At 34.8% G+C, this 576,716-nt stretch overlaps 8 protein-coding genes and 1 long non-coding RNA gene across 9 annotated transcripts; 3 read left to right on the forward strand and 6 right to left on the reverse strand.

Moving 5' to 3' along the window:
- Nucleotides 1–1,035: 1,035 nt before the first annotated feature.
- Nucleotides 1,036–74,314, reverse strand: LOC129944298 (alanine aminotransferase 1). The gene is made up of 7 exons (XM_056053644.1): nt 74,047–74,314; nt 40,904–41,553; nt 5,394–5,483; nt 2,537–2,796; nt 1,900–2,464; nt 1,576–1,834; nt 1,036–1,458 (listed from the first exon to the last, which is right to left on the reverse strand). Exons 2-7 carry the CDS (start codon nt 41,330–41,332, stop codon nt 1,310–1,312), a joined length of 1,752 nt encoding a protein of 583 aa, XP_055909619.1. The 5' UTR covers nt 41,333–41,553; nt 74,047–74,314; the 3' UTR covers nt 1,036–1,309.
- A 6,564-nt stretch (nt 74,315–80,878) lies between these two features.
- On the reverse strand, nt 80,879–465,275 carry LOC129948424 (low-density lipoprotein receptor-related protein 2). The gene is made up of 15 exons (XM_056059427.1): nt 464,004–465,275; nt 386,395–387,023; nt 112,141–112,305; nt 111,900–112,031; nt 101,192–101,464; nt 100,874–101,128; nt 98,507–100,789; nt 92,793–98,444; nt 92,515–92,726; nt 92,039–92,445; nt 90,478–91,976; nt 90,104–90,416; nt 87,854–90,040; nt 87,534–87,778; nt 80,879–82,745 (listed from the first exon to the last, which is right to left on the reverse strand). Exons 2-15 carry the CDS (start codon nt 386,576–386,578, stop codon nt 82,540–82,542), a joined length of 14,013 nt encoding a protein of 4,670 aa, XP_055915402.1. The 5' UTR covers nt 386,579–387,023; nt 464,004–465,275; the 3' UTR covers nt 80,879–82,539.
- On the reverse strand, nt 220,020–221,226 carry LOC129948425 (uncharacterized). The gene is made up of 2 exons (XR_008781869.1): nt 220,494–221,226; nt 220,020–220,417 (listed from the first exon to the last, which is right to left on the reverse strand). It is a non-coding gene; the product is annotated as an uncharacterized LOC129948425 (long non-coding RNA).
- Nucleotides 446,854–447,288, forward strand: LOC129944961 (uncharacterized). Its single transcript, XM_056054622.1, has one exon. The coding sequence runs from the start codon at nt 446,854–446,856 to the stop codon at nt 447,286–447,288; it is 435 nt and encodes a 144-aa protein (XP_055910597.1).
- Nucleotides 465,276–512,031: 46,756 nt separating the features above from the next.
- LOC129948023 (uncharacterized) lies at nt 512,032–512,691 on the reverse strand. Its single transcript, XM_056058830.1, has 2 exons — nt 512,574–512,691; nt 512,032–512,497 (listed from the first exon to the last, which is right to left on the reverse strand). The coding sequence occupies exons 1-2, from the start codon at nt 512,577–512,579 to the stop codon at nt 512,108–512,110; spliced, it is 396 nt and encodes a 131-aa protein (XP_055914805.1). The 5' UTR covers nt 512,580–512,691; the 3' UTR covers nt 512,032–512,107.
- Nucleotides 512,692–522,694: 10,003 nt separating this feature from the next.
- On the reverse strand, nt 522,695–523,669 carry LOC129947730 (uncharacterized). The gene is made up of 2 exons (XM_056058394.1): nt 523,520–523,669; nt 522,695–523,439 (listed from the first exon to the last, which is right to left on the reverse strand). Exons 1-2 carry the CDS (start codon nt 523,523–523,525, stop codon nt 522,795–522,797), a joined length of 651 nt encoding a protein of 216 aa, XP_055914369.1. The 5' UTR covers nt 523,526–523,669; the 3' UTR covers nt 522,695–522,794.
- Nucleotides 523,670–533,195: 9,526 nt separating this feature from the next.
- LOC129944962 (uncharacterized) lies at nt 533,196–533,992 on the forward strand. The gene is made up of 2 exons (XM_056054623.1): nt 533,196–533,929; nt 533,977–533,992. Exons 1-2 carry the CDS (start codon nt 533,196–533,198, stop codon nt 533,990–533,992), a joined length of 750 nt encoding a protein of 249 aa, XP_055910598.1.
- Nucleotides 533,985–538,862, forward strand: LOC129947219 (uncharacterized). The gene is made up of 2 exons (XM_056057686.1): nt 533,985–534,170; nt 534,344–538,862. Exons 1-2 carry the CDS (start codon nt 534,109–534,111, stop codon nt 538,584–538,586), a joined length of 4,305 nt encoding a protein of 1,434 aa, XP_055913661.1. The 5' UTR covers nt 533,985–534,108; the 3' UTR covers nt 538,587–538,862.
- A 34,730-nt stretch (nt 538,863–573,592) lies between these two features.
- LOC129944963 (craniofacial development protein 2-like) lies at nt 573,593–574,531 on the reverse strand. Its single transcript, XM_056054624.1, has one exon. It carries the CDS (start codon nt 574,529–574,531, stop codon nt 573,593–573,595), a length of 939 nt encoding a protein of 312 aa, XP_055910599.1.
- Between the last annotated feature and the right edge of the window lie 2,185 nt (nt 574,532–576,716).

The following is a 576,716-nucleotide window of genomic DNA, read 5'->3' on the forward strand; positions in this document are numbered from 1 at the left end:
GCCTGATATAATTTCCGACCTTTACAACTGAAGCTAGAATAGTTTAAATCAAAGCATATCAATCGAATTTGGGTGATATAAATTGTTTAATTAAATCTTCCACTAGGCGTCAATGATGGAAAATTTGATTTTGGCGTTTTTCAAGTGTGCGGAACTTTTGAAAAGCAATTTATATTGTAATTTTTTAGGGGTACATTTTAAATAAAGATAAAGTAAATACAAATGTAATTAAACTAATGCAAAAATAAGAAATTAGTGTGTGTTTGGTATTATTTGAATTTATTCGTATGTATGAAGTCAAAAAAATACTGTAATCTTAATATCTCATTTACATATACGTTCATATTCCTTACAAGCGCCAAAATCTCACTCAAAAACTGAGTGATAATGTATTTTTAAATATGTTAAAATCTTTCAAATCCAATTAAATTTTTTATAAAACTTTGCTACATAATTGTTTTATTTTTTTGGAAAATTTAAGTTTCATCACTTTTATATTCGGCCTATTTCCCATTGAAACAAATTTAAATTACAATCCTTTTTTAGATTACATACAAAAAAGTTGTAGACACTTACCTGTGACTAAAATTAAAACCGAGCTCTTTATAAAACATTCTTACCTTTGACAAAACTTAGCTGTGAAGATAGTTTCGCTCTCAAAATAGATACGATAAGTAAATACGAGAGGGTTCAAAAGGCTGTAGTGATGCATATTGGTTTTGAAAAGTAGTTAAATACCAAATAACAAACAAATCCGTAAAATAAATCCTTTTTTTTGGAACTCCCATCATTTTAATCAAGTACGTTTATTATTGTCCAACAAAATTTAACTTAAAATTAACCCTTCTTTTTAAAAAAAAAACATATTCTAAAACAGCGTTTTTTCATAAGAAGCAAAAATACTACCGTTCCTTTTTCTATTCAACATAAATGTAATCACGATTTAATGTTTCTAAACTAAATTTTACTTATTTTTTTTATACTTCATTATGTTAAAATGTATACTTACAAAAATTAATAAATCACACGAAACAATTTAAATTGACATTTAATTTATTAACATTGAATACATTCTTTTTCATATATTTGACATAGATACAATCACAAAATATAGTTGATGGTTACTTACAAAAGAAAATATGTTTATAATTTATTGGAACTCTTATAATTTTTAGTGGCCTGCACTCTTCCTCATAACATGAAAACGTACACTTAATTAGACAATTTGTTGCAAAAAGTTTTTTTTTCTGATATAACAATAGTTTTTCAAGAGTTCAAATTATGAAAGAAACTATAAAGTATTAGATTTTTATTTATACTTGTTCATAAATGAAACATGGAATTTTTGGAATTTTTCCAACATTTCCTTCAATTTCTCAGTTTGGGGTAGAATTGTTGTGCGGAAATGATATGTGCCAGGCTGTTGTTTGAATCCACTACCAGAAACAATACAGATTCCTAGAAAAAACAAAAATATATTAAATATGTTTATAGATTCATGAGACTTGTAGACTTTTTTTCTTGTTAATAAAATAGTATATATTAATAATTAGAAATGGAAAAAAGTTAACAAACCAGCTTCTTCCAATAGTTCGAATGCATAAAAAGTGTCGGCAGGCATGTTCTTCTTTTTAGCAGCCTCAATGGCTTTTGGTGGAATTTTAATCTGTGGGAAAGCGTACATAGCTCCTTGAACTACATTACAACTGAAGCCTTCGAAGCTGTTGAATGCCTCATGAACGAGAGCAGCTCTTTCAGCCAAAGCCCCCAAAACACTATCACGTTCCTTAACATACAAGTCGTATGACTCATCGCCTTTCTTCGGTGGGTTAACCTAAATAAAATTAATTAAGCAAGATTTATTATACCATGAAATAGATTGATTAAAATATAGCTTACTAGTGCACTGACAGCTATCTGACCAACAGTTGTAGGACACAAGGATGCTGTGATTGATTTAGTTAAAGCAGCTTTCACTTGTGGACAGAAATTAATAAGTTCCATGTAACCTCCACGAATTCCACACTCGCCGAGATATCCCTTTGAGGTTGACATGAAGCTTGCTAACTCCAAGGTATTGTAAGGGGCACCCATTTCCATTAAAACTTTCTTAAACGAATGGAATTTCGAGTTCTTGTCGTAAATGTTGTGTTGGTAAACTTCGTCCGCTAACAACACTAGTTTTTCCTTGTGTGCGAACTTAATGATTGCCTCGATGTTTTCACGTGTAAGTACTTGACCAGTAGGATTACCAGGATTAATGATCACAATAGCACGAATTGAATGTGTTTGTTTTCCTTCATCAACAGCACGTTGCAATTCATTGATATCCAATCCCCAGTTAGTACTTTCCTCTAGGTAGTAGCCGATCTGTCCAATATCATATTCAGCCAATGTTGCTGAATACAGAGGGTACTGAGGGATGGGAATTAAAATTGCTGGTCGTTTTCCATCAACACCACAGCTGGAACCATGAAAATAGAAAGAAAAAAAATATAACATACTAAACGAATAAGGCGGATTTTTTGAAACTGACTTCAACAAGGAGAGCACACTCTTGATTGCAGGACTTGCACCAGCAGATAGGTAAATGTTTTCCCAACAACTTTCAATACCATCGCGTTCTCTTATGTAATCAGCAACTTGACGGCGAATTACTTCAATACCTGCTGAATCGGAATAGGACCCAATAGATTCTCCTTGGCAACCTTTCAAACAAACAAGGGCACGATCTTTTACGTCTTGTGGGATGTTTGGGTTGTTAAACAAAGATTTGTCACAAGTGAGAGCCAACATCTGTTCATAAATTGATAATAATTGAATGTTAGTTTTTCAAGTGCAAGTTTTTATGTTATTTTATAGTTGTGTATGAGTATATGGAAATATATGTATGTACGTAGTTCTTTGGAAACTTTTAAGTTTTATTTTTGTCTTACTGAGAAGTATTTGTTATTTAATATAGCTCGCTAATTTTAGAGATTCTAAATAAAAGTTAAGTATACTTTGAGATGTGATACGAATTTAAATCATTTTTTTTTGTATAGGCATGATTCAAGTAAATTCTATATTTCTTGAGTTATTTGTTCATATTATTAGCTTAACTTGTGGATATGTTAAAGAAAGCTTTGAAGCTGCAGTTCTAATGGGAGTTCGACTGACTGTACATTGTATGTATGCAAATAGCTATTTTTTTCGCAATAGCATTGATTCAATAAGGTAATGTATTTTTTTTAAATTTTCTTTTGGGGGAATTTTCATTCATAACTCAATAATATTATGCAAGATATACATACATTCAAATATACTTAGAAAAATAAACTTCTACGTGTCTACTTTGGAAATGAATCTGTTATTAAAGGAAGGTTACATTTGATTTTCTAACGTGAATATGTACGTATATAATGCAGTGTAACTTTTCAAGATATCTAATAATGTTAATTTGTGGTTGTTTATTTTTGTATTTGTATATATTTTGCATTTTCTGTATTACAGTCTAAGTTTGTTTTTATCACAAAAAGAAAAATTCTCGTTTTCTAATTTATTGCAGAAATTATATAATCATAATGCACATATCTACATTAATTTAGAAATGTTTATATTTATTGAACTTGAATTAAAAAAAAGCATTATTTATGAGAAAATATACAGTGACTGCTATTAATATTCGGTTTTTGTTAATTTTTTTTTTACTTCGACTTGGTGTTTAAAAATAAAATATATACAACTAAATATTTCTTGCTTGTAAAAAAAGAATTTATTATTTCTTATTAAATGGTATAATTTTTGGTTACCAAACTAAAAGCCAAACAAAGAAAAAAATAGAAAAGGAACAAAACTTTAAAAAAACATAGTTCATTAATATTCGGTTTTTTCTAAAAACACAATTGCATCGTTAAGAAATTCATTTTTTAAGAAATGATTTAATATTTTGTCGGATAACCTTGATTGGATATGACTTGAAGTCTTTGAGGCATGTTTTTTATAATTTTGGAAAGATATTCAACACTAATCTTGTTCCATTCTTCTTGGTCTCGAATTTTAAGTCCACTTATTGAAGTAACGGGGTTTTCACGAACTCTTCGATCCAATTCATCCTACAAATTTTCAATGGGGTTTAAGTCTGGGGAATTCGCAGGCGTTTGGATAACTTTTGGACAGTTATAGAGTAGCCACTCTCTAACAACATGAGCCTTATGTTACGGATCGTTGTCCTGGTAAAACTTGAAACTGCGCAAAACACCCATTCTCTAAGCACTTTGTCTCAAATTTTCTCTCAAAATTCTCAAATATTGTTTTTTATTCATAATGCCGTCGATGAAAACAAGATTTCCCATGCCATTTGCAGATATGCAACCCCAAACCATGACGTGCCCGCCGCCATGTTTGACATTTGGTTTTAAATTTTTGCCCTTTAGCTTTTCGTTAGGTTTCCGAGAAACCATAACCCTTCTGTCTGAACCAAAGAGTTTAAACTTACTCTCGTCGGCAAAAATAACTTCGTCCCACCAACTTGCATCCTTGTTTTTATGCTCCTTCGCGAAGTTGACTTGAATTTTCCAATTGCGCATATTAATGAAGGGCTTCTTTCGGGCAACACGACCACCTTAGCCATATGCTTTGATGGTACGACGAATGGTTGATGCAGATATTTGCTTTTTGCATTCAATTCTGACTTCTTCAACTATTTTTGGGGCACGTAAACGAGGATTAGCTTTGATCTTTCGTACTATAAGCCGTTCTTATTTCGCCGTAAGTTTTTTTGGTTGGCCCAACTGCTTTTTTGGCTCGATTCTTCCTTCATTTTTGTATCTCCGGACTATATCCCCGACAGTGCTTGGCTTCATATTTAATAACTCTGCTTGTAAGTTTCTCTTGTAAGTTTCACCTTTTTCGTGTTGAATAATCACAAGTTTTCTTGTTTCAAGACTCGAATTTTGTCCTTTACGTCCCATGTTTTATTTATTGAATAATTCTATAATGTTTGACTTTTAATTACTTTACAAATGTACGCAGAAAACCTACAGACTAGTTTGATTTAATTTTACATTAAAAAAAAAACAAACCGTTAGTCTTAAGAAATGTCAAAACAAGCAGAGGAAGAAAAAACCGAATATTAATGGAGCGTTTACATCTAATAAACTTAGCGGAGGATGGTAAATGGCGGACAATTTTTGATCAATTGTAAAGAACATATTCATTCATAAATAAAATAAACAAATACTAAGATTTATAATAATGTTTATAAGTGGAAAATATGAAAAAAGAAATTGCATGATAAAAAACCGAATAATAATGACACTCACTGTAAATATGCAAAGTTTTCTATCATTTTCTTAGGCAAATTCTTCAAATTTGCATTTTTGTCATGGAACGCCTAAAATAAAACAACGTACCTGTCTAAGATGAGTGATAGGTTGCTGTCCCATAGCATGGCAATCACCAATATTGGCACGAATAACCTCTGTGAATGGTTTTTTCTGACCCTGCAAAGAAAAAAATATGCGATTAAAGAAAATAATATAAAATTGTTATTAGATATTATATAAAATTATATTTGTATTATTATTTTCAAATGTAAGTCGGTTTGATATTTTGTACACGATTCGTGGGACTATTGATCTAAAATAAAATCCAACACCATCCAAAATTTGCAGTCTTAATTCACAGGCACCGTTGCGTCGGTAAACACTGCTTTTCTACCAATGGCATGAATATTTCTAATCTAGAATTAAATCTTCTTGACCATTTCAAGCGTCGTTAATGGTCAGAATGGTGGCACGAAATGGCAACACTGGATGATCAAATTTCGAAAAAAATCATCTTCAGTGATGAGACACATTTTCACCTAAGTGGAATTGCTGCATTTGGGGGATTGGTAATTCAGGAATTGTCAACTTACAAAGAGTGACTGTTTGGTGCGGTTTATGGCTTGGCAGCATCATCGGGCCGTATTTTTTTCTCCAAAATTAGGGCTGTCAGACAATTGCTGTGAATGGTGTTCGCTACTTTATGAAAGATTCGGATGTGGACGACATGTGGTTTCATTAGGATGGTGTCACGTGCTATATTGATAACTAAACAATGTGTAGGTTCAGCCAACCTAAGGGACTTTATTTGCAGTCAACTTAATTCTTGGAACGTTAATTTTGACCAAGGCAACTAGTTAGTTTACTTCGCAAATCTCAACTTTAAGTCAATAATACAAAAAGTACCAACAAAATTACTGTCTTCAGAACACTCCTCAGGCAAGCTACAAGTCCACCACGATTTGTATTTTGTTTTGTAAAGCATTATTAGTAATTTCTTTTCAAAGTTGACAAGGGACCCTTTTACAGAAAGCATTAAATAAAGTTGTGTAGAAAATAAATAAATCATAGAGTAATAAACTTCAGCTTTCAGTTGAATGAAAAAAAAATTATCAACTGTCATTTTGATAGAAGTAGACTTGACTTGATTTGGCGTTTTTCTTTTTTAGTTCAGAGCTGAGCTCTGAGCAGTCTGAGCGAGCAGAGTAGAGTAGAGTTCTGAGCAGAGTATGTTCAGAGCTCTCTCATTTAATTATGAAACAACTTGAGCACTAAACTGTCATGATCTCAAATGTCGTCTGTTTGAAGGCGTTACAAATTTTCTTTAATCAAATTAATTAATAAAACAGTCATAGAGTTGGCCCATTTGAATCCTGAAATAAAAATTGATTCATAAAAATGGTATATGCAATTAGTTTTTTCTAATTATCTTTCCTTCTGCACTAAAGCGACTAGCCTCTTCCGTCATTTTTATTGTTTTGACGATGTTTTTTTTTCAATATCCCTGCTTTCAAATATCAAATTATTTGTGTTCAGCATTTTACTCCCTTTACTCTGTTATTTTATTCTGAGCTCACAGAGCGCGCTCTGAACATGTACAGAGCTAAAAAAGAAACACGAATTTGAAGCTCTGAGCGATCAGAGCTCAAAAAGAAACACAATTATTTTTTTGACAGTTCGAGCTCTGCTCTGAACTTAAAAAGAAAAACGCTCATAGTTAGGGAGATTTTTCTTGACTAACTTTCCAGTCAGCTTTCCATTAAAGTTGCCTTAATTGGAAGGTAATTTTTTGGCAGCTGGCCAATCAGATACTAAAAACTTGCCTAACTTTCAAGTCCCTTATGGCTGAAGCACAAACACGCTTCAGCTTCGGCTTCACCTGATGTTTATGGCTGAAACACAAACACGCTTCAGCTTCGGCTTCGCCTGACGTTTACGAGTTCAGCCATAGGAATTCAATGCATGCTATCACAATGGATCTTCGACCTCACGTTTCGTTTGACAATCGTAAGGAAAAGAACGTAATGTAACGTAATGTGACTCCAAACGGAAGCTCAAGTTCAAGTATCTGAACATTTGCTTTGTCTGACAGCTCATCAGCTGTAAAAAAAATGTCAACAAACAAAATATTTGCTCTTTGGAGGGATGAAATAATATAAATGTCATTCAAAGCAACCTCGATGCAGGTCCACCGTAACGCAGACGAAGCCGAAGCTGAAGCGTGTTTGTGATTCAGCCATATGTCGTCTGAACCTGCCCAATGGCTCTTTGCCTTATTATTTTTACGTGGTGTCAATGGTAATTGGTCGCCAAGATCATATGATTTGACTCCGTTGGGCTTCTTTCTTTTTGGGGTTATTTAAATGAAAAGTAGTGAGTCGATAAGCTAGCAATAGTTCAAGAGCATAAAGATGAGATAATAACGGCATAGAACCTCAATTATGCCTCAGCGTCATCGAAAACTTGGACTATCGGATGGAGGTGTGCCGCCGAATGCACGGTGGCCATTTGGCCGATATTTTGCACTATACACTATATATTATCAAAATAAAAAGAAATGAAAATAATTTGCTAAATAATTTGTGTTTTATTCAAAATCAACATCGGCCATTAAAATGTTACTACCCTTTTTAATTATGCTTCTTCGAAAATGCAAAACAAAATCATAATATAGTTGAGCCCAACGTTGTTCTCAAGAAAATTTTGCACGATGGTGCCGTTTAAATCATTTTAAGGTCAAACTTAGTTTTCTTAATTTCTCAATAGTTAAAAGATTACTTCCATTTGAGTTTATCTGAAGTTTTGAAAAACCTTGAACGTAATTTTTTAATGATGTTGAATAATTCGTTTTAGAGTTAAAATTTGGATCTGCTTCCGAACTTCGATTTCTGATGTATGTGCTTATAAATAAATTGGGTGGTGCAACAGTCCTAGTAACTGACAACTCTCAACCATTATTGTGTGCGAGTACTGTTGTCAGGGATGGAAGGGACCTACAGTTTTAAGCCAAATCCGAACGGCAAATTTGAGAAAGGACTTTTCATGACAAGAATTACTCTTGGAGAATTTGTCAATTCCTCGCAAGAGGCAGTCCCCTTAAAGCCAAGAGCTCTCGCATGACAGTCCCACGCACTAACCATCATGCCACGGATACTACTAAAGGGTGTCCCAAAATTAACGCAAGATTTGAATTAAATAGAAAACGCCGTTTTTAGTCTTTTGATAGTTATATTTTTATTGACTAGGGTTATGTATGGAATAGTACATCGCACAAATGGCCTCCACGGCTTTGCATGCACATGCGCACTCTTTTGTTGAAATTTTCCATGACCATTCTGCATAAATGTGGCTGAATTTTGTTGATGCAGCGTTAAATCTCCTCCTTTAATGCACGGGTGGTTGTGGGCTTGTTGACATAGACTTGTAATTTCAAATAACCCCATAAAAAGAAGTCTAATGGTGTAAAATCACACGATCTAGGAGGCCAATTTTGATCACCGAAACGAGAGAGTACACGACCTGGAAATGTCTCATGCAGTAATTGAATTGTTTCACGGGCTGTATGACATGTGGCACCGTCTTGTTGAAACCACATATTGGACACATCAATATCATCCAATTTTGTCAGAAAGAACTGTGTAATCATGTCGCGATATCGAGCACCAGTAACAGTCACTGCTTGACCAGCATCATTTTCAAAAAAATATGGCCCAATTATGCCTCCAGCCCAAAATCCACACCATACAGTCACGCGTTGTGGATGCATTTGTTTTTCGAATATCACATGTGGGTTCTCCGAACCCCAAATGCGGCAATTTTGGCGATTGACAAAACCATCAAGATGAAAATGTGCTTCATCGCTTAGGATGATTTTGCTCGAAAAATCAGGGTCCATTTGTTGATGTTCAATAATCCATTCAACGAACTCTCTTCTCTGTCCATGGTCATTAGGCTTCAATTGTTGTGTTAATTGAATTGGTGAGTATACGCTGTAGAGAGGTTCTTGAAATTTGCAATTCTTGTCCACGACGTCGAATTGAGGTTCCTGGATTGTCAGCAACATTCTCACGCACTGCTTCGACATTCACATTTGAACGGCTTGTTTTTGGACGACCAGTGTGTTTGGCGTCTCCAACGGATCCAGTCTCCATGAATTTTTCAATTAATCTCTTCACAGTTGACGAAGTTAAAACACTATTCCGACCATATTTCGTATGAAATGTTCGAACTGCAGCCGCCAAGCTTTCACTATTTTTGAAATATTCCCTAATAATGAAGACACGTTGTTCTATCGTGTAACGTTCCATTTTTAATAACCCTATGCTGTTAGCTGTCAAATTGCTTTTTTGCAGGGTTGCCAACACTTTACTGCACAAATGGCGGCAAATTCAAATCTTGCGTTAATTTTGGGACACCCTTTATATGTGCTTAAACTCAGAAATATTCGTGGCGCAACATTCTACAGAGAAGCACAATCTAGTGGCTTACAACTCTCAATCATTCCTGTGTGCGATCATATGTCAGGGATGGAGGGGACCCCCAATTTATATGAAAGGCTAATTTTTGTAGGTGGTACAGGAAGGGTTTGACAGTCCTACGCAATAACTAACACGCCACGGGTACTACTACATGAATTTATATAGCCTCAAAAAGTCTAATAATAGTTTTCTTTGAATAATAATAGGTTGCATCTCAAATACTGAAATGATAAGTGATAGATTGCTTTTAAGGCCGGATTCAAACGAAAGTCATCAAAACCTTAGAAAAGAGTACAATTTGATTGTTAGAAAATTGTATATTTTTTATTTTTCATTTTCGAAAGCTGTTCAAAATCAATTAAGTGTTTGTGAAGAAAAATGTCTCTAGAATTTTTGCTCGAATCTAAAAAATTTATATAGATTTGTGGTGTAAAGATTTTCTGCGTCACAGATGAGGGGCGTACGGTGATGACCATCACTTTGAAAAATTGAATACACAAATTCAAGAATACTGAACATGACACAGCCAACCCAATTGTGTACATTGTGTATTATTTTTATTAAATTGCAACATCCGTTTGCTTTCAATTTCAATTAAACATAATTATTATACATTTAAAAGTTTTCAGTGTCTCATACAAAAAAGTTTAATTGAATATGAGCTTTTGCTTGAACTTAAATAAATAAATTCAACGAAACGATTGTTTTGTTTGATTTCGAAAGTTTATCGCTTCGTCTTTAAATAGTTCAACAACAACTTAGTAAATAAAGAAAGACGACGTAGGGGGACAGATTGTATTTCAAATCGGAATCGGCACTTGTATTCAACAAGTACTAATATTATGTACATATAGTAGATATAATTTTTTATTATCAAATCGATTCAATAACTGACAGACAACAAAGATTACTTCATCTATTCGAGTAAAGTGGAAAATTGATATTTGCGAAGATATCAAGTAATTTATCGCTTCAACGGAAATGTTGGGGATAAGTTGTCTAATTGTGTTACTAGGAGCAAGTGTTGAAGATATTTGATAATATGGATTGTGGTTTTTTGTACCTTTATTAGGGGTTATTTAAAGTCATACACAAATTTCGTTTGTAAAAGATTTGATTTAGATTTTGTAGGAAAAAAACAACAGAATAGAGTTTCGAAATGTACCTACTTGGAACTTCAAAATTAACACCATACTTTATATACTTTCCGTGTAGAACTCTTACAAATTATTTTTTCACATCTCCTTGATAGCTAAATTTTTAGATATTGAACGATTTTGTTATATACTCCATAACATACATACATAAAAACCAATGTCAATTGTTCACAAAAAAAAAAACAATGATTGTAAAATGAACTTTTCTATGGATGATTCCACATTCATTAATTCAGTGAACTTTTACCAAAAAACCATAAACATTTGAAATCAATTTTCAGGTTCCTTCAGATTCAATCAGCTGTGCTGTAAGATATCCATACATACACTGCCAATCACTAGGATGAGGCCACATATTTTTCAACCGATTTTCGTTCTTTATACCTGCTGGAAATTTCGAGTGGGTAGATATTTTCTTTAAAAAAAGTAGTAAAATTAAGGGTTAAATAGAAAAAACAGTTGGAATTTTCCTACATTAATTAAAGAGCTACTTAAAAACAGTATGAAAAAGTGCCTCACTTGGATGAGGCCACATGAAAAATTTTATAAAATATCAAAAAAATGAAAAAAATGTTAACAGTTTTTAGTTTTTAAACATTTGTTTATTAAGTTTTTCTCAATTAATAATGAGTATGCCCCCCATTATTCGATATGACCTCTATTAGACGGTTTGAAATGGAATCATAAAGTTTTTTTTAAATAGTCAAGTGAAATCTCGTCCCAGGCATCACGGATAGCTTCAATTAAGGAGTCTTTGTCTTCAAATTGTCTACCGCCTTCATAAACTTTTCGAGATAGCCATGCTCATACGTTTTCGATTATGTTCAAGTCCGGTGAATAGGGTGTCTATGGCAAAAGCTCTACGTTTTCTGATAAAATCCAGCTTTTGACAACCCTGGAAGTGTGGATGGGGGCATTGTCTTGTTGGAAAATCCAAGGCAGAGGTCCAAAAATATTTTTCATCTTCGGAAATGAGCGTTCCAACAAGTATTTGTAGCTGTTTCCGTTCATTGTTAGAGAAAGAAACTCCAATTCGATTTTGCCATAGTAGGTGATAGCTCCCCACACCATAACACCTGATGTACGGCTGTGATGTCTTCCCAAAATTAGTTCCTCTTTTCTTAAATCATGGAAATAAAAGTTGTAACCATCGGGGCCGTCAAGGCTAAACTTTTTTTCATCCGAAAAGACGACGCGTTTCCATTGACTGCTCCAAGAAACATGTTCTGTTGCAAAGTTCATTCGCAGCTCCTTGTGTACTTGCTTTAGAACAGGTTTCTTTTTGAGTTTTCTTCTCTGGATAGTACCATCTTTTCTTATTATCCTTCGGACTGTCGAAATACTGGCTGATACTCCGCTTTTGGACCTTAATTTAGTAGGTGATTGAGTAGAATTTGAAGCAATACTTAAAATTAACCGCTTTTCTCGGGATGCTGTTGCTTGGGCTGTGCGTCTTTTTTGGGTTTTTCCATAGTTTTGAGGATCAGCAAGATAGTTGTTTACAACTGTCTCACTTCTGTTCAGCTTCCTTGCTATTTCTCGGCTTAAGAGTCCCATTTCCTTGAAAGCATCGATTTGTCCTCTTTCTGCTACTGTCAACGTCTTTCCGGAACCCATTTGTAGTTGAAATTTAATAAAAAATAGTTATTTGTAAAACGTTCTTATATATTGTAACCCAAATTTTGAAAAAAATTGCTGATCTGAACTTTTACAACAAAATATTCGCAATGGCCTCATGCTAGTGACTCACTTTTTTATATCCTTTTTAGGTAGCTCATTCATTAATGTAGGGAAATTCCAACGGTCTTTTCTAATTAACCCTATAATTGTATCACTTTGTTTTAAGAAAATATGTACCTACTCTCATGTAGTAAAATTTTCCGGGTTAAACAAATTCCAACAGGTATCGGACCAAAAATCGGTTGAAAAATATGTGGCCTCATCCTAGTGATTGGCAGTGTATATACATACAGTCAGTCACAAAAGTCTACGTATAGTGCTAAAAAGTGTTATCACCGCTTTCAGTTAAAATTCTTTATTTATTTATTTTTTATTTAAAAACAATTATTTAACAAAATTAGTCATTTTATTAGACAAAACTAAAGAAAAAATGAGAAAAATAAAAAAAATGATACACGAAAGTCTACATATGATCAAAATTAAATTAACTTAAAATTAAATAAATTCACCTTGTGAGTCCTGGACAGCTTTGAGTCTTCGGAACACAGACTGAACTAAATTTTCGGTGACGTCAGGGGTTATTGAAGACCAAGGATTCGCAATAGCCGTCCTCAGTGAATTTTGATCTGCTATTCTAAATTTGCGAACCCTCCGTTCCATTTCATGACAGATATGCGCTATAATATTGAGATCTGGAGGCTGCGGTGGTGGATGAAGCTGGGACCCTAAACACCCGCCACTCCTTTATAATCTTCGCCGTATGTCTGGGGTCGTTGTCTTGCTGCACGATCTAGCTGTTTCCGAGCCCTAGTGCTTCAGCAGAGGCGTGCAAATTATTACGCAAAATGTCCAGATATTGAAAGCGATCCATAGTCCCATACAAAAAAACTCCCTGCCTACACCAGAGGCTGCTACAGCCCCCCAAACCATCACATGTCCTCCACCGTGCTTCACGGTAGCAACAAGACTTTTCATATCCATGGCTTGGTTCACTTTCCACCATATTTTGCCCCTGCCATCGGATACTCTTTTCCAAGAACCGTGGACCTCCGAAATGTACCGGTTCGCAAACTCTAGGCGTTTTCCCCGATTAGTGTTGCTGATTAATGGGTTTTTGGATATTGCGAGTACTTAATTTTTTCGGACGACCAGAACGGGGCTTATTTGCTACATGTCCCCTTTCATTACAATTTTTTATTATTGTTTGTACAGTTGAGGAACTTTTACCCACGACTTTTCCAATAGCACCATAACTTTTTCCAATCGTTTCTATGCTGCTTTATAGTTAAATTTTTTAGTTCAATTGAGGTTTCACTCCTTTTTTCCATTTTCAACAATATTATTCAAATATCACACACGAAATAAACAAAATTATGAAAGATAACTGATCACCAATGGTGATAAAATCAATTTTTTTAATTAAAAAATAGAACAAATGTACAGTGTATCAGAACAAAATTTCATATGTACACTTTCGTGACTTACAATTTTAACCATTTTCTGATTTGTTTGGAATATTATGAAAAAAAAATACCGTTAATGTCTCAATTCATATCTTTTAAATAATATTCCATTATTTAGTCTAACAAATATATTTGAATTTGGCTAAAACCATTGATATACCATTTTTCATAGCTATATGTTGACTTCTGTGACTGACTGTGTATACCAGAAATTCTTGGATACCTTTTTTTATATCCAAAATATTTTCGATCTATTCTTTTCTACACGTATAACACTTAGCAAAAAGGTATCCTGATAATCTATCTGTCTGAGATTAACGCTGCCAATACAAATTTAAATATCAATGCTATCGAATAAGAAAGATACTCGTATTAATAAAAGTAATTGAAAAAAAATTGTGAAATTTATTATTTATAACAAAAATTGGTCATAACATCAAAATTGTCTGTAATGTGGTTGGATATCAAAAACAAATTAGTTTAAACCAATGAAAAGCTGAAAAAACACACACACATTTCTTACGTGCTAAATCTATGCGCCCTTGAAATTAAGGTCCTTCTTCTACGAAAATAGTATTTTTTTCTTAGAATTTTCTTAAAATCAATAGACTAACCCTCATGTAGTCCATAAAACAATGTGGGACAAATGAACCATACTTGATTATTTGTGAACTTCTGACGTCAATCTACTTGTGTGTACGATTGTTTGTGAATTGAAGGAAAGTATACTCCTTAAGTCCTTAAGTATGTCCTCTTTTTACCTTGTCATAAACGCAATTCAATGAAATGTGATAGGTAAACAATGTGGTTTAAAAGGATGTCCTTATTCTTAAATCTTTTTTTTTTTATTATTGACTATTCAACGTTTACGTTTCTTTGCTTTGAAAAATGTAGACGGTTGCCGTTGTTATTTTTAAAGAACATGATAATAACCTTTACATTGAATATAACAGAACATACTTTTTACCACAAAAGAAGGTTTTAATTGGTAATTAATTGAATGGCATATAAAGTTGCGTATATTAAAGGAAATAAGGTAGAATTTAAGATTTTAGACACGTCTTTAAAACATATAAGACATTTCGCTAAAATTTTACATCACCCTAGTTGCGTGTTAAATTTAGAAATTACTTTAGAACTTACATACAGTGGATTAAAAAAATATGCGCAATTGCATTTTTAACTTCCCATAGAAAGTTATTGTAATTGGTCCGATTTGTCAAAATGAAAATGTTGACATTTCTCGACGTTTCAAGGTTAGGTTAGGTTAGACTGTTAAAAGAAAAGGCTCATTGTGATACCACATGAATCTAGAGAGTGACTTCCCACTAGTCGAACTATTTTGAGCTTTTTATAAAGCGAAGGAGATATTTGATATCCTTTTTAGCTAGTTCACTGGGATTATCAAAAGAGTAATCTCCCAGATAAGTTTACGTCTTAGTGAAAGAGCAGGGCAAGTGCAGAGGAGGTGAAAGATTGTTTCCTCTTCTTTCTCGTCCATACAGCTTCCGCAGAAGTCATTTGAGGCTACACCAAGTCGTATTGCGTGTCTGCATATAAGACAGTGTCCTGTAAGGACACCCATTAGGGAGCTAATATGAAGTCTGCTTTGAGATAACAATTGTTTAGAGCGCCTTAGGTCCAGTGAAGGCCATATGAGTTTTGTGGCTGCGTATGTTGGTAAATTGTGCCACCTAGGAACTTGATCATATGTTTAATTTGTGTTTAAAACCTAGAATTTGCTATCGCAAAAGCTGTTTCTTTTAGCAGAAGTTTACATGTAGCTATCGATATACCTATCTTCTCCCTTTCAGGTGAAATAGGTATGACGGTTCCATTTTTAGCGAGTTCATCGCCTCTACAATTTCCTGTGATGTCTCTGTGGCCCGGCACCCAACAAAGGTGAATGTTAAATTGCTGCGCCATCTCCATAAGAGAAGATCGAAAATCGATGGCCGTTAGAGATCTAATTGAGACACCGTCAAGGGATTTGATAGCAGCCTGACTGTCAGAGAAGATGCGGATATCAGGAGTTGATATCACGTTTTCTCTTAGCCAGGAGAGAACCTCTTTTCAAGCAATAGCAATTAAAAAAAGGTGAACATTTTGGTAACCCTTTTTAATTAATTACATTTAATTAATATTAAACAAAGAAAAAAAGATTTTATCTCTAAAATAATTTAATGTAACGAGAAATAACGTTTTTGACATCTGTTAAAATGTTGAGCGAAATCAAATGGACAGTTTTTTTACGAAAAATAAAAAGATACAAAAATCAATAAAATTTGGTAAAAAATTGACTTTCGGTTCAAATATCTTTTAAAAATTTTGAGATATTGGCTTCAAACTAATTTCATCTTTTAAAAATTATTGTTTCAACATTCTGTAAAATGTTGAGAAAAATCAAATTGCTGTTTTTTACAAAAAATAAAAAAGCTAAAAGAAATTACTAAAAGTTGGTAAAAATTGATTTTCGACTCAAATATCTTTTCAAAAATTTGAGATATTTTCTTCAAACTTATTTTTTCTTATAAAAAATATTGTTTTCAACATTCGGTAAAATTTTGAGAAAAATCGAATTTCAAAAACTAAAAACCTAAAAAAAACAATACTAAAACTTGGAATACATTTACTTTCGACCGAAAGATCTTTTCAAAAATTAAAAATAGTGGCTTCAAACTAATTTTATCTCACAGAAAATATTGTTTTTGACATTCTTTCCAAACAGTGATGGTTTTCAAAAAAAAAAAAAAATACAAAAAATAGTACGCTAAATTGTTAAAAATTGATGTTCGGTTTTCAATATCTCCTGAAAAATAGACTTAAAATTAGTTTCCTTCATCCAATTTGTATTTGTTTATATAGAAAATAAGAAATGCTACTAAAATTGGTAAAAATTGGTTTTCGACTAAAAATCTCGTTAACTAAAATACAGGGTCCGGCAAAAAGATGTCCCATCCCTCCCCTGACTCCATCTGGTTGGAATAAGACTTCTTTTTGGTTCTTAGTAAACTGATTCAAGTTTGGTTGGAGGAAGATCTCAATCATGTGACAGTAGCAATCCGCATTAACTGTAACTTTTTGCCCATTTTCTTCGAAAAAAAATACGGAAATACGGATGTATTATTCTACGACAAATGCGCGATGCTCACCGTGCCACGCCATTATGATTACTAAAAACCGTACGTAGATCTCTTTCCATCTATACCCGGAATACCATTTTATGTATAAATAGCTTTAAATATAAACGTCTAACAATATGGGAGGTTTTTTGCCGGACCCTGTAGATTTCGAAATGAAACTATTTCATTTGCCCATGATCTGCATTTCACTTATTGTGAATACACTTTGCGAAAGTGAATTTAGGTGTTCCACAATTCGTTATTGTGAATTGGATTTTCGAATATCCAAATGAATGTTCTGTATTTCGGTTTTTTCCATTTTTTTAACGCATTAAAATCACATTTCTTATTTCTGTGAATTGATCTTTGATACCTAGTTTCCTTCTGCCAAAAATCGGAGGGTTGCAGTTTGAATTGAAGGAATTGATGAAGGTATTATAAAAGTTTCTATTTCCCTTAGAACATATAAAAAAGCGTCCTTGTTTAGTATAAAATTACAATGAAAGCTTAAAAGAGGAAATCAAGAATTAATTTTATTTTTCAGAACAATTTACACTTACATTGATTTGTCTCGCAAAATTCGTCTTCTTATTTTTTCTCTTGAATTCTGTTTCATTTTTTTACTTAAAATTTCCTGTAATATTGCATCCATCTCCAAAACAGCAAAAAAATTACTTCAGAGACAAAATAAAAATGGATGATCTTTCAGTTCTGACAGTTCGAAGCAATTTCGAAGTTTTCGAAATCGATCGCAGAACATGAACATGAGAAACATGCAATTTCATTTCACGTGAAATTGAAAAGTGATTTCAATTCATTTTCGCTCGAAATTCGGAACATGGGCGATTATATGCAAAATATTGTTGGTAATTTTTATATTTTAAAGAATAATTCAACTGACAACTTTCTTAACAAAATACGAAAACCAAAGAACCTTTTAAGCAAGACAATCCCAGCCTCTTTTTTCTAAATTGTATGCAGTTGCTAAATTTTTTTTTTATAAAAAAACTTACATACATTTTTTACGTTCCTACAAAACTCCACATTATGAGTTTTTAAACTTGATAACGCGACAAATAACATCACAACAAAAACACTAAAATTCAGGTACAAAAGTGTTTTAATGTGCTTTGACGTTTTAAGCGTTATTAAATAAAAATCAAAAGATTTAAGTGAATCTGTTAAAAATAAAGATGTTATTATGCGCCAATTGGAAAACAGCTTAAAAAAGTTTATTAACGTTTCGATATTGTTATCAAGCAATTCGAAAACACTGATTAAACGGAAAACAAGAAAACAACAAGAGACAGACCTTTTATTTTTACGAAATTCTGAAAGAAGTGCAAAAAGACACCAAAATAAGTTTTCCAAACTTGGGCGAATATGTGGCAAATACTATCGTGAGAAGACTCTTCGTAATGCTTTGCACGATTCAAAGTATTACGGAAGAGCTGTGAGAAAAAAAGCTTGGAATTTGGTTAAACGATTCAAGAGAGTTTTGGAAATCGGTTGTTTTTTGTGATGAGTTGAAATATAATATTTTTTGGGAGCAATGAAAGGCAATATGTGTGGCGAAAACCAAATACGGTCTTGTCTACTATCAAACATAGTGGTGGGAGCGTTTTGCTTTAGAGGTTTAGGGAAGCAAATGGCTTAGGCAATTTAACTTTTTGAAAAGTCATATGACGGCTAACTTCTACATTGACAATTTGCTTAGCAATTTAAATGACAGTGTAGAAAATCTTGGTCTGAGAAACTCATTTGTCTTTCAACCCGAGCACACCGCCTGCAAAACTTGTTGCGGTTGCCCTTAAATGCTCCAAAGCAAGTTAAAACTTTCCCCAATCTCTTGACGATATGACAATCCCATAGAAAATGTATGGAATAATTTTGGACAAACATGGCAAAACTAAAGATCTCTTTAAAATCAGACTTTAAAAGGTATATACAACACAAAAAAACGGAGCATTTTTAGTTTACCGAAGATGGAAAATCATATACTTTAATAATATGATTAAATGTTTTTCATAATTTTAAGCGCAAAACTACTATCAATTTTCTACACAAACATAGTGAAATAAAATATAAACATTTTACAATTATATAGAGTTGCAATGATTTTCTAATTACTGCAATTGTAATTTTTACTACATCGTAATAAAAGTACGACAAAAGTTATAATAATTATAAACAACGAAATGTTTAATTACATATCTTTCAATTAAAATACAATTTAGTGGTTTTATTTGATCGCACTGTCTTAATTGCATAAACACCAATAATCTTGAAAAAAGGTAAATGACTCAGCAAAACCACCCCGAGCCGTTGGTGGTGGTGACTTGGGAATAAAATCTCAACTTCTTCCTTAATACAAAAGAAAAGTATATATTTTGCTCCACATATTGGGGGAGTGAACAATTCTCCAAGAGGTTATACCTTTTATTATTTTATAAAAATGGCACTTAACCGTTTGGGTTCGTTATAATTTTGTTTTGTTAGGTAACGGGGGCCTTGAAAATTTGGAAATAAGAAAAAGAGGACAACTTAAAGAAAACAAGTGTTAAAAAAATAAGATAAGAGTACAATATTTCATAATAAAAGATATACAAAGCATGGCTTTATAAGCCGTCTGCCGGAAGAAAAACTAATTAAATAAACAACCAAAAAATACAATATTTGAGTAAAAACAGAAAATATTTCACAAAATAAGTTTCATAGTTAAAAAAATTTAAATATAAACATTAAAGAAAACATTTTTTTTTCAAATTAAAAAACAAAGAGAAAAAAGAAAACATTGAACCAAGTTTTTTTTTTTAATTTAATTTTTCAATTTTAAGGGCTTTTAATTTGGTTAAAAACAAAAAAAAGGAGAAGATACAATCAATTTAACATCTTGTTACAACTCAAAACAAACTCAAACACTCGTTTCGATATTTTCTTGCATGTGAGACATACAGTATCGGACAAAACATTTGCAACTAAAAATGAAAGTAAGCATTTTCTTAAAAAAATTAAAATTTTATTCAGAATCAAAACAATCGTCATATATTATTAATACTGTGTATTCAAAGTTATTAAAAATATATAATACTCAAAACATAAAAAAACTTTTAGTAACTTAACGTTTAATTGTATTAAGTAACTTCAAATTCACCTGCGACAAAACAATTGCAACTAAAGTGTCATCACTGTTTAACTGAATTATTAACAGTTACATTGTTCTATTTTGTCCAATTATATAATTGCATTGCATTTAACAATTGTCTGAAGGTCGTGACCTGAAAGCAAAGTTGCTGTTATTTATTTACATGAAGCACATCTCCAGTGATATCGGTTTTAATTTCAATATAAAATTATTAAATAATGGCACCTAATAAATTTGGAGATCCGTTAAGACAGCGAATTGTAGACGATTTTAATTCGGGCATTTCACAAAAAAACATTTCAAACAAATTTAATGTAAATAAATCGTCGGTCTCACGAATAATAAGCCGTTATCTCAAAACAAAAGAAGTGTCTGTTGTGCATCGCGGTGGTCGACCACGTAAAACAAGTCTTCGAACGGATGCTATGCTCATAAGAAAAGTCAAAAAAGATCCCTTCATATCTGCGTCAAAATTGGTACAGGAGTTCCAATTAAATGTAAGCACTAGAACGGTATCTCGTCGGTTGGCGGTTGCTGATTTGAGCTGTTATCGGCCTTCTAAGAAACCTTTAATTTCGTTCCGAAACCAGAAAAAAAGAATGCAGTTTGCTAAGGAACATCTTTCTTGGGACAAGCAGAAATGGAGTCGAGTTCTTTTTAGTGACGAATCCAAATTTAATATAATGGGAAGTGACGGAATATCTTACGTAAGAAGACCACGTGGCAAGAGATTAGAGTCACGTTATTGCATAAAAACTCTCAAGCACGGGGGTGGGAATGTAATGGTGTGGGGTTGCTTTTCTGCTGCTGGTTTAGGCCCATTGCATCGCATAAATGGAATAATGGACCAATATGTATACAAACAAATTTTAATGGACGTTATGTTGCCATATGCAGAATGGGAAATGCCATTGCGTTGGGTCTTCCAGCAGGACAACGACCCAAAGCACACGTCGAGACTGGTTAAAACCTGGCTTAATGATCATGACATCGCTGTTATGAATTGGCCACCACAGTCACCAGACTTAAACCCGATTGAAAACCTTTGGGAAATCGTCAAACGGAAAATTAATCGGGAAAATGTTAGAAATGCAGACGATTTTTTCAAAAGAGTACAAACGGCTTGGAATGAAGTTCCACCAAACATCATTCAAAATTTAATTGAATCCATGCCAAGAAGATGCAAGGCAGTTGTCAAAAACAAAGGATTCGCTACAAAATATTGATTACTTTATAATGTTTATATCTTTCCATTTGAAGTTGCAATTGTTTTGTCGCGTGCTAATTTGAAGTTACTTGATAAAATTAAACGTTAAGTTACTAAAAGTTTTTTTTTGTGTTATATATTATAACTTTAAATCTTTGAATACACAGTATTAATAATATATCACGATTGTGTTAATTCTGAATAAAATTTAATTTTTTTTAAAGAAAATGCTTACTTTCATTTTTAGTTGCAAATGTTTTGTCCGATACTGTAGCGTATAAGAGGCTTCCAGCCACGATCTCCGTTTAGTACACCGACACATTCCTCTTGGGAAAGAAAACTAGAATAAAAGCAGAGCCTTCGGATTTCCTGTAATATTGGACAAAGTGCTAAAAAATGCAAAACATCTTCGTTTTGACCAAGGTTGCAAAGGCAACACACAGGGTTTAAGTCTGTTCTATGTGGTCTATAATTCAAATCGAGCATTTCCGGTCTTATCTTGAAGATCAAGCTCATTTCAGAAACTGTAAACTCTTCTCTACAGTAGTTTCTTTCACCAAGTTTCAGATTAAGTTCTGTATATATTCCTGAATGTTAATGCAATCACTCTCGCAACACAAAGCCTATACATCGAGTCATCTATAACAGAGATGCATTCATATAGTTCATTTTTTATTGCTTCCACATTGGCAATGATATTGAAAGGTTATGTGCTACAGTAAGATCATACCAGTTTTTGACCGGACTATATCCACAACTAAAACAAATTTTAAGGAGTCTTTTTTGCAAGTTTTGGTCAGATCGTTTCATAACTTTGATCATAAAATCGGCGTTAGCCTTTAAGTTTTTCAAGAAAATTTGAGGTAAGCCTGACTCTAGGTGGATAGCATAATTAGGAGTGTTGATAGGTAACCTAAAAATTCGCTTGAAAAAATACCTCTGTATATTTTCCATTTCCTCCAACTGTTCGAAACCATATACTTCATTACCATAGCAAAAACAAGTATTCACGGTGGCATTGAAGACTTTGAATTTTGAGATTGGATCTACGAGTTTATTTGCGAAGATCTGGGACCACATTGTATTTATTGCAATTTTTGCAGCGGTTGTTTTTTCTTTTATAAAGGTTTCAATGTTAAGATTATATATCATTGTATACCCAAGATACTTAAATTCATTTACGACCTCAATTATCACACCATCTAAAGTCCAATTCCGCCCATAGCCAATTGATCTATTTCGAGATCTGAAAACCATTATTTTGGATTTGGTGGTATTTAATCTAAGATCCCATAGATCACAAAACTGTTTTAGCTTGTTTATCTGGAGCTGTAGAGTAAGCGGACTGTCTGATAAAATCACTAGATCGTCAGCATAAAACAAGACTTTAAGTGTAATATCCCCAAACTGAACTCCCTCAGGTATACTGTTTTCGACATCGTTCATGTACAGTGCAAACATGATAGGGCTTAGAACACATCCTTGAGGGGCACCTGCTTCACAACTAAATTCTCTAGATACTTTTCCACCATTCTGAACAGATGCCATCATGTTTTCGAGAATTTTTTCGTAGACTCTGATAAATTTAGTAGATAGGCCAATTGCTGAGAGCTTATAGAGTAAGGACCTCTTATTGCTAGTGTTAAATCAACGAAAAAGGCATATAAGTTCTTTTTCTTATAAATAAAACGCCTAGCAGTGGTGCTGAGTACAAAAATTTGTTCAATAGCTGAAAGGTTGGCTTGAAAACCAGCTTGAAAACAACTAATCATGTTATTATCTTCTACCCAGGTCGTAAGTCTAGAATAGAGTATTTGTGTAAACACTTTTCTTAATGAGTTAAGCACAGCAATTCCTCTATAGTTCTCTGGGAAATCACGGTTACCTTTTTTTAAAATAGCTGTAATTCGAGACAGACGAACATTTTCAGGCACCATCTCTTCAATGAATATTCTATTGAAAAGTTCTAACAGATATTCCAAAAACTCAGGAGTAGCTTTTTTTTAATACTCTAATGGGATCCCAATCAACACTTGTACTGTCTTCCAAAATGATTTCGAGTCCTTGCATTTAACGAGCTTGGAAGCAGTGCTTTTTAAATAAAGTTCTTTTTTGATATTGCATAACCTTTTGTATTCTTGGTTTGATTGTAAATACAGTGATTTAAAAACTGCGCTATTTGTTTTTCTATATAGTTTTAAGAAAGCGAAACATTTTCTTCAACTTTTTTTGCATTCTTCATCGTACCATACAGACTGAAAGGTATTTCTACGTTGGGAAGAAAGTTCTGCAGACTGTCTAATCACTGAAGAAACAATGTTAGTTATAGAATCTATAGAGTCAGTTGTCACACTTGGCATCGCAACCAGCTGATGATTAAGTTTAATTCAATATCTATTTGCATGTTTTTCATTCCATTTTAATTTATCATTTCCGATTGTTTGTAGATTTACTAATAGTGTTAAAATGTCAAAGGCCTAAACATTAAAATGATTAATACAAAAATATTGTTTGTACATAAAAGTGCATCGATCCAATAAAGGGCTTTAAGTTAATTCATGGACTGATATATACAAAAAAATTCCATACTCTTATTTTAAATTTAACAAAAATTTGTTTAAAGGTAATGGTAATTGATGTTGTCAGAAATAAAAATTGAGTACCAATTATTTTGACAAGTTATCAAGTATCAGCAGCCGTTTGGAAAAAAAAATGGGCACGTTCAGCCGATTTCAATTAAGGCAACTTTATTGTAAAGTTGACTTGAAAGTTAGTCAAGACAAATCTCCCTAAATATTAAGTCAATTCCACTTATGTCAAAATGACGGCTAATCATAATTTTTCATTAAACAGAAAGCTGAACGTAATTACGTTTTGATTTATTTATTTCCTGAAAAAAAATCCATTTGCTGTAACATGTATAAGTGCTCGTTTTGAAATTGAAAAAGGAATAATTAATATTTCTTTAAAATACATAATACAAATCGAGATGGACTTCAAAGCATGTAGTTAACTGCAAATGAAGTCTCTTATATTGCCATTTTAGCAGCGAGACCTCAAGCGGACTTCATTGATTACAAGAGACTAAATTTCGAGAGATTGCAGTTGGACATCGAAGAAACCTGGTGTTTCCGCCAGCGAACCGAAACCTCCAGGACAACGAAATTGATGAGGCTGTCGAGTCCATGGAATCAACCATTACAATTGCACTTGATGCCCTAAAAATCCACAGGACAAGGAAGGACAGATGCCAACACCTCCCGGAATATGTTCAAAACCTATACTCCCACCGCCAAAGGCTGAGAAAGCGTGGGTGAACCCTGAATACCGGACTGTCAAGAGCGAACTGGAATGTGTGAACATCATGTTCCGAAACACCATCCGACACCATAAGTACATCTCCTTCAAAAAGAGATTGAGGGAAATAAAACCGGGACCAAATGCCTTCAAGGAAATCAACCACCTCATCCGTAGGAGAAGTCGCCGGAAGTCATGATGAGCAACAACATCGAGCTTCAACTTCATAGAATGACAAAGTGGAAGCTTTTGCCAAACACTTTGAACAGAGTTTCACTCTAAAACCATCAACGGACCAAGCCTTCCTGAACGAAGTAGAAACTTCCATCCAGTTGATTCAACAGCCAAACATTGAAGTTCAATTGACGATAACTGCAAAGCCGATGAACTAGTTAATACCCATAAATTCTGCAATCCTGAGGAGATAGCTGAGAGTCTTAACAAGACTTCCTGAAAAGACTTCCTCAAGTTTTTATGATAATCTTGACTATTATCATAAATAACTGCATCAACAACGGCTACTTTCCAAAAAAGTGGAAGACAGCCAAAGTAGTGGCAATTCCGAAGAAAGGCAGTACCAATATGATCTCCAACTACAGGGCTGTCTCCCTCCGCAACAACATCAGCAAAATTCTGGAAGAAGTCATTTTAAGGAGACTGAAGAAATTCTGCAACGAGCATAGCATCATTACCGACATGCAGTTTGGATTCCGACAAGCTCACTCAACGATCCATCCACTTCTAAAGTTTCAGTCCGACGTCACCGCTGCTCTCAATAGCTACCGAGCCACAATTGGATGCTTTCTGGATGTCGAGAAAGCTTTCGACAGCGTATGGATTGAGGGCCTCACAGCCAATAATAAAAATGTTCTTTTCTTTTCTTTCTTTCAGAAACTTCTTCGTAGAAATAGATAGTTGCAAGTCAATGATTAGAGACGTAAAGGCTGGAGTTGTCCAAGGATCGAAACTTGGGCCGTTCCTCTACAGCCTGATGACATCTGACCAGCCAGTGCCAACGGATTGTGAGAACCTGCTGTTTGCGGATGACTCACTTACCTATTTTTTCTCCATGTTTCCTACGATCGCAGCCCAAAGAGTAGAAGCACACATAAGCAGACTTTACGAGTACAACCAGAAGTGGGAAATAAGAATAAATACCTCCAAATCGGAACTGGTATGCTGCCGGAGACCTGTCACCAACAACAGCCACTGTAGATCGGCGGCAGTGGCCCGAAACCTTGTTTTGACGTTCAAGGATGGATCAAGGATTAAAGCGAAGAAGAACGCAAAATACCTGGGAATACACTTCATTGAGCTGTTGCGCTTCAACCGCCACTCTAAGGCTGTGATAACAAAAGCCAACATCGCCCTCCATTGAGTTCATCCTCTCTTGAAGAAGAAAACTGGATTAAGTAAACCAACGAAAATGTTAATATACAAACAACTGCTAAGACCGGTTATCACCTACAGATTTCCGATATGGTTCACCATATCAAAAACTGCAATGGAAAAACTTAAAGTCTTCGAGAGGAAGATACTAAGGATATGCATCGATCTACAATTCGACCGTCAACGACAGAAGCACTATAGTAATCGTAGAGTCTACGAAGAAGCTGAAATAAAGCCACTTTACCAGTTCCTTGCACAGGCAGCAAGGAAGATAATTACCAAAGTCGCCAGCCACCCTAACCAATTAATGAGAAGGATGACCAATCAGGAACGACACCCGGACCCGAGATACCTTTGTGGTATGGATATCTTGGACAAACTCCCACCTGATGACGACGACGACGTCTCCTTCTATGCTGGCCTGGAGTCAGCATACTACCGCGGCTGAACACCGCCCCACCCAACCAACCTCCATCAGGACAACCGGGACTAAACAAACCTCACCAACGACACTCTTTTTTTAGCCATCGACTTTATGTTAAACACATGTTAATTTTTGTAATTCATCAATTTATAAAGTTAGGCCCCCTTTGGGCCAACAAATGTTTTAATTTAAGTTATTGTTAAATATTATTTATGTTAGAATTAAGCCAAATGTATATAAGTTTTGTATGGTTCAATAAATTAAAATGTAAAAAAAAATGTATGTATGTTGTCTGAACCTGTCCAATCTTAAGTCTTTAAAAACTTATTTGTAAGGATTTTATAAATTTATAGTTGAGAACTTCGAATTTTAAATAACTTGAATGCAGTTTATTTTTATGTGGAACCTAAGCTATTTTATGTCATATTATTTAACCGACTCTAAACTAGTTTTACGCGTAAACTAGTTGTAAGAGAGTTTTAAAGTTTTCAAAATTGTTTTATTATTATTATTTTTAACTTCCCATAGGAAGTTATTGTAATGGGTCCGATTTGTCAAATTGAAAATTTTGACATTTCTCGACGTTTCAAGGTCCCTAGAGTCGAAATAAAAGATTTTTAGAAAGATGTCTGTGCGTGCGTGTGTACGTACGTTTGTACGTCCGTACGTTCGCGACGTTTTTTTCGTTGTCCATAGCTCAAGAACCAGAAGAGATATCGACTTCAAATAAATTTTGTTATACAGATAATAAGGCAGAAAGATGCAGAAAGGGCTCTCAAGAAAATTGCGTGGGTGGTTTTTTTACTATAGCAGTTTGAAAAAATGGTGAAAATTTTGGTTAACCCTAAATATCTTACGAACCAAAAACGCTAGAGACTTGAATTAAATTTTATATAATAGATTGTAACGTGATACCAAACAGGTATATTTTTTGAAAAAAATCAATATAACGGTTTTTTTTTTAAATCAATAAAACTGAAAAAAAAAATTTGTCACCTCCAAAATTTTACGACTGAAATATGATTTTATCTCTAAAACAATTTTGTGCAACGAAGAATAATGTTTTTGATATCTGATAAAATTTTGAGAAAAATCTAATTGACAGTTTTTTTATAAAAAATAAAAATCTAAAAAAAAACATTATTCAAAGTTCGTAAAAATTGAATATCGATTCAAATATCTTTTCAAAAACTTGAAATTAAGGCTTCAATTTTATTTTATCTTATAAGAAATATTGTTTTCAACATTCTGAAAAATTTTGAGCAAAATCGAATTGACAGTTTTTTTTACAAAAAATAAAAACCTAAAAAAAAAATGTATAAAAGTTGGTAAAAATTGATTTTCGACTCGAATATCTTTTCAAAACTTTGAGATATTGGCTTTAATTTACTTTTATCTTTCAAAAAATTTTGTTGTCAACATACAATTAAAGTTTGAAAAAAATCGAATTGACAGTTTTTTTTACAAAAAATAAAAACCTAAACAAACAATTTATAAAAGTTGGTAAAAATTGATTTTCGACTCAAATATCTTTTCAAAACTTTGAGATATTGGCTTTTATTTACTTTTATCTTTTAAAAAATCTTGTTGTCAACATTCAGTTAAAGTTTGAAAAAAATCGAATTGACAGTTTTTTTACAAAAAATAAAAACCTAAAAAATATAATTTATAAAAGTTGGTAAAAATTGATTTTCGACTCAAATATCTTTTCAAAACTTTGAGATATTGGCTTTAATTTACTTTTATCTTTCAAAAAATCTTGCTGTCAACATTCAATTAAAGGTTGAAAAAATCGAATTGACAGATTTTTTACAAAAAATAAAAACCTAAAAAAAATGTATAAAAGTTGGTAAAAATTGATTTTCGACTCAAATATCTTTTCAAAACTTTGAGATATTGGTTTTTATTTACTTTTATCTTTCAAAAAATATTGTTGTCAACATTCAGTTAAAGTTTGAAAAAAATCGAATTGACATTTTTTTTACAAAAAATAAAAACCTAAAAAAATGTACAAAAGTTGGTAAAAATTGAGTTTTGACTCAAATATCTCTTTAAAAATTTTAAGTATTGGCTTTAAAGTAATTTTATCTCATAAGAAATATTGTTGGTAAAATTTAAAAAAAAGTCGAATTGACAGTTTTTGTTACAAAAAATAAAACTCAAATTTTGGCTTGAAATTTATTTTATTTCACAGAAAATATTGTTTTCGATATTCAGTAATTTTTATATAAAAATCGAATAAAATCTACAAAAAGAGTACCCAAATTTGGTAAAAATTGATACGAGTACATAAAGACAAACTTTTAAGCAAGACAAATCGACAGACGGGATGGGAAGTTATCAGTGTGGGTCGCATCCCAGCCTCTTTTTAATAATTATTATTATACTGTATACTGTAAAATTTTAAGTAAAACTTAAAGCTCTCTTAAAACTAGTTTTGAGCAAGTTTAATAATATGCATAGGTGTTACGGATATTAATAGAACATAACTTTATTCGAATTTTATTCCACACAATCACACAACAGATAAAAGTATATATGTGAAAATTAATAATTTCAAATTTTGTTGATACTCAAACAATCGAAAATAATAGAAAATCTAGAAAATAGAATCAAAACAAAGCAAAAAAAAAACAATGAAAGTAAAATTAAACCAAAAAAAAAAAAAACATTCAACAATAAACACAATGAATAGAATTAAAATAAATTAACGTTATTAGATTTAAAAAAAAAGAGAAATAATATGTTAAACCTAGAAAAGAAAAGTACACATTTGTGGTAAGAATACTAATTTATTGAAACCATAAAGAGCTTCAAGATACGATTTGTCTATCTGTGCTACAGGTTACAATAATATGGCAAAAGGCTTTGGGGAGTTTCGCTTAGTTTCTCCCACCACCATGACATATCTGTAAGAGTAAGAAACTTGAAATTTTAAGGTCTACTAAATTGTATATAAACTTTAAGAGATAGATAGTTCTTTTTAGATAGTTGAACTTTTTCATTTAAGTCATTATCTTTAAGGACAACAAAATTGCATTGCTATATCTATATCTAACTTCATTTTAATTCTTCTAAAAGTCGAGTGTCCTTAATATCAAAACATTCTTAATTTGTCTTAGAATTTCTAATTATTCATTGTCAACAAGGGAACAGAAAGGCAAAAAGATTTAAGGGAAATTAAAATTGTTAAACTTCCATTACTATCAAAGACACTCCATATAGTGTATATGTATTTATCTCTTTTAAACAATAATTTTATATTAAAAAATATACTAGATTAGACTTTGAAATACCGATACGTAAACAAATTATTGATATACAGTGTCGAGCATAAGTCATGGTACTCAAAGTGCTCTCATTAAAAGCTTTGAAAGAAAAGAAAACTTAAGGACTTAATTTTCATTTATTATGATAAAACCTTATTCTTTGTTTCACCAGTAGAAAAACTTCAAAAACAAATTCTATTTTCTAGCAAAAAATAATAAAACCTTGAAATCTATGAAAAAAGTAGTGCAAAAGTCTAGGTACTTCTGCACTTTACCAGTTTTAACTGTTTAAATTTGTAACGGTCCTGTTGGATTTGTTTTTTTTATTGCATGAAGCTTGTAATATGACATGTGTGTGTCAATCCGTATAAACCGATCGGCAGGTTAAGGTTAAAGAAATTTTGTTGTTTAAATCCAAAAAAGCGATGGTTAGAAAAGAATTAACGGTAAATGAGCGTCAAATTATTATTAATTGTCATGAGCAAGGTAAAAGTTATGCGGAAATTAATAAAATAGTTGGACGACCCAAATCTACCATACAAAATGTGATTAACCCTTACAATAAAGAAAACCGAATCGAAAATAAAGTCAGGTTTGGTCGTCCGCGCAAGCTCACAGAAAGAGATGAACGAAAAATAGCGAGTATAATAAAAAAAGATCCATTCAAAAGTGCTCCAAAGATTGCTACCGATATACGATTAGTTTAAATTAAACAGTTTCTCCGTTGACAGTTGAAAGATCGCTCCAGAGATCTGGGCTTTAGTAGTGCACACCTCGTAAAAAGCCGTTCGTAAGTGAAATAAATAAAAAAAAAGACTGGACTTTGGAAAGGATTATAAAAATAAGTCAAATGAATTTTGGGACAACGTAATTCAACATTTTTGGCTGAGATGAGCGGATTAGAGTGTGGAGAAGCCTTGAATCCTAAAAACACAATTAAAACTGTGAAACACGGTGGCGGTGGTGTAATGGTATGGGGGTGTATGTCATCCAGTGGTGTCGGGAATTTGACAATAATTGATGGAATTATGAATAAGGAGGTTTATTTGAACATCTTAAAACAAAACTTACAACAAAGTGCAGAGAAACTTGGGATCGTAGACACATATCACTTCCAACAGGATAACGATCCCAAGCATACGGCTACAAATGTAAAGTTGTGGATCGCCTCTTACCCCCCCCCCCCCCCAAAGTCCAGATCTTAACCCAGTCGAACATTTATGGGATGTCGTATAGAAACGACTTCGAAAACACAATATAACGAGCAGAACCCACCTTAAAGAGCTCCTGGTATCAGAATGCGAATTAATAGGGTCAGATGTCATGCGAAAACTTGTGAACTCTATGCCAAATCGTTTAAAAAAGGTTATTAGGCTCAAAGGTTTTCCCACAAAATATTAGGTAATTATATTCTTAACATAAAACATTCGAAACCGAATTAAATTCTCTTGTTCTTCTACGGTACCAAGACTTTTGCACTATTGTTGTTAGGGACTAATACTTTTATTTTAACTTTTTTAAGATCCTTGAAGGATATTTTTCTGTTTTTCTTGTGTTAATTTGTTAAAAAAAAACTTAAACTTGAATAAATCAAAACATAAATTGAAAATTGTGTCTTAATATCATTTATACAACTCATTTATCAAGAATACCCACACGGATACCATGACTTTTGCTCGAAACTGTACATAAAAGTTGTCAAGATTCATACAAAAATGAACACTTGCAGTATGCGGAATAAAATTGTACCGTCTTTAAACAACTATGGAGGACCTGGTTTTTTTTGAAGAATTGTTAACTAATGTTGTTATGTCAAACAAAAGTTGTTCAAGTGTTTTTGTTGCGAATTTGTTAGAATCATTTAGGAACGACAATTGTTAAAAATTGTTGATTTGTCAATCTACCAATATCAATAATTAAAAAAATTGTTTTTATAACCTTAAATCGCAAAATTGAACAAAATAAGAATTGAAGCAGTTTTTAAATTATGGAAAGGAACCAAAATACATTCATCCAATATTTTGGAATACATTTTTGCTAACCTATTTGTATACATATGAATGTTCAATCAAATATTTTCTACCTTGAAATATACATTTGATCAATATTAATACATTATGCTCCTTTTCAATTCAAGTTAATAAAAGAAATTAGATTCCGTAGGTTCCAACCCCATCAAAACCTGCACAAAATTTTATTTCCTCAGACAACTGTGGAGTGGTAACCATGGTCATGGCAGAGATGTATACATAAAATAAAGGCGAATGACAATTTTGAAGGCCAAGGGCATATTTTATCTGAAAAGCAAAAGTGGCTAAAGATAAAGACCACCTATCTATTTCCACCCTCCTTCATACAGAATATAAATAGGTACGAATTCTTAATAGAAAGTGCATAAAATGACGTAAGTTCTAAGAGACTAGATGAAAATTACCTAACAATCACCGCTCAATTATTATTTAAAAATATTATGTATTTGTTTTTGGTTCTGGTTCAGCAAAATTTATTTATTTTCAAAAATAAATCAAGCATTTTTCAGCCGGCCGGTGTTGTTTGCGCAACTCCTCTCAGCTGTCGTCTCGTCTTGTCTTTGAATTATATTTTCGGGGATGTTTTTTTTCTGGTGTATATCGAAATATGTATCTAGGAGTGAGTGTGCAGTTAGTCAACAAAAATTTCATAAATATAGGTATGCACAAATAGACTTTTGAATTAATATTTATATAGTTTTTATTTTTATATTTATATAAACTTAGAATTTAGATTGTTTCCATTTAAACTGCGAACAATAGATTAAGTTTATGCATGTATGTGAAAATTAAATTTTGAAATGATTTTTAATTTCGATAAAAACAAAAAATCGTATTAATATCTTTATCTTTACTAAGAAAATTGATATAAAGTAATCACGCTTATTTTGAGTTTCGTTTGCGATCGAAAGTTATTCGAATTCGAAAAAGAAAGTTCATTAAAAAAAAACTAAGTAAACATTAACTTTCGAATGATTCGCATTAAATGTCAATTATGTGTCGTTCAGATATTTTCTGGTGAATAGCTAAAGAAACATGTAAGTTTAAACAATTTATATACGATAATTAAACGAACCCGTGGCATGGTTAGTGCGTTGGACTGTCATGCAAGGGGTCTTGGGTTCAATTCCTGCATGTGCCAGCTTAATTTAAAAAAAAATAATTTTCGCGGGTACTGCCTCTTGCGAGGAATTGACAAATCCTTCAAGAGTAATTCTTGTCATGAAAAAGTGCTTTCTCAAAATTAGCCGTTCGGATTCGGCCTTAAATTGTAGGTCCCTTCCATTCCTGACAACAGTACTCGCACACAGGAATGGTTGAGAGTTGTAAGTCACTAGGCCCTGGTTCAAAACGGACTGTTGCGCCACCCCATTTGATTTGATTTGAATTAAACGAAATTGGTTATATTGACGAGTTTTTTTGTTATTTTATAAAGGGCACAGTCACATTCTAATTGGAGCAAAAAGAAGTCCTGTTAAGGTTGTTGGAGGAGAATCCGGAGGTAGCGAAGGGCTTTTCTGTAAGCCGCGTAGATGCTGACCGGTTTTGGAGAGAGGCTGCCGTGAAGCTCAATAGCCATGGGCCTCCATCTAAAAACGGTGATACATGGAAAAATGTTTGTAAATAAAATAAGTGAAGTAAAAGATAAAAAATGTTCTGATTTCAAAAATAAAACCAAAAAGAAGTTGGTTGAACACGAAACAAAAAGGAAGCAGCCCGGTTTCAACGATAATAACTTAATTCTATTATCATAATTTGAACAAGCTATCGTTAGAATTACTTTGCTTATCCAGTCCGTAAGTGGAATCAAGACCAAGGTATTTGGACTAAATGAAACTCGTATTGAGGAGTCTGATGTGGCAGAAACGGCAAAAACATCAAACAATGACATATCAATGAGCTCTATTAATGAAGATGTAAAACATTTGGTGGAGGAACAGCGATCTGAACGAACAAAGAAGGAAACCAAATGAAGTCTTTGAAATTATTTTAATAAATATGATTTAAAATCGAACCAGAATAAAAGTGTTGATATCTATATGCGTTTCACCCTGATGTAATGGTTGGACTCATCAGAAGATGACCAATACACCTTGTCTTGACGCATATTTTCCCGAATAAATCGAGATTCCATATTATCCGAGCTACATAGAGCAACTGCGAATTATATAGTTGCTACAAGTCTTCAAAGAAGATAAATGGGATCAAATCCCAGAAATATTTGACTTTATTAACTTCACTTAATTCTTTTAATTCAGAAAATGTTAATCTGTGACAAACTCTGAATTAAAAATAAGATTTTTCGAAAAATAAAAATTTAGTGTAGTCACACTAAATCAAATCAAAATATCAAATCATTTAGAACAGCTGGTCTCCAAAAAAAATGTATTTTCGGTTCATTTTCTGCAATGAATATTTTTCATTCGAATCTCAAAATAAACAAAATTCATTCGAACTAATAGATCTAGTCACTGGAATCAACGTTTCATTTGAATCTCAAAATAAACATGAATTACTTGATTCTAAGACATTAAATAAAGTATGGCCCTCATTATAAATACTAAATCGAAAATTTTAGTCTAATCTTTTAGAAAGGTGAACTTTAACGTTAAAATAGAAGTGAATATAAAATGAAATTTCCGCATTAATTTTCAAAAAGTTTACTTAGAATCGTACGTTAAGATTTAATATTCATAATGCTGCCAATTTCTGTCATTCGGAGATATTTTCTTATTTATTTATTTGACTAGTCAATAAATCACATAAATATTTTGAAAAATTTTTCTTTGTTTTCAGATTAAGATATGAAAAGCACTGGATCATCGAGAGTAATTCAATGTCGTGTTAAAATGTATTTAAAAGCTATACAAATTGTCATTCAAAATCATTTTTTTAAATTGGAATAAGTTTTTAGGTTTGGAATAGGTGTATGCTCTTAAACAATGGAGAAAATATTGTTGTTCCTTTTTTTTTTATTATAGTTTTCAACCATCAATTCTACCGAATGCAATGAAGACTCAGTTCAAATTGGTAACCAAAAAATGTCTATTTCGAAAAAAAGGTGACATTTCATTTAATCATAAGCTGTTTATATTTAAAGGGCTACATTTTTTCTAATCATTTCGTCCTTATGTACATAATTATGTATGTGGAGTTTTTTTTTGTTGTATGTTTTTTTTTTGTACATTTAATTGTTTTATTTATAAATCTATTCAAAATAATATGTACATATATTTTATTTATTACAAATCATATTTGGGCTTATGGGAGAATGAACCAGTCTTAACTATTTGAATTTTTACTCGTAATGTGACACACATTTCAATGCGGAATAAAATTGTACCGTCTTTAAACAACTATGGAGGACCTGGTTTTTTTTTGAAGAATTGTTAACTAATGTTGTTATGTCAAACAAAAGTTGTTCAAGTGTTTTTGTTGCGAATTTGTTAGAATCATTTAGGAACGACAATTGTTAAAAATTGTTGATTTGTCAATCTACCAATATCAATAATTAAAAAAATTGTTTTTATAACCTTAAATCGCAAAATTGAACAAAATAAGAATTGAAGCAGTTTTTAAATTACTTGAGAAATTGAACAAAAATTGTATATTTCAAAACATATCCCGAAATATTTCAACAAAAGGATGAAACGCAAAGAGAGCAATCAACAAAAAACATTGCATACTGTAATTGTGGTCTAATTTATATGACAAATTGCTCTTCTAAGTTCATTATTTCTCCCAAGCCACACAAAACAATTACTTAAAAAAAAACATTTACTTTGACACTTACAAATTATAAGAGTTTGACACTTCAACAAAGATTTTAGGAAAGGTGTAATGTTGTAATATTGGGGGCATTCATTAAGCTAATCGCTAATGGCTACATTGTCAAGGGATTCTGATTGTCTAAATGCAACTACAAAAGTAGTTCAAATTTCCCCTCCGACGTAGTCTAAAAATTTCAGCTACAAAGTTAGTACACACTTGTTTTGACGTTTCACAATCAGCTGCTCGGTAAGGACATAAGAATGCAAAATGAAATGTATGAAATTCAGTATTTAAATACATATACATCAACCATATTATATCTTCTATTTGGTTTAATTGAATTTAAAAAGAAAAAAAAAAACTATTTAAAGTTCTGAAAACACAAATGTTTCCTATTTTATATATTTGTATTTGTCATTAATATGATAGTTCCAGATTTACTAAATTTGTAGTGCAATTTTTTATTCACAAAGCGAGTTGAATTTTGACTACGTAGCCACTAGCTTTATGAATGCGCCAAAAAACAAAAATCTGCCTATAAATAATAAAGCTATATTCTATCAATATAAAAAAAATAAAATTGGGTGGCGCAACCGTTAGTTTGAGAACTAGGACCTTATGATTGACAACTCTCAACCATTCCTGTGTGCGAGTACTGTCGTCAGGGATTATAGGGACCTACAGTTTTAAGCCGAATCCGAACGGCAAATTTGAGAAAGCACTTTTCACTTTTTAATTCAAAATACAAATTTTTAATTTATAATAGTAAGTCTACCCTTTTCTCTTAACGCTTTATTAAGTTAATAATATTGTAAATAAATAAATGCGCTCATGAAAAGGTAGCTTATAAAAATAATAACAATATTGAATATAGACTCTATTTCAAAACTTGTTCAAAGAGTAATAATTAGAATCATAAGAAAATTAGTTATATCAGCTCCTGTGTTTAAGAAAACTACACTATAGAATAAGAATTTTCCGAACTCAAACTAAAGGCAGATGTCTACCGTTCCAATTGAGTCCGGAATATTTGTATTCCCTTGTGTAGTTTTCCTAAACACGGGATCTGAAATAATTCATTTGAACTTTGTTTTCTTTATAAATATGGGTATATGTGTCCCGTTTACAATACAAATTTACCGAGGCATTTCAACAAGGCGTAAATGTCATGTTTTGTTCCCTAGCTTTTCAATTATATTTGAATGAGATTTATGCCTCATCTCTCGAGAGTCTTTCATTAACATAAATCTTACAAGCTGAACAATTATCGTTTTTTTCGATATCATTGTCTTCAATTCACTTAGGGGCCAGTTATAACTATCATTGTTATCAATCCGGAACATTTTTTGAATGGATATTTGATTGTGTTTAGGCGCCGTTTAAAGCTATCAGTAAAATCCGTTAGTAAAGGCGGCACTTCTCGGAGCACGCTTTGCTAAAAGTATTATAGACTCGCACGGAATCACTTTCAAGAGTCGATATTTCTGGTCAGACTCCAAGACTGTTCTCTGTTGGCTCTAGAACCACCGAAGATACCGACAGTACGTTGCATTGAGGGTGAGTGAGATTTTGGAGCTCACTGATGTAACAGAATGGAGATGGATCCCCACACACATGAATGTCGCCGATGAAGCCACGAAATGGCAAAGGCCACCGGAACTCAAATCAACCAGTCGATGGTTCAACGGACCAACTTTCTTGGAATCAACCATAGACGAGTGGCCACAAGAGGTGATTGTGGGCTCTACAATCGAAGAGTTGAAAACACATTTCGTATCAGTTCATAATATTGCCCAAGAAAACATCTTTCGGTCACACGAAATATCCACCTGGCGAAAATTGCTGAGGAGTACCGCGTATGCCCTGCGTTTTGTTAACAATACATCAACCAGAAGGAATAAAACACTCAAAGTGATCGGCCCCCTATTAAGAAGCGAACTACAGTCAGCCGAAAATGCATTGGTGAAAGAGGCACAAAAATGTGTATACGCCGAAGAATTGCAGATCTAACAATGAACCGTGGTGTTGAACGAAGTAGCCCACTTTTTAACCTTAACCCATTTTTGGATGAAAACCATCTTATACAAGCTAATGGGCGCATTTCTCTAAAACAAGAACTCAATCAAGATCTCAGACTGCCTGTAATTCTTCCAAGATACCATCGAATTACGGTGCTAATTATCGAAGATGTTCACTGCCATTTTAACCATCGAAGTGATGAAACAGTCGTCAACACTCTTCGTCAGAAATTCTATATATCTCAACTGCGATCCACTCTCAAAGCTATCAAGAAATTATGCCCACGCTGCAAAATAAACAAAGCATGGCCGCACCCACCGATTATGGCGCCACTTCCTCAAGCGAAACTAGCTTCGTTCTGCCGACCCTTCTCATATGTTGGCGTGGACTACTTCGGCCCCTTTTGTGTCACCGTAGGGCGAAGAACGGAAAAGCGATGGGGAGTTCTTCTAACCTGCCTCACCGTTAGAGCGGTTCACATAGAAGTTGCTCATACGCTGACAACGGACTCTTGCATCCTTTGCCTTCGTAATTTCATAGCCAGAAGAGGTACACCGATTGAGTTCCACAGCGATAATGGTACCAATTTTTGCGGGGCTGAACGAGAGCTGAGAGAAGCCTCAGCCAGTATTCGGAAAGATAAACTGATGGAAACCTTCACCACCACAGTAACTCAGTGGAAGTTCATACCCCCTGGCTCGCCACATATGGGCGGTAGCTGGGAGCGGCTAGTGCGATCTATTAAAAATGTTCTCTACTCTATTATGCCATTAAGAAACCCAAACGATGAACTCCTTCGCTCTATGTTAATAGAATCTGAGAACATAGTGAACTCACGACCGTTGACATATATTCCAATAGATCCAACCAAGCTCTAACTCCTAACCATTTTCTGTTAGGATCGCAATGTGGCTCAAAACCATTAGCACAATTCGACGATGACGCAACAGTACTGCGAAAAAATTGGCTCATCTCACAACAGTTTGCGGACCGTTTCTGGAAGCGCTGGATAGCAGAATACCTACCTACGCTTACCAGACGAACAAAATGGCTCACTCCGGCAAAACCCTTAGAAGTGGGAGACTTAGTCCTTATTGTGGACCCAACTAATCCCAGGAATAGCTGGCCGAAAGGGCGAATAGTAAACGTGAAAAGATCATCCAAAGATAATCAAGTACGAAGCGCTTTCGTACAGACGGCGAATGGGGTGTATGAAAGACCCGCAGTCAAGCTAGCTGTCCTCGACATCAAGACGCCACCTAACACTTGCCCAGGAGAAACTACCGAGGAGGAGTGTTGAGAGGGATGTATACACATCCTAAAAAAGAATTGTAGTTACTCCAACCGAGTGTAAGATGGAGCTGTAATCTGTTCATACCAACATTCAATCATCAAACAAACTATAATTCAACATTTTAATAATTACATCCTTTTTTTGGTTTGATTGAATGTTGGTACGAGCGGAATATAGCTTCGCCATTTTTGTAAGCCACGAGGCAAGTTTCTTCTAGACTAACAAATTTAACTTATTTCTTTGAAATAAAGGATTTGTAACCTAACGAAAAAATACCAAGTTGGTATTTATACTGCGTTCACAAATAAGTCTTTGCTGTGACTAAATTGTCACAACATTTGTATTTTACCTTTTGAACATGTTTGAGCTTTATTTAAAAAAAAATACAATATGATGAATTCAATTACCAATCATTTTTGTTTTTAAATTTAAAAATGTATTTGAAGCTAAATTTATTGCGTAAATCCATTTAAAAAATTTGAATGATGAAATTTCATTTTTACTGAAGAAAACCAAATGCCAAAAAACTTCTACTTCGCTTTACTTTTGGCGTTCCAATTTTGTACTGTTCTTACCGCATCAATAAAAACATTACTAGTGAAAATAAAGGATAAAGTAGGCGCAAAGTTCCAGGTTACTTAATATATTTAATGTAATGACGTAAATTTACTGATTGTTTTAAACGCTTATCAGTAAAACATTTCAGAATCCTGTTGTTTCAATGTTTACTGATGAATTTTACTAATAGCTGTAGGTAAAAAAGTATCAGCTGTTCAGTAAAATGAATTTCCGTCCGAAAAATAGCGAAAAATAAATGCGCAATTACACTTATTTTCTCAAAAAATTTTCAGTATACAATTTTATAGATTTAAAAATGTGACCGGTTCGATGTTAATGATATTGTTATATTATAACTGGCCCCTTAATGACAGACATTTTTAATGATCGACCGCCACAAAAATTCCAATGATTGATTGCATTTGTGAAAAACAATAATAGCTATATTTGACCCCTTAGAGCCTAAAGAATAGACTGAAAATTGAATTAGTCATATACTAACATTTTTGAAAGTTCATCTTAAAATTTAATTTATCATGTCAAGTCTCACGAATGCTTAAAATGTTCTACTTGCTAATCTTTTGCAAAGATGCATTACTTTAACGAGAACTTACATATTCACTTCACTTTCTAAACTTTTCGTCTCAAACTATTTTTAGTTTTATTTTTTTACGACACGTTCCAGAAGTAAGTTCCCAAACACCTGGTGCTCTTCGATTTTAAACTATACTATCTAACTCTCATCACGTAAAAGTTACCCTACTTATGGGTTGTAGACAATAAGGCATTATAAGTTTTATTTGTATCATGGATGGAGTTTGTATCGATACAAAAATAATATCACTGAGTCACTGTAGTACCAGGCACAACTTCCTTATGCCTTTAATTTTTAATATATGCAAAAAATTAACTATTCACAACTCAAAGGCGCATGTGCAAAAATTAAGACCATTGTGCAGTTGTGTTCGTCAATTACATTCGTACAATTTTACTCAACTGCTTTCGAAAACAAATATACAAAACAGGTACTGAATCTGAAGAAACTCTGCTACGCACTCTTGACTCTTCCATAAATGCAAACAAAAACGGAAACAAATAAAGAAGGTACCAACACAGCTGGAACTGTTATGCTTATTTTTTATTTTTCAAAATAAAGGCTGCGGCTGGTTTAATTAACTTTTCGTCGTTTGAATTCAAGTTTGCATTCTTGACGATCAAAACCAAAATTAATTAACATCGTAATTTATATAAAGGTTTTTTTTTTCTTTTTTTTTAAATACAAAGTTCTACTTACCGCTGCGAGTTCTTTTTCGATTTCTCCAGCTCGAATCACCAAAGGTCCACGAACCGCATATTCCATAGTTATAAAGTTTGGATTGATATTTTCGACGGCAAGGCACTTGGACGACATTTTTCGTTTTGTTTCAAGTCCTGTTGAATTTAAAGTAATTTGATTGACAGCTGAAGTCAAGCTTCTATAATTTAAACGAGAATTAAGTGATGTAAACGAAGTTGCAGTTAATAAACGCGATGATTTTAAAGGCAACGATGAACTCGCGGATGATGCACCACCACACACATTAGAAGTTCCTCCTTGACTGAGACTGGCAGCGGCGAGAGGTTGCCGCTGTTTTTGCTGCTTTAGATGATGAAATGAGCTTTTCCAGCGGCGCACAACATTGTTCGCCATCGTAGATGTGGGGCCAGAGTTTTTTAGGAACATTTTGCTCTAATTAAGTATTTGTATTTTTTTTGTTTAAATTGTGTGTTCTCTTAAATTAAAGAGATTTCTTGTTAATCTGTTTTGAGAGCGTGGGAAAATTGCTTCTATAAATATAGGTAAAGATGTTTGTATGACTTTGTATAAAATAGCAATGGAATCGGTGCTATTTTTTTTAGTTTTGTTCAATAAATTCGTGTTTTATTTGTTTCTTGTTCGAAAGGCTGAAACAGAAAAAAAAAACAAAAAAGGGATAAGTAGGAACATCAATATATAAAATTCTCTTATTTTCTGATATGGATAATAAAGCTTGTTTGGGATTTGATAAATATACAACAATATGTAGGTAGGGACATATCTGAATGATAAGATAAAACGAAAGCTTTCGTTTATTTTGTATTGTAAATAGTTCGTATGGTTATTGGTTACGCAAGACGCAACTATTTGAGTTCCATTAATCGGTTGGTGATAATTAATTAGTAAAATATCTTAGTAAAACTGAATAACATTTGAGGTGTAATTTAACTATATACCTACATTTGTATGGATGTTTTTAAAACAGACCCAAAAAAAAGCTTTTTGAATGTCTATATACAGGGTGATATGTACAAGTTTTAAATAATTGTATATGCAACATGTTAACTTAAGAGCCTTGCACATGAGAGCGAACAACGAATGGAAGAACAAACGTGATTTTATACATTTCAAAAAGTCAATTTTAAACAAAAACACATTTTAATTATAAGAAACCAATTCAAACTTATGTTAGGATAATAAAATTTGCATTTTGTTCTCTATAATAAGAGAAGTTTGTGAAAACAATTTGGTAGTAACGAATTGCAGTGTGTTTGCTACGAACTGTCAAACTCTCTTCGCGTTCCACATACCATCCACACTGCAACGAATAAATTGTTCGCGCTCAACTTAACCTCAAAATTATACCACTCTTGTTTTGTTTGGGTAGGTAATTATAAATTGACAGTTCGTCGCTGTCTGCGAATAGATATAAAGCTCATGTGAAAGGAAAGTCAAATGGTAGACATGTGCATTCAAGAGGACACAAGCGCCCACAGGTTTTTCTTAAAACCAACCTCTGTCTATCGGGTGTCTAGTACCTCAACTGGAGATTGGGTTCCAACCCCAGTGGAAAGTTGTTGGGGGCAGCAAACGAGAGAGGTGGGGAGAGGTGTTTCCACTAAGGCACCTCTCCTTATCCAGACGGCAGCGAAGGAATTCCCGAGATGGAATCAACGGTGGCGTCTACAGTTCCAGTAAGGTTGAACTACTTAGTGAACACCTTATAGGGCTTCTTCGACTTATTCGAAGCCCAGGCCTGTAAGGAGCGGTTTTATCCGGCTCCCCATCCTTGGAGTTATACTTAGGATCTGGCCCTCCAGGTTGGAAGTTGTGCGTCGGGGTGACTTCCTGGCCACGTAAAAGCTTTCATAGTTGCGAAGCACCAACAAGCCTCGGATACGGACGGATTTACTGTTGACAACCAACGCAAACGAATAAAGGACAACGAACTTCGGATATGCACGTGGAATGTTAGGTCCCTTAACAGACCACGTGCGGCCGAAGAACTAGCGGAGGCCCTAGAACGATATAAAGCAGATATCACCGCCATCCAGGAAATACGATGGGATGGGCCGGGCAAAAAGAGGATGAAAAACTGCGATATCTACTATGGTGACTGCTACCACGAAAACCAACAGCGCTTATTTGGATGCGGATTCGTCATCGGAGCCAGACTTAGGCAAGAAGTCTTGAGCTATAGGTGCATCAATGAGCGCCTCATGACCATACGCATCAAGGCTAAATTCGGCAACATTAGCCTGATATGCGCGCACGCCCCCACAGAAGAGAAAGACGACAACACCAAAGATATGTTCTTCGAGGTCTTAGACAAAACATATGAGCAGTGCCCTAGCTACGATATTAAAATAGTCCTGGGCGATTTTAATGCCAAACTAGGAAGGGAAGACATCTTTGGTGGAATAATCGGGAAGAACAGCCTGCACGACAACACTTCCGACAATGGATTCAGGCTCATAGATTTTGCTGCTGGGCGAAACGTCATGGTAGCCAGTACGCGTTTTCCATACCTCAACATCCACAAAGGAACTTGGACTTCTCCAGATCAATCTACCGTCAACCAGATTGACCATATTGCGATCGACGCCAGACACGCTTCCAGCATTATGGATGTATGAACTTTCCGAGGAGCTAACATCGACTCGGACCACTACCTCGTTGTAGCCAAGGTAGCACTTCGGATTTCCAGACCCAAGGCAAGACAGGGAGGTGCTGGGAGAAGATACAACGTCGAACGGCTACAATCGCCAGAGATCGCCAAATCCTTTTCCGACCGAGTTACAAGTAACCTCTCTCGAAGTTCTCTGCCGCCAACACAATGTATCGAAAACCAGTGGCAGCATTGCCAAGATGCAATCAGAGAAGCCGCCTCTGATGTGCTGGGTTTCAAACAGCCACCAACAAGGAACCCCTGGTTTGATGAGGAATGTCGGCAGGCAAATGCAGCCAAACAAGAGGCACGCAAAGCAGCGCTGCATAAAAGGACGAGAGCTGCTCGTGAGCTCTATGAGCAGAAGAGGCGAGAGGAACGCCGACTTCTCAAAAGGAAAAAGAGAGGGCATGAGAAGCGTGCGGTCGAAGATGTTGAGAGGTATAAAAGCAGGAATGAGGTTCGAAAGTTTTATGAACAGGTGAAACGAAATTCACAGGTACATAAACCTAGAACCGAAGGCTGCAAAGACGAAAGTGGAAACATCATAGTGGAACCGCAGTCAATGCTGAGGATATGGAAGGACTACTTCTGCAGACTGTATAACGGCGATGAAAAACTGAATTCCGCTGTCAGGCAGGATGACCCATACGATATAGACGACGAAAGCCAACAATCCCGTCCTCCCGACTTAGACGAAGTAAAGATTGCCATATCTAAGTTGAAGTCTAATAAAGCCGCTGGAGCAGATGGCTTGAATGCCGAGCTCTTTAAAGCAGCTGGGGATAAGCTGGTTAGGAGCATGCACCAACTTATCTGTAAGATATGGACGGAAGAAAGCATGCCCGATGAATGGAACCTCAGTATTGTTTGCCCGATCCTGAAAAAAGGAGACCCTCTAAACTGCACCAACTATAGAGGAATAAGTCTACTTAACATCGCCTATAAAATCTTCTCTGCCGTAATATGTGAACGTCTAAAGCCCATCTTCAAAACAACCTGATAGGTCCTTATCAGTGTGGTTTTAGACCAGGAAAGTCCACAGTTGATCAAATATTTACGTTACGGCAGATCCTGGAAAAAAACTCAAGAACACCAAATCGACACCCACCATATTTTCATCGATTTCAAGGCCGCATGTGACAGCATCTACAGGGACGAGCTGTATAAAGCCATGTCTAGTTTTGGCATCCCTGCCAAACTCATCCGTTCGTGCAGGATGACCATGGAGAATTCACGCTGCACCATAAAGGTTGGAAACAACTTAACAGAACCTTTTGATGTCAAAAAGGCTTTAGACAAGGTGATGCGCTTTCATGCGATTTTTTTTTAACATCGTGCTTGAAAGAATAGTGCAGAGCTCACACGTCAACACTAGAGGCACTATCTTTCAAAAGTCTGTCCAATTACTGGCATATGCTGATGACATTGACATAATCGGAAGAACTCAGCGTGATGTCAATGGGGCTTTTGGGAGTATTGAGGCAGAAGCGGCAAAAATGGGTTTAACGGTTAATGAGGGCAAAACAAAGTACATGCTGTCGTCTAGAAAGGACATACAACACCGACGTTTTGGTCAAAACGTCACAATCGACAGACGTAACTTTGAGGTAGTCAGGGACTTCGTCTACCTAGGCTCCGCTGTAAACGCAGAAAACATCACCAGCGCTGAGATCAAACGCAGAAAAACTCTTGCTAACCGCTGTTTCTTTGGACTAAGAAAGCGATTGAGTGGTAAAGTCCTCTCTCGAGATATCAAAGTGTTGCTATATAAGACCCTTATCATCCCTGTCCTGCTATACGGTGCAGAAGCATGGACCATGACAAAAGCAGATGAAAGCACCTTGGGTCACTTTGAGAGAAAAGTTCTTCGTGTGATCTACGGTCCCGTAGAAGTGGAGTGGAGGAGAAGATGGAACGACGAACTGTACGGGCTGTACAGCGACGTAGACTTAGCCAGAAGAGTAAAAGTCCAACGACTAAGATGGCTGGGTCACGTAGAGCGCATGGAAACCAATGCTCCGGCCCGGAAAGTCTTCGAATCCGCACATACAGGACAGCGCAGTAGAGGAAGACCGCGGATCAGGTGGCGCGCACAAGTGGAAGGTGACCTCACCCAACTTGGAGCGCGAAACTGGAGACATCTAGCTAGGGACCGAGCTAGATGGAGAAGTTTGTTGGGTGAGGCCCTAGTTCACACAGGACTGTAGCGCCACCTTAAGTAAGTAAGTAAGAAAGGAAAGTCAAAATATGCGAACATCCACAGTTCGCAGTTCGTAGCTCATGTTCAAAATTCTTAAGTGATAGTTCTTACCTTTTTTGAAATTTAATGGCGCAAAACAACCTATTATTAAGGCCTTAGCACGATACTAGTTAACAATTTACTATATACATAGTAATCTACTAAATTTTCACTAATTTTAAAAACTTTTTATTGTTTTGCTAACTAGTATCATGCTAAAACCATTTTATTAACAAAAAAAACATGAACACATCTAAATAATGACAGATTGTGGAGCAAACAAAACAAACATACCTTAATATTTTTGCAAATGTCAAAGTGACAACATTTGTTTTTACAAAAGATAAAAATAAAAAACATCTATAATCGATTTAAAATCATATCAAGGAACTATTACTAAGAACATTTAGCATGGCTGGAGATAAAAAGCGACCGACGTTCGCGATCCCGAGATAGATACGAAAAAGATAGATAATAGTGTTTTGCACATGAACCAAATGACATTCATGTTTGACTATCGATTTTTTTTAGTTAGGAATGTAATATCTACCTTTTCTATTTATGTAGTGGTCAGCCATAATAGGTCAGACAATCCTAGCTGGTCGCTTGATTTGCACATGAGTGCAATCGATTGCACCTATGACTTTTGGGAACCTGACGATATTGTAAAATCCGGATTTGATGTCATTCAACTCCACAGGGGAAGATGGGAACTATACAAAGTGTGGAAGTAGTGAAGCAATTCGGCCCTAACGAGGTAACCGTCGGAGCGGAACTTTCTCTGCAACGCATCCCTTTTCGGAGATTGAATTCCGGTTTGGGGTAGCTGTCATCGGAAGAAATTTTACGGACATGAGACGACGCAATGCGATGGATATAAATTTCAGGCAGAGATGTGCAAATTAACCGATATATCGAAAATGCTATATATTCTCGATAATATGTTATAAAATAACGACAATAACCGTTTTAAACCATAAAAAATTGGTGGCAGAATGTAATATATTACTTATAAAAAGTAATTTTTTCAATTATAATGCGCTAGCATTTTTAAGACATTTAATTAGATGCAACGATTTTTAAATCAAAACTATCGAATAAAGTCCCCTCCCTATTTCAAACATATGTTTTTGTTTCCATTTGAAGTGTCAAAGAAAAAGAATAAATTGAAAAAAAAAAACTGTTGAAACATAAGTTTTATTTATTTATTTGACTTTATACAAGCAATAATAATAAGAAACGGATAGTGTTGGTTTATTTTTGGACGCTGAATCAAATGAGATTAGGGCGCAAAATAAAGAAAATAGGAGAACATTGCGAAATGAAAGCAATATAAGTAAACTATCTGACGCGGCGTAAACTTATCTTCTAATCTATAATAGGCATAAGCTAAGCATATGCGCGCATAAGTAAACGTGCGAATACAAAGAATCTCAATACGAGTGAACATAATGGATTCTAGCTCCGTTTCGTTCAATTTTTTTCAGTTTCGTTAACTTAAGCACACTTAAGCAAGAGCGATCCCAGTCGCTCGCCGCATAAGTAAAATCTGACATGTAGATAATTTCGCAAACTTAAGTGAATTTTCGTTGGGTTTTTGACATAAGCTTATGTTTGCTTATGCCTATTATAGTTGGGCCTTAATTCTTATCTTATAATAATTCTAAGATTCTCTTCCAGATTCAATAAAAACCTTCGCCTGAATAAAAATGCGTTTGCTTTTTTTTTGGAGCAGATTCAACACAAATACAAAACAAATCATCGGTCTGATTGTGTCACTCCGGAACATAAATTAGAAGCTTGCCTCAGATTTTTTGCCGAGGGAAACTACTAACATGGTGTTGGAAAAGATTTTCAATGTTCAGTTGGCCAGTCGACTATTTCCAGTCCAGTATTTTAAAGGAAACTTTAGATATAATGGAAGAGACCTTGTGCAGCAACTGGATATCTTTACAGATGTATGATGAAGAATGTCAACTGTCCAAAACATATTTCTTCGAAAAAACTGGTTTTCCTGAGTGCACCAGTAGAAAAAAAACATTTATTTTCAATCGCAAGGGATATTTTAGTCTTAACGTTATGTTTGTAAGATGTTAGTTTTACCTTTAAAGTACTACTTTAAAATTATTTTTATTTTAGATTTGCGACTACAAAATGAGAATAAGAGCCGTTAATGCTAACTACCAGGGAGCAAACCACGACTATCATGTTTGGGCTTTGAGTCCTGAACGACGGTATTTCGAAAGAAATCATTTAAGTACAAGAAATACAGACCATCTGAATTTGTTTCTTTTTGTAGGTGATTCAGAATATCCATTGGAGCCCTGTCTTATGACACCATTCAGGACTCCTACACCGCAAAGCGCAGAGAGCCGTTTTAATATATGTCACAGAAGAGCTCGTAACATAGTTGAACGTTCAATAGGATTATCGAAAAGCAGATTTCGTTGCTTGTTAGGTGCACCTTTGAAATCTGCACAAATTTGAAAACAAAAACATCACAAGCCTTCATGGTGTTTGTCTTTGGTTCTTAAAACTATTTTAAAAGAAAGAAAACACTTTCCGCAACAAGAACTTGTCGGAGGACTTCGGAAAATTGTATGTTTGTATCTGTCAAGAATAAAACAAAACAAGTACTTCATCGCAAAGCATCGCATGCAAATTGCATTCGTTGAATTTTGTCGGAGAGAATGTCCGATCAGTTGATCGGACAACTACCTTGAAGCAAAATGTCTCCGATTCGGAGAGAATTCCGCTCCGACGGTTACCTCGATAGGGCCGATTATTTTTTGCAATGTTTTTAATTATTTTTCCCACTGTGGACTGCACCATTTCATGTAACGCTCCTATAAAGTAAAAGTTGTGCATATTTACATGTTTGTTCACTAGTAATAGAAAAGTTTATTTAACAACATCGGTTTGATGGACATTTCTTGCAAAAAAATGTAAAGTTACTAGAACTTACAAATCTGGAGAAATAAGTAGCCAACGGTTTGTAATAGGGTCTTGGATGTCAAGATTTTCAACCAAGAACCGAACAGTTGTCTTATCAAATTTATACCTGGAGTAAAATTCAACATCGTCCAGCTCTTCAAGAGGATTTGCTCGAGTTTTAAAACTTTTAACTTTCCTACATAACACTGAATCCTCAAACATTTCAAAATCTACTTCCTCTGAAAACATTTTAAACGAATTTACTTTTTATGATATCTATAAATAAATTTTATTTCATAATTTGTCAATTTTAAAACATTTTGTCACATTTAAGAAAAATTACATATGTCATGCAGATTTAGTACGATACTAAAAAGATAAAGTAGCCATTTGCTGATTTTAACTTTAGTAAAATGTTAAGAAGATAATAAGATACTTGATAAAATATTCAAAGCTAATCCCGAACTTAAATTTTAAAATATAGTTTTATCTATCCAGATGCACAAACTAGAAAACGAAAATGGCTAATTCATGTATTTCTTTCGGAAGAGAAGAGCACGCATTTGAAATACATATTTGAAACGAATGTGAAGTTCAACTCCTTGAGCAAATATTGAACCCCCCCTTTTTTACCAATTAAGTTTGATATGGGAATATCAAAAGTTTCTAAAAAATTAAGTATGGTTTTTGATACACTGTTCTTTTAATGGATATTGACACTGCGTTTACACTATGAGTTTAAATTTATGTAAAAAGATTGACATAATAAAACGTGCCATATTTAAATTTTTCGTGTTACCGTGCCACGAGAAAATTTCCGTGTCAAAAAGGCACGATCGTGCCACATCGGCAACGCTGATCCAGATCCACAAACTTGAAAACGAAAATGATTCTGTGATAAGGTTTAAACATATTTATGTATGTATATAGTGAGATTTACAAAGTATGGGTAGGTATTAAATCGTGGCAAATTGAACAAAAGAGGTTTAAAATAGTTTTTACATTGAAGTTTATATTGCATTATTTTTTTGTTTGTATTTTGGAATTTTTTTCTTTTTGGACGCTTTTTTTAAGTACGAATTTGAGAACGAATGTTTTCCTGCTCATCCAATAGCAGTTTAAAAACTTTAAGGTTAAGGTTAGGTTAAGGTGGTTACCGACAGGTAAACCCAACACACTTTGACCAATATTTTGTCCGTTATATTCAATTAATGCCAGCTATAAAGCCTTTAAAGCGATAAGTGCTAGAGTTTCTCGGATCACTAGTGTCAATGTAGTTGAAGTCTACTAAGTGGAGCCTTCGTATTTGTGATAGGGCTGGACATGAAAGAAAGTGAGACACTGTCTTTTCTTCTTCTTCATACCTGCAGTTTCTACAAGTTATTTGCAGGAGCTAAAAGTCGAAAAGCATATCTACCTATTAGGCAGTATCCTTTAAGAACACCTTTAACGGAGCTAATGGCCAAACTTATTTATTTGTATGGATGTTTTTAAAACAGACCCAAAAAAAAAGCTTTTTTTAATGTCTATTTACAGGGTGATACAAGTTTCAAATAATTTTACATGCAACATGTTAACTTAGTGATAGTTCTTACCTTTTTTAAAATTTAATTTTGGCGCAAAATTTTAAACGATTTAGTACGATGTTAAATCATTTTTAGTATGACACTATGTTAAAAAAAAGATTTTGATAATTTTAAACGAGTTTATTATCGTACTATCTACTTAACATTTTACTAAAGGTAAATCACCAAATGGCTACTTTATCTTTTTAGTATCGTACTAAATCTGTATGACATATGTCATTTTTCTCAAATGTGAAAGTGTTTTAAAATTGGCAAATTTTGAAATAAAATTTATTTATAGATATCATAAAAAGTAAATTAATTTAAAATGTTTGAGGATTCAGTGTTGTGTAGGAAAGTTAAAAGTTTTAAAACTCTAGCAAATCTTCTTGAAGAGCGGGACGATGTTGAATTTTACTCAAAGGGGGTCATTCCGTAAAACGATAATCGCTAGACGATAGCGTTTCGACGATAGTCTCACTTCACGTAAGACGATAATAGTCAAAGTGATATCGTCAAAACGATAGCGTTTGCACGATAGCTAAGTAGATATCGTCTGCTATTAATTTCCATTGACAACTAAGCAAATTGAAGCAAAAAAGTTTCGGTGTAGTTGTTACAAAATGAAAATAAAAACTCAAAAAAATACAATGAATTCGGTTACGCATTTTTTTATATACACAACATTAGTAATCTCTCTTAATTGTTGTTAAATAAATAAAACAATTCTAGTTTTTGGAATTGCAAAAGGACTTTATAATGATATTATAAACAATAAATTTGCCAGACGGTTATCGTTCTACATGCATAATGTATATACATTAAAATTTGTTGTAATTATTGAAACTTTGGGGCATAGAAACATTGGTATATTCGACAGGCAACGATTCTTGAATCGCTCTTGTACAAAGCACTAATCCAAATTAGTTTTGGAAACAAAAAATATTAATGAAGCCAAGTTATGTGGATAAAATAAAGTCTTCACTTTCTTCCCTTGGACAAAATTGGGTTTATTACTGCAGCTGATTTACAAAAATATCAGACATTGGACAAACATTTTGGTATCATAGTTTTATCTTGGGCGACAACAAATGAAAAACCAAAAAGTGACAATAACAATAAACATCACAAAACAGGTGGCATGTTTATTAACAATACATTTTTTTGCAAATTTTCAAAATTTCTCATAGAGAAAAACCAAGTTTAATAACATTTTCAAGCTATTGAACAAGCATTATCTTTCGTTGAGTTCATTTTGACATTTCAGTCATAGTATAATATACTCAACGAACTTATACTGAAAACGATTGAACGAGACGATATCGTTAATGATAAAGTATCATACACATGAGCTACGAATTGCGAACTGCGAACTGTGGATGTTCGCATATTTTGACTTTTCTTTCACATCTGTTTTGTTTCTATTCGCAGACAGCGACGAACTGTCAATTTATAATTACCCTTTTCAACAAACAAAATAAGAGAGATATAATTTTGAGGTTAAGTTGAGCGCGAACAATTTATTCGTTGCAATGTGGATTGTTTGTGGAACGCGAATAGAGTTTGACAGTTTGTAGCAACCACATTGCAATTCGTTGCTAACAAATTGTTTTTACAAAATTGTCTTGTTTTAGAGAACAAAATGCAAATTTTATTGTCCTAACATAAGTATCAATTGGTTTCTTATAATTTAATTGTGTTTTTGTTTGAAATTGACTTTTTGAAATGTGTAAAATCACGTTTGTTCGTCCATTCGTTGTTCGCTCTCATGTGCAAGGCTCTTAATCTTTTTGACGATTATCGTTTCTTAAATTACGGAATGACTCCCCAGGTATAGATTTTATAAAACAACTGTTTGGTTCTTGGTTGAATCTTAACATCCAAGACCTAATTACAAACCGTGGGCTACCTATTTCTCCAGATTTGCAAGTTCTAGTAACGTTACATTTTTTTGGAAGAAATGTCCATCAATCTGATGTTGGTAAATAAACTTTTCTATTACTAGTCAACAAACATGTAAACATGCACAACTTTTTGAATACTTTAGGAGTATTACATGGAATGGTGCAGTCCACAGCGGGAAAAATAATTAAAAACATCGCATAAAGAATTGCTTCACTACTTCCACACTTTTTAAAGTTCCCATCTTCCACTGTTGAATGACATCAAATCCGGATTTTACAATATCGCCAGGTTCCCAAAAGTCATAGGTGCAATCGATTGCACTCAATTGCAAATCAAGCGACCAGCTAAGATTGTCTGACCTATTATAGCTGACCACTTCATAAATAGAAAAGGTAGATATTACATTCCTAACTAAAAAAAAATCGATAATCAAACATGAATGTCATTTGGTCCATGTACAAAACACTATTCTCTATCTTTTTCGTATCTGTCCCGGGATCGCGAACGTTGCTTTTTATCTCCATCCATGCTAAATGTTTTTAGTAATAGTTCCTTGATATGATTTTAAATCGATCATAGATGTTTTTTAATTTTATCTTTTGTAAAAACAAATGTTGACACTTTGACATTTGCAAAAATATTAAGGTATGTTTGTTTTGTTTGCTCCACAATCTGTCATTATTTAGATGTGCTCATGTTTTTTTTTTAATAAAATGATTTTAGCATGATTCTAATTAGCAAAACAATAAAAAGTGTTTAAAATTAGTGAAAAGTTAGTAGACTACTATGTATATAGTAAATTGTTAACTAGTATCGTGCTAAGGCCTTAATAATAAGTTCTTTAAAATTTTGCGCCCTTGATAAAATATTCAAAGCTAATCCCGAACTTAAATTTTAAAATATAGTTTTATCTATCCAGATGCACAAACTAGAAAACGAAAATGATTCTGTGATAAGGCTTAAACATATTTAAGGGAGCTTTACATACGATGGGTACCTACGTATTAAATAGTGGCAAATTGAACAAAAGACGTTAAAAATAGTTTTTTGAAAAAAAAAATAATTTCATTAAGTTAAGGTTTGTATTTTGGAATTTTTTTCTTTTTGGACGCTTTTTTTAAGCATGAATTTGAGAACGAATGTTTTCCTGCCCATCCAATAGCAGTTTAAAAACTTTAAGGTTAAGGTTTAAGGTAAGGTTAAGTTTGCTACTGACAGGTAAAGCCAACACACTTAGACCAATAGTTGGTCCGTTGTGGTAACACATTAATCCAAAGATCTAGCTTACTCACTAAAAGCGATAAGTGCTAAAGTTTCTCGGATCACTAGTGTCATTGTAGTTGAAGTCTACCAAGTGGAGCTTTCGTATTTGTGATAGGGCAGGACATGAAAGAAAGTGAGACACTGTCTTTTCTTCTTCTTCATACATGCAGTTTCTACAAGTTATTTGCAGGAGCTAAAAGTCGAAAAGCACATCTACCTATTAGGCAGTATCCTTTAAGAACACCTTTAACGGAGCTAATGGCCAAAATTATTTAGTTGACAGACAAGTGGTGTCCATCTGTGGTGGTTCGATTTTTGTATGGTATCATAATTTAGGCTAGGTATACAAGTAGCTAAGGGTATACCGATGTTAGATTTGTTGTTCAGCAAAGGTAAAATTGTTCTATTCTTTGAAGCTTTGCAGTTTTCTAGAATGTCTCTATGAACTTGCATACAAAAGATGTGAAATGATCGACAGTTTCGAGCTGTTTCTGAGTTTATGTCAGTTCGACTATATGAGAAGGTGTGCTATAATTAGTAATATCTCGTTTTCATTGAGCCAGGAGAGAGCATCTTTGATGAGGAAGTGAATAGCTTCGTCTTTTAAAAACCTAAAAGGGGTGGACACTTGAAAGTTTTTGTTGAGTTATGGATTTGAGGATAGTCAGCCGACGTAGAATTGTAAAAACGGCTTGTTTCAGTCATACTCAAAAATTTGCATTTTGTAAAGACATATGTACTTTTATATATTGAACTTTAACTTTTGAGTAAATTCAACGTTCCTTTAAGGTTTATGAACGGCAGGTTTAAACAAAGAATGACATTTTTTTTCTAAATAAATACGATATGGAACATATTCAAACGGAATATTAATGATAGCGAATATTAATGACTCAATTATACATGAGTTTTAATGAAAAACTTCATGAATTTATATACCCTTAAAAAGCGTAATAAATCTTCTTCATTTATAATTAACGAGGTAATATACATATGTATCTCGAAAACTCTATAGTTTTGTAATATAAGGAGAACAAATTTATCAACCTCGGAATTCGAAATTTGTTTATACCTTTCTTTTGGTATATTTGCGTCGTAACAAATGGAAAACGAAGTTTTAGTTTCTATTGATCTAATGATGCTTACGCCTTTTCAAAAAATCTTAAGCATTGATTTTCTAAAATGTTTGTATCAATCATGTTTTCATACACCAAAAGGAAGGTATAAAAGAACTTCCAGATAAAACTCTTACTTTATTGCACTATAAAGTAATTGTTTTTTTTTTTTTATGGGATTGACAAATATAAAATTATAAAATAACCACATGATATGTTCTACTTAAATTAATACATTACTACTTATGTACATACATAAATACGCGCAAAATAAATTTGTGGTGTAATTGAAGGATCTATTTTAGTTGCATGTGATCTTGTGAAATTTGTCGTTTTCATCAGTTTTGTAAAATGTTCCCGTTCGAGACGAGAAACTTTGTTTATTATTGAAACGAATAAATAGCAGAATGTAAAGTTACTATCAAGGTCGGAAAAGATCTTACCGTTGCATTTGATGTCAAAAAAGGTTTTAGACAAGGCGATGCACTGTCATGCGACTTCTTCAACATCGTTCTGGAAAGAATTGTGCAAAACTCAACCGCGAACACAAGAGGCACAATCTTCCAAAGGTCCATCCAATTAATCGGATACGCAGATGATATTGACATAAATGCAAGATCAAAGCGTGATGTCAGTGGAGTGTTTTTGAGCATTGCGACGGTAGCGAAGAAGATGGGTTTAGAGGTCAATGAGGGCAAGACCAAGTATAAGCTGTCATCAAAAAAGAACACTGAACGACGACGTCTTGGACAAAACGTCACCATGGACAGCTATAACTTTGAGGTAGTTAAGGACTTTGTCTACCTAGGCACCGCTATTAACAAAGACAACGACATCAGCGTTGAAATCAAACGCAAATCGCTGCTTCTTTGGACTAAGAAGGCAATGGAGAAGTAAAGTTCTCTCTCTAAAGTAAGACACTCATCATGCCAGTTCTCATTTATGGTGCTGAGGCCTGGACCCTGCCTAAGAAAGATGAGAGCGTCTTAGGATGCTTCAAGAGAAAAATTCTTCGGGTGATTTTTGGTCCCGTACGCATAGATAGAGAATGGAGGAAAAGATATAACGACGAACTGTACAGCGACACTAACCTAGTTAGCAGAATTAAAGTCCAACGGCTTAGATGACTAGGTCATGTAGACAGGATGGACATTAACGCTCCAGCCCGAAATCAAATATTTTGGGTAAAAAACTGTGATTACATACATCATAAATTTATAAAGTTCGATAATATCATAAAAGTTAAGTGATTTGAATCAAAATAGAATAATAATCATCAAATAAAAGTGCATGGTACAATAGTGTACCATTCGTCCTGTATGTTGGTACTTACTACTTATAAATACCGTTCGGAATTTTTGGCTATTGCATTATGCTACTTTCGTTCTTAGACTTCAATTGACAACAAAGAAATTGAAAGATTATTGAATAATGAAGGAGAAAATTCGGGTGGAGCAGAATTTTCTTCTGATAGTGACGATTCGTTTCGACCAGATCCAAGTGATGAATCCGAAACAAAAGACGACCAGGATTCAAGCTCTGGAGAAGATTCAGATAAAGAGATATCTGTTCCTGAAATCGGTAACAGCAATCATCGTGAAGCCGGTTCTACAGGTGATACACAAGCTGGGGATGTAATTTGGACTATAGTCACCGGTGTATTTGTTCCAAAAAAAAACAGTTTTTCCCTCACGGCCATGCAATATATCACAGACCATTCACCGATCGTTCTCAATCCTTCGAATTTTAAACAAACTTTGGCCAAGATCTGTCTACATATATATTGCACAGTGCACAAACGAACGCTTGGATATTCATCGCAGATCATCAAAAAATAAACGCTGCAAGACTATGGATCCAACCAGCGCTGATGAAATAAAAGTAATCATTGGTTGTATGTTTACAATGTGCTACAACCGGGTGCCAAGCCTAAAGGATTATTAATCAACGCTTTTATCGCTGGGTAACCAAGCAGTTAGAAATGCTATAACTTGCGATCGGTTCCTCATCAAAAATGTATTTTGCGCCACCCGAAAAGTCAGCTGACTTTTGTAAGACTTACTATGTCAATGATCTAGTTGAATGCTTGAAAAAAACCTTTCAAAACTGCAGACAAGATAGCGTTTATCAGAGCATCGACGAGTCAATGACTAAATTCAAAGGGCGCAGTAACCTCAAACAGTACATGCCCCTAAAGCCTGTAAAACGTGGAATCAAAATGTGGCTTCGATGCGATGCCCTAACTGAGTACACGTATGATTTTAACATTTACAGCGGAAAAGAGTTAGAAGCACTTGAGAGAACTTTTGGCGAGAGAGTCGTAGATAAATTGGCTAGCACGATAAATGAAGTATGTAGATGTAAACCTATGTTTTGACCGCTTTTTCACATCGGTCAAATTATTGGAATCTATTGGATATCCATCGGTGGGAACAATTATGTCCAATCGAAAAAACGTTCCCAAATTTGAAGAAAATTGCAGAGGGGAGAGGCTGAGTTCAAAGGATCTTCAGGTGGGCTTTTATGCGTGAAATGGCAAGATACCGAAGAGGTTATAGTGCTTAGTAACTGCCATAACAATGATATGGAAGTTGTTACAAAAACCTTGAGGACCGGTAAAAAAATTCAAGTTCCTTGCCCGAAAATGATAAAGTTTTATATAGAGATAATGGGAGGCGTTGATCTGGCAGATCAAATGAGCGGCCTCTATGAATACGACCGAAAATCTGATGAATGGTGGAAGAAGGTTTTTTACCGGCTGATAATGATGGCAGCAGTGAACGCATGGGTTATTCACTCAGAAATGAATCGACAAAAAATGCCATTCAAAACTTTTTTGGTAAATTTATCAGAGGCCTTGGTTGCTCAAGGACTCGAAAAAACAGCGGTACGTAGTTCGAGCCATCGAAGTCGTGAGCCAGCGAGAGGATTAGGGTCTCGACATCTGCCCATCGAAGGCACTTCCAGACAACGTTGCGTAAAATGTGCGAAGTCTAAAAAACAAACACGTACCAAAACAATATGCAAGGAATGCAAAATTCCTTATGTAAACATTGTTTTGCACCATATCATACTTTTTAAATATATTTATGTACCTATTCATATTATCTTATATAAAATAATCAACAGTATTTTTTTTTTATTATCTTTTTTTTAGAAAAAGAATAAAGTTTATGTGTTCATTCCCAAAATTACGACTGTGTTGTATTTTGTGTTATACAGGCCGAATGGTATTTAATTGTACCAAGAAACTATCCGAATGGTACACAAATGTACCAACGCCCCCTGGTCACGCCCATTAAACATTTTTTTTATATAAATTATACTCGTGAACAGCCCCTTAACAAATTCTGAAATAAAAAATGTCTGTAACTTCATCACCTGAATAGCGTCCCGAAAGGGTTAAGTAAGTAAGTAAGAAAATTAAAAAATTGAAAAACTTTTAAATGCTGGCTGTCTATTTTAAGTTTGAACAGATATTAACGAAAGTTATAATTTCTGTGGAAGGTTAAAAAAATGTGATTATTTACATGCAATTTGAATGCGCAACCAACAATTTTGAGTTTGTTAACTAACGGGGAAACAGAGTTTTGATCTCCAGACTTATTTGTAGTAATGCTTAGCATTTAATGTTCACAGTTTTAATATAAAAACTGTTGGCCATTTTTGAAAATATCGAACTCACTCCAACTCTCCGAATACGACACATTTTAAATATCATTCAAATTACATGCATGATGATAAAAACGTAATTGTTTATTTACACAATATTAGCCAATGTTAAAAAATGTTTTTTTTTTCTTTTTTTAAATATAAAATATTGATGTTTGTATGTATGCAGATTGAAGGCATCATCAAACAAATTATTTGTTTTGTTTAAAAAACAACCCAACACATTTAAAATCCGGTTGGCAGATTACCAAAAAAAAATTGTCTCTTTCGTGAAACTGAAAGTGGTGAAAATGTATGCTTGAAATGTATTTATGAAAGACCTCCTTGATGAATTTAGAAACAGAATAGCTTCAAAATTAAGCTTAATACAACTTACATAAATTGATTACTTCTCTTTGCCTTATACAGTTGTGTTCAAAAAAATATCAGTGCTGGTAAAATTTTATTAGATTGTCAATTATTTAAATAACGGAAATTCTTACAAAAAAAATTAACATGTTACTGGCATCTAACGGTCTTCGTTTTCATATTAGAGACTTTTAGCTTAAAGTTGTACACTACTTTTCCCGACGAAAACACATTATTTCATACTCTGTGGATATAGAGTGTTCATAAAAATAGCAGTGCTTTTGATTTTATAAATAAAAAAGAGGCTGGGATGCGACCCACACTGATAACTTCCCATCCCGTCTGTCGATTTGTCTTGCTTAAAAGTTTGTCTATATGTACTAGCATCAATTTTACCAAATTTGCGTACTATTTTTTGTAGATTTTATTTTTTATAAAAAAACGGACTGTTGGATTTTTATATAAAAATCATTGAATATTGAAAACAATATTTTCTGTAAAATAAATAATATTGAAGCCAATATCTAAAATTTTTGAAAAGATATTTGAGTCGAAAATCAATTTTTACCAACTTTTATTAATTTTTTTCGGTTTTTAATTTTTTGTAAAAAAACTGTCAATTCGATTTTATTCAAAATTTTACTGAATGTTGACAACAATATTTTTTTAAAGATAAAAGGAAATTAAAGCCAATATCTCAAAGTTTTGAAAAGATATTTGAGTCGATATTCAATTTTTACCAACTTTTGTTATTTTTTTTCGGTTTTTAATTTTTTGTAAAAAAACTATCAATTCGATTTTTTTTCAAAATCTTACTGCACGTTGAAAACGTTTTTGAAAGATAAAAGTGAATTTAACTCGATATCTCAAAATTTTGAAAAGATATTTGAGTCGAAAATGAATTTTTACCAACTTTTTAACTGTCAATTCGATTTTTCTCAACATTTTTCAAAATGTTGAGAACAATATTTGTTATAAGATAAAATAAGTTTTAAGCCTAAATTTCAAGTTTTTGAAAAGATATTTGAATCGATATTCAATTTTTACCAACTTTGAGTAATGTTTTTTTTAGATTTTTATTTTTTATAAAAAAAACTGTCAAATCGATTTTTCTCAAAATTTTATCAGATTTCAAAAACATTGTTCTCCGTTGCTCAAAATTGTTTTGGAGATGAAATTATATTTAAGTCGTTAAATTTTTTAGGTGACAAATTTTTTTTTCAGTTTTTTTGATTTATAAAAAAAACCGTTAGATAGATTTTTTTCAAAAAATATACTTCTTTGAGATCACGTTACAGTTTATTATATAAAATTAAATTCAAGTCTCTAACGTTTTTGGTTCGTAAGATATTTAGGGTTAACCAAAATTTTCACCTTTTTTTAAATTGCTATGGTAAAAAAAACACCCACGCAATTTTTTTGAGAGCCCTTTCTGCATCTTTTTGCCTTATTATCTGTATAACAAAATTTATTTGGAGTCGATATCTCTTTTGGTTCTTGAGCTATGGACAACGAAAAAAACGTCGCGAACGTACGGACGTGCAAACGTACGTACACACGCACGCACAGACATCTTTCTAAAAATCTTTTATTTCGACTCTATTGACCTTGAAACGTCGAGAAATGTCAAAATTTTCAATTTGACAAATCGGACCCATTACAATAACTTCCTATGGGAAGTTAATAAAATCAAAAAAATTAGGTCGCGCAACAGTCCATGAAGAACCAGGTCCTAGTGATTTACAACTCTCAATCATTCCTGTGTGCGAGTAATGTTGTCAGAAATGGTGGGGACCTACAGTTTATATACCGAATCCGAACGAACAAGAATAACTCTTGGAGAATTTGTCAATTCCTCGCAAGAGCCAGTACCCGTAAATAAAGTTAGGTGGCACAGGCAGGGATTAAAGCCAGGGGCCTTTGCATGACAGTCAAACGCACTAACCATCACGCTACGGGTACTACAGACAAATTCATACATCAAAACTCTTTAGTTCTTAGCAAATGGTTTTAATTCAACAAAATAAAAAAAGATTCTATAATTAAAACGGTTGAAAATTCATTTTTTTTAAATCTTCGGTAAGTAAATATTTTACTATTTAAAGTTTTAATTATTTGTAACATACTAGTATATACAAAGTTAATAAATATTAGCTCAAAAACAAACAATGGGACGGCCAAGACACTGCACCGAAGAAATTCGAAAACTGCGTTTAAAGGGAAAAACCTACCAAAATATTCAAGACAACCTAGGCTGCTCAGCAAAAATGGTCAGTAACGCCTTAAAATGGCAAAATGAACCGAAAACGCTAGGTCCAAAAAGGATGACTACTGAAAATACTGACAGAAAATTGTTCTGTTAGCAAAACAGAACCCTTCCATAGGCTCTAGAAAATTAAGAAATGGATTTCAACTGTCTGTTAACGCTGTCACCATACGAAGACGTCTTTAAGCAAACTCACCAGCCCGAAGTCCACGCAAGGTACCATTCTTGACGAAAAGGAATGTGGCAAGAAGAATGGAGTTTGTTAAAGCGCAAAGAGATTGGGCAAACAAAAAATGCAGGAATGTTCTGTGAAGCAATGAAAGCAAAGTCGTTCTTTTTGGGTCCAAGGGTCGTCGAGAATATGTGAGAAGACCCTAAAATGCAGCATACTATCCACGTACACTATAAAAACAGTGAAGCATGGTGGACAAAAAATTGTGATATGGGTTTGTTTCTCATCGGGGTATAATTGATGAAACCGAGTATGTGAATATTATCGAGGAGGTTATGTTACCCTTTGCTGAGGAGGAAATGCGGTTTGTTTGGGTATACCAACAAGACTATGACCCAAAGCATACGTCAAAAAAGGCAAAATCATGATTTGAGCAGAAGAAGTTATCCGTTATGGAGTGGCCCGCTCAATCCTCCGACCTTAACCCCATCGAAAATTTGTGGCGGGATGTTAAGAACGCAGTTCATAAAAGCAAAACCCAAGAATTCAACAAAAATTGTGGAAAGCAGTGCGTGATTCGTTGAACGCAATACAAGTCGAGAGGTGTAAGGTTTTAGTGGACTCGATGGCACGTAGATAGGAGAAGGCATAAAAAACAATGGTTATTCAACAAAGTACTAATTTTAAGCTAACATTATTTGTATACTTTCATATAACTTATTACAGTTTTTCTTAATTTTTACGTAATAGTTCTAGTACTTTGTCATGCACTCTTTTTTTATGAACAGCCATATATTTAAAAAACGGTTTTTACTGTGACGAAACTAACGGTAAAAATCGATAAAACTTATTTTCTGTTATTATGAATAAAATATTTTACTTTGTTATTAGAATTTTAATGAAATACTTTATAACGTTGAAATTGAAGGCCTTTTTGTTTTATTTGGAGAGCACTGCTATTTTTATGAACACAACTGTACATACATACTTACAAATATTGTGTACATAGGTGACATACTAATTGATATTTAGTATCTTATAATTCTTGTACAAAATGTAACATGACTAGACCGTGTCCAAAGAGGAGGTTCTTTTTCTTTGAATATTTAAATTAACTGTCTCAAGTCTCAACATAAACAACAACGACTGGGTATTATGAACTTGTTGTAATAATTACTATAAAGTTCAAGACTTATCAGATTTTTATAAATGTTTTCAACGAGTATACAATTATTTGAATTATTATTGATTGGGGTTTTTACATGTTTTTATTATCTGGAAAGTGGACATTTTTTTGTTAGCGTCCGGTAATTCCAAATATTGTGACATAAAAGACCAACTCGTTAGAAGGTCATAATGACATAATGTTCCAATAATTATTTAAACTATGGCATATGACTACTTTCAAACACATAAATCCTGCAAAAGTCTTGAGTAAGTGTGCATAGTTGAAATAATAATAATTGTAAGAGCCATTAAGAAAACTTCGGCACATTTCCATAATGTTAATGTAAGAAAATAACACACACAAAACCACTTAAGACTCTTTGCCTGGCTGCTGCCATTCTTTGTCAATCTGAATAAGCCATTTTTGTATTTTATGTTGGCACAACATGCCGGGACCAAGAAACTGCCATATTGTCTTTCTATATTTTTCGGACGAGAAGATAAACACCGGCACATACATTGAGACGGATAAAGAAATTGATTAATATTTTAAGTTTTAAAATTAAACGAAAATTTAAGCCAACTAAAATAAAATAAAGTTTGTTTGAGCTTTAATTACGTTAGTGTTTAATTTCTTGACAGTTAACATATCTTACTAATTTTTCGCCTTTGTGATTTATCAAAATACAAAAGTTTAAAAAAAAAGTTTTACCCATTTAGGATAAAGCTTAGTACGTTCATAAATGCAAAGAGGCGTATACGAACTTATTTTATTGAGTTTTATAACAAATGTTTCTAATTTTTGTGCTTGGTTCGTTTTAAGCAGGAAAAACGTCTACACTGAATAGCTAATAACTTAATAAAGTGAAGCAATAACTTCAGGTTTAGTATTGAGATTGGAAAATAGAAGCAGTCTGAACTATCTATCGGAAACTACTAGTTTGAACGTCATAATCTAAAGTTGTTTTTGGCTCAGTTCGTTTTTATCTTGATCACTTTTACAACGTACATGATCGCAACCTTTTAACTATGTATATAATTCTAAAGTCCTAATTCCATACTTACTGATAACATAGTTTCAATAGAATTCATTATCATCAATATTCATAAAAAAGAGTAATAAATGCGTTGTACAAACTTGATTTATGTCAAGTTTAAAATATTAAAACAAATTTGAAAAAAAAAATTGTTAATAAAGGATTCTGTCAGAGCTGATTCTGTGACTGGTCTGTCTAATGAAGTTACACGAATATAGTCTTGTCGGTACTCAAAGATTCTACATGGATGTTCCGTAAAAGGCAAGGTCCATGAGAAAAGTCTTGAGGAACATGTCTAGCAACGTATAGTGAAACTTTGTATTGGCACAAAAACAGTGTGATTCGGTTCACAATTCAACTTATTTACATGAGCGGGAGAAAGCTGCTTAAAATGCTTGTTTTTAAAAGATTTTCTAGACCCTGTACTATTTATACCAACTATTGTCAAAACATTAATACTCGCTTAAACACTTTGAACTTAATGCGAAACGACACCTATTTATACATAGTCCAAAACCATAAATCAGGATCACACTTCTTTGATACGGAGGCAATGTTTTTACTGAAGTATAATTTGTGTGCATTTAAATTGCAATAATATTACTAATTGATTGTATTTATATTGCAGTTTGAAGAAATAAAAATATTTAATTTACAAAATTGTTAAACTAGTTTAACGATAACCTAAGAAATTAAGAAAATTTGAAAAAAAAATCAAGCATTTTGCTCTAAGCTCATTCAGAGCTAAGAAAAACATAATAAAACACTAAAATATATTTCTCAAATAAAACTTTGTCCCGTCTTATGCAATTTTTTAAAACTTTTTCAACAATTTAATGCATACAATTGAGTGAGACTCAAAAAAAGACAATCTGCGCCTAGAACTTTAAGGTTTAGGCAGCTATCAACAAAAATGTTTTGTAAATTAAATTAATAAACACAAATATAACTAATTATTGATAAAAAAAACCTATTTTAATTCTGTTTGTTTTATTAATTTGTTAATTTATGTATTTCATTCGATCGATCACGGTGTGTAGGAAGAACCCGTGTGCTTTAAAATGAACGAGAAAAAGGCCAAGTATCTGCTAAATAAAAACAAGAAATTGAGGAAATTTTAAAATATGTACACATATTAGTTTATTCACTTTGGAATTACTTTTTTTGTCCTGTTTTTAAAAATAAATAAAATTAAACTATTTGAAGAACGTTTAATATATGCTTAATGACGTACAGTTGTGTTCATAAAAATAGCAGTGCTCTCCAAATAAAACAAAAAGGCATTCAATACCAACGTTATAATATATTTCATTAAACTTCTAATAACAAACTAAAATGTTTTATTCATAATAACAGAAAATAAGTATTATCGATTTTTACCGTTAGTTTCGTCACAGTAAAAACCGTTTTTTAAATATATGGCTGTTCACAAAAATAGCAGTGCATGACAAAGTATTGGATTTATTTCTTAAAAAGTAAGACAAACTGTAATAAGTTATATAAAAGTATACAAATAATGTTAGCTTACAATTAGTACTTTGTTGCATAAATATTGTTTTTATGACTGCTTCGCATCTACGTGGCATCGAGTCCATTAAAACCTGACACATCTCGATTGGTATTGCGTTCCACGAATCACGCACTGCTTCCCACAATTCTTTCGAATTCTTGGGTTTTAATTTATGAAATACGTTCTAAACATCCCCCTTAACATCGATGGGGTTAAGGTCGGGGGATTGAGCGGGCCACTCCATAACGGATAACTTCGTCTGCGCAAACCATTATTTTGCATTTTTTGACGTATGCTTTGGGTCATAGTCTTGTTGGTATACCCAAACCACAGGCATTTCCTCTTTAACATAGGGTAACATAACCTCCTCGAGAATTTTCACATAGTCGGTTGCATCCCTTATACCCCCGATGGGATAAATAGGCCCGACCGCGTAGTATGAGAAACAAACCCATATCATAATTTTTCCTCCACCATGCTTTTCTGTTTTTATAGTGTACCGTGGATAGTATGCTGCATTTTAGGGTCTCCTCACATATTCTCGACGACCCTTGGACCCAAAAAGGACAACTTAGCTTTCATTGCTTCACAGAACATTCCTCCATTTATCTCTATGCACTTTGGCAAACCCCATTCTCTTTGCCACATGCCTTTTTGTCAAGAATGGTACCTTTTGTGGACTTCGGGCTGGTAACTTCGCTTCAAAAGACGTCTTCGTATTGTGACAGCACTAACAGACAGTTGAAGTCCATTTCTTATTTTCTTAGAGCCTATGTTCTGTTTTACTAACTGAAAATTTTTTCTGTCAGTTCTTTCAGTAGTCATCCTTTTTGGGCCTCGCGTTTTCGGTTTATTTTGCCATTTTAAGGCGTTACTGATCATTTTTGCTGAGCAGCTTGGATTTCTTGAATATTTTGGTAGGTTTTTCCCTCCAAACTCAGTTTTCAAATTCTTCGGTGGAAAGTCTTGACCGTTCCATTTTTTATTTTTGAGCTAATATATATTAATGTTTTATATGTAAGTATTTTACAAATACTTAAAACTTTAAATAGTGAAATATTTACGTATCGAAAAATAAAAAAAAATTAATGTTTAACACTTTTTACTTATAAAATCAAGAGCACTGCCATTTTTATGAACAGTCTATACCCAGAGAATTTGAAATAATGTGTGTTCACCAGGAGAAGTAGAGTATAACTTCAAGCGAAAAGTCTCTAATATGAAAACGAAAGACCGTTAGATGCAAGTAAACATGTTAATTTTTTTTGTAAGAATTTCCGTCATTCAGCACTGATATTTCGATGATCGCAACTGTATGCATGAGTGCAAATTATAAGCGTTTCTTTTTTTACTTTTAGGACAATTTTTTTTATGCAGTCTTAAAAATGACTACGGATAAATGGCGACTCCAATTCCGCATACACTGATGAAGTCGATTTTTTATTCGTATCCACTCTTCGCAGCATATCAATCGGTATGTTGGCAATAGCGTCGCGAATGTTGTTCTTGAGGTGTGCTATGGTCCGTGGTAGATCGACATAAACCAGGGATTTCAAATAACCCCATAAAAAGAAATCGCATGGAATCAAATCTGGAGAGCGTTCCGGCCATTGGAGATCGCCTCTGAGAGAGAGAAGGAAATGTTGTCGCAACAAATTCATTGAGTCTCGTGCTGTGGCTCCATCTTGCTGAAACCACACGTTCCCAACGTTCATATCTTCGAGTCTTGGAAGAAAAAATTCCTCGATTATGTTCCTGTAACGAGCTCCATTCACGGTAACTCCACGTTCGTTTTCTTCAAAAAAATAAGGACCAATTATTCCCATTACCGACATCGCACACCAGAAAGTTAACTTGCTCACAATTAAGTGGCTTCTGGTGAAGCTCACGCGGATTTACACCACACCAATAACCCATGTTTTGCTTGTTGACGCAGCCGGAAATGTGGAAGTGAGCCTCGTCACTGAAAAAGACGACCGCGTCTTCAGGCCGGTTGTCAATCAGCATTCCACATGCATTTTGACGGGCAACAAAATCGCGTTCAATTTATTCTTGCACAACAGCCAATTTATAGGAATGAAATTGAAGGTCTTTATGGAGAATTCGTCGAACAGTGTTGTCAGAAATTCCCATAGCAGCTGCGTGTTTAAGAGCCGAATGCCGAGAAGAACGCACAACTGAATCACTGTTTTGATATTTTCCGGAATTCTGATGGTCTGTTGAAGTCCATTTCAATCATCAAGATTGAGCATGATGGCAACTGACTGGAGGGAGAACAAACTTGGGAACTTCCCCTTCCAGATGCGCCCCTCTTGCCCCTCTACCCACCCAACTCACCGCGTGGGAATTTTTTCAAATAAGTAAGTTTCTCTGGCGCACCCTGTAGAAAGATTATATTTTTTCAAAGAGGAGTTTTAAGAGCAATTATATTCGACACAGTTGTGAACCTCATGTTTTATTTATTCTTATCCGTTTATTCAGTAAATTAACATACGTACTTAGATGTTTATTTTTATAAACAAAAAAACACTATTGCTCCGGCTATTATGTGATAACGATTAATAATGCTATTATTTAAAAATATTTCTAGGTTTCTATAAAAAAAAACTGTTATGAAACAAAACAAACTTATTTTGATTTAAAAAATATCTTCGTCGTTTAATTGCATGTTTATTATCAGGACCAGAATCAGACAAAAAATATGCTTTTGACGAGACACTACAATAAAGATCTGTGTCTTAAAGGCTACAAGAACCAAATTTTTGAACACAATTGAGACTTATATATTTAAAAGCTCTATACCTATGTAATATTTAATAAGCCAGTAGATGATTTCACTGGAGAATGTAATTGATTCAATAAATTTCGTAATAAGGAGTCCATACTTGCGATGCATATTCAAGATGAGGACGAACATGGCAATTGTACAAAGAAAGAGTAACATAGGGATCATTGAACTCCTTTGGCCAGCTTTTTATAAAACCAAGCATAGAACTTGCCTTATTGACAATAACATTAATGTGATGTGTAAACTCTAAGTTGGAACTGAAATAAACACCTTAATCTTTAAATGTGGAGACGCGACAGAGGTTTTGCTGTGATATACAATAATCAAATACACTAACGATTCGTTTTTTAATAAAAGTTATCGTCTGACATTTTAAAGGGTTGAAGGCAAGGCTATTTTTTCCACACCAAATTGTGAAACTATCAATGCGAACATAGGCATCCGCATCCGCAATGATTCCAACATCCGCTTCCGTATCCGTATAAACTGATACGGAGTTTGTTGCGGATGCAGATGTGTTTAACGCTTTTTTTCAAATTCGAAAAAAAGCAACAAAGTACTCCAGGATTGTGTGAGTTAAGTCTTTATGCCAATGACAACAATATTGAACCAATTTTGCCAGAAGAGTGGAAAATAATTGAAAGCTGCCTCGAACTACTCAAACCTTTTGTAGAAGCTACTCGTGAAATGAGCAGCTCTCAGGCACTTATATCATCTGTAATTCCTATAATTTATATGCTTAAGAAAAAACTTAATGAATACTTATCAAAACCATCGGACACTGATGCCATTCGGCTGGCACCCTTAAATCTGAAAACTAATTTTTCAACAAAATTTGCTTCCTTGCAGGACAGCGATTTGTATGCGATTTCAACATACTTAGACCCTCGCTATAAGCATACATTTTTCAAACCCATCACCGAGGAAAGAATAAAAGATGTTATTCTAAAGATGATAAATGATCCATTAAGCACCAGTTTTCCTACGTTGTCACCAAATGCAAACAACACAAAAAAGAAGAAAATGGATGAGACTTTACATTCGGAACCAAGAACGTCCGGTTTAAGTTACAAGGCTTGCTTCAGAAGCGATATGGCAATGATGCTAGATTCATCAACTGAAGACGAAGGTGAAGAATAATCTGATAACGGTAGTCCCGAAGCACTTCTCCGAAGGGAGTTAGAATGTTAACGAAATAAAAAAAGAATAGAATTGGATAATAATCCACTTGATTGGTGGAAAGTCCATCAAACAGACTTTAAAAGGCTATCCAAAGTTGCACTGAGGTATTTATCACCTCCACCAGCCAGTGTTCCCAGCGAACAATTATTTAGCGGAGCTGGATTAATATACGATCCACTAAGAAACAGATTACAGTCTGAGAAGGCTGCGATCTTGCTTTTATTAAATATAACTCACCTATTTTTAAATTTAATTATTCAACGCAAACCCTGCTATCAACGTCGGGTGGACTTTATAATCTTAAAAATGTTCATGTCATCAGCAAAAATGAGAACTTCACTTGAACGTAGACATGACGATACACAGGATGAACACAAAAGGGCCAAGATGACTTCCTTGGGGAACACCAGATTGATCAACAAAAGGTTCAGAAAGACAATTTCTAAATTTTACCTCGTAGGATCTGTTTTCAAGGTATGACTTAATCCAAGCTAAGAAAAATGGTGTAAAACCAAGAGCCTTAAGTTTAAATAAAATAATTCCGTGGCTAAGTTGGTCAAAAGCTTTAGAAAAGTCAGTGTATTCACAGTCAACTTCATAACCTTGTTCTAAAGCGTTTGAATATATGATTCAGAATGTGAGGAGATTAGTAACGGTTGACCATTTTTTCACAAAACACACTTTCACAAACAACTTGTTGAAATACTTTAGGAATGCATGAAAGCTTTGCAATGAGCATGTAGTTTGTTGTATCAGCCTTGTTACCTTCCTTGAAAATTGGTGTTAGAAATGACTTCTTCCATATGCTGGGAAATTTGCCTGTTTTTAAAGCATTACTATCGCGGGAATACCATTGGGACCGGCTGAGCAGTCATCATTCAACGCAGATAAAAGATTAAGGACCGTACTTTGTAGCACAGGAATGTGACTACACGGACATTTGTTGCGAAAGCGTTACAGATATCAAAAGTTTTATTTAACGAAAGGTTCTTGTAAGTGAAGTTTACTGGAATGCCATCTGACTTTTTCTTTAAGTTTACAAGTTTACAAAATTTTAGGATTCTCTTTCAAAGAGGTGCCCATATCATAACATAACAAGCGTATACACAAATTTCAGCTGAATTTTGAGAACATTTTATTTCGTTAATTAATTCAGTTGCACATTACGTTTAGGCATTATATATTTCAATTTGAATAACAATTTGGTGGAATTAAACTGCCTTAGCATATTGACATTCAAGTTGTTTAAAATCTTCGACAGACCTAAAATAAAATTATTTTAAATATTATTACGGTCAAGGGGTGTAATTGTGAACTGGGGTAATTGTAAACGCACTTAATTTTCTCAAAACCGTTTATAATTTGAAGCATGCTATGAAATTATTTGAAAATACAGTATATTTAAATCATATTGACGCGAGGAAGGCGTTGTCTTTTAAAGGGTTATTTGTTTGTTGCCGTGAGTCATTCGTTTTTCCGTGCTTTTAAGTTTTTCAGTGGTAATTAAAACTGTTCCAAAACAAACAGAAGCGATCGAAGTAAGTTAAATTTTATATTTAAGAAAGTGAAATATAAGTATAAATGCATGCTTAATGTTTTTATTTGTCTGCATAACAAAATTTAAAAGTTATTGGCTGTTTACAATTACCCCAATATTTTCCTGTCATGGGTAAATGTAAACACCGAAATGGGGTAAAAGTGAACAATTTGGGGTAATTGTAAATATCTATTTTCAATGGCTTTGGTGTTGATCTAACAATATTTTATATCAAAAGATGCCACGTACATATCAACGAAAAACTCCAGCTCCATCATACACGTCAGAAGATATCCTCGTTGCTGTTGAAGATGTGTGCAACAAAAACAAAACATATCGACAAGCAGCAGAAGCGTACGATGTCCCTATTTCCTACTGCCATTATATCCAGAGGCAGAAAACCTGCACTTTCGTCAAACGCGGAGGACACTATAGGTAGGTGCGTTATTTCAAGATCTCGTGCTGGTTACCCTTGCTATAAGGATGGCCTCCTTGATCTAGTAGGTACCTATATAAGGGCAGAGAACGTGGTTACCCCTTTCCATAATAGTAGGCCAGGAGACGACTGGTACCGGAGTTTCATGTCACGGCATCCAAACCTTTCTCTAAAAAAACCGGAGCATTTACAAAAAGCACGACAAGAAAAGCTGAAATTATATTCGATTTCTATACGAAATTAAAAAAGTTATGATGAGTTCAATTTACTAAGTCCCGATAAGGCAGCTTTTGTTTTAAATGCAGATGAAAGTGGGTTTGGAAGTGATCCAAGTCGTTTCAGAGCCATCGGAGAAAAAGGTGTACCCTTAAGCCGGGTTTCTGGTGATTCTGGAAGAGATTCAACAAAAGTCTTGGCATGCGTGTCTGCTAGTGGAGATAAGCTACCACCTCTTATTGTTTTTAAAGGTGGTGCCGTCCAAGCACGATGGACCTCAATGGATTCCTTTCCAGGAACACTTTATGCTGCGTCAAAGGAGGGGTGGATGGAAGGGCCCCAGTTTTTCCATTGGATCTCCAATGGTCTAATTCCTCACGTCAAAGAAGTTAGAAAGGAAAGAGGTTTATTAGACCAAACTGCCATTCTGCTCTACGATGGCCACTCTAGCCATATCAGTGTTAGGATTGTTGAAAAATAATATACAATTGGTTCGTTTTCCAAGTCATTTGACCGATAAACTGCAACCGCTTGACAAATGTGTTTTTGGCCCATTTAAAACAGCTTGGGATAAAGCTCTTGTTAAATATGGTAAAAATATGATGGGCCGAGGAAGCTGCCGGCTTCCAAAGAGCGACTTTTCAGCACTTCTGAATCCAATCTGGGATAACAACTTGACGTCATCAAATATTATTTCAGGATTTGTATCTACCGGGATATTCCCATTTGATCCTACTAAATTTATTGCCTTTAACGCAGAGGAAAAAGCTATTTTCAATGAACTATGTAAAATCTGGTCAACTGCTTCACCAATGCATGATGCAGCTCCATCTATCGCAGTGCCTCAGCCAGAACCAATACCTTCCTTTCTACTGGACTTTGTTAAAGCTATGAGGCAAGCAGTTGCAGAACAGATTGAGATGCCATCTACATCAAAGGGTAAGAAACTTCTAGACGATTTTCTTCTGCTTTTACATCTAGGTACTTGTCAAACTATCGAGAATAGCCGAGATGGTCCGCTAGCTCAAAATAATTCACCTTCATCTCCACAAACTATGTTGGCTCGTTCTCAAGGTAAGTTAATATCCTTAGATTTATCTCTTGGCTTAAGTTTGGCTCTTTATTCTAATTCCTTTTTTGATTTATTTTTTACCTAAAAAACTTTTAGAAAATATCTTCAGTCTTCAAAATCCATCTCCGTCAACTTCTACTAAACCTGAAGATAAAAAGAAAACCAGTGTCACGCTTAAAGCAGATGAAATACGGAGAAGTACTAACAACAAACGAAGTGTTAAGCCGTTTAAAGGAAGCTGATGACCTGAAGGCTGAAAAACTTTCAAAAAAGCGACCTAAAAAAGAAAAACCATTTTTACAGGAAAAAGTAAAACGTTCAAAACCAAAAAAACTTAAGCCCAAGAAAACCAATATTGAGGACTTATCATCAGATGAAGACGATCTATCGATTCAAAGTATTGAATCAGCGTGGAATGAAGGCAAAGAAGACGAGGACATAGAATTGTTGGACATTGATGGAATCAACAAATTAAAACAAGGAATGTATGTCGTTGTCAACCTCAAGGGTGGCAAACGGCTTGCTTCTGTGTATAAGTACGTTTGTTTGGTTTCCAAAGTTTTGCAAGAAGAAGATGACATTGAAGTCATTGGTACAACAAGCATGAATTCATCAAAAACAATGTTTCAAGTTGTCGAAAGCGATATAAGTTGTTGTTAATCTGAACCAACTTTGTGGATTGTTGCCAGACCCAAAAGCAACTGTTATTGAAGGAATAAAAATTGTGGAGTTTAATAGAAAAGTTTCAATTTTCGAAATGTAAAACTTATTTATCATAATTATTTTAAAATAAAACTCCATTTAACATTTTTGCCTTTGAATTTCTTCTGTAAGAAATTTTATTGGGGTAAATGTTAACAACGTTATTTTGATTTCTTTTCTTCATTATATGATTAAGGTTTCATTTTGTTCATTTTTGTACCAAAAGTTTTTGTTCTACATGCTTTAGATACCGAGTTCTTTGTTTTCATTTACCCCATTTTTCTCGTTTACTTAAAAAACTTAAACGCCATTAAGATTACTACTCTTTAATAGACAATACAATTCAAACTTAAGTAGCATTAACAAAAATGTTCGACATTGCATAGTTAAGCTGTTACAAACATTAAAAGTGAAAAAAAAAAATCAAAAATGCAAAATCGTTTACAATTACCCCCTTTGACCCTCTTTGATATAAGTTTTACAGGATGTTCCAATTCTTTTATTTTATTGGTTTTACGACTCAATGGAATGAAGTTATATCGGCTGCCAGACGCACGATTGCGAGATAAAGTCGTTCTGCACGGAAAAAGGGAATCGACGCAAATGCAGTTTTTCCACCTGACCCACAAAACAAGGTTAATAACCAACGAATTAAAAAGCCACGTATAACTATTGCAATAAGATGCAACTTTGTAATGCGTTCAAAACAGTTGGAGCAATAACGAAGGCGAAATTAATTTATGTATGCAATAATTATGTTTTTGCAAATAGGTATATGAAACACTCTTCTTGTGCTGTTTTGTAGTATTCTTTTTCTTCATATTTTGGCAAAGGGCCATAAAAACGCAATGTTTTTTTTTGTCAAATTAATGCACGAAGGAAAGTGTAACTGTGTACATAAAAACAATGGTCTTATGAAGGTGCATCCTGCTTAAAATTCTAATCAATGCAATATGTCTCCTTGTCCTTAAGAAGGATGAAGACCAGTCGAGCGCCAATTCAACACATATTAAGGACAAATCGAAATGCATGTGGTATAGTAAACCCATGAAATGTAAAGAGAAGACTTTGATTTGTAAGATTTTTGCTACTTTGGTGCTTTGATTATGTCATCAAAAAAGAAAAAAATCTGAACACAGCAGACAACAATGCATTATGATGGCTCTTGCATACTATACACTTTTTTAACCCGCTGTCCTAATTTAATTAATGGTCAAGTTCCATTGATTCTTTGATTTCAAGAAAGTACATAGCTTCTTTTGTTATTCAATTAAAACTCTAATCACACAATAGAACTTAACCCAATTGTAAATTATGCGTCTTAAGTTAGAAATTTCACTCACCTCTTGATTTAAAGTAGTTTTAAATTTCAAGATTTGGAATTATACGATTTCTTCCAAGTGTTCTGAGGCTTATCATTTGATAATTGAACCAGAACTAGCAGAACAAATCGATCAGTGCACAACACTCCACGACCACGAGACTACAAAAACCGACAAGCAGAGCGGAGCGACGACAGGCAGTATAGCCAAAGGCAAGGCAGGAGCAGATAGCAAAATGTGAGAATCAAGCACCTACAGTTAGTGGTTTTTCGCGTTTGTCTGGTATTATTTCTCTGCACTGTTTTGTTGTGCGCATGAAGCAAGACCAAATCAAGTGGTTATTTTTATTATTTTGCTTTGATATGGAAGAAGATTTAAACATAACAATATTTTGCTCTCCCATTTTCATTTATTTATATTTTTATTTTGTTGCAAGAGATAACAGAGTACGCATACAATGACACCAACGGAACAGCAGCATCATTTCAATTCTTGACAGTAAGTTGACAGTTTGTAATCAGGTAGTTTTGACACTTGAAAGCTTTTCTTTTATCAAAGGCAGGGATGTTACATGAAATCAAAAATCGTAAGCTAGACAATACACCCCAAGCGGTGAATAGAAAGTACAAGTATTTTATTTGTATTATTTTCGAACTTCTTAATTGGAAGATTTCGATTCATTGCCATTTGAATAAAATTTATGAAAAATTCGTTAAGAATGAAGTTTAGTTTAGAAAAGAAATATTAAAAAGGAATTTTGTTCAGAATAAAGAATTTATTCCCAATCTTCACTTTTTCCAACTTCTGAAAACGGTTGGAACGATTTTAATTTATGAAAATATAAACTTTTAATATTGAATTCATCACTGATCTCATTTATTTTTAAAGAAGTCCGTCGTATCCATTATTTTTTGAAATGTCATGCATAAATAACTATGTCGATTACAGAATTCGATAAATGATTTGCGGATGGATTCTGAATGAGTTTTTGACACTTTGACTATGGAAGAAATGTCATTTGATTCCAATGACAGCCTACAAATCGGATTCCGTAATCGATTTGGATAAAATTAAAAAAGATTTGTTTAAAAGTTTATCAGGCTTGAGATATTTTATATATTATATTAAAAATATTATCAACTGAAACAGCATACAAAATTTTTCAGTAGAGTTTTACCGAAATACGGGGCCCCAAGTGAGTTCTTGTTTTAAGACTACACAATTTTTAACTAAATTTTATTTAAACTTTTGCAAACACCTTATTGACATATCCTATTGTCAACCATTTTGAAAGCTTTTTTTATGAAAACTTTAAATGTTGATAAAAAGTAAGCGGAAACGAATTTCAAACTGAAATGACAGGTGGAAAGTAAAATCGTTTTTTCCAAACAAATTTAATTTCCAAACAAATTTAACAAAATAACATCAATCTGAACTTTTTTCAATCCAAAAGAAATTATTCTCTATCAATCTTTTCCCGATAACTTGAGTATATGATTTTATAAATTTTACTTACTTACTTAAGGTGGCGCTACAGTCCTGTGTGAACTAAGGCCTCACCCAACAAACTTCTTCATCTAGCGCGGTCCCTAGCTAGTTTCGCGCTCCAAGTTCGGTGAGGTCACCTTCCACTTATCCGCGACACCTGATCCGCGGTCTTCCTCTACTGCACTGTCCTGTGGGTGCGGATTCGAAGACTTTCCGGACCGGAACATTGGATTTCATGCGCTCAGCCATCTTAGTCGTTGGACTTTTACCCTTCTGGCTAAGTCTACGTCGCTGTACAGCCCGTACAGCTCGTCGTTCCATCTTTAGGACTTTACCACTCAATTGCTTTCTAAGTCCAAAGACAAGTTATTCTGCGTTTGATCTGAGCGCTGGTGTTGTTTTCTGCGCTTACAGCGGAGCGTAGGTAGACGAAGGCCATGACTACCTCAAAGTTATGTCTGTCGATGGCAACATTTTGACCAAGACGTCGGTGTTGTATGTCCCTTCTTGACGACAGCATGTACTTTGTTTTGCCTTCATTAACCGTTAAACCCATTTTTTCCGACTCTGCCTCAATACTCTCAAAAGCCCCATTGACATTACGATGAGTTCTTCCGATTATGTCAATGTCATCGGCATATGCCAGTTATTGGATAGACTTTTGAAAGATAGTGCCTCTATAGTGTTGACGTGTGAGCTCTGCACTATTCTTTCAAGCACGATGTTAAAAAAATCACATGACAGCGCTTCACCTTGTCTAAAACATTTTTTGACATCGATTTGACATGGAGAATCGTGAATTTTCCATGGTCATCCTGCACAAACGGACGAGTTTGGCAAGGATGCCAAAACTAGACATGGCTCTATACAGCTCGTCCCTGTAAGGATAAGGACTTATCAGGTTGTTGGCTTTAGACGTTCACATATTACGGCAGAGAAGATTTTATAGGCGATGTTAAGTAGACTGATTCCTCTATTGTTGGTGCAGTTTGGAGGGTCTCCTTTTTTCAGGAACGGGCAAACAATACTGAGGTTCCATTCATCGGGCATGCTTTCTTCCGACCATATCTTACAGATAAGTTGGTGCATGCTCCTAACCAATTTATCTCCAGCTGCTTTAAAGAGCTCGGCATTCAAGCCATCCACTCCAGCGGCTTTATTGGACTTCAGCTTCGTCTAAGTGGGAAGGACGGGATTGTTGGCTTTCGTCGTCTATGTTGAATGGATCATCCTGCCTGACAGCGGAATTCATTTCGTCGTCGCCATTATAAAGTCTGCAGAAGTGGTTCTTCCATAGCCTCTGGATTGACTGCGGTTCCACTATGATGTTTCCACTTTCGTCTTTGCAGCCTTCGGTTCTAGGTTTATGTACCTGTGAATTTCGTTTCACCTGTTCATAAAACTTTCGAACTTCATTCCTGCTTTTAAACCTCTCAACATCTTCGACCGCACGTATTCTCATGCCCTCTTTTTTTCCTTCTGAGAAGTCAGCGTTTCTCTCGCCTCTTCTGCTCATAGAGGTCAGCGCCGCTTTGCGTGCCTGTTGTTTGGCTGCATTTGCTTGCCGACATTCCTCATCAAACCAGGAATTCCTTGTTGGTTGGCTGTTTAAAACCCAGCACATCAGAAGCAGCTTCTCTGTTTGCATCTTGGCAATGTTTCCACTGGTTTTCGATACATTGTGTTGGCGGCAAAGAACTTTGAGTGAGGTTACTTGTAAATCGGTCGGAAAAGGTTTTGGCGATCTCTGGCGATTGTAGCCGTTCGACGTTGTACCTTCTCCCAGCACCTCCCTGTTTTGCCTTAGGTCTGGAAATCCAAAGCGCTACCTTGGCTACAACGAGGTAGTTGTCCGAGTCGATGTTAGCTCCTCGGAAAGTTCTTACATCCATGATGCTTGAAGCGTGTCTGGCGTCGTTCACAATATGGTCAATCCGGTTGACGGTAGATTGATCTGGAGAAGTCCAGGTTCCTTTGTGAATGTTGAGGTGTGGAAAACGCGTACTGGCTACCATGACGTTTCGCCCCGCAGGAAAATCTATGAGCCTGAATCCATTGTCGGAAGTGTTGTCGTGCATGCTGTTCTTCCCGATTATTCCACCAAAGATGTCTCCCTTCCTAGCTTGGCATTAAAATCGCCAAGGACTATTTTAATACCGTATAGCTAGAACACTGCTCATGCGTTTTGTCTAAGAGCTCGAAGAACATATCTTTGGTGTTGTCTTCTTTCTCTTCTTTGTGGGCGTGCCCGCAATTAGCCTTAATACGTATGGTCATGAGGAGCTCGTTGATGCACCTATAGCTCAAGACTTCTTGCCTAAGCCTGGCTCCAATGACGAAGCCGCATCCAAATAAGCGCTGTTGATTTTCTCAATAGAAGTTACCCTAGTAAATGTCGCAGTTTTTCATCCTCTTATTTCCTGGACGGCTGTGATATCTGCTTTATAGCGGTCTAGGGCCTCCACTAATTCTTCGGCCGCATCTGGTCTGTTAAGGGACCTAACATTCCGCGTGCATATCCGAAGTTCGTTGTCCTTAATTCGCTTGCGTTGGTTGTCAACAGTAAATCCGTCCGTATCAGAGGCTTGTTGGTGCTTCGCAACATTCAAGTAAAAGCTTAACTTACTTATGATTTATTTATTTTCTGCACAACGTCATTAAATGTTTTCTGTAAAAGGCTTCGTTGTCAATTTGGAAATGAAATAAGTAATATTTCTTAACAATTAAAAATACGAATCGTGATGGACTTGTGGCTTGCCTGAGGAGTGTTTTGTAGACAATAATGTTTTTGGTAGTTTTTGTACTATGAACTTAAAGTAGAGGTCTGTTAAATAAAGTTCTGAATTCGAAATTCATGACAATTAAAAAACAAACTATGTAGTTGCTTTGGTCAAAATGTACGTTCAATGAATTAAGTTGACTTCAAATAAGGTCCCTTATGTTGTCTGAATCTGCCATTAAGGGTGAACTAAACAGAATTTCTTTAGGTACTAAGAGATTTTTCAATTCTTTGAATTTCAAACAGATTTCAATCATTATTTAGCTATTATTCAGCCTTATTTTAACATTTAGCCTTATTTTGACATTTTCTTTCGTTCGAAAGTTATTCGAATTCATATGATACATATTTTCACTTTCTAACGATTTGAAAGTTCATTTTAATTCGAAACTAAAGCAAACTTTGACTTTCTAATCATTCGAAACAAACGTCATTTTACAAGTATAATAGTAGGTTAGCCCAAAAGGGATTTTGGGATTTACTACAGCGCGGCAGATTAATATACAGCGAGGTACCTAGTACCCCATTGAATTAAAAAAATTCAATTAAAAAAAAAAATGTCATTTAAAATGGAAAAAAATAATTATAAAATTACGGTGATACTTACAATTAAGATTTATACATTTTTTTTAAAGCCAACATTCTGTTTTATTAGACAGTTTTTAATTTAAGTCAGAACTATGCGTAGTTTTTGAAAAATTTAATTTTAAACTCAAAATTTGATTAAAAAAAGTTAAAAACAAAGGTTAAAGTGTAATTTTTGAATACTTCAAGATTATCTACCATTGTTTTTATTTCAGAATTTATTGCTCTTAATTGTTTTTGATCAAAAACTGAAAATTAGATGATTTTATGTCTTTTAGTTTTTGAATTAATTTTTTTTTTACCGTTTTCAACCCTTACGTACGGCCACCCCCATCATGGAAACGGTCAGATTAACATACGTATATTTTCAAAAATACGTAGAACATGGATGCTATTAATATCTGTCGCGCTCGAGTATGTCCATGCAACTGTTTTTTTTTTTTTTACATTTTTGAAAACTTATAGCCGCTCCCCCCACCGATGAAAGTGTATATATGATATAACATTTTTTTGTTCTTATCATCTAAGCTTCGCAATCCAATAGGTCTCTTTGACGCTCGAGTAAATCCCGATTTAGCATCCTATAAGCGATCTAGCATCCTATAAACGTTCACATCTTGAAGAAGGAAATGAAAAGAAAACCATGTAAGTCACACTCAAATTGGACAACGAGGGAACAAACGGAAGTTCTCATACAGCTAATGGAAGAAAACCAAGAAATAAAAACTTTTTGAATGCACTTCGACACGGATGATTGCGACAGTTTTATACTTAAATCCTTTCCTACTGCAAATTGGTAGCCACCTTTTACCAAAAAACGCAGGGCGGTCGAAAGCATTGTGATGGAAGGAATAGACAATGATGCCCCTCTTCGAAATTCAGGAGTAAGCTCGTCTAACACGTACTTGAAAGCACTTTTATTTAGGTAATCGAAAATTCCTAATAAATCTTCAAGGAAACAAAAACAAAAATTCATATACATATAAGTACGTGATCTGAAAAGGAACTATTTACACATCTGTACTTACTTTGAACTTTCAAACTCGAATAGATCTGATGCTTCCCTTATCCTTCTTCCGTTAATCTGTTTCTCACCATTTTCACTGCTCATAAATAAAAAAATTGCCATTTTGCTGCTAAAATATTACTTTTGTTGAAACAAACAAATTCAAATTGGTTTTCTTTTGTTTTTTAAAAATTCACAAGTATGACCAGATGTGAGAGAAATAAATAGTGGAACTATTAATACGCAAACGTCATTTTGATGATTCCAGATGAATAAGTAAAAATCTTTGATTAAATATTAAAATTCAATAAAAATGACGCGAATAGTCAAATCACACGCTAGTATTTCACTAGACAAATGTTTTATAGTTAATTTTATTATTTTTCATGTCAATAAACTTGTATTACGGTTCCAAAAAAAATAAACTCATGTTTTCGGTACTGCATTTCAAAATGATTAACTCATTCCAGCTTTCAGCAAAACATTATTTCACTTTATGCTTTTGGAATATGTAGGATTAATTTTCAGAACAGATTTAACAAAAATTAAATAGTCTGCAAAAGAATCAGGTTGGTCATACTACATACAATCGAAATGAAGCTGATTTCGAAAATAATATTCATTTAAGTTCATTTTGTGAACACATTCTACAATGAATACCTTTCGTTCGAATGTGAAAATACATGAACTTCATTCGAATGAAGCTACTCATTCGAATCTCAGAATAAGGCTGATTAATTGTTGATTTTGTTAATTATTCTTTGTTGTCATAGCGAAACATTACAAAAAATACAAATGCAGTTTTTAAATAAATTTTTTTTTTTTTTAATGTATAACTTCCTAACAACCATATATTTTTTGTTCGTTTTCATTTATTTGTTTTATATGCAATCTTGTATAAAACTTAAACGTGATGCTATTAATCCAATAGAATACAAATTAAATTATTACAAACAAAAAAATGTACAAAGAAAAAATAAAAATAAAACAAAAAATACTCACAAATATTTTATTTTCTTAATTTCAAGAAAACAAAACTAACATAAATACACTTTAAAAGCTGCATAATATAATATTATATAGTATACTCATTTAAGACTATAATTGATTAATAAACAATAATTAAAGAAAAAAATAAAGTTAAAGAGCAGAAAAATAAAGTTGGTAGGTATTTTTCCTTTTTGTTTTTTTTTTGTTGTTTTTTATTAAAACTAAATATTAACTACAGTTGAATTATGATTATTATATTTTTCCCATTTAAACTGATATATTTTCCTTCGTTAGATATTTTCTTTATTTTTACAATTTATACATAAAATATTTTATTTATTCGCTTTGTGTTTTTTTTTTTTTTTTTTTGTTATAATAGTACTTAGGTTGTTAATTTTTCTCTTTTCAAAATGGCGCATTTTATTCTTAGTTTCGTTTTATAGTTATACTGTTTTCATTTTATTTTTCATTAATCGATATCGTTTTATAAAAATATATATAAAATTTTCTTCTTTATTTCAATAATTTTTTTCTAACTTTTTACATATTTTTCTCTAAAATATAAATATATTCTCTTTGTTCTTTTTCTTTTGTTTTATATCTTCCTATGTGTGTTAAATTGTTTTTGTTTCTTGTTTTTCAATACTCTATAATTATGTATATTTTTCTCTAATTTTATTCCTAATCGCATCTTGTTTTTTTTTTGTTTACTAATTTTAACCACAGTATAGAACATTTAATTAAATTAATCAAAAAAGAAACAATGTATATATATATGTATGTAGGTAGTAAAGAAACTATGAAATTTCAAGAAAAGAAAAATTATAACGGTTTTGATCTTGTTCAACAATAAATTTATATAATAATGAAAAATTTATAATATACGCTTAACAATGTATAACAAATTGCAGTTTTTTTGTTTTATTTGTATAGTATTTAAAAAAAAAATTAAAGTTAACTTAAAAGCTTAGCTTTTTAGCAAATTTTCTTAACGTTTTCTTTTTTTTATAATACAAAATTTAAACTTAATTGATTTTTTTAAATATAAATAATATCTTAAAAAATATTGCTTTGATTTGAATATTACACATATTTAATATATATATATATTATTTTATTAAAACTTTACACTTTTAATAAAATAAATTTAAAATAATAATTATTATTAAAATAAAAAAAAAAAAAAAACAAAACAAAAACGCTTAACGGACGAAACATGTTTTTGAGGTCATTGCAAGTTCCAGCAGCAGCAGTGGCTTCAGTGGCGGGGAGGAATGTATGTTGTCTTTTGGAATGTTTATAAAAATACTCATTTTTGTGTGTAAAATATTACAATGTTTTTTAGTGATAACATTTTTAGCTTTTTTTTGTTTTCAATCATATGTATCAATATTGTCATAAAAATATTTTATTTTTTTGTTTTTGTTTTTTTTTTTTTAAATACAAAATGGCAGCCGGAAGTACCTAGGTATGCGATTTTTGTTCTTTTTGTTTGTTTTTTTTTTTCTTGTTGGTTTTAGGTATTTTAAATTGGACAGGACAAATTTATTTGTGTGGTCTTCTTAAAGTTTATAGCAAAAGGTGATTTAAAAAAATGTATTTAATGTCTGTGTATGTGATGTCAAGGAGGAGGGGGGAGGCAATATTGCAAATGTTTAATTTAATATCAGCATTCAGACTTATCCTCTTCAACAAGGTATTGCGTATCTTTTCCTGTATCGGCAGATGGATCCAGTTCTCTGGTACGCAATTGCAGTTGCGGTGATGACTTGTGCGTTATACTGCTGGGCGCTAAAATTGCTGATACTGGCTCGGTGAATGGTCCGACTGGTTTCAATTTTGAATTGATATCATGGGGAACTTCATAAATTCCTAAAAAAAATTTAAAAAATGTTAAAAATGGATATTGAAGATCAAGACATTTAAATGATTTAGGGTGATGTGGAACTCATGTTATGCCTTGGCATTTCTTGGCAGTTTCAGACAACAAAAGTGACTTGAAGGTGTGTCAAGTGTCTAGTATTAGACAGGTTCAGACGTCATAAGGGACTTGAAAGTAAGTGCAAAATCATAACCGAAGCTAACATCAAAAACGCAAACCTTCTGAGCGGAGGCGAAGCAAATGCTCGGCATACCCTTTGGGGAAGTTCTGTGATCAATGAACGAGGTGAGTCACTTTTTGATTTTATTATTGAAAATAATATGACCATTTGTAACAGAGGCAATACTCCCACTTTCGTCTTTCCGAGCTCGGAAAATTATGATGGATGGGAGGATGTGCTTGATGTTACTTTAGTAAACAACCGTAATTTTTAAGTGGAGAATTGGAGAGTTTCCCCTTTGAATTCGTTTTCGAATCACAAGTGGATTCTTTTTCAAATTAATTTCGAGTCGAAAAACCCTCCGCCTTACAGAAATCCCAAAAGAACTGACTGGACGAAATTCAGTCAAATTGCGAATTCCAAATTAAGCAACTTACCGAATCTTACTGAATCGATAGGAGACCTTGAATCAAAGGTGAAAACCTTTGAAACTTTTATAAGTAAAGCTTTTAGAGTCTCTTGCCCAGTTAAATATAGCCGCAAAACCCTTCCTTCGTGGTGGAATGAAGAACTGTCGAGTCTTAGGAAAATGACGAGGACAATTTTTAATATCTGCCACAAACATAAGTTTTACCAACCGTATAAAGACTCTCTTAAAATTTACAAGCAAGCCCTGTCATCAGCCAAAAGACAAGGCTGGAGAGAATACTGTCAATCAATCGAAGACATAAAGGACTCCGCAAGGCTCAGCAAAGTTTTATCGAAGGAACATTGTAATCCTTCATTTCTAAAAAAGCCTGATGGAACCTAGACATCCTCTCCAGCTGAATCTCTTGAGCTACTGATGAAAACACACTTTCCGGGTTGCGAGAGTGATAACCCCGAATCGCTTGAAACCACAGAGCTAAACGTTGGTCATATGGAGTAAGTCAATTCCGTTATAACCAGAGAAAATATTTTGTGGACCATCAATACTATTTCTCCATATAAATCCCCAGGCATGGATGGCATACTGCCAGTTATGCTTCAAAAGTTGCATGATGTGGCAGCTCCATGGCCGGAACAAATTTTCAAAGGATGTCTCCATCTCAAACATGTGCCCATGTCGTGGAGTCAGGTCAAAGTAGTTTTTATCCCGAAAGTGGGTAGGCGAGGTCACGAAACCGCGAAGGATTTCAGATCAATAAGCTTAACATCTTTTGTGCTTAAAACCTTGGAGCGCATTCTTGATTACCATATTAGAGAAATCCTAGTTGGACGACCTCTCGAAAGCTCTCAGCATACTTATCTTAAGGGCAAATCTACGGAGACTGCCCTCCATGAGGTAGTGTGTACTGTAGAACAAACAATCCATTATAAAGAATTTACTCTTGCCACCTTTCTAGACAGAGAAGGTGCTTTTAACAACGTCCTTACAGAATACATAGAAGAATCGCTCGTTAAGTTCGGTGTAGAAGACTTCATTCGAGAATGGATTATTTCCATGCTCAGTGGTAGGAAGATTCGAGCCTCTCTAGCCAATACAATTGCAACAAAACACGTGAGTAGGGGAACACCCCAGGGTGGTGTTCTTTCGCCTCTCTATGGCTTCTGGTCATGGATACAATTGTCGTTAAATTAGAGAGATGTGGAGTGAAGGCGGTAGCCTATGCGGATGATTTGGTGCTATTGGTGTCAGGAAAGTACACCTCTGTGATTAGTGAAATCACGGAGTCAGCTTTGAAGAAAGTTAGCAACTGGGCCACTAGTTGTGGACTAGGAGTTAACCAAAGTAAAACTGAACTGTTGCTCCTTACCACCAAAACTAAAGTACCGCCCTTCACGCTACCTCGACTCAGCGGTCAAATGCTATCATTATCTTCCAGTGCAAAATATTTGAGAGTTATACTCGACCCTAAACTAAACTGGAAACTAAATATTGAAGTACGGGTTAAGATGGCCTGTGTTGCCTTCTACGCCTGCAGCAAAACTTTCAGCAAAAAGTGGGGACTTTAGTCGAAGATGATTTTATGGACGTACACAGTCGTAGTACGTAAAATCTTAAGCTAAAGAAGATTCAGAGAACAGCGTGCGTGGGCACCACAGGGGCTATGCGAACTTGCCCAACGGACGCCTTAAACGTTATTTTGGATCTTCTACCAATCGACCTTTTTATTAATTACATAGTTTCCTGCAGCGCTATTAGGCTAAAGGAATCAAACAGCTGTCAAAACCTTATGGTCACAGCAACACTACGAAATTGATTCCCTCAGATATTATTTCGGTAGACAGTAGACACTGACTACTGCACTCCTACTTTGAACCTTAGTAAGGGTTTTAAGGTTATTTTCCCATCCAGAGAAGATTGGGAGGATGACATCGTGTCGATAGGTTTCGACACAACCATCTTTATTGACGGCTCAAAGATGGAGTGCGGAGTTGGTTCTGGGATCTTTTCTGAGTCCCTAAATGTAACCAAATCCTTTAGGCTTCCTGACTTTGCTAGCGTTTTTCAGGCTGAACTGCTGGCAATAAGGGAGGCATGTAAGATACTTAAACAAAACCCAAACCAAAACCGAAATGCGGCTATCTTCACAGACAGTCAGGCAGCTGTCAAAGCCATTAACTCGGTCAAATCCTCATCTAAATTGGTCCAGCAATGTCGCGATGAGCTTGCGAGCCTGAATATTAACCTCGGTATCACCCTGATCTGGGTTCCGGGCCATAGTGGTATCGTGGGAAATGAACGGGCTGACGAGCTAGCCAGGCAAGGATCGGCCCTTCATATTCCTCTTGGTGCTATGAAGGGTAAAATCTTTTCTATCTACCCAACTGAATCAAACCGAAAGTGAAGCAATTTACCCTACTGCATTATATCTAGGAAGATATGGACCACCTATAACAAAACCCGTACAAACGATCTTCTATGCAGGCCAAGGCAAGACATAGCCAGGATTGTTGCGGTTTGTACCGGACATTGGCCTATAGGAGTTCATGCAGAGAAGTTGGGTATCTCTTACAACACCTTTTGCCGTAGCTGTAGTGACCAAAGAGAAAGTGAAACGATAATCCATTTCCTCTGCAAATGTCCTGCTTTGGCAAACACTAGAATGTAATACTTTGGAAAAGTATTCTTTCAAGAACTTGATGAGCTGTCTGAGACAAAGATTAGAGACCTAATCTTTTTTCTCAATGCGACAAAATGGCTCTAACATAATCGCTATGAAGCTTCTCTATCAATCTATCCTTTTCAATCAAAGGTCAAACGAGTTTTTGGTATCAAAACGGCGCACTACAGCGCTAATTGGATCTCAGGCTAGGTTGCCTTGAGATCGCTATTTCTACCTACTTACCTAACTATTTGCTTTGGTAAAAATTTACATTTGAAGAATTGAGTCAGTTATGTTGTCTAGATTTGAAGGTGGCAAGTTTCTGGTGTCTGATTGGTCAGGTACGAAAAAATGTCCTTCCAATTAAGGCAACTTTGTTAAAAAGTTTACAAGTACACAATTTTATTTAAGGTTTTATGTTAAGGGTCAAGAGTGCCTTGTTGTATTAGAAAAGCGATAAGCCTTTTTTATACAACACAAAGCAAAGTTTGTAACCTTTTTTTTTACAACACGAAACACAGTTTTTAACCATTTTAAGTGAGCCAAAGCTTATTTCATGCTTCCGCGAAGAGCTTAAGGTTCTGGGCGCACAGCACAACATTAGACTCTGGTGGGTCTCAGGCCACAGCGATATACTAGGCAACGAGAAAGCCGATGAATTAGCAAGATTAGGGTCAATGCTTGTCGTAAGCCAAGCTCAGCAAGTTAACACCCCTACCTGTTATTTAAAACAGGAAATCTCAAAAAGAATAACTATTAAGGCCGATGAAAGGTGGAACCTTCTTGACAACTGGGGCACTACAAGAAAGATCTGGCCCTGTTTTAACAAACAAAGAACGGAAAGAATTATGCAGCTACACAAGGGATCACTTCGATCTCTTGTAAGCATAATCACCGGACATAATCTCTTAGGTTATCATGATGAAAAAGATGAGAATCAGTTCAGATGATCTATGCAGAGGATGCGGTGACGAGGAGGTGCATAAAGGCACTCCGCACTTTCTGTGTCACTGTCACGCATTCTCCCATCAAAGGAAGAAACTGCTTGGCAACTATTTCTTAGAGGATTTAGAAGAACTCTCTAGTACGCCAGGTGCTTACATTCTGAACTTCGTCAAAGCCTCTAAATGGCTTGACTAACACATGGGTTTTTCTTATTAGCTTGAGTAGCAATACTCACGGGTATCACAATGGATCTGTATTGATCTAAGTGTGACGGTAAAGACATCAACTGTCAGCCCCTCAACCTAACCTAACCTAACCTAACCTTTTAAAGAAGTTTTTTTTAGATAATTATATTGTTGATACTCTCAAGGTAAAAAATAGTCTAATATAGTTATAAGCTTGAAATTTATGAAACTGGGAAAAGTAACTGGTTGCCTTGGTCAAAATCTACGTTCAAATAATGCTGTTTACTGCAAAAGAAGTCGATATTGTCTAAACCTGCCCAATACAATTTTATAGTATTTTAAATACATGAGAACAATTCTCAGATTAGGGATTTTTTCACTAATAATGTTTAGTCTCACCTGATCCATTTCCAATACTTGGATCTGATGTTGTTCCCGATTGTACAGCATCATACATCGGATTCGAGAAATCACGCGCCTTATTACTACTGTTAACTGTTTGCAAATTATAACTATCCATTGGAGGGACTTCACTTGGCGGTGGCATATTTTGGAATCCAGGTGCGTTGAATTCAACGTTTGTTCCATGACGGAATGTAACACTTTGTGATGATGAAAGTGTTGGTAATCTGGCCAATTTTCCACTGTAAATAAATTTAATAATTTCATTTAATATCTACTTGAATTTATTTCTTCATATTTATATTTTGTGTACTTACAATGGTTTTTTCCTTATGACATACCAAACACCACCGGCAGCTAACATCACCAGCAATATGACCATAATTGGTATCACAACAGCAGCAACATTTCCACCACCTGGTCCAAATGGTCCTCCGACCGGACGTTCGCAGTGTTCGCCAATGAAATCTGATAAGCATTCACAAACCAGTTCTTCGCGTGCGTTTTCACTACAAAGACCTCCGTTCTGGCACGGACAGGCCCTTGGAGAGGCACGTGGTCGTTCAGCTGGAGCATCGCAAACTACCTCTGCTGTTGATCGGTGAGATGGAAGCGGTCCGGAATTATCAGGACAAGCACAACGGCGACCTCCGGGCACAAGGAGACACAAGTGGGAACAGCTGCTTTCAAAGCATGGATTTCGCAAGGAAGTGTTATACCGTTTCTCATGGTATACCTTCAGACCAGAGGGGTTGACCAAGTTTCTTTGAACGATTACTTGTACTCCACGACCAAACTTGTCTTGCTGCATCAACTCTCCACTGTCCCGTGTTACCCAGTACATGCTCGATTCAAAGACGTCCAACGATACCGGATGACGCAATTGTTCACCCTTGACAATGGTCTTTCGCAGAGAACCATCTGGTCGACTAGATTCGATGGTGTTAAGTTTAGAGTCAACCCAGTAGATGACATGATCTTGCGAGTAATCGATTGTTAGACCAGCTGGATGTCGAATGGCTTCGGTAATAAGCGGTCTTCGTTTAGACCCATCCATCCATGAGACCTCGATCTTTGGTGCTGAACCAGCATCGGCCCAGAACATTCTACCCAACTGAGGATCAACAGCTACCGCTGTGGGTACTTCTAATCCAGCACTTACTACAGCTCTGCGATAACGCCCATCGGTCTTAGCAACCATAACGCGACCTCTTGGTTTGGAACCAGTCCTATCCACTTCGGTCCAGTACAGGTTATCAGCCAGCCAGTCCACTGCAACAGCTGTTGGCTTCGAGCCGCCCTTCATATTCAAGTCCTGAGCGAATCCAATCTTTGCTTGTCCATCTAGGGCATTGATCATGTACGACCGCTTGATTGTTTTGTCGTAACTATCAGCCCAGAATACAATCTGCGCTTCGGCATTATAATCCAGAGCCTCAATGCGTTTCTCAGCTGCAACTACATCGAATTCTTCGTGTTTCTGGAGATCGAGACCGCGAATTTCCGGTCCATTCGCAAATATCAAAACAACATCTTCCTTTTCAGCTTTGCAAACTCCAGACATGCCATCGACAAGCCTAAATCCTTCCCTGCATGAGCATGAGTATGTTCCATTTAAATTGTGGCACTGATGACTGCAGCTGTGAGTTCTTGTGGCGCACTCATCAATATCATCACATCTCTTCTTTTGGTCCTTCGATATGATGTAACCCGGATAGCAAGCACAAATGTATCCACCATCTGTCAAGTTGTGGCAATGATGCTCGCAGCCTCCTCGGGTCAGTTCTGAGCAAGAACTACTTTCATGGCATCCCAGTTCGTCAGAAGCATCTCCACAATCATCGGAATAATCACACACTTGCGCCCTTTCGACACAGTTCTTATTAGCACATTGGTATTGTGTGTACAGATCACATGGCCTCTGTTTGGTCGCACATAGAGTCATATTGTTTTCATCCGATCCATCACCACAGTTATCGACACCGTCACAGATCTGGTATCTGGCTACGCACCGATGGTTAGCACACTGGAAGCGCCTCAAAGTATCACAGTTAAAGTTCGAACAGACCTTTGGATCTTCGTCAGTGCCATCACCACAATCATCAGTTCCATCACACAAATCTGATGGTGACACACACAAATTATTTGCACATTGGAAGCGTGATTCTGGACAGTATCTTCCACCTGGGAAACGTGGCGGGCAGTTGATCTCATCAGACATATCCCTACAATCGCGATCACCATCACACCGGAAGTATGAGGCAATACAATGACCCGATGTACATTGGAAGGTTCCGTTCTTGCACTGGTAACCCTCACAGTTCATCTCGTCAGTGTTGTCTCCACAATCGTCCTCGTGGTCGCATCGCCAGCGAGAAGATATACACTTGCCATTACCGCAATGGAACTCAGATTCCGAACACTCTCTGTAGTTGCCCTTGCAAAGGGTATCAACTTCGTCACTTCCATCCCCACAATCATCAGCAAAGTCACACATCCATTGTCTGTAAGAAAATTCAAAAAATGTAGGGTTCTGTATTTAAGGGATCCTATTTATTTTGACTTACTTTGGAATACAGCGGTTGTTAGCACACTTAAAGTCAGTTTCAGTGGAACATTTGGGACAGTTCTCTGGCAGCTCATCACTATTATCGCGACAATCATCCTTACCATCACAGAATAGCCACTTGGGTATGCACCTATAGTTGGATTGTCCGGGACACCTCTGCCATCCGGTAGTACAGTTTCTCTGACGACACATGTATGCAGGCTCGTCAGAATCATCACCACAATCATTGTCGAAGTCACACATCCATAGTTTTGGAATGCAACGGCCATTCTTGCAACTGAATTCTGTATCTGGGTCACATGTCCGTTTATCTATAGAAACATAAATCAAGTTTTAAAGAAATAATTAAAAATGTTTTTTTTTTTTACTTACGACACACAGCAGGGTCCTCATCACTTCCATCCTTACAATCAGCATCTCCATCGCACCTCCAACTGTCCAGAATACAACGTCCACTGGATTTGCATTTGAAGTCTGAGTCAGGACATGGAAGATCACAATTTTGCTCATCACTGCCATCTCCGCAATCGTCAGTTCCATCGCATATTGTTGCCGAAGGAGTGCAGTTCGTGTTCTTGCACTGGAACGTTCCTGCGCGACAGTGCCGGGCAGGACAAGTAGCTGGTTCATCCGATCCGTCTTTGCAATCTTTCTCGCCGTCACACTTCCAGAACCATGGGATACACTTTTCGTCATTTCCTTCGCAACGATGCTGTCCAGTAGTACAGTTGGCAATACAAGTCTTGCTGTCCCTGGCTAGATAGAACTGATTGGGACAGGCACACTTATAGCTCGGAGCTCCTTCCTCAATATATCCTTCGATGTTAAGGTAAGTCGATTCAGCTGGTGGTGAAATCAGGCAAAGATGTGAGCATCCTCCGTTTGTCTTTCCACATGGGTTTGTGTATGGAACTTGTCTCAGTCTATGATTGATATGCACATCATAAGGCCGGTGGGTTGTGTTACGTAATGTGGTCAATTCCTTTCCGGTAAATTTGTTTGCCCTCATAATTGCCTTCAGATTCCAATCGGTCCAATACAGATAATCATCAAACAGGGATATCGCAAATACATGTGGAACCTTAGGTCCAGACAGTACAATATGTCTGTGTCGTCCTTCCAAATCCGCATAAGCAATATAGTCTAAATGAGCATCTGCCCAGTAAATGCGGTCGGTAAAGTAGTCAATAGCTAGAGCATTTGGCCAAGCGATGCCATCTTCCCAAGTCAGAATTCGCGTTAGGTTCGAACCATCCATACCCATTTTGGCAATGTAAGCCTGGAGATGCCAGGACGTGTAGTAAAGATAACCAATTCCAGGATGAACGACAATCGCTCTTGGGTCAATGACACCACTGCGCAACGTTTTCCGCTTAGTTCCATCCAGTTCAGCCACATCCAGATTCTTCGAGTGTCTATCCAGCCAATAGAGCTTTCTGCCCACCCAATCCACAGCAATACCTTCGAGACCATGTGAGTCGTGACGCACTACAGCTTCGCGGGTAGGTTTCTCTTCGTCGCTTATGTATTTCGATCGGAAGATCGTCTTGGCAGTTACATCGCAGAAGTACATGTAATCTTCTTGGAAGTCAAAGTCCAACGCAACAACATTCATGAGGTCCTGATGCATGAGATTGTATTGTTTGCCATCAAGTGACATATTTCGCACATAGTACTTGTTGGTAAATATAAGCCAGGCAGTTTCGTTATCCTTTCGCTTGCAAGTGTGTTCATCAAGTTGACGTTCATAGTATCGTTCGTTACACTTACAATAGTAACTTCCGGGTGTATTGGAGCAATGTTGCGAACAAGCCCCAGGAAGCTCCAGACATTCGTCAATATCAGCACAAGCTTTTCCATCAGCAAGAAGTCTAAAATCATAGGAAAGATAGTTAGTCCCGAGAACTTCGTGGAAAATTCATTCTATACTCACTTGTAACCCTGATTACAATCACAATAGTAGCTTGTAAGTGTATCAACACACTTGTGACCACACTGGTGAATTTCCACCTTGGCACACTCATCCACATTGCAATGCGAGGGTTCATCAGATTCATCCAAACAATCAGCCACTTTATTACAAACCAAATGATAATCAATGCATTGACCATTCGTACAGGTGAACTGGCCAGCTGGACAAGTGACATTCTCCTTCTTACAATCAACCTCATCCGAATGATCACCACAATCATCTTCACCGTCACACCTGTACTGATTGCGAATACACTTAAAGTTCTGGCAAGTGAATTCTTGGGCCGAACAAGTCTTGTATTTGGAATTACAGAACTTGCCTTCGTCTGTTCCATCCCCACAATCGTTGTCATGGTCACAAACCCAACCCTAAGAAAAATAATGAATTAGATTTGGAAATTGGTTTCGGTTAGTTCAATGAAGAAACAATATACTGACCTTGTTGATGCAACGGTTATTGCCACAAGTGAACATTTCCTCTGCGCACGGTTGCTGTGTTGAACAACTATGAAGGGCGGTATTCTCATCAGCGCCATCTACACAATCTGGATCACCATCGCAAATCCATTTCCTTGGAATACACTGAGCACGTCCCCAAGCTTTGTTTTCAACACAGGTGAATTCTGTTTCTTCGTCACATTTCCGGTCGTCTTTAAGGAAATAAAACAAAAGAGTTAATTATGAGAGACCTAAACAAAAGTTCAAGAAAAACTTACTGCATTGATGTCTGCTATCTTCGTCACTGTTATCCAAGCAATCGTTGTCACCATCGCAAATGTAGATCCTTGGGATGCAGTTGCCGTTATCACATGTAAATAAGTCACCAAAGCATGTCCTTCCCTCGGATTTGCAATACTCTGGAGGCTCATCAGCACCATCACCACAATCGTCATCGCCATCACAGTACCAAGTTGCTGGAATGCACCGATGGTTTGGACAACGGAAGCTATTCTGCGGACAAGTTCTCTGGCCACAATGTAGAGGATCCTCGTCGGAGTTATCACCACAATCGTTGTCACCGTCGCACAGCCAATAGGGTTCAACGCAAATGTTGGTCTTCTCGCATTTAAGGTGATTTGGTGGACATGTCGTGTTTGTGGGACAGCGTTCGTGAGTCTCGTCTGAAGTTGCGTTGTCCTTGCAATCATTGACACCATTACAAACTTGGGCCATGGGAATACATCTGCCATTGGTGCAGGTGAATTCACCGTCCACACACGGTGGGTAGGTGCATCCAACCTCATCGGAACCGTCTTTGCAGTCGTTTTCGTGATCACACTTCCATGACTTGAATATGCATCGGCCGTTATTGCATCGGAATTCATTGGGAGAGCACGAATGGAAAGCACAGTAGTTGGGATCCTCATCAGAGTTGTCACCACAATCATCATCACCATCGCAGGACCACATTCTCGATATGCATTTTCCGTTTTGGCAATAGAACTTGCTTGATTCACACGTGTTGTTTCTTGGAGCACACATTCGGCCTTCATTAACAAGCTTAGAGTTATCATCACACTTACATTCGGCCTTATCGTTGGGCGCTGGGTGGCAACTCTGAGCGCAACCACCATTGTTTATCTGGCATGGATTCACTTGGCACTTCTGACGTTCTGCACTGTAGACCCTTATGTCACGGGGAGAATCTTCTAGACGTTTGACAATTTCGACCATGTTCGCTCCTGTGTGCTTCTCAGCTCGATATACTCCACGAAGCTGAAGATCCGTCCAGTAGATGTAGTTCCTGAAGACGCTGATTGCAAATGGATAAATTGTTGCCGCTACCAAAAGCTCCCGGTCACTTCCATCCAGATTGGCACGTTCGATCTTCTCACGAACAGCATCGGTCCAGTACAGTTTACGATCGTCGTAATCGATGGCAAGTCCACTTGGTTGTGATAATTCCTTGTCGACTATGGCTCTCTTCAATGATCCAGCCATTGTTGTGCGGAAAATCTTTCCCGAGGTTCCGAAACGGCCCCAATCGGTGAAGAAAAGAGTTCCATTACAGGGATCTAACACTATAGCTCTTGGCCTTTCCACTCGAGCAATCATCACTTGTTCAGATCCATCGAGATTCATAGCGTATATGGAATTATTTGAACTATCAGTCCAGTAGATCTTGTTTTGCGTCCAATCATAAGCGATGCCTTCAGGGTTAATACCCTTATTCAGGACTACGGTTACATCTTCCAAAGTTGGATTATTGGCCTTGGTGTGGGCAATCTTTGCCCATGGACGGATTTGAGTGTACAAAAGTCTATTGTCTTTATAATCGAAATCAAGACCGACAACATTTGTCAGATTGGTCATTGGGGCGAAAGGCACTTGCGTCGATCTAGGGTCCAGATTTACAGCCCTGATTTCTGTTCTAGTTGCAAACACCAAATACTCGTTGACTGTTTCACATTTTCTTCCATCGGCATTGAGTTTTCCTGTTGCACAATCGCATTTAAAGTTCAATCTAGACGGGCTTGATGCATCCGGTGGGAAACTGAAACAAAGTTGATCGCATCCGCCATTGCCCAGACGAGCACAAGGATTGCTCTCATCTGGCGGTTGGTTGTTGATGTTGTAAATAGCAATGTCACGTAGTTTTTGTAAGTTCGTGCGAACTCTTTCGGGCATTGAGTTGTTGCCAGGGAGTTTTGAAGCCTTGAACACTGTCATCAGGTTACGATCAACCCAGTAGACATCACCAAGATAAATGGCGATTCCCATTGGATTCGGTAGGTTTCGACGAATGATCTGTCTGTTTCCACCCGAGTAGGAAATCTTCTGAATGGTATCCAATTTGGAATCGACCCAATAAACGTCATGTGTCAGCATATCTACAGTCAAATCCCGAGGATTTGAAATACCTGATGTTACAACTGGAGTCCAGTTCGAGCCGTCCAGATAAGCTTTTCCAATTCTAGGATATTGTCCGTAGTCAATCCAGTAGAGCAGTCTCTTGATTGGATTGACAGCCAGTTCTCGAGGGGCGTCATTGGTTGTTTTGACAAGGATTTTCCTATTTGATCCATCTAACCAACTCACCTCAACGTAGTTCTCGTGGGGGAATACATTAGTAAAGTACATGTTTCCGGCCACCCAATCGATTGTTATGCCCCTGATTCCATTGCTTCCTATGCCATCTTTGATGATGTGTTGAATTTCTGTACCGTTTGGTCGGATTCGGAATATACCATTCCAATAGCCTCGATTGTATTCAGCCCAGTAGATCCATTGTTCGCGGAAGACCACATCCACGTGAAGAATATGATGTCCTGATCCACTGATGGGAACCATGGCTTCGGAACTATCAGTTAAACTGTAACCACGAGTCATATCTAGTTGTGACACTACTGCGAATGTCTTATAAGCCACACAATTGATGTCATTCTCCTTCCTGTAGCCGATTCCACAAGCACATGTCCTCGACGATCCTTCATCGGGGATACACAAGTGTTCACATCCGCCATTGTTGGTCTGACAGGGGTGTTGCATCATTGATCGTTTCTTGTAGATCATCATGTTCTTCAGGTCCGGTTCATTGTCTATTATCACTTTAGGGTTATCTCCTCTTGGCAAGTCTACTCTGACAATCTTCTCATACACAGGGTCCAAGTAGTATAGTCTGGAGTCGAGAATACCCAAGCTCTTTGGTCGTGCAATGGCATTTGCCTCAGATAAAATCACTCTATGATTTTCTCCGGTGTAGTCCATGGCGCACACGGCTGATGGGAACTGAGTGCTGTAGTAGATCTGCTTCTTCTCGATGTCAAGGGCTATACTTTCTGGGCGGTCTATATCTTCCTTCAGAACAATCGAATTTGTTCCTGCCATATTTACTCTTCCAATCTTCACTGGAACTCCAAAACCACCTTCGTCAATCCAGAAGAGTTTTCCTTCACTGGGATCTATGGTCAAGGCTTTCGGCTTGGAAACGGATGTCTTATTACCGTCATTGGCCAAAATAATTGTCCTGTACTTGATCTTGCCATCTACACGCACTGCTTCGATATTGCTAGCGACTCTGTTGCCCATGTAAATATTTCTGCCCAGCCAATCGAAGGCAATGGTGTATGGTGCACCAACGATTCCAGTGTCTTGGCCGAGGAACTGAGTTTTGTTTCCTCCTCCGTAAGGTGTTGTATAGATGGTGCAATTCTCATCATCATCCTCACGACCTTGAACCCAGAAGAGCGTCTCACCCTTTCGATCGAAGTCCAAACCAGTGCTACTATCTATTCCAATTACAGGCGCTAACGATCCTGCTCTAGCGTCACCTCCGTTCAGTGGTATATCAACGATCTGTGTTCCCTTGACAACCATGATAAACGGATTTTCTTCCTCGATACAACGTCCTTGCGATAGAAGCTTAAATCCAGGTTTACACTTGCAGGAGTAACCCTCCTTGGCACTTGGACTTAACAAGCACAAGTGCTGGCAATTAGCTTTCATGCAAGGATTCTCGTACATTGGTTGCAATGATGGATGGTGGACGTGGATAGAGAGTGGCTGGCTGATCAAGTGTGATACAACGGTTTGATTTTTGCCACGGAACTTATTTGCCGATAAGACCCTATTCAGCTGACGATCGGTCCAGTAGAGGGTGTCTTCGAATAGCGACAGCGAATGCGGATGCAGGAGATAATGGCTTCCAGCAAGCACCTGTTGACGACCAGTTCCATTATAGTAACAGAAATCGATAAAGTCCAACTTTGAATCGGCAAAGTAAACCCTCTTGGTGGCAATATCGAGAGTCAATCCATTGGGCCAGTATATCTTTGTGTTGATTATTGTTTCACGCATGGTTCCGTCCATTCCAATTCTTTCGATTCTAGGATTTTCACCCCAATCTGTCCAGAAGATAAAGCGTGCACCTTCACTGGGGTCTAAGCACATTCCACGAGGTTGAGTGATATTCTCTCGCACCAAAACTAACCTATTTGAACCATTCTCAGAAGAGACCTCAATGGTATTGAGCTTACTGTCGAGCCAGTAGAGGTTTTGTCCGACCCAATCATAGGCCAATCCTTCGACTAAGTCCAGACCGGTGGTAATAATTTCTTGCGGTTCCATTCCTCTGTCTAATCGGGATATCTTCTTAAGCTTCATGTCACTCCAAAAGATTGTTCCTGTGTGCATGTTCGATGCAGTTGCCACTACGTTCTCTACAATAATTGGCACCCTTTCAAGACCCTGTTCTTTCAAATCTGCTACTAAAATCGAATGACGGTTTGATATTATGAGGAAAGCTGCTGAATGGTTCACAGCCTTGCAATTATGTTTATTCGGTTCGAGTATGTATCCGTCTGTGCAGGAACAGAAGTAGGAACCCTTTGTGTTTGTACAGGCCTGTGAGCACAAACCTGGTGGGTCACATTCGTTAATATCTTCGCAAGTGTAACCATCAGTTCCAAGCTCTGATCCGGGTGGACATATACACATGGCTCCCAACGGAGTTTTTTGACATCCACTTGTACAAAGTCCTGTTTGATGCTGACATTCGGCAAGGTCACAACCTTCACCCTCATCCGAACCGTTCGGACAATCTGGTGAGCCATCACACACCGAAGTTATATTCACACATCTCTCGGTTACACCGGGACATTGCCATTGTCCGTGTGGACACTTGAATGGTGGTGCGACACAAGCATGCATAGAGCTTTCGTCAGATCCATCACCACAGTCATCCTTTCCATCACAGATGTAGGCCTTGAAAACACAGTTGGAGTTATTGCACTTAAAGAAGTTCGGAGCGCATGAAATTTGTCCACAGTCTTCTTCGTCGGAGTGATCGGAGCAATCGTTTGAACCATCACAATGCCAAGAGATTGGAATACAAAAACCAGAACCCTTGCAGCGGAAGTGTTTTTCCATGTTACACTGGTTGGGGCCTGTAGACGGACATCCTAACTCGTCACTTCCATCATTACAATCGGGAATACCATCGCATTTGTAGGATTCTTCGACACATTGTCGCAGGTCAGCACACTTGAATTGGTTCGCCAGGCAAGTGATCGGTGGGCAATCTTTCTCGTCCTGTTTGTCAAAGCAATCATCATCACCATCACAGACCCAGCTCTGAGGGATACAATGTCCCGTTCTGGGACACGTGAACTGGAAGTATGCACAGGTCTTCTCGGCACAAAAATCTCCTTCGTCAGAGCCATCTCCGCAATCGTTCTCACTGTCACACTTCCACATGTTGGGAATGCATCGACCATTAGCACAAGCAAACTGCGCAGATCCACACGTGACATTTCCGCACTCGAGTTCGTCAGAATTGTCTCCACAATCGTTTTCCTGGTCGCAGCGGAAGTTAAGAGGAATGCATCTTCCAGACTTGCATTGGAACTCGTTAGATCCACAAGTTGGTTCTGAAAAGAAATTAGGTTTTAAGTATTTTTTGACAAATAGCTTTCCAAAAGTTTTAACTTACTTGTACAGTTCTGTTCCTCATCGCTGTTATCAAGACAATCATCATCACCATCACACACCCATGACTTAGGAATACATCTTTGGTTGTTACAGGTAAAGTCCCAAGAGTTCGGACAAGGTTGCACTGGAGGCTCTGCAGTTGGATCGGCCACACAAGAACGCTCATCATCTGCCAATCGTTCTCCGTATGGACAAGAACACCTTGATAACAGTTCACCTTCTGAATCGTTCTTCGGCACAGCAAAACAGATCTTTTCACAACCTCCATTGTTGTAGTGACAAGGTTGTTTCTCGTCGATCTTCTGGACATCCCTACTGTAAACCTTGACTCCATACAATCGGTTGGTTTGTGGCTCTCGCACCATCATCTCTTCTTGTTCTCCAGTCAACTTGTGCAGTCTTATTATAGCATCGAGTCTCCAATCGGTAATGTACATCCATTCATTGTGAATGACAATGGAAAATGGATGCCGTACAAGGCGGGAATTGACGGTTCTAATATCAGTACCATCGAGGCTTGAATGTTGAACATGGTCAAGCAACGCATCACACCAATACACCCGGTCAGCTTTGAAATCAATTGACAGACCATTTGGCCATCCCAGTGTCACATTCTTAAACACCAAAAGATTTGTACCATCGGTATTCGCTCGGGTAATGTTGGCTGGTCGATCCCATTCCGAAAAGAATATATAACCTCTGTTTGGATGGACAACAATAGCTCGGGGTCTCTTGAGATTCTTAAGCAGAGTTCTTCGGTGGGTGACATTGCGTGTCGATAGAACATTAAGTGTTCCCTTGCGACTGTCAATGTAGTATAAATTCTTTGAAGCCCAGTCCACAGCCAAGCCTTCGACGCCTTCGTTCTGGGAGGCTAAAACTATCTCTCTGCTAGTGCCATTACGGTGAACTCGATAGATGACGTCTTGCAGCACGTCTGAGTAGTAAATAAATTCATCACGAGAATCAAAATCAAGTCCCACAAACCGAGCACGCCTTGAAACGACCGGCAGAATAGCGTCACTGAATCCTTCAATAACTGGCTCCAAGACTTTTCCCTTGATAAAGCGCTGTTGAGAGTACATCAGGAATTCGCGAACAATTTTACAGCTCTTCAAGTCTTTTTGCAGCTGATAGCCTGTGTTACAAGCACATCGGTATCCCAAACCTGTGGGTGCTCCTTTGACAGCCGTCACAATGCACATGTGATTACAGCCTCCATTATTATTACCACAAGGGTTTGTGACCCTCGGCTGACTTAGTGTGTGCACCGCAATTATAGCCTTTGGCTCTCGGATATCCTTGGCCTTGTATGTGACTTGAATCGAAGCTGGACCCTCAAACTTATCGACAGACATGATTCCCTGCTTCGTTGCATCTGTCCAGAAAATTCTGTTTTCAAACAGCGCCAGTCGCGATGGACTTGGCACTTGCTGACCTCGCAAAACCATAACACGATTGTTGCCTTCATAATCCACCGATTCAATATAGTCCAATAATGAGTCACACCAAAACACCCTTTTAGAAATTATATCCACTGTCACACCTGAAGCTTTGTAGGCTGCCTCTGACACAACAGATGTTGCATGTGTACCATCCATGTGGGCGCGCAAAACTTGTCCTCCGTCAGCAACGAACATCAATCCAGATGTCGGATCGAGGGCTAGATCTGCAGGGCTTGTCAAGTTCGATCCCAAGACAACAGCATGCCACCTACCGCTCAATTCAAAAACATCGATCTTCTGTCCAACTAAATCGGCCACATAAATTTTATCTCCAACCCAATCGACAGCCAATGCCACTGGCGACCAAGTTCCTGGCAGAGTTAGGTCAAGCGGATTAATTGCACCATTGAATTCATTCAGCTGCAAAGATTGCACCTTGCGAGTTTTCGTATCGGACCAATAGAGGGTATTTCGTAGATAGTGAAAAGCCAGACCACTAGCTGCGGTAGCGTTTGCCACACTCCGAGGATCGTTACCATGCGATGACATGCGAACAATAGCTCGATCATGCGCAAAAATCAGCTCAAGATTATTAGCATCTCCAGCTATGCACTTGGAATTGTTGATAAGGGAGTAACCACTGGCACAGTTGCAAATGTAGGAACCTTCAGTATTTGTGCAGAGTTGGTCACAGTGACCCCATTCGGCGCATTCATCCAAGTCCACACAAGTTCTATTATCAGCGGCCAGCGATTGTCCAGGAGGACAATAGCACACACCACCGGTCAGAGATGAACCACATTTGTGTTCACAACCCAGAGCAGGACACGATGCAGTCGCTAGAATAGGTCAGTTTAATTAATACCAAGGAAAGAGGTCATAATGGGATACAGGAATAGCAATAGAAATAAGAATATACTTACAACAAGCAGTTTCCTCATCACTGCCATCCTCACAGTCGCGCTTTCCATCGCACAGCTGTGATTTAAGGATACATTTGGGTGAGCCACCAGGCCCGCCTCTTGGACAAAGGAACTTATTATCAGGGCAAGCTATCGCTGTACAATTCGCTTCGTCACTTTCGTCAGCACAGTCATGATAGCCATCACAGTAGAAGTTGGCAGGAATGCACAGAGCATTCGTGCACCGGAACTGACCATTGTGGCATGGTGGAAAGTCTATACAGAAAGCAGAACACAATATTTCAATGCTGTTTATTTACAGAAGAGAGTTGTACTTACTGCATCCCTGTTCGTCGGACTTGTCACCACAATCATCTCGGTGATTGCATTTCAATGCAGCATCAATGCACTTCTGTCCATTGGCACAGCGAAACTGATCCAAGCGACACGATTCTCCCGTACAACCCACTTCGTCACGCCCATTTCGACAGTCTAGATAACCATCACAACGTTTCTCCTTTGGCACACATGGCCCAGATAATCGTCCACCTTCGGGAGCAGCACCACCAGGCGAATTACAAAAGACGTCTGTAGTCTGGCATTTTCTGTAAGCTGTAAGCAAGCAAAAAAGGACATTTTTAAAATTAAAAAGTTCAAGTAGGTTCTGAACAACAAGAACAGTCGCAGGCACAGGCACAAGCAACGGGAACAGCCACTAAGCACTGGCACAGGCACACATTATAAAAAAAAGTTCAAGGAGAGAGATGCACTTGTAATCTTACAAGTGGGTCATATAGTTCCCCCCCCACATCCACTCCTCCTACACCATTTTAAACTGAGATTTGTTTGGGCAGAAAAAAATGAAGACGAAGAAGAAGAGGAAGCTTTTGGCATGTTAACTTTTCCAGAGATTTTTCTCGTTTTGCTAAATTACACGGTGAATGGCTCTTCGAGTGGCCTTTTTGCCAAAGAACTTCCTATGCCAAAGATGAGAAAAATTGGGTGCAATTCTTTTTTTCTTTTCATTTTCAACTGATTACGACCATGAAGGATGCATACGAATCTTCTATGTATGTATATGTATATCAGGTGCACAAAGGATATCTTCATTCACTGATTGAAATCCATTTTTTGTGTTTTATTTTTCATTCTGTTCAATCTACGGTCGGGAAGCAATTTAAATGATGGCCTTAGGAGTCCTTTTTTTTAAGGAAATTCGCAAAAAAAAGGAAAGAAAATAGTTCATAGATTTAAAGTGGAAGACTTCCAATGGGTAGGAGCAATGAAGTCCTTTACAGCAACAACAGGAAAAATCATTTAAAAAAAGGGATAGAAAAAAACATACCTATAGTAAGTTGGTGAGTTTAAGAAAATTAGTTGAGCACGGTAATGTCCATCAAGCGTATTTAGATAAGATAATTCCTGAGAGGAACTTAAGTGTTTTTTTTTGTTAGGTTGAGAGGAAGAAAGTCTTATATACAAAACGGTTTTGCACTTGACTTGCATTTGCATCAGATATGTAAATTGCCATTTTTTGAAAGTGATGTTAGGAATTAATTTTTTGAAACTCATTTCAACTTATTCGGGTTTGAAGAAATATTTTTTGGGAAAAAGTGGCACAGAAATTGACATTTCTTGTAAATTTACTTTTTTATTTTAAGAAATTGTTTAAGATTGAAAACAAAAATTTTAAAAAGGGCGGCTTTGACATAATTCGGAGAAAGCTGAGATGAGCTTTATTTATGTCCTTAACACTGTGATTTTCCTGATGGTAATGAAAAAGGGTTATCCGATAAGTTTTATTCACTAATCATAGCTCGGAATAGTAAGCCATTCACCGTAACAGTTGGGACCAGCCTTTATTTCAGCTAAAGGGATTATGAATACCTTCATAATCATTAAACATTGTGCAAGCAGTTAGGAAGGGAGAACAGGATGAGAAAGGAGATAATGATGCATATTAGTTTTGAATGTCTTTATATTGTATTAACGGGGAAATATTTAGCCCGGTAAAGCATTCCACATTCGTGTAGTGCAGCTAAAGAAAGAATCCAAAAACTTAACAGTACGTCCGTAATTGGGCTCAAAAGTAAACTGATGAGCATTCCTAGAAGAACGGGTATAACGGTTGAATTGTTTGAAAGGAGCAATGCAACTGGCTATTTCAGAAGAGCATTGTTTATGCAAGTAGCGATAACATAGTGACATGCATGAAACCCTACGACGACGGTGCTCAAGAGTGCTCTTTTGAATTCTATTCAAGAGACTCATGTGAGTTATTAAAGCACTTGCCAAAATGTAGATATGGGAACTATCCTCAAGTATCGGACGAATATAGACTTTATAAATTATAGCCATTTCTATTGATAGGAGCATTGGAGAAGGATAACGCTTTTGCGACAGTAGACAGAATTAAGTCTTCGAAGCACTAAATTCTACACGACTTTTAATTCCCCATTGGGCAAAGCTGTCAAGATCAGAATGTAATGGGCTTTTTATACGTTGTCCTTGGTAGTCCACATCCGAAGAACAAGGATGAGAATATAAAAAGGAATATGAAAAGCTGAGGAGGTACTGTCATCAGCGAAAAAATGTAGTGGGTTAGAAGTTTTAGAGAGAAGATTATTTATAAAAATAAGAAACAGTTTTGGAGACAAAACGGAGCCCTGGGGCATACCAGAATTTGTTTTGTGGATATCGTATTTGAACCTGTCCAATACTTCTTGAATTGAAGAAATTCATCTATACCAAATGCACACATTTTTGATAAGAGAGCTTGATGCCAAACTCTATCAAATGCCTGTGAAATATCAAGTGTAAACATCTTACTTTCTCCAAAACGATATTCCCCTGTTTGGAGAGATAAATCAGGAGGTCAACACTGGACCTGAAGGTTTGTTTCTCGAAGATATTTCTTAAGTTGGAAATTGATGACCTTTTACATAACATTGAAAAGATGGCACGTAAGTGCAATTGGACGATAGTTAGAGGGTTAGGGGGATTTGCCTTTTTTAGGGACAGACTGGACAAGTGGCTCTTTTTCATCCACTTGTAACAGATTAAAGAACATATGCAGTGGTTTTGATAGCTTTGAAAAACACCTTTTCAGAGCCTGACAGTAGCTGGGACACTATCCGTGGGAGAGGATTTGTGAATGTCAAAATTTAGCATCTGTATGTTTGCGGAAGTATGTTTATCCCATAGAATCGTTTAAGCTTTCAAGTATAAGAGGAGTCATGCCAGTCAGCATTGAATTAATAGCAGACTGTGCTACAAGCAAATTGGCTCTAACAATCGAGCTTACAAAAAGAGTGTCATTGGAAACGACCTTGGGAACCAACAATGACGTAATGTTGCTGCCATTTTTTAGAAATGACCATACATTTTTACTACCTTTGGGACGTTACAGTATTTCCTGCCGTAGTTTCTGTTCATACACAAGTTTAAGGCGTCTAAAATGTCCGTTACAGCTCGTATTAGCTTGTTTGAACTTATTCAAGTTTTCCACATTAGGGTTGGCTTTGTATATCCGGAAACTTACATCTTTGATCCTAATAACCTTCTAACATCAACCCTACTTGGGATACAATGTCTCATTCCACAAATAATTAAGTTCGTAACCATATCTGCGGTTAGTACCCGTGGCATGATGGTTAGTGCCATTGATAGTAGCATTGGAGGTGCGTAACGCTTTTGCGACAGTAGACAGCATTAAGTCTTCGAAGCACTAAATTTTGTATTCTTCATTGGGCAAAGCTGTCAAGATCAGAATGTAATGGGCTTATTATACGTTGCCATTGGTAGTATACATTCGAAGAACAAGGATGGAAATATAAAAAGGAATATGAAAAGCTGAGGAGATACTGTCATCAGCGAACAAATTTAGTGGGCTAGAAGTTTCAGAGAAAAGATTATTGATAAAAATAAGAAACAGTTTTGGAGACAAAACGGAGCCCTGGGGCATACCAGCATTTATTTTGTGAATATCGTACTTGAACCCGTCCAATACTTCTTGAATTGAAGAAATTCATCAATACCAAATGCACGCATTTTCGATAAGAGAGCTTGATGCCAAACTCTATCAAAGACTTGGGAATTATCAAATGCAAACATCTTACTTTCTTCAAAACGATATAAAGATTTGTTCCACTGTTTGGTGAGAGAGATTAGGAGGTCAACATTGGACCCATTGTTACTTAAAACATACTTCCGTCATAAAGAAGGTTTAGTTCTCGAAGACATTTCTTAAGTTGGAAATTGATGTCCTTTTCCATGACATTGAAAAGATGGCACGTAAGTGCGATTGGACGATAGTTACAGGGTTAAAAGGATTCGCCTTTTTTAGGTACAGACTGTACAAGTGGCTCTTTTCCACCCACTTGGAACAGATGCAAGAACTTATGCAGTGCTTTTGTTAGCTTTGAAAAACACCTGTTCAGAACAGTAGCTGGGATACTATCCGTGGAAGCGGATTTGTGAATGTCAATATTTTTAAGAACTCTAGCAACTGTATGTAGTTTCTGTTCATACACAAGTTTAAGGCGTCTAAAATGTCCGTTACAGCTCGTATTAGCTTGTTTGAACTCATTCAAGTTTTCCTCATTAGGGTTGGCCTTGTATATCCGGAAACTTACATCTTCGATCCTAATAACCTTCTAACATCAACCCTACTTGGTATACAATGTCTCTTTCCACAAATAATTAAGTTTGTAACCATATCTGCGGTTAGTACCCGTGGCATGATGGTTAGTGCGTTGGACTGTCTTGCCAGAGGTCTAAAGAGGGGACTTTAGGTCCCCTCCATTCCTGTTAACAGTACAGGCCATAGTTCTCAAAGGACTGTTGCGCCACCCAAAAAAAAATAATATATGCGCTGGAATCTACGTCATTATTAAGAAAGCATAGTGACCTGTTCCTGAAGAAGTCTTGGAGACCGTCTCATATTGCCAAACAGTTCTCGTTTAGGGGTTTTTACTTTAACTGTTTTTTTTGGCATCAGACATTTGAAGATATGGATGTACCTATAGGCGATAATATACTTATCGCATATTTATTAGGATTAGAGGCAAGTGTTGGAAGACTGAACTTCATCTTCAGGAATTCAAGTTGGCTCGTCAAATAACTGAGTCAGGTGGTTTAACTCAGCAAAAGCCCTACATACTTTCCTTCGGGTGTCATCTATTCAAATAAGCGCAGTCACGAAGAATTGTGCACATTGAAATCGCCCATAACAACGATATCACTGTGCGGAAAATGGGATACAAGACTCCGGAAAGTGCATGGAATTCGTTGGAAGTCGAATTACGAATGATGCGCCTTGGGACCGTACATTTAAATACACTGACCATACTGTGATAGAAGTTGATTGGCAACATCATTCCGTACAAATACGTCAAGACAATGATGGAAAAGAATAAAAAGCTATAGCCGTGAGGGTTAAACTCCGAATAATCGGTATTTTCACCAACCTGAGTCTAGCTTAGTGACAAAGTCGAAGTGTGTATCGTTAAATTTGTAGTAATTGCGTAGCTTTTACTTGTCAATTTAAAATGAAACCTTTTATAAAGTCCCTTTACAATAATTTAGGATTTTAGCTAGTTTTAGTGCGTGATTACATCGAAGGAAACATAATTCCTGAAATTATTGATTAAACCATTAGCTTCATATTTCAAGACTTCATCATTCTCATCTCGTTTAGAAAACTTAAGTATGGTATCATAAAATGTTTGCACTTTTGCACATTCATGCTTCTGGGTATTATGTTTATAAGAGGGTAGCGGTGATATTTAACCATGTCAGTAAGAGCACATAAATCTATTTTCACTTGTCAACTCAACTTAATTAAAATTGGTGAGCATCACGATAAAAAGTAATTTACGTACCTACGCACATTTGCCTGCCCTGCCAGGTTATATCGAGTTGATAAATGACAATATAAACATAGCTTTGTCACGACTCACGACTGTCGACGACGATGTCGACGTGTCATGCTTTAGGTATAGTATAATATTCAACAAACGAAAAATACCTGAGTACCTACATATTATATACATACTTGCTTCAAAAAAAAAACAAACGACCCTTACGTCTTGCTCATTTTCTAACTTAAGTGAAATGCATTGTGACGTGTAATCTCCCCTAGGAAATAATTCAAGCATAAGCTAAATAAAACAAATACCTTTTATTCCGGGACCGAGAACCTTGCAATATTCCTCAGGTACTCTTATATAGATATGTTGGTGTATAGAGAGCGAGAGAAAAATGCAATTAAAAACGCTCTTAAATATCTTGTTGTTTACTTAATGGAAGGGTTGAAGCAAAAGTAAGAAACAAACAAAAAATAAAACAACTTCCTTTTTTATTAAAAGATATTCAAGAAAGTTTATTATATTGTTGTTGATCACAAGTAGGATGCAAAATTAAAAACTCCAAAGACACCTAAGACACCTAAGAAATAAAATGACAGGGATGTAGTCAAGTTTTTTGTTTAAGAAGGGCTTATTTGGTTTTGGTCAATAAATCTAAGAACATTTTCTGTCACACTTCTATGACTTATATTGTAAAAAGTAAGAATAACAACAGGATTATAAAAATATGCTCCATTTTTTTGTTTGATTTATTACAATATTTCATAATAAAAATAACTTCTTGTATACGTCCCTGAAAGGAATTCGTAATCATCTTCAACGAAAAAAGTTAGCACAAAATGTAAGGTGTTAAAAATGTGAATTTTAAGCAGAAAAAAAAGCTGACAGAAAAAATAACAAATAAAGTTTTAAACTTGTGGAATTAATTTGTTTGAAAAAAAATATAGAATATTTTTTGAATATTAAAGTCCACAAGACTAACTTCGTAAGACACCTTTCATCTTTATAAAGGTTTCCACAAATTAACATAAGACTTTAAATTACTGCGATTAGTGTAGTGAAGTGTTCGAAACAAGCAATTTATGATAAGGCCATGTTTTTTAGGGTTCCAAATATAGTTCAGTGAGAAATAGTCAAAACGATCCGCAGTAGTCCAGTTTTTATATTTGAAAGTTAAAACAATTAAAAATTTGTACGAATCGCTAAAAACATCAAATTGTAATAAAATTACAGAAATTCAATGACAGTTTTAATAAGGATGTGTTAAAAAAATCCAGACAATTTTTACAAAGAATAATTTACATTTAATTTGCTTTCCATGTTGTGAATTTGGTTTCGTTCGTAGATTATGGTCTAACTATTTGAGATGGGGCTAAATTTGTTGAAACTTTCTTTTGGAAAAATAACAAACAAATACTACATTTTACGTCTATTTCCGTATAATTAAACAAATTAGTCGATTTAACTTACAGAAACGAAACTCTATTTAAGTTTTACAATTTATTGTAAAAAAAGAATACAACGACTTGCAGAAATCCCAAAAACCTGTTTTTTTAAATTTTGTATCGTTTTTATGAAATAGTTCCAAAATACTTTTTAGGTTTTATTCTAAAAAGCAATCATACCACAATTGATACGATGCGGAGTCGCTGCAAAATTTAAGAAGACTAATCAAAAATTGAAAACATGCAAAAGTTGAGTCTACAGCAAGTTGGAAAAACACAAAATTAGTTAAATTAGTAAACATTAGTTGAAATAAATTGCCAAGAAATTCTTTCAGAATATCAGAGTTCATTTAGAAGTTTGAAATAATGTCAAATAGTGTTTGGTATGTCAGATAATACTCTACGAACACGTCCATCGAACCTCAAGGAGCTATCAAATGTACCAACATCTTAAAATGGAAAACTTGATTTCCATCCATTTCGATACTCAAATAAATGTTCAAGCCGGATTACATTAAACCTTTTGTATACAATGATTCTACTGCAGATGCCGTATTTTTTATTTATGTACCTTATCGAGGCATAAGTTCTGTGACATGCATAAAACACCAAAAGACAAAAACTATATAATGTTTTGTATTCATTGTTGTTTTATTTATTTGGCTTAATATTACTTACTTACTTACTTAAGGTGGCGCTACAGTCCGGGCGGACCTGGGCCTCAACCAACAAGCGTCTCCAGCCAGCTCGGTCCCTAGCTAGCTGTCTCTAGTTTCGCACGTCAAGTTGGTTGAGGTCCTCTCCCACCTGGGCACAGCATATACTTGGTCTTGCCCTCATTGACCACTAAACCCATCTTCTTCGCTTCCGTCGCAATGCTCAAAAACGCTCCACTGACATCACGCTTTGATCTTCCAATTATGTCAATATCATCTGCGTATCCGAGTAATTGGATGGACCTTTGGAAGATTGTGCCTCTAGTGTTGACGGTTGAGTTTTGCACAATTCTTTCCAGAACGATGTTGAAGAAGTCGCATGACAGTGCATCGCCTTGTCTAAAACCTTTTTTGACATCAAATGCATCGGTAAGATCTTTTCCGACCTTGATAGAGCAGCGTGCATTCTCCATCGTCATTCTGCACAAACGGATAAGTTTGACAGGGATGCCAAAACTAGACATTGCTCAGTAGAGCTCTTCCCTATAGATTCTGTCATACGCGGCTTTAAAATCGATAAAGAGATGGTGGGTATCGATTTGAAGCTAATGGGTTTTTTCCAAGATCTGCCGTAGTGTGAATATTTGGTCGATAGTGGACTTTCCTGGTCTGAAGCCACACTGATAAGGACCAATCAGGTTGTTGACGAATGGCTTCCGACGTTCACATAATACGGCAGAGAGGATCTTATACGCAATGTTAAGGAGACTGATGCCTCTGTAGTTGGCGCAGTTTAGAGGGTCTCCTTTCTAATGTATCGGGCACACTATGCTGAGATTCCACTCATCGGGCATGCTTTCTTCCGACCATATTTTGCAGATGAGTTGGTGCATGCTCCGTACCAAGTCATCGCCTGCTGCTTTGAATAGTTCGGCAGCGATGCCGTCAGCTCCAGCAGCTTTGTTTGACTTAAGTTTAGATATAGCTATCTTCACTTCGTCAAGGTCGGGTAGGCGGAATTGTTGATCTGCGTCGCCGAGGTTGAGTGGTTCTATCTCCCTTACTTAATATTAGTTTAGTTTAAAAAGAAGTTTTACTCAAATGACCGACCTCAGCTTTAATGCCAGTTCTAAAACGCTTAGGAGGAAGCCTCAAGATTGATGTGGTATCACAATGAGCCATTAAACTGGCCTAAGTGTGTCCGTTTCCATCTTGGCCAGCCACTATAATCTAACCTAACCTACTCTCCAATTCTGCGAGCCAATCTTAAGGTCCTCTAAAGGCTGTGATATTGACCCTAAGGTACAATACTGTTGTCTTAAATTTGCTTGTCTCACCAAAATTAAATCCAATCAGAGAATATTTTAAACTTTTTTACCAAACCCTCTAAAACATGTCAATTGTAAAATTTTAGAACTGTTTTCTCTTTCGTTCCTAAAATGAAACTTTGGGGTAAGACTTTCAATCAAGCCATTACAGAAACCTAGTGATGGTTACGTTGGACCTTTAGAACAACAGTTTTAGTTTGTAACGTTTTCTTTTTTAGAAATATGTATCTTCAAAGGCAAAAATCTTTTCATTGGAAAAAAATGTCAGGCTTATTTCTTGCACGCTATAATTTAGGTACTTTGACTTTTTCTAAAATGACTTTTTAGAATCAAGGTGTTAACAAATGATTTGTAGAGTGTCTATAGCCCTTTATGTGTAGATGCTCCTTAATAAGCATTGAAAAAAATCTGGTCGGAAATATCGGAAAAGAGAATGATTATCTCCTCCGAAAGGTTTTAAGTAAAGGCTTTTTTCATTTAGCGGCCATTTTGTTTTGGTGACATCTGTCAAATCTTTTGTTTATTATTCAGATAAAAATAAAAATAAATTGGGTGGCGCAACAGTCCATAGGGCCTAGTGACTTACAACTCTCAACCATTCCTGTGTGCGAGTACTGTTGCCAGAAATGGAAGGGACCCACAGTTTTAAGCCGAATCCGAACGGCAAATTAGAGAAAGCACTTTTCATGACAAGAATTACTCTTGGAGAATTTGTCAATTCCTTGCAAGAGGCAGTACCCATGAAAAAAACTTTAGATGGCATAGGCAAGGATCGAACCCAAGACCTCTGGCATAACAGTCCAACGCACTAACCATCATGCCACAAGTACTACTTATTATTCAGTTGCTTGTGCCAAACCATCATGGCAAGTTACACGATTGAACAGAACGTTCAAAAGATAAGACTCTATTATCAAAATGAGTGTTCGTTAATGCAAACGTTGGGCGCATTGCGACCATTTTCGACTCTTCAACGTTTGGTGGCCAAATGCGAGACGACCGGTTCACTAAGTAATCAGCCAACACCCGTAAGTCAAAGGAACGCAAGATCGGCCAAGAACATCGCCGCGGTCCGTGAAAGTGTACAGCTGAACCAGAGGCAGTCAATTCCTCTCGGTGCACAAGAACTCGGTCTTTCGCAGACTTCAACTTGGTGAATTTTGCGTAGGGACTTGGGCCTACACCGGTAAAAGATCCAACTGACCCAGGAGCTCAAAGTTCACGATCATAGACAACGCTGTTTGTTCGCTATCTTGGCTTCGAATCGTTTAGAAGAGGACCCCAATTTTGGTCGAAAAATCATCTTTAGTGTCGAGCCGCATTTTTGGATGAATGGCTGTGTTAACAAACAAAATTGCGGTATATGGGACGACACCAATCCACGCTAGGTTCCCCAGGTGATAATACATCCTCAAAAAAAGTTACCGTTTGGTTTGGATTTTAGGCCGGTATTATAGTATTCGTTCATTTTTTATGTTAGTCAATTATCGCGATTCATGGCAATTGGTAACAAAAGCGAAATTGTAACCAAATTGTTATTCATTCATTGCTTATTATTGTAATTATTTTAGTTTAAACTTCAACTTGAATTTGAAATGTAAATGTGTACTCTTTTATATTAAATTTTTAGAATATACATTTCTTGTTATTTTCAGTTTCATAGCTTTATTAAATTAATATGCAAACATATGGTTTTGATTTAATTAGAAAAGTAACTACATATGTTTTGTTAAATATTTAAATAAACTTACTGCATTGTGATTCATCGGATTTGTCTTCACAATCGTCTGTCATATCACAACGAAAATGTGGTGGAATACAATATGTTTTATTAAATACATATTGCCCGCAACTTATTTGCCCAGTTTCACATTCCGGTGGAGCTGTTAATAAAATAGAAAAAATAAATAAAAAAGAAAGTTTATTATAATCTCCATGATGAGAAAAGATATATGTACAATCTTGTATATATAATATATACAAATAACTTACGGCATGATTGTTGCTCATCTTCTCCATCTTCACAGTCTTTTTGATAGTTGCACACCCATAATGAAGTTATACATCTACCATTATTGCAACGAAACATTCCCGTAGGACATGGCACATTAGATGATATGGAACTTTGACCAATTTGACCGCCATCTGATAATCCACCTTTAAATAAAAACAAACAAAAAATAGAAATTAATAAACAAATTTAATCAAGATGATATATTCATATCGTACTAAAAAAACTATACAAAATTATATTTAAATCAATATGATTAACATATTGTGGGAAAGAAAAAGTTGAGTTTGTATCATAATGAATAGAAAAAGTATTCAGGGCATAACTTTAAAGTTGCTTGTATCTTTTTATGGTCAAAATAAAAGGCCATCACTGTCTTTGTGTATATAATTACACTGGTCAACAAAATGTTAACTTTTTTGATATTTTTTGCTTAAGTTGGTGATCATAAGAAAAAATACATAGTTAAAAAAAAATTGTTGGCCAAAGATTTTATTTTATTGAGTAATTTAAAATATTGCAAATTAACACAGATCTTTTTAATCAAAACTGTACTTTTTTATAAATGACTTAATAAATCTTAGATATTCTTCCATGTTTCGCTTCTGGTTGGTCCCTTTTAATTGCCCAGCAGTAATCTGCTATTTTGCTATTGGGTTCCATATGACCTAGTACCGCTTTTCCATATTCAAAATGTGTTGATGGAACTTCTCTTGCCCGTCGCTGACAGGCACTAAATTGTCAGGAAAAAATCCAGCTGGAAGTCTAAAAAGTGGATCTTAAGTGACATATTGCAACCCAAAGATTTTTATGTCATTAACACCTCGATAACCAACTCATTGTAGCTGTCAATCTTGTGGTTACCCAACAAATCTGCAACCACATTTTTAAAAGCCTTCCATGCAGATTTTTCCTAATCGCTTAGTTTTTAGACGAGATCTTAATAGTTCTGATTGTTTTTTAGATTCCGAACTAAATCATTTAAGCCTCCTTGAGTTATGAAATGTGGCAACTTTGCGATTCGTCATCGTCCTCGTCAACACATTTACCTAAAGTGGACGGGTGTGAATGGTCATTCTCAACAAACGTAGTTGCAACTAGTAATAGTTCTGGCAATTTTTTACAATTAGAGACTGGTCTTATAGCCTAAGATAAGTTAGAGTAAATAACAGTATTTTTTTTCTTGTATTTTATACCGTTTATGCCAGTGAGACAAAAATAGCAATCCGAAACGTGATCTCGCTGTTCAGTCCATATCATGGGTACTGCAAACGGCATAGGTCGTGTACCTTTCTTCCTCACACGTTATGCAACAGGCATAAGGAGCCTAGGATTTGTCTTGATGGGCGACAGAAAAACCAAAGCATTGGTGATAACACTCCAACACAAAATTCGTAAAGTTTCGTCTTTGTTTTTTGAATGTCAGTTCTCCGCAAACATAACATAAATAGATAGGATCATTGTTACACTTCCTCGACATGTTCACAGGGTTAATAACAAAGAAATGCTAAAACAAAAAAAGTTGAAATGCAACCACAAGTATTTGTAAAACGGTTTACTTGGAAGCGCTTCTGTTAATTTGCTGCTTAGTACAAGTTTTAAGTTATACTGTATCACAACAAAACTGAGGCTAATTGACACTTGACAATTGTGATTTAATAATCAGACTAGATTTACAAAACAAAATTAGCTATCAAAGTTCGTTTGACAAAACCAGTGTTGACCAGTGTTATTTATTGATGAACATATAAATTTATTGAACCGATTAGTTGAAAATCTCGCAACTTAGTCTTCATTTGAATACCACGCTGCTACCGCAGGCGATTGAGGAAAGCTGTAGTTCACTGTGTCACAGCCCTTTCTTTATTTGGCTATGTCAATAGTAAAATTGGAATGTTTCGAAATCTTTAATTAGAGTTTGTTCAGGGTTGCTTTCGCAATACGAAGCTTCATTTTCATAATAAAAAAGGATTCATTTTTTGAAAAAAAAAATATGTGTACTATTTTTTTATTGTCGAGATTTTTATCAAATACTACGTTACGATGGTAGCGAAGTCGAAAAAAGTGGGTCCTCGATTCTGTCCGTCCTACGCCCCTAAAGCCCAACTATTAAGTAGGTTGGATTTAATCTTGGAAATTAAGGTGTTAAGCCGATTCGTGTTAGGCATTAAAAAATCGAAAATTCGAATTTCCTCGAAAACGAACCGATTTTCTCTAAACATCTGTTAAAAAACTTGGTTTCTTTCAATAAAAAACATATTTTTATATTGCTCTAGAAGGGTACCGTTACTTTATTTTTTAAAATTTTTTCAAGAAGCAATGAACCGATTTTAAATTTCAGCTTTTTTTTGAATTATTACAAAAATATTACATTTTGTTTTTCAAAAATCTATACCTTAGAAAGGATCACACATTTTTTAAAGAAATTAAAAATATATTCAAAATTTTAAAATTGCTATACTTAAAAACTGATTCAAAAAGAAAAAACGGTTTAACGATTTTAGAAAAACAAAAATAATAATTCAAGTTTTTTTTTATTGTATGAAATTTAAATTTTTGAAGAAAAACTTATTTGTCAGGAATATTTTTAAATCTTAAAATACAAGGAATATTTTTAAACAGCCTCCTTAGATACATGAGCACGTCCAAAGTCGATAAAGTAGTGCATTTTATTTATAAAGTGAAAGGTATCCGATAGCCATGAGAAACGATCAATCAAATGGGCTTTAGGACTACGGTTGAAGTTCTACGTTCTTTTCATTACTGAAAGTCTACAATACTTTAGTGTTTTTAAGGGCGTAATCCGTAAAAATACACACTTGTTTTTGATTGGCTTAAGTTCTTGTGTAAAATAAAAATTGACAGTCGTTAGATCTCCGTCATTACACAAAATACCGTGTCTTGTGTGGAATGCATATATTCCAAAGATCGACGAGGAACCGAATAATCATGGTTTTCGTCAACCCTACACACTAATGAAGGCATTTTTCTTTTATTTTTGAAAGATGCAAAGATTCTTTGAATCATGAACTTATCGAAAAAGTTCAAATTTATTTACATAGAAGGTGCTTCAAGTCAACCAAAATGTGTTTTAACGTTGCGAATTGTGACTGCAAAAATGTTAACAAATGCAATGCCTTCAAGAAAGGATTGGAGCCAGAATTACAGTTCTTCTCATTCAACATCCCATCACGGATACGAAATGTAGACGGATGTTACAGCCTTGTTGAATTCTTAATGAATAACGTACATAAGTCTTAGATCTCGCATGCAAGCAATTGAACACATTGATAATGAAGTTGAACAATTTATTGCTGACGTGCAAGATGCTGTGGTAAAAACTATGTCAAACTTTACAGAAACAGAAATAAAATAACCTGTCTTAGAAATTGAGCTAATTCTAGAAAAAAGAAGAAGAATTTCCAGTGTTTAACCGTTTAAACAACGAAATGGGTCGCAAACCCGGAATGAAAAAGTGATATTTTTGCTGAAAATATTTTTAATGTTTCTAAACCATTCCCAGCAAATACGGCTAGAGATCCCATACAGGTTGTTGATAGGAACGTCGAATGTGATATTCCTTTCAAAGAAGCAAGAAGCTTATGTGTGAGCATAAGTTATTTTATATAAAACCACCAGGGTCCGATTTTATCACTGTTGAGGTTTTTAATGGGGAAAGGTTCAGGAAAACAAAAGAAGAAAAAAGTCTAATTCTGAACATTTAGTTTGGATTTAGAAATAATGTGGTGGCAAAGCCACTTGTAGAAAACGGCTAAGTTCTTAGATGTTGCTGAAGCCTTTGACAATCTATGACACTTGAAACTCAAGTACAGACTGTAAATGAACCTTTGCAGGGAATACTTTGAAATACTTAAATACGACCAAAATTACTCTGATTAAAGAAAATAGTATCCGGGGTACCACAAGGAAGTCTCCTAGGACTTTTATTCTTTATCCGGCAAAAAGATCTCCCATATTTTAAAAGGCAATGACAAATAAATAAACAATTTAACAGACAAATTTTATTGAATTTTTTAAATTAAATATTATGCCATTTTACATTAAATAAAATAATTATTTAGTTTTGAACATTATATCCGTTAAATATTGTCCTCTATTATTATTACGTTTACGAAACCTTTCCCGGAAGTTTTCCATCGCTCGTCGAGTCATTTGTGATGTAATGACTACCACTTTCTGAGTGCCTTAAGTGCTTCTAAAGATGTTAGGCGATGAGTGTAGACTTTAAATGTCCCCAAAGAAAAAAATCACAAATTGATAAATCGAGGGACCTTGGTGGTCAGGTAATGTCTTCTCCTAAAGAAAGAAGATGCCCAGAAAACATCTCTCTCAAAATGGTTAATGAATGCCGGGAAGTGTGTGCTGTGGCTCCATCTGGTTGGAACTAGGCTTCTCTCTCACTTCATTCATCATCATTTTGTAGGGATGCATATGAAGATGTGTGTGCAAAATTCGTCTTATACTCCTATCAGACAATCCAAGGGCAGCTAAATGTTTAAGTGCTGAACGCCTCGGAGATTGCTGGATAGACGCACTCACACGTGCCACATTATCCGGCGTTGTTACGGTTAAAGGTCGGCCAGACGATTTTCTCTTTAGCGCAGAACCCGTTTGATAACTAAACTTGAATTGTTTTTCTATCCGGAACAGGATCATGTCTTCCAAGTTGAAATCGAATGCGAAATACTCGCTGAGTAGTAATCGAAGAACCACAATTACGGATATATTCCTCTACGACAAATGCGCGATACTCACCGTGCCACGCTATTATAATTACTAAAAACGGCACGTAGACCTCTATCTATCTATACCCGGAATACCATTTTATCTATAAATAGCTTTAAATATAAACGTCTAAAAATAGGTGAGGTTTTTTTGCCGGACCCTGTATAAGGGATATTCCAATGGATATGAACGTTCTCATGGCCACTTTTGCTGATAATACTGCAATATTGGTACCAGATAGATTTTTCGCAAAGACTAAAATCGAAATTAACGCATATAAATTTTATAAACCAAAACAAAAATTGACCTTGGGTTTATAAAAAATAGAATTTACATCAGGATTTTAAAATTAAAATGGTTACAGAAAGGGGTTAAAAAAACACGGTCTTTAACACAATCTGCGTCTGCATAGTCATACCAAAACCGAAATGTACAGTGTACACTGCCTTAAATGTGTACTAGACAATGTTTGGGGATTTAGAAGAATTTTAAATTAAGGAAGACAAATTATTTGTCGATCATTTATAAATGAATTCTGATTAACTGAGGGTTTAATTGCGGTACTACTTGGTTACTTTTACCGAATATCTTTTGATGATAGAAAAACAACGCAAAGAATAATATTTTTTTATTTTTCAGTCTCTTTACGTACATATATTTAACATCATTGAAAGCAGAACAAAACCCATGTCTGTCTATAAGTTTTGAAATATAAAGATTACTTTTTAATAAAGAAACGGTTAAACTAAAATTAATTAACTGCACAATTCTGTACCATATTTTGTTTGTATATTCTTAAAAACGATTAAAAAATATATTTTCTTTGCCCTAAAGGAAGTAACCATTTAATATTTCATACTCCCGAACTAAAACAAAAAGGATATTAGTGAGAGATTCAGTTCATGGAGTACATGAAGTACATAAAACTTAAAACCGACAAAAAGAAGTAAAAAAACTAGCAAAACACAAAAAATAAACATCTTTTAACCGAATAAGTCGTCACCGTATATATTTAACGGTAATTAAACCTTTTGCCATCAAACAGACATTTCAGTTTTCTAAACTGAAGAAAAAAAGAAATAAGTTTTAAAATCTGCTTCCTACATCATACTGATTTCAAAAAACCCCTAGAGAGGTTTTTTTTATAATTACAATTATATCTACCTCACAGACTTCTTTCAACTCGCTTTTGTAATTTCATCCTTTTAGACAATCGCCATCACACTCGAAAGAATTAAACGCATTTAATTCTTCTTAGCTTTTTGTCTGTGTCTATCTGGCTGTGGATGTTTTTGTCTGTTTTTTTTTTTTAATTTTATTTTATATAATAAAAATTGAAGTTGCGGTAAATCTGACAGGACGTATAGCCACTATAATAATAATTATTCTGCAGCCTTTTTTATCCTTTGTACTCGTATAATGCCAGGATACCTACCTACCTTAACTACATATGTACAGAACTACATACATAGATATCTTTAAAACAACTGAGCTGTTTCCGCATCCTTTATTTTTGCAGTGAAATTCATCACGTTGCTAGTTTAGTATTTCATATCCCGATGGATGTTGGTAGAAAAGGATATAAGTAGGTACCTACTATGTACCGGGCTACAATGAGTATCTAGGGTAAAATATTTAAAAGCTAAAACAACTGAAGAGATAATTCTATTAAGAAAAAAAGAAAATTATAAAATTTTGGGTTTTGAAATTTTCTTTGTTTATTTTTGGGTCTTCTCTTGAATTTAAAGTCTAAAATATTTTCTTAATTTAATCCTCTTTGTGCGAAAATTTTCTACTCTTATTATTTAATTCAAAATCTGGAATCAAAACAAAAGACTTCAGATCCTTGTTGACCTTTGAATAAAAATACAAAATTGAAGTGTGGCGCAAAATTGGGGCACTCGGTTGAATTTGATTTTGTTTGCAATTTTGTTCAGTAAAATGTTGAAAATCTTTAAGCACAATTTTTGGCAGCTGAACAGTATTTCCTAAAACTAAAACTTTAAAGGCACCATTTTAAATTCGTCAGTCAGGACTTGACTTCAAACTTTGCCGTACAATTTTTGAATGCCACTGTTTTAACAAGTCATGTTAATAAATCATACAGTGGTGGCCAAAATAATAAGAATGAATAAATAGATTTTTATTATTTATTAACATCCCATAGGAAGTTGTTGGAAATGTCGATATTTCTCAACGTTTTAAGATCCCTAGAGTCAAAATAAAAGGTTTTTAGAGAGACGTCCGTGCGTGCGTGTGTACGTATGTACGTTTGTACGTCCATATTTCTACGTTCGCAAAGTTTTTTTCGTCGTCCATAGCTCAAGGACCAGTAGAGCAGTAGAGAGCAGAGCTTCAAACAAATTTTGTGATAATAATGCAGAAAGGACTCTCAAAAAAAAGGTGAACTTTATAACCCTAAATATCTCACGAACCAACAACGATAGAGACTTAATATTAATTTTAAATTAAATATTATGACATAATATCAAACCAATAATAATTTGTTGTCTCGAAAATTTGAAAAATAAAAACCTAAAAAAAGACATTACTTAAAGTTGGTAACAATTGATTTTCAACTTAAATATCTTTTCGTATTATTTTATCTTATGCAAAATATTGTTTTCAGCATTCAGACAAATTTTGGGAAAAATCCTAAAAAAAATGATTTTTAGACTTAAATATCTTTTAAAAACTTTGAGACATTGGCTTTTAACTAATTTCATCTTCTTTTTTTTTCTTTGAGAAAATAAAATAAATAAAAGTTGGTTAAAATTGATTTTCGACTAAAATATCTTGTCAAAAATTAAAAATATTGACTTAAAATTTATTTCATCTCACAGATTGTTTTCGACATTTAGTAAATTTTTTATAAAAATTCAACATACAAAATAAAATCTACAAAAAATAGTACACAAAATTAGTTAAAATTGATGTTCGTTTTTTGATATTTGGTAAACAACATAAGATACTGACTTTAAATCCATTTCATTCATCCAATTTGTATTTGTTGGTAAAAATTGGTTTTCGACTAAAAATTTCGCTAACTAAAATATGTTTTTAGTTTAAAAATTTTAAAGAAAAATTTAACTGACAACTCTTTTAACAAAAACACGAAAACCTACAAACTTTTAAGGAAGAAAAATCGACATCCCAGCACCTATTTGGTTTTAATTTTTCTGTCACTGAAAATGTATTTATCAAAGATCGTTTATTTTTATTCACGAAACTCATTTTTCAGCGTATACAAAAATAAGAGTGCACTGTAAGTTTGGAATATTTCTGAAAAATAATTGTTGATTCTTCTTTTTTAATATCCAATTAACAAAAATAATAATTTTTAGCTTTGAAACTACAAAAAATTGGGACACACAAAACATTGTTTTTGTCCACTAAACTCATGATTTTATTGCACTTGATCGTTCTCCGTGTTTAATGGCTTGAGAATTAAAGGACCGATATAAAATACAAACACCAGACGAACGTCGAACGAAAACTTTACCTAAAGTCAACCAAAAAATAGTTAGAGAAGCTCTTAAGGGTCCATTAGCAACATCCACGTTGACAAAAACAATTGTTTCTATGGATGTTAGCTCCTGAACGATTTGACAACGAACGTGCAAGACAAATTTCATTTAAAGTAACGCCCATCGAATTGGCAAACTTCAACCGATCATCAGGGAGTCCAAAAAACTGGAAGAATATTTTGTGACGAAATCAATACAAATTTGATTGGATCTTATGGCCAGATTTATGTTAGAAGGAAAAAGAATAAAGAACCAAATTCTAGAATCACCATAAAGACAGTAAAACATTGTGGCAATAGTATACAAAGTTGGGTGTGTTTTTCTAACAATGAAGTAGGATCTATCTTTTGGATCAAAAATATGACCAAATATTGGAAAACGTTATTCTTCTATTAGCAGAACAAAATCTGCCATCAATGTATATATTCCAGCAGGATAATGATCCCAAACACACAGCCAAAGTCGTGACAAGACGGTTTGAACAAAAAATTGTGTCAGTTTTCAATGGCCTTAATAATTGTCAGATCTAAACTACAAAGAAAACCTTTGGGAAGATTTAAAAAAAAGAATATCGTGCAAGAAGACCATTATGGAAATGGATGCACTATGGAAAGACATTTAAGAACTGTGGAAACAGCGGTTCTTAAGAACCAAAGTCAGCCCACCAAGTACTGATATCTTGAGGTTACTCAGTTACTCATTTTTTCTTAAAAATTTGAACTTCAACTCATTGAGTATATTAAAGGGTATTTAAGTTCAAGTTCGAGAAATATTCAACACAAATTTCTTGGAACTTTCTGTTTCCGATTCTAGAACTCATTTGACTGGGAAGATTATTCGACATTCGGATAGCAAGTACAACAAAATATCTGCGCGATGCCAAACACTTATAAGTGGATGGGCGCAATAAGATAAGACGACTTGAGAAATAATAATTAGGTCTATTAAATAGATAACTTGAAGACTTTTTAACAATCAAATTGAAAAGTAAGTTACAACACCAATATTTGAAGAAAGCTTCTAAGTATGAGTGGGTAAGATTGAGCTAATAACAGATAGTTCTCTGAGCAAAGAGTAAATATTTGACTCAACAGTATCGACGTGGTGTAGCACCCGTAGCGTGATTTTTAGTACGTTGGACTGTCATGTAAGAGGTCTTGGGCTCGATCCCTGCCTGTGTCACCTACCTTTTTCATGGGTACTGCCTCTTGCGAGAAATTGATAAATCTTCCAAGAGTAATTCTTGCCATGAAAAGTGCTTTCTAAAATTAGCCGTTCGGACTCGGCATATAAACAGTCTCTGACAACAGTACTCGCACACAGGAATGGTTGAGAGTTGTAAGTCACTAGGACGCTAGGCCTTAGTTGTCAACGGACTGTTACGCCACCTAATTTATTTATTAGTATCGACGTGGGTATCTCAAGTTAGTCTATTGTTGAAGATCAATCTTAAGTTTTTGACTTGTGTAACATATTCAATTATGGAATTATTAAATATAAAGGAAGGAAAGCTTTCAGGTTTTTTTCGATATTGCAAAAAAAAAAAATCGAAAACGTTTCTAAAATGTTTCTAAAACAAGAGTTTTAGTCATTTAAGGATTAAGTGAAGGTCTGTTGCTGGGCGACTAATCATATATAGACTGTAGTATATGAATGTTCATTTAGTTATTATATATCCCTATTTATGCTTTGAGGAAAACTTATATATATGTGACTGATCATCATTAACGTAGATATGGTATTGATAGAAAAACAGAAAAGGCCCAAGGATTGATTCTTGAGGAACACCAGTTTGAACAGGAAGAAATAAAGACCATTGATAATCGCATGCGATTGATAAAATATGATATTAATTTACAATACATTTGTAATCATTTTAATATTCTTTTTTTCAAAAAATTAAAGACTTTTGTGATAAAATTGTATCAACAGAATTTCACTCTTATTATTTTGGCCACCACTGTATATATTTACTTGGTATAAATGTAAATTGATTATAATCAAATTTGAATACAATTTATTTTTCCAATAATGGGACTTTGTTTATTTCACCACTTATGTATATGTTTCGAATTGTTTTCCAAGACGAATAAATGAATGCGCAAGTAGACATATGTACATTGAACGCTATGTACATACGTAGATACCTTACCTACATATCTATAAAAATTTTAACGACATTCATAAATCGCTTCTGATGGAAAACAGCTTTTATAAACGAGAACTGCAATTCTGATTTTTACAAGTAGTCCCCAAGGATAAATAATTTTCCTATGAATAACAACAACAATAATAATAACAGTGATGCCATCACAGTCTGGTGTCTCATCAAATTTCACTTGTATTTTGCTCTTCGCATAATTTAAAATGAAAAATAAAACAAATGAAAATAACATCTCTTGGTTGTTGGGTAGGAAGGTATAAGGAAAGAGATATATCCATCAAGGTTGATTTAAGAGAAATCCAAAACTGAAGTGTCCTTACAGACAATTGAGCCTGCAATATATTTGTTTGTATGTGTACAATATATAACTGCGCGTATACCTTACCGATGTATCTACGTGTTATTAGCTTCGTTTATGAGTTCATTGCTTCATTAAAAATGAATTTATTGTAGTCCATTATACACTTCAGTTTTCAGTTGATATAAATACATGTAGTTAAGTTGATGAAACAGTGAGATGTACTTAAATATTATGATAATAATATCAACAACATCAACAAGTAGTACAATTTATTTATGTTATATGAACAATTGTACAATGTATACAAATGGATGTGCGTGTGCAAAAAAAGAACATTTTTAACAACATTTTTACAGACATTTTAAAATGTCAGGCACGTTCATTTTTCTCATTCTGTACATATGCAAATGAAATTAACATCATGTTGAAATTTATATTTATTTTTATTACATTTTATTTTGTTTGTGAAGTTTTTAAAGGGCTGGTAACTGTTTTGTAAAAAATATTTAAGGACCATGCAATATTTTCAAAGAAAGGTTAAATCCTCAATTTCTCAACCAAACCTAAGGCAAAATTAAAACTAACCACACAAAAGATTATCGTGAAAACAAACAAATTAACATTTAAAACTTTTGCATGAGATAATAATAAAAATGGTTTGAGATTTCATTTTGAAAAACCATTGTTATTGGGGCAGATGTCACTTTTAAAACGGTCATATTTTGATACTTGACAAGTACTACTAAGCCCTTATTTAAAATCAAACGAAATACTTTTCAACAGCGTATAACTGGCGCGGTATCACAGTTCTGTCCGTTTTTGCTACGTTAATGGCAACTATTATTCTCGAGAGGATTAAGTTCAGGGTCGAGGCTACCCTCAATAGGAACCAAGCTGGGTTTCGCAGTGGCCGATCGATCGTGCGTCGACCACATCAACACCTTGCAAATCATACTCGAACAATCATCTGAGTACCAATCACAGCTGTACAAAAAGTTTGTAGATTTTGAGAAGGCGTTTGATCGGGTCAATAGTGAATGCATCTGGAGATCGCTTATTGCGCGAGGAATCCCTGAGAAAACTGTAGCTGTTATTAAAGAATCGTACAACAACGCCAGGTGTTTTGTGTTGCACAAAGGACAGCTTTCCGACTCTTTTTGATGTGCGTCAAGGAGTGAGACAAGGAGATGTCTTGTCACCAATTCTGTTTTTGCTGGCGATTGACGATGTGATGACTGCCACGGTGGGTACAAGAAAGACACAGTATCCAATGGAGTCTGTTTAACAAGCTTAGCCACATAGATTATGCTGACGATAATTGTCTCATGGCAAACAACACAACAGGCTTAAATCAGATGTGTCATTCACTGCAATTAAATGGAGAGGTGGCTGGCTTAAGGATTAACTCAAATAAGACCAAAATAATGACCACGAGTCAAAGCACACAAGTTATTCTAAGGCAGAGGAGGTCGAGCAGTTTAATCAATGGCGGAACGGACCTAGATGTTAACAGTAAAATAAAAAAAGTTCGTAGTGCATTTGGAATCCTTTCTCCTGTGTGGAACTCTAGCAAAATATCGCTACGCATCAAGTTGAAATTCTTCGAATCCAACTACAAATCAGTGCTACAAATCATATGCTTCTGAAACATGGAAATGCTCTGCCAACGTCCCTAGCAGACTACAAGCCTTCTTTAAACCGTTGTCTGCGCTCTATTCTGAAGATCCGGTGGCCGCAAACCATATATAACGTTGAGCTGTGGAATAGGACCGGATAGAAAAAATTGGACGTAGACATCATGCAACGGAAATGTCGTTGGATAGGCCGTACACTGAGGTAGCCGGACGACAATATAGCGAAACAATCCGTCCAATGGAATCCCCAGGGTAATAGACGCGTTGGAAGACCAAAGACAACTTGGAGTTCATCAGTTTTGAACGAGGCTCGGTCTCAAGGTATTCAACCGTGGCCACTGCTGAGGTCAGTTGCGGTGAATCGGGATGGTGGAACAATCTTTTTGCTGCCCTATGCCTCAGGAGGAGTTAAAGCGCTGCTGTACTTGCAGCCAGACAACATATATATAAAATGAGTTTTGAAAAACAAGCACTTCAAGCCACAAGAACAACAAAACAATCGTGTTATTTCTCGAAGAAGTGATCACAATTAGCCACTGTGATCTTAAGGTGTGCCCAGACCAAAGAAACATTTCTGAAACACTTCTGAAACATTCAAAACACATTTCAGAAACAGAGAAACATGTTGTTTCCAAATGTGGTGAGCAACGAGAATGCTTTTAAAAATCAAATCGAAAAAGTCGATCCACAGGCTAGAAAAAATATTACAGGCTACTTAAAGCTTATGAGTATAAATTTTAGAAATGTTTCTCAAAGCGTTTACACCAAAAAAAAACTAATCAAAAAAGTTTCTAAAACGTTTTTGAAACAATGTTTCTTAACATGTTTCTTTGGTGTGTACGAACAAATCGTCACTTGAGAACCTTATGACTTACAACTGAAGTGGATCTACAGTTTTAAGCCGAATCCAACCGCCTTATTTGAGAAAGAACTTTTCATGACAAAAATTAATCTTGGACGATTTGTGAATTCCTTGCAGAGGCTAAACATAAAAAACAAAGGCAGGAATTGAACCCAAGACCTCTAGTATGGCAGCACGACACTAACCATCACGTAACGGATGCTATAGCTTTACTATCTAACATCTTTAAATATTTTTCTTAAGGATCACGTGCAAGATAAAGTCTATGTCAAAGCTCCACAATCGACTTTAAAATTTGTAATAGTTAAAATTTTCAGATAGGGCAACAACAAATATTAAAACCCAACTAAATTTTTCAATATGTTCACATAACAGGTGTTTTTTTAAACGTGTATTTCGGAGTTGTTTTTTTTGTTTTTGACAGCTGTTAAATGATTTAAACTCAGTTTGGTGGTTTTCAAATTTCATAATCAATTGATTTACTCCAGAACAACTTTTGTAAACCGTGCAAATTTATTTTCAACATAAGAATGTGACGCGACAACGTATCAATTAAATTATTTTTTTTTTTAACTTTGCGAGAAGTTGGCCTTTGGCGGGCATGGTCATTATAATCATGGTATTTAACACTGCTGGACTGTTTTCGTGGGGTTATGTAAAGCCTATTGTCTACTCAAATAAGCTCCAGACGATTGATGGCTTTGTAGAAAATTTTCTGTGCTTTATTGCTGACATACGGCGATAATTCCTACAAATACTAGTCGAAAACCTGGAATTTAATCAAGCCCGCCGCCTGACGCCGCGGTCAATACTTACCCGGAATAATTGATTTGTAAGTAAATGCCAAACCCTCATCTTTATAATAAGTTTAATTCTTGACCATAGTATTAAATTGTATGCGTTTCGTTTCTTGTTGAAAATATCACGTTTGAAAAAATACTCTTTACAAGTAGAGTGGAGTTCAAACGGGTTTCAAATTTAACATTTACAGCATAACTTCGGATTAATTGGCTTTTTCTTACTTTTTCTTAAGAATTTAAATAAAAATTAAAGTGAACAAATGGGTTTGACATTGTAATGTGACAAATATTCACTTTTCAATCCATTCTGCTTATTAAAAATTGATCAAAGTTCAGTTCAGGATCTAAGATGGACAAACAAAACTACGAAATGGAGACCGGAAAGTAAAAGACCAACAGGACGACCAAACAAGAGATGGAGTAACAATATTTACCAAATAAACGAAAGTTGGCACAAAGGTGCAAGAAATCGAGACATATGGATCACCTTGGGATAAGCTTTTGTCAGCAACTAATAAAAAATATCATATTCAATATCCATTCTAAAATACTAATCTTCTAAATCTAAACTTATAATTATTTCATTAATTTTTATTTATTTAAATAATTCCAAAACGAAAAAAAAACTTCCAATTACTTCTTAAGTTAAAATTGTTTAAGATTAAGGCAATACTTAGATAATAATACAAAATTATAGTTCCGATCTTAAATTCTGCGTAATGCTTCTTCAGTTAAAGTTAAAGTTTTGAAACTTTTTTATTCAAATCAAATATAATCAATTTATTTTTTATAACTTTAATCGAAAAAGAAATAAAATCTTGAAAAAAACACAATTGTAAAATAAAGTAAGCAAACAGAATTTAATCGTTTCAAATCAGATTCATAAACATTCTGCAAAAGATAAAAATACAATTATTCAAATAATCTTTATTTCATAACTTCAATGACGTGTCTTATTATATTCGACAAAGTTGTGCTCTTTAATTTAGATCATCAAATTACGATAGCAAACGATTAACATGTGACTGACAGCTAATTTGCTAAGTAAACGTGATATCACTTTAAATGATTTGATATTTTTTTTTTTGAATTTGTTATTCTTTTTCTTTAAACTGGGAATCAATCTTTATTTAAATAACCCTTAGGGAAAATGTAAAATCCAAGTGAAGAATGCTTTATTATATGAAAGGTGGATAGGGAGTTCATACATCGTCGTATTCATCGTAAATTCGAAATTATTTCTATAAAATCCTGCTAATGAATGATGTGGAATGTGCAGGGGAAGGATAAGAATTTACTATTTATTATTCTCACAGGTAATTTTTTGTATCGTTCAGGGGCGGATTTATGTAATTTTATAGCTCCGTGATATAACTTCACAACAAATAACCCCACAAAAAAGGGAAATAATCCCCCGAATCGAAAAAATTCCAAAAAAGGCATGAAATACGTTTCCAAAAATGAATGAAATAAATCTCCAAAACGCATTAAAATAGGTCGTCAACTCTTAGATTTATCTTCAATGCGCTTTAAGCTAGGGGGACGTCTACGTTTCCGTTTTAACAAAGTGAAATAAGACCAAATAATTTTTTGAAATAACTCTTCAAATTTAAAATGAACTTAAAACCAAAAAATGGGTAATTCTTTCATAAAATTTTTTAGGGAGGTTATTTCTTATGGATTATTTTTTTGGGAAATTTCCTTAAAAACTGAGGAACTCAAATATAAAAGATTGTCAAAGAAATCTTATTAGCTTTAAGAACACTTCTTTAAATAATTTAACTTTAATTAGGAACATTTGGGTGGTATGCCAAATGCTTTACCTCAAAGTTAAATCTTATTATTTGAAGCTTTTGCCAGCATTTCTATGCAAAATAGTTTTGGGACACACTTTGCAAAAATTACATTTAAATGAGGACTAGGTTGTTAAATGCTAAGACTGTAAATTTGTTGTCTTAGGAATAAAAATGGATGAATATTTATATGATTATGCTTCCGCTGAGTCAAAGGGAAATTTTAAGATAATTTATAGGTATTCTTCAATTCAAGCTAAAACATATCTCTGGAAACCATACACGATGACGCGTAGGAGTGTGATTGGCCGTATGCCCCATAAGGAGCCTCCAACTGACATAGTAGGTCTGAGGACCTAAGTGAGTAAGTAAGTTCAACTCAAATTGAGGAACTTACTACCTACGATTTGTGATCGTAGCTGTTAACGAAAAACTGCAAAAGGTTTCAGAATCAATAAAAGTTCCGTTTCAAGGTTTATAATCGAAGTGGTTGGAAAAATTGTAGGTAAAAAAGTGGATTGGATTATGGCAGATGAAATAGATCCCGGAAAACAATTAAAAAATTATGAATTTTAAACCTGACATTGTGGAATTGATATTGAGTTACACAATTATCCTAAAAGCATAGTTTGTTTTGTATAAACAATATTGTTCTAAAGGGTAATTTTTTAACTATTATATTTTTGGAAACACTGGTTAAAACCGCTGATGCACGTTTCGTGCTTTATTTCACTGTCAAACATGTTCAGTTGGGTCTATAATTCAACCATGAATCGTTTTACAAACTAACAGCGCTTGCAAGTTATTGAATTTTATTATCTGTTAAGAAAGTTCGAAGAAGCGTCGAAGCTCATTTTTGGATCAATAGCTACGTAAATAAGCAGAATTGTCGATTTCTGAGTGAATATCAGCCAGAAGCATTGCATTGTACCGTTCTTCTGTAAAGATGATGCGAATCGTAACGTAACTGTGAATGGTGAGCGCTACCGTGAGATGATATGCAACTTTTTTTTTGCCCAAAATGCAAGAGCTTGACTTGCGTGACATGTGGTTTCAACAAAACAATGCCACATGCCACACAGCACGTGCAACAATGGACTTATTGTGAGGCGAGTTCCGTTCGGTACCAAACCGGGCCGCCTAGATCGTGAGGATTTAACGCCTTTAGACTATTTTTTGTGGGGCTATGTTAACGCTCATGTTTATACAGACAAGCCCGACTACAACATTGAAGCATTTACTCGTAAGATACCGGCCGAAATGTTGGAAAGAGTATGCCAAAATTGGACTAAGCGGATGGACCATTTGAAGCGCAGTAAAGGTCAACATTTGCATGAAATAATCTTCAAACATTAAATTATATGGTCCGTACTATCGATTCAAATATATTTTTCATGCATTTTTCTAAATTGTATGTGTATTTTTTAGCTTTTAAAAAATCACTCTTTATATTGGTACAAATCACTTCACATTTTTGGATTTTCTAGCGCCAGTTATTTTAATTTTATATAAATTAAGACCAGATTTTTAGCAACCTGTAAGCTGCAGATTCACATTTTTTGAAGAAGTAATTAACTTAACAAATATTCATCTTTTTTCTAGAATTGTCACAAACATTCGTTTTATTTGCAGAAGCAATTTGAAAATTCCTGATTTTTTTGAGACTGAGATAGTGAGATAAGACAAACCTGTTGCACATCAAATTGAGATGTATCAATTGCATATAAGCAATCCCGCCATTTGGAGCTTGTTATCAGAGTTAAGTCTTATGAGTCTAGAATCTGCATAAACCTAAAGTCTTTGCGTTTAAAACTTTACCATTTTTTTTAATTAGATTATACTTCCACTTTTCTCAAAACAACTGAACAAAACAGATTGTAAACATCTTAACATTCAGAAATAGACACTTTTTGAAGTTTTGAATAACCCTGTTTAATATATTGAGAACTTTGTAATAAAATAAATAAGTTTTGGTTTACTAAGTAGTAGGTTATTGCCTCCCCTAATATCCATTAAAGTTTTAATTGGAGATTTTTTAGAGATCCCGTCGTGCAAATTATCCCACGCCTCAATCTGAGCAAAGTCTTGGCCCATTTAGTATCTCAAAAAGACCAAGTCGTTGCCTTATCATTTTTACCAGCAGATCCTAAATATGTACAATGGGAGGCAGGCCGGCCAAGCCATCACATCGATTTCTACTTGTTCCAAGTAGTCCGTAACGCACTAAGGCAACTTACGTTGTCTCACATTGTCTTGAATCAGCAAGAAATTTTCACCAATAAATAGTGCGAAAGGAACCACATATTCCTCCAAAATGTCGGTGATGTAATAATTGGAGTTTAACGATCATTCCACTATGGACAGACCATTTATTTTGAGCCCGGATATTACTGTCCACACCATGACGGAACCTCATCAAAAATGTTCCCGATGTGAAATTGTTTCTCCTACCGGATCTTTTCTACGTCCATCTGGTGAGAATTAACAAAACTTGAACTAATTTAATTCGCTCGTATTCTATCGTGAGTTTTGGTATACGACCAGACTCACCAACGCCCCACCGTTTGACCATTCACAGTGGTCCCTATCACTGATTAAAGTCTGTGAGACACTTCATCCGCTGTTTGATGAATAACTCGAAGGCTTTAAAGCACCAAATATCTCTGCAAAAATGAAGCTGTATATTATCAAAATAATAACAAGTCATCGATAAAGTATGACTGAGCCAATTTTTTTGTAACTCAGTGTAGTTGGCTCATGTGTCCCCAAAACTGATAATTGTCACAATTATCAAGTCTAGTGCAAAATATTTCACCTTACAACAATCAATCTTTTTTAAATGTACAGTAAAATATTATAAATGTAACATTCAACTTCAATTGCTTATAAATTTTATTTTTTAACTTGACAGTAAAACAAATATGCTAACAATTTTAGTTCTTATAATGCTGTACAATAAAGCCATGAGTTTAGGCGAGAAGCAAGAGTTTTTTGACATAAATATGGTTGACTGTCAAATTAACAAGAATAACAAGACTTTAAGAATTTAATATTTTATCAAACTTCAGTTCTGACATATGAGTTCTACATGAGTTAATTGACAGAACATATGTTTACTGATTGACAAACTTATTCATACTCATACTTTGCTGGTGAAGAAAAAGTGTGAAACAGTGTTCCTCTTACGGATTTTAGAGTCTGGTCCTCCAAACATGTAATTTCAACAAAAACTCAAAACTTTTTCTTAGAGGCCAATGGAACATGCATTTCTTGAAAAATTAATTGCTTTGGTCAAAGTTAAAAGGTGAAATGACATTTAGCCCTTTGTGGTCTAGAATTGTTGGTTACACAAAATCCGACCCTGAAAATAGCCCACCTTACATTTAGCAGACATTGGATTGGAGTTCCCTTCAACTATTTCAAAATGATAGACACTGACATAAGATAACCAAAAAAAAAAACATTAGTTGTTGTATTGTGGATTGTGTCTGTCTGATCCTTTAGATTTTTGTTTTGTTTTATTATGTGAACGGGAGCGCTTAGGGTGCAATGAATGTAGCCCATCACAATCACTCAAACCTTACCAAGAAAAAAAGGAATTTATAACATGAATCTTATGGGAAAAGGAAGATATGTGTACGTCATGTATGTAGCTATACTTCTTATACTCTCTCTGGCTTCATCTAGTCTCCTTCGCGTCTTCGTCGTCATCGTTTGGGTATATAATATATTTAGTCGGAACAGAAGGGTATTTTGTTGTTTGATTCTTGAGTGGATGTGGATGATGTTTTAATGATGGGTGCATGCAGTAGCAGGATGTTTGTGGTTGAAGTTTATTATGTTTTTCTTTTGGGGGTTTTAATGATTATCCTTGTTGTATGTATGGATGGTGAAGATGATGATGATTGGGGAGTACAAATACATATATTTTGATTGGAATTTAATATCTTTGAGGCATTAAATTTAATTGGTGTTATTGATGGGTGTTAAACTTGGATTTTCTAAAATTTGATCATAAAATAAGATATGTGTGTAAGTATGTACTCGTATGTAGGTCGAGGTGTGCACGTATTTAATGAGCTGCAAAGCTATTTAATCTGTCTATAAATGGTGTTGGTTTGGTTTCAAAACTATTTTTATATTTCGATTTTTTATGTGACTGGAAATACTTTAATTATGTTTTAGTGTTGAGAATTTGACAGATAAGATACATTTTTTAGAAGATTTTGTATTCCTATAATTCATATTCACTGTGAAATAATATTTATATAGCTTAATATGGAAAATATTGATAACGACGATATGCTCCTTCCTAACAAAATTGACACATCATCTTGATAGTTAAAAAACTGAAAAAGTGCAGGCTGTGATGGAATCGAACCTGAATTGCTTAAAAATGGAAAGAAAGCTCTGACACTATTAATAATACAAATTTTAAATTTAATACTGAAACACCAACCAATTCCTGGACATTGGCAACAAACTATTCTAATACTTCTTCACAATAATTACACAGACCTCTAAGCCTTATATCAATAATCTACAAACTATTCTTAAAGATTATATAGGTACGCAAAAACCCAATAAGCAATGAATGACAATCAACCACTAGAGTAAGCCGAATTCAGAAAGGGCTTCTCAACTACTGATCATCATCAGACAATCAACCAACTAATACAATATAAAACGAATTCCAAAAAACACTCTACATCCAAAGGTTAACTCTACCCTTGTCAGGGCGTTCAGAAGCATATTTAAAGAAGCATATTCAGAATTTCATTTTAAAAAAAGAGTTCCACAAGGTTACCTCATGTCACCGCCACTGTTTATTGCCGTACTAGAAGATATTTTTTCAAAGACTGAAATGGAAAAATACATATGGTATAAGATGCATAGAGCCTACTAAAACAATCTAAGTTAAGTGGACGAATTATTATCTTATTTCAAATTCAGATACAGACAATGTTGAATCAACTCTTATTGACTTGCAGGCAACATGGACTATGTTTAAAAACTTGGCTAAAATAAAAGTAATGACTAATCATATAAAAGTTAGAATATTGTTGGAAAATAATAAAATAGACTAAGTTAAAAACTACGTGTACCTAAGTAAAATTGAATCTTTTAAAAACAAAGACGAAAAAGAAATAAATAGATGAATTGATATAGAATGGAAACAGTTTTAGAGCTTAAAATAAATACTGAACTCTAACCTAAGTAAAGTTATAAAAAAAAATAAATTGGGTGGCGCAACAGTCCGTTGTGAACCAGGACCTAGTGACTTACAACTCGCAACCATTCTTGTGTGCGAGTACTGTTGTCAGGAATGGAAGGGACCTAAAATTTTAGGCCGAATCCAAACGGCTGATTTTAGAAAGCACTTTTTCATGACAAGAATTACTCTTGAAGGAATTGTCAATTCCTCGCAAGAGGCAGTACCCGCGAAAATAATTTTTTTTTTTTTAATTAAGGTGGCACAGGCAGGGATTGAACCCAGACCCCTTGCATGACAGCCCAACGCGCTAACCATCATGCCACGGGTACTAGTAAAGTTACAATAAAAATAATATTGGACTCTATTATATTATACCTGTTTTGAAGCACGGGTTTTAAACCCTAGGATTAACGTCCAATCAACATACTAAATTTAAATACTATAAATCAGATGATCTCGGTGCCTAATTGTGTATTGTAGGTAATTACTTCAGAGAAATTAAATGGTCAGGATTTGTTTTTTATTGCAATATAGCGAAATAGGACTCCAAATTTGTAACATATTTGGATGTAATTTTAACTATTTCAATACGTTTTTGAAGCGTGTTTTTAATATTGGAATTGTTTTTACTGGTAAATAGATAATAGGTGCTCAAATAAATAACTGTTTAAAATAACACATTTTATTGGACAACTCTTTAGAAATATGGTATAATGTCACTCTTTTGGAACTTTGTAAGACCTTAGGGCCGAAATTTAAACTAATCTTCATTTTGAGACTTTAATTTGGTAACTTTTGCTATCCCAGTGGCAATGGCTTGTAGGTTGAGTGCTCTTGAAGTAATTCTGAGTTCCATTCTAGCAAAATTCAGAAATGAACATTTTTATAGGAGAATACAGAAATTCTGCCTTTTCTATTTCTTTTCAGTAGAAGCCTCACGACCCGTGTATCCGTGGTAAGATGGTTAGTGCGTTGGAATAATTAATTATAAAGTCATAAACAACAATGAACTGCGAAAGCTCAAGACGCTAGAAGTTTGCGTTGTATGCATTTCTCTCACTCAAGGGAAGCGGATGTATTTATATGATTGCGGCTTATGAGGCTGGAGCTCCGCAGGTTACTTACTTCGCTTAAGAACTCGAGATTCTTTTTAGGGAACTTAAACTGAGCTTGGAAGAAAACTATTTCATCTTGGCCGGTGATTTGAATGCAAAACATGAAGATTGGGGAAATCAACATAGTAATCCCAGAGGTAATCATCTTTTTAATTTGATGAATCTTTACAGCGTTGAATATGGCGTCGACCTGCAGGCTACCGAAAAGCCATCGTATCCAAGAAGCGGCTCTTTTCTGGATCTTTTGCTGTACGACACCAGACTGACAGTAACAGAAAAAGTGGGTAATCACCCTCAAAACTGCTTACAGAAAGTCTAGTACGACAGATTCCGAACGAACGCGTGGAGTTGAAGGAATACGTTGCATGCAACGCATTCTTACAATTACAGTAAGATGCGTTGGCCTCGTTTCACCAATGCCCTAGCGAGAGAACTTCGTTCGACTGGCATAGCCCCACCAAACAACAGAAAAATGACAAATACAGAAATTGACCAACATTTACAACGGATGGACGAAACGATAAAACGAACGATGGAACGGACAATTCCAAAGTACAAAAAAACGGGACCAAATGGACGCTTACAGAAACGCGACAATTGACGCACTACGTAGGCACAAGAGTGGCTTACTGACAAGACTCAAAAACTTGTACAGATGACTTACAGACCCACACGACTTAGAGGTTAGGACACTGAAGTCGTCAATAAAAAATGTCAATCTGTTGATTAAGAAGAACTACAGGTTATCAATTTACAAGTACTGGGACCGTAAGATCCGGTCAGTTAATTCCAATGACCCTAGTATGTTTCCTAAAATCAACAAGATATTTAGGAAAAAGAACGACAATGACCTTCCGAGTCTGAAACTCCAAAGAACCGAAGAGAAAATAGACGTACTCAGGACAGCGCAAATAGATCCAGAAGAAGCCATCTTTGACGATGACTTTTACATAATTGAAGATCCGAAGGAAAAAGTGGAGGCGGTGGGAGCTGATTTCCAGCAAGTTTACAAGGTGAATGTTAGCATTCGCCCCAACCACGACCTGGAAAACAGAGCCCTACTTAATCACTTTTACCTCCGTAATGATATCACACATTGGCGATCTGAGAACCGCGGTTTCATGCGGTTTAATGACGATTCCTTGGCAAATGCCATAATCGCCGAGCAAACGGGACCAAGTCCCTTGTTAGTGACGAAGGTTGAGCTTCAGCTAATCTTCCATTCAATAAAAAATAAAAAGTCAGCAGGTGTCGATGGTATTTCCAACGTTGTACTAAGACATTTACCGACGGAAGCAATTGACATTTACACCACACTCTTCAATAATGCACTGAATAATGCATATTATCCAATGCATTGGAGGACCGCTTTGGTTCATCCTCTCCCGAAAAAGGAAAGGACAACTCCAACCTGTCAAATCTTCGGTGGATAAGTCTTTTTCCAAGCATCAACAAAGTTTTCGAAAACATCATCAACAGGGCTCTGACTAAGTGGGCTGCAGATAACAAAATAATTCCGGATAAACAGTTCGGTTTCAAGGTGGGTCATGACACAATTCATGCTGCGTCTAAACTCGTTTCTGATATCCAATGGAATAAATTGAAACAACAATACACAGGTGCTGTTCTGGTTGATTTGGAAAAGGCCTTTGGCACCGTATGGCTAGAGGGTCCTTACCTAAAACCAAGCAGGCTTGACATAGGCAAGCCATTGTTGTACATACTTTATGATATGCTTAACGGTAGAAAGTTTGTTGTCAAAAGTGGCAATGTAACTTCTACCACAACATTCTCAATTAAAAATGGTCTTCAACAGGGTGCGGTGAATTCGCCGATTCTCTTCAGCATTTACACCAGCGATCTGATACGTAGTCTAACAAAAGCAATTGCGTACGGCTACGATCTAATTGCGTACAGAACGGACCGAAAGGTTGAGGTTATTAGAATTCTCTTGCAGCGTGATTTCGACAAGATTCAGCGATATTGCAACGACTGGAAACTGAAAATAAATGTCCAGAAGTCGGAGACAATTCTGTTCCGGACTCCGTTGGCTGGGGCTACGAGGGATACGTGTAAGAATTGGCGCAAAATGGTCATCGTTGATCTTCACGGGCAGCCATTAGCGAACAAAAGTGTAGTGAAGTACCTCGGTATCTGGTTAGATCAGTATTTATATTTCGGCTTCAAATTGTAGGTCCCCTCTTATCCCTGATAACAGTTGTGAGTCACTAAACCCCTATTTCTTAACGGACTGTTTTACCACCTAGTTTTATTTTAGTGCCGCAGAATGTCACCTACATACATATGCAGGTCAAGTCTGCTAGCTCAAAATACAATTTAATAAAGTCTGTTATCAACTTAAAAAACTACCATATATCCCAGGCTGCTGTCTAAAGTGGAGTTTTTTTTTATCTCAGACTGTAATCAGAGCCTGATATTTAATATTGCAGTCTAGTTGATGCTGCTATTTGACCAAATTTTGTTTTAAAAACTAACCCAGTTTAAAAGAATTATAAACTTTACAAAAATAGTTTATTTGTTGTTACTTTTATAAAACTCTTGCTTATGTAAAAAATCCATTGTTTCCTCCATCAGCCTTTTGATCACTTTATGGTTAAAAACAACAAATTTAAACACTCTCCAGAATACCTAAGTAATATGTAAATATTTTGATTAAAATATTGTCACATTATTGCAATAATTTGCCTCAGTTTGTTTGATTAATGTTGTATGGCCATTAAATATTATATACTCGTATGTACTCGTATAGCCACAAAGAAAAACACCAACGTAAACAATAATTTAAGTCCATTATCGTTCATTGACACTCTTTCAAAAAAGTGTGTCCTTTTTGTGTAGGTATGTGTGTTTAACATATTCATAAACATATATAAGACCACAACCACACATTAAAGCAGTTCAGAAAACCAAGAGAAAAGTCTGCCCGAAGCAGACTGTTGACCATTTAAACATTAAAACTGAAGAATTTATGCATAGAGATTTATTTTCTCTGCACTTGGTTACTATGGTGTACATGTGAATGTAATATGGGTTGTACTTTGTTTATATACAAAATGCATGTGTATATATGCAGTTATAAATATTTTACCATGTTGGTGGACTTAAACATCAAATAGCAATTACTTGCAGGATAATTTGACGCACAGGACATGACATTTAATTTATGCAGATGAGATTGACTGCAACAATTTCTTTAGTAAGTTGCAAAAGAAAAAAACCGAACAAAGCAAAAGAGTAAAAATGCTTTTTGATGTCCTGGCTCCTGACGGTGCTACCATCATCAGGAGGATACATAATGTTGATCGAGTATAGCGTAAACAATACACATAAGTTTGACATTTTAATATGACCAGAGGACCATAGTACCATAGGACCAAAGGATGTATAGTTGAAGTTTGGTGAACGATACAAAAACAAAAATCTTAAAGTTTTAGTGACTTACATTCATATACATATTTACCTTAAGGTGTGTAATATTATGAAACAAAAATGGATAAGAATATAAGTGAATCATAAGAAATTAAGATTTGGTAAAATTTGTTTGTAAAAAATTATTGTTTCCCAATCTTTAAACCTCTGGTTTTAAAACAAGGGGTTTCAATTTTAATATTAAATGAACAGAGAAATAAATGCATGTTTAATTTATTGCAAAGGCTGTATCATCCTTTTAATGAAATTGTATATGACCAATTAGAACATTTGCTTCACGACTTGGTATGGACGTAATCTTTTACGGGACCTCAAAAAAAGTCCCAAAAGTGATAATTGAGCATGGAGTGGATTTTCAACAATTCTGGTTCTAGGTATTTTTAAAGTTCATTACTAAAGATGATGTTTCGATTAAAATCCAGAATATGTTTATACAATTCAAGGGCGTAAGGTCTTTTTGCCCAAAATTGATAACAAAGCCCAAATCGCAAAAAAAAAACCCAAAGCGAATGTCGTAATTCCCAAGTAAATTTTGGAAGAAAGAACGTAAAAAATGTTAGTTGTCATTTTGCCAAAAAGAATTTTTAATTTAGAATTTGGATTTTATGGCATTAGGGTTGGGATCTAAGACATTTACTTTGGGCATTACGACGATTTTGATTTCCATCGTTTCTTATGTCTTTCAACGAAACTTAACCCAAATCATTTAATGAGATTTAGCCTAACAAAGTATCACTAAAAAAAAGAAAAAAAGGAAGTATTTAATGTCATATCACCCAAACCAATTTTCAATGTGGTAACGCCCAGATTAAGAAATGTTATAAGGCCCAAAAGAGGGGCATGAGAGTGGCATGTAACTCTCCTGGTATGAAGTTGCATGCGTGTAAAGTTTTGCAACTTTGCATATACACAACCTCGCACTTATCCCAAATCCTATAGTGAGCATAAAAGGGCTCATAGCGTGAACCAGCAAACCATTTCGTTTTTGACACTCCTAGTTTTTGGGCGGTCTGATATTTTTGTTCGTTTAATGTTTGTTTAAAATTCAAAATATCGTAGTAACCAAGATTAACAAAAACCCATGACATCTTTTAGGCAAAACGTCAATTAGTAGTTTGAGCATTACGACATTTTTAAATTGTTAAGGCAATATGACATTGATTTTAGGCTTTGTGCCATTTTCGTCTGAAGTTTTTGGGCCATTTTCGGTGATACGATTTTTTTTTAATATCTTGGTGTTATTTTAGTGGGCAATGAAGCCCAAATGTTCGGTAATATGTCTCAAATCGTACAACAAAAAATTGTTAGTAAAATTTCGTTTGGTGCTATGAAATGTTGAATTTGGACAATACGGTTTTGCGCGAAAAGACCTAACACCTACTTCAACGAATCAATAGCAAAAATAAGATGTGGTTGGTGGGACCGACGAACACGCAAAATATGGTGTAGTGTGCTTTTAGGTATGCTATAATTCAAAATATCGAGAAATAATTGACAATCTATGGTTTCCGTCAAAACTAAAGTCTAAAGCACCAAAGTTCGCAATTGTTCTTGAGAAGCACTAATGGTTTGGATTTTTTACATCAAAGACTTTGCCCAACAGGTAAAAATTTTCCACCACTTTCACTATTGACTCCTGCATTTCAACGACTCTATTTTTATTTAGTTTTGAAAACTGTAGCTATTAAATATTTACCATTTTGGTGGTGAATTTTAACAACTTAAATAGCAAAGATTTTACTTGCCCAATGTGACAGAGTTATGGAACTCCGAGGTTTCCCACAACACCTATCTATCATTGCGTTATAAAGGAACCTTTGATATAAGCGAAGCTTATTGAAAAGATTTGGAATTTGTTAACAAAAAAGCTCCAGTCTCAACAACATTGATCCCAAAGAACTCAATAACATAGATATACATAATCCCTACATAGAGAAAACATAATATCGAAAGCACTGGTGGTAACGGTTTTAGTTTCTGTGGTATTAACGAAATAGACGTTTTAGAAAGCTGAATTTCACTTTAATCCATTTCGGGAACACCTGTTAATACCTTATATTTTCCTCAATTACTCCTGAACAACTCACCTATTAAGTATGTTAAATCCACAAAAAATTTCCGTTTAGTATTTAATACAACACTTTCTTGGAATAAACACATAAGGTTAATTTATTTCCTTCGGATAAAGAAAAAGTGGTATCAACATCTGATATCCGTATTTTCTCAGATAGTCAAGTGGCTATCGAATGTCTGGACTTTGTCTCTACAATCTCTATAACAGTCTATAACTGTCGATCATCTCTAATGGAGATGGCACACCAGTTTAATATTCACCTTTGCTGGGTGCCGGGGAAAAGAGACATTCCAGGTAACTGTAAGGCAGATGAACTAGCGAGGAATGGTACAGTGCAGCCCATCCTACCACGTTTGGCACATACTGGCATACTAATCGCTACTTGTAAACTGTTGCTAATGCAAGACGCTATGAAGAAGGCAAACAATAGGAGGAACAACTTTAATACGCGTCAGGTCACAAAAAAGATCTGACCAACACTAGATTTAAAACGTTCAAGGTGCTTGCTATCTCTAAGCAGATCGCATATAAGCTCGATAATAGATCCAATAACCGGACACTGTCTAATAGGAAAGCACGGAACGCGGCTAGGCGTATTCTCAAATGACTTTTGTAGAAGTTGTATGGACGAGGAAGAGGAGGGAACAGTTCTTTACCTTCTCTGTACATGCCCTGCTCTAGCTCAAAAACGCAAGAATTACCTAGAAGAATTCTTCTTTAAAGATCAGCCTCTAACGTTTCGTAAGAAATTCAAACTGGTTTCATTGAGCTTGGGACAAAGCCTCAAGATTCATGCGGTATCACAATATGCCATTAAACTGGCTTAGGTGTGTTCGTTTTCATCATGGCCACTTTAACCTAACCTTTCCTTCCTTCAGATGATAAGTTGTGTGAAGCTATTTAGGATAATATTAAAACAATACTTGGAGGACCAGTGATGGGGATAGGATGAGTGTATGTGATTTTGTGAAAATTGTTTTTAAACATATTAAAAATATTAATTTGCCTTAATTTAATTTTTATTTTATTCAATGAAATAAATTATGCATTTAATATTTATTACTATTTTTATATGCATTAATTTCCCTTAGGAAGTTATTGTAATGGGTCCGATTTTCAAATTGAAAATGTTGACATTTCTCGACGTTTCAAGGTCCCTAGAGTCGAAATAAAAGATTTTTAGTAAGATGTCTGTGCGTGTACGTACGTTCGCGACGTTTTTTCGTCGTCCATAGCTCAAGAACCAGAAGAAATATCGGTTTCAAATAAATTTTGTTTTACAGATAATAAGGCAGAAATATGCAGAAAGGGCTCTCAAGAAAATTGCGTGGGTGGTTTTTTTACCATAGCAGTTTGAAAAAAAGGTGAACATTTTGGTTAACCCTAAATATCTTACGAACTAAAAACGCTAGAGTCTTGAATTAAATTTTATATAGTAAATTGTAACGTGATATAAAATAAGTGTATTTTTTGAAAAATATCCATTAAACGGCTTTTTTTTTATAAATCAAAAAAACTGAAAAAAAATGTGTCACCTCCAAAATTTTACGACTTAAATATGATTTCATCTCTAAAAAAATTGTGCAACGAAGAATAATGTTCTTGACATCTGATAAAATTTTGAGAAAAACAGTTTTTTTTTTATAAAAAATAAAAATCTAAAAAAAACAGTACTCAATTCAAAAACTTGTTATTTAGGCTTCAAACTTATTTTATCCTTTAAGAAAAATTGTTGTCAACATTCAGTAAAATATCGAATGGACTGTTTTTTATACAAACAATTAAAAACCGAAAAAAAATGTACAAAAGTTGGTAAAAAATGATTTTCGACTTAAATATCTTTTCAAAAAATGGAGATAATAGATTCCAACTAATTTTTACTTATATGAAATATTGTTTTCAACATTAGGACACATTTTGAGAAAAATTGAATGGACAGTTTTTTTTACAAAAAATAAAAACCTAAAAAAAATGTATAAAACTTGGTAAAAATTGATATTGCCTTTAAACTAATTTTATCTTATAAGAAATATTGTTTTTTAACATTCGGTAAAATTTTGAAAAAAATCGAATTGACAGTTTTTTGACAAAAAATAAAAACCTAAAAAAACAATACTAAAACTTGGTAAAAATTTACTTTCGACTTAAATAGCTTCTCAAAAATTAAAAATATTGGCTTCAAACTTATTTTATTTCACAGAAAATATTGTTTTCGATATTCAGTAATTTTTATATAAAAATCCAACAGTCTGTTTTTTCATAAAAAATAAAATCTACAAAAAATAGTACGCAAATTTGGTTAAAATTGATACGAGTACATATAGACGAACTTTTAAGCAAGACAAATCGACAGACGGGATGGGAAGTTATCAGTGTGGGTCGCACCCCAGCCTCTTTTTTCTAATTTGTATTTCCTCTTATTGTATCTTTAAACCCTTTTATTTCTCATGTTAAGTTATAAATAGTAAAATATCAAATTAATTTTCAAACACATTTCTATACTTTTGATATTTTATAAGATATTGTATCTAAGAGTTAAATAAATAAATAAATACAAAAAAAAAAATAAATGATAGCACACTGATCAAAATGATAAACCCTATATTCCTCAATGGTAAACAAAACTACGATACGAGTACCTTAAAAAAAAACCCACATCTACGACCTTGTCATTGATGTTGAATAAAAACATAAACTCAATTTTCCGACACTAAACAAAAAAATAACCCTTCATTCCACACTTACATCTTCGATAGATAAGTATATAATATCTACTCGTATATAGGTTATTGTATATGCATATAGGTCTTGAAGGTATCAACTTTTATGCTACAATAATTTCGAAACACATAACGCAGCATTTTATATTTCCTTCTGATTCATATTTCTCATTCATAAATCGATGTTATGTTATTGCATCGGAAGATTTTTACGACCCAAAGATTCTATCGATTCCATATCACACAAATAATATTACGTATACGCCATACGCATTGCTTCCGTCAACCATGCAATTTGTTCACCATCACCGATTTTTATTATTTCCCATTCCATTTATGTATGTTCACTCAATCACGAAGAGAAGAGAAAGAAGGATAAGGAGCAGAAGATCAGATGAAGATGAAGAAGAAGAAGAAGAATATCATAACCTTAAGTTCCTTTTTTATTCCCTCAACTGCCCTTAAAAAAATATTCTCGTCTTGCTTCGTTTGAGTTGTGTAATTTTTTGCGGAATCGTCCAAAATTAAAGACAAACCCCATCTTCTTTTTCAAAACCTTTTATTTTTGTTTGCTTCTTATTTTTATGATGGGGTTTATCCGAGCAAAACAAGTTAAATTAAATTATTCTTTCCACGTTCGGTATGGCACTGATGGTTGTGAAATGGTGAAAAAATTCGGTTTTCGAAGTTTCAGTATCAGTATCAATTTCAGACCGCGATTTTTGGTCGGCCACGGTGTGAGACCAAAAACATTTAGAAATCAATAACAATCTACCAAAAAAGTAGGTTTTTCTTTTCATTAATAGATATAGACGAAATACACATTCAACATTTACTCGTATGTAGATACATTTGTTTTTAAAAATAAAGCTGATGTTACACTATACTCAGATTGGTTGTGCCATTTTTTAATTAAGCTATCAGTACACACATCGTGTAGACGAAAATCCTAAAAAGGGACAAAAGTGGAGCAGCAATGAAAATGCTTTAGAAATTAAACAGAAAAAAAGAACGCCAACTCTTCGCTGTCAGTGATTAAAATGTTTCGTGAAAAGAAGAAAAAAATATAAAAAACTTTCATGGATTTAGCAGTGTTCGCCTTGTGTGAATTTTTTGTAAGCTGAGAGAAATTAAAGTACTTTTACTTTATGGCGTCTGAGGCTCTGCCTGAATTAAACTCAAAAATTCAAAAAAAAAAAATACGAATTTATTTTCAATTTTATAATCTCAAATGTTACAGCTTAGGTTTAGCTTTTGTTACAGCAGGACTCGACGCACGGTCGCGTTCGGTCGGTGCCGTTACGTTGTAATAAAATAAAATTTCAAAAACGGAGATAAACGGTTTGATCGACGACGAGGAGATTTTTCAATTTCAGACAAAAGAAATTAATTTAAAGATGAGAATATTGAGACAGAGATGAAAAATAATTCATTTTTTCTAAGAGACTATGCTATAACATCGAAAAAGGGATTTTGAAATGAGTATAAATGGATAAGATCTCTTAGAATTTGTCGTTAAAAAATATAAGAAACTTGTTGGGGGAGCACAAGTTCCTGTGTGGTTCTGTTTGATACTGGGATATTAACCTATTATTAAGAGTTCAAGTTCAATATACTTATAACAGTGACCTGGAAATTCTGTTTTTTCGTATGCATCTTGGTATACTGACAATAAGGGGGAGATAATCGTTGGCAGTACTTATCACTTTATTGCAAACAAGAATCACCCTTGTAGAAATATTTCAATGGTATCTATTTATTTATTTATTCTTTATAATTAGTTTAGGCAGTATTTATGGTTTTACAATATTACAAGGTTTGTATTGTCGTAGACGTTTCTAGTAAAAATTTTAGATGTCTATCTTTTTTTTTGAATAGCGCGTCAAGCGAAGTGGGGGACCCTTATTTTTTTGAGAATGGGTAGTATTTGGCTCGTTGCGAGATGCCATTTTGGAAATCATGGAGCTGTGGTTTGTTTTCAACACGTTCATTGAAATGGGCTGTTCGGTCATTGAAACACAGACACGATTCCGAAATCATTTTAATATTGACGGCCACGGTCGCGTTCTAAAGCTCGATACGATTATGAAGTGGATTAATAGCTTTTTTACGGAACTTGTTCTATGAGAATCAGAGGAAGTGATCCAAAGGTAGGGGAAATATTGAAATAGTTCGTCAAGTAGTTGACGCTCGGGCTCTACGGATGATCGGCAAAATTTGCACTTTGGTTTTTATTTCAAAACAAACCACTTACATTCAAAGCCATTAGTGAGAAAATGTGATAGTACATTCGAGTAGTTCCACGTCAAATGCTTTAGAGTAGTTGTCATTAAGTGCCTTTTTTTTAAATCAGAGGTTATTTTGACGCAGACAGTTGTTTTTTGCTCGAGTATCATACCTTCGCAAACCAACTTTCTAAATTTTTTAAAACTTAATTCTAAAGCAAGAGCTGTATAGCCCATATCACGCGTTTTTTTCTTTTTTTTGACCCAAATGAAGAAAGAATCTCTTCTGCTGCATGCAAGTTTGTGCAAAAAGTTCGTGGGACTGGTATGCTTGTGGACAATACTCATGGTGCCCTTTGTCTACAGTGTGTAAATAGGATAATGTGGCTGCTCTAGTCAAGAACATTAACTTGACATCAATCTCAACTCCTAAACATTCCACGCATTATCCTTTTTTTTATATAATAAGCGTACACTCAAAGGGATGATACTGCCCTTATTATGTAGACACAGTGTGAGCACTAGGAAAGGAAGAGAGGGGTTGAAAGGAGGTGTCGGTGCGCATTGGTTTTGAATTCTTGAATATTGCAATAGCTGCAAAAGACTGAGTGTGGCAAGGCATTCCACATTCGCATAGTACTTGACAGTACGAACGAAGTTGGGCTCGAGGATATATTGATGGGCATTCCTAGAAGCTGTTTAAGGGGATGAATGCAACTGGTTATTTTTCTAGAGTATAAACTATTAAAATAACGGTAAAAGAGGGTGAGACAAGAAACATTTCGACGATGTTCAAGTGACGTAAATGATCTTATGATGGTAGTATCACCAGTCAATCTAAATGCTCTACGTTCAATACTATCCAAGAGGCTTAAGTAAGTTGCAGGAGCACCAGCGTAGATATGGGAGTTATACTCAAGCTTTGAAAGTATAAAAGTCTTGTAAATAATAGCTAGATCAGAGGGGGAGAAAAACTTCTTGAATTGCTTTAGAAAACCCAAACATTTTGCGGCATCTTTGGCGACATCGCGTATGTGACCGTTCCATAAAAGGTGGTTGGTGATACACATACCAAGAATATCGAGATGTTCAGTTTCCTCGATGCAAGTGCCATTTATAGATAATAGCAAGGGGGTGAGGTATATTTTGCTTTAAGGATACAAGACAGCATTGCGTTTTCGAAGCATTAAATTCCACGCGGTTTCTTATTCCCTATTGTACAATGCTGTTAAGGTCGGAATTTAATGAGCTTATAATATCTTGTCGTTGCAGTTCCACATCCAAAGAAGAGGGGTATGAATCTGAAAACGAATATGAAAAGCTAAGAGTACTATCGTCAGCGAAACAATGTATTGGATTAGAAGTAGCAGACTGGAGATCATTAATAAAAATGAGAAAGAGTGTTGTAGATAAAACAGAGCCCTGGGGCACACCAGCATTTATTTTGTGGTTTTCAGACTTAAATCCATCCAATACAACTTGTATTGAACGATTTGAAAGGTAATTACTAATCCAATGAAGGAGGGATTCATGAAAACCGAAAGCACACATTTTCGATAAGAGAGCCTGATGCCAAAACCTATCAAATGCTTTTGAAATATCAAATGCATTAATCTAACTTTCTCCAAAACTATGTAAAGATTCTTCAAAAAGATTTCGGTTTGTTCGCTAATAAGGTCTAATTCAATCCGAAATTGAAGGCTTATGCCCACCCAGTGACAATTCTAGAGGGCCAACGTCTTGGTCAACGTGCCATAGGAGTGACAGGGCTCTCGTGTATATTGGCGACTTTTGGTTCATGACGAATGGTGAGCGTGCTGCTCGTTTTTTCGGGAACCAAATTCCCAACATTTGTTACCAGCCGATTTGGCAATGTCAATTTACCGCTTCAAGGCTTTTATTTGAACTTTTTAGTCATTTTTTGTTATGGGGTACCTTGAAAGATTGATGTCATGCTGTCAAACTGGAAACGAAGAACTTAATGCCAATATTATCAAAGCAAGCACTCCATGAATTACAACCACAAAGGTCTTGAAAAATTGAAGTGAAGCTTATGAAAATTAAAAATAAATAAATCATCTGGTACAACAGCTCGTACACTATAAGAGTTAAGTGACTTACAACTCTTAGCCACTCCTGTTTATCAAGTGGTAAATAATACCCTTAACATGTTTAAGTTTAAACACAGCGCAAGCCGTATTGAAATGGGGAAACGATTTCGGAAGAAATTCTGGTACACATTTTTCTTAAAGTTTTCAATATTAAAATATTAGGGAACAGAGTTCATATTCATATTCGAGACGTCCGATGTCTTGACAGTACGTCCAAATTTGAGCTCAAGGGTAAACGGATAAGCATTCCTGGAATTAAATATTACAGCTGAATTGTTTGAGAAGGGGAACCCAACTGACTAATTGGACAGAACATTGTTCTTTTTAAAAATGTCGGTCACACAACGAAAGGAATGAAACATTGCGGCGGTGTTGGAACGATGTAAATGTTTCGGTTATCGTTCTTATACACATCCAATACTTCTTGCATTGAACTGTTAAAAAAGTGGCTTCTAATCCATAAGCACGTATTTTCTATAAAAGGTGGTGCTTGGTCCCAAAATCTATCAAACTCTTTTGAAGTATCAAGTGCAAAGATTTGTTTCATTCTTTTGGTTAGCTAATCACAAAATCAACTATTGACCTATTGCTAAGAAAGCCAAATTGGAGGTTATTAAAAAGCTTTTTTTCTTTGAGGTATTTCTTCAGTGTTTCAGCGATTTCTTGAGCAGTGAATAATAGCAGGGTTATAGGGTTCATTTGTATACCAAATCCAAACGTCAAGTTTGAGAAATGAAACTTATATTCGGCCCATTTTTTACACATCCATGAATACGAAAATCCATAGGTAATATTAAAAAACCAAAAAATTAAGGTTCCTCTAATCATTTCTGAGTTTAGAAACATATTATTTAGAACAAAAGGCAAACCGCTCTAGTCTCTAAAATACACAACTTATAATTGCGACTATTTTTGTGTGTGCACCATTTAAAAAGAAGTTTAAATATTGCCGCAATTCAAAAAACTTGAACTGTTTTGATATTTACACTCAGGACCTTTATGTTTGTTTAATAATGTACCTAAAAGAGTGTTCTTTTCAAAATACATATACCTTTTATACTTATTTTTCCAGAGAATAGAAACTTGATAAATACAATTGATAACAAGAAGTGTGTTTTTTTTTTACTCTTAAATATTTTGTAACAAAAGCTTTCACAAAAAATGTGTCAAGCCATTGGATAACAAAGTAAAAGCCTTAAAAATGTTTATAGAACGATTTATGCTATACGTAGGTCTATCTTCCTGGATATAGTACAATCCGTTAGATTGTTTCACCTGCTGTTAGATTCTGTAAGAAAAATTGAGAAAATTCTGCCCTTCATAGCTCCAAGAGGAATATTTACTCTTTCTGAAAGTGAAAATTTTGTCACTTCTGCTCTACAAAAGGGTAACAAATTCCCCATTTTGAAAGATTCATTACTGTTGTTCCGCTCGTTTTTTGTCTTACATGTTATGTACCCTATAAATGGGTTATCTAACGCTGAAAGAATTTTTTTAATCGGACCAGTAGTTCCTGAATTAACACGTTCAAACAAACAAACAAACAAACAAACAAACAAACAAACAAACAAACAAACAATCAAACAAACTTTATAGCTTTATAATATTAGTATAGGTTCCTGGCTTATGACCACCACTGCTGGCTTGAATGTAGTATAAAAGTATAGTCAAATTTTTGATTACTTTTTCCGACATTTTGGTAGTAGATCGGAAATAACGCTTCGAAAGCTATCATTCAAGTGGTAAATCGTTCCGGGCTTATTGACGTAGACTAAGGTGAAACTAAAGCTTTCGGGCGGCGTTAAATCGAACAATCTTTTCAAAATACATATACCTTTTATACTTATTTTTCCAGAGAATAGAAACTTGATAAATACAATTGATAACAAGAAGTGTGTTTTTTTTTTACTCTTAAATATTTTGTAACAAAAGCTTTCACAAAAAATGTGTCAAGCCATTGGATAACAAAGTAAAAGCCATTCACACTGGGGAAATCATTCAACTGTAAGGTAAGATTACACCACTAATCGACCGTCCGCAATTTTTTTTTGTTCTTTTAACAAGACGAAAAAAAAATTATAAATTTTTTCAAAAAAAAATAAATTTCTTTCCTTTAGATGAAAAATTCTTGAATAAATGACAGAACGATTGAAAACTCCCAATAGGGTATCAGTAGACTTTGGTATAACCGCTATACCCAACCCACACATGGTTAAAGCTAAAGACTTTTAGAGATATAGAATCTGAGACTTTTGTAGGTTGAGAATATGTGAAAGTACATAGGTACCTATACCTATTCTAATGCCAACCATTTGAACTCGTCGTCGTAACATTACTCCAGCTGTAACCAAACCAACTCAAACCAAACATAGAACTTTCCTATATACACCTATAGTTATATACATATCTATAGTTACAAAAGAAAAGAATGGAATATAAAAATCCTCATCATCATCACCACAAATGTGAGTTCTCTGGAATTCTGTGATGAAAAGAGAAAGCTAAAGGCAAATCGATTTTTGCTCAGCCAGTTTAACAGCCATAAGCGGCATAACAGAAACCCCTCGTTAAAATCACTTTTTGCTTTAAGGTTATTCAGGATAAAAACAAATTCCCTTTAGCTTCTCATTCTCCTTCTACCCCCACCCCCTCCATTATACACTGCACTAGTAAATTCCCTGCTGCTGACGGATGAAAAACCGGAACACGAAGGTGTTACGGCCGACGAACGACGCCACGGTACAGAAAATGAAAGAGGTAGCGATGAATTAACTAGGAAAAGGGGACTCTTGTCTATATACTACTAAAACAACCTACCTACCAACCTACTACGAGGAGTATACTATACCTACATACACACATACATATATATATAATATATATAGAATCAGGAAACAAGGAATAAAGCACATAAACCCTATTTGAACAATAAACGTCCTAGAGACAAGTATTTAAACAGCCATTAACAAGCGGAAATGTAGGAATCTTAGCAAATATTGGTGGTTATAAGTTTCTTTAATGCACAGAACGTGCGCTGCTATGTGTCTTGCCTATACCTTTCGAGTTTATATTTCCATTAAAACAAAATGTCGCACTTTAATAACCATTTAAGAATTATTGGCCAATGTATAAAACAAACGTTAACGTAAGGCAGGTAAGTTTTTGGTAGACACTCGAAAGGCCTTACAAAAGCAGTATTTTCTTCAAAATTTATGGTTTAAGTATCTTCTGGCGAAAAAGGATTCTTCCTAAGTTGCGCTTATAAAGGATAAGCCACATCAGAAGGGGAAAGTTTATGGCTGAAACCTATTGAAAAGCTAATCAGACATTCAAATAAAATGCTCATCGTGTTTTGTTTGATGAGTTCAGGTATAAATCATAATCCTGTCTGTAGTTAGTTAAAATTAAAATCTCTCCATGATAATGCCTTGGATCATAAACATTACCTATTCAGGTTTAACCCTTGATGTTCCCTTTCAAACTTTACCCTCGAATCCGATATCCTTTATTTTGATCTGATCCTTGCGAGTCAAGAGCTTTGTGTATCGATTTTTTGCTTGAGTTTTTGATTCGATAAAACAGTTATTTTATGGTCCGTGTGTACGTACTTCTTGTTTCGAACCGAATTTTATTCCATCTCGTCGCGTCGTTCAGTTGGTTGGTTGAACGTTTGTTCACTTCATGGGAAAGTAAAAAATATCCTTTTAGGATTAAATTTTCCATTTTGAAAAAAAAGCTGTAGGTACCTACTCAGCTCCAATAGAATCGTGAACTCTATATTTCAAGGATTTGTTTTTTTTTTTTGTATTTTTCCTGTACAATTTCTATAAACCTCGCTTTCGTGTTTTCTTCTTCCTTTTTGTATATATTTTATTTTATTTTTTATCTTTTGGAATAATGTGTCATCTTCCATTCATTGAGAATGAGAGATTAGAAAGTGTTCGAGTGTTATCCTTTAGAAACGAGTTAAAATGTAATTCAGAATCCATTTGGAAAATTGTCTCCTCTTGCTTTGTGTTTCAAAAATGAACAAAGCACCAACAGAAGGATAACAATATTATATTTTGTTCCATATAATACTCACATACATACATATATATATATTTATAGGGTTTTGGATAAAAGAGAGAGATAGAGAAAAAGAAAGAAATGAGAGAGAGAGTTTGAAAAAATTTAGTTTTTTTCTTCATTTTGGAAAAGGACTCGAGACTGTATATGAATGAGTGGAGGTTATTTTTATGCGGAAAGGATTCTACAAACCGCATAAGCGGAAGTTTCTACAAGACAACCATAAATATGAGGAACGTTTTCTTCCTTTTATTTGAAATTATGAAATATCATGAGCGGGTAAAAAAGACAAATTGTATGACAGGCCGCGTTATTTTTCTTTATAAAAAAAACTGACATAAATATTTGTTATTCTTGTCCTTGTTTGTTGTTTTTTTCTGCATTTTTTGGATTAAATTTTCAATTTTATTCGAAACTGTATTTCGATATTTTTGAATAACTTTCGGTATTGTTTTGGGGTATTGATCTTGAAATAGAATAAGCGACATTAGAGCCATTTGGTCGCGTTCAGAAAGGTTATCAGGTCTTTAATTTTCATCTCAGAAAGTTCATCAAAATCTGTTAGGAATGGCCTTGCCTAAAATTCTAAAACTGTTCAGGGTAGGTCATTTACATAGAGAGTAAATCACAGTTTTTCTCTAATGTTGGCCTCCACAGCTACAGCAGTGATTAATGTGAGGGATACCCAGCCCGGTACATATTGCAGTGATCCTGGTGCTTGGGTCTACTTAAAAATGTTTATAGAACGATTTATGCTATACGTAGGTCTATCTTCCTGGATATAGTACAATCCGTTAGATTGTTTCACCTGCTGTTAGATTCTGTAAGAAAAATTGAGAAAATTCTGCCCTTCATAGCTCCAAGAGGAATATTTACTCTTTCTGAAAGTGAAAATTTTGTCACTTCTGCTCTACAAAAGGGTAACAAATTCCCCATTTTGAAAGATTCATTACTGTTGTTCCGCTCGTTTTTTGTCTTACATGTTATGTACCCTATAGCCTTCTTTAATAAATGGGTTATCTAACGCTGAAAGAATTTTTTTAATCGGACCAGTAGTTCCTGAATTAACACGTTCAAACAAACAAACAAACAAACAAACAAACAAACAAACAAACAAACAAACAATCAAACAAACTTTATAGCTTTATAATATTAGTATAGGTTCCTGGCTTATGACCACCACTGCTGGCTTGAATGTAGTATAAAAGTATAGTCAAATTTTTGATTACTTTTTCCGACATTTTGGTAGTAGATCGGAAATAACGCTTCGAAAGCTATCATTCAAGTGGTAAATCGTTCCGGGCTTATTGACGTAGACTAAGGTGAAACTAAAGCTTTCGGGCGGCGTTAAATCGAACAATCTTGGAGGTTAATTATCGTGTTGTGGCTCAAGCTATATGACATATTTGGCTGTCTTGTTTGAACGATTTTGATTATTAATTTGATTAACGAAAAAGTCAGTATTCTTAGCTCTGTAGTCATCATCATCATTATTCACAATAAAGTTCTCGTCAGCTTCGTTTTTTGTTGACATAACGGTTTTCTACATACACTTGAAGATTATCATCACTTCTAATTTGGCAGTTTTGACCATTTAACCCACAAATAAACTTAATTTCTTACCAAAATCCGAGTATTTCGTATTTTGTACAGAGACACTATTTTCAAAATAAATTTACACAATTTAAAAGCCTTGTTTGTTTTGTTCAGTCCATTCGTTTTATGTAAACTTGCTGCCAGAATTGTCAACGACGGTTAAAATAGTGTTGCCAAATTAAAGTTCTAGACCTCTAAGAAAAAAATAATAATAAACTGGATAACCAACAAGACCTCAAATACAAATCATTGTTTTTCTTGATAGTTTGGTCTTATTCATGTAAAGAGTTTTTCAATAAAAGGTTTCATGCAGCTTTATGTATTGAAGTTGTCATCGTTTGACACTTCACAAGTAAAAATTACATTATTGGTAAAAATGGTGATATTGTTTTCTATTGGTAATGTCAAACCTTATTTTTTAAATTCGCAGTGACTTCACTCCAAAATTCTAATTTTTTATCAATACCAGAATGAAACCTCTTTTGAAAAACCTGGTATGAGACTTATTTCAAAATTATGTGCTGGAAAATGACATTAGGGCTTGAGCTTTAAGTTTTGTTTTTATTGACTCTGACGGAAAAATTACGTTCCAATCTGTCTCAAGGGTGTCAGGTGATCGTCAACGAAAAATACTGTCAATGTGATGACAAGCACCTTGAAGCTCACTTTGACGCACATTTTTAAGTCAATGCTATTGGGACACTATAACTTTTTTTTTGGAATATTGGTCATCCCAACATTCACAGAACAAGTAAACCAATACCAAGCAAGCGCATATTTTTAATGTAAAAATAGATTGACTCTGAATTTATCACGTTGATACATTCATTTTTGAAATCGCGAGATCGGTAGAGTTTTACCAGAAACTCGAATTGAGTCAACGCTTCAAGAATTGGCGCTGTGAACGTTGATGGTTGCGTTGAAACAGAATTTTTTGATTTTTTCGTTAAGTCGGAAGATCAACGCCTTAACGTTAGTCATGTCATAGAATCACACGCCTTACAGCTTTCTTTAATTTGTATGTGTTACTTTCTTTCCTTGGTTGAATATTAAAGGACTGTTTGTTTATCTGTCAAAATAAAGTAAATAAAATGAGAACGGGCCCGTTCGCTTAATTGTTGCACTAAAATTCGTAAAAAGAGATATTTTAAAGAATGGGGGTAAAATTCTCTCCCAAAAAGAAAAACTACAAAAAAGTAAGCGAACGGGAAAACAACACATATTTCCCATAATTTGACTGTCAAAAAAAATATAAATTTTGAAACATCAACGTTTCATTTTGTGTTTAGAATTTTAACTATTTTTTTATGAATGGATAAATTAAGAAAACATGAACTTCAAGCAACATCATGCTGGTCCATTAGTTTTTTTTGGAACTTGAAAAGAATTTTTAATTTTATAAGTGACAGCAAAAGCGAGCAATTTATTTAATTTATTTGAAATACTATCAAATTTGACACTTATCACAAATCAGCCCAAAGAAGTTAAAGAAATACTCTCTCTTGAGCGCTATCTTTTACGAAAAACGACGACATTTTTGAGGTCGCGAATTTCGTAATTTTACGTAAAATTAGAACGGACCTTATATTTGATCAAGTTTAAAGGTAAAATTTTACTATCTAGACGAATTGTCAAAAATGAGATCATAAGCAGTTAGTTAAATATTAAACTGTTCTGAATATGAATTTCCCTTGAGCTAAGAATTTGTGCGAGGTCATCAAGTTCTTGATTCTTTATTAAAAAAAATAATAATTTTGATTATCACTCAAATCTTTGAAATCACCTTTTTTCTAAAAACACATAAATGTCAAATTCTAAAGTTTTTTTCGTCAAACTTAAATTAATCCACGACATTCAAATACTTCCCACAAATTCGTGAATGACTAATTTCCAATGAATTCAGCCTCAATTTTGAAATGTTACTTTTTCGTATTGCGAAGGTTTGCAGCTATCAATGAATTGATAGATAAATTCTCCATTTTAAAAAAGTTTTTACTTTATAATTTCCTAAGAATAAGGACATTTCATTGACTGCCGTCGGCCTGAATTGGCATTTAATAAGTGATAAAAAAATATATAAATTAAAAAGAAAATGTAAAATTATTTAGATAAAAATGTTAGAATAATTCGAACAATTTTTACGTGATTCGAAACACAAAATTACAATTTATACAAATAATACAATTTTTTGAATAGTAGGCTTTACTCAAAGTAAAGTTTTGATAATTTTTACGTGATTTGAAACACAAAAAAGACGATTTTGTATGATTTGCAACATAAAATGAGATAGGCTAAAAATTAATTCAATAAGTGAAACTGTTCCGGTAGTCGACAAAATTTGAATACGTTTAGCCAACCTAGTTCTCCATTTAGGATTTCGTACAATTCTTGCATTGTTAAAATACTTTTCCGAAAGTGTAATCTACGAATTTCTTGTAAAATTGGGCAAATAGCTAAAAAGTGGTAGATATCTTCGATTTCTCTTCTGTTGCACAGATCACATAGCTGCGGCAAATCACTTCGGTGTGGTATAAAGTTTAAGTTTAAAATTTCGACTCTGGCTTTAAAAATAATACTTATCTGGGCAACTGAGTAATCATTTCTGAAGTAGTTCATGTCTAAATTCAATTGATGATTTAAGTTTTTATAAACGTTTCTAGATGCTGAGGAAGTTGATTTTCTACATACAACTTTTGGTCAAACTTAGCAATAACACCTGACAGTCGTCAACATTGGTTTCCGAAAGGTTGAGGGAAGATTCTGTTGCTATTGCGAGTTGGTTAAAGTCTTCAAACGAGATGCATTCGATTGCAGCCATTTTTTCAAAATTATTTTGTGAAGGCACAGTTCACTTCTTTTCATCACCTGAACAATAAAATCCGCATAAGCCTTTAAATTTTTTTAATTAATAGGGGTAATGCCTGACTCTACGTAAATGGCGTAACTTGGAGTTGAGTTAGGCAAACGAAACAAGCACTTAAAGAAGTGCCTTTGCAGGCTCTCGAAAGCATCTAGGTTCAAAAAACCGAAAACTTGTACACCAAAGCACAAACATGAATTTATTGTTGCATTAAAGACTTTATATTTAGATACCAGATCCATGTTAGAGTTGGAGAAGAACTTAGGCCACATCAAATTTCTTGCCAACTTGGCTTCTTTATTTTTTATTTTAGCATGTTTAGCGAAATCTAAATTGTGGGTAAGAAGAACATCCAAGTATTTAAATTCCTGGGCTATTTCGACAACGGTATTATTGAGCGACCACTTTTCATCAGAGCGTCTTCTTGTTTGCCTTCCTTCCAAAATCATAATTTTTGTTTTTTGTACATTTATTTGCAGACCCCAAGTCTCACGAAATAAGCAAAGTCGGTTAATTTGCATCTGTAGCGAAACTGGATTGTCGGCAAACATAACCAAATCGTCGGCATTGAATAAAACTTTGACAACGCTGTTACCAAAAGAGACTCCACCAGGAAGATAATCACAAATATCATCAATGAAGAGAGAAAACAGTAAAGGGCTCAAAAAATAACCTTGCGGCACACCGGCTATTGTTTCGAAACTATTCGAGAAATCATAACCATCCCATGCCTTTACCTGTCTGTCGACTTTTTCAAAAGCAGCTTTAAAATCAACAAAGCAAGTGTATAGTTTCTTCTCCCGTTCAATTAACTTTCTAGCGATACTGGAGATAGCGAAAACATGGTTCATTGTAGAATAACCTGGACGAAAACCGGCTTGAAAATACTCAAACGGTTACTACATTCAATTCATTTAATAAGTGTTCCATTCAGAATGGCTGAAAGAATTTTCCGAATTGTATTTAATACCGATATACCTCTATAATTTTTAGGCACAAATAATAACTGATTTCTTGAAATTAGTTGAAGCGAAAGCGTCGTTGTACAATCTATTAAGGAAGGTTACAAGGAAATTTTTAAATTCAAAAGTGCTGTTTTTGTAGAATTCCACTGGTATACCGTCCGTACCTGGTGTTTTATTGGTTTTCATTTTTGAGAGCGTAGCTTCTAATTCCACAAGCGAGATCTCAGAATCCAGCTCATTTACTACAGAGTTATGTAGCGCGTAATCGAAGGTATGAAGGTCTTCCTCAGCTGAGAGCAGAGTTTTAAAATGAGCTGCTAGCGTCTCAGCATCAATGAATATGCTCATTAAATTCGCGATTCGAATATCGGAAGCTACGTCTCGGTTCCCTGAAATCGTAAAACTAGTATCTAATACCCTTTTATGCCAAAATATTTTCCTCCTTTTATGTGTTAAATCGAAGGACGGCGACTTAAAAATCGTGCTTTTAAATTTTATTGGGAAATTCATTTATTCAACTCGATTTAAAGTCATAAGTTTGATATATCATTAAGCTACTTTCAAAAAGGATTTCTAAGTAATAATTATCGGATTTATCTATGGAGGAGAACAAATAAAGTTTTACAATTGAAATTCCATTGCAGATTGCCAGCAAAGATAGTTTCGCAGAATTAAATTGGATATTTGAGTTTACAGAGATACTGTATTCAGTTCTTCAAAATATTTTATTCTTGGAATCATACTAAGCTTGTTTCAAGTGAAACATCCTAAATGGAATGATTTTAATATTTTTCAATCATGTATGTATATTGATCATTTAAAGTTACATAAGTAGAATGAAATAAACACATTAAAAGTATCAAATATTGTCAAAATACAAACATTTCAAAGCACCACTTAATTTTTAAATATTCAAAAGTTTGAATAATGTGATACAATAATGTTTTTATATAAATTTAATGACATTATGTTTAATTCCAAATGGATCAAAATAAAAGGTTTAGATGTTAATTATTGTTCAGTTTAGACTATTTACAAACAATTTAATATTAAATTTCTAAAATTTAAGTTCGGTTTAGTTGCACATGTGAGATAAATTTTCTTTTCAATATAAATCTTTTGAAAACCGATACTGTTTGCAAAGGTGTCCTTTACATTTTATGTTTGTTTTTGATGAACTTTAATTTCATTTCACACTTATTCATAAATAGAGGATTATTAATTATTAAAACTAAGTACTTCCTTTTAACTTCCATATTATTTCCCGTTACAAAATCCACACCTGTTCAACCATACTTTTACCGTGGGATATTCTTTTTTTTCCAAAGAAAACTCTATAAAGCTTTACCTATTCTATATAGCTTTTAATTTATTCGCACATTTTTCACAAAATTTAAGTTAGTCGTTGGAAAAGTTGAGACTTCTACCTACATACTCGTATAATACTTTGTACCTATGATATGAAAAGTAGCTTATATATACTATAGAACTTTTGTAAATATTTTCTTATCTTTCCTTTAGGAATAAGTTAAGTTTGGTATGGTGTAATTCGAGCTGAAGAACAATTTACTTTTTACGATCTTTGAAGATGTTTTAATCTTGTATGATTTTGAATATACCAAAAAGTGCATAAATCTAGGAATGTTTTTTATATACAAATTTTTGTGTCCTTGTTTAAAATTATATATCTCTACCGCTAATTTGAAATTTAAGTGCGAATTTATACATTTCAAACAATAGGTACAAAGATAATATTCTGCGAGAAGTTGAGATATAATTTAAACAAAAGGAGTCTTTTTTTTACATTAAAACTCTATCTTAAAATGTATTTTAAGATGAAAGATTATCATTTTTTAAGAGTTTAAGATTTCGGTGCATTCCTTCTTTAAACAGTTTCCAAGGCTGATCACCTACTAAACCGCTTTAAAATTGAACGAAAAAGATTAGAAATACCTTCACAAAATGTATATGCCTACAGTATACAGGGTGGGCCTTCTAGTAGTTTCTCTTTATATCATATGTTGTTTAGACAATGAGTAGAAATAAGTCGCTTTACATTCAAACGAACGTTGAAACTTATTGAATATTTATTTCCAAAGCTAGTGAAAAACGAAACGATGTTTAGCTATAACACCAATGTTTGGTGATAACACCAAGGGCGCGTGCTGTACGCAAGTTTGTGAGACCAGTATTCCAACTGACAATAGTCATTATCCCCGTCATCGTATAGTGCGTTTAGACGGAAAACTTGCATCCCTCTGCCGCGAGCCCACAGAAAGTGACAGTTTGTTGCGGATTGTGGAGAGGTGGCATCGATAGTTCTTAGGTCTTTAAAGACAAGGCTGGGAACAATATTGCGACGTAAGGGCTTTTCCCAGAATTTGTCACAAATCCCAAAAACTTTTTAAAGAGGTCTTAACGAACAAATAAATTTAAAATAAAAGATAAGAGGGCCCAAAAGAAAAATGTCATGAAAAATATTATCAAGAAAACTTCACAAACCCTAATTAAAGTGTCATACCACCCAAACCAGCTTTCAATGTCATAACGTCCAAATTGAGAATCGTGAATTATGTATGGGGCTAATACTGCCCTCCTACAATCTATATCCTAGAGTCTTGACTCACTATAAAATTAAAGGTAGTTGCGAAATTGGGTGAATGCAAAGTTTGGATACAAAGGGGGATTGCAGGGGCCAACTTGCCCCATACATATTTCACTGTTATACGCACTGTATTCAAGAACACTATTTCCCTTTGTTTCACTTTTAAAATTGAACTTGGTACTAAAAGTGAAATAAAGCCAAACATATTTTTTAAGCTTTCTTGACTATCCGAGGTTTTGGGCGATCTGTCATTGCAAGACTTTCTAGCATTCCTAAATTGTTTGTGAAAGTGTAGCATTTTTTAGTAAGAATCTCATTTGCGAACAGCAACATGGTTTCGTGAAAAAACAATTAATTCAAACATATGTTCAAACGCTTCAAAACAAGGTTATGAAGTTGACTGTCTAGACCAAGGTTTTTCACCAACTTAGCCACGGAATTATTTTATTTAAACTTAAAGCTCTTGGTTTTCTTACATTTTTCTCAGCTTGGATGATACCTTGATAACAGATCCTATGAGCTAAAATTAAGAAATTGTCATTCAAAACTTTTTGGTGTTCCCCAGGGGAGCCATATTAGTCCTTTTCTGTTCATCTTGACTATTAACGACGCATCGTCATGTACACGCTCAAGTGAAGTTCTCATTCTTGCTGATGCTATGAAGATTTTTAAAATAATAAAGTCCACCCATGATCGTATTCTTTATAAGCCCACATTGATAGTTTCACAGTTTAATGTGGGGAAAATAGCCTTACCCTTAAACTTTTAAAATGGCACAGTACAAAATGTTCAAGTACCAGACAAAGATGCAAGAATATGAAGCGTTGGACATCTTTGTGACGTTGGTATGATGAAGTTTGCGAAAAGATCTTGACCTACATCTTTACAAGATTAAAAAGACGCAAGAACTGAAGACACTTGGCCAGTGAATTGCACTGAGCAACAACTTGAAAATGATTCGGATTTTCGAAATTGTCGAAAAATCATCTTCAGCGATGAAGTTAATTTCTGACTGAATGGCTTAGGTACCAATCTACACGTACTCCATGAGTCATCATTGCACCCCGAAAAAATTACGATTTGGTGTGGTTTTTGGGCAATACTTCTTCCGTGATGATCAAGACCGGCACGTTAATGTGAATGGCTACCTTTCAATGATAACCGAATATTGTTGGCCCCAATTGGATGATATGGGCTTGGAACACATGTGGTTCTAACAGGCGTGATAGCCTTTTTTTGTGGAAAATGAGGAACTTTTGCTATGCTAACAATCCGGAAACGATTCAAGCTCTTAAATCTATTATCATCTAAGCAATCAGAGATCTAAAACCCAAAACCATCAACAAGGTTTTGAAAAATTTGTGTGGCAAATTGCGTTACTGCGACGTTGTATTCTATGTGTAAGAGGAGGGAGCTGGTTCTTAATTATAAAGCTATATTACAAGGACAAAAGTAATTTCGTTATTTTTTTGAATAGAAACTTATATTGGCCCACCCTTTATAAGAAGCTGGGCCATAATTCTTCGGCAACACTAAAGCCTAGCAATTTAAATATATTATCATCCAAAAATTCGATATGAACATTTCTTTTTCAATAATGTTTAACACGATGTCCTCTTTCCGGAAGTGGGATTTTTTTTTGAACTCATATATTGAAAAATAATGCCCTTCTATAAAAAGTCGTTCTTAAATTAACATCTAACATGGTTTTAAAGTCAAACTTATCAAGAGAATCAAGCAATTGAAAGGGCCCCTTTATTTCATTTTCAAACCAATAAAACTTTTATGTCAAAGGCACATATCTTCTATAGTTTTAAAAGATGTCCTTTTTACAATAACTGAATTTATTTGCAATATAAAAGATATATGAAGACATGTAGGCATAGATAAAAGAGTTAAATTGACTTTAACTTGAATAAAAGATTTATCGAAAGGACAAACAAATGTATGTATATATGTAGATAGAAAGTCTATTCTTTTCGTCTTGTGTGAGTACAAAAAAAAGTATATATGTATATTATAATAATTGAAATTCAAGTTCCATTCAATTCTCAAGAAATTTATCGCACGTGTAGCAACAGCATAGCTACTTGTCTATTGTTTTAAATAAGCAAAGCATGTTCTTCTACGTCTACACAAAAGAAAAACCACATATTTCATAGATACATATATATCTTTTTCTAAAAATCTAACAATAAATATGTTCCAAACAAGATTTCTCCCATCGTCTAAAATGTTCTATACTAAAAGGATGTTTGAATTCGTATCAAAACGTACAAAAATAGGAAAAATTTAAAATTGGATTTGTGAATGCCAAAATTTACCATGCATGCATCTTCAACAAATTTATGTTCATGATTGAGATGTACATACATACAATATTTTCTTTAAAAAGGACAATTGAAAAGCATTATAACAAAATTGAATTTGTTACAAGTCAATTTTTGTTAAGCTTGCAAGAAGAAAGTACCTACAGCATCGTTTTCCATAGTTTTTCTTTTTCTTTTTTTTTTGTTTGCTTATATTTTCTTGGCAAAGCTATATAGCTATACTCAGAGATTCCATTTCAACCAAGGTCCTTATGCTTTGGAAAATATTAGGCAAATGATAAGGAAACATTCAACATCGTATGTCATCGTAGGTACATAAGTCTGTATATACTTGTACATTGAGTTTCAATTGTTATGGCAAAGCAAACATAAAATAAGCCCAAGACGAAGACGACGACGAGCAAAAAGCATACAAAAAAAAGATGTCCTTACGGATCCTTACGTGTAGATTTTTGGCAAAGATTTACAAATAATTGAATTTCTTCGTTCTGTTCGGTTCGGTTTGGTTCTATTCGACACACCAGCAGCAAACGCCTTCGCCTTCACCGCCATCTGGTGGCAATGAATATCCTCGTATTATATTGTGCCAAATTATTGTGCAAAATTTGCATAACAAGTAAGCATCTTTATGTAGCGTAGTTGTTTCTTTATCAAATATATTTCATAGATAGACACAGTAGCGGATTAGCTTAATTAACATCATGAATGAATGGCTAAGGCACACAACGAATCAAATAAAACGTTTTGTTTTGCCTTATGACAAATAATGAATTGATTCTTATGAGTGAAAGTAAAGAAAAATGTTTGAAGTTTTGTATAATTGGCGCAAAATACAGAATCGAATCAAACTTGAAACGAAAAATGGCAAAACTAAATTTTTGTCTCATGTTTTTATAAATGGCGGTCTAAAATCAATCGAGAAGTAAATAATAAACACTCCAATGAAATATTAAAATATCTCTGAGTTTTCTTTTCCCGAATAAACACATCAAAGGAATAAGAATTATAAAGTGATTTACAAAAATTAAGCATGATTTATTGCGAAGAAATCAAAAATGTTTTGATTGAAATCAAAAACATTTGTATGATGGATGGGAGGATGTGCTTGATGTTACTGTAGTAAACAACCGTAATTTATTAGTGGATAGTTGGAGAGTTTCACCTTTGAATTCGTTTTCGGATCACAAGTGGATCGAGTCGAAAAACCCTCCGCCTTACAGAAATCCCAAAAGAACTGACTGGACGAAATTCAGTGAAATTGCTAATTCCAAACTAAGCAACTTACCGAATCTCACAGAATCGATAGGAAACCTTGAATCAGAGGTGAAAACCTTTGAAACTTCTATAAGTAAAGCTTTTAGGGTCTCTTGCCCAGTTAAATATAGCCGTAAAACCCTTCCTTCTTGGTGAAATGAAGAACTGTGCAGTCTTAGGAAAATGACGAGGACAATTTTCAATATCTGCCACAAACATAAGTTTTACCAACCGTATAAAGACTCTCTTAAAATTTACAAGCAAGCGCTGTTATCAGACAAACGACAAGGCTGGAGAGAATACTGTCATTCAATCGAAGACATAAAGGACTCCGCAAGGCTCAGCGAAGTTTTATCGAAGAAGCATTGTAATCCTTTATTTCTAAAAAAGCCTGATGGAACCTGGACAGCCTCTCCAGCCGAATCTCTTGAGCTACTGATGAAAACGCACTTTCCGGGTTGCGAGAGTGATAATCCCGAATCGGTTGAAACTATGCGTACTTGCCCAACAGACGCGTAAAACGTAATTTTGGATCTTCTACCAATCGACCTTTTTATTAAATACATAGTTTCCTGCAGCGCTATTAGGCTGAGGGAATCAAATAGCTGGTTGTCAAAACCTTATGGTCACAGCAACAATACGAAATTGATTCCCTCAGATATTATCTCGGTAGACTACTTTGAACCTTAGTAAGGGTTTTAAGGTTATTTTCCCATCCAGAGAAGATTGGGATTATGGCATCGTGTCGATAGGTTTCGACACAACCATCTTTTCTGACGGCTCAAAGATGAAGTGCGGAGTTGGTTCTGGGGTCTTTTCTGAGTCCCTAAATGTAGCCAAATCCTTTAGGCTTCCTGACTTTGCTAGCGTTTTTCAGGCTGAACTGCTGGCAATAAGGGAGGCATATAAGATACTTAAACAAAACCCAAACCAAAACCGAAATGCGGCTATCTTTACAGACAGTCAGGCAGCTGTCAAAGCCATTAGCTCGGCCATATCCTCATGTAAATTGGTCCAGCAATGTCGCGACGAGCTTGCGAGCCTGAATATTAACCTCGGTGTCAGCCTGATCTGGGTTCCGGGCCGTAGTGGTATCGTGGGAAATGAACGGGCTGACGAGCTAGCCAGGCAAGGATCGGCCCTTTATAGCTCACTTGTGGAAATGGTTAACATTCCTCTTGGTGCTATGAAGGGTAAAATCTTTTCTATCTACCAAACTGAATCAAACCGAAGGTGGAGCAATTTACCCAAATGCATTATATCTAGGAAGATATGGCCCAATAGGAGTTCATACAGAGAAGTTGGGTATTTCTTACAACACCTTTTGCCGTAGCTGTAGTGACCAAAGAGTAAGTGAAACAAACACTAGAATGAAATACTTTGGAAAAGCATTCTTTCAATAACTTGATGAGCTATCTGCTACAAAGATTTTCTCAATGCGAAAAAGTGGCATTAACATAATCGCTATGAAGCTTTTCTATCAATTTATCCCTTTTCAATCAAAGGTCAAACGTGTTTTTGGTATCAAAACGGCGCACTACAGTGCTAATTGGATCTCAGGCTAGGTTGCCTTGAGATCGCCATATCTACCTACCAACTCGGTTGTGCACAAAAGGTGGGAATTCAAATTTTCAAGGCCTTATGTTATAATCTGCTACTGTTGTTTATAGACAAATACTATCTACATGCTTTATTGGGAACAAATCAAAAATTTCTTGACTAAAAGCAAAAATGTTTTGACTGAAATCAAAAATGTTTTTGACGAAATCAAAAATGTTTTGATTAATCCAGTGTCCAGGTATCCACAATCTGAAACAACTAACGTTGAACTCATTGGAAACCAAAAATCTTAACAATAGTCAAATAGTTATTTTTTTGTAGGGTTACCAACTCGGTTCTGTACAAAAGTTGAGAATTAAAATGTTCAAGGCCCTGAGTTATAATCTGCTTCTCTTGTTTATAGATAAATACTATCTGCACATAAGTTGTAGATGTTTGACAACAAGTTGATGAATTAACTTGTCCATAAAGAGAAAAAACAGATGATGCATATCGAAACAACGAAACCATAGATTGTGATGGAATTTAGATCAATGTTATAAGTTTACCCAAGTGTTGATAAATATTGAGATGAGTCTCTATCTCAAGGATTCACTATACCGTATATAAATGGCTTACACTCCCTTCCTATTCTATAAGATTCTATTGTTCCTTTAAAAGCACGAAGTTATGTATATTTAGTTCAGCGGAACATACTCGTATATGAAGTGAGAATGTGTGGGACGACTAATATCTTAGCAAAACAGTTCACCACCATCGCGACAACAGCTTGGCGTCGTCGTCATCGTCTTCGTTCGACGCAAAGTCGTTGTCGTATAGGTAAGTATGTATATGCAAATTTGAAAATTGAATTGATAATATGCTTTCAATCGGATAAAATGGGATTGGCATATACTCGTTGTGCTTCCATTTAAGCAAGGTTTTAAGAACAAAGTGACAGAATCAGCTTTAAGACATCGGATGTATAAATGACAAAGGAACTCAAGATTAAGCTTTCGGTAGACAAATGAGTAATGTGCAGTGTTTGAAGTTTAATGTTTTTTTTTTGCAAGAAAATGGAGTATTTTTATATTTCAGAAATTAAATTTTAAAATCATGTTTAGAAACTGACGGACGATGAGAAAAACTTTGATTTAAATGTGGCTTGAAAAAAAAAAAACAGAAATAGACCAAGTTGGCAAAATTTGTACATAATCGACCCCCATTTAAGACAGGGCCAACCATTTCCTTTAACAATTTATTTAAAAAAAATAATAAGATGCCTACAAACTGTTGAACTGAATGGTTCAACACGACGGCTTTTAAAAAGCCGTGTATTTTCGGATTTTCCAATAAGGATTTGACAACTTGTGAACCCTTTTACTAATCATCGAACTGTCATTTTGAATTTATCCCGTAAATGCAACATTTTTGTAATGGTAAAGTACACGAACGAGCAACGTCTGTAAATTATAAACAAATTTCAGACATATTTCGGATTCAGCGACTGAAACCTTAGGTGTGTTTTTGGTTTAAAGTGACGAATTCATATCTGCTCTATGGATTCGTCAATAAGCAAAAATATTCATCTTTGGTCGGTTAAAAGTCCCCAATTGCTTTACTTCAATAACTGTTTGGTTTGGTGGCGCTTCTAGGGCGTTGCTTTATGTTAAGTCATTGATTTATACCAAAAAATCGACGACTGTTGAGCTCAGAGTCAACATTGAATTTGATATAGCGGCCTTTAAGGCCGAGTCATCAAAAATGCAAACGTGCCCGTGGTGGTTATATATATATTTTTTTGTTTTACATTCACAAGCACTCAGTGCGAGCGTTAGGAAAATAGGGAAGGATTTAAAAGGAGATACCGGTGCACATTGGCCTTAAAGTTCTGAACATCAAAACAGAGTTGGCCAAGGCATTCCACATTCTTGATGTACGATTTTAGAAAGAATCTCTGTACTTGACAGTACGCCCGAAATTGAGCTCAAGGGTAAACTGATGAGCACTCCTAGAAGTGCGAGTATTACGGCTGAATTGTTTAAGGGGTGGAATGCAACTGGCTAATTCGACGGAACATTGTTTGTAAAAATATCTATAAAATAACGAAAGGCATGAAACATTGCGACGGTGTTCTAGCGATGTAAATGTTTCGATTATAGTTCTGTCGCCTATCATTTTTAAAGCCCTTTTTTGAATTCTATCAAAGAGATTTAAACTTGTTTTGGGGGCACCTGCCCAGATATGCGAGTTATATTCAAGCTTTGGACTGATAAAAGCTTTGTAGATTATAGCCAGATCAGAAGGGGTGAAAAATTTCTTGCATCTTCGGAGAAATCTTAAGCACCTGGCAGCATTTTTGGCGATATCGAATATGTGATCATTCCATAAGAGGTGATCTGTGATATTCATACCGAGTACTGAAAGTTGATTAGTTTTCTGGATGCAAGTGCCGCTCATGGATAGCGGCATTGGGGGTGGGTTACGCTTTAACAACAGGAGACAGCATTGAGTTTTCGAAGCATTAAATTCTACACGGTTTTTGATTCCCCATTGGAAAATGCTGTCAAGATCAGAATTTAATGAGCTTATCAAACGCTGCCGTTTAAGTTCCACATCTGAAGGACAAGGATGTGAATCTATAAACGAATATGAGAAACTGAGGGTACTGTTACCGGCGAAACAGGTCAATGGATTAGAAGTGGCAGACACAAGATCATTTATGAATATAAGAAAGAGTGTCGGAGACAAAACGGAGCCCTGGGGAACACCAGCATTTATTTTATGAATTTCAAACTTGAAACCATCCAATACAACTTGTATTGAACGGTTAGAATGGTAATTTCTAATCAAACGAAGAAGAGATTCATCAATACCAAAAGCAATCATTTTCGATAAGAGAGCTTGGTGCCAAACTCTATCAAATGCTTTTGAAATATCAAGTGCAATAATCTTACTCTCTCCAAAACGATGTAAAGATTTGTTCCACTGTTCGGTGAGATGAACCATGAGATCACCAGTGGACCTATTGCTACGAAAGCCTTACTGTCGGTCATTAAGAAGCTTCTGTTCTTCAAGATATTTCTTAAGCTGAAAATTAATCAGCGTTTCGATGACCTTGGAAAGAAGGGACGTAAGTGCTATTGGACGATAGTTTAAGGGGACAAATGCAGTTTTCCATCCACTCGGGAAGAGACCTGTAGAACAGGACAGAAAAGCTTACGCAGTGGTTTTGCCAGCGTTGAAGAACACCTCTTCAGAACAATAGGGGGAATACTTTCCGGGCCAGCGGATATGTGTATGTCAAGGTCTTTCAGTACTCTTTTGACTGCATGAGTGCGAAAGAAGATTCGTCCCATAGAATCATTTACGCTCTCAAGAACAGGAGGACTCATGACACTATCCGGTAGCGTCGAATTAACTGCAAAATGTGAATTGGCTTTATCAATCGAGCTTACATAGGGAGTGTCATTGTGGACGAGCGTTGTAACCGAGGATGACGTGGTGTTTCGTACGTTTTTTAAAAATGACCAGAAATTTTGACTACCTTTGGGACATTATAGTATTTTTTGCCCTAATTTCTGATCATGCAAAAATTTGGTTCGTCGAATATGACCATTACAGGTCTTTCTAGCTTGTTTAAACTTATTCCAGTTTTCCTTAGTCGGGTTGGCTTAATAACAACGGAAACTTACATCTCTGAACCTAATAACCTCTTTACAGCTCGAATCAAACCATGAGTTCTATTTGGGTTTGATAGATTTCACCCTATTCGGGATAAAATTTCTCATTCCACAAAGAATTAAATTTGTGAATTGGAAGCATAGTGACCAGTTAAAGTTCCTGAAGAATTCATTGAGACCGTCCCAGTTGGCTTTCTCATATTGCCAAACGGTTCTCATAGGAGTCTTTTCTTTAACTGGGCTGTCTCCCGGTTGAGCCCCCAATTATGTTGGAAATAAAACCCAAAATTTGTATTACTTATAATAATGAGCTTTAATTCAAAGTATATTTTAATAGAAAAGAATATGTTAAGTAAAGGTGATGTTAATTTAAGAAGGTGACGACAGCGACTCACTCAATCGATTTCAGTTAGTCAGAAGCAATGTTTTTGTTTTTAAGAAGCAATGTTAAGTCATACGATGCAGATTAAGAAAGATTAACTGGCTATCAGCTTCTTCATCTACTGTCAGGGTTGACCAACCCATGTGTCGCGCCCAACATATGTATGAACGAAGTCAAACTCTATTCCTAGTTGTTTTGATGGTATTTCAAGTAGTTTTTGAAATATCTCAAATTGCCAAACCTTTTACCTTAGAATTTCAATAACCCAAAAAATGAAAGTCTTAAAATGTAATATTCCATGATCTTGCTGACAACACGTTAAATACATTTTTCATCAAAGCGGTCTTATAATGCGTCCATTGTTTTAAGGGGTGTGTGGCAATTTTCAAGGCTCTTATGCGCCATTTGCCAAAACACGTTTTATGTAAAAAGTACATTTTGATTGATTACTAATTTTTTGCAAATTGATTAAGTAAATAATTCAAAAAATCCCAAATCCAATCAATGAATTTAAATATTTTAAGATCATTACCAATTAAAAAAGAGTCTTGGATGCGATCCACACTGATAACTTCTCATCCCTACTGTCGATTTGTTTTGGTTAAAAGTTTGTAGGTTTTCGTGTTTTGTGAAAAAAGTTGTCAGTTTAATTATTCTTTAGAAATTAAAAACTACCAACAATATTTTGCATTTATGTTTGATTTCGAAATTTATTTAATGAAACGAGATTTTAAGCCGAAAACCAATTTGTACAACTTTTTACTTCTTATATAAATAAATACTAATTGGATGAATAACATTTATTTGACGTCAATATCTTCTATTGTTCCCGAGATATCGAGAACCGAACATCAATTTTTACCAAATTTACGTACTATTTTTTGTAGATTTAGTTTTTTTTAATGAAAAAACGCACTATTGGATTTTAAAAAAAAAATTACTGAATGTCGAAAACAATATTTTCTGTTAGATACAAATAGTTTGAAGCCAATATTTTTAGTTTTTGAAAAGATATTTGAGTCGAAAGTAAATTTTTAATAAGTTTTACTATTGTTTTCTTTTTTTGTTCAGGTTTTTATTCTTTGTAAGAAAACCGTCGATTCGATTTTGTAAGACAAAACTTGTATCACACATTTTTGAAAATATACTTGAGTCGCAAATCAATTTTTACCAACTTTTAGTAGTGTTTTCTTTTTAAGTTTTAATTTTTTGTAATAAAAACTCTCAATTCGATTTTTCTCAAAATTTTACCAAATATTGATTTATAAAATAAAATTAATTTTAAGCCAATATCTCAAATTTTTGAAAAGATATTTGAGTCGAAAATCAATTTTTACGAACTTTTAGACATTTTTTAAATAGGTTCTTATTTTTCGTTAAAAAACTGCCAATTCGATGTTTTACAAAATTTTAGCACAAAACGTTATTTTTCGTTGCATAAAATTATTTTGGACAAAGCCATTTTGTGTTCGTAAAATATTCGAGGTTCAAATATTTTTTTGATACATAAAATCTCTCTAAAAATTGTAGGTACCTTGAAACGTAGAGAAATGTCAAAATTTTCAATTCAATAAATCGGACGGATTACAATAACTTTTTATGGGAAGTTAATAAGTCCATTAAAATAATTTTTGGAATTTTTACAGACTTGTTATTTAAAAGCTTTTAATTTGTAAATTATAGCATTTATGACCCCAAAATGTTTTTAAGTGCATTTTCTTTAAATGCTATTAAAAATATGTTATTTGAAAACTAAAACCAAGGGACCAACAACTCTCAGTCAACACTGTGTATATTTTTGTAATCAGTAATATGATTAGTCCACATGGCTAAGAAGAAGGACTCGTCTTCCCTACAACAGGCATTATCTGTAAAGCAAATATAACTTAGGGCTATATAAGAATGAAACGAAGTCCTTTGGGCCGACGAACGTACAGTACAATCCTAGCTTAGGTCACCTTTATACACTCAAGGTCTGTATACTAATGTCTTTGAAAAACCATAGATTTTGAATATATAATGAAATTTGGTGCGTCAAAGAGCAAAACTGCATTCCACATTTTATCTACTTTCTATTATCATGAGTGCTTTATGAAAATCTCTTTTTAAGGAAATATCTTGATGCCCATCAGGGATGTCTTCTTTATCGATATGCTTTATACTCTCTATCTACATCTCAAAAGCCTTAAAGCTTATTATAAGACTATATCACCTTCTACATACTCGTCTACTTACCAGGCACTAAAATGGAAACAAAACGAACAGACACAATAATTTTTGTTGCTTTGCCATACAAAAATGTGCAAATTGCCTTTTATAGTATGACTCTGGGGCTTAGAGAGTATGAAAATAATGAATAAAATTTATAGAAAATTTCGTTACACCAGAGTAAAGAAAAAGACAGACGTACAGAGAGTAGGAGAAAGAGAGAATGAGAAAAAGAAGTATGCGGCAAACAATCATAGAACATCCGCAGGCTAATGCATTTCTGATGTTCAACAAGGGATATCTTCATCAGGCTTCACAATATATGTACATACTCGTAGATACTTTTTTTCGTTACGTATATTTAACTTGTCTTGTTCACTTTATAACCATGAAAGTAGTTTTATGTAGCACTTATGTATATTTGTATAAAAATGTTAAGTTCTTTGTAGTTTATGTCATAATCCGGGTACACGAAAACTTTCGAGACATAATTTTACAGACGCATATTTTTAACGGAGGCGATGGAAAAATTTCAATGTTGAAAAGAATTTTTCAAGTATTTTTGAGTAAAAGTGCTTATCCAATAACATTTTTGGATACAATTCAAAGACAATCAAATTATTTTAATATTAGTCACTATATGAGACAGAGGGCGCTTGTGTGACAAAATATTTCTTATAGGTGCTAGTATTATCAATTTTTACTTAAAACCTTATATGTAGCTTGTAAATGCCTTACAAAATAATTTACAGACGTGATTCCAAGGGCTTATTATTTTATAAAGGGTTTTCCAATTAACACGGGTAGATTTTGGCGCCCGTAGTGGCCATTTTGTCTTGGTGACATCTGTCAAATCTTTTGTTTATTATTCAGTTGTTTATGCCAAATCAGCATTGAATGGCTACACGATTGAAGAGCACGTTCAAATGAACGCAAGGAACGCAATATCGGCCAAGAACATCGCAGCGGTCTGTGAAAGTGTACAGCAGTCTACGCCGTGTAACTTAGCGAATTTTGTGTCGGGACTTGGGCCAACACCAGTACAAGTTCCAACTGATCCAGGAGACCAAAGTTTATGACCATAGAAATACTGTTTGTTTGTTTACTGGGCTTCGAATCATGCATCTTGCTTAAAAGTTTTGTAGTTTTTCGTTAGAAAGTTTTGTTTAGAAAGTTGTCACTGGAATTATTCTAAAAAAAAATTCCACAATATTTTGCATTTGATGAAATTAGCTTGATTTCAAAATCTATTTTTGCTAACGAGATTTTTAGTCGAAAACCAGTTTTCTAATATAAACAAATACAAATTGTACGAATGAAATTAATTTGATTCAATATGTTCAATTATTCACGAGATATTGAAAACCGAACATCAATTTTTACCAAATTTGAGTACTATTTTTTGTAGATTTTATTTTTTATGAAAAAAACGGACTGTTGGATTTTTATAAAAATTACTGAATATCGAAAACAATATTTTCTGTGAAATAAAATATGTTTGAAGCCAATATTTTCAATTTTTGAAAAGCTATTTGAGTCGAAAGTAAATTTTTACCAAGTTATAGTATTGTTTTTTTTTAGAGGTTTAATTTTTTGTAAAAAAACTGTCAATACGATTTTGTTCAAAATTTTACTGAATGTTGAAAACAATATTCTATAAGATAAAACTAGTTTGAAGCCAATATTTCAAATTTTTGAAAAGATATTTGAGTCGAAAATCATTTTTACCAACTTTTATACATTTAATTTTAGGTTTTTATTTTTTGTAAAAAAACTGTCAATTCGATTTTTCTCAAAATTTTATCAGATGTCAAAAACGTTATTCTTCGTTGCACAAAATGGTTTTGGACATGAAATCGTATTTTAGTCGTAAAATTTTGGAGGTGAACATTTTTTTTTTTTGGATTTTTGTTCAAAAAATAAACTTCTTTGATATCACGTTACAATATATTATATAAAATTTAATTCAAGTCTCAACTTTTTTTCAAACTGCTGTTGCGGTAAATTTTACCACAACAAGTTTCACCTCCCTTGTTGCTAACCAACCTTGACGATTTCTTACTGCGGCCCCAAAATTCTAGAAGAGTCTAGTAGAAACCTGGACCATCAGCCAGTGACCTGCTTTCCCAGCATTTTGGGAAAGCAAATTTAACAGGTATCACCAAAGTGTGCGAAAGGATTCCACACCAACGACCTGTACGACGGTTGACCCACATATTCGTTGAACAAGATCATCAAGGCACGAAGACGGATACCCATGCCCAGCAATGTGTGTAGTAAAGTCACACCAACATTAACCTAGTATGGCCGAGGGCCCATCATAAAGTATTACCGATAAAAAAAATCACTCCAAGAATATTTTGATAACTTTTATTTTATTTATAGGCTTGGCTACCGACTTCCATCAATACGTCATAAGTAGTTTTCCTCAACCAAAATCTAGCGCGTGTAGGTACTCGGTAATGCGAGGAATTCCACACGATTTTTCCAGAAAGTCTTGACTGGAATGGGTTCGAAAGTGAAGAGCTGAACTCACTCATTAAGCTACTGGGTGATCGCATCACCTCTTTAAAGAGATCGCGTGCGATGAAAGATATCTGGCTTCTCGGTCGCACACCCCAATCTTATGGATGGAGGAAGTTGCGGGACCGAGACAGATCGATCACCACGCAAAAGGTCCGAGAGGATTGCCTGAGGTCAAGTAGCCGGAAGGGTCAAGCTTGCCATGATGATGGCCACTTTTTGAATTGCGTCCAAAGCCTTTTGACGAAAGAAAATTTTTTTTGAAAAGACATACATTAAGTAATTTTTCTACGATAGTTTTTTTTTTTTTTTTTAAGTTTCTATTAAGTTAAAGATTTTGTTTTGTTCTGCCGTGGAGAAAAGTGAGGAAGGATTACGATAGTCGTTTGAGGAAGTCAAAAAGAAGCTAAGTATAGTGTTTCTAAGAATATTGCTTTTTTCTGGTGTTCATTTGTTTCAAATTCGTCCTTTTGACCTTCGAGTCGAAGTATTAATTTTCTGATATTACGGGATGCGTTTACCGTTTTTTTTTTTGATTTTTGTTTCTTATCGAAATAATTTTCTTCGAGTGATTTCTTTTATCGGTTTTTATTATTATATTCATCATTTTCTTTTGCAAAACATTTATCGAGAATTGACCTTCTGTCAATCTCAATAATTCAATTTGTATCTTTTTCTTTTACAAAAGATCCTGGTTTTTAATCCCGGCTTCGGCCAAGGTTTTTGCAGGCAATAAAACACAACTTAAATTTCCTTTCGGGAAAATAAAACCTTTCTTTTATTTCGTGAGTTTATTTGAAGAAAAACTTTTCAGCTACTGGTTTTGGTAAACTTCCAGTAAAAAGTTTCCTGGCGCCCACTATAATCAATACGACTTGGAGAAATTCACCTCGTCGTATTTCGATATCAATTTCATTTCAATTTTATTAATCACCTTGATTAATAAAATATTCACCTCATCGAAACCCCCCCTTAAGCTGAGCTACCGGGCTGGCAATACTTTTATTGCTACCTGTGGTGAATTCTTTCACCTGTTTGTCATATCGACTGACGTTACTCTTAAAGTGTCATAATAACTCTCGCGGCACATCGGCGGTGTGCAATTTCGTTTTTGTTTAATTTTAAATCATTTAAAACAAAAGGAATTTAATTCGCGTTCGATCTTCGACAATATTGGATTCGGAAATCCAATATTGTTTAAAAACAATCGGAATTATATATAAAATTTGCAACACTGCTATATTAAAAAAACCACTCACGCAATTTTCTTGAGAGCCCTTTCTGCATCTTTCTGCCTTATTATCTGTATAACAAAATTTATTTGAAATCGATATCTCTGCTGGTTCTTGAGCTATGGACGACGAAAAAAACGTCGGGAACGTACGGACGTATGAACGTACGTACACACGCACGCACAGGCATCTTTCTAAAAATCTTTTATTTGGACACTAGGGACCTTGAAACGTCGAGAAATGTCAAAATTTTCAATTCGGCAAATTCGATTACAGAATGTTGAAAACATTTTAATAAGATAAAGAGATTTGTCTCAAACCAATGTTAAAAACGTTATTTTTCATTGCACAAAATTATTTTTGAGATAAAATCATTTTTTGCTCGTAAAATATTTGGGTGACAAATATTTTGTGTTCATTTTACAATCTAGCGCTATTGGTTCGTGAGATATTTTAGGTTAGCCAAAATTTTCAATATTTTTTTTTTTTAAATGGCAAAAAAGCACCTACGCAATTTTTTGAGTCTTATTTGCATCTTTCTACATTATTATCTGCATAACAAAATTTGTTTGAAGTCGATATCTCCTTTGGTCCTTGAATTATGGACGATGAAAGAAAACTTTCTGAACGTAAAGACGTACGAACGTATGGACGTAAACACGAACGCACAGTCATCTCTCTAAAAATCTTTTATTTCGACTCTAGGGACTTTGAAACGTCGAGAAATGTCAAAATTTTCAATTCGGCAAATTCGATTACAATAACTTCCTATGGGAAGTTAATAATTTCCATCTGCTATTGGAATACTTTCGACAAACTCAGGATAACTTCGGTTTTTAGACTATTAACTGGTTATTGTTATATTTTTGAGCCTTTTCCAGGAAACTATGTTACTTGTTGTATCTGATTGAAAATATAAACTCTCTATTTTTTAAGTAGCAACTTTAAAAATTTGGAATTTTTTTCATCAAGACATACAGAAACACCTAAAAAGATTGCCTTAATAGTTAAGTGTTGGCAACCCTTAAAACATAAAATACGCTAGTAACACAGTCTCTGGCAAACAAACTTACGTAATCCTTTTTTCTTGTCACAATAATCGCGTCATTATTGTTTTTTAATATTCTGAAAGCAACATTCGACTATCGTTCTCGAATTGATAATCATTTTGAAATTTCTCAATCGCAATAATTATTTAATATTTATAATTGTGTAAAACGCAATAAAATGCGTCAATGTATACTGCATTTTGCGACAAAAAAAAATTACAACCATGATACTGCGGGTATTTAAAATTTTGACAGCTAATTAGTGGTTTAGAATTTCAAGTTAGTAAGTGTAAATTTTGTGTGACAAAATTTAGATAATCAAAAAATTTAAATGAAATTTAATCGAGTAAATGACCTTCGATTTAAAAAAATGACACAAGGTAAACTCCTAGTTTATTTGTAAATTAAATAGTTACATTGTTTTGCTTATAACATTTTGGAGTATTTTTATATGTTTGAAAAACATTCATATTCAACACAATAATTCCAAATGGAACGAAATATGGCTCAAAATTGTAACTGGGTCAAAATATGGCTTATAAGTTTTAAATACTTCTTAATTGTCAAATAGAAAATACTCTTTAATAAATCGATTGTGTGTGGACTATGGTACCATCCTGTTGAAACAAAATATTTTCCAAGACCATACCTTTAAATTCGGGCCAAAAATAATGAGTTAAAATAGGCCATCATCGCTGGTCATTCACAGTCACTTGAAAATTTAAAACAATTAAAACTTGTTCCCACTAATTCACGGTAAGCTATTAATTTTTTTTAAATAAAACATTTGTAATCATTTTATGGTGAGGCATTCGTACTTCTTTAAGTTAATGTCAAATAAGTTGAACACAACAAAATATGTTACCATAGTTCTGACCATGATTAAATAAATTAAATTCATAGAAGCTATATTTCATAATATAAGTTACATCTAACACTTTATTTATCAAACTAGTATAAACTTAACATGATTACGTTGCATAATCGTTGAACCAAACAAAATTATCACATGTGGCGTATAAACTCAAATGCACTTTTGTATATATAAAATATTTAAGTGAAATGAAGCTTCTCCATAACATGGTTCTGATTCCCGACGACCAACGCAACGGACGAACGATTGTAACAAATGTATAGGAAGAGGTAGCTACTCTTTATCGAATTTAATGCTGTTGAAGGCAAAATGTTGCGACAGAAATGATACAGGTTCGGATCAAGGGAGGTTATAAGTTCAGACAACGGAGGTAAGACTTCACATATTCACTAGAAGATAGTTCCAAGAGAGATCTAGCGGAAATTAAAAGCCTCGGAAAATATTTCATGTAACAAAAGCCCTCTAGCCACATATTGCCTCTAAGATTGTCTACAAACTTTATAATACTAAAGTGTCTGCTATATTTCTTCTAAGTGAGACCAAAGCAGAAAATATTTTACATCAATGCAGCATTTTATACTTCGGCTATAAGGACGTAAGAACTTTGACGTCTTTTAGAAAAGTGAAAAGGAACATAACTTTATAATGTTTTTTTTTTGTTTATAGATATAGAACTTTAAGTTAGCAACACTATTTTAACTGGCGGTCATTTTGTTAGCTGTCAAGTGAATAGACTGGCACCTGAAGAACGTTTCAAATTTCCGAATTTTGTTAAGAACCGATACGCCAATAAACAAAGCTGCCAGATTTGGAGTATGTTGCCACACATCCACAAAACTGACTGTTTGGTGTGCTTTATGAGTATGTGGAATAATTGGCCTGCATTTCTTTATGGCTGAATCACAAACAAGCTTCAGCGTCGGCTTCATCTGCGTTACGGTTGGCCTGCTTCGAGGTTGCTTTGAATGACATTTTTATTATTTCATCCCTTTAAAGAGCAAATATTTTGTTTGTTGACATTTTTGTAAAGCTGTTGAGCTGTCAAACAAACCAAATTTTTAGATAATTGTACTAGAGCTTCCGTTTGGAGTCACATTACGTTCTTTGCCTTACGATTGTCAATCGAAACGAGAGGTGGAAGCTCCATTGTGATAGCATTGCATTACTATGGCTGAACTCGTAAACATTAGGTGAAACCGAATGTGAATAGTGTTTGTGATTCAGCCATTAAAAACTATGCAGTGACCTGAACATTATATTTGATGGTGAACGGTATATAACCTTAATTCCTGAGTTTTTCGTTCATTAATTGAACAACCTGTGTTTTCAACAAGATGGCTAAAAATGTCACAAAGCTCGTGTCACAATTAATTTCTTATAGCTACTTGTCTATTTTCTGTGGGGAGATGTGAAGTTGCAAGTCCACACCGATAAGCTCGAAGTGAGTGACCACAGTCTAAGCCAACCTTGGTGGTCATATGCCAGAAATAAATTTCATGTCAATTAAAAAAAAACCTTTCTTTGTTTCATTCTATTTCAAAGCTATTAAAAAAAACACCTTTTAGCTTAAAAAGATACACACTTTATGCACCAATCTTTCGAAGGCTTTCAGGAATTTTAAGAATTCCTAACAAAATATCCTACCGTATTGTGAGTTGCTGATCGGCTTTCCTAATGCGAGGATTTAATTCATCAATCTTTTCAAAATTTAAACCTTTATTCCCCTCACATTTCACGGCCTTGAATTTAAAGCCAAATGACATTTAGTTCTCTATACAGTTACAAATTGACCGAAAAACCGGACAGCACTGTACCTATATGTACGTAACGTATATAGTAAAAATGGACATGATGCGGTTTCTATGAACCCATGACACCGTTCAAAAATGTATATTCCTTTAGTGAACAGAGGAAGACTAAACTCGATTTGGCATCATCAGTGTCTGACTGAAAGCTCAATATGAAGTCCTTGTTATTTTGTGTCGTGTTGTGTTGTGTTGTGTTGTGCTGTGCGGTACCTACTGTATTGTGCATCAGTTGCAGTGTGCCGAGCATGCGACTAACCGAAACTACTGATGTATAGCATGACATTATGTAGTAATTATTTGCTATTGGACAAGTGCAAGTCTAGATGATATGATATACCTTCAACGTTCAAAGTTGGTATAATAGGTGAATGGACACGAGATGACTTTTGGATCAGTTGATATATGTAGGAAATAGAGATCTATGGAACATATGTATAGAAAGGTTAAAATCGTTACAATCAGTGTGTTGTCTATATTCAGTATAGTTACAGTTAACACCTTTTGATGAAAGAGAATATGACTTCTCTAGCAATAGTATAAGTAATTCACTTAGCTTAGCTTGTCCTTTGCAAGTATAGAACATATGTAATTTTGTAAGTGGCACTTTTGATAGTGTAACTTAAATTCTGAGAATTATTTAAGCTCTCAAAAACTCAATCGTTTAGAAAACAAATACAAAAGACACAATTCTGTACATTTCAAAAAGTCCAAGGAACGAAATAAGCTTTACGCTGAATCAACGTTAGTAGCCCATGCAATTTTTGCCTAAATTGAACATCTACCAAGCCATATGGAAGTTTGTGTAAAAAGTTCGTGAGATTGTTAGTTGACTTAATCTTAATGGCCCCGTGCGTCGTCGACTTATTCCACGAAAATCAACACGTCAAAGCTATCGATCTCAACAACTTTTTACTGAGGAGAAATCTACACAATGATCTCGGGTTATTTTCTTTCCAGATCTAATTGATTTAGCAGTTTAAGGCGTTCAATTATCCAGCAGTTAAGATTGGAAAAAAATTGATGGTAGCATCTTTTGAAAAATAAGTCTGGTAAAAATGTTTCAGTTTTAAAGTTCCATGTTTTTCAACTTTTACTATTTTGTTTACTAAAATAATAGACACGGGTTTGGACTATTCATGCACCATCCCACAGTCTTGGTATTAAACATTTTGGCAATGACAATTGACAGCTTCGGAGCTGCGATTGAATCTCTTCAGTACCAGTAGCTTTCTAGGGGCTTGAGTTTAACCAAATTTTTCTAGAAAAGTTTATAATTTATGTTGTAATTTTTGTTTGTATGATTGCGGGCCTTCAACATGTTCAAAGTTTAAACACAGTGTGAGCTTTAGGAAAACAGGGAAGGATTAAAAGAGGGATACCGGTGCACATTGGTCTTAAAATGTTGAATATCAAAATGATAAGAGTAAACAGAGTTAATTAAAGCATTCCACATTCTCGGTGTGCGAAAGCTCAAGGGTAAACTGATGAGTATTCTTGGAAGTGCGAGAATTACAGCTGAATTCTTCGAGGGGAAAGGGGAATACAACTGGCTAATTCGATAAAAACGTTTTTACATAAAAATATCAGTTAAATAACGAAAGGCATGAAACATTGAGGCAGTCTTCGAGTTTTTCAAAGCTCTTTTTTGAATTCTATCCAAACGACTTAGACTTTGGCACTTACCAAATATGTGGGTTATATGAAGTTTTACACTTATGAAACTTTGTAAATTGTTGCCAGCTGAGAAGTGGTTAACAATTCCTGAAACCGTCGCAGAAATCCTAAACACCTATCAGCATTTTTGGCTATGTCCAATATGTGATCATACCGTAAGGAGGTGTTCTGTGATACACATACCGAGTACTAGAAGCTGATTACTTTCCTGGATGCAAGTGCAACTAATTGAACGGTGGCATCTGGTTTTAGAACGTTTGGTAACGTTTTAATTACAGGAGAAAGCATTAAGCTTTTGAAGCATTAAGTTTTACTCGCGGAATTGTTCCCTATTGGAAAATACTATCAAGATCGGAATTTAATGAGATTAGCTGCCATTAAAGTTCCAAAACCAAAGACCAGGGATATAAAAATTGTCGTCATCAGTTTAATCAAAAGGCACTAAAGAGGTTATTTACAAACATAAGGAAGAGAATCGGAGACAAAACAGACCCTTGAGGGACACCATAATTTATTTCATGAGTTACAGACTAATCATCCAACACAACTTGTATTGAATAGTAAAGAAGGTAGTTTCTAATCCAACGAAGAGGAGATTCATCAATACCAAAATGGAATGGTAAAAGATTGAAATGAGCTCCAGTTTTTATTGAATGTCAAACGTATTTTTGAAATTTCAAGCCCTACTTTTTTTCTCAGTGTTTATATTTGCTTAAAGAACGGAAATAAAACCATACAGAAGCATCCTACATGCGATATTGCTTTTTTCGCCGCCGTTTGCAAAGAAGTCTTCTAACCATAGAGCTTACCCCATTGTTATGAAATCAGAGTAAATTAAATCATAAAAGTGCAAACAAAAAAACCTAAAGTTTACAAAATATCTCACCACCATCAATGGGGGCAGTATAGCGCATATCCTGAAACAACGAATTTTCCATTACAAAAAAAGTACATATGTATCTGTATGTACAGTACTTATGTATATGGTATCCTCGATAAAAGGGACTGTTTTGGGGATTGGTATATCAGATCTATATTATAGAGCTAAACGGATGTCTTCATCCGGTTATGATGGAATCTTCTGAAAACCAACATAGCCATATGGATTTTGGTATGAAATAAATAACAAAAAATGTTCAGTGTATTTGCGTTAGGATTACGATTGTTGGACGCGGTTCGGACACAATTTTAGAAACAATGCAATTCTATGTATCTATACGTACACAGTTCAAACCCATAGAAGCTATTTTAGGTTCATGGGATGGCATAATGAAATCGAACTTTCGGAAGTTTTCTAATCGAATTGCTCCCAGTTTGAGTATCAAAAATATACGAAGTGCAATTCAGGCTTTATGTTTTAAAAGGATGCTATCGAGGAGGATGTTCTTCACTGGGGAATAGTGTACATATTTTAAATTAAATATCCTCGCTATGTTCCTGAACTCTGTTGCAGGTTTTATCAAAGAATTGGCGTTGAACTTTAATTTTTGTTTGTATAATGAGAATTTTCAAAAAATGCTATGAAAAAGTTTTCACCAAAAGGCTTTAATTTGTCTCTGAGGAAAGCTTAAGAATTCAGTCTTAATCTCAGTGGACTAAGTGGCTCGGTTTCTAAAATTCTATTTTATTGTACTCTGGAGTTTTCACTGATGGACTGTAAAATCACTTTAATGTGCAAAAGTGACAATTTTTCGGATGATAGCAATTATGGTAACAGTATTAGTTTATGAAAGCTCTTGTTTCGCTGTCGTTGGATGGATTTTTAAAATTTAAAAGGGTTACATCTGTTTCAAAACTTATACAAGTTTGTTTTTTAAAGTAAGAACTTTTTTTCTTTTATATCTTGATATCTCAATTTTCGTTTCTAGGGCTTGAAAAATCAAAGACTAACTGTTGAAAAGCCTCTCTTTACTAAATGTACAGCTGTTTTATGTGGTTTTTGAAATGGTGTGTTTATTAGGCTAATTCAATTGTAAGGGTGGATAGATGTCACTTTTGAGCTATAAATAATGAAATACATATAATGAAGTGGCCAATGATATTTTTAAAACAAAACAGGTGGCAGCTCTGCTTTTTACATAAGCAACGTAAAAACGCTATTTAGAATAAAAAGTTTGCTGATCATGTGTTGTTTTTGAAGAGGTTTTTAAAATTTCATACCGAGATCTTGAGTTAAAAAGCACCTTAGCCTTTTTGTTATGGAGCAATATTTAATAGATAAGGTTATAGATTCAAGAGCTCAAAAATAGAATTCATGAAGCTATTGGGGACAAAAGTAAAACCACTTCATCAAGAGCATATTGTAACCCAGGATGATATTGTTAATGTTAATGGCTTGATTTTAAAATAAACATCCATTGAATTCTCTTTAAAATACTTTGTTTTTTGAAAATGAAACCTTTTATTGAAAAAGGCAAACGTTGTATATGGGAACTTAATTTTTAACCGTGCTTCAGTACAAAATTCTCACACAGCATTATTTCAAATCAAGTTCTAGTTTTATGCTTAGATGGTGAAAAAATTTTTGAGTGAATTTATAAATTTCCTTACCACAAGATATTTAATTTAATAAATATATGCGTTAAATATCTTGAATTGAAATTCATATTTTGGGGTTGAAAACTCTTTCAAGGTTATCAAAAGTTTTTCACGATATTTTCTAAAGGTCTACGAGCACGTTTAAGATAACTTAATTAACAAGTTAATATTGAAAAAAATCGTGGTAAGGTCATTCTATAAGTGAAGCCATTAATAAAAAAGGTTTTGGCATAAAGAAAACAATGTCTAAACATTCTAAAGCCAGTTTAATTTTAATTACTTCGTTTTGAATTAACCAACTAACATTATGATAATATGAAATTGTGTTTTACATTTCTTAGAAGAAAAAGATTAAAACTCTGTTTTGATATGAAAATTTGTTGCAAGTTGCTAATAGCTACTAAGCCACAAATATAAACTTTGCTTAATATGCCAATGTCAATTCCAAAACTCCTTTGTTATGCTTTTGACTTACAAAAAGTTCACTAATGGCTTATTTTGTTGTTCTTAAAGGTTGTTTAGTTCTTCTCCGAAGGAATTTTAACATTTCCCTTCTATACACTTGTAGACTTGCAAAAGATGTAAATTGTATACCTTAAAATGCACATGCACATATATAAATGTGTATTAAGAAATGTGTTTATAAACTTTACAGCAAAATTGTCTTGAGAGTAATATTGCACTTCTGTCTTTTTTAGTTTTTGAAAATTTGTGTCTAGAAAATTATTTCCTTCTTTTTGGTGACACATAAATTGTGCGGGTGCATGATATTGTCTTTTGTGTTCTTCATTATACAATATTTTATCTTATATGTATATATAACAAATAGCCAAAAGATTTCGTTGTGTCCTTTGATTTCTCAAAAAAAAAAAAAATGTCTTTGAAGTTTTCTTGTTCACAAGAGAAAAAAGTTTGAATATCTTGGGGCTAATTTAGTGTTTGGTAAATATAAACAACTTTTGATATTGTTTCCTTATAAATAAAAATAGAAAAACGGAAGACAAACAAATTAAATTTAATACCAAAAGATATACAATTCGATACAGAATTTCAAAATTTAAGATTTCTTATGAAACTCTCTTTTATAAAGTTGATATTTAAGGAAAAAGAAACTTGAGGTTCAAATCTCCTCATTTTAATTTCTAACAATAGAAGAAAATTTTGTAATAATAACTAACAACTCGTAACATTGAGAGAAATGATGGTACAAATATATGTTTTTGATGAATCTGGCTTTAAGAAGATTTTACTATCAACATTCTTGTAGTGCCGCTAAAGAAAGAATTTCTGGACTTTAAAGTTTTCAGATGATAAACGTTCCTAGAACTACGGATATTATATTTAAATTAATTGTCAAGAGGAATGCAAATGAATATTTCACTCTAGCATTCTTAATGAAAATAGCGACAAAATAAAGATAGATATTGGACTTTGCGGAGGTTTACGCAAAGACGACCGTTGCGTAGCTCGTAAGTGTTTCAGTTACGCAATGGCCGACTATCATATACAAATATGTCCAAGAGACTCAAGTGTGCTATGGGAAGACCTGTCCAGACATGGGAATTGTAAACGAGCTTCGGACTAAAAAAAGTTCTTTCAATTATAGCCAGATCAGAAAGTTGTAAGAAAATTTAAACATAGGTGAAGAACAACCTAACTCTTAGCCACTTTTTTGGCATTGTCAAATATGCGACCACTTCACAAAAAATGGTCTGTGATGCATATACCTAGAACTGTGAGCTTTTCAATTTCTTCGATTTAAGTGCCACTTATTCACGACGTGGTTCAATTCTATACGGATAGTGGTGCCAAGATTTGAATCTAATTAATTAGCAAACACAATCGTTGAAAGTTCACATAGGAAGAACAAATATATGAATCTAAGAACCATGTATGAAAAGCTGGGAGTACTATCGTTTCAGTTCATTAGAAGTTGCTATCAAAAGATCATAAATGAACACAAGGAAGAGTCCCGGAGACAAATCGGAGCCCTGGGGCACTCCATCGTTTGTGTATGTGTATTAGATTTAAAACCGTCTAATATTATTTGTCATGAATGCCGAGCTTTTGAAAGTAGCTGCGGATAATTTGATTAGGAGCATGCACCAAATTATTTGTAAAATATGGTAGGTCCTTATCAATGCGACTTTAGATTAGGAAAGTTAACAGTCGGCCAAATATTCACATTAGGGTGGATCTCTTATTCGATTTCAAAGCCGAATATGATATCATCTACAGGCACGGACTGTACAGAGTCATGTTTAGTTATGGCATCTCTGCCAAACTCGTCCGTTTGTGCATGGAGACTCCGCGCTGCTCCATTAAGGTTGGAAACAACTTAACCCAACCTTTCGACAAGATGATGCATTGCCATGCGATTTCTTTCAAATTGTCCTTAAAAGAATGGTCCAGAGCTCTCACGTTATTACTAGAAGCACTATCTTTCAAAACTCTGTTTATTTACTGGCATAATTGATAACAGATAACGTTGACATAATCGAAAGAACTCAGTGTGTTGTCAATGGGGCTTTAGTTAGTATTCAGGCAGAGGCGGACTTGATCTACCTAGGCTCCGCTATGAACATAGAAAACGTGTTTCAGCGATGAGATCAAACGGAAAATAACTCTTGCCCTCATCATCCCTGTCCTGCTATCTGGTGCAGACAAAAGCGGATGAAAGCACCCTGGGTCGTTTCGAGAGAAAAGTTCTTCGTGTGATCTACGGTCCCGTATGCATAGAAGGGGAGTAGAGGAGAAGATGGAACGACGAGCTGTACGGGCTGTAGACTTAACCAGAAGAGTAAAAGTCCAACGACTAAGATGGTTGTGTCACGTAGAGCTTATGGAAAGCAATTATCCGGCCCGGAAAGTCTTCGAATCCACAACCACAGGACAGCGCAGTGGAAAGTGATCTCACCTAACTTGGAGCGCGAAACTGGAGACATCTAGCTAGGGACCAAGCTAGATGGAGAAGTTTGTTTGATGAGGCCCTAGTTCACACAGGACTATATCGCCACTTTAAGTAAGTAAGTAAGTGCTGTTTTTGGCTTTGATAATAATATAATAAAGGCAGAGACGGGCAGCAGTCTTTAATGTTTATGTTTAAAAAGTGATTGATTGGCATTTAGTAATATTAAGTTCCAAGCAGTTTTTGGACACTGAGCTGAAAAACAATCAAGATCATGTTGATAAGGGAAGAGTCATGTATTGATGAAATTGTCTTGAAAAATTTACTATCAACAGCATATAGTCAGACAAAAGAATGCTTTTTGACCCTTTAAAGACGTTGATTGTAAGAATGAACAGAAGAGGGCATATGTGGCTGCTCTGGCGAACACCAAAGGTAGCTAATAAAGAGTGTGAGGTGACAGATCTGAAATAAACTCTGTAATATCGGTTTTCAAGTTAAGAGGATATTCATTTTATAAAGGAGGGTTCAAAGCCAAGAAGTTTAAAGAGTATAAGTCTGTGGGATATTATGTCAAATGGCAAACTGAAATCTGTTCAGTTCTGATTTCGAAACCTTCTTCTAAAGTGGAAACGATAACGCTTTTGGGGAAAAGTTGTACTTGTGGGACAGTTTTAAAAGCTGTACGATTGATGATTCCCAGATCTACATCCGAAAGACAAGAATGTGAACTTAAGAACGAATATAAAAATCTATTTAGCTCATTAAAAGTTTCTGTGAAAATATAATTTATGACCATAAGCAAGAGTGTCCAAGACAAAACGTCTAATACTACTTATATTGAATCACCCGAGATATAGTTTGTAATCGAAAAAAAAATAAGAGAACTTGATGTCAAAAATTTTCAAATATATTTGCAAATATCAAGTGCAGTAATCTTTCTTTCTTCAAAACTATAACGATGGTAACATTTGTTGTAGCACTTTTTCTTGAGATCACTAGTGGACATCTAATTACAAAAGCCAGTTATTAAGTAGCTTTCATTAAGCACGACATATTTAAGCTGAAACTTGATGAGCGTTTACATGATATTGTAAAGAAGGTTCGTAAATACAATTGAGATTAGTATTTCATTTAAAAATGTTCGTTTTTCAAAAGCTCTTCACTAATTGTGAGTCAATTTAACTCAAAAAGTTATCATTCAAAAAACATTTTTTAAAACTTTATATAGATTCGATCCATAAGTCATTTACCATTACTTTTTAGATATTACGCAAGCTAATTGAGATAATAAATGATTCAAACTGTATTTAGAAAACGAAGATTAGTATTTTACAAAATCATCATAGAATTAATTGTAAAGAGGTATGTTGTGTTTTAACTCAGCCTTTAAAAACCTGTTTTTGGTAACCTGTAGCATTTTTTAAAGTATACATTTTAAAAGCTGATAAGATACAATTCGAATACAGAACATCTTAATTCTTTAAAGAAGTATTCTTTTTTGTGCAATAGCAGTCATTTCGTCTAAGCAGTCGGAAACAGGCCTGCAGAGTTAGACAAATGAAAAAGCTTAAGCAATGATTTTGTCTGAGAGCCAGTGTGGAAAAAAAGTAAAAAGAAAGAAGATGTGTTCAATTGAACCATTTACGCTTTGAAGTTTTCAACTATTCATTTTACTCTCTGATAAAGTTGAATCAACATCAAACTGTTCTCCAATAAAATTAACCTTATCAGATATCGAAAAAAAAGTTGAAATGAATTCAAGTTTGAAAGAATTCCTTGCAAAAAATGTACCGATAAAACTATAAGATAAATGATACAACAGAAATGTTCCAAGAAACAAAAAAACAAAGACGCACTTACAATGGTGTCACATCGCAGTACTCCTTGCTCCAAGGAGGAGAGTTTTTGTGTCTAAGGTCAAATGGATATTTATAGCATAATATAGGTTCAAGGACTTCATTATTTCCAAATAAACGTATTTCTACATTATTATTGCATTAACTGATGTCACTACTCGAAAATCATTAATACAGAAAATGTCTAACCTATAGAAAAAAAAATAAAAATAAAACATCGCAATAAATCTGCTGATTTATATTCTTGTTTTCCTTTATTTGCTAAAATTGATATACACTTCTAAAGTTTAACACCTCTTCCAACACTAATAGAATACTGAGAAAATGTTTGTTCCTTTTCTCCATTTTTGTTTGGAAAGTTTTCAAATCCACATTAGAGAGAATATGCATTTCTATTTATCAAAAATCACAAATCAAATAACTCAATGAGAGGTTCTAATTTATTTTCTAAGGATCACAAATTTTCGAAATATAAAGAACAAAGTTTAATGAAGAGAGAAATAAAAAGAAAATAATAAGTAGAAGGTAATCCATCTTATTTGTAAAAGCAAAAGTTCATTTTTCATAAGGAGTTCACTTCATGCGAATCCTAGTACCTATACCGCAAATTTTAATAAATTATTATTCCGACCTACTTGGACTTAAAAATATTACAGGTAATGCGTATGTATATAGTCCACTTGTGTCTCTTTGTGTATTTATATTAAAAGAAATGTAAGTAAAAAAAAGACAACTCTTCAAACAGAATGATTCCAGTTATTTTAAAATTTCCTTTGAAAAATTAGAAACCAAAAATGAAAGCCAAAGCCAAACAGTTGGGTCCAAATCCTTGAATTTAGAATCCATTTGAAATATGAATGACTTCCAAAAATGATACTCCCAATACTAAATGATGAAATTTCCAAAACCATTTCATCCCCCAACAGAAAAGAAAAAAATAAGTAATGTATAATACTCCCTGTATTTTTAAGTTTTGATTTAACATTCATTGGAGAGCAAAACGAAAATGAATGACTATGAATTATGATGAAAAAATTTGAGATACTTATATGAATGAGGTGTTTTATATGATAAAACTTGAAGATGATAAAACCTTTGCTTAATACCCACTTTCTTCGGGCACTGTCAGATATATGAGCTTTTATGTGTCTGTGGGCTGTGTGATGTAGCATTTTCCCCAACTCGCGCTGAGTTTTGATTTATTCCCCCTGAGAAATGCGCGCATTTTTTTCGTTTTTTTTTTTAAAAAAGATACCCCATCTGACAACAAACAATCTTGCCTCTCTGGTTATGGTGTGGCAACTAAACAAATTGTTATTGCCTTAAAGTGCTTTGGCTGCCATAACCAATTCGGCAGTGAAATGTGTTTGGAATTAGACAGCTCAAAACTCTCTGTCTGATGGTTGCCTTTGTACAAACATCAGTTGGTATTTTGTTACCCCAAAAAGTTCACACTTTATGGAAATACATCAGGACATGCCTAGGTATGAAATCATTGTACTCTTCCTAGTCACACCGTCTACAAAATAGAATGCAGCATTTCATCAGAGGCGCGCTGCATCAGTGTCTTTGGAATGAGTTTTAGATGCTTTACTAGTGATTTTCGGTGTTTTCACGCTTCGTGATACAAAAACGAAAGCAAGCAATTAGCTCCCGAAAAGCCAACGCGACGCGACGTCGCGATGCTGGTATGGAGCCACCGTCGCGTCGTCGTCGTATAGCCCCTGATCTGTATTTGTATCTCATGGATATCTGTTTATTTCTAAAGTTCAAAACCAATCAATGGAACGGAAAAATAGCATATTTTGGAAGTTTTATCCCATCCCAACACCAACACGAAAACCAGCTCCAGCTCCACTATTTCCAGCAGCGTTGAGTGTTATGCTTTTTGATGGCTTAAAACACAACATAACATTATAGAGAGTGTTTTTCGAATATGCACAACAATTGAGTTCCTCTGATCCATGCAAATTGGTGCATAGCACGGACGGGTTTATAGATACTATTATATCTATAGATGCTTTTTATCCATGAACACCCTCGCTGACGACAATTGATTCGAAATTCGTACAAAAATAAACCTCTACGAGTCTATAGATGTGTATTTACCTACCAACGAGTATCTGTATTTCATATAAATTAAAAATAAAGACTTTTAACTGGTAATGGCAGCAGCGGCAGCAGCAAAGTATCTATACATACAGTACAGCATCAGTTTTGGATGTCCATGAAAATAATTTTTTGTTGGTCATTTGTTTATATACTGGCGGTACAGTACTGTGCAGACATTTTTTTGACATAATTTTTTTTTGTGACAATAGTTTTTTAGGAAAATTCACACTATTGACAATGTTTACATTGGACTCATTTAAGTCAACTCTTTTTGACATTCGAATATTCTGTTGGGATCGGAATGAACACCCCTCTTCTTTTTAGCTATCAGGTGCGAAGAAAATACAATTATGAGACATTAAAATGAGTCGTCTCTAAAATTTTTAATGCCAACACCGTCATTGAAGGCTTTTTTTTTTGTTTTGAACGTGAATTTTATAAAACTTCGTAAATTAAAGTAATTTTGAAAGAAATGGTATTAGTTACTCACAGACATTTTGAAAGCTTATTTATCCTTTATAGAATATACTAGATGACGTATGTACATACCTGAAAATAAATGAAAAGAAAAAGGTTATATTTAGTTATTCTAAACCATGATAAGAACACTGTAAATTAAATTACAGTCTTTAGATAAGATTGATGGCCTTTATTTAAGTTATGTTTTAAAGCTATCCTATTTTTAAGTTCGAAAAAATACCATATATAAGGCCTTTTCAAGCTATCTGAATTCAAAAAGTAGCTTTTTTTTCGTGATTTGTTTTCAAATCTATAAAGCCTATTTTGTATATTCAATTATAAACTGTATATTCAATTAAACTTTCAAAAAGCATTCATATTAATTATTCTTAAATTTAACATGTCTTACATAATTCATAAAGAAACGATGAACCATTTAGGCTAAAAAGATTATAAATAGACAAAAGGAAATGCTTAATCCTTCCTTTAAACATTGCTATCACCTTGAAAACGCGTGTTTTTAAGGCGACTTGTGCGACCAGTTTGAAGTTTTTTAAAACGTCATTTATAGTCAATTAAAGAATCATAACAAATCTGAATTTTCAGAAGAACAAGGCCGATTTGGAAAGTTCACATTTGACTATTTCAAAAGTGGATTTCCAAATTTAGAGTTTATTAACTTACTGTTAAATATAAAAAGTTGAAAAATAAACTTGGTTTTTGGAATACAAATATTGATTGTTAATTTGATTGAAATACTTGTAAGACTAGAACTTTGTTTGAATACATCTGTGGGCCAACTTTGGATTTTAAGCTAGGGAGTTAACAAAGAAATTAGTAAATATAGAGAACTTGCGTTAAACACTAGAATTGTAATAAATTCTAAAGTTGATTAACATGAAAGTTTGCCTTAAGTTAAGCAATAGTGAAAGAAATGATTTAAATTATCATACAATTTATTGTTAAGGTATATGTTGTTTTTTTGGTTGCCTTTAAAATTTACAAAGGATCATATTTTAAAGACCTGGTGTGATATATTTTAAGGTGGGATTCAATTTTAAGACAACTTAATTCATTAAAAAAGTATTACTTTGTTTTTATGACGGAAAAATTAATGTTATATCGTCGACCAGTGAAATAGTGCCTACGGATGAATTTTTTCTATTTGAGCACTAATGACTCTTTTTAAAAATATTAATTTATAAGTAAAAAACTAATATTAAAACTGTTTTTAGAAATAAATAACAAAATTAATTCAATCATTATGGTCAAACAACTAAAGGAGCTATTAGGCTCGCCATGGGCTTAGGTTGGAGTGGCTGTCCAGATGCCATTTACTCATCTAGACCTCAAGGTTCCATTGTGATACCACTAATGAGGTTACTCATGGGAGAGTAATGAACTTAAAAAAAACATTTTGTACTTTTAATGAAGTTAGAGAAACATTTTGTGTCAACCGTTGCCAGTTTACTGGTATTATCGAAGAAGGAATTACCGAGAAAGTTATTCCTTCTAATAGAGAGTACTGGACATGTACATAGAAGGTGTTGGACTGTTTCCTCGTCCATGCAGCTTCTACAGAAGTCATTTGTGTAGACCCCTAGCCTCAGAGTATGTCTTCCTATGAGGCAGTGTCCTGTAATTACTCCAATTGTAGAGCTTATACTTTGTCTGCTCAGGGATATAAAGCCTTTTGAACGTTTTAAGTTTCTGCTTGGCCATATTTGCTTAGTTGCTAGGCAGGTGGTACTCTGTGACCATCTAGAATTTGTTGATTCAAGAGCATATTTTTTGTCTAACATTAGACAGAAGTGTTCCGTTTTTGGAGAGCTCATCGGCTTTGCAATTTCCCGGAATATCTCTGTTTCCCGGCACCAAAATGAGGTGAATATTAAACTGTTCCGTCATCTCATTCAGAGATAATCGACAATCGTAGACTATTTAAGAGTTTGTGGAGACAGACGCGAGAGATTTAAGAGCGGCTTGGCTGTCTGAGAAGATTCGTATATCCTTGCAAGATATAACGTTTTCTTTGAGCCAGGATAGTGCCTCTTTAATCGCCATTTCTTCTGCCTGGAATACACTACATTGATTGGGAAGTCTGTATGATAGACTGAGATTCAGATGTTCCGAATAGATACCACTTCCACTTGAACCGTCTGTATAGAAGTGTACAGCATCGTCCTCCATGGGTCTCTCTTCTTCCCAGGAGGATCTTGAAGGGATGAACACATGGAAGCTTTTACCGAATATCATTTTTGGAGTGGTATAGTCTATGCGATCTGGGATAGATCTGTAGTATGTCCAGTATTGTAACTGTTCCATTGAGAGGTGGCTCTAAGCCTCACACATGAGTTGGCTGCTACCATTTTGGAGAAGATGTCAAGAGGTGTAAGGTTTAAAAGCACCTCCAGTGCTGCGGTTGGTGTTAAGCGAAGTGCTCCTGTGATGCACATAACTGCTGACCGCTGGACTTTGATGAGCTGATTAAGGTTTACCATCTTGTCCAGTGCGGTCCACCATACGACAACTCCATAAATGAGTATCGGTCTGATTACCGAAGTGTATAGCCAGTGGGTTATTTTTGGGGAAGCCACATTTTGATTCAATGGCCTATTTACAAGTTAAAAGCGCTACAGTAGCTTTGTTTACTCTTTCATCAATATTTGCCTTCCAATTTAGTTTTTTGTCTAAAATGAGGCCTAAATATTTATCTTGGTCAGAAAAGCTTAATGGTATTCCTTTAATCTTGGGTGGGCTAATCTGAGGAATTTTATACCTTCTAGAAAAGAGTATTAGTTCTGTTTTATGTGGATTGACGTCCAAGCCACATTGCTTAGCCCATTTTGTTAGCCTATTTAAGGCATTTTGTAGGAAATCCGAGAGAACTTGGGAGTGTTTCCCAGATACAGATATTGCAACGTCGCGTCGTCAGCATAGACAATCACCCTGAAACCCACTGCTTCCAATGATGTTAGTACGTCGTTTACTACCATGTTCCATAAAAGGCGAAAGGACCCAACCTTCAGGGGGTGCCTCGATTCACCGATCTGGTGGTAGTAAAACTTCTCATACTAGAAGTTATTGTCCTACTTTTGAGCATGAGACTTATAAGATCTATCAGTGATTTCTCTAATTTCAGCTTATCCACTGTTGTTGTGATCGCCTGGTAACTGACGTTGTTGAATGCTTCTTCAATATCTAGGAACGCTACTAGGTTATATTCTTGACCATGGGCTTACAAGAAGAAGTCATCGCAAGGTTTAATAAGACTTCAATTTTACTTTGCAGTAAATAATTCTGAAAAACGTTTAAAGAGCAGAACAATTTCTGATGAATTTTGGACCTTAAAGAAGAAAATAAGCTACTTGAAGTACTCCTAACGCATAGACGAAATATCGGGTACAAACATGACTAAAAAGAGACTGGGATGCAACCGTGATTTTTAGTTGAAAACCAATACCAATTTTAATAGCATTTCTTAAAAGCTTTTATTTCTTATATAAACAAATACAAACTGGTTGAATGAAATTAATTTGAATTGATCACGAGATATTGAGAACCGAGCATAAATTGCCACCTACTAGCCTACTATGTTTTGTAGATTTGTTGGATATTTAAAAACAAAAGAACAATTACTGAATGTCGAAAACAATATTTTTAATTTTTGAAAAGATATGTGAGTCGAAAGTAAATTTTACTACGTCTTAGTCTTGTGTTTTTTTTATTTTTATTTTTTGTAAGAAAACTATCAATTTTTCTCAACATTTTACCACATGTCGAAGACCATTTTTTTTCGTTGCTTCAGATTTTCTTTGAGATCAAATAATATTTTGTTCGTAAAATGTTCGAGGTGATACTTATTTTTTTAGTTTTTTTGATTTATAAAAAAAACCTTTAATTGGATTTTGTTCCACAGTTAACAGGAAGTTTAAATTGAAGTATGGATTCGAAATAAATTCTAAAAATTAATTCAAAAACGTTGTTTTTTTTTGCAAAAACCATAAAAGCGTTAGATTTAATGTTTTACAGAACTTCATTTACAGTCAAGTGAAGACCCATAACTAATGAATCTTTCCAGAAAGTAGGCATTATACTAAAATGATTTAAACTGTGTCTAGAAGGCAAAGATTTTTAATTTGCAGAATTATGATACACTTGATTGTTTAGGGACATGTTGTGTTTTAACTTGGCCTTAAAATTTTATCTTTACAATTCTTAAAGGGTCATATTTTAAAAACCAAATGTGATGGCGAAATTTCAAGACGAGTTTCGATTTGAGGACAATAAATAAACAATACTTTTTAAAGTTGTTGCTTGTTTTTGTGACAGAAAAAAACGCAATATTATCGACAATTAATTGGGTTGGGTTTATTTAAAATAAATTTTACTGGTGGTGGTAGTAGCTTGACTGTCATGTAAGAATTACCAGTGGTTATTTTTAATAACACAAGCGCGAAAAATTGTTTCCTTTCTCGACAAATGTTCTACAAGGTCACTACAATTAGCCCTAATATCAGTTTGATAAGATTTTAAAGTGGTAATGCTAACTTGACGGACATGTTAGACTTCCTTGTTGCGGAAAATCATTTAACTTTCTAGCTCACAAAATCGGCCTTCATCTTAGCTTGTGAATTTGCTTTAGATGAGCTAAAAGAAAGTTTCAATCGATTACTTCTTACAATACAAATGCGCTAGGTCACGTTAAAAACCTTGATAACTTTAAAGAATTGTTTAAATTTTTAAAAATTCAGAATTGGTTAGACAATGGCTCGCAACTAAACGACTGCGTTTACTATAAAGTCGGTTTCATTCCTTAAAAAAGGACTGTTTCGAAGCGTGCAATTTTGGCTTTAATTCAAGAACTGAACATGCGTTTTTATTATAGCACTACGAACTTATAGAGTATAATAAACAAAACTAATTAGACCGTTGTGATCGAAAAATAAAGGAGTTGTTATAACAAGAACGTTGCACAACCACCATTGATAGCATTCATTAATTTGTCGATATCGATATAAAATTTATTTTTTTTATCAATTTTGCACTAAAAATGATTAAATCTCAGAACCAATTCTGATGAATTCTAGTTCATAGATTTGATTTTGAGGAAGAAAATAAGCTACTCAAAGTACTACTACTGTATAGACGAAACCGCTGGCACAAAGAAAAAAACCAAAAATACTAATCCATCAGCCTTAAAAAAACATGTTAATGTTTTCGATCATTTCTCAAGAAATCTATGAATGCTCGTTATTTCCTTAATAACATGAAAAATTAATGAAATAACCCTCTTAGTACTATAACTTCTCTTCACAGCCTTTAAAATCTTTGCTCCACTTCAATTTTAGGGAACTTTTTCAAAAAGTTTTAAGGACATCAAAGTTTGTCGGAATTTTTTTCGAAGTAAGAGCGAATATTCCCTTCCGGAGAAATTGGAGTCAGGTATCTTAACTTCACCTTTCTAATGAGATAAAAAAAAAAGATAAGATTTCTGTTCTTTTGATTCTTATTAAATTCTTAAACATGGGAAGGTCAAGTTGTTTGATCAAAAGATTTCAAAGTATCAGTTTGATAATCCAATTTGATTAATTTTCCTTCCATCTTTTTAAAAACACCATTTCGCTTTTGTGAACTTGTACATTTTTGGTAAGAGACCATAAAGTTCTTCTATTTTTCCCATTCGGCCCTTACAACAATTGGAGCAACGCATTTCTATAGTTGTTTAATGTGATTTCTGTAAACGTTACATGACCAATATTTTGAAATATTTATCACTTCGTTGATTGTTGTCCTCAAAAATTATTCGGTTTTATCAACTGTTTACTGCACAGCAATGTTACAACGATACTTTGGTGCTCAAAGTTCATGCCATACGTTTCAATAGTGAAAAAATGCAACTTTAGTTTAAATGTATGCATTCAGAATTAATTAATTACGATCGATCCACATCGTTGCCGCTTGGAAAGCATAGCACACTGCCGGTATACCTTTATATATTTATGTATTTAAAATTTATTTATTTACTTATTTTTACAATATACAATATTCATACTGATGATGTATATATACCGATAGATATGATTATTATTATTATTGTTATTGGCGAAATTGGCTTCAACAACAAAAAAGTACTTTACCAAAATATGAATATTCATCTTCCGCACGCGAGCAAAAGGATGTTAAAATAAAAAAACCCTGGCAAGGGTATGATACGATTTTAAGTTTTCATAATTCAATTGGAACTATCAGGCAGGATGATCTCTCTCTCCCTCGACTTCATTTATATAGGAGTATATATACATAAATGTTATTGTATAGTATCGCGAAAAGTGCTATCCTCGAACTACTTTTATATCGACTGAAACTGGAGTGTTCGGGCATTCAAAATTCATTCAACATTTATGTTTACAATAACAACATACTGAAGAAGAAAAAAAGACGTCCAAATCGATTTTTAATTCATACCTTCGGGTAATATGGATATTAAAAGCAAGTGAAAGAGTGGACTCTTCAATGTGAGTTCTTTTTTTTTAATTTAATAATAATTATTATTATAATTAAATCCATATTATTATAGATGATTTTATTATTTTTTTTTTGTTGCATGAAGAGAAACTTCTGTTTTTTTTTCATCATGAAAAGGTGAAGAACAGAAGCACTTGTGTAATGCAGAAGTATAATCATTGCTTTCAGATTTGAAAGAAAAATTTTATTTATCACCCATGAGAAATTTTATTCATGTGTTAATTAAATGTGAACTTCAGATGTAAAATTTTAAATATTGAATTGGTATAACAGTTGAAACTTCAAGGCCTTGAAAATCTGATGAAACAGTCTTAGCTTCTAAAGTGTTTTTTTATTTTAACTAAAGGATGTTTAACGGAAAGAATATATATGGACATTTTATTATTTCCAAAATATCGGTACCTGTCATTCGGATGAGGAAAATGATTTATAATTATTTCAATTTAATGTTCTATTTTTTAAAACAAAAACTTAATTAAGTAAGAGCTGTTACTTGCCATAAAACCATTTCCATTTGCAATATATTCATGAAGGACACTTCCAGCATTGCAATTGAAGTTTAATATACCGAGAAATATATGAATTAGTTTCTTTTTTTTTTTGGAAATTTAATAAATGGTGATCTTCAAAGAGATTTTTAATGGTCTGCTATTTTGGCAAATTGTTATTTTTTTTGAAACTGTAATTCTTTGATATTTGGCAAGCAAAAAAGCAATAGAGATGGAACGGTACAAGCTTTAAAAATGAATTGAAATTTTCGGAGTTCACTACAGAAAACAGAAAAGGTAAAAGTTTTGTCACATTTCGCAAATAAACTAAAGAACTTTCGGACCGACAATAGTCAGACTGGTGGACAAATTTGAGCTTTTGCGATAACTTGTTAATGTGAGGAATCCATACCGCTTGAGTCGTTTAAGATATTTTGTAGCATGTAGTGTTGACAGATTAGGTAGGTCGATATGGGACATAACAAGCAGCCTTTGCTGTGCGACTCAATTAGTCTAAAAGTTCATCCTTAAAGTCGGTGGATGGTCCGAAGTCAGTATTGTCAGTAACGTGCATGGAAAAAATAAAAAAAAAGAGGCTGGGATGCGACCTACACTGATAACTTCCCATCCCGCCTGTCGATTTGTCTTGCTTAAAAGTTTGTCTATATGTACTCGTATCAATTTTTACCAAATTTGAGTACTATTTTGTGTAGATTTTATTTTTTATGAAAAAACGGACTGTTGGATTTTTATATAAAAATTACTGAATATCGAAAACAATATTTTCTGTGAAATAAAATAAGTTTGAAGCCAATATTTTTAATTTTTGAAAAGCTATTTGAGTCGAAAGTAAATTTTTACCAAGTTTCAGTATTGTTTTTTTAGAGTTTAATTTTTTGTAAGAAAACTGTCAATTCGATTTTTTTCAAAATTTTATCGAATATTTCAAATTTTTGAAAAGATATTCGAGTCGAAAATCAATTTTTACTAATTTTTTTTTAAATTTTGTTTAGGTTTTTAATTTTTTGTACAAAAACTGTCAATTCGATTTTTCTCAACATTTTACCAGATGTCAAAAACATTATTTTTCGTTGCACAAAATTGTTTTGGAAATGAAATCATATTTTAGTCGTAAAATTTTGGAGGTGACAAATTTTTGTTTTCGGTTTTTTTGATTTATAAAAAAAACCGTTAAATGGACTTTTTCAAAAAATATACTTCTTTGATGTCACGTTACAAATTATTATATACAATTTAATTCAAGTCTCTAGCGTTTTTGGTTCGTAAGATATTTAGGGTTAGCCAAAATGTTCACCTTTTTTTTAAGCTGCTATGGTAAAAAAACCACACACGCCATTTTCTTCAGAGCCCTTTCATCTTTCTGCCTTATTATCTATACAACAACATTTATTTGAAATCGATATCTCTTCTGGTTCTTGAGCTATGGACGAGGAAAAAACGTAGCGAACGTACGGACGTACGAAGGTACGTACACACGCACGCACAGACATCTTTCTAAAAATATTTTATTTTTACTTTAGGGACCTTGAAACGTCGAGAAATTTCAAAATTTTCAATTTGACAAATCGGACCCATTACAATAACTTTATATGGGAAGTTAAAAATTAATGGCCCACGTGCAGGTCGGAAGGAAAAGATCACTCTCAGTAAGGTAAAGAAATAAGACGGACCCCGACTGGTTTACCCCCAGCCTTTCATTTTCAGACACGGATCTTGAAGACATCTACATCTCCATTAAAAATTAGGGACCCCGTAAATATGGTCAAACGAATTGCTGTAGGTTGAATTATTGAAGATTAAAGGAACGCAAGAACAATTCGTCCTGACCTTAGCTGATCTCTACCTTGACAACTCTTAACACCGCTGTGGTAATAATTATCGCCCGACACCAACGAGAAGAGTTAAATATAAAGATTTGTGTGCTGAAAGCATCCCAGATGTCGATCATTGGAATAAGGCATTCCACAAAGTTATAACACCATATTTTGCAAATGTTCTTTTAATACAATAATACTACCATCGTCGGGGTCGTAAATACGTTCAAAAAACAGAACTATCGCATCTTTAGCTCTTGAAATCCAAAAAATGACTGTTAAAAAGCCTGTTGAGAGTTTAATACTAACGTGAATTATAAAATATTTGTGAATGACCGCAGACAGCGCACGCGGCAACATATGTACGTTCCAAAAAGCGATGAAACTTCAAAAAAAAAAAGTTTTCTGACCTTAATACTTCCCGAAGGCTTAGTTACTTACTTTTTTTTCACGGGTACTGCCTCTTGCGAGGAATTGACAAATTCTCCAAAAGTTATTCTTGTCATGAAAAGTGCTTTCTCAAATCTGCGTTCGGATTCAACTTAAAACTGTAGGTCCCTTCCATCCCTGACAACAGTAACTACTCGCACACAGGAATGGTTGAAATTTATCAGTCACTAGGCCCTAGTTCACAAACGGACTGTTGCGCCACCCAATTTATTTAGTCACTTAAGGAGGCACTACAGGCCGGAACGAACCTGGGCCTTAACCAACATGAGTCTTCAGCCAGCTCGGTCGCTAGCTTACTGTCTCCAGTTTCGCAGTCCAAATTAGTTGAGGTCGTTTACCTGCGCGAAGCACCTAAGCCGCGGTCTTCCTCTATTGCTTCATTCATCGGGACTGGATGCGAAAACTTTTGATGTCCATTCGCTCTAAATTACTATCTAAGTCGTTGGACTTCTATTCTTTTCACCGGGTCAGTGTCGCTGTACAGCCCAAACAGTTCGTCGTTGTACTTTTTCCTTCACTATCCATCTATGCAGACGAGACTAAAAATCATCTAAACATTTTTTCCCTCGAAGCTTCCCAAGACATTATCATATTTATTTTTTTCTGAAAAGGTCAAAGCTTCAGCGCCATAAATGAGAACCGGGATAATAAGTGTTTTCTAGATGGTGACCTAAGATGCTTGAGAGAAGACTTACTACACATCTGACTTCTAAATCTAAAGAAACCGATGCTTCTTTGCAAGAGTTATTCTTCGTTTGATTTCAGGGATGATTTCGTTGTCTGAATTTACACAGGTCCGCATAGGTTTAGACAAAGTCCTTAACTACCTCAAATTTATAGCTCTCCATGGTGAGACGTGATGAATTGGTTAAGATGTCGCGTCGTCCTTTAATGTACTTTCTTGATTGTATACTTGGTCTTGCCCTTATTGACTACTGAACCCATCTTCTCCGCTTCCCTTGCAATGCTCAAAAACGCACCACTGACATCAAGTTTTGATCTTCCAATTATGTCAACATCATCGGCGCATCCGAGTAAATGGACGAACCTTTGCAAGATTGTGCCTCTTGTGCTCAATTCTTTGCAGAACGATGTTGAAAAAGTCGCATGAAAGGGCATTGCCTTGTCTAAAACCTTTTTTGACATCAAAAGATTTGGGAAGATCTTTCCCGACCTTGATAGAGCAGCCTGCATTCTCCATCGTCATTCTGCACAAACGGATAAGATTGACAGGGATGCCAAAACTAGACATTGCTCTATAGAGCTCTTCCCTATAGATGCTGTTATAAGCGGAAATCGATAAAGAGAAGGTGGGTATCGATTTGGAGTAATTCCTAGGTTTTTTAGAAGATCTGCGGTAATGTGAATATTTGGCCAATGATGGACTTTTCAGGTTTGAAGATACACTGATATGAACCTATCAGGTTGTTGACGAATGGCTTCATACGTTTACATGATATGACAGAATAAATCTCATACGCGATATTCAAGAGACTGCTGCTCTTGTAATTCAGAGGGTCTGCTTCCTTAAATATGGGCAAACTATGCTAAGATTCCAATCATCGGTCATGCTTTCTTTCGACCAAATTTTCCAAGACATCGCTTACTGCTTTGAATAATTGGCAGTGATTCCGTCAGCTTCAGCAGGTTTGTTGGACTTCAGTTTCAATATAGCAATCTTCACTTCGTCGAGGCCTAATAGGCGGAATTGTTTTTCTGCGTTGCCTCGCCTAAGTTGAAATACCCGAAGAAGTGATTACATATATAAACACCAGTTCTTGAGATTTAACACCCTTAGACTTTTGTATTTGAGCCACGTTGAAAAAAAATATACTTATGTTGATAGAAATTTTAGAAGACTTTGGTACAATTGTATCAATTTTCATGTTTCTTATTATGCAAAGGGGCTTTAAGAACTGAAGGAGATTTCTTATGTGAATTTTTGGCTTAAATGTTTTTTCTATTTACAGGTCTTCTTTCTAACCATATACAAATACAAACTCAAAATTTCTCTCTTTAATTTTAGTTTTTGAATATCATAAAAACTTTTCTTGTCTAGCTTGGGGCGTCATTTTTGCAGATTATATCTAATCATGATAATGTGATTATTTTCTAATGATTAAAGGAATAATTAAACTTTTGTAAACAAATCTACACTGAACCATAAACACTTAATTAAATCAGGGCAGAAGCCTAGATAAATAATTAATTGAAGGGATTTTCGCAAGTTTATTATTTATTGTTCATAAAGAAACTCAATGAAAATATTTGATAGCATCGATTTCTTACTTCTAGTTTAAATTAAAATAATTTATATTTTTGTGTCCATTAAACACAATTTATTATTTATGTACTTCGGTTCTTAGATTAAAATTCTCTCTGAATTTTTAATTCAAAAATTCGCCTCTAAGTGTAAACACAAATCAGTCCGATTTATCGAATTAAAAATTTGAGAGTCATCCTCAGCTCTCAGGTTTTGAAAACTTTTAAGTAAATTTTTTAATGATACAAATACTTCAAAACTTTCAGAATTTTTACATAAGTTGTGTTACTTTTTCAATCACTTTTTATGCCCCACATGAGATGGGATTGCGCGATTATGCGTACTTTTCTCGAACTTCCCTAACTGGTGCTGCACGTATCAAGCTGTCAGCTTCGAATGAAGCAACACTGAACATCCATCTACTTTTTTTTTTAACTTCTGTAAAAGCGTTTTTGTTTTTTTTTTCATTATTAGATGATGAAAGTATTTTTTTGTTTAAATTTTTGGTGCTTTACAATTTCGCAAGCTATACCTTACTCCCCTGCTTCCACAACTCGTATACTTGTTTTGTACCCTTAAAAAATTATATTTTCCATCATTTTCCTTTTTTTTGAGTTGCTTTCTTCCGTAAAGTCATAATAATAAAAATAAATATAAAAGCCTTTTACTTTGGGAATTTTATACGATATGACATCAAATAAGGCCAAAGCCCTCTCTCCTCTTTTTTTTTTGAAACCTGCCTATACTTTTGTTTGTAATGAATATTTTTTGTTTGTGGAGAAAAGAAATAAAATTCACAGCTTTGACGGAAGCTTTGTTGTAACATTCTGCGTAAGATAATGCAATTTAATTATATTACGTTTAATCTTTAGCATATTTTTGTTTTATTCTGATGGTACGTATATCGTTTCCACAGTGGGGAAGGGGAAAAGACATAAAATTAGAACGATGTTTTATTTTATCAAAGGTTTTGGAGAATTTATGAATCAACCATAAAAAGAGACATGTATGTCGATTATGCAACAAGACAAATTTAACTCCCACTCCTGGGAGTCATATCTTTCATCGAATAAAATAAAGAAAGAGATGTAGCTTGGCTTAAAAGTTTAACATTGAAGCCACAAGATTCGATAATCAAAAGGGTATTTGAGCAACTTACCACACTTTAACCATGAACATGATATTACAATATTTTACTTTCTGAAAAAGCAACAAAGGAAAATCGTTATCACCCCAAAAAAATACAACTTTCTTGCCTTGAAACTTTTCATAAATATTATATAGGTACATACATACATACATACATAAATAAATCAAAGTATTTTATTTAATTAATTTGAGTTATATACTACCCCACTGTGCACCGTTTTTGTGAATCCCTTATTCACAAGGACCCATTGTACTTAAGAGAATCCTCAAATGCTGACTGTTCCCTATTGCCACTTAAATTCACATAAATGTTATTCTTATTATTCTTATTTCCCAGACTGAAATCCTTTCTTTTTTGTTAGTATTTTGTATTTTTTTTGGTGTCCTTCTGCTGATGTTGGCAGAGTCATCCCTTAAAAAAAAGGTGCCAAGCATTTAGATTCGAAACAGTTGTTTGTTTCTGGTTCCTTGAGCATGTGTTTATGCCTGAAGGATTCAGTGTTCAATGTTTTTTCGTTTAGCTTTTGTTGTGGTGTTTAATATAATGATTTTTGTTTTTTGGGGTTAAAAAGCTAAAGGATTTTCTTCTAAGGTTGCAATTTATATGATTTTTAATACAAAACGTATTAAACACAAAACGCTTGCTAACGAGATTTGGATACATTATTTTTTTGAAGAAAAAAGGGTGGTTAAATTTTGGGGCCGATGCTGAATATGAACCACACCTAAGCTTCAAGATTTGTCTGGATTTAATTTGAAATTTATCAATTTCGACTTACTCAATCGGAACCATGGAAAGATTCATAATCCAGCAAGTCGTTTAATGCTTTCAATTTAAAACTAATTTCGTGCCTTCGCGATTTTTCCGGTAATCGTCAAAATGTCAAAAATAATCGAAAAATAGTGCAAAATTTTGAAAAAATGGGTCCGTAGAAGGTGTGAAAATACCAGCGCATGCTCGTACTGCAGAAAATATTGCTGCTGTTGTTGTTGTTTACACGCTTACAAGTTGCAATTGACTCAAAAACTCGAGCTCCTTGACATATGGTCAGAATGGTAGAAATGGGGTTACTTTAAATAAAAAGTGTGTGTCGATAATCCAGAAAAAATGCAAGAGCTAAAAGATCAGAGAATTTGGCACATTAACGCCAAAGAACATCAATTATGCCACAGCGTCATTAAAAAAATGAAGTACCCGTAGCGTGATGGTTAGTGCGTTGGACTGCGATGCAAGGGTTCTTGGGTTAAATCGCTGCCTATGCCACCTAACTTTTTTCACGGGTACTGCCTCTTGCGAGGAATCGACAAATTCTCCAAGATTAAATTCTGTCATGAAAAAGTGCTTTCTCAAATTATCCGTTCGGATTCGGCATGTAAACTGTAGGTCCCTACCATCTCTGACAACATTACTCGCACACAGGAATGGTTGAGAGTTGTAAGTCACTAGGCCCTGGTTCTTCATGGTCTGTTGCGCCACCTAATTTATTTTGTTATTGTCATTGAAAACTTGGATGGAGCTGATGGTTAGTGCGTAGAACATGCCAGAGGTCCTGGAGTTAATCATTGTCACCCTAGGGTCCTGTCTCTTACGAAGAATGGACTAATTCTCCAAGAGTAATTCTTGTTTTGTAAATGCTTTCTCAAATTAGTCGTTCTGATTCAGTATAAAAACTGTAGGTCCCTTCATCCCGGACATGACTCGCAAACTGGAATGGTTGAGACTTGTATGTCACTAGGCTTATCTTAAAGTAAAAATTGGGTAAATAAATAAATAAATGAACAAACTTAATTACTTTTTTCTTTGCTTTAAAAACTAAAGATTTTACAATAAGAGATTTAATTTTCAGTATATTTTGTTGGTTTTTATGTAGACAATATTTTGATGGTAGTTTTAGACGATCCATTAAATGTTAACACAATTTTCAAATCTCTCACATATGCCGAATAAAATCTCCTCTAACAGTTCGAAATTCTATAATCAGTCTCAAAAAAGAACTAAAAGGGCTTGGTGTAACCTTCAGTGGCAATCTAAAATGGGACCACAAAGCAAATGCTGAAGAGCATTGCTATAGCCATAAATAAATACTAAAAAACATCTACAGGAGAACTGGGGACAGAGGAGAGCAGTTACTTTGATGAGCAAAGCCCTTATTGATATAACCCATTCTCTACACCAAGCTTCACAATAAGGTCTTTGAAGCAAAACAGGAAAAATTAATATCCTCAATAAGCAAAATATTATCATTCGTTTCGGCACATTGATGTATTCCTTTAGAATCGCGAGACGACCTCAGGTCCTCGTAACCATTTTCACAGAAAAGGCACTTGCTATCTATCGACAAGAGAGCCTCAAGTTTTAAAAAAGAAAACACCTTTTAATCAACTGTTTTCTATGCTTCAGAGAAAACTAATTGAAATTGAAAGACCTATAAGGCCATTGAACACAGATTGATTTTACAAAGATGAAAATTCGACAAGTAACCATATCGCCTTGCAAGGGATCTTACCAAACGGAGTTAACAGTTATCTAACTGAAAGTATAGCATTATTAAAAGCGCTCTGGGTAGAGAAGATACTGATCCCCACTGATAGCTTAAGTATCTTAGCCGGAATCAAGAGTGCAAATAAAACCTTTAACGATGTCAATATATCTTTATCTTTGGATGCCAGGTAACACAGGTATTAAAAGTAATAAGATCGCAGATAAAGTAGCAAAAGAATTATTTACAAGAACTGACAAATATCTTTCAGCTGAACAAAAGAGTCTTTAATTCAAACGATAATGAAGAACTCGAAAATTTTTGGCTTAGTTAACAGAACTTTATTCGAAAACATCTTTACAAGGGCTTCTATACTTCAAATTTGAATAATTTTGGGTTTTTGGGCAGCTGTCATTTGTTTTGATTTGTCAATTAAAATTATATCCGTGATTAAAATAGAACGATACAAGCAACAATGCGTTAAAAATTTTGGCCGCGTCGTCGTCGTGAAGCACCTTCCCGACGCAGTAGTAAAATTAATGGACACATTTGGGCTGTTTGCATAAAGTAGCGACATAAAAAATCGTGACGTTTTTTTGAAGATATGTATTTTACAAACGGTATCAAACAGTGAGCTTTTTATTAAGCAAATAAGATATTTCATATCCTATTTAGCTAGTTTACTGGGATTATCAAAAGAGTAGTCTCCCAGATGAAGTTTGCGACTTAGTGAAAGAGCAAGTGCAGAGAAGGTGAGATTTTGTTTCCTCTTCTTCTTCGTTTATACAGCTCCTGAAGAAGTCATTTGAGGCTACAGGCAGTGTCCCGTAATGACACCTAATAGGGAATTAATATGAAGTCTGCTTTGAAATGACAAATTGTTTAGAGCGCTTTAGGTCAAGTGAAGACCATAGGAGTTTTGTGGCTGGGCATGTTGGTAAATTGTGCACATAGAATTTGCTATCGCAAAATCTGTTTCTTTTAGTAGAAGTTTACATCGGTATACCTATCTCCTCCCTTTCAGGTGAAATAGGCATGACGGATCCATTTTTAGCGAGTTCATCGGCTCTACAATTTCCCGTGATGTCTCTGTGGCCCGGCACCCGACAAAGTTGAATGTTAAATTGCTGCGCCATCTCCATAAGAGATGATCGACAATCGAGAGCCGTTTGAGATTTAGTTGAGACACCGTCAAGACATTTAATACCAGTCTGACTGTCAGAGAAGTTGATATCACGTTTTCTCTTAGCATGGAGAAAACCTCTTTGATTTTTGCTGGAAGACGCTACAATGATTAGGGAGGCGGAATGAGATGCTTAGATAAAGCTTTTCTGAGTACACATCAATACCAACTCCCTCATTTGTCTTGGATCCATCTCTATAAAAATAAAAACTTTTGTTATCCAGGAGTTTTTTGCCTTCCCATTCATCTCTAGATGGAATGGATACCTGGAAGTTTTTTCCAAAAAGGGGTTTAGGAATAGTGTAGTCTATGTACTTTGTATAGAACCAAAGAGGTTCAAAATGATGGAGTGCCCCACATTGTTGTTGATCCATTGAGATGATGCGTCGAGTCTTATCACTGTACTCGCTGCCACTTATTTACTGAAGATGTCGAGGGGTGTCTAACGCTGCTGAGGGTGTGGTTCTCAATGCCCCGGTTATACAGAGGCATGAAGTGCGTTGGACTCTGCTGATTTTGTCGTAGTATGTGACTTTCTCCAGTGCAGTCCACCATACTGCAACCCCGTAGATAAGTATTGGTCGGATGACCGATGTGTGTAGCCAGTAGGTTAAGCGAGGTTGAAAACCCCATTTGCTTCCTATGGCTTTCTTGCAAAGGAAAAGAGCTGGCTGTAGCTTTTTTAACTCTTTCCTGTATATTAGATTTCGAACTTAATTTTGTGTCCAATAACAGATCAAGATATTTGGCTTCATTGGTAAAAATTAGTGGTAAACCTTTTATTGAAGGAGGTAAAATTACTTGGATCTTGTATTTCCGTGTGAAAAGGACCAGGTCTGTTTTTTGAGGATTAATACTAAGTCCGCAGTGATCAGCCCATCTAGTGACCATATTGAGTGCGTTTTGGAGGAGGTCTCAGTGTATTAGGATGTTCTCCTGTAACTTTGTAGCCTTCCCTTTCAAGGGATATTAGTATATCGCCAACCACTCTGTTCCACAGGAAAGGGGACAGAACACCACCTTGTGGAGTGCCTCTACTGACAGACCTTTTTGTGCAAAAATCCCCCAACTTAGAGTTGATGATACTGCTTTTTAGCATTAGATTAATCAACTCACAGAGTATTCCACGTTTAAGGTCGTCATAGCAGAAGGATGTGTCAACGTTGTTGAAAGCGTCATCAATATCCAGGAAGGCCACCATAGTATATTCCTTTTGCTCTAGGGAGTATTCGATAGTTCTTACCAGAGTGGGCTAGGCTGTTTCTACCGATTTTCCTTTCCAGTAAGCATGCTGAGACATTGATAGTCTCTTATCAATGCTATTACGTATATGGATATCGATCAATCGCTCCAGAGTTTTGAATATAAATGATGATAGGCTAATAGGTCTTAGGTCTTTAGGGTTGACATGCGAGAATTTGCCCGCCTTGGGAATAAAAAACTACCTTTAAAACTCTCCATCGTTGAGGTATATAGACCAGAAATAAATGTTTGCTGTTGGCATAAAGTAGTAACGTAAAGAATTGAAACGTTTTTTTTTTGGAGATATGTATTTTACAAACGGTATAAAACAGTTTTTCGCATAAGAACTTTAGACCATTAAAGTTCAGGCAACAAAAAAACTCAAGTTAGGTGATCTCCAACAGCATTGTTTTTTCGGTGATTTGGTCTTGATATGAATCAAAACATCAGAATTTTCATCAAAAAATCACCTTTTTTTACTGGCGCCAATCTCACCTCGGAAGCCACGTTAAAAAGCAGAATTTATCATATTTGAAGCTCGAAAATTCAAAGCATGATCGTTGAAAATCTCATCTATCCCGAAGAACAAACAATGTATTGGTGCAAATGTCACGGCGAAAGAATTAAGCTACCGAGACCAAGACGTGCAACACAAGCAATGAAACAATCAAAATTTTGCGAAAGATGTTTCCTTATTTCAAAATGACCACAATTCGGAACGGATTTATTGTTCAAAGGTTTTAAATTCACCTTTAGAACTTTTGTTTTGGAACCAAGTGAAAGATAAGGTCTATTCCAAAAGTCGATAATGGATTCAAAAATTGTTCTCAAAGATGGAATGATTTTAGTGGGGTAGAAATGGCGATCTCAAGGCAACCTAGCCTGAGATCCAATTAGCGCTGTAGTGCGCCGTTTTGATACCAAAAACTCGTTTAAATTTTGGTTGAAAGGGATAGATTTATAGAGAAGCTTCATAGCGATTATGTTAGAGCCATTTTGTTGCATTAAGAAAGTAAATTAGGTCTCTAATCTTTGTCTCAGATAGCTCATCAAGCTCGTGAAAGAATGCTTTTCCAAAGTATCATTCTAGTGTTTGCCAAAGCAGGACATTTGCAGAGGAAATGGATTATCGTTTCACTTTCTCTTTGGTCACTACAGCTACGACAAAAGGTGTTGTAAGAGATACCCAACTTCTCTGCATGAACTCCTATAGGCCAATGTCCGGTACAAACCGCAAAATTCCCCGCTTTGTCTTGCCTTGGCCTGCATAGAAGATCGTTTGTACGGGTTTTATTATAGGTGGGCCATATCTTCCTAGATATAATGCAGTAGGGTAAATTGCTCCACCTGCGGTTTGATTCAGTTTGGTAGATAGAAAAGATTTTACCCTTCATAGTACCAAGAGGAATGTTAAACATTTCCGCAAGTGAGCTATGAAGGGCCGATCCTTCCCTGGCTAGCTCGTCAGCCCGTCATTTCCCACGATACCACTATGGGCCGGAACCCAGATCAGAATGACACCGAGGTTAAAATTCAGGCTCGCAAGCTCATCGCGACATTGCTGGACCAATTTAGATGAGGATGTTGCCGAGTTAATGGCTTTGACAGCTGCCTGACTGTCTGTGAAGATAGCCGCATTTCGATTTTGGTTTGGGCTTTGTTTAAGTATCTTACATGCCTCCCTTATTGCAAGCAGTTCAGCCTGAAAAACGCTAGCAAAGTCAGGAAGCCTAAGGGATTAAGCTACATTTAGGGACTCAGAAAAGACCCCAGAACCAACTCCAGTCAGTAAAGATGGTTGTGTCGAAACCTATCGACACGATGTCATCCTCCCAATCTTCTCTCGATGGGAAAATAACCTAAAAAGCCTTACTAAGGTTCAAAGTAGGAGCGCAGTAGTCAGTGTCTACCGAGATAATATCTGAGGGAATCAATTTCGTTGTGGTGTTGTGACCATAAGGTTTTGACAACCAGCTGTTTGATTCCTTCAGCCTAATAGCGCTGCAGGAAACTATGTATTTAATAGATTGGTAGAAGATCCAAAATGACGTTTAAATCGTCCGTTGGGCAAGTACGCATGGTCCCTGTGGTGCCCACGCAAGCTGTTCTCTGAACCTTCTTTAGCTTATCAATATTATAGGCTTTGCTAAGAGCAGGCCACCACACAATCGAACCATATGTTAAGATTGGACGCACTACGACTGTGTACGTCCATAAAATCATCTTCGACTGAAGTCCCCACTTTTCGCCGAAAGTTTTGCTGCAGGCGTAAAAGGTAACACAGGTCTTCTTAACCCGTACTTAATATTAAGTTTCCAGTTTAGTTTAGGGTCGAGTATAACTCCCAAATATTTTGCCCTGGAAAACAATTATAGGATTGGACCGTTGAGTCGAGGTAGCGTGAAGGGCGGTACTTTAGTTTTGGTGGTAAAGAACAACAGTTCAGTTTTACTTGGGTTAACTCCTAGTTCAAAACTCGCGGCCCAGTTGCTAACTTTCTTCAAAGCTGACTCCGTGATTTTAGTTATTAATGACATTTAGCCGCAAATGGCTATCGGTCATGGAGAATTTTTCGAAAAGATTATAATACTGCAACCGTAATCGTGCCTTGAATCTGTAACATTATTAATTATTGGTTTGAAGTGTGCATAACTACACTTATATTCTCACACACGAATGGTTCAGAGTTACAAGATAAAATTCAGATGACAAAAAAAAAACTTTCGCCTCAGCTCTATTTTAACCAAAAAAAAAAACAAACCCAAAGGTGTTACCGATTAAAACTGAGCACATCTCCTGATTCTTCTTGTTCCTCTGCTTGACCTAGTATACTATGCTTCACGTTTTCTTGGACTAACATTTACAGACCTATTAGTCCCACTACACCAGTGTAACTAGGGTGGTTCTACCTCGTACGTAACTTTCCTGGTCTGCTTGTTTGCTGTGCTTAGCTCGTCGATGGGGGGGGATCTTGTTACAAGAGTAAGAACCGTGTTACTTTATTCAGACCATAGTCTTAGATTTCATTTGACTGTAAAAAAAAAAAGATTCAAAGCGACCCGAATTATAATAAACCGACTGTTTCTTAGATTGACTACTGTCATGCTTAGAGGTGAGGGACATAGATGATCGTGCCCTCGGAGCTATTCTTAACCCACCCTTAAAGCATTCAAAAAAAAATATGTCTATAAACATAGGTATAAACATCTAATTTCGAATTCTTCCAATGCCATTACTAACGCTCCATGCTATCATAACGGCCCTAATCGAGAAGGGGTAAGTCAAAGACTCACCCTTTTTCTATCGAAACATTCTATTTTTGTTTACACCTACATTTATCTTCACACCCACCTCCCAAATTTCCCTTTTAATGATCACTTAAAAACTCCATAGCTTCTTATAGCATTCACGGAAATTCACGACCACCAACAACAAAAATAAACCAATAACTATACACGCGTATGATTTCTATCGGTTATTTCCGAAATTTACAAAATTATCTTTTATTATTCAATTCAAATATCTTAGATTTAAGTTTTTACACGAAATTCTTTCCTTACTTTCATTTTTATTTACCGTCAAAAATGTCTATCTTCTTGATCAAATCTTTCCCGATATAACTTCAAAGTACTTAAATTAAGGTTAATTTTCAAATAAAGTATAAAGATACATCGCTGCAACGTATATTGTGTAATTACGTACACGTATGTATACATATACTTTTAATAAGAAACATAAAAATTCAAAAATGTAAAATTCACTTACCAGCGACTCTCCAATGTTGTGCACAGCATTTCTGGTCAATCGTTGGTTTTGCTATTTGTGAATGAAATTAATTTAACTTTTCTTCTTTTATATAAAGGGAACGATCTTCACTATTTTCTTTCAAAATAAATTATTTTTTTTATCGATAACGGGTAAGTAAAAATGGCACATATGAAATTTTTATAAAATATATTCCGACTCTCTTATATCCCTACATTTCATAAGTTGTGTAATTTTTGTTTTTTTTTTGTTTATCATTAATTCTAATAATTTAACATTATTTATCCTTTTTTTTTTTAACAATAAGGTATGCACTTATATCAGTAGTTAAGTATTTGTATCATCGCGAACACCAACACAGTTTTTATAGATTTAAGATAGATCTTAAGGGTATTTTTCTTTCAGCTTCGCACTCCTATAATTTGCATTTGTACAAACTCACTTTTCTTTTTCCTTTTTTGTTCTGTTTCTTTCGACTGTAATTTTATCGATTTTTTTTTTTTTGCTTTTTACTTTTATATATATATATCTAAATATGTTTCTTTTCTTATTTTTTTTTCTTTACTTTAAATATTTAAGTGAGATACACTACACCAACGTCTATCTCCACACATATCTTTACTTCTTATCTTTAACTGATCTAATCTTAAAGCACTGAATTAAATTTTGAGTTTTGTTTAGTTTTTAATTCTTCTCTTGCCCCTTCTTTGATTGGAATATGTTGGCCTGTCGCTTCCAGTAAAAATGTCCTGGCAATTACCGCTACTGTTTGATAGGTGGCGCAGCCAATATTCGCGAATCCCCCTATGAATTTAATTGGTTTTTTTTTTATATAAAAGAATCGCTAATAAAAATAATATTTCTTATATTAATTTCTTACCCTATGGGGGGATGCCACTCAATTAGGAATAAACCTTTTCTGATTGGATTACTAAGTGTCGACGATCGAGAAATTTCCCTATCGCCGCGCAGTGTGTCGCAGTCTTGCAGCTTACTTTTTTTTTTATTCTCTTTTATTTTATATAATCACTACTCGAATCTTTAATTAATAGAATACCAGCTATGGCCTTATTATCTATTGAACGTCCCAGGCCAAGCTGTAAATTGTTTTTTTGGAAACTTACTCGACTGCAGAGGAGATCTACCCATCCGTTTGGTTCGGACAACTTGTAAAAAAGAATTTGGCTTTAACTTTCTTTTAATCGGTAACCTTCTTCGTGGCCATTTTCCTTCTAACCGGAACGGGTGAACAAAAGAACAACATGGATGTAAGTTCCTTTAGAACTAATTAATAATGGGGTTGCGTTCCATTTGTACCACCCAGAGAATATTATGGGTTAGGCACATTATTTTAAGCTGGCAGCGCAAGCGTGCGTAATTAGTTCAATTTATATTTATTATATAACACTGTGGTATTTTTGGTCAGTAGGTAGGTAAGTAGGTTTCGAAGTTAAGTATTTTAGAAGATTTCATTTATAGGTGAGTGATTAAAGGTAAGTATTTGGGGTATTTTGGTGGTGTTTTTAGGTACAGCTGTAAGTAAGTATAAGTACCTATTTTAGTTTTAGTTTGGTTTAAACAATTTTATATTTTTATGTAATCTATAAGCATGCAAAAGGCACCTATTTAAAGATCGTTTCCTACACAACATATCCTTTTTGTAATAGACATCCTATAGAAAAAAGGATATGAAAACAAAATTTGTGTTTGGCGTATGATGATCCTTTTAAAAGGTGTCTCATGTTCAGCTGATTAAGCCGGGCAATGAATAAAAATTCCACGCAATAGAATGAAAACAAATTATTTTTTTAGATCTTTCGAATGAACTACTGTTTTGTGACCTTTTTCGTCAATTACCTCATACAGGTTGTTTCCTATAACTTTACGAACCGTGACTTTAATGAATTTTGGGCATAATTTCGCGTTGAGATGCTTAGCTGCGTCACTTAAAACAAAATTACGCCTATATAACTTATCCCCTATCTGGTATGATACTATCCTACTCCTCAAATTATACCGTTTTTGGTAAGATTCGTGAGCTCGTTCTAGGGCTGACTTCAAGTAATTGTGTAGCATATTCATTTTGGCTGCCTTAGGTAGCCAATCTAATTCGGAGTGATTCAATCCGTTTAACCCACGTAAAAGCTTGTAGTCCGTACCATGCTCTATGATACGCTGTCCGAATAAGGCTTCGAAAGGTGACATACCGATTGCGGAATGTACTGTAGAACGAAGTGCGCTCCCAATAGAAGGTAAGAGTACGTCCCAATTGGATTGTTTAGGGTCAATATAAGCTCGTATTGCGGCAAGGATTGAACGATTTACTCGTTCGCTCGCATTTGCTTGGGGTGAATACACTGCCGTTCTGTAATGAGTAATGCCGAAATTTTTGATCATTTTGGAAAATTCATGACCTATGAATTGAGTTCCATTATCAGAAAGTATACTTTCTGGTACGCCAAACATTAAAAAGATATCCTGCTCTAGGAATTTTATAACTGATTGAGCTGTTGCCTTTCTGATAGGTTTTATTAGTACGAATTTTGTTAATTGGTCTAAAGCGATAACGATTTGAGTATTCCCATTTTTAGATCTTGGGTAAGGGCCAAGAAAATCCACATATAAGTGCTGAAATGGCCTGTCTACTGAGAAAGATTTCCCCATTTCTGCTCTTAATGTGTTATTTGGTGCTTTAGTCATCTTACAGACCTCGCAATTTTCAAGATAGGTTTTGACATGAGATGCCATATTTGGCCAGAAAAATTGTTGTCGTAGTTTATACAAGGTTTTGCTAATTCCACCGTGTGAAGCTCTTGGCGGACAATGAGCCAATGCAATCAATCGATTTGTCAATGCTGCTGGAATCCACAGTTTCCAACTTAAATCGTCTTCTAACGGATTTCCTCTACAATGTCTGACTTTTTTATAGATGAAACCATCAGAAACTTGAAGGTCCGGGAGCTGTTCTTTATTTTTGTTGACGTGTTCGGCAATTTGAAGATATTCTTCTGACTGAAAACTCGGATCCTGTAAATCTACATGCAGAACTTCTGTGGGATCCGTTGACATCGTCTCCGGTGGACATACACTTGAATGTAGTGCCTCTACCTCATAGACTCGAGATAGAGCATCGGGTACTACATTTAAGGTACCCTTCCGGTGTTCGATCCCAAAATCGAATCCCTGGAGTTTGAGACTCCAACGCGCTAACCTGCCTGTCGGATCTCGAAGACTCATTAACCATTTCAGGCTGGAGTGATCAGTTATTACTTTAAATCTGTACCCTTCAACATACGGTCGAAATTTTTGGATACCTCTAACAGCTGCCAAACATTCCCTTTCTGTTACTGAATAATTACGCTGAGCTTTGTTTAGTTTTTGCGAGAAATAATAAATGGGTCTTTCGGTTCCACTTGCATCTTTTTGGCATAAAACACAGCCAATGCCAGTTGCTGACGCATCGCAAAGTATTATAAATTCTTTCGAGAAGTCAGGGTTAATAAGAACAAGTTCAGATGTTAAAGCTGTCTTAATCGCTTCAAAAGCTACTTCAGCATCCTTTCCGAATATAAACTTTTTATTTTTCTTTAGAGTGTCTGTCATAGAAGCTGCTAGCGTTGAAAAGTTACCGACAAACCTACGGTACCATCCTGCCATTCCAAGAAATCTTCGGACTTGTTTTGGTGTTTTTGGTACCGGAAAGTCAAGAATAGCGGAAATTTTTGCCGGATCCGGTTTCAAACAACCCTGTCCTACTATATATCCGAGATACTGAAGTTCTTTGAAACAAAATTTCGACTTTTCGACGTTTATCGTCAAGCCTGCATCTAGTAACTTTTTTGCTATAATAGCTAAAATTCGCATGTGTTCTTCGAATGTTTTTGATATAACGAGCAAGTCGTCTAAGTAAACGAATACTTGGTCTCGCAATTCGGAAGGCACAACTATATTCATCAAATACGTAAGGCTTTGTGCTGCATTGGAAAGACCAAAGGGCATCACCTTAAATTGATAAAGCGGTCTCCCCGGTACTGTGAATGCTGTCTTTTCCCTTGAACTTTTTTCTAAGGGTATCTGCCAATACGCGTCTTTCAGATCCACACTCGAAATAAAGTGTGTCTCTGAAAGTCGAGCTAGCAGTCCCTCTATATGTGCGATTGGGCTCGCATTTTTCTTCGTAACTTGGTTCACTTTACGAAAGTCTAGGCAAAGTCGGTTTTTTCCAGGTTTACGTACTAAAACGACAGGAGAACTCCATGCACTAGAGCTTTCTTCAATGACCCCTAAAGCAAGCATACGGTCCAATTCTTCGTATATTAGAGCTTGTATTGCTGGTGAAATGGGATAATGTCTTTGTTTTATTGGTACCGCGTCCCCTGTGTCAATAAAATGTTCTATCAAATGAGTCTTCCCCAAGCCTTTCGTAGCAAATGAAGGAAAAAGTTTAATGGTAGAATTTAATATTTCACGTTCTTGATCTTTGAGATCACACTCACTGCTTATTTTCTTCTCTGTACATTGGCTGATCGCTATTTCTGAAATGATTTGAGGGGCTACTTTGAAAAATTTCCAAAAATCTACACCTAGATATAACTGTTGCGTCAAGGATGGTACGACAAACAAATCCATGATTTTGGCTTTACCTTTATAATGGACTTCCGCCGTTACCATACCCACAATGTCTTGTTTTTGACCATCGGCAGTAGATATAGATGAAGAGAATCTCTTAAACCGTATGTTATTTTCTTTCAAAAATTCCATAGCACCCGCACCAAGACAACTCAAACTTGCTCCTGAATCTAACAATCCGAGTAGTTGTTTACCAAAAACTTCGATTGTTACATATGGACGAGGATCATCTGCTGAGCAATTCAGAACCGTCGTTGCTACTGATTTGTACAATTGTTTCTTCTTCTTCATTTTCTCTCTTAATTTCAGAACCTTAATTTCAGCTGTGGGAAATGTTACTATCCTTTTTCGAGCCTCATAATACTCTTTTACCCTCTGATGTAATGATTTAATCGGCCTATCATTTTTTGTTACTGTATGGTTATTTCGGGATTCTACCCTTCGTTTTGTCTCTTCCGGTGAAATTTGTAATAAAGTTATCTTTTCCGTTTTTTCTAGTTTTCCGGGTTCTCTCCCCTCGAACATTTCCCCCCGGTCAAGGAATTGCTCGGTTTTCGGTTTCCCGAACATTTATCGCAGTTAGGAGTTATTACATCCTCTCGACCGCACCTAAAACAAAATAAATTCCGTTTAGGATTGTCACATTCTCGGAATGAATGACCTTCTACTTTGCAATTCCAACATTTAAGTATATTGGCTTCCCTATGGTAGGCCTCAACTTTCGCTGGAATGACATAGTCAGAGTCTTCTAAAACATTATCTAACTCACTAACGTGACGCCGAAATGATTGACTGGAGTTGTTAGTAGGATACTTATTTTTACCCTGGTCACACGCGTTTAGAAACTTTTCAATGGTGCGACACACATAGACCATCTCTGGCAAACTATGAGTACTGAAAGTTATCAACAACTCACCCATTCTACGACGTACGTTCTGTTTTATAAGTTCTATCATTTCTTTCACAGGCTTAGGTGAACGTAACCTTGAATTCATTTGGTTAAGATCGTCATAAAAATCATCGAAACTTTCGTTTGGCAAATGTTTTCGATCTGCCATTTTTCGAGCTAATTCCGAATCAGTCTCTAGACTCCTATATTGCTCGATAAGAGCTAGACGTAAGGCTGGCCAGGAAGCATTTGGATTGTTCTTAAGGAACATCCAATACCATGTTTCCGCTCGACCACTTACAAAGTGATGAAAATTATAAACCACTTCCATCCACGTTGCATGGTGACTGTCTTTTATCCTTTCGAGACGAAATAAAAATTGGTCAATAGACATGTTCTTTGAGTCGAATTTTATTCCCCATTTATGATAATGTGGAAAGCGTAACGTTGAAGACGATGGAGATGGAACAGGAGCTACATTAGGTTGATTCGAATTTGATGGTGAAACATTTATGTTCAAGTTGCTCAACTGAGCTAAAAAGTTATCAACGTTCGAACCACGAGCCATGTTTACCGGGAGAACATTTTGTCTCTCTGTTGGATAAACATTCGAAGTCTGAACATTGTCATTAATACGCTGAGAATATTCAGTTTGTCGTTCTATAGGGGTATTTCCGTCACTAAAATTACGAGCATTTTGCGTGTTTGGAGGGGGTGCAGGAGTAACATTGGCAAGGGTTTCCCTTACAATGGCTCTAACCTGGCTTACTAATTCAGTATGACTTCGCTCCAACTCTTGCCGTATGAACTGTTGGTCTTCGGTCCTCTTCAATCCCACAGTTGCCGTGACTACTTCTTGAATGTATGTTTCAAATTGTTCGGCATCTTTTGACGTATTGCCATCCCTAATAGTGCAACTATTCCTCCGATTAATAACTGGTTGATCCATGGACCCATTTTGACTAATAGCCGTTCGTATGCCTGATCCTGTAGCCAAAGGTTCACCATCGACTATTGATTGGTCAACTATACTATCGTCCCTAGGGGGTGTTCCGTTTCTACTACTACTTTTCTTATTTTTGCTACGTCCTCTTCCTACCATCGTGTCAAGTCACTAATCTGGTATTTACTAATTTAAAGATGAAAACTGTTAATATATCTACTATTCGTCAATTTGTTTAGTTTATGTGTTTTTTCTTCCCTGTCAAAGGAAAGGAGAATGATAAAACAAATCCGAAAAAAACTACTCCAAGCTACTACTGAAAATTGAAATTCAATTTTTCTTAAACTAAAATAAAAGAATTATGAATTTAATAAAAAACTATACAGGTAATGAACTAATAGATTTACTTTAAATATGTTTCTGGGAAGTGGATGTGAGAGTTGAAGAGATTTTATAAACAAAAACTATTCGATAAAAAAAATTAAAAAGTCTTCGTCATATTTTTTTAAACTCTAAGCATTTCATCGAACCAAAACTTCATTAATAAAAAAAACCATATTCCTCTAAACGATACAACAATCATAACTTAAGAGACTTTACTCAAGTTACTGGAAATCCTTTAAATGTTTCGGTATGTTTTATTTTAATAAGTTTAGGCAATTGCTACTATAATGTTGAACACCACGTTATTAGTTTAGAAAGTACATCGATTATTAAGGTAATGTTTCTTCATACACGAAAGTTTCAAGTCTTCGCTACAGTCGTAGATCAGGATAGCTACTTGTCCTTTTTTCTACCGGACAAAGATCTTGTTTTCGAAAAAAAACTACCAATGAATCTATTCAAATTTTTTCTTTTTTCTTATTGCCTTCAGCTACCTCAAAAAAAATTAAGTTTTAAAGTACGGACAATGATAAAAAAAAGTTAAATATGTGTTGTCAGTAATAGCGTTAACTAATGCAACTGACAGGAGTTGATAAGCACAACTCTACTCCTCGGACATCTGTGAACGCATATTACTATCAGGTGTTCATTAGACACAAATATTAGATACATTTTTCTCTCTAACTAATGTTTACATATTTCAAAAGATCCCTAATGAAAAGATATGTACGTGATGTGAACAAAAAAAAATGTTTTTTTGTTTCTTTACAAATCGGTCATTAAAATTCGGGCCCCACGTTTTTGGGCGCCATCTGTAACATTATTAATTATTGGTTTGAAGTGTGCATAACTACACTTATATTCTCACACACGAATGGTTCAGAGTTACAAGATAAAATTCAGATGACAAAAAAAAAACTTTCGCATCAGCTCTATTTTAACCAAAAAAAAAAACAAACCCAAAGGTGTTACCGATTAAAACTGAGCACATCTCCTGATTCTTCTTGTTCCTCTGCTTGACCTAGTATACTATGCTTCACGTTTTCTTGGACTAACATTTACAGACCTATTAGTCCCACTACACCAGTGTAACTAGGGTGGTTCTACCTCGTACGTAACTTTCCTGGTCTGCTTGTTTGCTGTGCTTAGCTCGTCGATGGGGGGGGATCTTGTTACAAGAGTAAGAACCGTGTTACTTTATTCAGACCATAGTCTTAGATTTCATTTGACTGTAAAAAAAAAAAGATTCAAAGCGACCCGAATTATAATAAACCGACTGTTTCTTAGATTGACTACTGTCATGCTTAGAGGTGAGGGACATAGATGATCGTGCCCTCGGAGCTATTCTTAACCCACCCTTAAAGCATTCAAAAAAAAATATGTCTATAAACATAGGTATAAACATCTAATTTCGAATTCTTCCAATGCCATTACTAACGCTCCATGCTATCATAACGGCCCTAATCGAGAAGGGGTAAGTCAAAGACTCACCCTTTTTCTATCGAAACATTCTATTTTTGTTTACACCTACATTTATCTTCACACCCACCTCCCAAATTTCCCTTTTAATGATCACTTAAAAACTCCATAGCTTCTTATAGCATTCACGGAAATTCACGACCACCAACAACAAAAATAAACCAATAACTATACACGCGTATGATTTCTATCGGTTATTTCCGAAATTTACAAAATTATCTTTTATTATTCAATTCAAATATCTTAGATTTAAGTTTTTACACGAAATTCTTTCCTTACTTTCATTTTTATTTACCGTCAAAAATGTCTATCTTCTTGATCAAATCTTTCCCGATATAACTTCAAAGTACTTAAATTAAGGTTAATTTTCAAATAAAGTATAAAGATACATCGCTGCAACGTATATTGTGTAATTACGTACACGTATGTATACATATACTTTTAATAAGAAACATAAAAATTCAAAAATGTAAAATTCACTTACCAGCGACTCTCCAATGTTGTGCACAGCATTTCTGGTCAATCGTTGGTTTTGCTATTTGTGAATGAAATTAATTTAACTTTTCTTCTTTTATATAAAGGGAACGATCTTCACTATTTTCTTTCAAAATAAATTATTTTTTTTATCGATAACGGGTAAGTAAAAATGGCACATATGAAATTTTTATAAAATATATTCCGACTCTCTTATATCCCTACATTTCATAAGTTGTGTAATTTTTGTTTTTTTTTTGTTTATCATTAATTCTAATAATTTAACATTATTTATCCTTTTTTTTTTTAACAATAAGGTATGCACTTATATCAGTAGTTAAGTATTTGTATCATCGCGAACACCAACACAGTTTTTATAGATTTAAGATAGATCTTAAGGGTATTTTTCTTTCAGCTTCGCACTCCTATAATTTGCATTTGTACAAACTCACTTTTCTTTTTCCTTTTTTGTTCTGTTTCTTTCGACTGTAATTTTATCGATTTTTTTTTTTTTGCTTTTTACTTTTATATATATATATCTAAATATGTTTCTTTTCTTATTTTTTTTTCTTTACTTTAAATATTTAAGTGAGATACACTACACCAACGTCTATCTCCACACATATCTTTACTTCTTATCTTTAACTGATCTAATCTTAAAGCACTGAATTAAATTTTGAGTTTTGTTTAGTTTTTAATTCTTCTCTTGCCCCTTCTTTGATTGGAATATGTTGGCCTGTCGCTTCCAGTAAAAATGTCCTGGCAATTACCGCTACTGTTTGATAGGTGGCGCAGCCAATATTCGCGAATCCCCCTATGAATTTAATTGGTTTTTTTTTTATATAAAAGAATCGCTAATAAAAATAATATTTCTTATATTAATTTCTTACCCTATGGGGGGATGCCACTCAATTAGGAATAAACCTTTTCTGATTGGATTACTAAGTGTCGACGATCGAGAAATTTCCCTATCGCCGCGCAGTGTGTCGCAGTCTTGCAGCTTACTTTTTTTTTTATTCTCTTTTATTTTATATAATCACTACTCGAATCTTTAATTAATAGAATACCAGCTATGGCCTTATTATCTATTGAACGTCCCAGGCCAAGCTGTAAATTGTTTTTTTGGAAACTTACTCGACTGCAGAGGAGATCTACCCATCCGTTTGGTTCGGACAACTTGTAAAAAAGAATTTGGCTTTAACTTTCTTTTAATCGGTAACCTTCTTCGTGGCCATTTTCCTTCTAACCGGAACGGGTGAACAAAAGAACAACATGGATGTAAGTTCCTTTAGAACTAATTAATAATGGGGTTGCGTTCCATTTGTACCACCCAGAGAATATTATGGGTTAGGCACATTATTTTAAGCTGGCAGCGCAAGCGTGCGTAATTAGTTCAATTTATATTTATTATATAACACTGTGGTATTTTTGGTCAGTAGGTAGGTAAGTAGGTTTCGAAGTTAAGTATTTTAGAAGATTTCATTTATAGGTGAGTGATTAAAGGTAAGTATTTGGGGTATTTTGGTGGTGTTTTTAGGTACAGCTGTAAGTAAGTATAAGTACCTATTTTAGTTTTAGTTTGGTTTAAACAATTTTATATTTTTATGTAATCTATAAGCATGCAAAAGGCACCTATTTAAAGATCGTTTCCTACAAATCGTTTTCATTCATCTTAAAACTACACGAATTGTAGTGAAATCCTTAATCGAAAAACCTTGTTTATTAAAAATGTCATTCCATTTATGTATCTTCTATCTTCGTCAACTTGTGACACGTGCACATTGTACATCAGAAGTTTAAATAGGACTTTTATGAGTCAACAACAGATTTATTTCAAAAACTACTGACCCCTGGCCACAATTAATTTGACAACAACCAATAAATTTTTCTCTAAATATATTTTGGAAGACCTTGGGTTACATTTAGGTTAACAATTTGAATGTTCATTGTAGTGTAAGTTTTCAGGAGCAAGCAAGATAATAAACATCTTAATATTTTCAAGTTTATAAATATATATATGCATATACAAAACAACACATAATATACCAATAGTGGTTACTCATTTGCGGTTGTGGTTTATCACAATTAAAATAATTATTAAAGTGTCAAAACATAATATTGCATGAGGTTAAATTAAAAATTTGTCAGTCAAAATCCTGATGCATTTTGAAAACGTACCACATACCTCAAACCATCTAAAACTCATTTATATTCCCAGCTTCTTAAAATTAAAATATGTTGTTTGCGTGTTTATTAAGGATCATAGACAATTTATCCAATAACGAGAAAAACCACGAATTGACATATAAATTAAACAATTTTAAACTTGACACAAATCGGTCAGAATGTGGTTACGCATATTCTAGAATCGTATTGAAACATAATTCAAATATTTATAGCAATTCAAGTTGACCTAGTATTTTTTTTCAGAATGATTTTGCCTACGCATTTATTCAGATTCAAAATTTCAAAACAACAACTTTAAACTTGAATCCAATTAAAGTTCTAAGATAATATTGTCAATAATAATTTCATCAATAACTTCAAAAACTTGGCATAACAAAAAGTTAAACACCGATATTTCATTTACTTCATTTTTGTTTTTATTATTTACATTTCGAAAATATTTATATATTCAATATTCTCTTCGCAGCATATAAACCCGGTTTCACTTCACAGAAATTGTGAAAATAATTGCAATGAAAAAAGAGAACAAAACAAACAAAAATAAATCCAGCCTCTTCTTCTATTTTGCTTTCCTTTTCCTGTGCAAAAACTATGATAAATTTGTTATTCACAATAAAATTTATTACGGCGTTCCTCCCACAATAGCATTTCAGACTAAAACGGTACAAATACCTTATCCATAGTAAGCGAAAGTTCTATATACAAAAATGTAGGAGACACATTTGCCTGTGAAAGCGCTAAAAGAGGCGGTAGCGTTGTACACTAAGAAGAAAATCTCATGCCAAGTATTTTCAATACCAGTTTTAACTAAATCGATAAATTAATTGTAATTGTAATTGTAATTATAATTATAATTGTAATTGTAATTGTAATTGTAATTGTAATTGTAATTGTAATTGTAATTGTAATTGTAATTGTAATTGTGATTGTAATTGTAATTGTAATTGTAATTGTAATTGTAATTGTAATTGTAATTGTAATTGTAATTGTAATTGTAATTGTAATTGTAATTGTAATTGTAATTGTAATTGTAATTGTAATTGTAATTGTAATTGTAATTGTAATTGTAATTGTAATTGTAATTGTAATTGTAATTGTAATTGTAATTGTAATTGTAATTGTAATTGTAATTGTAATTGTAATTGTAATTGTAATTGTAATTGTAATTATAATTGTAATTGTAATTGTAATTGTAATTGTAATTGTAATTGTAATTGTAATTGTAATTGTAATTGTAATTGTAATTGTAATTGTAATTGTAATTGTAATTGTAATTGTAATTGTAATTGTAATTGTAATTGTAATTGTAATTGTAATTGTAATTGTAATTGTAATTGTAATTGTAATTGTAATTGTAATTGTAATTGTAATTGTAATTGTAATTGTAATTGTAATTGTAATTGTAATTGTAATTGTAATTGTAATTGTAATTGTAATTGTAATTGTAATTGTAATTGTAATTGTAATTGTAATTGTAATTGTAATTGTAATTGTAATTGTAATTGTAATTGTAATTGTAATTGTAATTGTAATTGTAATTGTAATTATAATTGTAATTGTAATTGTAATTGTAATTGTAATTGTAATTGTAATTGTAATTGTAATTGTAATTGTAATTGTAATTGTAATTGTAATTGTAATTGTAATTGTAATTGTAATTGTAATTGTAATTGTAATTGTAATTGTAATTGTAATTGTAATTGTAATTGTAATTGTAATTGTAATTGTAATTGTAATTGTAATTGTAATTGTAATTGTAATTGTAATTGTAATTGTAATTGTAACTGTAATTGTAACTGTAATTGTAATTGTAATTGTAATTGTAATTGTAATTGTAATTGTAATTGTAATTGTAATTGTAATTGTAATTGTAATTGTAATTGTAATTGTAATTGTAATTGTAATTGTAATTGTAATTGTAATTGTAATTGTAATTGTAATTGTAATTGTAATTGTAATTGTAATTGTAATTATAATTGTAATTGTAATTGTAATTGAAATCGGTTTTTGTAAAGTGTTTTTGGCTAAAATGATATGTAATGAGGTTTTTTAATTACAATCCATCGTTCTGCGTTGCCAAACTCTTTGATTTTATATCATTTTTATTCCGTGTATTGGATAACAGATTGTGGACTAGAATCCAAATTCTATGTTGCCTAAAGTTGTGGTTCAGTGAAATTGCAACAACAAGAACTAGAGAGATGCGATTTTTTCATGGTCGATGGACAATTTGATTTTTTATTCCTTCTGTTTTGAAAGTTTACAATATACGCTTTTTACAAATTTTTAATATCTTCTTTTTTGTTGTGTTTTGTTTATGGTTATATTATATTTCGTTTTTTATATATATCTTCTAATATTGGTTTGGAGCACAGTAAAACTTCATGAAACATGAAACATGAGTCTTATGGGATTACTGGCGGTCTGGTTTGACGCACTCTTGTTGCGGCTGTCTTTGTTGTTGTTTTGTTTTTTATTATTGAACGTTTGGAAAAAGTTGTTATAAGGGTTTTTTGTTGTTGTTATTGTTATTGCTTGAATTGGGGGTAGCTGATTATTAAAAAAATGTTTATTTTTTATTCATAAAGTTTTTTATTAGCTTTTTTATTTTGTCTGTACTTATGTACGTCTGAGGGTAGATTATAGGACGATGTTTAAACTTTTTTTGTTTAATGTTTAAAAGCCATTAAAGTCTTTCGTCGTAAGGTTACAAGTGCAATTAATGTAAATTTAAATTTGTATCCCTCCCCACAGAGAGGAATTACCCTTAAGAATCCAGACCAGAGGTACCTTAACTTATACGATGTACCCAGTAACTACCATTTTAAAAGATTATACACTCAATAAGAATTAACGTAAGGTTAATGGAAATATATTTCTAAAAGTTTAAGTGTCATTTGGTACGTACTGATGGTTTTTGTTTTTTTTTTTTTTTTTATTTTTGGGGGGATATTCTGGCTTAGAAAAGTTTCTTTAATTTTGGTTTTCCAATATTAGGGTATTTTCTAAATTTAAAAAAAAGGAATGATAAAAAATGTGCTGGTGAAGCTAAAGGTTAGGAGAAAAAAAATAAGATATGGATTTATTTTTCAAAAGTTTAATTGTAAATGTATTAAAAATTAAGGGAAGGAAAAATATTTTTGAGAAAATTTTTAAATTGCTTGAATATCAGATTGGCTTTCGGGTCACAAAACGCTGACTTTAAAACTAACGCAGCGTTCGTATATTTTAGTCAATTAAACTTAGGCAGCAAATGAACAATTTTCTGGGACTGAAGTCCTACGGATTTACAAAGTAAAATTATGAAGAAAAAATATTTCTCGTCTTTAAGTGCAAACGAAGAATGCATGTTTAGCTTCAATATTGACCAAAGTTAAAAAATACTCAGCACAAAGGTCAGACGTAAAACGTAAAGAGATTTTTAATTACCTCATGACGGTTAATAAATAAATAATAAATATTGACCTAAAAATATGACATTATTAAACATTCTATTTCAAAAAAAGAGGCTGCGATGCGACCGACTTCCCATCCCGTCTGTCGATTTGTCTTGCTTAAAGGTTTGTCTATATGTACTCGTATCAATTTTTACCAAATTTGCGTACTATTTTTTGTAGATTTTATTTTTTATGAAAAAACGGACTGTTGGATTTTTATATAAAATTTACTGAATACCGAAAACAATATTTTCTGTGAAATAAAATAAGTTTGAAGCCAATATTTTTAATTTTTGAAAAGGTATTTGAGTCAAAAGTAAATTTTTGCCAAGTTTTAGTATTGTTTTTTTTTTAAGAGTTTTATTTTTGATAAAAAAACTGTCTATTCGATTTTTTTCAAAATTATATAGAATGTTGAAAACAATATTTCTTATAAGATAAAGTTAGTTTGAAGCCAATATTTTTAATTTTTGAAAAGATATTTTAGTCGAAAATCAATTTTTACCAAATTTTTTTAATTTTTTTTTTAGTTTTTTTAATTTTTTGTACAAAAACTGTCAATTCAAGTTTTTTCAAAATTTTACTGAATGTTGTCAACAATATTATTTGAAAGATAAAAGTAAATTAAAGCCAATATCTCGAAGTTTTGAAAAGATATTAGAGTCGAAAATAAGTTTTAGCAACTTTTATTATTTTTTTTTTTAAATTTTTTTTTGTACAAAAACTGTCAATTCGATTTTTCCCATTATTTTTCACATTGTTGAAAACAATATTTCTTATAAGAAAAAATTAGTTTTAAGCCTAAATTTCACGTTTTTGAAAAGATATTTGAATCGATATTCAATTTTTACCAACTTTGAGTAATGTTTTTTTTTAGATTTTTATTTTTTATAAAAAAAACTGCCAATTCGATTTTTCTCAAAATTTTATCAGATGTCAAAAACATTATTCTTCGTTGCACAAAATTGTTTTGGAGATGAAATCATATTTTAGTCGTAAAATTTTGGAGGTGAACATTTTTTTTACCATTTTTTTTTTTGATTTATAAAAAAACCGTTAAATGGATTTTTTTCAAAAAATAAACTTCTTTGATATCACGTTACAATATATTATATTAAATTTAATTCAAGTCTCTAGCGTTTTTGGTTCGTAAGATATTTAGGGTTAGCCAAAATGTTCACCTATTTTTCAAACTGCTATGGTAAAAAAACCACCCACTAAATTTTCTTGAGAGTCCTTTCTGCATCTTTCTGCCTTATTATCTGTATAACAAAATTTATTTGAAATCGATATCTCTTCTAGTTCTTAAGCTATGGACGACGAAAAAAACGTCGCAAATGTACGGACGTACGAACGTATGTGCACACGCACGAAAAGACATCTTTCAAAAAATCTTTTATTTCGACTCTAGGGACCTTGAAACGTCTAGAAATGTCAAAATTTTCAATTTGACATATCGGACCCATTACAATAACTTTCTATTGGAAGTTAATAAATAAATAGATTCATTTACTTCAACGATATCTTTTTTGTACAGCTGTCACTTTTGACACTTGCTAGGTACAATATTACGCCATTACTAAAACTGAAACGAAGACATATCATTAAAGGTTGAATTTGTTTAAATTTTTTACAAAAATGTTTAGCATTTGCTTATCATAGTTCACAAAACTGTAGCATTTTTTCGTCGTCCTGAAGTCAATTCTTGGCCAATAAAAGTGAAACTAGTGTAAGTGATATGATCTTTGCAATTTAAAACCGTATTCTGAATAGAGACTTAGAGCCTGAAATTTTGAAATTCCAGTTAACGCAAGAACTCAAGCCAGTTGATACCACGAAGATCTTTACTTTGCCGACTGAACCTTGAAATGGGCATACAAATAAAATTCTCAACTTATTTTAGCAGCGTTAGGCCTTTTCGCCCAAACCTATAAAATGTAATAAATCCTTAAATTGGTTTCCAAGCCTAAAAAGTTTATTAATCAAATTTCAAAAAACCCAAATCGAATGTCGTAAATAATTTTAAATAAAAGAACGTCGAAATTTTTAGCTGACATTTTACCCAAAAGAATTCTAGATTTTTTTTTGACATAGGGATTGGGTTTTCTGACATTTATTTTTGGCATAACTATGATAATTTTTTGTACAGAATCTTATGTATTATCACCTAACGACTTAAAGCCCAAATCATTAAATGACATTAATCCCAAAAAGATAAAAGTCGTACAAAATATCACTAAAAAAACGTCAGAAAGCCCAAATACAATGGCAATAATGCAAACCAACTTTCAAAAGTTTTATAAAATTTATAAATTTCATAAAACCTAAAAAACGTCTTGTTGTTTCTTAAATTTGGCCTTTTTTGTAATTTTTCAATGAATACAATTTTTATTTTTGGTACAAATTTTGTTACTTTAGCGTTACCTTTTTATTTAGCAAACATTTTGGCTGGTTGGGCTTTTTGAAGTCGTAGTTCCCAAAAACAAAACCAAAATTTTATCACAATGCCCAAATGTTGAAACACTTGACATCTTTTAGGCGATATGTCAATTCGTAATTTGGGAGTTGTGATATTTTAAAATTGATTTGGATAATAACACATTGATTTTAGGCTTTGTGGCATTTTCTTCTGAAAAAAGTTTTTTGGTGATAAGGACATCTAAAGGTTGATTTTGTTCGTCCTAAACTCGAGTATAACTCTCGTTTTTAAGCTGGAGCCTCAATAACGTACTTGAGTCTTCTGTATAGAATTAAAAAAAGAGCTCCAAAAGTAATAGAAGATCGTTCTCTCACCAAGACATTTGCTTCTCTTGAACACCGACGCAAGGTCTCATGTATGTCATTGTTTTATCTAGCGAAATAGCCAGTTGCATTACTCCCTTTAAACAATTCAAACGTAATACCGGTATTGCTAGGAATTCCGATCAATTTACCCTCGAGCCCAATTTCGGACGTACTGTTAAGTACAGGGATTTTTTCTTTAGCTGCACTACAAGAATGTGGAATGCTTTACCTGACTCAATATTTCCCAGTCATTATAATGTGCAGACATTCAATCATCGTTCATCGGTTTCTCCTTTCTAATCCTATCCTACTTTCGTAATTGCTCGCACTGTGCTTAATCATTATAAGGGTTTTCATAACCCCTTTAGTGCGCGCACAATATAAACAAAAAATTATCAGCCAAAAGCATTGCAAGAGCTACTAATGCAAACAGAAAAGGTCACAGTTTGGTGCGATTTATGGACTGTTGGCATCATTGGACAGTACTTCCACAAAGATGATGCGAATCGTAACGTAACTGTGAAAGTGGAGGGATACCGTGGTATGATATCCAACTTTTTTTTTTGCTCAAAATGTAAGAGCTTGACCTGCATGGCATGCGATTTCAACAAGACGGTGCCACATGCCACACAGCACGCGCAAAAATGAACTTATTTAGAGGTGAGTTCGGTGAACATTTTATTTCACGTTTTAACGCTTTTAGACTATTTTTTGTGGGGCTATGTTAGAGCTCATGTCTATACAGACAAGCCCGTATGTATTCGGTAAATACCGGCCGAAATGTTGGAAAGAGTATGCCAAAATAGGACTAAACGGAAGGACCATTTGAGGCGCAGTGAAGGTCAACATTTGAATGAAATAATCTTCAAACATTAAATTATATGGAACATACTATCGATTTCTATAAAGATTTTATGTATTTTTCTGAATTTTATGCGTTTTTTAAACTTTCTTTAAACTTTTAAAAAATCATCACATATTTGTAATTTTGGCGAATATGGTTTTGGGCAAAAAGATTTAACGCATATTTCAGCTCATTTGGGGCTCAGAAAATCCTAGAATCATTGTTTGAAAGCCCCTCTATTCTACACTTGACTCTATTTGAAGTTGATTTTAGACCAATTCAATAGACCTTAAAGTTGTATTCAGTTTCAAAAAGGTTAGCATTCATGGTTCCATGTATCATAAAATAAGTATTCTTACATGTTTTCATTCAGTTTCTGTTAATTTTACTTGAATTAAAGCAAGACTCAATACAAATCAAATATGTATCTTAAGTAGTATCTACAGGGTTTCAAATAAACAACAAACAAATATTTATCGAATCGGTAAATTTTACAATACCGAATAAAGGTGTGAAACTAGCCCAACTTAAAAGGAGCTTTCAAATCACTTAACTAACAGAAGTAGTTAGAAATTTGAATGTCACTCACTGATATCTTATGCGTAACAAAGTTCATTTACCTCGCCATCACTTAATTGCCAAAACACGTTTTTAGGCTGGTGTATGAACTATTTAACTCTTGTTTGTTATCTATTGACACATTATTACGTTAAGGCTGTTTATTTATTTACTAACCATAGCCTCATTTCATCTATCATCTCTAAAGCAAAGAAAATAAAACAAATTATAGCATCAGTACTAATTTTTCGAAAGTCGTTTTCAAATACCGGTTACAGAAGCTCTTCAAGATTATGCGCCTATTGGGTAAATTGTTGAGAAAATCTCTAGATGAGGTATAAAAGTAACGACGATGGACGGTCAACATGTTGGTTTTGCCTCTAATAGAAAAATGTAGTTTTATTATAGCTTCAAGTACAAAAACAAAAGTCTTGAAAATATTCGTACCAGTCTCCCGCACATTTTTTGTTGCTGTTTGTTGTTATTTTCAAGAAGTTTGTCCAACATTTTACTTCTTGGCCAATGGAACTGGATATGATGAAGGTTTTGGTGCCTGTTTTAGCTTCATATACTTTTTGTGGCTATATGTGATCACTTGGTCATGAATGAAATTTAATGCACATTTTTCGTGCTGTGCTAAGCTGTATAGTGTTTATAGTAGATGGATACTCTTCCAAACGGGTTTCTTCACATTTATGGTGAACGGAGAAACTGGGTCAGAAGTTTCATCGATTCACATCGGCACCAGCAGCGCCAGAAGCAGTGAGGCGGCGACGAGCTACGATGACATTTGGTTGCTTGAAATTCAGGTTCGAAGTCCGCCAAAGAGTGTCAATGAAAAAAGACTTACATCTTTTTATATACCTGAGGCATGCGGGCGAATAAGTGAACAAATCGTTTGAATGCTTTCAGTATATCTTTGCTTTAGATTTTTAAAAGATAATCATTTTAAAGACTCCGCCTGCATCACCTACTAACTACTGACAAACAGTTAGAAGCCAGTTTAAGCCAACACAAAGGTGTTATGTATGTAAAGTATGTATGGAGTAAAGTGGTGCGGCATGACTAAATTTCTATAAGCTAATTAGCATAACAAGCTGTTTGAGTGAGATGATGATGATGTAGAGCTATTTCAATTTATCTAACGGTGTTTTTTGTTTTTGTTTTCGTTGAATATTTCCTTAAGAAACAAGTTTAATAGTAAGTTCTTGAACATATTCCTTTAAAGGAGTTCAATGGTTGTAAAAAGCGTGAGAATAACATTTTGTTTCTGCTATTAATTGGAGGTAATATTTTTCTTGAAAACATTTTATTTGCTTACGAAATATTCCTGGTTTAAAATGGTTGGTTGAATTACCTGAAACGAAAAGAATTGGAAAACAATTATTAAAATATATTTTTTTTTGATAATTTTACTTAAAATTAATTTGGGTTTAAAGAAACAACTAATGGGTATTTATTAACTTCTCAAAGGAAGTTATTGTAATTTTTTGAATTGAGCATTTTAAATTCTTATTGATGTTTTAAGATCCCTACAATCTAAGACCGTGGTTTTTAGAGAGATGTCAGTGGGTACGTTCGTTTGAGATATCTTCTTTCGTCAGGTATATCTCTAGAACCTTTTTACAGATAAAAGCACTAAAGATGCAATTTTAAAAATGAAAAAGTTGGTTGCCCGCAAATATCGCTTATTTTATTTTTAAAACTCTTTAGAAAAATGAACAAGCTCGTTTTACTGGTTAATTGGTATAATAATTAGTCGAAGAAATGGGAACGAGCAAAAATTGTTAATCCTTGGTTTTAAATAACAATAACGAGCCGGAGTATATTATTTAAAAAAAAAAACAATTGTAAAGGCGGACAATCAATATGACTAGTTACAATATAACGAGCAAAAGATATTAAAAAGTAAACTCTTTTAGATTCAAGACTTTTTAAAATATATCAAACTTTATATGAGGGTTAAGAGTACGCTCCATTTTAGTTGTCGAAGCGAAATACTTGCTATTTTATTTGACACATTTTTAGAGTATGGAGGCCAAACCGTACAACAGTTTTTCGAAATCGATCTTAGGAGACTAAAAGAAAGACATTTTAATGTTTAGGACATTTAAAGTCGTTAGAATTATCAAAAATCCAAACCTTTAATGATAACTCTACTTTATATGCATTCTTAGATCTAATTAAAAGATAACACACTATGAACAAGACATGTGTATAGGTAAATCGTTAGTAAATAAGAAGAACAGAAGGGGACCAAGATGACTGCCTTGAGGAACTCCTGAGTGGTTGATATCTTGTTCAGATTTATCAGGACCAATTTTTTTTCAGTCAATTCAATAGTTAACCTAAGGACTCAAGCTTTCTGTCAGTATTTTATGATAACCTTAATTAAATCATTTCTAAAAGTTCATATATATTATGTTAAATGATTTCTTCTTTCAATAGTAATAAAACAGAAGCTTGAAGGTGGATATACACTTTTTATTAGATTAGATAGAAGTAAACCAATAATAATATATAATTGTTTTAGGTCTGGTTTATGAATCGGAGTTATGTTTAAACTCTTCCAACAATCAAGAAAAAACGATTTTTTTTTGACAGAGACAATTTAAAAATATACGAAAGTGGTTTCGATAGATTTAATCTAGCATTATTTTTGAAACATTGAGAAAATATAATCAGGAGGCTTACTTAAACTGTTTTTTAAACTACTCATTTTTGAAGAAAAAAAACACATTATTCGTTTCGAAAACTAGGGTTGGTTAAAAATTATGTTTGACTTAAAAACTTAGAAACAGTTAAAATATTGACTTCAAATTAATTCCATTTTTTTTTCAATATTTTTTTAAAATTGTTGGAAAAATCCAACTTTCTGTTTTTGCATAAAAAAATACCTACAATTTTTAAAATCTAATTCTTGACTCGATTACATCGAGAAGTATGGATTCAATAGACTTCTTGTAGCTTACACATTGATTAAAAAATATAACCTTTTTCCAGCTTACTCGTTAAAGACTTCATCGATTTAAATCAAAAATTGTAATTTTAAAAGAAAATAATTTAATTTTAGTTTTTTTTTTCGTTTTGCTTTAGTATATATTAAACCGGTCCCTAGACACTCAATAGAAGTACCCGTGGCATGATGGTTAGTGCGTTGGACTGTCGTGCGAGAGGTTTTGGGTTCAATCCCTGCCTTTGCCACCTAAAGTTTTATTCACGGGTACTGCCTCTTGCGAGGACTTGACAAATTCCCCAAGAGTAACTCTTGTCATGAAAAAGTGCTTTCTCAAATTAGCCGTTCGGATTCGGCATATAAACTGTAGGTCCCCTCCATCCCTACAATTACTCGCACACAGGAATGGTTGAAAGATGTAAGTCACTAGGTTCTCTAATGCGCCACCTAACTTATTTATTTATTTAGACGCTCAATATTATTGTACAATATTTGATATTGCATAATATTATTGAGCGTTTAGCGATAATAATTTTAAAAATCAAAAATAAAAATAATGATAATCAAATGTTATTAAGACAGTATAAAAGTTTGTGCAGAAAAAAGCATTTTTGTAATCGGTTCATTGGCTTTTGGGAAAACTTAAAACGGAAACAAAATAACGATACCGTTTTGGAGCAATGCAACATTTTTTTTTTGTATATTAAACGAAGCCAAGTTAAGAATCAAATTTTTAGTACAAATTTAAAAAAAACTATCGGTTTGTTTTTGAGAAGATTCGAATTTTCTAATATTGACCAAAAAAATGTGTGTGGGGACTAATGTTATCTGTAGTCTTAAAAACATGAAAACAAAAACATCCAACGTGAACAAACTTAAAACCTAAATTTCCAAATTTGAAGTTAGTCGACTGAATGGTTTGGGCTGTATGGACAGAGAGACAGACGAACGGAATCGGAGGACCCACTTTTTTCGACTTCTTTACCATCTCAATATCATGTTTGATTAAAATCTCGAGTTCAAAATTTTTTACGAATGCAATACAATGCAATATAGTTCCTAGGTTCCGCCAGTAAGAAGTGAACAATATGAAAAGTACGGGAAAGAGTCTCAAGGCTATTTCCTTGTTCACCAATTATAAAGAAAAATTTTTAAAAAATTCGTATTCCGAAAAAAGTGATCCAGTTTCTTAGAAACTTGGAGGCACCATTCACGTTGCAAAGCAGCATCTATAAGGAAAGCATCACTAAGCATGCTGTCTAAATGACACAAGTATCAGCTTTCAACTAAATCGTTGTAAAAAAATATTGAATAGTGTGGGTCGGCTAGCCAATAATATTGTGCAAAACTTTGCACTTTCTTAAGAGATGTAGAACTTTACTTAGTATAAGATAAGTAAAGGGAAAATTTTAGAACATAAAACTTTAAAGTCATACTTATTTATAAATTACACATAGGTCTTTTATTAGACTATTGTTTGAGAATTTGCATTTATACTCAAAATCTGATAGATATTTTATAGAAAATGTCATGTTAATTTAGTGTTGAAAATCGTTTAGATAATTTTAGGATTATTATTTTACGTATTTTAATCATACCATACATCAAGTACTTCGAATAACGAGATAAGCTGAACAATTCTTTTAAAAAAAAAAGAGGCTGGGATGCGACCCACACTGATAACTTCCCATCCCGTCTGTCGATTTGTCTTGCTTAAAAGTTCGTCTATATGTACTCGTATCAATTTTAACCAAATTTGCGTACTATTTTTTGTAGATTTTATTTTTTATGAAAAAACAGACTGTTGGATTTTTATATAAAAATTACTGAATATCGAAAATAATATTTTCTGTAAAATAAAATAAGTTTCAAGCCAATATTTTTAAGTTTTGAAAAGCTATTTGAGTCTAAAGTAAATTTTTACGAAGTTTTAGTATTGTTTTTTTTAGAGTTTTATTTTTTGTAAAAAAAACTGTCAATTCGATTTTTTAAAAATTTTACCAAATGTTGAAAACAATATTTCTTATGAGATAAAATTACTTTGAAGCCAATATTTAAAATTTTTAAAGAGATATTTGAGTCGAAAATCAATTTTTACCAACTTTTATACATTTTTTTTTAGGTTTTCATTTTTTGTAAAAAATACTGTCAATTCGATTTTTTTCAAACTTTAACTGAATGTTTACAACAAGATTTTTTGAAAGATAAAAGTAAATTAAAGCCAATATCTCAAAGTTTTGAAAAGATATTTGAGTCGAAAATCAATTTTTACCAGCTTTTATAATTTTTTTTTTAAGTTTTTATTTTTTGTTAAAAAACAGTCAACTAGATTTTTTTCATACTTTAACTGAATGTTGACAACAAGATTTTTTGAAAGATAAAAGTTAATTAAAGCCAATATCTCAAAGTTTTGAAAAGATATTTGAGTCGAAAATCAATTTTTACCAACTTTTATAAATTTTTTTTAGTTTTTTATTTTTTGTAAAAAAACTGTCAATTCGATTTTTTTCATACTTTATCTGAATGTTGACAACAAGATTTTTTGAAAGATAAAAGTTAATTAAAGCCAATATCTCAAAGTTTTGAAAAGATATTTGAGTCGAAAATCAATTTTTACCAACTTTTATAAATTTTTTTTAGTTTTTTATTTTTTGTAAAAAAACTGTCAATTCGATTTTTTTTAAACTTTAACTGAATGTTGACAACAAGATTTTTTGAAAGATAAAAGTAAATTAAAGCCAATATCTAAAAGTTTTGAAAAGATATTTGAGTCGAAAATCAATTTTTACCAACTTTTATAAATTTTTTTTTAGGTTTTTATTTTTTGTAAAAAAACTGTCAATTCGATTTTTCTCAACATTTTTCAAAATGTTAAAAACAATATTTCCTGTAAGATAAAATAAGCTTGAAAACTTTCAAGTTTTTGAAAAGATATTTGAATCGATATTCTATTTTTACGAACTCCGAGTAATGTTTTTTTTTAGATTTTTATTTTTTATAAAAAAAACTGTAAATTAGATTTTTCTCAAAATTTTATCAAATGTCAAAAACATTGTTCTTCGTTGCACAAAATTGTTTTAGAGATGAAATAATATTTCAGTCGTAAAATTTTTGAGGTGACAAATTTTTTTTTTCAGTTTTATTGATTTTTAAAAAAAACCGTTATATTGATTTTTTTCAAAAAATATACGTGTTTGGTATCACGTTACAATATATTATATAAAATTTAATTCAAGTCTCTAGCGTTTTTGGTTCGTAAGATATTAAGGGTTAACCAAAATGTTCACCTTTTTTTCAAACTGCTATGGTAAAAAAACCACCCACGCAATTTTCTTGAGAGCCCTTTCTGTATCTTTCTGCCTTATTATCTGTATAATAAAATTTATTTAAAGTCGATATCTCTTCTGGTTCTTGAGCTATGGACGACGAAAAAAACGTAGTGAACGTACGGACGTACGGACGTACAAACGTACGTACACACGCACGCACAGACATCTTTCTAAAAATCTTTTATTTCGACTCTAGGGACCTTGAAACGTCGAGAAAAGTCAAAATTTTCAATTTGACAAATCGGACCCATTACAATAACTTCCTATGGGAAGTTAATAAGATTTTTTTTCTGTACTAAGGTTTAAACTTTAAGGCAAGTAGATGGCAAATTACTGCTATTTTTACGACGTGTAAAGAAAATGGCTTAAGATTTAATAGCATTGGCTTTAATTTTTCACTTCTTAAAATAGGTTACAATATTAATAAGTGACTTTTGCAGAGAAGACATAATATTAAGAAGACTAACAAACAAAAAAGGAAATTGCTGTATCTTCAGCAAACATTACACAAAGTGTATTGTTACAAGTGATCCTTAAATCAACTACAAAAATAATGGAGAGAATAGAACCTAAGACTAGAAGGGATATCCAAATAAACTGAGTTGCAATTCTCAATAAATACCGTAAAAAGTCGTTTCTTCAAAAACTTTGGATGATTCTGATCGAGAATAGTGAAAATCTACACATTTTCTTTTATATAAAAGACTTTCATGCCAAACAGTATCAAGAAGACATTTAATCTAGTAGACATTTTAGAAACCAATCCTTACTTTATATGAAGTTTTCTTCTTACAACCTAATAATTCGTATTATGCCCTGATCCTTGTACTTGATATTTTGTCGTATGGTTATTTTTTAAACTATTTTTCAAATTTTGTACCAATATTGCTGAACAGACTAATAGGTATATAGTTAAATGGACCTGTTTTATGTTTCTGAGGTTTAAATATGGCAACTAGTTTTTTCTTTTTTTCCATTGATTTGGAAAATTGTTCAAATTTAGACAGCCATTAATTACTCTTATAATAGTTAATAAAATTAACTCGTTTTTGGGAAGTTCCTTAAGATATTTGTTTCAAATTTTAACAATTCCAGCAGCTTTATTATTTTTACTGGTTCTTATTCTGTCTCGGACTTAGTAGGTTTTTTAAGATACTTATTTTCGATAACATATTTTTCATTCAATTTACAAAATTATTTTGCCTCCTTTGAGGCTTAAGAAATATAATTTTATTTTACCAAATGTTTTAATAAAACACTCATTTACACGTAAATAAAAAAGAAAGTTGCTTTAAACTTCAAAATCAAGTCACATAAGCCGTAGTAAAAAAAAAATCGAAAGTCAGCTAAATGCTTCTAAAGAAATGCTTATTTTGCTACCTATAATCTATCCAAAAAGATAAAGCTTTACCTCTATAGATAGACATAGATTTCGGAGTTATTTTTGGCTCTAAGCCAATACATTATGTTGCCCTTAAACTAGAAAAGAGGTATAAGGACAACATCAAATAATTTAGAAAAAAAATGACCCAATTCGTTAGTTACCAAAAAAATATAATTCTTCTTTTCGCATCACTTACTTCATTCAATTTATTAAACAAATATTAACTTCTATTCCAATACCTAACAAACCCTAAAAGACTTTTTTTCTAATATTCAAAACAATATGAATCAATTAATAACATTTATATTCCCACTATAGACTAAAACAATACTTTCCCCAACGACCACATACAAAAAAAAAACAATAAAAATATAAAGTCATAACTTCTCAAAAAAAGAAAACAAAAATCAAATAACTGAAAACCTTCTGGCACACTGACCCAACCCACTTTAATCAAACCATGATACGCGAACACACATTTGGCGCAGTTTTTTATTTGAGTTTTATTTCTCAATTTGTTTTTTTTTTTTAATTTAATTTACACACATTTTTCAGTGCCTCGAATTTATTTTTTAAATTTTATTTTTGCTTGTCGAGTTTATTTAAAGCGCCATATCGCCATCGCAATGCCATCGGCAATAATATTTTAAAATGGGGTTAAAAATTATGACGCATCTGTTTCAAAGTGTTAATTTGTGTTCGTTCTTGTGATTGAGAACCATTTGTTTTATTCGAATTGGGTCAAAGTTGTACACCTCAATTTAATTATGAAACAACCCAACACAAATTTCCTTTATTGTTTTATTAAAATGTAATTTGATTGTAGGTGTATCTTTATGAGCACCGCAAGTACAAAAGTTTTAAGCTTAATGATCCTTTAATTTATTGAAGGTTTACACCAACCTTTAAGTGTAAAAGTGAAAATTTAAAATTTCTCTTGTGATTTAGTGACTTTTTTCGATGAAAAAAAAGGTTCTTCCTCTAAATTAGACGATTTGGCAATGTTTTCTTCTTAATTTTCAACATTGTTACAAAGAAAGGTTTCTGGACATAAGGCCTGAGTTTTATTTATTACTTTCTCGTTTTTATTGTGGGACTTAAAAGTAGTGATTTTGTGTTGTGAAAAGGATTATGGTTGTTTATATTTGTTTTGGTTGAAAAGTTCAATTTGAGATTTTTAAAACTAAGTTTCATAGGTTCAAATAAATAACGATTACTTATCTTGAAACGGGACTTCCATACAGAAAGATAGATTGAAAAATTACTTTGTGCAGTATTATTTTACTTTTATTTGTTAACAGAGTCTTTCTATGAATAAATGGGTAAAGCATTTTTATGGCTTATTTTTTCAGTGGTTTATGTGTTCCTGAAACGTTATCTTAGAATCAAGGCATACACCAAGATATCTAACTGATTTTTCCCAATCAACATTTATACAACTGACTTGCAGACGATTACTTGGAAGATATCAAGCTTTTCTTTTTCTTGCAAAAAAGATCGCTTGCGTTTTTTCCAAGTTAAGCTTAATTTTCCATTTGTTATAGTAACGTTCCAATACTTCAATTGCATTTTTAAGATTCGTCCGAATCAAACGCTTTTTCAATGTCTAAAATGATCATTCCACTAGATCTATCTAAAGATTGATTTCTTTTGACAATTTCGCAGATTCTCTTAACGTGATGAGAGGTGCTGTGAAATTGTGTAAATCCAAATTGATGGGCTGGTAAAATGTCTTTATCACAGATAAACTTTTCTATTTTTTGTTAAGCACTTTTTCTAGGATTTTACTTACACTACTTAAAAGACTGATTGGCCTGTAACTTTGGGGATTTTCTAAAGGTTTACCTGCTTTGATGATTGGTATACCTTAAGCTTCTTTCCAAGAATTTGGAAAGTATTGCTGTTTGAGGCAAGCATTGATTATTATTGTAAGATGTGCGTAACCGATCGGAGGTAAATTCTTAAGATAAATGTTTTAAATATTATCAATACCACCTACTTTCCTTACTTTTAATTTTTTGACAATATTTTTAATGTCATAGTCTTTCACAAAGTAATGAGAAGGAATTATAATTTCTAAATTATTAAATTTTCTACAGCTTCTTGAACTAATGCGTTTGTTGTATTTTCTCCTAAGTGTTGAGAGACCATATGGTTTGTTAAAAAACTGCACCAAGTTCTTCAGCTTTTTCAAAGTCAGTATATAATGTTTCAGACTGTGTTTTCAAGAACGGCATATTTCTATTTTTGTTTTTAATTATTTAAACTATATTCCAAAAAGGTTTTCCACCAGGTTCTAGGAATTCTAATTTTGTGTTCCATTCTTGGTTTCGTATAAAACCAAGCATAGAACTTGCCTTTAAAAATGAAATTAATGTGATGTGTAAACTCTACGTTGGAACAGAAATGTACACCTAAATCTTTAAATGTGGAGTCACGACAGAGTTTTTGCTGTGATATACAGTAGTCAAATACGTTACTGATTAGTTTTTTAGTGAAAGTTATAGTCTGGCATTTTAAAGGGTTGAGTAAAAGGCTATTTTTCCCACACCAAAATGTGAAACTATCAATGTCGGCTTGTAAAAGAATACAATCATGGTTGGACTTTATTATTTTGAAAATCTTCATGTCGTCAGCAAAAATGAGAAGTTCACTTGCGCGTAGACATGACGAAACATCGTTAATAGACAGGATGAACAGAAAAGGGCCAAGATGGCTTCCCTGGGGAACACCAGATTAAGCAACAAAAGGTTCAGAATTACAATTTCTAAATTTTACCTCGTAGGATCTGTTTTCAAGGTATGACTTAATCCAAGCTAAGAAAAATGGTGGAAAACCAAGAGCATTAAGTTTAAATAAAATAATTCCGTTGCTCAATTAGTCAAAAGCTTTAGAAAAGTCAGTGTATACACAATCAACTTCATAACCTCTTTCTAAAGCGTATGAACATATGTTTGAGAATGTAAGGAGATTAGTAAAATATGCTACGCTTTCACAAACAACTTGTTCAAATACTTTAGGAATGCAAGAAAGCTTTGCAATGGGCCTGTAGTTGCTTATATCCGACTTGTTACCTTTCTTGAAAATTGGTGTTAGAAATCACTTCTTCCATATACTGGGAAATTTGCCTGTTTTTAGAGAAAGTTTGAAGAAGAAGAACGTAAGGCGTTCAACTAAGGCATTACTACACTTTTTTAGTACTATCGGGGGAATATCATCAGGACCGGCTGAGCAGTCATCATTCAAAGCAGATAAAAGATCGAGGACAGTACTCTGTAGCACAGGTATGTAACTACAGCTAGTTTTCGAAAAAGGGTGAAGATTATGCTATTAACAAATGACAAAAGGAAATTTGTTCCGAAAGCGTTACAGATATCAAGTTTACAAGTTTCCAAAATTTTTTAGGATTCTCTTTCAAAGAGGTAATATGGCATCAGTAACAAAACAAGCATATAACAAATTAGAAAGAGACTTAATTGGTTAAAGAGTTCAACATAAACAGAGAAGTTGATTGGAGACAGAGTTTTGAGATAAGTTTTCCATGCCTTATTTCTTTTGTTTCGAAGTAAAAGCAATTCTTTCGTGTACCAAGAGTGCTTAAAGTTAGTGTTTCTTGATTTCTCAAAAGGAAGATCTTTTTCTAAACAATTATTAAGGACCTCAAAAAAAAATTGAAACTGCTTCGTCAATATTAGAAAATGCTAAAGTATCAGCAATTTCAGAAATGGTTAATTCTTAAGACAACAACTGGAAATTAGCTCTTCTGAAGTGTACATTATATAAGCAATCAAAGGAATTACTGTAAGGTGATTACTTAAGTCAAGAAAAATGTCCAAAGGGAGGTGATATTTGTCAATGTTAGTAATTTCTGATCTAGATTCTAGAACAAGAGTACTAATAGCTTCAGAAGAAAAGACTAAATCGAGAATTCGATTTTTTGAGTTTCTAATACAGCTTGTTTTCTGTAAGTCAGTAAGAAGGACTTTATCGAGAAGAGATAGTTCCATTTGTGAAGAAGAAGGAGAGGCTTCAAGGCAGGATTTGTCTTCGGATGGAATCCAGTCAATGTGTGGTAAATTAAAATCACCTAAAAGTAAGATCTTGGTGTCAGAGCTGGACAAATTTATAAGATAGTCTAATACCAAGGAGAGATCGTTATAAACAGACTCCAAACTTTTTGGAGGAATGTAAACGTTTAAAATGAAAAAAGTCTTAGTCTGTACCATTATCTTTACACATACCAGTTCAATTGATAATACAAACGGAAAAGATACAGAAGAAGAGAAGTATGTATTTTTTACCGCTATGAGAACACCTCTATTCTTTGCATTACCAACATGACGATCTTTTCTGTAAACTTCGAACTCTTGACTAAAAAGTTCTGTGTCGGAAAAGCTTGAATTAAGCCACGTTTCTGTCAAAACGAATACGTCGTGTGGAAATAATTGGGAGTTAAGAAAAATGTCAGTAGTCTTGCTACGGAGTCCCCTTACGTTTTGGTAGAAGAGCGCAAGCCTGTTAAGTTTTTTGATTTGTTTTTTAAAGAAACACCCTGTTTTTGACTTTGATTTTATTCTTTGACTAAAGTCTCTGCGGCGCATATATTTGGATTGCAAATAGAATCAAAGTAAGTGGGATTCGTTATTAATTTAAAAGAGGAAACAAAGCTTTTTGGTTTACTGCTCTTAGTACACCTGATAGATAAGCTGGAAGGTATGCTCTTGTTAGATACTAAGTGGGAAGTTATATATTCTGTCGTAGTAACAGGTTCCAGACGAGATATAAAAATTATTTTTGGTTTGGAGAAAGCTTTGATAGGGATGACGTTGTTTATTACAGTTCCTGTAACGGTGTCACTATTGGAAGCTAAATCTGAGGCAACAATTTGAGGTATATTGGGAGTTTCGGTGGGATCTGTAGGTATTGGTGTAATGTTGAAATTTGTTCTTTTTGATGGTGGGGTAGAGTTTCTACACTTTCTGCGTTATTAACACCAGAACCTGATTGAGCGAGAATATCTTCACATGTAGAAGAGAAAGTAGTGGGAATAGGCTGTGCCAAATCATTAGTTCGAAGTAGAACTATCGACCATGATGTTGGTTACAGAAAATGCATTTAATTTGCTAACTACAGTGTTGAAAGACTTCAGTAGCTCTTCAAAATCTTTAGAAAGTTTTAAAATGTCAGCCTTAAAAGAAGGCAAGTAATAATATTTATATATTCGGCTAACATTATGTTACTTATCATTATTTGCATACAAAAATTTAGTCGCTAAATGTGCGATGGCATTCAATTTTGTTTTATAAAAAATATTGTTTTCTACATTTGGTAATATTTTGAAAAAAATCCACAACTTGGTAAAAATTTATTTTCAGCTCAAATATCTTTTCTAAATTTAAAAATATGGACTTCAAACTATTTTTTCTCACAGAAAATTTTGTTTTCGACATTCAGTAATATTTGTATAAAAAATCCAACGGTCAGTCTTTTTCATAAAAAATAAAAGTAAAAAAATAGAACCCAATATTGGTAGAAATTTACGTTCGGTCTTTGATAAAAAAGTTTTAATAAATATTACTAAAACTGTTAAAACTAGTTTTCGACGACTAAAAATCTCGTAAGCAAAAATTGGTTTGGAAACCAAACTGTATGCAAAATATTGTTGTTAATTTGTATTTTTCGTAGAATAATTCAACTGACATCTTTTTATTAAAACACGAAAGCCAACAAACCTTTTAGGCAAGACAAATCGACAGACGGGCTGGGAAGTTATCAATGTGGGTCGCATCCCAGCTTCTTTTTAAATAAATAAAATGAATGCAATTTTAACTCAAATGAATTTGAATTTCCTTTAAATCCACAACCAATAAGAGTAAAAAAAGTACATTACAAAACGCATTTTTTTCTCCTAAAGTTCTAAATTTTATTTTTATTTATTTATGGCTGAGTTAACAACATTTTTTATTTTTTATCATTTTAATAATAATTTGTATTATATAATCCAGCTATAAAATAAAAAAATATCGCTTCTGCCATATTTTCGCTCTGACCTCGATGATGTATCAAATCAAGATAGCGTGAAATTATTTTCCATTAAAAAAGGTCATTTAAGTACCTATTTAATTTATCCAGCTAGATAATTTATGATATAATTTAAAGTTCAAATATATTTTTTGTTTTTTAAATTTTTAAAGTATGTATAAAGGTAAAAGGATATATAATTGGGGTATAATTTATTCAATATCTGTATTTAGTTAAGCCAATTGGAAAAATTTTAAATAAATTAAGTGCATACATAAACATTGAAATATTTGTTTATCTTAAAAAACCAAACAATTAAAATAAATATGATAACATTTATTTAAAATATGACAAACAATGAATTCGCAAACACTTTTTAATATTGTGCTAATATAATGTTTTTTTAATTTATTATTATTTTTTAGTTGTTTACCGTGTCAATACAAAAGAGCATTTTTAGTTTTGCCCTGAACTCTAACAACTAAAATCATTAAAAAGACATCATATTTTAGCAAAACAAGGTTCTAATTAGAGTTAAATAAAAACCTATTAAAAAGTTTTCAGTTTAAAGATTCATAACACTTAACTTTTGAACAGACAATTAATTTTCTGTATAATTACAGCAAACTTAATGGATGGGTAGATTAAGCAACATAAAACATACGTAGACATAAACGACGACACGATATAAAATAATTATTATTATTTAATAAATTATATCAGAGATGATTTTGTGGCTTCCTTATGTAGTGAAAAATATCCTTATAATTGAATTAAAATAGCTCTTGATTTCATATTGAAATTATCACTGTCAATCAGAAAATTAAATTCCTGTAGAATTGATTTTTTAATTGATAAAATTTTTGTATGTTAAGAGCAAAGGTAAATGTTTTTATTGAGTGAATTATTAAAATATAAATAAATATATGCATATATGTAATGTATATGTACATTTATAGGAAAAGTGGTGAAGTAAACGTATTTAATTTTTTAATGATAACCATTACAAAGAAAATGATGAATTGATAAAGAATATAAATATGATATTCCATTTATTTCTGGAATAAAAACAAAGTGAAAGAGAATTATATGGAATTAAAATTAAATAAAACTTAAAGGAAATGTTAATTATTAATGTGAAATCAAACATCAATAAAATATAAAGAATTATTGTATTGGCAGTAGTCGGTCGTTCAATTTCTCAATTATATGGCTCAATTACAATTATTTTTTTATTTATAATTAATTCTCACTTCTTGGAATTTAAGAAAAGAAATGTTAACTTAAAAAATTAGCGGCTAACTAACAAAACATAGATTTATTATAAAAGTTTTTTTTTTAACAATAATTTATAAACATTATAATATATTATTAAACATTATTGTTAGGCTACTTAACATATTTCTGAACTTTTTATAGGTGCATATTAAAAAAATAGTTCATTAACTTTCCATAGGAAGTTATTGTAATGGGTCCGATTTGTCGAATTGAAAATTTTGACATTTCTCGACGTTTCAAGGTCACTAGAGTCGAAACAATGATTTTTAGAAATATGTCTGTGCGTGTGTGTGTACATACGTTCGTGCGTTCGCGACGTTTTTTCATCGTCCATAGCTCAAGAACCAGAAAGATGCAGAAAGGGCTCTCAAGAAAATTGCGTGGGTGGTTTTTTGTACCATAGCAGTTTGAAAAAAAGGTGAACATTTTGGTTAACCCTAAATATCTTACGAACCAAATACGCTAGAAACTTCAATTAAAATGTATATAATATATTGTAACGTGATTTCAAAGAAGTATATTTTTTGAAAAAAAATCAATTTAACGGTTTTTTAATAAATCAAAAAAACTGAAAAAAAAATTTGTCACCCAAATTTTACGACTTAAATATGATTTAATCTCCAAAACAATTTTGTGCAACGAAAAATAATGTTTTTAACATCTGATAAAATTTTGAGAAAAATCGAATTGATGTTTTTTTATACAAAAATAAAAATCTAAAAAAATCATTACTCAAAGTTGGTAAAAATTGAATATCGATTCAGATATCTTTTCAAAAACTTGAAATTTAGAGTTCAAATTTATTTTATCTTATAAGAAATATTGTTTTCAACATTCTGAAAAATGTTGCGAAAAATCGAATTGACAGTTTTTGAACAAAAAATTAAAAACCTAAAAAAAAATTTAACAAACGTTGGTAAAAATTTACTTTCGACTCAAATAGCTTTTCAAAAATTAAAAATATTGGCTTCAAACTTATTTTATTTCACAGAAAATATTGTTTTCGATGTTCAGTAATTTTTATATAAAAATCCAACAGCCCGTTTTTTCATAAAATAAAATCTATAAAAATAGTAAGCAAATTTGGTAAAAATTGATACGAGTACAAATAGACAACGTTTTAAGCAAGACAAATCGACAGACGGGATGGGAATTTATCAGTGTGGGTCGCATCCCAGCCTCTTTTCCCATTATTTTTTTAAATTTGGTGGAATTTGATTAGTCTTAAAGATTCTGCAAACGTTTTTCTAAGAATCCAAAATAATGGATCCCTTGCATACATCATCTCATTAAAAACGCTTCTCAGCATTGTCTTATAGAAATAATTAATTTGATAAAAATGTGTACGTAGTAACGACCAATTTTTTGACCAAGTAGGTATCGATTTATCTTTATAAATTAATTTTAAAAATGTTTTGAACTCGAGCATTTTTTTACATCTAATCATATCTGTAGAACTCGTGGCTTAAAATAGTTTTTGTTTTATAGAAATTTAGATCTCGGTTGAATGAATCTGAGTTCTTACGTGTTTTTTCTCTTTTGTAACACACCGTAGCTATTATAGACTCAAAATTCAGACGCTTTTTGTTGAAGCAGACATTTATTTTAGGATTAAGTTTTGATATTTCACAAGTTTCAAGAAATCGTGTGTTAAGTAGATTCACACAAAAGATTATTGTCAAGATGAAAAATGCAACAATATTGATAAGTTTAGTATTTTTAAAAATTTCTTCAGATCCATATAATGGCAAAACTGTCGTATTTTCTTCTATAAACCAATATATCTAAATTTGTATCAGTTCATGTTGTTCATAGAAATATTGACTTTTTCAGAATGGATGTTATTTCTCGACATAGTTTTAATAGCTCTTATGTCTTTTTGTGCAGACTTAGTAATCGTGGTCAATATAAACCACTAAACGTAGTCTGAAATTTAGTCCAATACCGGAATAAATCTAAAAACCAGGTCTTCAAAGAAGTAAAAACATTGCTGAAACGTGTTCTAATATGGGATGATACATCTAACTTGCCTGCTTATGCCGATCGACTAAAACTGATAGGTTTGGAGCCCTTAAATATTAGACGCAAAAACGCTGATATATTATTTGCTCACTAATTGTTAATGGGCAATATATGTAGATTCCCCAGCACTCCTGAGTGATTACCATCTTAACACCAACCCTCAAAATCTGCGATCTGTCTCCCTTTTTATATTCCTCATCACCGCACTAATTACGGGCACTTTGAACCAATGTTCAGAACTTTTCGTCGCTGCAACGCTGCTATACTAGTCTTCGACTTTAACCTTTCCCTTTATGAGCCCGAATTCCTCGTCCATCTAATTTTAAGTCTAATAAAATCAAAATTGTAGTTCTTGTACATTCAAGAGCTTTTATGAATTAATGTTGAAACTGATAACAAGAACTTAAAAATATTTAAAAAGAAAGTGTTAAGTTAAGTTAAGTTATGTTAAGTTATAGCTTGTATAAAGCTGAACAAATAAATAAAATATCCCAGACTTCTATCTCAAACTGAGATTTAAATCAGAGTTCAAACGCTTAAACACTTAATGAAGAAATGAGTTAGAACTTAATCGAGTTCAATTTTAACAATAAATTGAGCTTTGGTAACTAGAACTTGGTTAGGAAATTGACTGTAAGTGAAATCAATACGAGGGGCGTGCAATATATTTGTTGGTTTCGTGGTAAATTGACATATTTATCAAGTAAAATTTCATATAAAGGTGATTATTATTTCGGCTTTCATCTCTAGTTAAACTGAATCATAATGGCAATTGAAACGATGATGTTAAAAATTGATCATGAAGGGATAGTGTCTGTTTACCATTGTTCCGCACCTTCATTATCAGCTTTGAAAAAGTGGCCAAGTGAGTTCAAGAGAGGCAGATAGAGCATTGAAGACGGCACCCGGCTACTGCTTGTACGGGAGAAAGGATCAAAGAAGTCGAAAAACTTGTTGTTGAGGAACCCCGAATAAAGGTGAAAATGATGGCTGAGATCACCAAGCTTATAACTGGTACCATTCACCCCATTCTTCAAAACCATCTTAACCTTTCAAAGGTCAGTGCAAGGAGGGTGCCCGAATTCTCACAGCGCTTCCGAAAAAAATGAGAATCGCATGCTGTAGAGAGCTTTTGGAGATGTGTGGTGAGAAAGCGGACGGTGTTATGGATCGAATTGTTACTTGGGACGAAACATGGCTTCACCACTATGACCGTGAAATTAACAAGAGTCCACTATGACCCTGAAACAATCAAGAGCCCATGCAGTGGCATAAAAAAGGAACAGACCCCCCGAAGAAGTTCAAAATCACTCCGCCTGCAGGAAAACTTATGGCCAGTTTTGTGGAACTCAAAGAGAATCTTGCTCATTGAGTACAAAAAAAAAGGTAAAACCATCGACGCCACATCCTACGAGTCCATTTTGCATAATTTGCGGGAGGAAATTAAAAAGAAAAGACGGGGTAAATTCGCAGCGGATGTGTTGCTTCTTCATAACAACGCTCCTGTTCACACGGCGGGAGTTTCCAAGGCCGCTGCGCGAGATTGTGGTTTTGAAGAAATCCAACATCCATCCTATAGTCCAGACCTTGTCCCTAGTGATTATTTAGTGTTTACGGAATTGAAAAAATGTCTTCGAGGAAAAAGATTTTCGGATGATGAAGAACTTAAGTCGGCAATAAATGAGTATTTTGCAAGGAAAGAGGACATTTATTTTTTTGAGGGTTTAAAAAAGCTTATCTCAAGATGTAAGAAATGCATTGATGAAAGGGGAGATTATATTGAAAAATAAAACCAATTTACACTGAATTCGCATTTTTCTTCATATCAATACCGAGAATACATTGAACGCCCCTCGTAGATGTTTATTTCAATGTAAAGAGAAAGGTTTGCTATTAACAAAACAAAATATCAGCTAAATGTCTTCGATAACTTTAAAATGTCCATCTCGAATCGTTAGCGGAACTTTTGCATGGCCCAAAATAGAAAATCCGACCCTGCTTAAGATGTTTTCGGTAGCTTTGTTGTAATCTCTATGTGGTCGAGCCAGTGTAATTGGTCCATTACTCAGTGCCACCGCCGCCACCGTAAAGTACACCTGGTAAAATATGAATTTTTGTATAACGTGCTTTCGAGAAAGGAGTTTGAAACCAACATGTTTTTAATTAAAACGAAGTAAAAGTGGTTCGTCAAGGTAATTCTCCGTTGGATTTTCTCTAAGGTCTCCTTGGTAAAATTGATGTTTGTTTTCAAATAGGTGAACTCCTTGAACACCTCAAAGTTGCTACTACCAAAAGTGGCACTCTATCTTTGGCATTTAACATTACTCTTGGGTACTATCGGTTCCAAGACTTGATTGATAAAATCACATCATAGAAAATTTCCTTGTCAGAAAACTGTTCATGCCTGCAATAGCTCGGATCAGTTATTTTGGGATCCCGAAATTCGACATCGCCAATAGAAGCTCTTGCCGACTTGAAATTCTTTATTCTTTTTAAGGACTTCCTAAATATTTTGTCTATCGTTGATCTGCTTGATCTAAAGCCGCACTGGTATCTTACCAGTTAAAAGTTTAAAATGCTCAAATATTACGTTGCATACAATCTTGTAAGTAGCATTAAGCAGTAATTAGCCTCTGTAATTTTCGCAGCACATATGATCGCCTCTTTTTGTAGATTTGGCATATTGAGCATAATGACCAGTCTTCGGACACTTGGGTGATAAGCTGTTTCATTTACCCCCGAGAACATCAAATTGAGTTCCACAGGCAGGCCATCCGAGTCGGTTGTTAAATAGTTAAATGTTAACAATTTATAAATGCGTTAGTGAAGTGTGTTTCATTCTAATTTTAGTAATGAAATAGTTTTTACTTCTCAAACATCAAAAGATTAATGCTTCAAAAGAGACAGGTTTTCGAAATTCAACCTTTTATTGTCAACTTCTTTACAAATGATTGTAATCTTTGATATGAATGAATATAAAAACATATTTTTGTAAGTGAATATTCTTCAAATAAACTTCGATTTATTTAATTACTCAAATGATTTAAATAACATTTCAGTTTGATCGATTTAACACGATTCCTAAAACTTTCCATTTAATTATTAAATACCTTTTTTTGCACACCACTTTCCACTTTATTTAATTTTAAAAAACTATGTCATAAACATTTGGCTCTTTCACTTATGGCTATAAATGTAGATAGTACATTAGATGGTACACTTGGGCGTATACGCACTTTTTTAAATTTGTTTTTGTCATGTAAAATTGGTCTATCAGCTTTTTGAGTGTATATTCAATTTAAATTATTTGTCCTTAAGGAAAGTGTTACCATGAACCAAATTTGTTTTCTTTAAATGTCAAATCAGGAAGATTTATGCTCGTTTACATGTACGAGATATAATAAAATTGTAGAAGTTTAATCAACTTTGCTATCAATTTATTTTCAAGCCTTTTCATATGCGACATGTACGGTACATAATTTTAATTAAATTAAAATACTATATCATCATAATATAGCATAACTGTACTTATTGAATATAAAGAAGAAAACAACAAATAACGCAAAACATAACCACAGAAGCTCTCCGGCGTAATTGCAGACATCATCATTTTTTTTATGGTAACCCACCTGCTTTCGCTTTGAATGCGAAAGTCTATTTCATATATTTTTTTTCCAGGTAGGTAAAGGTAGGTACTCAGGCGGTCATGTGAAAAAATCAACAAAAGCTTGACAAAAAACAGAAACAAAATTTGAAAAAAAAAAAATAAAAACACAACTTTAAAATGACAACGTTGCAAAACACATTTTCAAATGAATGAATGGATGGATGGATGCATCTTTGTGGCTATTAACGGTGAACCTATTTGGCCGGTGGGTACAAACATCGTAACGATGTTGAAGAATGTTTCTACATTGGGGGTATTTTAGTAGAAAAGTTGGCCAAATTTGCTAATATCCCGATTCAAACACTGAATAACTTTATTTTGATACAAATTTTAAACATACTAAAGGGTGATTTTTGTAGCTATTGTCTTTTTGGGAACACTGGTTTAAACAGCTCAAGCACGTTTCGTGTTTTATTTCACTGCCAAATATCTTCAGTTTGGTCTATAATTTAACCATGAATTGTTTTACAAACTAACAACGCTTGCAAATTATTGAATCAAAAGCGTGCTATGTTAAGAAAGTTAAGAATCCACTTTTTAACCGAAAACTTGTGTTCAGCGATGAAGCTCATTTTTGGATCAATGGGTACATAAATAAGCAGAATTGTCGATTTTGGAGTTAATATCAGCCAGAAGCATTGCAAAAGCTGCAAATGTATCCAGAAAAAGTCACAGTTTGGTGCGGTTTATGGGCTGGTGGCAACATTGGACCGTAATTCTTCAAAGATGATGCGAATTTTACCGTAACTGTGAATGGTGAGCGCTACCGTGAGATGATATCCAACTTTTTTTTGCCCAAAATGTAAGAGCTTGACCTGCATGACATGTGGTTTCAACAAGACGGTGCCACATCCCAACTAGCATGCGCGAAAATGGACTTATTGATAAGGGAACATTTTATTGCACCTTTGGGACCAGTCAATTGGCCGCCTGGATCGTGCGATTTAATGCCTTTAGACTATTTTTTGTAGGGCTTTGTTAAAGCTTATGTCTAAACAGACAATCCTGCTTCAATTGACGCGTTGGAAGACGGCATTGAAGAATTTATTACTGAGATAACGGCCGAAATGTTGGAAAGAGTATGCCAAAATTCCAAAAAGCGGATGTACCATTTAAGACACAGTCAAGGTCAACATTTGCATGAAATAATCTTCAAACATTAAATTATATGGACCGTACTATCGATTCCAATAAAGATTTTATGTATTTTTCTGAATTATATGTGTTTTTTTTAAACTTTCCTATACATTTTAAAAAACCACCCTTTATTTTAATAAGCTTTTCTTGCTTCTATATTATTCTAATTTTGTTAGTAATAAATTAATAGTTAAGAAAAGTGGATTAAAATCTATCAACTCAGAACCACTTTTGACCAACTTTCAATACCAAATCCCCTAATGTGAGATAGTGGAAAATTTACGCAATGATCGTCGCATAGGTTAGGGTATAGTCGCATGCTTGTGCAGACTCATTCATTATGGTTTCCTGTAAGGCTTTTGTGTGTGAAAAAGCTACGCTACATGTATGTAGGTGCATTTATAAAAATGCCATCCAATGTTTTGGTTATTTACAGGACCATAGATTCAAAACTACAAACAAAACAAAGACCTTACAACAACAACAACGTCGACGATGATGATGGCGACGAATATTCCCATCGTCATCGTCGTCGACGTCGTCTGCAATGTTGATGGTGATACTTTTGTATCTGACTAATCAGATGTTGCAACACCAATAAAGCTACCACGTAAAAAGTAATTACTTCTAATGTGACCCCTGTGGATAGCTCTGGCATCAAATGAGATAGATGAGCTTAGATTATACTGATTAAAGATTGCTTTGCTTTTTGAAGTACGATTTTTTGGTTTTGTGTTCTATAAGCTTTTATGTTTGCAGTATTTAATTTTTTTAATTTCATAATATCAATTCAAAGACATCACTTTGCAATGTTTGAAGCTTTGAAAAAAGTATTGAGATTCTGAGACAAAGAAGAAAGATTTCAATTTAAGAAATAATGGTTCTTGGAGAGTCTTTGGTTTTCGTTAAAAAAGAAATGCTATTTGAAAAGTCTCGTTACTCTAAGAACTGGCAAAAAAGTTGTTCTTCACGCAAAATACTACAAAATATCCGAGAAAATTTAAAAACAAACCTATGCTGAACGTTCGTTCACTTCAAAACTAGAGCAAAAGGGAACTTTCTTAAAAATTTGTACGTACAAAGTTTGTTCTTGCCAAAAGTAAAATTAAGACCTATAAAATAAATACCTTCCCATGTTATTTTTTTTTCCTGAAATGGAACTTTTCAAAACTAAGTTAGTATTTTTCTGGGTTCTGAGAAAGATGGGGTGGTACTTGTCTCGGTACAATATGGTTAAAACTAACACCTTTTATTCCTACCCATATTACCCAACTTAAGGATTTCTATATCAGGTAGAATAAGCTTTCGTAATATCTTCAAATATGGAAGTAAAAGTTTTGTAGTAGTTTTTCTCTTTAATCGTTGCGGATTGTGAGCGCACCATCACATCACTCGAAGCACAGGATGACTTTTAAGTTTGCAAATAAAAATTCTATAGGTACATCCTTACATAAATATGCTTATAAAGAAGTACATATGTACATACATATGAATAGAAAATTCATTCGCAAAAGTAGGAACTAATCTATGGTATTTATTGCTTGTAAAGTTTTTCTTCAATTTGTTTTTAAAAAAAAAACATAAGGTACGAACTTGTAGTACGACCATTTTCTCTTTAAGGTAAAATCAAAGCTCATGAGAATTCTTGGTATGTTCGGTTCCGTTTTCAATTAATAGGAAAAAAAAATTTTTGTGTGCCAAAGGGACTTAAAAGTTAAAAAGGTTTGCATATAAGGAGTTTCCATTGAACTTAGAAATCTATGAGTACTTTTAATATCTAACCTAATGCATTTTAACCTGAACTGTGGTATCTTAAAGGACATTTGTTAAATGAAACAAAGTTGAGATTTTTATTAAATAATTAATTAAATGCTAACCGACAAGAAAATATTGATAGTTCGGAAGGTGAAGTTTTAAGCACAATTTAAGTCATACAATTTTCATGGTATTTCAAATTGATTTTAAATGACATCTATTTTTAAAATTTCCAAATTAAAGCCAATCGTTCACAGGTTTTTGTCAAAACCCACCTCTGTCTATCAACTCTCACCTCCTCGAGGTGAACATCGGGTACTTAGTACCTTAACTGGAGATTTAGTTCTAACCTAAGTGGAAAGTTTTTGGGGGCAGCAACTGAGACAGGGGGGAGATGTGTTCAAACTAAAGCACCTCTCCTTATCCAGACGGAAGCAAACGAATTCTCGAGATGGAATCAACGGTGGCGTCTATAGTTCCAGTAGGGTTGAACTACTAAGTGAACACCTTAAGCGGCTTCTACGACATTTTATCGAGCACAGGCCTATCCGGCTCCTCGTCCTTGGAGTTATACTAAGGATTTGACCCTGCAGATTGGGGGTTGTGCCATAGGGGCGACTTCCTGACTACGTAAAATATACCTTAGTTGCGGAGCATCAACGAGACTCGGATACGGATGGATTTGCTGTTGACAACCCACGCAAACGAAATAAGGACAATGAACTTCGGATCTGCACGTGCAATGTTAGGTCCCTTAACAGACCACGTGCAGGCAAACAATTAGCAGAAGCCCTAATTGGCAGATATTACCGTCAGGGGACATAAAAATCTACTGATCAATCAACTGTCAACCAGATTGACCACATTGCGATTCACGCACGACACTTCTCCAGTATACAGGATGTCCAAACTTTCCGAACGGCTACGGATATCCCGATCGAAGCCAAAACAAGGAAGTACTGTGAAAAGATTCAACGTTAGACGGCTACAATCGCAAGAGACTGCCATGTCCTTCTCCGATTTCATTTTCCGTGTCTCTAATAAGCTCTTGGGAAGTCCTATGCTGCCTGCATTAAGCATTGAAAACCAGTGGCAAGATTGCCTTGCAGCCATTAGGGATGCCGCCTCTAAAGTTCTAGGTTTCACACAGCAACCTCAACAAAACCTCTGGTTTGACAACAAATGACGGCAAGCCCACGCAGTTCAGCAACAGGCATAGAAAACGGCACCACAGAAGGACCAAAGCTACTCGCGAGCTCTACGAGCAGAATATGAGTTGGAACATCGGCTTCTTAGATCCATACAAAAAGAGAGCATCGAGGAGATATAGGGATTATAAAACAGGAATGAGGTTCGTAAATTTTACCAAAGGGTAAAAAACTTCCAAGGGTATCAGCCACGAACCGAAGCCTATAAGGACGATCAGGGGAGCATCGTTGTAGAACAGCAGTCTATGTTGAGAATATGGATTGACCACTTCTCCTCAATATAAACCGGCGATGATGAACCGAATTCCGCTGTAAGGGAGAAAGAACCACTTAACCTTGGCGACGCAGATCAACAATTCCGCCTACCCGACCTCGAAGAAGTGAAGATAGCTATATCTAAAACTGAAGTCAAACAAAGCTGCTGGAGCTGACTGCATCGCTGCCGAACTATTCAAAGCAGCAGGCGATGACATGGTAGGGAGCATGCACCAACTGATCTGCAAAATATGGTAGGAAGAACGCATACCCGATGAGTGGAATCTCAGCATAGTATGCCCGAAACATAAGAAAGGAGACCCTCTAAACTGCGCCAACTACAGAGGCATCAGTCGCCTGAACTTTGCATATAAGATACTCTCTGCCGTATTATGTGAACGTCTGAAACCGTTCGTCAACAAAACCCAATACGTCCTTATCAGTGTGGCTACACACCAGGAAAGTCCACTATCGACCAAATATTTACACTAAGGCAGATCTTGGAAAAAACCCACGAAATTCAAATCGATACCCACCATCTCTTTATCGATTTTAAAGCCGCGTATGACAGCATCTATAGGGAAGAGTTCTACAGGGCAATGTCCAGTTTTGGCATCCCTGTCAAACTTATCCGTTTGTGCAGAATGACTATGGAGAATGCACGCTGCTCTATCAAGGTCAGAAAAGATCTTACCGATGCATTTTATGTCAAAAAAGGTTTTAGACAAGGCGATGCACTCTCCTGCGACTTCTTTAATATCGTTCTGGAAAGAATTGTGCAAAACTCAATCGTCAACACTAGAGGCACAATCTTCTAAAGCTCCATCCAATTACTCGGATACGCTGATGATATTGACATAATTAGAAGATCAAAGCGTAATGTCAGTGGAGCGTTTTTGAGCATTGTGACGGAAGCGAATAACGATTTAGTAGTTAATGAGGGCAAACCTAGTATATTCTGTCATCAAAAGAACATTGAAAAATTACGTCTTGGACAAAACGTCTACGTTACTATGGTAAGGTAGTTAAGGCCTTTGTCTACCTAAGCACCGGTATAAACTCAAACAACGCTGAAATTAAATGAAGTATAACTCTTGCAAATCGCTGCTTCTTTAGACTTAAAAGACAATTAAGAAGTAAAGTCCTCTCTCGGGCATCTAAAATCACCATCTATAAGACACTCATAAGCCTGGTTCTTATTTATGGCGCTGAAGCCTGGACCCTGTCAAAGAAAGATGAGAGCGTCTTAGGATGCTTCGAGAGAAAAATTCTTCGGGTGATTTTTGGTCCCGTACGCATAGATGGAGAATACAGCGACACAGACCCATTTAACAGAATTAAAGTCCAACGGCTTAGATGGCTGGGTCATGTAGAGCAAATGGACATCAACGCTTCAGCCCGTATTTGAATCCAATCCCGAGGGACGGCGCAGTAGAGGAAGAACGAGACTCAGGTGGAGCACTCAGCACTCAGAAACTTCAAGGATGAATTAACAAAGATCAGGGTATTATTCAAACCGATCTATAAAATTTAGATCAAATTGAGCGCATGTGCCATGAAGATTCTTCCAATACCATTGTTAATTTTAAAGTACTTTTTACAAAAATGGACTTCTTCAATTTCTGTATATGTTAATTTAATTCAGCTTAACAATTAAGAACAAATAAAACCAACAACTAGATAATTTAACGAACTTTTCAACATCCGAATGTAATTTCGTATACGTTATGACTCTTGTGCTTGTGCCTTAAAACCTTTCTACTTTTCTAAAAAAAAAACATCTAATTCGAATTTCAGCCAAAGGTAATTTATATTTTACCTTTACCGCTGTGTAGAAAATAGCAAACGAAATGAAATGTTTTCCAACTTATTTATGCACTTCAACTTGATTAGAGTACCTATAAGTATATACGAGAAAGCAGCAAATCAAATGTGAATGTGAAGCCTAAATAATATGCATTTAACGACGACGAAGAAGACGTACACAAGCTCTCGCTGCTGTTAAGCAGAGTTGGCAAACTTCCAAATTGATATTTGCATGCGACCAAAATTACATACGACTGGTTTTTGAGTTTATCTTTTGTGGTTAAATGGTAAATAATATCTGAACTTTATTTTTCTTTTTCATGCTGGACTTTGGAGGAATCTAGTACCTACAGATGTCTACACTAAACATGCATGTATAGTACATATTAATTTCGTTGGTAAAAGGAAATTTTCTAATTTTCTATTCCAGCAATCTACGTTGAGTACATCTATGGGTTTTGAGCATTTAACAAAAAAGAATCAAGCAACAAAAAGTCGAAGTTTGTTGCCAACAAAATAATGATTTACTTTTATTTACAATACCTAGAGAATTAGTATCTTGGAAAGGTAATTATCTTTCTGTTTAAATTAAATAATGGTTAAACTTAAAGCTAAATAAGAGTCGATGAATTGTCGAAAGTTGTTAAAATGAACCAAGCAACAAATGTTAACAGAGTTATGAGTTTCAAGAATCAATTTTGATAAATATCAAAAAGTAATAAAAATAAAGCAATTGTTAATATTCAGTTCAGTTCAAATTAAAAGTTAGTGAAAAGTTGCTAAGTTTTTTAAAAACGATATAAGATATCATTTGGAGATCTTACTGAAGAAAAAGTATTAAAAAAAAAAAATAGGTGACTAGTTCGCTGAGAACTAGGGCCTATAGTGACTAAAAAAAAGTCTTAATATCATCAAATTTTACTTATTGGATTTTTAACAAATCTTTAAAAGCTTAAAAAATATTTGTAAACTGAAATTAAAAAAGTTTGTATGAAAAGTTAATGTAAAAAAACCTCTTTGATTGCTTTTATATTTTTGACGACTTATTTTTTTGTAAGAAATTTAAATTTTAAGATCTTAAATTATAAATTTTATTTGTTAACAGAGCCTTTGGATATGGCAAGTTCATGCGATCCACTCGTGCACTTTATTTTACTATATAGGAAATTACTTACTTACTTAGTTACTTAAAGTGGCGCTACAGTCCGGGGCGGACCTGGGCCTCAACCAACATGCGTCTCCAGCCAGCTCGGTCCCTAGCTAGCTGTCTCCAGTTTCGCACGCTAAGTTGGTTGAGGTTCTCTCCCGCCTGGGTGCGCCACCTGAGTCACAGTCTTCCTCTACTGCGCCGCGCCGTCCCTCGGGATTGGATTGGAAGACCTTCCGGGCTGGAGCGTTGATGTCAATTCGCTCTACATGACCTAGCTATCTAAGCAGTTGGACTTTAATTCTGCTAACTAGGTCAGTGTCGCTGTATAGCCCGTACAGTTCGTCGTTATATTTTCTCCTCCATTCTCCATCTATGCGTACGGGACCAAAAATCACCGGAAGAATTTTTCTCTCGAAGCAGCCTAAGATGCTCTCATCTTTCTTTGACAGGGTCCAGGCCTCAGCCCCATAAATGAGAACCGGGATAGTGAGTGTCTTATAGATGGTGATCTTAGATGCTCCAAAGAGGACTTTACTACTCAATTGCCTTTATGTCCATAGAAGCAGCAGAGTTATTCTTCGTTTAATTTCAGAGTTGTCTGAGTTTACAGCGGTGCCTGGGTAGACAAAGCCCTTAACTACTTCAAAGTTATAGCTGTCCATGGTGACGTTTTGTCCAAGACGTCGTTGTTCAATGTCCTTTTTTGATGACAGCATATACTTGGTCTTGCCCTCATTTACCACTAAACCCATCATCTTCGCTTCCGTCGCTCAAAAACGCTCCACTGGCATCACGCTTTGATCTTCCAATTATGTCAATATCATCTGCGTATCCGAGTAATTGGATGGACCTTTGGAAGATTGTGCCTCTAGTGTTGACGGTTGAGTTTTGAACAATTCTTTCCAGAACGATGTTGAAGAAGTCGCATGACAGTGCATCGCCTTGTCTAAAACCTTTTTTGACATCAAATGAATCGGTAAGATCTTTTCCGACCTTGATAGAGCAGCGTGCATTCTCCATCGTCATTCTGTACAAACGATTAAGTTTGACGGGGATTCCAAAACTAGACATTGCTCGATAGAAATCTTCCCTATAGATGCTGTCATACGCGGCTTTAAAATCGATAAAAAGTATTGGGTATCGATTTGAAGTTCCTGGGTTTTTTATAAGATCTGCCGTAGTGTGAATATTTGGTCGATAGTGGACTTTCCTGGTCTAAAGCCACACTGATAAGAACCTATCAAGTTGTTGACGAACGGCATCAGACGTTCACATAATACGGCAGAGAGGATCTTATAGACAATGTTAAGGAGACTGTTGCCTCTGTAGTTGGCGAAGTTTAGAGGGTCTAGTTTCTTATGTATCGGGCACACTATGCTGAGATTCCATCGGGTATGCTTTCTTCCGACCATATTTTGCAGATGAGTTGGTGCATGCTCCGTACCAGGTCATCGACTGCTGCTTTGAATAGTTCGGCAGCGATGCCGTCAGCTCCAGCAGCTTTGTTTGACTTAAGTTTAGATAGAGATATCTTCACTTCGTCAAGGTCGGGTAGCCGGAATTGTTGATCTGCGTCGCAGAGGTTGAGTGGTTCTATCTCCCTTACAGCGGAATGCGGTTCGTCATCGCCGTTATATAATTTGGAGAAGTGATCTTTCAATATTCTCAGCATCGACTGCTGTTCTACTACTATGTTCCCTGATCGTCTTTACAGGCTTCGGTTCGTGGCTGGTACACTTGGGAAGTTTTTTTTAGCTTTTGGTAAAATTTACGAACCTCATTCCTGTTGTGACATCCCTCTATCTCCTCGATCGCGCGCTTCCCATGCTCTCTTTTTTTCCATCTAAGAAGCCGGTGTTCCTCTCTCCTCTTCTGCTCGTAGAGCTCGCTATCTATCAACTTCTACTCTCACCTCCCCGCGGTGAACATCGGGTGCTTAGTACCTCAACTGGATATATGGTTCCAACCCCAGTGGAAAGTTATTGGGGCAGCACACGAAAAAAGGAGGAGAGGTGTTTCCACTAAGGCACCTCTCCTTATCCAGGTGGCAGCGGAGGAATTCTCGAGATGGAATCAACGGTGGAGTTTACAGTTCCAGTTAGGTTGAACTACTTAGTGAACACCGTATAGAGCTTCTTCGACATATTCGGAGCACAGGCCTGTAAGAAGAGGTTTATCCGGCTCCCCTTTCTTGGAGTTATACTAAGGATCTGGCCCTCCAGGTTGATGGTTGTGCCGTCGGGGTGACTACCTGGCCACGTAAAAAATACCTTTGGTTGCGAAGCACCAACAAGCCTCGAATACGGACGGATAAAGGATATTAACAAAACAAACTGTCAAAAACTAGCTTGCCCTATAACGATAGAATCTTCATTAAATTTTATATTATGCGTTGCAATGTGAACTTTAATTGGTGTGACTTTGACAAAAAAAATCAACTGAATGTTTTTTTTTACAAAATCGTAAAGAAACAACTCGAGCAGATTATTTGCCACGTCGAAAATTTTGCGAACAAAAATTATATTATTGTCAAAATAATCTTAATCATCAAAGTATTACTTTTTTGACAAGTGTCAAAATTTTAAGAAAAATCGAATTTGCAATGCTTCTACAAAATTTTAAAACCTTTTTCTAAAAGTTAGTAAAAATAGACTTTCGACTCCATAATCTGGGTAAAAATGAAAGTAGCGGTTTAAAATAATTTGTATCTTAAAAATTCATTGTCTTTAACATCTAAGTATCTTAGTATTTTTTTTTTAGAAAAATCCAAATGTCAAAAAAAAAATACATATATGAAATTTTCGAAACCTGTTGGTTGACTCGAATATCTCCAGAATTAATGAAGGTATTAACTTGAAAATTATTTCATTTTTTGCAGAAGATTGTTGTTTACATAATATCGGTATTTTTATAAGAAATATATTTTTAAAAAATCGGATTTTTGGATTTTATTTTATTGCAGCTTTAAATATTCCATTATTTCTTTATCTTAAATATATATTGCAAAATTTACAGAGATTGGAATACATTCAAAATTGGTTTTCGACTAAAAATCTGGGAAACAAAAAAATAATTTGAAATCAAACTTATTTTATAACTTTTTTAACTTCCCATTGGAAGATAGTCAGATTCGTCGAACTGACAATTTTGACATTTTTTGGCGTTTCAAGTTCTTTAAAGTCAAAGTCTTTTTCTATAAAAAATAAATCTTCAAAAAATAGATCGTTAATTTGGTAAAAATTTATATTCAGTTCTTCATATCTCGTGAACTATAGAAGATATTGACTTCAAATTAATTTCATTCATCATTAATGTTTTTTTAAGAAATTCTATTAAAATTGATAAAAATTCATTTTCGACTTTTCAGCTTATTTCTGACCAAACAGAATTTTGAATTACTGAATTTTTTCAATACAGAATTATGGCTGGCTTAACACTTCGATCCAAAAACCGTGTTATAGAAAGCCAATATATTAAACATCATCAATTTATATATCCTTCCTGACTAAACAACAAAAATTCGCTTCCTTAACTTTTTCTTAACGTTTTCTTAATCCATTTTCAATCATCAACGCCCCAAAAAATTACCTAAAAGTGCTAACTATATCAATTCTAACTTGACATACATAATCAGCATAGTGTGTAATTAACAAGTAAGTATCTCGTAGTAGTTATTATAATGTTTCTTATCTCTTTAACATTCATAAAACTTAAAACACTGCATCTTCAACAATTATTATTTTGATGCCAATAATGAAGATCAAAATTTTGGCAAGAAGCAAGAACCTATTTACTAGACATGATACTCCTATAGAATGCATATTTTGAACTAATTTCACGTTTGGTTGCATTCCTAATTTGAAAATTGCATCCGTTTTATGCTTTGGCAAATATCCAATAGAAGAATAGTTCATATACGTATCTATACCCTATCTAACTAAATAACTATACCTAATCTAATAAATAATGGTTAAACCGATTTCGATATCAAAATACCATGTTGTTAGAGAGCAAAACAAAAACAATATAATTAATTGCCATCCTAAAAGCAAACGACCAACACGACGACGACTACGACTACGACGACCATGTTCACCTTAGTTCATCAGAAATTACCTTTATACTATATGTACGTATATATACTTTATATCACTGTATGTATTGTATATATGAAATGTTAAGAGAGATATAATAATAGGTTTAGATGGAAATAACGAACAGGCAACGCTTGTATCTAAGTAATGAGTCCATAGTTGTAGGTTAGGTTCGTCCTATTTACATATGTTGGTACATTATTGTTAACCGATGCAATAATATTGTTATTTCTATAACGATTATAACATGTTCCACGCTTTATTTGACTAAATCATAGATATATTTTAATTTATCCAAATTCGAATGATAATGCAATTTATTTAAGCATTGTTCAAAAACCACTTTCCATCAAATGCTATAAATTGGTTTTTGAATATTGCAATCACGAACAAAAAAGAGGCTTGGGATGCGACCCACCTGTACATACATAACTTCCCATTTGTGTCCGTCTGCTGATTTTTCTTAAACTATAGCAAATTATTAATAATAATATTTTGGGTCAATATCTCTCCTTGTTCTCGTAATACTTTAGTCGAAAACCATTTTTATCAGTTTCTGTGTTTTCTAAAAAAAAGTTGTCAGCTAAATAAAAATAAGTTTAATTCCAACGTTTGTCTTTGTTCGCGCATTTAAAGTCGACGACAAACTTTTAACTATTAAAGCATCATTTTTTAACACTTTAATTTCTAATAAGCGATTTTCTAGGACCATTTTTACCTCGAAAGCAAAGTTTTTCATGAATGAAGTAATTTTTTAGCCTGTCCAAATATTCTTTTTGTGCTTCCAAATATTCGAATCGTTCATCAGCTTATATAAATTTTGACTACTGTTTTTTGTAATTTCTTATTTTCATACAAAAACTGATTTGAGTTCTTTAACCCTGTTTGTAGAGAATTTGAAAATTAGTCTAGTTTTAACTTGTCAAATATGTCAAACGATGACAGTTTCAAAAGTGACAGGATCCAAAATACCCCTTATCTTTATGAGTTTCAGTCAAAAAAGGTTTAGGTTTTAATACGACCGGCCTTTTGCACAGCCTTTAATGTATTTTATATGTCTGGATGTCTCTAGAATCATTGAAGATTTAAGTTTTTGGAAAATCAAATCACTAGTTCTTAACTTTGTGGTATTTTTGAAATTCTTTTTGATTATTTAAAGAGCACTGTGTATATTTTCATAAATTTTCAACTTGCTTTCGGAATTGTCTTAAAAGTCTAAGAAATATCTTTTCAGAAAACAACATTTCAGAACATCACTTTCTAAAACCTCAAAATGTGCAATGAAAAAATTCAAAATTTCAGTCTTATTTATTTAAATTGAATAGATGAAGAAATGTTCTCCAGTCTTGACAAAATATTTAGTTTTCACCTTACCTACATAAGTCCTCTAACCATCAGCTGCTGTTACATTTACCATCCACCTAAATTTTTATAACCAAAACCATATCGTCCTTAAAGTTTAATTGATTTTCAACTCTAAGATAAAGTGTGTATATCTATTTCAATGTACCTGTCTTTCAGGAAAATAGAGTTTAGTTGTTAATTTCGATATTTTATCTCCCCTATTTTCATTACATACCTCCATAGGATAAGATATTCTAAGGTAGGATGGTATGTTGTAAGTTATTTTCCATGAAAGTTATTATACTCTTACGCCATTAGTTAAGTTTAGCCAATCTATACCTACTTTCTCGCATAGGTTAGAATTCCCTTCACTTTTGTACATTCATTCACTTTATATATTTCTACCACTCAATTTTACCCTCAGACAAGAGAGAGACAAGACGACTGACACAAAGATTGATGGACACTTAATTACAAAAGAACTTTTATACAACAGTAGGTAACCGACACATACCTTACCTATAGCATCTTCTGCAATTCGATAAAGGTCAATTTCTATAGTGCGGTAGCCGGTAGCAGAAGTTAAATTCTTAATGAAACTTACACAGGAAAGTTTTTTTTTTCTTTTTCTTATATACTCGTAGTTTATCTATACGTTCCTTATACGTCTTCACGTTCTTTAAGGGTTTGTTAAAGTTTCATAAAAATGAACACAAGTGGTTGGAGCTTCTATTTTATCTAACTCTTTGTTGATTTGTCAAACTTACATCCTACAACTAACAAATAACTATTTACAATTTATAACTTACAACTTCTAACTTCAAATTTATAACTTTCAGCTTTCAAGTTCCATTTTTCAACTTCCAAATAACAATTAACATTTAAAAACTAACAATTAATAACTAACAACTAACAACTGACAACTAACAACTAACAACTGACAACTAACAACTAATAACTAATAACTTACAACTAACAACTAACAACTAACAACTAACACCTCACAACTAACGACTAACAACTAACAACTAACAACTAACAACTAACAACTAACAACTAACAACTAACAACTAACAACTAACAACTAACAACTAACAACTAACAACTAACAACTAACAACTAACAACTAACAACTAACAACTAACAACTAACAACTAACAACTAACAACTAACAACTAACAACTAACAACTAACAACTAACAACTAACAACTAACACCTCACAACTAACGACTAACAACTATCAACTAACAACTAACAACTAACAACTAACAACTAACAACTAACAACTAACAACTAACAACTAACAACTAACAACTAACAACTAACAACTAACAACTAACAACTAACAACTAACAACTAACAACTAACAACTAACAACTAACAACTAACAACTAACAACTAACAACTAACAACTAACAACTAACAGCTAACAACTAACAACTAACAACTAACAACTAACAACTAACAACTAACAACTAACAACTAACAACTAACAACTAACAACTAACAACTAACAACTAACAACTAACAACTAACAACTAACAACTAACAACTAACAACTAACAACTAACAACTAACAACTAACAACTAACAACTAACAACTAACAACTAACAACTAACAACTAACAACTAACAACTAACAACTAACAACTAACAACTAACAACTAACAACTAACAACTAACAACTAACAACTAACAACTAACAACTAACAACTAACAACTAACAACTAACAACTAACAACTAACAACTAACAACTAACAACTGACAACTAACAACTGACAACATGCAACCCAGGGTTTTTTAAATCGTATTGAAGCTGAAAATGTACCTTTTTTAGCAGTAGTCCTTTTTGATTTCAAGGATCAAATGGTGCTTATTTCTCTTCAATGTTTTCGACTTTTAAAAAGCTACTTCTTGTTCTTCTTTTCAATTCTTCGTTTTTTTTGAAGTAGTCATTTTTAAAATATTCTAAAACCTGGAACATAAGACACACTCTAAGTCTTTAATGTTATTCTTTTCTTCAGCTGTTGCCAAACGAAAAAATCCAACATGTTGTCGTGGCTATTGGAAATAATTTCTTCAACATGTCTTATTCGGGGTCAATCGATCAAATGCAAGAAAAAGAACCAAGACAACAAACAAAAAAAAGGGAATAAACAAAACAGCATCGAAAAGAAAGAAGAAAAAACTTTAAGAAGTTAAGGGATAGCTGTATATCGAGAACTTGGTCCTTTAACGTCTTCTTTATTCTATGCAGTATAGCATGCTCTGTTCTGTATAATATTGTGTTAGTAAATGGGTTAGAAAAGTTTAACACTGTGAAATTGTCATCTGGCTGATGGACTTGTGAAAAATAGTCCTTAAAACTTTTATAACTAAACACGGAAGAAGCGACAATGTGTTCTACTTTGTTTAATGTTTTTCTGGATATGTCTTTTTTACATACACATTGTATCGGGATAAAAAGGTTTTCTAGTTGTAGTTTGCTGTTATGTTATTTGTGTCTTCATTTTGTTGGCTTCGACTTTTATTTTGTTTTAACAAAGTTAGAATTGTTTATATGACACCCTGGGTCTAGAAGTTTTTGTATTTGTATAACTTCTGAATTTAGGAATTCGCTCTGAAGAAGTGCTGTGAGAGATTTGTTTAATAATCAATTTCTTTGACACACTTTCAAGGCATTTAAAGTAGTACACGAAAAAAATATATATAAATTTCAAAGTGCTATCAGCTGTAAAATCACAAAGTGCTGAAAGACATTAAGTACTTTGGATATGAACATACATCATAAGTTCATGTATAGGAAGTTTGAAAGTAAACAGTGACTCCATTCAAAGGTTTTCGTTTTTCTGATACTGAAGCTTTACACCATATTTCCTAGAGTTTCTCTAAATTCTTCGTCTTTTTTTTTGCTGGATTTATCATACAATTTTTTTTAAGTTACAAGGTTTCAGATTTTTATGAGCTATCAGTATTTTGGAGACTTATTTAATCTACCATTCTTCAAAATCACTACAAATTTAAAGATTTTTATTTGATTTTGGCGTGAAACGCCTTAAAGACATTTCTTTTGGACAATTGAATGACTTCTTGAAAACAAGGTAAAGTTGAATTGTATGGTGGCAAGTTTTTAATCTTAAATTTGTCTTTCAGAAGTCGAAAAGCTGAACAATTAATTTGAAGAAGTAATATGGCGTTTCAAAAACAACTGCCAAGAGATAACAGCTGAATATCGTACGCCTTAAATTGCTGAGTTAATTGGAGTTTGAAAAATAATGAACAAATTTCAGCAAACCGGGTCTCTAGGTGATGTGCATGCTCGTACAGTCCGTATTGCAGAACATATTGCTGCTTTTAATACTCGTAAGCCACCTGAAATAGTCGAGTTGCCAAAAAATTGAACCTCTCAAGCTTGGCGTTGATGACCATTACGCTTAAGGAATTGCATTGACTCAAAAACTTAAGACTCAGGTCAGAATAGTGTCAAGAAATGTCAAATTTAATTTTCAATTATCGAAAAAAATAATCTTTGGCGATGAGGTACATGTCCGAGGTGAAATGTCATTTGAAATAGTTGGACACAAAATCAAGAGCGAAAGAATAAGATAATTCGTCACATTAACGGCATTGGACCTCAATTATGCATCAACTTCATCGAAAATTTAGACAATCGGATGGACGTGTGCCGTAGGAGCTGAGGCCGCCATTTGGCCGATATTTTGTTCCATATAAAGGGTGATTTTTTTGAGGTTAGGATTTTCATGCATTAGTATTTGACAGATCACGCGGGATTTCAGACATGGTGTCAAAGAGAAAGATGCTCAGTATGCTTTGACATTTCATCATGAATAGACTTACTAACGAGCAACGCTTGCAAATCATTGAATTTTATTACCAAAATCAGTGTTCGGTTCGAAATGTGTTTCGCGCTTTACGTCCGATTTATGGTCTACATAATCGACCAAGTGAGCAAACAATTAATGCGATTGTGACCAAGTTTCGCACTCAGTTTTCTTTATTGGACATTAAACCAAACACACGAATGCGTACAGTGCGTACAGAAGAGAATATTGCGTCTGTTTCTGAGAGTGTTGCTGAAGACCGTGAAATGTCGATTCGTCGCCGTTCGCAGCAATTGGGTTTGTGTTATTCGACCACATGGAAGATTTTACGCAAAGATCTTGGTGTAAAACCGTATAAAATACAGCTCGTGCAAGAACTGAAGCCGAACGATCTGCCACAACGTCGAATTTTCAGTGAATGGGTCCTAGAAAGGTTGGCAGAAAATCCGCTTTTTTATCGACAAATTTTGTTCAGCGATGAGGCTCATTTCTGGTTGAATGGCTACGTAAATAAGCAAAATTGCCGCATTTGGAGTGAAGAGCAACAAGAAGCCGTTCAAGAACTACCCATGCATCCCGAAAAATGCACTGTTTGGTGTGGTTTGTACGCTGGTGGAATCATTGGACCGTATTTTTTCAAAGATGCTGTTGGACGCAACGTTACGGTGAATGGCGATTTCTATCGTTCAATGCTAACAAACTTTTTGTTGCCAAAATTGGAAGAACTGAACTTGGTTGACATGTGGTTTCAACAAGATGGCGCTACATGTCACACAGCTCGCGATTCTATGGCCATTTTGAGGGAAAACTTCGGAGAACAATTCATCTCAAGGAATGGACCGGTAAGTTGGCCACCAAGATCATGCAATTTGACGCCTTTAGACTATTTTTTGTGGGGCTACGTCAAGTCTAAAGTACACAAATAAGCCAGCAACTATTCCAGCTTTGGAAGACAACATTTCCGAAGAAATTCGAGCTATTCCGGCCGAAATGTTCGAAAAAGTTACCAAAAATTGGACTTTCCGAATGGACCACCTAAGACGCAGCCGCGGTCAACATTTAAATGAAATTATCTTCAAAAAAAAAAATGTCATGGACCAATCTAACGTTTCAAATAAAGAATCGATGAGATTTTGCAAATTGTATGCGTTTTTTTTTTTTTTTTTTAAGTTTTCAAGCTCTTAAAAAATCACCGATTATAATAAAACAATATCAATATTATCATAATAAGAAATAAATGACAGTTACTTCTTAAATAATTTGTGTTTTATTCAAGATCAACATCGGCCCTTAAAATTTAACCACCAAGGACTTTACACCAAATTATTGCAAGTGTAAGTAAATTCTATCGTAAAGGACAAATCAAAAACCTACTGTTGATACATAAAACTACTTTTGCCTTAAGTCAGTATTGGAAATGATTAATTTAAAAGCTTCATATGTTACTTTTAATACTTAATTTCAATATTTTAGGTTTCTATTTTTTGTTGAAAATATCCCTCATGATAAAATGTCCTAAAGGGCATCGAGCGATTTATCTTGTGTCTCAAAATTTGTGCCATCAATAAACTGAGTTAAAGCAAAACTTTAGAGAAGAATTGTTCGCATCATACTTCTAGAACATTCTATTCAATTTATTAATCAGGTTGCAGCTTTTAAACACCTCTACAAATGTTATGCCTTTTTTTATCATCGTGTAAAATAGATTTGAACAATGGGACGAAACTAAGATTTAAATTTATAATACTTCTTTAATTATGCCTAAACAAAACCCATAAAAATTCCTAACATTTGTATTTTTAATATTGTCTGGTGTCTGTAAGAAATCCATTATAAATTACAGAAATCCAAACTGAATAATTGAGGAAAACTGTAATGAGAATGACTAATTAATGACATGTCTGGTCTGTTTGACAAGCAATTATTATTAATGAATATGTATCTTGTTGAATTCGTAATAAAATCAGAAAATCATTTACACTTCGTCCTTGAGGAAAAAAGGGAATCATCAGCTGAAGAAGTATGTTTAACCTTTTTTACTCAGGTAGATGTATACACTAAAAGTTTCTGAAGAAATGGAAACATAAATAACTACAACCCTAAAAGGCAATAAGCTTGAAAACACAAAAAGTAAGTAATTTTTTGATCAAATCAATTCATATTGAAAATAAATTTATAAAACAACATCAACATTTTATATAAGTAGGAATCTGTCTACAAGAATCTCCTTGATATATGAAGGTGAAGTGGAAAAATAGTTTAGAAAGTCAACAGCCATCATGAGTCATGATATACCTTTGAAGGAATTGCATACCTATCCTGAAGGTACCCAAATAAAATTGAAACTTTTTACGAATTTCAAAACTTTTTATGATTTTCTTTTTTTTTTCTAAATCATTCATATTGAAAAGCTGGAAAGTTTTACTTTCTTTGAATGGTAAAGAGGATTTAAAGAAAAAGAAATTGAAGGAGAATAGAAAAAAGAAATGTATATATAAAATAAAAATAATATTATACTACATTTATATTGAAAAACATAGAATTGAGCTTCAATTCTTGTATATCTTTTCTTTGTCTGTCCAATAGATAAAACACTTTATGAGAGATTCGTTCAAGTGAAATGGAATATTTCCGCACTCAGGATGCAATTTCGTGTCTTTAGGAAAAAGAAAAGACAGATAGACAGACAGAGGAACACACTCAACCATATTAACCATATAGCATAGTCTGAGAGTCCTTTTTATTCTAAGACCAAAAGATGCCAGCATCTACATACAAGACACATCCATATATACTTATGGTGAAAAAAGGATGAGATAAATCTTTTTCAATGCACCGAATGTAATCTTTGAAGTTCACAAAAATGTTGGCAGCTATTTTTATATGTTTTTTAGTACCTTTGCTATATGCCATACACACATACGTATAGAAGTTGCAAGTCTTTTTATTTCTTTCAATTTTCCATCTTCGATGAAATCCTTAAGGCTTTGGTCGTCTCCAAATATTTTCTGGCACTGTTTACCAGATGACTGTTATATCGATTCAAATACTTTTTTTGATCCACAGTTATTGTGGGTTATACCTAACTTACCTATGTACATGATATACCTACAGTGAGTTAGAAGAAGGTTTGAAATTGGAAGTAAATCAAACAAATCAGTTTATCTTATGGCTGGGTTCATAAGCTTTAAATGAGATTTAACATTTAAGAGTCTGTTAAGTATTGGAAAAGACTTCGTATTGGAAAACCGATGAAAATGGGTTGAAACTCCTTTCTTGAAACACGAAGTGCACCTTTTACAAAAATTTACTTTTACCAGTTCTACTTTATAAGTATAAAAGGGGGAATTGTTATTGGGCACTTTTTGGAAGAAGAACTTCTTCGGTTGAAATTTGGTAATATATCGGAAGATGGAGAAGGTTTAATTGTAAATTGTACGAGAATGCATAAAGACGTGAAAATAGTCAAAACTCGCCTTCACTGTTCTTCACTGTTCACTGCCACATAGAGCAAATGAACAACAAATCTCCATCCAAGAAGACCCTCCATCAATCACAGTTCTCATGGTTCGGGATGTCGAGGAAGACCGACCCTCCGCTATGGTAACCAGGCGGTTACTGAAGCAAAAAATGCTTGGTCTCGACAAACAGAGTAAGCTTGAAATGGACCGAAAACGATAGAAGAACGCAATATCTCAGCCGGAGACCCTCTATCCAATAGTAAGGCTTTAAATTTCACTGAAGTATACACTACTGACAAATATTGTTTGGAAACTCAGCTTTTTTATTTGGCATGAGTGATGGTGCCAGTAACCGAACTGTATTTGAATCTTTCGCAAAAGTCAGTTTTTTTTTAAATTTCAATTACAAATTTATTTATATTGGAATGTCAAAATTTTGGAACAATTGCAAAAATTTTAAGCCTTATGTCGAAATTCTATTTCCTAATGTTTTTGGTACGCTTTAAGTACAAAAAGAAAATAGTTTCTTAAGTCAGATTAGATCTGCTTTTGAATAAAGCTTGTGTAAAGCTTAACATTATTTCATTGAACGTCTTTACACGAAACATTTCCTACAGTTCTTTAAACCCTATTGGAGGAATTTGGGACATTTGTACATACTCCATTCAATTTTTCCTTATAATCTGCCCCACTGTACATACAAGTCTGCATTTATTTACCATACAGGTAAATACTATATTTTCATAGACCATACCCATAATAATATTTTTTTTGATCTAAGGCTAGGTATTCAAATTGCATAGTATTTTTGAAAGGGAGAAATTACCTACTTGAAACTAACCTAAAAATCATTTGATGTGAATATAGTTTTTATTTCCTTCATTTCAAATCATTTTACTATTGAAGTGAATAAAAATATGGAATTTTAATGCATTCAAAAATATTTGTATTTTTTGCTTTGGGTTTGAAGTTCAAATCTTTGCATTAGGAAAAAAAGGAGCTAAACGTTTTCTATTTTACTCAATGCTGAAGAAAATAAATCGAATGAGATGAAAACTAGAAATCGTAGAAGCTTTACTTAAGGATACGAAACACTACCGTTAAAAACACAAATTTAGGCACTTAAAGTTAGAAACAAATGGAAACCATTAATTGTTCGCCTTTAGTATTTATATTTAGTTTAGTTTTCAAGCAAGTATTATAAACTACTAATTTTATTCAACACGTGAATAAACTTAAAATTTAAATTATCAGAGGGCTTATTTGAGAAAGCTTTACATATTTAGGCAAATGGTAAATATGACACAAAAGCAGCCCTTGCTGTGCGACTTATTTAGTACTGGAAGATGCAAACACTACAGCCAGTATTGGATGCAACAAAAAGGAAGGTTTTTGATTTTCATCTCGGAAAGTTCATCAAGATCTTCTTTCCGAAGCTTGACATTCTACAGAACTGGCCAGGGCAGGGCATTTACGTAGAAAGTAAACAACAGTTTCCCCTTCATGTTGGTCTCTTCATCTTCGGCAGTAAGTATTGTGATTGATTCCAACTTAGCTGCATTGTCTTCTATAGGCCAGTTGCAGTGACCCTGGCTTTATCATGCCTGGAGCACTATAAGAGTTCGATAGAACGGTTTTTGTTATAAGTAGGTCATATAATCCTAGATATAGTACATTTCGTTAGACTGTTACACCTTAACGGTGGGATTCTGTTAGAAAAATTGTGAACAGTTTGCCCCTTGCATGTAAGCCGGGCAAACTTATCAACCCGTTCATTTGTATCAATGCCACTATGACCTGGAAGCCACATGAAAGTGACATCGAGGTTGATGTTAAGGCTTTATAGTTCGTTCTGATATTGTTGGAACAGTATAGACCGCATTGGAAGCCATGATAGCCATGATAGCGGCTTGGTAGTGTAGATAGCCGTGTTCTTATTTTGGTTTGAGTTTGATTTCAGAATTTTGGGTGCTTGAAATATACTGGAACAATCAGGTAACTGAAAAGCTTATGAGACATTTAAGGATTCTTTGACTAGTCAGTAAAGATAGTGCCATTCTCTCAATTCGTTCTGGCTAAATCTTTACTGAGATTCAAGGCAGGAATGCAGTTTCCGGTGTCTGCCGCAAAAGTATACGCTGGAATCAGTTCATTAATGTTGCCTTGCCCATAGGGTCTGTTAATCAACGTTTTGATACTTTAAGTCTCAGCACGCTGCACGATACTAAATATTTTATGGTAAGGTCTAGTTACTAGTAGATGGTCCAGAATAACATTGAAGGCATTTGTTAGACGTAATCGAATAGCTTCTTTTAAAACAACATAGTCTTTGAACCTTTAGTTACTTGAAGCTTTATTTCTTGTTGTTGACAAAAAAGGTCGCATTACGGCTGTGTACGTATACAAAATCATCTTCGATTGAAAGCCAAATGTTTTCTACAGGCGTAAAAGACAATGCAGGCCTTAATAACCCGTTCTTCAATGTTTACTTTCTAGTTTAGTTTGGGATCTAGAATGACTCCTAGATATTGAAGGATAAACACAGGATAACACCCACTGCTTGTGGCAAAGCTGTTAACTTTCTTCCGAACCATCTCCGTGATTTCGCTAATCACGGTGACGAACTTCCCCAACAACAGTGAAACATAATCTTTAGCAACATCACACATCTTTTTAATAGGAGCGTGGAGAGAACACCACCTTCAGGGTTTCTTTACTTCCACGTTTCTAAGAGGTTTTGTTACCAAGCGAAGCTTGCATCTTTTCATCAGTTAGCATAGAAATTATACAATCTTGAATAAAAACCTCCACTCAGAAGTGAGTAAGTGATTCTTGAACAGATTTAGAAAAAACGTTAATGAAACCGACTTCTACGTCTGGATATAGGTAGCAAGATTAAATTCTATATATTGAATTATCTCTTCAATGGTGCCAACTACCTCTTGCGTTTGAGTGTCTTGAGTCAAAAAAAGGTTAGGCACGCCTACCAACATTCGGGATTAAAACTAGTTTAACCTTGCTCCATGTCTTCGTTACATGAATAAAAAAGAGGCATCCTTTGAAGATAATACTGCTAAGTATTGCAATTTTTGTAGCATTACTGGTAGTATGCCATCCAAACCTCGAGATTTAAAGGGAGAAAAGTATTAACAGCCCAGGAAAGGATTTTTAAAACTGATATAGAAATTTCAACATCTCAACAACCAACATTGTTAAAATGCCGCCAGGACTAGAGTTGCTTATGAGCTCTGTGAGCAGAAGAGGCGAGAGGAAAACCGTCTTCTCAGAAAAAGCTTTCGGTCGAAGATGTTGAGAAGTACAAAAGCAGGAATGAAGTTCGAAAGTTTTATGAGCAGGTGAAATGAAATTCAAAGTCCATAACCCTAGAACCGAAGGCTGCAAAGGCAAAAGTGGAAACATCATAGTGGTACCGCTGTAAATACTGAGGATATCGAACTACCACTTCTGCAGACTGTAAACGGCAACGACAACCCGAATGCCACTGTCACACAGAATGATCCACTCAATATAGACGACGAAAGCCAACAATCCCGTCTATTGAAGCCGAAGTCCAACAGAGCCGATGTAGCAGATGGCTTCAATGCCGATCTCTTCAAAGAAGCTGCATATAATTTGGTAAGGACCATGCGACAACTTTTCTGTAAGATATGATCGGAAGAAAGCATGCCCGATAAATGAAACCTCAGTATTGTTTGCCCAACTCTGAAAAAAGGAGACTCTCTAAACTGCACCAATTGTAGAGGCATCAGTCTACTTAACATCGCTTGCAAAATCTTCTCTCCCGTAATATGTGAACGTTAAAAGCCCATCGTCTACAACCTGAAAATTCCTTATCAGTGTGATCTTAGACCAGGAGAGTCCACAATCGATCAAATATTCACATTACGGCAGATCCTGGAAAAAACTCAAGATCATCAATCGACATCCACCATTTTTCCATTGATTTCAAGTCTGGATATGACAGCATCTACTCAGAAAACAATAGAGCTGAGATGAATCAAAGAATAACTCTTGACGCTGTTTCTTTGGGCTTTGAGTAGGAAAGGCTAAGAAGGGTAAAAGTCCAAGGACTAAGATGGCTGGGTCACGGTCCCGTAGAGCGCATGGAAATTAATGCTCCGGCCTGAGAAAGACTTCAAATCCACACCCACAGGACAGCGCAGTAGAGAAAGAACGCGGATCAGGTGGTACACACAAGTGAAAACTGACCTCACATAACTTTAAGCGCCAAACTGGAGACATTTAGCTAGGGACCAAGCTAGATGGAGAAGTTTGTTGGATGAGGCCCTAGTTCACACAGGACTGTAGCGCCATCTTAAGTAAGAAAGTAAGTAAGGATAGAAGTTGGAATTTGCATAAATAATTTCCAAAACTTCAACTTTAATTGCTTCTATTTTTTTTATCACCGATCTCTTAAAAACAGTTCGAAAACTTCAGTTTTGTGCGATTTTTTAGGTATTAGTGAATATTAAAAAGTTGCTGACCATGGCCATTTATTTTTAATTTAATGTTGACATTTTGTTTCAAGGACATCCTAGAGGTAACAAAAGTGTTCATCCTCAAAAAACGATTATTACGAAACTCAGTACAGAATATACTAAGTACAAAAGAACTTTCCATTTTAAGTGACTTCTACTTTGTATAGTAAAAATGTTTCTCTGCTCCTCGTAAAATTTCAATAAATTTTCCATTTAATCGTCATTGACTTTTCAACTTTGTATTTGAATTTATGAGTGCTTAAGCCTTTAAAGAGTTATAGCTTTTAAACAAAAAAACATTTTCAAGACCTACGTTCTTTGTTTACCCTAGACATAAGTTAAATTTAATCTTAAAATTTTCATCACTTCATTGATTTATGCGAAAGCTGAAACTGAAATTTCCTTTTTCTCCTTATTGTTTGATATCAATGAACAAACGAAAACAGTAATCCTTTCCTTGAGTCTGTGAATCTTTTAAAATCTACTTAAGACTGGTGTTGAGATTTACTATAAGATCGTATTAATTACTGAAAATAACAATATGTTCTAAGGTATTATATACATAAATCCTCGATCTCGATAATCTTTTGTTGTTCGTATAGTGTCATAGTGAAGGTGGGTCTTCTTGTAAATAAATTATCCTTTTCTTTGTCTATTTTAAAATAGGTAACATAGGAACCTATATCTCTTTAACCTATACCTATACCTAAGACTTGAATGAATAGTTTATGTAAGTGTAAGTTAAGATTTCATTCTATTTTATATATGCATTTATTTGAGCGTCCTTCCTTCTCAGAAGTGTTTGTGGATGTGGAAATTCATATATGTATAAAATCTCAATCTAATTTTAATAAAATTCTTCCAAGCTCTCGAAATATATGTATACAAATTTTGAAGAAGAATGCTGATGCCAATGCCGCCGCCCCAATTGATTCAACATCAATAAATATCAAAATAATAGTTGATATTGCTTTTGGTTTTAGGTTTAAGGATAATATTCTATAACAAAAGGACCACGACCAATATGAAGGACGAACCAATGAAGAAACGAAAGACGCAAACGGTCGATATAGGGTTGGCAAACGCATCAATTTATAACACTAGTGTGTATATAAATATAAAGTGTATATCTCTTATAACAGATTAAAGCCACCACATACCATCATCAACCCTGTTCCAATTCAGTAGCATCAAAAAGGATTATTGCAGATGGCTTCGTGTCATACACTGGCTATCCAAAACACATTAGATGATACACATTTGCACACTGAGAGAAAATTCAAATTAGTTTTGGAAAATTTCTTCACTTCAGGAAGTTGACTCACTGCTTTACCCATCTTACTAAAGAGTCTGCATCTCATAAAAGTAGTTCTAATAAAGCTTCTATTTTCTATTCAAACTTAAAAAATTTTGGAACCTTTATTGGTCTTCGAGAATTAGAATTTTTGTATGGAAATTTTGCTGCATGGGCTTTTTTCTTAGTGTTTAAGAAAAGAGTTAAACAATTACCTATTATTATAGGTCTAAGGACTCACATCCTGAAATTGAGACTTTAATAGGCCTGGAATAGATTGGATATAGCATTTATCCTCCCTTTAAGGTTGGGAATTTCTTTAATGTTCGTTCATTCGTCCCTTACGTACATATATAGCATACCCTTAGTTGCAGGTTTTTGTTTAGGGTACCCCTTCTAACTACACACACAAACCCCTCTCAAATTGAATGAATCGAATATTTTTTGGGCCCATGAAATTTAGGGACAAGGAGAATCCCCATTATTTTCCAGTTTATATGTAGCTATGAGTATATCCAATTCAGTTCAGTTCAATTCAGATTGTTTCTTCTTGCCTTTGCACAGTAGGTCTATAGCCCATAGCCCCTATACACAATACCTATAGAAAGTCTTTTCTCGTTTCTGCATTTTAAGTTTTTTGTTTGAAACTTCTGCCTTTTCTTGGTTAACCAATTCCTTGGCAAAACACACACGAGTAAAAGCATCACATAAAGACCTACCTAACCACCATCAGTGACTGAACTCAGATGTATTGTTCAAGTTTCTAGACGACTGTTTAACTTGCATCTTTAAATTATGAGTCTCTAACAAGCCTACCTTTAGTTCACGCAGAGTACAGCTGATATATGCATGCAGGTTGTATACCTACTCTGATGAAGAATATAAGAGAACTATACTATAAGTTGGGTAGGGTATAGCACGAGTAGGTATATAACACCAAGCTCTATCACCACCAAGTACCAACCAGTTGTAATTACAGCTAAAAGCAAAAAGGACTCTCTTTGCTCCTTTTTTGATGAATGAATATCAAGCCAACTATTATACTCGTATATTGCATCGACCGACCGACCGCCCTATACTCCTTCGCTTGGGTTTCGACGTGCGTTGTTGCCGTCATGAAAGAATTTTGTTTTCTTTTGTTTATAAAAGTTATGCTGTGCTTGTGCCGGGCTTGAGCGGCTTGAGTTGAAGCACATATATAGAATTTTTGATGATGATGATGATGATGATGTTTTGAAGGATGCAATTTAAGTTGTGGTTTATGGTACGTACGATACATGTAATGTTCATATTTCCCAGAAATGATATCTTTACACGTACTTACAAAAATAATACGTTTATATAGAATTTTTGAAATATGTATGTAGTTAAGTCAATCTCAGATTGTAAATTTGTTCCTTTAAATTTTCAATCAAAATCAGTGAAAAGGCTAAGAACAACTTAAAACTACAAGTCATCTTTTTAGACACTTTGTTTTTGTTTTGTATTAAGTTAGTAATAAGATTTGGTTTTTTAAGAAAGTATTGTAAAATTTCAGATTATCTCAAGTAATAATCTAAAATCAGTTTTAAGTTTCAAGATGACTTAAGTTAGGAAAAGAAAAAGTTAATTGCATTTGAGAAATAAAAAGAAAGTAAGGCCTACAAATAAATTTTTGTTTTTGATGTTTGGAGAGAAAATTAATTACCTTAATCTTTAGCAGATTTAAATCTTAAACAAAATTTAATTGTTTTGTTTTGATTGTCCATCAACAAAAAAAAAATGATCTTTTGGGCTTTCTCTTTAAACTATTTAGTTTTGTTTACAAACGAAAGTTATAGCAACACAATTTGGTTCAAGAAATTATCCGATTTCAAAAACGACTAAATTTGTGTTTAGTTTTTGACATTTCGAATGATTTAAAAAAAATAAACTTCAGTTAATCTTATTTAAGTCTAATTTTTAAATGGCAGTAATGTAATCGAGTTAAGTTAAATAATTTGCCAATTCTTTGAAATTCATTTTGGGCATCTCGAATAAAAGTGAAAAGCAAAATCTAGCTAGTTAGTTCTTATAATTGTTTATCACTGTAAGTCGATGGATTTCAGGACACCGTTAAATTATTTAATTAAATGTAAGAAATTCTAGATATATCTGCTTTTTAAACTTTTGCAATTTTTTGTCAACTTCATAAAAGCGACCGATGTAAGGTGGTTAGATAGGATCTTTCTGTATCCGAGTCCACTCAGCCAATTTTAAGTTGGCTAGCATTTGAAGACCTACCGAAGATTTTGGAAAAAAACTCAAAAAAGTAATGTAATTACCAAATTCTATGCACCTACAAATATCAAGGAATTTACTATTTAAAAATAATTTGATCTACACTTAATCGAAAAAGTCTCCCTACAGCAGCCTAATTTTAGTGTTTTTTTTTTTGATAAAAAAGAACTAGGAAAAAATATAAAAACCAAAGTGTTAACATTGAAAAAAGTTAGTTTCCACCTTCACCTTTTCACCAAATTTTAGAAAATTGTGATTGTAATTTTCAAAAACCCGTTTTTAATATATTGTAATAGTAAATATTTTATCTCGATTCATCCAAAAGAAAGTTGCAGTAGGGAGACATTTTCGGCTATGTGCATAGACCATATGCAACTGCTACAGGACGCCATCTATTGGTCTAATTTTCCATAACTTTTTTTTTAGTAAACTTGTATTTAAATATTCAAATGATAATCATATACATTCCCCACAAAAAGTAGCCTAAAGGTGTCAAAAGAGGTGTCGAATTCGTAATCATTGTTTGAAATATTACACCGTTTTGTTGGAACCATTTCTTCTGCAATTGAGGATTCAAAAATTCAGGATTAAATTGCATGTAGAATTCGCCATTCACAAATACTACTTGGCCGATGAAGCCTTTAACAAATAAACTCTACCAAAAAGTGTTGTAAGGGAGTCTTCAAAATTCCGTGAGTATTGTTCTCAATCTCAAAACAACAATTCTGCATGTTGGCATACCCATTAAGCCGAAAATGAGACTCATCGACGAAATTGATTTGTTGATAAAAGAGCTCTTAGGGCTTGATTTGTAGGCGTTTTTCAGGTGGAAGTCTTTGCATGGTGATTTGATTACAGAAAAAAAAATCATTCACTGCTTGTTTGACAGATACTCTATCATGAGCTTTAGACATCTTAAAAACATACCCTCTAAAAGTCAACCCAAGTTATCGCCGAGATATCTAGAGAATTCCATTTGTCGACAAAATTAAGTTTTTCTTCTGTAGCACAAACAAAAGAATCCTTTATTAAAGGATTTAATTGTTTTGAATTCGAAACTTCTTTAAAATGTGTCTCCAATAGGGGTTTTTAAATATGCAACTTTTATATTGCTAACATTAACAATGAATTGTGTAATGATTTTGCAGAGTCTTCTAGGAACCAGTTTAAATCATTTTAATAACTTACCTAGTTTCTGGAATTTCTCATAAGTTATTAATCTTTGTTTGACCTCATATGAAGTTCTGAGCAAACTTTGAATACAATATTTGGCTCCCGGAAATTACGCCAGAATTTTTTTTTGGAAAAAACGTCAGAAAATGTTTTCTGCATCATTGAAAAAGTCCCTGACATGTACCCACGGAGGGGGGCGGTCGCGGGTGCGGCGCGGCCATGGCGTTGCGGACGCGGCGCAACGCGGCTCATGGCGTTGCGGACGTGGCGTTGTCCGGCGCGGTTTTCAATAATTTTTTTTATTTGTAACAATTTATTTAACAAAATAGAAAAGAGCAAAATATTTTTACTAAATGTAAACTTGCAAAGTGTCTGCTAAGATTTCCCGGCAGCATGGACATTTGTAATTTTCGTTTGAATCTGCAACTGCTTGAGCTTGCAACTTACAATAGATGATAGAGACAAGGAAATTGTAGTAAAACTGTTTATTTATTACAATAATTTATACAAAATACAGTTTTCTGGCGTTTTTTCCTAAACACGAAAAAGAAAAAACGCCAGAAATTTTATTTCTAGCTTTTTTTTGCCTTTTTTCCATTTCTGTAAATGGAAAAAACGCCAGAAAATTTTTAGGAAAAAATGCCTGAAATTCCAAGATTTTGCCAGAAAAATATGGAATTTTGTCCTACCAAAAAAAAGCCAGAATTTTGTATGAAGAATTTTCTAGCGTTTTTTTCAAAAAAAAAATTCTGGCGTAATTTTCGGGAGCCCAATATTTTCATAGTTTGGAAAAATATTTTTTCATGTGTCCTGTTTTAGTTCACAGAATGGAGTAAATACTAGAGTCAATACGCCCTTGCTTCATTGTAACCTGGTATACCCAACAGACTCTATTGATATGCTGTAAGCTAAGAACCTTTAGTTATTGGTGACATTAATTTACAAGATTCGAATTTTGATACTATGGCAAGAATCTGTCCATTGATCAGTGGATTTTCTCAGTCATTTTCTGAAGTCTCGCAGACTTGTTGATACATTCAGTTCTTTTCTTGGCTCGTTGTGAACCTGCTTTAAATCTTTGTTGACTTGACTTGAATGAGTCTTACTTACCATCGAGTCTAGTGCGTTTGGAAACATTGACAAGTCGTTCTAGGTTTGCCTGCCCTGAGAGGCAGTTTAGGAGGCACTTCAAAAGCTTCCTGTAAGTTCGATTATGACTGTATTTTATGGTTTCGATTTCGAACTTTGATTTAAACTATCTGCTCAAATTGTTTAAAAACCCGTTATCAGCATTATTTGTATATTTTATTTAATTTTTAATATTTTAAGAATTGATATGATAGAATTGTATTGACGACGGATGCGTTACAAGAACATAAATGACATTCAATTTATTTCCTTTTTTTTTTGAAAACTGTATCAGAGTTTCTTTCAGAATTTTGAAAGCTCCAAAACACGGCATATAAGTGTTACTTTTTGAACTTTAAAATGTAATATCTCAAAAATTTTACGGGCATTAAAACAATTTATTTAAGAATAAATAAATAAACAAATTACGTGGCGCTACAGTCAGTAGAGAATCAGGGCCTAGTAACTTACAACTCTCATTCAGTTTCTATGTGCGAATAATGTTAGGGATGGAGGGGACCTACAAATTATAAGACGAATTTGAACGGCTAATTAAAAATAGCACTATTGATAACAAAAACTTTCTCTTGGAGTATTTGTTAATTTCTTGCAAGAGGCAGTACCCATGAAAAAAAACTTTCGGTGGCAAAGGCAGGAATTGAACTCAAGACTTCTACTACTAAGATATAGCTAATTGAGATATGGCCAACAAAAAAAGTTATCCCGACCATACACACACACATATCTAACTTTTGATTTTGGGGATCTTCACAAACTTCAAAATTTTCAATTCGACTAATCGAACAAATAGTTTCCTATGGAAAGTTAAAAGAAAGTAGTACCAATGGCATAGTGGTTAGTGTGTTGGACTGTCATGTCAGAGGTCTGGGGTTCGATCCCTGCCTATGCCATCTAAAGTCTTTTCACGGGTACTGCCTCTTGCGAGGGATTGACAAATTCTCCAAGAGTAACTCTTGACATGAAAAAGTGCTTTCTCAAATTAGCCGTTCGGATTCAGCATATAAACTGTAGGTCCCCTCCATTCCTGACAACATTACTCGCACACAGGGTTGGTTGAGAGTTATAAGTCACTTGGCCGAAGTTTTCAACGGAATGTTGCGCTATCCAATTTAATTTAATGGAAAGTTAAAAAACCTTAAATTCTTTGTTTTCTTTCGAAAACCGTTCGAGCAGTATTTTTGTAAATTTTGCAATACAACATCTTTAATTTCTTCTTAGAAATTTTTTTGGTATGAGGTTATCTAATTAAATCGTTTAACGTTTAGATTTCATTACAAAATTTAAGCCGTTTTTGAGATATCTAATTTCGAAAATAAAGCTATGATCATCAACTATTGTTTAAACTATATAAGAGCTTGTTCAGATAAAAAAATATTAATTTCTGAAAAAAAATAATGCAAACAAAAATACATATATATTTTACATTGAAATAAGCCAAGTTAAGTTAACATAATGAAGCTGTCGGCCGTTTACTTGAACATTGTTCGATTTTTACCAAAAACATAGGCATATGGACCACTTTTAGTCTTAAAAAACTGAAAAGTATGGCTAAAGCGAATCTGCTTAGAACCTCAATTGCCAAATTTCTACTCAATCGTCCCATTGGTTTAGGCTGTATAGATGAAGACAGACATACAGTGCGACGGAAACGCCAGACCCTTTGTTTTCGACTTCTCAACCATAGTAATTTTATGTTTGATTAAAATCTCGAGTTAGAAATGTTTTACGAGTCGCAAGTTAAAAAACACATACAAAGTCGTCCTTCTGTTGGTAAACCAAATCAAATTCTTCAATTTTATGCTCCATTTGTTTTGTGACTCAGAAAATACACCCATCAAACTTTCATCTTCTTCCATGTCAATAGAAAATTCCTTTGATTTTATAACTTTGTCTGTAGACGAATACTCGAAAGATTTGTTTAGGGTAAAAGGTTTCTTAAATCTTACAAGTATTTTAGTATTTAAGGACATATTTAAAAAAAAATCAAAAAAAGGCAATCTTAAAGGCTATACAATAGTAAAATAATATTTATTCATCATCCTACAAAACCCATACAAATTTATTTAATTAAACACAACCTCCTGCCGAGGAGTGACTGCGATGGGGAGGGACGGAGGGGGGGTGTGGGATTGTGGTAGAGTCAGAGGTGATGGATAAAAATAAAATGCAGAACAAGTGCACAAGCAAAAGCAGCAAACAAATGAAATCAGCTCAATGCAAATATACGAATTGTGAAATAAATTAAGGTACAGACCTTTTTTTTTGTATTTGTATCAAGCTCAAGCAAGCCCCCATACCTACCGCATCGCATAGTATAGTAGCTCGTAGGTACATAACATAACATAGCCATAACGTAATAGGTAGGTGGTGTATTTCTGCAAGTACAAAAACCTGAAACAGAGAGATGCACTGCATATCACATCGGATGAATAGTTTTCGCCTTCGTCCTTGGCACCCGTTTTGACGTGGCACGACTAGGGCGTTGGTGGAGACGCCACCACACCGCAACGGCCCGCTGCACTGGAGTTCGAGCAAAGGAACTTCACAGCATCCACTGAGTGGCAGATAAAGCGAGAGAGTGAGAGAAGTTGGAAAATATTCCGCGGAAAAGTTATTAAAATCTTTTGCAGAAGGACTTTTTTGTTTGTTTGTTTGAAATCCCTTCAGCTTCAAACCGTTTCTGGTTCTGGATAGTGTTAGTGCGCTATCCTTTTTTCCACACAGATAGAACTCAACTCAATTCATAGCCAAGTATGGCTTTTAAGTTTTCCATATGATGGGACGGTGGGCGGTGGGCGGGTGTGATGGTTAACAACGTTAAAAGGATGGGAGGATTTTTTTTTCATTTTATTTTTGTTATAAAAAAAGAGCACTGCAGCATTATGATGGCATTCAGAATTTTCAATTTGTGTGCAAACTTTAAATTGAATAAGACTTATCATTATGGATGGTTCACATAGATACGAAATAAGAGAGATGAATGGAATGCAGTATGTGTATAAGTTTGGCTGAATGTGTGTTTGTAGGCAAATTGCGTGGTGCTATAGTGGCACAAAATCTCATTATGAGTTTATACATAATAAAATTTTCCGCGAACGATGTTATTAGCCTCGCATCATGCATCATAACAATGCAAATGTTGAGGCTTGGAGGATTTCGGAAAAATTAATGAACACAAAAACAAAAAAATAGTAAATAGGCTTATGGGTATACCTAGTGCTAAATGATCCGATTATGTGTCAATTTGGTCATCCAGCATCATCACATATGCAATACACCGCACCGCGCCTCTTAGCCGCATTATCCTTGTGTTTACTCTGATGCAAAATATAATATTGTGATGATTGATATGAATGTGATGATAAAAGAGTGATGATGGGATTTTATCGAATAATATGGATTAGTTGATAAATTCTGTTGAAACTGTTTTTCACAGCGTAGAACTGCGTGTTCTACCGTACAGAATTATCAAAACAAGGGGAACGTTACTAATTGTTGTCAAGAATTTAAACCGCATTTCAAACGAACCGTATACTTGCTTATGTTTATTTGAATTTTTGTATTCATGGAATTTAGAAACCAAATTGGGTTTGGAAGATATAAACAAATTTCTAGAGATTTTTATAAAATTTTCAAAATCAGCTTGTTCGTAAAATCGAGAAAAGTTTTTAAGTTACGATGAATTCAATCCACTATCACTTCCATTTTTTATTTGTTTTCGATTCGCGGAGATAGTTTTTGACAAGGAGGACTATCTCATCACATCTTTTTAAATAATAGATTATTTTGACACGGTATCCCTCCCCGACATCTCAACAGAGCGTCAGTATCATACCTTCAGGGAATGATATGAAGCGTTTTAGTTTTTTCCGCGTTAACAACATTGGTACACTTTTAAATCATATTTCTTAAGTTAGTGCTCTGTAGCCCAATAGTAGTTTTTTGAACATAAGTTTTAGCCGAAACGCAAGGAAAAGTCAAAGTTTAGTGTACGAACATTATTGATTTTAACAACTCAAGTCTGTGAGAGTTCTACGCAATAATCCGGGATTATTCGTTTACAAGATCAAATTGACTCATTAATTGAAGCCGCACGACCAAACTTAGGACACAACGTTTTTTTCAGTGTTAAGCTTTACGAAGCCAAGTTTTTAGCTTGAATTAGGAACACTTTTGGCTTATACAGGATACAGCACGCTATGCCACACAGAATTACTGTCTTAGCGATGTCAACTTGCCACCTAGGAGCCTCGAGAGAGGGGTAGGGGAGGAGGGGTAAGCGAGGAAACTCCTCAGGCCCGAATTTTCTAGGGGCCCGCAAAATTAAAAGCAATGAAGAGACTGTTTTTTTTCAACATACCTATTAATAATAAATTGGGTGGCGCAACAGTCCGTTTGAGAACTAGGGCCAAGTGACTGACAACTCTCAACCATTCCTGTGTGCGAGTACTGTTGTCAGGGATGGAAGGGTCCTACAATTTTAAGCCGAATCCGAACGGCAAATTTGAGAAAGCACTTTTTCATGACAAGAATTACTCTTGAAGGCAGTACCCGTGAAAAAAGGTAGGTGGCATAGACACGGATTGAACCCAAGACCCCTTGCACGACAGTCCAAGGCACTAACCATCACGCTACGGGTACCACATTCGCTTAGTACGGCTAAAAAGTGAATCTCTGTACTTCATAGTAGTGCCGAAGTTGGGTTTAAGGGTAAACTGATAGGCATTCCTAGAAGCGTGGATATTACGGTTAAATTGTTTGAGGGGAGGAATGTAACTGGCAATTTCACTAGAGCATAGTCCATTTAAATAAAGGTAAAAAAGGGTAAGAAAAGAAACTTTTCATCGATGTTTAAGTGACCTAAGCCAGTTGATGATGTTAATGTCACCAATCATTTTAAAAGAATATAAGTTACTGGAGCACAAGTCCTGAGATGAAAGTTATATTCAAGTTCCGGATGTATACAGGTTTTGTAGATTGTAGCCAGATCAGACGGGGAGAAAAATTTCTTGCATCTTCTCAAAAAACCTAGAAATCTTGTGGCATTCTTGGCTACATCGCGTAGGTGATCGTTCCACAAAAGGTGATTGCTGATGCACATTCCGAAGATGTAAAGATTTTCAGTTTAGTTGATGCAAGTGCCACTCATGGATAGTGGCAAAGAGGGTATATCTTACTTTAACGATACAAGACAGCATTGTATATTCGAAGCATTAAAAAAACAATGCTGTGTAGATCGGAATTTAATGAGCTTATCATATTTTGCCGTTGCAGTTCCACATCCGAAGAGGAGTGCTATCGTCAGCGAAACAATGTATTGGATTAAAAGAAGCAGACAGGAGATCATGTATAAAAATGAGGAAAAGGGTCGGAGACAAAACGGAGCCCTGGGGCATACCAGCATTTATATTATGGGTTTTAGACTTGAATCCGTCCAAAACAACTTGTAGTGAACGATTCAAATGGAAATTTCAAACCAACGAAGATGAGATTCGTCAATACCAAAATCACGCATTTTCGATAAAAGAACAAGATGCCAGACATTATCCTCGCAAGAGGCAGTCCCCGTGAAAAAAAAAAAACTTTAGGTGGCATTGGCAAGGATCGAACCTAAGACCATCGCTCTAACCATCATGCCACGGGCACTACTTTCAACATACTTATTCCCACTTATCTTTAAAAGCCTGAAAACTTAATATCGTTCATGCTTACGCAATCGGGACTCTGTTTGCATGTTATCTACCAATCTATTAGTCACAAGCTTGCCGATATGGGCCCCTGAAAATTATTGTGGTACATTTTTGTTAACATTTAATGAAATCATGAACTTAAAAAAAAATGGCTAGATTTTTCCGTCCCAGGCCCTGAATACTTCTCGACGGCTCTGCTCGGAGCTGGGATTAGACGGACTTTAACCTTTGTTTTGTAAACTATGAATGGACAATGTTTTGCCAGCAATTCGGAAACGTTTCAAGAACTAACGGCCTATGAAAACTGTGGATTGTCTTGTTCTAGTCATTTAGAGGTTTTGATAAAGCCCAATAGGCGGTTTCTTGAATTCTTCTAGATTCTTAAAGAAGTTTCTGCGTTCTGCCTAATTATTTGTTTCTAGTGTGGCAAGGTGCTGGGCAGTGGCATAAAAAGAAGGTCATCGATTGTAAGCGTCATTTTGTTTTTTTGGTAGTTCAACAAGTTGTGAACCGATTTTTATGGTCACAAGCAATTGTACTATTGCACATTTTTTGGTCTAGACCATAATTTCCAAGCAAATGTTTTGAGGTTTTCTCATCTTTTATTGGTTTCTTGAAATATCTCATTATCAATGACCTGTTCTAGTTCACAGGTTAGGGTGTTTATACGCGAGTCTATATGGGATTGATCCAGAATTGTATCTATCCTCGTAGCTCTTCAGCTCTCTCGTCCCAGGCACATTATTATTAACTAATACATAGCACAGTCTAATATTATGCATCATTATGTTACAAGCTTTGTTTTGATTAAACCAAATAAATTGGGTGGCGCAACAGTCCGTTGTGAACCAGGACCTAGTGAATTACAACTCGCAACCATTCCTGTGTGCGAGTACTGTTTGTCAGGAATGGAAGGGACCTACAATTTTTAGGCCGAATCCGAACGGCTAATTTGTGAAAGCTCTTTTTCATGACAAAAATCACTCTTGAAGGAATTGTCACTTATTCGCAAGAGGCAGTACCCGCGAAAATTATTTTTTTTTTAAATTAAGGTGGCACAGGCAGGGATTGAACCCAAGACCCCTTGCATGACAGTCCAACGCACTAACCATCATTTGTTTTGATTACAGTGGCAGAAATCGATTTTATTTCTGCTTGGCTATCAATGAAAATGTTGGTATCAGTTAATGATACCACGGCTCCTTTTTTGATCAGGGAGCCTCCAGCAACCGTTTTCGAGCTGTCAGTATATCTTTATTTTGTCGATGTGCCTGGTTACCAGCAACTGGTCTGGCTAAGCAGTGAGGGGCTGTTTGCAGCAGTAATAAAAGATTGAGTATTGCTTTCATTTCTGAAGTGGAAGCGGCCCCCATTGCTCCTGTTATGCCTTTACCTTTCATTCTCTATTCCCTTGTAGGGTTTTAAAATTTGTAACTTTCTCTAACACTTTCTACAATACCATATTCCCATAAGTGAGTACTGGTCTGACGATCCACAGTACGATTGTAGAATGTGATTTGAGCTTTTTTGGATGTCTCCAATATATTTGTACCACAGTTCAACTTTTTATCAAGAATTACTCTAAGGTATTCAGCTTGATTTTATAATTTAAGTGGGATTTCATCTGTACTAGGAATTGTATAATTTGGTATTTTCCTCTAGACCCACTCTTTAGATGCTACGATTGTGAAATAAAAACTTTTAAAAATATTAGGCACTCATTTCGAAACCTATTTTTTTATTTTCGGTAGTTGAGAACTAGATGAAATTTTAATAAGTTACTTTTTATGAAATCGGACCAATATTTTTTTAGAATTAAAAAAAATCCGTGATTTTTTGGTTACCTTGAAATTAATAATATTTCTGTATCAAAGATAACTTTATGGATTCCAGGATAATTCAGAACGATAAAACATGACGAATCGAACATGACTTAAGGCGAACTTTTGAGAAATCTATGAAATTGTAAATTTTTAGTCGAAACTTTAATAATAAAAAAACAAAAAATAAAAATCACATTTCTTCTCAAGAAGAATAATAATCATAAGTTTAACTTGCCAACTTTGTTCCTTAATTTTATTTAAAAATGTGTCCTTACCTGAAAAGAAAGAAAAAATATAAATTAGTACATTTTTCAAGAGGAAAAATTTAAATTATTATAACATAAATATTTTATTACAAACAGAAATTATTAAATTTGAAGGTATAAAACATCAAAACCTTAATTCAATTTCAGTTTAAATTTTTTTTGGAGTTTAACTTTATAATTTTTAATTGCATTAATTTTCTTAAAGTTGAGTCATCTGTAGGATATTTGTCCAGGTTTATATTTGAATTCTCGTATTATGTCCTAATTGTGTACAAGTTTTAAGTCTTTAAATATTTTTGCTCTTATAAGTGGTATACGACCGTCTCTGCTTAAAATTTCGACTTTGAATTATTTCACAACCCTCGAATTTTGGTATTGGTGTTTAAATCATTTCCGAAAATTGCGTGATTTCAATCGCATCCTGTGCTGATTCCAATGTTTTTATTCACTACCAAGGAAGGATCTTATTTTCTATAGAACAGAATGGTTCACTCTCTTAGACGTATAGTTTGTGGTCAGTAAATGTTTGACAACATATCTTTTCGGAATGATGGTAAACAATTCTGAAATAAATTGTGAACCGTTGTCCGAACGAACCTATTCGAGTACATTGAAAACATGGAAAACACTTGGTTTTACAAAATAAGCTACTTCAGATTATGTTGCTTTTCAAATCGTCTTAAGGAAAATATATTTACTAAAATGTTTTAGAACGATGAGTGAGTGTGTGTAACCATTTCTTATACGACGAATAAGCGTTGAAAAAGTCGATCAGTCAGTCAGTTGTCTCGTATGTGAGTCGTGGTGTAAATGGACATGATCTCATCCATTGCTGAACATCGGCACCCATCCCGTGCCTGAAATATTTTTGCCTTAATTTTGAAAGCGTTTTGTTTATGCCATTGTGTTCAGATGCTGAAGAGTCATGTGCAGCTTTATAAAAGGTCCTTATACATCTCCTTAGGAGCCCAGTCCTTCCATGTTCGTTCGTCCTGCATAGCGTCCACATCTTATTATGTCCGTCTTTTTGAGTCATCGGCCACTTCAAGCTTGCGTAATTGGTAATGAGTAACGACTTTTGACCCTTAACTTCATTACTGACAAAACTGTGGCAAAACATTCAAGTTTCTTAACACTGTGATTCCTTTGAGCTGAATGAAGCTGTTTCTGAGACATGAATGCTATCGACCATTTATTTTTCAAATCTTCCAGTTTGAATATCACACTCCCGACACCTGAAGTTGAAGCGTCGAACTGTATGTAAAATTGTTTTGAAAAGTCTGGATTTAAATCTTTTTGAGTAGTTGAAATGCCGTAATTTCTTTTTTTCTAGCAGTCATTGTGTCATAGTTTGGTATAAAATGCCTATACCAACCAGTCATAAATAGGAACCTACGGAGTTGTCTGAGGGTCTTCGGTGTCGGAAATTCTTCGGCAGCCGATAATTTGTCCTTATCAGTGCATTTACATCCGTCTCTAACGACATATTCTAGATATTGTATGTATTTTCTATTGTTCGGAGATCCTTTAAACATTTTGGTAAGAAAATTATGTGATGGTTTTTTAATGCTTTACCACCATTAAATACATTATCCCCATAATACAGGATCAGTTTAATAAGTTTCTAAGAAACTTATTAGTTATATCAATATTGATATTATTATTCAGTCAAAATATAAATTAAGTTGCTTATAACCAATAAAGTATATACCAATCTTCTTGGTCCAAAATTCGACAAACGTATAAGACGAATATCCAACTATATATTAAACCAAACACCATAAACAAAATGGCTTCTTTTAGCACTTATGTACACTCATTATGTATGTCCCTTAACAAGCCTCCTCTAAAGTTAAAAATCCTATCAAAACAGTACTAAAAAAACACCCAAATTATGTAGAAAGGTTTGATTAATTTTCCAAAAGTCTCACTCTTATTTTATATGTAAAATGTATATATATTCAATACAAACATCCCCATAATTTTTTAAAGGTTCAGAAATTATATCCATCAACATCCCCTAATAAATTTCTATAAAGTCATCATCATACAAGTGAGAACACACTTCTTGACCGAAGAAGCTTGTGACCGCTGTTTCCTGATTTATCTTCAAATCCTTCCTTCATTCTTCTCTTGTCATACAATGACAAAAAAAAATAAACAAATTGATTTAGGAAGAGAGTTAATAATGTGAAAATCCTTCAGTCCAGTGTTTGTATTTTCTTTTCTATGAGGGTACCTATTTACAACAAGAAGGACTCGGTTTTTTTTTATTTTTTTTAAACATAAGGGTTGAAGTATTTAATGGCTGTCTTGAAACAAAAAAATAAGGTAAATCACTATCGGATCCGTAGCAAATTAGAAAACTTTCAATCTGAATGATGTGTGTTATGAAAAAATGATGATGGCTTCTGTATTTTTCAGGACGTCAATAATTTTAAATGACAAGGATTATTTTTATTAGCTAGCTATATATACCAAAACCTACACATAGCTTTACAATATATACGAACCTAGTCTATTCCTATCTAATTTTTATAAAAAAAGTTTTTTTTGGGGTAAAAATTCCGGTCGGTTTTTTTTTTCGTCCTTTTCATGCTCATATTTCTATCAAATGGAAAATCCCTTTCCTTCCGTTCCCAAAACTTTCAATAATATCAGTACCTTAAAAGGCTTTCATTTGGATGAAATATTGATAAATAAGAAATATTTTCACATCTATCTCGGTACCTACCCAAATCTATCCATGTATAGTCGATGATCCTTTTTCCAAACACTTGTAATATCAATTTTCTATTTGCTTTTGTAAATTACATACATTTATAAATACAATCCAATAAGCATCATGAAGGAATAAGTATGCAATTTTAATTAAATAAATGTCTTTTGTTATATATGTACTTTTAAATATCAGACTACATACATCTATGTAAGTAATTTTATGTATATAGATATATGATAAAGGCTTATTATATACGATACATGAGTATTTTCTATACAACAACATTTGGAAAAAAAAAACAGAAAATAAATGGGTGAACCAAGAAAAAAAAAATTCAATTTTCGATTTATGTGATGAAAAGATTTATATCTTTTAATATAAATAATATGAACAAGAAGGCTCCATCGATATAATCAGACAATTTTGTTTGAATAAAAGGACAAGAATCTATCCCCAGGGTGATGTGATGAATGAGTTTTGATTTAATTTAACTTAATAAAGTGAATGTTTTTTTTTGTATCCTAAAAAAAGGAAAGATTTGATTTCTTTTTTTTGCGTTCTTATCTTTTAAATGAAGAAAATATTCTTCGATTTCCTGATAAAAGAAAATTTTGATATTTTTGTATATAAATATTGAATACATTTGGAAAATATGCGGATTATAGGGACATATTTTTATGAAGATTATGAAACATCACATTTGAAGAAAAATAAACATGGTTTTAAATTTTATCCTTTTATAAAATCAACTATTTATGCATAGTTCGAGAAAATTACCTTCGTATCTGTTTTCATCGAAAAGAAAAGTAATTTTAAGCCAATTAAAACTTATTTTAAGTAGTGTACATTCTACGAAATGTAACTTAAAATTCATAGTTGATAGAAAACTTCATCAAGAGAAAATGGAAAGACATCAAAATTGTTCTCCGAATTTTGTTGTAAATTCCGTACAACCAAAAGATTTTGAGATGATTTGTTTGCGATAAAATATCTACAAATTTTTTAATTATGTTCTTAAAAAGGTTTACACGAAAATGCATTACACTTTTTCATGTTTATTCCTTTTTTTTTAAAAGAAAGTTTTTTAAATCACGTTAACAAAATATTGATTTTCTATCTTATCAAGAAAAATGTAAACAAATATTAACAAGTTTCAATATTTTATTAACTCGAAAGGTTATCGAAACTATAAACACTTGGAAAAGAATCCGAATTTGTATTTAAAGTCATACATTCGATTTCCAGTACTTATCCTTTTTTGTAAGATAAAATTTGATATTTTAGGATTTAATTACTGCCAAAAAGTTCATAAGTCACTCTAACTTGGGCTAAAAGCCAATGGTTATTTGTTTGAAGAAAAGAACAAAATGTGTGATATGTTAAGCAAGTTCATATCGCACTTCTTCCATTTTGTTGAGACCAAAGTTATACAAAAGATACAAAAGCTTGTTTTACTTTTTTTAAAAAAAACGTCATGAGAGGTCGTAATCAAATATGTAGGTACAAACGTTTGCATGGTTTTCGAAAAATTAAAAGATTTTTGAGACATGTATAAACTTAAGAATTGAATAGATAAACTTTTAAAAGCGATTATCAATCGAACTGTATTTTTAAGAATTTTAAAATTAAATATTTAATAAAACAACGTTTAACCGTATAAGCAACAATCTTAGTTTCTAAGGAATTTAACGACTGATGCTTCAACCGATTTTTCGCTATGGAAAGCAGCCAAGCGCCTGAAAAGACCGCAGTTACAAAACCCGCCCTTGAAATCTCAAGATGGGAAATGGATCGGTAGCCCGAAACAAAAAGCTAACCTTTTCGCTGAACATCTTGCTAATGTTTTTAAACCATACTCATCAAACGCGGCTGAAAATAGCTTACAGTTTGTTGATGAGATAGATGAAAGTGAAATACCAATTGTAAGACTTAAAGAAATCACCAGGTTACGATCTAATTACTGCTCAGGTTATGAAAGAAATGCCATTGAAAGCCTTCATAAGACTCTAATATATAATAAATGCATGCCTTCAGCACCTGTATGTCCCACACCATTGGAAAATTGCTGAAGTAATTTTCATACCAAAGCAAGGTAAACCACTAACAGACATGACGGCTTACAGACCAATATCGGTTATACCAATTATGGCAAAAGTTTTAAAAAAAAGTGCTTCTGAAGAGACTTAGCAAAATCATAGAAGAAAGAAGGTTAATCCCAAACCATCAGTTTGGCTTTAGAACTAAACATTCCACGATAGACCAAGTTCATAGAATATCGGAGGTAATAGAAAAAGCATTAAAAGAAAAACAAGTATGCTCAGCTACTTTCTTAGATGTTGCTCAAGCTTTTGACAAGGTTTGGCATGAGGGACTTGAGTACAAACTGCAAAGGGATCTCCCCAGGCAATACTTTGAAATATTAAAATCGTACATCTCAGACCGATTGTTTAGAGTAAGGTACGATCAAGAATACTCGAAATTTAAGAAAATAGAAGCTGGTGTACCACAAGGAAGTGTCCTAGGTCCTACCCTGTATTTACTATACACAAGGGATATTCCAGTTGGTAATCACACCATAATGGCTTCTTTTGCAGATGATACCGCAATTTTGGTACCCGACAAATGTGTCTCTAAGTCAGCAGTAAAACTACAAAATGCCGTCGACACAGTGAGAGCTTGGACCGAAAAATGGCGTATCAAACTCAATAAAACAAAATCTTCACATATAAACTTTACAAATAAAAAGATAAACAATATTGCAATAATCATTAATAATCAAGCTATACCTTACGCCAATACGGCAAAATACCTTGGTATGACTTTCGATGCAAAGCTAAAGTGGAAAGAGCACACCAAAAAGAAAAGAGAAGAACTAAACTTGAAATATAGAAAAATGTACTGATTGCTTGGTAACAACTCTGAGTTATCAATCCGAAACAAAATAATGCTGTATAATCAAGTACTAAAGCCTGTTTGGACCTATGGAATCCAATTATGGGACTGTACAAAGAAAACAAATACCGAAATCATCCAAAAATTCCAAAACAAAGTCCTTCGTGGAATAGTTAATGCACCTTGGTACAATAAGAAATACCGATCTCCATCGTGACTTACAAATAGAAACGGTTACAGAAGTTGTTAAAAAATACGCTGTATACTAATTCTGAAATGGAGTCCATCTTGAATATAAGAAACCATGTTCGGAGATTAAGAAGAACCAAGCCTCATGAGCTTATGGTCTTAAAAAAAAGACATGGGAAAGTGTTAAAAGTTGTAACTTCCCGCAAAGTGATTGTACAAAGTTAAGAAAAAAAAATCTGAGGTCGATCCTTCAAGATTGGTCCTGATGAAGAGGTGGTTTTAGTGGTTAAGGGTCCCACACTACCTGGTTTCGAGTACTGCCAAGTGTCTTTTGAAGATTTCCTCCTGTCAAAAAAAAAAATATTTGGTGGGTCCCTAACATGTCCCAAAATATTCAAATTTTAATTAACATATAAGAGATCAGTTTCTTTAAAAACAATGTCTTCAAAAATCTTCTTAAATCATGTACAAAAAAAGATTGCATGCTTTTCAAAAAATTTTAAGAAAAATTGACTAAAACGTTTATTGTCCAAAATTTTTGGGACATGTATAAATTAAACGATTATCAGTCGAATTGTGTTTTTAAATTTTTTATATTCGATAGTTAGTGGACTACCGTCCACTTTTCTTGATTGCTTTTAAAAAATGGTGACTGTACTAATTTTGTTGTTTGATGTACAAAAAAAATCAACTATAAGATTTGCAAAACTCGAAAGTTTTGGACGCTAAACCGACAATGCTCTTGCGTAAATTCTAAACTGAGAAAAATAGCGCAGCTGTAGTGGCCAGTGTTAGTGATGAATTATTGGTGCCGTTTATGCCCCCGTTCCTTAATCTTGCCGTAGAAATTAGGCATTAAACCTTTAAAAATACCGCTGGCTCAAGAATAGAAGCCGAATATTTGGTAATTGGTTTCTTGAAAAGTTGGTGGAGGATTCACTTTTTTTTAATCAAAATATTGTGTTCAGTGACGAATCTCATTTCTGGTTAAATGGATAGGTCAGTATAGTACACGTTAGCGGCTACTCGTATTGGGCCATATTTCTTTCAAGATAATCTGAATCGATCTTTTACTGTAAAAAATGGAAGAACTTCATTTAAATGACATGTAACTTTAACACGTGCACGCAAAGGATGATTTAAATGAAACGTTTGGGGCCGGTCAATTGGCCATCTTGACTTAACACCTCTAGGGTATTTTTAGTGGGGCTATGTTTTAGTTTAATGTCTATAGGGACAAGTCCGCATCGATTGATGCACTAGAATCATTTATTCGTGAGATACCAAACAAAATGTTGGAAAGATTGTGCCGAAATCGGACCAAGCGGATGGAAACATTTTTGGGGCACAGCTGCTGCGCTAAAATATGCATGAAATAATCTTATAACATTAATTTATACTGACCAGACCAGAACTTTATGATTTTTTCTTTTTAAATTTCCGATCGCTCTTGAAAACTCACGCGTTACAAAAATTTGTTTAATTTTTTGTTTACAAAAAAAAGGTTTTAAAAGAAAAATTTCTACACTCAAGATTTAATCAAAGAATAAAAATAAAATGGAAAGTAAAACCAAGGTTTCAGTTAAAAACTAATTGTTTTTCAACTAAAATTCAAAAATTAATTTAATTTAAATTTGTTTCTTTACATTTAAGCAGAAAAATATCATCCCAAGAAATGGGAAAAAAAGTTTTTCTTACATTTTTTTTTGATTTCGAAGTTTTAAATGCCTAAGCAGAATTGGTCTAGTAAAAGATAGTCCTCGGAGTGAAGCACAAATTTTGGAGATAACAGTATCGGTATGGGGGTCCCACGTTAGCCTTCTGTTGAAAGTTATACCTAGGTTTTTTGCATTTGTGACATATTCGATTTAGGCAGGCGTTTAAGTAAAGGGGTGGAAAATTTTCAAGGTGGCGTTAAATTTTACATATTGGAATAGCTTTTGTTTTTTCTGGACTAAGTACAAGTTCATTCCGAGTTGACCAATCGAATATTGAGCATAAATCAATGTTAATTTTTTCCATCGCATCTTCAATCATACCGATAGGAAAGCTTATAAATATATAATTGTACATCATCAGCATAGATGTGAAACTGGAAGTAGTATAAAACAGATGGCAAATCTTTAATAAACATAGAGAACAGTAAGGGACCAAAGATAGATCGTTGAGGAACACCTATGTTGACAGGAAGAAACGAAGAAATTTTACCGTTACACGATACGGCTTGTATGAGATTATTCAAGTAGAAACAAATAAGATTTTTGGTTGTGTCAGAAAAATTGAAATAAGTCGTCAGTTTATCACAGAGAAGGCTAGAGTTAACGCAATCAAATGCTTTGGAAAAGTCAAGTAGGGTTATAGCAGTTGTATAATTATAGTCTAAATCTTGTCTTATATCTTCAGAAACTTTTAAAAGTAACGAGATGTAGCTGTATCCAGATCTAAATCCCGATTGGAGAGGGTTAAGAATAGACCAATATAATTTTTGGTCTGGTTACTTAAGATAGTTTCAAAAGCCTTAGATAAAAAGGAAAGGATAGCTATTGGTCTGTATTCCATTTTCTTTCCTCGTTTACGGATGGATATAACCTTAGATTTTTTCCAGGAGGTGGGATAGATGGAGGTCATAATGATGGTGTTGAAAATGTGGGTTATGTGAGGAAGTATGAAAGGAAGAAGGATTTTTGAAAAGTCTGGGTGTATGTTGTCAAGTCCAGTCGATTTGGATTTAATACAAAATATTGCCTTACCTACTTGATGTTGATCTACTGAACCAATAGAAAAAGCATCGTTTCTATCGTTTTCCGAAACACCACATTGCCCAGTTGGGAATTGGGTTGGGGGAGTAGAGAACTTTCGATTCAACTCCTCTTAATCAATGTGGTCATCGGAAATAGAAGAATCTCCTCGTAAACCAATATTCTTGACTTCTTTCCAAAAATATTTGGAGGAACGATTTGAGTTGAACCGGTTTTTATAAAAATTGTATTTAGCTGATTTTATGTATTTAGTTACAAGGTTCCCAGATATTTTGAATTGCCGAAGCATTTTAAGGCAACCAGATCGTTTTCAACGTCGGTATGAAACGTCTCTTGTTTTCATAGTATTAATGATATCAAGAGAAAGCCAGGGACAACTAAACGATCTAATTTGACGAGTTTTAATGGGAACATGTTTACTAAAAAGATAAGTAATTGCAACAGTAAGACATTCTATTTGATAACCAACGTTTGATGTTGCGAAAATTGAGTACAAGTCAATAGATGAGCAATCACTAGATAAAGATTCGACATTTATGTTACGAAAATCACGATACTCGAAGTATTGCGTTCAAGATATAAATCAAAAGTTGCAAAAACCAGATCATGATATGAAAACACTGGGACGGATAACTGACTAGAACATCGCTTACAAGGAAAACATCAAGAAGGTGAGGGACACAGTCAGGCTTTAAAGTTTTGGTTCAATATTATTCACAAAAGAGAGCCCCAGAGAATTCATTGAAGGTTAATAATTAAACCTCGGCAAATGATTAATTGTGGTACTCTATAAAACATTTCTTCTGTTATAGGTGTTATTAGACCAGAACTTGTAACTCTATGTGGCATATATATTGTACCGATACTGCATTTATTGTCACCGTCGAGTATGCCAATAAAATAATAATCACATGCCTAGGTACCATCAGAACACTTAACATGTCTTGACCGGATATAGTTTATCCAATTAGTAAATTCAGTGCTCTTTCAGCACTAAAAAGTATCTATAGTGACGAAAAAGAATGGACTTAAGGACGATAGTTAAAAAACATTCTGATTCAAAAAAATATGAACATTAGTGGTAAAAATCATTAAAGTTATATCGGACAAATTATAAATAAAAGAGTTTCCGCAGTATTATTTGATGAAAGGATATGTTCAGAGACATACAAGCATAGAACATTATGATGAAAATGATAAACAGATTTCTATTGTTCAACCCCTTTTATATCTTTTTGTAGTAAAAATGCAAACACAAAACATTTTTTTCTTACAAATTATAATCGTCCATTAAATAACAACGTAATGATATAAAAATAAATAAACACAGTTTTATCAATCAATTCATGTTTCCTCTTCCCGTTTATGAAAAATATTGCATTACACAATGTTTATTAAATCACAAAAGCACAACCACTCAACCATTATTTAAAAGTACCTGCAAATCCTTTTGAATTACATTCACAACGTCCTGACACCCATACCATATGTACATTGTACATACACATACACACCTTCATACATATAAGCATTGTTTATTTTTCACAATCAAATGATTCCTTACGATTACGACACGTATACTTACTATGTGAAATGCTGTTGCTGAAACTGATGCTTTTAGCTATGCTATGTAAGGTACTTCTCACTAACCCCCTTTTATAACCTCAACCATAAAGGGTTTAGATTGCATATAAATTGCCTCTGTTTACCCAATGTCTTCCATGCACAATTCTACTCCTTTTAGAAGCTTATACTCCTCTCGTACTCGTACCTATAGTGTAGATTCGTTATGGGAGTCTTTTGTTTGCCACAAAAGAAAGAATCCAAGTGGGACATTTTGTGCTATGCTGAACTGAGCTGAACCAAGCTTAGCTATGCTATGATGTGCCATGCATGGAGGTATCTTCTTAAATGACAAACGCGGAAAATGTAAACAATACCTTCGACTTAACATGAAAAATGTGTGCACAGAAATTGTTGGTATAGTTATTTATAAAAAGAAAACGAAACTAAAAAAAAAAAGGTTTCCTGTGGGAATCCTTTATCACCTTTTATCTACCCTCATCGAGTTCAAGGTCGCGTTACCTCGGGTTATGTTGCAATTCAACTGATATAATGTAACTAGGTATATAATGTTTGTTTTGGTTAAACAAAGAAAGAAAATGGCTTTGTATACGATTTCCTGTGTTGTTTTGTCTTAATTGTCTATTAACAGAGTAGCAAGATGTTTAGGGCCGCATAATTAGTCTCAAGGGAGAATTGGGTGTATTTAAATTTCGTTTGTGTGCACTGTGGCGTATGCGTACTTTTTTTGATATGAGAATTTTAAATTAATATGAATTGCGTTAGGACTATTGTCTCTGTTTATCCAATGCTTGGAGTAAATTTTATGTTTTATTGATAAAAGTTGTTTCTTCGAATATACAAATACAGATTATATAGTTTTTTGTCAAATTCTTTTATTAACTTCGCATAGGAAGTTATTCTAATCTGTTATATTTGTCGAATTGAAAATTTTGACATTTATCGATGTTTCAAGGTACCGTTTTTTTCGTCATCCATAGCTCAAGAACCAGCAGAATTATCGACTCCAAATAAATTTTGTTATACAGATAAAAAAAAAAAAAAAAAAAAAAAAAAAAAAAAAAGGCAGAAAGATGCAGAAAAGGCGCTCAAGAAAATTGCGTGGTTGGTTTTTTTACCATAGCAGTTTAAAAAAAGGTGAAAATTTTGGCTAACCCTAAATATCTTACGAACCAAAAACGCTAGAGACTTGAATTAAATTTTACATAATAAACTGTAACGTGATCTTAAAGAAGTATATTTTTTGAAAAAAGTCTATCTTATGGTTTTTTTTTTTCTAAATCAAAAAAACTGAAAAAAAAAATTTGTCACCTACTAAATTTAACGACTTACATATGATTTCATCTCCAAATAATTTTGAGCAACGGAGAATAATGTTTTTGAAATCTGATAAAATTTTGAGAAAAATCGAATTGACAGTTTTTTTTATAAAAAATAAAAATCTAAAAAAAACATTACTTAAAGTTCGTAAAAATTAAATATCGATTCAAATATCTTTTCAAAAACTTGAAATTAAGGCTTCAAGCTTATTTTATCTTATAAGAAATATTGTTTTCAACATTCTGAAAAATGTTGAGAAAAATCTAATTGACAGTTCTTTTACAAAAAATTAAAAACCTAAAAAAAATTAATAAAAGTTGGTAAAAATTGATTTTCGACTCAAATATCTTTTCAAAACTTTGAGATAATAGCTTCTTATTAATTTTCACTTATAAGAAATATTGTGTTCAACATTAGGACAAATTTTGAGAAATATCGAATTTACAGTTTTTTTTACAAAAAATAAAAACCTAAAAAAAAATGTATAAAAATTATTAAAAATTGATTTTCGACTCAAATATCTTTCCAAAATTTGTAGATATTGGCTTTTAACAACTTTTATCTTTCAACAAAATTGTTGTCAACATTCAGTAAAATTTTGAAATAAAAACGAATTGACAGTTTTTGTACAAAAAATTAAAAACCTAAATAAAATTTACCAAAAGTTGGTAAAAATTGATTTTTGGCTCAAATATCTTTTCAAAAATTTGAAATATTGGCTTCAAACTAATTGTATCTTATAAGAAATATTGTTTTCAATATTCGATCAAATTTTGAAAAAATTCGAATTGACAGTTTTTTTTACAAAAAATAAAACTCTAAGAAAACTATTCTAATATTTGGTAAAAATTAACTTTCAATTTAAATAGCTTTTCAAAAATTAAAAATATTGGCTTCAAATTTATTTTATTTCACAGAAAATATTGTTTTCGATATTCAAATTTTTATATAAAAATCCAACAGTCCGTTTTTTCATTAAAAAAAATCTACAAAAAGAGTACCCAAATTTGGTAAAAATTGATACGAGTACATATAAACAAACTTTTAAGCAAGACAAATCGACGACGGGATGGGAATTTATCAGTGTGGGTCGCATCCCAGTCTCTTTTTTAAAAATTATATCGTCTCAATGACCACCGTTTCGGTTTTTGGACTCATCTAACGAGTCCTGAAGTTTTCGAATACTCTTCTGCAAAGAGACCGCGAGATCATCGACATCTCTTCAATGATTTTTTCTTTAATTTGAGGGAGTGTAGAATTAACAGTAACTGAACGGCCTCGAAAATCTTCAAAAAAGTAAGGCCCGATGGTTCCTTTTGCTGAAATTGCAGCCCATACAGTTACCTTTCATGTTTAGCTTTAAGATTTTTGCTGCTCCAATACCTGCAATTCTGTTTGTTTAGATGTCCTTTTAGGTGGAAATGGGCGTCGTCAGAGAAACAGAACTACTGAATCGAGTTAAATTGTTTCGGAATTTGACTTAAGCAAATTTAAATCATTAGGGTTTACTTCTTGCACTACCTTCATCTTATATGGATGTTATTTCAAATCAATCTGGATCTCGTCGGATCACGTCGAGCTCTTCGAACTTCTTCACCCATTTATTTATTAAAGGAGCACTTGCATATTGTTAACAACGTTTAGTCAAATTTTAAGAAAAAGAAATCGATAATTTATGTTTTTTTTTTTTAATAAGAACCGAAGTAAACCATTATTAAAGGTATTAAACATCTTTTGAAAATTTTGAGATTATAGCTTCAAACTTATTTTATTTTATAAAAAATACTGTTTTCAACATTCGGTAAAGTTTTGAGAAAAATAAAATTGATAGTTTTTCTTATAAAAAATAAAACTTTCAACTCACATATCTTTCACGAAATTTAAAAATATTGGCGTCAAACTTCTTTTATCTCAAAGAGAATATTGTTTTCGACATTCCTTAATTTTTTTTTATAAAAATCCAATAGTCAGTTTTTTTCGTAAAAATTAAAATGTAGACAAAATTGGTGAAAATTGATATTCGGTTTTCGATATCTTTTCAATAATAAAAGATTGACTTCAAATTAATTTCATTCATCCAATTTGTATTTGTTTATATAGAAATAAAAACTTTTAAGGAATGTTACTAAAATTGGTAAAAATTAGTTTCAACCAAATATCTCGTTAACAAACAAAGATTTTAAAATCAAACTATTATATCAGAAGCAAAATAATGTGGGAAATTTAAAATTTTTTTTAAAGAATAACTCAACTGACAACTTCCTTAACAATGAGAAGTTATCATTGTGGGTTACATCCCAGCCTATTTTTAGTATTCAAAGTGTAAATAAATGCTAGGAATGTAATGGTTTTAAAAAAAAAAATGTATTTATTAAATTTGTAGATAGAATTATTATTGTACCCAGTTTTTTTTTATGAACATATTATCAATTTGATGGATTATAAAAAAAATACTAAAACGCAATAATACTGCCCATGACTTTAAATGTTTAATTTAATTTTGTTTTTTATTTTTATGAATACCAAAGTAGATTCGAAATCAATCAATCAGAAGCCCAAAGAAGTATGAAAAAATATAATGCTTGATTAAAGTTGTTTAATAAGTGCACGCTCAGACTTATTTATTATTTTTAGGAACATAAAAATGAAATTTATTGAAAACTAGATTTGAAGCATGAATACCTATAAATACATGTATTTATTAAAATACATAAAGCACTCTATGACTTTGAATCACAAATTTAAAAGCATATCGTAACTCGTTTTTATGATGTAAACTTAATTTGTTTATTTATTTTTCGTTCTATTTTCTTAGAAAATATCTATTTTTATTTGATTGAATACAAAATAAAAATAAACATGAACTTATGATGAGATATAGATATGATACATATAGGGACGTATTGTATGAGTTAGGTACTACATTTACTTAATTTTATATAAAACGTTGAAGAAAGTGGAAGGTTATACTTTTTTAAAGCTATAAGTAGGTAAAATATTAGAAAATGAAAAATGAATGGAAATGTATTTGTTTTTTTTTTATATTTCATAAAATAAATAACTTTTATATTTTATGTTCATACACACCCATATTTCCAAAGTAAGTAAAAGTTCTGATAAAATATCTTCAAGTGATTTTAAACCTACGATAGATATGCTTTCATGTACAAAATCAAATAATTTTTAGAAGACATTAGTACATTTGTGTAGTAAAGGACTTTTTCCCTTTAAATTGATGCATATGTTGGAACATAAAATTTGCCTAAACATTTTATTTGGAGAATACCAAAAATGAAGAATGATTAGAAGATAACATTTTCTTTTATTGATACTTCTTTAGCGATAAATTTTGTTAGAGACTGCATTATTAAATTTTATTAATTATATAAATTTAATTTAAAATAAATCAATCAAAAAAATCAAATACTTATTCAAAATTGCACATGAATTCACGCCCTTTTTACTTTTTATATGAGCCATTTAAAGTGCACTTAAAGCACGAAAGCAGGACATTTGCAGAGGAAATGGATTATCGTTTCACTTTCTCTTTGGTCACTACAACTACAATAAAAGGTGATTTAAGAGATACCCAACTTCTCTGCATGAACCTATAGGCCAATGTCCGGTACAAACCGCAACAATCCCGGTTTGATTCAGTTTGGTAGATAAAAAAGATTTTACCCTTCATAGCACCAAGAGGAATGTTAACTATTTCCGCAAGTGAGCTATGAAGGGCCGATCCTTGCCTGGCTAGCTCGTCAGCCCGTTCATTTCCCACGATACCACTATGGCCCAGAACCCAGATCAGGCTGACACCGAGGTTAATATTCAGGCTCGCAAACTCATCGCGACATTGCTGGACCAATTTAGATGAGGATGTGGCCGAGTTAATGGCTTTGACAGCTGCCTGATTGTCTGTAAAGATAGCCGCATTTTGGTTTTGGTTTGGGCTTTGTTTAAGTACCTTACATGCCTCCTATATTGCCAGCAGTTCAGCCTGAAAAAAGGGAAACCTAAAAGATTTAGCTATGTACATTTAGGGACTCAGAAAAGGTCCCACAACCAACTCCGCACTCCTTCTTTGAACCGTCAGTAAAGATAGTTGTGTCGAAACCTATCGACACGATGTCATCCTCCAAATCTTCTCTAGATGGTAAAATAACCTTGAAACCCTTACTAAGGCTCAAACTAGGAGCGTCTACCGAGATAATATCTGAAGGAATCAATTTCGTTGTGTTGCTGTGACCTTAAGGTTTTGACAACCAGCTGTTTGATTCCTTCAGCCTAATAGCGCTGCAGGAAACTATGTATTTAATAAAAAGGTCGATTGGTAGAAGATCAAGTACGCATGGCCCCTGTGGTGCCAACGCAAGCTGTTCTCTGAACCTTCTTTAGCTTATCAGAATTATAGGCTTCGCTAAGAGCAGGCCACCACACAATCGAACCATATGTTAAGATTGGACGTACTACGGCTGTGTACTTCCATAAAATCATCTTTGACTGAAGTCCTCACTTTTTGCCGAAAGTTTTGCTGCAGGCGTAGAACGCAACACAGGCCTTCTTAACCCGTACTTCAATATTTAGTTTCCAGTTTAGTTTAGGGTCGATTATAACTCCCAAATATTTTGCACTGGAAGACAATGATAGGATTTGACCGTTGAGGCGAGTTAGCGTGAAGGCCGGTACTTTAGTTTTGGTGGTGAAGAACAACAGTTCAGTTTTACTTTGGTCAACTCCAAATCCACACCTCGTGGCCCAGTTGCTAACTTTCTTCAAAGCTAACTCCGTGATTTCACTGATCACAGAGGTGTACTTTCCTGACACCAATAGCACCAAATCATCCACATAGGCTACCGCCTTCACTCCACATCTTTCTAATTTAACGTGAATTGTATTCATGACCAGAAGCCATAGAAGAGGCGAAAGGACACCACCCTGGGGTGTTCCTCTACTCACGTGTTTTGTTGCGATTGTATTGCCTAGAGAGGCTCGAATTTTCCTACCAACGAGCATGGAAATAATCCATTCTCGAATGAAGTCTTCTACACCGAACTTAACGAGCGATTCTTTTATGGATTCTGTAAGGACGTTGTTAAAAGCACCTTCTATGTCTAGGAAGATGGCAAGAGTAAATTCTTTGTAATGCATTGTTTTTTCTACAGTACGCACTACCTCATGGAAGGCAGTCTCCGAAGATTTGCCCTTAAGATAAGCATGCTGAGAGCTTTGTTTCAAGCGGTTCGGTTTTATCACTCTCGCAACCCGGAAAGTGCGTCTTCATCAGTAGCTCAAGAGATTCCGCTGGAGAGGCTGTCCAGGTTCCATCAGGCTTTTTTAGAAATGAATGTTCCTTCGATAAAACTTTGCTGAGCCTTGCGAAATCCTTTATGTTTTCGATTGATTGACAGTATTCTCTCCAGCTTTGTTTTTTGGCTGATGACAGGGCTTGCTTGTAAATTTTAAGAGAGTCTTTATACGGTTGGTAAAACTTATGTTTGTGGCAGATATTGAAAATTGTCCTCGACATTTTCTTAAGACTGGACAGTTCTTCATTCCACCAGAAGGAAGGGTTTTACGGCTATATTTAACTGGGCAAGTGACTCTAAAAGCTTTTTTTTCTTATAGAACTTTCATAGGTTTTACCTTTGAGTTCTGTGAGATTCGGTAAGTTGCTTAGCTTAGAATTAGCAATTTGACTAAATTTCTTCCAAAACGTCAGTACTTTTCAAAAATATCATTCTTTTTAGTACCAACTTTATCTTGAGGTAATTGATTTTTTTGTTTATTAAATATATTTATTTGCAAGTTACACGGTTAAACAGCACGTTCAAATGATAAAAAACGTAGACGTGGTGGCCCTTCACAGTCGGACCTTCAACGTTTGGTGGTAAAAACTGAGACAACATCCGTACGTTTAAGAAACGCAACATCAGCCGAGAACATCGCCACCGCCCGTCCGTGAAAATGTACAGCAGTCTATTTCTGGCCTTGTACAAGAACTTGGCCTTTAGCAAACTTTAACTTTGGTTCGACGGCGTAATTGGCCCGTATTTGTTTGAAAACGACTTTAGTCGGTCACCATTAACAACGAGCAGGCTAAGTCTTATATCCTGTTTCGTGACCTCCGACTTACCACCGCTGGACTATTTTTTATATGGCTATGTTAACTCACTTGTTTCCGCAAGCAAGACGATTGAGGCTTTAAAAAAGATTATTCGGTCCAAAATGCTGCAGAAAATGGTCGAAAATTGGGCCTCGAGGGCTTAATTTATTCTAAGACAAACCCTTATGTTTATTTCTAGATTTTTTTTTTGAAAACCTCAAGTTAAAAAAAGACTCCTTTATAGCCATGGTGTTAAATATATTTTAAAGTAAGATATTTTTCATTCAAATCTTTCACGTTTTTAAATCGCTGAAATTAAAAAAAAATCGTGAAAATATCATAAAAATATCAAAAGTATAAACCAGCTTCAAGTTGAATTATTGAATCAAAACAACCAGAATCTTTAGAGAAAAATTTTATTTAAAATCAATCTGATTTAAAAATCCTCAAAAGGAAAAGTGGAATTATATCAAAGTCTCTACGTTCTTAAAGTTTTTCTCTCAGGAATCAATCACAAGTTTTCTTATGAGTAAAAGTTCCCATTTTATAATTTGTTGATAAGCTTAAAAACTAACAAATATAGATTTTCGATTAACAAAAAAATAATCATACTTAAAAGTAAAAAGTATTAATACCAAAAAACCAAAATTATCAGTAAAATTATTGACTATAGTATTTCCGACAGCTGAATACTTTATAATTTAATGAATTTATTTTGTCTTGTCCATTAAAATGAAGCGATCAATATTTTTGTATCTATGATAAATGATGTTCTAATAAAATTAGAAAATGAAAACATAAGGAAATGAGGGAAATAATAATGAATTAATAATTGTCAATTTCTATAATCTAATTTATGTACAGTAATAATTAATTTGTTTTGTTGTTATAATGTTAATCTAAATAATGAAGTATTTCAAAAGGGGCCTTAACCGAATCATTAATCAATTCTTATAATTCATTTTATCCTTAAAATAAAGAAACTCACAAATACCTACATAGATACTACAATTTTGGTAATAAATTTTAAGACCTTTTAATTTCATCATTAACTGTTTCTGATGTTCTGTTGAAATTAAAAAAAAAGAAAATAATCTGATATTTCTGAGAACTTTCCTTTGTGCGGTTTTATACAATTTTAAATACAAATTTCACCCGAGATAAGATTTTCTTTTGTATTTGCGAAAGCACCGTGGTCCTTTAATGCAATCATTGCACTTAACAGGATACTGACACACAGATTTTAACACGACGATGCACAAGGACATTGTATATATATATAGTATAAATAATTAATACAACTACAACCACACACACAGAACAAAAAAAAGTAACCTAGTTTTCTTTTGGGAGAACAAAGCTAAAAGTGTTCTAATAAAACGTTTGTACTTGTACTGATGTATACGCTAACTCAGCTGGAAGGAAGAAATTCTCTCCAAAAAGGACACACTTTTAATTAAATATCCCCCCAGACGTTTATACCATTTTAATTGTTGAAGAATGAAGAAGTGTTTGCTGAGATTTTTCTCCTTTTGTTGCTATTTTTTTAAGCTGGCACTGGAGGTTGAAATGTTTGTCTAAATGAGACGAATAGCTTGGAAATGAAATTTAAGTGCACGACAAACTCAATTGAGTAAAAAGAATTCGTAAAGTTGGTAATAGTTTTGTCTTTATGACTTGAATCCTGGAATGTTGTTTCGAAAGAACTAGCAAAGTATTCATCTTAATAATGGAGAACAAATCTTCCTTTTTTAAAGAGACTTGTTTTTACATAAAGTTAATACAAATTAAAAAAAAAATAAAATACTTTTCAATCAAGTTCTTAATATCAAAACAATTCTAACTCTACACTAATTTATTATTAAAAAACAAAATCAAATCAAATTCATGCGATAAGCTCATGCACATTTTAATTTAATTGAACTTTTACTACATACGCCGCCCAGCAGCTCTACGCATAATAGTCTCACCCACTTTGCGTCCGCATACATCAGCTATATAGCCATCAAATTAGAGTGTACCCGGTGTAAGCTGGGATGGCTACGCGTAAGCGTATCCCTCGGTTTCAATTTACATTATAAACAAATCTAATTGAGTTATACACATTATGGTTACAGGAGAGTGCAGTAGTTGTACAGTAGTGTTTTTTTGTTGTTAACTTAGTTACAACAAAAATATATAATTTCAACAATAAAAAAAAATGTTTAAATCTCAAAACCGACTCAACAAAATAATTCATTTAATATTCAATTGCTCAAAGGCCAGCAAGCTATATAAACTACTGCATGGTTATAGTACTACCGCCGCCGTTGTATCGGTCAGGCATGCTAAGTTGGGTCGTCGCGTCCGTCGAAGTCGTTGTCGATGGGTGACAGCCGGTTATTGTTATCGCCCCGAAACATCGTCGTAGTCGTCGTCATCATCATCATCAGCATCATCATCATTCATTGTAAATTAGTGACCGTCGATGTCCATTGGCATAATTTCATTTAAACGTAATTGCCTGCGTGATATAAATGACAGGCGAATACAAGTAGTTGTAGAAGCCAACACACGCGGATGCGGGACATCAAAAATAAATCCATATACAAAGATAGAATGCACAAATAGAATATGAGTATAGTTATGCAGGAGCGTATCAAAAGATGAGCAGAACGAATATGATTAAAGGCCATTATAAGGTACTTTAACGATGAAGACTCATAGGGCACTTATAGCATATGGTTTGTCTTTGGAAGGACATTTAGAGAGCACAATCTCACGGTGTTACTTTTTGTAGTTTCGTGTTGTCAAAGAACTTTGTCAATTTTGTACCTGCAAAGTCTGTGAGAAATGGAAATGATTTCCATACGCTTTGGAAATTAATATCATTCCACATATAAAAAAGTCGCACATAGGAGAGCTCAACGGCCTTAAGATTTCTCATCTACTAGAAATTTATTGACGGTATGACACGTTGCACCGTCTTGATAGAATCAAGTACAAATAATTAAATGTAATACTTCGACTTCATTCCGGTCGCATATTCTAGTTTAACAGCTTTTTTTTAGCGTTCGCCGTTAACCATTCCGCCAGAAAAATAAAGACCGACGACGCCATAAGGCGCTACTTCCATCAAAACGGTAACCTTCGGCTTATGAAGAGGCTTTATGGAATTTCGTAGAGGGTTTTCCTTACATCAGTTACAAAGATCTTGTTTGATTCATCTGTTATGATGATAGCTTCTAGTGGGATTTAACAGTGTAAGAATCACAAGGGCAACAAAAAAGTCTACACCAAATGCGTGCCGTTTAGAAGACCAGTTCTCAATAATAATTCGGCATAGTAAATAAATGAATTGGGTAGCGCAACAGTCCGTTAAGAACTGGGGTCTAAAAACTTACAACTCCTAACTATAACTGCGTGCGAGTACTGCCGTCAGGAATAGAGGAGACCTCGGTTTTAAGACGAATCCGAACGGAAAATTTGAGAAAGCACTTTTCATGACATGAATTACTCTTGGAGAATTTGTCAATTCCTGCCAAGAGGAAGTACCCGTGAAAAAAACTTTAGATGGCATAGGCAGGAATCGAACCCAAGACCTCTGGCATGACAGTCACACTCACTCAGCCATTATGATACGGATTCGGTATAGTAGTAAGCAAATTGTGCATTCTTCTTCTTTCCAATGCCTCAATACTCGTTTAACTTACTCAAATATGTATACCTATTGAAAACCTATAACGTTCAAGTTATAAGCATTAGGAGCGGTAATTTCTTCTTTCATGATTATGGTGAAATTTGTTAACCAATCTTTTCAGTTTGCCATATTTCCAAAGCTATCAAGTCAATAAACCATTCATGACTATTCTTATGATTTAAATTCGCCTTAAAAGATGTAAAACGAACTTGCCTCTCAGGGCTGTTCTTAGTTATTCCTTTATTTGGCCAATTTTTTGAGTAACGTTCTTTTTATTTACATTCGAAATATTTCAAGGCAGTCGTTAAACTTTAATAATTCATATGAAATTCCTGACTTTTTACCAGGGAAAACAATTGGGTTACCCCCAGATTCACAAGCATCATCTTTAATAGCTTGTAGACATTTTTTTAATTATTGAATTTCCATCAATTCGGACTACAGAACTTTTCAAACCCATGAACTTGTACTCATCACGTAACCCGGCTAACGACAATGATCCTATCGATTCCTCTGATACAACCACTCCAACGGAATTCAATTTATTTGGTACAGTAATGACTTTTTTCACATACGAATCTACAGAATTCAAAGATTTTAACTCCGTATTCAAGAACAAACCAATTCTTTGTGTAAGGCCTAAGAGCATCTTCTTACCGATTCCTCTTCATTATCATCATCACTAGGCCCTTGTTAACAACGGACTGTTGCGCCCCCCCCCCCCCCCATTATCATCATCATCAGGCCTTTAACCCCGTACGGGGCATAGAGCGTCAACAAAACGTCTCCATCTTTCTCCGTCTAGAAACCTTAACTGTGGCCACGTCTTTCTCTGGGAGTTAGCTTCCGATAGCACTGTAGATTTCCATGTTGTTCTTGGTCAACCCACCGTGACCCATTCAAAGGACTGCTTCGCAATATCATCGTTTGGTCTCCTCAGATTTTGACCAATCCATTGTCATTTGCGCTCTTTGATGTCGATGTCTAAGCGCCTCTGACCTATCCTACGTCACAATTCCTGGTTAGATATTATTTATGGTAAGCGAATTTTAAGGATGTGACGCAGACAGCGGTTCACAAAATCCTGCGATTTTCTCGAGATGGTGGCCAAGACTTTCCATGTTTCACAAGCATATAAAAGAACGGATTTCACATCGGATTCGAAGAATTTCAGTTTAGTGCGTAAGGAGACTTGACTGGATTTCCAAATTTGGGACAGAGCACACCAAAGGCAATGCAAGCTTTATTTATTCTGCTTTTTACGTCCAGATCCGTACCACCATTTGCTGATACAATACTTCCGAGGTAATTAACTTGTTCGACCTCTTCAACAGGCGTGCCATGCAGAATAATACGATGTTGTGTTGGGGGGCTGTTAGCATTATTTTTGTCTTTTTGGTATTTATTTTAAGACCCCACGATTCTCCTTTCATCCGTAAGGTTTGACACATCTCGTTTAGCCCACTGATGTTATTTGCCATGAGACATATATCGTCGGCATAGTCTAAATGGCTAAGTCTTTCAAACGTTCTCCATTGAATAACTTGCCTCTCAGTTGTACCGACCAGCAGAAAAAGAATTGGCGAAAAAACATCCCCTTGTCTTACACCCTGACACACTTCGAAAGAGTCTGACAGCTGCCCATTATGCAACATGACTCCTTGTGGTCTTCATATGAACAAAATTGATTGGAACTATTAATAAAATTCCTTTCGTTTGCATTTTCATAATTTTCTTAGCATCATTTTCTGTTTCCAGAACGCTTTCTTACAGATCTTGCTCCAGAAAATCCTGAATTGTGAACTTCCAATCTTCGAAATGTGTGCGGCGTTTTAATTTTTCAATTGGAATAAGAAAATTATTCTTCTAAAAAATATTTGATTGATTTCATTGATTGTTGATTTCACACTCGAAACATAATCGTTCCACTGAAAGCATCTTTTTTTCTTTGTATTACCATTTGTCAGTCTTACTTTAAAAGATCAACCATCACTTTAAATTCTTAGTTCTAATAAAAAAAACTTTTATCCGATGTCAGAAATTATCAATGAAAACTACAACTAACCTATCAACGAAATTCAATGATTGGTTTCAATGATAGCTATAACTGGCCCCTTACTGTGCTAAAAGAGCTTAGTCAAAAGTAAAAAGAACACAACTTCTTCGTTAAGGCACTTTCAACAATCTTTGTCGGATCAAAGCCTCTTAACGCCAAAATGTATGGAGAAGTAAGTTAGCAATTTTTAGCAATTTATATATCTTCCATATTTTCTCGTTGTAATTAAAAGGGTATCAAAAACTGCCAGTTTCTCGCCCTGAATTTTGAAATCTCCGCAAGCCTTAAAATCCACTACTGCCTTAACATCATATAGACTACATAAAAATGTATAGATGGAAGAAAGACACTGCTAAAATAAACTGCATCCAACAAACAAACAATGACCCTAGACCCATGTGACCGCATAAAATGTTATTAAATTATTTTGTTGTTTTCATAATAAATAAATGTAGACTACCATCATACTCTTATAACATCATATACAGTGGGTATACGACGAGGGTGGTTTGGAGGGGTCAAAGGCAAAGGCAAACAAACTATACTATACCATTTTGAATCTTTCGATTTAATTGGCTATAGCTAGAGGGAAAGATTAGGATACAAAAACCAACCACAAATCCACCAAAAAAATAAAAAAAATGGAGAACAAAACATGGAGATAAAATGCATTAAGCTGACATCTCTTGTGAATACTGGATATTGGTCTTGAGAAGAGAGAGGGTAGGTAGGTGGGTAGGTGGTTGTGCGCTTCCAGCGGTATGTGAAACTTGTATAGCCGGAGCTGGTGGAATATACCATCAATTAATTTATCTAGTTAGTATAGAACGTCCAAAGTGACATCACTCTGCTTTTGCTTTTATCAAGGAAAATGGATGTTGAGTTGGAGGTCATCAAGAGTTGGCAAGTATATGAATTTCCTTGGACAAGAATAATGTAACAGCAGTGTAGAAGCAGCAGCAGGAAGTTATGTTGAAATATGAACATGTGCTACGTGATGGGTTATATTAATTGACAAAAAATGTCAAGATATGAATAGGTACCTTACTTTTAGTACTACAAGTATATGGAACATAACATAAAACTAGTTTGTTACCAGGATCTAGATACAAATACATCATTTTTAATTTCTCTTACTTTGTCGAAAGAAATTTAAGAAAGACAGAATTGTGACTGATGGTAAAATTAATTATTATCATTTCCTTATCTTATAAGCCTTCATATACTAAAATGAAGGTCTGAGTCAAAGACTCTGGCTTTTATAAAAGGTTTATAAATATTGGAGAGTGAGCTTTAAATTGGTCAAAAAAACAAACGAACAATTTGACACTATGTTGTAGTTATAGACATTTTTTTTCAAAAATTAGGCTTTCACCCACAACATCTAAAAAGTATCAAATATTTCTACCACTGGAAAAAATCTTCACTTTCAAAACTGTTTACTGATGATAGATTTTATTTGGACTAGATAAATGAGGTATAGAACGCTACTATAACCACTTTAACATTTAAAAAGGTTTCAATAGCTTCTTTAAAATCATTCATCAAAGTCAAGTGGACTACCAGAAAGGTCAGTAAAATAATCGCGGATTCTAACTGCTATATAAGAATGCTTTGACAGTATTTTTATAAACAACAAACAGCTGTTCTTCAGCACTGAAGACATAACGCAAGCGTTGGATGAGAATAAAATAAAACAATTTTAAATTATTTGCCAATTACTGCCGGTATCCTTCAAGGGTCTATATTGAGTCCTCTTTTATTCATATATATTTATTAACACCCATAGGACGTTATTGTAATGGGTCTGATTTGTCAAATTGAAAATTTTGACATTTCTTGACATTTCAAGGTCCCTAGAGTCGAAATAAAAGATTTTTAAAAAGATGTCTGTGCGTTCGTGTGTACGTACGTTCCTACGTTCGTGACGTTTTTTTCGTCGTCCATAGCTCAAGAACCAGAAGAGATATCGATTTCAAATAAATTTTGTTATACAGATAATAAGGCAGAAAGGTTTTTTCACCATAGCAGTTTGAAATTTTGGTTACCCCTAAATATCTTACGAACCGAAAACGCTAGAGACTTGAATTAAATGTTATATAATATATTGTAACGTAATATCAAAGAAGTATATTTTTTGAAAAAAATCCATTTAACAGTATTTTTTATAAATCAAAAAAAAACTGAGAAAAAAAAATTGTCACCTCCAAAATTTTACGACTTAATGTTTTTGAATAATGTTTTTGAATAATGTTTTTGACATCTTTTAAAATTTTGGGAAATATCTAATTGACAGTTTTCTTACAAAAAAATAAAAATTAATAAAAGTTGGTAAAAATTGATTTTCGGCTCAAATAACTTTTCAAAACTTTGAGATATTATCTTTAATTTACTTTTCTCTTTCAATGTGGGTCGCATCCCAGCCTCTTTTTAACTGTTTTTTTTTATTGAAAGAAGACGAATTAACCCTTAAACCGTACCCAGGGTGCTGCTAATATTTGTGGAGTCTCCCATATTATAATGTGTACTAAATGTGTTAAATAGAAGGTTTAATAAAATAAATATTATAAATGCAAAACGATTTTTATTTAAAAAAATACATTGTCTTATTATTATTTTATTTTATTACTGTCGTTGAAACTTTTATTGTAAGAACTAATTTGTTATAAATAAAATATTTGAATCTTGAATCTTGAATCTACATTGAAATAAAAAACAGGAAAAATTTTACAGCAAGTTATTGGCAAAATCCAAGTTCATTTTTTGAACTTTAATATTTCTCGATCTAGGCCACCTAGATGGCTGATGATCAGGATTGTGATCTAGGAATCATTCCTTTTCCAATGGGTGTCGTGGCACCCAGGGTAGGAAATGGCCACTCCAAATATGGTTAGGGTTCTAGGGTTAAGACACCAAGAGAAAATTAAAAAATCTATTTGTTCGCTTTTGAGAAAACGAGAATTTTCACATCGGTTAAAAATCTTTATTTCTAAATGTGAACATAATCGACCCAATGATTTGGGCTATAGGCGAGGATAGACAATGTTTCCATGTTTAAAACAATATTTGGCCCCAAATAAAATAAATAATTTTAAAGTCAATACCTTCACTTGTTCTCAAAATATTAGACCCGAACATGGTAGATTATTTGTTTATTCTATTGTAAAAAAAAACCACCCACTTAATTTTTTTGTCTTTTGTTTTTTGAGATATAGGCGATCAAAACACTTGAGGACGTATGAGCGTAAAAATGTACATACGTAGAAATGCACAAACAGGCAAATCTCTTAAAACTTTTTATTAAGATTCAAGGCCTTGAAAGAAATTTCAACACATTGCGACAAATCAGACAGATTACAAATTCGCTTTATAAGGGCAGTTTTAAAAAATGCCAGTCAGTGTAACAACCCAAGTTACCTCCAAGGCTGTCAAATTTAAGCCTTAACTGGAATCTACAGAAAATTGATTTATTCTTTTTTTATACAAAAAAATCACCGATTTTGACAAATTCTTTTGTTTTTAAATCTCAGCACATGTCCTAAATTCTGTAAGTTTAACATAAAATCCTTACATCAAATCCTTAACAAGACTTGATCCTTCAAGGAAAAACATTTATATCTACAAAATAATTCCTTTTTTATTTAAACGAATCAATTAACATGTTTTTCGTGCCTATTGTTCCTCTTTTCTCTTTCCCCTTCTCATTTATTTTTGAAAACCCATTAAAATAAAGAAAAAAACAAACGAGTTGATATTATTATTATCTCAATATTCACACAAAAACACATCACATCAAAAACACACATCATTCGTTTCGTTAGTGTTGTAAAATATTCCATCCATTTTAATGAACTGTCATTTAAGCATTAGAGCCTAAACCAGCATTCAAAAGCCGACAAGGGTCGTTCAACGGTGACACTTGACAAGTGTATATAATATTGTGTTCTCAAATTACACAATTTTTAAGGAGTGACATTTGTTAACACCACCCCCTCTCTCATCACCCAATTAAACTCTATACATTCCTATAAAACACTCATACTTTGTATACATGTGTGTGTTTTTTTTTTTAATTTCAATCCGTTTGCCTTGTTAGATATTCAAATTAAATTTTAAATGACTTTTCTATAAAATTACACGTATACAGGCTTTAGAGACGTACCGTACATATGTACAAACTTACCTACCTACAAAACACATTTGACAAATTTACTTAGAATGACGTTAATGTTAACCACAATTGACTGCTTCCACGAATTTTAAAATGCAAAATAATCAATTTCAGTGTTTTTTTTGTTCGTTTTGTTTTTGAAATTTTCATTTATCAGACACAAAAACATCATCAAATCCTCCATCATCATCATCATTAGCATCAGCTGAAGCTCGCGGACGCTGATTTTTACTAATTACTAACTTGTTTTGTAGAATCAGATTTATAAGTCGTTAAAATCAAAAAGTCAAACATAAAATGGCGTCAGAAAAAAACCCATCAACAAAAGTGATGTACTTCGATAGCAGTGGTGTTGGGAGGGGGTGTAAGGGTTGAGGGAGGTTGGTTATACAACATACAGAATAGTATGAATAATAAATCACAGATTTTTGTGTATTTTAATAGCTTCTTTTTTTTCGTAATTTATATAAAAAATACTGCATGCATGTGATTATATCGTTTATATCGTATTTTTAGGTAGGTAGGTAGCAGGTACAGCGTTTTAATATATCATATGACACTGATGTGGTTGGTACGGCCGAGTACAGTTTAAAAAAATAACTATTATTAAACAGAAAAACCTCTGAATTTTGTTTCTATCTATATATCTAAAAATTTTCAGAGGACAACGACGACGTACGGTGATGTGCGACGGCGGCGGCGGCGGTCGGACGGTTTGACGGTCGAACATTCGAGGGGACTACACGGAAAACGTGAAAAAAGTAGTTAAATTCAATTCAGTCATGTCATGCATTGTTGATCGAGTCATGATTGGTAATGAAAGTAATTAATTTCATGCATATAAAATCCTCTCAGGTCTCTTGCTTAGTAAAGTTTATTTGGAATGATTTTATTTGTTGTTTTCATGTTACATTTTTTAAAAAGCAAAAACCTTTAGGGATGCAGTTATATAATCAAGTCATCGTAATTTGACGACAATTAAATTATTTAAATTTTATGATAAATAATGTCAATCAAGGATTACCTAATAATAATTATATTGAAGGTCAACTTTGAAAGGTTTACGAAATTTGCAAAATAAAAATTTGTTGAAATTTATAGCTTTTTTTTTGAGCGGGTTAGTAAATACTTATTAAATAATTTAAATAATTACCTTTATTATTTTTAGGTAAGATATTTTCGATTACAAAAAAAGCAAAGTTTGCTTTTCACGAGGCAAGTTATAGTTCGCTTGTCTTGCCAGAAAAAAAACTACGTATACATAACTAGAAAATTTTGTTAGGTTTACAACGCGTTCAGCCAATTTGACTCGAACAGTGCTATCTATGCACACTAATGTTTAATGTCTTCACGATGGAATGAGTGAACATTGAGTCTTGTAAAGCATTCAACACATTCGTGCAGTACGGTAAAAGAAAAAATCTCTAAGCCCCACAATATGTCAAAAATTGGGCTCAATCTAATACTGATGAGCGTTCGTATAAGACCTTCCCTTCTTTCCAAGGTCATGGAAACGCTTATTTATCATCAGCTTAAAAAATATCTTAAGCAACGGAAGCTTCAATGTCAAAAACATTATTTTTCGTTGCACAAAATTGTTTTGGAGATACAATCATTTTGTATTCGTAAAATTATGGAGGTGACAATTTTTTTTTTTGTTTTTTTGATTTATAAAAAAACCGTTTTTTTCAAAAAATATACTTCTTTGATATCACGTTACAATATATTATATAAAATTGAATTTAAGTCTCTAGCGTTTTTGGTCCGTAAGATATTTAGGGTTAACCAAAATTGTCACCTTTTTTCTAACTTCTATGGTAAAATAAACCACCCACGCAATTTTCTTGAGAGCCCTTTCTGCATCTTTCTGCCTTGTTATCTGTATAACAAAATTTATTTAAAATCGATATCTCTTCTAGTTCTTGAGCTATCGACGACGAAAAAAAACGTCGCGAAAGTACAGACGTACGGACGTACGAACGTACGTACACACGCACGCATAGACATCTTTCTAAAAATCTTTTATTTCGACTCTAGGGACCTTGAAACTTCAAGAAATGTGAAAATTTTCAATTTGACAAATCGGACCCATTACAATAACTTCCTATGGGAAGTTAATAAACAAAACTTGCTCCAAAAGGGTAGCCTACATAGAAGATTTATTTTGTTTTTAAGTTTTCTCAAAAACTCATCAACTCTTATAATGTCTTTGTCATGTTTAATGATCAAAAATTAAAAATTTTGGGTTTTCGACTATTACAAAAAATATTAAACTCTTTTTTTCTAAATTCGATGTCTTTAAAATAAGTCGTTATTTTTCACTGACTGACAAATTTTATATGAAAATATTTAAAAAAAATGATCGAACGATTTTGAAACACATCTTTTTTTTTCTGAAATTTAAGGTTTTTTTAAACAATAAAATTGTTGAACACAAACTTTTTTAAAGGTACATTTTTAAGTTTAAAAATACAAAATATATTTTTTAACTCTTTTAATACATGAGTGTTCGTTTGACAAGAAATAAAAACTTGCAGAAAACGTTTTCAAAATCGGTACAAATTGTTTTTTTTTTTATAAAAAAAATGCATTAACAAGAATAATTGATATTGAAATAAAACTTAATTTATCATGTTAAAATGTTGTTTTTAACTTTTATATATTTTTTGAAAAATCCAACTGAAAAAACACGTGAATCTACAAAAACTGATAACCAATTGTTTCGACTCAAGCGTCTTGAGAACAAAGAAAGAAAAAAAACTTGCATCCTATAAAGAATTCAAAAATTATGAATTTGGAAAAAATATGTTTAAGGGCTTAGTTTATTCTGGATCTGAATTATGCTGCACATTCATTAAAGCTAATGAATTTTGAAAGAATCAAAAAACAAAGTCTATAAAAGTGGTGTCAATGTAATCTGTCGAAAATCACGTAGTTAATGGTTTTGAAGAATTATTTGAACGGATTTAATTTAATGGTATGACCAAGAATTCATCTTTTTTATAAAGGTAAGGGTTTGCATTTATGTTCTAAAAATAATTTTTTTCTTGAACACATTCAAGCAGAGTCGAAAGAAAGTTTAATCTTTATGAAGCTGTACATATGTAAGTCCAGGGACAGCTGTCAAAAAGGCCAACTCCGAAAAAAGTATTGCCAGATAGAAAATCACATGGATTGCAGAAGTTATGCACTTAAAACTTTTTTCAAAAACTCTAAAATTTCTAAATAATTTTTATAAAAAAAACCGATTAAAATTTACCTTCAATCGACAGTTTGCAATTGTTATGCAATTTTCAGGACGTCTTTCTATTAAATTTTAAGGAGGTTTTTTTTATTAAACGTACAAATAAAACTTCCCTCCAAAGTTGGACTTTTTTTTTAACTTATTTGCTTGGACTAAGGGACTGTTTAAAAATATTAAGGTAAAGCCGTGAGTTATCTTGCCCATCACTAAAATAACTTTTCAATTGAATTTTTCTGTTACCGAATATGGCATTCCACATTCTTTCATCCAATACATTTATAAATTGGGAAACTACTGGTAACTCATTCCTCTTTTTCAGTATTCCAAGAGTTTTGACAAATCTTCAAAATCGTTTATTGCGGTCCGCCGTTATTGGATTTATTGATGATTTATTATTGATTAAGGATGTGATTTTTACAGATAAATCAAAGCTTTTAGCTCCGTTCACAAAACCAAAATTTACCCTAAACACGACTTCGTCTAAAGAGTCCATGTTGTTTGTTCTCATTTTACCTTTCGAATTTTAAAGGTTGATTTTGTAGCTATTATCTTTTTGGAAAACTGGTTAAAACAGCTGACGCACGTGTTTTGTTTCACTATCAAACATCTTCAGTTTGTTCTATAATTTAACCATACGTGCCACATGCCACACAGCACGCGCAACAATGGACATTTTATTTCACGTTCAGGCCCGGTCAATTGGTTGACTAGATCGTCCGATCTAACGCCCTTAGACTATTTTTGCGGGGCTATGTTTAAGCTCATAACAAGCCCGCTTCAATTGACGTATTAGAACACAACATTGAAGTGAGATACCGACCGAAATGTTGGAAAGACTATGCCAAAATTGGACTTAGCGAATGGACCATTTGAGGTGCAGTCAAGGTCAACATTTGCATGAAATAATCTTCAAACGTTAAATTATATGGACCGTACTATCGACTAAAATAAAGATTTCACGCATTTTTCTGAATTTATGTGTTTTTTTAACAACTTTCCTATAGCTTTTAAAAAATCACCGTTAACTATAAAAAAAACTTATCGAATCTATTCTTAAAGGTATCAGAAAGAACACATGCTTTTAGTTAGACCTACGAAGTTGTAGTGTTATCAGCTTATTAGGTTCCAACTAGCCTAATTATAACTTTGCTTTTAAATTATGGAAAAGGTATTAACATTATTTTATGAAAAGAAAATAGTTCTGGAGGTCTCAGGATTATCTCAATGAGAGTGAAAAAAAAAGAGATCGGAGTCCGTCTTAAGCATTTCCAATTTCGATTTCCTAACAAGATGTGTATGGAATCTTTTTATTCTCTCTTAAAGCCCTAATTTAAAGTTCGATTCTTTTGTTTTATAAATTACTCATAAAATTAAATTATTGCAATTGACCCCTAACACTTCTCCACATCAGCATCAGCATATCATCATTTATAGATATAGAGCTGACGATTTTTTTTTGTCAAATATTTAACAAAAGCTTTGCTTTTGATGACATATCGATATCGATATCACACATTTATATGCAAACTTTTATCGAGAATTCAAAGTCAATTTAGAATGTCAATTGTTACAAGTTTTGTTTAAAATTTTATAATGGGTAGAACTCAAAAAGCCATTGCACCCCGATTTGAGTCATTTTCAATGATGAACTACAAAATAAAACCGTCAATCCAAATATCTTTCCATTCATCAAGCACACACATATCTATATACTCGTATATGTATCTATGTAGGTAGGTAGAAAAGTGTCAAAATATGTAAATCGAAATCAATATGCAAATTCAAAGTTCAGACACAGAATCGGTTATTTCAGGCCAGAAGCCATTATACGAGTACATCGAAATCGAACTGAGTTCTCGCGCTGATTTGATTTTCCATCGATTTAGGTCTGGGTCGTTGTCGTAAATAGAGCTTGTGTATATTTCACTTGACTGATGCAACGTTTGATATAAGTCCAAAAACAACAACAAAAAACTACCATGACAGTCATTTCAATCAAACAAACTTTTTAAATGGACGTAGGTGGTTCGAAAACCAATTTTGAATAAAACCAATTCACTACAAAAACTACATCAAAAAAGTACTAGATCAACGAACTCTTATGCATATTTAAAAAGATAAAATATTTATATCAGTTTCATCTGCCACAGTACACTTTTTTGGTCATTCATCATAATTTGTTTTTATTTATAAATATTTCATCTATCAATTTTTGAGATGATGGGCTTGGTGAGTTTATTATATATGTATATATATTTAAGTGACGCGCATATTAAATCAGACATCATTTGGTGGGCTATAAGTGAGCTTATCTTTTTGGATAAATTTGTTCATTGCTGATGGATTTTATATTAAAAAATATGAACATCAAAACGGATTGTTTTTTAACAATTTATCAATTGGAACTGAATAAAAATTGAACAATTATTGAACATTTTGTTTGCAGAGAACTTATGTAAACAAATTAATCAAATCATTTCTCTATGAATATCCATGCAAAACACAAATTGATATAAAATTTGCAAATAAAACACATAATTTATTAATGGTTCATAATTAACAACGTCCGTAATAATTAATAGCTATAAAAATAGTTATATAATCATTCGTATGGAGAGAATGTGTTAGTTCCATGTAGAGGTGTCTACAAAGTGTTGAAGTTGACAATGTCTCTTCTTTGTATAATTATCGTGGAATAAATTTTCTTATTTAGTTTCGATCTCACATCCTGGAGTATAAATTAATATTTTAACACTACAAAGTTTTGAAGTGACAAATTCTTAGAATGTTCAGAAAGTTTGTGATGGCAAAAATTGGTCTGTATGTTTCTCGACGAACATTCTAAGAAAACCTTTCATTGATATAATTAGATGAAGAACGTTCTTAATTTGATAAGGTACTATTGTTAATGTAAGACTCAGGCTTTGCAGTAGAGTTATAGACATGTTAATTATTATAGAAATGAATCTAGGGTTTATTTTTTGGTACACGGCCATTTGTTAAAACAGTTTGTAACTGACTTTTTAAAACTGTGTAATAATTCTAATTCAAACCATTTAATGATTTGTATTGTTTCTTGCATTTTAAAGCTGTTCTTTCTACCGGAAAATTGTTGTCTTTGGTGTTTTAATAATGCCCAAAAACTCATTTAATTAAAGGAGTCTTTTTTTTATATAAGTGATGTCAAATGTGTCTTAAAACAATGATTTTTTTAACAGGTTATAATTGAGTTGTTATTCAACAATTCTGCTGAACTTCTGTTGATTATGTTGCTCGACTTGACTTTAGTTTTTTTTTTTAATCAAAATGGATAATTTATCCTCATGTATCGGCAATATTGGACCACTTTATGGTTCACCAATCCTTACTTGCGCAGCTTACAAAAGAGCATTTTCTTGGTCAAAGGGTTATTTGATTGTGTACCTTAAGTACCTTAACAGATATACTCGTACTATGCCTAATGCTTAACGGTGCTGGTAAATAGTTTCGAAAGGCCTGTTTCTTTGGTAGATGAAGAAGTTTTTTTAATTAATTTGTTTTGAGTATAACACTTCAAATTCATCCATTCTCCAAAATTGTGTGTCATAGAAAAGTGCATTTTTTTTGTAAGTCTTTAGTGATTCTAAGGCAGTGACCATTGAAGAACCAACTTATGTCTCTAACAACACTTCAATATGTTTTGAACACCAAGATTTTTTTGCAATTTATTCTAAGTCTTCATATGTTGCAGTATTTGACAAAAAAAATAGGTAACAGTTTCATATTCGTGTGGTTGCAGTGGTTGGAACAACGTTGGGAAATTTTGAAAACGTATTTTCAAAGTGTAAAGTTTTGAACTAGATTTAACACCCGTCGCACTTTCTGAACGCATTTTTTTGAAAATAGTAATAATGCCCGTATCGAGAATATAGTTGCTGGATCCGAGAATGTGTGACTCAATTCACGGATATACTATTTCAACCCAATTACACTTCACGCAGCAGCCTTTATAGAATTCTACACAAAGACCTCGGATTATTCGCTGGCAAGGTCTAATTGACTCGGAAATTGAAGGAGCACGACCATTCTCTTTGACATCACTTTATCTTTGGGAGGAAAAACTATATACGTTACTGTCGAGAAGTGACTACATCCTAAAAGGGTACAAATTTGGTGCGGATTGTAGATGTTACATCATTGGAATATTTTGTTTTGAAATTGAGGATGGAAATATCATTTCTGCGTTTGATACGCCCCGGAGCTGCGATTTTATCATTTTTCTCCATTCGAAAACCTTCAACTAGATCTCTGAAAATTGATACGTTTCGGACTATGCACTTTCATGCGATTTCTTCAACATCGTTCTGAAAAGAAGAGTGCATAGCTCAATCGTTAAGGTTAGAGGCATAAATGTCTGTCCAATGACTGGGTTATGACAATAATATTGACAAAGAAAATCAAAGCACAGTACCCGTGATGGATAGTGCGTAGGGCTGTCATGCCAAAGGTCTTCAGAAGTTTTTTTTTTCACGGGTACTACATCTTGCGAGGAATTGGTAAAACCTTCAAGAGTAATTCTTGTCATGAAAAGGGTTTTTTTTCAAATTAATTAGACTTTCGGATTCGGCTTTAAACTGTAGGTCCCCTACATTTTTGACAACATTACTCGCAATCAGGAATGGTTGAAAGTTGTAAGTCCCTAGGCTCTACTTCTCAACGGAACGTTATTACACCTTATTTATTTATTTTAGAAGATCAAAGCGTGATATGAGATCCGAGTGTTTGAGTACTGCGACGGAAGCTGAGAAAATGTTTTTAGTGCTCAATAAGGGCAAAAAGCAAGTATAGACTGTCAACAAGAAAAGAGTTTCTATACATACGTCATTGGAAAAAACGTGACTATACGTAGGTAGAAATGGCGATCTCAAGGCAACCTAGCCTGAGATCCAATTAGCGCTGTAGTGCGCCGTTTTGATACCGAAAACTCGTTTTACCTGTGATAGAAAGGGAAAGATTTATAGAGAAGCCTTGTAGCGATTATGTTAGAGCCATTTTGTCGCATTGAGAAAAAAGATTAGGCCTATAATCTTTGTCTCAGATAGCTCCTCAAGTTCGTGAAAGAATGCTTTTCCAAAGTATTTCATTCTAGTGTTTTCCAAAGCAGGACATTTGCAGAGGAAATGGGTTATCGTTTCACTCACGGCAAAAGGTGTTGTAAGAGATACCCAACTTCTCTGCATGAACTCCTATAGGCCAATGTCCGATACAAACCGCAACAATCCTGGCTATGTCTTGCCTTGGCCTGCATAGAAGATCGTTTGATTCATTTTGGTAGATGGAAAAAATTTTACCCTTCATAGCACCAAGAGGAATGTTAACCATTTTCGCAAGTGAGCTATGAAGGACCGATGCTTGCCTGGCTAGGTCGTCAGCCCGTTCATTTCCCACGATACCACTATGGCCCGAAACCCATATCAGGGTGACACCGAGGTTAATATTCAGGTTCGCAAGCTCATCGCAACGTTGCTGGACCAATTTAGATGAGGATATAGCCAAGTTAATGGCTTTGACAGCTGTATTTAATAAAAGGGTCGATTGGTAGAAGATCCAAAATAACGTTTAAGGCGTCCGTTGGGCAAGTACGCATGGCCCCTGTGGTGCCCACGCAAGCTGTTCTCTGAACCTCCTTTAGCTTATCAATATTATAGGCTTTGCTAAGAGCAGGCCACCACACAATCGACCCATATGTTAAGATTGGACGTACTACGACTGTGTACGTCCATAAAATCATCTTCGACTGAAGTCCCCACTTTTTGCCGAAAGTTTTGCTGCAGGCGTAGAAGGCAACGCAGGCCTTCTTAACCCGTACTTCAATATTTAGTTTCCAGTTAAGTTTAGGGTCGAGTATAACTCCCAAATATTTTTCACTGGAAGACAATGATAGGATTAAACGTCACTATAGACAGCTTTTATTTTGATGTATTTGAAGACTTTGTGACCCAAGGCACCACTAAAAACTAAGAACAGCGCTGAAATAAAACGGAGAATAATTCTTGTAAATCGCTTTTTTTTAACTTAGAAGGCAATGGTCGATAATAGTAGTAAATTCCTCTAAAGAGCTGCTAAAATCACTTTGTTAAGAACAGATGAGAACGTCTTAGGATATTTCGAAAGAAAAAAATCTTCAGGTGGTTTCTAGTCCTGTCTGCATAGAAGGAGCAGTGAAGGAGAAGATAGAACGACGAACTGTACGGGCTTTACAGCTATACTCATCAAGTCAAAAGAATAAAAGTCCAACGACTTAGATGGATGTGGTATAAAGACCGAATGGATATAAAAGCTGCACGCCAGTTTAGAAGGTCTTCGAATCTTATCCCGAAGGACGGTGCTATTGAACCCCCGAATTAGGTGGCGCACGCCAAGTGCGGAAGGACCTCAACCAACTAGTCGTTTAAAACTGGAGGAACCGAGTATTCTAGAAATGCATGTATTTGTTGAGATAAGCTCGACACAATTGACGACTTGGAAGAGAATATTCGTCACATTATTGCTGACATACGGCCACAATTACTGCTAAAAATGCTCAAAAATTGTCTTTGAAGTTTCCACGATTTTTGGATAGCATCTACACTTATTCGAAAAAGTCTCCGTACAGCAGCCTAATTTAACTATTTAACTATTGTTAAAGTACCAGGAATAAATTTAAAAACCAAAGTGATAAGTTTGGTTAGTTAGTTTTCTCCTTCACCTTTTAACCAAATTTAAAAAATAATTGTGATTGTGATTTTCAAAAACTGTTTTTAATGTATTGTTATAAAAAATATTTTATCTCAGAATCAACTGAAAGAATGTTGCCGTACGGAGACTTATTGGACTATGACAAAAGGCACCATATCAAATCTTTTACCATTCAAATCTTTAAAAAGAATCATTAATTTTGTTAAAAATGTTAATATTCCACATACATACAAGAATTCTAAAATATTCTCTTAACTTTAAATACGGTCTTCTTCTGTTTGCGATACAATACTTTGAGTTCCTTTTTCTGCAGCTCATAGTGCCCTCACTTCTCACTTCTCATACTTTTCCACAGTTTTTTTTCCCCAGAAAATAAAATAGTTAATGTACTTTTAAGCATATGTACATATTAAAAACATAATCTATCAAAACAACATCAAAGTCAGAGTTGAAAACGATTATTAAAACCGTGATTTACTATCATTGCTATTCATAAGATGCGTTTTAAGTATTATTTAATGACATAGTAGATTTTATTCTTTGCTAATGATTTATTAATAAGACTGTAATTTTAATCCGCTTCTAGTAAAACTGATATATGTCGATAGGTATAGCTCCCACGTTTAACGTCAATAGTTACGAGTATCTTATTCCATCAGACAGACAAATAAAAGGTGAGAACAAGTAAAACCCACTCGTAAATAAAATATACATGCAGACATACATAAGTATCTACAAGTACATATCTAATTTTTAAGCGTCTATACAACTTGTAATTATAATAAAATTTAATTGCCATAAGATTTCTCTAATTAACTATGTCTACTTTTCTACAAAATATACATACAACTACACATCATAAAAATATGTCTGCTTTATTAGAAAATTGATTTTTTGTATAAATAAATGTAAATTGAATTCAAATGAATACACACGCACAAAATTCATTATATTTTGTATCTACTAAATGTTAAATCGAAGGATAAAGTTGCATCATAAAAAAGATGATAACTTGCACCTTTAAGGTTATTCAACACTTCTATTTCAAGAAATTCATTTTCTATAAAAATCATTTGATATTATAAATGAAATATGAGAAGATGTAGACTAATGACTTTCGTCAGGGTTACGATGTCTTTTAAAGTGCATAATTTTATTAAATTTTAAATTAAATAATTACAAATAGGATTTTAATGGTTTTAAAAATATATAGTATTCACTTTACAAGGAATCTCAATCCTCTTTAATAATCTATGGAAAAGAACAGATGTTCTTTTTGTCCTCAGTTTTATTGATCTTAGAGCGCTATAGACATATTTTCCTATTAAAATCTTCGAAACCAACAAAAAAGAAAAGAAAAAGTCCAAATAATAATTTTTCGTTCTAATTGAATAAACCGAATATCATCATCAGTGAAGTGAAAAACTCGGTGTGAAACTTTTCTTTTTTGGTTCAATTTGTTAAGTGGTTTTCATTTCTTTGACAATTGCTGACATTTTGTTTTTTACTTTGGTCACAAAAAAAAAATCAATTTAATGGTCAATTATTTTGTAATAACTCGTTAAGTGAATTTACTAAAACGCGACAGACCATAACTCGTTTGTCTTGATTTAAGCATTTTTGATTGAAAATGTCTATCTATGTCCATAATCGGCAAGACGACGATGTTAGAAAACCTTTATCAAACATCTTATACCTTTATTACTCCTCCTTCTTCTCCTACTCCTTCTCTATCTTTTCACAAAGTCTCTTGATCATTAAAACAATCGAAGCACGAAATAAACGACACGTTTTGAAGAATCCCTACAAAGACTATGCAAATTCCATTCAAATAAAATCCAAGACGAAGAAGAAAATCCATATTTTCCATGACTCTCTTTTGGTGAAGAAGGTAAATTTAAGAACGTAGGTACATAACCCTCAAACGAAGCCAGATAATTATGCTTTTCCATATTGCAGCTACCACAATCTTTCAGTAATTAGCCCTCAGTCTCAGTGCCATTCTTGTAAAGCTTCGTGTATATAATACTCGTACATTATACAGTAAGTGTCTGTAAATCCCTGAAAATTAAACATTAAAGAAGAAAAAATGAAAAAAAAAATTGTCTGCAATTATTACAATTCGCGCGGGACCGCACCACAAGTTTAAAAAAAAAAAATAATAATAAAATAATCATCGTGTACATCTTTTGTGCAAGAAGACAATTCGTATATCTTTCGCAACGAAAATCTCAATCTTTGTGTTCCATGTGTTTCGATGGTCGAATTTATTACATCATACTATTTTTTCCTCAGTGAAATATTATATTTCTTTTTGTATGGTCAAAGGCTGATTTGAGAGTTCAAGTAAAAATGAGAACAAGATAGCCTTTAGATTCATTCAGAAGTTGAAGGACGATATGAATTGAAGATATCAAATCTGTTCTCTTTTCGGAAACGCACTTGACTCTGATAGAAAAGAACGTACAGCTAATATTTGCTACAATTTAGTGGTTTTAAAAAATCTTGCATTTTAAAATTTGATTTGATTTTTTTTACGTATGAATAAAGCGTGATTTTTTAGCTATTACCTTTTTGGGAACACTAATTTAAACAGCTGACGCACGTTTCGTTCTTTGTGTCACTGTCAAACATCTTCAGATCGGTCTATAATTTAAACAGGAATCGTCGCACAAACTAAAAACGCTTGAAAATTATTGAATTTTATTATCAAAATGCGTGCTTTGTTAAGAAAGTTCGAAGAAGTGATGAAGCTCATTTTTGGCTCAATGGGTACGTTAATCAGCAGAATTGTCGATTTTGGAGTCAATTTCAGCTAGAAGCATTGCATTGTAACTGTAACAATAAACTTCGCCGTCATTTAAAAACCTGCAGCTATCGCTTTTAAAAACATGTACCTGTAAGACTCAAAACAAACTTTGTTCAGCCAAAATAAAACAATGTTTTTAAAAAATCTTGTGTTGCAATAACGTCACATTGTAAATTTTAAGAAGTTCTGGTCCAACGTACGCGAGCTTGGTGGATCCCAACGAGGTTTGATTGAAAGTAGTCTCTAAGCTCAGCCTCACGCAGCTCATTTTGAAACTCTTTTGTCGGCTGAGTATAAGCTTCATATCTTCAGCTCTGCTATTCAAGACTTTAGTGTTGAGCTGTTTGAGCTGGATGAAACGATATTTTTTTACAAAACTTCAGAAAGTGACGGTATTTAAATTTTTCTAAAACATTAACGAACAACTCAAAATGTTCATTGAAAATTTCTTTAACCGTTTTCTTAACGATGACTGTCTAAACCATCCAGTTTCAGTAAAGTCCAAATTTTTGCATTATACAAAAAAGAAGATCTGAACTACCCTGAAAATTATATGGGAATTTCTATTCTAAACAAATAAGGGATAATTTTTTGGGAATACTCTATGAAAGACTTTTTATTTGGGTCGAAAGTTCTAATCGTCTCAGTATATTTCTAGCTGGGTTCCGATGTCGATTTTCTTCAGTGGATACTATTTTTGAATTGAGTAGCAATACAAAAAATCAAATTTTTAAAAAATATAAGAAAGTCTACGTTTGCTTTTTTGATTTCAAAGCTGCATTCGACATCTATTGGTTTGGCCTATTCCGTAAATTTGTGTTGCTCTATTCCAATTCCCTCGCGAAATCAAGCGAAGTACTATGGGATGGGTTACGTTTTTTAGAATGGTTCGCAACATCTGCAGGAGTTCCACAAGGGTGCATTATGAGCCCTTTACTTTTTGCACTCTTCATTAATGATATCTGTGATATTCTTCGAGGTGAAGAAATCTTTAGTGAAAATCTTATAAAGCTGTTTTGTTGTCTGACAACCCGTTTTCACTTCAACTTCAAATAAATCATATTTCAAAGAATTTACAGATTGACGTCCAGAAAACAAAGACAATCATTTTTGAGAGAGAAGACAACCTGAAGAAACATGGCGTCTCAGAAATTAGAGAATTGAAACTGTGCGGGAGTTCAAACATTTAGGAGTGCTGTCAACCAATGACTTAAAATTAGGCAGGCATGCTTAGGACAAAAGCAGGGAAGCTAAGCTTGCATTCAATATGTTGTGGCAAAAATTGTTTGCAAACAAAAAGAGTGATCATTCGTCCAAGTACAAAGTGTTCATTATACTATAAGCTTTTTGAGTTAACCACATCAAGGAATTTGAAGTTGTTCAAAGATTGTTATTATTTAAACAGATTTCCAGATTTCCAAGCTCAGCGCTAACATATGCTTTACACATGAAATCAGGAATACCGCCGTATAAGAAATCTCAAAACTAATTCGAATTGCTTGATAAGGATAATGAAGACAAGTGACGTTAGTCTTTATAGAATAGAACCAGCTGGCCTTGCCACACGGCCTTATTCTTTCTTTACCGAAAAGAAACGTAATGATTGAAACACAATTTTTAATACGCTTATTTCTAAAATAGAAGTAGTAAAGTAGTACCCGTGCCATGATGGTAAGTTCGTTGGACTGTCATGCCAGATGTCTTGGGTTCGATCCCTTTCTGTGCCACTTAAAATTTTTATTCACGAGTACTGCCTCTTGCTAGGAATTGACAAATCCTCCAAGAGTAATACATGTCATGAAAAAGTGCTTTCTCAAATTAGCCGTTCGGATTCGGCTTAAAACTTTAGGTCCCCTCCATCCCTGACAACACTACTCTTCTTTACGGACTTTCGCATCACCTAGTTTATTTGTATTTATTTTAATTCTAAAATCGATGTGAAATATTAAATGAAACTTAGGAGACGTTTATACGTACAATACTGATTTTCCCAAAAACTAAAGAAACTATGCATCAATAACTTTACTAAAAGTTGTGTCGTTTTTTAGAAAAAAAAAAACAAAAGAATTATTACATGTCGAATTGTGAACTTGTATGCTGACGGATAATTTTTGAGTCGTAGTCGTTAAAGCTTTTTTAAAACATTTTTTATAAGAATGAATCAATACTAATGTTTGACTTCAAATAAGGTTTTGACCATGTCCTTAGAAATATCTTCTTCACTCTGCGTCGGATCGCATCTTGTTATCATGTCAAACAATGCGAAAAAATGTTTTGAAAATTTGAAAGAAAAACGTACGTACTTGTGTATTTATATAGCTTAAGCTGTATTATTGCACAAGCTCTACATAATTATGATCATACAGTTGGAAAATTTTTCATTCACAAAACGTTCAAGTTTTAAAGATTTATGACTCGATTAATAACCAAAAGGCAAGGCATCAGAATGAAACATCAAATGATACCCAGTGCCCATAATGTCCATGCCCAACACGAACATCACTAGCAATACCAACCAGCATCAGTATTATATAAAAGAAACCCAGAAGAAGAATATAGATAATTAAAATAAGATATTTTTCTTTTCTTTTTCTCTATCTGTGCTTTTCCGTTTGCATTTTAAATTCTTTAGGACTTTTCCTCTGTATTAAAAAAAAAAAGAGGAAAAACATACTTTTTTTGCCACGTAAACGTTCTTGCAAAGTTCAAAAATTGATTTTAAATATTTTCATTTTGTTAAGATATTTAAAAAATAATTTAATTGGATTCATATTGGTAAATATGTAAGTCGGAAGAAATTGGCCTAATTAGTTCGAAAGGATTACAAAATATTTTGTAAGGGTGAAATCTTTTTTTTTGGCATAATTGAAGAATAAGACGTTCAAAAAAAATTAAAGAAAAATGTATGTAAGAAAAAGAAAACGTATTGAAATTAAAAGATGACCCAAATTTTAAGCAAATTTTGCTTTAAATAAGGAGAAATTTAGTATATTAATTATTGGTTAACATATATGTACAACGTACATAGAACTCAATGAATAGCTTAATAACAGATCGGAAGAATGGTCTTCAAAACTTGACAAAACTTTAATGGTGCAGCATAGACTTCAAATAAGCGCAGACACCAGAATCCGATTAATAGGATTTTTACATTTTTTATAATTAGCGAACACTAAAAGGGTTTTCGGAGTTTATTGATTTTGAATTCCTGAACATGATAGTGGAAGATAGAGCGTGACAAGGCATTCCACATTCGCGTAGTACGGCTAAAAAATGGATCTCTGTACTTCATATTACGGCAGAAGTTGGGATCAAAGGTAAACTGATGGGCATTCCTAGAAGCGAGGGTATAATGGTTAAATTGTTTAAAGGGAGGAATGCAACTGACTTTTTCACTCGAGCATAGTTCGTTTAAATAACGATAAAAAAGGGTAAGACAAGAAGCTTTACGACGATGCTCGAGTGACGTAATCGAGTTGATGATGTTAATGGCACCAATCGTTTTAAAAGTTTTTCTTTGAATACTGTCCAAGAGGCTTAAAAAAGTTTCTGGAGCAAGAGCCCAGATATGGGAGTTATATTTAAGTTTCGGACGTATGTGGGTTTTGTAGATTGTAATCACATCCGAAGGAGACAAAGATTTCTTGCATCTTCTTAAAAAACCTAGACTTCTAGCGGAATTTTTGACGACATCGCGAATATGATCGCTCTACAAAAGGTGGTTGCTGAAGCATAATGTCAAGATTTTCAGTTTCGTTATAGATAGTATCAAAAAGGGTATATTTCGCTTTAACGATGCAAGACATCATTGGGTTTTCGAAGCATTAAATTCCACACGGTTTTATATTCCCCATTGCAAAATTGTGTGTAGATCGAAATTTTATGAGCTTATCATATTTTGCCGTTGCAGTTTCTCATCTGAAGAGGAGGGTGATTTTGGAAACGAATATGAAAAGCTAAAAGTACTATCGTCAGCGAAACAATATATTGGATAAGAAGTACCGGACATGTTATAATTTATAAAGCATTTATTTTATGGGTTTCATACTTGAATCCGTCCAAAACAACTTCTAATCCAACGAAGAAGAGATTCGTCAATACCAAAAGCACGTATTTTCGATAAGAAAGCAAGATGGCAGCTTTTATCAAATGTATTTGAAATATCAAGTGCAATAATCTTACTTTCTCCAAAACGATGAAAAGATTAGTTACACTGTTTGAAGATGAACTATGAGATCAACAGTGGACCTATTGCTACGAAAGCCGTTTTGCCGGTCATTAAGAAGCTTCCGTTCCTCAAGATATTTTTTAAGCTGATAATTAATCAGCGTTTTCGTGACCTTAGAAAGAAGGGACGTTAGTACGATCGGTCGATAATTTGCTAAAGAAGAAGATTCGCATTTTTTTGGATTGGCTGAACAAATGCAGTTTTTCAACTTCTGGGAACGAGCTCAGAAGAATAGGATAGACGGAAAAGCGTACGAAGTGGTTTTGCTAGCGGGATACAATCCGAACCAGTGGATTTATAAAGCTTGAGATCTTTGAAAACTCTCCCCACAGTTCGAATACGAAGAAAGATTGGTCCCATAGAATCATTTACGTCTTCAAGAACTGGAGGAGCTATGACATTATCTGGTAAGGTGGAATTTTCGGCGAAATGCCTTGCAAACAGCTTTATCAAAAGAACTAACTTAAGGAGTGTCATTGTCAACAAGTGTAGGAACCGAGGAAGAGGAAGATTTCCTAATATTTTTACAAATGACCAAAAATTCTTACTGCCTTTGGGACATTGCAGTATTTTTTGCCATACTTTTTGGTCATGTAAAAATTTGGTGCTTCGAATATAGGCGATGCAGGCCTTCTTGGCTTGCTTAAACTTTTTCCGGTTTTCCTCAGTTGGGTTGGCTTTAAAACACCGGAAGCTCACCTCTTTCTCCTTGATAACCTCTTTGCAGCTCGAATCGAACCATGATTTAAACTTGGGTTTAATACTTTTAACCCTATTTAGGATAAACGTTCCCATTCCCAGATGAATCATACTAGAAATCATATCTGCACTGGAGTCTACGTAGCCAACGAGGAAGCATAGTGACCAGTTAAAGAACCTGAAGAAATTTTTGAGACGACCCCAGTTAGCTTTCTTGTACTGCCAAACGGTTCTCTTTGGAGCTCTTTCTTAAACTCGATTTGTTCGACACGAGAAATGACACTGTTGTCCGATGTGCCTAGAGAATTCAACACACTGATTGTGTACTTATCAGGATCAGAAGTGAAAACAAGTCAAGTGTATTTTCTGCTCGTCTGGTATTCGTGTAGGCTCATTGACAAGGTGAGTAAGAGGTTAAACTCAGCAAAAATCACAGCACACACTCCTTCTGGTATTGTCTGGCCCAAATGTTGAAGCTATGAAGAACGATTTCAGTGTGAGAATACAAGGAGACAATTCTTTGAATAGAGTCAGACAGAGCATCAAATTCCTGAAAAGTTGAAACTCTGTGCAGGTTTGGGCTATAATAAAGGAAACAATAGTGAATGATGTGCTTATTCACGGAAAGTTTTAACCACATGAAATCAAAGAGGGAGTTGGTACAATGACCGTATTGTGGTAAAAGTTGAAATGCAACATCTTACTTAATATATATGGCGAGACCATGGTGTGAGAAGAATAATGGCACCAAGCAATACCCAGTTCAACAGTTTTATTCCTGACAATATTGTCACATAAAATTGTAAAGGGTTATCTAATAACAGGTTTCATTGCGAATAGCGGGCTATTATGCGAAATTGCGACTGACTACATTCTTACGAAAAGTAAAAACTACGCCATTACTAGAAATACAAGAATTCACGCCTTGTAATTGTTAAATGGTTTTTAGGCTATCAAAGTTCAGTCAACACAAGAACTCCAGCCACTCGAGCAGTAGTAACTTCGCTGACTCGGTGTTCTTTGAAATGCTTCATAATGATCTGGATTTTCTTTGAAAAATCATCTTGAGTACTGAGATCCATTTCAATTCGGGATGCTACGTTAACAAGCTCAATTTTCGAATTTTTAGCTCGAAAAATTCAGGAAAAAGTCACTATTTAGTTCCCATTTTTGCTGGTGGTATGATTCCGTCTCGCTAATTCGAAAATGAGGCTGCTACAATGGATTGAAATAGGATGACGACGTTTATGTTCAACAAGACAAGTCCCACACAAGTAATGAAACTAACGAAAGTTTGCAAGAAAAGAATATTAAACTTTTATTTCTCGAAGAAGTCATCAAGACTGACCACAACAGACTTTTTTCTTTGGAAACATGCGAAAGGTAAGGAATTCGTAAAGTTGCCAAGGATATAGAACTCCAAATGTGAGAATTGGAAACGGAAAATTTTGTTAAGTATAATATGTTGCTCCCATAGTCATTATGTCCAAAATGAAACTACTTATTGGAAATCAAGTTGGTTGGGCATTTAGAACTATTCTTTAACTCAAATATTTAAAAAAATGTGTAAGATCTGACAACTGTATGGACGTAGTTTAGCTTAAACAAAAAATCAGCTGTCAAATTTGTGCTATTTTTAAAGTTAGCAAAACTCACTATTGATTTAATTTTGGAACAAGTTACACTATTCACAATTATCAAACCGTTTATCAAATAAAGTAAAAGGTGATGTTGTAGGCGCTTAAATCGTGTTTAACTTTACAATCTGGAAAACTTTTAGCAGTTACTTTACTAAAGGGTGTCCCAAAATTAACGCAAGATTTGAATTTGCCGCCATTTGTGCAGTGAAGTGTTGGCAACCCTGAAAAAAAAAACAATTTGACAGCTAATAGTATAGGGTTATAAAAAATGGAGCGTTACACGATAGAACAACGTGTCTTCATTATTAAAGAAAATTTCAAAAATAATGAAAGCTGGGCGGCTGCAGTTCGAAAATTTCATACAAAATATTTTCGGAATGGTGTTTTAACTTCGTCAAATGTAAAGAGATTAATTGAAAAATTCATAGAGACTGGATCCATTGGAGACGCCAAACACACTGGTCGCCCAAAAACAAGCCGTTCAAATGTGAATGTCGAAGCAGTGCGTGAGAGTGTTGCTGACAATCCAGGAACCTCAATTCGACGTCGTGGACAAGAATTGCAAATTTCAAGAACCTCTCTACAGCGTATACTCACCAAAGATCTGTGTCTTGATGCTCACAAAATTCAATTAACACAACAATTGAAGCCTAATGACCATGGACAGAGAAGCGAGTTCGTTGAATGGATTATTGAACATCAACAAATGGACCCTGATTTTTCGAGCAAAATCATTCTAAGCGATGAAGCACATTTTCATCTTGATGGTTTTGTCAATCGCCAAAATTGCCGCATTTGGGGTTCGGAGAACCCACATGTGATTGTCGAAAAACAAATGCATCCACAACGCGTGACTGTATGGTGTGGGTTTTGGGCTGGAGGCATAGTTGGGCCATATTTTTTTGAAAATGATGCTGGTCAAGCAGTGACTGTTACTGGTGCTCGATATCGCTACATGATTACACAGTTCTTTCTGGTTTCAACAAGACGGTGCCACATGTCATACAGCCCGTGAAACAATTCAATTACTGCATGAGACATTTGCAGGTCGTGTACCCTCTCGTTTCGGTGATCAAAATTGGCCTCCTAGATCGTGTGATTTAACACCATTAGACTTCTTTGTATGGGGTTATTTGAAATCACAAGTCTATGTCAACAAGCCCACAACCACCCGTGCATTAAAGGAGGAGATTCAACGCTGCATCAACGAAATTCAGCCCCATTTATGCAGAATGGTCATGGAAAATTTCAACAGAAGAGTGCGCATGTGCATGCAAAGCCGTAGAGGCCATTTGTCCGATGTACTATTCCATACATAACCCTATTCTATGTACTTTACGAGTCAATAAAAATATAACTATCAAAAGAATAAAAACGGCGTTTTCTACTTAATTCAAATCTTGCGTTAATTTTGGGACACCCTTTTTAAGAAATGTTTGCATTATCTGTTTTCCTCAAAACTGTTTTCCCTTTTTAAGTGTTGAATAGACTCAGACTTAACGTATAAGGAATAAGTGTGAAAATTATTAATGGTAACTTCCATTTTGTTGGAACTTAAGTATTTATAATATCGTACTAGGTTTTAATGAAAGTATTATCGCAATGCATTGTATTCAATTCATTAAAATTAAAAAAACGACATTAAAAGTTTCATTAACTTCAAAAAGATGTTCGTACCGTACAAAAAAACAGGTAAAGTTCATTTAAACGCATATCAGAGACTGTCATAAACAGGATGACAGCCATTGCTCTCATGTACGAATAAAATATATAATTTTTCATCCTTAATGCCCGGCATCATCAAAAGCCTCTTAATCATGTCTTGTTATCGTTTTACTTCTAGACGATATCAACTGTTTTTTGACGGGTTGTGGTCTTGAATATGTGCCATTTTTGGCCTCTAGAAAACTATACCTTATTAAGAAATGTTTTCAAGAATAAAAGAGAGGTCTCCGAAGCATAAAGGTAATGCCATTTCAAAAGATTTCAATACATTCCTAAGTCTAACTTGATAAAAACAATTCAAAATTCGTAACCACAAATTTACATTTAAAAATTTAGTACATTTTACTTGAAACTAATGGCAAAAGACATTTTATAGTATTTTTTCTTCCTATTCAAGACAAATTGGGTTTATTTGGCTTTCACTTCTTTCTACCTGTCTTCATTTTCTTTCATTTTTTTTTTTTCTTCTTTTGGTTGCTGATGTACGTGATGAGTATTTTTGTCGTTAGAAGAATTTAATGACTCTGCGTCTACATGCGATGGTTTCCGTCCTTCTTTTTCTCTTTAAATTACTCGTGTAAGTTATATTTTAAACTAGAAGTTTCATAAATGATCAAAGCGAATGGTATTTTATGGAGGTAAAAGCTTCTATATGTAGGTAGTTACAAATGGAAACAGGTGAAAAGAAAATATGAATATGAAAAGGAAAAATAAGGTTTTTCATTAATGTATAACATAATTTGTATAAACTTAGCATTACACTAATTTGGCCTACTTAGATAAAGACTGTGAATATTATTTGTTTTTATGCAAAAATAGGAATAATTGTACAGTTATCTAGGATTAAGTATAATTTCAAGAACTAACTTTTACTACAAAAATTTTAAATTTTTCTTTCTCTAAACAGGTTCACATTAACTTAATTTCTCTTACAATTTATGAATGGTACACTTAGGCGTATGCGTACTTTTTTGGAAAATAATTTAAAAAACATCTTGTTGCTGGTTTTTTTTCTTGCCAATTTTCGATTTCAATAAATCAATTGAAGTTCTTGGAATTTTATCGAAACAGTTCCCAATAGAAGAAATATAAAGATATAGAATAAAAATCTGAAAATGAACTCGAGATATAAGTCAAACTTACCATTACGGTGCTTGGAAACAGGAAAAAAGGTTTAATTAATCCATCTTTCGCTGCTGATTCCAGTTTCTTAAAACTTGGGACCATATGTTTTAATTTTATTCCAGTATATTTGATATTTTCAAAGGCATCCTGCCATGCATTTAATTAATTTTCTAAGTTTACATTTTTAAAAGTACGTTTTTGAAAACTTGATTTTAGTGTGAAGTTTCCATACCTCAAAATTGATTTTGCTTATAAAATCAAACAAAAAATAAACAATGTAAAACCTAATGAACAAAAATCATGTTTTCGATTAACCTATAAATTGAAGAAATTAAAGGCAACAAATTATACCTACTCATACATTATTTAAATGAACAAAAATCAGTGACCATCAATATATACTGACACACTGATCTTCTTGACCTTGCGCCAATTAATTTAAATTACAAAAAAGAAAAAACATCTCTATTGGTATCAATTTAAAAATAGTACAGCAAATTTTTTAGCAAATTAATTAAGTTTTGCAACACCAATAATTGTGATTGTACTAAATATAGATACATACATAGATGTATCTATGAGTATTTTGTTTTAGTCATGAAATAATATATTTTTTCTATCTATTTTAATAAAAACTACAATAAATCATGTAATTGATTTCGGAAGTGTTATATCATCATCAGAATATTAAAAACTTGTATCAGAAAGTATATTAAAAAAAATTTACTTTGTCTTCTACAATTTTACAATTTAATTTATTAATAATAAAATTTTATTGTTCTTACTTACGAACAAAAGAATTATGTATGAAGATATTTGGTTTTCATTTTGTGATATTTTGAAGACGTACCTGGAAATAAAAATATTGTAGTTAAAATTTTATATTGATGAAATTGTGTAATCAATTAAATGTGATAAACTTAAATCTATTAAATACAAAAACAACAAAAACTTGTTTATAAAATATAGAATACGTATCTCAAAAACATTAACCTATTAAATGGTGAAAATCAAGATTTTGATTTTAAAAAAACTTGTGTGCTTTTAAACGTAGAACTCTCCACAGACTTGGAGGATGAACTCTTGGCCTCCAGCCAGGAGACTTTGAAGGGGAGCTTATCTAGCGCTGGTAGTTCCAGCACTTGTGAGCAATCCAAAACCATTATTCATAGCACTCCTATACTTAATAAACCGTATACAAAACCGAAACCATCAGAAGGCGCTCTTCTCAGGAACCGCTTCAAAACGGCCTCTCACATTCAAATATAAAGTACCAGAAGGTTGTTGATGAATACAACAATCTTCTGGCCAGCCGAGAAAAGGCCGTTAAGCGAAACAGATCTCAGGTAGAGATCTGCACGTCTCAGAAAAAGAGCAAGCTTGACGGCCGGACAAAGCCACCATCTTCTGGAGCAGCACAACTGCGTACTCTTAGTGAGGTTGTCAGGGATGACCTCCACGTAGCAGTTGTGGATGAGCTCTCCACAAACAGCAAAGGTCTGCTGAACGTGTGGAACTCTATCGAGGGCAAGCTCTCTGAGATGGTGTTTTCATACACTATAACAAACAGTGAGGGCCCGTACCCTAGTTTTGACTCTGGCGAGATGCTCAGAGGGCATAGGGTAATTAAGTGGGCGGACAGGTTTTCTAGGGATTCCCTTAGTGAAAGCACTGCTAAGATTAGCAATGGCTGGGAAGGCTTGAAGCTCAAGCTTATCCAAGCTAAGGACATCCCAAGACAACCGAAGGCTCGCATTCGGTTGCCGCTCGTCTTCAGAGGCAAAATCCCAATGCACGATTGGGCTTTAGTTAAAGCAGAAGAACCGCAGAAGACCAGCGCCTCTTACCTTCTGAGGATTAGCGAGGAGAGTCTAGGGGCTCTCAAAAAGGCTTAATTACAAACCCAGTTTTGGCATAAGGAATGCCAAAATTAAAATTCTGCAGATTCAGGGAACAGACACCGACAAAGCTGATGAGAACGTCGAGGTTGACGATGTTATAAGCGGAGTCGAGATCCCCAGCGAGTTGCCGGGCCCCAGCTCTGCAGCTAAAAATAATTAAGGAACGGCTGAAGGGCATCCAGATTAATCTGAAGCACTCTAAGTGCGCTTTAAATTATCTTAGAGTTTTCCTAAGGGAAGAAAACTTCGATATTGGCGTTATCCAAGAACCATGGATAAACGGCGTCAAGGTGCGAGGCTTCCAAGACAACCAATACGACCTCTTTTATAAAACCGCAGATCAAGACCAAGGTAATTCCAGAACTTGTATTTTAGCTAAGAAACATTTAAAAGGTTTTTTATGTCCAAATTTTAGCACTCCCGATCGGAAAGTCGTCAGATTCGAAGATAAGAATACACAGCGTTTGCTGTTGGCCTCTTTTTACTTTGCTCATAATGCACCATCATTTCTGGAGGAGGTGTGCAAAATCATAACCGAAGCTAACATCAAAAAGGCAAACCTTCTGATCGGAGGCGACGCAAATGCTCGGCATACCCTTTGGGGAAGTTCTGTGATCAATAAACGAGGTGAGTCACTTTTTGATTTTATTATTGAAAATAATATGACCATTTGTAACAGAGGCAATACTCCCACTTTCGTCTTTCCGAGCTCGGAAAATTATGATGGATGGGAGGATGTGCTTGATGTTACTTTAGTAAACAACCGTAATTTATAAATGGAGAATTGGGGAGTTTCCACTTTGAATTCGTTTTCGGATCACAAGTGGATTCTTTTTCAAATTAATTTCGGGTCGAAAAACCCTCCGCCTTACAGAAATCAAAAAAAAACTGACTGGACGAAATTCAGTCAATTTCCGAATTCCAAACTAAGCAACTTACCGAATCTCACTGAATCGATAGGAGACTTTGAATCAAAGGTAAAAACCTTTGAAACTTCTATAAGTTAAGCTTTTAGAGTCCCTTGCGCAGTTAAATATAGCCCTTCCTTCTTGGTGGAATGAAGAACTGTCCAGTCTTAGGAAAATGTCGATGACAATTTTCAATATCTGCCATAAACATAAGTTTTAGCAACCGTATAAAAACTGTCTTAAAATTTACAAGCAAGCCCTGTCATCAGCCAAAAGACAAGGCTGGAGAGAATACTGTCAATCAATCATAAAGGACTCCGCAAGGCTCAGCATAGTTTTATCGAAGGAACATTGTAATCCTTCATTTCTTAAAAAGCCTGATGGAACCTGGACAGCCTCTCCAGCGGAATCTCTTGAACTACTGATGAAGACGCACTTTCCGGGTTGCGAGAGTGTAATTCCCAAATCGCTTGAAACCAACCGAACTCAATGAGCTATCTGAGACAAAGATCAGAGACCTTATCTTTTTCTCAATGCGACAAAATGGCTCTAACATAATCGCTATGAAGCTTCTCTATCAATCTATCCCTTTCAATCGAAGGTCAAACGAGTTTTTGGTATCAAAAGGGCGCACTACAGGGCTAATTGGATCTCAGGCTAGGTTGCCTTGAGATAGCCATTTCTACTTACCTTTAAACGAAAAAATAGAATTTTAAATCCTCAAAATAAGACAGATTAAATTGCAAATATCATTCATGTAAAAGAATGCAATCATTTAGGAATCATTTAAATTGAAATGATTTTATCTACAATCAGTTCACTGCAATCAATTGAATGCATTTTTTTGAAGTATTTGCTTTCCTTCTCATTCTCGTGTGAAAGTTTTTTGCACACTTTTGAAATTTTGATTTTAATCGCGTTGTTTCTGACACTGAAAATCGACGTGCGATGTGTATGTGCCACTTAAGAATATTTTACTCTTTATGAACACGGTGGTCAGGTGCGTTTTTGTTGGAATCGTTGTTTTAACATACAAATAAGTTTAAAAGTGAGTGCAAGGACTTCAAGTAAATACAAAGTCTTATAAAGAATGCAAGGACTTGAACAGACAGCAAAATACTTCAAAAGATTTTAAAGTCTTTAAGTAAAATTAAAGAACGCATTCCATAAGTCTTCATTGATTGCAATCATTTGATAGCATTTAAATGAGTGACAAAATATGATTGGATTCTTTCTAAGGTCAAATGATTCGTGATTGCAAAATTTAAATTTCAATTTTTAGATGAATTCAATGAATGTTTTTTTTTAAAGGAATGGATTCCCAAAAGATTGCATTCTTTTATAAGCCTGTCGATTAAATATTTTTGCTTATCTCGAGATATCAATGATGAAATTAAACCGGAAGGCAACCCCAAGCTTTGTGTCTAAAAGCAAATCGGATTTACTACTCCAAAACATGAAAAACAATCTTCATCTAAATAGAACATCTTACTTAATCATCTTGCCCCATCAAACAATTTCCTAAGATAAATTCACACTTGACACATTTTCACAATTATATGTACGAGGAGGTACCTACATTTTTTTGAATCATTTGTCTCTTGACTCAATCGAAGTTCTGGAAAAAAATACTTATTACATCAAGTTATATGAAAGATCATGAAACTGCGATCGTTATTACTTGTTTGATTCTTTCTCGTTGACTAGATTCTATACTCCGAGAGCGGCCGGCGGCACAACAGGTCATTTCCTCAATTAGCCGCATTAAATGCACTTCACTTGTCTATATATCACGAGTTAGCGTGATGGATACAATAACAACAAAAAGCTATTAATTTTATTTATTTTACATAAGTAACACCCATATCAATATATGAAAAAAGACAAGTATCTAGCAAGTAGAAGCTAACCTGAGATATTTTTTAAATACAAAAATATGGACAAGATTCAGCTACGATCTACGACAATGATGATGTTGATGATGAGAACGTATATTTAAATGTCAAATACGGATGACAGTAATGCTGGTATACTGTTGCAATCACGATCGCACTACGTTGCATGGTAATTTTTGAAATATACAAAAAAATAATTATAGTGATTTATACCTTTTTGTCATCTGGGCGGAAGTATTTTTGTACGTGTTTTGAATTTCATCATAACCTTAAATCGCACACGGAAATGGATTAACAACAAATAAAAAATAATTTGAATCGAAGATTTTAAGTTGTGGATTGTAGCCAAGTTCATTTCGTATTTCATGTGGATTTACGCAGTGATTATTCTTTTAACTGTAGATTGTAAAAATTTGTTTTTTTTTAATTCAAAATATTTCCCGCAAATTAGCAATCGTTTTTAAGAATTCATATTGTGTCTCTGTTAGACTATGGATTGAAAATTGGTATTTAATTAGTTTATTTTTAAGCATTATTTAAAGTCTGTATTTTAAACGGGTTTCTGGAATACCTGACTTTTATAAATAGGCGTATTTCCAGAGCAAGAATAATATAGCATACATTTTACATACTTTTAATTTAAAGGTGTGCTTTGTTTTTTAATAAATCAAAATCATCTAACCTCAATTAGCAGAACAACAGAAGAAAAAGTCACTCAATACTGTTAAACATTTTTTTTCAAAAAAACCATTAAAATATGAGAATAAGGACTTACAATATCTATGTCTGGCATCGATAAGAGCACAATCTTTGGAGTTTCTTCCAATTCATTAGATTCCAATAGAAAAATTAAATTAAGAAGGTCTCGATGGCTATTTTGAACCAGCTCCACAAATTTTTCATCCCATTGAACTTTGTAGGTGTTGTTAGCTAAAAATTGGACTTAAGATCAAAATGTTCCATAAGTTGAGTGTTATTTAAGATGGTAAAGGTTGAAGCGCAAAAACATTTATTTTAAGTCGATATATCTGACGATTCTTGAGATATGGTAGACGAAAAAGATATTCGGAAAGTACGGACGTTTTCGAACGTATCTAATACTTACACACAGATATCTCTCTTTAAACCTTTGACTTAAATTCTATAGAGACCTAGAAACGTCGAGAAGATATGTCAAAATTTCAATTCGACAAATTGTACCGATTACAATAACATCCTATGGGTATTTAAACAAAATAACATTTTTTAGCTTGTTTGATCTTTCATAAGAAGCAAAGTTTTTTGAAATATACAAAAAATGTTGGTTTATATATTAAATTAGGAAAACTTAGCTTTGTGTGTCTGAAATTGTTTAGATCGAAAAACGGTTTAAAGAGAAATAACATCTATTTACAAAAATAGATTTCTTGAACAACCTGGCTAAAAAACTGACTATATGTAAGTATTCTAAGGAGTTTCAGAGTAATGTTCGGGAACTGGGCGGTCGTAATAGAATATTATGGTGAACACTTTCGGAGCCAAGACACTTGCTGCTCATTTTTCGGATGAGAATCAATATACTTGCCTTCACCTTACTCAATAGTCAACGAATTGGATATTCCAGTTTCTTGGATTAAACTTGAAGTAAGTTTTAAAAAAATGCAAAATAACAAAGCTCTAGGCGAAGACGGCATTCCTGTCGAGTTTTACAAACACTGTACCATTCAAAAATGATTTGGTCTTGTACTTCTATACAATGAATCGTAGGTGCCAAATAACTTTTGGAAAAAAAATTTGTTGCCCCTTTTCAAGAAATGTGATTAAAATCCTTCTGATCACTACACAGTGTTTTATATTTATAGTACTTTACGAAAGATTCTTCTTCAATTCTGTAAGTAAGGATGACCAAGAGGATTGAGAACCTTGGTTTACTTAGCAAGCTTCAAGCAGGATTTCGTTCGAGATTCTCAACTATGGATCATATCTATGCACTGACTAATATTGCCAGAAAGTCTATTGAGAAAAAGAAGAAAGTATGTGCTTGTTTTATAGACTTGAAAGCAGCTTTTGACAAGGTTAACAAGCAAGGACTGATGTAAAAATTTTCATCACTACGAATCTTCCGGAAATTGTTCTTAAAGTATTTCAAATTTCTGGAGTCATCTAGCGAATAGGGATGGATCATAGTTTTCCGATTGGTTTGAAACAACAACTGGTCGTTCCTAGGGCTGTGTTTTAAGCCCAGTTATGTATGATATTTGTGATGTACTTTTACACTCTTAGCTGATATCCAAGTGAAAGTTTTAAGAAATAGAATGAGCTCCCATAACACTTTAACTGATAACCTAAACCTTATGGCATCTAAAGTGAATGAATGGGATCTTATGTTTTGCTAATGTTACTGCTAAGATTGACGAAGGAAATTTTAATCAGCACCTTTCCACAGCAACATCAACAACATCCAGAATTACCTATAGGTACCCCAATCAGCAGATTCTATCAGAAGCAAACAATTTCACTAATAAAATGTCGACCGAAGCTACAGAGTTTTTCAAAAGGGACGCCTCAAAAGTAAAGCCACAGGGACCACAAGCGACGCCATTTTTTCCGCTTTTTTTCACATTTCTCTTCAGTAAGTTTTTCCATTTCATGATGAAAAGGTAAACGAGCTAACAACAAGTCGAAATTATTAAATTTTACCACCGAAATTCGGAGTGAGTGGCCTGCGTCCAATTTATAACCGTTCTAGCAGATCAAAAATATTCCCAAGTGAAACACAAAGAAGTGGCCGTAGTGTCAAGAATATTGCTGACAGTCTGAGACTTCAGTTGCAGAAAGCCCAAATATGTTAAGTCGTTGTGAAGTCGTGCGTCGTTGGGATGAATTTTGCGAACAAATCTTGGCCTACATCCTCACAAGATTAAATTGAAGCAAGAACTGAAGTTGCTTCTCCCGTAGTGTTGAGAATATTGCGGCCGTTATCGTTGTCAAGCGTTAGGCATCTTTGTGACGTCGTCGTTGGGATGAATTTTACGAACAAATCTTGGCCTACATCCTTACAAGATAAAATTGACACAAACTGAAGCCGCGTCGCTTGTTCATGAATTGGGATTAGCAACAACTTGAAAATGATTCGGATTTTCGTCGAAAAATCATCTTCAGCAATGAGGCTCATTTCTGAATGAATGGCTTCGTCAATAAACAAAGTATGTGGCATTGTTCAGGCATCAATTCACACGTATTCAATGAGTCATCATAGATTCTCTAAAAACTAATGGTTTAGTGGTTTATGGGCCGGCAGCGTCATTGAGACGTACTTCTACCGTGATGATTAATATCGGCACGTAACTGTGAATGGGGATCGCTACCGTTCAATTATAACCAAATATTGGTGTCCCCAAGTAGATGATATGGACTTGGAGGACATGTGGTTTCAACAGTACGGCACCACAAACCACACAGCTAATGTCATAATCAATTTATTGGAAACAAAGTTTGGTTATCTCACAAAGTGGTCTAGTCACTTGGCCGTCGCGGTCGTGCGATTTGACGCCGTCGTTAGACTTTTTCCTGTGGAGCTACATGAAGCCTATGATCTCTTTTAACAAATCAGCGACGAATGATGAACTTCGTACGAATATCGAACAAGGAATTGCAGCAGTGTCGGCCTATTTATGCTTGAAAACTATCGAATATTGAGTTCAGCGTCTGGACTTCTACAAGCGTTTTTGAAGTCGCCATGCAAAAGAAAAAAAAAACTTTTCTAGCGCTATCATTGAAAAACCCGATATTATTTGTTTCTTCAAAGCACGATTTGAAGTCCTAAACCTTAACTTTTAACTCATCGTGCTGATCTACCATCAACCTGCACTTTATCTACATGACTTCATTCCCGAAATTTGTCCACTACTTTTTGATGAACGTTTTTTTTACTGCAAACAAACTTCACGAAATACTTAATATAAGATATAAATATTTTTGTAAACTTTTGTGGAACTTCAAATCAATCATATAAATATCGTTTAACAATTTTAATAATAAAGAATTTTATAATAATTACATATTTTTGAAAATATATTTAAAAAACAAAAAATGTTTTCCTTATATAAAGGACACACTTGTATGCACCTACAGTTCAACCTCAGGAATTGTCCTTATTTATTTTCATTCAAAATTAAGACCATAATTTGTTTTTATTAATATTGCACATAAGCATGTTTTTCAAAAGATCGTCCTTTTTGTTTTGTGAGCTTAAAAACAACCATAGTTTCCAATTAATTTAAAAACCACTCCACTGGTCTAGGCTATTAAACCAATATTAATACAAAGACACACAGAATTGCAAGACTCTCTTCCTCTATCGTAATTTAAATTCTGATTAAAATTTCGAAATCGATTTTTATTCCATCGAATTCAAAAATTGCCTCAAAGTATAAACCTATCAAGTTTAAACAATTCCACGAAATACCAATCATATTTTCCAATATTTTGTATCTCAAAGATAATATTACTAAGAAAATAATAATCCTTTATTACATTTTTATGCAACATTTTAAGCACAATTAAAAGAGCCTTTTTTGTTGAGGTCCAAGGTATACATGATGATGATGATATTTTGGGATAATAACACTCATCCAAATATACAAAATCTGATTCCAAGTACTTACTTTGATACCAACAATAAAAAAACGTAAGGAGATAAAATTTCATTTCACTTTTTTTTTTTAAGCTGGTGGTTCTGGCCAATGTCCACTGCCCAGTGTCCATGTCCAGCTTCAAAAGTAGTATCAAAATAATATTTCTATTGACCCAAATTAAAAAAAAAACGGAAATCTCTTTGTGTATTGTATTCAAGAGGGTAAAAGTTTATCTCTTGGTCCTCTTGACTCGTAGGTATGGAACGGTACGGTACCGGATATAAACCACAAAAATTCTGTACCGAGTTTTTAAAGGCAATTCAGGGACAGAAAAGATTTTGTATATTCCCCTTTGTTATGATATACGAATTATTCTTAACAAGAGATTATTTTTACATCTTTTTTGTTGGCAACATCCCTTCGTTACAAGCTTAATGCTTGTTTCACAATAATAGTCTCCATCTCCACCTCCAGCTCCACCTTAACCCCCTATCAGACAACCCTTGTACAGGACATACAGTGTTTCTAGAAAATACCACCTGACAAAAGGGGTAAGAGGTTATATATATGCATGTAGATGTATGTGTAAGTAGATGTAAATTGTATAGGTATGTTAAGCTAGGAAAATTTTAATTGCTTTTAAATTTTGTTTTGGTTTCATATTTCCGTTATATGGAAATGTTAAAAATATTATTTACAACAAGAATTCAATTCCCTCTCTGCTATTTTTCATGATGTTTGGATACATTCCTGTATAGATGTAAGTTTGAATATCTAGGGAACAAAACAAGGATACATTTTGCGGGCATCGATTTTATATTTGAGGGTATTTTTAAGCTTTTTTTTTTGTTGGTCCATTGAAATTTTTATTAAAACATTTGGTTTTTGTGGTAGATTCTTACAATAATATATTCAGCGAGAAATAAAATAATTAAATGATGGTAGAAACACAAAAGAGGACTGCGGAGATATTGGATTAATTGGTCTACGGCTTACCACTTTTTGGTCGGTAAGCTCAAAATACATCCACATGGATTAGCTCTGAGTTCGCTCAATTAAATGTAATACTAGGGAAATACAATTTTTTTAAAAATCAATGCTGCATCGTTGACCGGCAATTAAAGACCAATTCAAGCAATTTGTTGATTTAGACGATAGTAAAACATAAAAGTTTTTATAGTGAAATATTGAAGCTGTGTTCAATTTAAAAAATGAACAGTAAAATGTTTTTCTAAGTATCAATGCGTGTCAATTCAGCATTTCTGACTGTTTTTTTAAACACTCCATTAAAAATTAATACTTTAAGCTTTACGGTGATTTAAAAAAAAACAGCTTTTCCAACACCTAATTTGAACTTAATTAGCGTGAGAGCATTCCTGGAAATCTTTAAATCGAAACTAACAACAAACGAATAACCATATGAAAATGCATTCCACAATAATTGTAAATAAACTGAACAAAATAAAAATAAAAATAAAAATACACTAACTTCGTGTTAACTGTTTTACATACATATATCTATGCACATAGTTATGCATTTTGTAAAATCCAAGCATTTTTTACTACAAACAGTTAATGTCAGAAACGTGATGTTCTTTATTTATTTAAAACTTGTTTAACAATAAAAAAAATAAGGTACCTACATAGGTAGGTACTAGCTACTATGATATATAAAGGTTTATATATGTACACACAGCACATACATATTTATACATAGGAAACAGAAAAACCATAGGTAGGTAGGTAAGGTACTATACCATTATAGTTGGCAATTATTCGTAGTGAACTCGCGTGCATTTCACTTGGTTTCAATTTTTTTCTTTTGTTTATTTTTTTGAGATTGACATTTTATTTTTGTTCAAACTATAACGACAATAGGTATATAAGCAATGTTAAATGTGCGCCATGAAAAATGAACATGTTCATGTTCTAAACAGTCCAGGGTTAGGAATAGGATAGTTTCGATTTTGTTTTGTATGTACGTAGGTGTAGTCTGAGGAATAAAGCTGAATTTTATATTGAATTTGAATAAGACTCTTCTGATCAGGAATACTTCACTGTGCAAGTTCTCAAAACTGACAGACTTCGTACAATACTCAGACAATTAGTTCGACGGTTATGTTTTAAAGTTATTAACGATCACTGGGGTACAACTTGTTAATGTGAAAACCTCTGGCCAAGAATAAACCAATCTAAGTAAATTGCACATAACTTTGAAGACCTATTTAATCTGAATAAAATGAGACCAAAATTAAAATGATGGTGTTAAATTTCCACCTCTAAAAGAACCAATTACTAAATGTACACTTAGGCGTATACGTACTTTTTTTTAAATTTATTAGTTCCTTAACAATTCCAACACTACCTGTCTGACTATTTTTTAAAACGACGCATTTATACGGATATCAGGTCATAATTGTTTTTTTTTTTGATGCTGTTTATTTTTAACGAGGTGTTGTGGCACCCTTTTTTAATTTGCTCAATTTTTTGTGTGGACCAAACAGATTTCGATTTTTTGGAAAGGAAAAAATACATTTAAGTAGAAAGTGATATCATCGTTATTTCGTTATTTAGTTATTTTTTTTCAAATAACACTACGTTGAAGATCGTTTTTACTTTGTTAGATCACATTTTGAGGATTAATGCCTCTTGGAATAATAATTAAATGATTCGTAATTTACTACCTTATTGAACAAAAATATCGATTGTAAGAAATATTTGCACTGTGAATCAGTTTCAGATGAACAAAAAGAGTCATTTGAAAACCGATCACTGTTTCAAAATTGATGATCCTATTGAATTATGTACATTGGACATAAATATTTTTATATTGATTTTCACCTTAGATTGCTTAAATTTGCAATTTTTTTAAAGCAATCATACCGTACGTCTGTTAAGCGGTTTTTTTTATAAATCAAAAAAACTGAAAAAAAATTGTCGCCTCCAAAATTTTACAACTAAAATATGATTTCATCTTCATAAACAATTTTGTGCAACGAAGAATAATGTTTTTGACATCTAATAACATTTTGAGAAAAATCAAATTGACAGTTTTTTTTATAAAAAATTAAAAACCGAAAAAAAAATTAACAAAAGTTGGTAAAAAATGATTTTCGACTCAAAAATCTTTTCAAAAATTGTAGATATTGGTTTTAAACTACTTTTATCTTTCAAAAAATATTGTTGTTAACATTCAGTAAAATTTTGAAAAAAATCGATATATATATATATATAAATCGATTTATATATATATAAATAGCTTTAAAAAAAAAATTAAAACCGAAAAAAAGTAACAAAAGTTGGTAAAAAATGATTTTCGACTTAAATATCTTTTCAAAAATTGTAGATATTGGTTTTAAACTACTTTTATCTTTCAAAAAATATTGTTGTTAACATTCAGTAAAATTCTGAAAAAAATCGAATTGACATTTTTTGTACAAAAAATTAAAAACCTAAAAGAAATTAACAAAAGTTGGTAAAAATTGATTTTCGACTCAAATATCTTTTCAAAAATTTTATATATTGGCTTCAAACTTATATTATTCCACAGAAAATATTGTTTTCGATATTCAGTATGTTTTATATAAAAATAAAAATCCAACAGTTCGTTTTTCATAAAAAATATAATCTACAAAAAATAGTACGCAAATTTGTAGAAGGGAATGGATGATAACAGTGCGGGTCTCATCATAGCCCCCTTTTTAGTAACGTGTAGTACCCGTGGCATGATGGTTCGTGCGATGGACTGTCATGCGAGAGGTCTTGGGCTCGATCCCTATGCCATCTAAAGTTTTTTTTCACGGATACTGCCTCTTGCGAGGAATTGACAAATTCTATCTCCAAGAGTAATTCTTTTCATGAAAAGTGCTTTCTCTAATTTGCCGTTCGGATTCGGCTTAAAACTGTAGGTCCCTTCCATTCCTGACAACAATACTCGCACACAGGAATAGTTGAGAGTTGTCAGTCACTAGGTCCCAGTTCTCAAATGGACTGTTGCTCCACCCAATTTAATTTGTTAAGGCGTTTGGTCTTGGCCGGCTTACATAGGTTTAAGGATTAGGTTAGAGACAGTAAAGGTGGCCACAAAATAAAAATCAATAGGCACAAATCAATTTAAAAAAAAAACTGAAAACATTACTGTAGCTGATCAGGTTTTTAAGTAGCTTTAAGTAATTTTAAGTATTATAATGGGTTCAAGTTCTTTTATTTTTCTTGGTCTTAGATTAAATTATTGTTATTTAGAAACCAAAATTGTTTTAAGGCCAAAAGGAAGTAGTAATAAGATAATGGATTAACTTAGAGCGCCCGCATTGGGCCAATAAGATATTTTTTCAAGTTTTTGAAATTTACGCTAGTTTTTAAAGAATTGTTGTCTAGCTTATAGATAGTTTTAAGATTTTGATACAAATTTAAAAAAACTCCTTTTCTTCAATTCTTATTACTCTCGATATTCTTTCAACACATCTTTTTTAAATAGTTCACTTTATTAAGTTTGAATTAGTTCTGGTCTGAAATTTTCAAATATAGACACCGGACGACTGAATGGTGTTGTTTACGAATTTAATGCTTAAAGATCTGTATTTCGAATCTCTTAAGAAAACACATCTATTGTATCCATTTTTATTACTAACAATTTTATTTCTAAAGTTTTTATCAGATAAACACAACGCTTTATATGTGTGTACCTAATCTGTACACATCATCGTATCAAATAGTATCTCATATAATTTAGTAATCTGGGATTAATTACAAGCTTAACGAAAAATCAATTTGATTTTCACAAGGAATTTGCTAACGTAACTATTACTACCAAACATTATTTCTCATTATTTCAGTTTGGTCCTTCGACCCGAATCGTACTCAATGAAAAGAGGAAAAAAAAATACTTCCAAAGACCATCAATTATTTAGGTAATTTTTGTTTTCTTTTTCCCTCCTTAGTTAATTTTTTCTTAGGCATTCATCACGTTAACTTCCTTGAAAGTTCATACGCACCCTGCCCTGGCTGGCTGCTGTTTACAGGTTACTGGCTGTACCCCATACTCCCATGTGATTCCATCATCATAATAGCTACACAAGCCCAAGCCCAACCAAACTTGGTTAGCCGCTAATCACTTTAATACACAACAAAAAACTGTTTGCCAACCGAAGCGCGAGGTTTCCCTTACGCTTATAAACAATTATTATTATTTTTATTATTCTATGACATAGAAATGACTTGAAGAATTTAGAATGTTGTGTTTTTTTGTGTGTTCCAATGAATACCTACTTAAATTTCAAAGTCATTCTCTATGTCGATGGAGCTTTAGCTGGAGCTAGAGACAGGCTAGGCTGATGTGGAATTCTATAAAACCTATCTTACCTAACCTGCCTTGTATTTTGTGTATAGATACATTGAAATGCAACAACAATAACACACCTTTATGAATATGCTACGACGAAAATAAAAAAAATAGAAAATCACTGACGACAAGACTGACTATATTCGAGGCTTGAACGAAACAAGAGTTAAAAGAGAGAGAAAGAGACAAAAAAAAAGTAAGAAACAACAACAAAATAAATTGTAGCGCGTAGGTAGGTATGTTGTAAATAAATACGCGACCGCAATCACTTTGGTCGTTCGAATGGAGATCTCGGTACCAGGCACCGACCGGTTTAATTTTTAGCTCGTTATCAACCGGTAGATGAACTGTAAAGAAAAGAGTAGCAACTTTAATTGCAGACAATGAATACAAAAGTGAGACAGAAAGAGACACAAAATAGGTACTAATACATCGTTGTCAATATTGCCGCTGCCACTGCCGCCATCTCCATACTATCGGCTACGACGACAAGCTTCAGGTTCGGCTTCGGCCGGTGTGGTATGGCGTGCGCGGTGTCGGTAAGCGGGTAAGGGACATACACACATCTAAACGACAACCGACGAACGACATGACCGACACGACACGCCGGCCGCCGCCGCGCCGCTGACGACGACGGTGAAGCTGCTGCTGCTGCTGCTGAGGCTTAAAAAAGATACCTATTGCATATCTATGCTATGGTATGGTTGCTTATGGGTATGGGTAGGGTATGCTAAAAGGCACAGTCACAAAACCATCCAACCGAACGATGATGTGTTTTGTTGACGATGATGGTGTCATGAGAAAATGAGCAAAATAAAAAATAACTAAGCGGAAAAAAGACGCACAAAAAAACAAAAAGATAATTCAGGATTGCAGCGATTGACAAGAATAGAGACCAGCAGCAAAACAAAAAAGGCAACATAAAGAAAGAAAACAAAAACTAATACAAAGACAGTACCTACTGGCCATAAACTATCAGTGTGAGTTGGTTTCCTTCCCGCGTAAGTTTCTCTATTATGACCGGGATTAATAAGATTCAGGGATGTTATATGTGTTTTTTTTGTTCCCTTAGTAGACTTTTGACCAAACTTCATTTTTTAAGACGATTAGTTTTCAAAAAGCAGTAAAACGCATATCACTAAATTTTATGTGGCCACGAATTTAGCTTTTTTGAAAACATGCGATTATTTAAAAGCTTTAAAAAACTAATAATAATGTCAAGTTGACAGTCAAGTTAGAATTACCAGTGCTTTATTTTGGAGGTGCTGGAAGAAGGTACAACGTCGAACGGCTACAATCGCCAGAGATCGCCAAATCCTTTTCTGACCGAGTTTCAAGTAACCTCTATCGAAGTTCACTGCCGCCAACACAATGTATCGAAAATCAGTGGAAACATTGCCAAGATGCAATCAGAGAAGCCGACTCTGATGTGCAGCACAAGGAACTCCTGGTTTGATAAGGAATGTCAGCAGGCAAATGCAGCCAAACAACAAAAGACGAAAGCTGCTCATGAGCTCTATGAGCAGAAGAGGCGAGAGGGAAGCCGACTTCTCAGAAGGAAAAAGAGAGAGCATGAGAATACGTGCGGTCGAAGATGTTGAGAGGTTTAAAAGCAAGAATGAAGTTCGAAAGTTTTATGAACAGGTGAAACGAAATTCACAGGTATATAAACCTAGAACCGAAGGCTGCAAAGACGAAAGTGGAAACATCATAGTGGAACCGCAGTCAATGCTGTGGCTATGGAAGGACCACTTTTGCAGACTGTATAACTGCGACGACGAATCGATTTCCGCTGTCAAGCAGGATGATCCATTCAACATAGATGACGACAGCCAACAATCCCGTCCTCCCGACTTATACGAAGTAAAGATTACCATATCTAAGCTAAAGTCTAAAAAGCCGCTGGAGCGGATGGCTTGAATGCCGAGCTCTTTAAGGCAGCTTAGGAGCATGCACCAACTTATCTGTAAGATATGGTCGAAAGAAAGCATGCCCGATGAATGGTACCTCAGTATTGTTTGCCTGATCCTGAAAAAAGGAGACCCTCTAAACTGCACCAACTATAGAGGAATCAGTCTACTAAACATTGCCTATAAAATCTTCTCTGCCGTAATATGAGAACGTCTAAAGCCCATCGTCAACAACCTGATAGGTCCTTATCAGTGTGGTTTTAAACCAGAAAAGTCTACAGTTGATCAAATATTCACATTACGGCAGATCCTGGAAAAAACCCAAGAACACCAAATTGACACCCACCATCTTTTCATCGATTTCAAGGCCGAATATGACAGCATCTACAGGGACGAAATGCAAAGAGACATGTCTAGTTTTGGCATCCCTGCCAAACTCGTCCGTTTGTGCAGGATGACCATGGAGAATTCACGCTGCTCCATAAAGGTTGGAAACAACTTAACAGAGACTTTCGATGTCAAAAAAGGTTTCAGACAAGGTGATGCGCTGTCATGCGATTTTTTTAACATCATGCTTGAAAGAATAGTGCAGAGCTCACACGTCAACACTTAAGGCACTATCTTTCAAAAGTCTGTCCAATTACTGGCATATGCTGATGACATTGACATAATCGGAAGAACTCAGCGTGATGTCAATAGAGCTTTTGTGAGTATTGTGGCAGAGGCGTCAAAAATGGGTTTATCGGTTAATGAGGGCAATACAAAGTACATGCTGTCGTCAAGAAAGGACATACAACACCGAAGTCCTGGTCAAAACTTCACCATCGACAAACGTAACTTTGAGGTAGTCAAGGACTTCGTCTACCTAGGCTCCGCTGTAAACGCAGAAAACAACACCAGTGCTGAGATCAAACGACCAAAGTGTTGCTTTATAAGACCGTCATCATCCTTGTCCTGCTATACGGTGCAGAAGTATGGACTATGAGAAAAGCGGTTGAAAGCACCTTGGGCCGTTTCGAGAGAAAAGTTCGAAAGAGAGTGGAGGAGATGATGGAACGACGAGCTTTGAAGGCTGTACAGCGACGAAGACTTAGCGCGAAGGGTAAAAGTCTAATGACTAAGATTGCTGGGTCACGTAGAGCGCATGGAAACCAATGCTCCGGCCCGGAAAGTAGAGGAAGACCGCGGATCAACTGGAAACATCTAGCTTAATTTAGAAGTTTGTTGGTTGAGGCCCTAGTTTACACAGGACTGTAGCGCTACCTTAAGTAAGTAGGTAAGTAAGAATTTTGAAAAAAGAAGTTCGACAGTTTTTGTCTTTCACTATCGGTCTACAACAAATTCGATAAATAATTACAGACTCAATTTGTTCAGTTTAACTTTATTTAGACCGTTTTTTGGGGTAGCGTTACCAAATTTGAAATCGTGTTTAATATTAATAAGTGTTTTATATTAAAGGCGGAAGACATAATAAAAATGTAGAGAATTGCTCTAATAACATAGGCAGGGAATGAACCCAAGACCTCTAGCTTGTTAGTACTACGCACTTAATATTATAAATGGAAGGAAATATCAGAACAGGTAAAAGGTCTCAACGTAATGTATTCAAGCAATGACTGGAAGCACCTTTGGGATGTTATTGTATTTAGGTATTTTCACTGTCAACACTTGACAGTACTAAGTTTCCTGTCGTAATTGTCAATTAAAAACTAAAAAATATTTAAATTCTTATCTTTCAATTTCATAAAAGATTTTGTCGGGAAATTCCTGACAATTGTAGAAAAATACTTGACAATTTATTGTTATGACAATGTTTTTATAAAATTAAAATGGTACCTTGAAGGACAATTTTCAAATATTCTATGCAGCTATTTGGCCGTAAGTCAGCAATATCATGAAGAATATTTTTTCCAAAATGTCAATCATCCCAGGTTTATCTACTTTGACAAGCGATTTAAAATAACTACACAAAAAAAAAGTAAGGCGGTGTTAGATCGCACGAGTTTGGAGGTCACACCACAGGCAAACGGTACGAGATAATGCGCTAACCTTTAGTTTCCTTCAATAAACTGATTGTTTCGTTGGCAGTATGGCATGCGTTGCGAACCGAACCTTTATGTTGGAAATAAATTGGCATGATTTGAAAAAGTTGTTCAGAAGAAATTTTGTTCATTATGAAATTTCACACCAAACTACAATTCCATTGCCTGAATGAATATCCTACGTCCGAAAAAACCCTTTGTTCTTTCAGTATTTGGATGATCCAGCAACAGCACTTTTGATTGGTAGATTACTTCGGTAAAGGTTATCCAAATTTTTGACATAATTGTTGATTTTATTCATTTTGTTTTCTTTAATGATCTTAGATACAAAAAAGGTGCGCTTACTCTTTTACAAAAAAACAATATCAAAAATTCGCAGCATAAAATTATTAAGATGTAATTTCTTAAACACTTTTCTACACTTGCATCTAGAGGTTCAGGATTATACCCGGTAATAAACACAATCCTTATTTTAACCCCACCGAAGCAAATCGAAAGGTGTCAAATCGCATGATTATGGTGTCAAATTGATACCATAACCAAAAACCTTTAACGCCATTTATATAGTAAGTTCTTATTCATGTTTATGCATCATTCTTTTGATAGTTTACCTTTTATAGAAAAAGTCAAATATTAAACTAAAATCATTGCAAATGAGTTTGACAAGAATCTAACACCAGAGTGCTACTAACCTGAAACTAAAAAATGAATTACCCTTTACATATACAGCAGACTTCAGTTTTAAAATGTATTCCTTTTCAAAAAAACTCAAAACATTCTCATATTAAACTTTTTGGGAGAGAGTTTAATAACTTCCAAGTAACGAATTATTAAATTGCCATAAAAGTGGTTTCTTCTCCATCATTCATTTGAGGACTGAAACGACCTTGATACAAAAAAAAACACGAGAAATTCGACCGATTTGAGTTTAAAAAAAAAATATATAACATCTCTGACTCTTTTAGCTATTGGATATACGAAATATACAAAAGGTTGGTAACACTCTTTAGATAGGTACATTCCTACATACATAGATAGATATGTAGGTAAAATGGTATGTGTCTTTGAAGCCGCAGTGAAATTAAACATTTTGCATGTTTAACTTAAAGCTGGTTTCAAGACCTGTTCACTGTGTGGATATAAAATACATAGCAGGAGAACCAAAGAGAACAGGCCAACCAAGTTACCACAGACGAGTAGATAAATACCCGGCCTAGCATAGTCAGGTTACGGCCAACCAACAATTTTGTTAAGATAGATAGATATACAGCATACCTAAACCAACTTGCCAGCATATATTTTCTAGACTTTCTAGGTGGGTGTTTTTAGTATAAAATTATATAGATAGGTAGATATCTAGAAAGCATAATATATGCTGCTTGTGGTTGCAAGCAAAGGGGGGCAGGGGAGGCTAGGATGGTTTAGACTAGGTGAAAAGATGCCCACGAAGCGAAAAATGTCATATTTATCTTTTCTAGCTTTTATATATTCAGGATAATGATGGTGATGAAGAAGTTTACTATGGCAGTGGCAGTGGTGGCAGCAATGACGACGGTAGAAGGTGGAGGGGTGGATCAGGCTGACTTGGTGCGGAAATGCTGCATTATAATCTTGATCTCTGGGTGACCTATGAATGCTGTGTGAAGAGAATTGTTTTCAACTATTGTTATTCCACTATTCATTGTACTCGTATTGTAGTAGATCTCCGTTCGTTTTGTATCTTTTTTTTTGCTGTCTTTTTATAGTTACTGTAAGAAGGGAGGGGTGTACAAGTACAACAATGTGAAATCAGTTTCATACTACCTACCCTGTATACTTATGTACATATCTATACAAACAGTGAGTGAATAAACTTATACTTTCTTCATTTGCTGCAATTTACGGATTGTTTACGTAATTTTTATTTTATTAAGTGTTTTGTTTGCGGAAAATGCACAGAGAAAGAAAGAGTTAAAGAGAAAAACAGCATAGAAAGAAAGCATAAGAAAATCAAAAGCAAAAAAAAGAACGTCAATTTTAATGGAAGAAAATGCTATGACTATCCCACGCTCTTATAACTAAACACTATCTTTATAGATACGTTTGTATCTCGCCCTAACTATACTATGAAATAAGTTAAATATATTTTAATATACCCTAACTATTTATACTGAATCAGATGCCTAACTAGGTGGGTGTACCATTTTCAGGAGTCTACACTGTATAATGAACAGTTACATTAAATATATACCTACCTTTATTTTTAGTAAGAATGATTTAATGGAGAAGGTGGAGAAGAAAAATTGTTTGAAAATAGTTTTATACATTTTTAAAATGTTTCAGAGTGGCTCTGTTGAATAATGAAATTATTTTCCATTTATTTCTGGAAAATATAATTTGCTTACAAAAATTTGGTGCTTGCTTATTTTTTGGAGATAATTTAATTTTTGTAATAATTTAAACTCGTTTAAAAATATCTCGAATGTTTTTTATTCTTTCAAAAAAATGGCACTTTCACTGGAATTTTAATTTAACTAAATTTACTTCTTGAGTGCCCTCAAGTTATCTCCAAAGAAAAAATACTTCTCTTTGAATTCAATCCGTACTTTACATTCTTAAAAACTTTTTGTATTTTTATAGAAACCGTAGTCGCATTACTAAATGATTACAACTGTAAGTTTTTGAATTGGTAAGTATAGATTTTGGCAGCTCGTGGTATCCGTTCAATTATGAACTTATGTTTACAATGTTCGACAGATTTAAGTTCGCAATTGAATTGCATTTTTAAAATCGTCTTAGAAAGGCTTAATTCAAAATTCATCTACGGAAAACACACAAGGCTTTTTGAGGCTATCTAAAGTCATGAAGTAGCTTTTTTTCGATAAAACTTTTGATGTTTTTTTCAAATCTATGCTCACTTTCTTCGATATTTCAGTTGACATATTCAAAGTAGGTTGTTACGAGCCTCAAACTGATCTTTTTGAAACGTCGAACTATTTTCTCTCAAAGTGGGTTTCAAACGGATTGAAAGTAATTTTGTTCTTATAATGAATTCGTCGTCTAAACAATTCTATCAATTTTAATAAAAAACGGGTGTTTTTAAAACTTGAGAATATAATCAAAAATGAAGCTCGGAATCGAAATCAGAATTGAAACTAACTGATTTACAAAAAAAAATGGCACAGTCATACTTTATGATGTGTTGTTATTATTTTGATAATATACCGCTTTATTTTTGCCGAAATATTTGGTGCCTCAAAGCCTTCATCACCAAACAGTGGTTAAAGTGTCTCATAGACTTAAATCAGTGTGAGGGATGTTTTCTTAAACAGTGGGGTGGCGTTTAATGGAGAGTAATCTGGTCGTATACCAAGACTCACGATACAGCACGAGCGAATGGAATTTGCTTGCCTTCAGCAAGGAACGAGGCCGCCTAGGTTCTCTAACTGATAAGTCAAGGTTTTGTCTACGCTCACCAGATGGACGTAAAAGAGTGTGACAACAGTTGCCAAGCGGGAAAATTTCTGGGGAGGTTACATCATAGGTTAGGTTAGGTTGGAGTGGCTGTCCAGATGTCATTGACGCAAGTAGACCTCAATAGTCCATTGTGATACCACTAATGAGGTTACTCATGGGAGAGTAATGAACTTAAACAAACCATTTTGTACTTTTAATACAGTTAGAGACGTTTTGTGTCAATCGTTGCCAGTTCACTGGTGTTATCGAAGAAGGGATTACTGAGAAAGTTATTCCTTCTAATGCTGGACATGTACAAAGAAGGTGTTGGACCGTTTCCTCTTCCTCCTCGTCCATGCAGCTTCTACAGAAGTCATTTGTGTAGACCCCTAGCCTCAGAGCATGTCTTCCTATGAGCATTTGTTGTTTCTAGAGCATATTGCTTGAGAAGATATTTACATGTAGCAAGTGGTGTTCCTATGTTATGTTTTTGTCTAACATGAGGCAGAAGTGTTCCGTTTTTGGCGAGCTCATCGGCTTTGCAATTTCCCGGAATATCCCTGTGGCCCGGCACCCAAATGAGGTGAATGTTAAACTGTTCCGTCATCTCATTCAGAGATGATCGACAATCGTGGACTGTTTGAAAGTTTGTGGAGACAGACGCGAGAGATTTAAGAGCGGCTTGGCTGTCTCAGAAGATTCGCATATCATTACAAAATATAATGTTTTCTTTGAGCCAGAATAGTTCTTCTTTAATCACCACTACTTCGGGCTTGAATACACTGCATTGATTGGGAAGTCCATAGGATAGACTGAGATTCAGTTGTTCTGAAAAGATACCACTTCCAACTCCGTGATCGGTCTTTAAACCGTCAGTATAGAAGTGTACCGCATCGTCTTAAAGTGGTCTCTCTTCTACCCAGGAGGATCTTGAAGGGATGGGCACATGGAAGCTTTTACCGAATACCATTTTTGGGGTGGTATAGTCTAAGCGATCTGGGATTGATCTGAAATTGTCTAGAATAGTAGTATGTCCATGAATTGGCAGCCACCTTTTTGGAGAAGATGTCAAGTGGTGTTAGGTTTAAAAGCACTTCCAGTGCTGCGATTGGTGTTGAGTGAAGTGCTCCTGTGATGCACATACCTGCTGACCGCTGGACTTTGATAAGCTTATTTAGATTTACCATCTTGTCCAGTGCGGTCCACCATACGACAACTCCATAAATGAGTATCTGTCTGAGTACCGAAGTGGAATTTGATTAATTTTCTATCTTCTCGAAAAAAGTATTAATTCTGTTTTATGTGGGTTGACGTCCAATTCACATTGATTAGCCCATTTAGTTAGCCTGTTTAGGGCATTTTGTAGGAGTTCCGAGAGAACTTTGGGGTGCTTCCCAGATACGGATACTGCAACGTCGTCAGCATAGGCAATCACTTTGAAACCCTCTGCTTCCAATGATGTAAGTAGGTCGTTTACTAACATGTTCTATAAAAGAGGCGAAAGGACTCCACCTTGGGGAGTGCCTCGATTCACCGATCTGGTGGTAGTAGAGGTAGAGGTGACATTATGGTTTGGCCAAGAATTTTCATAAACGGAATAACTGGGCTCTGTATAGAGGAACAATCTATGAACTACAATTATGGAATCACCAACATTTTGGGACATAACTGGGTTTCTTTCGCACCATTTATTAGTGAAAATTTCTTGCTGATGCCAGACAATGCGAGACTTCCCATTGCCAGGTGCATTACAGACTACTTGGATAGAGTAAAAATCGATATGATGGCTTGACCTGCAGTGATCCCGGACATGAATTACATCTAAAATTTATGTGATCTGCTGGAATAAATGATAAGTAAACGCCCTGCTCTTCCAAGAACAATAAATGAGCACTCGGACAACACGATCGTAAAAAATTTTATTCAAAGTATGCCGAGGCGAATTAAAGCTTTTATAGATGTTAGGGGAAACAATGCACACTACTTAATGACTTCTCATAGGAAATTATTGTAATGGGTCCGGTTTGTCAAATTGACAATTTTGACATTTCTCGACGTTTCAAGATCCATAGAGTCGAAATAAAAGATATTTAGACAGATGTTTGTGCGTGCGTGTGTAGTGAACGTACGTTCGTACGTTCGCGACGTTTTTTTTTGTCGCCCATAGCTCAAGAACCAGAAGAGATATCGATTTCAAATAAATTTTTGTATACAGATAGCAAAGCAGAAAGATGCAAACAGGGCTCTCAAGGAAATTGCGTGGGTGGTTTTTTTACCATAGCAGTTTGAAAAAAAGGTGAACAAGCTAGAGGCTTGAATTAAATTTTATATGAAACATTGAAACGTGATATTAAAGAAATATAATTTTTGAAAAAAATCCATTTGACGTTTTTTTATAAATCAAAAAAACTGAAAAAAAAAAATGTTCACCTCCAAAATTTTACGACTTAAATATGTTTTCATCTCCAAAACAATTTTGTGCAACGAATAATAATGTTTTTGACATCTGATAAAATTTTGAGAAAAATCGAATTGACAGTTTTCGTACAAAAGATAAAAACCTAAAAAAAAAATTACAAAAGTTGGTAAAAATTGGTTTTCGACTCAAATATCTATTCAAAATTGTAGATATTGGCTTTCAACTTCTTTTATCTTTCAAAAAATATTGTTGTTAACATTCAGTAAAATTTTGAAAACAATCGAATTGATAGTTTTTGTACAAAAAATTAAAAACCTTTAAAGAAATAAACAAAAGTTGGTAAAAATTGATTTTCGACTCAAATATCTTTTCAAAAATTTTAAATATTGGCTTCGAACTAATTTTATGTTATAAGAAATATTGTTTTCAACATTCGGAAAAATTTTGAAAAAAATTGCTTGGCAGTTTTCTTACAAAAAATAAAACTCAAAAAAAAAAACAATACTAAAACTTGGTAAAAATTTACTTTCGACTCAAATAGCTTTTCAAAAATTAAAAATATTAGCTTCAAACTTATTTTATTTCACAGAAAATATTGTTTTCGATATTCAGTAATTTTATATAAAAATCCAACAGTCCGTTTTTTCATAAAAAATAAAATCTACAAAAACTAGTACGCAAACTTGGTAAAAATTGATACGAGTAAATATGGACAAACTTTTAAGCAAGACAAATCGACAGACGGGATGGGAAGTTATCAGTGTGGGTCGCATCCCAGTCTCTTTTATGTTTTATTTAAAAGTTTTTAACATTTATTTATTTTGTACATAAATTAATAATATTAAATGTTAATCAACAATATTGAGTTAAAAAAAAGTCTTTTTTGCTTATTTTAAATTATTGCGAAATTTCAAGGTGCGCCATTTTTTTAAAAATCAGTGTATTTCCGAATCGTATTTAAAAAAAAATGAAGCATTAAATGAAAGGTTCACTCAAAACATCATACAATCAAATGGAAACGTAGAATTAATGAGAATTTCCAGAAATTAAGTATGATACTAAAATGACTTAATTTAGGAGACGAACATTTGTACTTTGCAAAGTCGTCATACAAGTTTTTAAGGAATATTTTCTGTTTTAAGTTAGTCTTAAGAACTTCGCTTTTAATAGTTTTAAAGGGATATATTTTACATAACCTGATGTGATAACAAAAGCTTAAAGGCGAGAATCGAATTCAGGATATTGTTTGATCATCAGATTCCGTTTATGTGATACTTACTCTTTGGTTTGTTTAAATTAAAACTTGTTTGCCTTCACTAAGATTTGAACCTTAAAAAAGTAGCCGGATGTTAAATATTTCTCATCTCGGTTTGAATTTTAAATCAAAACACAGAATCCCACTATTGAAGATTACACAATTAAAAATACAACCATAAGTAACTAATTTAACGCCCTGCTTTCCTTTACAAGAATTAAAAAAGAGGCTTGGATGCGACCCACACTGATAACTTTTCTTCCCGTCTGTCGATTTGTCTTGTTTAAAGGCTTTGTATGTTTTTGTGTTTTGTTCAAAAAGTAGACAGATGAATTATTCTAATCGATTTCAAACCCTATTTTTATTAGTGAGATTTTAAGTCGAGAACCAATTTTTACAATTTTTAGTAGAATTTCTTTAAAGTTTTATTTCATATATAAACAATAAAAATAATTTGAAAAAGATTTTAATTTCTTATGAACAAACTGACTGTTAGATTTTTTATAAAAAAATGACTGAATGTCAAAACCAATACTTTTTGTCAGATAAATTCGTTTGAAGCCTATATTTTTGTAAAGATATTTGTGTCAAAAGCAAATTCTTAGCAAGTTTTAGTATTGTTTTTTTTTTTTATAAGAAAACTGTCAATTTTATTTCTCTCAAAGATTTACCGAATGTTGAAAACATGAAGGTTATATCTCAAATGTTTGAAAAGATGAGTCGAAAATAAATTTTTAACAACTTTTAGCAATGTTTTTCTTTAGGAGTTTATTTTTCTCGAAAAATTACTGAAAGTTGAAAACAGTATTTCTTAAAAGGTTAAAATAATTGAAAGGTTATATCTCAAATTTTTAAAGAGAAGTTTGCGTCGAAGATCAATTTTCACCAACTTTTAGTAATGTTTTTTCTTTAGGATTTTATTTAAAAAAAAAAAACTGTCCTTTCGATTTTTATCAAAATTTTACCAGATGTTATGCTTTGTTACATTAAATTATTTTTGAGGGTGAATCATTTTTTAGTCGTAAAATAATCGAAGTGACATTTATTTTTTTATTGACAAAAAAAAACGCTAATTGCTTTTTTTAGCAAAAATACGCTTGTTTAAACTTAATTCAAGTCCACTAACGCTAGCATTGCTTCGGAAGCTATTTTTTGTTACCAACATTTTTTGTAAGAAAACTGTCAGTTTGATTTTTCTCAAAACTTTACTGAATGAAGTCGAGACTGGTTCTTGAGATATGGGCGATGAAAAAAACGCACTAAAAATCTTTAATTAAGACTCTAGGGACCTTAAAACGCCGAGAAATGTCAAAATTTTAATTTGACAACAATAAATTCCTATGGCAGTTCCAAATAAATTGTAGAGATAAATTTCACTTCAAAATCATTTTATGTTTTTTTTGTAAATACCATAGAAAGTAAACTTATAATATTTACTTCCCAACCGTAATTTTTCATATAAAATACGATATGTTAACATGAATTCTTTGTTTAATTCTAAAAGACTTGTATAGAAAGTTTCTCAAGGCCTTAATATCTTTATTGTGCCTTAACATGCAATGACATTTCACGAGCTGTGGGTGCTTTCAGTTTGGAATATTTTCTTTTAATTTAAAGCAACAATTTTTTCTCTGCCTCAACAAAGGAAAGTAACCAGCTTGCACTCTATTGCATATTTTTAAATTAAATTTGAAACACAGAGCAACGGTCACATTCAAACAAAAGCAAAATAATACAAAGCTTTTCAAAATAATCAATAACATAATCTACACAATAGATATATTTATATGTGTGTATAAATGTACTGTAAATAATTATTTTCTATCACAAAATAAGTGTGATCAGCACGTTAAAGATTTAATTAATGTTTTTTTTCAAATTATTATAATTGGTTAATATTAAAGTGATAACTTTTCAATAAGTTGAATTAATTATTCTAATCCCTTAATGATGATAATTGTTTGGGAAAATAAATGATCATACATAGTTTCAGTAAAAAATCAATTGAAAAACATTACACTGTAAAAAAAAAAAACAATATTTGTTTAATTCTCTGCAAAAAAAAGTACGTATACGCCCTGGTGAGCCATTCTGACAATTTTAGAATCAAATGAAATTCTGATGAGTATTCGATTCATAGAATCTAAAACTATTCATACAGAATTTAATTTAAGGTATAAAATAGCTGAGGTTAAAAGTTTATAGAGAACCCAAAAATGGAATTCCACAATGCATTGTCATTCATCATTTATATCAATGCTCACAAAAGTTGTTAAAACACATTAATCTAAATGCTAAACATGAATACACAAAATGCAAACAAACATACCTTTTTTAACAAATAAACAAATATGTATACAACGATGTATGAACAAACAAAATTAAGAGGGTTGTGTACGTGATACTGTTTTTTCGTTATGTTAGAACAAGGCAAGGCAATTTTTTAACAGCTTTTACGTGAGATGAAGCGGTTATAATGCTTTTGTGAGATGTGATTATATGTGAATTCAACTGTTGGTACAAGGTCAAAAATGGTTTATAAAACGAAAATATATAAAAATGCACGTATTTGAAAAAAAATGAAATGCTTTAAATGCAATTAAATACAAAATAACATCAATTTTATTTGAGGCAAAGTCTTGTTAAACGCTTTTTTTTCAGCATCCCTTCACCGATAATAATTTGTCCAAGAAATTTGTGAAATAAAATTTTATTACAAGATTTGTTAAGGTTTATGGCTGTGCATGTAACTCACGGATTGGCTACGAAAGACCGCAGATTAAAATCTTGTTCACAAAATCTCGCAAACTAAAATTTCGCAGACTAAAATTTAGTTTTTTAGAATCTCGCAATCACAAAATCCCGCAATTTTAAAATCTCGCAGACTAAAATCCCGAAATTTGAAATCTCGCATTTATCAGACTTATTGCAGCATAAAACAAAACGGGACTAACGATTAATTTTCAATTCAAGTAAAAATGATAAAAAACTTGGAGTTTGTGCCGGAAGATGAGGTCTCGGATTATTTTCAAGCTTTGAAAAATAGTTTTGATGACCCTGATGCAAGAAAAATTGGCAATTGGTTCAACGAAGTGTATATAACCGAAGAAGTCAAAACCAACAAGTCTCAGGTTACACTGCCCAATACAATCTGAGTTTTTGGAATTTTGTTGACACGTTTTCAACAAATTTACCAAGAACACAAAATAATGTAGAACCGTAGCACAGACGGCTTAACTCCATCGTAAACAAACGGCATATTGGTGTCTATAGCCTTGTTGGAAAGGCATAAACATGAACAATCCAAAAGCTGCAGAAATTCGAAACAGCGCAGCCGAACAGTAATTCGCAGTAAGGCCTTAACATCGATCTTTAAAAAGAGACAAAGGATTTCCAAAGTTGAATATTTAAAGAGCATAGCTCGAAATCTATATCTTTCCTAGGCTTGGGAATATATTAAGCTATCTATTTATTTACATTTTTGTACATTTTTCTAATGTGCGAGATTTTGCACTGCGGGATTTTGTAATGCGAGATTTCGATAGTGTAAGATTTTTTGACGAAATTTTCGGAAAAAATTAGTGATTTTTTGTTTCGAGATTTTGAAAATGCGAGATTTGAAAATAAGTTATTTTGGGAATGCGAGATTTCGTTAAAAGTGATTTTGGTCTGCGGTCAAAGGTAGGGTTCCCTACCTCACAAGTATATTATTTCAGAATTGTATCTGAAGTTTAAAGATGATATATCTGCACTTGCATAGATATGCAATGGTCTATTTTAAATCCAGAAAACTTACATAAATATTTTAAATTAAAAGGACAAACCGAGTTTATGCAAAATAAAAATGAAAAAGTTCTTACATGTATTTACATATGTAAACATTTCAAATAGATAATGATATCTTAAAGAAAATTCTTCAGATTGATTAAAAAAAAACTAGTTCATGGTTAAAATTGCGGCTAGAATGTTAAGAACTCTTACGTTCACATGAGACTATAATTGTCATCTAAAAATATATTGTCAATAAGTTTATTTTAATGAAGCCAGCTACGCGATGGTGGTGGATACGTGTTAAAAGCCACTCTTAAGATTAAACCAAGTCGGCGGAGAAAAGAGGTTTTAACCAGTAACCGTCATCTGGATTTTGTAGCAATGGTTTTTAGATAAGAGAATTAATTTCAAAAACCCCACTATTTAGGTGGAATCGGCAATGGTGATAATTGACTCATATCATATTTTTGAAAGTCAAAGTTGACTATTCAACTCAATTCAATTCGATTGAACAATTTCAGATTAAAACTGTCAAATTTCATGAATATTTATTTTGATAGTCATTTATTAAGAATCACCTAAACCGATTCCAACCCAAGATCAAAGTTTTGAATTTCACCAAAAAAATGGTGACAATTTTAGAGTTTTGGAATTGTGATCACAATTTTCATTTGTAATTTAACAGCTTTTGATATTTTTGTCCTTGGGGCTTACAAGGTCTTCAGGTCAGTGTTAAACCTTTCCCTTTACAGTAAAAAAAAAAACACATCCATTCATCTCTCCTAAATACAAAAATCTAATTTTGTTTGAATATCAAAATGAAACATCTTATTGGAAAATCTTATATTTTTGGATGTTTATATTTTTGACAAACAAGATTTTTTAGTCTCGAAATGTCTCTACCAACAATCAGAACTTGAAGGAATTGCTTTAAAAAAGATTACAAATTAAATAAATTTTAATTTTAAGAATAGTTTGAGAGTGAAGTCTTCTGAATTCTGTTGCTTTAGTACTCAAAATATGTGTTCATCGGTCAGATCTTCAAAATTGTATGCGATTGGACCTAATGATATTCCGCTTTGGAATATCACGATTCTAGGAACTGATCTTTTGTGTAAACTGAGATCAATTGGTATGTTAAACAAAATTGTAAGGCTTTTGAAAATTCTTTATTGTGATACAGAGTCAGCAGTATGGGATGGTACCGCATGTTCTAACTTTATTAATGTGTACTCGTAAATGCTGTAAAGCAAGGCTGTAAGCTAAGTCCAACTTTGTTCGCAATCTATTTAAATGATTTTAGTAGCGAAGTGCCTGGGGAGGTGGAAATATGTGGAATTAGAATAAAGGCAGAATCCCCTCAAGAACTTCAAAGCATGATTAATAAACTTGCAGAGTACTACGAACGTTGGAAGTTAATTATTAATCTGTCAAAATCAAAATGTTTGGTTTTTCGAAAAGTTGCAAGACGTCCGCTTGAACAAAAATGGTTCCTTAATGGTTCCGAAATTGATGAAGTGAATGAATACCAATACCTCGGGGTACTATTAACTTACAATCTCAAATACAAGAAACATTTGGTAAACAAATTAATAAGTTCAAAAAATGCAATCAATTTCTGGTGGTCTTCTTTTATTAGTAATCACAATATTTCCCAAAGCAATAAGTTGAACATTTTTGATGCAGCTTCGAGATCTATCATGTGTTATGGGGCACCTATTCGGGGACAGTGTGAACATGAAGACGTTGAAAAAATGCTATTTCTTCTAAAAAAACACTCCCAACTATATGTTGCACCTCGAAACAGTCAACATTCTGGGTTAGTGATTGGCTTAAATTTGTTGGTGATGCTGGAATAGGATTGAACATTTATTCTCTAAATATTGATTGGTGTTTGATACATAAGAACGTTATTGAAACTTTAATAAGAAAGGCTTGGAAGAAAGGCTTGGGAAAAAAATGTAGAAATGGCACGAATTTCACAGTTTCATGAAGAATATTGTCGTCTTGAATATACGAAAAACGAGTTATATTTTAATGACGTGTTGCAAGGTAAAGTCATATCATTGATTTTTAAGGCAAGAGGCGGGCTTCTTAATATTAATGCTCGGGGATTTAAAGATAACACAAATGGAATATGCACAATTTGTACCTTGGATTTAGCTGAAAATACTTTCCACCTTGTGGCAATTTGTCCAATTTATAAAAGAATTAGATTTTTCTACTTCGGGAAACAAAGTTTAACGAAGTTTTTGCAAATACAGTGGTAAAGTTCTAGACATATAAAAAGTGGTATAATTATTTTTTTTAATTTATCCGTGTAAGCTTTAATTGAAAAAATTATGAATGATTAAACCGAAACTACTTAAATCAACATAAATTACTAAATGTGTAGAAGTCTGCGTTCCGAAATAGAAACAGTTGTAAAATTACAGCAATTCAAGTATAGTATACCACTTGTTGTTGATTCTAATACTTGTGCTTTAAGATTTTTTTTTAAAACAATTTGATAGCATTGATCAATAAATCCTGCTCCCTAAACTTCAACATTTGTATAACTTATCAGTACATCGTATAAGACCCGGAACTAGTATTTCAAACAATCTTATAGAGATAGGGGTGCCACAGGGCTCCGTTCTGGTTACTTTGTTATTTTCGATGTTAATAAATAATGATGTCATCTCAAAGTGTAGAGATGACATGTTCTTTAGAATGAAACTTGATGAATACCTAAAATTCAGGCTTTTTTGAAAACTCTACAATACCATCCTGTGAATATTTGAATGTAGGTCATTCGAAAAGAAGCATCAAAATTATTAAACGGCATATTTGATAAAGATTATCAAAATGATTTGTTTTGGCATACTCTTCTAAATGAATTAAAAATTTTACATTTTTTTAACAACTCAAATTATAATTTTATTTTTATTAAGTATTTATTGTTTTTCAACTTCCCATAGGAAGTTATTGTAATGGGTCCGATTTGTCAAATTGAAAATTTTGACATTTCTCGACGTTTCAAGGTCCCTAGAGTCGAAATAAAAGATTTTTAGAAAGATGTCTGTGCATTCGTACGTCCGTACGTTCACCACGTTTTTTTCGTCGTCCATAACTCAAGAACCAGAAGAGATATCGATTTCAAATAAATTTTGCTATACAGATAAAAAGGTAGACAGATACAGAAATGGCTCTCAAGAAAATTGCGTGGGTGGTTTTTTTACCATAGCAGTTTGAACAAAAGGTGAACATTTTGGTTAACCCTAAATATCTTACGAACTAAAAACGCTAGAGACTTGAATTAAATTGTATGTAATATATTGTAACGTGATATCAAAGAAGACCTCAAAAATGTTAGGACTTAAATATGATTTAATCTCCAAAACGATTTTGTGGAACGAAGAATAATGTTTTTCGTATCTGATAAAATTTTGAGAAGAATCGAATTGACAGTTTTTTTTATACCAAATAAAAATCTAAAAAAAAACATAACAAAAAGTTGGTACAAATTGAATATCGATTCAAATATCTTTTCAAAAACTTGAAATTTAGGCTTTAAACTTAATTCATCTTATAAGAAATATTGTTTTCAACATTTTGAAAAAAAAATCCAATTTAAAAAAAAAAAAACCTAAAAAAATATATAAAAGTTGCTAGAATTGATTTTCGACTCAAATATCTTTTCAAAGCTTTGAGATAATGGATTAAATTTACTTTTACCTTTCAAAAAACACTGTTGTCAACATTCAGTAAAATTTTGAAAAAATCGAATTGACAGTTTAAAAAAAAAAATTAAAAACCCAAAATTAACAAAAGTTGGTAAAAAATGATTTTCGACCCAAATATCTTTTCAAAACTTTAAAATATTGGCTTTTATTTACTTTTATCTTTAAGAAAATATTGTTATTAACATTCAGTAAAATTTTGAAAAAAATCTAATTGACAGTTTTTTTGCAAAAAATTATAAACCGAAAAAAAATTAACAATAGTTGGTAAAAATTATTTTCGACCCCAAATATCTTTTCAAACATTTGAGTAAATAGCTTCTTATTAATTTTTACTTATATGAAATATTATTTTCGATATTAGGACACATTTTGAGAAAAATCGAATTGACAGTTTTCTTACAAAAAATAAAATCCTAAAAAAAAAAACAATACTAAAACTTCGTAAAAATTTGATTTTCGACTCAAATATCTTTTCAAAAATTGTGGATATTGGCATTTACATTTAACACTGTTGTCAACATTCAGTAAAATTTTGAAAAAAATCGAATTGACAGTTTTCTTACAAAAAATAAAACCTAAAAAAATTAATACAAGTTGGTAAAAATTGATTTTCGACTCAAATATCTTTTTAAAAATTAATAATTATGGCTAATTTCAACTTATAATGAATATTGTCTTCAATATTCGATAAAATTTTGAAAAAAAATCGAATTGACAGTTTTTTTTCAAAAAATACTCAAAAAAAAAACAATACACTTGGTAAAAATTTACTTTCGACTCAAATAGCTTTTCAAAAATTAAAAATATTGGCTTCAAACTTATTTTATGTCACAGAAAATATTGTTTTCGATATTCAGTAATTTTTAAATAAAAATCCAACAGTCTGTTTTTTCTTAAAAAATAAAATCTACAAAAAATAGTACGCAAATTTGGTAAAAATTGATACGAGTGCATATAGACAAGCTTTTAAGCAAGACGGGATTGGAAGTTATCAGTGTGGGTCGCATCACAGCCTCTTTCTTTGTATTAGTCTGAGAGTGAAAAGTCTTTTGAATTCTGTTGCTTTAGTGTTCAAAAAACTGTGTTCTTTTGTCAAATACTTAAAATTGTATGCAATAGGAACTGATAATATTCCGCTCTGGTTTTTAAAGCTCATATTACCCAGTTTTTGTATTTTTAACTTTTGCCACAGTGGTAAAGTTCTAAACACATAATAAAGTGCTGTTATTATTTCAGTTCCCAACAACTGATACCTCGGAGTACAGACTCATAAGAATCTTAACTTATTTGTCTAAGTTTCATTCAAAAAATTATACATGATCAAATCCAAAACTATTTAAAACAACATAAATTACTTTCTGTGTGGAATTCTAGCTTCCGAAATAGAAAAAGTTGTGAAATTACCAAAATTTAAGTTACTTCGGATTCTTCTTCTTGATTTTACTTCTCTTGATTCTAGAACTTGTGCTTTTAGATTTTTCTAAAACCATTTGATAGCATTGATCGGTCTATCCCACTCTCTAAACTTGAACTTATGTTGAACTTCTTAGTACAGCTTATCAGAACCAGAACTGGTATTTTTAACAATTTTACTACAAAGATAGAGGTACCACAGGGCTCCGTTCTAGGTCCTTTGTTATTTTCAATGTTTACAAAATATGTCATCTTAAATTTTTGAGATGACAGTCTCTTTAGAATGAATTTTGATGAAAACCTAAAATGCAGGCTTGATTTAGAACTAGACAATACCATCCACAATAGGTGTTGTAATCTTAGTGAATTTTTTAAAGTTGGCCTTTTCCAAAGAGGCTTGGAAATTATTGAACCGCGTTTTAGAAGAGATTAGCAGAATTTATCCCTGCAATTTGTTGTGTCATACTCTTCTAAATTTAGTAGTACCCGTGGCATGATGATAAGTGCCTTGGACTGTTATGCCAGAGGCCTTAGATTTAATCCCTGCCTATGCCATCTAAAGTTTTTTTCACGGGTACGGACTCTTGCGAGGAACTGACAAAATCTCCAAGAGTAGTTTTTGTCATGAAAAGTGCTTTCTCAAATTTGCCGTTCGGACAACAGTACTCGCATTTAGGAATGGTTGAGAGTTGTAAGTCACTAGATTCCCAACGGACTGTTGCGCAGTAATAATGTTTAGCCAAAAATTCGGTATTTCAAAATACTGTGAATATTCTGGAATTTTTCTTTTTTAGAGTATTAACAATAAATTATAGAACAGAATTTGTTTAAACAAATTTTCAAAATTTCAATTTTTCTTTAACTCTACTCTGCAAAATATTTTAAGACAATAACATGTTTTAATATATTCTTTGAACTAACGTGAATATTTTCTTTTTCTGAAAAGTTGTAAGATTTCAAGTTTTAAGTGACAGTTTTCATGAAGAAGAATATTTTTACTATTTTGGTTTTCAAAAGGTACAGTTTTTTGTTGAAAAAATTCTGAGTTACAGTGTTTTTTATACAGCATTTTGGTTTTCAATATTTCAAATTAACAATGTCTTGAAATAGACAATTTGACCATACAGAATGCTGAATAACAGAATTTCGACAGGCTTCTATTTTTTTCCACAGATTAAGTAAAAATCACTTTATTTTGTCACTTCTTATACACACCTCGTATATACAAAATTAAATCCATTAAACACTTAAAGTCACTGGAACATGAAATAATCCAACAAATAGTATAAACATTATAACTTAACTAATCGCATTAAATCATCCTATTATAAATAATGAAGTGTATTTTGTTGTCAAATCAAAAAGACAATATTCTTACAACTTCCTTTTAAAAGACATAAACATATTTAAGTATATTTACAACATACATACATATATTTAAGCCATTAGCCACTACATTCAACTCAAGTACTTATACTTGTATATAAGGTGGTTAGCAAGATGTAGCACCACTCTTACTATCCAACCACAAATCCGGTTAATGTTTTCTTTTTTCACCAAAGTACCTAGCTCTTTTCATCAAAATCCTCTGAATTGTGGTTGCATTCACAAGTCTTGCCCACTTCAAAGAATATTCAAGACTGAGTGTACTCGAGTTACTATATATACATACATACATTAGGAGCTATTATATAAAGCCATCAACTGCAGCAAAACCAAAATTCCATTAAAACCACAGAGAACTTTATGTTTCCAATTTCCAGCATTCTAAAGCCAAAAGTTTAAGTCAAATGTTAATGTAAAAATAAAATAAAATTGAGTTTGTCTATATTTGCATTACGTAAATACATAAAAAAAAACTACTAACTTTTGAAAAATTAATTAAATTTTTTTGTCAATCAGGAAAATTATGATTTACACAAAGTTTTTTAAAAAAAGATAAAATCAAATCAAGGATGCGAATGAAGATGAAATATTGTAAAAAGCAAAAGACTCATCAAAATTTTTCAAAAACTTTGTCAAATTCATTTCAATTATATCGCAAAGCATCTCACTGAGAAAGATAAATATTTTACACGAAAAAGCATGGACCCATAAAAGTTCAAAGTATCCGACTTGTCATTGTGTGGCTTGCAAATTAGACCATATCTCTGCAAAAGAATCTTTCCATCTTAAATGTGTTATGTTGCTATGAAGTGACGACAAATCCCAAAATGAGTTTTTTATGATTAAGTGTGTGTCTCTTATCGCAGCCATTCGAGAGTTTGGTATTGAAATATTTGGAGGTCCCCTTTATTGCTGCTGACTAATAAAATTTATAGAAATGGGTGAGACTATAACAATCCCTAAACTCTGATTTTTCACGAGCTATTTTTATGAGAGCACCATCACAACAGGAGGAACCAAAAAAACAGCACATTTGAAATGAAATAAAAAAATAAAATGACGAAACGATTTATTAGAACAGTTATTTATTTTCATTTTCATGTCAAATGTCTGTACGTACGGTACGTAGAGTGTACGTAATGTCAGCAATTTAAGAAAATAACAAAAAAAAAAGAAGAGATTGAGACTTCCTAATTGCGTAATACGATCAATTTAATTCAGCTGTATGTAGTTCTCCGCCACACTTCACCGCTGTTTAACTATGTTTGTTGTATGTAGGAAGGTATAGAATATTTCTCTAGTTAGTCCCAAGTCGTCGTCGTCGTCAACTTGAGGTCATTTGATTAGAATGAGGACAACAACAAACAGAACCTCATTCATACCCACAGCTTCTCAAAAAAGAAACAGATATTTGGATTTGGACATAATGGAACGAAGTTAGTCGCAGTTTGTGTAGCAGCTATAAATTACGAGCAACAATAACAACAACAACAACAACGACGACTACATACTAACAATTACAACTGCCCTTCGTTTCCTTTTGTATATTGAGCTACATATGAACATGAGACTGATTCGAAAATAAAAATAGTCTGGGATATGATCCACGCTGATAACTTTCCATTCTTGAGCGTCTGTCGATTTTTCTAAAAATTTAAAATAATTTTACAAAAATTTCAAGTCAATATCTTTCTTTGTCGAAATATAAGTCCAAAACCATTTATTCTCAAATTTTTGTCGTTTTTATAGGATTTGGTGTTTTGTAAAAAAAAAATGACTAAAACTTAATTTTAATATCTGTTTTTGTTCCCGATATTTTTAGTCAAAAGATATTTTTTATCATTTTTACGAGCATTTTTGAAATCTTGTATTTCTTTTGTAAAAAACAAAATAATGATTGGATTTTTCTAATAACGTTATATTTTTGCTCAAAAGTCATAGAAGTCGTTGCATGAGATATTTGAAACATCAGTTTTTACCAACAATATAATATACAATTTATTTAAAAGCAGGAATGAGGTTCGAAAGTTTTATGAACAGGTGAAACGAAATTCAACTGTATATAAACCTAGAACCGAAGGCTGCAGAGACGAAATTGGTAACATCATAGTGGAACCGCAGTCAATGCTGAGGATATGGAAGGACCACTTCTGCAGACTGTATAACGGCGACGACGAACTGAATTCCACTGTCAGGCAGGATGATCCATTCAACATAGACGACAAAAGCCAACAATCCCGTTCTCCCGACTTAGACGAAGTAAAGATTGCCATATCGAAGATGAATTCTAATAAAGCTGCTGGAGCGGATGGCTTGAATGCCGAACTCTTTAAATCAGCTGGAGATAAGTTGGTTAGAAGCATGCACCAACTTATCTGTAAGATATGGTTGAAAGAAAACATGCCCGATGAATGGAACCTCAGTATTGTTTGCCCGATCCTGAAAAAAGGAGACCCTCTAAACTGCACCAACTATAGAGGAATCAGTCTACTTAACATCGACTATAAAATCTTCTCTGCCGTAATATGTGAACGTCGAAAGCCCATCGTCAACAACCTGATAGGTCCTTATCAGTGCGGTTTAAGACCAGGAAAGTCCACAGTTGATCAAATATTCACATCAGGTCAGATCCTGGAAAAAACCCAAGAACACCAAATCGACACCCACCATCTTTTCATCGATGTCAAGGCCGCATATGACAGCATCTACAGGGACGAGCTGTATAGAGTCATGCCTAGTTTTGGTATCCCTGCCAAACTCGTCCGTTTGTGCAGGATGAATATGGAGAATTCACGGTGCTCCTCCCTAAAGGTTGGAAACAACTTAAGAGAACCTTTCGATGTCAAAAAAGGTTTTAGACATCGTGCTTGAAAGAATATTGAAGAGCTCACACGTCAACACTAAAGGCACTATCTTTCAAAAGTTTGTCCAATTACTGGCATTTGCCGATGACATTGACATAATCGGAAGAACTCGGCGTGATGTCAATGGGGCTTTTGTGAGTATTGAGGCAGAGGCGGCAAAAATGGGATTAACGGTGATGGCAAAACAAAGTACATGCTGTCGTCAAGAAAGGACATAAAACTCCGAAGTCTTGGTCAAAACGTCACAATCGACAGACGTAACTTTGAGGTAGTCAAGGGCTTCGTCTACCTAGGCTCACAACACCAGTGCTGAGATCAAACGCAGAATAACTCTTGCTAACCAGTGTGTCTTTGGACTAAGAAAGCAATTGAGTGGTAAAGTCCTCTCTCGAGGGACCAAAGTGTTGCTGTATAAGACCCTTATCATCCCCGTCCTGCTATACGGTGCAAAAAAATGGACTATGACAAAAACGGATGAAAGCACCTTGGGTCGCTTCGAGAGAAAAGTTCTTCGTGTGATCTACGGTCCCGTATGCATCGAAGGGGAGTGATGTAGAAGATGGCATGACGAGCTGTACAGCGACGTCGACTTAGCCAGAAGGGTAAAAGTCCAACGACTAAGATGGCTGGGTCACGTAGAGCGCATGGAAACCAATGCTCCGGCCCGAAAAGTCTTCGAATCCGCACCCACAGCACAGCGCAGTAGAGGAAGACCGCAAATCAGGTGGCGCCCACAAGTGGAAGGTGACCTCACCCAACTTGGAGCGCAAAACTGGAGACATCTAGCTAGGGACCGAGCTAGATGGAGAAGTTTGTTGGGTGAGGCCCTAGTTCACACAGGACTGTAGCGCCACCTTAAGTAAGTAAGTAAGTATTTGAAGTCGCTAGCGTTATTGGTTCGAGAGTTACCACTCAACGGATTTTAATATTTGTATCTTAAAGACAATATTTATTTTGTTTTGTTTTGTTTTTGAGATATTGAGGACGAACAAATTTTTTCCAACCGCACGCAAACATTCCTCTAAAAATCTTTGATTCAAATTTATGGGACCATTCAATTCGACAAATCGGACCGATTTCAATAATTTCTTGTGAGAAGTTTAAAATGCCTTCAATGTTTAGCAGCTGAGGTATTCATTTAGAGCTTGTGGAATTAATTACTGAATATACTTTAGTGTATTTCACCCTCTTCGATGGTCATTCGCTCTACATGCCCTAGCCTTAGTGGAAAGTCGCTCGTTTGGTATGTGATGTATCGTCTCTGTCAAAACAAACCTGTTCATATATCGTTCGTAGAACCTTCCTCTCCAAGATATCAAGGGATCCTTCATCTACCTTGGAAATAGTCCATCATTCTACACCATATAATAAGATTGGAATCATAAAGTTTTTTTTTACAGTGTCTACTTGGTACTTAGGGATATTGCCTTACTCTCTAAAATGCTTACTTAGGCCAAAGAAACAGCAATAAGCAAGACTTATTCTAGGTTTGATTTCAGCACGGATTTCATTTGCCAACAGTACCCAGATATATTCATTTATTTACCACCTCGAAGCTATAACTGTTACTGATCACTTTCTGACCGAATCTGCGATGGGAATCGACTTCATTCGATGACTGTGGAATCATTTTGTCATCCTTAACCACAAGACCCATTTTATGCCGTTAAGACTCGATATCGGAAAGGGCACTCGTAACTGCTCGTTAGGTCCTTCCCATAATATCGAAGTCATTTCCATATCCAAGATATTGTGTGGATTTTTTAAAGATGTTCACATTGGTGTTGATGTTGGTATTTCGCAGCACTCTATTAAGAACAATATTGAAGCAGCTATATGATAGCGCAGTGCCTTGTCGAAGTCCTTCTCTGGTTGTTTCGAAGGATTTGGTTGAATCTCTACCAACTTTGACACAGCAACGTGAATTCTCCAATGTCATCCTGATAAGTCGTATTAGCTTGTAAAGGACACCAAAACTCAACGTTACAGTTGACACTGTCATAATATTCTTATCTTCTTCTTAAAGTGGCGCTACAGTCCGGGCGCACCTGGGCCTCAACCAACATGCGTCTCCAGCCAGCTCTGTCCCTATCTAGCTGTCTCCAGTTTCGCACGACAAGTTGGTTGAGGTCCTCTCCCACCTAGGTGCGCCAAAAATCACCCGAAGAATTTTTATCTCGAAGCATCCTAAGACGCTTCAATCTTACTTTGACAGGGTCCAGGCCTCAGCGCCATAAATGAGAACCGGGATGATGAGTGTCTTATAGTTGATGATTTTAGATGCTCGATAGAGGACTTTACTTCTCAATTGCCAAAAGACGTCGTTGTTCAGTGTCCTTTTTTGATGACAGCATATACTTGGTCTTGCCCTCATTGACCACTAAACCCATCTTCTTCGCTTCCGTCGCAATGCTCAAAAACGCTCCACTGACATCACGATTTGATCTTCCAATTATGTCAATATCATCTGCATATCCGAGTAATTGGATGGACCTTTGTGTTGACAGTTGAGTCTTACACAATTCTTTCCAGAACGATGTTGAAGAAGTCGCATGACAGTGCATCGCCTTGTCTAAAACCTCTTTTGACATCAAATGCATCGGTAAGATCTTTTCCGACTTTGATAGCGTGCATTCTCCATCGTCATTCTGCACAAACGGTTAAGTTTGACAGGGATGCCACAACTAGACATTGCTCTTCCCTGTCGTATGCTGCTTTGAAATCAATCAAATCGTATCGATGTTGTCGCATTAATGCTTCTATCAAAATGTCAGCTTTTAAAAATGTAATTGCTTCGGTAAGCAAGTGGTATTATTTAAAAAACGTTTCCACTACAAAAAGTCGTGTATTATAGTTCTGATATAAAGTTTTCAGAACTTTATTAAAAATATCTACAAAAAAACTAAAATACAAATTTTGCAAAATAGTACTTAATAACGTAAAATAAAAAACAACTTAAATTTTGAGTCTAAGAATGATTTTTTCAAAAACTTTTCACTTTGCCAGGTAATTTTCAATTTTAACTTTTACGACTTCTGCCATCCATCTTTCATATTTTTTGACTTCTCCTTTTTTGAAAATGTGTTTTTTACATACATTACATCAATATTTTGATACTTTTACCATTTTTCCAAAAAAAATTCATTTTTGATCGCCCACCATCCCAACGTATTTCATCAAGCCTAACTTTCAAGGAATTGGAAAATCCGAAAAGAGTAATTCTTGTAATGAAAAGTGTTTTCTCAAGTTAGCCGTTCTGATTCGGCTTAAAACTGTAGGCCTTCCATCCCTTATGATGAGAGTTGTAAGTCACTAGACCCTAGTTGTCAACAGACTGTTTTGCCAACCAATTTATTTCATTCCACAAGATTTAGTAACGAAATTCCGTATTGCGAGTGAAGTTGTAAACTTGCTGGTTTTCCGTATATTAGTTTTAAAAGTGATACAAAAAAAGTGTTTTAACTAAACCCCTTTAATAACATCGATTGGAGTACGCTTGTTTAAAAAAAAATATCGAAGCCTTTTATAAAGATATTTGAAGTTCTTTAAGGAATGTTTACATCCATATACAAACATAACATCTTCTTGAGTTATTAAGTGAAGAAGCCAAAAAACCAAAGCCCCCATGCCATTTGTATGGAAAATGAAAAAACCCGATAAGTAGCCTTTAAATCTAAAGTTTTAGACTGGAGCATTATTTCACCAAGATCTAACCGAAAAACTAGTTACATTAAACATCAGACATTTGTTTTTGAATCAGTCTAATGTACATAGAAACTATACATACATATGTACGCTAGGTACGTGTGCGCTTTGCCTTAATCCAAAAGAGCGAGAGTGAAATATATTGTTATCACTTGAGGATGTCATCAATAACGGTCTTAAGCCGTATGGCTTTGTTCGTAGATTTATTTATTATACTATAGAAGCTGTGATGTTATATTAGAATGTGCAATGCACATTCTCAAAGCATCAGCAGCGCCTTTTCTGCGGGAAGCGGGAGTATTTGTTCTATCCTACTCGTATACAATTTATACGGTCCGTACATATATTGTTTGGGGGAATGCAATTTTTCACAATTACCACCAAAGTGGTCCAAAAATTTAGTACACATATACCTCTCGTACAATATAGCTTCAAAACTAACTCGTATAGATGCGGGTTTATTGTATTTACATTGTTTGTGTGGACGTTGGGGGGATAAAGTTAGTTTGAGAGTGGTGTTATTTAGTGTCAATTTTAGGACAGTGTTATAAAAAGTTGAGAATTTTGGGTAATTGCTTTACCATCTTTGATGTCGATTCTTTTTTTTTTCTAATTTGAGAAATGCAATTTATGGACATGGACGGAACTAGATTATTTTCTGTTTTTGGGATGTATCAATGTTTTGGAGATATATCGAAATTTAATTTTGAAACAATTTAACTGATTTTTTCTTTAAAAAGTGTGCATACATAAAAACTCGGTTTGATTTAAATTAAATAAAATATAATTTCATATTGGAATCAGTCCACGATTCTTTTAAATGTTTACAAGGGATTACACTGCCTTTGTCTTGCAGGTATCTTTTCACACATTGAGTTTTCGAATTGAAATATCGGAGTTATTCTCATTTTAAAATTTGTACGTCAAGAAGGGGGGCACGATCAAATAAATTGATAAAATTCTATCTAGGGTTCAAAAAAGAATTGTTTGAATCCAAAAGATTAAAATCGTGAAATTTTATCGTATCCAATTTTATAAAATTATTGATAGTTCTTTGAAGAATCATGATTTTTAATGGACGCCAGAGTCAATCAAAACCGACAACTCACTGCTAGTATAGAGGGCCTAGTCAAAATGAGCTTCTGGGAACGTTGTTCTTTTTTTCAATGATTTTAGAGATTTTGAAGATCTATCCATTCATCGGTCATTCTCTCACAGTTTTCGGGATTTCGAATTGTTTTTTGACATACACTAAAATGTTAACAAAATATCCTCAAAAATCTTGAAGGCATTGATAAGTCCTTTTTTACAAATGCAATTTTTTTGTATAAAATCTATTTTTTCTTCAATGGTTTGATAGCTTGCAACATAAGAACCTAATTCACTGCTTTTTTTTATAAGCGGGTGAAGGTTTGAACGTTTAAATAAATGCGTGACTAAAAGCCAAGGTTAGCTGAAATTTTTAAAAAGTTTACGGCGGACGGTGCCCAATATTATAATTGAAGTAATATTAAACGCAAGAAGCAGTTTTTTTTTAAATTTCTTAGAAAGGGTTAATCAAGTATTTTGTAAAATGCATGGCATTTTTGCGAGCATAATTGTACACATACCTTAATTTGACTTAAAACCATTGACCAGCTTTTTTTTACCTTCATTTGTCCAAAACTTGATAACAACTATCATGTTTGGGAATGTGCCCTTTTAATTCAAAACATAACTTTCAAAATAATAGGTGATAGGACTATAAACGATAAATTGGTTAGACACCGCTTTATATCGCTCCTTATTTTATCGGTATTTATTACAGCAAAGTTCTATAGAAATAGTTATAGTTGCGTTCCACTCCACTAATAATTCAGTCGTAATGCTCGAACTTTAAGAAATTGAAATTTGTTTACCTTGATCTTAAATTAGGGCGTAGTGTCAATTTAAGCGATTCTTTTTTCAACCGAACATTAAAAATGCTTTACCCAAAATTTTTTTTTCTGTTTTAATATTCTAAAGTTAAAAACCTAAGTTCAGACACATCCTGGTGCAGGCACTAAATGTTGTTAAAAGAGGTAAAAATTAGCTCTGAAATATCTTTAGGTTCATAGCTAATTTTTTTTATCCAGAAAGTTATGGTCCTTTACACGATCGGAAAGTGGCAGCTAGGAGCGAATAATCGGTGGCGTCGTCAGCAATTCAATCGTTAGATGAGAAAAATTAGTAGCTCTGATTCAAACAAGATAGTCAAAAACAACGGTTTTGGAGAGCTATTCAGAGAAATCCAAATTTTGTTCGTCAAAAATGAATTAGACATCACGTCTTTTAGATCGTCACAAAGTCGCTAGGCTGGAGTTCCAAAATAGTACCACGGACCACTGCCTCGTTGTAGCCAAGGTAGCACTTCGGGTTTCCAGACCCAGGGCAAAAGAGGAAGGTGCTCGGAGAAGGTACAACGTCGAACGGCTACAATCGCCAGAGATCGCCAAATCCTTTTCTGACCGAGTTGCAAGTAACCTCTCTCGAAGTTCTCTGTCGCCAACACAATGTATCGAAAATCAATGGCAACAGCTCCAAGATGCAATCAGAGGAGCCGCCTCTGATGTGCTGGGTTTCAAATAGCCACCAACAAGAAACCCCTGGTTTTATGAGGAATGTCGGCAGGCAAATGCAGCCAAACAACAGGCACGCAAAGCGGCGCTGCATAAAAGGACGAGAGCTGCTCATGAGCTCTATGAGCAGAAGAGGCGAGAAGAACGCCAACTTCTCAGAAGGAAAAAGAGAGGGCATGAGAAACGTGCGGTAGAAGATGTTGAGAGATTTAAAAGCAGGAAAGAAGTTCGAAAGTTTTATGAACTGGTGAAACGAAATTCATAGCTACATAAACCTAGAACCGAAGGCTGCAAAGACGAAAGTGAAAACATCATAGTGGAACCGCAGTCAATGCTGAGGATATGGAAGGACCACTTCTGAAGACTGTATAATGGCGACGAAGAACTGAATTCCGCTATCAGGCAGGATGATCCATTCAACATAGAAGACGAAAGCCAACAATCCCGTCCTCCCGACTTAGACGAAGTTAAGATTGCCGTATCTAAGCTGAAGAATAATAAAGCCGCTGGAGCGGATGGCTTGAATGCCGAGCTCTTTAAAGCAGCTGGAGATAAGTTTGTTAGGAGCATGCTTACCTGTAAGATATGGTCGGAAGAAAGCATGCCCGATGAATGGAACTTCAGTATTGTTTGCCCGATCCTGAAAAAAGGAGACCCTCTAAACCATCGCATATAACATCTTCTCTGCCGTAATATGAGAACGTCTAAAGCCCATCGTCAACAACCTGATAGGTCCTTATCAGTGCGGTTTTAGACCAGGAAAGTCCGCAGTTGATCAAGTATTTACATTACGGCAGACCCTGGAAAAAACCCAAGAACAACCACTCACCATCTTTTCATCGATTTCAAGGCCGCATATGACAGCATCTACAGGGACGAGCCATGTCTAGTTTTGGCAGCCCTGCCAAACTCGTATGTTTGTGCAGGATGACCATGGAGAATTCACGCTGCTCCATAAGGGTTGGAAATAACTAAACAGAATCTTTCGATGTCAAAAAAGGTTTTAGACAAAGTAATGCGCTGTCATGTGATTTTTTTAACATCGTGTTTGAAAGAATAGTGCGAGCTCACACGTCAACACTAGGGGCACTATATTTCAAAAGTATGTCCAATTACTAGCATATGCTGATGATATTGACGTAATCAGAAGAACGACTAAGATGGCTGGGTCACGTAGAGCGCATGCAAACCAATGCTACGAGACGGGAAGTCTTTGAATCCACACAAAGAGGACAGCGCAGTAGAGAAAGACCGCGGATCAGGTAGCGCGCACAAGTGGTAGGTGACCTCACCCAACCTGGAGCACGAAACTGGAGACATCTAGCTAGGGACCGAGCTAGATGGAGAAGTTTGTTGGGTGAGGCCCTAGTTCACCCAGGACTGTAGGGCCACCTAAAATAAGTCAGTATATTCTATGGATTTAATGAATTGTTCTGCATGCTTTTTCAATGTTAACCCTATTCAAAATCTTTAGGGAGTACTATCAGCAGAATATATGCTGAAGTAAATAAGTATGACATAAAAAATACACTCTCTTCGTGAGAAATGGCTTAAACCCGAACTTTTGGATACCTTGATTAAATTCAAGAAAAGAAGAGTTTTTGACTGGATTCTTACCAAAGGTTCTCTCAAGTCAATGATAAGTTTCCATTTTCAATTTAATTTTAAAAATTCGCTATAAATTTGAAACACTTGATTTTCGTCATTCTTGAAATTATTACAAATACAATCATAAAAACATACTCTTTGTTATTTGAATTCACTGCCATGACTAAAACTATTATTCCCATTTTTCATTTTTTATTTTAATTTTTATAAACGACAAAGAAATTCAAAATTAAAATGGGTTATAAATATAAAAATGTTAAACAATTTTTTGATTGTTGTTGTTGTTTTTGTATTGTTATAATTTGTTATAATTAAGTCTTAATACTAAAAAATTCGCTAAATTCTTTCAAAACTGAAGGCAATTATTCCAAAAACTATTTCTTTGGAAATTATAAAACTTTGATATTTCTGCTTCTATACTTCTTAAAAAAAAATTTTTTTTTTTGAAATACTAGAATTCTTAACACTAAAAACGCCGCTTAATTCTTTCCAAACTGAAGGCAATTATATCAGAAACTCTTTTCACAAACTATTCCTTTGAAAATTATAAAACTCTGATATTTCCGCTACTATACTTCTTTTAAATCATTTTTTTTTGTTGAAATATTTAAAATCCAAGAAATATTCAGTTCTTTTTAGTTCTAAGAACATTTTCTTATGATCCTCTCAAATACACTAATTTAAGACTTTTTAACAACAAAAACTGTTCAAGTAACCTGTAGTATAGCATCTTTACAATACAATACAATATATACTTATAACATATTGTATTTATACATAAATAAATTGTTATGCAAGTATATTCATCAAAATAAAAGCTTTATCATAAATAAATCAAATACAACTTGAGAATGACTTTTATTGAAAGAGAATTATTGATTTCACTTCATCGAGTTTTCAAGAACCAGCAGTAGCAGTAAGCAGCATATCTATCCTATCCTTCAAATTCAGACAATAAGTTGTTGGCTGTTTGATGGTATATGAAGGTATACCTTACTCCGGATACGGATATTATATTTCAAGCACGTAAAAACAGCCTCTTCCGTTATTTAATTGAAATCTTTGACAGTAATCTGACATTTAGATTCTATATAGATGTACCTGTACCAGACCTACCTTTCGGTTCGTTCCTACTCTACAAAAATAATAATAATAATATACCTAATCTTTAAGAAGAGAAATCGAATTTTATTGGATTATTTATCAATCAATATCCTATGGGTTCAATATTTATTATTATTTTTATTAGAGGAACGAGAAGAACCATTGTTGTTGATAAACAAATTGAAAATAATATATTTTCTATGCTTTCACAATAAATTCGAACAAGTGACTTATGATTTTACTTCCTAAGAATCTATAACTGTCATAGGATATACATTCTATAAATACATCAAGGGACTTAAAAGTTAAGATATAGTTATGGTTATGGTATTCCAAGCACCATACTATAGGATACTTAAATAAGCTCCTTCTAGGCTTAAGAAAGAGGTTAAGGATAATTTAAATTTATGTTTATAAATGGTTTAAATCTATAGGAGCATAAATTACAATTAAATAAAAATAAAAACAAACCCTATTTCCAACATACCAAATTATGTACCCAAAGGAAATCAATTTAACTAAAATTAGGTTATATAGCATACACATATATAAATACATACCTGATTGTATTGGTAGAATTTGTGTTGGCCTCTCAGCGGTCGCTATACAGCATCCCAAATTATTTAAGGCGACAATGGCTATAACAACAACACACAAACTGATATTATATTTCCAACAGAGGTGTTTCGCCATTGCTGCTGAATAAGTTCTCGACCTGGATCCACTATAATTAGGCGGATCCATTATCGAGGTTTAGGTGTATATTTATATTCACAAGGAACAAAATAAACTTTCCTATACCAAACTCACTGATAAATAGGTATAGAAGTTGTAAATGGACAAAGAAATAAATTAAAAAAAAAAAATCAGTGACAAATGAAGTTTGTCACTTTCCTCCCCCGCCTTTTAAATTAACAAACAAATATATTTCGGTATTTATATTTAACGATGCAGCAATAAATTACTTTACGCACTTATTTCACTTAAATTTAATCACCAAGATGTATAAAATTGACATATCACTTTTTTTCTTATATTTATGTTACACACGCACGAAAAAAGAAGTAACTCAAAATGGAATTAAACAAATCACAGTAAGAAAAATTTAATGGAAAATATTGGTCACTTTTATAGTAATAGTATAGTCGCTAGAAGTTGTTGATATGTATTTATAGCGCCAATGGTTAATCTGCAAAGAAAGGAATACAATTCATTATTAAAATAAGCTTATGTTATATAGTTTTTAAGTTTCAAAAAAAAATAGAATTGCAGTAGCTCCTAAACAAGAAAATACACTCGAAAAGTTAAAGTTAGTAGAAGACTACAGGAAATTACGCTAGCAATTTCTACCGATTCAAATTTGAAAAAGAGCAAGATTTGTGTTCAGTACGGTGGAAATTTTGAAGATTTTGTGCGATAGCAATATTTAAAAAAATATCGAGAACAAGAACAACACTGGTCTTCGAAATTTAAGCTTCAGTTTTTTTCTTCTTCCAATAATTGGTTTAAATTAATAGAGATTTGACCTTTCTGAATCCAAATCTGGTTCAGTTTTTTATTAAATGATTATTAAAAAATTTGAGAAGGTTGTAGAAAATCATCCTTTTCAATTCGGTTGACCTTGTGTAAAAATAGAACTATTGTTCTCAATCAGTTCAAATTTAGAGGACTTAGCCCTTATAACATAATCTATCGTTTGCTACCAAATTTCTCTTATACATTAATGTTTTCTACATTTTAAAATGCTGATTGATAAAAGCATTGAAACCCTGCTGTTTTTAGTAAATCCTTCAATAGAAAAAACATGTAACTCCTGTTTTTCTATCTAGAAATATAAAATTGAGATAAAGCATTCGACACACTGCAATGCAGAGCTTCAGATTTTCTTGTCTCAGGATCCAAAGTAGACTTTTCTTAAAGTTTTTGATGTGCCTAATTTGAATACAAAATCGAAAAACAATACCACAATGTCAGGATTTTGAAAGAAAATCTCAAAAAAAACTGGTATATCTTAAAAAAGAGATCTGATCGAAAATCCATTCGAAAAAAATGATTTTGTGCTTGGGACAATTAAATATTAAGTTTTTAAGATCAGTTTATTAATGGTACAATATGCCAAACTTATTTTTTTGAATTTAAGATATCTCGCATAAAAAGATATATTTGGAAAGATTGAAATTGAAATTAAAAGAAAAAAAATTTGACGGAATCAGCATAGCAAAATCCTGTAGAAAAGTATAATTTTCTTGGAAAGAGGATTTCGTTGTAGACTAGTAAAAATCAGGCAAAGAAATCAAGTAGTATAAAGGCTTTGCGGTTTGAGGTTTCATTTTGAATATACCGCTATTTGAGCTGTTGACACTTTTGAAGTTGTCATCTTTTGACATTTGACAAGTAAAAAAAGTAAAAACAGTGTACTGCAACTGTTGGAAATGTGCATTGTGATTGTGTGGTGGACGACAAATTTGAGCAATTGGGGCAAGTTAGTGACGTAAAGAATGGAAAGCATGTAAGTTGCTGAGTAAAATCGTTCTTCGTCGATTTTTTTTAATTAGGTCTTAAACGAAGAGACATGATACACAATTTGGCATAAAGACTTAGATCATAAGATTTCTTAAAGTTCTGTAAACACAAAAACTCAAGCCGGCTAACTACACACATTGAATCATTGTTGATCCTTGAAATGACTTGAAAGTGATTCGGAATTTCATTGAAAAATCATGTTTACTAATGGGCATTTAGGGTAAGGCAAATACAAGAAAGATTGTTGTATTCAACTTGTCACTATTTTGTTGGGTAGGTGTCAGGTCTACTTATTCGAAACAAGGCTGGTCCAACTTATATCAAGAATGAATTGAGCTTCTTAGCTTTTATTAATAATTTATGGCCAGAATGCTAATGTGAAAGATTTCGTTTTTACAAGGAGTCGCAAGGTGGTTGAGGTTGTACGAAGAAGCAGTCATAAACCTGTAAAATCCAAACCAGCCCACCACGACCGGTTTGAATAAAATCTCAGACTGATTAAGAACAGCATAAAGTTTCATGAGAGAAAATTTCTGTCTACTAAAACGCAAACTTAAAAAGGTAATCTACTATAAATGAGGGGTAATTTCTTGGACAAATTTATAGATAATGTAGTTTGACATCATTCTTCAATACAGTTTTTGAAACTCCCATTTTGGGGGCTTAATGGAATAAAATTTTAAATAAATATCTGAAAACTATTTGAATTTTTACAAAATAAACACATATAAATAGAAACTAGTAAAAATAGTCATCTTTAAAGAATGTTAGAGGTTTTGTCTAAAAACCATTGTGTCATATCTGCAAATTTCTCATACCAAAAATTCCTATTTAAAACTCCTACGAGAACCGTTTGGCAATATGAGAAAGCCAACTGGGGGGGTTTCAATGAATTCTACAGGAACTTTAACTGGTCACTATGCTTCCTCGATAGTGACGTGGACTCTAGTACAGATACTCGTATGTTTACAATCTTGGTTCTTTGTGGAATGAGAAATTTTATTCACAATAGGAAAAAATCTATTAAACCCAAAGAAAACTCATGGTTTGATTCGAGCTGTAAAGAGGTTTTAAGGACCAAAAATGTAAGTTTCCGGAATTACAGAGACTATAACATACTAGAAGACCTATAACATACATATACGACGCATTAAATTTTTGCATGATCAGAAATTAAGGCAAAAAATACTACAATGTCGTAATGGTAGTAAACATTTCTGGTCGTTTGTAAAAAATATGCGCAACACTACGTCCTCGTCAGTTCCTACGCTCGTTTCCAATGACTCTCCCTACGTAAGCTCGATTGATAAAACTAATTTGCTTGCAGCACAGTTTGCTATTAATTCGATGCTGCCAATGAGTGATGACAGCGTAAACGATTCTATAGAACGAATCTTCTTTCGCACTCGTTAAGTTACTAGAGTAAATAAAAATCTTGACATTCACAAATCCGCTGGCCCGGATAGTATCCCCGCTATTGTTTTGAAGAGGTGTTCTTCAATTTTACCATCTGTCCTATTCTACAGATCTCTTTCCGAGTGGATGGAAAACTGCATTTGTCCTGCTTGTCCCTAAAAAAGGCGAATCCTCCTCTCCCTTAAACTATCATCCAATTGCACTTACAACCCTTCTTTCCAAGGTAATGGAAACTCTGATAAATTTTCAGCTTAAGAAAGATCTTGTAGAACGGAAGCTTCTTAATGACCGGCAGTATGACTTTCGTTGCAATAGATCCACTGGTGATCTCATGGTTTTTATCCCCGAAAAGTGGAACAAATCTTTACATCGTTTTGCACTTGATATTTCAAAGGCATTTGAAAGTGTTTGGCACCAAGCTCTCTTATCGAAAATGCGTGCATTTGGTATTGATGAATACCTTCTTCGTTGGATTGCTTTCGGACCATTCAATTCAAGTAGTCTTGGACGGGTTCAAATGTGATGTTCACAAAATAAACGCTGGTGTGCCCCAGGGCTCCATTTTGTCTCCGACACTTTTCCTTATTTTTATAAATGATCTTTTTTCTGAACCTTCTAACCCACTTAATTGTTTCGCTCAGCTTTTCATATTCTTTTCTAGATTCTCATCCCTGTTCTTCGGATGTGGACTACCAACGGCAGCGTATGATGAGCTCATTAAATTGTGATCTAAAATCGTGTAGAATTGAATGCTTCCAAAACTCAATGCTGTCTACTGTCACAAAAGCGTAACCTTCCTCCTATACCACTATCCATGAGTGGTACTTGCATCGAGAAGACCGAACAGCTTTCAGTCTTAGGTATGTGCAATACAATCCACTTGTTGTGGAGTGATCACATATTTGACATCACCAAAAATGCTGCTAAGTGTTTAGGTTTTCTGCGAAGATGCAAGAAGTTTTTTTACCCCTACTGATCTGGTTATAATCTATAAAGCCTATATTCGTCCGAAACTAGAGTACAATTCCCATATCTGGGAAGGTGCTCCTATAACCTACTTGAGTCTCCTAGAAAAAATTCAAAAGAGAGCTAAAAAGATGATAGGTGAACGTCGTCTAACTGAAACTTTTGTATCTCTTGAGCACCATCGTAAGGTTTCATATCCCGTAATACCCGTTTTTTTAGGAATGCGTACTGTAAAGTACAGAGATTCTTTCTTCAGTCGCACCACACGAATGTAGAATGCTTAACCAGACTCAATGTTTCCCACTCATTACAATGTGCAGACATTCAAAACCAATGTGCATCGGTATCTTCTTTCAAATCCTATCCTCCCTTTTTAATTGCTCACACTGTGATTAATAATGATAAGGGTATTCATATCCCCTTGAGTAGACGTATAATATAAAAAAAAGAAAACGTTGCAGCTTCGTTTATCAACTTTGGAACTTAAAATTGTGTACTTTCAAATTATTGATTTCATAAAAAAAATGTATGATCCAAAAGCTTTAACTATTCCTTAATCAAACTACAATGTCAACAAATATTCTAAATTCGATAAAATGATTTTTGTCCATCTCTTAACCACTGTGCGCCGCTACGTATCAAAAAAACAAAGAGGCACATTATTGCAAATACAAATTAGTTGACTCTGAGATTTCTAAAAGATCAAAATTTAAGGCTTGTTTTAACTTTGATTTGATTTGACATTTTAGATCTTAAATTATCAACAACGTTCATATTTTCATTTCGCTAAAACGTTCCTACCTTAGGTAAACATTCATATGAAAATGCCTTACATTAGGGAAATAGCACAACAAAAATTTATTTCGGTTCACCATAATTTCAGTAATAATAATAATCATTTAATGCAATTTAATTTTTTTTGTGTGTGTTTCTAATGTTTTTTCCTATAAAAACAAACAATCATACAGACATTATAGTTATTTTTATCCTAAACCTTAATTTTTGGTCTATAAAAAAGGCTTTAATATCTACAATGCATTCAAAAAAAAACTATAAAATAAATACATAAATACTCATTTAGGCATTATTAATTATGTAATCAAATATTCAGCAAAAAAATATACGCATATAAAATAACCGTAATAAATTTTGCAAATTGACATATTTACAAACTTATATATATGCATTTTTTTGTTTACATAAATTTGTTCATTTGTTGACAATTTTTTTTTTGTTCTTATTGTAAGCTCATAAAACTGACATGATTAAGCAGAAAATTATAATAAAACCATAATAAATTGCTCACATGACCGTAAATTGTAATTTCCATGTTTATTATTTTGTATTTTGATTTTTTTAATTTTTTTTGCACAGTATTAAAAAGGGTGGTCCTTTTTTATGAATAAATTTATTCACATAGGTACGAAATATGAGTTAGTATATTTAGATTTAAAGTATAAGCAAAAATAAGAACAGAAAATAGTCTCGTTGCTCAAAGAGAAAACATTTCTGCAGAGATGTATATTTTTTTAAACAATAACAAAAATAAGGGTGTTCAAAAATTTTAATCAAGATTTCAATTCTATTCGTGTTAGGTTATGAATTCAAACATAAAATAAAGAACGGCTAGTAGTTCTACTATATTTTCAGCTAATATGTGTGCACAAAGAAATACAGCTGAATTTGTTTATAAATTCAAAATTCTTTGTTCATTCTTATTAATCATCAGGAAGAAAATTCTATCAATGTTATTTTTTAAATTTTCAGAAAATGTTTTAGAGTTTTCTTAACATTTTTAAAACGGAGCTGTCTTTTAAGTGAATAGTCTGAAGGTCCATAAAACTAGGTCAAATCAATAGGTTTGTTGCCCAAGGATATGTTGACGAATTACGCGTAGAGAAATTAAGCGTAATTTAAGACTTCATTTCACTTCAATGGTCACTCAAAATTATTCTGACTGATTCTTCCGATATTCCAACAAGGTATTTAAAGTCTACGACTGCTATTTGACAATTTTTCAGCATTACTTAAGTTGGCGTTCAGTCCGGGGCGGACTTGCGCCTCAACCAACAAGCGTCTCCAGCCAGCTCGGTCCCTAGCTAACTGTGTCCAGTTTCGCACGCCAAGTTGGTTGAGGTCCTCTCCCACCTGGGTGCGCCACCTGAGTCGCGGTCTTTCTCTACTGCGCCATCCCTCGGGATTGGATTCGAAGACCTTCCGGGCTGGAGCGTTGATGTCCATCCGCATGACATGACCTAGCCATCTAAGCCGTTGGACTTTAATTCTGCTATCTAGGTCAGTGTCGCTGTACATCCCGTACAGTTCGTCGCTATATCTTCTCCTCCATTCTCCATCTATGCATACGGGACCAAAAATCACCCGAAGAATTTTTCTCTCGAAGAATCCTAAGACACTCTCATCTTTCTTTGACAGGTTCCAGGCCTCAGCGCCATAAATGAGAACCGGGATGATGAGTGTCTTAAAGATGGTGATTTAAGATGCTCGAAAGAGGACTTTATTTCTCAATTAGGTAGACAAAGTCCTTAACTACCTCAAAGTTATATCTGTAAATTGTGACCTTTTTTCCAAGACGTCATTGTTTAGTGTACTTTATTGATGGAAGTATATACTTGGTCTTGCCCTCATTGACCACTAAACCCATCTTCTCGATTCCATCGTAATGCTCAAAAACGCTCCACTGACATCACGCTTTGATCTTCCAATTATGTCGATATTATCTGCGTATCCGAGTAATTGGATGGACCTTTGGAAGATTGTGCCTCTAATGTTGACGGTTGAGTTTTGCACAATTCTTTCCAGAACGATGTTGAAGAAGTCGCATGACAGTGCATCGCCTTGTCTAAAACCTTTATTGACATCAAATGCATCGGAGAGATCTTTTCCGACCTTGATAGAGCAGCGTGCATTCTCTATCGTCATTCTGGACCAACGGATAAGTTTGACAGGGATGCCAAAACTAGACATTGCTCGGTAGAGCTCTTCCCTATAGATGCTGTCATACGCGGCTTTAAAACCGATAAAGAGATGGTGGGTATCGATTTGAAGTTCCAGGGTTTTTTCCAAGATCTGCCGTAGTGTGAATATTTGGTCGATAGTGGATTTTCCTGGTCTGAAGCCACACTGATAAGAACCAATCAGGTTGTTGACGAATGGCTTCAGACGTTCACATAATACGGCAGAGAGGATCTTATACGCAATGTTAAGGAGACTGTTGCCTCTGTAGTTGGCGCAGTTTAGAGGGTCTCCTTTCTTATGTATCGGGCACATTATGCTGAGATTGCACTCATCGCGCATGCTTTCTTCAAACCATATTTTGCAGATGAGTTGGTCCATGTTCCCTACCAAGCCATCGCCTGCTGCTTTGAATAGTTCGGCAGCGATGCCGTCCAGCAGCTTTGTTTGACTTAAGTTTGGATGTAGCTATCTTCACTTCGTCAAGGTCGGGTAGGCGGAATTGTTGATCTGCGTCGCCGAGGTTGAGTGGTTCTATCTCCCTTACAGCGGAATTCGGATCGTCATCGCCATTATATAATTTGGCGAAGTGATCTTTCCATATTCTCAGCATCGACTGCGGTTTTACTACGATGTTCCCCTGATCGTCTTTACAGGCTTCGGTTCGTGGCTGGTACCCCTGGGAGGTTTTTTTACCTTTTGGTAAAATTTACGAACCTCATTTCTGTTGTGACATCCCTCTATCTCCTCGATCGCGTGCTTTTCATGCTCTCTTTTTTTCCATCTAAGAAGCCGATGTTCCTCCTTTTCTGTTCGTAGAGCTTGCGAGCAGCTCTAGTCCTTTTGTGCGGCGCCGTTTTGTATGCCTCTTGTTTCGCTGCGTGAGCTTGCCGGTGTTCGTCGTCAAACCAGGTGTTTCGCTGTGGTGGCCGTGTGAAACCTAGCACTTCAGAGGCGGCATCTCTGATGGCTGCAAGGCAATGTTGCCACTGGATTTCAATGCAGGAAGCATAGGACTCCTTAAGAAATCGGTCAGCCTGAATCCGTTGTCGGAGGTGGTGTGGTGCAGGCTGTATCTCCCGACTATGCCACCAAAGATGTCTTCTCTTCCTAGCTTGGCATTAAAATCTCCTAAGACAATTTTCATGTCATAGCCAGGGCACTGCTCATATGTCTTATCAAAAGCTTTCTTACCGAAGGCCTTTTGCATTATTTTATACATGTCTTGCCATCTACAAAATTTACTTTACGCTGCCTAACTTGACATAGATGTGAGTGACAGTATTGCCATTTTAAAAAAAACATTTAAATTTAAAATTTAGTTGGTTAAGATCGACGGTTGACGACTTGGAAGAGAACATTCGAAGCGTTATTGCTGAAATTCTGTAAAAAGTGGTCGAAATATGGGCCTGTCGGTTAGAATCTATGGCGTTTGGTCCCAAATTAATTTAAAATAAAATAACGCCCAAATTTTTAGCATTTTGCTCAAAAGAATTCTTAATTTTGAATTTGTGTCTTATGACCTTTATTTTGGGCTTACAACGATTTCTACCGTTTCTTATGTCTTATAAGACTTAAACATACTTGTTAAGCCTTATTGACATTCTGAGTTTTTGAGCGATCTGTAATTTTTGTTTGTTTAATGTCTGCGTGAGCGATAGAATTCAAAACTCAATGTGTCGCATTTTGTCAGAATGCCCAAATGTTGAAACACATGGCGCCTGATAGACGATATATCAGTTAATAATTTCGGTGCTATGATCTATTGAATTGTTTTGAGCTTTGTACCATTTTCTTTTGAACAAATTTTTTGGGCGAAAACGCCAATTTTCGGCGATATGACATTTTTAATATCTAGGCGTTATTTTAATGGACAATAGGACCAAACGCTTTTCTTATTCGGAATTTAGTAAAACCCAAGAAAGTTTTAACGGCAGAACCTTCACAATTCCTCAAGTTAAGGTTCAGTAATAATGCCTAGGCACGAGTACGATAATTTTGGCGCCAATAAAAAATAAAAGTTTTTTTATAAAGGGTGATTTTTTTGAGGTTAGGATTTTCATGCATTAGTATTTGACAGATCACGCGGGATTTCAGACATGGTGTCAAAGAGAAAGATGCTCAGTATGCTTTGACATTTTATCATGAATAGACTTACTAACGAGCAACTCTTGCAAATCATTGAATTTTATTACCAAAATCAGTGTTCGGTTCGAAATGTGTTTCGCGCTTTACGTCCGATTTATGGTCTACATAATCGACCAAGTGAGCAAACAATTAATGCGATTGTGACCAAGTTTCGCACTCAGTTTACTTTATTGGACATTAAACCAACCACACGAATGCGTACAGTGTGTACAGAAGAGAATATTGCGTCTGTTTCTGAGAGTGTTGCTGAAGACCGTGAAATGTCGATTCGTCGCCGTTCGCAGCAATTGGGTTTGTGTTATTTGACCACATGGAAGATTTTACGCAAAGATCTTGGTGTAAAACCGTATAAAATACAGCTCGTGCAAGAACTGAAGCCGAACGATCTGCCACAACGTCGAATTTTCAGTGAATGGGCCCTAGAAAAGTTGGCAGAAAATCCGCTTTTTTATCGACAAATTTTGTTCAGCGATGAGGCTCATTTCTGGTTGAATGGCTACGCAAATAAGCAAAATTGCCGCATTTGGAGTGAAGAGCAACCAGAAGCCGTTCAAGAACTGCCCATGCATCCCGAAAAATGCACTGTTTGGTGTGGTTTGTACGCTGGTGGAATCATTGGACCGTATTTTTTCAAAGATGCTGTTGGACGCAACGTTACGGTGAATGGCGATCGCTATCGTTCGATGCTAACAAACTTTTTGTTGCCAAAAATGGAAGAACTGAACTTGGTTGACATGTGGTTTCAACAAGATGGCGCTACATGCCACACAGCTCGCGATTTTATGGCCATTTTGAGGGAAAACTTCGGAAAACAATTCATCTCAAGGAATGGACCGGTAAGTTGGCCACCAAGATCATGCGATTTGACGCCTTTAGACTATTTTTTGTGGGGCTACGTCAAGTCTAAAGTCTACACAAATAAGCCAGCAACTATTGCAGCTTTGGAAGACAACATTTCCGAAGAAATTCGGGCTATTCCGGCCGAAATGCTCGAAAAAGCTACCCAAAATTGGACTTTCCGAATGGACCACCTAAGACGCAGCCGCGGTCAACATTTAAATGAAATTATCTTCAAAAAGTAAATGTCATGGACCAATCTAACGTTTCAAATAGAGAATCGATGAGATTTTGCAAATTTTATGCGTTTTTTTTTTTTAAAGTTCTCAAGCTCTTAAAAAATCACCGTTTATTATACGCGCACTCAAGGGGATATGAATACCCTTATCATGATAAATCACAGTGCGAGCAATTTAGAAGGGAAGATAGGATTTGAAAGGAGATACTGGTTTTGAATGTATGCACATTGTAATGAGTGGGAAACATTGAGTCTGGTAAAGCATTCCACATTCGTGTGGTGCGACTGAAGAAAGAATCTCTGTACTTTACAGTACGTCCAAAATTGGGCTCAAAGGTAAACTAATGAGCATTCCATTCTGTCAGTTTTTGCAGAATGGTTTGAAACAAACATTTTGTATTATGGGAAGGGGTTTATCTCTCAATAGTTTTTAAAATAATTGACATCAAAGTCAAAGACTAAATCGTGCAAAAAAAAAGTTAATAAAAGTAAAATTAAAAAAGATCTAAAGCCGAAATTGATTTTAGTCAGACGCGAAAACTTTTATTTTTATAACAAAGCTTAAGCCTTGGGCGTAACATTAAATATAAACTCAGGCAAGACTGGATGAAATTATTAAACAAACTTATTTAGTTCAGTTAGTCTTAATGAGAAAATTGATCTTTTCAGTCAGAGGAGAACAAAAATGGTTCGATTTTGATTGGAAGAAAGCTAGAATTAAGTATTTTAAATTGTTTAAGCTTGCAAAAACTCGAAACGGAGATTTATTCCGGGAATCTTATGTTCAGAATTGCAACGAATTTAAATATTGTAAGAGGCTCCTTCCATTTCTGAAAAATTGTTAAGAAATTGAATAGAACAAAGTTTAAGATTGGTAAAAGTTTGAATGTCAATATACTAGCTGATTATTTTAAGACTAACTCTTAACCGTATTTTCTATTAAAATCCTGTGCAGTACGCTGAAAATCTCGTAGAGATAAACGCGTTAGACAAAGATATAAGCTCAGAAGAGATACGTATTGTTTTAAACAAAGCGAAGGACAATAAGGCTCCAGGGTATGATACGGTACCTTCAGAGGAATTTTATCGAACGTTCTAAATGTCTTGAAGTATCTGTATAAAAATTCTATGTTTACAGTTTGGGATAGCAAGAAAATGTCAGGATGGTTCCAAGCTTTAAGTGGGGTTTGGCAAGGAAGCTTATTGTCTCCTTATCTATTTGCATTATATATACATGATATTATGGATTCCTTGCCAAACGGGATTCGAGTTGCAGGACTAACAATAAAACGTTTGTTTGAAAGCCTACAACTTATGATAAACAAACTAAGTGGAATGTACTTCGAGTATTTTATGAAAATCCTTTCATATAATGACAGCATACAAAAAAATATCAGCTGGTTTTAAAAATGAAAAGATATATTCTTGTTGTGTGGGTTATCTTTAGATATTTTTAATGGATCTCTTAGGGAAACATTAAAAAACATTCTACAACTAATAGATGTTTGAATACGATCACATCTAACAGAGGAAGCCAAAGAGCCATCGTGTCGATCTTTATACCCAAAACTTGAGCGTAATTTCAAGGGATTTAACTATTTCACCGATGATTGAAGGTGTTTTGAAATTTCAAATATTTAGAGGAGAGCTACTCAATTTGAGCTATAGGCCCTAATTTAACGACCGGAGAACATTTTGCTCATGTTAAAAATAAGTTGGCATCTTGCAGACGGTTCAAACCAATTTTATTTATTATGTTTATAAACATTCATTGTAAACTTTATATTTGAAGAAAAAAAAAATATTCTATTCTTTTCTTTTATTATTATTTTTACCCGAAAACCACATGTCTATAAAAAAAAAACACCCTTTGCAAGTATCTCGATTTGTTCAGTAGCTTTAAATGTTCGCAAATAAAAAAGAAAACAAATAAGTTGAGCCGTAAAATTCAAGATTCTTCCTTACTGATTTTGCCTGACATTGACCATGACCATAAATTTTGTTTATGTTTTCTTAACATACACGTTTAAATAAATTAGTTTAAATTGCATGTGCCAAACATTTCAGTTATATTACCAATCAAAAAGTGAATGACCCTTAAAAACCAGTCTTTATAGACTTTTCATGTAATCAAAACACGCAGTTTATCTACTACACATGTATATGAGCTAAAGACGACCAAACTCACACTGATTTCTTCTTATTCAAAAAATTCAAAAAGTCAAGACCCCTCAAGTGCAGTAAATATCTTCATTTTTGTTGGTTTCTTTTCTGCCTCTGCATTTCTCTTTCATACAGCAAACATAATAAATGCCGGTGTACCTCTAAAACCAAAGCACACATAAAAAGAGAGTGCAGATTTATAGGTGGTGGCAAAGTTATAGCCTCCTATGTGAGTTCATTCACTTCATTATTGGAAGTTCAGTGAATAATTTATTTACTGAATTTTTATTATGCAGTACCACAAGGCGACCCACTATCACCCAACCTTTTTTCTTTTTTCTGTGTGTTGTTTTGGTTTAAATAGAGACAAACAAAGTGAATGTTGAATTTCTGTTTAGAACTTTCCAATGGAACAATAAGAAAAAACTAACGAAGCTTAGAGAAAAGGTGAGAAAGAGCCAAATCTTATAAAGTTGGCATAAGTTACACAGAAGATAGAAGATACCTTAGATATAACGTAGGTGGAATTGTTCAAGCTTGATCAATTACTTTGCCAAATGTTTTCTCTGATGTAGGTGTTGTTTATGCATGAAGAGTGCACCTCTCCAAGTGGTTACCAACTAAGCTCGATTGGTTTTGGCAGATTTTCAAAACGTCACTTACTTTCCTGACATTTAGGATAGCTTGGATAGATAAATTACCCATATTTACATTTGATGAAGCCTAAAAATGTAAGGCAGTAAGTGGTAACCTTTTGCAATCAAATTACTTCTAACTGATGGGTAACGAACCTAACTATTCCACAAAAATAAAACTTTTACGGTGTGCATTGTGTTGAAAAAAAGAAATAAATTTAAAATTGCTTGAAAATGAGGCTGAAAATAAAAACAAGTAGAAATGAAGATGGTTTTTATCGGGTTTTTGGCTGAAGACAAATTGGAATATCTTCTCTTCATATATCGAACCGATAGTTATGTTGGAAAAAGGCTCTTGAGTGGACCGACTATAGTCGGTGTGGTTATGTGTAACGTTATAAACAAAACCGATATCACGCCAGCCAGTCAGCCCAGCAATTCAGCAAGCCAACAAGTCAGTCATTCGCTCCACGGAATATTGGATGTGTGGTACAATGGAAATGAGAGGAGCCACCAGCAATACCAAAAAAGAGTCAATGACTGAAACGTGACTGGAAAATTTAAATAATTTCCCCGAAGGCCCTATACGTGTTGACGACTGTGACTGTGACTGTGAGGACCGTCAACGACGACAAACGACGACGACGACGACGCGGACGATTGTCTATCTATAGAGGTAAGCAGCAAAAATTCATATATCCAATCCATGTGTGTAATTCGGAGCTTTGAAATGGGAGTGGAGATGGAGAGGCCATCACACTTATCGTTTTTGTTATTACAATCATGATCATCGACTCCGTGGATGGCATACAATCGCATTAAAATGTATATAAAGTTATAAATCTAAATTGGCAAAAACCATATACCTACCTACCTTTAGCTTTGGTATATTTTTATAGGAAGCTATGGTATTAGGAAAACCATTTTGGGGCTACAGAAAAAAAAAAAACAAAATTTTATGGACGATAGATAGTTATTGAAAGAGCGTGTAATTACTGGTGGAAATTGAGTATATTCAGGTGTGTGCTGTATGATGCCCTTGCGTTCGCGTCGACTAATTTGATCTCCAGGGAACAAACAATCATTACTTTTCATTACAGTTGATTTTAAATACTCGTAATATCAAACAAATTCTATGTTTCTGTTTTCGAATTTTCAAAGCTGATTTTGATGTTAAGTAAAATCATAAAAGCTACTGCTGTGTGGTTTTCATATACGACTGCTTTATTGGCGAATTTCTGATTTCTATAGGTTTTAGCACTTAATTTGCATTTAAATATCTAAAATGGTCTTATTGATTTCTGGTTTAATTTTTCAGTAAATTGGGTTTTTGAAAAGTCTACAATAACTCAAATGGGAACATTTGGTTCTTATTGCATTTCAAATTGAAAACAAATTCAGTAAAATGACAATAGGGGGCACTTTATCACTTTTCCATTCAAAATTTGAAATCTCTGATAATATTTTAAAATACCACCATAATGTTTTAATAGTATTCTGGTGGTTAGTGCCTTGGACTGTGATGTAAGAGGTTTAGGGTTCGATCCCTGCCTATGCCAGCTAAAACTTTGTTTTACGATTACTACCTCTTGCGAGAAATCGACAAATTCTTCAAGAGTAATTCTTGCACTTTCTTGAGAATGTGCTTTCACAAATTAGCCGTTCGGATTCGGCTTAAAACAGTAGGTCCCCTCCATTCCTGACAACAGTACTCGCATACAGGAATGGTTGAGAGTTGTAAGTCACAAGGCAATAATTTTCAACGGACTGTTGCGCCACGCAATAAAGTTTTCTTTGTATGTGGTAAAACTAGTAGACTGGAAGGCAAAATCAAAACTTCTATTAGTCATCTCTAAGTATTATGATTTCCAGGCTATAATTTTCTAGATACTAGATGAAATAGAGTATTACTTATAAATTAAAGATAGTTTCTTGAAAAAACTATATTTAAAGGAACCGAAAAAAGGAGAGCCTCTACACTGCACCCAGTATAAGGGATTAGTCTACAACTTTGCTAAATAAATCTTCTTAGCAGTAATATGTAAAGCCCATCTCTAAAAACATGATAGGCCCTTATCAGTGTGGTTTAAGACCAGGAAAGTCTACCAGTCGCCGAAATATTCACATTACGGCAGAACCTGGAAAAAAAAACAAGAATATCAAATCAACACCCACGTTCTCTTCATCGATTTTAAGGCCGCATATGATGAACTGCATAGAACTATGTTCATTTGTGTTGGATGATCATGGAGAATTCACAGTGCTCCATAAGTTTGAAACAACATAACCGAACCTTTCGATGTCAAAAACGGCTTTGGACTGGATGATGTACTGTCATGCGAATTCTTTAATATCTTTCAAAAGGCTGCCCAATTACTAGCATATGGTGATGACATTGATATAAACGGCAGAACTCAGCGTGAGTATTCAGACGGAGGCGGTAAAAATGGGTTCAGCGGTTTGGGGGAAAAACAATGTACATGCTGTCATTAAACAACGTCCTACAACACTGACATCTCGATCAAAACGTCACCATCAGATCAGATGTTTCTTTGAGGCAGTTAAGGACAGAAAATAACACCAAAGCTGAGATCAGTCAAAGAATAACTCTTGCTTACCGCTGTTTATTTGGACTAAGAAATTTGATATCAAGATATTCGAGACTTTAAACCAATTTGAAAGTATTTTTTAATGATTTTTTAATTTTTGAAAAAAATTGATTTTTCTAAAAGTTTTCGCGCTAGAAAATGTTTCCGACTTTAATTTAATTTTTTGTTCTGTAATATTTGATATCATATTTAATTTTTGTTTAAATTCATACCAATTGTGTATAAGATCGAACAGATTGGTTCCCTTTAATTGTAAATCATCTTTACGTTACTATCCATACAAAAAAATTTCTAGATATCTTTGCTTGTGCTTGAGCTATGAACAATTACAAAAGGGTCATAACTTACTGAAAAGCATCAACATTTAATTCCAAAACATAAGGCATGAGGTTAAAAACATCAAGTTTTTGAAAATTTTGTACGAGTATTAAAAAATATAGGTAAATTACCATTTTTGGAAAAAACGAGCATTTCTAAAAAATCAGAGTTCGAAATCAGTATCAAAATTTAACTCTAAAACAATTTATTCTAAGCCCGTCTTTCGTCTTACCCAAGTCTTAAAAACTGCGTATTATGTATTTTTTGTTGTATTTTCAAATAGCTGTATTTCAAAAACTTGACCTAATAGAGAAATTATAAGTTGAGATTCTAGTTCAGGACTACAAATTATTTTGAAAAAATATTCAGTGTGATAATTTCATAAAATTTACTGGAAATAATATCAACTGTACAAAAGATTGAGTCATCTAATGATTTGTATTGATACTGTCAGCTGTTTTCCCATCGGAATTTCGATATCAATTCGGTTTCAAACCACCACGAAACAAACGAGGCGGTTCATGCTTTAACAGTGCTGTTAAAGCACTTTGGATTATTTGCTTACGAGGACCAATTGACTTAGCAATTGAAGGTCCGTCATAATCAGTTTTATTATGACTTACTTACGTACTTAGGTCCTTAGACCTTTTAAATCTGTTGGGAACCTCTTAAGGGGCATAGGGCCTCTGGACTGTCCTGCGCCATGTACTTCTCGGTCATCCAGCTCTTCTTCCTTCTTGTGTGAGTGGATTCCACTGCATTGCTCGGCCTCGTTACCTTTTCGAAGCGTATGTACAGTCAATTACCACTTACGTCTTCCAATAATAGAGTCTATAGGTTCCTGGCCTGTCTTTGTATAAAGTATCTCATTAGATATTCAGTTAGGCCAGAAAATCCTTAGGATGTTGCGAGGACATCTATTTACGAAGGCTTTCTTGTAATGGGTGAAGTAACCTTCCAGGTGCTGCACCCATAAGAAGTACAGATTTGACATTTGTGCGAAACAGTCGTAGCTTTGTTCTTAAGCTCCAAATTTTCGACAGCTTTGCCGATGCGTCAGATGACTTCTTGTTCGGTTCCGCCTTCGATGAAGACAATACTTCTAAGTTAATAAAATCTCTCCACTTTTTTCTCCGGTTGCGAGGAAATATTTTTTTGAGAGGATGGGTTCCGAGGCTGACTTGGTATTTTCAAATAAAGAGCTACTTTAGTGAAAGTCATCTTTACAGGTTTTCATTCTGGGGACCAGTTGTGGCAAATTAGGCTTGTAACACCTGATTGTTGAGTGTTATCATTTTACCAGTTTTCTTCAAAAAGGAATCCGAAAACAACATTTAGGTCAACGGTGGGTGTTACAGAACCATGTTTAATGAATTTTTTAGAATGCTTTGGACTTTTTTTAAGCACTTAACATTCAAAAGAGTTATGGAGTTTAAAATCAAGCACGAACGACCAAGTGTTCTGAATTAATGGAACTATTTGCTCTTATTTTAATAAAGCCGTAATATTTACTATCAATTGATTTTTTTTCATTTGATTGCATTTGAAAGAAATAAATCAAAATTGAATTTGGCCCACACTTTTACAAGTTAAGTATCTGAGGCTTCAAGTATTAAACATTTGGTGCTCATTAAACAGATTCTGGTTACCAAGACACAAAAAATTATACATTTTGTAATCAACCCCTGTTTAAATATATGTTTAACTCATTTTTGATGGCACATTGATTTGGAAAATTTGTCATTAACATTTATTTACCTAACATACATGTGAATACCTTAATACGACTTGTCTGAGATGTTTATAATGATGAAATCCTTAATTAATCGTCATATATTAAAAAGCCTTCCAAAAGTTTAACTTAAGGTTATGGTTCAGTCAACATTAATTAAAAAATAATATAACCAAAAAAATAAAAATATAACTTCTACCAACATTAATCTCGCCCAAATTTCTATTAAATCCGATTTTTTTTTGTAGAATGATTTTTCAAAAAGCAATCTAGTCATTTTGCTACATAGTCAACAAAAATACTTATCCCATTTAAAAACCCCCCAAATACATTTTAACGTATGCAGTATGTAGCATTCCAAGGGTATGTGTGTGTGTGTATCAAAAGGTAAATCTTATACACAGGTTATAAAAATTGCGTTGAAAACATCAGAGGACTTCTTTTATGACAGTCACGTAAATAAATAATCCATTAAGCGCTTTAAATGTTTTCTAGCAGCTTCATGGCATTGATTAATGATGAATGTACCTACGATGTTTCCTCCTCACAAAATGATAAGAAAATTTTCATTTCCTCTCAACACACAAAGCTACTTCATAAAAAAAATCATTCAAACAATAATTATTATTTTCAACTTAAATGAAAAACGAGAGAGTACCTACCTATTTATTCAATTGGTTGGTTTCAAACAAGAAACCCACAAGTACTTTCTTATAGGCTGATGGCTCAAAATATCGGTACCTAGCCGAGCCGGAAAGAAAACTTCTTCGATTATCTTCTTACAAAAAAGTTCTATCTACCAATTTTGTTTTCCAAGTCGAAGAAAAACAAAAATAATCTCTGCATTTCTCCCTACCCTCTGCTCTAAGGGAAATTTGAGGAAATTAATAAATTTCCGGTCAAATGACAGATCATCATCAATGTCATCATCCGTTTCATACTCTAACCAAAGAATGGGCAATCTAACTTTTTCCACAAGAATTTTCCCGACCGCCCTCGGGCGTACAAACAAGACCGCCTTGTGTATAGAGTACGTGCGTGCTTCCATTCTTCGCCACCATCATCGCATCGTTGTCATCTTCGGTTTTGTCTTCATCATGTCGTCAGTCGTTGGTCGTCGAGACGGCAGAGTTGTCCTGATGTTGATAGTGATGGTGTTTGTATCTAAAAAGTTTCATCGAAAACATTTTATTTGACCTCAATAAGCCCCACTTCGTCATGGATGTTATGTCTGCAGAATAGGGTAACCAATAGAGTGTAAAATTGAGTGTCAACAATTTAGATACAAAAAATAAAGAAAACAAAAACTTGAAACTGTGAAAAAATAATTCTAACATATTAATTTCTAACATTATCTTATTTGAAGTTACTTAGTTGAAAATTTTTAAATTTATTTCGGAACTAATTTTGTTAATGTTTGTTTTTTAATGGAAAGTATTGGAAGGTTTTTTTCGTTTTTAATTTGGATTCAATGAACTTAATAGAAAGTTAAGAGAAAACTTTGTAAAGGTTATTTTTTTGATCATGAAAATTTTGTTTCCAATTTTTTTTTTCATTTTGTATCGAAAGGTTTTTCGATCATAGCTGATGACGGGTCCTTATTTTGTCCTTATTTTCAACATTTTGGAGCATTTTTTAACAATTTCTTTTAACTTCCCAAAGGAAGCTATTGTAATGGGTCCGATTTGTCAAATTGAAAATTTTGACATTTTTCGACGTTTCAAGGTCCCTATAGTCGAAATAAAAGATTTTTAGAAAGATGTCTGTACGTGTGTGTGTACGTACGTTTGTACGTCCGTACGTCCGTACGTTCGCGACGTTTTTTTCGTCGTCCATAGCTCAAGAACCAGTAGAGATATCGATTTCAAATAAATTTTGTTGTACAGATAATAAGACAGAAAGATGCAGAAAAGGCTCTCAAAAAAAATTCGTGGGTGGTTTTTTACCATAGAAGTTTGAAAAAAAGGTGAAAATTTTGGCTAACTATAAATATCTTACGAGCCAAAAACGCTAGAGACTTGAATTAAATTGTTTATAATATATTGTAACGTGATATCAAAGAATTATGTGTTTTGAAAAAAATCCATTCAACGGTTTTTTTTATAAATAAAAAAAACTGAAAACAAACTTTGTCACCTCCAAAATTTTACGACTAAAATATGATTTCGTCTATAAAACAATTTTGTGCAACGAAGAATAATGTTTTTGACATTTGATAAAATTTTGAGAAAAATCGAATTGACAGTTTTTTTCTAAAAAATAAAAATCTAAGAAAAAACATTACTCAAAGTTGTAAAAATTGAATATCGATTCAAATATCTCTTCTAAAACTTGAAATCTATGCTAAGTCTTATTTTATTTAATAGGAAATATTGTTGTCAACATTCAGTAAAATTAAAAAAAAAACGAATTAACAGTTTTTGCACAAAAAAATAAAAGTCGAAAAAAAATTAACAAAAGTTTTTAAAAAATGATTTTCGACTCAAATATCTTTTCAAAAATTTAAGATAATAGCTTCTTACTGATTTGTACTCAAAAGAAATATTGTTTTCAACATTAGGACACATTTTGAGAAAAATCGAATTGACAGTTTTTTTTACAAAAATTAAAAACCAAAAAAAATTAACAAAAGTTGGTAAAAATTGATTTTTGACCCAAATATCTTTTCAAAACTTTGAGATATTGGCTTCAAACTTATTTTATTTCACAGAAAATATTGTTTTCAATATTCAGAAATTTTTATATAAAAATCCAACAGTCCGTTTTTTCATAAAAATAAAATCTAAAAAAAAATAGTACGCAAATTTGGTAAAAATTGATACGAGTAAATAGAGACAAACTTTTAAGCAAGACAAATCGATAGACGGGATGGGAAGTTATCAGTGTGGGTCGCATCCCAGCCTCTTTTTTTTCATTTTGTATCGAAAGGTTTTTCCATCATAGCTGAAAAAGTAAAAGACGGGTGTTCTAATTTTCAATTTTTTTAGTATTTTTTAACAATTTTTTTTATTTTCTGTAATGGTAAAATATTATCATACGACTTGCTATATAAATCACGGTAAATTCATATTTAGTACCCGTGGCGTGATGGTTAGTGCTTAGGACTGTCATGCCAGAGATCTTTGGTTCAATACCTGCCTGAGACACCTTAAAGTTATTTTAATGGGTTTTGCCTCTTGCGAGGAATTTACAAATCTTCCAATCGTAATTTTTGTCATAAAAAAGTGCTTTTTCAAATGTAAACTGTAGGTCCCCTACATTCCTGACATATGACTCGTACAAAAGAATGGTCGACAGTTGTAAGTCACTGCTGTCCCTGGACTGTGGCGCCACCCAATTTACTATTATTTTGATTTCAATTCAAATTATTCATTAGTTTTAAGGACACAGTATTTTATTGTTATATAGTATTGTTAGAGGGGAAAAAAAGGCACCAGGAATTGTTACACTTCTGCTCTATCGCATCCTGAAATGACTTTACAGATTATTTCATATCAGAAATGTCAACATAAATTCGTCTTATATTTGTACCTTTATAGAAGAAATAATTCCCGAAAACAGTTAGTACCTTGAGTGCAGGATCGTCTCGTAATGCTTGGTCCCTGAAATACCTTATTCCTTCCCCATTTAGTCCATCATCCAGAGCTTCAAAGTGTAAAAGGGACCATGCTTAGGCTAACTGATTATTCTCTTGTTTGGTTCTGATAATTCTAGTGTCACTGTTTAAGAGACCCTCGGACAAGCCTAGCGTCGTCTTGGCTATTGCGCAGCTGACCATTGTGTAAACATAAATTATATGTAAAATACCTTATAAAATTTGTTAAAAGAACCTAATGACTAGGATTTAGATAATAAGATCGGTTATAAAGAGTTTGACAATTCTTAACCCAAGTTTTTGTTTTCTTCGGGAAAAGTCTCAGCCTCATACAAAAAAGGATCGTTGCATACAAAGAGAAATATTGGATCACTTTTTCCTTCACGAAAATTGGTGTATTGCAACTGGTTGCATTTGTTAACCTCTTAAGCAATTTAATAGTGATACACGTGCTTTTAAGAATGCTTAAAATTTTACCCTTAAGTCAATTTTCGGACGTACTGTTCAGAATGGAGATTCTTTTTTTAGCTGCACTACACGAACGTGAGATAACTTTCCTGGCTCAATTTCCCACTCATTGTAATGTTCAAAAGTTTTGAATAACCAATATGTCTGTTGTGTCTTGTTGTTTCCTACGTTTAACTCAAGAAATTAACACGTAAGAATAGAATAGTTGGGTTGGGTATCGGCATAGACCTTTGACTTTGCATAACCTCATGTAAGGTTCTTAATACTAAAAGGTGATTTTTCAGCTATTATCTTTTTGGCAACACTGATTTAAACGTTTAAAAACGTTTCCTGTTTTGTTTCACTGACAAAGATCTTCAGTTTGGTCTATAATTTGAATCGTTTAACAAACGAACAACGCTTAAAAATCATTGAATTTTATTATCAAAATGCTTGCTCTTTTAAGAAAGTTCGAAAAAGCGGTGAAGCTCATTTTTGGCTCAATAGTTACGTAAATAAGCGGAATTGTCGATTTCGGAGTGAATATCAGTGAGAAGCATTGCAAGAGCTACCGTGAGATGAGCGGTACTCTAGGTAGGTAGGTAGAAATGGCGATCTCAAGGCAACCTAGCCTGAGATCCAATTTGATTGAAAGGGATAGATTGATAGAGAAGCTTCATAGCGATTATGTTAGAGCCATTTTGTCGCATTGAGAAAAAAGATTAGGTCTCTAATCTTTGTCTCAGATAGCTCATCAAGTTCGTGAAGGAATTCTTTTCCAAAGTATTTCATTCTATAGTGTTTGCCAAAGCAAGACAATTGCTGATCCTTGCTTGGCTAGCTCGTCAGCCCGTTCATTTCCCACGATACCACTATGGCCCGGAACCCAGATCAGGCTGACACCGAGGTTAATATTCAGGTTCGCAAGCTCATCGCGACATTGCTGGACCAATTGGCCGAGTTAATGGCTTTGACAGCTGCCTGACTGTCTGTAAAGATAGCCGCATTTCGATTTTGGTTTGGGCTTTGTTTAAGTACCTTACATTCCTCCCTTATTGCCAGCAGTTCAGCTTGAAAAACGTTAGCAAAGTCAGGAAGCCTAAAGGATTTGGCTACATTTAGGGACTCAGAAAAGATCCCAGAACCAATTTCGCACTCCATCTTTGAGCCGTCAGTAAAGATGGTTGTGTCGAAACCTATTGACATGATGTCATCCTCCTTATCTTCTCTCGATGGGAAAATAACCTTAAAACCCTTACTAAGGTTCAAAGTAGGAGTGCAGTAGTCAGTGTCTACCGAGATAATAACTGAGGGAATTAATTTCGTAGTGTTGCTGTGACCATAAGGTTTTGACAACAAGCTGTTTGATTCCTTCAGCCTAATAGCGCTGCAGGAAACTATGTATTTAATAAAAAGTTCGATTGGTAGAAGATCCAAAATAACGTTTAAGGCGTCCGTTGGGCAAGTACGCATGGCCCCTGTGGTGCCAACGTAAGCTGTACCCTATGTAACCAACCCAAAATGCAAGGGCTGGACTTGCATGACAAGTGGTTTTAACAAGACGGTGCCACATGCCACACAGCACGCGCAACAATGGCCTTATTGAGAGGGAAGTCAAGTACCGGTCAATTGGCCGCCTAGATCGTGCGATTTAACGACTTTTGACTATTTATTGTGGGGCTATGTTAATTCTCATGTCTATACAGACAAGCCCGCTTCAATTGGTGCATTGGAAGACAACACTGAAGCATTTACTCGTGAAATACCTGCTGAAATGTTGGAAAGAGTATGCCAAAATCTGACTAAGTGGATAGACCATTTGAGGAGCAGTGACACCGCAAAAAATCACCCTTTATAATCACTAATATCGAAATTCCAATGATATAGAATTTAAGGAATTTGTTTTAATTTAATTTAAACTTCTAACTCAAACTTTTTCAAAGTTTTAAAAAACTTCTGATGAGGTAATTTAGTGTTACTTTTATGAGTTCGGTATTAAGCGGAAATCAATTAACGGTTTGACTTCGAGAATTTTTAAATTTTAAAGAATGTCTAACACCAAAAATAATTTTAAAAAAATTACTAATGGAGGAATTTTTTACTTGCAGAACTTTAGCTTGATTTCTCCAGCAGCTAAATATAAAACCTGCAGTGTTTCCAGTTTGGCATTAAAATAAAAATATTAACCTATTGAGAGAAAAACAAGACAAGCGGTCACACTAATATTATGAGGTGTTCTGTTTGTAGTAGCTCCTCAACTTCAAGTATAATTGCCGCCAGAAATGGGAGTCAAAAGGAAAATGAGGAGTGCGGAAATTATTGTTCGCTAAAATATCTACAATACAATGAGAAACTTTCCCAGAAACTTTGAATTAAATCTCAATAACATCGTACTAGCTATACAAATACATATATATTTATACACACATACATATATATATTTATAGTTAAGGTAAGCAAGTCGATAGATATTAGATGCCTATATGTGTACCACTAAGTAATATTTGGTGTATAGAAATAGCAGTACGGGTGGACTTGTGGCTTTGGGCACGAAATGAAAACATCCAAAATGGTTTTTCTTTTCTGTTATAACTTTTTTGTTTGTTTTTTCTCTTCCACCTCACGCCATGGTGCGTCGTCGTCGCCACCTCCACCGCCATCATCGTCTTCACCGGTCTTCAATAGGTGGTTTGAATGTTTTTGCGTGCCAATAGAGCCGTCTGTGTCTGCAAATCGACAGCAGAAAAGCAAAGAACATAAAATACCTTATGCCTATCTATCTGTTTTTGTACTATGCTATCCGACTCAAGTCTGTGTTCTGGTTATGGGAAGAATCCAAAGAAATGTGATTATTATGAGGAATTTAATGGAGCTTTGGTTGTTATTCTTTCCCTCTCTCTTATTTAGCAATAAGACAGACTACGAGAGCTTACTTTTGGAATCTTATTTAGACATTTTCCTTATTGTTGTGTTAGTTAGTAGGATCTAGGAGAGATTCCTATATATACAATCATATATACTTGTACTATGTAATTTGTATAAAGACACTTTATCGAAGGTATATTACTTCACAATTGACAATAATCTTATTTAGGAACTTAAATGGGTATAAGAAAATGTCAAATACTGTTACTATGCCTATAATTTTCGACTTGGGGTAGAATACCAGAGTATATGATATTATTATTTCTTCCTTACGTTTTCCTTCGTCTTTTGAAGTGAAGTGTTTTGAGTTGGGGTTTTATAATTTAAGTACCTAACTATATTGATGCGAAAGCCAACAACAAGAATAACGTGACTTGAGTTGAGCTGAGCATTGAAAGTTTTGTGAATGTAAGAACTTAATTAATTTGATTAAAGCAATCGAAATCAATGAGTCTACGCAGCTTAACGTGTTAATGTTGTCTTAGGGGAAATTATTTGTTCAGTTTGATTGTGCTTATAAATAAAATATAAACTATTTGATATACATGTACATATGTAGGTGTGGAATTCATTCTAATAATTATAATTTACTGTGTGTAAAGAAAATGCACTTTGGTGAAATTAAATATAATTCACGACAAAGTCGGATGTTGTGGATGCTATGCTTCAAGAACATTTATGCCGTTAGGTATGGTTATTTTTAAGCTTAGAATGTAAATTTTCCTTATTGAAGATTACATGAACATGTTAACTTGTAAAAAAAACTTCTTAAACATAAAACGAAATTTCTCTCCAAAGTTGGAGACTTTTTGAATTTTAAAGAAATCTTTAAATTTAAAAATGCTAACCGGTCCTACAGTTGTACAGCTGCGAAAACGGATAATAAGCTCCTTTTTTTGTCGCCCGAATATCTTCAAAACTCCCACAAAATGTTTAGATTCTCCCTTTATTTGAAACAAGTCCCATACTCGGGATCCACCTTAAAGATAATTTTCGAGACTTATATTTTTATGAAAAAGTCTCTTAATTCAGAAATTTAATAAGTCTAGGACAGATTCTTACTTTTGTGGACTTATTTAAAGTATACATAGAAAACTCTAGTCATTGGCATTTTTTTCTGGTGACTTATTCCTTTAGGTTTTCATTAAAAACTATTTTTAACTTCCCAAAGGAAGTTATTATAATGGATCCGATTTTTCAAATTGAAAATTTTGACATTTTTCGACGTTTCAAGGTCCCTAGAGTCGAAATAAAAGATTTTTAGAAAGATATCTGTGCGTGCGTGTGACGTACATTCGCGACGTTTTTTTCGTCGTCCATAGCTCAAGAACCAGAAGAGCTATCGATTTGAAATAAATTTCGTTATGCAAATAATAAGGCGGAAGATGCAGAAAGGGCTCTCAAGAAAATTGCGTGGGTGGTTTTTTTTACCATAGCAGTTTGAAAAAAGGTGAAAATTTTAGTTAACCCTAAATATCTTACGACCCAAAAACGCTAGAGACTTGAATTAAATTTAATATATTTTAAAGTGATATCAAAGAAGTATATTAAAAAAAAAAAAACATTTAACGGTTTTTTTATAAGTCAAAAAAACTGAACAAAAAAAATTTGTCACCTCCAAAATCTTACGACTAAAATACGATTTCATCTCAAAAACATTTTTTTGCAATGAAGAATAATGTTTTTGACATCTAATAAAGTTTTGAGAAAAATCGGATTGTCATTTTTTTTTTATAAAAAATAAAAATCTAAAAAAAATTAATAAAAGGTGGTAAAAGTTGATTTTCGACTTAAATATTTTTTCAATACTTTGAGATATTGGCTTTAATTTACTTTGTCTTTCAAAAAATATTGTTGTCAACATTCAGTAAATTTAAAAAAATCGAATTTACAGTTTTCTTACAAAAAATTAAAAACCGAAAAAAAAATTAACAAAAGTTAATAAAAAATTATTTTCGTCTCAATTATCTTTTCAAAAATTTGAGATAATAGCTTCTTACTAATTTTATCTTCTAAGAAATATTGTTTTCAACATAAGGACAAATTTTGAGAACAATCGAATTGACAGTTTTTTTACAAAAAATACAAACCTAAAAAAAAAGTGTATAAAAGTTGGTAAAAATTGATTTTCGACTCAAATATCTTTCCAAAACTTTGAGATATTGACTTTAATTTACTTTTATCTTTCAAAAAATATTCTTGTCAACGTTCAATAAAATTTTGAAAAAAATCGAATTGACAGTTTTTTTTACAAAAAATTAAAAACCGAAAAAAAATTAACAAAAGTTGATAAAAAATTATTTTCGACTCAAATATCTTTTCAAAAATTTGAGATAATATCTTCTAATTAATTTTTAATTATAAGAAATATTGTTTTCAATATTTGATAAAATTTTGAAAAAAATCGAATTGACAGTTTTTTTTACAAAAAATTCAAACCTAAAAAAAATTTATAAAAGTTGGTAAAAATTGATTTTCGACTCAAATATCTTTTCAAAACTTTGAGATATTGGCTTTAATTTACTTTTATCTTTCAAAAAATATTGTTTTCAACATTCTGAAAAATGTTGAGAAAAATCGAATTGAAAGTTTTAAAAAAAAAATAAAAACGTAAAAAAAATTAATAAAAGTTGATTTTCGACTTAAATATTTTTTCAAAACTTTGAGATATTGGCTTTAATTTACTTTTATCTTTCAAAAAATATTGTTGTCGACATTCAGTAAAATTTTTAAGAAAATCGAATTGACAGTTTTTTTTTACAAAAAATTGAAAACCGAAAAAAAAATTAACAAAAGTTGATAAAAAATTATTTTCGACTCAAATATCTTTTCAAAAATTTGAGAAAATAGCTTCTAATTAATTTGTACTTATAAGAAATATTGTTTCCAACATTTGACAAAATTTTGTAAAAAATCGAATTGACAGTTTTTTTTACAAAAAATTGAAAACCGAAAAAAATATTAACAAAAGTTAATACAAAATGATTTTCGACTCAAATATCTTTTCAAAACTTTGAAATATTGGCTTTAAACTACTTTTATCTTTCAAAAAACATTGTTGTTAACATTCAGTAAAATTTTGAGGAAAATCGAATTGACAGTTTTTTTACAAAAAATTAAACTCTAAAAAAAAACAATACTAAAACTTGATAAAAATTTACTTTCGACTTAAATAGCTTATCAAAAATTAAAAATATTGGCTTTAAACTTATTTTATTTCTCAGAAAATATTGTTTCCGATATTCAGTAATTTTTATATGAAAATCCAACATTCCGTTTTTTCATACAAATAAAATCTACAAAAAATAGTACGTAAGTTTGGTAAAAATTGATACGAGTACATATAGACAAACTTTTAACCAAGACAAATCGAATGACGGAATGTGAAGTAAACAGTGTGGGTCGCATCCCAGCCTCTTTTTTTTTAGTATTTGAGGTCAAAAATAGACCTCAGAATTTAAGAATCCATTTTCTAGCGTTTTATATGTAAACTATCGTACTCCTTTGAATCTGACTCAATTTTTGATTCAAAAACTTGTTCTAACTTATTTATGATAGAGCAATGGAGTCAAAAAACTCTAAAACCATTCAATGGTAGTTAAAATTTCCAAAAATTTTCGTATAAATAAGTCCACTACGGATAATGAAAATGTTTGAAACCGGAAGCAAATCAAAACTTTTGTATTGCTTTTTAGAAAGTTAAACCATATCATTGGGAATATTTCAACGTCATGCATTTGGCATCGATAAATGTTTTCATTGCTTAAAGTAAGTAATTAACTTTCAAACTATAGAAGAGTCGCATATGGTTGGTTTAGAGTTTGATATTTACAAAATAAATACTATTTGACCTCGGGGATCCATTTTGTCTCCGACTCCATTTCTCAAATATTTATCAACGATATTCCATCGGAAACTAATAAATTCATTAAATTGTTTTGTCAACCACAGTTCCTTTTGCTTTCAATATTTGCTTGTAAAATATATTTATTTCTATTTTTTTCGGAATGTACGATTTGGAAGGTCAAATTATGGAACACTTATCCCTTTCCTAGTCTTTGATAATCGGAACTTCAAATCGAATATGTATGAAATGTAATCTCCTTTTGAATTTAATTTTATCTTCCCTCAAATGACAAAGAGGATCCAAGGAATTTTCAAAAGGTTGTTACTTCCGAAATGTGCTTAATTTTAATGTTATGACTTTTCTCTAATTCGAATACATTTTATTTAATATTTTTTATAACCTTTCTGCCTTACCATAAGAATTTTTTCATTTTGGAAATATTTTCACAAAACACCCAATGGTTCTGTCATTAAATTTTCTATTGTTTACTTAATACCATTATTTCTATTGTCGTACGATAATAAAACCTCTCGGTTTTTGTATTTTTGCGTCTTATAATTTTATTAGATCGATAGATTTATAAGGAGTATATTAATTGAATTTATCTGGAATTGAAGATGATTGCTTTGAAATAATGTTTTATACTTTTTTTTTGTATACACAAGATTAAGCCGATTGCCAAGTTTTCGGTTAATAGTATTTATTAAATGTGATGGTTTAATTCTTTTGAAATATAAATTGAAATACGAGACATGCTATTCAAAGGAGAACATTGTTCATAAAAAGCTCGGAAATTTATACAATCCATTAAAATTCTTAGGTTTCTTTGGGAAATATTAAAGTTGATACGAGACATAAGGTGCAAAGAGTCAATATTTATATTTTTTTTTGTTAAATAAACACAAAACATACAAAAGAATTTTTGATCTCAAAACTTGGAATATCAATAAGTTGTAGTTTGCGATAGTAAAGTAGACGATTATAGATTATAGGCCTTAGCTTAACTTTCTATTAAGGTTCATTGTTTAACGTTTATCAAAGTTTAAAAGCAGACATTTACAAACACGCCAATACAAAAAAAAAAAACACTTAAGATAACAATGCAATTGTTCACAATCAGCAGAACTTTTGCTTTCTAATCTTTGTTGCCAAAAATACCACTTTTAACAGAGGACTGGACGAAGAACATAATACTTACTTACTTAAGGTGGCGTTTCAATCCTGTGTGAACTAGGACCTCAACCAACAAACTTCTCCATCTAGCTCAGTCTCTAGCTAGATGTCTCCAGGTTCGCGCTCCAAGTTTTGTGAGGTCACCTTCCACTTGTGCGCGCCACCTGATCCGCTGTCTTCCTCTACTACGCTGTCCTGTGGGTGTCGATTTGAAGACTTTCCGGGCTGGAGCATTGGTTTACATGCGCTCTACGTAACCCAGCCATCTTAGTCGTTCGACTTTTACCCTTCTGGTTAAGTTTACGTCGCTGTACAGCCGTTCCATCTTCTCCTCCACGAAGAACTTTTCTCTCGAACTGACCCAAGGTGTTTTCATCCGCTTTCGTCATAGTTCATTCTTTTGCACCGTATAGCAGGATGGGGATGTTAAGGGTCTTATATAGCAACACTTTGGTCCCTCGAGAGAGGACTTTACCACTCAATTGCTTTCTTAGTGAAAAGAAACAGCGGTTGCAAGAGCTATTCTGGGTTTGATATCAGCGCTGGTGTTGTTTTCTGCGTTTACAGCGGAGCCTAGGTAGGCGAAGTCCTTGACTACCTCAAAGTTACGTCTGTCGACGTTTTGACCAAGACTTCGGTGTTTCATGCCCTTGTTCTTGTTATGCCCTCATTAACCGTTAACCCCACTTTTTCCGACTCTGCCTCAATACTCACAAAAGCCCCATTGACATCACGCTGAGTTCTTCCGATTATGCAATGTCATCAGCATATGCCAGTAATTGGGTAGACTTTTGAAAGATAGCGCCTCTAGTGTTGACGTGTGAGCTCTGCACTATTCTTTTAAGCACGATGTTAAAAAAATCACATGACAACGCATCACCTTGTCTAAAACCTTTTTTGACATCGAAAGGTTCTGTTAAGTTGTTTCCAACCTTTATGGAGCAGTGTGAATTCTCCATGTTCATCCTGCAAAAACGGACTAGCTCGTCCCTGTAGATGCTGTCATATGCGGCCTTGAAATCGATGAAAAGATGGTGGGTGTCGATTTGGTGTTCTTGCGTTTTTTCCAGGATCTGCCGTAATATGAATATTTGATGAACTGTGGACTTTCCTGGTCTAAAACCACACTGATAAGGACCTTTCAGGTTGTTGACAATAGCCTTTAGACATATTACGGCAGAGAAGATTTTATGGGCGATGTTAAGTAGACTGATTCCTCTACAATTGGTTCAGTTTAGAGAGTCTCCTTTTTTCAGAATTGGGCAAACAATACTGAGGTTCCATTCCTCGGGCATGTTTTCTCCCGACCATATTTAACAGATTAGTTGGTACATACTCCTAACCAACTTATCTCCAGCTGCTTTTAAGAGCTCGGCATTCAAGCCATCCAGCGGCCTTATTATACTTCAGCTTAGGTATGGCAATCTTTACTTCGTCTAAGTCGGGGGGACAGGATTGTTGGCTTTGGTCGTCTATGTTGAATGGATCATCCTGCCTGACAGCGGAATTCGGCTCGTCATAGCCGTTTTACAGTCTGCAGAAGTGGTCTTTCCATATCCTCAGCATTGACTGCGGTTCCACTATGATGTTTCCACTTTGGTCTTTGCAGCCTTCGGTTCTAGGTTTATGGACCTGTGAATTTCGTTTCACCTGTTCATAAAACTTTCGAACTTCATTCCTGCTTTTAAACCTCTCAACATCTTCCACCGCACGCTTCTCATGGCCTCTCTTTTCCCATCTGAGAAGTCGGTGTTTCTCTCGCCTTTTCTGCTCATAGAGCTCATGAGCAGCTCTCTTTTTTCCTGCCGACATTCCTCATCCTTGTTGATGGCTGCTTGAAACCCAGCACTTCAGAGGCGGCTTCTCTGATTGCATCTTGGCAATGTTGCCACTGGTTTTCGAAGCATTGTCTTGGCGGCAGAGAACTTCGAGAGAGGTTACTGGGAACTCGGTCGGAAAAGGATTTGGCGATCTCCTGCGATTGTAGCCGTTCGACGTTGAACCTTCTCCCAGCGCCTCCCTGTTTTGTTTTGGGTCTAGAAATCCGAAGTGCTACCTTGGCTACAACCAAGTAGTGGTCTGAGTCATAATGCTGGAAGCGTGTCTGGCGTTGATCGCAATATGGTCAATCTGGTTGACGGTAGATTGATCTGGAGAAGTCCAAGGTCCTTTGTGGATGTTGAGGTGTGGAAAACGCGTTCAGGCTACCATGACGTTTCGCCCTGCAGCAAAATCTATGAGCCTGAATCCATTGTCGGAAGTGTTGTCGTGCAGGCTGTTCTTCCCGATTATTCCACCAAGATGTCTTCCCTACCTAGTTTTGCCTTAAAATCGCCCAGGACTATTTTAATATCGTAGCTAGGACAACGCTCATATCTTTTGTCTAGGAGCTCGAAGAACATATCTTTGGTGTTGTCATCTTTCTCTTCTGTGGGGGCGTGCGTATATCAGGCTATTGTTGCCGAATTTGATGAGTATGGTCATGAGGCGCTCATTGATGCAGGATGGGACATTCTTAGAGGATGATTCAATCTATTTTTATACAGATTGGTCAAAAACCAAAAAAGGGGTTGGTGGAGGTGTGTACTCTGAACGACTGAAATTAAGTTCTCATTTCGCCTTCCCAATCATTGTAGCGTGTTCCAGACGGAACTTTTGGCAATGAAGGAAGTCTTGTCTTGGCTCAAAGAAAACGTGATATCAACATCTGATATCCGTATTTTCTCTGACAACCAGGCCAAATCTCTGGACTCTGTCTCTACAAACTCTATAACAGGCCATAACTGTCGATCATCTCTAATGGAGATGGCGCAACAGTTTAATATTCACCTTTGTTGGGTGCTGGGTTATAGAGACATTCCAGGTTACTGTAAGGCAACTTGTAAACTGCTGCTAATGCAAGACGCTGTGAGGAGGGCAGGCACCAATTGGAACAACATCACCACGTGTCAAGCCACAAAAAACATCTGGCCAACACTGGATTTAAAACGTTCAAGGTGCTTGCTCTCTCTAAGCAGATCGCATATAAGCTCGATAATAGGTTTTATAACCGGATACTGTCTAATAAGAAAGCACGCCACAAGACTAGGCGTATTCTCAAATGACTTTTGCAGAAGCTCTATGGACTAGGAAGAGGAAGAAAGGTTCTTCATCTTCTCTGCACATGCCTTGCTCTAGCACGAAAACGCAAGAATTACCTAGAAGAATTCTTCTTTAACGATCTAAACGATCTAAATCATATCGGTATAATCGGCCTCTCACGTTTCGTAAGGGACTCAAGCTAGTTCCATTGAGCTTAGGAGGAAGCCTCAAGATTCATGTGGTATCACAATGGGCCATTAAACTGGCCTAAGTGTGTCCGTTTTCATCATGGACAGCCACTATAACCTAACCTAACCTAGACCTTTCTAATACGCTTCACCATACCAATCCGTGACGGCCATTCAAACTATGTCATATCTCACAGAAAATGTCACTAATAGGGCTCTCAAGTAAAGATAAAACCTTATTGATATCTGAAACTTATGAAACTTCTTTTTAATTAAATTTTGGAATCGACCTGCCTTTGATGGAAAACTCGTTATAAGGTTTTTGTTTCGAATACAAAAAGGTCGTATCCTTAAACCTTGACGATATTCATAGATTGTTTCTAAATCATTAATCTCAAACTAAAGCCAACGAAGATCTTAGAAAAAGTAAAATTTGGTGGGTAGATATATAATCTTATTGAATTTCAAATTCAAATTTTACATATAACTTATTTTGACAAACAATTTCCAAGAATAACTGAAATCTTGTACTTATTTGCTCAAATAACCATATTTTTGAAATAAAGTTTGATTTAAAACAACCTCTTTAAAAAAAACTTTCTTTGATTTCTTTAACTTTAAGCTTATCATATTTTACAAATACTCTGTTAACGAAATCTTCAAAGCTTAAAAAAGTATGTCTCTTATTACAAGTCAGACAAAAATGTCAAGTAGGTATAAAGAACACTCCACTTTGAAGTTCTATTTTTATCTACATTAAGTACCTAATAGGTCATTCTGAAATTGTCTCTCAATTCCATTATCTCTAATTCAATTTCCAATTTGTCATAAGGACTACAGTCTCAGTACCACACACAAAAATAGGAGTTTCATATTTTATTTTCAGAAAAACAAGTTTATAAATATATTTGTATATTTTATATTTTTTTTTAGATCTCAAAAGACCACCCTTGATGGTCTGTCTCCACATTATGTTATGGCAAACTAAAGTGCTGCGTTGAAATTTTTCATTTCCATTTTAATTTTTTTAATGTCTTGTTTTTTTATTTGCATCGCCACCGCACTGGGACAAAGAATTAAATGGAACAAACTAGGGGTTCGTCCTGGATACTGACCCAATCCCCACATTTATAAAAATCGTCGAAATCGTATATAAAACCAACATATTTTTCAAAGGGAGACTATAATTGCAACTTTCATCTAACAAACCGCACATAATAGAAACCACATTCTACATCCTTCTTGGTCATTTCGGTGATTTTGGTATCACCGCAGAATAGCTTGGCTATATATGTTCTGGCAAAACGACTTGCCGTAAAATAACGTGGATACCCTGGATACCAGAGATACATTTTTGTTGAAAAGTTATAATAGTGGTACGTAGTCGTAGTTGAAGTCGACTATACGAGTATATAGGTTTCATGGTGTTTTTTGAAAAAGGGTCGTTTATATCTGTCTCGCCTCCCATTTTGCGCCTCATTACCTAACCTAACCTAACTCTTGTCTGTGGTGATGGATATTTTTTTCTTTTTTTTTTGGGTTCATCCTAGAATTCGCTATAGTGAGTTTATTTGTTTAAGCGGCGCGGTAGCAATGGCAGCGGCGGCGGTAGTCCTTAGAATTCTTTTTCCTCAAACATCAACCAGAGATGCGATTCCTATAGAATACCTGCAGTTTATATATTTTTAAAAGTGAGAGATTGAGGTTTTCTTTATTTTCATTTTTATTTTAATTTTTTCTTTTTAAGATAGAAAACTTTTGTAACCTTTCCATCCACGTTTGAATTTGAAGTGGTCTATCTACTTGTTTTTCTTCATTTTATTGATATAAATAAAATGTGTACTCAGTTTAATGGAATCATTTATTTAAAGTGTTCTCTAGGTGTATTATATCAAGAAAAAACAGAAAAAGCTCCATTATACGCTGATTCTGACAGTTTTTTTCTCCAACGGTTATAAAATCAAAGTAAACCCTGATGGGTGTAGGTGGGGATGATGGGAAGAGATAGGTACACGTTAAACGTATAAAGTAATATTACTGATATTGATTTTATTTACTATGGAATTTGTTGGACTAGTTCCATCAACATGTTATACTCCCGATGAAGCTGGAAACAGATGAATGAATAGTCTGGGAATCAGTCCAACAAAAGAAAAGCTAACAACATTTTTACTGATGAACATTAATGTCGTCTAAAGTATTATTCCGTCAATTCCAACAATTAATGTTAACCTAGGATTAAGCTAATCATTGTTTTACATATTCAAAGCTTAAGACTTGTTTAGAAGACTATTCTTTTCTCTTGAGTTAATTAACGCTGGTTAATCTGTGTTTTTCCGTAATACAAGTGATAATCCAGGATTCAGAACTGCAAGTCTTCTTAAGGTAGATAAGCTGATTCTAAGTGACTTAAACTATAAATTCGAATAACTGCATTTTGTCCACATTCTAAGCTGTGACATCCGGATAAGTTTTAGCTAATCCACTAATACCGAAATTGACACGTTAAATAAATAAAACTTTGCAAGATTATTCATTTCTATAACTGATCCTAAGTTTCTGAAATATTTATTGATATTTCGGTGATTTTAGTGCGAAAAAATTAAGCTCTACTTCTCTGACTATTTCCATTTTATTTCTTTGCATCTTCCCTTTGTTTCACTATGAAAAAAAATAAACAGCGTTTTTATTTGGAAATGATGCATTGCAGGTATTTCAAATAGTATTTCATTTGGCAAGTAGGTAACACAAATAAAAGTTGGCCAGACTTGGACATAGTTAAGCGGAGTCACATTTTTATGTGTTATAAATGTCATTTTAGATTAACCTAAAATGAATTTTCACGTGAAGTGAAATAAAGTTTATATTGCTTTGTAGATATAAAAATCACTATCATTTAATTCTATCCAACCGAAAGGAAACAAAATTTGTTTCGTGGCAATTGGAAATGATATCAAATGACTTGAAAAATCGCTCTTACTTGCAGCAGAATAAATTGAAAAAAATCTATGAAATTTATTCGTTCTCTGTATGGTTTTCAAATAAAAGGTTTAGTTTTAATATGATGATATTCCGAAAACATTAAAGGTTAGAATAGCGAAATTCTTGGTTATTTTTGAGCGAAGCACCCGGTTCCCTTACATGACTAACTTGTCAAAAAGGTGAACATTTTCCAATTATTTCAAAATTACCAACGTTTCACGATAGTTCAAATAATGGTAAAATAGGAGGAGGGTGACGTAGTTGAATTAATGATGTTATTATCACCAATCTTTTCAAAAGCTCTTTTTTGAATACTGTTCAAGAGACTTAAGTAAGTTACTAGACCACCGGATTTTGGAGATTGTAGCACGTTCTAAAAGGTGAGAAATATTTCTAGCATAGTCTCAAAAAACCGAAACAACAGCATTTTTGCAGATATCGATGCCTTGAGACACACATACCGAGAATATAATCCATATCATTTTATTGATGTAAGTATCACCCTTTAACAATACAAAATGCTGTGTAAGTCGTAATTTAAAGAGCTTATCGTATTTAGTCGTTGCAGTTCTTCATCCAAAAAGAAGGGATGTGAGAAATTAAGAGTGTGAAACAACTAATTGGATTAGAAGTTGCAGACAGAAGCTCATTTATAAATATCAGAAAGAGTATTGGAGACAAAACGAAGCCCTGGGGCACACCGTACTGCCAGTCATTTACAAACTTTCGTTTTTCAAGATATTTCCTGAGCTGATAAGTAATCAGTGAATAGGATAGGAGGTTAAGCTTACGTTGTGATTTTGCTAACGAAGAAGAACACTTTTTCATAATAATAGTAGAGATACCATCCGGACCAGCGGATTAATGAATGTTGAGGTCTTTTAGGACTCTCAGCACAGTACGCGTACGAAAAAAGATTGATCTCAAAGAATCATTGACGCTTTCAAGAACTTTCGGAGCCATGAAGCTATCAGTTAAATTGGAATTAACGGCGAAGTAAGTGTCATTGACATCAAGCATATGGACCAAACAGGAGAAAAAATCCAACATGTTTTTTAAGAATGACCTAAAAACTCTGACTGATTCTGGGACATTGCAAAAATATTTGGCATCATTTTTGGTCCAGTTATAATCAGTTGGATTGGCTCTAAGACAACAGAAGCTCACCTCTTTCTCATTGATAACTTCTTTGAAAGAACTTATTAAGACCGTCCTAATTTGCTTTCTTGTACTGTCAAACGGTTCTCTTTGAGCTCTATGTCTTACTGGACTTGCCTGATACTAGATGTTAGCAGATATGACATTATATGGTCTGATGTGCCGAGAGGCATGCATACACTTATTGCGTATTCATCAGAGATAGAATTGAGAATCAAGTCAAGAGTATTTTCAACTCGGCCGTTAACATCCGATATTTCATCAGGCTCATGGACAAGCTGAGTAAGATGGTTAAACTTAGCGAACATTCCTTTGGGTATAGTCTGGTCTGAATGAAGAATTCACAAGGAATAGTGAACATTGGAACTATCCGTAATAACAATTTCCGTGTAAGAATAATGGGAGACAATTCCTTGGATTCCTTTCAACCACATGAAATAACAAAAAAAGTTGGCGCAAAGACTGTATCATGGTAAAGCTAATATGCAATATCATTCCTTATATAAATGGAAGGACGATGGTGGGAGAAGAAAAGTGAAAAATAAACGGTTTTTGAATTGGTACGGGAAGATTTTGGTTCCCCGTGGTGGCCATTTTCTTTTGGTGACATCTGTCAAATTTGTTGTTCATTATTCGAATTTTTATGCCAAATCATCTTGGCAAGTTAAACGATTGAATAGCACGTTCAAATTATGATAAAACTTATTTATTAAAGTAAGTGTTCGTGAGCGAGCTCAAAGTTCATGCCCACAGACATCACCGTTTTTTCGCTGACTGAACTTTGAATCGTTTGGAAAAGGACCCCAATTTTGGCCGCATTTTTGGATCAATGGCTGCGTTGACAAGCAAAATTGCAGTATGTGGGACGACACCAACCCACTCGAGGTTCACCAGGTTACCGTTTTGTGTTGATTTTGGGCCGGCGGACTAATTGGTCCGTTTGGTTTTTGGAAACTAAAACGACGTTAGCGAGGCGGTCACTGTCAACAGCGAGCGCTACATAACGATGATAACTAATATCTCATGGCCCGAATTGGTTCCAATAAGACGCCGCTACGAGCCACACAGCAAACGCCACGATTGGAATTTTACATGAACAATTTGAGGGATGAAGTGAATTGGCCACCAAGGTCATGCGATTTGATCCCGCTAGACTATTTCCTGTAGCGTTTCTTGAAGTCACAGATTTATGCAAATAAACCACAATCGACTGATGGCCTAAAGGTGAACATCAATCCATCGCTCAAATTCATCAAGATTTATGCGAAAGAGTCATTGAAAATTATCCGTTCCACCATAAGAAGCCGAGGTAGGCATTTGAATGACGTCATATTCCACACTTAATGGCATACATGCGCCTTTCAAATAAAAAAATTATTTTGTTAATACCTCCCACACAGATAGTTTTATTCCATTTCAACATATTGAAAACCCCATTATTACAAAATTCCAATCTTAAGTTAATTTTTAAATGTCAAACTTCAACTTCTTATTACAAAACCCTTTACATGAAAATATTTGAAAATGAAACTAAGTATGACATTAAAACCAGCTTAGAAACCTTTATGAACTCAACATAGTTGATGATTTAACTTTAATCCTCCATAAAACCTGAGACTTAAAAATTATTTAAAAAACAAAACTCCAATAAAATATTTCATTGTAAATTGTCAGCAATAATATCGAAATATTCGTTCTGAGAATGGCTTAAATTTAATACACTTTCCTACACCTACAAGCAGGAAATCCTTTTCTTTTTTTTAAATTTGAAAACGAGAAAAAAACAAAAACTGGTATCCTTATTTCACAAACACAACATAATTTTGTTTTGTTTTTCAACAATGTCTTTCTTAAAAAGAAAAACATATCTAACACACATACATAATCCAAACAACCTATCTATAGATACCTTCCTTACCTATATAACATATCAATACCGTTGTAAACTCATTCAGATAGAAATCTACCGACTTCAATTTAAGGCTTTATAGAAGAGCCAGAAGAGAATGAAAAGAACACAAAACAAACCCAGTAGCTTATAGGAAGACGTATATGGTACGTTAAAAATACGTACCCGTGTTTCACATAGGGATAAACAAGTATACAAAATATAAGCAACCAGAAAATATATCCAATTCACCTGTCTGTTTCTCTGTCCGATCGTCCTTTTGTCTCTTATACAATTTCGATACCTCCTTCGTATACAACATCAGTAATCTGTTTACTCAGCACAATTTGCTCTTCACAAAATGTCATCATCGACGGGATTTCCTCATCACGTTTAGAGGATGTAAACGTAAACCTTCTTCTACTCGTATAGATGTACATTTCATATACAGATAGATATTTGTTTGTATACACTTGGAGATAGATTTCACATTTGTGCGTAAAAGAAGTTCTTTTTGATGCTGCAAGGACGAATCGAATATAAACATAAGAGCCCGTATAGCCGTACATAGTATAGGAGGATTCTCCAAGGAGATTCTCGTAGCATGGTTAGTGTCAGTGTTCTTTACTTTTGCTTCACATCTTTTTTTTTTGTTTCGCTCTTCTTACTTTGATTTATTCTGATTCATACATACTAGGGCTTTATGTTCTTCCCTATACTCGTACCATACGTAAGGAACGTATACTAAGATTAGAATACGGGCCTTTTATTTATGCGGATATTCAGCATTCATGTTTGCTTTTGGTTACACAGAAGCAGCAGCGGTTGCAGAAAATCAATAAAGTACATATATGTATAGTATGGGTACATTTGGTCTTTCGGAACTCATTTTAGGAATCAAAAGAGTTGAAGCAAGAGAGGGATGTTGTATGTACAGTACGTATTATAATTTAGATACCTTCCCTACCACAGAAGTGATATAAAGTTTGCGTGTGGCAGATTCTATGAATGTTTAAGTTTTTCTTGTTGTTTTCCAAAATTGTAATATATACAAACTTAAAGGGTCTTTCAATAAGAAGTTTCATAGTGAACAGCTTGCTATTTAAGAAGCTGTCACTTTTGAAGCTGCCTTTTTTGACATTTCTGAAGTGAAAAACTTAAACACGTTTGGTACGTGTCGTAAAGAACTTTCTCCACCGGTATTGATGAAACTGGAGGAAAAACTTGAGCTGTTGACAAAAGTTACGTGAAGTAAGTATAGAAATTAGCCTGCCAAAAATCAAGACTACTAAAACATTTCAAGTTTTTTCAATACAATCAAACATACGTCTGTATTTAAAGCTTTTTAAGGTCGCTAATTACAAGAATTCAAGCCGGTTGATCACCGTATGTTTGCTTATTGCATCTTTGAAATGCATTATAGTGACCCGCGCTTTCATGGGGTATTTAATGTTCTATGGGAAATTTTTACCTCTGAGGCTCTGTTAATAATAGAATTGTAGCGTTCTGGGCTTGAAAAATCAAAGAATGATTGTTAAAAAGCGTTTCAATCTTCAAAGATCTGTGTAAGGTGCAACCTCATTTAATACGTTAAGAATTATTTCGTAGGGATCACTTGAAACATAAAGCCTATACCAATGCTCTCTTTTCAATTCAAGACATTTAAAAGGAAACTGCATTTTTTTTAATGGAAAATTTTATGAAATGGATAAGGTGTTTAACGACGTCCACTGGGGTTTTAAATTATTCACTTACTTACTAAGGTTTTTAGACCTGTTAAGTCAGTTGGACACTCTTTAAGGGACATAGCGCCCCTACTACGCCTACGCGCGATCGTTTACGGTTTCCGGAGATGTATTTCATCCCCCTCCAGCTCTTGCCTAGTGACGCTTATTCCTCCTCGACTGTCTTGCACCATGCGCTTCTTGGTCGTCCAGCTATTCTTCCTTCTTGTGTAATGGGAATCCACTGCATTACTTGGCCTGCAATGCATTCATTACCTTTTCTAAGCGGATGTCCAATCCATTGCCACTTACATCTTCATATAATAGAGTCTATAGGTTCCTGGCCTGTCTTTCTATGAAGGACCTCATAGGATATTCGGTTAGGCCAGAAAATCCTTAGGATGTAGCGAAGACATCTATTCACGAAGGCTTGCAGCTTTCTTGTAATGGGTGAAGCAACCTTCCAGATGCTGCACCCATACAGAAGTACAGATTTGACATTTGTGCGAAACCGTCGAAACTTTGTTCTTAAGCTGATAGATTAATTCCTCCAAATTTTCGACAGCATACCGAACGAAACTCTTGCTTTACCGATGCGGCATTTGACGTCTTGTTCGGTTCTGACTGCGATGGAGACGATACTTCCAAGGTATTGTAAGCTCTGCACTTTTTATAGGTTGCAAGGAAATATTTATTTGAGAGGAAGGTCAGGTTCCGAGACTGATCATTTTTGTTTTGCCGGAATTGTCTGCTCTACGACTACTGCTTCTCTCTCCACTCTTGTTTTCTTTTGATGAAGATCCATGATCCTATGAGGGAGTAAGCAAACATCGACCACTTAAACCCCAAGTGCTTTAAAAAGTATTTCAACGCCCATTGAATCCCTCCGCGAACAAAAACAATATTGTCCACAGAATACAGCCCTGTCTGACTCCGCTTCGGATTTCAAAATCCTCTGACAACCTACCATCGTGCAGAACGTGACACTTGGATCTATCTTATGCTTTGCTTTCATAATAGCAATTTGTTTTTTCTGGAATGCCTCTCACCCACAAAGCTTACCACATGTGCTCAATATTGACGCTATCAAGGACCTTCTCGAAGTCAATGAACACCAGGTGTAGTGGTGCTCGATATTTAACGCACTTCTCAATAATGATCTGTAGGGTTTTGATATGATAAATACAGGAGAATAAAGAGCGGAATTCAGCTTGTTCGGCATCGAATGTAGCCTCAAGGTGTTCTCTGATGTTCTAGTACAATTTTTGCTACTATTTTGGCAACGGCAGGTAGAACGCAAATTCCTCTCCAGTTTTCACACCTTGTGAGATCTTCTTTTTTTGGGAGCATGACGATCATTCTACTTTATTAAAAAGTTTTTGGGCTAACAAAACTTACTCCTGCAAGAATTAAAGCCAAAAGACTATCAAGCGTTCCACGTTTGTTAAATAGGCGCTAAACAAGATGGCCACCGATCCCGATTTCACAAGAAAATTTTGTTCAGCGATGAAGCTTATATTTGCTGTCAGAACTATGCGATGACAGCGCCAGTTGTTCCTCTAGGAGATCATGGTGGTCAGCAGAATCGACATTCACACGAACATCAAAGTTAGGTTTAGAGTTGCCGTCTGTATTTAAATTTAAATCTATAGATTTTATGTTACAATGTCTCTGGTCTAAAAAATAAGCTTTTATCTTCTCTACTTGACGAAGTATTTTTGGTAGAGCGAGCTGTGGCTTTTTAATCGCAACTAAATGTAATTTAAACAAATTTTGGAAAAATTAAGTCACGGAAGAGTACTGACGAAGACTTGATGCTCAGTTAAACTACCTGCCTGCTCACGAAAATTGGAGTAGTAACCAGGCTATTGAAAATATTTCAGATATTGTAAGGCAAGCATTTAGTATTAGAAAAACATTCAAGGTGGTGGTATACTCGTAGCTGAATGGTTTGACTGGAAATGTATGGAATTTCGTAAAAAGTGTTTCGATCTTCTTACCTTTTTTGAGAAAAACAATTCCGTTATTTGCAAAACACTTGACTTAGAGGCGAACAGACAAAATAAACAGCTTTCAGCTCAAAAACGAGAACTTTATTGTAGTGGTGTAGAAACCGATAGCAAGGGGGTTATAAAAATATGTCGTCTTCGGTTTGCCAGTTGAAAAACTTTGTTGATCACTTTAAAGTTCTTTTGAACTGATTATCGGTTCACCAAACGTTTGTACTTTTAATGAAAATCCCGGAACTTAATGGGCCAATTTCAATGGCAGAGTTACAATATACTTTTAAATCAATGAAAAATGATAAGTCTGCGGGAATTGACGGTATTCCCGTTGAATTTTACGAAATTTCCTTAGTAAACTTTTTGGTTCATATTAAAGTATTAATTAACAGGCTTTTCGAGAAAGAATCTATTCCGAAATCATTTTTAATAGCATGGATTTGCGCAATATTTAAAAAAGGTGATCCCCAGTGCCAAGACAACTACAAGGTCATATCGATTTTACCGTGTCTTCGGAAAATATTCATCCATCTTCTTTACTATAGTTTGACGAAATGGCTTGAAGAGCACCAACTGATTAGTATTTTCCAAGCCTGTTTTCGCTCGGGTCTATCAATAGGTGATCGTATATTTGCAGTCACTACTATACTCAAATTGTTTTTAGAGAAGAAACGAAAACTTTCCTTTTTTTGTCGATTTAAAGCGGCCGTTGATACGGTTAACAGGAGTTCTCTAATTTTTAAAATGTCTTCCCTAGGCATATCAACAAAATGTCTCCAACTTATATAAGCTTCTTATAACCAATACCTCTGATGCTGTTTGGAATGGAAGTAGAATGTCTAATTTCGTTAAAACAAGTACTGATATTCCACAAGGTTGTGTATTAAGTCCATTAATGTTTGATGACGTATCAAAAGATTTCCCTAGTGGTATTAAGGTTGATAAGACATTAATAAAAATGCTTATATTAGCTGATGACAATGTACTATTGGCTGATAATCCCATAGCTTTGCAGTTACAAGTAAACAAGCTCAAGCGTTTTTGAGATTTATTTGATTTAAGTATAAATGTTGCAAAGTCGAAAATCATGGAAGAAATTTGTCGGCGTGTTATTGCTACAAAAAGTGGCAAAAAATTTCTTATTTTAATAAAAAAAAAACTAAATGGTTTTCTAACACCATTCACAAAGAAAACTCTTAGTGGAAAACCCTCTATTTTTCTTATTTGATAAGCTCAAAAAAAAGAATAAATTAAGATTTTAAGGAAATTTTGTTCCCATAGATTCATGCACGCATATGGTTCCTTTTCCCTCGAATTGAAGCTTCAGGATTTGCAAACAAAAAATCACCATTAACGTGAAGCATCTGTTAATTAGATTTCTAGCCTAGGGATTGTGTTCCACATAAAATTAAACAAAAAACTTATTGATGGTTTATAGTCATGTAGAAATGTTTAAGTACATATTTATAATAAATTAATACATAAATCATGTTTTAATGTTAATTTTTTCAAAGCCTTAAACCCGTGTGAGTTGTGAGATAGCAACTATACCAGCTGCAACATTCCTTTAATGTTCCAATTGAATATTAAAAAACATCCTGAATCGTTATTATATATTAATTTTGTTTTTGCTTAATTTATTATTCATAATTTTTCTAGAATAGATGAAAAGAAGGAAAAACAAACTTGGAAATGCGTGCGGGTGCAGGGTATACACCCCACCGAATCCATCAGTGACCTTCTTATACAAATTCGTGCTTTACTTAGGTTTTCACCTGTCAGCAAAACAAAATTTACTCTAAGTAGTGTATAGAAAGTGTAGAGTGTAGAGTACTTTGGTGTAGGGATTCACGTGGTGTATATAGTGTGTTGAGTTTTGAGTTTTTAGTATTATCTGGGTGAGGGTCTTTTATTTCTCTTTCTTAATAATTTATACCCATTTACAAGAGGCTGACATAATTTTTGTTATTTTTGTTGAAAGAAAACCAAAGCAGGAATAAAAAAACTAATTTGAATCTCGTTCAAATTCACAGAATACCATCACATCATCACAGATGGGCGAAAATAAGGTTCTTTTGTGGACTTTTATTTTATTTTTAGCAACACAACTTTACCTAAGCAAACATTTACAGCTATGGCCAAAATATTAGGAACAAAGATTAATTTTAGGTAGTTGTTTGTTTAGTACTTTTGACAAGCATCACATTTAAATTTTAGCTGTCTTAAATATTTGTTTAAAGTTTCCTTACTTGTGAAATGTTTGATCAAAAATATTAAGACTTGTTTTAAACTTAAAAATAATAACAAACACATTTGTTCAAAAAAAATATCAATTAATTGGCACTGACGTCATTTTGAGTACCACAATTTTCGTGACAATTCTCAAGATTTGTTTTGTTAGAAGACTCATGTCTACTTTCAATACAATGGTTCTCGGGTAGGTTCAGATCTAGTTATTGAGAATATAACTAAAAACATAAGTGATGTTCTCTTGAAATCAGAGCTTTTTTAACATTACAGTACATTTTGGATCCTAATTCTGACGCTGGTCGACAAAATTTCATTTCTTTTTCTTCAGCAATTGAAATGTCCTAAATTTAAATTTTGCCTTTAAATTAGGACACATTAGGTTCTAAAATTATGTTCTTTAAAGCTGCTATAACGTCCAGAAGGGGTTTTTAGGATTAATTTAAAACTCAAAATATCTCTTAACAATAAATTTGAAGACAATTTTGCAAAGTTGAAATATTTTTCTTCTAGATTGAATTTAAATTAATCTTATGAAATCTTATGAAAATTCTCATTAGCTATGAATTTTTACTTGACTTTTAATAAAGTTTTGAGCAATTATTTCATATTTTTGAAATTTTTGTATATTTTTTACTACTTTCTCAAGTCTTAAAAATGTCCGTTTTTAACATTATTTATATATTTTTAACTTCCCATAGGAAGTTATTATAATGGATCCGATTTGTCAAAATGAAAATTTTGACATTTCTCGACGTTTTAAGGTCCCTAGAGTCAAAATAAAAGATTTTTAGAAAGATGTCTGTACGTGCGTGACGTTTTTTTAGTCGTCCATAGCTCAAGAACCAGAAGAGACATCGATTTTGTTACACAGATAATAAGGCAGAAAGATGCAGAAAGAGCAGAAAATTGCGTGGGTGGTTTTTTTACCAAAGCAGTTTGAAAAAAAAAGGTGAACATTTTGGTTAACCCTAAATATCTTACGAACCAAAAACACTAGAGACTTGAATTAAATTTTAAATAATATAGTGTAACGTGATATGAAAGAAGTATATTTTTTGAAAAAACAAATCCATTTACGGGTTTTTTTATAAATCAAAAAACTGAAAAAAAAATTTGTTACCTCCAAAATTTTACGACTAATAAATGATTTCATCTCCAAAACAATTTTGTGCGACGAAGAATAATGTTTTTGACATCTCATAAAATTTTGAGAAAAATTGAATTGACAGTTTTTTTCTAAAAACTGAAAATCTAAAAAAAATATTGCTTAAAGTTGGTAAAAATTGAATATCGATTCATATATCTTTTAAAAAACTTGAAATTTAGGCTTCAAACTTATTTCATCTTATAAGAAATATTGTTTTCAACATTCTAAAAAATGTTGAGAAAAATCGAATTGACAGTTTTATTTACAAAAATAAAAACCTAAAAAAAAATAATAAAAGTAGGTGAAAATTGATTTTTGACTCAAATATCTTTTCAAAAATTGTAGATATTGGCTTTAATTTACTTTTATCTTTAAAGAAATATTGTTGTTAACATTTAGTAAAATTTTGAAAAAATCGAATTGACAGTTTTTGTACAAAAAATTAAAAACCTAAAAAAAAATTTACAAAAGTTGGTAAAAATTGATTTTCGACTCAAATATCTTTTCAAAAATTTGAAATATTGGCTTCAAACTAATTTTATCTTATAAGAAATATTGTTTTCAGGTTAGGTTAGGTTAGGTTATAGTGGCTGTCCAAGATTGAAACGGACACACTTAGGCCAGTTTAATGGCCGATTGTGATACCACATGAATCTTGAGGCTTCCTCCTAAGCTCAATGGAACCAGCTTGAGTCCCTTACGAAACGTGAGAGGCCGATTATACCGATATGATTTAGATCGTTAAAGAAGAATTCTCCTAGGTAATTCTTGCGTTTTCGAGCAAGAGCAAGGCATGTACAGAGAAGATGAAGAACCGTTTTTTCCTCTTCCTCGTCCATACAGCTTCTGCAAAAGTCATTTGAGAATACGCCTAGTCTCGTGGCGTGCTTTCCTATTAGACAGTGTCCGGTTATGACACCTATTATCGAGCTTATATGCGATCTGCTTAGAGAGAGCAAGCACCTTGAACGTTTTAAATAAAGTGTTGGCCAGATATTTTTTGTGGCTTGACACGTGGTGATGTTGTTCCACCTGGTTCCTGCCCTCCACGCAGCGTCTTGCATTAGCAACAGTTTACAAGTAGCGATTGGTATGCCAGTACTTGCCAAACGTGGTAGGATGGGCTGTACTGTACCGTTCCTGGCAAGTTCATCTGCCTTACAGTTACCTGGAATGTCTGTATGGCCCGGCACCCAGCAAAGGTGAATATTAAACTGTTGCGCCATCTCCATTAGAGATGATCGACAGTTATGAACTGTTATAGAGTTTGTAGAGACTGAGTCCAGAGATTTGATAGCGGCCTGGCTATCAGAGAAAATACGGATATCAGATGTTGATATCACGTTTTCTTTGAGCCAAGACAAGACTTCTTTAATCACCAAAAGTTCCGCCTGGAACACGCTACAATGATTGGGAAGGCGGAATGAGAGACTTAATTTCAGTCGTTCAGAGTACACACCACCACCAACCCCTTCTTTGGTCTTTGAGCCATCTGTGTAAAAGTGGATTGACTCATTCTTTAAGAATGTTTTCAACATTCGATACAATTTTGAAAAAAATCCAGTTGACAGTTTTTTTACAAAAAATAAAACTCTAAAAAAAAAACAATACTAAAACTTTGTAAAATTTTACTTTCGACGCAAATAGCTTTTCAAAAATTTAAAGTAGTGGCTTCAAACTTATTTTATTTCACAGAAAATATTGTTTTCGATATTCAGTAATTTTTATATAAAAATCCAACAGTCTGTTTTTCATAAAAAATAAAATCTACAAAAAATAGTACGCAAATTTGACAAACTTTTAGGCAAGACAAATCGACAGGCGGGATGGGAAGTTATCAGTGTGGGTGGCATCCCAACCTCTTGTTTGTATTATATTTCAAAAACTTGATTCAACTGAATTCCCTATGCAACAGAATTGTTAAGAGCTTTGCTTTTAAACTATTTTGTTTTTTTTTCTGATGAAAACTCCTTTACCATAAATTATTTAGCGCTTCTTCCATATTTTTGTAAGACAGGTGAAATCTAAAAACTTATGAGGATATTTTGAGTATTATACGAAATAATATAAACATGTTAACTGGATATTGAAGAAAGGGATTACAGATTTGGAAAACCATCACGGATTTATAAATTATGATAGTCTCAAAAAGCATTATGTTTTTCGAATTTTCAAGTACAATATCTCAAAAACCCTTCGCAATACATTAATTTCGAAGTCGGATTTGAATTAACGCCACAAAACCTAATTGGAAAAGAGCACTGTCCCAGGAGAGTTTTAGATTTACGACCCTTTAAAGTGCATTCTTTTCCTTTTTCACACCTTAGAGGAATAATGGTTTATGCAGCATATTTTTGGAAAATGAATTTTCTTGCGGATAAATGCGATTTCTGTAGATTTTAGCCTTCTCCAGAATTCGAAGAAATGTCCTGAGGCTGACTTTCGAATCAAAATCTTACTGAAGGGTTATAATAAGGGCACACTCAAGGCGATATTACTATCTTTATTATGTAAAGACACAGTTTGATCCCTGGGAAAGAAGGAGAGGTTGTTGAAAGGAGGTGTCGTTGCACATTGGTTTTGAATTCCTGAATATTGAAATGACAGGGAAAGACAGACTGTGGCAAGGCATTCCACAATCGCATAGTACGGCTAAAGGACGATTTTCTGTACTTGACAGTACGACCGAAGTTGAGCACGAGGTTACACTCATAACCATTTCTAGAAGCGCGAGTATTACGGTTGAACTGTTTAAGGAGGAGAACGCAGCTGGCTATTTCTCTAGACCATTAACCATTTAAGCCACATTAAAAAAGGATGACACAAGAAACTTTACGACGATGGTTAAGTGACGTAAATGATCCTATGATGGTATTATCTCCAATTAATTTAAGTGCCCTACGTTCAATACTGCCCAAGAAGCTTAAGTAAGTTGCAGGAACATCCACCAAGAGATAGGAGTTATACTCAAGCTTTGGACGTAAATAAGTTTTGTAGATAGCAGCTAGATCAGAGGGTGAAGAAAACTTCTTGCACTTTCTTAGAAAACCCAAAAAATCTTGCTGCATTTTTGGTGACACCAACATTTTTTTTGTGGTCGTTCCACAAAAGATGGTTGGTGATACAAATACCGAGAATATTGAGAATTTCAGTCTCATCCATGGAAATTGGCAAAGGGGTATATCTCGCTTTAACTATACAAGACAGAAACAGCATTGAGTTTTCGACAGATTAAATTCCACCTATTTTTTTTGTCCCCATGCTAGAATGCTGTTAAGGTCGGAATTTAATTACCTTGTCATAATTTGTCGTAGCAGTTATATATCTGAAGAAGAGAGATTTGAGTTTAAAAACGAATATGAAAAGCTAAGAGTACTATCGTCAGCGAAACAATGTATTGGATTAGAAGTTGGTTTTAGATCAGCATAAGAATTTCTTATAAAAGTAACTCTGTTTCTAAAAGTCATTTTTAAAGGAGATCTTCTGCTTTCCTTGGAAGATTTTCCATTTCTTGAACCTTAAGCAAATTTCTTGAAGAACCTCGGTCTTCTCCAAGATGTTTCTACTGAAATGTTTTGTCCACCTATTAATATGTAGCATATTTACAAAAAAAACACTTTATTTTCAAAAACCATCATAGATTACAAACCCTACCTTTTTTTTGACTTTTTAACCCAACAAGACTATGAGAATTTTTATTAAGTGTTCCAACTATTTTGACCAGCTAAAATTTAAATCTCCCTAGACTAAGTGCACTGTTAGACACTCATCTTTAGACTACTCGTAAAATTCTTAATTGCATAGTTTGACAACACATTAAACTTGGTATTTTATAGTTTTTTAAATGACTATAAAACTTGAAGAGAAAACACCTAAAAATGTCTCTATTTTCTCGGTCATAGCTGTATGTATAGATGCTCGTGTTTATACCCCTAAAGATGTCAACCTAACACCATTTAAAATATATAAAATAAAAGAAAAAAAAAACAAGTTAGGTTATTTATGAGTTTTGCCCTTTTAATCGGACGTTAAATAATTCGACTGAATGGGGTTCTTTTGCCATATTAGTGTGTGTGTGTGTGTATGGATATGGTCGTATATTTGTTAAGGAGAGAATAAAGTTTAAAAGGGTCCTGCTCGTGCCAGTCCTAAATGTTAACATGTTTCGATTCTTTTGGGAGATGTATTTTCAGCGTTATGGTAATTTTTGTTTTTCTTAACCCAATGATTGATCTATTGATTTTGGTTAACAAAAAAGAAAAAAAAAACTTTTTTATTCAAACTTCAACAACCGACGACGACAGATTTTGCTATACATATATTTTATTCAAGGAAGTGCCTTACCTACTCTAAATTTTAAAACACCGTCCTTTTGGTAAATAACTTTTCTTATTTTGTTTTTATTTTTGTTTCTTTCATCGAAACAGAAATAAATAACAAACAGGTATCATCATCTTCAAAAAAAAAAAAGAAAAAAAAACTTTTTTACTTAAAAAGTTATCAACAAATTTTATCTAGACAATTTAATACATCAGAATCAACAACTGTCAAACTCGTTTTCTGCTTGTTATTCGATTAAAGTAGAAGATGATACGTTTTTTAAAAATATGTTTGTTTGTATAATTTTTTGAAATTTCACCACAACATGTCTTTTTTGTTTTATTTGGGAGGGGGGATGTATTTTTACGAATATTGTTTTTTTAGATTTAACCGAAAAAAAGTTAAAATTAAAAATATATATCGAGAGTAGGGAAATATAAACAAAAATTGAATTGGGATTGTAACAGAACCCGAAGAGCATTGTTATGAAGGTTGAGAACAGGCTAACACTTTTCTTCAAATTCGAAGAAAAGTGGAATTGGAGTTGAATTCATAAAAAATTATAAAAGACTTAACACTCCTTGGAAGAAACTATGGAAGGGTTCTATAAGAAAATTTGGGTTTATGAAATTTATATTATTAAACAAAGTTATTTGTCAGGGCTTATTTCTGAGCGATATCCTTTTTCATAGATGAAAGAATAGGGTACAAAATAATTGGTAGCTTACCAAGGTTAAAAATTCTTTTTACATTCTGAAAAAAAAGGTGATATTGAAAATGAAACTATTCACACAATGGAAATTAAAAGATAGTAAAATCATAACCAAAGATTAATGTTTATTATGGTTATAAGGAAAATAAATGGCTTTGAATAAATTATAACATTCTCAAACCTGTTCTACATTTCGGAGGAATTTGTATTTTAATTCGAATTGCTGTTCTAATTTTTTTTAAGTCATCAGGATTTTGTTATTCAATTTTATATTTCAATGCAATTTAATTCATTATTATTGGTTTTCGAATCAAATATCTTCTTAAGAATTTAAGATAATGGCTTTAAATTAATTTTGCCTTAAAAAAAAATATTGTTTTTAACAAAAAATAAAAAAACCTGAAACAAAATTAATAAAATTTGCTAAAAATTGATTTTCAAATTAAATATCTTTTTTGAAAACTTGAGATTATGGTGCTAAACATTCGGAAAAATTTTGAGAAAAATTGAATCAACAGTTTTTTTTATAAATCACAAAAACTAAAAAATAAATTTGTCACCTCGAAAATTTAACGAATACAAAATGATTTTATCTCCAAAACAGTTTTGTGCAGCAAAAAAAAACGGTTTTAACCTTTTGTAAAATTTTGAGAAAAATCGAATTGACAGTTTTTTTTCATAAAAAATAAAAACCTAAAAAAAACATAACCCAAAGTTGGTAAAAATTGAATTGGCTTTAAGCTAATTTTATCCTTTAAAAAATATTGTTTTCAACATTCAGTAAAATTTTGAGAAAAAAAATCAGCGTCTCCAGCCGAATCCCTTGACCTACTGATGAAGACGCACTTTCCGGGTTGCGAGAGTGATAACCCCGAATCGCTTAAAACCACAAAGCTGAACGTAGCTCACGTGGAGCAAGTCAATTTCGTTATAACCAGAGAAAATATTTTGTAGGCCATTAATACTTTCTCTCCATATGAATCCCCAGGCATGGATGGCATACTGCCAGTTATGCTTCAAAAGTTACATGATGTGGCAGCTCCATGGCTGGAACAAATTTTCAAAGGATGCCTCCTTCTCAAACACGTGCCCATGTCATGGAGACAGGTCAAAGTAGTTTTTATCCCGGAAGCCAAGTTTCTGTCAAAACGGATACGTCACGTTTAAATGATTAGGAGTTGAGAAAAATTTCAGGAGTCTTACTACGATTGTCTTCTAACGTTTTGGTGGAAGAGGGCAAGCCTGTTGAGTATTTCGGCTTGGTTTTCAAAGAAACATCCATTTTTGGCTTTGTGTAAATTCTTTGACGAAAGTCCCTGCGGGCCATACTAATTTAAAAGAAGAAACAAAGCTATTTGGTTTATTGATCTTTGTACACCTAATGGATGAGCTACAAGGTATGCTCTTGGTAGGAAGTCAGTGAGAAATTATATATTCTGGCGTTGTTTGTGGGCCTAGACCAGATTTACAAATTATTTTTTTTATTACTGTTACGGAGTCGCTAATAGGAGCTGAATTAAAGTCAAAATTGGAGTTATACATTAGTTCGTTGTTAGGGAGGGGTAGAATTTCTAAGCAAGCACAGAGTTTTCTCGGCTTCTTTTTTCAGACTTTTTCCTTTGTTTATCAGGCACACTTTCTGCGTTATTAACACCAGAACCTGATTGCGAGAGAATATCTTCACTTGTTGAAGAGAAAGTAGAAGGAATTTTAGGCCTCATGCGAGATTTTGGATTTACAAGATGTTGATATAAGAGATGTCATAACGCGAGATTTTTAAAACCCAACCCCAATTTCTGGTTTTGTTTTCAAAAATGTAAAACTTTTAATGAACTTTAAAATTACAAATAAGAGTTCTTGAAGAATTCTTAACTCTACATGTGTGCGAGTAATATCGGAAATGTAAATATTAGTGGAAACATTTATTTTGAAAACATTCAAAGTTATACTAGTCAGATTGACATTTTCCATTCCTAGCAATTTTAAGGAAACATAACATTTGTGTTTCAAATTTCTAAATTACAAATAAAATAAGTATTTTCTTTAATATTTATTTATTTATGAAAACCTCAATGAACATTTAAAAATACTTTTAACTTTTATGCCTGAAAATTAAGTAAAACTTACGTGACTAGATGTTAAATATTTTAATTAAAGTCACGTTTTTTTTATTTCAAACAAATAGCTTACTTTGTATTTAAGAATTTTTACAAAACTTGTTACTGTTCGTGAAACATTATAGAATGTTAGTGTCTAGACATGAAGTATTAGTATAAAACTACATATTAAATTTATATCGTTCCTTAACGTTTTATGTAAGTTATTGGCGAAAATGTAATAAAAACACGGTACTTGAAAACTAGCATTTTAATATCATACAAGTGCTGCGATGTAATATTTTAAAGAGCTAATAAAAAAAGGTAATAGAATCTACACAATACATATATGTATATCGTCTTGTTACCCTTGATATCACCTTTGGTACTTTCTCTAATACTTTTGTTTTATAGTTGTTGTTATGCCAACTGCTAATTTATGTCTTCGCTAATCTAATAATAAGCAATTGCTCAGATTAAGCTTTAAATTTCAAGAAATAAAAGTACGACAATTAAAATGGTAGTATTTTACAACTGTTTTATTTTAAAAATAAAAAAGAGGCTGGGATGCGACCCACACTGATAACTTCCCATCACGTCTGTCGATTTGTCTTGCTTAAAAGTTTGTCTATATGTACTCGTATCAATTTTTACTAAATTTGCGTACTATTTTTTGTAGATTTTATTTTTTATGAAAAAACTGACTTTTGGATTTTTATATAAAAATTACTGAATAACAAAAACTAGAAAACAATATTTTCTGTGATATAAAATAAGTTTGAAGCCAATATTTCAATATTTTTTTTAGATTTTTATTTAAAAAAAAAAACTGTCAATTCGATTTTACTCAAAATTATTTCAGATGTCAAAAACATTATTCTTCGTTACACAAAATTGTTTTGAAGATGAAATCATATTTTAGTCGTAAAATTTTGGAGGTGACAAATTTTTTTTTTTCAGTTTTTTTGATTTATAAAAAAAAACCGTTGGATCGATTTTTTTCAAAAATATATTTCTTTGATATCACGTTAGAATATATCATATAAAATTTAATTCAAGTCTCTAGCGATTTTGATTCGTAAGATATTTGGGTTAAATAAAATTGTCACCTTTTTTTCAAACTGCTATGGTAAAAAAACCACCCACGCAATTTTCTTGAGAGCCCTTTCTGCATCTTTCTGCCTTTTTATCTGTTCAACAACATTAATTTGAAATCGATATCTCTTCTGGTTCTTGAGCTATAGGCGACGAAAAAAACGTCGCGAACGTACGTACACACCGACGCACAGATATCTTTCTAAAAATCTTTTATTTCGACTCTAGGGACCTTGAAACGTCGAGAAACTTCCTATGGGAAGTTAAAAATATAAAAAAAAGTATTTTCATATAAACAATGAACTTGAAAAATCATCTTATACAGTAAAATCCACTTAAATGGAGATTAAGAAAAAATAATCCTTAAAATTATTGTTTCGACTACTTCTAACTTTTTTTTACACTTGTGAACTTCTTTCTTTGATTACGTTTTTTCAGCTAAATATGTAACTTTTTCTTAAGAGTTTGAAAGATACACTGTAACTATTACATAAATAGATTTAGAAAACATTATGTTTATAATATGATTTTCCTAACTAGAGACATATTTTTCTTTTAATTTATTTTGTTCGCTCTAAAAAATTGGTCATAAAAGACCATTCTAAAAAAGCATAAGTAAAGTTTTGCTCAAGCTCATGTTAAGGTTGATTTTAAAATTTGTTTATAAAAAAAAGCTTTGAATGTTCAACAAATATTTGCGAAAAAAATAAGAAAAGATCACTTTGCAATATTTCATCATTTTTATTGTGAATGATGTCACCGTACCGCATACCGGTTCAAAATAAAGCAAATTTCCCCATCATATAATTACTATTCCCCCCCTCAACTTAATGCCATGGTTTTAAGTTTTATTTTTTTTCTAACGTATAATTCTACAAAACAAATCTAAAAAAAAGAACCTAATGCGAATAACCTGTTCATAATAATATGTGAAAAAAGTAAAGATACAATGATGGTAAAATATAAAATAAAGGTATACTACATATTTATTGTATCTCGAGATTATATTTTGAATAAAATTGTTAGATACATGTACTGTACATACATAACATATATTTGCAGATGTTATGATAGAAAATAAAAATAAATATATACGAGTATGTATAATTATTATTTTTGCTAATAATTCGATAGAAACAAAAACTTAATTAATAAGACTTCAAAATATAATTATATGTAGTACATGCGTGACAGGAAATAATAATAATTAATTTCAGTTAGATACATTTTTATATATGTATAAGTAAACCTGAAATAGAGACTTCCAAACATCTACAAATCTACATGATACTCTCACTAAAGTATCTATATATACAAACAGTTTTTTTGAGATATTAATTGCAGTCGTTGAGTGGATAAATACATGGATATCAAATGTATCTACATCCTTAAAATCAATATAATTCCTGGTTCTTTATTTTGATTGAGAACTATCATTAATTTTGGTTTTGATAAAATTGATTGTTTTGGTAGTAGATTCTTTTTTAAAATAAGAAACTTGATTTTATACAATTCTCTATTATTTTAATTTAAATCTTTACTTAAATGCATATTTTATTCAAGGTCATACACAACTTTAAAAATTGTCAATTAGATGGTTTTCCAATTACAGATTTCTTTTTGAATAACCCACTATTTAGGCTGCTGTAAGCTTTTGACGTTTTTCTAGTAAAAACTACGCCATTACTTAAAACAGCGAGAACATTTTCGAATACGGTATCAGGTCTTTGCTTAAAAAAGCTTACGACCAAAGAATGTCCTCCTCTGCATTATGGGATGCGTATTTGGGATGCGTACTCAAGATGAGGGTAGACAATAAAGAGCTATAGAGAGCGAGAGCAACATATTGATCCTGAAATTCTCTATGCCAATTTTCTACAAATTTTAACAAGGAGTTGGATTTACTAACTATCAAAATCGATATTAGAATCCGTGAAATCGAGTCTAGAATTTAAAATAACTCCAAGATCAATCCAACTAATAGTGAGTTTTTTAAAGAAAGTTAAGCAATTGGTTTAAGTACCCGTGGCATGGTGGTTAGTGGACTTGGACTTGTGTTCGATCCCTGCCTATGCGATCTAAAGTTTCTTTCACGGGTACTGCCTCTTGCGAGGAATTGACTAATTTTAAAAGAGTAACTTTTGTCATGGAAAAGTGCTTTCTCAAAATTAGCCGTTCGGATTTAGCATATAAACTGTAGGTCCCCTCCATTCCTGACAACATTACTCGCACACAGAGTTGGTTGTGAGTTGTAAGTCACTAGGCCCTAGTTCTCAACGGACTGTTGCCCCCCTAATAATATAAGCAATTGGTTTAAGTTTTAGCCCATTGTTTTTGTACCAAATAACAAAACTGTGAATATCCCCTTGGAGTTATACACAATTCCTTGGAGACCTTTTGCTTTTAAAAAGTATCATACTATCCGAATAATATACAAAAGTGTACATCATTGATTGCTCAGGAAAATAGAGAATTTTTATGCTTTTAAACACTTTCATACCATCCGTATCATACACAAAGAGGTTTATCATTGATAGCTAAGAAAAAGAGTAGAGGTCCTAAATGACTACCCTGGGGAACTTCTGATTTGATAATGAAAAGATTGTAGAATAAACATCAGAATTCATATTCTTAAGACGTAATTCATAAGATGAATTCAGGAAGAAACCCAATTGCCTTCAAATTAAATGTTATGAAATCATAAGGAATTTTGTCAAAAGCTTTAGAATAATTATTGAAAATACAGTCGAGCCACTGACCTAATTCTAGGGTATTTTATCATCTATGCAAAAATTTGTATATATTACTAATTGTGGAACGTTCTTGATTAGCTATAATATTTTTGCAGTTAAAATGTTAACGATGACAAATAAATTTTTCAAAAAGCTTGGGAATAAAGAATAGGTTATAGATTGGTCTGGAATTACTAATGGAAATTTACCCGACTTTAGAAATAAAGCAAATATGCGAAGAAGCTTAGGTGCTGCTACTATCTTAATTTTTTTTATAAGACGATTGAAGGAATTTATTTTGTCCAAAACAGATTTTAATTTAAATTTAATGCAACAAAAATAATTAAAATATATTGGAGGAAAAAATTGAGTTGTTGGGACAAGTAAGTGATGTAAAAAATGGAGAAAATCCATAATCGTCCAATCCTTTTCGGTCTTTGGAATAAGACATTCAACAAACAAAAATTCTTTGTATTTTGCATAAAGACTTAAGTCTTACAGCTTTTTAAGTTAGCAAATTGGGATTGGGTTGGATTGGATGCGTCAAAATGATCAGGATTTTCATCTAAGAAAACATCTTTAGCTACGAGGGCTATTTTCACTCATTTACTGAACTTGTTAGTTTTCGAAATAGACTGTTTTATTTGAGGTCACTTAAAAGATGAGGTCCTTGCCAATTATTTGAAGTTTAAAATAAGAATGGAATGTACCCATCACGATTGTTCGAATTGGTCATTCACTACCATTTAGGTGTTAGCGTTTTCTAATTAATGAAAAAAAACCTCAGTTGATTTCCCTTAAAGAATTTTTCCCTGTTATTGGAAAACACTGTAGATTTAAACAAAAAAAAATATACAAAAACAATTATTTCACCAAACTCAAATGTCATCGAAACTGTATTACTGATGAATTTTTACGTCAAATGTGATGCTTATGGGACTTTAATGGCAGGAACTTAAATTCAAATCGTAAATCTAAGGATGTAGTATGCGATAGTAAATATTTTGGAGCTTGCTGATACCTTCGAATGTCATATATGGAATGGAAGCAGCTCAGGAGACTACGAAGAAGAGTTTACTTTTATTAGAGGTACAGCTTCTTCAGTTATTGACTATTGCTTTACGTCTGGAGTGTGGAATAATATTCTAAGCAATTTTAAGATAGGAATCAAGACTTTCTCCGACCATATGCCACTCGAAGTCAATTTTACGACGCAAGTAGCGAATACTTCTGATAGTGCGAGACAGTTAAACCTTGTCCCGAAACTATACTATAAAGACAAAAATAGACTCACCTACCAAAGGAATTTAACTGAAGAACTGGAAAAACTCAGAAATTCAAATATTCTAGTGGATATAAACTCTCTGACAAGCATTATTAAGAGCTATAACCCTCAAAGTCCAAGAAATAAAACGAGTTTTAAGAAAGAGTGGTTTGCTTTTGATTGCCTTCAATCTAGGAAGAAATCCTTTAGATTTTAAAAGCTTTTTCGAAAGCACAACTCGCAAGAATTCAGGGCATTGTACTCACAGGGAAATAGGGAGTTCAAACAAATGTGTTACATGAAAAAGGCAACTTTTGAGAGAAGAAATATAGAGGTCATCAATAGTGCACGTTGTTCAACCGATTTCTGGAGAGCTGTTAAAAACGTTTCTGGTGGAAGAAATATCATCGCTTTAGGCCTGCAAGCATCAAGTTTAAAAACCACTTCAAAAACCTCCTCAATTCAGAGATAATTTCACCACTGCTTCAATATGCTGAACCACTAATCCTGGATGAATTTTTAGACGCTCCTTTTGAGTTTCAGGAATTACAAGAAGTCACATCGAACTCCAAAGTGAATAAAGCCCCAGGTAATGACCGTATTTCTTTTGGATTCTCCCATTAAAATACAGGGGGATTTCCTTCATTAACACCAGTGCTAAACTATTTGTAGTAGTAGTTATATACTCTTTGAGCTATTGTCTATGTCTCGAAAATTCAGGCACTGTTATTATATTTGGTGGTTTTATGCTAGTGCACAATTTAATAACAATGCCGCGTCCTAGAAGATCTAATCTTTCCCAGCGAAGCCGTATTGCAATTAGGCAATGGAAATGAAGAAGAGAAATTGCACGAGAACAGCGCCGAACAAATATGGAGCAAAGAAGGGTCTTAATTCGTGTTTCTCAAACACAAGAGCAAAGAAGAGAGCTCGTGAAACGGCTAGGTTAAAAACAAAAAATCGTCGAGTTTATCGTACAGATGAACAGAGTAATAATCTTAGAAGTGCAAGACGAAATGGTTCAAGTATTGATTTGAATCTAACAGCGTTTCAGTATGATTGCACCATCGACTACAGCTTGTATCGTTCAGGTTTAGGCCAACATCATTTGAATCACTACGAACTGTTAATGGTACCGTGTGCCCCACATTCTGTGCAGCGTGTCAAGAGCTTCATTTGCTTGAAAACGATACTCATTGGGACACGACAATCGCTGAAGGAATTATTTCTGCATCTGCAAGTCAGATACGCACATTAATATCTCAGAAGATATTTTACATCAAATTCGCTTCAGCTCAAGAAATTCAGATCTTGAGGTGAATAAGGAGATCCATAACCAGACTTTGCTCTTGATCGAAGATATGTGTTACCTCATGTGCGGCAGTTTGTTAGTATTAGAATGACGCATTTAATAGAGAATTGGAACGTGAACGTGAATATGATCCACATAAACTTATACAATCAGTTCAAACTAATGTACCTCTGTTGAATCCTAAGCAGAGGAAAGTCTATGATACACTGATTAATGCAATTGATGATGGAAATGGCGCCTTTTTTTTGGATGCCCCCAGTGGAACTGGGAAGACATTCCTCAAGTCATTGATTTTGGCCACTATACGTGCGAGATCCGAAATTGCGGTAGCAATTGTTTCTTCTGGAATAGCGGCCACATTGTTAGATGGATGCCGTACGGCTCACTCAGCGTTAAAATTGCCATCAAGCATCAAAAATCATCATATGGGACGAATGCACAATGGCGCACAAAGGCGCATTGGAAGCACTAGACCGAACATTAAAAGATCTGCGCAATGACTAGAGATGTTTTGGTGGTGCAATGATTTTACTATCTGGCGATTTCCGACAAACACTACTAGTCATTCCAAGATCTACTGCTGCCGCCGAAATAAACGCTTGCCTCAAAGCATCAAATCTGTGGCGATATGTAAATAAACTTCAACTGTCTGTTGAATCTGCTGATAATTTCTCGAAGCAATTGCTGACTATCGGTAATGGCCGAGTTCCTGTTGACAAATCAAGCGGTTTGATTTCATTTCCTCCAAATTTTTGCAATTTCGTATCATCAAAAGACGAGCTTATCAAAAAAGTATTCCCGGATATCATCGTTAACCACAAAAATACTAAATTTTTAAGTGAGCGAGCAACTTTGGCCGCTGAAAATAAAGATGTAGATAACCTCAATTTTATAATTCAAAATCAAATCGCTGGTACTCTGTATTCATTCAAATCTTTCGACCGTCTAACAAACTGAATTGTTAAACTCCTTGGATGTGCCTGGTTTACCACCGCACAATTTAAAACTTTAAGTTGGCTCGGTAGTCATCATGTATAGAAATTTAAACCAACCAAAACTGTGTAATGGAAAGCGTTTGGTGATAAGAAAACTGATAAGCAATGTGTCAGAGAAAATACGGATATCAGATGTTGATATCACGTTTTCTTTGAACCAAGACAAATCTTCTTTAATCGCCAAAAGTTCCCCCTGGAACACGCTACAATGATTGGGAAGGCGGAATGAGAGACTTAATTTCAGTCGTTTAGAGTACACACCTCCACCAACCCCTTCTTTGGTTTTTGACCCATCTGTGTAAAAATGGATTGACTCATCCTCCAAGAATGTCCTATCCTCCCAAAAAGATCTGGTAGGTATAGAAATCTGGAAATTAATGTCGAATTGTAGTTGGGGGATGGTGTAGTCTGTGGGCTTTGGAATTGATTCTAAGTACCTTAGAATTACGGAGTGGCCAATGTTGTTGTTAGTCCACTGCGACGAAGCATTGAGGCGAATAGCAGAGCTTGCAGCTATTTGTTTACTAAATATGTCAAGAGGTGTAAGGTAGAGCAAGGTGTCCAGTGCAGCAGACGGGGTCGTGCGAAGCGATCCGCTTATACATAGGCAGGCTGAACGTTGGACTTTATTTAGCTTATCCCTGTTTATACCTTCCTCTAAAGCAGTCCACCATACTGCTACATCGTACGTTAAAATCGGTCTGATTACCGATGTGTATAGCCAATGCGTGATTCTGGGCTGTAAACCCCATTTATTACCAATAGCTTTTTTGCAAGAAAAGAGGGCTACAGTAGCTTTTTTGACTCTGTCCTGTACGTTGTGTTTCCAATTTAGTTTTTTGTCTAAGACAAGAATTTGATTCCTTTAATATAGGGAGGGTTGACAAATGGAATTTTGTATCTCCTCGAAAATAAGACCAAATCGGTTTTATGTGGGTTAACACCCAGTCCACACAGATCAGCCCAATGTATTAGTCTGCCCAAGGCATTTTGTAAGAGTTCTTTTAGGATATTAAGATGCTTTCCTGAAACTGCTATAGCAACGTCGTCCGCATAGGCTATCACTCTGAAGCACTCCGAATTCAGAATAGTTAGGATTTCATTCAATACTAGGTCCCAGAGGAGAGGGGATAGAACACCACCTTGCGGTGTCCCTCTACTAACGAAACGTCTACCAGAAAAGTTGCCCAGTTTTGATATAATGAATCTGCTAATAAGCATTAAATAAATTAACTCCCGAAGCGAACTCTCTACATTTAGAGATGTCAGTGGAGATGTGATTGCAGATGTGTCCACGTTGTTAAAGGCACCTTCGATGTCAAGGAAAGCAACCATAGTGAACTCTTTATGATGGCGGGAATATTCGACAGTGCGTACTAAAGTGTGTAACGCTGTTTCCACCGATTTTCCTTTACAGTAGGCAAGTTGAGACGAAGACGGAAGTCTTGTATCGATACTTGCCCTTAAATGGATATAAATCAATCTTTCCAGGGTCTTAAAAGGAATAATGATAGGCGCATAAGTCGTAGATTTTTAGGATTGACTTGGGAGCATTTACCTGCTTTATTAACGTCTAACAATAAAAAAAAATATAGATTTAATTGCTCTTAGATGCAAATAAATAATAGATTTCATTGTTTTGACATTACTCACTTTCACTTGTATTTATCTACATATGTACATAACTAATCTATCCTCGATGTCAAACATTGACGCAATTTATCTTAAATTGCTTCTTTGGTTGATTCTATCACGACTAAAAAATGTGATAGATATGTATGTGTACCTACTTAAACGAATACTTTTTTTTATTTTGTTTAAACAATCAGTAAACAAAAAATGTATTTTTAAAATTTTTAAGGGCTCAATGAAATTTACATATTGAAATTGCGCATTTAATCTTTATATCTACGAGAGTGCCTTTTTGATGTGCAATGTGCATGTTCATGAAAAAAATAAGGATTAAAATGTATTTTTTTGTTGTTGTTTTTATTACCCTTTATAGCTTTAAAGAGCCCTATTTCCTGGAAATTAATATAGACCGAGTCACTTAGGTGCAAGAAATATAAGGCTTAACGTCGAAATGTCACTTGTTCTTGCCAAATGAAATTGTCTGAGTGTAAATTCAACATCAAGGCCGCAATAATTTCAGTATGTGTATTTACGATGTATGTACATATGTATGTTTAATATAAAATGGAAAAATTAAATGGATTGAACCTCCGGTTGTAACTTTTATTGATTTATTTTTTTTTTATTTACAAAGGTGATCGTAGGTGGCAAAATAATTTATTTCGTAAATTGTTTGCAGGTTTAACGATGCGCATTATTTGATTTACTTCGTAGGACTTTACAGTCTTGTTGGACCAAAAGCCTAAAGCCTCAAAGTTTTGTGCACTAGGGTTTTTGATGTTTGAAATGTTTACAATTATTTTAGTCTAAAATTTGTATTGCCAAAAATAAAAACATTTTGTTAGGTTTTAGTTTTTGAATAAAATATTGAAAAAAGTTTGCTTTTGAAGTTAAATTCAATTTACTATTTACTGTTTATTTTGAATTAAAAATTTAATAAGCATATAAACGTTCACTTTGCATCTATCTCAAGCCCAAATAGATCTTAGCCGTTTTTCTCCTATACTCTTTATTTTGTATTAATCATTTTCTAAGCACGCAAAACAAAACTTTGTTATCCTTTGGTTCCTTCATCGCACAAGCGAACTGTATCCCTAAACAAAAAACTTCTTCTCAAACTTTTCAAAACTCAAAAGAAAGATGTCTTTCTTGAAGAAATCAAAAAGTATTTTATAAATACATAGAAAAGAAATTTCTATGAGTATTCGTAGAGCAGAAACAAATTAAATTTTATAATCATGTCGACATGCCACCACCTGATTCTTCAAAATATAATATGAAAACTTTTTTTGTCTGCATTAATGTATGTGCTATGTGTTTATGAATATGTATGCATGTATATTTATATTTAATTTTTAAGGTATTCAAATACATATGTGACAGTGCAGGATTTTATTACAGTGCACAAACGAACATAAAAACAAATACATGTATATTAAAAATTGAATGAAAAAAAATATTGCGTATACGCCATAGTAGCCCCTTTTGAATTGTGTTTTGAGACGAGAGAGCTATGAGATGCCAAAGTGTCAAAAGGAACTCATATTAGTATAAAGTGTTCAGAAGTTCATTTTTAATACTTTGTGAAATATTTTCTAGTAGCAAACATTCATGAATATGTTATCAATATTTTTTTTTTATTTTAAACCAATTTTTCAATTTACAAAAATTAAGAACACATTGGAAATATATCCTAAAATTTCTTCTATCGAAGATTCAAAATTGAAAAAATGGTATTAATATTGTTAAAGCATATTTTTTTTTAATTAACTTAAAATTTTTAGTACGTAAAATGGATTTCTAAACATTTAAATATTTTAAAAATCTAAGTAGTGAAAAAAACTATTTACTTTTTAACTACGACTTCTTGCCATTTACTAAAAACTTGGAAATTATTTTTAAGTTGGTTTTGGAGTCGGTTGGATCTGTGGTAATAAAATGTATGTATTTTAAATAAGCCATTGGTAAGCCAAAAAAAATATTAAATTTAAACTGAAAATTAAATTTCTTGATTTTATGTTCTTTTCAAAATGTTGCTTGAAATTGAAAGAAAAAACTACTTGAAGAGTTGACGATTAAATGTGGAAATTGTATTAGAGGAAATTAAGGAATATAATTGTCAATTCTTAAAAATCAACTTTGACAAATAGGAGTACTTATTGTAGCCAGTCGTGGTAGTATCCGTGGCATGCATGGTTAGTGCGTTGAACTGGTTATGACTCAATTCATGATGCTTCTAAGCTCGTTTCTGATATCCAATGGAATAAATCAAAACTACACTGCACAGGTTCTATTCTGGATACTTGGAAAAGGCCCTTGACACAGTATGGTTAGAGGGTCTTTACCTAAAACTGAGCAGGCTTGGCATGAGCAAACCATTTATTTAAGTGGCAATGTAACTTCTACCACAACATTCTTTATTAAAAATGGTCTTCAACAGGGAGGAGATTCTCTTCAGCGTTTACACCAGCGATAGTCTTACACAGGCATTTATGTACGCCAACGATTTAATTTCCAACAGAACGGCCGAAAGGTTGAGGTTATAAGAATTGTCTTGCAGCGTGATTTCGGCAAGATTCAGCAATATTGCGGCGACTGGAAACTGAAACTAAATGTCCAGAAGTCGGAGACAATTTTGTTCCGGACTCCATTGGCTAGGGCCACGAGGTAAACGTGCAAGAGTTGGCTCCGACCAGGGCCACAGGAACCTTCGCTCTGAAGAAACGGCAGTTTTACAGCAGTCGGTATGACCCTAGAGTTACGGTAATTTTCTGCACGGCCCTCATACATCCGATGATTGTTGATAATGATCGGACGGAATCACTGTTGATAACCCACGCAAACAAAATAAGGACAACGAACTTCGGATCTGTACGTAGAATGTTAGGTCCCTTAACAGGCCACGTGCAGCCGAACAACTAGTGGAAGCCCTAAGCTGCTGCAAGGCCATACAAGAAGTGCAATGGGATGGACCGGGCAAACGCAAACTAAAAGACTGCGATATATACTACGGCAATTGCTACCGCAAACAAAGACAGCGTCTATTTGGGTGTGGATTTGTTGTTGGAACTAGACTCAGGCAAAAAGACTTGAGTTTCAACAACCCGCATCAAGGCTAAAATCGCCAACATAAGCCTAATATGCGCGAATGCCCCAACAGAGGAGAAAGATGAAGACACCAAAAAAATATTCTTTGAGCTCTTGGACAAAACATATGAGCAGTGCCCTGGCTATGAAATACAAATTGTCTTAGGAGATTTAAATGCCAAGCTAGGAAGAAAAGACATCTTTGGTGGCATAATCTGGAGATACAGGCTACACGCACCACCTCCGACAACGGATTCAGGCTGATCGATTTCGCTGCGGGGCAAAACGTTCTGGTAGCTAGTACGCAATTCACACATCTCAATATCCACAAGGGGACATGGAAATCTCCTGAACAATCAACCGTCAACCAGATTGACCACATTGCCATCGACGCAAGACACTTCTCCAGTATACAGGATATCCGAACATTCCGAGAGGCCAACATTAACTCGGACCACTACCTCGTTGTAGGCAAGGTACGGCTACGGATATTCTGATCCAAGCCAAAACAGGGAAGTACTGTGAGATGATTCGACGTTAGACGGCTACATTCGCATGAGACTGCCATGTCCTTTTCCGATCGAGTCTCTAATAACCTGTTAAGGAGTCCTATGCTGATTGCATTAAGCATTGAAAACCAGTGGCAACATTGGCTTGAAGCCATCAGAGATGCCGCCTTTGAAGTGTTAGGTTTTACAAACCAATGGTTTGACAACGAATGCGCGCAAGCGCACGCAGTGAAACAACAGGCATACAAAACGGAGCTGCACAGGAGGACCAAAGCTGCTCCCGAGCTCTACGAGCAGAAGAGAGGAGAGGAACACTGGCTTCTTAGATGGAAAAAAAGAGAGCATGTGAGAAGGATGTCACAACAGAATGAGGTTCGTAAATTTTACCAAAAGGTAAAAAAACCTCCCAAGATTACCAGCCACAAACCGATGTCTGTAAAGACGATCAGGGGAACATCGTAGTAGAATCCCAGTCGATTCTGAGAATATGGAAAGATCACTTCTCCAAATTATATAACGGCGATGACGAACCAAATTCCGCTGTAAGGGAGATAGAACCACTCAACCTCGGCGACGCAGATCAACAACTCAGCCTACCCCACCTTGACGAAGTGAAGATATCTATATCTAAACTTAAGTCAAAGAAATCTGCTGGAACTGGCGGCATCACTGCCGAACTATTCAAAGCAGCAGGCGATGACTTGGTATGGAGCATGCACCAACTCGTCTGCAAAACATGGTCGGAAGAGCCTGATGAGTGGAATCTCAGCATAGTGTGCCCGATACATAAGAAACGAGACCCTCTAAATTGCGTCAACTACAGAGGCATCAGTCTCCTCAACATTGCATTAAAGATACTCTCTGCCGTATTATGTGAACGTCTGAAGCTGTTCGTCAACAACGTGATTGGTCCTTATCAGTGAGGCTTCAGACCAGGAAAGTCCACTATCGACCAAATATTCACACTACGGCAGATCTTGGAAAAACCCCAGGAACTTCAAATCGATACCCACCATCTCTTTATCGATTTTGAAGCCGCGTATGAGAGCATCTATAGGGAAGAGCTCTACCGAGCAATGTCTAGTTTTGGCATCCCTGTCAAACTTCTCCGTTTGTGCAGAATGGCGATGGAGAATGCACGCTGCTCTATCAAGGGAAAGATCTTACCGATGCATTTGATGTCAAAAAAGGTTTTAGACAAGGCGACGCACTGTCATCCGACTTCTTCAACATCGTTCTGGAAAGAATTGTGCAAAACTCAACCGTCGACACTAGAAGCACAATCTTCCAAAGGTCCATCCAAGCAGATGTTATTAACATAATTGGAAGATCAAAGCGATCAAAGCGTGATGTCAGTGGAGCGTTTTTGAGCATTGCGACGGAATCTAAGAAGATGAGTTTAGTGGTCAGTGAGGACAAGACCAAGTATATGCTGTCATCAAAAAAGGACACTGAACAATGACGTCTATAACTTTGAGGTAGATTTGGACTAGGCACCGCTATTAGCACAGACAACGACACCAGCGCTGAAATCAAACGGAGAATAAATCTTGCAAATCGGTGCTTCTTTGGACTTGAAGGCAATTGAGAAGTAAAGTCCTCTCTCGAGCATCTAAAATCACCATCTATAAGACACTCATCATCCCGGTTCTCATTTATGGCGCTGACGCCTGGACCCTGTCAAAGAAAGATGAGAGGGTCTTAGGATGTTTCGAAAGAAAAATTCTTCGGGTGATTTTTGGTCCCGTACGCATAGATGGAGAATGGAGGAGAAGATATAACGACGAACTGTACGGGCTGTACAGCGACACTGACCTAGTTAGCAGAATTAAAATCCAACGGCTTAGATGGCTAGGTCATGTAGAGCGAATGGACATCAACGCTTCAGCCCGGAAGGTCTTCGAATCCAATCCCGAGGTTGGTTGAGGCCCAGATCCGCCTAGGACTGTAGCGCCACCTTAAGTAAGTAAGTAAGTAAGCAAGCGCCCTCTTTAGGCCGAAATCTTTATTAATCCGTAATTTCTGAATTCGACTGGTCAATTTATTTCAAAAGAAAATACAACACAACAATTATTGGAATTGAATAATTATATTCTTTAGCCTTGAAATTCATTAAGAAAATATTTTTCAAAAACCTTTGGAATTCCTTTAAGAATACCCTTTCCAATATTTTAAATATTAGAAAGGGTAATTGTGACCAAAATATGAGTTTTCAGAAATGTAACGTAAGTCTAAAAAATTCCAACAATTATTTTTGTATTTTTTTTTTACCTGTTTTCTTTATTTTCGAAAATATCTAAAAACATATTCATTAATCTGGATTAGACGAAGAAAAAGACACCGATGATGGATATTATATTTTCGTTTTTTTATGAAGGGCATTTTTAAAGGAAATAATATTAAAGTGCTAAGTTTTAAGGATTTATGAATTTTGTGTGTGTGTGTGTGTGTTTGTGTTTGTATATTGTGACCTTTTTGATCTTTTATAATAAAATTTGAAATATTTTGGTGATTTAAGAGATTTGTTTTATATAAATTGTTGGGTTATGCAGTGAAATGGAAGTTCTGAAGTATCTTCTAAGCTATACGAGTACATATAAATATTTTCGCACAAAGGAATTTACAGATGGTTTTGTTTTAACAATATCGCGTTCTAGTATCAAATTTCATAAACTTGGGTAACCTTTGAAGATAGTTTGTTTGTTCTTTTTTTTTCTTTAAAAATTGTTTCCCTTCTTTGAATTTAAATTAATAAATCAACATAGTGTATGAGAGTAAATAGTATTTAATTGAGCATGTTGAATTATTGATTCAAAAAATAGCTTTTAACAACACACCACGACGAGACGTGGCACACGGGGTGTAGTGATGGTAGACTATAAACAGAAAGGCCGTTAAATGTAATTTAGTGTAATATTCACAGTGGCATAATAATATCCTGCCTGATGGTGTTTGTTTCATAAAAAATAGATTGTAAATTAAAATTTCGAAATGTTTCCTTTTTGTGTGGTTAATGTTTGCGCGCTAGAATGGTTTTTATTTTGGAATATATACTAACATAAAATAAAGCAAAGATAGGTCAAACATTACGCTATATATTTTGTAGAAATGTTAAAAAGTAATTTCTACAGTTGAAAATGAGTTTTAAATAAGTCTTATAAGTCTCGTCATGGACAATCTTTTCCATACAAAATAGAGGAAAATTAAAAACTTTAAGAAAAAGACAAAAATTAGTACTGAAGAAGTAGTAAGTTCCTGGAAAAAGCAGAACGGTGGCAAAGACAGGTAAAGAATTGATACATGACCCAAATAAAAAAAGGATATCATCAAACTTAGGCCAGTTTAATGGTCCATGCATTTGTGATACCACATGAATCTTGAGGCTTCCTCCTAAGCTCAATAGAACCAGCTTGAGTCCCTTACGAAACGTGAGAGGCTGATTAAACCGATATGATTTAGATCGTTTAGATCGTTAAAGAAGAATTCTAATAGGTGATTCTTGCGTTTTCGAGCTAGAGCAGGGCATGTGCAGAGAAGATGAAAAACCGTTTCTTCCTCTTCCTAGTCCATACAGCTTCTGCAAAAGTCATTTGAGAATACGCCGAGTCTCGTGGCGTACTTTCCTATTAGACAGTGTCCGGTTATGACACCTATTATCGAGCTTATATTCGATCTGCTTAGAGAGAGCAAGCACCTTGAACGTTTTAAATCCAATGTTGACCTGATGTTTTGATGTGACTTCACACGTGGTGATGTTGTTCCAAATGGTGATTGCCATCCTCACAGCGTCTTGAATTAGCAGCAGTTACAAGTACCGATTAGAATGCCAGCACTTGCCAAACGTGGTAGGATGGGCTGTACTGTACCGTTCCTGGCGAGTTCATCTGCCTTACAGTTACCTTGTAGAGACAGATTCCAGAAATTTAATAGCAGCCTGGCTATCAGAGAAAATACGGATATCATATGTTGATATCACGTTTTCCGAAATTTCAGGACCTGACTTGGTATTTTAAAACCTTTCTTGTAATCTGCAGACCTCCTTTGGAATCTACAGACCTCCTCTTATATTTTAATACATGTTTTGGAATCTCCAGACCTCGCTTGAATTTCAAGACCTGAATTGTTATTTTAAAACGCACCTTGTAATCTAGAAACTTCCATTGATGTTTTAAGACCTTCCTTGGAATCTACAGACCTCTCTTAATATTGCAGATCCTTCACTGATTATTAAACACCTGACTTGGATGGAATCTCTAGAACTGCTTTGATATTTTTAAACCCACCCTGGAATCTCCAACCATCCTTGCGGCATGGCTATCTGAGAAAATACGGATATCAGATGTTGATATCACGTTTTCTTTGAGCCAATACTAGACTTCTTTAATCGCCAAAAGTTCCGCCTGGAACACGCTACAATGATTGGGGAGGCGGAATGAGAGACTTAATTTCTGTAGTTCAGAGTACACACCTCCACCAACCCCTTCTTTTGTTTTTGACCCATCTGTGTAAAAATGGATTGACTCATTCTCCAAGAATGTCCTATCCTCCCAAAAAGATCTGGTAGGTATAGAAATCTGTAAGTTACTGTCGAATTGCAGTTGGGGGATGGTGTAGACTGTGTGCTTTGGAATTGATTCTACTCGTAAATACCTTCGAATTACGGAGTGGACAATGTTGTTGTTAATCCACTGCGACGAAGCTTTGAGGCGAATAGCAAAGCTTGCAGCTTAATATGTCGAGAGATGTACGGGGTCGTGCGAAGCGATCCCCTTATACATAGGCAAGCTGAACGTTGGACTTTATTTAGCTTATCCCTGTTTATACCTTTCTCTAAAGCATTCCACCATACTGCCACACCGTATGTTAAAATCGGTCTGATTACCGATGTGTATAGCCAATGCGTGATTCTGGGCTGTAAACCCCATTTATTACCAATAGCTTTTTTGCAAGAAAAGAGAGCTACAGTAGTTTTTTTGACTCTTTTCCGTACGTTGCGTTTCCAATTTAGTTTTTTAGCTAAGACAAGAATTGGATTCCTTTAATATAGGGAGGGTTGACAAATGGAATTTTGTATCTCCTCGAAAATAAGACCAGATCGGTTTTGTGTGGGTTAACACCCAGTCCACACCGATCAGCCCAAAGTATTAGCCTGTCCAAGGCATTTTACAAGAGTTCTTTTAGAATGTTAAGATGCTTTCCTGAAACTGCTATAGCAACGTCTTCCGCATAGGCTATCACTCTGAAACCCTCCGATTCCAGACTAGCTAGGATATCATTCACCACAAGGTTCCAGAGGAGAAAGGATAGAACACCACCTTGCGGTGCCCCTCTACTAACGAATCGTCTACTAGAAGATTTGCCGAGCTTTAAATTAATTATTCTGCTCGTAAGCATTAAATGAATTAACTCCCGAACCGAACTCTCTACATATAAAGATGTCAGTGCAGATGTGATTGCAGATGTGTCCACTTTGTTAAAAGCACCTTCGATGTCAAGGAAAGCAACCATAGTGAACTCTTTATGATGAAGGGAATATTTGATGGTGCGTTCTAAAGTGTGTAACGCTGTTTCCACCGATTTACCTTTACAGTAGGCATGTTGAGACGAAGACAGAAGTCTTGTATCGATACGTGCCCTTAAATGGATATCAATCAATCTTTGCAAGGTCTTAAGAAGGAATAATGATAGACTTATAGGTCGTAGATCTTTAAGATTTACTTGGCAGCATTTACCTGCTTTAGGTATAAAAATAACTTTAACTTCTCTCCATGCCGAGGCAACATAGACCAGGTAAAGACAGCTGGTAAAAATTGCCTCAAGGATTGCTGCAATTATGTCAGAAGTCTTTTGTAACTCGGCTGATATTATTCCATCTGGTCCTGCAGATTTAAGTGGTTTGAAGCTGTTGGGAGCCCATTGTAGCTTATCCCTTGTGATCAGACCTTGTGGCTATGTTGTATTTGAACTTGAACGTAATATAATTGTTGCAAGTTTTGGTAAGAGAATTACCAGGAAAGTTAGTGTCCAATAGTAAGTTCAGCGATTCAGTACTTGAATTTTTCCAGGAGCCGTCTGCATTTTTCAAGCAGCTTGGCATAGTTGGATTAGTTGAAAGAATTTTGCATAACCTAGAGGCTTCAGAAGTTGCTTCTTTCGTGCCACAGAAGGATCGCCAAGAAGATCGCTTAGAAATCCTTAGTGCCTACTTGTAGATTCTTTGTAAGATTCCCAATGAGAGGGTAGTCTTGCGGCTTTGGCCTAGTTGAAAAGTTTCCTGCATTCTTTCCTGATCGAGTCAATTTCTGAGGCCCACCACATTTTTTTTTGAAAAACTTTAACAAAATGTCTTTTTAAAGCTTTAAGAGAAAGGTTTCTATGTAATTTCTTTTAACAAAAAAAACTTATGATGTTTTAAAAAAATGTTTCCGCCTAAAAATCTCTAACGAAGGTTGCTAACCTTAATTTCAAATATAAACGTAATCAAAATTTATTAAATTTAATACATAAAGACTGTCACACACGTTTTTAAATCATTTAGTAAATTTGTAAAGTAGTTTTTGAACTTCTTAAGCTTAAAGGATGTTTTAACGTTCATTAAATTCACGGAATAGCTTCTTTAACTTTGAGCTATATGCTAAATTCTTATGGCATCTGTTATTATCCTAGACAACATTCCTTTCCAACTTTTCTTAAAAGAATTCATTTGGGTCTTTTAGTGTATTATTCGTGAGCTACGATTGTTTTGTTTTAAGTTAAGAAAATCTCTTCGAAGGGCTGGATGATAGAGGTTAAAAACCCAAGACCGTAATACTCTAAACCTTTTGTTGAGAAAAATTCTTTAGGCTGATTTTTTTATGTAAACTTCCTAACAGAACACATGGTCATTGGTCATACCTATCGACATATAATCTTATAAAGGCAGTGAATGATATGGTCCTGTCTACAGATAGCAATTCCAATTAATAGGTCTGTTCGTTGTGTTTGTTTTAACGAACTGTCACTATTTAGACTTGTTCGAAAGCCTGTTTTTAATAAAAGGAAATCAGTAATTTACTAGTAAGCAAAACGGAAAGAAAGGTTTAAAACTTTCGAGTAGCCAGATAAAATTGCTAAATATTAAGAAAGTTGCTACCTCTGCAAATGTTTAGTCCTTAAAAATAGGTTAAATTTTTTTAAATCCTTGTTGATAAGAAATCTGTCAATTGAAGAGAATCCCAGTCCAATAATGTAGATGTAGTCATAGCTTTTTTAAGAGTTTGTGACCTTTAGGACATTGACAATAAAAGATAATTTAAACATTGAATTTCTTGAAATGTGTATAAGGTTAACTTATGCATGTGTGTTGAACTAAGGAAGACATTTATGCGACTGAAAAAGGAAGTAAATACATACATAGGAAAATATAAAAGGTAAAATATAAATAGAGAAACATTTCTTTTATCTTTGGTATATTTCGATACCTTATAAGAGGAGAAAAAACTCTGACTTTTCATGAGAACATTTTTGAGACTGTTTCATATTATTTTGTTTACAATATGTTTTATAAATTTACTGTTAAGTCTTGGAGCTTTATTTTGGTTACCTTTCTAATATAATGTTACTGACTTTTTTTATTATAAGCGGGCACTTAAGGGGTTATTAATACCTTTAACATGTTTAAAGTTTAAAAACAGTGCGATCTTTAGGAAAATAGGGAAGGGATAAAGAGGAGATACCGGTGCACATTGGTCTTAAAGTTTTGAATATCAAATTGATGGGCAAACAAGAGCTGAGTAAAACATTCCACATTCTCGATGTGCGGTTAAAAAACAATCTCTATACTTCACAGTACGTCCGAAATTGAGTTCAAGGTTAAACTAATGTGCATTCCTAGAAGGACGAGTATTACGGTTCATTTGTTTAAGTAGGAATGCAGCTGGCTCATTCGACAGAACACTGTTTATAAAAATATTGGTAAAACAACGAAAGGCATGAAACATTGCGGTGTTCGAGTGGCTTAATTGTTTCATTCATCATTTTCAAAACTCTTTTTAGATCCTGCCAAAAATACTTAAACTTGTTTAAGGGGCACAAATATGCGAGAAATCCTAAGCACCTAAGAGCTTTTTTGGCAATATCGAATATGCGATCATTCCATAAGAGGTGATTTGTTGATTAATTTCCTGGATGCAAGTGCCGCTCATGGGTTTCGCTTTAACGACAGGAAACAGCATTGATTTTCGAAGCATGAAATTCAACACGGTTTGTGATTATGCATTGTACAATGACTGTCTAAGATCCTTACGCACAAATTCGTTTCACTAACAACCTTAAACCAAACAACGACTAATTCGTAATATAGTGAAGGGCGGAATTTTAGTTATTGGGGGATCAGACCTAACCATCAAGCATTTTTGAGCACCGCTTAAAAATGTTTTTAAACTTCCCATAGGAAGTTATTGTAATGAGTCCGATTTGTCAGATTGAAAATTTTGACATTTCTCGACGTTTCAAGGTCCATAGTGTCGAAATTAATTTTTTTTAGAGAAATGTCTGTAGGTTCGTGTGTACGTACGTTCGTACGTCAGTTTTTTTCGTCCATAGCTTAAGAACCAGAAGAGATATCGATTTCAAATAAATTTGGTTATACCGATAATAAGGCAGAAAGATTCAGAAAGGGCTCTCAAGAAAATTGCGTGGGTGGTTTTTTTACCATAGCAGTTTGAAAAAAAGGTGAACATTTTGGTTAACCCTAAATATCTTACGAACCACAAACTCTAGAGACTTGAATTAAATTGTATACAATAAATTGTAACTTGATATCAAAGAAGTATATTAAAAAAATCCATTTAACGGTTTTTTATATAAATAAAAAAAACTGAAAAAAAAATTGTCACCTCCAAAATTTTACGACTGAAATATGATTTCATCTCGAAAACAATTTTGTGCAACGAAGAATAATGTTTTTGAAATCTGATAAAAATCGAATTAACAGTTTTTTTTTATAAAAAATAAATATCTAAAAAAAAAACATTTTTCAAAGTTGGTAAAAATTGAATATCGATTCAAATATCTTTTCTAAAACTTGAATTTTAGGCTTCAAACTTATTTTATCTTATAAGAAATATTGTTTTCAATATTCTGAAAAATGTTGAGAAAAATCGAATTGACAGTTTTCTTACAAAAAACAAAACTACATAGAAAAAAACAATACTAAAACTTGGTAAAAATTTACTTTCGACTCAAATATCTTTTTAAAAATTAAAAATATTGGCTGCAAACTTATTATATTTCACAGAAAATATTGTTTGCAATATTCAGTAATTTTTATATAAAAATCCAACAGTCCCTTTTTTCATAAAAAAATAAATCTACAAAAAAAAGTACGCAAATTTGGTAAAAATTGATACGAGTACATATAGACAAACTTTTAAGCAAGACGAATCGACAGACAGGATGGGAAGTTATCAGTGTGGATCGCATCCCAGCCTCTTTTTTCAAAACGTATCAATTTCCCAAAAAAAAAAACTTTTTGTTGATATTTCTATAAATGGGAAAAACGCTTCAAAATTTGTTTTTGCAATAAGCCCAAAAATGAGAAAGTTTGCAAAAAAATAAAAAATAAAACAAAATCTAATAAAATAAAATTTCTGGCGCAATTTCCGTCATTGATCTCATTTTCAGTCTCCTATTCGCAAATTGGAGCTGATGCTAGAAGACAAATTCTAAAAAAGGACTATTTTGTGTCAACCTTTTGAAAATATTTTGGAAAAGAAGTCAAAAAAATCTTAAATTGAGAGAAAAAAACGTTCTTAAATTTAAGAAAATGGACGAATTTAGGTGCAAGACTTAAAAATAAAAGTAAAGAAATAAGTTGGAAATGAACTACAGAGTGGCACTTACAAACTACACATTACAGAATTTCTTCTCTCTTCAATTTTCGACGTTGAATTTTACAAAATTCAGCTGTTAACCTTTTAACCTGACAATCAGCTAAATTAATTTTTATTATGAATATACATAAAAGCAAACATGTGATTAGAGGAAGACAACTCAATTCAAACCGCAGGACTAAAAATCAAATTCAACAAGTTTCCATTCCAAAGAAAAAAAAAATAACACACATTTTCCCAAAAATATCAAAACACCACCCAAACTTAAACCACAATTTTAATCATATTTAGAGAACCTTTAACTCTCGGATTTAATTCAAATTGTCAGAGCTCTCTGAACGACTAACAATTATGTACACAACCGGATTTAATTAAAATCCGCCCAAAATGCGAAAATCAAAAGGCCGACCATGTCTGTCCAGGCCAGGACAAACAGAATCAAAAACACAATAATTCCACAAATTAAACACACATCCGAAAATTATATGTAGATTTACATATAACGCTGTTAGGTATATTCATACATATATAAACCCTACTCCCACACGTGATTCTCAGTGATGGAAGCAAAGTATCTATCTATCTATCTTTTATCAAGCAGACAGGAACCAAAACATCCACCGGCATCACAACAACCTACAATATAAATTTTGCCACAAAGCAACAGAGCAACAGCAGCACAAAAGCACTAAACCTACACACATGGTTTCACCACGAAGTTCATTCAGTTTTATAGGATCAAAACGACCAAAAAGACAAACGAAACATTTGCACAAAATAGGTAGGTTAGGTACTGGGGTTTCAGCCATAGATACGTGTAGATAGATAGATACATTATACTATCTATACGCAGCAAAATGCATTCCATATATGATATCTCATATTTGTATCTATCTATAACAACAGATAGATACAAATACAAAACATGTACAAAAGATATTCTTTAAAAAATCTTGCCTTCCACTGGCAGCTAACTTGAAACTTCCACTAGATACTTCGTACTTCTTGTATAATTAACAATTTAATTTCAAATGAATATGCATGCATATACGCTAAGGACATGTCAGTCGCTGCGCTGCTGTCTGCGTTGCACCTTATAAAAGAAAAGATGCGGAGAGGAATTTTTCTATTTTAATGAAAATAATAATATTTATAAAAATAGTAATAAAAACTCATACTACAACTATCTAGGTACTCAACCCAGCTAGCAGGAAATTACACCTGTAGGTATACATAGGTACAGGTAAAGATACAGGTACCCGACCAACACTACAGGTAGAAAAAGATACACCGCACAGAAATTACCTGTTTGGGTCTTTTCTATGCAAGAAAAGAAAACATAATTAAATCGAATAATGCAACTACACTACTCATAGATACTTAGATACACTACACAAGCACACTTAATTCGCCGCACACTTTTTTGTGACTGTATAGGTTTTCCGCAGAAAGTTAATATATGTTTTAATTCTGAATTCCCGACACCTGACGACGACCAAACTTAAATACATTTTCACCTGCTTTTTGCTAGTTTTTAAACATAGATAGATATTTATAAGAAACTTTAAGAAACTTACCTTAAGACAAAGTTATCCAAATTTAAAGTAAAAAAAAAATATATCTTCAGTGTTAATATCCTGTTTTTTTCTTAGATAGTTTTTTTTTTGTTTAAGCAGATATCCATAAAATATCAAAGTTAAGGTAAATTTGTATCTTTATCTATTTTTTTTTAAGGTTTCTTTCAATTCAATCAAAACACGCACACTGACACTTGTTAATATAATTTCTCTTCTTTATTCTTTTTCTTCTTTTTTATTTTTATTTATTTATTTTTCCTTCTTTCATTCAATTCTGGTTTTATCCACACCGAAATTTATCAAGAACTTGTTATTAAAATTTCTAGAAATTATTCTTAAAGAATTTTTTTTTTCTTTTTTTTTCGTCGAACTTAAAACAATTTTTGTGGCTTAACTTTTTATTTTAACTTTTAATCGAGTCGTCAGCAAAATTATAATAATTTATAAATTCTGTGGTAGAGGAGAAAACAGGGTCGAAGTTTTTTCGTATCTTAATATCTTCTTTTTTTCACTTGTATATTTTTACAATAATTTTATAATCCAGCTTGGGTCTTAGAATTCTTGCGATGATGTCGTCCGTGTCATCCAAACGGAGCTCCGAAGAACACCTTGGAGAGTTTTATTATTTTACTCGATTCCCGAATTAAAAACTTCGTATTTTTTGTAAATTTAAATTTCATAAATTAGATTTAAATAAAAAAGATATTCATATATATAAAAAAAAACCGTCACTATATATATATGTTGGTAATATGCATTTGGCCATAGAGAAGAAAAACTTTCTCTTCCAATATATAAATCCGGTAGTTGGTTGGTTGGGGGCAAACACAAGATTAAAAAACTTTTAAAAAAAAGGAGAAAACGAGTAAATATTTTGATATTTTATTCAAAACTCGTTTGTTTTTTAAATTTGTTTAGATTTTAACAAATGTATCGTGTTTGAATTAGGATCTCGTTAAGAGTAGTTCACACACTCCGAAATTTTTAGTAGAAAAAAATGTCTGATATATTAATTGTATCTTACATTTAAAAAATCACAAATACCGTCCACGACAACGCTCCAAGAGCGACTGAGGTAAACTTGTACATTCGGTTCAATTGAACCCCGGACTTGAATATCTATTTGACGACTACAACGAATACGAATACGACAACGACAACTGAGATATGATGATGGAAGAAGTATCTTTTGGATATACGAAAACGAAAATACGAGAATATACAACACGGCTATGGATGGCTATGGCTATGGCTACTGAACTGGCTGTGTGCTAAAAACTAAATAAATTCGTCGTGAATCTGAATCTGAGTTTGAGCTGAGGAGTAGCTTAGAGCAGAGCAAGGTACGTATTGTACGTTACTTTACTTAACTTACTTACGAACTATACGAAGGAATGGATAAAGATTGGGGCTAGTGACGATGACAATAACGACGAGGGACGTAAAGACGGAACGGACGGACTTTGGGTTAAGTGGTCTGCTGGTGGAGGCTTTTCTGAGACGAAAATCAGGTTTTGGTCGCAGTCGGCCTTATACCTAGTTTATAGTTTATTTCATATACAAAATGAAAATTTTCTTAGTAAGCACTAAACTACAAGTGAATGGTGAGAGAAGACGTGGCGAAAGTTTTTTTTTACTTGATTCTTTTTGGTTTTCTTGTATTCTTTTTTTTTTTTGTATTATTTATTCTTTCATTAGGTACCTAGCTATTAATTTATTAATTTTCTTATGTTTATATTCTTATATTATTTATTCTTTTGGTTTTCTCTTGGTAAATCTTATTTCATCTGAGTGAAGATACAATATCTATGTTAAGATACAAATATTTTTGCCGGTTTGTTTGGTTTGTTTTTCAAAAACAGTTGATGGTTATTTTATTTATTTATTTTTTAGTACACAGGGAAGTAGTTTATGGCGAATTCAAGATTAAGAGAAAAAATATAATCTTGGGCGAATTAAATTTAAGAGAGTCGCATAAAGTTGATGGTAAATGATGGTGAGAAAAGAAATTCAAATTATGCTTATTAATGTTTAGTTGTTTTTATTAAAATTTTATTAAATAGAAACTTACTTAAAGTTTGCAGATTTTTTGAATTTATTGCCTAACAATATTCACATTATATGTAATTAAAAGAATTTGAGGAATTATGTTGGCTTTAAAAGATAAGGTAGGTTTATGAATTCACCACACCTGTTGAGTTCTTGTATTTTGTATCTATAAATATAGATAGTGAGTAGTTAATAAAGACTTATGCTTGATTTTCTCTTAATTTTTTCAATTTTTATATTGCAAGTTAGAGGAATGTTTTTTTTTGAGTTTCTGTTAAATTAACAGAAGACTGTAAAGGATAACACTTTGCTTTTATAGTTCACTGCTTCTTTCATTTGATGAGTTGATTTTTATATGGGGAGAACTTTTTTTTTAAAGCTTATAAAGATATTTTGAGATAACTTAAACTAGTTTTATATACAATTTCACCATAAATTGAAAATCAGAAGAAATGATAATTTTACTGTTGAAAGAGACAACGATGACGAGTGGCAGAAGTAATGAAATTTAGTAGAAATGTATCAAAATTAAATAATTTGCAAAGCTTAATGGAATCTTTATGTTCAGCAAAAACTTGACGTTACCTAGATTTTAAAATGTGTTCTTATATAAACAAAATATAAAAATATACTTAGCCTAAGACATAGATTATAATATTTAATAAGCCTTTATAATAATAAGCATTTTATCAGTATTATTATAATATTGATAAAATATTGTACTAGATTATATTGGGTAATGTTCAAATGGTAGACATGTGCATTCACGAGGACACAAGCGTCTTCTGTCTACCAACTCCTACTCTCACCTCTCCGCGGTGAACATCGGGGGCCTAGTACCTCAACTGGAGATTGGGTTCTGATCCTAGTGGACATTTGTTGGGGGCAACAAACGACAGATGGGGGAAGAGGTGTTTCCACTAAGGCACTTCTGCTTATCCAGGCGGCAGCGGACGAATTCTCGAGATGGAATCAACGGTGGCGTCTACAGTTCCAGTAAGGTTGAACTACTTAGTGAACACCTTATAAGGCTTCTGCGATATATTCGGAGCCGAGGCCTGTAAGGAGCGGTTTATCCAGCTCCCCGTCCATGCAGTTATACGAAAAGACTGCGATACTACGGCGACTGCTACCCTACCGCAAACAAAGACAACGTCTATTTGGGTGTGGGTTTTTTGTTGGAACTAGACTCAGGCAAAAAGTCTTGAGTTTAAACAGTTTACGACAATCCCCATCGAGGGTAAATTAGCCAACATAAGCGTAATATACGCGCATGCCACAACACAGGAGAAAGATGAAGACACCAAAGACATATTCTTCGAGCTCTTGGTCAAGATACATATATGAACAGTGCCCTGGCTATGACATAAATATTGTCTTAGGAGATCTAAATTCCAAGCTAAGAAGAGAAGACATCTTTGGTGGCATAATAGGGAGATACAGCCTGCACGACACCACCTCCGACAACGGAGGCTGATCGTTTTGCTGGGGGCGAGACGTTGTGGTAGCCAGTTCGCAGTTCACACATCTCAATATCCACAAGGGGACATGGAAATCTCCTGATCAATCAACCGTCAACTAGATTGACCACATTGCCATCGACGCACGACACTTCTCTAGTATAAAGGATATCCGAACATTACGAGGGGCCAACATTGTATAGGACCATTACCTCGTTGTAGCCAAGGTACGGCTACGGATATCCGGATCCAAGCCAAAACAAGGAAGTACTGTGAGAAGATTCGACGTAGACGGCAACAATCGCAAGAGACTGCCATGTCCTTTTCCGATCGAGTCCCTAATAACCTCTCAAGGAATATTATGCTGCCTTAATGCTTAAGCATTGAAAACCAGTGGCAACATTGCCTTGGAGCAATTAGAGATGCCGCCTCTGAAGTGCTAAGTTTTACACGGCCACCACAGCGAAACCCTTGGTTTGACGACGAATGCCGGCAAGCTTACGCAGCGAAACAACGGGCGCTGAACAAGAGGACCAGAGGACGAATAAGGGAGATAGAACCACTCAACCTCGGCGACGCAGATTAACAATTCCGCCTACCCGACCTTGGCGTTGGCTTGGTAAGGAGCATGCACAAACTCATCTGAAAAATATGGTCGTAAGAAAGTATGCCCGAAGAGTGGAATCTCAGCATAGTGTGCCCGATACATGAGAAAGGAGACCCTCTAAACTGTGCCAACTACAGAGGCATCAGTCTCCTTAACATTGCGTATAAGATCTTCTGTGCCGTATTATGTGAATGTCTGAAGCCGTTCGTAAACAACCTGATAGGTCCTTCAGACCAGGAAACTCCACTATCGACCAAATATTCAAACTACTGCAGATCTTGGAAAGAAACCCAGGACCACCATCTCTGTATCGATTTTAAAGCCGCATATGAGCATCTATAGCGAAGAGCTCTACCGAGCAATGTCTAGTTTTGGCATCCCTGTCAAACTTATCCGTTTGTGCAGAATGACGATGGAGAATGCACGCTGCTCTATCAAGGTCGGAAAAGATCTCAGCGATGCATTTGATGTCAAAAAAGGTTTTAGACAAGGCGATGCACTGTCATGCGACCTCTTCAACATCGTTCTGGAAAGAATTGTGCAAAACTCAACCGTCAACACTAGAGGCACAATCTTCCAAAGGTCCATCTAATTACTCGGATACGCAGATGATATTGACATAATTGAAAGACCGTGATGTCAGTGGAGCGTTTTTGAGCATTGCGATGGAAGCGAAGAAGATGGGTTTAGTGGTCAATGAGGGCAAGACCAAGTATATGCTGTCATCAAAAAAGGACACTGAACGACGACGTATTGGACAAAATGTCACCATGGACAGCTATAACTTTGAGGTAGTTAAGGACTTTGTCTACCTAGGCACCGCTATTAATGCAGACAACGACACCAGCGCTGAAATCAAACGAAGAATAACTCTTGCAAATAGCTGCTTCTTTGGACTTAGAGTGCAATTGAGAAGTAAAGTCCTCTCTCGAGCATCTAAAATCACCATCTATAAGACACTCGTCATCCCGTTTCTCATTTATAGCGCTGAGGCCTGGACCCTGTCAAAGAAAGATGAGAGCGTCTTAGGAAGCTTTGAGAGAAAAATTCTTCGGGTGATTTTCGGTCCCGTACGCATAGATGGAGAATGGAGGAAAAGATATAACGACGAATTGTAAGGGTTGTACAGCGACATTGACCTAGTTAGTAGAATTAAAGTCCAACGGCTTAGATGGCTAGTCATGTAGAGCGAATGGACTTCAACGGTCCAGCCCGGAAGGTCTTCGAATTCAATCCCGAGGGACTGCGCAGTAGAGGAAGACCGCGACTCAGGTGGCGCACCCAGGTGGGAGAGGACCTCAACCAACTTGGCGTGCGAAACTGGGGACAGCTAGCTAGGGAACGAGCTGGCTGGAGACGCATGTTGGTTGAGGCCCAGGTCCATCCCGGACTGTAGCACCACCTTAAGTAAGTAAGTTAGTATTTTGGAGATGAATTCATTTCTTATTCATGAAACTTTCAAAGTGACAATTACACTGGTTTTGTATCACGTTACAATTCTCTAGCGTCATTGGTTCGTGAAATATGTAGGGTATTTGGTATTTCTTCTGATTTACAGAGTTCATGTGAACTTTTCTCAACATTTTTTAAGTCTGTTTATGTTCAACATTCCGAATTAAAACTTCATGCTTTATTGTAAATATAACGTCGATTCATTAGAACCTGGTTATCTTCTAGCTTAACTTTTGGCATTCATTGATTGCTTCTAAAATGGATTTCCAGCTACCTATATAAGAGAATACAATGTGTGCAATTGGGGAAATTCTTCTCTGATATCATACAAGCTTCATCAGGAGTTCCTCAAGGTAGCCATCTGGGACCACTTCTTTTCAATATATTTGTTAATTATATCTCCTCTCTCTTGAATGCATCAAAATTAGAATTGATCAGCAAAATCTTCAAAATGTTTTATCTGATTGATGTCATAGGAATATCCTTCCATTAAATATCAAAAAATGTAATGCGTTTACGGCACATCCTATTTTAGTTTCAATGATCCACAACTACCATATGTTCAACCAGAATCTTGATCGCAAATCTGAGAATCGTGATCTTGGAGTCATTTTTGATCCGAAGTTGTCTTTTTCGTTACATATAGATTATGTAATTCAATGCTTGGTTTCGTCAAGCGAGAATGCAACAAGTTTTCTAACCCTTATGTTCTGAAATCAGTGAACATGTTATTAGTTCGTCCGATCCTTGAGTATTGTTCAATTGTTTCCATTGTCCTTGTACTTCCATTGTTATAACTCGTATTGAAAAATTTGTTGTTAGGCAACTGAAATGGAGAATTGATACTCCATCATATCCGTCAAGATGTGCTTTGATTCGACTTGATTCGTTACAAAAAAGGCGTTCTGTTCAATGTGTACTGTTTGTCCATCATGTATTTTCATACCGTATCAAATGCCAGAAGAAGATTGCGCCTTTGCCATTTCTTTAATAATCCTAAACATAGATGTAATTATGGTTGCAACGAACCATTTTCTAGATGCATAAAATTTTTCAACACTACATGTAATGAACTTGATCTTTCTACAAACAGATGTGAATTTAAAATCCAATGGGAAAGCATCTTGTAAAAAAGCTTTAAATATTTAATTATATATATCCGTACATGAATAAATAAATAAATAAATTTAGCCAGGCAATTATTTTATTCAATTTTATATCTCTCGGTATTCGATCCTTTTTCTTAGCTTTGATCAAATCTTACTTTGAGAATAGATCTTACTAATTAAAATTTAGAAGTTGTATTTTAAACCTTTTTTTGTTGGTGTTCCTCAGGGAAGCCATCTTGGTCCTTCTCTGTTCATCCTGTTTATTAACAACGTAGCGTTATGATTGAACTCAAGTGAGTTTCTCATTTTTGCTGATGGCATAAAGATTTTCAAAACAATAACGTCCACCCATTGTCGTGTACATTTACAGGCCTACATTTATATTTTTATATTTTGGTGAAGGTACTCGTAAAATAGCCATTCCCTTTATCCTTCAAATGCCAGATCATAAACTGTTTCGCGTCTTCGTTTTTTAAGATTTGTGTGTTCATTTCTATTCCAACTTAGAAGTTGCACATGACATGAATTTTATTTTCAGGCCGATGCTTTCTTAGTACTTTTTGAAGTGTAAAAAAAGTTTAATAATCCTTAAAAGCACAATACAGCTTTGTATCAGCATAATTCCGTAACAATTGTTCCTTAAAAACTGCTTTTCTTTCAATATAATAAGAATGTAATAATTGTTTAAATTATAAAGAATAAACGTTTCACTTCATTATGCATTCATTTGTCAAGACTTGGCACTAATAATTAAAAGCTAACAGTAGAAAATAATTATCGGAAACATTTGTTTAACCTTTTTAATAATTTATTATTTCCTATTTAAAAAAAAAGAACAATCCAACTAAATGCAATTTTTGCACTCACCTGATCGACGTTTTGGTTTTATCTTTACATTTAATCACACAGGTAAAGTAATTTCGATATACCTGCTATAATATTATATGGTTGATGGTTTTGTGGTGTTTCGTTTCAAAGATTCACAATTATCGATAAACAAATAATGGGGATATTTTTTTTGTATTTTTCTAAAATCACATTTTATAATAATTTACTTTTAGTCACGATTCTATACCGTCAATTTAGTTTTGCGAGAATCAGTTAGTTGTTTTTTTTTATATAATCAAACAATGCAATATTTATTTTGAAAGCCATATAGAAATTTTATATTGTAAGCAGGTGCGCTGAACAATGCAAAATGATGCTAATCAAAATTTTATTTCAAAACCACAATAAGTTGTTGACTTACCCATTTGTGCATTATTCCCGATGTTATTTAAATTGAATTAAAAGAATTTTTTATTTTTCCTAGTGTAAGTTGAAATATTTAACGAAAATGTTATCTGCTTATTCAAAATATTAAATTATTAAAACTGATTAATTTTAAGAATAAGTGAAATTAGAATTCAATACATCAATGTACCTGATACAAATCTTCAAGTCTATATGTTTTGTAGATTACATTTAAGAAATAGGAAAGCATCAAAAAAGCGTCTGCATTATTCGTCCTTACAAAACGTATAGTTATAGTTTTGAGTGAAACAAAATTCTTTATAGACGTTTTCAATAAAACCAAACTAAGAAGAGCTTCAAAGACCTTTTTCCAAAATTATCAAAATGCTGGTTCTTAAGAGATATCTCGAAGTCCGAAGGGTTCTTAATGACCTGCTTTGGGGGCAATAGGTCCATTGATGGTCTGATGGTTTATCTTACTGAACTAACTTACTTAATTACTTAAGGCGGCGCTACAGTTCGGGGTGGACCTGGGCCTCAACCAACATGCGTATCCAGCCAGCTCGGTCCCTAGCTAACTGTCTCCAGTTTCGCACGCCAAGTTGGTTGGGGTCCTCTCCCACCTGGGTGAGCCACCTGAGTCTCGGTCCCTCCGGATAGGATTCGAAAACCTTCCGGTCTGGAGCGTTGATGTCCTTCCGCTTTACATGACCTAGACATCTAAGCCGATGTACCTTAATTCTGCAAACTAGGTCAGTGTCACTGTACAACCCGTACAGTTCGTCGTTATATCTTCTTCTCCATTCTCCATCTATGCGTATGGGACCAAAAATCACCCAAATAATTTTTCTCTCGAAGCATCCTAAGACGCTCTCATATTTTTTTACAAGCCTCAGCGCCATAAATGAGAACCAGGATGATGAGTGTCTTATAGTTGGTGATTTTACATGCTCGAGAGAGGACTTTACTTCTCAATTGCCTTCTAGGTCTAAAGAAGCAGCCATTTGCAAGAGTTATTCTTCGTTTGATTTCAGCGCTGGTGTCATTGTCTGTGTTAATAGCGGTGCCTAGGTAGACAAAGTCCTTAACTATCTCAAAGTTATAGCTGTATATGGTGACGTTTTGTCCAATACGTCGTTTTTCAGTGTCCTTTTTTTGATGACAGCATATACTTGGTCTTGCCCTCATTGACAACTAAACACATCTTCTTCGCTTCCGTCGCAATGCTCAAAAACGCTCCACTGACATCACGCTTTGATCTTCCAATTATGTCAATATCATCTGCGTATCCGAGTAATTGGATGGACCTTTGGAAGATTGTGCCTCTAGTGTTGACGATTGAGTTTTGCACAATTCTTTCCAGATCGATGTTGAAGAAGTGGCATGACAGGGCATCGCCTTGTCTAAAACCTTTTTTGACATCAAATGCAAAACTAGACATTGCTCTGTAGAGCTCTTCCCTATAGATGGTATCAAACGCGGCTTTAAAATCAATAAAGAGATGGTGGGTATCGATTTGAAGCTCCTAGGGTTTTTCCAAGATCTGCCGTAGTGTGAATATTTGGTCGATAGTGGACTTTCCTGGTCTGAAGCCACACTGATAAGAACCTACCAGGTTGTTGACGAATAGCTTCAGACGTTCACATAATACGGCACAGAGGCTCTTATATGCAATGTTAAGGAGACTGATGCCTTTTTAGTTGGGGCAGTTAAGAGGTTCTAATTTCTTATGTATCGGGCACACTATGCTGAGATTCCACTCATCGGGCATGCTTTCTTCCGACCATATTTTGCAGATGAGTTGGTGCATTCTCCCTTCCAAGTCATCGACTGCTGCTTTGAATAGTTCGGCAGCGATGCCGTCAGCTCCAGCAGTTTTGTTTGACTTAAGTTTAGATATAGCTATCTTCACTTCCTCAAGGTCGGGTAGGCGGAATTGTTGATCTGCGTCGCCGAGGTTGAGTGGTTCTATCTCCCTTACAGTGGAATTGGGTTCGTCATCGCCTTTATATAATTTGGAGAAGTGGTCTTTCAATATTCTCAACATAAACTGCGGTTCCACTACGATGTTCCGCTGATCGTCTTTACAGGCTTCGGTTCGTGGCTGGTACCTTTGGGAGGTTTTTTTACCTTTTGGTAAAATTTACGAACCTCATTCCTGTTGTGACATCCCTCTATCTCCTCGATCGCGCGCTTCTCATGCTCTCTTTTTTTTTCATCTTAGAAGCCGGTGTTAATCTCTCCTGTTTTGCTCGTAGAGCTCGAGAACAGCTCTAGTCCTTTTGTGCGTGCGCTTGCCGGCATTTGTCATCAAACCAGGGGTTTCGCTGTGGTGGCCGTATGAAACCTAGAACTATAGAGGCGGCGTCTCTGATGGGTGCAAGGCAATGTTGCCACTGGTTTTCAATGCTTATTATTAAGGCAGCATAGGACTCCTTAAGAGGTTATTAGAGACTCGATCAGAAAAGGACATGGTAGTTTCTTGTGATTGTAGCCGTCTAACGTCGAATCTTCTCACAGTACTTCCTTGTTTTGGCTTGTATCGGGATATCCGTAGCCGTACCTTGGCTACAACGAGGTAGTGGTCCGAGTCAATGTTGGCCTCTCGGAATGTTCTGATATCCTGGATACTGGAGAAGTGTCGTGCGTCATTCGCAATGTTGTCAATCTGGTTGACGGTTGATTGATCAGGAGATTTCCATGTCCCATTGTGGATATTGAGATGTAAACTGCGTACTAGCTACCAGAACATCTCGCCCCACAGGGGAATCGATCAGCCTGAATCCGTTGTCGGAGGTGGTGTCATGCAAGCTCTATCTCCCGATTGTGCCACCAAAGATGTCTTCTCTTCCAAGCTTGGCATTAAAATCTCCTAAGATAATTTTAATGTCATAGTTAGGGCACTGCTCATGTGTCTTGCCCAAGGGCTCGGAGAATATGTCTTTGGTGTCTTCATCTTTCTCCTCTGTTGGGGCATGCGCGCATATTAGGCTTATGTTGGCGAATTTAGCCTTGATGCGGATTGTAGTGATGCGCTCGCTCACACTGGTGAAACTCAAGAAGTTTTGCCTGAGTCTAGTTCCAACAACAAATCCACACCCAAATAGACGTTGTCTATGTTCCCGGTATCAGTCGCCGTAGTAGATATCGCAGTCTTTTAGTCTGCGTTTGCCCGGTCCATCCCATCGCACTTCTTGGATGGCGGTAATATCTGCTTTGCAGCAGTTTAGCGTTTTCCGCTTATTGTTCGGCTGCACGTGGTCTGTTAAGGGACCTAACATTCCACGTACATATCCGAAGTTCGTTGTCCTTATTTCGTTTGCGTGGGTTGTCAACAGTGAATCCTTCCGTATCCGAGAGTTGTTGGTGCCTTGCAACTAAAGCTATTTTTTACGTGGCCAGGATGTCACCCCGACGGCACAACCCCCAACCTGGAGGGCCAGATTCTAAGTATAACTCCAAGGAAGGGGATTCGGATACACCTCTCCTTACAGGCCTGGGCTCCGAATATTTCGAAGAAGCCCTATAAGGTGTTCACTAAGTAGTTCAACCTTACTGGAACTGTAGACGCCTCCGTTGATTCCATCTCGAGAAATCATCCGCTGCCGCCTGGATAAGGAGAGTTGCCTTAGTGGAAACACCTCCAAAATAACGTTGCCAAATTATCAGTTTTTTTTATAAGCTAACCTAAAAAAAACATTACTCAAAGTTGTTAAAAATTAAATTTCGACTCAAATATCTTTTCAAAACATTGAGACATAGGTTTCAAACAACTTTTATCTTTTAAAAATACTGTTTGAACGTTCTGTAAAATTTTTAGTAAAATCTAATTGACAGATTTTTAAAAAAAATATTGGAGTTTTTACTATCTAAAAAATTATAAACACACAAATCACTATTTACCACTTATTTAATACTAATTCGTGTTTCAGTTAAAATTGTTTTCGGAATTACTTAAATTCTTGACATTACAAACAAAAATTGTAGTCAAATTAATTGCATTCCTGTTTGTCCTTCATAAACATTATCTAAGTTGTAAAGTTCACAACAAAACAACAAGTAGTTTGTTATACGACTACTATTGTCAAATTGAAGACTATAAACAAAGTTCTGTGACTCCAAGAAACTCTTCCCTTTTTCCTTCTCCAACTCGAATTTAAATCAACAAAACTTTTAAATTAAACTCAGACATACTTTGAGAAGAACATTAGCCTCAACAAAAGTTTTTCTATTTATAGTAATTTCTATATCTCAGATTTTATAGGTTCAAGTAGTTTCAGTTTTTTTTTTTTTTTTTTCCAAGAACATCATCATCAAATTTGTAATAAAACTCAATTAGACCCAAAAATTATGCTGTAATCGTAAGTGATGCCCTTACGATTTCAGAATTGGAGTTTTAGTTTGATACCAAAAAAAAAAACCAACAAAAATTGAACTGAACTGAACCAAGTTGATGTGCACGGATATGGCATATGGAATACGGATACAGAAACTTCAAACGGTCGAACGGACAATTTTCCTGGAGAGTAATTAAAAAGTTTTCCAGCTTCCTTTTTTAAAGCCATTAATTTTATATGACTATCCGTTTCTAGGGAAAATATACGAGTATGTATAATAATTGTATATTATGTATGTGGAGCTGGAAGGGATATGAATATTTTTTAAATAGGACTCATTTCGTCCTTCCAGGGCAGCGAAGCTCAGTGAGGCAGGAATCAAAACTGATATTACTTTAGAGATAGCTTTTGCAGATATTTTATAACTTTTAACTTTTTCATAAATCGAGTTTGTCTGATGTTGAATGGGAATTCAGGGTTGAAGGGTTTTCAAGTTCTAAAGTATTAACTACTCATTTATTCAATATTTGTTATAAGGATAATTGAGAAAATCAATTAGTGCAAGTAGCTACATACATTCATATATACTCGTAGATAGCGTATGGAAGTTAGATGATGTTGAGAAATTGTGATCAACTGATGGCAGTGGTATGGGAAAGATAATTAGTTTTTCAAATAATGGGCTAAGTCGAGTACAAAATGGGCGATATTATTATTAAGTTTTTGAAGTAGGATTTGAACGTGAACAATATTAAAATCAGACATGTAAAGTAATTAAGTATATTGATACTTAAGTACAATTCAAGTAGGTTTTTTCTTTAAAAGGGATTAAAGTACAAAAAGGAATTGAAAGTATTTTCCACGGATACTGCCTCTTGCGAGGAATTGATAATGTCTCCAAGATTAATTCTTTTTTTATAATAAACGGGCACTCAAGGGGTTATTAATACCCTTAACATGTTTAAAGTTTTAACAAAGTGTGAGCTTTAGGAAAATAGGGAAGGATTAAAGAGGAGACACCGATGCACATTGGTCTTAAAGTTTTGAATATCAAAATGATATGGAAAAACAGAGCTGGGTAAAGCATTCCACATTCTCGATGTGCGGTTAAAAAAAGAATATCTATGCTTGACAATAGGTCAGAAATTGAGCTCAAGGTTAAACTGATGTGCATTCCTAGAAATACGAGTATTGCGGCTGAATTGTTTTAGGGGGAAATGCAACTGGCTAATTCGATAGAACACTGTTTATAAAAATATCGGTAGAACAACGAAAGGCATGAAACATTGCGGCGGTGTTCAAGTGACGTAATTGCTTCGGTTATAGTTCTATCGCCTATCATTTTCAAAGCTCTTTTTTGGATCCTGTCCAAAATACTTAAAATTGTTTTAAGGGCACCTGCCAAATATGCGAGTTATATTCAAGTTTTGGACGAATGAAGGTTTTATAAATTATAGCCAGATCAGAAGAGGTGAAACATTTCTTGCACCGTCGGAGAAATCTTAAGCACCTAGCAGCATTTTTTGCAATATCGAATATGCAAAAAAATAATGTAATGGTGCGGGCTACAGACTAGACGTGTTTTATAGTCGGGCAGTTTTCTCTGGTGTTTTCTCTCCTAATTGAGTTCCCAATTTCATAAAGCCTCTGACAATAGTTGCTAAAAGTCTAATATAGTGGATTTGTGAAATAATAGACTACCTGTGTCACTTTTGATCATTATTATTTGCCATTTAAATTAATATTTTCTTCTCCCGAGACTGAAAGAAAACCTGGTACATAAAACCAAAATCAACCTAAACGCATATATATGTCGGCATCATACAAAAAACGCAGTCGCGCAACAGACAACGCCACTCAAATAGAAAAAAGCTCTAAAAATTCACCTCGAACCTCCCCACAACATAATTCGAAAAGAATGGCTTATGATGAAAGTGCTTTGTTATCCAAATTGGATGCTAGGATGAAAGAACAAAGTGATTTCATAATAACCTTATTAGCTAAACAAATGAAACAGGACAATCAAGACCTCACTAACACAATTCAAAAACAATTTGAAGTTGTTAACAAAAACATAAATGTTATTAATACTAAAGTTCAACAACTCGAGAGTGACAACTTAATAATCATGAACGAAATTGATTCCCTAAAATCAGATGTGACTAAAATCAACTTAGAGCTCAATGAAACCAAAAAAAAACTTGAACTAAGCAATGCCCAGCTGTCTTCAACCAAAAAAGAACTTGCCGAAGCATCAACATCAATTGCAAATCTCGATAACAAATTTGTAGCAAGTGACGCAGTGATGTTTGGTGTTCCCCAACTCCCCGAAGAAAACCTTAAATCACTCTATAACCATCTCTGTCATACTCTCGATATTAAACCACCGGTAGTGTTGGATTTGTTTCGCTCACGCCCAATTCAAAACTCGCATAAAAACACCTCAATCATTATAAAATTTAAATCACCATATGAAAAAAATTTTCTCCTCACATCCATTGCCAAACACATCAAAACCAATAAAACTCAACTGTGTCTCAATGATATTGGCATTGCATCAACTGCACACATCTTTGTTCGCGAGTCACTATCGAAAATGAACAATAACTTGGTGCGGCATGCAATTGAACTCAAGAAATCCAACAACATCGCTGCAGTGTTTACAATTCGAGGCCGAGTTTATGTGAAGCGTTCGCTGTCAGATGTCAGAGGGATTTGCGTCGATAGTGTAGAAGTCCTAGAGAGAATTGCCAGCTAAGAATTTTATGAATTTTATTAAAATACTTATTTTGTTACATTCTGCTCTATTATTATTATTATTTTTTATTTTATTTAATTTTTTTATTTATTTTTATTTCTTTCTCATTCTTTATTAATTTTCCATATAATATTTTATTTTATTTTTTTTTTGTTTACCTTTATAATTGCTGTTCATTTGCTCATATAATTTTCTTCTCTTCACATTTTAAAATAATTTTCTGCATTAAATCTCAATTTTTCTCACATATTGATTATCTTTTACTTGTACCGGTTTGTCCTTTGCAGGTGGCTTTTTTGTCCTAACGAAATTATTGACACCACGTAAATTCATTTGCTTATTAACTCGTTAATCTCGTTGTTATGCAACGAATTGATAATCATGCGGATTACACAGGCGATAATAGTGACGGAATTTTGCGGTCTATGGTTAGAATATTGAACAAAAATCAAGTGACGGGTATACGGGTGTGTCATTTGAATGCACAAAGTTTATTTTGTAAAATTGACGAATTTAGGGATGTTTTTGAAAACTCTGACACCGACATCATTTGTGTGTCAGAAACCTGGTTTCTAGATACAAATCCTGACGAAATGTATAAGCTTGTTAATTTTAAGTTGTTTCGTGGAGATAGATGTGGGAGGAGGGGTGGGGGTGTTGCAGTGTATGTTCGGAATAATTTGAAGTGTAAATTTAAATGTAAATCGGAAAGAGGTTGTGTCATGGAATATGTATTCATTGACATCATTGCAGAAGAAAATTCTCTGACATTAGGTGTTGTATATAGACCCAATAATGATGTTTCCTTAAGTCCTTTGTTTACGCTCATTGAAAATATTTCTTTAAATTCGTCAAAAATGGTAATCTGTGGTGACTTTAACAGTAATCTTCTTGTTGAGAATGCACTTATTAATGAAATGGGGTCATATAACTTATTCCCAGTTAACACAACCATTGCCACTCATTTTGTAGGTACTTCACAAACACTTTTAGACGCATTTTTTGTAAGTGAATTAAGCGACGTTTTGCATTATGACCAGTTATCGGCACCAGCATTTTCGAAACATGATCTTATTTATTTAAGATTTGATTTTAGGAAGCATACAACTGAAACCCCATATGTGTATCGTGATTTTCACAGGGTAGACTATACTAGCCTTGAACTAAATCTGCAGAACATTGATTGGGACAGAGTCTTCTACCTCCCCTCACCTAATGACCAAGTTAAGTTTTTGAACTCTAATATTTTAAACCTGTTTAACAACCATATACCAATCCGAAGAAGAAATGCTATAAATTATCAACGTCCTTGGTTCTCGAATGAAATTCGTAGGCTTCTATTTCAACGGGATCGTGCTTACCGTGAGTGGAAGAGATATAGACTTGTAATACACTTCGAAACCTATCGTACTCTTCGTAACCAAGCAAATGCTAAAATTAGATCCGCTAAAATCGAAGCGTACAGTTTAAAGTTAGGAACAGCCAACAAACGCCAATTATGGAAAAATTTAAGAGAATTAGGGGTAGGTAGATCTAATATTGAGTATAATGGGAACATAGATGTAGATGTATTAAACCAAAACTTTGTTTCGCTTCCTTTTCCACATCTATCTCATAACTCATCTTCATCACTTACTCGGGAATCTCTTAATACTTCTCACCAAGGTATGTCATTTGACTTTGTTGGTATTGATAATACAGATATCGTTGAAAGCTTGCTTAGCATCAAATCGAATGCGGTTGGAATCGATGGCATACATCCAGTTTTTGTGAAAGCAATTTTACCATACATCTTAACCTATTTGACCCATATCTTCAACACTATAATTATGACGGGCGTTTACCCTGATGATTGGAAAAGGGCAAAAATCATTCCAATTCCCAAGGGTCGAAACACGGATGAATTCAGGCCCATCTCCATGTTACCTTTCCTGTCCAAGGTTTTCGAGAAAATTCTCCAAAAACAGCTCAATGTCCATATCAGATCACAGAACTTGTTGTCAAGTAAACAATTTGGCTTTCGTGAGAAGCACAGTTGTACTACAGCAATAGTCAATGTAGTTGAAGAAATAAGATTGGCATTAGATGATAACCTAGTATCTTTTCTAGTATTACTAGACTTTTCAAAAGCCTTTGATACGGTGGACCATCACGTTTTATGTCAGAAACTTTCTAGTTATTATGGTTTGTCTCCATTTGCGGTTAAGTTGATAAAAACATATCTGCAAGATAGATTTCAGGCGGTGTCGGTTAATAACAAAATTTCGTCATTCCTTCCCACAACCAGAGGAGTTCCCCAGGGTTCTATTTTGGGTCCCCTTCTCTTCTCTCTATACATTAATGAAATACCAACTCAGATTTCGGGATGTGCGATTCAAATGTTTGCTGATGATGTACAGTTGATCTATAGTTGTCCCCTGGGGCTAATAGAAGATGGAGCTTATACTATCACCCAAGATCTCGAAAAAATATCAAATTGGTCTCAGAATAATGGTCTTTTCTTAAATCCTACCAAGTCAAAATGTGTTATCATCAATAAATCAGCAATTAACCTGGAGTATTTTCCAAGCATCTGCTTGAATGGTATACCAATTGAATTTACATCGAATGCGCGAAATCTAGGCATGTTGTTTAACAGGAGACTTACTTGGGACAGCCATATCAATGTGGCGGTGGGTAAGGTTTATGGGGTTCTTAGAATGTTATGGTCGTCACAACATTTTACGCCCTTGAACACTCGGATGATGATTGCCAAAACGATTGTGATCCCAATATTAACTTATGGTTGCGAAGTTTTTAGCAACTGTGATGCCAACAGTAGGAGGAAATTGAATGTCGCCTTTAATAACATAGCTCGCTACATTTTTGGTCTACGTCGTTTTGATCGTATTTCGGAATTTTCACGCCAAATTTACAACTTTTCCTTTGATCATCTCATGCGGTACAGGACTCTACTCCTACTCTGTAACATAATAAACACGCAACAACCTTCTAGTTTATATAATAGGATTCAATTCAGTTCCTCAAGCAGATCCTTAATGCTTATGCACCCTCATTATTCCTGTCGTACCTCTGAACAACAATTTTTTGTTTACGCTATTCGTCTGTGGAATCTTCTGCCTAGAAACTTGAAAACTTTAAATGGAGAAACTAGGTTTCGATTAGAACTCCGAAGTCATTTTCAAAGTGCCTAATTTTCAAAGAACCTCGCATAAAGTTGAGAGTTGAGATTAATATGTACGAATTTTATATTACATGATTTTAAATAACGAACTGAACTACAAAAATTTGTATAAATATACATATGTACATAAATATTATATACTAATTGTAATTTTAACTGAATAAATCGATTTGAATTTAAAGAATGAGATTATTAATTATTAATTAAATTAAATTAAATTTTATTTAAACTCAAAAAATTTATATAAATTCATCTTTGAAGTAGCCTGTTAACTATTTTATGTTTTGTATTTTAGCATATCACTAATATTATAAGATGTACGTCTTACTGTGTATGCATTCAATGAATAAATCTAAATCTAAATATGTGATCATTCCATAAGAGGTGATCTGTGATATTCATACCGAGTACTTAAAGTTGATTATTTTCCTGGATGGAAGTACCACTCATGGATAGCGGCATCGGGGGATGTTACGCTTTAACGACAGGAGACACTATTGAGTTTTCGAAGCATAAAATTTTACACGGTTTTTGATTCTCCGTTGTACAATGCTGTCGAGATCAGAATTTAATGAGCTTATCATACGCTGCCGTTGAAGTTCCACATCCGAAGGACAAGGTTGAGAATCTAAAAACGAATATGAAAAGCTGACAGTACTGTGATCAGCGAAACAATTTAGTGGGTTAGAAGTTTCAGACAAAAGATCATTTATAAAAATAAGGAAGAGCGTCGAAGACAAAACGGAGCCCTTAGGCACACCAGCGTTTATTTTGTGAATATCAGATTTGAACCCGTCCAAGACTACTTGAATTGAACGGTCCGAAAGGTATTTTCTAACCCAACGAAGAATATATTCTTCTATACCAAAAGCACGCATTTTCGATAAGAGATCTTGGTGCCAAACTCTATCAAATGCTTTTGAAATATCAAGTGCAATAATCTTACTTTCTCCAAAACGATGTAAGGATTTGTTTCACTGTTCGGTGAGATGAATCATGAGATGACCAGTGGACCTATTGCTACGAAAGCCATAGTCGGTGATTAAGAAGCTTCCGTTCTACAAGATATTTCTTAAGCCGATAGTTAATCAGCGTTTCCATGACCTTGGAAAGAAGGGAGGATGATTCGCCTTTTTTAGGGATAGGCTGCTGTTTTCCATCCGTTTGGAAAGAGACCTGTAGAGTAGGAAAGATGGAAAAGCTTACGTAGTGGTTTTGCCAGCGTTGAAGAACAACTTTTCAGAACAATAGGGGGAATACTATCCGGGCCAGCGGATTTGTGTATGTCAAGGTCTCTCAGTACTCTTTCAACTGTACGAGTGCGAAAGAAGATTCTTCCCATAGAATCGTTTACGCGCTCAAGAACAGAAGGACTCATGACACTCTCCGGTAGAGTCGAACTAACAACAAACTCTGCTGCAAGCAAATTGGCTTTATCGATCGAGCTCACATAGGGAGCGCAATTGGCGTCAAGCGTTGGAAGCGTGAGGCTGAAAATCAGCATGGGAAAAACTAAGATTCTCAGCCTTGAAAACTCCCACTCATCCTCTCTTGTAGACATTGCCCAGCAACTAGTAGAAAAAATAGAGTTTTCAGTAGAAGTATGGTCTCTACCGAAGACTGCTTGGAACAAGATATCGCTAGCAGTATCGGCAAATCTAGGGCTGCGTTCGGGATGAAGTAAGTCCAATGTTTGGAGGAACAACTCTTTCAGATTCAAGACTGTCCCGCTCAAATGTGGAATAGCAACAGCGAATGCAAGGAAAATGCAGGCCTAGTGTCTACGAAAGATCTTACTGGTTTTCAGCCCCAATCGTTTATCCTCTCATTGACACTATTAAAAGGTGACGCAAATTGGCAGCGGATTGGACACATGTTTCGGAATGGTAATGACTGCATTGCACGACGGGAAATGCAGTGGAACTCACTCACTCAAGAAGGCGGACGAGTCGGAAGACTCTCTCCAACAGTTATAGAGGAATCGTCGAGATTGGGGAAGAGCTAGAGTTAACTCGAAAACATCACCAGAAACAATGGCACATAGGAGTAGTTGAGGGCTTACGTCCCACTAGAGATCATCCACTGGCTTAATAGCTCTGAAGACCTAAGTAAGTAAGTAGTAAACTCTAGGGGATTTTTGATACACTTATTAAGCCAAGAAAAGGGAGAGAGGTTTTGAAAGGTTTTGTCGATGAACATTGGTTTTAAATTAATCAATGTTCCGATGACCGGAAAAAACATAGAGTGGTAAGGTTTTCCGCATTCGTGTAGTACCGCTGAAGATCGAATCTCTATACTTGACAATGAGACCGAAGTTGGGCTCGAGGTAATAGTATTACGGTTGAATTGCTTGAAGAAGGAATGCTACTGACAATTTCTTTGAAGCATAATAACATAAAATAACGTTGACAAAGAATGAGACAAGAAACTTTTCGAAAGTCTTCAAAAGTCGTAAATGATTTACAGAAATGCCTCATGTTCAATACTATCCAAGAGGCAGCTTTAGTTTTCGACGCATTAAATTCTACTTGATTTTTATCAAACATTGCCGTTGAAGATCCAAATCCAAAGAGAAAGGTTGTGAATCTAAAAACGAATGTGTAAAGCTGGGAATACTATCGTCAGCGAAAAAATTATTAGTTTGGACAGAAGATCATTAATAGAAATGACAAAGAGTATCGTTGAAAAGAACAGGTCCCTGAGGTGAACCAGCATTCTAGACTAGAATCTATCTAATATTACTTGTATGGAACAGTCCGAAATCCAACGATTCGTCAAAACCGAAGGCAATCATTTTCGATAAGAAAACCTGATAACAAACTTTATCAAATGCTTCTAAAATATCAAGTGCTATATCTTATTTTCTCCAAAATGATGCAAAGACTTGTTCCACAGATCGGTGAGATAAATCATCAAATTACCGGTGGACCTATTGCTACTAAAACCGTTCTGCTGGTCATTATGAAATCTTATGGGTATTTGAGGTATTTTTTGAACTGATAAATAAAATCATCGTTTCCATAACCTCGAAAAAAGAGACGTAAGTTTGATCAGTTTATAATTCCAGGAGTAGGAAGATTCAGTTTTTTCGGGTATTAGCTGAACAAGCTCTCAGTGTCCAATTATTTGGATCAGCTTTACGAGAAATAACACGTTCAGGAAACTTATATTACAAAACTACAAACAGTGTAGTTAAAAAATGTTTTAGCATTTTTTTAACTTCAACAATTTACATGCTTTGTTGAAGCCTGTACCTTCCATTTAATAGTTTGCTAGAGGTTATTGTACTTAACCTGAGAATTCTATTATTGCAAGTGATCAATTATTCAATAAAACTCCCAAGGTGAGTCACAATTCACTTTATCTTTCAAGCAAAACCAACCGGCAGTTTGGGATGGGAAACAATTGTCCTCCTGGTTTGATAAAAAAATGGGCGTCAAACAAGGGTGTTTACTGAGTCCTTTGCTTTTTTCGATATTTCATTGATTTCAATGGAATAAACATCAAATGTCTAATGTATACAGATGACATCGTCCTACTGGCAGAAACGGCAAATATGATGCAACTTATGGCCAACAAATTACAAAGCAAATGCTGTAAATGGAATCTAAAGGTTAACACCGACAAATCCAATATTATGGTTTTCAGAAACACCACCGGAAGATACGCTAGGGATGAGAAATGATGAGGATGAGGTGAGGAACTTGACAAAGTCAAAGAGTACGAGAATCTAGGAATAATCTTGGCTCCCAAACTCTCTCTTGAGAAACACTTCAGAGCCAAGTTACATGATGCTAAAATGGTCATTAACTGCAACTGGAAAGGGCTCCTTGGTAAAAAGAAAGTTGCAACAAGTGTGAAATGCAAACTTTTTGAGACGGTAGTAAGATCAATAATGTGTTATGCCAGCCAGGTCTGGGGAGTTGTCCAATACGATGACGTTGAAAAACTCTTAAGATACTTCTTAAAGACAATTTTCCGTCTCCCAGAAAACATTCCAACGTACATGCTCCATTTAGAGACTGGACTTTCTCCTCTCTTCTTGTACAATCTGAAACTTCGCTTCAGCTACATAAGAAAAATTATCGAATACTCTCCCCAAAGACTTCCTAAAATAGTGGCCTCCTATATCGTGCAAGCCAAGTCCCAGTTCTTTGGCGAGTGGTCAAGATTATGCTTGGAACATAACCTAAATCTGGACAGCGATACCCCCCGAAAGATGGGAAAAAACCTTGGATGTCCTGTAGAACACTATTAAGGAATCAAAATTTGAACATTTCCATGAACGAGCCAGACAAAGTGAATCCAGGAACCTATATCGAGTGCTGGATCACAACCTATTAAGCAATTATTTTCACGACAACAACAGTATAGATAATATTTCAACAATCTTTAAAGCAAGAGCCCCATCGCAGCGACCGATCCACTGAATGTACACTGTGTAATCGACACGCAGCAGAGGACGTAATACATTTTATTGGAACCTGCCCTGTTTTAAATACCATTAGACGTGGCCACTGGAATAAAATAAGTCTAACTATGGATAAACTAAAAAATATATTAAACAGTGACACTAGCTGGTCGACTCTAGTCAGCTACGTTAAAACGCTATGGAAATACCACTAGCAAAATATAAATGAAAGTTTCTGATTAACTCTTAAGCAACTTACTGAATCTCAGTGAATCGATAGGAGACCTTGAATCAAAGGTGAAAACCTTTGAAACTTCTATAAGTAAAGCTTTTAGAGTCTCTTGCCCCGTTAAATATAGCCGTAAAACCCTTCCTTCTTGGTGGAATGAAGAACTGTCCAGTCTTAGGAAAATGACGAGGACAATATTCAATATCTGCCACAAACATTAGTTTTACCAACCGTATAAAGACTCTCCTTCATTTCTAAAAAATCTCTTGAGCTACTGATGAAAACGAACTTTCCGGGTTGCGAGAGTGATAACCCCGAATCCTTTGAAACCACAGACCTAAACGTAGCTCATGTGGAGCAAGTCAATTCCGTTATAACCAGAGAAAACATTTTGTGGGCCATCAATACTTTTTCTCCATATAAATCCCCAGGCATGGATGGCATATTGCCAGTTATGCTTCAAAAGTTGCATGATTTGGCAGCTCCATGGTTGGAACAAATTTTCAAAGGATGCCTCCTTCTCAAACATGTGCCCATGTCGTGGAAACAGGTCAAAGTAGTTTTTATTTAGAAAGTGGGTAGGCGAGGTCACGAATCTGCGAAGGATTTCAGACCAATAAGCTTAACATCTTTTGTGCTTAAAACGTTGGAGCGCATTCTTGATTACAATATTAGAGAAATCTTAGTTGGACCACCTTTCGAAAGCTCTCAGCATGCTTATCTCAAGGGCAAATCTACGGAGACTGCCCTCCATGAGGTCGTGCGTACAATAAATTATAAAGAATTTGCTCTTGCCACCTTCCTAAGCATAGAAGGTGCTTTTAACAACGGACGCCTTAAACGTTATTTAGGATCTTCTACCAATCGACCTTTTTATTAAATACATAGTTTCCTGCAGCGCTATTAGGCTGAAGGAATCAAACAGCTGGTTGCCAAAACCTTATGGTCACAGCAACACATCGAAATTGATTCCCTCAGATACTATCTCGGTAGACACTGACTACTGCACTCCTACTTTGAGCCTTAGTAAGGGTTTTAAGGTTATTTTCCCATCCAGAGAAGATTGGGAGGATGACATCGTGTCGATAGGTTTCGACACAACTATCTTTACTGACGGCTTAAAGATGGAGTGCGTAGTTGGTTCTGGGATCTTTTCTGAGTCTCTAAATGTAGCCAAATCCTTTAAGCTTCTTGGCTTTGCTACCGTTTTTCAGGCTGAACTGCTAGCAATAAGGGAGGCATGTTAGATACTTAAACAAAGCCCAAACGAAAACCGAAATGCTGCTATCTTTACAGACAGTCAGGCAGCTGTCAAAGCCATTAACTCGGCCACATCCTCATCTAAATTGGTCCAGCAATGTCGCGATGAGCTTGCGAGCCTGAATACTAACCTAGGTGTCACTCTGATCTGGGTTACGGGCCATAGTGGTATCGTGGGAAATGAACGAGGCAAGGATCCGCCCTTCATAGCTCACTTGCGGAAATGGTTACCATTCCTCTTGGTAATATGAAGGGTAAAATCTTTTCTATCTACCAAACTGAATCAAACCGAAGGTGTAGCAATTTACCCAACTGCATTATATCTAGGAAGATATGGCCCACCTATAATAAAACCTGTACAAACGATCTATGCAGGCCAATTAAAGACATAGCCAGGATTGTTGCGGTTTGTACCAGACATTGGCCTATAGGAGTTCATGCAGAGAAGTTGGGTATCTCTTACAGCACCTGTTGCCGTAGTTGTAGTGACCAAAGAGAAAGTGAAACTATAATCCATTTCCTCTGCAAATGTCCTGCTTTGGCAAACACCAGAATGAAATACTTTGGAAAAGCATTCTTTCAAGAACTTGATGAGCTATCTGAGACAAAGATTAGAGACCTAATATTTTTTCTCAATGCGACAAAATGGCTCTAACATAATCGCTATGAAGCTTCTTTATAAGTCTAACTAGTTTGCTACATTTCCATAGATAACAGCTTTAACAGCGGACTTATTGAAATGAAACATCTTATTAGAAAACCCTTTACCATATCTATTTTGATCTTAAACACAAATATTTTGATTGACAAGGAAAATAATTTTGGACTACAAGAATTTATATGAAAAATTAATGGTGTTAATTAGTTTTTGTTGTTAATGAACATTATTTACAACCTCTTAAAGCTTTTTCAAACGTTTGTAAGAATTTATATAGATTAAATGAAAAAACATAGAAATTTTGGGCAGCAAAGATGACTTTTTTCTTTAAAGACTTCATCGACTTTAATAAGACTTTTTATTTAAGAGAAACCTTTATACATAAATATATAATTAAAAATGATTATAAAGATAATTAAATCTTCTAGGTATGTCAAGTTCCACGAATGATATCAACCTTACTTCTTATCATTTCCAGATAAAAATAATTCTTCAAGACTCAAAAATGAATTACAACAAATAATAAATGTTAAACTTGAATTAACCCTCAAGGTAATTTATCTTCTTATAAACTTTGTGTTGTTTTCTTTTTTTTTTAAATAATACAAATAAAAAGTTCATAGAAAAGATCAAATTTTATTTAACCTTCTATAAAAAAAAAAGTAAAAACATTTTACCTTTTTTGAATTCATTTCATTTGATTGAAGATTGAAAAGCCACAAAGCAGTAACTGACAATTAAATTATGCTGTCATTCAGATTTTATTAATTTTACTCAGATTCAATTTCCGCAGTATGATAACTTGAAGATATAGTGATGAAAGTATCTAAATAAATCAATTCAAGAATTAAACACACAAGCTGCTTAGCTAGGTACTCAATTTTTTTCAATAGAAGACTCTTGAAAAATAATGGTTCTATATACTTGTAACCCTAACGGTTAGTATAATGGATTCATTAGAAAAAAATCTAAATATTCTAATAAAGGGTGCACAAAGATTAAAGGAAGATTTTGAATTTGTACATTTTTGTGCAATAAAAGTAAAATGTTGGCAAATCTAAAAATAGGATTAGTATAAATTAAGCATTAATGTTCAAATGGTAGACATGTGCATTCAAGAGGACACAAGCGTCCACAGGTTTTTCTCAAAAGCCACCTCTGTCTATCAACGCCTACTCTCACCTCCCCGTGGTGAACATCGGGTGCCTAGTACCTCAACTGGAGATTGGGTTGGTGGTGCAGCAAACGAGAGAGGGGGGATAGGTGTTTCCACTAAGGCACCTCTCATTATCCAGACGGCAGCGGAAGAATTCCCGAGATGGAATCAACGGTGGCGTCTACAGTTCCAGTAAGGTTGAACTACTTAGTGAACACCTTATAGGGCTTCTTCGATTTATTCGAAGCCCAGGCCTATAAGGAGCGGTTTTATCCGGCTCCCCATCCTTGGAGTTATACTTCTCCAGGTTGGAGGTTGTGCCGTCGGGATGACTTCCTGGCCCCGAAAAAGCTTTCATAGTTGCGAAGCACCAACAAGCCTCGGATACGGACGGATTTACTGTTGACAACCAACGCCAACGAATTAAAGAGGATAAGAAACTGCGATAAATACTATGGTGACTGCAACCACGAAAACCAACAGCGCTTATTTAGATGCGGCTTCGTCATTGGAGCTTAGGCAAGAAGTCTTGAGCTATAGGTGCATCAATGAGCGACTCATGACCATACGCATCAAGGCTAAATTCGGCAACATTAGCCTGATATGCGCGCACGCCCCCACAGAAGAGAAAGATGACAACACCAAAGATATCTTCTTCGAGCTCTTAGACAAAACATATGAGCAGTGCCCTAGCTACGATATTAAAATAGTCCTGGGCGATTTTAATGCCAAGCTAGGAAGGGAAGACATCTTTGGTGGAATAATCGGGAAGAACAGCCTGCACGACAACACTTCCGACAACGGATTCAGGCTCATAGATTTTGCTGCGGTGCGAAACGTCATGGTAGCCAGTACGCGTTTTCCACACCTCAACATACACAAAGGAACTTGGACTTCTCCAGATCAATCTACCGTCAACCAGATTGACCATATTGCGATCGACGCCAAACACGATTCCAGCATTATGGATGTACGAACTTTCCGAGGAGCTAACATCGACTCGGACCACTACCTCATTGTAGCCAAGGCAGCACTTCGGATTTCTAGACCCAAGGCAAGACAAAGAGGTGCTGGGAGAAGATACAACGTCGAAAGGCTACAATCGCCAGAGATCGCCAAATCCTTTTCCGACCGAGTTACAAGTAACCAACAAGGAACCCCTGGTTTGATGAGGAATGTCGGCAGGCAAATGCAGCCAAACAAGAGGCACGCAAAGCGGCGCTGCATAAAAGGACGAGAGCTGCTCGTGAGCTCTATGAGCAGAAGAGGCGAGAGGAATGCTGAGTTCTCAAAAGGAAAAAGAGAAGGCATAGGAAGCGTGCGGTCGAAAATGTTGAGAGATTTAAAAGCAGGAATTCAGCTTCCCCTATCTAAGCTGAAGTCTAATATAGCCGCTGGAGCGGATGGCTTGAATGCCGAGCTCTTTAAAGAAGCTGGAGATAAGTTGGTTAGGAGCATGCACGAACTTATCTGTAAGATATGGTCGGAAAAAAGCATGCCCGATGAATGGAACCTCAGTATTATTTGACCGATCCTCAAAAAAGGAGACCCTCTAAACTGCACCAACTATAGAGGAATCAGTCTTAACATCGCCTATAAAATCTTCTTTGCCGTGATATGAGAACGTCTAAAGCCCATCGTTATCAACCTGATAGGTCCTTATCAGTGTCGTTTTATACTAGGAAAGTCCATACTTGATCAAATATTCACATTACGGTAGATCCTGGAAACAACAAAGAACACAAAATCGACACCCACCATCTTTTTATCGATTTCAAGGCCGCATATGACAGCATCTACAGGGACGAGCTGTATGGAGCCATGTCTAGTTTTGGCATCCCCGCCAAACTCGTCCGCTTGTGCAGGATGACCATGGAGATTTCACGCTGCTCCATAAAGGTTGGAAACAACTTTACAGAACCTTTCGATGTCAAAAAAGGTTTTAGACAAGCTGATGCTCTGTCATGTGATTTTTTTAACATCGTGCTTGAAAGAATAGTGCAGAGCTCACACGTCAACACTAGAGGCACTATCTTTGAAAAGTCTGTCCAATTACTAGCACATGCTGATGACATTGACATAATCGGAAGAACTCAGCGTGATGTCAATGGAGCTTCTGTGAGTATTGAGGCAGAGGCGGCAAAAATGGGTTTAACGGTTAATGAGGGCAAAACAAAGTACATGCTGTCGTCTAGAAAGGACATACAACACCGACGTTTTGGTCAAAACGTCACAATCGACAGACGTACCTTTGAGGTAGTCAAGGACTTCGTCTACCTAGGCTCCGCTGTAAACGCAGAAAACAACACCAGAGCTGATATCAAACCCAGAATAACTCTTGCTAACCGCTGTTTCTTTGAACTAAGAAAGCAATTGAGTGGTAAACTCCTCTCTCAAGGGAACAAAAAGTTATCATCTCTGTCCTGCTATACGGCGCAGAAGCATGGACTATGACAAAAGCGGAAGAAAGCACCTTGGGTCGGTTGGAGAGAAAAGTTCTTCGTGTGATCTGCAGTCCCGTATACATCGATGGGGAGTGGAGGAGAAGATGGAACGACGTGTAAAAGAAGTGTAAAAGTCCAACGACTAAGATGGCTGGGTCACGTAGAGCGCATGGAACCAATGCTCCGGCCCGGAAAGTCTTCGAATCCACACCCACAGGACAGCGCAGTAGAGGAAGACCGCGGATCAGGTGGCGCGCACAAGTGGAAGGTGACCTCACCCAACTTGGAGCTCGAAACTGGAGACATCTAGCTAGGGACCCACCTAGTTCACACAGGAATGTAGCGCCACCTTAAGTAAGTAAGTATAAGTTAAGCATTACAGTAGAAAACAAATGTGATTTCAAAAATAGCAATGAAGGCTTTTTAATTCTTAACTATCAGGTATCGAATTTGTTTAATTAATTAATTGTTCATTGAAATCAGTCTCGAAAATGCTGATACTTTTAGTTTTAAAAGTCAAACTAATTGTTCTACTGATCTGTGTTCCAATTTCCCACAATTTCAAATACGGATTTCGGTCAGTTAGACTTTATCAGTGTATTTCAGGAAATTTTCTTCAATAACAGATATTTTTAATTATCGCTTTAAATGAATCGCCAAAAAAATTGCAATGATTGGTTTCAATGATAAAAGCCAATGATAGCTAAAATTCACCCCTTAAGGTTTTCATCATTGAAATTGTTGTTTCGAGAATTAAAAGCTAGTAAGAAAGTCATACTTAATGACTTGTTGTACCAAAAACTTTTCTTTAAGTTCATTCTTAAATTTTCAATGATGAAATCGTTTTCAATGAACCAATTTTTTGAACATAACCGTTCCACTGACAGCGTTCCATTTTCTTTGTATTCCTACCTGTCAGTTTTACTTTCAATGACCGATTATAACCTCAAATATTATTCCAATAACAGAAAGTATCAATGAAAGCTATAACCAAGCTGTCGAAACAATTCCAATTAATAGTTTCAATGATGAAAACCAATGAAAGCTATAACTGGCCCCTTAGAGTTGTAAACAGTCATGTTTTAGAATGAATTTTTTGAATTGATAGAAATTTAAGTTTAATTTTTTTAGCAAATAGTTGTTTGTATTAATAGACAGATACAAATTTTTATATTTTTCAAACTTTTTATATTTAAGCCATTATTCGAACTATCAGTCATACCGACAAATACATGAAACTTGGTCATGCTTATTTTTCCTTTCATTTGCTAATCGTTGCTGAAATTTCAAGAGCTACCGTGAGATAAAAGTAGTTTGTGGCTTTTGTTTAAAAAAAAGAAATAAAAACAATAATAAAAATTGTAGGTATAAAATTCAATCAATGATGCTAGAGAGGAATTGAAGAGGCTGCAGGTAAACTGCACGACTCGACTACTCACTTCGATTGGATTGTGTTTTTTTTTAGACAGGTTGTTGTTGTTGTATTTGCAGGCATCAGACAAATTATTTTGTGGTTATTCTATGAAAGAATCGTTAGATACTTTGATGAACTAGTACCAGGCACTGAGGTGCACCCCCCACATCAGCCCTGTGTTCTGTCTTAGCAGCGAGCGTGAGCTTCAGCACTTTGATGCTGATGCTTCCGTCGTCGTTACTGTATACAAATTCAATGTTCATATGTACATATGTATATCTTAACAAATGGAAGTATCTAAGCTTTTTTTAAGTTTTTTTTTAAAGCAAGATCCAGAGAATTCTATTCAATAAATGTTTTCATTAAGATAGCTGAGCTTCATATATTGAATGTACGTTAACTTAAATAGGTTTTTAAGTTCCATAATATTTGTATTTTTTTTTGTATTTTGTAAGTATTGAAAGTGGTTTGTTTTTTAATTAATTTTAAATGACTCATTTTTAAGGTTCATTTTAAAATTTCACTATCCAAACTAATGGAATCTTTTCTTGAAAGAAAATAAAAAGAATTATTTCAAATATAACAAATTATCGAATATTACATTTAAAAAATTATATTTTTGTGTGAATAACGAAACTTAAAATTATTATTTAGTCAAGCTAAAAATTGCATAAGCAATCAACTACTATTGCTGATGTCACCTACTCATAAACATACCACTTCATAAGTATTGAAATTAAGCCTAAAATTGGACAAAAACTTACAGATTTCTATGCCTTCTAAATATTTCTGGGAGGATAGGGCATTTCTGGGAGACAAGTTAGTCCACTTTTACACAGATGGATCAAAAAAAAAAGAAGGGGTTGGTGGAGGTGGGTACTCTGAACGACTGAAAATAAGTCTCTCATTTAAAATAATTAAGCTTGGCTTAAAGAAAATGTATTTTTTTAGATAGTCAGGCCGCTACCAAATCTCTGGACTCTGTCTCTACAAACTCTATAATAGTTTATAACTGTCGATAATCTCTAATGGAGATGGCAAAACAGTTCAATATTTACCTTTGCCGGATGCCAGGCTATAGAGACACTCTATGAAATTGTAAAGAAGATGAGAACATTCTACCACGTTTGGATAATGCTGGCTTACCAATTGCTACCAATGTAAACTATTGCTAATGCAAGTCGCTATGAGGAAGGTAAACTTCATAATAAATTAAGTGGCGGAACAGTCCATGAAGACCCAGGGCCTAGTTACTTACAACTCTCAACCATTCCTGTGTGCAAGTAATGTTGTCAGAGATCGAAGGGACCTACAGTTTATATGCCGAATCCAAACAGCTAATTTGAGGAAGCACTTTTTGATGACAAGAATTACTCTTCAATCAATTCCTCGCAAGAGGCAGTACCCGTGAAAAAAGTTAGGTGGCACAGGCAGGGATTGAACCCATGACCCCTTGCATGACAGTCCAACGCACTAACCATCACGCTACGGTAAACTTCAGGTGGAATAAAATCACCACGTGTCAGTTCACAAAAAGACTAGAATTAAAGCGATCAAGGTGCTTGTTATCTCTAAGCAGGTCGAATATAAGCTCGGTATCTTAACCGAGCATTGGCTGATAGGCAAAGCACGCCACACGGTTAATCGTATTCTCAAATGAATTTTGCAGAAACTGTATGGATGGGTATGAGGATTAAACAGTTCTTTCTCGCCCACTGTGCATGCCCAGCTTTAGCTCAAAAACGCATGAATTACCTAGCAGAATTCTTCTATAACGATCTTAATCCTATCAACATAATCAGTCTCTCAGGTATAGTAAAGGATTCAAATTTGTTTAATTGGGCTTAGAATTATGGGAACATCCTAGTAGAACAGCAGTCAATGCTGAGAATATGGAAAGAACAATTCTCCAAATTATATAACGGCGATGACGAACCAAATTTCGCTGTGAGGAAGATAAAACCACTCAAACTCGGCGACGCAGATCAACAATTCCGCCTACCCGACCTTAACGAAGCGAAGATAGCTATATCTAAACTTACATCAAACAAAGCTGCTGGAGCTGACGGCATCGCTGCCGAACTATTCAAAGCAGCAGGCGATGGCTTGGTAGGGAGCATGCAAAAACTCATCTGCAAAATATGGTCGTAAGAAAGCAGCTCGATGAGTAGAATCTCAGCATAGCGTGCCCGATACATAAGAAAGAAGACCCTCTAAACTGCGCGAACTACAGAGGCATCAGTCTCCTTAACATTGCGTATAAGATCCGCTCTGCCGTATTATGTGAACGTCTGAAGCCATTCGTCAACAACCTGATTGGTCCTTATCAGTGTGGCTTCAGACCAGGAAAGTCCACTATCCACCAAATACTCACACTACAGCAGATCTTGAAAAAACCCCAGGAACTTAAAATCGATACCCACCATATCGATTTTAAAGCCACGTATGACAGCATCTATAGGGAAGAGCTCTACCGAGCAATGTCTAGTTTTGGCATCGCTGTCAAACTTATCCGCTTGTGCAGAATGACGATGGAGAATGCACGTTGCTCTATCAAGGTCGGACAAGATCTCGCCAATGCATTTGATGTCAAAAAAGATTTTAGACAAGGCGATGCACTGTCATGCGAATTCTTCAACATCGTTCTGGAAAGAATTGTGCAAAACTCAACCGTCAACACTAGAAGCACAATTTTCCAAAGGTCCATAGGTCCATAGATGATATTGACATAATTGGAAGATCAAAGCGTGATGTCAGTGGAGCGTTTTTGAGCATTGCGACGGAAGCGAAGAAGATGGGTTTAGAGGTCGATGAGGGCAAGACCAAGTATATGCTGTCATCAAAAAAGGACACTGAGTAATGACGTCTATAACTTTGAGATAGTTAAGGACTTTGTCTGCCTAGGCACCGCTATTAATACAGGCAACGACACCAGCGCTGAAATCAAACGAAGAATAACTCTTGCAAATCGCTGCTTCTTTGGACTTAGAAGGCAATTGAGAAGTTAAGTCCTCTCTCGAGCATCTAAAATCACCATCTTTAAGACACTTATCATCCCGGTTCTCATTTATGGCGCTGAGGCCTGGACCCTGTCAAAGAAAGATGAGAGCGTCTTAGGATGCTTCAAGAGAAAAATTCTTTGGGTGATTTTTGGTCCCGTACGCATAGATGGAGAATGAAGGAGAAGATTTAACGACGAACTGTACGGGCTGTACAGCGACACTGACCTAGTTAACAGAATTAAAGTCCAACGGCTTAGATGGCTAGGTCATGTAGAGCGAATGGACATCAACGCTCCAGCCTGGAAGGTCTTCGAATCCAATCCCGAGGGACGGCGCAGTAGAGGAAGACCGCGACTCAGGTGGCGCACCCAGGTGGGAGAGGACCTCAACCAACTTGGCGTGCGAAACTGGAGACAGCTAGCTAGGGACCGAGCTGGCTGGAGACGCTTGTTGGATGAGGCCCAGGTCCGCCCCGAACTGTAGCGCCACCTTAAGTAAGTAAGTTACTAGTAGGATTAAAGACCTAATAAATAGGCGTGATTAAGCATACCGCCGCTGGAAACGTTTCCGTGTTATCGAGCTCAGTGAGTTGTACAAATCACTACGAAATAAAGTAGTTCAAGAAGTTAAACGCGCAAAAGTACAATTCTACTCTAAGCGTCTAGATTTAAGATCCGATGGTCTGAAACTATGGAACAACCTCCGCTTGCTAGCTAGGTAAACAAAGAAATAATTTTCCAGTTGCTTTAAATATAAACGAGCTTAATAGTAAATTTGCTTCTACACCTTTAGTAGCTCTAAGAGATCATGTATCTCTCAATACCATACCACCAACTTCTACAGACACTTTGTTCAGTTTCGACTTAGACAATCAATGGAAAAAAGCAAAAATAATTCCTATCCCCAAAAACTCACTTTTTAATGAATTTAGACCGATTTCAATACTTCCTTTTTTATCTTAAGTATGTGAAAAGATAATGCAAAAATAATTAAGCAGCGTTATCAGTCGCAACAACTTTTTAGCCGATGTTCAATCGGCTTTCCGTTCACACCATAGCTGTTTTACGGCACTAACTAAAATAATCAAAGACATAAGGACTGAACTTGATATTGACAAAGTAACTTATTTAGTCCTACTTTACAAAAGCATTCGACAAGGTTTATTCGATACTTCTGAATAAACTGCGTCACAATTTCAGCATATCTTCAGAAGCTATTAAACTGATTTCTTCCTTTTTGAATGATAGAAAGCAAGCCGTTTTCTTAAATGAAAATCTCTCCAGCTTTCTTCCGATTCAACAAGGAGTTCCCCAAGGATCAATTTTGTCCCCCCTTCTATTTTCATTATATGTGAATGAAATCTGTTTTATTATAAATGAAGTATCAAAACATTTTTATGCCGATGGCATTCAAATTTACAAAAGCTGCCTTTTGGGTTCATTTTAAGACTTCGTTTTCACCCTGAATCAAGAACTAGAAAATATATCTTACCGAGCGTCTTGCAATGGGTGGATTCTCAACGCAAGCAAATGTTAATGCCTGGTTATATCAAGAAAAGAATAAGATGTAACATACTTTCTTCCATAATTTTAAACGAGAACCCATTAGAATTCGTAAATTCCAGTAAAAATCTTCAATGGAACATTGACCTGGAATGATCACATCAACCAATTAATAGGTAAAACTTATGGAACGCTTAGAACGCTGTGGACCGCCCAAAACATCACTCCATTCAAAAACCAGACTAATGGTAGCAAGGACCTTAGTTATACCTGTTGTCACTCATATATGCGAAATTTTTAACAACTGCCATTCCATTCCATTCCTTTCCATTCTAATTATTGGGAGCGATGCTAACGCTCATCATACTGTATGGGGCAGTACGAATATCAACGACAGAGGTGAGTCTCTTTTTGATTATATTCTTGGTACTAACCTCTTAGTAAGTAATGTTGGTAATGAACCAACCTTCATAACTAAAACTCTACAAGAAGTCTTAGACATAACTCTTGTCTCAGATCGTATATACCGTATGATCTTTGACTGGAAAGTATCCAAAGAACACTCGGTCTCTGATCATAGATATATCCAGTTCAATATAAATGTGGATGATAACCCGAGTCATTTGACTTTTCGAAACTATCAGAAAACTGACTGGGCTTCATACAGGAACTCATTACAGAGTTTACTAGGACCTCGGCTATCTAGTCCTTCCTCTAACGCTAATGAACTTGACAACAAAGTCAATGACCTTACTTATACACATAAGAGGAAAGAAAAAACCACAATGGTGGGCCTCAGAGCTTGACTCGCTCAGGACGGAATAGGAAGGAGTGCAGGAAAGTTTTCAACCGGGCCAAAGCCGCAAGGCTAGCCTCGCACTGGGACTCTTACAAAGAATCCCTAAGAATCTAAGGATATCTAAGCGATCTTCTTGGCGCTTAGGAGGAAGCCTCAAGATTTATGTAGTATCACAATGGGCCATTAAACTGGCCTAAGTGTGTCCGTTTTCATCTTGGACAGCCACTATAACCTAACCTAACCTAACCTAACCTAACCCTTCTGCATATTTCTTTGTTATTATCTGTATAATACTATTTAATTGAAGTCGATATCTCCACGGGTTTTTTGAGATTTGGCGACGAAAAAAGGTTTGTTTAACCTAAAAAATGACAAAATATCTTACGACCCAATAACGCTAGCGACTTGAATCAAATTGTATTTAATATATTGTGACGTGATACCAAACTGATATTAAAATTGGTAGAAATTAGTTTTCGACTAAAAATTTCGTTAACGAAAACAGTTTGTGAAATCCAACTATTTCATCATATGCAAAATATTGTTGGTACTTTTTTATTATTTGTTTTTTTTTTTAAGTCTAATTGACAACTTTTTAAAAACACGAAAACCCACAGGTTAGGTTAGGTTAGGTTATAGTGGCTGTCCAAGATGGAAACGGACACACTAAGGCCAGTTTAATGGCTCATTGTGATACCACATGAATCTTGAGGCTTCCTCCTAAGCTCAATAGAACCAGCTTGAGTCCCTTACAAAACGTGAGAGGCTGATTATACCGATATGATTTAGATCGTTAAAGAAGAATTCTCCTAGGTAATTCTTGCGTTTTCGAGCTAGAGCAGGGCTTGTGCAGATAAGATGAAGAACCGTCTCTTCCTCTTCCTCGTCCATACGGCTTCTGCAAAAGTCATTTGAGAATACACCTAGTCTCGTGGCGTGCTTTCTAGTTTACAAGTAGCGATTGGTATGCCAGTGCTTGCCAAACGTGGTAGGATGGGCTGTACTGTACCGTTCCTGGCGAGTTCATCTGCCTTACAGTTACCTGGAATGTCTCTATGGCCCGGCACCCAGCAAAGGTGAATATTAAACTGTTGCGCCATCTCCATTAGAAATGATCGACAGTTATGGCCTGTTATAGAGTTTGTAGAGACAGAGTCCAGAGAATTGATAGCGACCTCGCTGTCAGAGAAAATACGGATATCAGATGTTGATATCACGTTTTCTTTGAGCCAAGACAAGACTTCTTTAATCGCCAAAAGTTCCGCCTGGAACACGCTACAATGATTGGGAAGGCGGAATGAGAGACTTAATTTCAGTCGTTCAGAGTACACACCTCCACCAACCCCTTCTTTGGTTTTTGAGCCATCTGTGTAAAAATGGATTGAATCATCCTCTAAGAATGTCCTATCCTCCCAAAAAGATCTGGGAGGTATAGAAATCTGGAAGTTTCTGTCGCACAAAAACAACAAAAAACTGATAACAAATGATTTTAGACTCAAGTGTCTTGAAAACAAAAAAAGATATTGACTTCGAATTGTTTGTGTCTTTTAAAAAATATTTATATTAGTATTTTGTAAAACTTTCTAGAAATATCGAAAAACACGTACAAATGGAAAATGGATCGTACCCCAGTCGCTTTGTCCAAGTCGTCGTTTAATATATTTAATAGCTATCGTTATTTTATAGCTATCGTTTGGTAACCAAAATAAGTCAATGTCTGATGTTCCAACAGAATCATTGTAGTATTCACTTTTTCAAAAAATGTTCTAACTAATCTGAAATTTACCGTGAATAATCAAAAAAGTATGAAGTAATAAAAAAATTACACTTTTCGTATCTTCAAAAAGAAAACACCAAAAAGTAACGACAATATAAAAGTAAACAGTTCAGATCTAAGAAAATTTCAAGCCAATGGTAACCCGTCTACAAAAAAAAATAAAGCAGAAAAGCTTCATCCTGCAGTATTGATTTTGAAATCACAAAGATGCCTTTTGAAGATTATCATCAAAGGAAAAGCAAGTAAAATCTAATAAACACTTTTCCAGAGAAATTTAATAAAATCATCCTTGATCTAACGTGCTATTAACAGGAAATGAAATGCATCCAAGTCTTTGTTAACTTATACAAGCTAACCTATAATACACTGCGATTTATTTGATTAGGATTAAGTAAATTTAACTTGTTCACTGTTTTATTTTTAAATATTTGGTAGCAACAGTTTTTAGAGAATGCTTTTTCAATAAAAACTAAGTAGGTCTTCTCTAGTCTGTTAACACCTGTCGAAATTGTATCTAGGTTTTAAGACAGTTTTTTCTCAAAAAGGTGAATGTTTTGAATTTAGATTCACAAAAAATGATCACTTTAGTTCGAATCCCGAATTATTGTACAGGGTCATACTTTTCATAGTTTCAGGTTGGTAACACTGGCATTTGAGACCTGTCAAACTTAGCTTTTATTTGAAGTGTCATCGAATAAGTTAAATGTTTGCCATTGACGCAAATAAGTTTTGATTTATTTTGTTTAGTTATTATTTTACTGGTCTATTACAGTTCTTTCTTTGTGTTAATACAAGACTGGAAAATAAGAACGGTTGAAAGGAAATTTTGACTTCATTTGTCTTGAGATAAAAATGTGTACAGCGAAAGTTCAAGAAAAGTTCATTACCCTATTTAAAAAAATATAACCAATGAAATTGATATTGAAAATATTAAACTGATGTGGAGTGTTTCCTTCCATTATTTTTTAACATTATACAACATCTTTGTTATGTTAAATGCTTTTAACTGCGCACACATGAGATTGTAGACCGAGCTAACCGTTTGCCATCAGCACATCACATCCCCCTCTCTAATGCCAGAAAAGCAGTTGGGTTTACTCACGTGAAAGTATCATTGACATCATTAAACTGACACTGGCATTGCCACTGGTGCTATAACAGTTTGTCTTTGAAGTTAGTATTAAGTTTTAGTGCACTTAACCACTTGTCTGTTTTAAGAGGCGAAGGTAAGAGTACGTATAAGAGTATATTTCTACAATTTATATACCTACACATAATCATAATATACTAAACTAGTTGCATGTTTTATTATGTAGGAAAACCGTGGTTTAACGGTGAATGGTATAAGTGCGTAGGAATTTTCGAAATTAAAAAGACTCTTAAACTTTATCATTTACGCATTTGTTTTGGAGACAAAACCAAAACTAAACCAGCAAAAATAGATATTTTCGAGATTTGTCACTCACTGTGTGATGTTAAGTAAAGAATGTTCTTTAAGAGGTATAGAACTTTAAGTTGGTAACACTATTTTTACCTTGCCGCCATCTGTCATATGTCATTTTTTTGGTTTGGTTTCACATTTCAACATAAATAAACTAACACAAAGCAACGCTTTCAAATTGTGCAAAGTTATTTTAATAAATATGATTTAAAATATAACCAACATAAGTGTTCATATATGCGTTTCGACCCGATGTAATGGTTGGGCTCATCAAAAGATGACCATTACACCTTGTCTTGAATAAATCGGGATTCCATATAATCCGAGCTGATGTTCACATGGTAGACATGTGCATTCAAGAGGACACAAGCGTCCACAGGTTTTCTCAAAGCCCACCTCTGTCTATCAACTCCTACTCTCACCTCCCACGGTGAACATCGAGTGCCTAGTACCTCAACTGGGTTCTAACCAAAGTGAACATTTGTTGGGAGCAGCAAACGAGAGAGTGGGGGAGAGCTGTTTACACTAAGGCACCTCTCCTTATCCAGACGGCAGCGGATGAATTCTCGAGATGGAATCAACGGTGGCGTCTACAGTTCCAGTAAGGTTCTACTACTTAGTAAACACCTTATAGGGCTTCTTTCACATATTCGGAGCCGCGGCCAGTAAGGAGCGGTTTATCCGGCTCCCTTCCCTATCCATGGAGTTATACTAAGGATCTGGCCCTCCAGATTGGAGGTTGTGCCGTCGGGGTGACTTCCTGGGCACGTAAAAAATACCTTACCTTAGTTGCGAAGCACCAACAAGCCTCAGATACGGACGGATTCACTGTTGACAAGCCACGCAAACGAAATAAGGACAACGAACTTCGGATATGTACGTGGAATGTTAGGTCCCTTAACAGACCACGTGCAGTCGAACAATTAGCGGAAGCCCTACTGCTGCAAGGCAGATATTACAGCCATCCAAGGGATGGACCGGGCAAACGCAAACTAAAAGACTGCGATGGACTGCTACCGAGAACAAAGAAAGCGTCTATTTGGTTGTGGATTTGTTATTGTACCTAGACTCAGGCAAAAAGTCTTGAGTTTCAACAGTGTGAGCGAGCGCATCACGATAATCCGCATCAAGGCCAAATTCGCCAACATAAGCAAACAAAGAAGAAAGATGAAGGCACCAAAGACATATTCTTCGAGCTCTTGGACAAGACACATGAGCAGTGCCCTGGCTACGACATTAAAATTGTCTTAGGATATTTGAATGCCAAGCTAGGAAGAGAAGACACCTTTGGTGGCACAATCGGGAGATACAGCCTGCACGACACCAACTCCGACAAAAGATTCAGAGTTCAGAATGATCGATTTCGCTGCGGGGCGAGACGTTCTGGTAGCTAGTACGCAGTTCACACATCTCAATACCCACAAGGGGAAATCGAAATCTCCTGACCAATCAATCGTCAACCAGAATGCCGGCAAGCTTACGCAGCGAAACAACAGGCATATAAAACGGCGCTAAACAAGAGAACCAGAGCTGCTACGAGCAGAAGAGAGGAGAGGAACACCGGCTTCTTAGATGGAAAAAAAGAGAGCATGAGAAGCGCGCGATCGAGGAGATAGAGGGATGTCACAACAGCAATGAGGTTCGTAAATTTTACCAAAAGGTAAAAAAAACCTCCCAAGGGTACCAGCCACCAACCGAAGCCTGTAAAGACGATCAGGGGAACATGGTAGTAGAACCGCAATCGATGTTGAGAATATGGAAAGACCACTTCTTCAACTTACATAACGGCGATGGCAAACCGAATACCGCTGTAAGCTAGATTGATCCACTCAACCTCGGCGACGCAGATCAACGATTCCGTCTACCCGACTTTGACGAAGTGAAGATGGTCAATGAGGGCAAGACCAAGTATATCCTTCCATCAAACAAGGACACTGAACAACGACGTCTTGGACAAAACGTCACCATGGACAGCTATGACTTTGAGATATTTAGTTAGGGACTTTGTTTGCCTAGGCACTGCTGCTTCTTTGGACTTAGAAGGCAATTGAAAAGTAAAGTCCTCTCTCGAGCATCTAAAATCACCATCTATAAGACACTCACAATTTTGGTTCTCATTTATGGCGCTGAGGCCTGGACATTGTCAAAGAAAGATGAGAGCGTCTCAGGATGGATCGATGGAAAAATTCTTTGGGTGATTTTTGGTCCCGTACGCATAGAGAATGGAGAATGGAGGAAAAGATTTAACGACGAACTGTACGGGCTGTACAGCGACACTGACCTAGTTAGCAGAATTAAAGTCCAGCGGCTTAGATGGCTAGGTCATGTAAAGCGAAGGGACATCAACGCTCCAGCCCGGAAGGTATTCGAATCCAATCCCGAGAGACGGCGCAGTAGAGGAAGACCGCGACTCAGGTGGTGCACTCAGGTGGTAGAAGACCTCAACCAACTTGGTGTGCGAAACTGAAGACAGCTAGCTAGGAACCGAGCTGGCTGGAGACGCATGTTGGTTGAGAACCACTTTTCGAGTAGGAGCATTGGTTTTTCTGCGCTCTTTGTGACCCAGCCTTCCAAGTCTTTGCACTTTTATCTTTCTGACTAAGTCTTATTCGCCCGTAAAGTTCGTCGTTCAATCTTCTCCTCTACTCACCTTCTATGAAACAGTAGGTCATCCAAAGAACTTTTCTCTCGAAACGACCCGAAGTGCTTTCATCCGCATTTGTCATAGTCCACGCTTTTGCACCGTATAACGGGACGGGGATGATGTAGGTCTTATATAGCGACACTTTGGTCCCTCGAGAGAAGACTTTACCACTCAATTGCTTTATAACAACGCAAACTTACATCTCTGAACCTAATCACCTCTTTACAACTCGAATCAAACCATGAGTTCTCTTAGGGCTTGATAGATTTCAACCTATTCGGGATAAAAATTCCCATTCCACAAAGAATTTAAGTAATTGAAGAGAGGCCATTACATCCACAAAAAGTCACTGTTTGGAGCTCCTTAAGTCCAGAGGCTTGATTGGACCTTATTTCTTCGGAGCGTTATATGATATGTCATATGATAACCGACGTTATGTTTTTTTTTTGCCTGCTACGCGAAAGACCGGGCATATGCATTTAAATAACTCTTGAGCACTTAAAACCCAACTTTCGTCAAGTTATGGCTGAGATACCACCTAACATGTGTCAAAAAGTGGTAGAAAATTACTTCAAAAAATCGATGCTGGCAACAATTCGCGTGTTGGTTATTTAAAAGATATAGAGTTTCACACGTAATGTCAACGTTCAACATTTTTAATAAAAAAAAAGAAATATCATGACAAAAAATATATTTTGTATGTGTTTTATTTACGTTCACTTTTGAAACCGCAAAATGGATAACCCTGTATAATACTTAATTAAAGTCGCCATCGTTATTGGTTCTTGAGATATTTAGGTTCAATCAAAATGTTCACTTTTTTAAATTGCCAATCAATTCTCTGCAAAACTGACCTTGAGTACAATAATAAAGTAGGTGGCGCAACAGTCCGTTGAGAACTAGGTCCTTGAGATATGGACAGAGAAAAATGGTATCCCAAACATATCAACATACCAAATTCAAAGTGAATCTTAAATATGTCACCATTTTGTAATTTTTTAGTGTTTCAATCCGAATTAATATTGTTTTTTCTTTTAATCGGAGTACATATTCGAATTTCAAACAAACAAGCATCTTAATTTGTATTCCCATATCAAAGACAAAAGATACACTATCACCGAGCTACTATACATAGTCGTGCTTATGGTTTTCAATTCTCCCCGTAATTAAATACGAACTTATTTGAGATCCAAAAATTAAATTTTGTTTCTATATTATTAAGTTGAATGTAAACATTTTTGGTCTTTTAAAGTCGCATCTCAATGAGATCATGCAGCCTTATAGCTATCTGCAAAACATTTAATTTTTTGTATCTCATAGCAGCGCTTACGCCAGCACGACTCACAAGTCGAGTATACCTACTTTAGCTTAAAATTGTTTCACCGCAATTTGCCTAGGAATATGCAACATAAAAACAGACGATGAACTTTTAATTTCCACTAAACTAATTGCACAAACTGAGAACAGAGCCATTTTTCTTATAGCTTGTTTGCATTCGCACTTAAGTTCTAGCAGCTGTAGTAGCCTGTAGCCTGAGGCATGTAGCCATCAGCCATCGGCCACGGGCAATGAGCTAAGCTGAGACAGTTGCAGTCAATGGCATAAAGTTCACCCAGAAGTTTAAACAATTTCCATCGCACTCGACTCGGTCGGTACGGTATAACCCTGAGGTATTACACCAACTCTAATTGAAATTTTCTCTTTATATTTTGAAATTATTATATGGAAAAAGTTACTACCTAGACCTGGCATGTACCTGCTTCTGGGACAGACTCCTTGGTCTTGGCTTTGTCTAAAACGCTGCAATTCAATCAACCCAAACAAACTACCACACCCTGTGCCAACGCTAAGATGGTGGCGATGCGATGCTACAGCGATGGTGGTTGGTGGACCTCCAGATAAGTTGGTAACAAAAATAAAAACAAACTTTTCAGCGTGTCGGGTGGTGGGCCCTTGGGAGTACTCCGGGTACTCGGACATATCGGACGGGAAGGAAAATGGTATAATGTACGATGCCACGACGACGACGACGACGGCCGGCGGCGGATGAAGGTGAAGAATTACTCGTCTGTTCAGTGTGCACCTGATTTCTTTGAGAATTTAATGGATTCGGAATAGTGTTCTAGTCGGACCATAATTTACCTGCGATTTTGATGTGAAGAAAGGAAACAGTAATTGGATTATCCTCCTTAACGGATTTCTTAGTTAGAAAACGAAGGATTTCTTTTACTGATTTGTTTTTTCTTATTTTGCGTTTAAACTATGAACTATCTACTTTGTTGACGGAAAAAAACATACAATTCTCTAATGCTGCTTGAGTAAAGGAGTCTTTTATGTAAGGAAACAATTTTGAAATTTAATTTCACAAAACTGCAATTTTCTTTTTGAGTGATCTTTGAAAATTATTCGATTTTAATACTTGCGTATTTATTAGTATAACAAAATTTGCTTTTCTGGACAAGTCCATGAAAAAAGATTGAAATTGAAATCGACCAAGGCCAAGAGTGAGGTTTGTATATGTTAAATTATATAAATAATGCAAACTTATTCAATATTTATGTATGTTTAAAGTCAAAACATTATTTTTTAATATAGAAATATTTATATGATTATGTATTTGTTCCAGTTTTTTAAATGTTGATATTTTATTCAACTATAGGTAGTTCGGTATAGATAGTATATGGAGATTGATCAAGCTTTACATAATAATAATAAGAGAAAAGAATTCGCGGTGCTTATTTCGTCTTGTATGTTCCTAAGTTTATTGGTAGTAAGTTTTTACATTTAATAAACTTTAGCTGAAGAATATGTTAAGACATTCGTTTCAAGTAAATTTATTTTCCAAATGATAACATCATTAATTGCTAATGAATGGAAAAATTTTAAATGACAATAATTATAGGCTTCAATACAAATTTAAGGGGCTTAAGTCTGACCCTTCGGAAATCCAGCTGAGGTGTCAGACAAATAAGAAACCAAACAGGAAAATAAAAATCAGTATAGAAAATAAGAATCGAGTGGAGATACACCCTTCAAAGTCGGCAAAAGTCTCGACTGCCAGCGATTGATTGGCTTCAAATGAGAACAAGCCGCAAATGTCGATAACAACAATTAAGAAAAACAGGCTTGGATGCAACCCACACTGAAAACTTCCCATCCCGTCTGTCGATTTGTCTTGATTAAAAAGTTTGAAGGTTTTCGTGTTGATTTAAAAAAGTTGTCAGTTGAATTATTCTTAAAAATTTTAAAATTACCAACAATGTTTTTCATATAAAGAAATAGTTTACTTTAAAAATTTTGTTTTGTTAAATAGATTTTTAGTCGAAAAGAAATTTTTACCAATTTTAATTAATTTTTTTGTTTAGGTTTTAATTTTTTGTAGGAAAAACTCTTAATTCGATTTTTTTCAAAAATTTTCCAAATGTAGAAAACAATATTTGTTACTTACTTACTTACTTTAGGTGGCGCTACAGTCCTGTGTGAACTAGGGCATCAACCAACAAGCTCCATCCCTAGCTCCAGTTTCGCGCTCCAAGTTGGGTAAAGACACCTTCCACTTGTGCACGGCCACCTGATCCGCGATATTCCTCTACTACGCTGTCCTGTGGGTGTGGATTTGAAGACTTTCCGGGCTAGACTGCAGATAACACGAAGAACTTTTCTCTCGAACCGACCCAAGGTTCTTTCATCCGCTTTTGTCATAGTCCATGCTTCTGCGCCGAATAGCAGGACGGGGATGATAAGAGTCTTATATAGCAACACTTTGGTCCCTCGAAAGAGGACTTTACCACTCAATTGCTTTCTTTGTCCAAAGAAACAGCGGTTGCAAGAGTTATTCTGGGTTTGATATCAGAGCTGGTGTTGTTTTCTGCGCTTACAGCGGAGCCTAGGTAGACGAAGTCCTTGACTACCTCAAAATTACGTCTGTCGATGGTGACGTTTTGACCAAGACTTCGGTGTTGTTTGTCCTTTCTTGACGACAGCATGTACTTTGTTTTGCCCTCATTAACCGTTAAACCCATTTTTGCCGCCTCTTCCTCAACACTCACAAAAGCCCCATTGACATCACGCTGAGTTCTTCCGATTATGTCATTGTCATCAGCATATACAAGTAATTGGACAGACTTTTGAAAGATAGTGCCTCTAGTGTTGACGTGTGAGCTCTGTACTATTCTTTCAAGCACGGTGTTAAAAAAATCACATGACAGCGCATCACCTTGTCCGAAAGCTTTTTTGACATCGAAAGACTCTGTTAAGTTGTTTCCAACCTTTGTGGAGCAGCGTGAATTCTCCATGGTCATCCTGCACAAACGGACGAGTTTGACAAGGAATGCCAAAACTAGACATGGCTCTATACAGCTCGTCCCTGTAGATGCTGTCATATGCGGCCTTGAAATCGATGAAAAGATGGTGGGTGTCGATTTGGCGTTCTTGGGTTTTCTCCAGGATCTGCCGTAATGTGAATATTTGATCAACTGTGGACTTTCCTGGTCTAAAACCACACTGATAAGGACCTATCAGGTTGTTGACGAACGGCTTTAGACGTTCACTTATTACGGCATAGAAGATTTTATAGGCGATGTTAAGTAGACTGATTCCTCTATAGTTGGTGCAGTTTAGAGGGTCTCCTTTTTTCAGGATCGGGCAAACAATACCCATTCCATTCATCGGGCATGCTTCCTTCCGACCATATCTTACAGATAAGTTGGTGCATGTTCCTAACCAAATAATATATCCAGCTGCTTTAAAGAGCTCGGCATTTAAGCCATCCGCTCCAGCGGCTTTATTAGACTTCAGCTAAGATATGGCAATCATTATTTCTTCTAAGTTGGGAGGACGGGATTGTTGGCTTTTGTCGTCTATGTTGAATGGATCATGCTGCCTGACAGCGGAATTCAGTTCGTCGTCGCCGTTATACAGCCTGCAGAAGTAGTCCTTCCATATGCTCAGCATTGACTGCGGTTCCACAATGATGTTTCCACTTCCTTCTTTGCAGCCTTCGGTTCTAGGTTTATGTACCTGTGAATTTCGTTTCACCTGTTCATAAAACTTTCGAACTTCATTCCTGCTTTTAAACCTCTCAACATCTTCGACCGCACGCTTCCTATACCTTCTCTTTTTCCTTCTGAGAAGTCGGTGTTCCTCTCGCCTCTTCTGCTTATAGAGCTCGTGAGCAGCTCTCGTCCATTTATGCAAAGCCGCTTTGCGTGCCTGTTGTTTGGCTGCATTTGCCTGCCGACATTCCTCATCAAGCCAAGGGTTCCTTGTTGGTGGTTACTTGAAACCCAGCACATCAGAAGCGGCTTCTCTGATTGCATCTTGGCAATGTTGCCACTGGTTTTCGATACATTGTGTTGGCGGCAGAGAACTTCGAGAGAGGTTACTTGTAACTCGTTCGGGAAAGGATTTGACGATCTTTGGCGATTGTAGCCGTTCGACGTTGTACCTTCTCCCAGCACCTGCCTGTTTTGCCTTGGGTCTGGAAATCCGAAGTGGTACCTTGGCTACAACGAGGTAGTGGTCCGAGTCGATGTTAGCCCCTCGGAATGTTCGCACATCCATGATGCTGGAAGCGTGTCTGGTGTCGATCCCAATATGTTCAATCTGGTGGTCGGTAGATTGATCTGGAGAAGTCTAAGTTCCTTTGTGGATGTTGAGGTGTGGAAAACTCGTACTGGCTTCCATGACGTTTCGCCCCGCAGCAAAATATTTGAGCCTGAATCCGTTGTCGGAAGTGTTGTCTTGCAGGCTGTTCTTCCCTATTATTCCACTAAAGATGTCTTCTCTTCCTAGCTTAGCATTAAAATCGCCCAGCACAATTTTAATATCGTAGCTAGGACACTGCTGATATGTTTTGTCTAAGAGCTTGAAGAACATATCTTTGGTGTTGTCGTCTTTCTCTTCTGTGTTGCCGAATTTAGCCTTGATGCGCATGGTCATGAGGCGCTCATTGATGCACCTATAACTCAAGACTTCCAATGGCTCCAATGACGAAGCCGCATCCAAATAAGCGTTGTTGGTTTTCGTGGTAGCGGTCATTATAGTATATATCGCGGTTTTGTATCCTCTTTTTACCCGGCCCATCTCATCGTATTTCCTGGATGGCGGTGATGTCTGCTTTATAGCAGTCTAGGGCCTCCGCAAATTCTTTGGCCGCACGTGGTATGTTAAGGGACCTAACATTCCAAGTGCATATCCGAAGTTCGTTGTCCTTAATTCGTTTGCGTTGGTTGTCAACAGTAAATCCGTCAGTATCTGAGGCTTGTTGGTGCTTCGCAACTATGAGGCTTTTACGTGGCCAGGAAGTCACCCCGAAGGCACAACCCCCAACCTGGAGGGCCAGATCCTTAGTATAACTCCAAGGACGGGGATCAGGATAAACCGCTCCTTACAGGCCTGGGCTCCGAATATGTCGAAGAAGCCCTATAAGGTGTTCACTAAGCAGTTCAACCTTACTGGAACTGTAGACGCCACCGTTGATTCCATCTCGGGAATTCGTCCGCTGCCGTCTGGATAAGGAGAGGTGCCTGAGGTGGTTTGGGCTGTAGGGGCCAAGACAGACAGAAGAACGGAATCAAAGGACCCACTTTTTCGAATATCGTTATACCATCGTTATGGCCATGACCCCTCGCCCGGGAGCGGTTTGAAATGCTGTATTTTAAAATACTATATGGTTAAAATTCTTAATGCATTATCAAAATGATTTTTATTTGTCAGCCTATTTACAGCATTTTGAAATACAGAATTTTGGTATACAAAATTTTAAGATACAGAATTTTGAGCTACAGTATTTTGATCATACAGTATTTTGTACATACAGTATTTTGAAATACAGTATTTTGAGATACAGTATTTTAAATACAGTATTATGATCCATACAGGATTTTGAAGCCAAACCCCGCTCGCCCCCCTAAGAGAAAATTTGTTTGTTTTTTCGTAGGAATTCCTTTCAATTCAAAACGAATCGTACTGCGTTAATGTCATATCCATTATCTCCAAGGGGGGCGGAGGTCTTGACCTCTACGACCGCCTCCCCTGGATCCACCATTGATAGGGTAAAAAAATGTAAACAAAAAACTATAACTCAATCAAAACAATGATATTAGGCATATAAACAAAAATTATATTTCTTCACTTAAAAATCTAATAACAATCTTCTAACAAACTAACAAAAACATTTAGGCCCATCCGTGGCTTCCATGATGATGATGATGTCCATTATCTTGGATAACTTTAATGATCTTAACATCACCACCATAACCAGCTCCTCCAAGCGCGTATCCTCCTGAATGGTCATGGATCAATTGAACATGATGAACAACTGGAGCAGCAGCATGATTTTCGTGAATAACTTGAACAACTTGAGGAGCAGCTTCGATATGTTGATGGCTTACTTTAATAATTGCTGAAGGAACAGCAGGCTGCTCATGGATAACTTTTATAACTTGATGATTATGGACATGCTCAGGTCCATAAGAGTATCCACCAGCACCACCTCCATTAGCAATTTCTCCAAGAAGAACTCCAGCGTTAGCACTTGCAGCAAGGACCAAGAGACAGATAAAGACCTAAAAAGCAAATTGGATATAAAAAAGGACATAAGTGAGAAATTGTAAAAGCTTTAAGACGTTTTTTAACTTATACCTTCATGTTTGTAGTTGATTTGCTTGGTTATAGATATCAGGTATATTCCTATGAAATGTTTCTAAGAAAATGACATGATCTTTGGTGCTCCAATTCAACTTATATAGTTAAATTTTTGGGCGTAGTTTTTGTTTTTTGTTTTAGAAAGTATTGAAGTGTCTCAATGTTACAGATGAGACAAAAGTGTATCACACACTAAAATATTTCGTATAATTTGATGTGATTCATAGGTATACACAGTCAGCGTCAGAAAAAAACATACACTTACACATCTATTATGAAAATTTCGATGCTTAGTTCCATACTAAATAGATTCGAAATAATCTCACTTGATCTGCGAATTTACACTTTGTAATTAACGAACTTCAACTGAATTTGCGGAAATGGTTTTTGAACCAAGTAGGAGCCATTTGAGCTTTAAACCTTTTTTTTTATTAAAATATTGATACAAGAGAAAAGAACAAGAGAAACTAATCAAGTTCATTTAAAGAAAATAAATAAAATTCAGCTGTAAAATGAAACAAAGAAAGATCGCTGAAAACCCAAAACGAATGTCGTAAAGCCCAAATAAGCTTTTAATAAAATAAAGCCCAAATTGTTAGCTGTCATTTCGCCCAAAAGAATTTTGTATTTGGGTTATCTTATAACCAATCAATCCAATTGCCCCACGTTCAATGCTGTCCAAGAGGCTTCAGTAAATTGCAGGAGCACCAGCCCAGAGATGGGAGTTATACTCAAGCTTGGGACGTATATAATTTTTGTAGAAAACAGTAAGATCAGAGGGGGAAAAAAACTTCTGCATCGCTGTAGAAAACCTAAACATCTTGTGGCATTTTTGGCTACTTAGCGTATGTGATCGTTCCACAAGAGAAGGTTGATGAATATCGAGAATTTCAGTCTCCTCGATGCAACCATAAACCATGGATAATGGCGAGGGGTATATCTCGCTTCAAAGACACAAGACAGCATTGAGTTTTCGAAACAATAAATTCCACTCGATTTTGTATGCATTATTTTACAATGCTGTTAAGGTCGGAATTTCATAAGCTTATCATATTTTAAATTATTAATAAAAATGAGAAAGAGTGTTGGAGATAAAACAGAGCCCTATGGCACACCAGCATTTTGTGGTTTTCAGAAGACTTAAACCCATCCAATACTACCTTTATTGAACGATCGGGTATATCTCGCTTTAAAGATACAAGACAGGATTGAGTTTACGAAACAATAAATTCCACTCGACTTTGTTTTCCTTACTTTACAAAGCTGTTAAGGTCGGAATTTTATAAGCTTATCATATTTTGTTGTTGCAGTTCCACATCCGAAAAAGGGGGATGTGAGTCTAAAAATGATTTTGAAAGGCTTAGAGTACTTCGATTCAGAGAAACAATGTATTGGATTAGAAGTTGCAGACAGGAACTTATTAATAAAAATGAGAAAGAGTATTGGAGATAAAACAGAGCCCTGGGGCACACCAGCATTTTGTGGTTTTCAGCAGACTTGAACCCATCCAATACTACATTTATTGAACGATCCAATGGTAGGATTAATTCATGCAAACCGAAAGCACACATTTTCTATAAGAGACCCTGAGGCCAAACCCTATCAATAAGTTAATATAACAGATAGACAATGTCCCTCAAAATAAAAAGTGGACCCTATTCTTTTTATTTGACTAAGACTGTTTGAATAAAAACGAGCAAATTTACATGCACTTACAACAGCTCCACCTTGTCTCGGAATCAAGTTTTGTTTTTGCTTTTATTTTATTTTAATGTGAATCTAAATTGATATTAGATTTTTGTGGATCAAAAAAGGTGATAAAATATACATACGAAGTTCGATATTGCATCAAATATACATTTATAAATGTTTAAAATCTCCTCTAATTAATACAGTATTATTTTTGGTCATAGATAAGGTTTAAATTAGTGGGATCACAATGTTTTCTTGCATCAGAATCTATTAAGATACACGACGAAAAAAAAAAGAATTAAAAATTGCCTATTAGCCATTATTAGGAAGTCGTTTTAATTTTGTTGTCAGTGCTCTGAAATATTGGCTTACTCACTGTCACTGAATGGGCATGGGTAAATTTTTGTAATTTCGAAACTAATGAATAATTTGATGAATAAATCTTCTTTTATTTGAGATAGTTTAGTTAATAAAATTTAAATAATTGAGCTACATAGGTCGGCAAGTTTTTTTTTTTGTCTTGAACAAAAAGTTAAAAGTTATATTGGCATCAACATTTCATTCAAAGACTTTTAGTGTTATAGTTGACAGCCAGCGTTTGGGTATGTAGGTTTTAGTCTTGGAGGTAGTACCTACGGGTATTGTAAGTGATTTTTAAAAGTTTAAGTATACAGGATGAATGTCATCCAATAATGTAACTAAGATTATAAGTGTTTTTAATCAATTAAGGAATGTATAGTTTTCAAACAAAAGTTGTCAAAGAAGCGGAAAGTACTTAACAAAAAGAAATTAATTTTAATTTTTTTTAAAAGTGGTGTGAATTTGTTGTTTTATTTTGTATTCAAAATTGTCAATTATAATTACTCAAAGGTGAATTATGAATAAATATTCATATAAATACTGATTTTGGTTGACTTTAAAATGTTTTTAATAGCGTTTCATTAAATATTTTATTATTTTTATGAAAAAGTATAGGGTCAACCATTTGAGGATTCAAAAGTGAACATAAATAAAACATATACATATATGTACACATATTGGGCGATATCTCAGCCATTACTTGACGAATGTTGTTAAGTGCTCAAGAGTTAAAGGTTTATCTGCATAACTGCATAACCACGGTCTTGCGTGTAGCTCCACAGAAAAAAGTCCAGCGGTGTCAGTGTCAAATCGCATGATCTTAATGGCCAAGTGGATGTCGACACGACGAGAAATTGCAGAACCCCAAATACGACAGTTTAATTTTGTTTATTAACATACCATGCGAGTGAAAACTGTGCTTCGCCACTGAAATTTTGTTCGAAAAATCACTGTCCACCGCCTGTTGTTCAAGCATTCTTTCGACGATTCTATGACGATGTGAATGGTCAGCTGGCTTCGGTTGTTGTGTGGTGTAGATCCAAATGCAAAATACGCCATGATGTGCCGTAAGACAGTCCTAATTCCTGAGAACGACGAGAAATCTACACGGGTCATCGGCAACACTTTTGGACGAATATGTAAACCATAATCTCCTCTTAAGGCATGATATATGGCTGTCATATTATAGTCATACAAAGCTTTAAAGAACATTTTTCCAAACCCAAACGCTATATTTTTTCATGTTGTTCGTTCTGATTTTTTGAATTGAAATGAACAAAAGTTCAGGATAAATCTTTCTTTGGAGACTATTCTACCATCAACTGGCAATATTATCAATGTATGTATGTAGAATCGAATGAAGCTTATTCCAAAATTCCGATTTTCCAACGAGGCTCTCATTATATTTGACATAACGAGGGTTGAGAAATTTTGGATTAAAAAAAACTATTAAGTTAAAAGTCTGTAGATGACTTATGAATTTAAATAAAATCAATTCAGAAGTTACTGAGAGACTTACATAAAAATTAACTTATCAATTACAAATCAAACTTGTGATAGAAAGTTACTTTAGCTTTTTTAATTCTGGACATAGAAAAAAAATTAAACAAATTTTTAAAAAATGAAGCCAATAGAAATTTAAAACGAATACAAATATAGAATTTTTAAACTTTTAGAATCAAAATGCAATAGATGGAGCTTTTGTAACAAAAACATGGTTAAGTTCAGATGTACCTTTTTCTTCAACTAATTACACATGCCATCGCATAGGGTGGAGAGGTTCAGCTTCTGTCCTTGATCTATTTCTAACCCTCGTTTTTCACTCAACCCGAAACTATAAATGAATTAAGTTCTAGTAAGTGAAACAGAAAATACAGTCTACTTACAAATCACTGAAACTCCTATAGATCAGTTTATATCCATGGAGGATGTTAAATACATAAATACATCGTTTCAAACTTAAAAGTTAAAAAATCTAATGGGATAGATAACATAAAAAGAGGCTGGGATGCGACCCACACTGATAACTTCCCATCCCGTCTGTCGATTTGTCTTCCTTAAAAGTTTGTCTATATGTACTCGTATCAATTTTTACCAAATTTGTGTACTATTTTTTGTAGATTTTATTTTTTATGAAAAAACGGACTGTTGGATTTTTATATAAAAATTACTGAATATCGAAAACAATATTTTCTGTGAAATTAAATAAGTTTGAAGCCAATATTTTTAATTTTTGAAAAGCTATTTGAGTCGAAAGTAAATTTTTACCAAGTTTTAGTATTGTTTTTTTTTTAAGTTTTATTTTTTATAAAAAAAAACTTCCAATTCGATTTTTTTCAAAATTTTATTGAATGTTGACAACAATATTTTTTCAAAGATAAAAGTAAATTGAAACCAATATCTCAAAGTATTGAAAAGGTATTGGAGTCGAAAATCAATTTTTACCAACTTTTATTAATTTTTTGTTAGGTTTTTTATTTTTTCGTTAAAAAAACTGACGATTCGATTCGAAGATAAAATAAGTTTGAAGCCTAAATTTCAAGTTTTTGCAAGGATATTTGAATCGATATTCAATTTTTACCAAAACTGTCAATTCGATTTTTCTCAAAATTTTATCAGATGTCAAAAACATTATTTTTCGTTGCATAAAATTGTTTTGGAGATGAAATCATATTTAAGCCGTACAATTTTGGAGGTGACAAATTTTTTGTTTCGGTTTTTTCTAATTTATAAAAAAGAACGTTTAATGGATTTAAAAAAAAATATGTACTTCTTTGATATCGCGTTACAATATATTATATACAATTTAATTAAAGTCTCTAGCGTTTTTGGTTCGTAAGATATTTAAGGTCAACCAACATTTTCACCTTTTTTTCAAACTGCTATGGTAAAAAAAAACTACCCACGCAATTTTCTTGAGAGGTCTTTCTGTATTTGTCTGCCTTATTATCTGTATAACAAAATTTATTTGAAATCGATATCTCTTGTGGTTCTTGAGCTATGGACGACGAAAAAAACGTCGCGAACGTACGAACGTACGTACACACGCACGCACAGACATCTTTCTAAAAATCTTTTATTTCGACTCTAGGGACCTTGAAACGTCGAGAAATGTCAAAATTTTCAATTTGACAAATCGGACCCATTACAATAACTTTCTATGGGAAGTTAAAAATAGCAATAATTTAGCTTACAAAGACTCAAAAAAAGCTAATCTCCTCAGAACAACTTTTTTGAATGACCATTTAGTGTCCCAACTACTTAGTGATGATGAAACCAAAAACCTTGTAAGCCAATCAATAAGTTCTAACGCACAAATTGTTGATACACCTTTTGACCAACTCATCACCATAGAAGATGTTTAACATATTATTTCCAATCTTAAATCGAAGAAGTCTGTTAGACTAAACAAAAACAAAAATGAATATATTTAAATGCTAACCAAGGCTGGGCTTGTATTTTTAGTCTTTTTGGTCAATGCATGTTTAAAAACGAAATGTTTTCAAAAGCTTTGGAAAACAGCTAAGGGTATACTTATTTCAAAACCTGGAAACAACTTAAAACTTCAACAAAGCTATCGACCAATAAGTTTGTTGAGTAGTCTTAGCAAAATTTTGGAGAAGATTTTAAAAGAAAAAATATTAGAAATTGCTGATCAATTGAACATTATTCCTAAAGAAAAGTTTGGGTTTAGAAAATTTCACAGTACTACTCACCAAGTATCGCGAGTATGCCAGTATGTGAAAAAGAATCGTTTGCTTGGCAAATCAACTGGCCTCATTTAACTAGACATAGAAAAAGCTTTTTATACTGTATGGCACGATGGAATGGTTCATAAACTAGTTTGCTTAGGCTTTCCAACTTATCTAATAAAAATTATTCAAAGATTCCTGTCTGATAGGTGTTTTAGTGTTTATGTTAATAACTGTTTGTCAAATTGTTACCATGTTGAACATGGTGTTCCACAAGGATCTGTATTAGGGCCATTCCTTTACAATATCTATACGTTCGATATTCCTGAATGCCAATTAGCTTTGCTGATGATACTGGGATTTTTTCATCGCATGAATTTGGTCTCAATATAGAGACAAATTTAACCCATGAAATTGATCTTATAACTCAGTATTATTCTAAATGGAAAATAAAACTCAAACCTGATAAGGTAAAAGCTATCTTTGGTAGAAAAAGAAAGTCTTGTTTTCTTCCAAGCAACCAGATAATTGGAAACGAGCGTAAGGTATCTAGGGGTTTGCTTAGACCAAAAACTTATCTACGGAGAACATATTGAAAAAACGTTAAAAAAAGTTGGTATTGCGATAAAACTTCTATATCCCTTTATCAGTAGAAAGTCCAGTCTTAGTAACGAAAATACAATTATAATTTATGAAGAGCTTTTTTCAGGCAATTCTTTTGTATAGTTGCCAGACATGGGGAAAATGTGCAAAGTGTCATATAAAAAAACTGCTGATATATCAAAAGAAATTGCTTAAAATGATGCTTAATCTTCCTTATTATTATTCTACAGCCGACTTGCATGCAAGAACAAATGTTAAAAAAATTTGTGATAGAACCAACTCATATCCTAACCATTCTTCTGCCAACTACTATAAGTTTCTATTAAAATTTGTAATGTTACTTATTGTTAAATTTCGTTTTTCCTTTTGTTTTTTCTAGATTGAAACTTATAGAAATTTTAACTGAATAGCCCAAGTAAACCGAACGATAATTAGGGGCAAATGAGTCTTAACACAGATCAAAAAAAAAAGTTTACTTCTGAAACTTGTATTTTAATTCTGATACCTTGAACCTTGCTATAAAATAGAAAGGAGAACAAATTAACCAGGCTTATAATATAACCTGGGTTAGAAAATTAAAAGAGTTACAAAATAACAGAGTTATAAATTAACCTGGGCTAGGAAATACCCTGAAAAGGATACAGAATATCCTTGCTCGTAAAATATTCAGGGAAATCCTAGGTAAAATATAATCATTTCAAAATAACTTGGATTATAAAATAACATACAAAGGTAAAAACTTGACCTTGGTTATAAAAATAAAATGGGTTGTTAAGAGTGATTCTTTAAAAGTTATTATTCTTTAAAAGTTATACGGTTCATATAATTTAATTTTTGAAGATTATTTCATGAAATGTTGACCTTGACTGCACCTCAAATGATCCATCCGCTTAGTCTAATTGGAATACTCTTGCCAACATTTCTACCGGGCTTGTCTGTATAGACCATGAGCTTTAACATAGCCCTACAAAAAATAGTCTACAAGCATTTAATCGCACGATCCATGCGGCCAAATGACCGGTCCCGAACGTGAAATAAAATGTTAACCGAACTTGCCTCTCAATAAGTCCATCAGTCCAATGATGCATTGGTAGCTCTTGCAATGCTTCTGACTGATATTTGCTGGGTAATAAATTACCCACAGTTAGTGCGTTGGACTGCCATGCCAGAGGTCTTGGGTTCGATCCCTGCCTATGCCATCTAAAGTCTTTTCACGGGTACTGCCTCTTGCGAGGAATTGATAAATTCTCCGAGAGTAACTCTTGTCATGAAAAAGTGCTTTCTCAAATTAGCCGTTCGGAATCGGCATATAAACTGTAGGTCCCCTCCATTTCTGACAACATTACTCGCACACAGGAATGGTTGAGAGTTGTAAGTCACTAGGCCCTGGTTCTTCATGGACTGTTGCGCTACCCAATTTATTTTATTTACAGTTAAAAAACATCCTCGGCTTTATTATAATAACCTAGGTTTTAAAGTTACCTGGGTTATAATATAACCTTTTTATGAAAATTAACCTGGGTTAAAGAAATAACCTAAGTTACAAATTAACCAGGGTTAAGAAATATCTTTTGTTAAAAAAAATACATTGGTTATAAAGTAATGTGAATTTAAACATTTTTGTTTGCAAATTCACGGAGAAAAGGCTTCCCAGAAAAACTAATTGCTTTTATGAAAGCAACATATGATGGATCCAAGTGTCACGTTCTGCCGATCATAGTTGTCAGATTATTTTGAAATCAGTAGTGGAGTCAAACAGGGCTGTATTCTGTCGCCACTGCGCGCAGCTTTGTCAGGTAGCGGAGGGATCCAATGGACCTTGAAATCCTCTTTAACCCTAGAAAGATAACCATATTTCATAGGCCATAAGAGATACACATGATTTGTACGTCCAATCGACGTAGGTTATCTTTCTAGGGTTAAGGCACTTGGATTACGCGGACGATGTTTGCTTATTTTCTCATAGGATCATGGATCTCCATCAAAGGACAACAAGTATGGAGAGATAAGTAGAAGTCGTTGGGCTGAAAGTTAATTCCACCAAAACACAAATGATATAAATATTTCCTCACAACCGAAAAAAAGTGAAGAGCTTTCAATACCTTGGAAGTATCGTTTCCATCGAAAGCGGAACCGAAAAAGACGTCAAATGCCGCATCGTCAAAGCAAAAGCGAAAATTTGGAGGAATAACTCTATCAGCTTAATGTGGAAATGTGGAATCTATTCTCCTTTATGGGTGCAGCAATAGGAAGGTTACTCTAGCATTACAAGGAAGCTGCAAATCTTCGTGAATTGATGTCTTCGCAACATCCTAAAAATGTTCTTCCCAAACTAAACATCCAATGAGGTCCTTTATAGAAGGAAAAGTCAGGACTCTATTATACGAAGGCGTAAGTGGTAATGGATTGGACATACTCTTTGAAAAGGTAAGAAGGAGGAGCAACTGGGCGACCGAGAAGTACAATGCGCAGGACAGTCGAAGAGGAAACAGCGTTACTAGTTGGAGGGAGCTGAAACATATCTCCAGAAAGAGGGCCTTTTCCCCCTTAATGAGTCCCCAATGAACTTAACAGGTTTGAGAACCTAAGTAAGTTATGTAAAATAACCTGAGTTTAAAAATTAACCATTATTAAGAAATAATCTTGTTATTCAATAATATAAATTACAAAGTAACCTTTTTTGCAAATGTGAGTTAAAGAACACCAAGGTTATAAATTCACATGGAATCCAAAAAAAGGCTGTAATAACTCAAGCAATGACAGAATTATTAAAGAATTCCTGATTATAAGGTTTTTTTTTCAATCAATGTTAAGTTTTCTTTCAAATATCAATAAAATAATTTGGCAACAGTCCGTTGAGAACTATGCTCTAGTGACTTACAACTCTCAACAATTCCTAAGTGCGAGAATTATTGTTAGGCATGGAGGGGACCTACAATTTTAAGTCGAGTTCAAAAGGCAAGTCTGAGAAAGATTTTTTCATAACAACAATTACTCTTGGATGATTTGTAAATTCCTTACAAGGGCAGGACCCGTAAAAAAAAGTTTTAGAGGATACAGGCAGGGTTTGAACCCAAGACCTTTTGGCATAGTGGCATGACATTCCAACGCACTAACAATCACGCCACAGGTACTACCTTTTTTATTGATGTCAGAAATTATTGAATGATGAAAAAACTCCTAACAACAGAGAAATTAAACAAGTCCTAATTAGATAGTCATACTTTTAAAAGAATTACAACCACGATACTGAATGCACTCCGAACATGATCTCGGTCAATGATTCCCAGACTAGAGTGGCGTTGTTTGTGGGAAGCCTTCGCGGTGGTTACCGGCGAGATCGCGGTTTTATGGAAGGTTGAATACAAAAACAAAAACGGCAAGTGTTTACATATTGATCAATTTTTGCCAAAAATCAAAAATGAATAACTAAGAGTAGCTATACAAAGGTTAAGACGTATAATTAAGTTTGAACTTTGAAGCTTAATTTAGTAGCGAGAGTTTCTACACAGGTACGCTAGTAACCTAATAAATAATATTGTTAGTTTGATTTTCTACACATATTGATTTTAAAATTTCTAAATGAGCTTCAAGGTTACATCTTAACCGGTTTATCTATGCAGGTATGAAAGAAAGATCGGGCAAAGACTTGTTTGTTGCTTCGCAGTTCTCATTTCAAAAAATCAAATCAAGCTTCTCTTTGCTCTTTTCTTTGTTGAAATTAATCAATCACTCTTTTTTTTCTTGTTGAAATTAATTGAAACGAATAAATTGTAACAATAAAATATTCATTATATTATAACTTAAAAAATTAATAACAATCTTAACAATAGACTATACAAAACAATCAGGCACACTCGTAACTCTCAGATTAATGGTGATGATGATGGCTGTGATCTTCATTGATAATTTTAATGATCTTAACTTCTTGGCCGCTACCACCATGGCCGTGGCCATGATCGTGGGCATCTTGTCCTACTCCATAGGAGTATCCACCGCTACCACCAAAACCACTACCACCACCACCGCCGCCACTGCCTCCATGAGCGAATCCACCGATATCACCGCCAGCATGTTCATGGATAACTTGAACATGGACAACTGCGTGTGCTGGGCCTTGTCCTTGGGAAGGCCCATATTGACCAGAGAATCCACGTCCTTGGCCTTGTCCTTGTCCATATCCATTGCCATTTCCATGTCCATGATCTTCGTGAATAATTTGGAAGATTTGAGGAGCAGCTTCTACATGCTGATGGTGTTCATGATGACCCCCTGACTGAGCTTCTTCATGAATGACCTTAATAATTGCCGCAGGAGCTGAATCATGATGAGAATGCTGTTCTTGATGGCCACCATATCCTGAAGCTTGCTCATGGATCACTTTAATGATACTGGATTCTGGACCATGACCATAATCTTGTCCTCCGCCATAAGAGTATCCACCGCCACCACCACCGCTTTCAGGAAGAATTCCAGCGTTAGCACTAGCAGCCAAGACCAAGAGACAGATAAAAGCCTAGAATAACGTCCAACAAAAAATAAACCAAAGTTAATAACCAATTCGAAGCTGCAAATAATCCAATGCGTCTATCCTACCTTCATGTTTGTAATCGCTTTGCTTAGTAAAGATATAAGGTGTCTAACTATGAAAGGTTGTTAAGAAAATGACATGATCTCTGATGCCCTCATTCGGTTTTTATACTCAAATTAAACGACTTAACCTGACCGCAAGATATAGAGAAAGTATCGTGGGATTTGGTCAAAGTTACAGATGAGTTCAACAAAAAAAAATTATAATTATGTTGCAAGTTTAATTTTGGAGCCGCAGCAGTGGATGGCGCAGCATTTAAATCTTCACACGTTGACGAATGTGTGTTGAAAAATAAATTGAGTTGCCATAATGGCACATAATGAATTATCTAAGTGAATGTGTTTGTTTTATTGGAAAAATTTGCATATTAATTAATAGTTTTATGGATTATGTGTAATCGGTATAGAAATTATTGACCTATTGCTGGATTCATTTTTGTTATGAAAAATGACACCTCACAAAAGATATGATTGGGAGGTTGGAAGTATGTAGGATTTTCGTCCAAAATGACATAACTTTGGAATTGAGTAGATAATGGCTAGTTATGGTTTCTTAAAAAAAATAGCTCAAGTTTTTGAAAACCATAATAATACATCATAAGGCTTATTTACTGAAACTGTTCAAGTTAGTTTGATGTGGGCTCATAATGGAACGACTTCTTTTTTTGAGCTACGTACCAAAGCAATGGTTTTACAAAATTTTAAAGTTAAAACTATTTTTTTCAATGGATTTTATAAAATAAATTAAATTATTAATGATAAAAAGATGTTCAAATGGTAGACATGTGCATTCAAGAGGACACAAGCGTCCACAGGTTTTTCTTAAAACCCACGTCTGTCTACCAACTCCTACTCTCACCTCCCCGTGGTGAGCATCGTGTGCCCAGTACCCCAACTGGAGATTGGGTTCCAAACCCAGTAGAAAGTTGTTTGGGGCAGCAAACGAGAGAGGGAGGAGAGGTGTTACCACTAAGGCACCTCTCCTCATGCAGACGGCAGCGGAGGAAGTCTCGAGATGGAATCAACGGTGGTGTCTACAGTTCCAGTAAGGTTGAACACCTTGTAGGGCTTCTTCGACATATTCGGAGCCCAGGCCTGTAAGGAGCGGTTTATCCGGCTCCCCGTCCTTGGAGTTATACTAAGGATCTGGCCCTCCAGGTTAGGGGTTGTGGGCCACGTAAACAATACCTTTAGTTGCGAAGTACTAACAAACCTCTGATACGGACGGATTCACTGTTGACAACCCACGCAAACGAAATAAGGACAAGTACGTAGAATGTTAGGTCCCTTAAGAGACAACGTGCAGCCGCACAACTAGTGGAAACCCTGAGCTGCTGCAAGGCAGATATTACCGCCATCCAAGAAGTGCGATGGGATGGACCGGGTAAACGCAAACTAAAAGACTGCGATATCTACTACGGCGACTGCTACCGAGAACGAAGACAGCGTCTATTTGGGTGTGGATTTGTTGTTGGAACTATACTCAGGCAAAATGTCTGGAGTTTCAACAGTGTGAGCGAGCGCATCACGATAATCCGCATCAAGACCAAATTCGCCAACATAAGCCTAATATACGCGCATGCGCAAACAGAGAAGAAAGATGAAGGCACCAAAGACGTATTCTCCGAGCTCTTGGAAAATACACACACGGCCACCACAGTGAAACCCCTGGTTTGACCACGAATGCCGGCAAGCCTACGCAGCGAAACAACAGGCATAAAAAACGGCGCTGCAGAAAAGGACTAGAGCTGCTCGCTAGCCTTACGAGCAGAAGAGGAGAGAGGAACACTGGCTTCTTAGATGGAAAAAAAGAGAGCATGAGAAGCGCGCCATCGAGGAGATAGAGGGATGTCACAACAGAAATGAGGTTCGTAAATTTTACCAAAAGGTAAAAAAAACCTCCCAAGGGTACCAGCCATGAACCGAAACCTGTAAGACGATCAGGGAAACATCGTAGTAGAACCGCAGTCGATGCTGAGAATTTGGAAAGATCACTTCTCCAAATTATATAACGGCGGTGACGAACCGAATTCCGCTGTAAGGGAGAACCACACAACCTCGGCGACGCAGATCAACAATTCCGCCTACCCGACTTTGACGAAGTGAAGATAGCTATATTTAAACTTAAGTCAAACAAAGCTGCTGGAGCTGACGGCATCGCTGGCGAACTATTCAAAGCAGCAGGCGATGACTTGGTTGGGAGCATGCACCAACTCATCTGCAAAATATGGTCGGAAGAAATCATGCCCGATGAGTGGAATCTCAGCAAAGTGTGCACGATACATAAGAAAGGAGACCGTCAAAACTGTGCCAACTACAGAGGCATCAGTCTCCTTAACATTGCGTATAAGATCCTCTCTGCCAACAAATCGGCCTTTCGCAGACTTCAACTTGTTGATTTTTGCGTCGGGATTTGGGCCTGCAACCGTACAAAACCCACTTACCCAGGAGCTCAGAGTTTATGACCATCGTTTGGAACTAAAATAGAAAAGAAGTGCTTGACCTAAACAATATCTCAAGCACAATAGTAATAGATCAATGGAATGTTCTTAAAGAGGAATCATTCTCAGACCATAAGCTGATAAGCTTCTTGATAAAAAAAAAGCAGCAACTCCAAAACCCTTTAGGAATTTCAGGAAAATAAACTGGAATGTATTCTGTAGGGAAGTAGGACAGGGGATTCAAAACCCGGACACACTTCTAATTCAAGAACCCTCCGACATAGATATTGCGTCAGAAAAACTCAGAGTTGTTTTGAACACGCTTTAGAAAAAGCGTATGGGAAAAGGTAGGAAAAAACCACCCAGGTGGACCACTGAAAAGGCAACTTAAGAAAAGAAACTAGAAGACTTTTCAATGGATTATGTACTGTCGGCTGACAGTCAATTCAGCTAAAACAGAACTAGTGCTTTTTACTAACAGGTAACAGGCGCAAAATACCTGATTTTAAAATACCTTCAATTGAAGGCTGCCCTTTTAAAATCTCTGATGCCGCAAAGTAGATCGGTGTAATCTAAGATAAAAAACTAAACTAAAGATAGATTCAAAAAGGCATCGATTGCCTTTTACTCCTGCAATAGAATTTTCGGGAAAACCTGGGATTCAAACCCTAAAATTATCAGATGGATGTATTCGGCAATAATTAGACCAATAACCTATGGAAATTTGGTATGGTGGAAAGCTTTAGAAAATAGCACGAACCTGAAAACTTTGACAAAAATTCAAAGACTTGCGTGCACTGCCAATACGGGAGCAATGAGATCCACTCCAACTGCGGGACTGGAAGTTATGCTCAATCTAATTCCCCTATACCTCCGTGTTCAAGTCAAACTAAAGCCTTGATAAACAGTTCTATAGGACATGCCTAGATCCTTCATAAAGTTTTGGGTCATAGTACTACAACAGACTATAAAATACCCGAACTTGATTTTCATAAACCATTCCAGGCTGCCATCCAAAGCAGAGAGGAATGGATACCATACTTCAGTGAGCCGTCAATAGCTTTCTATACCGATGACTCTAAAATGGACACTGGTGTAGGGGCAGGTTTCTATTCTGAAGCTCTCAAGTTAACCGCGTCGCTTAGGCTTCCAAACTACATTAGCGACTTCCAAGCGGAGGTCCTGGCAGTGACAACAATTGCTAAAAAGGTATCAATGATTGCGATAACACAAGCTGATAACACCTTTTACATTGATAGCCAAGCGACAATAAAAGCGTTTACTGCAACTGAGGCAAAATCAAAGCTTGTTTCATGCTGCCGCGAAGAGCTTAAGGTTCTTGGCGCACAGCACAACATTAGACTCTGCTGGGTCCCAGGCCACAGCGATATACCAGGCAACGAGAAAGCCGATGAATTAGCAAGATTAGGGTCAATGCTTGACGTAAGCCAAGCTAAGCTAGTTAGCACACCTGGAAATCTCAAAAAGAATAACTATCAAGTCCGATGAAAGGTGGAACCTTCTTGACAACTGCGGCCCCGAAAAGGATGAGAATCAGTTTAAATGATCTATGCAGATGATGCGGTGACGAGGAGGTGCATGAAGACACTCCGCACTTTCTGTGTAACTGTCCCGCACTCTCCCATCAAAGAAAGAAACTGCTTGGCAACTATGGACCCAGACGACATGTGGTTCCAGCAGGACGGCCGGCGGTGCCGCTACGTGCCACACACCAAACGTCACGATTAAAATTTTGCATATACGATTTGAGGGTAAGGTTATTCCTCGATAGGTTGATGTGAATTGGGCACCCAGGTCATGTGATTTGACTCCACTAGACTTTTTCCTGTTGGGTTTCTTGAAGTCGCATTGAAAATTGGACCACTCGCCATTATTGAAAACCTATTCAGGTTATTATGACCTCTTGTGGCAGACCAAATCAAAGGTTTACTTTTCGTAGTTACATATGCGATTTTGAGTGTTTATTTGTTAAAAAACAATAGGCCGGTCTATTCAAAATCTTAAAATTTTCAAGAAAGGTGCCGTTCTGATTGACTTATTTTGCGATTCAATGTTAGGTCCATCCTTGTAAACAGTTGTGAGTTTTCCAATAATACGATTGTGTACCTAATTTTGTGTTGTTAAAATTGGACACTTCCAACATAATTTTAGTTTAAACGAAAGCAAATACGCGCGACTCATTCTCGAAACATTTTATTTTGATTAATTAAAAACATAAATGTTTTTTTTCTTGAATTAATACTTCATTTAAAAATCGATTTGGGGATTATTCGGAGGAATATTTGAGATTTATTTATAAAGTTTGCTTATTTTGCTACTGATTAAAGTTGAAAAATAAATTATATTTAATTATGTAAAATAAAACAATGCTATTGCAAAAAAGAGAATTAATTAATATATGAACATAGTAATAAATAAAGAGGTGGAGGTTGATTTTTGCTTCTAAGAAATCTGCAAAAATAATTTACAGTCCATTCCGCTTATTAGTGTTGCGATAATTTTAAATTTCCATATAAACAAATTCTAGAAGTTTGCAATTTTTTTTTAACTTAAATAATAAAAACAAGATTACCTTTATCAACATACAAAATAATTTAATTTTAAAGGGTGTTTTTTTTAAGTTGTTAATACCCAGCAAAATTTTCTACATAACCTACCTTAAGTAGGTCACAATGACTTCACAACAGCTCAATCACTGTCACTTCTAGCATGCGAGCAATATTCAAAAACGTTGGAACAGTATTGGAAGGACATCATGCAAACTCACGGTGACATCGTAGCAAACGCTATTTCTCCAGACGAATCAGACTACCTCAACAAGGACGAATATACTGAAATAGAAAATATGTACCAAAGAAATCGCAATCGAGACTAAAGAAAAGACAAATAAAATGGACCCACAGAGAAGCAACCACAATGAACTGAAACTTTAAAGAATCAACATTCAAACTTACAATGGAAGTTAAGAAAGCATCATACAACCATGCACCGCGAACAAGTTTCAGAAAATACCAGAAGGACTGGTAAATTTGAAAACAAGCCAACATCATCAGTCACAGCAGTGGCCCCAATCTCCTCGGCTGCGGCAGTCAGTCCAAGCTAGAGAAGTTACGTCTTTCTCAGCACGATAATCGTTAACATAGATGACAGTGAAGGGACCATAGTCAATTGCCGACCATTGCTTGAACCTGGATCACAACTCAACTTCATTACGGAAAGGCTTTCAAGAAAACTAAATATTACTGAATATTCCGAAACAATGTGAATTCTTGGGATTTCAAAATGTTTTAACCATTATTTCGGACAAGTGTCCACCGCAGATGGCTCGAATAAATTCCAACCGGAGAACCCAATTTTCGATCACTTTTTAAAACAATTAGGGCCCTATATCAGCAATAACGCGCCAATAATCTTCTTTCAAGACGCCAATCGACACGGGCTTAACTACACAGGCAAACGCTTTCAGATAACAGCACAAAAAAATGGTCAAATAGTGTCACACGAACCAAACCATTATTTTGGTAATAAATTAGTGGTTTAAGTGTAAATCTATTCATTATGAAATGGCAAACAAAACTGAGCATAAATCAAGTGACAGCTGTCAATAAAGACGAACTCTGACAGCACGTCTAGAAAAAAATACCCGTTATATAAATCTATAGTACATAGTCTCATAAGACATGTAATTTTAGTACGTGCTTCAGACGTTTCTCTAAATGAGAGTACTTTATAAAGGGTGGTCAAAATTTAAAGGCGGATGTTGAATGTGAACCACAATTAAACGTCAAGTTTTGTTTGTATTTTATTTGACATTTTTCAATTTCAGAGTTACTCAATGATTTTCGTAATATTAATGTTGAAAACTTATTTAACGAATGTATGTCGATGGATTTTCATTCAGTTTACACCACATCTAACGTAAGCTATCAAATTGAATACCTTACATCAGTGATCAAAGATCTTTTAAACAAACATGTTACATTAAAAACGTGTCATATAAAATCTCGAAGATGTCCTTGGCTAGAGATGTCTCATACCGACGTTGGAGACGTTTTGGTTGTTCAGAAATGCTCCTCGACTTTAAACGGTTACGTAATATTCTGAAACAAATTTGATAAAAATTGCGAAATACAAATTTTATGACAACAAGTTTAACTCAGATCGATCGTCAAAGTTTTTTTAGAAGGAAATTAAGAATATTGGTTAAAAGATGTTTAATCTTGGAAGGTTTGAATGTTAAATTCTCTACTTCGCAAACCCAATTCTGTGAAATATCTTCTAGACATGCATAGAATGATACTGCTAACACCTTTTCGGTAAGTGCCGTAGATGATAATCAGGTAAGTAAAGCAATTTTCTTCATTAAATCTAAATGCACCGGACTTGACAATATTCATTCAGACTTTATTAAAATCCTCCTACCCTTCCTACATTCCCACATAACGCACATATTCAACACATAATGACATCTACATATCCTACCTATGGAAAACATCGAAAATTATCCCTATCCTTAAACAAGGAAAGAAGAAGGAATGTAGACCGATAGCTATCCTAGTTTTTGAAAGTCTGATAAATAACCAGATAAAATATTATATTAAAGACAAGCAATTATTAAATTCTTTGCAGTCTGGATTTCGGTCTAGGCATAGTTGTGTTTCAGCTTTACTCAACGTAACTGATGACATAAGACATGCTTTAGACAATAAATTTACAACTGTGATAACCTTACGTGACTTTTCAAAGGCATTTGACTGTGTTAACCATAATCTTCTCTGTGATAAATTGACGACCCTATTTAGCTTCTCCGACACAACTTAAAAACTTATTTACTCATGTTTGACCTATCTTATGCAACCCATGTCTTGTAATGGTAAAATTTCCTCGTTAATTCCTGTTAATATGGTGTTCCTCAAGGATCAATCCTTGGACCTTTACTGTTTTGAATGTTCATTATGTCTGCCCTCTGTTTTGTCTTACTGTCAGTCTCATGTCTATGCAGATGATGTCCAATTATACATTAGTTTTGGTAAGATGATGCTTAAGGATGCAATATCTTAAATGAACACTGGTTTACAGGCTATAAATGATTGTTCGACACGGAACGGACTTAAACTCAATCCTTAAATTGCGATCTGGTAGTTTTTTTTAAATATCGTTGTTGTATGTTACTCTTCAAATTTATTGGTAAAAAGATTCCAAGTTATCTATTTGACAGACTTAATTTTTGTGTTTCTACAATCGGAAAAATCGTGCCCAAATTCGAGCAATTTGGTTTTTTAGGAGATTTGAAACCAGTTTGAGTGACAAATTCCATGACCGTGTTATCGCACATGGTGGAGTTGTTAATTCAGACAACAATTCAAGAGCTAAAAGATGAGATAATTCAGCAATTTAACGGCACAGGACTTCAATTATGCCTCAGCGACAGTAATTAACATCGGCCCTTAAAATTTACATGAAACTTATAATGTCACTAAATGCAGTTTTTAAATAACCGGATTCCAGTTATTTCCACTAATTTGTGTACAAAAAAAACCCAAAAACCATTATAGATTTCTGTTCCGGTTAAATTAAATCGATTTGTATTTTCCTGTATCAGACCAAATATCCGATTAAGAGCCTTAGTAAAATGTATAGGCCCTCAAGTATCGGCACTTATACGGTCATATTCGACGAACCAAATTTTTGGCATGAACAGAAATTAAGACAAAATTCCAAACGTAGTAAAAATTTCTGATCATTTGTAAAAAAGACGTACGAAATATCACGTCATCCTCGGTTCCAACGCTCGTCCACAATGACACTCTCTATGTAAGCTCGACTCATAAAGCCAATTTTAGAACAGTTTGCTGTTAATTCGACACTCCCAGAGATTGTCATGAGTCCTCCTGTTCTTGAGAGCGTAACGAATCTTCTTTCGCACTCGTGCAGTTACAAGAGTACTGAAGGACCTTGGCATACACAAAATCTGCGGGACTGGATAGTATCCCAACTATTGTTCTGAAAGGGTATTCTTAAACGCTGATAAAACTACCTCGTAAGCTTTTCCATCTTTCCTACTCTACAGGTCACTAGCGGATGGGAAATAGAATTTGTTCAGTCTGTCCCTAAAAAATGCGAATTCTCTTTCCCCTCCAAATATCCTCCAACAGCACTCACGTCCCTTCTTTCAAAGGTATTGAAAAAGTTGATTAATTATCAGCTCAAGAAATATCTTGAAGAAAGGAAGCTTCTTAATGGCCGGCAATATCGCTTTTGTAGCAATAGGTCCACTGGTTAATTCATGGTTTATCTCACCGAACAGTGAAACAAATCTTTACATCGTTTTTGAGAAAGTAAAATTATTGCACTTAATATTTCAAAGGCATTTGATAAAGTCTGACATCAAGCTCTCTTATCGAAAATCTATGCTTTTGGTATTGATGAATCTCTTCTTCTTTGGATTAGAAACTACATTTCGAAACGTTCAATAAAATAAATACTGGTTTCCCACAGGGCTCCGCTTTGTCTCCGACTCTCTTCATCATATTCATAAACAATCTTGTTGAAACTGCGCTCTCAGACTGTTCAATACTTTGAATTAATTTATACTTTGTTTTTATATATTGTTTGAAGTAAATTTTCGTTAAATGTTTTTATGAAAATTAAATTAATATTATTAAATCATAATCATCGTTACTAGAAAGAAGTCCTTGTTTTTATTTTTAAAGGAAATATGAATAAAAGAGGATACTTTTAATAGGTTATGGGCCCAGCATCGTGGCACAAATAATATATTTTCTGGAAGACGAAAATTTAAGACGTCTGTCAAAAATCTTTAATCTATTAACACTATTTAATAATATCGTAAATGAATTATATTTGCTTCTTTTATTTACTTACTAAAATCTTAAATGTATTTGTAAATATATAATGAAAGCTTTCTTCTTTAGTCTAATACATACATACATTAAATTTCATTTGTCATTTTCATATTAAGATCAGTATTTAATTTGCAGTCATCAGATTCGGTAACTTTTCTTATTTTTATAGTTTGTAAACCTTTCCTAAATTAGTGAATTAAAGTATTATGAAATATTAAACGGATCGTCTTTTCTTTCTAATTAATTGAATTTGGGTTAACGTTTTTCAAATCTGGTGCCGAAACCCGGGAACTTTAACGCTTTAGAAAGAAAGATTGATTAAACGCGGTTGCAAACGAACGTTGAACGAACGAAATGGATTTCGCTAGTCGTGCTTCTTATCGTGGTCAAGTAACCAAATTAGTAAAGAGCGCGAACGAATACCTACAATCTGATGACTCTAAAATAAAAGAAACGTCGAATATAGATGAAATCGAGGAGGAATTAAGTGTTCTGTTAGAGCGGCTCACAGCCACTAATGAAAGCTTAAAAAAAGCAAACGGTGATGTGGTGCCGTTAATAAAATCAGATGACATGGGAAAAGAAGCTGATACTGTAGCGGAATACGAAGACAAAGCAATATCTACAATCGCACGACTTAGGTGTCGCCTGTCTAAGCTTCGTCATTGTCAAGGGCAACCTACAATCAACGATATTAACGATACCACTCAAACAACAGCACCACTTCCTCCTCTGCCACCTATCCCGCCATCGAATTTCAATGCAATTAAATTAAAAAAATTGCAGCCAAAGAAGTTCTCTGGCGAATTTAAAGATTGGGTTCCATTTTGGGAACAATATCGTGTTCTCGTTCATGCAAACCCTTCTCTTAGTACCATCGATAAATTTAATTATCTCGAAACTGTATTGACAGGTAAAGCAGCAGAAACATTAGCTGGTCTCACTCCATCAGAAGCCAACTACGTTACAGCTATTACATTATTGAAAGAAGAATACGGAAACAACGAGAAGATTATAGATTTCACGATGCAACGTTTGCTCTCTATTCAACCCGTTAATTCGAAGACAGATGCTGTTGGTCTGCGACGGTTATACACCTCGGTCTTATCTTCTACTCGCTCGCTCTCATCATTAGGTATCCCGTCGTCTAATTATTTTGTTATGTTGAAAGGTGTTTTGTTGCGATGCATTCCCAACGAACTGCGAGTCGATTTCCATCGCTACTACGAGGACTCAAACATAAATTCTCATCGCTCGGATAACGAAGATGATGCAGCCAGTGTTTCTTCCGCCTCAGAAAATTCTTCGAAAACGATTGGTGACATACAGGTAAACTGCCTTTTGAAGTTTCTTAAACGAGAAGTAGAATCTCTTGAAAAGGCAAATGAGGCAAAGCTACATCTATCTCGCTCGACCGTGACTAATACAAATTCAAGACCTGTCAAAACAGCATTAGGTTTGTTTACTTCTGAGAAAGAAAATAATTCTTGTATATTTTGTAGTAGCACAAATCATGATGCCAAGGATTGTTCCTGCACAAAAAGTATTCCTGAAAAGAAAAAAATGCTTGTTGCTGAGGGAAGGTGCTTTCGATGCTGCAAAAAAGGTCACAACTCGAGGATGTGCAGAGTAAAAGGAATTACTTGCAAAACGTGTAATGGACATCATGCTACCAGTATGTGCGACCCTTCTTATTGTCCAAAAAATAATATAAAATCAGTGAGTATAAACAACGATTCTGCCATTAACCTGTACACATCTGATCGATTGCAAAAAGGTGTTACATATTTACAAACAGCATGTGCTTATGCAAGTAGTGAAAGTTCTACCTTTTCTATGTTCGTTCGCATTGTCATGGATGGAGGAAGCCAGCTCTCGTTTATTAAGTCAACGCTGGCACGTCGTTTGAATTTACCAATTGTGGGAGAGCATAATTTGAGCGTGATAACCTTCGGAAGTGAAAAACCAAAGCCAAGCAAGATCTGTAACAGAGTTCGGTTAGTACTTCGTAGCCAATTTGATGATCAAGCCGTAGTGATAGATGCGATTGAGGTTCCAGCTATTTGTTTCGATGGGCTATCTGAGCCCACAAACGATCGAATTATTTCAACAGTAAAGCTGACTTTAGCTGATAATCGTGCTCATGGACCAACACTAGAAGATGGGATTAGCGTGCTCATTGGTGCCGATGCTTATTGGCAGTTCGCAACAGGTGAACACAAGCGTCTCACAGAGAGGTTAACAGCAATAAACACCATTTTGGGTTGGACTATTCAAGGACCATCGACCACAGAACAAAAATTATCCGATTCCACCTGTGCAACGTCACTTAACATATGTGCCTGTGAAGATATACAACGATTGTGGCGGCTTGACGGTTTGGGAATACTATCAGAAGATAAAAAAGAGGTAAGTGGCGATGTTTCCTTACATATTAGTAGAAAAGGTGACAGGTTTGAAGCATCTCTTCCGTGGAAAGCCATTTCTACTCCCCTGCACAACAACAGAACGGGTGCTTTCATACGGATGCAATCACTTGTGCGAAAACTTTGTGCATCTGGAAAAATTATTGATTACGATGAAGCTATGAACGAGATGATATCAGCTGGCATTGCAGAGCGGGTGTCTGAAGATGTGGTTGGTGACGTTTTGTATTATTTACCACACCGTCCGGTGTACAGAGAAGATAAAGAAACAACAAAACTTCGTATTGTTTTTGATGCTTCCGCCCACGCTCCAAATTATTTATCGCTAAATGACGTTTTGGAAGTAGGAGAGAACTTTTTAACTGATCTTTTGCTCATTCTTTTAAATTTCCGAGTTGGAAAAGTTGGTCTCATTTCAGATATTGAAAAGGCGTTTTTACAAATAATGCTGAAACCATCAGATAGAGACAGTCACCGCTTCCTCTGGTTTGCCGAAAAGATTGTAAATGAGAAAATATTGCCTGCAGTAATCACCTACCGAATGACGCGACTAACATTTGGCGTAAAAAGCAGCCCTTACATTCTGGGTGGGATGATTCAAGAACTAATCAAAGAAGCTTTGTTGAAATTTCAAGATCAATGTGCGTCTGCAAACGGAAGTGACGAAGAGATGGAACGTTATCGATTCATTTGCGAGCTTTTGAAAAAAAGTTTTTATATGGACGATTTTGTCGCATCTATGGATGATGAAATTGTTGCTACACAAGTTTATCGGGAAGCCAATGGAATTTTTGAAAGTGCGTCCATGAAGTTACGTAAGTGGAATTCTAATAACGCTTGCGTGCGGAATGGTTTTTCCGAAGACGAACAATTATCTGCTTCTCCAAAGGTGCTAGGCTTGCGATGGGTTATAGCAACGGACGAACTTCAAGTAGATCTTAACTCAGTGCTGAGTTTATTGAATTCTGTGTCCGTGCAAGGAACCAAACGCAGTGTGTTACGAATCATGGCAAAAATATTCGACCCATTTGGTGTGCTCTCTCCATGGACTGTTCGACTCAAAATTCTTTTCCAAAATATTTGGCGCAAAAAACTAAATTGGGACGAGGAACTTTCATCAGACTTACAATGCATTTGGGAGACCTGTCGGAACGAGATAAACGAACTTAACGAAATAGGTATTCCAAGGCACTTGTCCACGAGCAGAGAGGGATCAACACAAGTACACGTTTTTGCTGACGCAAGTCAGCATGCATTTGGAGCTGTAGCTTACGCGAGGACAGTGCAATGTGACGGTCAAATTACTGTTAGATTTATTTGCTCGAAGAACAGAGTTGCTCCTCTCAAGAACGATGGTCAAAACGAACTCACTATACCGAAATTAGAACTAACGGCTGCGTTGGTTGCTGCTCGGCTGCACGCTTACTTGAAGGAAAACTTACGCATTACTATTTCTGATACTTTTTTATGGAGCGATTCTCAAATTGTTCTTTATTGGATCATGGGTTCAAATAAACGTTGGAAGCCGTATGTAGAAAATCGCGTTAAGGAAATAAAAGCTTTGTCAAAATTGTCATCATGGAGACATTGCCCTGGTGTGGAAAACCCTGCGGACCTGCTCACAAGAGGTATTAGTGCATCATCTCTCATACGGTCTTCTGTTTGGTTCAACGGCCCACCTTGGCTAATGGAGGATAAGTCTGTCTGGCCATGTACTCCTATTGCTGATACAATTGCTGTATGTGGTCTCTCTTTGCATGCAGATGATGAAAATGAAAACGCAGCAGTTGTAAAGTTACAGTTTGCCGAACCAGTTATGAATGCTAAGGAATTTAGTACATGGACTCGTCTTCTTCGTATTACTGCCTGCTTTTTTCGATCTATCGATAGATTTAGAAAGCGGGAATTTGATTTTATTTCCGCTGAAGATATCGCCAACGCTGAAAGTTACTGGATCCATCAAGCTCAAAACCAGCACTTTCGTAACGAGATTTCATCTCTTCAAGCAAAAAAGGGTATGCCTTCCAATTCTAAATTATTGTCTCTTTTTCCATTTTTAGATGATGCCGACAATTTTTTGAGAGTTGGTGGTCGTCTTCAAGAGGTTGAAGCTAATCAAAACCTAGCTCACCCTATCATCTTGCCGAAGTCATCTCATATAACTAAACTTATAGTGATTGATCTTCATGCAAGAATCTTTCATGGTGGTACCTCAGCAGTTCTTTCAAACTTACGCTCAAAATACTGGATTATAAGAGGAAGACAACTTGTGAAAAATATAATCAAAAATTGCTTCGTTTGTAAGATGCTTCGAGGTCAAGCAGCTTCGCAACCTTTTGCTCCACTTCCAAAAGATAGAATGCTGTCAGCCAAAGCATTTGATGTGACAGGAATTGACTTCGCCGGTCCTTTGTATGTTCTGGATGTATCTGGTCAGCGAAAAAAGTTTTACATCCTTTTATTCACTTGTGCAGCAGTTCGTGCTGTGCACCTAGAATACACAAACGATCTTACTACAGAGAGTTGTATTCTTGCTATAAGACGATTCATTGCTCGGCGAGGAGCTCCTCGCATAATTTATTCAGACAACGCTACAACCTTTAAGAAGGCTTCTTCTGAATTTAAACAACTAAGTAACGTACGAACTAGTGAACGCTTTCTGGGTTTTTTGAGTGACGCTCAAATAAGATGGAAGTTCATTGTTGAACGAGCGCCATGGTGGGGTGGCTTTTGGGAGCGACTAGTAGGTGTGGTTAAAACGGCTCTTAGGGGAGCTGTAAGACGATCCACCCTAAACAACGATCAGCTGCATACATTGCTCACGGAAGTTGAGTGTGTAGTGAATTCGAGGCCTTTAACGTACATGGGGGATGACCCATTAGACCTCGCACCATTAACTCCTGCTAATTTTCTCAATGGTGGCGACAGCGGATGTAGGCCTTCAGAAGAAATAACTTGCAAAAATCGAACTGGTGATGGACTACGAAAGCAGTGGAAAGAGCGTCTACTTTTCTTAGCTGCTTTTAAAAGACGTTGGTTTAAAGAATATCTTTTGCAATTGAGAACATTGCATCATGCTAAAAATTGCGCGAATTCCAGCTTGCAAGTTGGAGATGTGGTACTGGTGGAAGATTCATCGTTGCCTCGACCTCTTTGGCATTTGGCTGTTATACAAACAGTTTTTCCCGGACGAGATGGTAAAATTCGAGCTTGTGAGATAAGACTTTCCAGCGGTTCTATTTTACGAAGGCCAATACAACTTTTGTACCCGTTAGAAATTTCTAATTCATCCTGGCGGGAGGATGTCAAAAATCTTTAATCTATTAACACTATTTAATAATATCGTAAATGAATTATATTTGCTTCTTTTATTTACTTACTAAAATCTTAAATGTATTTGTAAATATATAATGAAAGCTTTCTTCTTTAGTCTAATACATACATACATTAAATTTCATTTGTCATTTTCATATTAAGATCAGTATTTAATTTGCAGTCATCAGATTCGGTAACTTTTCTTATTTTTATAGTTTGTAAACCTTTCCTAAATTAGTGAATTAAAGTATTATGAAATATTAAACGGATCGTCTTTTCTTTCTAATTAATTGAATTTGGGTTAACGTTTTTCAAAACGTCCTTATAAGAGATGAGCTTTGGGATGTTGTTAGCAAAACGAAACCAGCAGAAATCGATGATGAATGGACGAAGAAGAATAATAAAGCGAAAGCTAATTTAACGTTGAGCGTAGAGGATGGTCAATCGATGCACATTGCCCATCTAGAAGATGCGTTTAGTATTTGGGAAGTTTCGGATGTGGCTGGTTAATTTGCCTAGTACCTAATGGCAATAACCAGAAGATATTTCTCAAAGAAGTCTTATTTGTTCCTGAGCTTGATGCGGGATTGCTTTCGGTGCAACGAATAGCAAATCAAGGTCATAGCGTCATTTTAGAACAAAATGTTTGTCAAATCTACGATGGATCCCGAATGATTACTGTAGCAAAGCGAAATTACAGTCTTTACAAGCTGGAAGCTGAACATTCTATTTAAATGTCCTGTAAAGCTGACAATTCATTGTGTATTCATCAGTGGTATCGTCGACTTGGACAAAGAGATCCAGTAGCTATCGAGAGACTTGTGAAGGAAGATCTTGCATTTGGCATTCATTTGAGGAAGTGTAAAGGCACGCTGTCACAGTATAAGTTTCCTGTGAGACAAAATAGAGAAAAGCAATCATTACAGTTGATACATTCTGATCTGTGTGGTCCTATGCAGACATCAACTCCAAGAAGTAATCGATATTTTTTAACACTGATTGACGATTTTTCAGGTTACACAGTGGGGCATTTGCTAAAATCGAAAGATGAAGTAGCTAGTGCTATAAAGTGTTATGTCGCAGCTATGTTCAACAAGTTTGGTATAAAACCTTACATTCTGTGATCCGACAATGGAAAGGAATAGGTATCTAAAGACTTGGAAGACTTTTGAAGAGAAGAGTATGTTACTAGATGTAAATCACTTGAGACAATTTTTACCAGCTGTCTTTACCTGGTCCATGTTCCCTCGGCATGGAGAGAAGTTAAAGTTATTTTTATACCTAAAGCAGGTAAATGCTCCCAAGTCAACCCTAAAGATCTACGACCTATAAGTCTATCATCATTCCTTCTTAAGACCCTGGAAAGATTGATTGATATCCATTAAAGGGCAAGTATCGATACAAGACTTCTGTCTTCGTCTCAACATGCCTACTGTAAAGGTAAATCGGTGGAAACAGCGTTACACACTTTAGTACTCACCATCGAATATTCCCTCCATCATAAAGAGTTCACTATGGTGCTTTCCTTGACATCGAAGGTGCCTTTAACAACGTGGACACATCTGCAATCACATCTGCACTCACATCTCTAAATGTAGAGAGTTCGCTTCGGGAGTTAATTCATTTAATGCTTACTAGCAGAATAATTAACTCAAAACTGGGCAACTCTTTTAGTAGACGAATAGTAGAGGGACAACGCAAGGTGGTGTTCTATCCCCTCTCCTCTGGAACCTAGTGGAGAATGAAATCCTAACTAGTCTGGATGCGGAGGGTTTCAGAGTGATAGCTTATGCGGACGACGTTGGTATAGCAGTTTCAGGAAAGCATCTTAATATCCTAAAAGAACTCTTACAAAATGCCTTAGACAGGCTAATACTTTGGGCTGATCGGTGTGGACTGGGTGTTAACCCACACAAAACCGATCTGGTTTTATTTTCGAGGAGGTACAAAATTCTATTTGTCAACCCTCCTTATATTAAAGAAATCCAATTAAAATTCTCAGACGAGGCTAAATACCTAGGTCTTGTCTTAGACAAAAAACTAAATTGGAAACGCAACGTACAGGAAAGAGTCAAAAAAGCTACTGTAGCTCTCTTTTCTTGCAAAAAAGCTATTGGTAATAAATGGGGTTTATAACAAAGAATCACGCATTGGCTATACACATCGGTAATCAGACCGATTTCAACGTACGGTGTGGCAGTATGGTGGACTGTTTTAGAGAAAGGTATAAACAGGGATAAGTTAAATAAAGTCCAACGTTCAGCCTTCCTATGTATAAGCGGATCGCTTCGCACCACCCCGTCTGCGGCACTGGACACCTTGGTCTACCTCACACCTCTTGACATATTTAGCAAACAAATAGCTGCAAGCTCTGCTATTCGCTCAATGCTTCGTCGCAGTGGACTAGCAACAGAATTGGCCACTCCGTAATTCTAAGGTACTTAGAATCAATTCCAAAGCACACAGACTACACCATCCCCTAACAATTCGACAGAAACTTCCAGATTTCTATACCTCCCAGATCTTTTTGGGAGGATAGGACATTCTTGGAGAATGAGTCAATCTAGTTTTACACAGATGGGTCAAAAACCAAAGAAGGGGTTGGTGGAGGTGTGTACTCTGAACGACTAAAATTAAGTCTCTCATTCCGCCTTCCCAATCATTGTAGCGTGTTCCAGGCGGAACTTTTGGCGATTAAAGAAGTCTTGTCTTGGCTCAAAGAAAACGTGATATCAACATCTGATATCCGTATTTTCTCTCACAGCCAGGCCGCTATCAAATCTCTGGACTCTGTCTCTACAAACTCTATAACAGTCCATAACTGTCGATCATCTCTAATGGAGATGGCGCAACAGTTTAATATTCACCTTTGTTGGGTGCCGGGCCATAGACATTCCAGGTAACTGCAAGGCAGATGAACTCGTCAGGAACGGTACAGTACAGCCCATCCGACCACGTTTGGCAAGTACTGGCATACCAATCGCTACTTGTAAACTGCTGCTAATGCAAGACGCTGTGAGGAAGGCAGGCACCAGGTGGAACAACATCACCACGTGTCAAGTCACAAAAAACTTCTGGCCAACACTGGATTTAAAACGTTCAAGGTGCTTGCTCTCTCGAAGCAGATCGCATATAAGCTCGATAATAGGTGTCATAACCGGACACTGTCTAATAGGAAAGCACGACACGTGACTAATCGAATTCTCAAATGACTTTTGCAGAAGCTGTATGGACGAGGAAGAGGAAGAAACGGTTCTTCATCTTCTCTGCACATGCTCTGCTCTGGCTTGGTATAATCAGCCTCTCACGTTTCGTAAGGGACTCAAGCTGGTTCCATTGAGCTTAGGAGGAAGCCTCAAGATTCATGTGGTATCACAATGGGCCATTAAACTGGCCTAAGTGTGTCCGTTTCCATCTTGGACAGCCACTATAACCTAACCTAACCTACTTGATGCAAATCTTCCAAATCGTTTCTTGGATGAAGCCGTGTCAACAGCAGCCTATTTGCAGAATAGGCTACCCAGTAAAAGTCTCGAGAAGACTCCAATTGAGTTGTTTACTGGAGAGAAACCTGATCTGAACCATATTAGAGTGTTTGGATCCAAATCGTTTACCTTAGTTCCAAAACAGAAGAGGAAGAAGTGGGATGACAAGGCAAAAGAAGGCGTTCTTATGGGATACGATCTCAACTCAAAAGGATATCGTTTACTTGATCCAAAATCTAATAAGCTCATTAAATTCTGATCTCAACAGCATTGTACAATGGGAAATTAAGAACTTGTTGAATTTAATGTTTCAAAACCTTAATGCTGTCTCCTATCGTTAAGGCGTAACCCACCCCGATGCCGCTATCCATGAGTAGCACTTGCATCCAGGAAACTAATCAGCTTTCAGTACTCGGTATGTGTATCACAGATAACCTCTTACTGAATGATCACGCTGATAGGTGCTTAGCATTTCTCCCACGCGACGGTGCATGGTATTTTTTACTCCTTTTGATCTGACTGTAACTTACAAAACTCACATGTTCGGACAAGTTCCCCCTAAAACAAGTTTAAGTCTTTTAGATACGATCCAAAAAAGGGCTTTAAAAATTAGGGTTTTTAAGAGTTTTTGATTCGTCTTACACTTGGAAAGCCCATTCCGTTGTGGTAAACAAAAGTATCAGTGGTTCCTTAAGATAATTTGTCTTCAAAAAACCAATGCACCTACAGGGAGTGACAATTTGCTATGGACTTTCGGGTTCTCTTTTTCAAAAACGAAGCTGAAAACAAAGTATCGGTCAAAAGTGGACGTTACATAGTCATATTAACCGACTTTTTGTTAACTTCCCGTCGAAGTTACCTCGAAGCTGCGATTCAACTCCATGGGATTTTTTTTCGTGAAATTACCGATATTATTTCATAAATTTCAAGCGATCCCTGAGCTGGAACACTTTTAGCAAGGTCTTGGAAATTTAAGTGAATGCGAAGCCAGCTTTGGCAGCTACTTAAAAAACATTGTATTCAAATGGGAATTTTCGCTTTTACTAATTTTATTGTTTCGTAAATTTTATTGCATTTTTTAAAAAGAAACTCTAATTCCTGTATCTTAATAGTAATACACTCCTCATCTACTGAATAGACATGCACAAACATTTTTGAAGACACTTTGTCCATTTTGTCGAAATATTGATTGTTTTTGTTAAATCTTTTATTGTTTATTATTCCCTTATTGTCTTTAAAAAACAGAACTATCCAAAAACAATAACAATTTGAAGATACAATTTTTTTAGTTTGAGTTTTTACCTCTCCACATTTCATTAGAGACTGTGGAAGTTGTCCATCTAAGAGCTTTGCACCACTAAATCACTCTTACTCTTAAGTTGGTATGGAAAACAGAACAAAGTGAATTCCAAATCTTGTTGGAAATATAAATGCTCGTATATAGGAGGAAACCAAATCACCCATCCAAACCGCCTAACCTAATCTACAAAACTTTTTCATTAATTTCTTTGAATGTATACGAGTTTTCCTCCTTCTGCCGTATGTTATAAATGCAGACGCAGAGCCTTTTACAATGCAATAGAGGAAGTCATATATCAATGATACTGATGCTTTACCATGTCCAATATGGTAACACGTATTTTGTTGCTTAACTAACAGAAGACAAAGTTAACACCAAGACCAGCCATCAACGGAGAGCAATTTCACCAGGATAGGTTTTGAGTAAGAGTAGCCTTAAAAAAATATATCGCCATTTTGATGTACGAAAATGTTGGAGCATAATGTTGAAACAGGGGCTGGATTTGATATATCAGGTAATCTGCTATTTCAAAAATAAGATTTAAGACTAAGTATTATAGGTTTTGGATATCAATGAAGTTCTTTATTCCTGAAGGTACGTTCGATGCCATTATGTATGGAATTCGATTTCCACCACGGGCACGCTTGCAGAATTTCAGACGCTGAACTCAATTTTCGACGGTTTTCAAGCATAAATCGCCGATACTGCTGCAATTTCAAGTTCGATATTGTACGACGTTCACCAATCATCGCTAGTTTGTTGGCATAGACCATAGACTTCACGTAGCCCCACAGGAAATAGTCTAACGGCGTCAAATCGCACGACCAAGACGGCAAAGCGACTGGACCAATTCGTAAGATAACACGTTCTTCAAACTTGGTTTCCAATACATTGATTTTGAAATTCGCTGTGTGGCTAGTGGCGCCACGTTGTCCTGTTGGACCAACATGTCCTCCAAGTCCATGTCAAAAAATTGGAGCCAACAATATTCGGTTATCATTGAACAGTAGTGATCCTCATTCCCAGTAACGTGCCGTTCTTGATCATCACGGAAGAAGTACGGCCCAACGTTTCCGCCGGCCCATAAACCACACCAAATCGTAATTTTTTCGGGATGCAATGATGACTCATGGAGTACGAGAGGATTGCTCCCTGAAATGCAGAGATGAGCCTCTTCAATGAAAGTGATGTTTCGATGAAAATCCGAATCATTTTCAAGTTTTTGCTTAGCCCAATTCACGAACAAACGAAGCTTCTGGTAGTCAAGCGGCTTCAGTTCTTACGTCAATATAATGTTGTAAGGTTGTAGGCCAAGAACTTTTCGAAAAATTCGCCGGAACGGCGTCACAGAGATGTCCAACGCTTAAAAACGACGTGTGAATGAAAAAATTGGGCTTTCTGTAACTGAAGCCTCAGAGCGGCAGCAATATTCTCGACACTACGGACACTTCTTTGTATCTTACTGGCACAGGAACAATTTGTACTGTGCCTGTGGATTCGAATTGGTCCACTAGACGCTCAATTGTCGATAGCTCTTAACGTTGATTCCACTGATTCCGAACTTCGGTAGAAAATTTTAATAATTTCGACTCGTTGTTCGCTCGTAAATCTTTCCATCATGAAATGGCAAACCTTACTGAAGAGAAATGCCAAAAAAGCTGCAAGAAATATAGCTTCGTTTGCTGTCCCTGTCGCCCTACTTTTGTAGCGTCCCTGTTGAAAGATCCTGTACATCACCCAAACAAAACACGTGAGTAGGGGAACACCCCAGGGTGGTGTCCTTTCGCCTCTTCTATGGCTTCTGGTCATGGATACAATGTGGAGTGAAGGCGGTAGCTTATGCGGATGATTTGGTGCTATTGGTGTCAGGAAAGTACACCTCTGTGATTAGTGAAATCACGGAGACAGCTTTGACGAAAGTTTGCAGCTGGGCCACAAGTTGTGGACTAAAAGTTAACCAAAGTAAAACTGAACTGTTGCTCTTTACCATCAAAACTAAAGTACCGCCCTTCACGCTACCTCGACTCAACGTTCAAATCCTATCATTGTTTTCCAGTGCAAAATATTTGGGAGTTATACTCGACCCTAAACTAAACTGGAAATTAAATATTGAAGTGCGGTTTAAGAAGGCCTATGTTGCCTTTTACGCCTGCAGCTGAAAAAAGTGGGGACTGCAGTCGATGATGATTTTATGGACGTACACAGCCGTAATTCGTCCAATCTTAACATATGGTTCGATTGTGTGGCGGCCTGCTCTCAGCAAAGCCTATAATATTGATAAGCTAAAGAAGGTTCAGAGAACAGCTTGCGTGGGCACCACAGGGTCCATGCGTACTTGCCCAACGGACGCCTTAAACGTTATTTTGGATCTTCTACCAATCGACCTTTTTATTAAATACATAGTTTCCTGCAGCTCTATTAGGCTGAAGGAATCAAACAGCTGGTTGTCAAAACCTTATGGTCACAGCAACACAACGAAATTGATTCCCTCAGATATTATCTCGGTAGACACTGACTACTGCACTCCCACTTTGAGCCTTAGTAAGGGTTTCAAGGTTATTTTGTCATCCAGAGAAGATTGGGAGAATGACATCGTGTCGATAGGTTTCGACACAACCATCTTTACTGACGGCTCAAAGATGGAGTGCAGAGTTGGTTCTGAGATCTTTTCTGAGTCCCTAAATGTATCTAAATACTTTAGGCTTCCTGACTTTGCTAGCGTTTTTCAGGCTGAACTGCTGGCAATAAGGGAGGCATGTAAGATACTTAAAAAAAGCCCAAACCAAAACCGAAATGCGGCTATCTTTACAGACAGTCAGGCAACTGTCAAAGCCATTAACTCGGCCATATCCTCATCTAAATTGGTCCAGCGATGTCGCGATGAGCTTGCGAGCCTGAATATTAGCCGCGGTGTCACCCTGATCTGGGATCCGGGTCATAGTCGTATCGTGGGAAATGAACGGGCTGACGAGCTAGCCAGGCAAGGATCGGCCCTTCATAGCATAGCTCACTTGGGGAAATGGCTAACATTCCTCTTAGCGCTATGAAGGGTAAAATCTTTTCTATCTACCAAACTGAATCAAACCCAAGGTGGAGCAATTTACCCAGCTGCATTATATCTAGGAAGATATGGCCCACCTATAATAAAACTCGTACAAACGATCTTCTATGCAGGCCAAGGCAAGACATAGCCAGGATTGTTGCGGTTGGTACCGGACATTGGCCCATAGGAGTTCATGCAGAGAAGTTGGGTATCTCTTACAACACCTTTTGCCGTAGTTGTAGTGACCAAGGAGAAAGTGAAACCATAATCCATTTCCTCTGCAAATGTCCTGCTTTGGCAAACACTAGAATTAAATACTTTGGAAAAGCATTCTTTCACGAACTTGATGAAGCTATCTGAGACAAAGATTAGAGACCTAATCTTTTTTCTCAATGCGACAAAATGGCTGTAACATAATCGCTATGAAGCTTCTCTATAAATCTTTCCCTTTCAATTAAAGGTCAAACGAGTTCTTGGTATCAAAACGGCGCACTACAGAGCTAATTGGATCTCAGGCTAGGTTGCCTTGAGATCGCCATTTCTACCTACTACCCAAAACAAAATAGACCCAATATGCATTTAAGCTGTTCGAATAATGTTCATCCATCCTTCGATAGCAAAAGTCATATAGTTTAGTTCTTGACTAAAAAAATGTTTCCTGGGTTCCTTAATTTAGCCATTACCATAAAGACTATCTAAGGATTTTTACTTTAAAATGCTTGAATTTGCTTTCCTTGACATAAACAAGACAATCTACAATTTCAAAGCCAATCCGCCTCTGATTCAAACTAACAATTTCCATAGTTTAAAATCACAGATGAGTTTTGTATGTATTTAGAAAAATTTAAGTTAAGCCCAAAGGCGGCAGTGTCCTTTTCCAAAATAGAATGCTTCAGCTCCAAAAGGATAAGTTAAGCTTGGACACCGACTACAGAGACGAGGCGATAAATTCACTTCACTCTGGAAGGACTTAAAAGTACTTAAAGCTTTATGGTCTTCGATTTTGAAAAAGAACATAGCAAGCGCACTCCAATAATGCCTATGGAGTATGGATATAGTTAGGAGCTTCCTATCCTATCCTATCCTATTCTATCCGTATCGTAGACAAAGTCGTATAATGTATAGAATCAAAATCACAGTGCCAGATATTCGTAAATTATTTAACATCGCTCATCAATGAAGGATGCGCTTTGGTGCGTTGGTGTTGCATCAGTTGGTTTAGTTTCATTGGCTCCCTTTATACTTATCTTATGGTTGGCCTCTTTCGTTTCGATGCAATGTTGTGCGGTCATCGTCATTAGACCAAAAAGGAAATACATTATCTGTGTCGGTTGGTATTTGCTTAACCAGCCACTCACTTACAAATACTGGGGATGACGCAAATGAGAATAAATGCGATTCTATAGCATGAATGTATTCATTTCAGAGATCTGCATATTGCAGAGTTTTCCCGGGTTTTGATGTTTTGAGCTTTGAGGTATGTATAGGTAAGGTTTACACTCAGAGTCTCTGTGATAAGTGCGTTTTCAGCACACTCAAAGAATTTTATGTACACCTTAAATATTCAAAAACACAGAAAATTATTACATTGGGTCTTGTAATGAGGTTTGTCAAATTTGAAAGTTTTGAAACTTGAACCAAATAACTTAAAAAAAACATCAATATGTCTTATAAAATCCCATGACACCATTTTTACATTAATTAAAGTCCTTCCCAAAATATATTGAATTGATTTAATGATTCAAAAATCTAAACGGAAAAACCTTAAATATTAATTTTTGATTTTGAAGTTCTTGAAACAAGAATTCGTCGCATAAAACATCAAGCGATACGGTAGTGTAAAAGCCAAGTTCTGTTATTTACAAGAACAATCTCAGTAAATTTTTGGCCCCCTACTGCTCGTAACTTCAGAATCAATATGGCCATGGAAACTAAACTAGTTGCCTACATTTCAGTTTGGTAGTCAAAAAATATTATTTTGTATTAAATTTTCGAGGCTAACATCGGAAGCACTTCTCGACATGACAGAATCTTGGAATTTCGCACAAAAGTAGGTCTCATGGTGCAAAGGAAAAATCCAAATTTTCTTTTTGGGGAGTGGTATCAACCACTCACAAAATATACAAGGCATGAGTTGAAAATATCATTGTTTGCGTTTTAGAATAATGAAATTCAGTATGACTATACAGATGTTCAAATAATAGACATGTGCATTCAAGAGGACACAAGTGTTCACAGGTTTTTCTCAAAACCCACCTCTGTCTTTCAACTCCTACTCTCACCTCCCCGTAGTGAACATCGGGTGTCTAGTACCTCAACTGGAGATTGGGTTCCAACCCCAGTAGAAAGTTCTTGGGGGCAGCAAACGAGAGAGGGGGGGAGGTGTTTCCACTTAGGCAGAATTCCCGAGATTTACTAATCAACGGTGGCGTCTACAGTTCCAGCAAGGTTGAACTACTTACTGAACACCTGATAGGGCTTCTTCGACATATTCCGAGCCCAGGCCTATAAGGAGCGGTTTTATCCGGCTCCCCATCCTTGGAGTTATACTAAGGATCTGGCCCTCCAAGTTGGAGGCCGTCCGGGTGACTTCCTGGTCACATAAAAGCTTTCTTAGTTGCGAAGCACCAACAAGCCTCGGACGGATTTACTGTTGACACCTATGCAAACGAATTAAGGACAACGAACTTGGAATGGAAGTGGAATGTTAGGTACCTTAACAGACCACGTACGTCCGAAGAATTAGCGGAGGCCTAGACCGCTATAAAGCAGACATAACGATGGGATGGGCCGGGCAAAAAGAGGATGAAAAACTGCGATGTCTACTATGGTGACTGCTACCACGAAAACATTGGAGCCTAACTTAGGCAAGAAGTCTTGAGCTATAGGTGCATCAATGAGCGCCTCATGGCTAAATTCGGCAACATTAGACTGATATGCGCGCACGCCCCAACAGAAGAGAAAGACGACAACATCAAGATATGTTCTTCAAGCTACTAGACAAAACATATTGGGCAGTGTCCTAGCTACGATATTAACATTGTCCTGGGCGATTTTAATGCCAAGCTGGGAAGGGAAGACATCTTTGGTGGAATAATCGGGGAAAACAGCCTGAACGACAAAACTTCCGACAACGGATTAAGGCTGATGAATTTTGCTGCGGGGCGAAACGTCATGGTAGCCAGTACGCGTTTTAAACACCTCAACATCCACAAAGGAACTTGGACTTCTCCAGATCAATCTACCGTCAACCAGATTGACCATATTGCAATCGACGCCAGACACGCTTCCACCACCATGGGTGTCAGAACTTTCCGAGGAGCTAACATCGACTCGGACCACTATCTCGTTTTAGCCAAGGTAACACTTCGGGTTTCCATACCCAAGGCAAAACAGGGAGATGCTGGGAGAAGGTACAACGTCGAACGGCTACAATCGCCAGAGATCGTCAAATCCTTTTCCGACCGTGTTACAAGTAACCTCTCTCAAAGTTTTCTGTTGCCAACACAATATGTCGATAACCATTGGCAACATTGCCAAGATGCAATCAGAGAAGCCGCCTCTGATGTGCGGGGTTTCAAACAGCCACCAACAAGGAACCCCTGGTTTGATGAGGAATGTCGACAGGCAAATGCAGCAAAACAACAGGCACGCAAAGCAGCGCTGTATATAAGGACGAGAGCTGCTCATGAGCTCTATGAGCAGAAGAGGCGAGAGGAACACCGACTTGTCAGAAGGAAAAAGAGAGAGCATGAGAAGCGCGGGGTCGAAGATGTTAAGAGATTTAAAAGCAGGAATGAAGTTCGAAAGCTTTATGAACAGGTGAAACGAAACATAAACCTAGAACAGAAGGCTTCAAAGACGAAAGTGGAAACATCAACGTGAACCGCAGTCAATGCTGAAGATATGGAAGGACCATTTCTGCAGACTGTATAACGGCGACGACGAGCTGAATTCCGCTGTCAGGCAGGATGATCCATTCAACATAGACGACGAAAGCCAACAATCCCCTCCTCCCGACTTAGACGAAGTAAAGATTTCCATATCTAAGCTGAAGTCTAATAAAATCGCTGGAGCAGATGGCTTAAATACCGAACTCTTAAAAGCAGCTGCAGATAAGTTGGTTAGGAGCATACACCAACTTATCTGTAAGATATGGTCGGAAGAAAGCATGCCCGATGAATGGAACCTCAGTATTGTTTGCCCGATCCTAAAAAAGGAGACCCTCTTAACTGCACCAACTATAGAGGAATCAGTCTACTTAACATCGCCTATTAAATCTTCTCTGCCGTAATATGTGAACGTCTAAAGCCCATCGTCAACAACCTGATAGGTCCTTATCAGTGTGGTTTTAGACCAGGAAAGTCCACAGTTGATCAAATATTCACATTACGGCAGATCCTGGAAAAAACCCAAGAACACCAAATCGACACCCACCATCCTTTCATCGATTTCAAGGCCGCAGATGACAGCATCTTTAGGGACCAAACTCTTTCGTTTGTGTAGGATTACCATGGAGAATTCACGCTGCTCCATAAAGGTAGGAAGCAACTTAACAGAATCTTTCGATGTCAAAAAAGGTTTTAGACAAGGTGATGCGCTGTCATGTGATTTTTTTAACATCGTGCTTGAAAGAATAGTGTAGAGTTCACACGTCAACACTAAAGGCACTTTCTTTCAAAAGCATTTTTATATACTTGCATAATGCTGATGACATTGACATAAGCGTAATAGCTCAGCGTGATGTCAATGGGGCTTTTGTGAGTATTGAGGCAGAGGCGGCAAAAATTGGTTTAATGGTTAATGAGGGCAAAACAAAGTACATGCTGTCGTCAAGAAAGGACACACAACACCGACGTCTTGGTCAAAACGTCACAATCAACAGACGTAACTTTGAGGTAGTTAAGGGCTTCGTCTACCTAGGCTCCGCTATAAACACAGAAAACAACACCAGTGCTGAGATTAAACGCAGAAAAATTCTTGCTAACCGCTGTTTCTTTGGACTAAGAAAGCATTTGAGTGGTAAAGTCCTCTCTCGAGAGACCAAAGTGTTACTTTATAAGACCCTTATCATTCCCGTCCTGCTATACGGTGCGGAAGCATGGACTATGACAAAAGCGGATGAAAGCACCTTGGGTCGGTTCGAAAGAAAAGTTTTTCGTGTGATCTACGGTCCCGTATACATCGAAGGGGAGTGGAGGAGAAGGTGGAACGACGAGCTGTACGGGCTATACAGCGACGTAGACTTAACCAGAAGGATAAAAGTCCAACGACTAAGATGGTTGGGTCACGTAGAGCGCATGGAAACCAATGCCCCGGCCCGGAAAGTCTTCGAATCCACACCCACAGGACAGCGAAGTAGAGGAATACCGCGGATCATGTGGCGCGCACAAGTGGAAGGTGACCTCAACCCAACTTGGAGCGCGAAACAGGGACCGAGCTAGATGGAGAATTTTGTTGGGTGAGTCCTAGTTCAGACAGGACTGAAGCGCCACCTTAAGTAAGTAAGTAAGTTTGAAAGATTTTTTAGAAACAAATTTAGTTTTGAAGAAATTGTTTTTCAATTGACTTAAATGTTTTCCAATTGAAAAAAATGTTTTGTTTGCATTTTTAACATTTCTATAAAAAAAATCCATAATCAATCGATTCAGAGTGTTTGGTCAAAGTTAAAGCTTCATCATAACATTTGTGTAGAATATATGAATACCATCCCTCTGGTTATACCCTAATATGAATATCAGTCGTCTTCTGGGAAGTTATATACGAAATGTACCTTGAAAATCAAAATGGAATTCAATTTGTGATTGGCAAATATACACACATACTCGTAAATACAGTATTTGATCCTTATATCGATGGGATGATGCGCTTACTCATCTTCATTTCAAGGATATAAGGATAAGGATAAGAATGGATATTTGTTTGATGTGCAGTCGAGTTGGAAATTGTTTGATGTTGATGATGATGATGATGATTTTAGCTGAAAACTTAAACTGCTGATTGAAATGATCAAATGAAGTTGAAGTTTTGCTTACTCTGGAAAAACTTCTCATATTATTCTTCAAATTGAATAAAAATTACTGCAGACGACAGCTTTTAATGTGAAATTGAAATGAAGCTTTTGGTTATATTTGGACACTCCATTATGACAGCTTCCCTTTGTTCAGAATAATGATACATATGTAAATAAATACGCCTATCAATATTTGTAATTAGTTTAACGGCTGATAAATGCTTATCGAATATCAACCCTTAAAGGCAAACATTCCTAGATTCTTATTAATTAAGGTTTGCATATTTTGACTACAATATCGATGGAAGTATAAGAAAATAAATGTCTTGAAATTTTAGAAGTATGTTTATAGAATCTATAAAACAAACCTACATAATATTCTAAAGAGCACAGAATATGAGAAAGTTTATACAAAATAATTAAGGTGTTCTGAATATTGAACGTTGAAAATCTTCGGGGAATGCATTTTTCAGATACAATTTTTTGAAAGATGAAAGTTATGGTTTTTCTTGAAATTAAAAAAAAAGACGTTAAGCAGATACCTTTGTACATTTGAATAAAGGTAGGGTAAAGTGGTGTAAGTTGGACCATGTCAATAACTCAGAAAATGAACGAGAACCATAACACGTGCCATATCCTTTATAAATACATAATCTTTGAAATGGAAAACCTTTGACATTTTTAAGGTAAAAGTACAAAATTCAAATTAAATAGTTTTTTTTTTTAATTTTGTTTAATCAAAAAATAAAATAAAAATAAGGGATTGCTTATGTATATAACCAAATGTTCTAATGAAAACTTTAAAGGTAAGTTGAAACATTTGCTTAATTGCATTTACAAATTGCTATTGGTTTTCACCTTTTTGCATTTGAAACTGTGTTTTTGAACCAATCAACTTCGTCAAATTAAATTTGATTGACTTTTTTTGTACAACTTGTGTGCAGAAGCTAGAAGCACGTTTCTCTTTTGATTTAACTACAGCGCACCCCCTACCTAATTTTTTAACTTCAATGCTTGGCATGACGTATTCAGATGTTTAATTAAAAAGCTATACTTCTAAGCCAATGGATACAACTACATGAATCTTTGAATTTAACTTTAGTTGAGTTGCAAAAGAACTTCAATTTTTTTCCATAGCTCAAGAACCAGTAGTGATATAGATTTCAAATAAATTTTGTTATGCAGGTAATAATGCAAAAAGATGCAGAAATTACTCTTAAGAAAATTGAGTGGGTGGTTTTTTACAATAACATTAAAAAAATGGAAATTTAGGTTAAACCAAAATATCTCACGAACAAATAACGCTAGTGACTTGAATAAAATGTTATATTATAAAAAAAATAATTGTTGCCTCGAATATTTTACGAACAAAAAACGATTTTATCTCCAAAATAATGGAATGCATAGAATAATAACGTTTTAGACATCTGTTGAAATTAAAAAAAAAACCAATGACAGTTTTTTTTTATAAAAAATAAAAACCTAAACAAATATTACTAAAACTTGGTAAAAATGGGCCTCACCCAACAAACTTCTCCATCTAGCTCGGTCCCTAGGTAGATGTCTCCAGTTTCGCGCTCCAAGTTGGGTGAGGTCACCTTCCACTTGTGCGCGCCCATGATTCGCGGTCTTCCTCTATTTCGCTATCCTGTGGGTGTGGATTCGAAGACTTTCGGGCCAGAGCATTGACTTCCATGCGCTCTTCGTGACCCAGCCATCTTAGTCGTTGGACTTTTACCCTTCTGATTAAGTCTACGTCGCTGTACAGCCCGTACAGATTGTCGTTCCATCTATTCCTAAGCTCCCCTTCGATGCATACGGACCAAAGGTGCTTTCATCCGCTTTTGTCTATTCCATGCTTCCGCACCGTATAGCAGGACGCAGATGATAAGGGTCTTATATAACAACACTTTGTTCCCTCGAGAGAGGACTTTACCACTTAATTTCTTTCTTGGTCCAAAGAAACAGCGGTTAGCAAGAGTTATTCTGCGTTTAATCTCAGCACTGGTGTTGTTTTCATTTTGGCCGCCTCTTCCTCAATACTCACAAAAGCCCCATTGACATCACGCTGGGTTCTTCCGATTATGTCAATGTCATCAGCACATGACAGTAATTAGACAGACTTTTGAAAGTTAATGCCTCTAGTGTTGACGTGTGAGCTCTGCACTATTATTTCAAGCACGATGTTAAAAAAATCACATGAAAGCGCACCTTGTCTAGAACCTTTTTTGACATCGAAAGCTTCTGTTAAGTTGTTTCCAACCTTTATGGAGAAGCGTGAATTCTCCATGGTCATCCTGCACAAACGGACGAGTTTTTTTTTTCTATACAGCTCGTCCTTGTAGATGCTGTCATATGCGGCCTTGAAATCTATTAAAAGATGGTGGGTGTTGATTTGGTGTTCTTGGGTTTTTTTCAGGATCTGCCGTAATGTGAATATTTGATCGACTGTGGACTTTCCTGGTCTAAAACCACACTGATAAGGACCCATCAGGTTGTTTACGATGGGCTTTAGACGTTCACATACTACGGCAGAGAAGATTTTATAGGCGATGTTAAGTAGACTGATTCCTCTATAGTTGGTGCAGTTTAGAGGGTCTCCTTTTTTCAGGATCGGGTACACAATACTGAGGTTCCATTCATCGGGCATGCTTTCTTTCGACCATATCTTACAGATAAGTTGGTGCATGCTCCTAACCAACTTATATCCAGCTGCTTTAGAGAGCTAGGCATTCAAGCCATCCGCTTCAGCGGCTATATTAGACTTCAACTTAGATATGGCAATCTTTACTTCGTCTAAGTCGGGAGGAAGGGATTGTTGGCTTTCGTCGTCTGTGTTGAATGGATCATCCTGCCTGACAGCGGAATTCAGTTCTTCGTCGCCGTTATACAGTCTGCAGAAGTGGTCCTTCCATATCTTCAGCATTGACTGTGGTTCCACTATGATGTTTCCACTTTTGTCTTTGCAGCCTTCGTTTCTAGGTTTATGGACCTGTGAATTTCGTTTTACCTGTTCATAAAACTTTCGAACTTCATTCCTGCTTTTAAACCTCTCAACATCTTGTTGCAACTGGTTTTCGATACATTGTGTTGGTGGGAAAGAATTTCGCGAGAGGGTACTTGTAACTTGGTTGGAAAAGGATTTGGCGATCTCTGGCGATTGAAGCCGTTCGACGTTGTACCTTCTCCCAGCACCTCCCTGTTTTGCTTTGGGTCTGGAAATCCGAAGTGCTACCTCGGCTACAACGAAGTAGTGGTCCGAGTCGATGTTAGCTCCTCGGAAAGTTCGCACATCCATAATGGTGGAAGCGTGTCTGGCGTCGATCGCAATATGGTCAATCTGGTTGACGGTAGATTGATCTGGAGAAGTCCAAGTTCCTTTGTGGATGTTGAGATGTGTAAAACGAGTACCATGACGTTTCGCCCCGCAGCAAAATCTATGAGCCTGAATCCGTTGTCGGAAGTGTTGTCGTGTAGGCTGTTCTTTCCGATTATTCCACCAAAGATGTCTTCCCTTCCTAGCTTGGCATTTAAATCGCCTAGGACAATGTTAATATCGTAGCTAGAACACTGCTCATGTGTTTTGTCTAGTAGCTCGAAGAACATATCTTTGGTGTTTTCGTCTTTTTCTTCTGTGGGGGCGTGCGCGCATATCAGGCTAATGTTGCCGAATTTAGCCTTGCTGCATATGGTCATGAGGACCTCATTGATGCACCTATAGCTCAAGATGTCTTGCCTAAGTCTGGCTCCAATGACTAAGCCGCATCCAAATAAGCGCTGTTGGATGCTTAGTAAATATCGCAGTCTTTCATCTTCTTTTTGCCCGGCCCATCGTCTTTCCTGGATGGCGGTGATGTCTGCTTTATAGCGGTCTAGGGCCTCCGCTAATTCTTCGGCCGCACTTTGTCTGTTAAGGGACCTAACATTCCAAGTGCATATCAGAAGTTCGTTGTCCTTAATTCGTTTGCATAGGTTGCCAACAGTAAATCCGTCCGTACCCGAGACTTGTTGGTGCTTCGCAACTATGAAGTTTTTACGTGGCCAGCTAGTCACCCCGACGGCACAACCCCCAACCTGGAGGGCCAGATCCTAAGTATAACTAAAAGGATGGGAAGCCGGATAAAACTGCTTCTTATAGGCCTTAGCTCCGAATAAGTCGAAGAAGCCCTATAAGGTGTTCACTAAGTAGTTCAACCTTACTGGAACTGTAGTCGCCACAGTTGATTCCATCTCGGGAATTCTTCCACTGCCGTCTGGATAAGGAGAGGTGCCTTAGTGGAAAGAACTCTTCCCCCTCTCTCGTTTAGTGCCCCAACAACTTTCCACTGGGATTAGAACCCAATCTCCATGATGTTCACCGTTTTAAGGTAAGATTAGGAGTTGGGTTTGGTACCATTTGAACATTTTTTTGTCCGTTGATAAAAAACCATAACATTATGACAAATACTTGGCATCTCCAATTTTGTTTCACATAAACAATCAAATATAGCTGGCAGAAAAAACGCCATCAAATCATGCAAAATTCGTTTCCTTTAAGGAATACCAATAAAAACCTTAAAACCCTTTATATGCTAATGTATGAACATAATCTCAATACTTACATATACGAATATAAATATGTATGTTCAAAAAAACGTATTTGCAATTCCTTGGAGTGCATCGCTTGATCCATAATCCAATGCCATTTCAACTGTTGCTGGATGAATATTGTATATGTACGAGTATATAATATTTGCAGGACAATTTCTTACTTAAAACATAAACAAAAAAATAAGCTCGATATTCTAAGCATATTTCGGTAGGTGTGTTTATGAAGCATCCGAATTCCACCCGCTATTTTCAAATGCACATAATTTTCACTACTGTGCTGTGTTTTCTGCAAATGATTTTATTTGGATTTTAAAACCAGCCTAACACAGAAATGATATCTTTATAGGAAAATGCCTAAGGCCTCTTTCACACGAGACGGTTTCGTACGTACGGTTATAATCCGTACGGTTTTTATTCGTGAGCCATTGATAGTAAACTAGTCAAATTAACCAAAGCTTTCACACTGGAAGGAGACGGGTTTTTTCCAAACGGACGATTTAAAACAGGCGTCTCAATGACTGAAATATACGGCGACCGTGCCGTTGCCGTCTTATCAGTTGCGTACGTGACTACGCCGTCTGTTTTTGTGGTCACTTGTACCAAAGAAAAGTATCTAAAATATAACCAAACGTAGACGAATCACGGGGAAAATACGTTTTGTGTGAAAACAAAGTCCGTACGGAAAAAATCATACGGATTTTAACCGTAGGGATGAAACCATCTCGGAGCTAAGGCTCCTTTCACACTACACGGTTTTGACCGTTCGGCAAAAAACCGGATGGCGACATTTTGTTAGAAGCGCTAAGAAGAGCATATACGCTTTTATATTATACGGTTTTGGCAAAATTCCGGCGCCGCGCCGTGTAGCAACCGTCTTCTGCCACTACAGTATACGGCAGCCAGACGGCAGCCAGACGGAGCTATAAGCTTATTGGCGTAAGTGAGGAAATGCATGATTACTTGTGATTAACTTTTTACTTAATTACTTGTGATTAAACTTACAATATATTGTCTAAATAATGGAGGAATTAGATGGAGAATTTTGAACCGCTCTCGGGCAACAGAGACCAGAGTTGTGGGACAAAGGTTTAGAATTATACAAAGATAGGAATGCTACACAAAGTATACCGTACGGTTAAAACCGTATAATGTTTAATTAGCCATTGATCCGGTTTATGTCGTCCGAAATAACAACAAATGAGAATTGTTAATGTCTTGAATATTTTTAAGAGCGTCACAGGCTAATCTCAAGCGAAAAAATAAAAATCAAAAGCATCATTCACCAGAGATATTTTGAGTTCATAATTGGTTTTGGATGATCTCGGTTCTTAAAACATTCCTTTAGCTAATCGCAAGCGACTTGAAAGAAGTTTTAACTGTACAGTTTTATCTTCACAGCACTGTTTTGAAGATATGTATATTTGAAGGCTAAACGAAGTAAAAACGGATAAGAAGAAAGAGTAAGGATATGACAAGGAAACAGAAATAAGCTGGGGAAATAAAAGAAAGATTCCTTTTTCAACTTGACTTTTACACAGCAATATTCGTTTGATGCACAGTCAATACAAAGTGTTATGCATTTCACATTTTGACAAAAAGATTTCAATATTAATACGTGAGCATCATTTTGATGAGAAAAAGTTACGTATCGCTTCATTGCACAGCAAATATGAGGAAAGCTTATGGCGATGTCTTAAGATTCATGTTTTTTGTTTGTCAAAAGAAAATTCTAATTCTCTTAAAAGTGATGAATGAGTCGTGAATATTAATTTTCCGAAATAAAGTTCAAGATGTATTTGAAATTACACAAACTTTAGAATAATACAAATTTAATAAATTTAAATAAAATAAAATAACAGTTTTATATTTCCAACACTTTTAACACAGTGTACTTATTCATAAAAAGAAAATTTTAAGGGCTTCACATTTTGATTTGATATTTTGACTTTTCGTGTTTATTTGGTAACCATCTTTTTAATTTGATGAATCTTTACAGCGTTGAATATGGCGTCAACCTGCTGGCTACTGAAGAGCCATCGTATCCAAGAAGCGGCTCCTTTCTGGATCTTTTGCTTTACGACACTAGACTGACAGTAACAGACAAAGTTGGTAATCACGGTGGAAACTGCTTACAGACAGTCGAGTACGACTGAATCTGCATTAATGCAGACTGGCTGCTGTAACGCAGATTCCGAACGAACGCGTGGAGTTGGAGGAATACGTTGCAACGCACTCTTACAATTACAGTAAGATGCGTTGGCCTCGTTTCACCAACGCCCTTGCGAGAGAACTTCGTTCGAGTGACAGACCCCCACCAAACAACAGAAACCTGACAAATACAGACCAACATTTACAACAGATGGACGAAACAATAAAACGAACGATGGAACGAACAATACCAAAGTACAAAGAACGGGAAGAATGGACGCTTACAGAAACGTGACAAGACTCAAAAACTTGTACAGACGACTTACAGACCCACATGACTTGGAGGTTAGGACACTGAAGTCGTCAATAAAAAATGTCAATCTGTTGATTAATTAGAACTACATGTTATCAACTAACAAGTACTGGGACCGTAAGATCCGGTCAGTTAATTCCAGTGACCCTAGTATGTTCTCTAAAATCAACAAGATATTCAGAAAAAAGAACGATAATGACCTTCCGTGTCTGAAACTCCAAAGAACTGAAGAAAACAGGGACGTACTCAAGACAGTGAGAAGATCCAGAAGAAGCCATCTTCGACGACGACTTTTATATAATTGAAGATCCAAAGGAAAAAGTGGAGGCGGTGAGAGCTGCTTTACAGCAAGTGTACAAAGACGATTCCTTGGCAAATGCCAAAATCACCGAGCAAACGGGACCAAGTCCCTTGTTAGTGACGAAGGTTGAGCTTCAGCTTATCTTTAATTCAATAAAAAATAAAAAGTCAGCAGGCGTCGTCGATGGTATACCCAACGTTGTACTAAGACATTTACCGATGGAAGCAATTGACATTTACACCACACTCTTCAACAATGCACTGGAAGACCGCTGTGGTTCATCCTCTCACGAAAAAGAGAAAAGACAACTCCAACCCGTCAAATCTTCGGTCGATAAGTCTTCTTCAGAGAGAGAAAAAAGTTTTCGAAAAAATCATTAATAGGGCTCTGACTAAGTGGGCTGCGGGCAACAAAATAATTCCGTATAAACAGTTCGGGTTCAAGGCGGGTCATGACCCAGTTCATGCTGCGTCTAAACTCGTTTCTGATATCCAATGGAATAAATCAAAACAACGATGCACAGGTGCTTTTCTGGTTGATTTGGAAAAGGCCTTTGACACCGTATTAGAGGGTCTTTACCATTGTTGTATGTACTTTATGATATGCTTAACGGTAGAAAGTTTGTTGTCAAAAGTGGAAATGTAACTTCTACCACAACATTCTCAATTAAAAATGGTCTTCAACAGGGAGCGGTGAATTCGAAGATTCTCTTCAGCATTTACATTAGCGATCAGGTAATCTTACAAAGGCAATTACGTACGCCGATGCGACGTTCTAATTTCGTACAGAACGGCCCGAAGAGATGAGGTTATTAGAATTCTATTGCAACGTGATTTCTGAAGCTGAAAATAAATGTCCAGAAGTCGGAGACAATCCTATTCCGGACTGCGTTGGCTAGGGCCACGAGGGATACGTGAAAGAATTGGTGGAAGATGGTAATCGTTGATCTTCACGGGCAGCCATTAGCGAGCAAAAGTGTAGTGAAGTACCTCGGTATCTGGTTAGATCAGTATTAATATTTCGACAGACATATAAATGCTGCTCTGACCAGGGCCAGAGGAGCCTTGGCTTTGACGAAGGCTGTTTTACAGCAGTCGGCTTAACCCCAGAGTGAAGGCAATTTGCAACATGGCCTTCATACGGCCAATGATCGTTTATGGTTGTCCTGTGTGGTTCAACGTTGCCCCTTCCCAGATGGAGAAGTTTCGGGTGCTCGAGCATAAATGTTTACAACGCTGTACCGACTTATATCGAACAGCCGAATCTTCTTACGTGCATTACTATTCCAAGGAGGTCTCGAATCAATAGTTCATTTAACAATTGTAGCTTTGACATAAAATAATAACTTCAAGAAGGGGGTTTGTTCGTAGACTACTACATTAACATGTACTATTGAAGTGCGCTTGAAGCTCGTTTCAATTCTTTGCATAACCGAATCGAGTTAATTATCTTTTATATTCTTGCAAAATAAGCCCAGTTTGTCTATTTTCATTAACAAAGCTAAATAATATCAACCGTAATAGATTTAATTTTTATTTTTGCCAATGGAAAACACATGATTCCAAATCCACAACTACTCAACGAACACTCCCATCGAGATACGAATGCAATATCAATCGTACCAACATTCGAGAACGAAATCACATAAGATCCATTTGATACTAGTATAAATGTCAAAAACTCATGCGTAGTAAGATTTTACTTTAACTTTTATCGGTAGTATTCATACTACGGATATTGTTTTTTTTATAAGTGTAAAATCCTACTATACTATTGATAGATTTTCCAACAAAACACGGGTTTATATAAGGTAATAACAACACAAGACAGAAGGACAGAGGAGAAAGAACAATAGTGAGAAAGAACACATGGCAACAGCAGGCGGTAGACGGTCGGTCCCCCATCGGTCTACTAACCGAGCTCACTGATGCCAGATTTCGGTGATCGATGGGAACCGAAGCTTTATCAAAGTTCAAAAATGATTATCCCTGAGCTGCACTTCTAAGGAATCTACGTCACCTCTTAATGGTTTGAGCACATATTCAAAGCTGCCAAATGTTGCCAAAGGTGGGTCATCTAGTGATTACTTCTCTTTAGGTTATTTTGAAACATAACAGCAGTTTCACTTTCGAAATCTTGACAAAAAGTCGTCCGCGGAACCAAAACAGCGTCGAGATATTTTAAATTTATTTTTTAAAGAAGTTTTTGACGAAATAAAGCGTCTATACTGCTGTATGCAAGTTCTGATGAGACTGATAAGTTATTTGACCAATCTAATGGTCCCCGTCGTAGTATAGTCCACACAGGCGATAATATGAGTGCTGTAGTCGAGAGTGTAAGACTAAATTCACAAACATCTACTCACTATCAATCTCAACAGGTCGACATTTCACACAATAACCTGAGAACAATTCTGAACAAAGACCTTGACTTATTCGCTTACAATGTTGAAACCATCTACTTTTTTATCGGTTAAGGCCCTCGAGTGGCTTGAATTGGCGGCTTCATTAGGAAATAATATTGCAGCATTAAGGGCTCGGAAAACAATGCATCCCAAAAGAGTGACTGTTTGATGCAAACTGTGGAGAGGTGAAACAAAGTTTTAAGACATTGATTTGAGATATCTCTGATGTATTCAAGCTGGCACACAATAGTACACAGCAGATGCCAAAAAGCGATCTTTTGCACACCAAATTTCCAAAGCGTGTTATCAGCGGCTCTGGTTATGTCAATACTGCTGTATAGAGCAGCAATTTGTACCCTTTAGGAGAACTATGAACAACCAATGTCAATCCACAATCCAGACAAAATTCGAGCACTCAAGGCAAATATCATCCAAACTAATCCTGAGCTGCAGCCTCAAAACATTAAAAATGTCTTGGAAAACTGAAGTTACAGAGAAAGCGAAGTTACCGAGGCAGATTTCAAACTAATTCAATTTGAACTATAGAAAGAGGCATAATCGAGCAACGCGTTAAAGTTATTCAGGGTTATGATGGAAATAGTCGTTCAAGCCAAAAATGATATCGTGTACTTCGAGTTTTTTCGATCAATTTAATTCTATAAATTTGTGTAATATCGGAAAAATTTAGGAGACGTGCTCGCACAGCTCGTATTGCACAACATGTTGCTGCTGTTCACGATAGTGTGGCCTTAGAGCCGTCCACCTCAACTCCTCTTCGTGCCCAACAATTGCTCGCTGTTGATGAAATAATGCATAAAGACTTCCATCTACACGCTTACAAGATGCAAGTATCAAGTATCTTGACCATTTCTGGCGTGAGTCGTCAATGGTCAGAATGGTGGCAAGAAATGGATTCGTCAATATGCAGAATTGCCGCATTTGGGAGAATGATAATCCAAGAGTCATTGTATTCTGATGTATTCTAAATTTTTCGAGTCATCAAGCGCCCCTGTATGGGATGGATCAGAGTGTTCGGATTGGTTTGAAACAACAGCGGGTGTTCCACAAGGCTGCATTTTGAGCACAATAATGTTTGCTTTGTTTATCGACGATATCTGTGATGAACTTCCAGGAGGAATACTCTTCGCCGATATCCAAGTGAAAGTTTTACTATACGCTGACGATTAAGTTGTTCTAGCTGAAAATCCTTTAACTCTGCAGCTCCAAATAAACATATTAAACTCCTTCTGCGAGAGGTGGGGCTTGCATGTTAACACAAACAAACCGAGAATTGGTCACTCAATAATGAACGTATTGAAGTAGTACAAGAGTTTAAATATCTTGGAGTTTTGCTTACGCATTATTTAAATTTTTCTAAGCATGTCAAACAAAAAAGCAAAGAGGCTAAAATTGCGTTGAGTTTATTATGGCCAAAGTTATTTGCCAATCCAAAAATCGATCTTATAAAAATCATTTATAAGAATGAGGAAGATGGTCGGAGACAAAACGGAGCCCTGGGGCGCACCAGCGTTTATTTTATGAGTTTCAGACTTGAATCCGTCCAAAACAACTTGTATTGAACGGTTCGAAAGAAAATTTCTAATCCAACGAAGAAGAGATTCGTAGATACCGAAAGCACACATTTTCGCAATGATCTTAATTTCTCCAAAACGATGTAAAGATCTGTTCCACTGTTCGGTGAGATGAACCATGAGATCACCCGTGGACCTATTGCTATGAAAGCCATACTGACTGTCATTAAGAAGCTTCCGTTCTACAAGATATTTCTTAAGCAGATAATTAATCAGCGTTTCCATGACCTTAAAAAGAAGGGACGTTAGTGCTATCGGTCGGTAGTTTGTGGGAGAAGAAGATTCGCCTTTTTTGGGATTAGCTGAACAATTGCAGTTTTCCAACTACTCGGAACGAGCCCAGAGGAATAGGAGAGATGGAGCAGTGGTTTTGCTTGCGTGGAAGAACACCTCTTCAGAATAATAGCGGGGATATCATCTGGGCCAACGGATTTATGAATGTTGAGATCTTTAAGAACTCTCGCCACAGTTCGAGTACGAAAAAAGATTGGTCCCATCATTTACATTTGTAATGACACTATCTGGTAAGGTAGAACTGCCTTGCAAATAAGTTGGCTTTATCAATAGGGGTAACTTAAGGAGTGTCATTGACAACAAGTATAGGAACCGGGGAAAATGAAGAATTCCTTATGTTTTCAATTGACCAAAAATTCTTACTGCCTTTGGGACATTGCAGTATTTTTCGCCGTAATTTTTGGTCATGTAAAAATTTGGTCCTTCAAATATACGCGTTGCAGGCCTTCCTGGCTTGCTTAAACTTTTTTCCGGTTTTCCTAAGTTGGGTTGACACCGGAAGCTCACCTCTTTTTCCTTGATAACCTGTTTGCAGCTCGAATCGAACCATGATTTAACCTTGGGTTTAATACTTTTAACACGTTTCTATTCCCAGATGAATCATACTAGAAATCATATCTGCATTGGAGTCTACGTCGCTACCGAGAAAGCATAGCGACCAGTTAAAGATCCTGAAGAAATTATTGATACCGTCCCAGTTGGCTTTCTCGAACTGCCAAACGGTTCTCTTTGGAGCTCATTCTTTTTACTAGATTTGTTTGACACAAGAAATTAGCAAATATGACACTGTGGTCCGATGTGCCTAGAAGCGTCAATACACTGATTGTGTACTTATCAGGATCAGAAGTGAGAAACAAGTCAAATGTATTTTCTGCTCGGCCGTTAACGTCTGATATACGAGTAGGCTCATTAACAAGCTGAGTAAGATGGTTAAACTCAGCAAAAATCTCAGCACACATTCCTTCGGGTGTTGTCTGGCCCGAATGGCGAAGCCACGAAGTCAAAATCCCTTTATTGCTAGCAGTCAAAACAAAAAATTAATGAAAATTTTAACGTTCACTGGGGCGTATACGTATTTTTTACGTGTGAAGATTAGAAAAAATATAAGCTCGTTTTTTAAGAAACTAGAGCAAACTAGTTTAGGCTTTTACAAATAGCTGAGGCTATTTTGTTTGCTTTTTGTGGGAACTGATCTGAAACTGATACTCAACAAAAAAAAATGTCTGTTTTCTACAAAACCGTCATGACCAAACGGTCCGTCTACAGGCAGAAAGGATTATAAGGACATAACTTAAAATTTCTCTGAAACTCCAAAAATAGTTACAAAATAATTGTACTCTCAAAAAATTACCAGACCAACGCGAGTGTTTTGACAATAAGTTGTGTTTAGTAAAGGTCCAATTTAATTTAAATAATCAGCTGATTTTTAATGAGAAATAAAATACAAAATTAACAAAATCAAAAACGTATAAAGAAAATAGTTGAGTAAATTGCTTAATCCTTATAAAATTCAAAAATTAAAATGACCGGCGCGGCGGCTTGTAACGAAGTCCTGTCAAAATCAACCAAGAAATTTGGAGGGATTAACATCTTCGGCAAAGAGACATAGAAAATGCATGGATACTTCCAAAGATGGTAATGTTTTTGGCAATCAAATTGTAATCAAGAGCTCAGAACGGAGTGCCGATGTTGGGAGTTTGACGGTTCTTTAACTTAAGTCTCTAATTGTAAGCTCAATTTCTGAGTTATTAGACCAGAGACTGCGAAATTTGCCCATTAAAGCCGACATTAAAGGCATTCACGTGTTGCGTGCGAGAAACAATAGGATTTCAAATGTGATTATTGAGATGAACGACAGGGAAGATGTTGGGCGAGTTCTAACTGCTGCCAACAAGTTGGGACAAACAGGTATTTCGATGCACAGGGACGATCCAGCTGCCAGCAGGGAGAGGAGTAGACGGCTACTTAGATTAAAATCCGAAATTACAAAGAAAAGCAACATTATTAAAACACAGATGAAAGGAAATAGTGTAAAGACAAAATTTGCAACGGGGTAAAAAATTATTAGAACTGTGCAACTCTTTTGGCTTAAGAATTCAAAATGGAACTAATAATGTAGACAAAAATGGAGTCTTTACCTTTGTGGGACAGCAAGGAACATCTGTTATAGATTTTATTCTAATTAATGGAGATTGGAAGTCTTACGTCACAGACTTTGAAATTGGACAGTTACCTTATTCAGATCAGCTTTCAATAATTGTTTCCTTTCAACTTGATAGTTTTATGAGCGAGGATGAACGGAACATGACGTTACTTCCCAAACTAGCGTGGTCAGAGGCAAAAAGAAACAATTATCGAGAGTACTTAGAAAACTTGCTAAGAAATCAAGAAATAGCCAACTTTGATCAACTAGAAAATGTGTGAAATAGCAGAGAAAAGGTACTAAGTTATTTGTCGAACCATGGTTTGATAGTGAGTGCCTAAAAACAAGTTGTTTAAAGAGCTATGCAAACAACAATATTTTTAAATGGAAGCCCAAAAATTGGCGAGCTGCGAAAATTCGACTGAATTTTGGCAATTGGCATGGAAACTTAACACTGTACAATACAATACAATTGGTCGACACCTTAATTCTGACGTTTTATCGCGGCACTTCAATATGCTTCTTTATCCAGTTATGAACCGGGTTTTCATTCATTATGCTGCTATAGGAGTCGAGAATCAAATCCTTGATCAACGAATAACTCCGGATGAGGTGAAACTGGTAGCTGAGGGCCTTAAAGATAGAAAAGCACCAGGGTCTGAAAGAATACCAGCTGAATTCTATAATTATGCAAATTGCGGCCTTTTTGAAAGTTTAGCTCTCTTGTTCAATAATGTTTTTGAAACAGGGGTGATACCGCTTTAGTTCAAGGAAGCACTGATTTTTCCTATATACAAGAAAGGATGTGCATCGGATCCAGCAAACTTTCGGGGAATTTCGTTTCTTAATGTCTGTCAACATGGATAAAAGAAAATAAACCATTAAAAGAATTTCAAGCCGGTTTTAGACAAGGGTATTCAACTGTTGATCATATATTTATGCTGAGGAGTATTGCAGATTCATTCTTAGACCAAGACAAAAACTCTACGTGTTCTTCATTGACTTCAAAGCTGCTTTCGATACTGTGGATCGTAAATCGCTAATCTATAAGCTGTTCGAAAAAAGAATGTCTCTGAAGTTTGGCAGACTAATTGAAAACATATATGAAGACACTCGAGCTGCTGTGTGGAATGGTGAAGAAAAGTCTGATTGGTTCCAATTTGCATCAGGGGTTAGGCAAGGTTGCACCCTAAGGCCGCTTTTATTTGCAATATTCATGGAGGATCTAATCGCCTGGTTGCCCGGAGGTATTGTTAATGCGGGGACGCTGATTAAAGCTATGCTATTTGCAGACGACATTGTACTGCTCGCATATACTCTAGAATCACTTCAACTAATGATCAATCGGATACACGAATATTCCAAACGTTGGGGTTTAATTGTCAATTTAGAGAATTCGAATGTGATGATCTTCAAAAAACATGGAGGGAGAAATTTCACAAACTAAAAGTGGAAATTCAATGCAGAATTGATTGAAGTGGTTAAAGAGTTTAAGTACCTAGGAGTTACCTTCACGAAGAAGAAGAAGTATAGAGAAACACTTTAGTGAAAAGCTTAATAAAGCGAAAATGGCTATAAACCTCACATGTAAAAGATATTTGACGAACAAATGTGTGGCTCATAGTAGCAAACTTGGGGAAGTAAATATTATGATATGGATGAAAAGCTATTGCGCTTCTACATTAAACGAGTATTATATTTGCCAGCCAACACACCGAACTATGTCATAATGGTAGCAACGGGAATTTGTCCACTTTTTGCGAAAACATTAAAACTGCAAGAAGCTTAAATTTGGCAGACTATCGTTTACCCAAAATATCAGATCTTAAGGCTATCAATTCAAGGAGTGGATGGTATAGCGAATGGCTTGAATTGGCAGAAAATTGTGAAATTAATTAGGTTTGTAATGTCGAGGACCTTTCCAAATTAAAAAAGAACATGTACCACATTATTTCCAAGGTAGATGAAGCAGCTAGAACCAAGTACATGGATAAAGCTTCAAACTCCTTACATTTACCAGACATGTTTTAACTATCCTCATAGCTCACATTTAATAAACACTAAATTAATATCATATTATTACAAACGTGAAGCCCTCAAATTTTGTTCTCATAAAAACCATTTAGTGCCCAATTCATAAGTAAGTACTCGTTTCAGATTATTGCGTCAATCTTATTTTATGAAACTTAACATCTTAACATCCTTAACGCATAAATCTGAGGGGATATCAACTTTTTGTCTGTTATTCCTTGAAGTTAGTTGACCCAGTGTTGAGAGTTCAACGACTCTCGAAACGATGCTAACCAGCCAACATAACTAATGCAAGACCAAACATTGCTCTTTTTGTTAATGGATAATAATTCCGTATGGACGCATTGGATGTCTTAAACATACCTTCGTCTCTTTCTTAATCTCTGATATTTACAATATTTGAATAGAGAGATAAATAATGATAATTCGGAGTACTAAAACCTTTCTCCAAAAGCGGCGAATCCAAATCTAACTCTCACACTCTCAATAGACAGGCGCATATGCTTTGCTATTAATCTAACTCAAATATCCTTCCGAAAACTTGTTGCATACGTCTTCTCTATCCCTATCCCTAAGCTTGCACCACAATAAAACTCAACCTTAATTATTGTTGGAACTTTATCAAAAGCGTGTTTTTAAACATCTTGCCTAAACCATACGAAAAACTTAACACTTTATCCATTCCCCAACTTTTAGCTTCCCAAAAAGTCAATAAAATATTTTTAAAAAATTACTCCCAAAACACCTATGTACATAAGCCAATAAAATTCTTGTCTCAAAAACCCCAACTAACTTTTCTAAAATATCCCTTAAAGAATAAATGTGCGAATAGAACGTTAGAAAACAAAGGCAAAACTTTTCGAGATGAAGATGAAGATGACACACAAAGGACCCAAACGGAAATCAGGATTCATTCAAACACATTATGTATGTTTGTAAGTAGGTTGGTATATTTCTAGTATTCTATTGTACATAAGAGCTTTATTAACAATTTGTGGGTTACTTTCTCTTAAAGAGTTTGGTGTGTTATTATAATTTCATACAGACGCAGAACGCACACACAATCGTTTGGAAGAAGGACGAATATCTTCTACAAAGGGATAATACTTGTACATTAATTCCAGACAGAATATTTTGATTGGTAAGGGGCATAAGAGCCAAACAAAGGCAAATATAAATTATAATTTCTATATAAGACAATAGGCTGTTTATTTAAGTGTCGAGCAACATGGTATAATTATAATAGCCGAGAATTATTGTATTAAGGATAGACAAGGATTAAAGAATGATAGAGGTGAGGTGAATCTACTTAATATGTACATTATCTTTTATGATTGATTCAAACACGATAGCTTTTAAGAAAATTACAAGAAAACCCGAAAAATTGTAGTCAACTTAAGTACAAGTTAAATGAATTTTGTACGCAACGAAACACTAGAGTTATGTGTTAGGAGAAATAAGGCAGTCTTAAAATAATCTACGAATATGTTCGAAATTGGCTCTGAAAAATGGCTTTAAGAATTTTGAAAGGTCATAATTGCTTGATATTCGTTAAAATTACGTTTACTTTCAACGTGTCTCCCAAACATATGGGGCTTTAATTTTAGATCACAAACAGTCTTCGAAATTAATTAAAAGTACAAAAGCTTTGAATAAGTCAGAATGTAGTATTGAAGTTCCTGGTAAACTCTAAGCATCTCATCACTCTTTTCGGAAGATGGAACTTCATCCAATAATATTAAAGTTTTAAATTCGAGGATTGGAATAGTATCCGGTTTTTCAAAATGAGCGCTTCAAAAGGTTTTTTAACTTAAAACAAAAACGGTTTTTAGATATCAATGAAATTCCTTATTCCTGTGAAAGTACGTTCGATGCCATTATGTATGGAACTCGATTTATTTTGCATGGCCACCACAGGCACTCTTGCTGAACCTAATGTTTGACGGTTTTCAAGCATAAATCGGCTGATACTGCAATTTCACGTTCGATATTCGTACGAAGTTCATCAATCGAAGCTGGCTTATTGGTTTAGGCTATAGACTTGACGCAGCCTAACAGAAAATAGTCTAACGGCGTCAAATCGCATGGCCGAAGCCACCAGCAACTAGACCATTTCGTGAGATAACACGTTCTCCAAACTTGGTTTTCAATAAATTGATTTTGGCATTCGCTGGGTGGCTTGTGGAGCCGCGCCGCGCCGCCGTGCCGTCCTGTTGAACCCATATGTCCTCCAAGTCCATTTCATCTAATTGGGGCCAGTAATATTCGGTTATCATTGAACAGTAGTAATCCCCATTCATAGTAACGTGCCGGTCTTGACCATCACGGAAGAAGCAAGGCCCAATGACGCCACCGGTCTATAAACCACACCCAACCGCATATGAACTTCATCGCTAAAGACGCATATCAGGCCAATGTTGCCGAATTTAGCCTTGATGTGTATGGTCATGAGGCGCTCATTGAAGCGCCTATAGCTCGAGACGTCGTGCCCAAGTCTAGCTCCAATAAAAGGTTGTCAACAGTAAATCCGTCCGTATCCGAGACTTGTTGGTGTTTCGCAACCATGAAGTTTTTACGTGGCCAGGAAGTCACCCCGACGGCACAACCCCAAACCAGGAGGGCACGATCTTAAGTATTACTCCAAGGACGGGGAGCCGGATAAAACCACTCCTTATAGGCCTGGGCTCGAAATAAGTCGAAGAAGCCCTATAAGGTGTTCACAAAGTAGTTCAACCTTACTGTAACTGTAGACGCCACCGTTGATTCCGTCTGGATAAGGAGAGTTGCCTTATTGGAAACACCTCTCCCTTCCCCCCTCGTTTGCTGACCCCAACAACTTTCCACTTGGGTTGGAACCCAATCTCCAGTTGAGGTACTAGGCACCCGATGTTCACCACAGGGAGGTGAGAGAAGGAGTTGATAGACAGAGGTGGGTTTTGACCTCTTAAATGTATATATCTACCATTCGAATATCTCTAACAACAACAACGTACATTTATAAACGTAATAATACCGATAACATTAATTTTTGGGACAACATTGTTTATTCTTCGTGTACTAAAAATAATGTTCTTGTTTTAAATATAAAAGTTATTAAATTTGAGAACTTTATTTTTGTTTTAAAATAAAAGTTTCAAGACTTAAATAACTCTCTTAAGTTAAAATAAAAAGTTGTTGGACAGATTTTAAACTACTTATAAAAACTTTTGGCATAACTATAGTTTTCTCTGAGTGTACATATCATCATCATCAGGTCCTCTATCCCCGTACGGGGCATAAGGCGTCAACAAAACGTCTCCATCCTTCTCGATCTGCAGCTAGATACCTTAACTGTGACCACGTCTTTCTCTGGGAGTTAGCTTCTGATAGCAGTTAAGATTTCCATGTTGTTCTTGGTCTTCCAACCCGCCGTAACCAATGAGGATTCCATTCAAACTACTACTTCGCAATATCATCGTTTGGTTTCCTCAGTGTGTGACCAATTCACTGCCATTTGCGCTTTTTGATGTCGATATCTAAGCGGCTCTGACCTGTCCTACGCCACAATTCCTGGTTAGATAATGTTTGTGTGCGAATTTCAAGGATTTGACGCAGACAGCGGTTCACAAAAGCCTCCACCATCTCGAGATGGTGGCCGAGACTTTCCATGTTTCACAAGCATATACTAGCACGGATTTCACATTGGATTCGAAGAATCTGAGTTTAGTGCGTAAGGAGACTTGACTGGATTTCCAAATTTGAGACAGAGCACCAAAGGCAACGCGAGCTTTATTTATGCTGCTTTTTACGTCCAGATCCGTATTACCATTTGCGGATACAATACTTCCGAGGTAATTAAATTTTTCGACCTCTTTAACAGGCGTGTCAGAATAATACAAAGTTGTGTTGGGGGGCCTGTTAGCATTATTTTTGTCTTTTTGCTATTTATTTTAAGACCGCACGATTCTCCTTTCACCCGTAAACGTAATCTCGTTCAGCCAACTGATGGTATTTCAAACGTTCTCCATTGAATACCTTGCCTCTCAGTTGTACCGACGACGATGGCCGTAAGAACATCATCTATCGCCAGCAGAAAAAGAATTAGCGATAAAACATCCCTTTGCCTCACACCCTGACGCACTTCGAAAGATAGCTGCCCATTATGCAACACGAAACACCTTGCATTGTTTTAGGACTCTTTTATAATGGCAACATTTTTGGCGGATTTTCTCTCCCAAGAAGTGATCTCCATATACATTCTCGGTTAACTCGGTCAAAGGCCTTCTCAAAATCTACAAACATGAGGTTTGGCGGTGTTTGAAATTCTGCAGACTGCTCAAGAACAATGCGTAAGGTGTTAATTTGGTCAACGCACGACAGACCGCTGGGGAAGCCATCCTGATTCTTCTTGAGTGTAGTCTCAATTCTAGCCTTTATCCGTTTGAGGATTTAAGTTGCCATTAGCTTTGGGAAAACGGACAAAACTGTAATACCACGCCAATATTTGCAGTTCTTGTGATCAACTTTTTTTGGTACATTAACAATCTCTCCATCCTTCCATTCACTGGGATAGGTTTCGTTTTCCCAAACGGTTTGTATAAGCAGATGCAAGATACTAGCTGCTGTGGCAGGATCAGCTTTCAGGAATTCCGCTGGTACTCCGTCAAGCCCGGCTGCTTTGTTGTTTTTGAGGAGATTAATCGCTGTTTCAATTTCCAATACTGAAGGGGGTTCGATGTCAATACCCCTGCAGGATATGCGCATCTCGTTAAGTTGGGGCACTTCAGGACTCTGTTTAACGGGGTCCTCATTTAACAGGGCACAAAAGTGTTCCTTCCACCTGCGAAGTTGATCTTCAATTGATACCAATAGTGTCTCATCCACATCCATTACAGAATGATAGTTGTTGCTTTTTTTCCCGACAACTTCTTTGGCTATTTGGTAAAATTCTCGGATATATCCTATTCTTGCAGCGTTTTCAGCATTATTAGGGAGTCCATCTATCCTCATCTTCCTGTCATGTCTCACACAACTATAGACCATATTGTGTGCAATCCGATATTCCTTTCGCAATTCAGCCTTTCGTTAAGCGCCTGTCTCGGCCTTTATTTGCAGCTTCAACGATTTACGAAGCTCGTTTTTTTTCCAAGTGTCTTGGGACATCTAAGTCACCAACTCTCGTACGCCTAGGTACAGTTTGGGATCCAGCCTCCATAAAAACACTTTTAAATTTCACCCCACATCTCGTCAACATCTGACTCACATTTAATAACGAAGTTCTGTAGTTAAGGTTGTTGATATAGCTACGACTTATGTTGGGATCACTTAAGGCATTCGTATTGAATTTTGGATTTCTTGCTGCATTCTGCGATTGTCATAATACAGCCGCGGTTTTTAAGTTGAGACTCATGACAACCAAATGGGGGTTGCTTCCCACATCGGCATTTCTTATATTTCGGACATCACACATAGACTTCCTCCATCGCTGCTGAATCATGATATATTCAATTTGATTTTCGGTATGACCATCTGGGAGCACCCATGTGACTTTGTTGCACGTCTTATGTTTAAATACAGTCCCACCAATTACAAGATGATCTGCGTTACAAAAGTCGACAAGCATGCCACCATTTTCATTACGTGACCCCAGCCATTTTTTCCCATAACTCGTTCCAGACCGTAATTGTCTGCACCGACTTAAACGTTGAGGTCTTACATAGCGATTATGATTATCGGCTCTCGGAACACTGCTGTAAACCGAGTTAAGATGAGTGTAGAACGCGGTTTTGTCTTTTTCGGTCGCTTCATTTGTGGGGGCATAACACTGAACGATTGTGATGTTGCGAATTCTTGAGCGGAACCTTGCAGTCATTATTCCTTCAGATATTGGCGCCCAGGAAATAAGACTGCGCCTAGCAACTTTGTTCAACATAATTCCAGCACCATGCAGCCTTTGGCCACTCTCTCTTTCATCCTCTCCCGAATACAGCATTCTCGTTTGTCCAGTGTCAGATCTATATTCAGTTCTTCCTCTCCACTTTGTTTCACTAATGCCCAGGATACTGATCTTAAGACAAAGCATTTTGCGCTCTAGCTGTTCATATCTTCCTTCGCCATACAAGGATCGAATGTTCCAAGCTCCGATTTTTGTACGTATACCATAGCCAAAAGTATCCATTGCATTTCTTGAACGACTTCTACTTATTGTTGACGATTCATTGGCGTCTTGATTGACGCTGTTGCATGAAAGATACCGCACCCCCAAATCCGATGTGCGGTTTACTGCAGTTGAAGCTGTAGAGGGATTCTCCATAAAAGGTTACCTCTTGGCGACTCGTTTCCAGTTGTTGTCATATTTCATGTAACAGCATATACCCTTCCACCCTTCCAGCCTTTTGTATGGTCGAACACATAACAGATTGAGGCCGCCCACTATGGGAAAACAGACGCCTTTTGTAGCCGCTACTTGCTGCTACCGTTGGCCTTCTTAAAAAGTTCATCCGCCACCAGACTTCCATGCCGTTGACCGCAAACTGCAGTTCCTCCGCCTTTAGGGATATTTTTTTCAACCCAGGGACAAGTCAGTGCCCCGTCCAGCAAAGCTATCTTTTAAAATGTTAATAAATGTAAATAAATACCAAAATATGTCCTGTTAAAGCCTTTAATTCAGACTTCTTGTAAAGTTTAGTTCAAAAATGACTTAATTATAAAATGACATATTATTTGGTTCTCTTTAGTTTTTCATTTGTTAAAATCTTAAGTATCTAAAATGATGCTATAGACTCAAAATATCATATTTACGAACTCTATCACGTATATTGTATATAGGCCATAGTATTTTATTCAGTTTCATTCAAGCATTTAACAACTTCACACACAAGTTAATATAATTTTCCAAACGATTAACCTAAGCGTTTGAAAGCTAAATCTAAACAATCTGCAAATAACATTGCCACTTAGATGGTCATTATGATGCCATAGATATACAGATATATAGATATACATCGCATTTCACATCTCTAAGCAACAAAACGGCACGGGACAACGTCACTTTGCCTGCGTTGGCTTGACTTCTTAAAGATTCCTCCAGTATAACTATAAAGCTATGCGATTTTATAGCTCAAGCACATTTAACACCACAATAAAATTCCCACATTACTCAGCACACTATAAATCCATTTCATTTCAACACAATAATAATGGCGTAAACTTTAAGGACACACACTCCACTTAAGCTTCATAAGGAAAGGAGTAGAAAACTAGAAAATAAGCCAATAAAACTACAGCAACAACAACAAAAAAGAATAACAAAAGCTTCATAGCACATAGTGAAATGTGAAATGTGGATAGGTAGTTACTACATGCAGAGGTGTAATTAGGTCCTTTTATAGGCGCCATATAGTGTTTGGGGCACAAATATTAAAGAGGCGGAAGGACCTTAAGGCACACTAAATCATTTGATGGATTTCGCAGTCAACCCTAAAATTCGGGGAAGGAAATTCAATGAGAATATGTTTATGAAAAGTGGTAACTACCACTCTAGAGAATAAAAAGGACAACTCTCAGAAACTTCATTAAGAGTTAAGGACGAAGTTTTATAAAGTCCCCCCATTTGTTAACAAAGCCATGGAGGAACTTATATAGGTAAGCTTTAAATTTTAAAGTAAGGTAGATAAATGCAGCGTCAAAAATTTCGAAATTAATTATATGTTTCATATTCAATAAGGTTTGAAATCATTCAGGCAAATATTTTATTTCATACGTCGCTAAGGCAGCAAAAACATTACACCACCACCAATTATGATCTCAGGATTTGCAATTTTTGGAGATCTTAAGAAAATAATAGAAAAATGGAAAATGTCTAAAAAAGCTTACAAATACACATCGTACAACAAAGACAACTGGAAAGTCACAGTGGAAGAAACTAACAAGTATAAATCTGTCACTGAAGAACTGAGCAAACACCAAATACAATGACACTCATAAGAAAACAAAGCTACAAGGTCAATAAAAGTAGTAGCCACAGGTCTTCATTCCTCGTGCTCTCCCGATGAATTAGTAGAAGATCTTGTGAAAAAAGGCTTCCAAGCCCTTGATGCAGTCAATCTATTTAAGAATGAGACAATTAAAAACTCCTCTGGAGAATCGATGACAAGTAAAAGGTTACTACCTTTATTCATGTTTACTTTTGACAGCAAACAAAGTCTCGAGGAGATTTATAAAGTAAGATCAATCTTAGGGCATAGCTGTTAAAATTGAACCACTCCGAAAATCTAAAGTTGTGCCGCAGTGCAAACGTTGCCAAGCTTTTGGTCATACCCAAAAATACTACAACCGAGAGTTTGCTTGTGTAATTAAAAATTGTAAAAATTGTTCTAAACGGTGATTTTTTAAGAGCTTGAGAACTTTAAAAAAAAAAAAAAAACGCATAAAATTTGCAAAATCTCATCGATTCTTTATTTGAAACGTTAGATTGGTCCATGACATTTACTTTTTGA

The sequence above is a fragment of the Eupeodes corollae genome, chromosome 2 (genome assembly GCF_945859685.1).
Source record: "Eupeodes corollae chromosome 2, idEupCoro1.1, whole genome shotgun sequence".
Lineage (NCBI taxonomy): Eukaryota > Metazoa > Arthropoda > Insecta > Diptera > Syrphidae > Eupeodes > Eupeodes corollae.

What these genes read in the sequence shown, in the direction of transcription:
- LOC129944298 (XM_056053644.1), bottom strand. Translation starts at nt 41,332, where the DNA reads ATGTTCCTAAAAAACTCTGGCCCCACATCTACGATGGCGAACAATGTT. An exon ending in TCGAAAAAGAACTCGCAGCG is followed by an intron (nt 5,484 to 40,903) that starts GTAAGTAGAACT and finishes TTTTCTTTGCAG; the next exon opens with GGTCAGAAAAAACCATTCAC. An exon ending in AGATAGCTGTCAGTGCACTA is followed by an intron (nt 1,835 to 1,899) that starts GTAAGCTATATT and finishes AATTTTATTTAG; the next exon opens with GTTAACCCACCGAAGAAAGG.
- LOC129944962 (XM_056054623.1), top strand. Translation starts at nt 533,196, where the DNA reads ATGGATTTCGCTAGTCGTGCTTCTTATCGTGGTCAAGTAACCAAATTA.
- LOC129947219 (XM_056057686.1), top strand. Translation starts at nt 534,109, where the DNA reads ATGATGCAGCCAGTGTTTCTTCCGCCTCAGAAAATTCTTCGAAAACGA. An exon ending in AAACGATTGGTGACATACAG is followed by an intron (nt 534,171 to 534,343) that starts GTAAACTGCCTT and finishes TATATTTTGTAG; the next exon opens with TAGCACAAATCATGATGCCA.
- LOC129948424 (XM_056059427.1), bottom strand. Translation starts at nt 386,578, where the DNA reads ATGGATCCGCCTAATTATAGTGGATCCAGGTCGAGAACTTATTCAGCA. An exon ending in AGATGAGCAACAATCATGCC is followed by an intron (nt 112,032 to 112,140) that starts GTAAGTTATTTG and finishes TTTTATTAACAG; the next exon opens with CTCCACCGGAATGTGAAACT. An exon ending in TGATGAGGAAACTGCTTGTT is followed by an intron (nt 100,790 to 100,873) that starts GTAAGTATATTC and finishes GACCTATTCTAG; the next exon opens with CGACTGCATCGTGTCCTGCT.
- LOC129944961 (XM_056054622.1), top strand. Translation starts at nt 446,854, where the DNA reads ATGATTTTACTATCTGGCGATTTCCGACAAACACTACTAGTCATTCCA.
- LOC129944963 (XM_056054624.1), bottom strand. Translation starts at nt 574,531, where the DNA reads ATGGAGAATCCCTCTACAGCTTCAACTGCAGTAAACCGCACATCGGAT.